The sequence below is a fragment of the Kogia breviceps genome, chromosome 4 (assembly GCF_026419965.1).
Source record: "Kogia breviceps isolate mKogBre1 chromosome 4, mKogBre1 haplotype 1, whole genome shotgun sequence".
Classification (NCBI taxonomy): Eukaryota; Metazoa; Chordata; class Mammalia; order Artiodactyla; family Physeteridae; genus Kogia; species Kogia breviceps.
Genome location: NC_081313.1, coordinates 42,897,721 through 43,474,436, shown reverse-complemented (window position 1 = coordinate 43,474,436; position 576,716 = coordinate 42,897,721). Strand labels below are relative to the sequence as shown.

At 41.5% G+C, this 576,716-nt stretch overlaps 1 protein-coding gene, 1 long non-coding RNA gene and 4 pseudogenes across 5 annotated transcripts; 2 read left to right on the top strand and 4 right to left on the bottom strand.

Annotated features, from left to right (window-relative positions):
• Positions 1 to 113,915: 113,915 nt before the first annotated feature.
• On the bottom strand, positions 113,916 to 135,107 carry LOC136794159 (uncharacterized). Its single transcript, XR_010840525.1, has 3 exons — positions 134,970 to 135,107; positions 127,616 to 127,815; positions 113,916 to 115,907 (listed from the first exon to the last, which is right to left on the bottom strand). It is a non-coding gene; the product is annotated as an uncharacterized lncRNA (long non-coding RNA).
• A 363-nt stretch (positions 135,108 to 135,470) lies between these two features.
• On the top strand, positions 135,471 to 557,580 carry ANKRD55 (ankyrin repeat domain 55). 4 transcript variants are annotated; one of them, XM_067030988.1, is made up of 14 exons: positions 135,474 to 135,639; positions 265,403 to 265,498; positions 460,393 to 460,483; positions 469,318 to 469,423; positions 491,806 to 491,928; positions 498,987 to 499,117; positions 503,482 to 503,591; positions 513,338 to 513,398; positions 524,441 to 524,569; positions 536,717 to 536,901; positions 542,441 to 542,608; positions 546,001 to 546,641; positions 554,442 to 554,534; positions 557,098 to 557,504. In XM_067030988.1, the coding sequence occupies exons 5-14, from the start codon at positions 491,835 to 491,837 to the stop codon at positions 557,217 to 557,219; spliced, it is 1,734 nt and encodes a 577-aa protein (XP_066887089.1). In that variant the 5' UTR covers positions 135,474 to 135,639; positions 265,403 to 265,498; positions 460,393 to 460,483; positions 469,318 to 469,423; positions 491,806 to 491,834; the 3' UTR covers positions 557,220 to 557,504. The 4 variants fall into 4 exon arrangements, with proteins under 4 accessions (XP_058917130.1, XP_066887089.1, XP_066887091.1 ...); XM_059061147.2 differs by lacking the exon at positions 469,318 to 469,423 and having other exon boundaries at positions 135,471 to 135,639; positions 557,098 to 557,580; XM_067030989.1 differs by lacking the exons at positions 135,474 to 135,639; positions 265,403 to 265,498 and adding an exon at positions 469,985 to 470,122 and having other exon boundaries at positions 460,466 to 460,483.
• On the bottom strand, positions 260,612 to 260,712 carry LOC131756459 (U6 spliceosomal RNA; annotated as a pseudogene).
• Positions 400,460 to 404,110, bottom strand: LOC131755018 (E3 ubiquitin-protein ligase RNFT1-like; annotated as a pseudogene).
• On the bottom strand, positions 471,473 to 471,881 carry LOC131754759 (protein VCF1-like; annotated as a pseudogene).
• Positions 487,918 to 488,749, top strand: LOC131755015 (small ribosomal subunit protein eS4, X isoform-like; annotated as a pseudogene).
• Positions 557,581 to 576,716: the final 19,136 nt, after the last annotated feature.

Here is a 576,716-nt window from a genome sequence, read left to right as displayed (position 1 = left end):
AGGAGATGATTCACTTCACAGGGAAAGCAAGCAGAGAGAAACCAGAAGATCATATGATTATAAATGGTGATAGACCTCTGAGTCAAATCTCAGGTTAGTGGTTTCAGAAATCAAGGTGCTTCTCTTAGATGCTGGATTCAAAGTAATCTTGTAACCTCATGGACCTTCAGCCCACTTAATTAATTGTGTCAACAGATCCCCACAGTCCAGTTCTGTTTGCTCTTCAGTTTTAATTCATGAGTCCTGAGCAGTAGTTCTCACACATGAGTGTGCAGCAGAACCTGTGGTTTATTAAACAAGAATCACCTGTAGTTTATTAAACATGAAGCTTCTAGGGTTCTACCTCTGGAGAATCTAGTTCAGCAGGGCTGCTGGAGGGCCCTGGAAGCTGTATTTATGATGCACACTCTAGCTGGTTCAGATACAGGGGTCCATGGAATGAACTATGAGAAACAATGATTTAGTGGTGCTTGGGATTTAGGTAGTTTTGACAGGGAAGAAATATATGAAAAATAATCAGGAGATGATTGGGATGGACTTCCATAACCTCACAGAAAAATCATTTAAATTAATCCACTCATCTGACTAAAGCAAGATTGTACACATAATTATATTCAACAAATGTTAGATAAATGTTCAAGAGTCTTATCCCAAATATTATTGAAACATTGTTTTTAGTAATAGTTAACTGTTTGCTTCCTGGACATTTCTAGAATCATGATGATTTTGAAAACTTTCTTATAGCATTCAAAATATGAATGGAAATGAACAGGTTCATAGACCCCATCGCACTTTAATGAACACTTGCTACATTTCCACCAGGAACCTTGTCCTGGGTTAATATCTAGCTTTGCCTTCATGTCTAATGGTAGGAGACAGAAAAAATGTCCCTGCTAATTACAGAACAATGGAATGTAGTTGGTGCCATAATAGATGGACCTATAAAGAACAGGGGAAATGAGATGAAGAAGCAAGTTTTTCGACCTAAAAGAAACTTTAAAGATAATTCTTAGGTCTATCAAAGACTTGTTTCACAAAGAAAAAATTGGGGCTCAGAATTAGGGAGGCTTCGATGTCTTCCTTCATTTGGGTGAAAGACCTTAAAACTCTACATCATGCTTTCTGTCCCACCCACATGAACTTTGTAAATGATATTCTGGGGGGTGTATATATGTGTTTTGGTATGTAAATGAAAGAAAACTGTAAATATAACTATAACATTGTTTTCTTTAATCATTTATTTTACATGGGCCTTTGGATCTTCTGAAATATCTTGATCCCTGGGATTCTCATACCATCTTTTTTTAACATGGTAGATTGTATATATAGCTGGATTGATCAGCACACATGTGCTCCCCTAACCCATGATTTCCCAGCTACTGGGGACCAGACGTGTAGAGCTATATGGAGTTAGTGTCAGATATCAGGTTTTGCTTTCTGAAACCTCACGCTATCATGAAAATAAATGCATTTTGGGACAGGATTTGGTAATATTTTGGCGTGTGGTATATTTAAAACCTAGGTACCCAAAGCAAAACAATAACAAACAAAACTAAAAGAAAAAGGAACAAAGAAAGAAATGCCTCTCTACACCTCCTACTTCTAAGTCTCTAGCAGGGCTGGAAACAGGCAAGGAATGATCCTTTGAACTCTGTATTTCTATGGATAATGTCCCAGTTGATTTTTGAGTAGGAGGCTACCAGAGCAAGGCCACACAACACAGATATGCAGGGATAGAAAGCTTCCTTCAGGGGTGAAGTTGAAGCAGTTAGCAATTGTTAAATCTCTTTCCTGGCAAGCTCTAATCTGGGGCTGACAGGGAATTAAAGGTCTTAATGGTTTATAGCAGAGCCCTTAGTCATATTATTTCTAAAACACAGAGCAGCTAACAAAACTTAGACCAGGTAAAATGCACAACTGCATGATTTTGCTTAATTCAAGTGTTAACCTCTAATTTGGGGCTTGAGGGCAGAGCAGAAACGTGATAAATGTTCATAATCTGCCTCCCCAGAAGTCTCTTTCTTTAAACTCAGTAGGGATCAGCTAGCTTTGCCTCTCTGCTCTCTAAAAGGAAGGATGTAGTTGCTAATTTGCTAAATACTTTTGGATAAATTCCCAACTTCGTTTTAGACAACTGGACCAATTATGAACTACTTGGAGAACACCTCACAGAACAAGCTGATAGAATAAAACAGCTGAGTGTTCTATCCTGATTTAGGGGTTTTGGAGTGAGCCCAGGAGTTAAGAGGCCTGGGTTCAAATTCCTGCAGTGTAGGGGTGGGTGTTACTTTAACATAGCAGCTTTGGAATTAGACAGACCCAGCTTTATACAATACCTGTTACTTTCTAGCTGAGTGAACTTGAATTACTTAGCTTTTGAAGCTGCAGATTTCTTATCTATGTAATGGCAGATAGAGGTTGTTTGGAAAGTATCTGTGGTGAGTGACTGCTTACTTCACTGAGTGGTTAAGAGAATTAAAGGCATGAATTCACATGTGGCATTTAGGACAGTATTTGGCTCATATGTAGCAATGCTCAATAAGGGGTAATTATTTTTCCTATTTCTAGCTTATGGTTTTGCACAAGTCACTTAATCTGTCTTAATCTCTCTTTCCTTTATCTGAATCATATTTAATGGAGTTTTTGGATGAGAATTAATGGAAAGAATTTTATGAAAATGCCTGGCTCACAGTAGGCCCTCAATAGAGGAAAAAAGAAAAGAAAAAGAAAAAAGACAAATGGAATCTGCCCCTGGGTATCTGGGGTGCTCAGAGCTTCTAAACATGCAATTTTGGATCATTAACTCTTTGTGCAATCCATCAATTATCAATACTTGAAAGTGGAGAAGCACCTCAACATGCAATGCAAGGATGTGACCAAGAAAAGGAAGCTCGAATATATTTGGGGGGAGTAAGTGAAGCCGCTCAGAGTGAGTGGATCAGGAAGGAGGCCTTAAAGGCTCTGGTTTAGTTGCTTAGCAGGACCTAGAAGAAGTAGCTTTCCGTCTAAAGATGTCAAGTAAATAGGACCTCAAGGGCAAAGAAAATATCATTTGTTCTTTTGGTAGTTTCTACAGTTTTATTAGGAGCCCAAGTTGAGCACATAAAAGGCAACAAATGAATGCTTGTTGATGATACACACTATTGGTTGTGCACCCAGTGGCTATTCTCTTTCCTCTTGGTGATAGAAACCTGGTTTTGATCAGGCAGCAAAAGGTCCAGCCCCAGAAAAATGACTCATGGTTGCTCTAAATCAGTCATAGCAATTCTATTCTTCTTACCCAGTGATTGGTCTAGAAGTGGTCATATAACACAGTTATGGCCAATAAGACATCTGCTGACTATTTCTGGGAAATATTTTTCTTCTGAAAAGATAAATATTCATCAGGAGAAATCACCCCCCCTTTTTTTGTTTATTTTTTTTTAGTTTTGCTCTCATCCTATGACCTCCTGTTTAGGACCCTATTGCCTAAAGAACTTGTAATTGAAGCAGCCTGAAGGGAAATTTTGCCAATACAATGAGAAATGCAAAGAGGAAGGATGGGAGGAGCCTGAGTCCTTCATGATATCTTTGAGCTGTAAACCAAACCCAGGGGCAACACACTTCTTATTAAGTAAATAATGTGTTCTTATGGTTTAAGCCACTGTTAATCAACTTTTCTGTTTATTACAGGTTAACCCTGGTAATAATAATAATGATAACATTTAGAGTCCTTACTATGTGCCTGGAACTTTCTAAGTGCTTCATATATGTTTGTTCCTTTAATCCTCACAACAACCCTAAAAGGTAGTTGTTGTTATTATTATTCCTATTTTACATCTGAGGAAACTGAGGCACAAAAATATTAACTTGCCCAGTGTTACAAACGTAGTAAGTTACAGAGTTAGCATTTACATCTAGTTATCTGTTTCTACTACTATATAAACTACTTCAGTACAGCTGAAATATTTATAATAACATAAAAGTTGTCAGATTGAATTGCCTTATGTTGGCCAGAGAGCAACAAGAAAACACCTGAATCCTAATTTATTAATATAATATCAGGAATATAGTAGCCAAGAGCCTATATAATGGCTATTTCAATATATCTACTAAAGAAACTAAACATAACTTCTCCTGTATTTCAAAAATATGTACAAATGTAACCAAAGTACCAGGAAACATGTAACAAAAATGTTATGGGGGAATGGTTTACTAGTTAACAATGATTTGAAATGGTCCAAAAATTAAAATCATAAAAATGTAAATTTTTAAAAAAATTTAATTTATTTTTGGCTGTGTTAGGTCTTCGTTGCTGTGTGTGGGCTTTCTCTAGTTGTGGCGAGCGGGGGCTACTCTTCGTTGCGGTTCGCTGGCTTCTCACTGCGGTGGCTCCTCTTGTTGCGGAGCACGGGCCCTAGAGCACACGGGCTTCAGTAGTTGCAACATGTGGGCTCAGTAGTTCTGGCTCGTGGGCTCTAGAGAGCAGGCTTAGTAATTGTGGCGCGTGGGCTTAGCTGCTCCAAGACATGTGGGAGCTTCACAGACCAGGGATTGAACCCGTGTCCCCTGCATTGGCAGGCAGATTCTTAACCACTGCGCCACCAGGGAAGTCCCATAAAAATGTAAATTAGAATAGAAGACTGGATTTCACTCAATAACCATGCAGTTAGAGTCCTGGGAGGAGCAATGGAAGGATCTGTCATTGCTTCAGCAAGTGATACTCCTAAATGAAATAACACAAGCTTGGAAAGAGCTATTTGTCTATCTTTTTGATAGGGTTTGTACTGAAAATATTTATTTACAAGGTGATTTTTTTCATGAATAAAACCAATAATAAGGTAACCTAATAATAAATCTAATAGATGAAAATGAGACTTTTCCTCCTCTGCCTCTTCTTCTTCACTCATCATAAATGATAAGAAAAAACTCTTACAAGAACTGGAAAGGAAAGAATTGCAACTTGCAATCTTTGTACACATGCTTAAATGGTATTCTAAAGAGAAGAGGACAAATTAACTGGAGTATTGGTTCAAATGTTTGTAGTGACAAGCACTAGAAAATCCAAATCAAAATGACCTAAACCATGCAGAAGATGAATTATCTCACTTTTTAAGAAGACATGATGTAGGGACAAATATAGACCTTATATTCTAGAATTGTAACGAAAGAAAAAAGAATGAGTTCCTGTAAAACCCTTGAAACAGAGCACATAGCTAGCATTCAATAAATATTAGCTACCATTATCTCATCAGCTAGGTTTATGTCACAAGTCCATGTCTGTACTAATCACTGACAAAGGGAATGGCACTTTCATGATTATCTTAAATTCAGCTGGATTTTTTGTGTTTTTTCTGAGCTAGTGAGATAGGCATAGTGTCACCTTGTTGACAGAACAATTCTATGAGCAAAGAAGTAGGAGAATGGCTGCTGGTTGAGAACAGATAGTGCCAGTACAACTGTGTTTAATGTAATTGGGGAGAAGATCTTTTAAAATGCTTTATTATATTTAGGTGTATTGATTATCTGAGGTCTACAGGAAACCAATAATACCAGTATGAAATTGAAGAGGCCCTATTGTATGAGGGTAAGTCTAGAGGAGGAGGGGGGCAGAAAACCTACCACTCAAAACCCATACATTTGTCATATCAAGGGACTGCCCCTAAACTGGCTTAAGAAGTTAGGGATCTCAACCTCTTTTTCCCACCCAATGACATTCTCTGACCACAGTTGGCATTTGGCTAATCTTAGTCTCCTGCTTTATTCCAGTTCTTCGTGCTGATTCCAAAGGCCATTCTTACTCTCCCACTATTCAACACCCATCTTTATAGTTGCTTAGTTTAGAAGCAAGAAGAGGGAACAGCCTTCTGCCCAGGGTCTTTTGGTTATATGGAAGAGAAACTTACTCAAGCTGGTTCAAGTATATTGGTTGAGTGATACTACATTAAAATGAAAATAACCTTCATGAAGTCCAAATGTCACCAGACCTCAGAAGAACTCTGGGAAAGTGAGACTCAGGCTGCTCTCTATCTCTTTGGGACTCTGCGGCAACTTACACTGATCTTACTGTAAAGACCCAACATGGCACCCAGTGTTAATTCTATACTACTTAGTACAATCTCTCAGTTCAAGTTCTCTCCACTGACTCAGTCTCTCATTGTCCTAATTTTAAATTCCTGAGACACAAGTTTGATTAGTTTCACTTATCAAACCAGGTGCTGGTTATCATGGAGAAGAATTAGTGACTCCATATGTAGGGAATACTCTATTGTAATTGGATGGAAAGTGAAAATTATTCAGAATATGTGACAGATTATGGTAAATGGGCTAAGCACTGAATTGAGAGTTTAGAAACCTAAGTTCTAATTCTGATTGTGTCACTACCTGCTTTCTAAGGTCTTACTTCTGCAAAGTATGAAATTAAAATAGATGTTCTCTAAGGTTCCTATTACCCTAATATTCTATAAATCATTTTGTAATCTGTGACATAATTCCTGAAGTTATCAATTATTGTACATTGACTGTGTTGTACCTAGATTGATTCCTTGTAGCAGGTCAAGAACTTTAAACTCAGCAAAAATGTTTTACAGAGCCCACCGTGGAGTGGCTTACTTCTTTTTTTTTTTTTTTCTCTCTCTGTGGCTTACTTCTGAGAGTACTTTTTGTAGAGTTAATCTAGGGTTAAAAATCTATCTGAATTTTTGTTTATAGCCAACTTAGAAGATGCTAGAGAAGAAAGTATATCAGAGATAAATCCAGGACCTCTGGATAAGGTAGCAATTGACTAAGATACACAGTAGGAGTCTATTAGAGTGTTTATTGTTATTTTGTTAATCAATAAATAGTAGATGTTCAGTATTTATATCTTGCTAAATCGATAAGAACGTAATTATTACTTGTATTATCATATTTAATAAGATTCACTGTAGCCAATTCAACATTTTGTGTGCATGGATGCTACTCTGAACATAGAAATAGTCCCAGGCATTTTTTTCCTATTAAAATAGGGTTAAAGTTGAATGGCTTACTAGACTATATTCTGAATTCTCTGCTTCTACAATGACACAGGATTAAGAAACATATGCGTGGAATTATGAAAGGTTTAAAGCAGAAAAAATTTCATATGTTTAATTGTAAGTGGAAAATTTGACACTAGATAGGGTGCCTCACAAGGGGGTGATGGGCATAGAAACCACATTTGTAACAGTCACAGCAGAAGGAATGGGAGCTGCTTGGGCTGTCTTCATGTATTTGGTTATAGTGGAAGGAGAAGATGGCATTTCCTTCTCCAGTGGGAAGCATTACAGGGTAGTGGAGACAAGTGAAGGCCCTGGAGTGAGACATCATCCTGAGTGTGTCCCTGGATCTCTGTGCCTTTGCTTCCTTGTCTTTGTTAGGTTTTCCAGAAGTAGACCCAGTGATCAGGTTCAAGTGCAAATATTGGGAGGTGATCTGAGAAAACATTGGTAGGGGAGTGGGGAAGTAAGCAGATGAAGGGAAAGTGGCCAATAAAAGCTGAGTTATCAAGGGTGTTACAATTGTGGGACCAGAGCTTCACCCTACTGGGGAACTCTGAGAGCCAGTGTAGACCACACACTGCAGAGCCAACCCACCTGAGGAGCAGTCCTCTTGGTCATTGGTTGAGGGATGCTTCTAAGGGGGTGTTAATTCTCTGGCACTTCTGGTCAAATATACTGCAGGAAAGTGGGCTCTGGCCCAGAGATGCAGGTGTATCATGGGGGAGTCCTGCCAGCATGCACTAAAATGATGGGTCTGAGAGGCGATGGTCAGCGCACAGGCAGCATCTGCTAGAGTCTTTACCTAGAAAATTGAGATGATTGTATTTACCAGAGAAGGTACTTGTGAAGATTAAATGGTACATGCCAAGCTCTTAGTATGGTACTTGGCTTATAGCATTCAATAATGTTATTATTTTTTAATTTTTAAATATTATTAAAATCAGATCAATTTATGTTTGGTAGAAATGCCAAGCAGCAAGCTGTCTGGTGATGACATGTGGCTATGTCAAGGGAGGAGAGGAGGAGAAGCTGCCCATCTGTCAGCGATCTGCAAAAGTATCCCTGCACTGCATGAGAGGCTGAGCCAGGGGGCCTCTGAGGTGCTCTCCTACTCTGAATTTCCATGGTTACTCAAACCTGTGTGCCTGCAGCAGACACATTTTATGCTCTTAGCTGCATGCCCTCCACCCACCTAATTTCTGCTGCAGCTGTGCTGGGCAGGTCTCAGTGCTGCTCCTGGGAGCCCATCTCAAGCACCTGCTGCAACATCTCTCTGCTTCAAGCCTTGGGGTTTCTTTAAGGCAGGGTAGATTGGATGTGCGGGGGAGTTAATGCCCCTGGCGGGGAGGGGATATGAAATGAAGACCCAGTCTTTATCCTCTGAGAGATGGTGAGGCCTGGGTAGAGGTGGTAAAACAAATGAAGTTAAAATATACTCGCTAAGTTAGAACTCTGTTTGAGGTGCTCTGAGCGGAGCTGGGGTGGAGTGGGGATGTTTGAGAGAGGAGAGCTGAATTGTGAAGGAATTCAAACAGAAGCCAAACAGGCAGAGAGAAGGACAGGTTTTCCATTTGGAGAGGCCAGCGGGTGCACGGGTGTGTTGGAGGGAGAGCAGGGACCAGAGTACATGGGGCAGGGAACTGTCGGAGATGGGAGAGAAAGGTAATCCAGGTCCTATGAGAAGGACCTTCCCCTGCAGGTTTGGGGAGCTTCTGAGACTTTTAATCAGGAGAGGGACTAGATGAGATCTGTGCTTTGCTAAGTTTGCTTTGGCAGCAGTGGGAAGGGTAGACCTGAGAGAGGAGATGCTAGAGACAGGCAATTCCGGCAAGGGCGAAGACAGATAAGTACAGCCTGACCTAGGGCAATGGAGCAAGTGGGGGCTACGGTGATTTGCATCATCAGTACTTTTAAAGAACAGGAATAAGGAGGTGGAGGAAGGGAAGGGAGGGAAGCAGCAGAAGGTTAGAGGCCACAGCAAAGCACGTGAAGAGAACTTCCCTGTCAGTTGCTTCCTCAAATGGTTTGCAGATGAAACAAGTCTTTTTTCCCCCCCCCCTCTTTAAATGGGCCCTAGAAGGACAGTTCTGCATCCTTCTTTTAAATCCACTACTAACTCATACCCAGATTTATTTCTAGAAGCCTTTAGTTCAAGTGAACCAACATCAGCATCTTCTTCAAAGGTCTTTGGACAGAATATCAGATTCCTTGGCTGCGTTTTGTTTCTTGGTGCGTGGAGCTATTTCCTACATGGTATGTCTTGGAACGACATGCATTGGAGTGTGAGGGAAATAACGTGGACTCATGCCAGACATTTGCAATGGCTGTGATGAATGGGTTGAAGAAAGGCTCTTGCCAAGTTCATCCTTCTACTTGGAGACTGGGTAAATATCAGGTGCAATATAAATCGAATCCTTTAGGGAAAAGTCAGGGAGGAGGGTCCTCCATTACAGATGATCCAAAAACTGATAAGTACCCCCTGCAATTACACAAAGATTGAAAGACAAGGCAAGGGAGAGTTATTTTTATCATGTGATCCACAGAACCCCAGAAACCCATCTGTAACAGTTTATGATTAGAAGAGTGCAGAGACACCAACCCTTGGAAACATCTATGTGATACATTCCGGAACAGTAACGTTGTATTTTACCCTTAATGAAATAATAACTATGCAGTAAAGGAAAACTTGTCTCAGCAATCCACTGATTTGTGTGCAAAGACAATAACTTTATTCTTGGATCTTACCATCCCCAGTTTTCTTAGATTGTGTTATTTTAACTCCAGATGTGCACATCTTGAAAAGTACACTAAAGTAAGTAAACTGAATGTTTGATCTTGAATACCATTTTGTAATACATGCTTGCTTATGTTTGCAATGTAGAGAGTATTTTAATTATCTTTATGTATCTTAATAATTGTGCATTTGATGTAGAATATCATGGTCTGTAGCCCTGGTGGGTCTTCAAGTCCCTGTTGGCTCTGGTTCTGCATGTTAATTCTGCAGACCTGCTGGCCCTGTTTCCTAAACTGGGGTACTCAGTGCATTTGGGGGGGATAGTAGGCAAAGTTAAGCAGTAAAAACAGCACACCTTGTAGTGTGTTTATTTTATCAAAATTGAAAGAATACAGATACATTATGGAACAAATGTAAAATGTTTTTATATTTCAGAAATAACATGAGATCATAAAGAAATTTTGTCTCTAGAGGTGGTTGCTCAGAAACACTTCCTGGCCCTCTAAAACTCTGTACCCCCTCACTTCCTCACCCAGGTTTGCTTTCACTCTGCTCTTATTACAAGTGCTTCTGAGGAGGAACATATTAAAGCACTAGCCTTGGAAAGACGCTGGGACTGGAATCAGGATAGCCTTGTCTTGTCTACATAGTAAAGATGCTGCCATACGCAGCAATTTTTAACGGTTCTGAGCCTTGCTTTTCTATCTGTAGAATGGAGATGTTCTTCCCTATCCCATAAGGTCACTAAAATGGAAATGTAATTAGATTGCTAATGTCAAACTGCATTTTGGTCTTTAGTGAAATGAATATAAAAATTCAAAATATAGATCTTTCTTTTAAAGATCATTTCATTTAAAAATCATTTAAAAAGCAGGCTTCTTGGGCTTCCCTGGTGGCGCAGTGGTTGAGAGTCCGCCTGCCGATGCAGGGGACGCGGGTTCGTGCCCCGGTCCGGGAAGATCCCAAGTGCTGCGGAGCGGCTGGGCCCGTGAGCCATGGCCGCTGAGCCTGCGCGTCCGGAGCCTGTGCTCCGCAACGGGAGAGGCCACGACAGTGAGAGGCCCGCGTACCACAAAAAAAAAAAAAAAAGCAGGCTTCTTGAAGACTGGGCCTCAATTTTTCTGTGTGCTGTTCCATAATTTTTACCTTGGTTTATTTCATAATAGTGCCTGAGTTCTTTTGACACAAAGGCCCTTTGCATATTAAATACATTGGAAGACGTTTTTCCCTTGCACAAAGAAATACACTTTCTCAAAGCTCACTCCTCCAGTTCATTCTGATTTCTGTTCAAATGCCACTTCATTAGAGTGGCCTTCTGTGACCAACACATCTGCCCCTTCACCCCATCCCGACCCTCCACCCTTACCCTACCCCTGCTTTTTTTTCTTCTCATATTACATACCACTCTCTGCAGTGCTATTGTATTTTTTGTTTATCATCTCTCTTTTACAAATAAGAAACAGCTTGACAGGGGGAGGAACATGTCCATTCCCCCCAACCCTGCCCTTATATCCTTAGTGTTTAAAACAGTACCTGGCTCATAGTAGGTCTTCAATAAACAGTTGTAGAATGAAGCAAAGAATGATTTTTTTCCCCCTTGATATATAGTCCTTCAGGTAGGTCATGTCCCCGTATTTGATAGTGACATTGGAAGAGGATATTTCTTTCCTATAAAAGACCAACCTTGTAACTGTTACGGAAAATGGTAGCTGATGGGAGACTTCAGAGCAGAGGAGAAGGGGAGGCTGTGGGAAGTGGTGGGACTGTGTGGGGGGAGGCAAGGCCCACCTCCCCTGGACGGTGAGATGCCTGCCTGAAATTTACCAGCTCTGGACTCATATTTCAGTGGTGCAAGTCCAGTGTTGCCATATCTCCTAATTTCTTTTAAAGAAGACAGAAATCTCCATTGATTTTTTTGGGGGGGGCAGGGCTTATGTGTGTGTTTGTGTGTGCCACAGGTACTTTGTTTTGTGTTTTTACATTTATTTATTTATTTATTTATTTTTGGCTGCATTGGGTCTTCGTTGCTGTGCACGGGTTTTCTCTAGTTGCAGCGAGTGTGGGCTACTCTTTTTTTTTTTTTTTTTTTTTTTTTTTTTTTTTTTTTTTTTTGCGGTACGCGGGCCTCTCACTGTTGTGGCCTCTCCCGTTGTGGAGCACAGTCTCCGGATGCGAAGGCTCAGCGTCCATGGCTCACGGGCCCAGCCGCTCCACGGCCTGTGGGACCTTGCCGGACCGGGGCACGAACCCGTGTCCCCTGCATCAGCAGGTGGACTCTCAACCACTGCGCCACCAGGGAAGCCCTGGGCTACTCTTCATTGTGGTGCACTGGCTTCTCGTTGCGGAGCACGGGCTCTAGGCACGTGGGCTTCAGTAGTTGCGGCACATGGGCTCAGTAGTTGTGGCTGTTCGCAGGCTCTAGAGAGCAGGCTCAGTAGTTGTGGCGCACGGACTTAGTTGCTCTGCGGCACGTGGGGTCTTCCCAGACCGGGGCTCGAACCTGTGTCCCCTGTGTTGACAGGAGGATTCTCAACCACTGAGCCACCAGGGAAGCCCTCTCCATTGATTTTTAAATGCTGGCTCAAAAAAAAAAAATTTGCAGGCCAAACACAATACTACTTTGGGTCACTTTTGACCTCTGAGGTACATACCTTTCCTTCTCCAGGAAGCCTGGAAGATAGAATAGGACACATATACATGCTTAAAATGTCCTTGATGGGTTCTTGCCCTCAGTGAATGGCTAGCTGGGTCCAGCAGGAATTTACATGTTATGCAGGGACCTGGGGCCACGAGCCCTAAACTTCCAATTCAGAGTTAACCTGGTCCCAAACCACCTTCCTGGGCTGGCCTCACCTTACCACACTCCCTTCTGCAACTCCTCAGCACTTCCCAATTTGTTCCAGTTTGGTTGTGCTCTTGTAAATTTATTAGTCTTAGAGCATCTCACATGCATACACATCCTCTTTTGAGCTCTGACAATATCCCGTTAAAGCTCCTAACTCAATAAATATTTACTGACTGCATGACTGCTTTCCTCAGTACACATCTTCTGTCAATTGAGCAGCCTTTACCGGCACTGAATTTCCACTATCCATGCCTTCTTGCACACAGCTCCATTCTGTCCATGGTGATGGGAAGGCCCATTAACATCGATAGATAAGAACCACTCTTTTTAAATTCTTCTACTAGCAGAAGCTCAGCACGAAGGACCATTTTCTATGTGAAAACATGACTTTTAATGTTGGTATTTATTAGGTAGGATATAATTTTATGCAATGCTCATGTCCCATGAACTAAGTTAAAAGAAAGTCGTCAAAAATGAAAACAGTTCTTAATTTAATAGCATTCATTCTCATCACAGGAAAGCAAAAGTGATGATACCAGCAGCTTCCAAACTCTGTTAGTCAGGGTAGCCAAACTCCTAAGCTACCTGTTCTAGCAAGTCACATACAGCAACCAAAGGAATCCCAAAGCAGTCTCACCCCTGAAGTGGTTCACCTAGTAGTTTACTTAGCTTGTGGATGCTTCCCCTCCCACCTGCAAGATTTCCTCCTCTCTGTCCATCCCCCCGACACAACTCCCGGACAAATCCACTTAGCAAGTGACTTTCAATATCAATTGAATTGCTGGGAGGAGAGTTTATCCCTTACTGAAAAAAAAAAAAATCCGCTTCACACAGGTGCAATGGCCTGCCTCGAGGAAGAAAGGCTACCTGGATGCCTACAACAGAACCCATTTTTATGCAATAACCCCCCGCTGCAATGTGAGGCTCTCGGTAACGTGATCTGTTTTCACACAGCCTAGTGTTAGGGTGCTACTGACACTCACTGTAAAGGTTACTATCTCTCTTTTATTGTAATGACAAAAGCTAACTGCAAAACCCGAAACCTTGCTGGGAAATTGCCTACCTACACAAAGAACACAGAGACCCTATCGTTTCAGAGTTCACTTCTTTCCGAGCTTTTTTATAAAGGAGTTTTTGTCTGCCTCGCGAGGCTCAATCACGGAGAAATTGCAAATCCAGGTTAGCTGATGGCTTAGAGGGTTTCATTGGAGGAGGTGCTCTTTGGTGGTTTGCATACAGGTGCTTTACACTTTAAGTCACAAAGTTAATTAACACTACAACCCTGATACATTTTAGATAGTGGGAAGGGGGAGGGGGGAAAAGGGGGGGAGAAAAAGAGAGAGAGAGAGAGAGAGAGAGAGAGAGAGAGAGAAAGGGAGAGTTTCCTACTAAATGATGTCTCCTGTTTTTTCAGATCCTATCAGCTTTCCTTGAAGGAGGCATTACAGTGTTCATTCTCCCGCTGTTTGCTTTCAGCACCCTCGGGCTCAAGGTTTGGATACTGTAATCACAATGCAGAGGGTGTTGGGCGGTATTTATTTTTATCCCCACTGCCAGCATCATCACAGTGTGTGTGATCCAAATTCACACGCCTCATACACACAGCCCGTGGCACTGCTGTGGAGCCAGCTGCTTTCCCCAAGGCTGAGATATGGTCAAGGTTCTTGTCTTGCCTCATCAAAAAGGTGATAGCAAAAATGTGAGTGCAACCTACACTCACAGTAGCTTACTTAACAAATTTGAAACGTGTTTCAAACGCATGATTTGCTGTTCAGTGCGAGCCCAGGATGAAGACCGCATGTCTGTATGTGTTTGTTTACGTGTGTGTACCTGTATTAGCTGTTGCAGACATGGCGAATGCTCTAGATGGGCTCTCCCTCTCTCCTTACTAACAAGCTGGCTTTCCCAGGGCAGCAACGTGCTCAGCTCAAAGATCGAGTTTCCCCTGAGGTAGGTGTGGCCGTGTGACCAGGTTTTGGCTGACTGGATGTGGGCAGAGTATTTTGCGGGACTTCCAGGAAGCCTTCTGCAAAGGGAGGGTGGACGCTTTTGCCCTTCCGGTCTCCCTGCTGACTGGAGAGCTGATAGGAGGCTGGCGCCCCAATTAGCGATGATGGACTACCAGGTGACCTTGAAGACAGAGCTGAGGGTTGAGGTGTGGAGCAGGAAGAGGGAAGGTGCCTTGGTCCCTGAAGATTTTGCTGAGTTGTCACACCAGCCCTGACCTGCCTCCTCTGGTTTTTCCTTATGAGAGAAAATTCCTTTGTGTGTTTGGGTCATTATTTTTGGTGTCTCTGTCACAAGTAGCCAAATGCAATTGCTAACTGATATATCAGCCTGAGGTTTAACATTAACGAGGCCTGATTCGAGGGGTGAGTAAGCCCAGAGGACAGAGAATAGTGCCTGGCACTGAGGTCATGTGCAAAAAAGCTAGCTGTTAATGCCCCTCTGGGGAATTATTACATTTGCCAATCATCTCTGAGTTTACACTTTAATTTAGGAATACCCATTTTAATTCAGCTTTGTGTTGCAACTATAAGGGCTCTAGAAGAGTGTCGACTCAGCTTGGTTGTCCTAACTGACATGTTCGGCCCACGGAATTTGAGTGTATGTTAAGTTTCTTCATTTATTCATTCAGGAAATGTTTATTCAGTGCCTGTGTTGGGTGAGGCACAGCTGTAGATATCGGTGCGGGTCCAGGGGGTGGTTATATAAAGGAAAATGAGAGGGAGACTTCAAACTTATAGACTAGGAAAGGAGAGAATTAATAAATAGTAATAACAGCTAATGTCTGCTGAGCACTGATGAGCAGCTGCAGTATTTTACCTGTATCATCTCATTTAATATTGATAACAGCCCTTTGAAGTACACAGGTGCTCTTGTTTTTCTAATTAAACAAGCAAGGATCTAGAGGTACAAGGAAATTAAGTGACTTGTGCAAAGTCATAGTGAGTGATGAAACTGGAAGTTGCAAATGGTATTTGTGTGTTCTTAATCACTATGCAACAACTATAATAATTCAGCAATTTATTGAGCCCATTTTATGTGCAAGACCCTACATGCTGTTATAAGGCAGTGGTTCTCAAAGCGTGGTCCTTGGACCAGCAGCTGCAGTGTCACCTGGGAAATCCTAGAAATGCAAATCATGGGCCTCACCCCCAAACCTGCTGCATCAGAAACTCTGGGGTAGGGCCCAGCGAGCTGGATTTTCACAAGACTTCCAGGTGATTCTGATGCCTGCTGAAGTTTGGCAACCACAGTGGTAGGGGATGAATAGATAGGTGAGACTAAGTTTGGAAGAGGGTAAAGCAGGTATATAAATAACTATACCTCCAGGCAGATAAGATGCAGAAAGGACTAGAATCCTATTGAGTTTGAGTTTCCTGCCAGATTTTCTGATTTTTCAAGAGAAGTTGGAATCCAGATTTTGATGGGAAATCTCTCAACTTTATCATTGGAGCCAAAATAAATTTTTTAAAAAATAAATAGGCAAAAATAAAACCTGTCTGCAAGGCAGGCAGCAGCCTGTGAGCCCTGCTGAGGACAATGGAGAGGCATAGAAGCTTTCAGTGTTCTGCCCAGAGCAGTCTGGGAGTTAATTTAAAGTTAATTTAAATTAATTTAAAGTTAATTTAATTTAATTTAAAGTTAATTTAAGTTAAAGGCATTGTGGGAACTGGACTAGAGCTGTAAGACATAAATTCACTGTATTGGTTTGCTGGGGTTGCAAACAAAGTACTATAACCCGAGTAACTTAACCAACAGAACTGATTTTTCTCACAGTTCTGGAGGCTAGAAGCTTAAAATCAAGGTGTGGGCAGGCCTGGTTTCTTCTGAGGGCTCTGAGGGAGAATCTGTTCATTGCTCTCTTAGATTCTAGTAGCCCCAGGCATTCATTCCTTGGCTTGTAGATGCAAACCTAACCCTCCATCTTCACATCGTATTCTCCCAGTCTTCACATGGTTGTTTTCTTCTAAGGACACCAGTCACATTGGATTAGGTGCCCACCCTACTCTGTTATGACCTCATCTTTACATCTGCAATGACCCTATTTCCAAATAAGGTCACATCCTGAGATGGTGTGGGTTAGGACTTCAATATATCTTTTGGGGGACACAATTCAATCCATAACATTCACTTTTAGGTAGTGTAATTCAATAGTTAAGTTCTTTGTTTTCCTTATAAGTGGAGGCTAATTCATTAATTTTTTCCTTGTTCCTTTCTATGGGAATAGTTAAGAGGATATGGTATACCTTAATGACATTTTATAGTCAATGTGTAGTTATTTGAGGACTTTACAATCAACTGAGACATGGAGCTAATGGTAAAGCAAATGACCTTTGCCTTATGTGAAGTAGAACACACAAAACAGAGCTCATTTAGAAGATACTTGAGAGGCTTGTGATTTTTGAGAACTTGGGTGAAGAAAGGCCACTTTGATAGAAATCCAAATATTCTGTTTGGCTTAAGGTGAGGTCAAGGCCCAATGGCTTTAAAGGGCCCCTCGAAACACTTTTAGTATTTGATTAGAGTCTGGCTAGCCATGGAAATATAGGGAATTTTAAATATGGGATGATAAATCCAGAAAAATTTAGGAGCACACAGACAAGATTCTACCTCTCCATGTACTTTGTCCCCCAAAACTAATAGGAAAGTCTGACACAAAAGTCAAAAGATAGGCTCATATATTCTGGAATGTCCTCACTCCTCAAGAGCTGGAAAAAATATTAAAAATTTAATTTTACCTTACTTTTAAGACACAATCTTCAATTGCATACTTCTAGATTTTTGCATATATTTTTCCCTGTCTTTTGTGTGTGTGCACCTGCATGTGTATGTTTTGTATAATTGAATCCAGAGTCAACCAACTTAAGCCTAACGTCTGAATTGACATTAAAGATTTACTGCTTTTGGCTTCCCTGAGGATTTCTAAATTTAGAGTACAATACTTTTCAGCACTATCCACATTTTCATTTATCCATTTTCTAATATTTTTATTTAAAATAACATAGGTAAAATGCACAAGAAAGGTTTAGTTTCAACCCCCACCCCACCCCACTTTTTTAGCTGAAGAATTGTTTTTCAAAGGAAATCCAACATGTAAAAACGGATGTCAGGGGAGTTGCTCTGACTGAACCAAGAAGGGTCGAGGGGGTACCTTCCAGGGGCTCCACCTGGGACCCCTTGGAGCATCATTTCAAAAATCACTCCTGTGAAATAGTTGCAGAAAGAAATGCTGAAGTCCTAATAAAATGGTTATGTTGCCAGTTTCTGGCCGGAAGATAGTAGCATGGCACGGTAGCTTGAAACGTACATTTCTCAACTCACTCATTCAATAAATATTTGATGAGTGTCCCAGGTTCTGTGGCTGTGTGAAGTCTCAATAATGGTATATGAAATATAAATTAAGGGCTTGGGAATTCCCTGGCGGACCAGTAGTTAGGTCTCTGCACTCTCACTGCTGAGGGCCCGATTCGATCCCTGTCCGGGGAACTAAGATCCCACAAGCCAGGCTGCATGGCAAAAAAAAAGAGGGGTCAAAGTTTGGCAGATATTGCTAGTTGCCTTCTATGATAGCCTCCAAGATGGCCCCCAACAATCCCCATCCCCTGGTATTTGTGGCTTCATGCAAGCCCCTGCTACCATGTGCCAGGGTGTTCTGTGTGAGCAATAAGGTACAGCAGAAGCGAAGGAATGTCACTTCTGAGATTAGGTTCTAAGAGGCTGTACTTCCATCTTGGGCATGTTGCATCTGTTTGTCGTCAGTCTCTCTCTATCTCTCAGATGACTTACTCTGGGGGAAGCAACCCTTGTAAGCAGGCTTACGGAGAGGCCCACATGGTTAGGAAATGAAGTTTCCAGCCAACAGCCAACAAGGAACTGAGGGCTGTCAACAGCCATGTGTGTGTCCTTGAAATGGATCCTGGGCCTTCAGTGACTACAGCCCTGGCTGACAGCTTGACTGTAATTTCATGAGCGACTCTGAGCCAGAACCCCCAGGTAAGCTGCTTCTCCATTCTTCTACCTCAGAAGCTATTTGAGATAATACATGTTTGTTACTTTAAGCTGGTAGTTTTGGGGAGGGGTAATTTGTTATACAGCAATAGATAACTAATTCACCTACTCAAACTCTCTTCTTTCTTTTCTCCTTTCTAACAAGTCTCAAATTTCTTTCAAAGCATCAGTGTACCCAGAATAAAAACCAACCAACCAACGAACCAACCAAACAGAAGTTACCCAAGAAGAAAAGTGGGACTCAATCTACAGAATCAGAGCACCTTGGGTCTTGGCTGCTGAAACACAAAACAAAGTAAAACACTTTTCTCAGTTGTATTTTAGACTCATACTTAAAACAAAATAAAACAACAAGAAACATTTTTGACTCCTTCTCTGGGGAGCTTGAGTGATGAGGAAATCATCAGAAACTATTTCTGTTTGTCCCTCCCTGGTCCCCATCCCAGGAGCCAGACTATTGAACTTGGCCAGGAATAAATGGAACTCGAGTTTCAAAACCTTCCTACCCAATAATGTTTCAAATTTGTAGCCTTTGAAGACTGTGAAGATGTGAAATGTAGCAAACTGAATTGAACATTTACCAACAAGTGTTGATAGAATTATCTTGCCTTTTTGAGCAAGAAACTGTTTATAGACATGATTGTAAGAACCGTCCTTTTTATTCTCCTCAGTAACTGGGGTTGCCCAATGTCTGAAGCTCTCTTATCTGCTCAGACAGTCTTTGATCCACCCACCTTAAACAGAACAGGAAAAAGAGTTTGTTTTCATTTTGTTTTTAAGCATTGTCACACCCTAAAGGAAAATTTTTAGGTTGTGTGGTAGACTAGACAAATAAAAAACATCTAAAAACAACACCTCAAAATGTGTTTATAATTTAATGTGGAAATGAATAAAAAATGGATTCAATTTTGGGTTAAAAATTAACAAAAAATTGTCTTACTGAGGAAACTCCTTTCTTCTCACATTCTTCTTGTTCTCTTCAGTTCCTTCCTCAACTTTTCACTGTCATTTGAAATTATAATTAATCTGCTGAACTCAACAATGTCTATTAAAATCAACTTCTTGTAACTGTTAAAAGTCTTCTATATTAGGACTTAAAAAATAATATCAGCTCAGTTATTTTGATATTAAATTATTTTGGAGATGAGGAAGATCTGTAGAACAAAAGAAACTGCACAAGTGATCATGAAAATTAAATTAATTTCCAGTTGTGTAGTAATCATAAGAGAAAGCAAAACATACCTCCCAGAGAAATTGTTATCATATATGCAATCATTTCCCTTGAAATAACATAAATTAACAAGGGAATCTGAACTTTTAATCAGTTCTTTGGCATTTTCACAGTATGTGGTTATCTAGTGGTATATTCTTAATAGAGGAACTATTAAAACTTTTGGAGCTAAATTACGTAGAAAATACCACACTTTAATTAAAAAATACATAAGAATGAAGAAATGGAAACTGAATGCGTACTAGGATTTCTAAAACCTAATCTGAATTGAAATGAGGTAGGAACATAAATTTTGGTTGCTAGGTGAGGACTCACATTGTTTTACTTTGAAATGGGGACATGAACCCTTGATAATTTTTTTTTTTTATCACTTAGGTAATAAAAGGACTTTCACATTGATCATTCTTTGATTGGCCCAAAACCCAACTTCAACTTCCTATAATGCTTGGAGATAATTCTTATGGCCCAAAGTAAAAGTTAGTAGAATAGAGCATTTCCAGGTTGTAATGTTAGATGTATTAATATGACACGTGGTTGCTGCTTTTCAAATGTAGCTATGAGATTTTACCTCTGCATTATAACTTGTGTTACAGTTTCCAGTGGAAAGGAAGCCATGATCTAGATTGTTAGATGGATTTTGGTGTCAATCCTGAAAAAAATCTTGGCTTTACTACATTTTGGTTTTGTGACCATAGGTAAGTTAACTTCTCTGAGACATAGTTTCTCATCTGTAAAATACATATAATGGCATTTTGTGAGGATTGAATGAGAAAATATGTAAATCACCTGCTTAACAGAGGTCATTTCCCCATTGTCCTTTTCCATTACTCACAGTATTTTAAAGCTGTAACATTAAGAATTCTCACACTTTACAGTTCAAAGTACTTCCTCAGGATTCTCTGGAGTCTTTCTTCTCTCTTGATCTCCTATATCCTTCTTCCATGGATGTTCTTTTTCAGCACCATTCTTCCCTTCTTCATGCTGCATCCAATCTCAATACTATTTAAACCTCTCATCTTGGTTTTTTCCACACACACACCCCCATGACTTTCTTCCCCTTTTCTTCTCTTCAACCAATTGATTTATTTGATCCTTAGTGCTTTCTCATTCTCTAAGAACAATTCAGGTATGTATATTTCTTGTAAAAACATTGTGGTATTATAAATAGTTTTCAAGGAAAAAAAATCCACTCATGTTGTCTTTCAGTGCCCGTCATATATTTACATTTAAAAATGCCTTTTGTAAATAGCCAAGATGAAGCTGTCCGAGGGATGGTGTGGTGCAATGGCTAGAGTACAGGAAGAGAGAAGCTGCTTCCTTTTCTGCTCTGGGGACCCTTGTGGGTCCATTTACTTCTCAAGGCCTCAGTTTCTTCATCTCTAAAATGAAGCAGTGGGAGAGATTACTCCTGAGGTTCCTTCAGCTCTGAAAATATTCTAAGACTTGGTAGTTTTATAAAATGGGGATGTTCTTCCAATACTGCCTAACCCGAGAGTACAGCTGACCACAATACCGTTATTGAATTTTTTTTCCCTCGGTTCCTATGCATGAGGGCAGAGAATAAGCAGAATATAGAACCCTGCAGGCACAGATAGGAGTACTTTCTGCCAGGAGGATAATTACCTCTTGGCCTTCTACCATGGGGGCCTATTGATCTTGATGCTCTCGATGGCTCCAGGTGGGTGCTCTTGCTTGGTTAACTGCTCTACAATGAATTTGTGAAACGGCTGGACAGAGTTAAAGCCTCAAGCTTTGCCCTGGAAGAGAACGGGTCCATTGGTCTGTGCTGGGGACAGACCCCCAATAGCTCTGTGCTGCAGTGAGGAGCACAGTGCTGGTCCAGTGCACTGGGTATGTCAGCTTTGGGGGATGCAGGGGGAGAAGGTCAGAAGTAAACATGTTTAGAAAAATGTCCCCATTTATCCACTTCCTGATTTGGTTTGTTTTCAGAGTATTGTCAGATGCTTCCCTTCCCCCTAATGACAGTGAACTGAAGAGCCAGCAGGACAGAGGTTTCTGTGTTAAGACATGAATGTGAAGTCTTACTGTATTTTGAGTGCTTAAGGAAAAGTTAATGGGAACTTTCCAGGGAAGATGGTGGGTGTTATTAACATGGAAATATGTATGAGAATTCCTAAATGAAGGCTTTATAGGGTGCAGTTGGAAGCTAATAAGACTCTGGCTGTTTGGGGGTGGGCAGGGTGTGGGACTGGGTGGGAGTGGGGAGAAAGGGTAGGGAAGAAAGCCTTCTTTTGGACTCTGGGGACTCCGTGGGCCTGTTTGAAGGGCCTAGAATGAAGGCTGGAGGGGAGACTGAGCAAAGCAAGGGAGGTGCTAGAGAAACTAAAATGACTGTAGCACAGGAGGGGGGCCCCTGGCCAGGGCAAGAATGGGAACCTGCAGCCAGAGGTAGAAAATACTATGAGTTTTTGTTTGCTTGTTTTTTGTTTTGGTTTTTGTTTCTTAAAGTAATTCCTGAAGGTAAGGGCCACACTGGGAAGGACCTATGGATTCAAAGGAAAGTGGACTCTAGGAGTCCCAGGGAGTGGCCTCCTCAGCTTGGAACCTGTGGCAAGCCAATGGGTATAATGGTCAGCTTGGTTCCCCCGCCTCCAGGCCTCTAACCTTTGCAGCTAAGGTCACAGCTGTCCAGTTGGCCCAAGGCTCTGGAGCCAACCCTGTTTTTACAAAGAAACTAGAACTGAGGGCTCTAGTCTATTGCCATCATGGTGACAAGGCTTCTCTTTTTACTGCAGGCTCTGTTCTCATTTGTAACTGGCCTTTTGTCTTATTTCCTTTTGCCTAAGCCTCTGTCTTGGGTCCTAGGATCTGCCTCTTTTTCTTGTAATGGTATTGCTAACATTTGATTAAGTACCAGCTACTGTGCTGGGCCTCATACTCACTATTGTATTTAATAACGCTATGAGAAAGGTAATATTACTCCTATTTTGCAGATGAGAAAACTGAGGCTTAGAGTGTTTTATTTTATTTTTGTTGTTGTTGTTGTTCTTTTGCTTGCCCCCAGTCATGGATCAGAGCCAGGGTTCGAGCCAGGCAATTTACAACCGGAGCCCAATTGTGTACCCACCATGCCACCCTGCTTCTATATTCAGTCTCTGCCTTGGTTCTATGTCTGCCACTCTTATTGTACTGGGATGGGCCTCCGGTATGTTCTTCTCCTTTCAGTTTTGCTGCTGAACACCTTCAGCGTGTCCGCCTCCTTCATCTTTCTTCAGTGATGCCCAGCTCAGTGGTCTGCCTACTTTCTGGGTCTTGACCATTCCATGTTTACCGGTCCTGCTGCTTATAAAGAACGCTGCTGGTGGCCCCTGAGATTTCCTATGAGCCATGACTGAATACGATTCTCTCTGACTTTGCTTACTCTTCAGTAAAGTCTAGTCGTGCAGCTGTAGTCACTGCAGACAGACTGGAAGCAGAGTTTGGCTGGATAAGATGAGCACTCATGGTGTGTAATTGGCTGGGGTGTGGATCAGGGCTTCCGTAGCCCCAGCTAGAAATGAGTTGTGCTGGTTTGATGTCTAGATGAGCTGGGGAAGGACCTCTTCCCCTTTAGTGGTGAATTGGGGCCACTTATTGGAATCTGTGGTGTGGCTTGAAAGATTCTGCCCTTCAGCTTGAGTGTGGCCTACCTTGGAGCATGGTGCCTGATGCTACACTCTGACTTCCTGTTTTAGTTAGGGCAGAGGTTCTCAACCTCACTACCCATCGCAGCTACCTGCGGAGCTCCTGAGAACTGCTGAGCCCTCTACTCTATCCTCAGAAGTTCAGTTTCAGATGACCTAGGGTGATTTCCAGGCATCCACGGTTCTACAAAAAAGCGCTGCAGGGGATTCTAATGCACAGCAAGGGTTGCTAACCACTTATGTGCTGGGTGATTCTTGGCCTGAGGGTATCACCAGTGAACAGGAGCAAAGCAGCGTAGCCTGGGAAAGAAAGAAGTCTTTAGTGTTGCTTATCACCATGAACCCTGAATATTGTGGAATGTAAATCTGATCAAAGAAAGGCCATGTAGGTTCCTTAAGTTGTCTGGGACTGCTAGAGGAAGCACACCATGTGCTTGAAAAGTGCTGTGGTCCAGGGATTTAGAGAGGATGCTGGAGCTAGAAGGCTCCTCTCTGGGACTGGGAGCTGCTCAGCTGCGGGGTGATTGAGGGAAAAGTTTTTGATTCTATCCTAAAGTGGTCCCGAGTTGCCCTGAAGCCTTGGACTGCTGTCCAATGAACTGCCCAAATGTGTTAAGCTCTTAAGACCGTCAGAATTGTAAAGGCAGAAATGCTGAGGTACAGCCTGAGAAGAGGCCAAGTAAAAGCATAGATATTATTTAAAATGTGGTGGTCTTTGTATGATGGCTGTGATGATCTACATTTGATACAAAAGCAAAAGAAAACCAAATATGTTTTAAACAAGATTTAAGACACACTAACAAGGTCAGGGGCTTTCTTAGCAGAAAGATGTCTGTGATGTTTACTTGGTTTTGCTCAGATTTTATTTTTTAACATTTTTCAGTTCCTGTTTCTTAGCTTTTATTTTTAAGCCTGTGGACTTAAAATGGTCAACCATAGGTTAAGTGGTGTATTGTTTTTTTAATCAAAGTTTTGAAATAAAACAAACTTCTGTGATTAAAAAGATAGTAAATCTCTGATCACTTTCATGTCAGACAAGGGGTCTCTGCCCATCCAGAGCTCTGCGGCTATCAAGGCAGGAGTGTGCACTGCTTTATCTTGTTGGCCCTCATCTTTAATGAGGGGGTTGGAATTGGTGACCTATAACCACGGAATAAATGCTGACAACTCTTGAGCCACTGTATGTCAGGTGCTACGCTAAATTCTTTACATGGATTATTTCATTTATTTCTTACCATGATCCTAGGATGTAAGTACTATTATTATCACTGCTTCTGTCTTAGAGATTAGGAACAGAGGCTTAGAGAGATTAAGTAACTTTTTGGAGGTCACACAGCTGGTAAGTGCTAGAGCTGGGATTCTGAGGCCAGACCCATGTTTATAATCACTATGCTTATATTATCTCCCTAAAGAACTTTATCACCACTTCGTAAAATGAGTTTTGCAAGGCCAGCCCTCTGTGAACCTGTTTCCTCCTAGGCAGATTGCTTCTTCATCTGGGCTGTGAGATGAATGGCTACACCTGGTCATGACTGGCCAAGAGGCTAAGATTATTCCAAGTGTAAATAACTGGATAAGAGGGACTGAGATTAGTTTTTATCGAGAACGTGAATGCAAGACTCTGAGCTGAAATGAACATTGCAGAATGTAACCAATTTATTTTACTTAAGAGCAATTTGCTGGTACACTCATATTCATAGCAGCATTATTCACAGTAGCCAAGAGGTAGAAGCAACCGAAGTGTCTGTGACCAGTGAATGGATAAACAAAGTGTGGTATATACTTACAATGGAATGTTAGCCATAAAAAGGAAGGAAATCCTGACATGCTACAGCATGGATAAACCTTGAGGATGTGATGGTACATGAAACAAGCCAGTCACAAAAAGACAAATACTGCATGATTCCACTTATCTGAGGTATCTAAAGTGGTCAGAGTCATAGAAACAGAAAGTAGAATGGTGGTTATCAGGGGTTGGGGGAGGGGGAAATGGGGAGTTGTTTAGTGGGTACAGAGTTTCAGTTTGGCAAGATGAAAAAGTTCTGGAATGGGTTGCACCACAGCATGAATATACTTTACTGAATTGTACATTTAAAATTTGTTAAGGTGGCAAATTTTATGTTATGTGTATTTTACCACAACAAACAAAGAAGTAACATTCCCCTAAAACGATCAGTGTGCTGAAAATAGGTCTTAAACCAAAATAACATTACTGTCACAGAACTCTAAGCAATATTTAACGATGCCTTATTATGTTAGGAATTGCAAATATAGATTCTGTTATTTTTCTTGAATGTTAACTTATTACTCTGAGTTTATGGTGCAGCTATGGGGGTTAAAGGGGATGAGAATTGTACCTACAACATAGGGAATATATGATACATTTAAGGCAGTTAACATGGTAATCACACAATAAATCTTAATTATTATTATTGCTATTAATCGCTTGAAAAATAAAATATTTGGAGAAATGCAAAAAAACCCCAATTTGCTAGTTATTATGAGAAATACATAGTTTTTCTAATTTAATGACACCTAACAGTGAACAACCATCCACCAGACCTCTTTCAGCTCTAAAACTGCAAACCTGTGATTATTATACAACGATTATACCACTGACTGCATGGTATGTTTCTGAGGGACTACGGCTTTTTCATTACTGTTCATATAAGCAGGATGGGAGTCTTTATAATACTTGCACAAGGCAGTATCCCATATTGATTCTAGAGAAACTGGAGACAGGGACTGTGAAGGATTTTTCAGGCTGGGTTTTGTCACCAGTTGGCTTTCTGTGGAGAAGGCAGTGCAGTGCAGGGACCTGGGCTGTTCTCCCAGTTCTTAATGGCTGAGGGGCATGGTGCACAGTCCAATAACTCTCTGAGCAATTCACTTTTCTCATCTGTGAAAACATACTGTTGGACTAGGTGAACACTGTGTCTCTTATCCTGTCCCTACTCCTTCTGTAGACATACCCTCAGAGATCTGGGGGGACTGTCCCCCGTAGGGTCATAGGTATGCCCCTAAGGTCACATAATTAGAAATGGATTGGCCTTAGAAACTTTTACTTGGATGAAGAGAACTTGTCAATTGTGCTTCAAGACTTGTCTGGATTGGATAAAAGGACAGCAAATGATAATGTGAGGACCAGAACTGTCTTTTTGGATAATTTAATACAAAATTATGCCATGCCTTCTATATAGATGAGTGAGTAGAATGACCCTTCCCAGGTAAACAGCCATCTCTCTGAAAATCTAGGTGGAAACGCATATTCAGCTGTTCACACTCCAGTAAATTGTAACATGGGGGACGTGTCCCATGGTTGTGTCTCCCCGTTCCTACAATAGCAGCAGCTCCTTCTAGAATGTATGCCTTAATGGACTTCATTCAGGGCTAATGAATTCAGGCTTAATTGACTGGAAGACTGTTGAAATTTTGTGTGTGATTTAAAAAGTCACTGAATAAATGATTGGGAGGGAGCCATAAGAAACTGTCTAGTTAATTATACCACAAAGGTGGGGTGTCTTAGTTCCCCAAAAGCAAGCTGGTGAGAAGGCCTCAGGTGCAAGTTGTTTATTTGGGAAATGAATGAGAGAACAGGGAGAGAGTGGCAGGAAGGCAGTGTATCATGGCTGCTGCGGTGGGCAAAGGGCCCTGATGACACTGGGGTTCTGAGAAGCATATGGGGTGTCTCCAGGATTGTCCTTTGGAAAGCATTTCTACAGGTCCCCATGGCCCATTGGCTGAGGACTCAGCCAACTTGAACATGGGCTGAGTGGGCTCCTGCACTTTCAGAGGAAATCATGAGGCAGGAAAGCAGAAAATTGGCCTGAGATTCATGGAACTTTCTGCCAAAATGTGGCTGAAATCAGAAGTGGGCTGAGGGGATGTGATATGGGTGCCAAGAAATCACCAATCATCTTTTCTACCCTTTGTCCTGTGGCTTATACAGGAAAGGCAGTGTGGTGTAGTGGTTAACCTTGTGCGGCTATAGCAGAGCATCTGGGTTTGAATCCTGATTCCACTAAGTTTACCAGGCACATGTTCTTGAGCAAGGTACTTAACCTCCCTAAGCCTTGGTTTCTTCACCTGTGAAATGGGGCTATTGAAATCTTCCTTGAAATATTGTGGGGATGGATTATATTATCCAGGTAGAGCACTTAGCAGTCAGGTTTGACTGTCCCAGGGCCTCACAATAACTTAGAATAAGTTAATCAAAAAATCTGTGTAAACTCTTTAGTCAAAATCCCAAATAAGCTCAGACTGATATGTTAGTACTGGAAGGGATTAATGGTCTTAATTAGATAACATGGAAGTAAGAGTTTTCACCAACTCATCTAGGATGGATTTGGTGGATTCCATAGAAGCCGAACAAGATGACTTTTAAAAAATATAGATTTGTATTCCTACCTTCCTCAGGAATCTGCTAGTTTTCATGGTTGATGACATTCCTTTAAGGAACCATATCCCAATGAGCCATAGGACACAAAGAGCTATCCTGGAGGTATGGCCGCAGGCCCGTTAAGTCTCACCTCCAAAATCATTCTCGCTGTGGAGAGGTGCCTATACCTTAAGGAAACACACCTGGCCTTTTCTACTAGATTTTTGGGTTTTGTTTATTGTGCAGTAACCATTTTCCTCCATTGTTAGGAGAAAGTGAATCTGGAGAGGCTGGTTAAGAATGGGCAAGGCTAATGTCTTTATGGCCATAGACCCCTTGCAGAAACATCACAGATGTGGCCGCAGAAAGGCAGTGATTGATGTGAAAAGCCCAAATTTAATTTTGAGCCTGGTGTTCAACCGTTTTTTCTACATTGGGAGTTTTTATAATGGAAATTCGATGTGAGGTATTTTATCAATTGAGGAGCATTTTTGTATTATGTAACTGCCTTTGGTTATGTAGGTGACTGAGGGGCTAGGAGCCCAAGAAGAGGGAGGAAAATTATGGTCCTGCAAAGCCTGGGAAGATGCTGCTGTGTGTCACTCTGGTGAGCTGTTCTGCTGTTTGGTGTATACTCCTTTGTTCTTTGGTTTAAGATTAAGGGCTCGACAAGCAGAATCGCAAAATAAAAGACAAAGGGCATGGAGAAGACTGTGAAATTCCTGAGTGTGTGTAATGCAACATTTGGGTGTGTGTTGTCATCTTTGATCAATGGATATATACATTTTAGATTATGATAATAACATTTACTTATAACTATGGGAATTCCTCTGTTGTTGGTTATTGTGACTGAAACTTTAATCCTAACCTTAATACCTTCCCTTCCACAAAAACAAGTCTTTGTGTGTGTGTGTGTGTGTGTGTGTGTGTGTGTGGTACGCGGGCCTCTCACCGCTGTGGCCTCCCCCATCGCGGAGCACAGGCTCCGGACGCGCAGGCTCAGCGGCCATGGCTCACGGGCCCAGCCGCTCCGCGCGGCATGTGGGATCTTCCCGGACCGGGGCACGAACCCGTGTCCCCTGCATCGGCAGGCGGACTCTCAACCACTGCGCCACCAGGGAAGCCTTTTCTTTTCTTTTCTTTTCTTTTTTAAACAAGTCTTTTAATATCACAATTTTTGGCAAACCAGGTTATTTTTAGGAATCTACATATCCCATTATAGCAGAACAAACAGTAGTGTTGAAAGCTCTGAGAGTCTAATTCCAAATTACTATGAAAGCTTCGATCTGTTCCTTGGTTTGTTGTTCACAGCGATCCTGCCCATGTTTATTACCATTTATGAAGTGTTACCATCAACGTATGTTAAAGTGTAGTGGTGACTTGATCTGTATTCTAATGTTGAGAACCATCTCCAGAAAATGTACACTCACTGACCTGGATGTGATTTTAGTTTCTGTCCACCATCTGCTTTTAAAGCAAAACAGAGAAAGAGAAGGCACTGAAGTAACAGAGGTCGGAGAAGACCGAGGCTGCCATGACGTGTAGTGCTGTAAGGGAATTTACTTCTGGTGATGATCGTGAGCTATAGAAGGGAAGGCCTCGGGCTTCCCTGGTGGCGCAGTGGTTGAGAATCCGCCTGCTGATGCAGGGAACACGGGTTCGTGCCCCAGTCCGGGAAGATCCCACATGCCGCGGAGCGGCTGGGCCCATGAGCCATGGCCGCTGAGCCTGCGCGTCCGGAGCCTGTGCTCCACAATGGGAGAGGCCACAACAGTGAGAGGCCCGCATATCACAAAAAAAAAAAAAAAAAAAAAAAAGAAGGGAAGGCCTCATGGAGCAAATGAACCGCTGGGGAAGGTGTGAGCACCTACTATGAGCTCAGCTCTGTGGTAGGGGATGCACAAGAAAGCACAAGTGGTCTGTCTCCCATGGCCTTTAAATCTGGGCGGAAAAATAAACCATACATGGTTGGAGAGTCGTTAAGCCCCTATGCAGGGCTCTGTGGAACGGAGTCCAAATGAGTGGTGTGCTCTAGGAATTCAAAGCCAGGAGGCTCTCACTGTGGGCAGCACGGGGAAGGCTGGGTAGAGTACCGTTAGGCACAGACAGGAGGACCAGAGAGCAAATTCTCTGGGAGTTATTTTTCAAGAAGTGATATGGTCTGGAATTTTAACTAGATGAGTTCATCCTACTGAAGGTGCACTCCAGGAGAAAACCAAATCTTTGTGCATGAGGTCGTTTCAAAGAAAAAAAACAATCACCCCTCTTGTTTTGCTTTATCTGCTACTGGTATAATACCAGCATGACACATAGAGGATTTTGACTTCTTCAGGTGCTTTTGGTTACATTGACCTTCTACTGATAATGTGGGAGATTGGAAATACTGCCTTTCTTCTGACAAAAGCATTTTTTCCCCATGGCCAGCTCTTCTTGATATGACACTTCTTTCTTGTTTATCCATGGCTGGAAAACTACTCCTCACATAGTGCTTCTTTGATAATGATAGCAATTTTATTTGGAGGGAAGTTGTTCATGGGCTAAGAACTCTATCCCTTTAATTTGGATTTTCTTATGTAATGTTTTTCTTTTGTTGCCTATGTTTTTACTTGTTCTTCCCGTCTGTACTTTTGCTCTGCTTGGTGGGATTGCCTGTCTTGGATTTTTGGCTTCTTCTGTAGTTCCGTTTTTAGGAGAATTATCTTAGAAGTCTTCATGTATGAAATATAGCTTCACTTTTCTACCTTTACCTTGTCAAATCTGAAGTTTCTGGTGCAATGCAAAATGGGACAGTCACTTTGGAAGGCAGTTTGGTGGTTTCTTTCAAAACTAAGCATACTCTTCCCATACAATTTAGCAGTTATGCTCTTTGGCATTTACTCCATAATTTGAAAACATATATCCACACAAAAATCTGCATATGGGTGTTTATAGCAGCTTTATTCATAACTGCCAAAACTTAGAGGCAACCGAGATGTCCTTCAGTAAGTGAATGAATAAGTAAACTGAAGTACATCCAGACACTAGAATATTATTCAGTGCTGAAATGAGTTATCAAGCCATGAAAAAACACGGAAGAAATTGAAATGCGTATAACTTAAGTGAAAGAAGCTGATATGAAAGAGGTTACATACTGTATGTTTCCAACTATATACTGTTCCAGAAAAGGCAAAAATGTGGACAGTAAAAAGATCAGTGGTTGCTAGGGGATGAAGGAAAGGGGAGCGATAAATGGGTGGCGCACAGAGGATTTTTAGGGCACTAAAAAGATGCTGTATGATACTATAATGATGGATACATGTCATTACACATTTGTCCAAACCCATAGACTGTACAACACCAAGAGCAAACCCTAATGTAAACTATGGGCTTTGGGTGATAATGATGTGTCAGTGGAGGTTTATCAATTGTAACAAATATACCACTCTGGTGGGGAAGTAGGTAATGAGGGAAGATATGCATCTGTAGGGACAGGAAGTATATGGGGAAATCTCTGCATCTTTCTCTCAGTTTCGCTGTGAGTCTAAAACTGCTCCTGCAGCTGCAAGAAAGTAAGTCTTTAAATATGAAAGAACATCCAAGAATACCACGGATTTGGAGAAATTTAGTAAATAGACTCCCATATAAGCTTCGAGAATCATGTTATTCATATCTGTGTGCAATGCCTTCCCCAGAATTTCTTAACTCACAATTTTACTTTCTAAAAAAGTTCTGGCTAAATGTATTCTCAGCAACTGATTTTTTTTAAAAAAACAAAGGGGATAATAAAGACTTTTAAAACTCCATTATAAAAGCAACATATCCTGTGCAGCTCCAGAGTAATAGTTCAGGAAGGGACCCCTCCAGTGGCAAATCTACAACTTGGTCCCTTCCACTGGTTATTGGAGGGATGCTTGAAAAGTATCTATAGAAGCATTGGATTAAATATTTGTAGTTAACAAACTTTATTTTGGTTTTAGATATCTGTAACATGCAAAGTATGGCAGGTTTTAGGGTATAGATTAAATATGACATATTTTCTATATAGGGCTGGCAAGTCTGGTAGACCCAAAAGAGGGTACAAGGTACAAGTGGGCATATATATCTATCTGCAAACGCATATATAGTATGGACATCTGTCCAGTGGGCTCAGAGGTGGACCTTGGCTGTGGACCCACAAGGAGAGATGCCGGGGGCTGGCCATGAAGGTGAGGGGCGTTGAGAGGAAGGGGAGGGAAAGGAGTGGGCCAGCTTTCAAGCTGGACTGAAGAACCGAATGAGTCTCCAGAATGTAGATCCCCCTCCCTCCCCCGCCCCCTGCCTCCAAAGCACTGGAGAAGGGGCTTTGTGACTGAGCTGCATACTAGGTGACAGTAGAAATGGGCAATTGACTTAATCTCCCTGGCCTCCAGTTCCTTATCTTTCCCATGAAGAAGTTGGATTGAAGCAGTGAATTTTCAAACTTTTCTTTTTTAAGAGTGATGCTTTTTGTTTTTTGCAATTTTGAAGTAAAAGATAAAATATCCATATAGAAAAACTTTGAAGGATGAAAAACAAAACATTACCAGCATCCAGAAGTTTCCCATAGTTCCCACCCTGAGTCCTGATTACAACCTTTTCTCACCCCACAAAGGAAATATTCTTCAGACTTTTGTGATAATCATTTATTTGCTTCTTCCTAAGTTTTATTGCCTGTATGTATACCTCTAAACAATATAGATTCATTTTTCTGGTTTAAAAATTTTATATAGGGCTTCCCTGGTGGCGCAGTGGTTGAGAGTCCGCCTGCCGATGCAGGGGACACGGATTCGTGCCCTGGTCCAGGAAGATCCCACATGCCGCGCGGAGCGGCTGGGCCCGTGAGCCATGGCCACTGAGCCTGCGCGTCCGGAGCCTGTGCTCCGCAACGGGAGAAAAAAAATTTATATAAATGGAATAATTCTATGTTTTCTTTTTTGTCTTGCCTTTTTCATCCAGCATTGTGTTTGCAAGTTCATCCGTGTTGTGGCACAAATCTCTGGCTTATTAATTTCTACTGCTGTATAGTCTCCCATTGTATGAATTCACCACAATGTATCAATCCATTGTACTAAGGATGGACATTTGAGTTGCTTCTGATTTGGAGCCAGTATGGACAACAGCACTGTGAACATTCATATACATGCAGTCTGGGGCACATAGGTACACATTTCTCCAGGATGCATATCTAGGAGCAGAATTGCTGGTCATAGAGTATGAATGCCTCAAACTGTGTTTCAATGTGCTTATAGCAGCTCTTTTCCTCCCTAAACAAAACCTGATGCATAAGGTCAGGAAATAAAGTAGATGACAGCACAGCTCTGATCAAAGCAGGGAGCAGTCCCAGGGTTGGCTTTCTCTGTATGGTGCTCTTGTTGGTGCTTTCTTGTGGGTCTAACACACCTTGTTCTCCAACATTCTATTTGCTTCTATATTCCCTCTGTTGCTTTAAAAGACAATGGATTCCAGTGATTTCCCATTCCAAGGGCAAGGAGAGATTCTGACCTTCTGAACCCCCAAACAGCATTTCTACTAAGGATTATTTTAATTTGCAATCCCTAGATTCTACTTTTAAAATAGGTATTTCCTTAGACCCTCCCTAAAGGAATTCCTATCCCATAAAGAAAATTTTTTAAAATGCCTAAGATACTCCTTCTGGGCCTATCTGTCCTTATTGTGATCCTGAATTAGCTTGACTTGGGTCTTGGCTGGAAGTAGAAAAATTATATCCAACAGTTATGTAAGAGAATAGCTGAAAGCAATTGGATTAAAATATTTGAGCAGGTTAAGCCCAGAGAGGATATATCAAAATGTTGAGTACTGCTGGGGGTGTAAGAAGGATATCTGTACAGCATCTGATGTACTTGGATGTTGACTCTCTCATGGTCAGGAAGCCATGGTGGTGGTTTAAGGTTTAGAGGGAATTCATGTTGTTAGGAGTTATTATCCCTATCAAAATGGCAAAACATCGAAATGGAGACTTTTCTCAATGCTGTCCTTTGCCAAAACCGTAATAGTAAAGCAGGATTGAGGCTGGAACAGTCTGGGCGGTAGACAGGCCGATGCATGTAATGCATATCATTAAAAATAGTTAGCACAGGGCTTCCCTGGTGGCGCAGTGGTTGAGAATCCGCCTGCCGATGCAGGGGACACGGGTTCGTGCCCCTGTCCGGGAAGATCCCACATGCCGCGGAGCGGCTGGGCCCATGAGCCATGGCCGCTGAGCCTGCGCGTCCGGAGCCTGTGCTCCGCAACAGGAGAGTCCACAGCAGTGAGAGGCCCACGTACCGCAAAAAAAAAAAAAAAATAGTTAGCACAAAGAAATGGTTGTTATTGTGCTTTGTCCAAGTTGGACTTAGTAACTAATTAAGTATAAGCTCCTTCTTCTTCTTTTTTTTTTTTTCCCCATGGCCATATGCAATTTTTGAATTCTTAAAACACAAACTTTTTAAAAGAAGAAGTTAAATACAGAATGCATTGAGTTTGGTAGAGAAAGTTTAAAGGTCTGCGTTTTCCCACCAAAGCTATTTAATATCAGTTGCAGAGTGGGTGTGTGTGTGTGTGGAAAGGTTGTGACCTCCCTTATTTTTACAACCATTGCCATGATTTCATAATACTGGCAGCAGTCACCCAGAGTGAAATAGACTTTATTACAGTAATTATATGCCAGAATGTGGGTATTAAAACAGAAAAACTTTTCTACTGATAATAAATGTCAAGGGAAAAATGACTTTACCCAACAACTAGCCCTTCATCAGTGTTTTTAATGTATTAATGGCCTCAGTGAAGACAGAGACGTGTCCACAGGGATAGAAGTTCAGACTCCATATAGCTTTTTTGCCTTATTTGCAGAATGTTAAGTAGGGCAGTTGAAAGATAGAGGCATGTTTTAGCAAGTTAGGTTTATTTTTCTCCATGGCATAAAGTCATATATTTTCACTTGAGCAGATATAGCTATTGTTTTGGCAGATAGATTAATTATGACTGTAACTGAATTAGTCTATTGTTTCTGGATCACTTCATTGATTTTCCCTGTTTTGGTGGGTTTTTGAGAACTGGGAGAAGTAATGCAGCATGAGAATTTTATCTTGAAATATGGTAGTTTTCTGAATATTAAAAAGAGAAAGCTCAAATAAGGACAATGAAAGATCTGAATAAGTATCAGAAGGTGTAACTTTTTGAAAATAGCCATATCTAAATTATAGGCTTGTGGCTGCTAAATTATACTCATCTAGCATTAAGTGTGAGGTTTATCAGTACATCTCTGAAATAATAAACATGGTCTAAATGTGGAAAGTATACGTCAGGAAAACATTTAATCCACTCTGCAATTAAATTTAGTGAAAGGTTGATTAATTCCAAGAAATGCTAAAATTATAGTACTTTTTATCTTTGATTTCAAGGGACTTTGAAGGGGGCAGCTGGACCTTTCTCCAAAGTGCCCTATTAGCTGGCATAGAGAAAACAGAATATATGCAGAAAACCAGTAGCAAAAATCAGAACCAAATATGGGTTCCCAGTCTCCATTACGTAAGAGTCTAAAGGTCATACTTTTCTTGGATTTTTACACACCGTTGGAAGGTGACCTCCACTTTTCTCCAATAGTGTTTATTCCTGCATACAGTTGGTGCTTAACAGATTCATGGGGCTGATGAAGATGATTTTCATTTGGGGCCTGCTCGAGACTTCTGCTTGGCCACATGGAAGGATCTGGGTTCAGAGTCGCCTGGAGTGAGCTGACTGTTGATGGTGACCTGGGGCAGCGTCTCAGAGGAGCCATAGGCCGGCCCGAGAGTCATCAATCACTGACTCACAACAGCCTTAGGTGCTTGCTGCTCCCACGCAGTTTCATTGCTCAAAATCCAGACCAGTCCTCAGAACGGGACACTGATTCCTCTTCTGTGTTTTCTCTGTTTTCTGCAGTGGGTTTGTCTTTAACAATGAGCCATTCATGGGCACCCAGGGAGCTACCCAGGACCAGGGAGACGGCTGCAGCCCCTGCAGGCAGCTGGCCATGTTCCAGTCCAGATATTCTCGGGAATGTGGAATTATTTGAATCAAAGGGAAATAAATCTTTTGCAAATGTTAATACAAATGACTGTGGGAAGGACTTGCTGCTAAAGGAGAAGCTGAGAATTCTTGATGCCTACTGAGTTATTTTTTGGCAGGCAATCCTACTACGTTGCTATGGGAATGACGAAGACAAAATAATAGTCATATTTTAAATGATTGCTCTTCCTGTGTCGTCTTCAACTGCCCTAGGTTGAAAAAACTTCTGCTTGGGACTGCCCGGGTGGCACAGTGGTTAAGAATCCACCTGCCAATGCAGGGGACACAGGTTCGATCCCTGGTCCGGGAAGATCCCACGTGCCACAGAGCAACTAAACCTGTGCGCCACAACTACTGAGCCCATGCGCCACAACTACTGAAGCCTGTGCGCCTAGAGCCAGTGCTCTGTAACAAGAGAAGACACTGCAATGAGAAGTCCACGTACGGAAACAGAGTAGCCCTGCTCACTGTTAACTAGAGAAAGGCCACGCTCAGCAATGAAGACCCGACGCAGCCAAAAAAAAAAATTAAAAAAAAAAACAAAAAACTTCTGCTTGAATCACTTTGACTACTCTTGTGTCATGTTTTGCTTCCTTTTCTCCTGTACTTAAGTTTGCAAACATATCTTTCTAAATCAGTTCATGGATCCAGCTGTACCATATTTTCTTTGAGCATAAAGGAACCATTACTTTTGAAGTTTATACCTTTGACTATATGCTTTCTGTGTCCTAGGTTTCAGTTAGGAGAGGTGTACCCCGGGGACCCGAAATTCTGTGCACTTTTCTGATGGGATGGAGAGGGAAACTGTGCAGTATGGGACAAAGGCCAATTGACCTGGGGCAAGTTTCCCCTTTGCCACATCTGGCTGTACCACCTCAGGGCAATTAGTAAACGTTCCTGAACTAAGTTTCTGCATTTGTAAAATGGGGCTCATTATACTACCGCTGAAGTGTTGTTAGCCCTACTGAAAATGTATGTAGAGTTCTATTACCGGGATCATGAATACCTAGCAGATAAGAAGCCAGAATTTCTCATTCTGTGTCCATGGCAGAAACTGCAACTCAATCCTTTTCCTTAAGCTAAGAGGGAGCCTTAGACTCCTCAACACAACGCTCCAGGTAAGCACTATCAATCCGTCAGAGTTGGCATGGGAGATTTGACAAAGCACAATCCTTGGTACTTGATAGACACTCAGTAGGTGGTCGTTCTTAATTTTTACTATTCTTCTATTATCACTCTTCACAGTAGGTTGTGGATATGACAGCAGGAGACACAGGCAGCTACTTTTTGCTTTGCCCATTATAACTGGGCAAAGCTTGCATCCAGAACCAGCAGCTTTGGATACAGCTGATCACTCACCTAACTAGAAAATACCGATCTCTGATCTTTTTATCTCTCTTGGTCCCTTCCTCCACCTTCTTTGCTGGTTCCTCCTCACCTCACTGACCTCCAAATACTGGAGTGTCTCCAGGCCCCTCTTTTCTTTTTTTAATCCACCTTCACTATGATCTCATTTGATCTCATGGCTTTCCATATCATCCAGATGCTAACAATACCAACATTTGTATATCCGGTCTAGATTTTAGCTCTGAACTCTACTGTATATTCAACTGCATTCTTGAGACACATTTCTAATAGGATGTGTCTGAAATAGGATGTATCTATTAATTGGATATCTAAGAGGCATCTCCAGCCATACAAGTTTAGTGTTGAACTACTGATTCATGATCCCCTCCCCTGCAAACCACTCCTCCCATAGTCTTTCTCATTGTAGCAAATGGCAGTTCCCCCTGAGAGTTTCTCAAGAGAAGAAGCTTGAAGTCATGGATTCTTCTCTTTTCCTCACAAGCCACATCCTATTCACCAAGAAGTCCCATGGGTTGTACCTCCAAGAATCTTACTGCTTCTTACAACCTCTACCACTACCATCATAGTCCAAGCCACCATCATGTCTCACCTGGATTTTTGTCATAGCCAATAATAGGCTACAATTGTTTTTCAACACATAGGTAATGTGATTCTTTTACAGGGAAATCAGACCATGTCACTCCTCTGTTCCATGTCTTCCACTGCCTTTCCATCTCACCTTGAGTACAAGTCAAATCCCCTACATTGCTCTAGAAGGCCACACACAATTGGCCCCAACCACCTTTCAGACACCATCTCCTTCCGCTGCCCCCTCACTCATTTCACTCTAGCCACACTGGCCTTCATGCTGTTCCAAGTACACGCCACTCCTGCTTCAGGTCTTTGCATTTGTTGGCTCCCTGCTTGGAAAGCACTTCCTCCAGATACACACAGAGCTTGCGTTCTCCTTTCTTTCTTCCCTGTTTATCAGCAAGGCCATCTTAAATATGAACCATAGCAACTACCCTCCCTACCTCTTCAGTCGGGTACCTACTGTCCCACATCCTCTACCTCCTTTTTCTCCATGACACTTATCAACTTCTGACATATTATGGCTTTGCTTGTTTATTTATTAGAATGTAACATCCAAGAGGGCAGGACCTTTGTTCCTCGCTGTATCTCCAGCACCTAGAAAGTTCTGGGCACATAGTAAGCCATTTTTGCTAAACTATTAAACAAATGAAACAAATGGCTCTAAAGCTTGAGTTTTTCTGAATTATTATTGGAATAGTTCTCTACAGGATCACATAGAATTTATACAACTTCCTACATTTGATTAATTCTAGCGATCTTATTATCTCAGTATATTTATCACTAAGAGCAGAAGAGCAGTACGGCTACTATAACCATGAGTAAAAATATCTGGGTTTACTGTAGTCTTTCAGTATCCTAATTTATTTATTTTGGTAAATAGAGACAGAATACAACATGGAAAAATGCTGAACATTTCTAGTTGATCTTCTTGAAGCTTACCAACTTTGGGTGGTTATAAAACACACACAGATATTTTAAATTGCCCAGATGCTACCTGGCTGTGTTTGTACTGGGCTGGGCTTAATTGGTGGCTCCTGAATTTCTATAAAGGAGTGCTAATCTGGTTGGAAAGGAGGTGTGGGTCTTCAAACCTTATTGATGTGGTTATAAGACCATGTGAAAAAGATCAGTTGCCCATCTCACAGAATGAAGGAGTGGTGAAGCCTGCTGGATGGGGCTTGAGGCAGAGGAAGAAGGTACCAAAGCTCTCTCTGAGAAGCATAAACATACGGGATTTAGTCTTAAGTAAGTATACGACTTCAAAGTAGTCATTTAATTTCTTTTGGCCTCAGTTTTCACGTCAATACAGTGAGGAACTTAGAATACAGCATGTATAAGGTTAATTCCAACCCTGTCTTTCGGTGGTATCATGAAAGATCTCAGATTCAGACTCAGATACAACCTGCGTTTAAATTGGAAATCTCTCTGAGGTGCAGTTTCTTTTTCTGTAAAGTGAATACGTTTGGCTAAAGCAGACTCTAAGGTTTTTCTCAAGTCTAACATTCTTTGCTTTCATTGTGCTTTTGGATTTTTTTTTTTCTTACTCTGGTGAAATTAAGCCTCTTACTTTTGTTTTGTTTTGTTTTTCTTGGTTTCTTTGAGGCTGTGGTTACACACAAAATGTGAGGCTATGTCACACATTTGTAGATGTAGAGTGCATACATTGCTGTTGGTAAACACTAACTCTGCTTTTTGGCAGAGTGTGGAGCAGAGATGGATCTGTGTGGTTTGTTTTATTCTCTAAACTTGACAGTGAGAGGACAGGAAATGGTCCATGGAGAAAATGGTGACAAAATATGTCTTTAACCTCAATTCTGGTCAATTGACATTAGAAACTGTAGCATTTTAAAACTGCATTTCCACTTCACTTAATTCCCATTCCTTTGCCTCCTTTTAGGGCATCTAGGTGGATGATTCAGGCCGGGAAGCTCTTCAGTCAGCTGAACGACAAAAAGGACCTGGTCACACCTGTGACTTAGCTTCGTGCCTCAGTTACAGGTACAGAGAAAGGGAGGAAATAGAAACTGCTACATCCTTTGAGCACTATGTTTGAGATTTCCTGATAACAGATTTCACAAAAGGGATAATGTTAATTTTTAACAAATGTGTGTGTTGTGAATGGGGTCAGGGCCCTGGAAAGATAGCTATCAAATCTGCAATCCTTTCTAACACAACTTTATAGGTGAAAACTCTTTGAGAAGAATTATCAGAAAGGAAAAAACAGTAGCATAACTGATTAATTATGGGTTTACACCTGATTTTTGATCAATTTAACATGATTTTCACTCACAAAGCTGGTTCTTATAAATTCAGTTTGACACACATATATATATATATAATGCATCTGCTGTGGGCCAACATCCTCTCCCCAGGCCTTTCACACCCACTGTTCTATTTCATTCTCTCTCTCTTTTTTTTTAACATCTTCATTGGACTATAATTTCTGTACAGGGTTGTGTTAGTTTCTGCTGTATAACAAAGTGAATCAGCTATATGTATAGATATATCCCCATGTGCCCTCCCTCTTGCGTCTCCCTCCCACCCTCCCTATCCCACCCCTCTAGGTGGTCACAAAGCACCGAGCTGATCTCCCTGTGCTATGCGGCTGCTTCCCACTAGCTATCTATTTTACATTTGGTAGTATATATAAGTCCATAAGACTCTCTCACTTCGTCCCAGCTTACCCTTCCCCCTCCCCATGTCCTCAAGTCCATCTCTACGTCTTCATCTTTATTCCTCCCTTGCCCCTAGGTTCTTCAGAACCTTTTTTTTTTTTTTTTTTAGTTTCCATATATATGTGTTAGCATATATATGTTTTTCTTGTTTTTCTCTTTCTGACTTAATTCACTCTGTGTGACAGTTGCTATGTCCATCCACCTCACTACAAATAACTCAATTTCATTTCTTTTTATGGCTGAGTAATATTCCATTGTATATATGTGCCACATCTTCCTTACTCATTAATCTGTCGATGGACACTTAGGTTGCTTCCATGTCCTGGCTATCGTAAATAGAGCTGCAATGAACATTGTGGTACATGATTCTTTTTGAATTATGGTTTTCTCAGGGTATATGCCCAGTAGTGGGATTGCTGGGTCGTATGGTAGTTCTATTTTTAGTTTTTAGGGAACCTCCATACTTTTCTCCACAGTGGCTGTATCAATTTACATTCCCACCAACTGTGAAAGAGGGTTCCCTTTTCTCCACACCATCTCCAGCATTTATTGTTTGTAGAATTTTTGATGATGCCCATTCTAACTGGTGTGAGGTGATACCTCATTGTAGTTTTGATTTGCATTTCTCTAATGATTAGTGATGTTGAGCATCTTTTCCTGTGTTTGTTAGCAATCTGTATATCTTCTTTGGAGAAATGTCTGTTTAGGTCTTCTGACCATTTTTGGATTGGGTTTCTGGTTTTTTTGATATTGAGCTGCATGAGCTGCTTGTATATTTTGGAGATTACTCCTTTGTTAGTTTCTTCATTTGCAAATATTTTCTCCCATTCCGAGGGAGAATTGCCTTTTCATCTTGTTTATGGTTTCCTTTGCTGTGCAAAAGCTTTTAAGTTTCATTAGGTCTCATTTGTTTATTTTTGTTTTTATTTCCATTTCTCTAGGAGGTGGGTCAAAAAGGATCTTGCTGTGATTTATGTCACGGAGTGTTCTGCCTATGTTTTCCTCTAAGAGTTTTATAGTGCCTGGCCTTACATTTAGGTCTTTACTCCATTTTGAGTTTATTTTTGTGTATGGTGTAAGGAAGTATTCTAATTTCATTCTCTTACGTGTAGCTGTCCAGTTTTCCCAGCACCACTTATTGAAGAGGTTGTCTTTTCTCCATTGTATATTTTTGCCTCCTTTATCAAAGATAAGGTGACCATATGTGCATGGGTTTATCTCTGGGCTTTCTATCCTGTTCCATAGATTTGTATTTCTGTTTTTGAGCCAGTACCATACTGTCTTGATTACTGTAGCTTTGTAGTATAGTCTGAAGTCAGGGAGCCTGATTCCTCCAGCTCCGTTTTTCTTTCTCAAGATTGCTTTGGCTATTCGGGGTCTTTTGTGTTTCCATACAAATTGTGAAATTTTTTGTTCTAGTTCTGTGAAAAATGCCATTGGTAGTTTGATAGGGATTGCACTGAATATGTAGATTGCTATGGGTAGTACAGTCATTTTCACAATGTTAATTCTTCCAATTCAAGAACACGTTATATCTCTCCATCAGTTTGTATCATCTTTAATTTCTATCATCAGTGTCTTATAGTTTCTGCATACAGGTCTTTTGTCTATTCTTCCAATCCAAGAACATGGTTTATCTCTCCATCTGTTTATGTCATCTTTAATTTCTTTCATCAGTGTCTTATAGTTTTCTGCATACAGGTCTTTTGTCTCCTTAGGTAGGTTTATTCCTAGGTATTTTATTCTTCTTGTTGAAGTGGTACATGGCAGTGTTTCCTTAATTTGTCTTTCAGATTTTTCATCATTAGTGTATAGGAATGCTAGAGATTTCTGTGCATTAATTTTGTATCCTGCTACTTTACCAAATTCATTGATTAGCTCTAGTAGTTTTCTGGTAGCATCTTTAGGATTCTCTATGTATAGTATCATGTCATCTTCAAACAGTGACAGTTTTACTTCTTCTTTTCAATTTGGATTCCTTTTATTTCTTTTTCTTCTCTGATTTCTGTGGCTAAAACTTCTAAAACTATGTTGAATAACAGTGATGAGAGTGGGCAACCTTGTCTTGTTCCTGATCTTAGTGGAAATTGTTTCAGTTTTTCACCATTGAGAATGATGTTGGCTGTGGGTTTGTCATATATGACCTTTATTATGTTGAGGTGGGTTCTCCCTATGCCTACTTTCTGGAAGGTTTTTATCATAAATGGGTGTTGAATTATGTTGAAAGCTTTTTCTGCATCTATTGAGGTGATCATATGGTTTTTCTCCTTCAGTTTGTTAATATGGTGTATCACATTGATTGATTTGCATATACTGAAGAATCCTTGCATTCCTGGGATAAACTCCACTTGATCATGGCATATGATCTGTTAATGTGCTGTTAAATTCTGTTTGCTAGTATTTTGTTGAGGATTTTTGCATCTATGTTCATCAGTGATATTGGCGTGTAGTTTTCTTTTTTTGTGTAACATCTTTGTCTGGTTTTAGTGTCAGCATGATGGTGGACTTATAGAATGAGTTTGGGAGTGTTCCTGCCTCTGCTATATTTTGGAAGAGTTTGAGCTGTTAGCTCTTCTCTAAATGTTTGATAGAGTTCGCCTGTGAAACCATCTGGTCCTGGGCTTTTGTTTGTTGCAAGATTTTAAATCACAGCCTCAATTTCAGTGCTTGTCATTGGTCTGTTTATATTTTCTATTTCATACTGGTTCAGTCTCAGAACATTGTGCTTTTCTAAAAATCTGTCCATTTCTTCCAGGTTGTCCATTTTATTGGCATAGAGTTGCTTGTAGCAATCTTTCATGATCCTTTGTATTTCTGCAGTGTCAGTAGTTACTTCTCCTTTTTCATTTCTAATTCTATTGGTTTGAGTCTTCTCCCTTTTTTACTTTTTTTTTTTTTTTTTCCTTTTTTTTCTTGATGAGTCTGGCTAATGCTTTATTAATTTTGTTTGTCTTGTCAAAGAAAGAGCTTTTAATTTTATTCATCATTGCTGTCATTTCCTTCCTTTCTTTTTCATTTATTTCTGATCTGATCTTTATGATTTCTTTCCTTCTGCTAACTTTGGGGGTTTTTTGTTCTTCTTTCTCTAATTGCTTTAGGTGTAAGATTAGGTTGTTTATTTTAGATATTTCTTGTTTCTTGATGTGGGATTGTATTGCTCTAAACATCCCTCTTAGAATTGCCTTTGCTGCATCCCATAGGTTTTGAGTCGTCGTGTTTTCATTGTCATTTGTTTCTGGGTATATTTTTGATTTCCTCAGTGATCTCTTGGTTATTTAGTAGTATATTGTTTAGCATCTATGTGTTTGTATTTGTTACAGATTTTTTTCCTGTAATTAATATCTAGTCTCAGAATTTTGTGGTCGGAAAAGATACTTGGTACAATTTCAATTTTGTTAAATTTACCTAGGCTCGATCTGTGACCCAAGAAATGGTCTATCCTGGAGAATGTTCCATGAGCACTTGAGAAGAAAGTGTATTCTGTTGTTTTTGGATGGAATGTCCTATAAATATCAATTAAGTCCATCTTGTTTAATGTGTCATTTAAAGCTTGTGTTTCCTTATTTATTTTCATTTTGGATGATCTGTCCATTGGTGAAAGTGAGCTCTTAAAGTCACCTACTATTATTGTGTTACTGTCGATTTCCCCTCTTATGGCTGTTAGCATTTGCCTTCTGTATTGAGGTGCTCCTATGTTGGGTGCATAAATGTTTACAATTGTTATATCTTCTTAGATTGATCCCTTGATCATTATGTAGTATCCTTCTTTGTCTCTTGTAATAGTCTTTATTTTCAAGTCTCTTTTGTCTGATATGAGAATTGCTACTCTAGCTTTCCTTTGATTTCCATTTGCATGGAATATCTTTTTCCATTCCCTCACTTTCAGTCTGTATGTGTCCCTAGGTCTGAAGTGGGTCTCTTGTAGACAGCATATATATGGGTCTTCTTTTTCTATCCATTCAGCCAGTCTATGTCTTTTGGTTGGAGCATTTAATCCATTTACATTTAAGGTAATTATTGATATGTATGTTCCTATTACCATTTTCTTAATTGTTTGGAGTTTGTTATTGTAGGTCTTTCCCTTCTCTTGTGTTTCCTGCCTAGAGAAGTTCCTTTAGCATTTGTTGTAAAGCTCGTTTGGTGGTGCTGAATTCTCTTAATTTTTGCTTATCTGCAAAGGTTTTAGTTTCTCCGTCGAACCTGAATGAGATCCTTGCTGGGTAGAGAAATCTTGATTGTAGGTTTTTCCCTTTCATCACTTTAAATATGTCTTGCCACCCCCTTCTGGTTTACAGAGTTTCTGCTGAAAGATGAGCTGTTAACCTTATGGGAATTCCCTTGTATATTATTGTTGCTTTTCCCTTGCTGCTTTTAATATTTTTTCTTTGTATTTAATTTTTGATAGTTTGATTAATATGTGTCTTGGTGTGTTTCTCCTTGAATTTTTCCTGTATGGGACTCTCTGTGCTTCCTGGACTTGATTGACTATTTCCTTTCCCATGTTAGGGAAGTTTTCAACTATAATCTCTTCAAATATTTTCTCAGTCCCTTTTTTTTTTTCTCTTTTTCTTCTGGGAACCCTATAATTTGAATGTTTGTGAGTTTAGTATTGTTCCAGAGGTCTCTGAGATTGTCCTCAATTCTTTTCATTCTTTTTTCTTTATTCTGCTCGTGGCAGTTATTTCCACCATTTAGTCTTCCAGGTCATTTATCCATTCTTCTGCCTCAGTTATTCTGCTATTGATTCCTTCTAGAGTATTTTTAAGTTCAGTAATTATGTTGTTTTTCACTGTTTGTGTGCTCTTTACTTCTTCTAGATCCGTGTTAAATGTTTCTTGTATTTTCTCCATTCTGTTTCTGAGATTTTGGATCATATTTACTATCATTACTCTGAATTCTTTTCCAGGTAGACTGCCTATTTTCTCTTCATTTGTTTGGTATGGTGGGTGTTTACCTTGCTCCTTCATCTGCTGTATATTTCTCTGTCTTCTCATTTTGCTTAACTTACTGTGTTTGGGGTCTCCGTTTTGTAGGCTGCAGGTTCATTGTTCCCATTGTTTTTGGTGTCTGCTCCCAGTGGGTAAGGTTGGTTCAGTGGGTTGTGTAGGCTTCCTGGTGGAGGGGACTGGTGCCTGTATTCTGGTGGATGAGGCTAGATCTTGTCTTTATGGTGAGCAGGACCATGTCCGGTGGTGTGTTTTGGGGTGTCTGTGAAGTTATTATGATTTTAGGCAGCCTCCCTGCTAATGAGTGGGGTTGTGTTCCTGTCTTGCTCGTCATTTGGCATAGGGTGTCCAGCACTGTAACTTGCTCTTCGTTGAGTGGAGCTGGGTCTTAGCATTGAGATGGAGATCTCTGGGAGAGCTTTTGCCCTTTGATATTATGTTGGGGCCGGGAGGTCTCTGGTGGACCAGTGTCCTGAAATTGGCTCTCCCACCTCAGAGGCTTGGGCCTGACACCCAGCCAGAGCACCAAGACCCTGTCAGCCACATCTCTCAGAAGAAAAGGGAGAAAAAAGAAAGAAAGAAAATAAATAAATTAAATTTAAAAATAAAGTTTGGTAGTGTATATCATATATATATATACACTACCAAATGTAAATTAGATAGCTAGTGGGAAGCTGCCGCATAGCACAGGGAAATCACCTCTGTGCTTTGTGACCACCTAGAGGGGTGGGATAGGGAGGGTGGGAGGGAGAGTGATGCAAGAGGGAAGAGATATGGGAACATATGTATATGTATAACTGATTCACTTTGTTTTAAAGGAGAAACTAACACACTATTGTAAAACAGTTATACTCCAATAAAGATGTTTTAAAAAAAGAAGTTATTAAAATAAAAAAATTATTAAAAATAAATCAAAAAGTAATTTAAAAAAAAGAAAGAGAGAGAGAGAAAGAGGAGAGCAACAAAACGAAAAAACAAATCCACCAGTCTTAACAAGTGCTAAAAATTATATGTAAAAAGAAAAAAAAAGGACAGTGAGAACCCTAGGACAAATGGGAAAAGCAAAGCTATGGAGACAAAAACACAAAGAAGCATACATATACACACTCACAAAAAGAGGAAAAGGGAAAAAAATATATATATATACATAAAAAACAGGAAGAGAGCAACCAAATCAATAAACAAATCTACTGATGATAATAAGCTCTAAATACTAAACTAAGATAAACATAAAACCAAAACCAAATTAGAAGCAGTAAGCAAACCCCAAGTCTACAGTTGCTCCCAAAGTCCACCATCTCAGTTTTGGGATGATTCGTTGTCTATTCAGGTATTCCACAGATGCAGCGTACATCAAGTTGATTGTGGAGATTTAATCTGCTGCTCCTGTGGCTGCTGGGAGAAATTTCCCTTTCTCTTCTTTGTTCGCTCAGCTCCTGGTGTTCAGCTTTGGATTTGGACCCGCCTCTATGTGTAGGTTGCCTGAGGGCATGTGTTCCCCGCCCAGACAAGACGGAGTTAAAGTAGGAGCTGATTGGGGGGCTCTGGCTCACTCAGACCAGTGGGAGAGAGGGGTACAGAATGCGGGGAGAGCCTGTGGAGGCAGAGGCCGGTGCGATGCTGCAACAGGCTAAGGTGTGCCATGTGTTCTCCCTGGGAAGTGGTGCCTGGATCACGGGACCCTGGCAGTGCCGGGCTGCACAGGCTCCCAGGAGAGGAGGTGTGGGTAGTGACCTGTGCTTGCACATAGGCTTCTTGTAGCTGCAGCAGCAGCCTTAGGGTTTCATGCCCGTCTCTGGTGTCCGCGCTGATAGCTGCGGCTCGTGCCCAACTCTGGAGCTCATTTAGGCAGTGCTCTAGATCCCCTCTCCTAGTGCACCCCAAACAGTGGTCTCTTGACTCTTAGGCAAGTCCAGACCTTTTCCTGGACTCCCTCCCGGCTAGCTGTGGTGCACTAACCCCTTCAGGCTGTGTTCACGCTGCCAGTCCTGATCTGACCTTAGCCCGAGCCTCGGCTCCCAGCCCCCGCCCGTCCTGGCGAGTGAGCAAACAAGCCTCTCGGGCTGGTGAGTGCTGCTCGGCACCGATCCTCTGTGCGGGAATCTCTCACTTTGCCCTCTGCATCCCTGTTGCTGCGCTTTCCTCCGTGGCTCCAAAGCTTCTCCCTGCACTGCCCATCCCCCGTCTCAGCCACTGAAGGGGTTTCCTAGTGTGTGGAAACTTTTCCTCTTTCACAGCTCCCTCCCTGCGGTGCAGGTCTTGTCCCTATTATTTTGTCTCTGTTTATACTTTTTTTCTTGTGCCCTACCCCCCAGGTACATGGGGAGTTTCTTGCCTTTTGGGAGGTCTGAGGTCTTCTGCCAGCATTCAGTAGGTTTTCTCTAGGAGTTGTTCCACATGTAGATGTAGTTTTTTTTTCTGTCTTGTTTTGTTTTTTTTGCAGTACGCGGGCCTCTCACTGTTGTGGCCTCTCCCGTTGTGGAGTACAGGCTCCGGACGCGTAGGCTCAGCGGCCATGGCTCACGGGCCCAGCCGCTCCGCGGCATGTGGGATCTTCCCGGACCGGGGCACAAACCCGCGTCCCCTGCATCAGCAGGCAGACTCGCAACCACTGCGCCACCAGGGAAGCCCTGTAGTTTTGATGTATTTGTGGGGAGGAAGGAGATCTCCACGTCGTATTCCTCCACCATGTTGAAGGCACCTCTCTATTTCATTCTCACATCAACCTTTTGAGATAGCTATTTATATTTTCCACCTATGTCTGAAGATATGGAGGCTTGGAAACGTTGTGAATATGCCCAAGGTCACATAGAACAAGTTGGGATGTAAACCCCAATATTCTACCTTCCATCTCCTTTGCTTACTCTCCATTATGATGGTTATATGGTACAGTGGGTATGTGAGGGAACAGATGTGAATTTTAAAAACACAAAAATCAGTTTTAAAAATCATAGCCTTGTACACCTTAAATTTACACAATGTTATATGTCAATTGTATTTCAATAAAGCTGGAAAATTATTATATTTATTTGAATACATATTGACTCTACATATGCAGATCCAATTTAGCTTTATATCCACAGTAAGTCATCTGCTGCCACAACTAAAATTGTGAGAAATCAAAGCAGTGGAAACTTTCTGATTACTTAGAAAGGTTTTGTATTTTTCCTTTTTGTGGAGTGGCTTTTGGAAATTTAGGATGAATCTGGAAATAAGCATTAATGTAAAAGAATTGACCATGACCATGAAGAGCCCTAAGCCTCACCCTTCCCTGCCATGACCTGGATCAATGAGCAAGGACCCTTAGGCCTCTTTTTAATGCTGGATAAGTGCTCATCTAGAAGAACTAAAGTTCCCCTGTGTGTGTCCTTCAGAGGTACTCCAGTCATTGAGATGTCCCTCCTGAGTGATGAGATCCGGCTAATGTTGTCTCTGTGGTCCAGTTTGATGGTGATCTGTGCTCATTTCCTTTGAGATATTAGAGTAGACTGAGGTTGACTTTCAAAGAATTTGATTTTATTTCAGAATTTCCCCTAAAATGGTAGGTAAAGAATTTGGACACCAATTCCTTCAAGGAACTCAGTGTCACAGAGGTGTTTTATACTGGGAATGATGCTTTGGTGTTCAAGTATTGGGAACAGAAGTGCCCCTTTAATTACCCAGTTTTACCCTCCCAAGGGAGTCTCTCCCCTTCTTATATCCCCCAAATCCTACCTATTCTTCTGGAAATAGCTGAAATCCCACTCTTGTGAGGCCTCTGTCCCCCACTCCCATCAAAGGTGTTATGTTCCTTCTTAAACTCCCAGAGTTCCCACCATCCAGCCATCAGTTCATTATTTGTGAAGCTTGGACACCTCTTCCACTGATGGGACCAATAACTGGATATTTTACTGTTCAACTTTTGCACAAGCTTATATATTTGATTTCCTTCACTAGAGTAGATTATACTCTGGTTTGGAGTGAAGAAAATAATTCCTTGGGTGACTCAAGGACTTGAACATATCTGGCACTCAGTAAAGGTATGTTTCTGTTAGATTTGATTAACTTGTCATTGAGAATAATGGATGAAAGTCATGAATTCTACCCTGAGGAAACAGATTTACACTGCCTTCTTAGTAATTATTTGTTTCCTTTCATTTTTTTCCCCCAAAAGAAGTTAGCTGTGAATTAGGTCTCTGATGGTGCCAGCAAAGACCATAGAAACATAAGTTCTTTTGTGTGTGTCTGGCTTGAAGATTTGAAATCAAGTTAGAAGGAACAAAGAAGAATGTGTTTTGGGAGTCTTAAAGGGAAGTGGTCAAGAAAGTCAATATTTCAGGGACATACTTATGATATTTCTATTTATGATGGGGTAGCAGGGTAGAGAGTCTAGTAAAAGATGCACTTGTAATCTGTCCCTTGGCAATTGACTTACCTCCAGAGTGATTCTAAAAATGCATATTCCGGGGGTGGAGTCAAGATGGCATCCTAGGAGGACACGGAATTCGCATCTCCACACAACTAGGGCAGCTACCAGGCACCAGTGGGGGACCACGGACACCTAAGGGGATGGGAAGACTCCCCAGCAACTGGGTTGTGGGATCTTGGTTTCCAGGCTGGAGGATGGGCCTGAGCTCTTGTGGTGGGAGCTCCAAGTCCAAACCGCTGAACTAACAGAGAACCTCAGAACCCAGGGAATATTAATCAGAGTGAGGCCTCCTGGAGGTCCTCATCTCAGCACCAAGATCCAGCTCTATCAAACTACCTGCAACTCCAGTGTTGGACGTCTCCGGCCAAACAACCAGTAAAACAGGAATACAGCATCACCCATTAAAAAAAAAAAAAGAAATGACAAAAAAATATGTTACAGATGAAGGAGCAAGGTAAAAATCTACAAGACCAAATAAATCAACATGAAATAGACAACCAACCTGAAAAAGAATTCAGAGTAATGATAGTAAACATGATCCAATATCTCAGAAACAGAATGGAGAAAATACAAGAAACTTTTAACAATGATCTAGAAGAAGTAAAGAGCACACAAACAGTGATGAACAACATAATTACTGAACTTAAAAATACTCTAGAAGGAATCGATAGCAGAATAACTGAGCCAATTTCAGGACACTAGTCCACCAGAGACCTCCCGGCCCCAACATAATATCAAAGGGCAAAAGCTCTCCCAGAGATCTCCATCTCAATGCTAAGACCCAGCTCCACTCAACGAAGAGCAAGTTACAGTGCTGGACACCCTATGCCAAACGACGAGCAAGACAGGAACACAACCCCACTCATTAGCAGGGAGGCTGCCTAAAATCATAATAACTTCACAGACACCCCAAAACACACCACCGGACATGGTCCTGCTCACCATAAAGACAAGATCTAGCCTCATCCACCAGAATACAGGCACCAGTCCCCTCCACCAGGAAGCCTACACAACCCACTGAACCAACCTTACCCACTGGGAGCAGACACCAAAAACAATGGGAACTGTGAACCTGCAGCCTACAAAACGGAGACCCCAAACACAGTAAGTTAAGCAAAATGAGAAGACAGAGAAATATACAGCAGATGAAGGAGCAAGGTAAACACCCACCATACCAAACAAATGAAGAGAAAATAGGCAGTCTACCTGGAAAAGAATTCAGAGTAATGATAGTAAATATGATCCAAAATCTCAGAAACAGAATGGAGAAAATACAAGAAACATTTAACACGGATCTAGAAGAAGTAAAGAGCACACAAACAGTGAAAAACAACATAATTACTGAACTTAAAAATACTCTAGGGGCTTCCCTGGTGGCACAGTGGTTGAGATTCCGCCTGCCGATGCAGGGTACATGGGTTCGTGCCCCAGTCCGGGAAGATCCCATATGCCGTGGAGCGGCTGGGCCCGTGAGCCATGGCCATTGAGCCTGTGCGTCTGGAGCCTGTGCTCCGCAACGGGAGAGGCCACAACAGTGAGAGGCCCACATACCGCAAAAAAAAAAAAAAAAAACTCTAGAAGGAATCAATAGCAGAATAACTGAGGCAGAAGAATGGATAAATGACCTGGAAGACTAAATGGTGGAAATAACTGCCACGAGCAGAATAAAGAAAAAAGAATGAAAAGAATTGAGGACAATCTCAGAGACCTCTGGAACAATACTAAACTCACAAACATTCGAATTATAGGGTTCCCAGAAGAAAAAGAGAAAAAAAAAAAGGGACTGAGAAAATATTTGAAGAGATTATAGTTGAAAACTTCCCTAACATGGGAAAGGAAATAGTCAATCAAGTCCAGGAAGCACAGAGAGTCCCATACAGGAAAAATTCAAGGAGAAACACACCAAGACACATATTAATCAAACTATCAAAAATTAAATACAAAGAAAAAATATTAAAAGCAGCAAGGGAAAAGCAACAATAATATACAAGGGAATCCCCATAAGGTTAACAGCTCATCTTTCAGCAGAAACTCTGTAAGCCAGAAGGGGGTGGCAGGACATATTTAAAGTGATGAAAGGGAAAAACCTACAATCAAGATTTCTCTACCCAGCAAGGATCTCATTCAGATTCGACGGAGAAATTAAAACCTTTGCAGATAAGCAAAAATTAAGAGAATTCAGCACCACCAAACGAGCTTTACAACAAATGCTAAAGGAACTTCTCTAGGCAGGAAACACAAGAGAAGGGAAAGACCTACAATAACAAACTCCAAACAATTAAGAAAATGGTAATAGGAACATACATATCAATAATTACCTTAAATGTAAATGGATTAAATGCTCCAACCAAAAGACATAGACTGGCTGAATGGATAGAAAAAGAAGACCCATATATATGCTGTCTACAAGAGACCCACTTCAGACCTAGGGACACATACAGACTGAAAGTGAGGGAATGGAAAAAGATATTCCATGCAAATGGAAATCAAAGGAAAGCTAGAGTAGCAATTCTCATATCAGACAAAAGAGACTTGAAAATAAAGACTATTAAGAGAGATAAAGAAGGATACTACATAATGATCAAGGGATCAATCTAAGAAGATATAACAATTGTAAACATTTATGCACCCAACATAGGAGCACCTCAATACAGAAGGCAAATGCTAACAGCATAAAAGGGGAAATTGACAGTAACACAGTAATAGTAGGTGACTTTAAGAGCTCACTTTCACCAATGGACAGATCATCCAAAATGAAAATAAATAAGGAAACACAAGCTTTAAATGACACATTAAACAAGATAGACTTAATTGATATTTATAGGACATTCCATCCAAAAACAATAGAACACACTTTCTTCTCAAGTGCTCATGGAACATTCTCCAGGATAGACCATATCTTGAGTCACAAATCAAGCCTTGCTTAATTTAAGAAAATTGAAATTGTATCAAGTATCTTTTCCAACTACAACACTCTGAGACTAGATATCATTTACAGAAAAAAAATCTGTAACAAATACAAACACATGGATGCTAAACAATATACTACTAAATAACCAAGAGATCACAGAGGAAATCAAAGAGGAAATAAAAATATACCTAGAAACAAATGAGAATGAAAACACAATGACCCAAAACCTTTGGAATGCACCAAAAGCAGTTCTAAGAGGGAAGTATATAGCAATACAATCCCACATCAAGAAATAAGAAATATCTAAAATAAACAACGTAATCTTATACCTAAAGCAATTAGAGAAAGAAGAACAAAGAAACCCCAAAGTTAGCAGAAGGAAAGAAATCATAAAGATCAGATCAGAAATAAATGAAAAAGAAATGAAGGAAACAATAGCAAAGATCAATAAATCTAAAACCTGGTTCTTTGAGAAGATAAACAAAATTAACAAACCCATTAGCCAGACTTATCAAGAAAAAAAAGGGAGACGACTCAAATCAACAGAATTAGAAATGGAAAGAAGTAATAACTGACACTGCAGAAATACAAAGGATTATGAAGATTACTGCAAGCAACTATATGCCAATAAAATGGACAACCTGGAAGAAATGGACAAATTTTTAGAAAAGCACAACCTTCCGAGACTGAACCAGGAAGAAACAGAATACACCCTGATACCAAATCCAGACAAAGATGTCACAAAAAAAGAAAACCACAGGCCAATATCACTGATGAACATAGATGCAAAAATCCTCAACAAAATACTAGCAAACAGAATTCAACAGCACATTAACAGGATCACATACCATGATCAAGTGGGGTTTATCCCAGGAATGCAAGGATTCTTCAGTATATGCAAATCAATCAATGTGATACACCATATTAACAAACTGAAGGAGAAAAACCATATGATCATCTCAATAGATGCAGAAAGCTTTCAACATAATTCAACACCCATTTATGATAAAAAACCTCCAGAAAGTAGGCATAGAGGGAAACTACCTCAACTTTATAAAGACCATATATGACAAACCCACAGCCAACATCATTCTCAATGTTGAAAAACTGAAAGCATTTCTTCTAAGATCAAGAACAAGACAAGGCTGCCCACTCTCACCACTATTATTCAACATAGTTTTAGAAGTTTTAGCCACAGAAATCAGAGAAGAAAAAGAAATAAAAGGGATCCAAATTGAAAAGAAGAAGTAAAACTGTCACCATTTGCAGATGATATGATACTATACATAGAGAATCCTAAAGATGCTATCAGAAAACTCCTAGAGCTAATCAATGAATTTGGTAGAGTAGCAGCATACAAAATTAATGCACAGAAATCTCTTGCATTCCTATACATGAATGATGAAAAATCTGAAAGAGAAATTAAGGCATCAGTCTCGTTTACCATTGCAAGAAAAAAATAAAATACCTAGGAATAAACCTACCTAAGGAGACAAAAGACCTGTATGCAGAAAACTATAAGACACCGATGAAAGAAATTAAAGATGACACAAACAGATGGAGAGATATACCATTTTCTTAGATTAGAAGAATCAACATTGTGAAAATGACTGTACTACCCATAGCAATCTACAGATTCAATGCAATCCCCATCAAACTACCAATGGCATTTTTCACAGAACTAGAAAAAATAATTTCACAGTTTGTATGGAAACACAAAAGACTCTGAATAGCCAAAGCAATCTTGAGAAAGAAAAACGGAGCTGGAGGAATCAGGCTCCCTGACTTCAGACTATACTACAAAGCTACAGTAATCAAGACAGTATGGTACTGGCTCAAAAACAGAAATACAAATCTATGGAACAGGATAGAAAGCCCAGAGATAAACCCATGCACATATGGTCACCTTATCTTTGATAAAGGAGGCAAAAATATACAATGGAGAAAAGACAACCTCTTCAATAAGTGGTGCTGGGAAAACTGGACAGCTACACGTAAGAGAATGAAATTAGAATACTTCCTTACACCATACACAAAAATAAACTCAAAATGGAGTAAAGACCTAAATGTAAGGCCAGGCACTATAAAACTCTTAGAGGAAAACACAGGCAGAACACTCCATGACATAAATCACAGCAAGATCCTTTTTGACCCACTTCCTAGAGAAAAGGAAATAAAAACAAAAATAAACAAATGGGACCTAATGAAACTTAAAAGGTTTTGCACAGCAAAGGAAACCATAAACAAGATGAAAAGGCAACCCTCAGAATGGGAGAAAATATTTGCAGATGAAGAAACTGACAAAGGATTAATCTCCAGAATATACAAGTAGCTCATGAAGCTCAATACCCAAAAAACAGAAACCAAATCCAAAAACGGGCAGAAGACCTAAACAGACATTTCTCCAAAGAAGATATACAGATTGCCAACAAACACATGAAAAGTTGCTCAACATCACTAATCATTAGGGAAATGCAAATCAAAACTACAGTGAAGTATCACCTCACACCGGTCAGAATGGGCATCATCAAAAAATCTACAAACAGTAAATGCTGGAGAAGGTGTGGAGGAAAGGGAACCCTCTTGCACTGTTGGTGGGAATGTAAATTGATACAGCCACTGTCAAGAAAAGTATGGAGGTTCCCTAAAAACTAAAAGTAGAACTACCATACGACCCAGCAATCCCACTACTGGGCATATACCCTGAGAAAACCATAATTCAAAAAGAGTCATGTACCACAATGTTTATTGCATCTCTATTTACAATAGCCAGGACATGGAAGCAAGGTAATTGTGCATCGACAGAAGAATGGATAAAGAAGATGTGGCACATGTATACAATGGAATATTACTCAGCCATAAAAAGAGATGAAATTGAGTTATTTGTAATGAGGTGGATGGACCTGGAGTCTGTGATACAGGGTGAAGTAAGTCAGAAAGAGAAAAACAAATACCCTATGCTAACACATATATATGGAAACTAAAAAAAAAAAAATGGTTCTCATGAACCTAGGGGCAGGACAGGAATAAAGACACAGATGTAGAGAATGGACTTGAGGACATGGGGAGGGCGAAGGTACGCTGGGACAAAGTGAGACAGTGGCATGTACCTATATACACTACCAAATGTAAAATAGGTAGCTAGTGGGAAGCAGCTGCACAGCACAGGGAGATCAGCTCAGTGCTTTGTGACGGGTGGGATAGGGAGGGTGGGAGGGAGATGCAAGAGGGAGGAGATATGAGTATGTACATTTGCACATAGCTGATTCACTTTGTTACACAGTAGAACCTAACAGAACATTGTAAAGCAATTATACTCCAATAAATATGTTAAAAAATGTATATTTCCATTTCATGGATTAAATGTCTTAATTGGAATGTGTTCATTGTAAGGCTGTTAGGATGTTGGTAATCAAAGAGCAGTGGTGCAGGTGGGTTGAGGAGAGACCAACCCCCGTTGTGGGCGGATGGCCGACCTAATAGGAAGATCATTTCTGATAACTGTGCTGAGGAAGGTGAGGCCAAAGGATGGGTTCTGGGCGTGCAGGACTTGTGTCCTCCTCCCTTGATGCCATTGACAGTGATAAAGGAACTAGTCATCATAGAGCTTTGTTGACTTGTCTGCTCAAGTCAATAAATATTGCCATTTCCTGACTCATTTAGTGGAAAAATGATGACAGTCAAGAAAGAGGGAGGACATGGGTGGACAGGAGTTTTGTAATTTATTATAGTATATTCCCCCCACCCCCAGTATTTTATTATGAAGATTTTCAAACATACAGAAAAATTGAGGGAATTGCACAGTGAACACCCATATACCCACTTAGATTCTATGATGAACATTTTGCTAGAATTATTTTACTACCTATCTCTTCATCCCTCTATCAATCTGTCTCAAGAGCAGCATTCTATGAGTTTTGACAAAGGCTTTCACTTGTGTGACCCTAACCCCTATCTAGATATAAAATACAACCTTCATCTCAGAAAGTCTCTTCATGCCCCTTCCTGAGCAATCCCTGCTCCACAACTCACTCCCAGAGGCAACCACTTTCCTATTTCTTTTATCATAGATAAGTTTTGTCTATTCTAGAACTTTGTGTGAGGCTTCTTTCACTCTAGTTTTTGAGATTCATCCATATTGTTATGTATATCCATTTTTTTTAAACTAAAATAATTTCTATTCATTTTCAGAAACTCTCAGGTTAGCAATGTCCATAGAAAGCAGTAGGTAAAAAGGGAAAATAAAGTGTTTTTTATTTTATTTTTTTTTAAAAAGGAGAGTTGAAAGGGACCCTAGTGACAGCTACATTGGCCCTTATTTTCTATATGAAGTGATCTGGGACCAGTGACTGCTCAGGGTCAAGTAGAATAAGCTGAAACTAGAACCCAGGTCTCCTGACCTGATGCTTGAAACAGTTAGAGAGGCAGCTGAGTGGGGTGTTGTTTTGAGCTGAAGCCATGTGAGACTCGAGAGTTTCGACAGAGATTTGCTTTAGAGGATGTGAAACTCCACTAACCTCATGTGACAAGAAATCCTCAGAGGCCTTGGTGTGGAGCCAGGGGGGGAGTCTGACACGGCTTCTGGTTACCAGCTCCAAATCTGAACCCACTGGCTCAGGGTGACTTGTGGTGAGCTTCCTGATTTGCACTAAAACGAGACAAGGGACAGGGGAAGCTTTTCTACACCAGCATACACAGGCAGGTTCATGATAAAGGAACAAAAAAGGACAAGAAAGGCACCTTTAGCCCATGGTCCTCCCATAGGAAGGGACATGGAGATGAAAATAAAACACCAAGGGAAGGAGGGAGGGATGCCATGTTACACACAGAGCCTTTGTCTCCAATTCAGCCCAGGATGACAATGACCTGGCGGTGCCTGCCTGCCAGCTGTTGGCTGGCCTTTGTGAAAGTCCCGGATCTCCAGGCCAATGCTTAGTGGGCAGGTATCCATATCATGAAGCCAACTGGCACTGCTGCCAACTTTGTTGGTGAAGTGAGCCCAATGTCGGGGAACTAAGGCTGCTGGGCCACTCTTGTTACCAGCCAGCAGGTGCGAGCCCCCATGGGCAGGTGCCCTGGGGAGAGAGGGTTGGTGTTGCCGTGGTAACGGATCGAAAAAGGACGTTTCTTCTTCAAGGTCGGTTTGATCTCTTTTCTGCCTGGGGAGTGTTATGAAGAAGAAGAGACTTTGTGGCGACTCTGACTTGTGTGTGAATGTGTGGCTCGTCTGTTTTGAATGCATCACTTCTCATTGGATCTTATTAGTGTCACCTGCTGGGCAAATCTGGGGGTTGGTGGATCTCTTGGGGGATGTTGTCATGGCCGAAGATCAGGTCACCAGAGAAGTCCCAGGAGAGACAGTCCAGTGTAAACCAAGCAGGACTGAATAAAGAATTCCAAAGGCGTCTCTGAAGGGTAGCCAGTCAGGTTCGACGGGTTCTCTGGGCTATTCCGGGATAAGAGATTAGTGCTGACTGTTTGCGGCTTGTCACCCTAAATGTCCTTTGGCCAAACTGTCCTGGGCGCAGGGGTGAAGGAACCGTTGTCAGCTTGCTGGGTGCCTCATCAGTCTGACACAATGAGTTCATTGTAAAGAAGCAAGCTTTCCTTATCACCGTTGTCCTTCTCTCTGTAACTCTTACACTCATGCCTTTACCTTGGGCAAATACATTTTCTGGCTTTGATGTAAAAGTTTAGTTTCTCCCTGATGTTTGTACTTCTGCTTCTCTGGTGCAAGTGGTTCTGACTCAGGTCAGTAGGTTGGGTGTCAGGAATGTTGCCACTTCCCATCTCTTGCGTGTGTTCACAGGATGAGCTCCACTTTCTGTGCCCTGAGATTCGTTAGGAGAAATAATAGTGTTGTAATAATGGGGGCAGGGGGCTTCCTGAACCCCCTGGAAACTTTTACTCCTTTCTTCCCACTGGGATGCTATCAAAATTATTCAGATGGGATGGCACCCGGACAGTAGGAAATACTAATGATTCTTGATAAACCCTGAGCAAATTGCTTACAAATATAACCATGGAAATGTCTCAGTCTCCTGATGTATAAAATAAAAAAGATTAGATTGAATGGTCTCTTTAGGACTTTGCCTGCTAGTTTCCTAAGATTTTGCATTTCGACACAGAAAAGCTCTAAATAGATTGAACAATCAACTGACCTTACTTACACACAAACTTTTGCAATAGAGACTTACATTCAGTAAATATTTACAATTCATCTACTAAGTCTAGGCACCCAGGATATAGAAACAGGCAAAGCATCATTTTCTATCTTGAAGGATCTCATGGTCTAATGCGGAGGGGTAGCAAGAAGAAATTATTCTCAAAATTGGCAGTAGTTTGAATGCAAAATTCTGCTTGGAAAAGAAGTTGCCTTTTGGTTTGGAAAAGCACTTTAATGGGCTTATTTAATGTAGAAAGATGAGCCCCTTCCACCCCCCAACCCCCCAAGTGGCAGGGTCAGGACTATGTGATGTGAGATACTTGCCTTGGTCCAAGAAATAAGGAGATGCCAAAAACCAGAGTGATCAAGATGAATACTATTATAATGTAATACTTAAAAAATAAAAATAAAAAAATCCATGATGAACAAAGTATGCAGATTTTAAATAAAGAGAGAATCTGATCCTACACATGTATAATCTTGCCTCACTTTCCTCACCCTAATTCTGGTCCTGGTTCCAATAAAACTTTATAAAATATTCCAGTTTGATTTTTTAAAACCATTGGATTAAAATATCTAAAGATTTAGAAAAGAATGGTAACAGAGTTTAGGGTTTTAGAGGTTTGTCTTTAGAAGGAGAAGACCCTTGAGGGCACGGGGTCCCCCTGGAAGATGGCAGTGAGCACAACTGAGGAATTCTTCATGGTGGAGAATGGTTGATAAATATTTATGAAAGAGATGCCTAAAAAACGGTTTGAAGTTGTTCCTTACACTGTGCTGCAGTTACCCCCTCTGCCCCCTACCCCTCTCTTAGAAGTCTGATACATACAATAACCCATGGATTCATGCTGCTTTGAGAAAGAGGAAGGAAGAAGGGTGGTGTCTAGCACGGTAGGAAGTGGTCTAGTGAGAGGAGGGCAGATGGAGGAACAAGGCAGGATGAAGCAAGGCCCAGCTCAGGAGAAACCTCGCCCCCTGAAATCCTTTGAAGAGAAGATGGAAGGAGTCTGGACTTTGCAGTGCATGGGATACAGCTTTGAGTTCTACATGTTTTGCAATATTAAGGGAAAGAGGGCACCTCAGGTAACAGACACTGGGGCTGCGCCTGTAAATCAATAATGATGTGACTATACTGGATCTCTGGTTTACCCCTCCAGGTCCACTCACCCAGGTCCACTCACCATCCTTCTCTCTGCTTCCTTCCTGGGAGGCTGCCCGCTATGGACCACATCCTAGGGCTCTCTTGCCCCCTGGCTTCCAGCTGGATTTGGCCAATGACAAGCACCAGGAGATATTTGGAAGGAGGGAAGAGAGTGAATTGGCTCCTTCCCTGGGGGTTTGCTATAGGCTGGCTGCATAGATCTACTGATGGCTGCAGCTCCCGGCAAGCATCCCTCTAATTCCTTTTCCAGGCTCTGGGAACCACTCCCTCCTGTTACCTTTTCAGGCTAGCGATAGTAACGGAACCCCCTCTCCATTTCCCTGGGGATGCACTGTCTTTTGTGGTTTCCTTATACCCTGCTTCTTTGTAAAGAGTCTCTGTAATAAACTCTCTTCAGTCTAGGGGCTCTAGTTGTCTCTTGCTGAGACCCTGACTAATACAGATGTGAGAGGTATTAAAGAGGGTTGTACAGAGTGTTATAGGTTGGAGGTGGAGGAAGCAACTAACTGCCCAGTGGAAAGGAAGATGGGTGGGCACAGAGGACTTCATGGGTGATGTTTGAGCTGAATCTTTGGAATAGGATATTTCCCTGGGATTAGGTTAAGCCCCTGCCTGAAAACAGTCTTGCACCCGCCAGGCAGGTGTTCATGCCCACAAATCTTGATGGTTTGCATGGTCTTAAAAGGCAGTGATTATCCAGTTGGCTTGAAAAGCACAGGAAAGCTTAAGCAATATAAAAGCAACCCCCCATATTCCTGTAATCCCTGTTGATAATCTGGCATGCTTTCTTCCAGACTTTTTACAGAGTTGAAATCACACTCTATATACCATTTTGGATCCTGGTTTTCTTTGACGATACATAATAAGCAATTTTCCCACAACTGAAAAAAAGCTGCAACTATCTGATCAGAGGCTGCTCCTTTTAGAAGTAGAAGAATAACCTTAAAGAACTGAATGCTGTTACATCGTATAGACGTACTGTGATTAAAAAAAAATAATGCTCCATTAATTTTGCATTTTTATATCATTAAAAAATTTTGCTAAATTTTAAAAATTGCTACTAAAAAAACCTGACTTACAGACATATCTGTACTTCAGGATGGCTGAATTATTGTAGAGTTTTGGTTGGTTGTTTTCTTTTTTATAATATGAAGGAAGATTGAGTTTTCCCTTGGTGGGTGAGGAAGAGAGGAGGCGGTCTCCAGGACTCCATTCTGAGGGCAGGCCCAGTAACTTGGCCAGGAAAGGACTATTTATGGATGGACATTAACAGCAGTGATGGCTGAGTTAGATTTTATGTTGTGCTATATAATTCCTTTCCAAATTTTCTACACCTTTGGTGTTAGTCTCACACAACATGGACTTATGTTGACGGTGACTTGTAGAGAGAAGAGGCAAGAACAGAGGATGTGCAAAGGACAAAGGGCTGTAAAGAGTGGACAAGAGGGGCAGAGCTGATTAGGAGGAGCTGGACCAGGGATGTGGGGAGAGCGGTGACTGGCAGTTCCCCAGGGGAAGCAACCGGTGGCTGATCTTCTGAAATACTGGGTGGGCACTTCTGCAGTTCCAAGAATTATATCTGGATATCAAAAGGAAGGGCAAGCCCAAAGTCTGAAGGTCTCAAGTTATATCTCATTCCCATAGGAAGTAATAATGGAAACAAAGGAGGGGATGGATGAGGAGATATTATGAGGGATGGATTTGGTGACATTGTGTGAGAAGGTGCTGGGGGTTAGAACTGGATGAGGGAAGTTATATTTTATCAGAACAGTTGCTACAAAATGATTGAGAAGAGTACATGATAAATTGAACTGGATTTGGAAAGGGAAAAAGGTAAACTCCGCCTAGAGAGAAGTAAGCTTCCCTTTCTAAGGCTGAAATAGGGCAAGGTAAGCTATGATCCACCTTATTATTTATAATAGGACCTTATAGGAAAGGGATTAATATTCCTATGGATTTGACCTCCAAAAATATCAGAATTACTTAGGTTTCCCTTTGGATGTTCATCCCATGATTAGACTAGTTCAAAACCTGAACTTGGCTGTGCACTTCTTTTTCAGTGAATTTTTGTTTCCATTAGAAACCTGAAATAAGTGAATTATTTATTCTCATGTTATTATCCAATCCATTTTTCAGCTCACACTCAACCTCTGTTAGACATGAAGCTGGGGAATGGCTTAGCAAAAATATCTGGTTAAGACTTTTTTTCACATGACTTTGCCAGAAGGGGTTTCTGCATTCAAAGTAGGAGGCTTCCACGCTGAGAACTGCCTTAACTGAACATTCAAATCTGCTTTGCAAGAACTTGGATGTGGAATTCATGATAGTTTCTGAAAATAATTTATAGAGTGGTCTTCTTTTTCTCTGGGAAATGAAAACATAGTGCCTCTTTGGGAAGGGTTTGGAGAATTCCAGGAAAATATAGGAGTAAGGTTTCGATGTGGCTTTTATTGTCATATTGATTGGATAGGCTATGGTTCAGGAATCTGTTTTAGAAAGAAGCATATAGGATTTTGGCAAGAAGGCTGTTTTAATAAAAAGTAATCTTTAAAGATCAGAGACCCATTACTTAATGCATAAGGTAGGTTAAAGGGCCGTTGCTTCTGCTGCATCCATAGAATCTTATGTTTGCATAGTATGAAAAACAGTACAGACCACCCCTATCCAAAATCAACTAAAGAAAAACATAAAAATACTTCCTTCTGTCCAACAATACGGCATTCTTTTCTCTGAGGTGTCGCCGGGCTGGCAAGCAGGAGTGAGCTCGCAGCATTCTAGAATCTATTTTTCTTGTATTGACATGGTTTTGAACATGGCATTGTTAAGTCTCTAACAATGGGTTCAGGACTCTTCATCTGAGCCTGTCAGTGTTGCCTTCTCTTCTCTTAATATTTTGAATGCAAATATAGAACACACATTTGGATGTTTGTAGATTACATAAATTTGGGAATAAATTCTACTACTATTACATAAATTCTACTAACTGAATCAATATTCCTAAAAGACCTCCACATGTTAGATTGATGGACTGAGACAAAGGGGATAAAGTTTAATAAGAAATGAATATTAGATCTTAGGTTAAAAAAGATCAATTGACTGGAGATGACTGGCTTAACAGCAGTTCATGGGAAAGGGCTCATGAGTTTTATCACTAGAAAGTTCAGTGGGAGTCCAATGTCACATGATGAGCATCAGATCTTAGAGTACATTCATGGAGGTAGAATTCTTCTATCAAGGATGATCCTATATTTTAACCCTGGTCAAACCTCAGCTGAATTCTGAATCTTTAGAAGGGTCCAAGACAAAAATCGAGCAACTGTTGCATATAGGAAACTGTTGCAGGAATTGTAGGAGCCACAGTTTAGCCCAAAGGGGGAAAGCTCAGGAGGAGGCCTGAATGATTGCTGTGTGGAATTACTTATCTGAAGGGTTTAGGGTTTCCTGGAATTCGAGTGTCTAGCACTGGGGCAAGACTGGAATCAATCTCTGGAGATTGCAGGGAAATCCTTTGGGGATTGATATAAAGAAAAGTTCCCTGATGAGCAAGATTTGTTCAAAAGTGAAATGCACGGGCATGGGAGGAGGGGAGTCCCCTGGTCCTGAAGAATGAGGCCAGATATGAACCACCTGGCAAGGAGGTTGTGGGGAGATTGAAGTGTGAAGCTATACTAGATCCCCTTTCAGATTCCATCCATTGCCAAGAAGGCAGTTTGTCTCTGGAGCTGTCCCGTGTCCCCTTTATCCCAGCTGTTATTCTGGGAACGACAGGATCACCTGCATCCCACCACAATATTAATGACTTATAAGGCTTGAGGTCTTGAGAAATTTATACTTCAGTAAATTTCCACCAAACAGGCATGCTTCTATTCAAGCAGACTACACTTGCTTTAGCCTAAAGACAAAGGAAATGTCACAAGAATGGGAGATTTTCACGTGCAAGAATAAACTCCTGGAGGGAGACATTTGGCAGGGGTCAACTTGCACCTCTTAAATGAGAATATATAATCACGTCTCTATGTCCTATGAAAGCAGGAAGTCAGGGATGATGCGTCCACACCCGCCTATTCTGGACAGTATGCTGGTCTGTTTTCCCAGGGCAGCAGCAATCATTACGTAATGGGTACTGCAGAAATAGAGTATTACTGTCTACCATTCCTTTGCATTGCTGTGGATTAAAAGACCAATAAGAACAGTAGCTGTGATCTTGGTGTTTGATGGGAATTTTTTAGCCACCTTCTTACTCTAGGTCACTTCATCTCAGTCTTGGAAGTGGTCGATAAGGATGGAGTATTTGAATATGGCTTCAATCATAAATTCTCAGCTCATTCCTCCTCTCTCTTCTCTCTCCCAGCCAGCCAGGAGGGTGGAATAGGGAGGGTGTCTGCCCTGAAAGAAGGCAGGATACCAAATATCTGGGGGGTGAAGACCCACCATCCCAGGATATGGGAGAAAGGCCTGGAAGGGAGAGGAGAACTGAGGAGTATTCTTCTCTCCCATCCAGGAGGCTCCTGGGGACCCCTTTCTGAACCCAGCAATCCTCCTCCTAGTCTCTTAGCAGAGATGTGCAGGGGCCCTGTGGAGTTCCTGAGGAATCCTGCAGCTGCTGGGGGCTCGTAGAAGATGGGCAGTGTGTCTCCCGGTCCTTGTTAGCCCCACAAATGGCCCATTGAGGGGAGCAGGAGAAGGGAGAGGCATCCAGGGCTGGCCCCGGGGTCCCTCAATGGGGGCACTGTTCAGGCTTGGGTGGAAGCCAGCCCTGACACCATGCTAGTTGTTAAAGCCTCATTCTTCTGAAGGAGGCGGCTGGAAAGGCAGCAGAGCAGCTGAGGCTCCAGAAAAGGTACTTCTCTTGTTCTCCTCAAGGCTGGACTGAAACACGAGAGGAAGCCACTTCCTTTTCAATTATTTTCTGTTGCTCATTACATTTACATCTCAAGCATTTTTCCTCTTCCTTCTTACTCTTGTTTTACTATTCAAGACCCCACACTGAGGGGTTTTTTCCCTTCTCCCCCCACTCTCAACTGACACTTAGAAATGATGTCAAATTTCTCTGTTTTGTACCCGTCCCCTTGGTCAGCCCATCAGAGAAGCACCTTGAGAATGGCACCAGTTTGGCTGTTGCTCTTGAGCCCCAGAATAGTTCAAAGTCTCTTTCAAACTGAAGAGCGCGGCTCTGGAGATAGCAAAGTACTGAAGGAAACGTGTTGTTTATCCTACTCACCATTCACACTCATCTTTTTCAAAACACTACCTCGATTTTCCTTTAAGGGTCACACCCTGCCACTCTCAGCCCATGGGTGTTGATGGGATTGACTTGACCACGAGGCCCCCTGGTTTCAGGGTGGGCACAGCACACTGGCCTGCATCTTCTATCCTCCTGGCTTTGGGTGGGGTAGTTGGGACCCAGACTGGGCCACTTTAGAGCCAATCCTGAGCAGAAAGATTTGGGGGAAGTATTGGGAAAGAGACTCCCCATTTTCACTGAGGTGTTGACTATGTAGACTCTAAGCTGGAAGCTGTGGTGATCACCTTTGCTACCACATGGAAGGGTCACTCTGAGAATATAGGCCACAGAGGAAAACTGGGCCAGAGTGACAGACCCTAGATAACATAAGGTGTAGACTGGATCCAGCTATGCCTGAAACCCACACCCTGAACTTTCAGTTATGCTGGTCAGAACATTCACTTTTATTCCTTTATCTCACTTGAGTTGGGTTTCTGTTAACTAGTTTCTGTTAGTTCAATTCATTTAGTTGAGACTAAAAGAGTCCTAACAGATGCTAACTTTTTCTGCTTTCTATTACCTGCTCAGGCTACCCTTATTCAGTTACTTGCTACAGTATCTTGCAATTGTCCCAAACTGTGCCAGTGCTAAGATGTACTAACATTGTCCAAAATTGCAGCCTAGATTAAAACAGGAAGACTCATTTATTTAGTTCTTCTCTGATTAGATGGGATAATAGGTACCACTGGAATCCCCACCTGGGTCTTGGGTCTATGGTAAGAACCTCAGCTTTGCCTATTCATTCAGCAGTCATTAATTCTGTCACTGCCACATGCCAAAGAATTGCCTTCAACAGCTCACAGTCAAGTAGAGAGACTGGTGGTATGAGTGCAAAGAAGTAGAGCAGGCTTCTTGATGAGAATCTACATCCGCTTCCATGGGGGACCTAAGGAGGGAGTGGCCAGTTCTTATCTTAGTAAGACAAAGAAAGACTTCAAGGAAGAGGCAATGCTTGAGGTGTATCTTCAAAGATGAATAGAGATTTTTTTTTTAGCTTAAAAAAAAAGTATGGGGGAGGAAGGACCAATCTGGTCCAAAAGAGAAATGTCAACGGTAAACTGTTGTTTGACTTAAAAATCTACCACCTGCAGGCTAGAGAAGGCAGTTCAGTCTTCCTTGTTCAGCACATGTCTGACTGCTGTATTATGCTGTGTAGAACACAGAAATATATGGCCACACTCATGCCCTCCTTCCTCCCTTTCCAAAATTCAGAAAATGCGTGTAAAGTTGTTTTGCTGGTGAGCAAGGCCATAGAGATGTTAAGAGTCAGCTGTGGTGGGTAAACCCAGAATCCCATTTCTAGTCTCCAGCTTTGTGGGTGTGAGTCAGTTGTGAGAAGATAGCAGTGTCAGTAGCAGCAGCATCTGCCCTACTTCCAGATAAGAGTTAAAACTGTATAACCTTGAAATAAATGATCCAGTGGTGGTCCCTTGACTTTCTTGTCAGCCCTTCCAATAGTTTTGTAAGCATTCCATTCCCTACACTAAATCCCTTTCAGTTGGAAATACCTTGAATGGGTTCTGCTGTCTGCACTGAACTCTGACTTATACGAATTCCCACTGTAAGGTCTGGAAGGGCCAAGACCTGCTCTTCTTCTTCTCCAATGCTTCCCTAGTACCAAGCACACGGGTTGGCAGTAGCAGGTTCTCAGTAAACAGTTTTTGAGTAAGTGCATTAAAAGTTGTAATACGAATATGGATGCACATATGTATATACAAATAGTTAAACAATTCAAAAGATGCCATAAGGCTGCACATGGTCAAGAGACACCTTTCTAGCAATGAGCATTATCTTGTCATAGGCTAGTGGTTACTCTGGGCTACAGTGTTCATGGGCGATTTGATGGAGAACTCTTGATGGAAAGGGACTGGATTCTGAGGGATAAATAGAAATTGGATAGGAAAGAAAAAGAGTGGGACATTTTAGAACCAGCCCTTAGTGCCAATATGACTGTACACCGATGACTATTGTGTACTAGCTACTGAAATGAGGACTAAGTTCCCTTTGAAATGCATATGGACTTAAAAGTGAAGGGAAAAGGCCTTGGCATGATGTTCTTGGGTTTTGCCAAACCCTACTGTTGTGTTTGGAGCCCTTCTCTGTCCCATAGGCCATAAGAATTCCCCTCTCCCCATCCCATACCCACATCAAGCATGTTTCCGAATCTTCTGGGAAGCCACACATTGAGCAGTCAGATGTCTGATCCTGCTTCAGACAAGCAAGGCGAGATCTGAGTTCAACCAGGAGAAATTTCCATTGGGAGCCTTTACCCAGGATGTTGGCTGACGGCCTCTGGTCCCCCTGAGTTCCAGAAGGGGGTGAAAGGTTTGGTGGACAAATATCTCTTCATTATACAGTGATTACAAGGGAAGTGATATGACTGAGGACTTCTCTACTTGCCAGTCAAGCTAGTCGGTGTCATCAGAAGGTCACAAAACATATGAGCTCTTCTTTACATGGGAGCCAACACAACCGATGCAAGTTTCTCATTCTATGGTTTAGCTATAACAAAAAATCATTATTGCCTTTTAAAAAATTGAATATAAGGAAATTCTGGAATTGTGTTAAATAATCAAACAAGGGTTTACTATAATTTGTAGCCCTGACATCAGATCGACTGGGAATAATCAAATTAATCAGAGGTGCAGCCTTGTTATAAAAGTATAAGAGAGATAGCAAATGTCTACAGAAGCTTTGCAAGGCTGCAAAATCGTTTCTTCCACCACATTCAGGTTAATAAAAGGGGTGGATGAGTGAGGCAAAAGCTGTATGGCTTCTACACATCTTATAAGAAGGCACCTGAACACCTGAGAAGTTGAATAGCTGAGGGCCGGGCTGTTCCTCTGGACCCTTAGGCTTCATTTGATTGATGTGAGTCCTTTCTCTCCTGTGTTTAAACGAAGTCAAGTTTGGTACTAAGAGTTTCAAATTAGGAAACTCCTAATTATAGGGGAGAAATGTGGGAATCTACAGCTGCCATATTTGGTATGCTCTAAGACTTTATTCCTTTGCTGTTTAACCTAACCCTCCATTCTATTGATTACATTTCTTAATCTCTCTAAACTTCAGTTTCCTCATCTGTACAGTCCTTGTTGTGAGGGTTAAATGAGAAAAATGCTTGTATATTTCTTAGCCCAGAGCCTGACATGGAGTGGACCCTCAGTAAGCATCAGCCACATTCACTGTTATTATCACGCTATAGAAGGCCATTAGTTCAAAGAATTGTGGACAGGTGAATTGCTGAACCTTGATAGATTAGAGGTGTCATAAATCTTGACGTGGTTCCTGGTCTCTGTCCTTGGCTTGTTGTGTAACTTCAGTCACTTGCAAAGTCCAGGGTTAAGGAGAGATGGGACTTGTCATGATAAGGACTTGGAGGGGGTGTGGTTGACCAGAAGCTCCATAGGATGTAGGTAGATTGACCACCTGATTGACTCAGTCTGAGGCTGTGTAGGCTTTGTAGGATGCATAATAGGGAAGTGGTGGCTGGACTCACACTTGAGCACCAGGCTTTGAGAAGAATAGGGACAAATTAGAGGCTGTTTGAGATGATGATTGTTCTCTGAACCACATCTCCTAAGGTCCAGTGAAGGGGATGGAGAGAGAGATTTAGGGAAGTGCAGGAGAGGGTAACTGACTCAAGCTTCCAGTAATTTGAAGGTTGTTCCAGGGTAAAAGCTAAGACTGCTGGGTGGAAGTTCTGGGGAGACATTTTCAGCTTTTTTTTTTTTTTTTTTTTGCGGTACGCGGGCCTCTCACTGTCGTGGCCTCTCCCGTTGCAGAGCACAGGCTCTGGACGTGCAGGCTCAGCGGCCATGGCTCACGGGCCCAGCTGCTCCGCTGCATGTGGGATCCTCCTGAACCGGGGCACGAACCCGTGTCCTCTGCATCGGCAGGCGGACTCTCAACCACTGCGCCACCAGGGAAGCCCACATTTTCAGCTTTATTGTTGGTTAGGATGAGAGTGGTAGAACCTTCTAGAAATTAGTAGTGGACTGCTCTATCTTCCAATGCAAAGTCCCTAAAACCATTAAAGCTGGGCAGACTGGTTACCAGGGAAGCTGAGGAAAGTTCCTGTTTAGGAGCATATGAGAGGGACTCTTAGTATAGTCTTGTGGGTAGAAGTGATGGCCAAGGAAGATTTTCTCCAGGAAAAAGTCCCCAAGAAGAAATAGACATTAGGTAGATAAGGTTGGGGGTATGGATGTGAAGAGGAACAGGGAAGGAGAGAGCACGATGGGTGCTGGGAACTGCAAGTATGACTGGGCATAGGTGTGATGGGGAGTGATTAGTGTGGAGAACAAATCTTTAAGGGCTTTTTATATTATCTTGAGGAGACAGGACTTTATTGAGGGTATGTGGAGCCACAGAAAGGCTTTAAGCAAGGGAGTGACATGGCCAGATGATGTTGTAGAAAGATTATTCTCACTCCATCAAGAGCCTAAATAAAGGAAGAAGAGAATCAACATTTCCTGAGAACCTGCTGTGAAGTGGGTGCTTCAGATAAATGATATCATCTTCCACTCACAACCACTCTCTGAATGGGTATCATTTTCATTTCATAGTCAAGGACATTAAGGACCAGAGAAGTTAAGTGACTTTCTCAACATTGTCCCGTTATTAAGTGACTAAGCAAAGACTCAAAAGCAATTGGGTCTGATCATAAAGTCTGTGCTTTGTTTCACTTCAGTAAAAATAAACCAAAACAGAACAAATGTCCTTTTTGAAAATATGACCAAATCTCAAATCCTAGGAGGAATATTACTTGCTTGTTCTATGAGACTGCAGTACACCCAAGGGTGCCTAGCCACGAACAATTCTCCTTTCATGTGACCTGCTGCTATAAGACCCTCTTTCTTCTGGCTGGAGATAATTAGACAAGGGCCAAACTGACATTCCTTCCCAGGAATGTGGGATTGGGGTTCTGAGACAGCCAGTTTGTCTTTCTATGTAACTAGACACTTGGTTACTAAGGTGCAGCCACATACCCCCGTGCAGATGGAGAAGCAGAGAAAATGGACTGCAGAGAGAGAGGAATGCAGATATATAAGCAAAGAGGAGATACAGAGACAGTCCTGCCCAGACTTTCCAGTTCTTTATTTATTTAGTTGGGCTGGGTCTTTAGTTGTGGCAGGTGGGCTCCTTAGTTGTGGCTCGCAGGCTCCTTAGTTGTGGCTTGCAGGCTCCATAGTTGTGGCATGGGAACTCTTAGTTGCAGCATGCATGTGGGATCTAGTTCCCTGACCAGGGGTTGAACCCGGGCCCCCTGCATTGGGATTGGGGAGTGTTAACCACTGTGCCACCAGCAAAGTCCCTCCAGTTCTTCTTATAGTCCATCTGAATTTCCTGAGACCCCCTGTACCCTCATGACAGACTTCTCCTTTTGGTTTAAGCTAGCTGGAGTTAGTTTCTGTTCAGATGGAAAGAAATGGATTCATCAGAGATCCTAAGAGGGGCTGAGAAAGGCAGGCAGTAAGAGAATGTGGACTCCACTCCCCCAGGGGCTGAAAATGGTGGAGAGCCATTTTCATGAGCTATGCCTTCTCATCACACCCCAGGGAGTTACTACCCTCGTGAAATGCCTGGGTTTATCATGAGACCAGAGAAGGGGGTGGGGTCTGAGAACATCCTGGTGTGGAGCTCCATTGAGACATTGCACAGGGAGGCGGTGGGGCACAGGCAAAGAGGAGAATGAGGCATGAAGTCAGGACACTTGTGGGGAGGGGATGCACGTATCTCAAGTCTCAGGAGGAAGGCTTAGGCCAAGGTTAACAAATTCAAGAGAGTAGAAAGTCTTGAGCAGACATCTGGTTTATAATTGAAGTCAGAGGCTTAACTAATATAATATTGCAAAATTCTATTTATTTTATTTTATTTTTAAAGAAGCAATGCATGAAGGTATTCTTGTAGAATTCCAAGTTATAAATATATGTGGAGTAGAAAATCAAAGCCCCTACTCTATCTCCAAATATTTAAGAGTGAAATTCCAGGTGGAACCTGGCCAAGCCCTGAGGAGTCCAGTTGAGGGTGAAAAGTGTCCCAGGTGAGAGATGTGTGCACAGCCCTCTCCTTCCTCCCGGTGGTTGCAGGAGCAAAGCCTAGGGCAGGATTTGCTTTTACTTAGCATCTAACAAGCATACATTTAGCATTATCTGTTATCTCATCAAACATTTTTGTTTGTTTTTTGAGAGGAAGGTACAGAGATTTCTTATATATCCCCTGCTCCCCCCATATCTGCATAGCCCCCCCCCCCCATTATCAACATCCCTCACCGGAGTGGTACATTTGTTACAGCAGATGAACCTCCATTGATACATCATAGTCACCCAGAGTCCACAGATTACATTAAGTTCACTCCTGGTGTTGTAGATTCTGTGGGTTTGTACAAATGTATAAGGACATGTATCCACCATTACAGTATCATACAGAGTAGTTTCACTGCCCTAAAAATCCTCTGTCCTCCACCTTTGCATCCCTCTCCCCACTTCCAACCCCTAGCACCCACTATATTTTTACTGTCTCCATAGTTTTGCCTTTTCCAGAATATCATATAGTTGGAATCATACCCTGGAGCAGGACTCTAAGCCTCTTCGTCTCTTTCCCACAGTGGGTACGGCCAAGAGAGAGGCCCATTGGTGTCAGATCAGTGGGTGCGTGTGCCCACCAACCTCCCTGCTGCCCTGCTCCCAGCCCCACCCAGACCGGCCTCCACCTCAAGGAAGCAGGGTGGAGCTAGTGGCTGCTTATTCCAAAATCCCACTTTATTGCCCTGCAACCCCACGTTTCTCAACTCTTTTTGAATGAGTCACTGGGAAAGGGACTCTCAAAAGATTAAATTTTTGTCTTTTGTCAACTATTCTGTTATGGAGCTTTCTTCTATATTGATATATCTCTCTATATATCTCTATATCGAAGGTTTTACTCAGTTTGAAGGATTGGCCAATTGGGACTGGTTAGGTGAACCTTGTGTTTCTCTTGGGGAATTCTTGGGCACCAGAAAAGTGTTAGCAACCAGCATAGGAGGTATAGCCAGAGTTTAGTTTGTTTATTTATTGATTTTAAAATGAATGTTTTTTAAAAATACACTTGGTAAAAAATTAAGACAGAAAACTTTTAGACAAAAAAGAAAAGCCTCTCTCTTTCCTCACCCCGAGTCCTACTGATGATCTGTGTCCCCTCCAAATTCACATGTTGAAATCTTAACCCCCAAAGGTGATGGTATTAGGAGGTAGGCTTTGAAAGTTCCTTAGGTCATGAGGGCAGAGCCCTTATATTAGTGCCCTTATAAAAGAGAGACCTCTACCCCTTCCCCTTGCTGTGAGGACACAGAAAGAAGGTGCCAGCTATGAAGCAGGAAGGGGGCTCTCACCAGAAAGCATCCATGCTAGTGCCTTGATCTTAGACTTCCAGCCTCTAGAACTGTGGCCACACAGTCTGTGGTATTTGGTCATGGAAGGTCAAGCAAACTAAGACATCTACATTTACCAGTGTCTTTAATATCCTCTCAGAATTTAAAAAATCAATGTAATAGCCTACATATGCACATTCTTTTTTGTTTTTAATTGCAAATAAAGTTTCACTGACAAAGTTTCCATCTTTGTACGTGTATCTTTGTGTACTTTACATCTATAGAATACATCTTTCACAGTACAATTTCTGGGTCAAAGTGTATGCACATTTTAAAAATTTTGCCAGATGCAGCCAAATTTACATATATAAAGCTATTTTTACTGAACAGTCCTATACCAACAGTATGGGACTGCCTGTTTCTCCCCATCCTTAACCAACACTGGGGACAACTAAACCTTTAGTATTTTCCAATCTGATAGGGAAGAGCAGTGACTTGTTTCGATTTTTATCTTTTAAATGTTGAGTGATCTTGTCCACTTATTTTATCTCTATTTATTTTTTATGAGCAGATAGTTAATTTTGTTTGCCCTTTTGTCTTACTGACTTAGAAAGACTCTTTGTTTATTAGCAAGCCAGACTTCTGTCAGTCAGATATGTGCTAGGACTTTTCTCCAGTTTTTAATTTGTCTTTTGACTTTGTTTATGATGCACACCATATTTGCCCTATGAAAGTGCATTGTTTTATTTAATTTTTTTTATGGGCACATTCATCAGTCTTTTCTGTTAGGATGGCCTGAGTACAATACCCCACGATGGGAGGAAGAACACCAAGAAGGCCTTCAAGGAGAGGGAGAGCTACAGCTCAGCTATCATTTCACTATGATGGCAACATTGTGTCACCTGAGACTTCTCTAAAATCATAAAAAAGAACAGTGCAAAAAACTTTTTTTGTTCTGCATTGGGGTGGGGGTGAGGAGCTGTTATAGTAAGGGATGGTGAAGAGTTGAGAGGAAGGAACATGCCCAGATGCAGCCTGGCAAGGGAATAGGTGAATAGAAGCTAAGTCGGAAGTGAAGGACACAGCCTGCTCTCATGCTTCCAAGTTTGAATTTGGGGTGTGAGTGGGTAGGGTGCAGTGAGGAGGTTAATTACAGGAGTGGGTTGACCACCTCCTTAGGTTCCACTGCCTCTGGTAAGTTGACCCTTCCTCTCTGCTCCCTCCATCTCTAGCCCCTTTTCTCTGCAGCTCAACCACAGCCTGGACAATGAAAAAAATCACATCCCATAGAAAACACTCTGCCCTTGACCTGGGGTGAGTCTTGCTCTGAAGACCAGTGACCTTGGGGTTCTTGAGGATGGAAGCTGATGATCCTTGGGAATGGAGGTTGATATTTCTATGCCTCTTCCACGCTGGTTTTACTGGATGACACTTCTCACTGAAATGCCCAGAAAAGGAAGGAAAATTTGCAAGATATAGATGCTATGAGAATGAACTATTTGGAGCCCTGGCAAAAATCCTGCATTTGACCTTTGTCCTTTCCTATTCAGAAGTTGATTTCCCAGCTTGGGTAACACCCTTTGCTTCTGTTTTTTTTCCCAGGTATCTGACACGTGAACATGTTGCATCTCAGGCTCCCTTCTACCAGAGGAAAAAGAGAAGGTACATTACAAACCAAGCAGGCTTGCCTAAGCAATCAGGATTTGGTGTGGCAACAAGCAAATGCTAATGTCTCAGTTCAAGGTTTGGGATTGTGTGAATTTGGGGTCAAGCTCACAACTGAGGATGGGGGTGGGAATTAGATGTGCGAGGGGAGGAGAAGGGTGGGGCAGGGCAGGGGTGGATGGAAAATAAACAGAGGAGGCTGGGAGGTGGCGGCCTTCCTAGCTCTGCTGCTGAAATCACACCTGCAAAAGAAACAGAGAGGGTCCTAAAGAGAAGAGAGGCATTACTTCCTAACAGTTGGCTTGCAGAACGTATGGGGCAGCTAGTTACTCAGATTGGAAATAGGGGTGTTAAAAAGAAGGGAGAAGCAAATGAGAGAAAATCTTGCCCTGCTGAAGAGGGCGGGAGGCCTCCGCGTCCTGGGGGTTGTGAATGAGGACTTTCTCCAAGCTGATTAAATGGAATTAACTCCACAGCCTGGGATCTTACAACCTCCTGTTGCTCTCATCTCTCCAGACCCTTGTTCTACTTCTTCAGAGCCTACTGGAACCCTGAGGAATTTATTAATGAGGTCCAATTACAGACAATTTCAGGTTTTTAATCAACTTCGGATGCACAGTTGAAGGGTTCAGCTCAACCCCCCTGAGAAAATGTACATTAAATAAGATTTCAGATGAACTGCACACTTGATTTTCCTACTGCTTCCCCACATCCAGCCCTCTCCCCACTTCCAATCATCTATAGCATCTCCACCCTTGCTCCCCCCCCCACCCCCCGTTTCCCTTCTGCCCTAATCTTCCCTCCCCCAGATTTCACAAAGAGCTGTGGACTTCAGCTGCCCCTTTTGAAAAAAGCTGCAGGACACACAGAGCTCTGCGAACTGATCCACTGGGCTGGTTTCTGCCCAAGCCCTCCCCAGCCCTAATTTGTGGCTTTCACCTAGGTGTGCTGGAAAGACTTTTCCTGGCTGTTTCCACCCTCAGTTGACTGCTAGCAAACAATCTTTGTTTCCTCTTCGAGGATATTTTTGAAGGCAGATTAGAGGCTTGAAAAACACTTGGAATAACTCTTTAAACAGGTTTTCCAAACACTGGTGGAAGGAAACAAGCGAGGTGGGTGGGAGCGTCAGCCTTGAATAACGTTCTATTTCTCATCCTGTGTTGCCTGGGGCCCTGCGCAGCTTGGGTTCTCCCTAAGCCTGTGGAAACTTTGCAAACTTCCGGGGCTTGGTCTCTGCGGAGGCTGCTACTCACCCTGGGAGAGCCCGGCCCTCCACCAGCTGCTGTGGGAATGGCACATCTGGCATTCCGGCAGCCACTTCCTCTCCAGGGAAAAGCCTGGGCTCCACCCTCTGTGGTTTCACATAGTGACGCTAGGGCTCCTGGGAAGGGGCAGAACCGGCTGTGAGCTGTGAACATCCTCCAGAGCTCCTGTGGGGAGGGGCAGGCTCCGCTCAGCTGATTAAACATTCTTCATCTGGGGCGGACATTTAAAGGGACCATTGCGTGGCATGGCCAGATTTTCCATAGCGGAAAATTCTATTTAACGAGGTGGGAAGCCCAGTTAAAAAAAAAAAAAAAAAAAAGCAGCAGCATCTAGGTAGGCTGGAATATTAGTCCTCAGAGGTAGTAGCTTGAACCTTGACGAAGCAGTCCACTCTAGCTGGCAGGGATCTCTTTAATAAGCCAAGATTCTTTGCGTGGCAGGTGACCGGAAAGCAACTTGATCTATACGGATTGGACAGACGAGAGCATTTGTCAGCTCCTGAAACCAGGATGGAAATATAGCTAGGTCTCAGGAATGAATGGAACCTGGGGTGTGCTGGATCTGGCCCCTACTGGTTCTTGAGAGCTGATTGTTCAATTTTCAGGAATTTTGTGAGCCAGTTGTTAAGCACAGCCACTGTTAAAAATTAAATTATATAAACTCAGGCTTAAAAATTATACTAAGCACAAACTAAATTCTTAAAATTCATCACTTCCTAATTATTTTGCTGCACTTTGCGATTATCTTTGCTCTTGAGAGTCTTTACATCTATTGTATCTGTATGGTGGAAACACTCTAGAATGGTGTGCTGTTGCCCATTACTTTGCAACTCTATTTTTCAGTGGTATTATGTTGGAAGCTTGAAATTGGCCATGGCAAATGCATTTACACCACAGAAATTCGAAAATGCTGCACATCAGGGCTTGATCTACTGCTTTGTTGGTTGTCTAGAGTCTAGACTTAAGAATGTGATAGAAAAACATGTTGATAATGCAAATTAAACTTAAAAGTATGTCACATCTATAGTTTTTACATTGTGAATGGCATCCAAAAAATGAGAAAATATTCTTTCCATTTTTGAAAACTATTCTCTACAATCTTTGATCTAGGACAGATTTACAAATGACCACTTACCTGGAATATATATTATTAGTTGTGTCTGTCTGGTAGGAACTTTACTGTTTTTAATTTAATTTTTTTTTTTTTTTTTTTTTTTTTTGTGGTATGTGGGCCTCTCACTGCTGTGGCCTCTCCCGTTGCGAAGCACAGGCTCCGGACGCGCAGGCGCAGCGGCCACGGCTCACGGGCCCAGCCGCTCCGCGGCATGTGGGATCTTCCCGGACCGGGGCACGAACCCGCGTCCCCTGCATCGGCAGGCGGACTCTCAACCACTGCGCCACCAGGGAAGCCCAGGAACTTTACTGTTTTTATTGCCTGTGTTTTACCTGGGGGAGAGACAACCACTCTCCTCTCTTCATACTGCATTGCTTTTCTTGTTGGTAAACGAGGTGGTTTGGGGGTTATCTTGGTGGCCCTCAAATTCCAAGCCAGTGTCTATCTCCAAAGAGTCAGCCAGCAAGTTTGAAGTGTACATGTTTGCTCTCCTTTAGAACCTTCAGTCCACAGCCTTTATCATCACCGTTTTCCACTGATACTAGCAGACCATCTTGGCCCTCTTTCCCAACCTAGGTCATGAGCAGAGCAGCTCGTACGGTTCTTGTTCAGAATCCTGATTACAGATGATAATGTCTGTGAACCTCCTTGAAGGAGAGCACTTCTGCTGGGAAAGTGTGAGTGCTCCTGTGGATCGGCACAGCTGGTGGGGCAGAGCAGGGGAGGTGATCCTACACAGATCATGCAACCCAGGACTACGGAAGGGGAAGGGTTCATTGGACCCATTCCTGTGCCTCCACACTGTTTCACCGAAACCATTTAAAGAGCAGCGTATAAAAGGAAGACTTTTAAAAATCGTAATTGTATTCAAGGATACATTCCAATGCCTTATCTAAATCTTTTCTTCTATACTGTAAGTTGATTTCTTCTTATTCAATTTTCCAGGCATCTACCCAAAAAAAATTGGGTTTTAGATATTGAAGCTTCCTAAAACTCCCCTTCATCTTCTCTTCTGAACAAAACTTTTTTTAAGAGAGCCTTTTAAATTTCTCCCATTGCGGTTTCACGGCATCACTTTTCAGACATTTGGTTTTTGTCTTTAAGACAAAGGGCTGCTCTAATATTTTTTAAAAGATTTGGCCTCGTGAAAACTTTTATACTTTCTTCCTTGCTGATTTCTCCCTTCTTTGAATTTTTAAAAGGATCATGGTCAGTGCTACATAATTTATTTCTTTCTATTTGTTTCTTGTGTGGAGCTCTTTTCTACACCCAAGAAAAGTATTGGGTTGGCCCAAAAGTTCCTTCGGTTTTAAAGTAACAATAAAAGACACATTTTCATTTTCACCAAGAACTTTATTGAACAACGTAGTTACCATTTTTCCCACTACCTTCTGCCGTTTTTTCCAGGCAACTTCATAATTCCATCTTCCCAAAACTTTTTATCTGTTTGAACAAAGAACTGTTCCAAGTACATTTTACAGTCTTCCAGGGAATTGAAATTTTTTCCATTAAGAGAATTTTGTAAAGACCGAAAGAAATGGAAATCTGAAGGTGCAATGTCTGGTGAATATGGTGAATGAATCAAAACTTCCCAGCCAAGCTGTAACAGTTTTTGCCTGGTCATCAAAGAAACATGCGGTCTTGCGTTATCCTGATGAAAGAGTATGTGTATTTTGTTGAATAATTCTGTACACTTTTCATCAAGTGCTGCTTTCAGTTGGTCTAATTGGGAGCAGTACTTGTTGGAATTAATCGTTTGGTTTTCTGGAAGGAGCTCATAATAGAGGAGGCCCTTCCAATCCCACCATATACACAACATCACCTTCTTTGGATGAAGACCGGCCTTTGGTGTGGTTGGTGGTGGCTCATTTCTCTTGCCCCACGATCTCTTCTGCTCCACGTTATTGTACAGTATCCACTTTTCATTGCCCGTCACAATTTGCTTTAAAAACAGAACGTTTTCAGGGACTTCCCTGGTGGTCCAGTGGTTAAGAATTTGCCTTCTAATGCAGGGTGTGCGGGTTTGATCCCTGGTCGGGGAGCCAAGATCCCACATGCCTCGCGGCCAAAAAACCAAAACAGAAAACAGAAGCAATATTGTAAAAATTCAATAAAGACTTTTTAAATGGTCCACATAAAAAAAAAAAAAATCTTAAAAAAAAAGGAACGCTTTCATTATGTTTAAATAGAGAATTGCATGTGGAAATACCGTCAAGAAGGTTTTTTCGCTTATGTGGAACCCAAACATCAAAGCGATTCACATAATCAAGCTGGTGCAAATGATTTTCAACCTTGATTTGGATATTTTGAGTATGTCGGCTATCTCCTGCGTCATAATAACGTTGATTGTTCTCAATTGATGTCTCGATTTGATCGCTATCAACTTCAACTGGTCTACCTGACCATGGAGCATCATCCAGTGAGAAATCTCCAGCACGACACTTCGCAAACCTCTTTTGACACGTTCGATCAGTTACGGCACCTTCTCCATATACTGCATAAATCTTTTTTTGCGTTTCAGTGCGTTTTTACATTTCTTGAAATAATAAAGCATAATATGCTGAACATGTTGCTTTTAATCTTCCATCTTCAATATTAAAATGGCTACACAAAAATTCACCAATTTTGATAATTTTTTTTTTTTACATGCACGCTGATAATGACAGCTGTCACAATACAATCTAACAAAATTGTTTCGAATGAAGTTAAGGACAACTAAGTGCTACTAGAGCCATCTTACAGAAAAAACAGACAAACTTTTTGGCCAATCCAGTATAAGCTATGGAGGACAAATATAATAGCTTTTACTTTTCTGTCCCTTAACAACTGCTAAAGTGTCAGAAAAGTAGTTAACATTCAAAATGAACTTGTAGGTTTGCTGGCTTGTTGGCTGACGGCTGCAAGAACTCTTCTTCTTTCTAATGTCTGCACACTTCTGATTTGCCACTTTTCATCTACTGACAATGGGAGAAATCAAATGAAAAAGTTTATGAGAGTTGTGGACAAAGTAAGGGTATCTTATCTCTGAGTGATAATATGAAACATCTCTTAGGAAAGAAATTCGTGACTATTAGATTTAAATGTTTAACATTTCTGTTTTCTCTACTCACAATCTCCCCCAACCCTTCCTTACTATTTGGTCATTACCATTGTGGACAAAGAATGTTGCCTGCCATCCTGGGAAACAATGAATGCTGCCCACCATGAAGACTTCAGCTACTGATGTAGCAGCAGCCTCCATCCGTCCCCCTCCCCCCCCCTCACCCAGTGTGCCATGAGGGAAATTCAGGATGGAGATGGTCCTTTATAGTTAAGATGCATATCAAAGGAATAATTTCAGTGAGTCCAGATTCTTACAACTTCCCATATATAGAAAACCACTAAAATCATTAATTTGAGATGTCTTTTTGTGATTAGCAGTAATCTTTGATGTTTGACTACATTGTTTGTTTGTTTCAGCAAAAACTCCTATATATCCTGGCTCCCCCCTTACCTCTTTGGGACAGTTCCTCAGAGCTATCTGAGAGGCTGTCTCCTGGGCTATAGTCCTCAGTAAGACCACCGACTAAAACATCATTCTCAACTTTTAGGTTGTGTGTTTTTTCAGTTGACACCGTGTTTTGAATTTGTTGAAGTTCTCAGTAAGAAATGTCACTATCATGGCCTTCCAAGTAAATTTATTAAATTTAAAAAAGTTTTTTTTTAATCCAGGGAATAAGGACTCCTTTTGACTTTCTAACTCCTGACTGCTAAATGCTTGGCTGAATTTTTGGTAGAGTTATGAAAAATTTAATGAGAATGTAAGATTTATAATCCAAGGTACACTCTTTTGTTTTCAAATAGTTGAAAGGACGAAAGCATTTGCCTTCTAAAAATAATCCAAACAAATCCATAAAGCATGGTAATACATTCAAGTATCTGCAAGACAATTTTATAAGAATTTTCTTCAATAAATCTCTGTAACTAGTAACTCAGTATTTGGTATTTAACAAAGTGATAAAGTTCATGGCAGTATTCTCCTTTGTTTATAAATACAGGATATGATGGGATTTGGATAAACAACCCAAGTATACTGAAGAAGGAGAGTTACAAATGCACTTAAATAGAGCTTTCATACCCAGGGATTAGCATTTATGTGAGATAATATTGGATTTGTTCTTATGGAAAACCCAAGTTGGCTTGGGTACTGTGGGCATTGGATATAGACTTCTTCCATAGCAAGACAACTCCACTAACATTTACTGAGTGCTACTGTGGGCAGTATTCTCATGCAGACTCTCAACCAACTATTAATCAGATAAAATATTGGTTAGTTTCAAAGATCATTGAAATTAGGGATATAATGGAAGATATGGCTTTATACCACTAAGCAAGTATTATTGAGTGTCTACTGTGTACCAAGAACTGTAGTATTACCTTACATTCTTGATTATAAATAAGCAAACTGAAGCTCAGAGAGGTTAAGATTATTTGTTTAAAGCCGGAGTTTGTAGTCAGGTCTAAATCCCAAGGCTGAGTTTTCCTTTCCATCCTATTGCCTCCCATGGGGATGAAACTAGTATTTTCTGTCCTGATAGGATCCTTCTCCCTTTCATTGCACTTGGGGTGAAGCTATGATCTGGGAAGGAATGTCACCCACAGCTACATGGGGTGGAGACAGAAGAGCTCAGACCTCAGCAATGGCCAAAATACCCTATGAATGGGAATTTTAATTCCCTGACTTACAGAAATTTTGAGAGAACTGGCACTGGTATTGCAAGAAGTGCCTTGAGATTTTCAGACCAAAGGCTCTAGGTGAGTATTAAGTGTGGCTATTAGAGACAGGCATGGAATTTTATATAAAGGAGAGTGCTTACTAATTAAAAGATAGCTTCTCATTTGTAGATTTTTTTCTAGTTTAATCTCTTATTGGTGCTATAATAAGGGCTAGCAATGTGCCCAAAGGTTTATGACCAAGACTCAAAAGCGAAGTCCTGGATACCTATGTGCTTAAAATAATAAAAACAATAATAGTAATTATAATAAATCCTGTTTACTCCTTGTCTTTGCTTGAATGGCTTCAGAGTCTCTACAAACTTTAGCCTTTAGTAACTATATTTGTTCATTGGCCTATGACTTATCTGAACATCTGAGAACACTTTAGCAATAATAGGAAATGACAGGACCACAGAATTAATTAGACATTGTCTTCATTTGGAGCATACCTGTTGGGGAGAAGAGAAAAGCTGAATATTTTTTTATGTAGCTTGGATGGCCGCAAATCTTCCAACTCCTTTTATCTTCTTAGCCAATCCTGGATCAGCCCTGGAGGTTATTATTATAAAGTTCCCCCCAGGTTAATGTCCCTTTGTCTATTGTTTATTTTTAAATGACCCAGGCAGTGGCTCAGAAAGGAATGCAATTTTCATAAAGTATTTTCCCACATTAAACAATTAAAAAGTATTTGGGGGTTGGGGAAGAGAGAGAGAAAGCAAGAGAGGGAACTTGGAGTTTTAGAGAAACTTTTATAGAAATTTGATTGGTATTTTTCTTTTGTGGCTATAAATAGAAAGTCAAGGACATGTCAAGTGCCATGGCCAGGTCATAGAGTAGATGGGAGCCACTAAATAGGGGTAGATATGGACTGATTGGGTCATGATGTTCAATAGTACATGCCTTGTTAAAAGCCATATTTTGATATTATTTATTCTGAGACCTTGGCTTCAAAGACTATCCATAGATACCATCTGCCAGCCTCTTCCTTCTCCCAGCTGTTTCCACTTTCTCTCCTTATAATTCTCACTTTCATTGTTCAAAAAGGCAGATAGCGGGCTCCTCAGTTACCTCCCCACCTTATCCATGCTGTGTTAATTAAGGTAACGATAACTGCTGTAATAAACTCACCCCCAACTGGCTACTGGCTTGAACACAATAGACTTGTTTTCCCTTGATGATGTAAAGTCTAAAACAGATGTCCTGACTGATAGAGTTCCATCCTCCCAGTAGTGATGCAGGAACCTGAGCAACTTTGTCTTCTGGCTTCACCATCTTCAACGTGTGACTTCCAAAGTCACTCTGGGCATGAGCATGCACCCTCTGGATTGGAAAATAACATGGAGGAACACAGGTGGAAGGTTTTTATGTGCCTGGTCTAGGAATGACCCACATCATTCTGTTTTCCATTAATTTGGCTAGAATTCGGTCACAAGGCCACACCCTTTGCAAGGGAGTCTAGAGAATGTAGTGGGTTGCATGTCCAGGAAGAAGAAATGGGATTGTTATCTGACCAGACAGCCTGGCTTAGGCCCTTTCTCCAGCTTTGAATCTGTGGTTCCTTTTCTTTTCATCAGTTCTTCAGAGATTCCTTTACTGTTCCTCTCCTTCTTATGTCCTTTCAGGAGAGAGTACAGCTGACTCTCCTTAATTCACTTTTTTTCTTATTTATTAATTTAGTATTTATTTACTTATTAAATTGTGGTATACAACCATCACCACCATCCATTTCCATAACTTTTTCATCTTGCAAAACCAAAACTCTGTACCCATTAAACAATAACTCCCCCTTCCTCCCTCCTCCCAACCCCTGTCAACCAACACTTTCCTTTCCCTCTCTATGAACTGACCTTTTTATATTAACATTCTACAAAACCTACCTGAAGATAACAAAGGCCATATATGACAATCTCACAGCAAACATCATTCTCAACGGTGAAAAGCTGAAAGCATGGCATTTCCTCTAAGATCAGGAACAAGATAAGGATGTCCACTCTCACCACTATTATTCAACATAGTTTTGGAAGTCCTAGCCATGGCAATCAGAGAAGAAAAAGAAATAAAAGGAACCCAAATTTGAAAAGAAGAAGTAAAACTGTCATTGTTTGCAGATGACATGATACTATACATAGAGAATCCTAAAGATGCCACCAGAAAAGTACTAGAGCTAATCAATGAATTTGGTAAAGTTGCAGGATACAAAATTAATGCACAGAAATCTCTAGCATTCCTATACACTAATGATGAAAAATCTGAAAGAGAAATTAAGGAAACACTCCCATTTACCATTGCAACAAAAAGAATAAAATACCTCGGAATAAACCTTTATGCAGAAAATTATAAGACACTGATGAAAGAAATTAAAGATGACATAAACAGATGGAGAGATAAACAACCATGTTCTTGGATTGGAAGAATCAATATGGTGAAAATGACTATAAAAGCAATCTACAGATTCAATGCAATCCCTATCAAATTACCAATGGCATTTTTTACAGAACTAGAACAAAAAATCTTAAAATTTGTATGGAGACACAAAAGACCCCGAATAGCCAAAGCAGTCTTGAGGGAAAAAAACGGGGCTGGAGGAATCAGACTCCATGACTTCAGACTATACTACAAAGCTACAGTAATCAAGACAATATGGTACTGGCACAAAAACAGAAATATAGATCAATGGAACAGGATAGAAAGCCCAGAGATAAACCCACACACCTATGGTCAACTAATCTATGACAAAGGAGGCAAGGATATACAATGGAGAAAAGACAGTCTCTTCAATAAGTGGTGCTGGGAAAACTGGACAGCTACATGTAAAAGAATAAAATTAGAACACTCCCTAACACCATACACAAAAATAAATTCAAAATGGATTTGAGACCTAAATGTAAGACTGGACACTATAAAACTCTTAGAGGAAAACATAGGAAGAACACTCTTTGACATAAATCACAGCAAGATCTTTTTTGATCCACCTCCTAGACTAATGGAAATAAAAACAAAAATAAACAAATGGGACCTAATGAAACTTAAAAGCTTTTGCACAACAAAGGAAACCATAAACAAGATGAAAAGACAACCCTGAGAATGGGATAAAATATTTGCAAATGAATCAATGGACAAAGGATTAATCTCCAAAATATATAAATGGCTCATGCAGCTCAATATTAAAAAAACAAACAACACAATCCAAAAATGGGCAGAAGACCTAAGTAGACTTTTCTCCAAAGAAGACATACAGATGGCCAAGAAGCACATGAAAAGCTGCTCAACATCACTAATTATGAGACATGCAAATCAAAACTACAATTAGGTATCACTTCACACCTGTTAGAATGGCCATCATCAAAAACTCTAGAAACAATAAATGCTGGAGAGGGTGTGGAGAAAAGGGAACCCTCTTGCACTGTTGGTGGGAATGTAAATTGATACAGCCACTGTGGAGAACAGTATGGAGGTTCTTAAAAAACTAAAAATAAAATTACCATATGACCCAGCAATCCCACTACTGGGCATATACCCAGGGAAAACCATAATTCAAAAAGACACATGCACCTCAATGTTCACTGCAGCACTATTTACAATAGCCAGGTCATGGAAGCAACCTAAATGCCCATCCACAGAGGAATGGATAAAGAAGATGTGGTACATATATACAATGGAATATTACTCAGCCATAAAAAGGAACGAAATTGGGTCATTTGTAGAGATGTGGATGGATCTAGAGACTGTCATACAGAGTGAAGTAAGTCAGAAAGAGAAAAACAAATATTGTATATTAACGCATATATGTGGAACCTAGAAAAATGGTACAGATGAACTAACTGTTTTGCAGGGCAGAAATTGAGACACCGATGTAGAGAACAAACATATGGACACCAAGGGGAGAAAGAGGTGGGGAGATGGGGATGGTGGTGTGATGAACTGGGAGATTGGGATTGACATGTATACACTGATGTGTATAAAATGGATGATTAATAAGAACCTGCTGTATAAAAAATAAATAAATACATTAAAAAATCACACTGGGTCACCACATTGATGACATTATGCTAATTAGATTGGATAAACAGGAATTAGGAAGTACTCCCGCCACCATCACCCCAAATTGGCTTTAGGCTGATGCTTCCCCTTAATCTCCAGATGAAATGTAAGCTTCTGTCTAGGTCTCTCAAACCATCTGCAAGCTGTCTCACTTCAGTTCTTGGTCCTCAGCCACCATTTAGGTAATACCATTTGCAAAACACTTTTGAACTTGCAGAATAATTTCTCATATGATCATGTGAATCTCATAAACATTCTGAAAGATATACATCATTCATGCCATTTCACCCATGTGGAAACAGATCCAGGGAGAAAAGTGACCTTTCCCAGGTCACACAGAACATATAGGTTGAAGACTTGGCTCCAGTTTATACAGAATAAAGGCTTAAGTTCAAAGCCTATCACTCCTATGAGTTTCTTAGAGCTCTAAGTTTTTTCCACCTAAACCATCGGTTGCCAGTACTGTCTTCATTTTTCATTCTTGCTCTCTTCATTTTTCCCTCTGCTCCAGCCTTTTACCTCTTCTGTTGTTTCTAGCAAAAACTTAGAGCTCCTTCATGCTCTGCTATCATATCTTTAAACTCAAGTCTTCACTGAATGGAATGGAATGTCCCTGGAAGGAGCATATGCTGTATGGCTGAAACTTAAATGGTCAAAAGATTTGTTGACTGGTTATTTATTTATTTTTTGCTCTAATGTAGGAAAAGTCATGTGTGCAGAATGTGGAACTATGGGCATTATATAAACAGAAAGATAGATAAATAAAAAATTAATCCACCACTCAGCAAACAGTTTTTGAGTCCCAGCTAGATAAAACTTGTTTGGACTTGTGAACAAGTTAAAGAATGAATGAGAGTCCCTGCTCTCAAGGAAACTTAGAGTAACAAAACAGATAAGACTAAGGTTTAGATAATGATGATAAAACATGGAAAATGATTGGTGCCAGCAGGAAGCACAAAGTTCACAAGTCACTTCAAAAGATGACTAGCAATATATTCAGCTGGAGAAGCTGAAGGTCGAGCTAATGAAGGAAGTGAAAATCTGAACTGGTCTTTACATTCATTAATATCATCATTAACTTGACCATTAATCTAAGCGCTAATCTGCTACTGGTCCACTGCTAGATATATGTCAAAGAACATAATACATGCAGTTCCTATCTTCAGGGAACTCATTATCTAGTAAGGAGGAAAGTCAGGCCACAGTGACTACACTGTAAGTACGTAATGACAGTTGGGATAAATGTTATGAAGGAAAAGTACAAGGTGTATAAGAATGTAGAATAGGGAGCTACAACAGGGTTTGCGCCAAAGGAATAAGATTTGAATATACTGAGCGAGACAGGGTCGAGGGAGACATCTAGGTGGAAGGAGGAAAGCATGGAACTACACAATAAGACAGTGTAAGTTGGGGTGAAGCAAACAGCTAGGACAAGTATTAGTACCAGTCCCCAGGAGAGGCTCCTCGAACATCAGGAATCTGAACCTGATTTGTTAGAAAATGAGGAAACCCATGTAGTTTGAGGCAATCAAGGAGAACGTGTGTGACCCAGACCAGAACAAGGCCACGTGAGGAGGAATGACATAGCCTTTGTTTTTGTATATCAAATCATCCTGGTCCATGTGAGAGGCAAGACAAGACAAGATCAGCAGCAGGGCAGGTGGACTGATGGTACCTTTCCATGGAAATCTTCCTGCGGTTCGTGACTGAAAGTCTCGGTCTATTTGCTCATCTCACAGTGAGAAGGGCTAGAAACGGGAGCTTTGAAAGTGGATCAGGAAAGAGGGGAGAGGAATGTATTTGCACATCCACGTAAATCTGCAGATAAAAGGCGAGTGCTTCCCAGCACATCCCAGGGAAGTGCAAGGAACAGCCAAGAGGAGTACTGCTGTTTGTTTTACACCTTAGACAGGACAGAACGGAGACCTTTCTCTGGATCCTAAATGTTTTTCTTTGTCTTCCTCATGTAGGGCGGTTTGGCTGGGCCCACCTGTCTCTGTTCCACCACAATGGATACAGCAGTTTTGAAGTGGGACTATTTACCCAGTGCAGAGAGGGACGCCCCACCAGAGGGAACATCACCAGCTCTCCCTGTACAGTTCTCCCCGAATGTCTTCTTTAGCAAGGTAACACCTGGCACACAGACCCTATCTACTCACTGCATTCCTTACAAACCCAAACCCACTGGTGGGCAGAGTGGTAAGATGGCTGGCCACCATCCAGATGGTAAACAATAGAGGCAATTATTATGCAGCCATTAATCTTGGCAATTACATATTAACCCAGGCAGTGGGTAAACAGAAGCACTACCACTCCATTTTTTCCCCTCTCTTTCTCTGCCATTTTTGCCCCCAGAAAATAAAAAGTGACTGCGTCCTACCACGTTCTCAACATCATCACTGCTTCCACGTTTTCATTTATGGAAACAATCATACCAACATGGGAATTCCTTTAACATGAGTATTGATTTTATCTTTTATTTTTTGTGATTTCTAATACATAAACACTAGTGGGTGCACAGGAAGCTGATTTTTTTCTCTTTTTTATAAATCTATGGTTCCTTTTCCACTTTAAGCTCTCCAGTAGAAAGGAACATACTAATATAAAATATCCTGATTAAGTAGTACAATAATCAGTATGCAGGCATATCACGTTTTGAAATCTCTTTCTAGTACACCTGCTTATAAGTAACTATTTCCCATTCATATTCATCTAGGTAGATGCCACGCTAAGATATCCTTGTCCGTTAAAAAACCAACAGCAGTTACCTTTGTGGTTAAAGTTGATTAAAGGAAAAAAAAAATGAGGAACGGTTCAGGAAGCAATGAAACATAACATTGTTCGGTGCAGACCGTGAAGGGGTCAGAGTTTTTCTTCATTGCCTCCAGTCTTTCTTTTTCTCCCTTCAGTGCCCTTGACCTCTCCTTTCCCTCCTCTTTTTCCAAAACCTGTTCTAGGAAATGACCCATATCAGTCATTTTTCCCTTTATGTATATTAGTTAGTCCAGAGATTGCTTAGCCCTGCTATGTTTACCCTGAAAGCCTTATCTTTAATTGTGGAATGAAAGGAATTTCAGGTATCAAATCACAACCCAAAGTTCAAGTTTTCAAGTTCTAGTCACACAGAGGTCTGAAAAAGCCATTTCTCATTGGAAGGAGGGCAGTTTTTATCAGGCTCCCTTCCCAGACTCCAGAGGTGACCCCTCTTTGTCCTTGCCTCTTTGTGGAGCCACCCTCAGAGGAGAAGGTATGAGGCTGAGGTGAGCAGGACAATGGCACAGAGATCTCCAACATGTTGTTAGAGTTAAGGTGTTGAGACCTATTCCAGTGAGCCCTAGTGACCATCAGTGAATCAAGAATGTGAAAAAGATCTGTAATTGACCCTCTTTGCCCTTGGGATATAGCAGGAAATTCTCCGGGAGGCATCAATGTTCAGAGCAGCCCTGCCGCCTCATTGTGTGTGTGTGTGGGGGGGGGGGGGGGGAGAATGTGGAGTGCGATCTTGCTTGCTTAAATTACCACATTGTTTCCAGAGAGTTGGGAACATTTTCGTCTTTCTGAACCTGCAAACTCATTTTCTTAGATTTGGTCGTGCACATAGGGTAATACAGTGTGTTTACTAGAAGAGGGCTAGACTTCATGTTTTATCTCGGTTCTGCTTCTAGATTAAGGCTAAGACATTTATTCTGGAGCTCAATTTTGGTAAAATAGAGTTGACTAGTCAATCATTGAGGTTTCTTTTACCTCCAAAAATCTGATGATCGGTGAGATCTCTGAAATAAAATTAATGGGTGCAACTTGAAATAATGTTATTTAAGCCAAAATGCTTAGGGTCAGAACTCTGGTAAAGGTTAGAAACCAAGAATGCAAGGGATAGGGGCCATTTTCCATGGATTGTTACCTCTCAAATTGGAGTGATTCTGAAACAGGAGGGAAGGGGACAGGGCACAACCTTTGAAAGAATGATATAGCCCAAGGACTTGACTTAAACTGATTAGAACAAAATGGGTGCAAGACGGCAGACAAGTCAACTTTCACTAGACCTGGAGCCTCAATATACGCTCATTGTAATACATCACTTTGTCTCTCACTGAATTCTTTCTGCGATGAGACATCAAGAACCTGAGCTTCAAGTCCTGAAACCAGGTGTGTCATCTCAGTTGGAAGATGGTGGGTTTTGGCCAGGTTTAAGTCCCTGCTGCGTGGGTTTGAGTCCCAATCAGGTTTTTGGCTGGCTTCAGGTCTGAGCATGTGGGTTCAACTCCCAATCTGAGGTGCACGGTTTCAATTCCAGGGTCATGGGAAGAAACAGAAGCTGTTGGTGGCAAATCAATACTAATTGCATCACCAATAAGATTGTTCAGGGAAATACTTTTAAAAAGGGTGGGAAAGAACAGACTGAGTCTGGAGAGTTAAGGGAAAGGCCAGTTTCTTCTAACAGCAGTGGTTTCTGCTGACAAACAGTACAAGATCTTCTTTGGTGAAATGATTAAACTGAGACATGGGAGAGTTCCCTGAAAAACCAAGTCATAAGTCAGCACCAATCAGATGATCAAGGAGTGTTTATTTTACAAATGACCGACTCTTTGAAAAGTACTCTTAGCAGCCTAGCTCTTCAGGTTCAAGGTGTCCACTAAGCACTGGATCTCATGAATAAATGGAAGGATCATAGAGAGAAATTTAGAGAAAGCTGATGATTTCAGGGTTTATAAGGATTTCTGTCTTCAATGTCATCATGGGTATGTTCTTCAGTAGCACATCTGGTTAAAGAATGGTGTTAGTGAAGCCAAGGTCCAGTGTTGAACTCCATGGGCCAGTCACCTCTAATTCAATAATAATTGACAAAATCTCCTATGTCCTTAGGACTTTCCCAGGAAAGACAGAACGAAAGACAAGATACATTCACAGGCTTGGAGGAATGTAGAATTTAGAAGAGACTGCAAAAACATACTTATAGTGGATAACAAACTTGGAAATCTTTTAACCTTGCAGCTAAAGACTGTGTCACAAGCCCTGATAAGCAATCTCAAGAACAGAAATCACAAGAGAGATTGAATGGGTTGGTTGGATCATGGTAAACTCATCATCATTCCAGAGCTTGTGTATTTGAGGGGTGAGGGTGTTTGGTGACACCATTCCATACATGAAGACTCATGCATATTCTAGTTAGAATGTTGAGGGCTATTTCTTTTCTCATTAATAAAGTTAAAGATTTAGTGATGAAATGACTCTAGCAACTGGGTTCAATTTCCTCCAACTTCTAAAATGACCAAATAAAGATGAGAAAGGGAGTCAATGACGTATAGGTGACAGGAATCTGTTGATCTGCCAATGTTTATTGAATATCTATTCTGTGAAAGGCCGTATGCCAGCATTTGGATTTCTTTTATACTCTCTGCTCTTATAATCCTATGAGAGTTTTGATCCATGTGTTTCGATGTTCAGAAAGGCTCTGCCCAGGGCCTGTAGCAGAGAGTTGTATTGGCTCTTCAAGCATAACCTGCTTTTAGAAGTCAGATGATTAATGGGTACTTGCAGCCCCTCTCAGTGCTCCCTTGCCTGCAGGCAGCCCTGTTCCTTTTGCAGACCTGGAGTGGTATAAACTCACTGAACATGAAATATGCCATTGTTGTTCTGTGGTTAGCAACTTCAGAAGGTGTAAATGTATTGGGGATTTCTCCTGCTCTTCCCTGCTTAGTCCCAATGAGTTTTCTTCCCTTTCATCTTTATAGGCAAACACTTGTTTTTTAAAAAAAGAAAAAAAAAAGAAGAAAATCTTTGTATTTTACCGTCAGTTTAAGAATTATTAAATTAATAGATTAGCAAATTCTTTCTTAAAACATTATGACCAAGTTGCATTTATTCCAAGAATTTGAATTTATTATACATAAATTACCACATTAACCAAATGAAGGAGGAAACCCCATATGATCATATGAATAAATGTGGGAAAAATTGACAAAAAAACCAGCATCCATTCTTGATATAAACTCTTTAGGAAACTAGAAATAGAAGGGAAGTCCTTAATATGATAAACAGTGTGTACAAAAACTTAAGGCAAACATCATGCTTTGTGGGGAAACATTGAGTGTCTTGGGTCAGGGTCCTCAGAAGTAGAGATGGAGAAAGGGACTCTTAAGGGAGAGTTTTCTGGTGAAACCTGTCAGAAAGGGAAGGAAATAGGATAGGGCAGGGGAAAAGGTTAGGTAAAGATGTGTTTTCAGCTAAAGCTAACCTAAGCTAGTGAACAGGGAACTCTGAAACACAAATAGTACCACAGAATTATCCTACATTGAGGTAAGGAGGCAGGTCTTTTTGGTATCCCATATTTGTTAGTTGTTGGCTGCAGCCCCCTGCAGGGCAAGGCATAACCTCCCACATATTCATGTCCAAGTGGCTGCCACTGGTCAAGGGCAATTCTCAGGAGTACAGTGCAGCTGTGAGCCGATAGCAGCCCTTCCCCTTCCAACAAGTGGGTGAAGGTGCACTCGCCCAGTTAATGGGGTCAGGGTGGAGCGCCAACAGAGTATACTAGATTGACTTTTTTATATTAAAGATAATTTCATTCACCTAAAGCTAGGAAAACCTTCATTTTAACCATTTTTGGGGTTCTGCCTGTTTTATACTCCAAGGTTTGATCTAGTGTCATTTTCCTTCTTTCTATCTGTAGAACTTCCCTAAACATTTTCAGCAATGTAGGTCTGCTAGTAACAAATTTTGTTTTTATATGTTTGAAAAAGTCTTCCTCTTTCATTTTTGAAATAAGTTTTCACTGGGCATAAATCTGGGTTAATAGTTCCCCCCCACCCCAGTATTTTAAAGGTATCTGTCTTCCGGCTTGTATAGTTTCAGATAAGAAGCCTACAGTCATTCTTATCTTTGTTCCTCTGTATGTAATGTTTCCTTTTTGTTTGACTGTCTTCAAAATTTTCTCTTTCTCTTTATTTTTAATCCACTTGACTATGATGGGTCTAGATGTGTATGGGTGGTGTGGCTTTTGTTTTCCTCTCTTCCTTCTCCTCCTCCTTCTTCTTCTTTACTTTGTTATTTAATCTGTTTTTTTGTTGGGGAGGGGGGAATCCTCTGAGCTTCTTAGACCTGTGGCTTACTATATTTCATGATCTGAGGGGAAATTCTCAGCCTTTATACCTTACACATGTTAGACCCATAGTTCTGATGGCTCTGTTTAATTTTTGCTTTTCTTCACTGTTTTTCTGTCTCTTTGTTTTAGTTTGGGTAGTTAAAAATTCTTTTTATTGAAGTATAATTGACATACAACATTGTATTAGCTTCAGGTGTACAACATAATGGTTTGATATTTGTATATATTGTGAAATGATGACCACAATATTCTAGTTAGCATCTGCCACCACACATTGTTACAGAGTGTTGCATTTTCTTGTGATGAGAATTTGTAAGGTCTACTTTCTTTGCAACTTTCAGTGCAAACAGTATTATTATTTTTTTCTTTTTGTTTTTAAATTGAAGTATAGTTGATTGACAATGATGTGTTAGTTTCAAGTATACAGCAAAGTGATTCATATATATATATACTTTTCCAGATTGTTTTCCATTATAGGTTATTACAAGATATTGAGTATAGTTCCCTGTGCTATACAGTAGGTCCTTCTTGGTTACTTATTTTATATATAGTAATGTGTACATGTTAATCCCAACCTCCTAATTTATCCCTCCCCCCCACCCCTGCTATCCCCTTTGGTAACCATAAGTTTGTTTTCTATGTCTGTGAGTCTATTTCTGTTTTGTAAATAATTTCATTTTTTTAGATTCCATATATAAATGATATTATATGATATTTGTCTTTCTCTGTCTGACTTACTTCACTTAGTATGATAATCTCTAGGTCCATCCATGTTACTGCTGCAAATGGCATTACTTCATTCTTTTATATGGCTGAGAAATATTCCATTGTATGTATATACCACATCTTCTTTATCCATTCCTCTGTTGATGGACATTTAGGTTGCCTCCATGTCTTGGTATTGTAAATGGTGCTGCAACGAACATTGGGGTGCATGTATCTTTTCGAATTGTGGTTTTCTCTGGATATAATCCCAGGAGTGGGATTGCTGGATCATATGGTAGCTCTATTTTTAGTTTTTTAAGGAACCTCCATACTGTTCTCCATAGTGGCTGTACCAATTTACATTCCCAACAGTGTAGGAGGGTTCCCTTTTCTCCACACCCTGTCCAGCATTTGCTATTTGTAGACGTTTTGATTATGGCCATTCTGACCAGTGTGAGGCAATACCTCGTTGTAGTTTTGATTTGCATTTCTCTAATAATTAGTGATGTTGATCATCTATTGATGTGCTTTTTGGCCATCTGTATGTCTTCTTTAGAGAAATGTCTATTTAGATATTCTGCCCATTTTTGGATTGTGTTGTTTGTTTTTTTGATATTGAGCTACATGAACTATTTGTATATTTTGGAGATTAATTCCTTTTCGGTTGCTTCATTTGCAAATATTTTCTCCCATTCTGTAGGTTGTCTTTTCGTTTTGTTTGTGGTTTCCTTTGCTGTGCAAAAGCTTTTAAATTTAATTAGGCCCCATTTGTTTATTTTTGTTTTTATTTCCATTACTCTAGGAGATGGATCCAAAAAAATATTGCTGTGATTTTTGTCAAGGAGTGTTCTGCCTTTGTTTTCCTCTAGAAGTTTTAGAGTATCTGGTCTTACATTTAGATATTTTATCCATTTTGAGTTTGTTTTTGTATAGGGTATTAGAGAATGTTCTAATTTCATTCTTTTACATGTAGCTGTCCAGTTTTCCCAGCACCACTTATTGATGAGACTGTCTTTTCTCCATTGTATATTCTTGCCTCCTTTGCTGTAGATTAATTGACCATAAGGCCATGGGTTTATTTATGGGCTTTCTATCCCCTTATATTGATCTATATTTCTGTTTTTGTGCTAGTACCATACTACAAACAGTATTATTAATTACAGCTGACACGCTGTCTGTTTTATATCTATGAACGTGTTTTTTTCTCTTTTTTTTTAAGATTTCACATATAAGAGAGATCATATTATAGTTGCCTTTCTCTGTCTGACTTCCTTCAGTTAGGATAATGCCCTTATGTTTCAAACAAATTGTTGCAAATGGCAAGATATCATTTTTTTTTTTTTTTAAGATTTTGTGTGTAGGGGCTTCCCTCATGGTGCAGTGGTTAAGAATCTGCCTGCCAATGCAGGGGACACAGGTTCGAGCCCTGGTCCAGGAAGATCCCACTTGCCTTGGAGCAACTAAGCCCGTGCACCACAACTACTGAACCTGCGCTCTAGAGCCCATGAGCCACAGCTACTGAAGCCTGCACACTGCAACGAAGAGTAGCCCCTGCTCGCTGCAACTAGCCCACACGCAGCAACGAAGACCTAACGCAGCCAAAAAAAGATTGTGTGTGTGTGAGTGTGTATGTACCATTTTTCAAGTCTTTGTTGAGTTTGTTACAATATTGCTTCTGTTTTATGTTTTGGTTTTTGGCCCCAAGACATGTGGGATCTTAGTTCCCCAACCAGGGATCAAACCCACACCCCCTGCATTGGTAGGCGAAGTCTTAACCGCTGGACTGCCAGGGAAGTCCCCTAGATTTCATTCTTTTTTAATGGCTGAATAATATTCCATTGTATAAATTTGGGTAGTTTCTACTGACTTATTTTCAAGTTCACTAATGTTTTTTCCACTTATTTTTTCCCTTGGCTTGTTGAATCTATTGATCAGCCAGTGGAAGGCATTCTTTCTTTTCTCTTATTATTATTTTTTATTTTTAGCAGTTTCATTTTTTCCCCTATAGTATGGATTGCTCTGCTGAAATTTTCCATCTGGTTTTGCATGCTGTTCACCTTTTCTACTAGAACCTTTAGAGATATTAATTAGTTATTTTACATTACCTCTCTGATAGTTGCAACATCTGGTTCATCTCTAAGTCTCTTCTGTTGGCTGATTTGTCATTTGAAAATGAGTTGTTTTCCTTGATTTTTTTTTTGTGTGTATTTTCTAATTTTGATTGACTGTCTGATCTAATGGATCTGAGGTAAATATTTTTACGCCTAGATATGAACATGTCTCTTCCTCTGCTAGGCCATTAGTGGGGGAAGAGGGTGATAGTGTCAGTTCAATATAATGAGTTGATTTTGTTTCTTTGTTTTGCTATAGTTACCTTCAGTGTACCACTGGCTTCAAATTCCTCTGCTATGGTGTGGTGGAGGTTGAATTACTGAAAGGTTTTTTTCAATGTTCTTATTCTATCTTTAGCTTTAAGCCCTCCCTGTACCTCAGAGGTTTTTCTCTCTGCTCCTGATCCTCAACCAGCAGTAGGCTCTTCTTGTTATCTGGGGCTTGCTGGCCTGGTGGTGGGAGTAGGGGATTTCTTTGTTGTCCTGGTTTAGTTTTTGTCTTAGAGAAGCCCTGTGGCCCTGTATCTTGAGGGGTCTTTTAAAAAAGCTTTTCTGTTTGGAAAATATGTCCAAACTGATTCAACTAGTGAAGTCTTGGGCATTAAAGCCAGAGGAGATTCCAGCACTAGCATTGGGGTCAGAGCAACAAAAGGACTTCTTCACTAGCCAGAGTCTCTGTTGTTCATTTTGCTCTTGTATAAATGTGAAGCAACAGTCTGGGGCAATGCTGCAAAACTCCAGGGGAGACCATCACACAGGAAATAGTACAAATGGTACCTCTGGAGTTGTGCGATCCAGTGGTACTGAGAGAATATCCTAGACCAACGTTGAGGCTTTGGAGAAGTTGGTTGGAGGTTGCAGTGCACTGGGTCATTTCTGGATAATCAACAGACCCTCTGGCCAATAGACTTCCAGTTTTCATGGAGAGGAGGGAAATGGTAGTAGATAGTGAGATGGGCAAAAATGGGTACTGAACATCTTTCATGTTGGTGATGAGGTTTTCTACCCTGTTAATCAATATGCTGTAACCAGAGAGAGCTCTCTCTAGACTGTCTTTCTTTCAATCGCTTTATGACCCAGTTTAAGGGAGGAAAGTATAGGGAAAAATACTACCTTTGTTTGCCTATTCATGGAATAGAAGCTATTTTACTTTTATTTCAGAGTTGTGTCATGATGTCATTAATATTATATTTTTTACTGCTTTTTCATAATAGGAAAATATTGGAAGCAGCCTAAATGCTTGAAAATAGAGGTTTAATTAGGAATGTAATATTTTGTACTTATTAATATGTATGAAGAATTATTAATGACATGGGCAAGTACTCACTGTATAAGGTTAATTGAAAAAAGCAAGTTCAAAAATGTGTACTGAGACTTCCCTGGTGGCACAGTGGTTAAGAATCCACCTGCCAAAGCAGGGGACATGGGTTCAATCCCTTGTCCAGGAAGATCCCACATGCCATGGAACACCTAAGCCCATGCACCACAACTATTGAGCCTGTGCTCTCGAGCCTGAGAGCCACAACTACTGAGTCCACGTGCTGCAACTACCAAAGCCCACGTGCCTAGAGCCTGTGCTCTGCAACAAGGGAAGCCACCGCGATGAGAAGCCAGCACACTGCAACGAAGAGTAGCCCCTGCTCACCACAGCTAGAGAAAGCCCACATGCAGCAACAAAGACCCAGCGCAGTGAAAAATAAATTAAAGAGAAGTGTACGTATAGTTGGTTCTTTTTTTAAAAAAATAAATTTATTTTTATTTATTTATTTTTGGCTGCATTGGGTCTTCATTGCTGCCTGGGCTTTCTCTAGTTGTGGTGAGTGGGAGCTACTCTTCGTTGTGGTATGCAGGCTTCTCATCATGGTGGCTTCTCTTGTTGTGGAGCATGGGCTCTAGGTGCACGGGCTTCAGTAATTGTGGCATGCGGGCTCAGCAGTTGTGGCTCATGGGCTCAGTAGTTGTGGCTCGCGGGCTCTAGGGTGCAGGCTCAGTAGTTGTGGCACATGGGCTTAGTTGCTGTGCGGCACGTGGGATCTTCCCAGACTAGGGTTCGAACCCGTGTCCCCTGCATTGGTGGATTCTTAACCACTGCGCCACCAGAGAAGCCCATAGTTGGTTCTTAACTCTGAAAAAAGATAAAGTTTGTTTAAGATAAAGGCTGGAATGAATCTACCAAAAAAACAATTAAGGTCATTAATTCTGGGTAGTGAGATTATGGGTGATTTCCCTTCTTATCTTCTTAACCTTCTTAATTTCCCAGATTTTCTTTAATGAGCAAATATTACTTTTAAAATCAGAAAAAGAAAAAAGGTAATAATGTAAATGCGAACTTAACATTTACTAAGGACTAGAACAAGTGGTAATTTTTCTTTAGTGATTATCTTCATGTAAAAGCCCTTAATTTTTATACAAGTATGAGAGAAAGCATACTATTTTTGCTTCAAATGTTTTCATAGCTATCTTATGTAATGACATTAGCCACATGATTCATCAATTCTGGATCCTGTTGCTATGTTCAAAGTACACCACTTATACCTTTTACATACACAAAGAAGGAATTAAGTGCTTTCTGTGTTTATGTCTTACCTCTCTCTTCTTTGGTTAGAGGTCAACTCTGTGTGATTTAAATGATATATGTGTTGTTGTTGTTTTAAAATATTTTCAGCTCTAGGAAGCTCTTCTTTCCATCCAGACTAAATCCCTTGGTGGAAAAACAGAACAACCAAACACTGTTTCCTAATGAGAAATGTTTCTAGCGAGTCCCAAAGACCACTGAAAAGATTTTTAAAAAAATTTTGGAGGTACAAATCATCAGTAGATCTAGTGTAAGGCCTCAACTGTACTCACATCCCCACCATCCCCACTTCCCTATCGATACTGGGCTGTCCAGCTGGCAGGTATAGATAAGATACTGGAGTGTCCCTTTGCGCATAAACAGTTCCGAGAAAGGGACAGGACGCACCCTTACGAGAAAAAGGCTTGAAAAACAGGACAGGCCCGAACCAAAAACAGGCAGGAATGCCTAAGCCAATCAATTTAAAGGTCACCCCGTTTACCCAATCATTATAAAACTCCAGATGTACCCGCCCTATGAGTAAAATAAACCTATAAAATGTGTGTGATTCCGCTTTTGGGGGTTCCTTATCGGCCTCCTGCGAGAGGGCCAGGGAACCCCGATGCATCAGCTTCTAATAAACCTCTTGCGTGTTGCAACGACTCTCGACTCTTGGCGGTTCTTGGGCGAGAGGAATCCCTCGGAGACCGTTTAGGTCTAACACTAGAAGCATTTTTCATTTTAAGGAAATGATCTAGAAACAACTAACACAGTGTCTGACCTGTAGGAGGTCCTCAACAAATACTATTATTATTATTGACTTTTTTTTATTACTACTAAATCATTGTGTCTGTGGACCATCATGATGCCCTGTAGTAGATGTGATTTGGGCAGCCTATTTGTTGCAAGAAACAGATCAAGTGTTTCTACATTACTTTTTTGTTTAATTATTAAAGTTCAAAGTTTTATTTACCTTTGTTTTTCCAGATTCCGATAAATTAATTATTTTCGTTTCATTAGGGTTTTTTTCCCTGAGGTTTTATCTTGTTTTTTCATTTTGAACATATTCCTCTGTTTCCTCATTTTACTTGACTCTCTGTGTTGGTTTCTATACATTAGATAAAACAGCTACTTCTCCTGGTCTTGAAGGAGTGGCCTGGTGTAGGGGATGAACCTCATCATTCAACTCTGCCCTAGCTCTTTGTTGTCTCTCAAACCTTTGTGATCATCCAAGACTATTTTATTTTTAATGGCTCCCAGTAGTTGAGGTTGTGCTAAGACCTGTCAGTATCCCAAACAGGAGGATCTCAGTTGGCACCTAGATTCAGGCTCATTGAAAGTCAGACCCTTGGGCAGCAGCTTTTTTTTTTTTTTTTTTTTTTTTTTCTTTTTTTGCGGTACGCGGGCCTCTCGCTGTCGTGGCCTCTTCCGGTGCGGAGCGCAGGCTCGGCACGCGCAGGCTCGGCACGCGCAGGCTCGGCACGCGCAGGCTCGGCACGCGCAGGCTCGGCGGCCATGGCTCACGGGCGCAGCCGCTCCGCGGCACGTAGAATCTTCCCGGACCGGGGCACGAACCCGTGTCCCCTGCATCGGCAGGCGGACTCGCAACCACTGCGCCACCAGGGAAGCCCTGGGCAGCAGCTTTTAAAGTATGCAAATATATATAGCCCTGTGGGCCCACGAGCATAAAGCCCGCTGGCCAACTGAGTCAGGCGATCTGAAGGTGCCTCCAGGGGGCTCCAGGTGAGTGGAGTGTATAAGCTGCTTTCAGGAAGATCCCAGCAAGCTGTAGGCAGGCAAAGGGAGAGCAAAGATGGCTACCGCCAGCCTCTGCTCTGCGAGAGCCGCTCCTCTAGTTGTGTGACAGCCGGAAACCTGACCCTCAGGTCAAGGCTCCAGGCTGAGCAAATGGTCCTCCCTCACAGAAAGACTGGTCTGTGTTACTGTTCACAGTCTGTGCGGTGCCCTGGGGTGGTAGCCTGCCAAGAACTGTCTTTCCAATTGTTGCAATACTCTGAGACCCAGGAATGCAAGCACCCCTGGTCAACAAAGCCAGGAGGTCAGGGGCATCACCTGCTCTGCAGTCCCCAAACATTGGGCACCAGACGCCTAAAACCTCCCCTCCCAGAGCTACTGGCACCCTGGAGCGTGGAGATGGTGCCTACCAGCTGGAATGAGCCAGAGGGAGCGTGTACGGATGGCGCCCAAGGAAAAAAGAGGACAAAAAGAAAGAGGGAAAAAAACAAACTCGTATTAAAGAAGAAAAAAAAAGACGGCGTCCACTGACTAGAGCGAGGATTGAAGATGGCGCCCGCAGCCAGCAGGGCCCAGGGGTGTGCTGAATTGATGCTTGCCCCTCAGGCCAACGTTCAAGATTAGCAAATGAGCCTCATTCACAACAATCTGGTTGCCTCTCCATCAGCTGCGGAGCCCTGGGGCAGGTGAGTCCACAGCCAGCCCTTTAAGGGTCATTTCTCAGATTGTTAGCAACTGTTGGGCCTCCAGGACGCCTTTGGTATTCAAAACTAGATGTCTGGGGGCTTGTCTCTCAGGTGCTTGTCTTAAAAGCTGGGGTCCCCAATGTGGGGTTCGAACCCTTCTCTCCTCAGGGAGAAGCTCCGCGTTTTGAGTTCCCTCCTGACTCTGGGTTGCCTTGCAGTGGGTGGGGTTTCTGGTGAGATTGTATCCCAGACTTTTCTACCCCTTTGATGTGGACTTCCTCTCCTTTGTTTGCCTGATGCGTAGTCACTCAGTTTTTAGTTTTTTCTCCAGAGGAAGATGTTCCATATTTAGCTGCCTGTGTTTCCATTATGTTTCATATACCGGATGGACATAGACTTTAGACATCATTTGACTTGAGAATATTGTGGGAGGAAGATGAGAGATGCATGGAGATGATGTTCATGATTCCTTTGATCTTTTTCCCTTCATCAAGGGATTGAATTCTGTATGCCACATTGTTAATTTCCCCTTATGCAGCAAAATTTGAGGAATAACCTCCTCAAAACCTGTTTTGTTTTTTAAATAACTTTGAAGTGTCCCTTAAGAATTACTGTACATAGATTCTTCTGGGACACACTATTAGAAACACAGGAAAAAATTTTCTGGGTAGAGTCAGCCTTGCATCACAGATAAGAGTTGGCCCAAGTCAGACACATTCCATTCGAAGACATTTCTACATGACTAAGACAGTGCCAAAATGCATTTTTTTCACTTTATTTGCTTTTTGGTAGGAATTGTGGGATGTTGGCAGGTAGGTACGTTTGCTGCCAAGACTTAAAAGTTTAAAAAGAAAAACAGTATTTATCACTGGGGGAGTTTACAGCAGATCGGTGCTCTAATGTCACTAACCACTGTGGAGTGGGAGAATTTAATATGCTCTAGCTGTGACTGAATCATAGAATGGATAAGTGACCAGGTCCCCTGCATCCATTTTTCCTGGGGGAAGCTTCTTCTTGCTTCCAAGGAAAGGCTGGATTATCTCTCTGCAGAAATCTCCCTGCTTCCATTCTTGCCTTCCTATAGTCCATTCTCTACACAGAAGGCAGAGTGAGGTTTAAGAAAGATAAATCCGATTATTTCACTCCCCTGTCTAAATCTCTCCCAGGGCTTCCCACAATACTTAGATTAAAATCCAGAGTCTTTACCCTAACCCTCAGAAAACCCCATGACCCATTCTTTGTCCTCCACTCGGTCATCTTCTTATGCTGTTTCTTTTTATCCGCTCTGCTGTAGTCTCAGTGGCCTTCCTTTGGCTTCCAAAGTGATTAAACTTGTTCCTGCCTTAGGTCCTTGTCTCTACCTGCTGTTTCTGTCAGCAGTGTTTTTGCTACTTCCCTTTTCCTAGCTTGCTCCTTCTTTCCCAATCAGGTTTTACCTCCTAAGAGATACCACCTCTTATTGCCTAGTGTACCTGGTAACCATCTTATCCCTCTATTTTTAGTTCTCTGCATAATACTTTCCACTCTAATATACTTTTCTTGCTTATTTATTTATTGTCAATCTCCCCCAGAATAAAAGCTTCATGGTTATAGGGACTTTGTCTAGTCTTATGAATCTCTAATCCTACTGCCTATTACAGTGCCTGGCACATAGAAGGCCCTCTAAAAAGGTTAAATAATGTTCAGTGGAGGTAACAATAAGGTCATAGAACACCCTTATGAGGATTAAATAAGATAATGTCTATAAAGTGCTTAAAATAGAAAAGTGATATATAATATACTCAATAAGTGATAACTACTATTGTTGTTGTTGTAATTATATTTTGTAATTTCTTTGGTGATTCCCTTACCCCCCCCCCCATGCAATCTTTATAATTGGGAAGTTCATTTTTTGATGTAATCCAACTCTTTCTCCCATAGTTATCTAATTTTCCTCTTTCTGGGCCACAGAGAGTTGTTCTTCTGAGATATTAGAAAATAGCAAGTTTAGCCCTTGGCATTCTCTTCTTAAGTTAAATAATTCCTTCTTATTAAGTTAAATAATTCTCATTCTATTCCTCTTTTCTTATACTTGGAGAAGTGACTTTTAAAAATTCTCATTTTATCCCTGTTGGAGTTCTGCACCAGGGCTACTGAATGGAGCCATCACCACATACTAATCAGAAAATTCCTGTACAGCTCTAATTTGTTCAGACATAAAGGAAGCTACCCACACAATTTTCCCTTGAAAATGACAACTTTGCAATAGTAGTTCCACCTACTCTTAAGAGGCAGGAGTTTCCTTTTTTTTTTTTTTTTTTCCCCCCCGCGGTTCGCGGGCCTCTCACCACCGCGGCCCCTCCCGTTGCGGAGCACAGGCTCCGGACGCGCAGGCTCAGCACGCGCAGGCTCAGCGGCCATGGCTCACGGGCCCGGCCGCCCCGCGACACGTGGGATCCTCCCGGACCGGGACACGAACCCCTGCACCCTGCACCAGCAGTCGGACTCTCAACCACTGCGCCACCAGGGAAGTCCAGGAGTTTCTTGAATAGAGATTCTCATATGCACTTTGAGAAATACAAGTAAGATAAATAAGGGGTTTGGTCTTTATTCAATTCTCAGTTCACGAGCTATTTTTAGAGAGCTCCTTCCACTGCACCTTAGCTTCCCCAGTCATAAGAGCACCATAATAACTGAAATTAGAATCTGTGGAATTATTTCATATCCACAGCAAGTACTGTTATATTCCAAAGGGAAGTTAGAAGTGATCTGGTCTGGGTCTTTTAGCATATGCAGACGGTTCTTATTTTCTGGGGTTTCTTTGTGTTTCATTTAGACCCTAAGGATGGAAAGCACTATGATTGCTTTATCTTTCTTTTGATTCTTTGTGCAGAATTCTTTGTGAGGGCTCTTGACTTTGATAGCGAACAGTGTTTCTCTCATTAAAAAAGAAAAAAAATGATGTACAAATATATCCTCAATATGTCAGAGGAGTTGATGGGACTTTTGAAACAATCTCAACAGTTTATGTTACAGAATTTTAGAATATGAAGGGAATTTGTCATCTCACTCTGGGTGTGGCCAGACTTACTCATATTTGGCTATTTTCCTAAATTATTTCTCAAAATGGAATGTACATTTGAGGAAAAGAGACAAAATAAGAGCATGTAAAGACATTACAAATGCCAATTTATTCCTTTGTATTTACACTTTTCCCCACTTCACAATAAAGTCAAGTATGTTTTTTCTTTTCACTCCTGATAGAAGTTTTCAAAAACTGTGAGATTAAGGCCATCTTAAATCTGATATACTATAGAGCATTCATGACTGCAGCCTGACTAGCACTGCTGTTTTGTTACCGAAATTTAAATTACATTAGAGGCAGTAAAAGAACAATAAATATTGATACTGTGAAGCACCAAAATTAGTGAGCTAAGTATAGGATTGAGAAAAATCACAAAAGTGGCTAAGGAAAAGGCCTGAGTTGCAATAGATTAGAAATGAAATTATAGATATGAAGAATAGCCATTGGAGATCCAAGAAACAGAAGAGAGCTATTCATGGACAAGAAAAGAGAAAAAAAAATTAAAAGATTCAAAGATACAGTAGAGGAAAACATTCCTAAAATTAAAGAAGATCTGAATCTTTAGATTAAAAGGATTTATGGTGGCCCAGGAAAATTTAATAAATAACAGCTTACATTTCAAGATACATTCTGGTGAAGTTAAGTAAAGGAAAAAAAAAAATTCTACAATGTCCACAAACAGAACAGGTCACTATTACTCCTATTCTTTCCCCACCTCCATAAACTTCTAACCACAAAAACAAAAGCACCTAGCAGTTCAGACTGATCTCTGACTCTTGAGGAGCATTTTCTGATGGAAGACAATGGAATAACATCTGTAGAATGTTAAGGGGGAAAGAGTGTCACCCAGCCAAGGTGTCATTCTCATGTGAGGCCAATACTAAAATATTCTCAGGAATGGAATTATTCACGAACTCTTCCTGGAAAATTTCTTGAAAATATAACTCAGCCAATCAGGATAAAACTAATAACAGTAGTGTAAAAAGAAAAAAGAAACCAAATTTATAAGAGAAATCAAAAGAACTGGAGAAAAAGCATAGAACTGATTTAGCTTTAAAAGTAAGGGCAATATTTTAAATTGAAAGCATAGAAAATCTCTTATACTGACACCTGAAATAAATATTTATAAAGTATGATTGAGCTGGTGGTAAGGTTTGAAGAACAATTAGAGGCCAGAAGCAGAAGAAAGAATGATTCCACAGGAGGATGTGACCTTGGAGTGGTGTCTGCCTGATGCAGCATCTCCTTACCCTGATCCCTAGTGGTTTGTGCCTAGATTTTAATGGGTCAGACATTCTCAAGGGATAGGAGCAAAAACTGGAGCTTAATCAGGTGAGGGTAGATTGAAGAGTTCTGCCTAAATTTGGGACTCTTAAAAGATGTCACCTTCATTAGGTATAAGATCAATGAGACAAGGAAGGACTATCCAGTTAAAATTCGGGGGAAAATTGGTTGTCCTGATGAAGGATAAAAAATAGAAAATGCTTTCCTCTTCATGTCTTACATGAAAATCAATTCCAAATAGATTCATGACTTAGAAATTGAAAGGCAAAGTTTTAAAGCTTTCAGTAAAAACAGACTATCTCTGTGATTTCAGAATAGGGAAAGGTTTCACATACAAGACAAAAAGAAACTAACAATAAAGGAAAAGATTAATGTATATAATTATAATTTGTATATAATTTAACATCATTATATTAGATACATATTATATATTTACATATTGTTTAGGAAAATACACATGTGATAAAACTATAAAGAAAAGCAAAGGAATGTTTAATGCTTATTCAGTATAGGATTACCTCGGCACTGAGGAGGACAGACCAGGAAGGGGACACAAGGTCATCAAAGGTCAGAGTGTAGTGGAGGGGGCATAGGTGTCATTTTATTATTCTTCACATATATAAATATGTATATATGTATACATAGTTATATGTGTATCTACATTTTTCTTTCTATCTATCTATCATCTATCTATCTACGTCTGTGGGCTAAGTGGGCTCAGCTAGGCAATTCTTGCTTGGGGCCTTTCATGGAGTTGCAGGTAGATGTTGGCTGCAGCTGCCCATTCAAGGTGGCTGTCCTGAGTGGTCAGCAGCTGCTACTGACTATTGTTTGGGAGTCCAGCTGGGGCTGTCTACCAGGGTGCCCACATGTGACTTCTCATGAGGTCTGGGCTTCTCTTAGCGTGGAGGCTGGTTTTGAGAAGAGCATTCCACCAGTGAGTGTTCCATAAGACTCGGGGGATACTGCCAGGCTCTAATGGACTAGCCTCAAAAGTCATACAGCTTCATTTCTGCCATATTTATTGTAGAGCCAGTCACTAAAGCCAGCTCAGAGTCAGAGAGAGAATTGGCATACACAATTTGATGGGAGAAGCAGCAAGTGTGTGTAGGAAGGGAAGGCATTGGTGGAGGCCACCTTCCATCTTTGGAGAGCATTTACCACTCCCACCTACCCATTGCCTGCTTATTGAGCCACTCAGGGGACAGCAGGGCTCAGATTTCCTGTCTCCAGGAAGGGTGCAAATTTGTTCTATTAGATCTTGACTTTAACCCACTCGGTGTTCAGTGGCCATGTAATTTGTGCCTCTGACCATTTTTTTAAAAAATCATAACTTCTTTTTCAAAACCAGCTTACTTCTGGCAATATATAGTGATTACCTTTTGCAAATGACTGGCTTTGACATTCATCCTTAAACTCATCTGGACAGGGAAGGTGGCATTGGAGGAATGGTAGCCAGCGCCTGTTCCTGCCCCCAATGCCCTTTTGAATTGTACCTTGCTGTTCTTGAATTACAGAAGATTTCACCATGTTCACATGCAGGGTGTGTGTGGGTGGTTGAAGGTCTGTCACTTCACTACACTGGGAAAACACTTTGCATTTGACAGTTTTGCATGTATTTGAAAGCTTTTATTTGTGAGCTTGAGCAGTCCAAAGTGTCCTTGTGTACAAGCCCTGCCTTTAACTCCTGTTATTACCTTGCCTTGGAAGGTCATGCCAACTGCTTCATTACATGGAGAGCTATGAAACAGGGCACCAGAACATTATTCAGCTGTGGGTTCCTAAAGGAAAATAAACTTGTCCTCTTCTTGCACTGAGGACAGCTGCCAGTAAACCAGGCATGCTTGTCTGTTTGTGGCCATGTATCTAGTAGCTCCCTTGTATAAAGAGATTCCATGGCTGGGCAAAAATCCTGGATTCGCCTCTCCTAACAGCACCAGCAGTTAGCGTATAATTGAACCGTTTTAATTCAGAGAGAGATTAAATCTGAGTGGTTTGAGTCAGACCTTTCCTTTCATTGAATGTAAACAATAAAACCTCTTTATGAAGGCTTTCCTGCTTCACCCAGAAATAGGCTAATATATTTCATGTGTACCTGTAATCAGACACATCAGGCTCAATAAAAATGTGTGTTTATTAAAGAGATGATTATGTAGTTTAAGTTCCCATAGGCCACCTGCCCCTCAACCATCCACCTTCAGGAGGAAACTATGAACTAAGAAAACGCAGGTGAGGGCTTTTTGTTTGGATCAAGTGTCAGATTCCTGTTTTGGTCCAACTCTCGCCTTGAGAACACATAGACTTGGCATTTCATGCATTGCCTTGGCTTTATCTGCCTTTAGGCAGAAGAACGTGCTAATCCTAAAAGTGCTCTTTGCAAAATTAGATGCTGAAAGAGAAATAGAACAGAAACAGATCGTTGAGAAAGAGCTCCTCTCCTGAAGAAGTGTTTTCCACAAGGCGCTGAGCTAGCCACTAACCCTTGCTCCTACAGGAAACAGCTTGCCCTGTTGCATAGGGTGGAGCCCTCTCTTATTTCTCTAAACACTTTTGGAGAAAAAAAAATCAGGCTCAAATGCCAAAAGACTACTTTAACCCTCAAATCCCAGAACCCAAGGTCAACCAAAGGTCACACATGGAGTGCTTAAGCCAGAAGTTTGGCAGGCTCTCCAGGCAGTGTCTGTTCCTTCTGAAATCTATAGCTAAAATTGAAGCCATGGAAACACTGCTCACTCATTCTAAGTCAGAGCTACCTGGGATTTATTAAGTGGTATGACGTTCTGGACAGGGCATTAAGCTAAATATTGAAAAAGACTCCTGCTCCCACCCCTACCCCTCCTTCCTGAAACCTAATTTAGACAATATCCAAGTTTTTATAAAGACATTCCTAATACCATTGTGCTGTAAATCCTGTCTGATCTAACCTTCAAATATTTATGTAAACTGAAATATGTCTGGGAAGAAGTCAAAACAAAACAAATATGTTCCCCATCTCGTTACCCAGGTCCCTCCTACCTCATTTACATTCAAGGGTAAACCTCTCCAACTGGCTCCCAGCTGTTAGGGCTGGTTAATTAGTGATAATTGCAGAGACTATTTGAATGCACTTATGTCTTGCAACCAATTTAGCTTGGAGTTTTCAGCATGTGCGAAATGTGTTGGTAGCAGTTTTTTCTTCTTCTTTTTTTAAAAATCATTACACATAAGGGCAGTTGGTTTAGTCTCCCTACAACCTGCTGTAGCAATGAGTGCTTTTAAAACAGCTGCAGGTTGGTCACCATGTTTTCCTTAAACTGAATTCAGCCTTTACTGTCATTAGAGTGAGCTGTTTCTCCTGGGATCATTTTGGGTGAAGTGTCAAATGCAGTTTCAGATGCAATTTGCTAATGATAATTTGCATCACTTGCAAGTTGTAGCAACATCAGGATCTCATGGTCTATCTTTTGGCTCCTGATACCATGTAATTAGAGAGAGTGGAAAACAGGAAAGAATTTTAAAGTGATTGTACTCACATTACAGTTCTGAAACCAAGGGAAGAAAAGAGGAACCATTATTTGTGTTAATGATGGAATACTCTTTGGAAGGTACTAGGTAACCTTTTGATATGGGAATTAAAAATGGAATTAATGGGTTTTTTTGCCCTCACAAAATTGATTTGTTTATGTTATAGTGGTTTGGGATGTTTAATCATTCATCCAACATTTGTTGAATACACTGTGCTATGTTTAGAAAGATGAGAGTAAAGAAGAGTGAGTAGGGTTTCAAAGATCCTGCTTGAAGGGGTCACTCACATATCATATCTTGTTTGAGAATTACTGTAATCCTCTGAGGTATGCAGGGCTGGTGTTCATTATCCCATTTTACAGGTGAGGAATGAAGCTTGGAGGGGTTAAGTGACTTGCTCGGGGTCACATAGCTAGTGAGAGCCAAGGTGAGGAATCAAGGCTCTGACTCAAAGCCTAGTTTTTCTTCCTTGCATATTGAGGTCTCAGTGGTAAGGAAATGGAGAAAATGCAAATAGGCTTGTGAAAACCAAGCAGCCACAGCTGCACATCACCAGCCTGTTCATGGCTACACACACCAGAGCTGATCTTCTGGGCAGTGAGAAATGCGAATAAACAGGGAGAACACTGGGGTGATGGGAGTCCTTGAAGGCTTCACCCCAGAGCATATTCCATGCCTCTGCTACCTCCTTATTTCCCCTCATACCTCCAGTATCCTGACATTGGCAGGGAGAGTATCCCCTTTTGCCCTTGCCATGCTCCATCTACACTGCATTGAGCAGAGCTTTGAAGAGACGGCAGTCTGGGGGAGCAGGACACTGCAGAGGAAGTGAATGGCATGTGAGACCTAAAGTCTCACAGGAAGACAATGGCAAATGATTTTCTTGTCTTCAGCAGAGAGCTGGATTGAAGCAAGAGATGGGGGCAGTTGTAGGAGTATTGGGCCAGAGTGGCAGTGCTGGTGTTGACAGCTCTGTGACCAGGATCAGGGCTGGCTTCATGGGCATATGACTTGTGCAGATAGCACTTAGGTTTGATGCTCTGCTGTCACCATCTTGAAATTCTTAATACTTTTTGAATAAGGGGCCCAACATTTTCATTTTGTACTGAGCCCTGCAAATTATGTAGCCTGTCCTGACCAGGTGTTTTACTTCATTGTTTATGCTGCTTCAGTGTTTGAATATTAGACCAGTATTAGTATTATTGAGTATTAAACCAGTTTGAGTATTAGACCAGGGTTGAAAATTAGCAAGAGCTAGACCACTGAAACGCTTGCAGCTGTATGTTGGATCAACTGGAGAAGGCAAGGATGAAAGAAAGAAGAGGGATACATTTTTCTTATACTCAGCTGACACAAAATGACCGTAGCTTGGTGGAATAAAAGGAGGGAAAGTACTAAAAGCACTCAATTACTGGTTTTGTTTAAACGTAACAGGGTATAGCAGTAAGTCTCTGTATAGGGACAAGAGGAAAGTACTGAATTGATTTATTTTACCTATGCTTTTCTTACGGTGTGTTCAAGATCCAGTGTAAATAGAGACTTCTTATCCTGAATCCCTCGAATTTCCGCAGCATCAGAGGAGTCGCACAGACGGAATGCAAAAGATATTTGGCTTAAGAGGTCTACAGAATAGTCTTTTAGATCAAGATACATACAGAGAAAATCTGAGAGACTTATTCAGATACTGGGGACTTAAGTGGTAGGGCAAATATTTCTTTATCTTCTATTTCTTTCTTTTTTTAAAAAATAAATTTATTTATTTATTTTTGGCCGTGCTGGGTCTTCGTTTCTGTGCGAGGGCTTCCTCTAGTTGTGGCAAGCGGGCGCCACTCTTCATCGCGATGCGCGGGCCTCTCACTGTCATGGCCTCTCGTTGCAGAGCACAGGCTCCAGACCTGCAGGCTCAGTAGTTGTGGCTCACGGGCCCAGTTGCTATGCGGCATGTGGGATCTTCCCAGACCAGGGCTCGAACCTGTATCCCCTGCATTGGCAGGCAAATTCTCAACCACTGCGCCACCAGGGAAGCCCTATCTTCTATTTCTAATAGACAACAGAAACTGCTCAAGTTTGTGAATTTTCTTAAGGAAGGTTTGGCTGATGACAGTGATGATGATGACGATGATGAAATAAATAATAGCACTTGTAACAACAGTCACAGGTTCTATTGAGTGAGTGTTCACTATGTGTTAGTTACTTTTCAAGTATTAACTCACTTAATGCTTACTATCCTTATGAGGTAGGGACTCCTATTATCATTCTAATTTGATCATTGAGGAAACAGGCACATAGAGTCAAAGAACTTCACTCAAGGATGCACAGCTGATAATGCTTTGCTGTTGGATTTGAACTGGCTGGTTGGCTCCAGCCCTAATCTCCTAGAACCAAAAGTCTCTCCAACACTTGCCCCACCATTAATTCTAACCCAGATGGTGCGGGGAAGGGGTGAAACAAAGCACATTTGGGTACTTACTGATGTGGATTCTGATTGTAGTCTTGGGAGAAGGAGGCCAGGACTAAATGGGGAACTGTGAGATGTGGTCATCATTTTTCTCATTGACTCTCTTCTCCCTATAAAGTTGCTTGGAGTGGTGAGGCTCAGACTGCCCTTAGGCACAGTCTGAAGACAATTATGGCTGACTTGTCCCAGGTGGTCAAGGAGGGGGAGGGGCCTGTTGAGTTCTTTGTGACTCATCAGTGTTCTCTAAGAGGGGAATCAGCAAATAACAGGTATATCCGCATTGGTGAGGCTCACCCAGGAGTCAGAGGCCTCCACTTCCAGATTTCTAAGGAGCTGCCTTTCCCCATCTGTTTTAGGACTGAGTTCTGCTGCAGAGGTCTTTTTTTAATGGGCTAATGCCCTTTAAATAGGTGCACAGTGTACCTTTATTGATTTTTCTGTTGACTATTGCTCTTTCATCCATTTCAATCAACTTAGCTTTGCACCATTCCATATAAAGAAACAGGTATTGAATTTCACTCAGACTTCCATTTTAGGCTTATCTTGACCCTTATCCTATGGTCTCTTAACTTTCAATAGGTATTCAGCATTTAAAATGCATGCTTTTAAGTGGAATGTTTATTCAGTCGCCTCAGGTACTAAAGGAAAGATCCGCAGTCCAAATAGATTTAAAAACAAAGAGGGAGAGTCAAAACAAATTTGAATAAATGTTTGTGACTAATGTCTTTGAGTTTAGGCACTCAAAGAGTGCTTGAGAAGTCACTCTGACTTCTTAAGAATTGGGGAAGGGGAGAGGTGTAGGGTGAGATTGTGCTCTGGGTCACCTAGCTGCTCTCACCTGGGACCTGCATTCTTGTCCTGCTTAGAGATCAGTTCTTTTTGCAGCATAAAGTTAGCAGGTTTGAGAAAACTGAGTGGTTTGAGAAAACTGAGTGGGTCTACCCCCTTGTCTTAGGTGAGTTTGGGAAACAGACCCTGAGAAGAGGATTCCTGTGTAAATGGTTTAGTAATAAAGTGCTCTAAGGAGAAACCAGGAAGGGGGGTGGGGATAGAGGGGTGCGGGGAACAGGACAGGTAAGGCAGAAAAGCTAAGCAAGTGTGTGACTTCAGGTGAGGACCCATCCTTAGCCTGGTCCCAAGAGGAGTGCTGAAGTCTAAACTATACTTCAGAGTTTGTCCTAGCTCCTGGCAAGAGAGCTGGGCTTTCACTTTCCCGCATCAGGCAGCCATGAGCCCTGGGTGGCAGGAATGTAAACTCCCAGGCACTTCCTGCTCTGGGTGTTTCCAGGCCAAGTGATACTGACAGCTCAGGGAAGGCCTCTGGAGAAGATTGCAAGTGACAGCAGTAGCAGTGAAGCATGCAGAGCTTGGTGACAAGCACATAGTCCCAGGTGGAGCACAGCAGGATTTGCTATTGACCTTATTCCTTCAAGCATGGACCTGGGAGGAAGACGGCAGGTGTATTCCTAAGGGCTCATGGAGGGGGGATATACCGGGGGTGTTCTGGAAGGGGAGGAATAGATAAATGTGCTTGGAAGCATGAAAAATGGTGGAGAGCGCCTCAAATCATGAAGGTAACAGGGTTTGGAGTACATCTCCAAAGTAGGAGGACCAGTGCTTTGCTCATTCCTGGCAGGTCAGAGAGGTGGTAGGACCACTAAGGGAAAGGCTGCCGGTTTTCATTAAGGCTCCAGCCTTGACACAGAAGCAGGACAGCCACTTGTTTTCAATGGTTAACGAGCATCTCAGAGCTGACCACAATGGAGAAAATCTGGAGGCTCTTCCAACGTTTTCTGGGCATAAATCAAGCTCCCGATTGCCCTGGGTGGAGAGGGAGAGATCCAAGATATGTCTCCTGATTCCATTTTGTGTCTGAGAATTTTTGATGAGCCCAGCGTATGTCTGTAGCACTGTACATTGATTCCTAGAGAATCTCAGTTGAGCCCCTATAAACCATTACTTTCAGCAAGTGGGACTTACAGAGTTTATGCAGAACATAGCTAATTTCATTTCTTCCCAGTGTCCCTTCAGGCCCATCCTGAAGGCTGCACCCTCTCAGACAAGTACTCTGGTCATTCTTAGTCAGATAAACAGTCTCAGTTTAGTAATTATTATGCCCAGTCCAATGTAATAAGGAAAAATGTACACTTCCTTCAAAGTTAAAGCTTCTCCCTACCACTGCCACCCCACCCCAAACTCAGACCTGCCGTGGAAGAGGAGGACTGTTGCTTCTCCATTGTGCTCCGTGAGTTTCTCACCCCTTCTCATCTACTCTCTAGGCTGCCTCTGGTCTTCCTGGGTTGGAGACAGGGAAACGAGAAGAGGGAAGGAAGCAGGAAAGTTCTTACTTAACTAACACTGGGAGGTATATCAGAGCCTGCAGGTGGTTGTAGCCAGTCTTCTGGTGGGAACTTTGTGAGTCCTGCAGTTACAGTCTATGCATTCTGGGGATAGTGTATGCAGTTCTCTTGCTGGTGGCTTACAGTTTTTCACCTTGGGACTGATGGCATACCTTCCAATGGCATTACTTTGCCCCTACAGACAGTCCTCTTGTTTAGGATCTAAGATGATCTCAGGCCAGCTCTCTCTTCTGTGTGGCTGATATCTGATCCATGAGAAACACTCACGTCACTTCCACTCTGAGTGTCTGGGAGCACTGTTCCATCATGATGCAGCCATCCTCTTTTATTCCTTGTGACAGCAGCCTGCCAGCCCTTACTACTCGCCCTCTACCTGTCTCAGCCCTGAGACAGACAGCTGTCCCCTGTGACTGCCATATTCAGGGCGCATGGGGATCAGTCTCTTAGAGTGGACCAGTTATGGCTTTCTTTGACTTCAGGTAAAGGGAAATCACCTCCAACCCCTCCCACGTGAGATGGGCATGAGACCCAGCGCACACCCATAGTTCTCTCCCCATATCCTCCTCTCTTAAATGTCCATTCACCTTTTAATTTAGTGGGGTGTGGTCTTAATGTGAGAAGGGGCTAATAATTTTTAAAAACTAGTTTGTAGATACTGTCTTTGCAGACTATTTTGAGTGTCACATCTCTTTCGGAGTGTGGTATCTATTATCTGGTTCCTCAGTCCAATGAGACTAAAAGACTTCTGTCTTAACACTCCATCAGATTGTACCAGAGATCAATGAAGAAACATTACATTTATTGATTCCATCATTTATTCAGTGAACACTGAGTACTTTCATCATGCTGATACATTTAGAATAGAGATATGGCTATATGTAAGTATACATATTGTATAACTATGAAGTCCCTTGTATGCATAAAAGGTGTAAGTTATGTCAATTGTATAGTTCTTATATTAAGTGGTAGTTTTGTGGGTATTTAGTATAAAATGAATACATTAATAAAGAGGACCACTCATGGATTAATGATGAGAATGTGTCATAAACCAAAGATTATAGCTAATCCAGTTAAAAAAGTTAAAGTCCTTTGGGGAGCTCTGAATCCAGACACTAAATACAATAATCAAGATTTATCAAGTGTGACCATGTGCCTGGCACTATGCTAAGTGGCTTACAAACAATATCTCATTTAGTCCTTTTAACAACCTGATGAGGTCTAAGTACTAATATGTTCTTTCCCATTTTACAGATGAGGAAACTGAGTCCCAGAGTAGCTAAATACTTGCCCAAATTTCCATGGCAGACTATGGGACCAGGTTCAGGTCTGCTGGACAAACAACTCACTCCTGCTTTCCAGACATAAATGTCCAAATATTTAATAAGGTGTGCTCTGAGCGGGAAGAGATGGCAAGTTGGAGTAGAAAGAGCTTTGCAGTCAGTCAGAGCTGGCTTCTCCCACTCATTAGCTGTGTGATTTGGGCCAGCTTCCTTAATCTTAACCTCCTGAACCCTCATATAAGGTAGAGGATAATAATATTTACCTTGCAGGGTTGTTGTGATATGAGGTAATGACTTTGAAGCAGCCGGCACAATGGAGGCCCTAAAAATCATACATATTATCATTTCCATTCCTACTCTTCACCTGAAAATGTTTTGAGAGCAAAGAAAAGGAGACAGGCCCGTTGGACCTCAAACTCCAGTAATCTAGAACTTTTCTGTTTGGGGGATCAAGCTCCAATGATTTAGAGCTTGTCTCTACTAGGGAATTATTCTGTTGTGGTTCTTAAGCAACACTGTGCAGCGAAGTCACAGAGCAACCCTGTGGAAATGCTCAGGACCCCAGTTTCTTTTGGACTTGAACTTCTGAACATGGCATTCTTCACTCCAGAAAACATACAATCCTCAGCACCCCTGGTTAGTACATGGTGGTATTAGGCAAAAATCTCCTTTTGGCCGTAGAGTGGTTGGAGTTTGGCTGGTTTGGGCATAACAATGCTGAGTCTCTCTGCAGGGGATCAAAGGAGAGAAGTCCGAGAAATATCCCCCAGTGTTCTCAGCTGACAGCCGAAGGAGTAACAGCTAGAGAGGGCAGCTTCATTCTGCCATTTTTCCACAGACCCACGCAACCTTGTCTTCCCTATTGTTGCCCGCTGGCGTCTCCTTCTGAGATCGTGGCAGGGGCTTGGCCACATAGAACTTGAGTTGTGACAGTGCAACTGATGCTTCTAGCTCTGTCCCCAGACTTCCAGCTGCACAGCTAAAGTCTGGTTTGGAGTGGGGAGGCCAGAAGAGTCATGCCTTCATTCCCACTCTTCTCTATCCACAGTTTTCCAGTATTGGAACTGGAGTATGGAATCCCCAACACCTAGTCAGCAGGCAGCTTCCTGAAACCCAAGATGCTCAGCCCTCTTTCTGCTCCTTCCCCACACCACTCCCCATCTTCCCCTACTTAAGTTGTTCATAGAGCCTCTTCCAGATCTAAGAAACTAATTGTGAAATACCGTTGTGATTCCAGTTTATACATTTAATTAGAAGCAAGGAATTAAGCTCCCAAACACCACAAAATGAAAGCTTGAGATTTTTTTCCTAACAAAACCGCCGCTTTCCACAAATGGGGGCTGACTCATCCATCCATCGTCTCCACAGCCCTTTCATGCTGAAGTCATCCACTTTCTTCACCTGGATTTGGAAAACTGCTGAGGTCTGGTTCAGCTTCATTCCAAAGTTGTCCATCAATAGCAGAAAGTAACTGCCTGTTGCAGGGAAAACAGGTTAAGGGCACATTCCTTGAGTTTGGGAGTCTCACAAAGACTGTTAATACCTTGTTCCTACTAATGACAACAGACTAAAAACGCACAATTAAATATGAAGCAGAAGGAATATCTTACTCTTGTGATTTCATTTTACATGTATCTAGGAGACTGGGTGATATTGAAATATGTGACTTATTTCCTTCTATGAGTTGAGATAAAATGGTTCTAATTTTCTTGCTGTTTTCTGGCCTTAGGGCCCTGTGAAAGAATGTTTCTTTCTTCTTTGGCTTTTGGTGGGAATTGGATGTTTGTCGATTTAGCATATGTTTAAAATATTCTGGCTTTGGGAAGCTGCACTGATAGCCGTTTCCCTCTAGTCAAAATTAATCTCATCTTCCTACAGCTCTCATAGCTTGTGGCTCCAATATAGCTTTTCTCATCTTCTACTTTATTCTATGGTGAGTTGTATTTCTGTTTTTCTCCTACATCAGATCTGCAGTTCTACATGGGGAAGAACCATGTCTTTACAACATCTTTGTATTTACCTGACTCTAGTCTAGTACATTATATATACTCAGGTCTTTATACACACACACACACACACACACATATATATATACACACACACATACACCTGAGTCTAGTCTAGCACATTATATAGCATAGGCATTCAATATGTGTTAAATTAAATTGAATTCTGAAAGATCACCCAGAGAAGAGGGGCTCCAAGTGACTGTAACAATCATCTTTGCAGCAGATGCCCCAGGGTTCAACTGTGGACAGCCTGTACACGTGGACAAGTCTTGCTTCTCTCTGCCTGAGCGTATTCTCTGGCCACGAATGTGAGCTTGGGAGCAGACAGGTTAGGTTGCAAGTGCCATGAGTATTGCCTGAGGAGCAACCCTCATCCAAGGAGGGACAGGCCTGGGTGGATAAATAAGTTTGCTGCTCTACCCTCATTCTGAGGAATGTTCTAGATGGTTACTACGGTTTCCTAGATGGTTACTACACCAGGAAGTCCTGGTTACCGAACAGCTGCTGCTGCTGCTTTTCTTTTTTTTTTTAATTGAGTATAATGGACATACAACTTTGTATTAGTTTCAGGTATACAACATAATGATTTGATACTTGTATATATTGTAAAATGATCACCACAGTAAGTCTAGATAACATCCGTCACCACACATAGCTACAGAATTTTTCTTGTGAGAACTTTTAAGATCTTCTCTCTTAGCAACTTTCAAATATGCCCTACAGTGTCATTAACTAGAGTTGCCATGCTGTACATTATATCCCCATGACTTGCTTATTTTATAACTGGAAGTCTGTACCTTTTGCCTCTCCTTACCCATTTCACCCACACCCCATCTTTCTCCTCTGACAACCACCAATCTGTTCTTTATATCTATGAGCTTCATTTGTTTGTTTTAAGATTCCACATATAAGTGATATCATACAGTATTTGTCTTGTTCTGTCTGACTGATTTCACTTAGTATGGTGCCCTTGAATTCCATCCATGAGTTTGCACACACTACGTTTTCTTTATCCATTCATTTGTTGATGGACACATAGGTTGCTCCATATCTTGGCTATTGTAGATAATGCTGCAATGAACATGGGGGTATATATATATCTTTTCGAGTTAGTGTTTTTATTTTCTTTAGATAAATACCCAGAATGGAATTGCTGGATCATATTGTAGCTCTATTTTTAATTGTTTTTTGAAAAAAATACTGTTTTCCATAGTGGCTGCACCAATTTAGATTCTCACTAACAGCACACAAGGATTCTCTTTTCTCTGTATCGTGGCCAGTACTTGTTATTTCATCTTTATGATAACAGTCATTCTAACAGGTGTGAGGTAATGTCTCATGATTTTGATTTGCATTTCCCTGACGATTAGCGATGCTGAGCATTTTTTCATGTACCTGTTGGCCATCTGAATGTCTTTGGAAAAATGTCTGTTTGGATCTTTTGCTGTTCAGTTGCATAAGTTCTTTAGATATTTTGGATATTAACCCCTTATCAAATAGGTGATTTGCAAATATTTTCTCCTTTTCATTTTGTTGGTTTCCTTTCCTGTGCAGAAGCTTTTTAGTTTGATATAGTCCCACTTGTTTATTTTTGCTTTTGTTGCCTTTGTTTTCCATGTCAAATCCAAAAGATCATTGCCTAGACCGATGTTAAGGAACTTATCACCTATGTTTTCTTCTAGAGTTCTATGGTTTCCTGTCTTACATTCAAATCTTGAATTCACTTGGAGTTAACTTTTGTGTATGGTGTAAGATAATGGTCCAGTTTCATTCTTTTGTTGTCCAGTTGTCCCAACACTATATTTTGAAGAGACTGTCCTCTTCCCATTGTATATTTTTGGCTCCCTTGTCATAAATAAGTTGACCATACATGCATGAGTTTATTTCTGGACTTCCTATTCTGTTCCATTGATCTATTTATTTGCTTTAATGCTAGTACCATATTGGTTTTTTTCATGTTTAAAATTTTTTTTTGGGGGGGGTGCCGCACCACACGACTTACAGGACCTTAGTTCCCCAACCAGGGATTGAACCGGCACACTCAGCAGTGAAAGCACAGAGTCCTAACCACTGGACCGCCAGGGAATTCCCTTATGTATTTTTTTAACTGAAGCGTAGTTGATTTACAGTGCTTCAGGGATACAGCAAAGTGATTCAGTTATATATATATATATATAAAATGTATATTCTTTTTCAGATTCTTTTCCACTGTAAGTTATTACAAGATACTGAATATAGTTCCCTGTGCTACACAGTAGGTCCTTGTTATTTATCTATTTTATATATAGTAGTGTGTATATGTTAATGCCAACTCCTAATCTATCCCTCCGCTCCCCTTCCCCCTTTGGTAACCAAAAGTTTGTTTTCTAGGCCTGTGAGTCTGCTTCTGTTTTGTAAATAAGTTCATTTGTATCATTTTTTTAGAGTCCAGATATGTGACATCTATGATATTTGTCTCTCTCTGATTTATATCACTTAATGATAATCTCTAGATCCATCCATGTTTCTGCAAATGAAATTATTTCACTCTTTTTTATGGCTAATAGTCCGTTGTGTATATGTGAATGTAGATGTGTGTGTATATATATATATGTATGTATATGATATATATATATACATATATATATCATATATATGTATATATATATCACATCTTCTTTATCTATTCATCTGTGAGGGACATTAGGTTGTTTCCATGTCTTGGCTGTTGTAAATAGTGCTGCAATGAACATTGAGGTGCATGTAAATATCTTTTCAAATTGTGGTTTTCTCTGGATATATGCCCAGAAGTGGGATTGCAGGATTATATGATAACTCTATTTTTAGTTTTTAAAGGAACCTCCATACTGTTCTCCATAATGGCTGCACCAATTTACATTCACACCAACAGTGTAGGAGGGCTCCCTTTTCTCCACACCCTCTCCAGCATTTATTATTTGTAAACTTTTTGATAATGGCCATTCTGACTGGTGTGAAGTGGTAACCTCATTGCAGTTTTGATTTGCATTTCTCTAGTAATTAGCGATGTTGAGCATCTTTTCATATGCCTGTTGGCCATCAGTATGTCTCCTTTGGAGAAATGTCTATTTAACTCTTCTGCCCATTTTTTGATTGGGTTGTTTGTTTATTGGATATTGAGCTGCATGAACTGTTTGTATATCTTGGAGATTAATCCCTTGTCAGTCACATTGTTTGCAAATATTTTCTCCCATTCTGTAGGTTGTCTGTTCATTTTGTTGATGGTTTCCTTTGCTATGCAAAAACTTTTAAGTTTAATCAGGTCCTGTTCGTTTATTTTTGCTTTTGTTTGCATTAATCTAGGAGACAGATCCAAAAAAAATATTGCAGCAATTTATGTCACAGAGTGTTCTGCCTATGTTTTCCTCCAGGAGTTTTATAGTAACCGGTCTTACATTTAGGTCTTTAATCCATTTTGAGTTTATTTTTATGTATGGTGTTAGTGAATGTTCTAATTTCATTCTTTTGCATGTAGCTCTACAGTTTTCCCAGCCCGAATTATTGAAGAGGCTATCTTTTCTCCATTGTATATTCTTGCCTCTTTTGTTATAGATTGGTGCATGGGTTTATTTCTGGGCTTTCTATCCTGTTCCATTGATCTGTGCATCTGTTGTTGTGCCAGTACCATACTGTTTTGATTACTGTAGCTTTGTAGTATAGTCTGAAGTCAGGGCCCCCGATTCCTCCAGCTCCGTTCTTCTTTCTCAAGATTGTTTTGGCTATAAAGGGTCTTTTGTGTTTCCATACAAATTAAAAACTTTTTTCTTCCAGTTCTGTGAAAAATGCCATTGGTAATTTGGTAGGGATTGCATTGAATCTGTAGTTTGCCTTGGGTACTATGGTCATTTTAACAGTATTGATTCTTCCAGTCCAAGAACATGGTATATCTTTCCATCTATTTGTGTGGTCTTCAATTTCTTTCATCAGCATCCTATAGTTTTCAGATTTCAGGTCTTCTGCCTCTGTAGGTAGGTTTATTCCTAGATTTTTTTTTTTTATGCAATGGTAAATGGGATTGTTTTCATAATTACTCTTTATGATATTTCATTGTTAGTGTATAGAAATACAACAGATTTCTGTATATTAATTTTGTATCCTGCAACTTTCCTGAATTCATTGATGAGCTCTAGTAGTTTTCTGGTAGGTGTCTTTAGGATTTTCTGTGTATAGCATCATGTCATCTGCAAACAGTGACAGTGTTCTTCTTCTTTTCCAATTTGGATTCCTTTTATTTCTTTTCCTTCTCATTCCTGTGGCTAGGACTTCCAAAACTATGTTGAATAAAAGAGGTGAGAATGGAAATCCTTGTCTTGTTCCTTTTCTTAGAGGAAATGCTTTCAGCTTTTCACTGTAGAGTAAGATGTTAGCTGTGGGTTTGTCACATATAGCCTTTATTATGTTGAAGTATGTTCCCTCTTTGCCCATTTTCTGGAGAGTTTTTTTTTTTTTTTTTTTATCATAAATTGATGTTGAATTTTACCAAAAGCTTTTTCTGTATCTATTGAGATGATTATATGGTTTTTATTCTTTAATTTGTTAATGTGGTGTATCACATTGATTGATTTGCAGATATTGAAAAAATCCTTGCATCCCTGGCATAAATCCCACTTGATCATGGTGTATGATCCTTTAAATACATTGTTGGATTCAGTTTGCTAGTATTTTGTTGAGGATTTTTGCATCTATATTCACCAGTGCTATTGGCCTGTATTTTTCTTTTTTTGTGTGATATCTTTGTCTGGTTTTGGTATCAGGATGATGGTGGCCTCAAAGAATGAATTCGGAAGTGTTCCTTCCGTACTGTTTTTATTACTATAGCTTTGTAATATGGTTTGAAATCAAGGAGCATGATGCCTCTGGCTTTGTTCTTTTTTCTCAAGATTGCTTTGGCTATTTGGGGTAACTACAGCTTTTTAACACACTCTATTAACTTTCTTCCCTTCCCTGTTTCACATTCCCTCACTATGCTTTACTGGGATCAACAGCCAAATAAACGACTTCACCCAAATCCTTGCTATAGTGAAGTGCTACAAGGAAAACCAAACAAAGACTATTAAAAATTAAAAAGCGTTAGAGATGATGACTAGGCCATCAGTGAGAACAAGGATCAATAAACAGAACCTGTTGCCTTTGGTCTTCAAACGAATGAGCTGGAGAGGCACATAAAACAGGATTCTGTGGATGAGTCTGAAGCTCTGTGGAGCTTTTGAACAGGGGGAGAGTGAAATTCTACTTCTGGACAGGAAATGGAGTTGATGCCTTATAGAGAGGCTCAGAGTAGAGAAGTAGAAATTCAAGCTTAGACCGGTAGGTGAAGGAACTCACTAAGGACTAGAATGAGGCTCTGTTTCAGACCAAATGACCAGAAGAGGAACGTGATATAGTGGAAGAAAGGGCTTCCAAACTCACAGCCACAGAAATCTTCAGGAAAGGGGTGAGGAAGAGGCATTTATCACCTGGCACAGGAGAATTTAAAGCCTGGATCGGTGGGGGTACTTGGTCCATATCTGGGCAGAATGCAAGAGAGGGGGGTCAAAGGGTAGGAGAGGATCTGGGACTCCATGCCAATTAGGAACACCGTCTTAGGCTTGGGTCTCAAGCCCCAGTGATCTAGAACGTGTCTGGTTTTAGCTGCTTTATATTCATTTCTTAGTAAAAGTGTGTATGTGTTACTTGTCTCAACTGAAACACAGGGCAAAACTGTGAAACTAGTGTTCTTCTAAATATCTGTCAACACAAAGTCTTAGCACATCCTTAGTCTTGTGACTGGGCGTGGCACTCTCCCAAAGCTGGAGACCTGTGATAAAGAGAAGGGCCAACAGGCAGAATGGAAGGGATCTGCTATGTGTCCCTTTATGAATGTGCTTCATTTGGTTACGAGATCTATTCCTGGAATCAATTCTAAGGTATTCTATTAGGTGCACTTTTGGTGCACAGATTGAAAAATAATGGCAAATCCCTCCTCTGGGTTTGACAGTTTGGTAATTGGTGAGGTGGTTTCTTTGGAAGCCAGGTCCCTCCTAAGGCAAAAATAAAATAAAACATTTTTCACTGATTTTTTGCCTGCAAAAGTAGGTGGACTGTATTGGAAGATCTCAGTTCTAACTCACCATTTCTGGGACCTTGGGCAAGTCTTCACCATATGCCTCTTTCCTCACCTATAAAACCAGGAGGGTGACAAACCATCCAGAATAGCTCCTGGAATTCTGTGATCCCAGATGAGATGATTGGGTCTGGAGAGGCTGTATTCAGGGCTGGCCAGAAGGGCCTGCCTATGTGAATATATACTTTAGGGCAGAGTGTTGGTTCAGCACATTTGGTTGTTTTGGCCTCTGTAGAGAAGAGAAGGTAAGAGCCTTACTGAAAATCCTTTTAATTGAGACTCTTTGGGGTCTAAGTTCTGTTTATATGCTTCCTTTCCCTTGTCCTAAGCTGTTTCTTCTTCTGTGACACCTCAAAAACAGCTACTTTTGTTCAAGTCTAAATGAGTAACTTTGATTTCAAGATAAGTTTTCCTTTTTAAACCTGTCCTGTGGAGAGTGGCGGAAGGGAAAAGTAAGCTGGGTTTGAGCAAGGGGAGTGAGGGGCCTGTGTGGGCCACATGTTTTGTCTGACCCACACCCATGCTCTGGGTTTCTGTACTTTGGAAGTTCTGCTCAGATGCTGTCATAAATTTTAGTGCTAAGATGGCAGGGCATGCTTGATCCTCTCACACATGTAACTGGGCTGTTGGCCGTAGGAGGGTGGACAGACTTATTATAAGGAGCACTTGGTCTATTGAGCTCAATCCCCCAACTAGAGGTATATGTTTCACAGTTACATGCAGGGAATTTTATTCTAGGCCAGCTAGACTCTGACACTGAATCCTTTTCCTACTTAAATTTTATACCTATGAAGTTGGTTACCAATTATCTAAGAATTTATGGTTCTGTACTTTTCTCAAACCCGTTCTATAGGCTACTGACTATGATTTTACAATCTAGGTGAAAGGTAAGCAGCAACCAAATCTGCTAGCAAGGAGTCTTGTTATGGTGAGAGGAGGGGAAGAACCCCTTACCTTATGGTTGGTCTACAGTAAACAGTTTCAAATTTACTATTACTACTGACATATTTACATGATTATGTAAGAAGACAAGTTGACCAATTATGACCATTAAGATGTATGGCTCTGAGCCCCGTTGTCCTACCAGTAGTGGCCAGAGTGGCCTCTTTAGTTCCTTTTGTCTAATCTAACTATGGAGCCACACAGCACTTTTGTTTTTTCAATATTTTCTGAGCACCTACTGTACTCTTGACACTAGGTTTTGAAACACAAACATAAACACAAATATTTATGATACACCCTTGCCTTTGAAGGAAAGCAGACTTACTTTTCCCATGTGTTGACTTTAGGGGATTTACAAAATGGGAGTTGCTGGGGGGTTATTGTTCGTGTAGAAGGTGGCATTGTTTTTAGGAATCTAATAGCTCTTTCACTGTGACCCATGATTATAATAATGCTGACGTTCGCATAATGCTTTGCAAAGGTTTTTCATATTTAATTTTATTTGCTCTTCACAAGAATTCTGTGAGGTAGGTTGCCAGAGTATCATTACCTTTAATTTACAGAGGAAGAACCTGAGGCACGAAAAGGTCAGTGACCTGCCCAAGGTCAATGGCTAGCAAGTGGTGAAACCAAATCTCAAACTCTGATCTGCGACTCTGCTAATTCAGAAGTCTTATTGTCATTCCGCCTCCTTTAGAGAAGAATGAGGAACAGCACTGTGAACCCACTGAGGGCAAAGAGATTATCTTGCTTCCCTCAGGCTCCTCCCTACCCCTAGCCCCTAGCACATTGTCTGGTATACATCAGGCAATAGTGCAGGTTTATTGAGTGAGATTAAAGCCCATCAATGAGAGAGAATAAAGAGATGGCCACCTTTCCACCTTCACATTACCAGACTGTAAAGATTCTGATGATAATCTATTCTACTTTGTTCTTGCCCACCAACCTGCATTGAATTGCCCATAAATATTTGTTTGTATGGAACATTTCATCACCCAGCAGTCTAGGGCATTCCTGGGTAGATGGGAGCCTAAAAGTAACACTATCGAATTTGCAGAACTGTCTGCTCACGCTGTAGCCTATCTTATCTTCAGTCCTATGACAGCTTTGAGGACTCCCTTAAAGAATTTGGACTGCTCCAGAGATCAGCCAAGTAAACAATTTTAATAACCTCCCTGTGAATGACATAAAGGCAGGGAGGCGTAGTAGGGCTTGTTAGCACTGTCTTTTCACAAATACCACTACAGAGGTAAGCAAGGTGCTTGCCTCAAAGTTCAGGGCACCAGAAAATGCTCCTCTTGTTACCATCATCTGAAATCATTCTCAGCAGAGGATGTTTAGGCTAAAGTAGGCACTTACTTCAGTCTGAAACCACAGTTGCTCAACTTCAAGAAATCTGATTAACCTCAAGTAGGTGAAATTTGATGGTTTTTCCTTTTGTATGAGACGAATTTTAATTTCCTCTAAGGCATGATGTGGAAATCCTTCAGTGGGTGCCCACTGACCTGAGCTATCCAGCTTGTATTCAGGAAGTATAAAATCTATTTCAGATGAGTGTCTGTTCCCATTCTGCCCCATCAGCAAGGAAGAAAGGGGACAATTATCTGATGATAATTACTCTGATGGCAGTAATCTCTGGCAGCTGCTAGAGAAGAGACATTGTCTCCTACCACCCCCTAACTTTTTAGAATAGAGCTCTGAAAGCTTGATAACAGGGGCTGAAGATGTGTGAAAAACCTCAAAATAACTTGCTATTCACTTCCATCACCCAGGCTTTAATTAAACACAATTCATACCTCTTCAGAGGCTTCAGATGATGTATGTTAGAGGACTTCATAAAGGAAAAGGGCATATAAACGGCATAGGTTACTCTACATTGTTTATTTCCTCTTATCCAAGTCAGGGGCCTTTCAAGGCTGTTGCCCTAGAAGCCTGCTTTTTCTTCCAGTGGGGGTGAAGCAGAATCAGAGATTAGATTTTCCTCTGGAAATTTTAGGAGAGGATTTTAAAGTGGAAGATATGTGAATGCAGATGGAAGATAAAATTTGGATAAGTACCACTGAGTTTTTTTTAATGCCTTCAAGTCTTTTTCCCATGTAAATAAACTCCTCAAAAAGTTAGAAACCATCATCAGCCTTTCTAAAAGGGAATTTTCAGTCTTTTCCCATATTTCTGTGAAGTTTAGCTGTCTCTCTCACTGCAGGATTTGGAAGTAGAGCCCTGCTAATGCACTACTGTAATTTTTCTAGCTGTGGTCAAAGTTGCAAAATGGGGGCAAAGAAGCACAGCTGGAGGCAGTCTGTTGGTGACACAGATTGAGCTGGTCTGCTTTCACATTATAAATAAATATGCCAATTTTAATATGTTGCACACAAGCTTTGGGTGCATTTTTAAAAATCTGATAAAAATGTTCTGGTATAGACATTCTTCTGCTTAGTCTAAACTACTTCATCAAACACTCTAATCATAAGTTGTCAGAAATATTTAGGAAGTCAAAGGGCTTTAAGAACACATTTGAATTTATTCAATAAAAGCCAGCGGCCAATTTTTGTTGTTAACCCCTCTCTACTTTTTTCCATCCCTACCTCAAGCCTGAAACTCCACACATCTTACTGGTCCTGATTCCTATAGAAGTTGTAAAATACCCCTTCCTCTTCCCTCCTCTTTTTTCATCCCATGATTCCATTTCACTGATGTTGCACAATCGGTCATCATTGCATTTTCCAGCACATCCATGTTATGATATGGCTGATGGTTGAAGGTTAATGAGTGTGGCCGTAAAGAACAAGACAAGTTTACCTCACAGGCCTTGTGAGCCCTAGAACACAATTGTAGGCTTCTTGTAGGGGCCATGTGGATCCATGGGTATATAGGCATGTGAGTTGATTGTTCCTGCCTCAAGAGTCCACCCCTTTGGTAACCATAAATTTGTTTTCTAGTCTGTGATGAGACTCTGTATTTCTGACAAGCTCCAGTGATGACAATCTTTCTGGTTCATGCACCACACTTTGAGTAGCTATGTGAGATGCAGCTATGGACAGGTCCCCTGTTTGGGACCTACATTAAATCCTTTGGTGGCTCATTCTGAGCCCTGGATGTAGGAGGTGGGCCTCCTTCAAGTCCTTTAAGAAACAGAGAACTGTTACTGAATTTTAAAAATCATTTTGTTGACTATTTAAAATATAGTTATTTGTAGAGCACATTTCAGAAAAAGGTCTTACTGTGCATTTTTGCTACTCAATGTTTTTAAGCATACGACTTGCTGTTTAGTAACACCAATCATCTTCACCTTGTTAGTATTGCTAATGTGCATTCTCGTGGTCCACAGAACAAGTTATCTTTCTGGGAAATACTTGTATCTGGAATGACTAGCAAGTGTCCTTGGTACTGACAGTGAGCCCACAAGTAGATCTAGAACAAGTATCAGGGTGGTCTTTTTCAGCCTCAGTCCACATGTCACTTGGAATCCAATTATCCGATTTATCATATCTCTGTCTCTTCCCTGTACAGGATGAGTGAGTAACTTGCAAATAATTTTTCTTTATCCCCCCTAAAATGATTCCAATTTCCAATGAGTATGTGTGTGTCAGAGGGTGAGAGGTGAGGGTGGGGTGCTCTACCTGTTCACCAACATGGAAGCTCTCTGAACAATGTCCTTGTGGGTTTTTATGGAGCCTTCATTTCATAGGCGTGCTTGATTACATCATTGGCCATTGGTTTGATTAATTCACTGCCCATTGATTGAACTCTTCCCAGCCCCTCTCCCCTCCCTGGAGGTCAGGGAGGGGAGAGCTGAAAGTTTCAACCCTCTAATCACTTGGTTTGCTCTCCTGGCAACCAGCCCCCATCCTTAGGTGAGGTCCTTACTGAGGCACCTCGGTAACATAGCAAAAGATATCGTTTTAGCTCTCATCGCTTAGGAGCTTTGAAACGTTTTAGGAACTCTGTGCCAGGAACAGTGGAAGAAGATCAAATATATATTTATTATAAATCATAATATGACCACCCCTCCCCCCAAGATGGAATCTGTATTCATGTATGAGAATTGGTTAGTAGAATCAACTTCTACCAGCCTCAAGTTTAAACAGAAGAAAGCAGGTTCATTATTTACCTTATTTCCATGACTTAAGAGGAAAGCACGCAGAATTTTCCTTTTCCTTCCTTATCCTCAGAAGCAGTGGGGATAGACTCCAGATTGTAGGTCTCTGGAGGAGGGAATCCTCCAGCTCTCCCTCTCCAATTTCCTCCCAAGGTCCCTTCCTCTGCCTCCTTCCCCAAGCCCTTCACAGGTTGGAGAGGCCCCGCAGGCTGCTGGGAAGGTGAAGAGAGAAATTTGCTAAAGCTCTAGGCAGCTTGTAGAGTTTGTGGTCAGTGGTAAGCGGGAGGGTAAAGGAAGGCGGGGCGTTTGGGGAGTAGGGGAGGATCCACGCTGTCATTTCCACAGCTTGTGGAGTTAGGGGGGTGGTCCCCTCAGGCTGGAGGACTGCGGGCAGGGAAGCTTTGGGTTGACACTTGTGAGTGGGCTTGGAGAGAGGGCGTGTGAGGGTCCAGTGCGGTTGGAGCCCTTGACACAAGCAAGCCACTGTCCTGGTGCTCTCCACACTCCCTGATGGAGTTCTCATTACACAGCTCCATGAAGCTTGTCTTCATGGCTCCCCTTTACAGGGAGGAATCCACAGCTGAGGGAGGTAAAGCAAAATGCTTGGGCCACTGAGCTGGTAAGTAGCAGAGCCAGCGTTTGAACCCAGATCTGCCTTACTCTAAATCCCTTGGGATCCTACTTTGGAAAGCAAGGCCTTATGGGAGGAGTAGTAAGACCTTTTGTAACTTAAGGCAGGTGAATGAGGTGTCAGGCAGTCTAAGGTCCAGATGCCAAAACTGGTTCTGTTTATAGTTTACATTTTAAAAAAATTCACCATATCTTAACACACCTGCTGGTGGTTGAGAGACTCTAGTTTTTGCAGAATACTAATGTAGTACCTTTTTATAATTCCTTTCGTGCTCTGCAGAATTGAATTTCTAAATGTCATGTGGTGTGCAGCCAGCTACAATAGCAACCTTCGGAGACAATGGTGTGGATGGCACACCTCTCAGTGCCCCGGGGGGCCTCTCACAGGATTACTTTAAAGAAGATCATAGAAGGCAGCTCAATTTCTCTGTGGCCAAACCACAAAATGTTGTTTTCCTTAAAGTCCCAGAATCCCAAAGGGTGCAGGCAATCCCTGTGAAAGAATGCTGAGCTCTGTAAAATGCTAAAGGGAGGAACCAGGTCCCCTGGGGGTATAGACACATTTATCGGCGTGAGGGAATCTGGGTGGTAGTGGAATTCTTGAAATGTTCATTACTTGGAATTGAGTTTGTAGAAGTTACCTATGCCAATATCGGTCAAAGTTTACTGTGCAAAGGAATTACCTGGGGATCTTGTTAAAATGCAGATTCTGTTTTCCTGGGTCTGGGATGGGGCCTGAGACCCTTATTTCCCAGACCTCCCAGGTGATGCTGGTACTGCTGGTCCATGGACCACACTCTGAGCAGCAAGTGTTATGCCTCCCTGCATCATCCTTATTCCCCTTCTCTAAGCTCAGTCAAGATTCACTTACTTTGGGATAAGTTTATTTAGGGAGGCAGGACAGACAAGAAAAAGGAAGCTTGCAGAATCTTCTGAGTAGATCTCAAGGAATCTCTATTGCAGCATATTATAGATGTGAAGAGAGGTTGTGAGGATAATAGTAAAAATGTGGCAGTAGTCAAATAAACTTCAGAAGTATTGGGTTGAAAAGTTCAACAGATTTCTTTATTTCATGACTTCTTGGAGCCTTTAATAGGCTAGTGTGCCTTGTGACTTTCATAGGGGAATTTTTCTCAGATTCATTGGCCCAAAGAACACTTTTTGGGGGACCATATTAAGAGCATAATGTTGACCAAGACTGGCTGTTTCAGGCAGACATTGTCATAGGTGACCACACGAGAGGAGGAACTCTTGCCTAAAATACTACGTAAACATGAAATTGTCCTTATTCCCTATAGGCTGAGAGTAACTCTAAAATAAATTAAACTTTAGAAATAAAGATGAATTGAGCTGGGGGATGGATTGACTGTGGCTTCCATGCATGTAGAATGCTGGGCCTATGACTTTGGAGAGAGAGGGCTGATATAAATGGATGAGGAAGGAGTTAAGAGAATGGAAGTAGTTTAGATCAACAGGGATGTGTGGCAAGAAGGAGAAAACTAGAAAATGCTTGTTTGTGGGGAGCAGTTAGTCAGGGGGCTTAATCCACGAGGCTAGCTAGGGTAGAGTATGGAGAAATCCAGAATACAGCTTGTGGGCAGATTCCAGGCAATTGTCATTTTTTTCATGTTCAGAGATTGAGTCCATCTCCTTTTGGGGGGAATTCCCGACCTGACAAGACAGAGTTTTCTCTTATAGAGAAGCTGAACATGACACATCATGTTTTCTTAGCGTATTTTGCAGCTAGATTCCAGGCACATTGACCTGTGCTCCCCCGATCAGAAGTACCTGTCCTAGACTTTCACTCAGAGCAAAAACAGGCACCTGGTGGACTCCATTCTGATGAGGATGGGACAACAATCGCAGAACGTTTAGTTTCTAGAGGAAACGGGGACTGTGATTTCATAGCCAGTGTCCAGTGCTGGCCACATACATAGTACCAGTTGCAGGGTCTGTGCCCTGTGTGGGTGGCAGCAGTGCCTCACTGGACCAGCCCAGTGGCCCAGTTTGGGGCATTGTTCTTCGTGGAGAGCCTGAGCCTGGTTCCCACTCTTCCTAGGAACTCCGAGCTTCCCATTTGCTTTTCGTAGCTTCCTTTTCTGCTTAAATGAATAGGAGTTGATTTCTGTTGCTTTCAGCTTAGAATCCTGACAGACATAGAGGATGAATAGAAGTTTTCAACTCAGCTTCAGATAGCCCCAGAGAGTATTTTAAATCTGAATTCTAGGGTGAACTTTGGGGTTTATGAAGGAAGGTTTGTATGGCTTGAGGGTCAAGGTCAAAGGCACCCTGGGAGCCCTGGTGAGCCGGTTAGGTGACAAGGCAGGTGAAGAAATGAATATTACTGAGTGAGCATTCACAAAGTGCCAGCTAGATGCTCTTATCTATATTTTTCTCATCGTAATCTTGTGAAATAGATGTTGTTATCCTCATTTTGCAGAAGGGGAAGCTGAGATATGGGGAGTATAATTAATTGTCGAATAGTAAGTGTTGGAGCTAGCATTCCAGTGAAGGGCTGTCTGACTCTATCACTACATCAGGACATTTGGTCCACAGTTATTTGCAGAGCACCTTCTATGTGTGAGACATGATGATAATCCTAGGTGATACGTGCCTTCGTGGAGGTTAAGATCTGCTATAGGAGATACCCACTAAAGTGACCACAAACTAGGAAGGAGAGCTAGAATGAGAATATGTAACAGAGAAGCCTGGCCTCGATATAGATGTGTGGAGGGGAAATGGTTTCCCTGAAGGGGTGCCCTTTGAATGGGGTTTCAAGGGCTGGGTAGGAGGTAACTAGGTTGAATGGAGAGAGGGAGAAGTGCTCTCCTAGCAGGGAGAACTAAGTACCAGCCAGACACATGTCATGCTTGGTTAGTAACCTGAGATTTCCTACAGTGTAGCACACTGCTTTTGTGGATTCGTTGGTCATCTGCTCTATTAAAGAAAGACACAGGAGAGCAATGAAAAAAAAAGGGTCAGAGTTTCAAGGCTGTAGTAGAAGAAAAACGCTGTTCTTGTGGGAAATGTTCCTGGAAACACCTGTTTGCACAAGTCCTGTCTTCCTCTATCTTGGGAAATAAGTGTCCTGCTGATTTCTGAACGGAGAATGAGAAATAGGGATGAACAAAGGACACCCCCCGCCCCCGCTCTTCCCTGCCACAACAGTGTCCAGCTTGTTGCTGGCTGCTACAGGTGGGCAGGAACCACAGTGAGGGAAGAGAGGGTGGCACAGTGTACGGGGAGACCCGCCACCCATTTCTGCATGGACTTAGGATAGATAGAGTCAGATGAATTGAGCTGCTGGGTTCCATTTCTCTGGACACTGCCCTTTTTCTTTTCTGGGAGATGCTCCTTGTCAAAGGACACGTTGCAGAATGATATGGGAAATATTATTCTTATTTTACTTAGGGCAAATTTGGGGGGCATAAAAATTTAAATACAAGGTCCAATCAGATTTTTTAAAAGCTAAAATCATCACCTTCTGTCTACTAAAATCCCATGTGACGGTTAAAGCTCAGCTTCAAAGTCACCCCCTCCAGGAAGCCTTCCTCGATTATGTTAAACAGAAGTTATGTCTCACGCCTTTGGACCTCCCAATACTCTGCTGGGCACCATTCTCGGGGCACACAAAAATTGTATCTGCTTTGGTATGGTGGTTGTTTCGGTCCATGTCTTATCTTCCCAGCCCTATTGCAAGTTTGATGAGTGGAGGAAGTATGTATCATATAGTATTGTAATATCCAAAGTGTTTTGTATATGGGAGCTGCTCTCTGAAAAAATTTGTGAGCAGACTAGAAACTAGAAAGTTGATCTTCTGTAAAAATCTCCCGTATTTTGTCACCCATTCAAGTACCTATTAAAGTGCAGAGTACATTATAATGAGAGCTAAAAATAGAATTGAAAAGATAAGGCTTGGTGTATATACCCTGGTTTATTGCATGGAATAACCAAGGAATGGAGCCCCTTATGTAAGCCTTTCAGTAAACCACTGGAGAATAATGTGGAATAGGAAATCTGGATTCAAGTCCTGGTTCTGCTATGTGCCTGCTGTATGAGCTCAGACAAGTCACTTGACCTCTCTGAATTTGGATTATCTTATTTGTAACGTGCAGGAAGTGCTCTGTCTAACTTGTGGGATTTCAGAGAGAGCTAAAGAAATAGCACAGCACTAGCACAGCGGTGCTTTGCCCCCTCCCTGTCCAGGGTAATTCTTGTGGTAGATGCTAACAGAACAGGGGGGAAGGACCCTGGCGTCCTGTCTCCATCCTCTTGCTGCAGGCTGAGAGAGGACACGTGAGCCTGTCATGCCCCTTATACACAGGTTTCAAGGCTGGGGCCGTACACTCTGCTTCAGTGCAAGTGTGTCTTGGGCTCGTCATGTCCATTTGTGAATTAACAGGCAGGACAAAGGACAAGTTGTCCATTTCCCAGTCACTTTCACAGAAGTCAGTTGGTGTCATAAATTATTATAAGTCATTTGTCCTCTCAAAGTGGGTCCTTTCTTATGTGGAATGAGGACACTAATGCTCTCAAGAAGGGCTGGACCTACTTGTGAGGAGGGAGTTTCTGTGAAAGTGCCCTCTCATGGGATGGGATTTGTTAGTCAGGGCAGTAGTCAGACCCGCATGTGTTGGGGTGCAAACTCTGGGGTCAGTTGCTGTGGCCACACCTTGGGAAGCTGCACGCTTCACTTGGGTTTGGAGTAAAGCAGCTTGCACAGCGGTTCTGAAGAGGAGCCTCCAGGGCACGCTCCCCCAGACGGATATTCTGCTGCAGGCCTGAATGCAGGCTTCCCACCCTCTCCCTGGAGTCTGGGAATCAGTGAAACCCAGGCATGCCAGGAAGAGCTCAGCGGGTCAAGCTTTGAGAACAGTTTCAGCTCAGTATGAGGATTGGGTAAGTTCTTGGTTTCAGAGAAGATACTTTTAGGTATGTGGGAAAAAAGGGGGAGAAACCAAGATGCAAAGTCTGGCTTCCATTGGTCAGGTTCAGCCTGGGCTGTGGTGTTAAGGGGGTTTCGGCGGCCACTGTTGTTTCCGTTGCTCTGGCAGCCGGAGGAGAAATAGACTACGCCCAGTGCAGGTGCTCTGGGGTTGAAGGGGCCCATTTCCTCCAACAGTCCTGGCCAGCCTGGAGACAGAGACCTCAGAACTCCTCCAGGATGGCTAGCTGAAGGTTTCCGGCTGTGGAGACCAAAACGTGAATTCAGGGGCTTTACCTACGGGGGTTGCCGGCAGTGCCTGGGTGGTGCCCTCCCTGTCAGCACCGGAAAGCTGGGTCCGGGGTTTGGAAGGGTCAGCGGGGTCTCCTGCCTTTCCCTGCTTGGCTTTCCTGCCTCTGGCAGCTGAAGCCGCAGCAGTTGCATCCTACATCCCGTTGAGGAAGCTTAGTGCGGGGTCAGACCCAGGTCTTGCAGCTCCACCCTGGAGCTCTGCTGAGGAGCTGCGGCAGAAGGGAGGGTGTCGGGGCCCCTCACTCTGGTGCCTGCCCTCCTGTGCTCGTGGATCCTCCCCAAGCCACTCTGCTGTGCATACCCCCAGGGGCTGTCCCTCGTAAGGGGCTCAGGGTGACAGCCTCTAGGGTCCGACAGACACAGGTTCTGTGAGGTGGAAATAGTCAAACCTACTACAAAGACTTGTGAGGAGGAAGTTTCTGTGAAAGTACCTAAGGCCGCACCTGGCACACAGCAGGTACTCAATAAATGGGACCTTTGCTCCTTGCCTAAGGGCCAGAATTTAAGATGCATTTCTGCCTCTCTGAGCTTACTGCTGCGACCACTCCCTTACCAGAAGCTTCAAGACCAAGAGCATTCCGCCAACCCCATCCTGCAACTCTCTCTACTCATATGCAGAAACTCCTCCTGCCATCTCCACTGTTACCACCTTGGCCCAGCACCATTATCTCTTGCCTGGATTATTGCAGTTGCAATAATGAGACATAGAGGTTATTGGAACAGGCAGGAAGATGGAAGGGAAGTAATTGAAATAATTTCCTCCAACAAGCCTCACATAGGAATGAAAATTAATATCTGCCTGTAAAGAGGTAAATTAGAGGCACCTTCTGGGAGAAGGGAAATGTCTCCAATTAGGACTCACGTGGTTTGGCAGCTTCTAGTGAGATGCCAGTTGCCCCAGTGACTCTCTGGGTCCTTTCCTCTTCCTCATATTTTTCATTAAGACTTGATGTAGAGATAAGAGTAAGATTCACTTAAAGTAATGTGAGAAACTATGAAGCCAGCAGGCAAGTACAAATCCTGCCAATGGCTGCAAACTCTAATCTTCTCAAACTGAATAGACTCAGAGTTGCATCTGGAATTGTGTGTGCTTGGCAAACGTGAGGTGAAAGCCCTCTGAAAAACATCTGACAGGAATTGCCTCTTCACGAAATGTGAAAAGCAGCTCCCACCCAATTATTAAGAGGCTGCCTAAGAGGAAAGAAAAAGTTTGTGCAGCTAACACAACACGCGGCTTGCCAAAATCATCCTGCCCTAATTCTCTTGTCAGCAGAGCTGCTTTTCCCAAGAGCAAGTAACTCGTGATTCGGTTGCTTGATTCTGCTGGCCCCTCCTGCTGCGAGCCCCTCACCCCACCCAGGACGCCCTGCCCAGACCTCACCCCCTCTGCTCATTTTCACTGGTGGGGTGTACTTCAGGGCTTGAAACCTCAGAAATTCCGCTGAGAGCGCCGTGATCTATGCTCAGGATGTAGATGGTTGCGAATGTCAGGTTGCTTACCTTGGTCTGTGCAACACCCAGCAGCTGCTGGCGTTTAACGAGGAGGCGGCACAGGGCTCTGAGAATAGTCCTGTGTGTGCTTTGTTCATGCATTTCGCAGCTGATTTAAGAGCAAGAAAGGAACAAAACCGATCTGATGTCTTTACTCCAGAGATGGTCCACATCCTTCCTAGGGCAGGAAGAGCAGGTGACCGGGACACCGGACGTTTGGCAAGCTGGTGGCTTTCCTGCATTGGCATGCTTTGCCGGGGTTTTCATGAAAAGACAATGACCTTTACAGAAAACAATGACCTTTGCAGCGATCTCTAAACCCTGGCAACTCAGCAGCAAGTTCAGTTCCAAAGTCGTTCCTCTTGCCTTTCCCAACAGACTTGAACAACTAGAAAGAAAGGAAGGAACTTTAAAAAAAAAAAAAAAAAAAAAAATCACCCAGTGTTTGGCAAACCTTAGGCACTCTTTCCCCCACCTTGTAATTAAGGCAGAAGTAAACAGTAACAGAATACCAAATTGCTGCTTGCTTTGGTACTAGGTGCCCAGGTGGAGCTGCTGGTGGTACAGCCCTGTGCCTTGAGACAGAAGGGCAGCCTCCCTGGAGGGCATTCCAGTGGGTCCCCAAATCTGACATATCAAGATTAAGACCTGAGGATTTGGAGCAGAGTGACAAGAAAGGGTGAGTCAGCTGGGCATTATCTGAAAAGAGGAAACAGTTTCCCCCTCCTTTAAATTTACCCTCTCCCCACCAACTCAGAACCCCTTCTTATTTTTGGAGGTCGTCCCCTGGATGGTACTGCCTCACCTTGAAGAGGCTGGTGGGTCTCAGGAACCCAGAGCACTCGCTGCGCAGCAGAGTGTGTGTGAGGACTCTCCATCAGACTGGCTTGCTCTGTGTGCAACCTCTGCTACTCACCATCCGAGTGAACCCAGATGAGCTGCTCACCTCTAAGCTTCGGTTTCCTCTACTCTAAAAGCAGGCTAGTATTTACCTTATAGGGTGCCTGTGAGGCTAAAATGAAACAGTGTAAAGTGCCTTCCACATAAGAACCACTTAACCACCGATGTCGCCCGTATCGAGAGTTCATTTCTTCTTACCGTTAAGTAGGACTCTACTGTGGCTCTTCCGCAATTCGTTTATCCATTCAGCTGTTGATTTGGCATTTGCATTGCTCCCAGTTTTTGGCTATTACAGATAAAGCTGCTACTATTTGTGTGCGAGTCTTGTATGGACATAGTTTCCCTCTTCCCTTGGGTAAAATACCTAGGAGTAGAATGGCTAGATCATACAGTAGGTGTATGTATTGATATAAATTTTTAAGAAAATGTCGAACTACTTTCCGAAGTGGTTGCACCATTTTACATTCTCACCCGCAGTGTGTGAGAGTTTTAGTTGCTCCACAACCTTGCTAACGCTTGGTATGGTCAGTCTTTCTAATTTTATCCGCTCTAATAGGTGTGTCGTGGTAAGTGATTCACATTTACTTTGAGTTGCAGTGAAAATATTTGGGTGAACATTCAGTGTCATTCCTTCATTGAGTTCATACCATTCATTCACTGCATTCATACCATTCATTCACTGCATACTGAATAGGCCATAAAGCTCAAATATTATCTGAAGACAAACACTGGTGACATTTAATCCTTGGCACACAGTTGGTTGCATCTGACTCAGAAGATTAAGTGAATTTCAAGCGGCAGCAGTCTAATGATTCAGTGCTGTAGACCCCTAAATTTTCTTCCCATCTCTCCTACTAAATCCAAATAATTGCTGTGATTTCATTACTTCGCCTATGAAACCAATAATAATCCTGGTCAATATCACCTTTAGCTCTTATTGCTGATAATAATAAACATCATAAGATAGGCAACTCTATTAAGTTTGCCCCTGTGTTTATAATAGTGAGGTTAGTGAAAATGTTCACTCCTTTTTAGGATCCAAAAGAGAGGACCCACAGGAGAAATTTAATTCTAATCTTAGTTCTAGGAATAGCTCTGTTTTTCCTGAACGAATGGTTTGTTTTCATCTGATGGATGCTGGGAATAGTGGTGTTAACTTTCTTCATACTGGTAGCCAAGAACTCAGAGCCTGATTTGTTTTCTCTTCCTAGCAAGTTGATAGGATTTATATTATATGTTTTACAAACTAGCTCTTGCCTGGCTCCTCCAGCTTACCTTCCTATTTGATTTTCTATTCGCTTTATTTTCCTTACTAGTTAAAAGACTTTAAATGATTTTATTTCTTAAAAATACATGCTTATAGTCAGAATTCAAAGGCGTAAATTAAGTCTTCTCTCACTCCTGCCTGCCTCAAAGCCACCTGGTTCCCTTCCCCAGGGGCAACTGCTGTTACTGTTTTGTTGCATGTCTTTCCTGAGATAATCTGTGTGAATGTAAGCATATTTATGGGGTGGATAGCACATATTTGTAAGCAGTTCCGTTGAATGAGTTGGAGTTTATAGGGTATAATCAGAAAGTAACTTTATTTCTGCTCATTCCAGGACTCCTGAAATTTACCCTGTTGTTTTCTTGCTTTGCCCATGGATGAATTCTCTGGTAAATTCCTTAGTTTTTCCAGTCACTTTCTGGTATTAGCAGATGCCTCACTTTCGTTAAAAAGTCTGGACTTATATAGAATCAAAACATCAGTCTTTCTTAACAATACAAACGTCTCCCCTTCTCTGGCTGGGGCCTGGCTGGGGCCTGGCTGGGGCTCACATGTGCCCAGAGGCTCAGCCTGCCTCCCCACCAGCTCTCAGCCCTGCTCTTCTGCCTCTCTTCCACACTCACCCTGCTATCTCTGACTCTTCCAGGGTTGGTGGGCTGGGTGGATTGCACCTGCAGCTTTCTTTCCTTCGAGAAACACCCTGGGGCTGCCGAAGCCTCTTCCCCCATAGGTGTAGAGATCTGGGTGTGCCTGGAAGTCTGGGGGTTTATATCGTTCCCCTTTGCCAGAGAGCCAACGCCCGAATGGGATGGGATAATGAAAGTCTAGCCCCCTTGCTGCAAAATGGACAAATTCTGAGATATAGTTTATATTCTAGAGCTCCCTGTGGGATCAGCCTGAGGCTAGCACTGTGCTGGAAATCTCATCCTCCCTTGGCTTCTCCCTCCCTGTTATGTTTCCCCTAAACTCTTACCAGATTTTCTGAGTGCACTTCCTTAAGAAATCACTGACTTGCACAGGAACCCTCATTTCAGGGTCTGCTTCTCAGAAACTAACCTAAGACAGCAATTATCCAAATAATGATAAGGCCCCTCCAACCACAGTTCTCTTGTTTTGGCCGGAGCCTGCTGGGAAAGGGCTACCTACAACTCTCCCCTCAGGTCCTGGCTTCCAGGGTCCATCCCTTGGACTCTTGGTTGGGGTCTTTAACTCTGGATTAAAAAGAGCAAAACTCTGTTAAGTCATCACACATATTTCCTTCTTCACCTTAAAAATGTTATTAATTATATATACCTTCTATTGTGTAAAAAAATACCCACATTTTTTCTCGTTGTTCTCCTTCAGTTAATTGGATCAAGTACACAAAATAACCAGCCATTCTTTAATGAGGACTTTCTGTTCTTTTGGTTGGGTAATATTTGTTTCTTGTAGCTTCCACAAATGAAAAGCTGTAGCTACTGACCTCTTACATTTTCAGACAAGCTGACCCATTGTTTTTACATTTCTATTGGTGGATAATAAAATTCTTAGGTCACACCTTATATTCCCGAGGACTTTGTTGGCCTTGCTTTACTGTTTTCTAGCACTGATTTTTTTGTTTTCGCCTTCTGTAAGTGACTTGATAGTTTTTTTCATGATACTAAAATGATTTTTATTTTTAAATCTTTGTAGTCGAACAATTGTGTTGTGATATTTTTTTCCTAGGGACAAGACGTACCTTTCAATTTGGAAATTTAAATATTTCCTTTCTTTGGGGAAAACATACAGCTTTTATATCCAAAGAATCAATTTTATTATTCAAAACGTTGCACTCGTAGGATTCGCTGATGGATTTGAAGAGTTGTGTTTGATATATAACTCTCTAGAGAGTGGCAGACCTCCCTGCAAGGACTGCCTTGTCCTGCGGGGCTGCCACCTGCGCGGGAGTCACTTTCAGTTGTATCCTGAAATATTTTACTGTTCCATTATTTGGGTTTTCAGGTTCTCTTCTTCTCCTTTAATCTCTTCCATATTCATCATCTTTCTTTTCTAAACTTTTTTTTTTTTTAACCATCTGCTTACTTCCATTTTGCTCTACTCACTTTTCTTACCACATCCTCCATTTATTTTACTGTATTTGCATCGGGGACTCATCTCCTTAACGCACATTCAATGTGAACTTCATTCTTGTGATGCTATAATTTTTTTCTTCCACTTCTTTTCTAAATTCTGTCAGTTCCTGTTTCATCTACTTCTGTCTTTTCATACCTTCCCTCAGTGCTTGTATCTCTATTCTGTGTTCTTGGTTTGCAGTGGCAACCCTGGATATTTTCTCTTTGCTAAGGAGTGCATCACTGTATCATCTCTGTTTTCTACCAGTTCCCAGGAATCCCTGTCATCGTTGAACTTCCCAAGGATGTTGGATTCAAGTTCTACTCAGGAAGCAACAAGGACCAGTAGGCTTGGGAGCTGGGCAGATTTTTGGCCAAATCCGGACTCTGCTACTTACAAGTTGGGTTATCTTGAGGATATTGGTCTCTCTGAGCCTAAGTCACGTCATCTGTAAAACAGATACGGTATTACTTCACAGTGTTGTTGTGAGGATTAGATAAAATAAATAACGTAAAGGGTCTAGCTCAGAGTCTGGCTTACATAAGGTGCTTAATAAATGTTCCCTTTCTGTTTTGTAAACTGATGGATAGGTACAAGCTATTTTACCATGACAAAAAGAGACTTTGTCTTAAATGCTATTTAACTATCACTCTAAAGCACCCATCACAATGATGATAGTAGAAAATATTTATTGAAGGCTTATATTTTCTAGGAATTTTGCTAAATTTATTACATATATTCTCATTTAATTGTTCAGCATCTCTATGAGGTATGTCATATCATTATGCTCGTTTTACAGTTGAGGAAATTGAGCCTTAAGTAATATGCTGCTCAAGGTAGTAAGTGACAGATCCACAGCTTGGTCCATGGCCAACTTCAGTGGCCATGTCTTAATCACTGTCAAATATTGTTTATGCATTCTGATCTTTCCCTGTGCTTGGAGCAATAGCAGAAGCAAAAAAGTGTGAATTATCATGCCTGGTTTTGGGAAGCTCATAAACCCACGTATACCCATTGCATAAACAGTTACATAAAAACACAACTGTGTTCACATGCCTCATACTCAAAGTAAGGACTCTTATTCTCAGATAGAATGAGATTTGAGATTTGAGACTTAGAGGATACCTTCTTCCCTAGGGATTGGAACCTTCAACTAGAATTTTTCATCATCGTCCCTCTATTTGTAGGTGGCCTAGTAAAAGTGAGTGAATTCTAAAGCACCTAGATCATTGGGTTTTCTCAGAATGTGGGTGTGTTAAAAATGTACCTGGGGTTTTTTCTAATCAGGTGTGGTAAGACACACAGACACAAACGATTGTCACAAAGAAAGAATTTTGTACTTGCAGATCTGTAGACACATGAGGCACAGCACACCAGCCCATGCAGGGCCACCGAGAGGGAAGCAACAGGGTTGATCAGGAGGCAGAGAGGGGAGGGCAGAGCATGGCCCAAAGCCTTTACTGGTTTTTTTCTGAGAAGGAATGGATGAGGCAGGGAAGGTACATTGAATAATTTGAACAATTTAGGTAGACTCTGGGCTGTAGGAGTGGTCCCTAATTTTCTGGTACCTAGCCTTGGGGTGATTTTGGGCAGGGGGGTTATTGGCTTGGTGTGTGAGAATTTGATAAAGGAGATGGTAAGGGGTGTAGACTCTGAATTGGTTGCTTTGTTTATTAAAGGCTTGCTTCCAGGGAAGTCATTTGCTGTCTTTGGGAATTAGCTAGTGCTAGAAGGGGCAGTCTCTCCAGGATTAGTGTCCCAAATACCAGAGCATCAAGATTGTAGAAAATAAGAAAATGTAGTCAATACAGTAGATATCCATGCTCGTGTGTGTATGTGTGTATGAATGCTGCAAAGAAATGAGTGGTGTTTAGGGCCCTTCTTGGGAGGGGGAGGAATGGAATGGAAATTGGAGGGGAAAATTGGGCAGGTAGTGCGGACTCGTTCAAAAGGAATAGGCTTATTCTAGGCTGTTTATCAAATATTTCTTCATTTGGAAAATGGGGTGAGTATTATCTGACTGTGTTGTCAAGGAAATTCCTGTAAGTACCCAGAGACTTAATGTTGTACTCGAAAGGAACTGCAGAAAAGCAATACATTATTTTAATTCATTGTTTAGCATGAGCCAACTTTAAATTGCTCTAGAAATGGGTTTTGTTCTTGGACAGATTTTTTGGTGCATTTAGCATACACAAACAGCCAAAGTGAAAAAGTACAGAATCTTAAGAACTGTATCGTTTGGGTTTCTCCAGACTAAACAAAAAGTTCCAAGTATGGTCAGATAAAAAGATTTTTCTGACCCTCCCTGTCTCTCACCCCCACCTTCCTATTAGAGGGCTGAATTTGCAATATAGTGCAGGCGTGTTGGACTAAGGGCCTTGAACTGTTTCTATTCGTGGTATGTCTCTTGGCTTTGGGCAGAGTGCAAGAACTCAACCATATCATGGAACAGGTTTGTTGGAATTCAGACAGTGAGTGTTTCCTCTAGATTACAATTGATTCTTTCCATAAAAAATATTTTTCTAGGCAAGCAGTTCCATAATGTATTAGCTTCAAGGACCTACAAAGTCAAATGGAGATAAACTTGCATTGGGAGAAAATAAATAGGAGTTTTTAAAAGATGCAGACCAGAGTCATTTGGGGAAGTGCCATTTGGCCTCATTGCGGGGAACCAGCCATCAGTGCAGTATGAATGCCATGTGAACCAGCGCCGTTCTGCCACCTCACGGTGATATCTCCTGGCAGCCAATACAAGAGTGTGAGCAGGTTATTATAAACGCATATTATCTGGTTGCTACCAAGTCTTTTGTGCCTTGTATTAGGCCAACTGATTTCCTAAGACCTATTGTACTGCTTTCCTCTTTAAACAGCCGAAGGAACCAATGAAGAAGCCTTCAGCAACCTTGACTTTGCTGAAGTTACCACTGTTTTCTCTTGTAGATCTAGAAACACTGCGTACTTTCTGAATGGGAGCAGGGCTTCTCATCTTTGCTCTGGAGTCTGATTCCCTGGAGCTGGTCTTGAGTTTCTCCAGCAGTATGTTCTGCAGGACATGCATTCAAATGTTCTATATCCAGGCTTTTTGCTATGTGTCTTCTGGTTCAGAGCTTGACTTGGTCACCAACGTTCTAAGTTTATCACAAGCAGGGTGGACTTGGAACCTTTGTGGAAATATTGCCTCTTTGTCTGCTTTCCTCCTTCCTGTCTTCCTAGTTCCCACTCCATCTCTTCCTTTGTCTCCTTCTTCCTCTATTCTCTCTTCTGTAGATATCAATTAAGCACCTGCCGGGTACTAAGAGAGACCCAAAGATAAATAAGACAAAGTTCCTGACATTGAGATACTCAATATAAAATAGAACTTTATAACAAATAGTGATAATATAGTATGCATTCAAAATATGGGTACCATCTTGCATGTCCCTGTTCCTTGTCCCCTACATTCTGTCAGTCACCGTGTCCTGCCAGACTTTAAGGCTTCCTCAGATCTCTGTCTTGGTCTTTTCCTCTTCTTACTCTACGTGCTGTTCCTTGAGGACATGATCCAGTCTATTACTTCAGCCTGCTTTATACGCTAATATCTCCCGAGCCTGCTTCTCCAACCCAGACGGGTCCTATTCTGCTCCAGGTTCATAGAGTCAGCGCCCAGCTCAGTGACTGAGACACCAGGGAGAGGCATCAGCCTGGCCAAGGGGACGCAGGGAGATGGTAGAGAGAAAATGCCCATTCAGTTGATATTATACAGATTTCTGCTAATATAGGTGAAGGAATTCAGATACCACATACCTTTGTTGGCTCACAAGTACAATCATTAGTGAGTAGACTTAAGTTTAGACTCCAGGAGTCTCTAAGGTATTTGTCAAGAATGCTTTTTCCTTACCTCAGCCTTCACAGGTAAACTTTGGTGCCCTTAAGAAGAATAGAGTTCTTTTTTTCTGGAATGTTGGCAGGATTGATTGGATTTGGCCACGGCTAGTGGATGAAAGTTTTCAGTGGCTCCCATTCTATAGTCCAGAGGGGAAAGCTGATAGCACCTTCTGTTCTGGTGTACTCAGGTTAACTTGCCTGGAAAGACAAACAGCCTTTGGCTTGCTCTGTTCTGTGGGACACAGCTTTCTGAGCTGGGAAAGGCACTGCTTCTCAGATGATATGCTAAGACTCCCTAATGCCAAAGGCACTTATATGTTTGGCGTTGGTAACTTGAGATCTGACTTGTAGACAAAAGGCTGTAACTTGATTTTCTCTCCAAGTATTCAGTTTCTACAAGATAAATACAAAGTTTCTTGAATGTTATTTCTCAACCGTCTGGGCCATCTCAGCTTCATTCTGATCCTTTTTAAGGTAATATACAAAACTTGTTTTTAAAATAATTAATCTCATTGGTGGGACAATAAGTGGTTAAAATTTCTTCTTTATACTCATCTGAGTTTTCTGACCTCTTCAATTAATTTGTATTAGTTTATTAATAAGAAAAATTTACAAATTATCTTTAAAAAAATAAAAACAACTTATTCAAAGAGTGATGATATATGGTATAAATGTGTGTGTGTGTACTCAACTGAAAGAAGAATGATAACATTATAATGAGATTGGAGATTAGGTTGTTCTCTCTCTCTCTCTCTCTCTCTCTCTCTCTGTCTCCTCTTTTTTTTTTTTTTTTGGCTATGCCACATAGCTTTTGGGATCTTACTTCCCCGACTAGGGATTGAACCTGGGCCATAGCAGTGAAAGCGCTGAGTCCCAACCACTGGACCACCAGGGAATTCCCTCTTTTTTAAACAAATTTCACAAAAAAGGTCTTATTATTAAAAAAAAAAAAAAAAAGTGACTTTTTTCTCACTTAAAGCATTGCTTGGGAGGCTTGTCACGTATTTCTGTAATGCTGCCATTGCTTACCATGCTTTTTTAAAAAACCACTTTTGAATTGTAGATATTTTTTTAATCATTCTTTTTAAGGGTGCCTTTGATTTTGTAAGCTCGCCAACATCTTTCTTAATTAAAGAGAGTTGTAATTATAAAATAATGAGTTTTATTTTATCTGTCACTGTGTTATGTGCTGCTGATAAAGTAGCTCTAGGGATAATTTCAAAGAGGAGTTTTTGTTGGAAAAAGTATCCTCCTAGTTACTGTTTTAAAGGAATCAGTATTCATTTAAAATTGATATGTATTTAATCTCTTTCTCTCTCTCTCTCTCTCTCTTTTTTTTTTTTTTTTAAACAAACTCTAGGGTATTCTATGTACATTCTTTTAAGGGTTTGTACCACAAGTGATGAAAACGTGTGTGTGAGAGTGTGTGTGTGTGTGTGTGTTTTCTCCTAAGTCTTAAATAGCAAAATATATAGTTATAATAATGACATAAGTACATATTTTTAAAGTTTGGTATTTCTTGGTGAAAGGTTATAAATGTTTGAGGTAAGAGAAGATATCATCATCTTTAGAAGTTGAGGATAATGAGACAGTGAACAAAGAACATTAGAAATTAGACAGTGAACAAAGAACAAAAAAAAAAACCCAAGTTTTACACATAACACTGCTTCTCTGAATTGAAGCCTGAAGTTCCTGAAAAAGGAAGCTTGGTTGTTGGCTTATTTAGAGCCCATAAATTCAATCCTTGGTAAACACCAATGATACGCTGATTGTGCCTTTAGCAACAGAGGCTGGATATAATTTTTTTTCATAGAATAGAAAACTTGCAAGGTATTTAGAATTTTCCTGAAGACTATGGTACCAGATACCCTCAGCTGCCACAGACTCTGGGAACACACCAAACCCCCTCCCCACCCCATGTTCCCATGTGCTTGGAAAACCTGTTGTACTAACCTCCCTCCCTTTATCTACAACACTGGCTCTGATCCCACTCTCAACTAGACAACCACCCTAGATGCCATCAGTTCTTTGGTACTCTGCAGGGAAGAAATGATTCCTGTCTCAACACCTTTGAAGGTGGTTTGGCAACCTTTTGTTTGTCAAGATCAACCCTCTCTCTCAATCCTCCACCACATGTTCCGTCAGAAAAGCTCATTAGAAAAAGGACAGGGGATTAAATGGAGGCAAGGAGCTCCCATCTCCATACTCACCTGTCTGTAGGTGAGGTGTGTACCCCTGAATTTCTAGTTAAACCAGAAGTTTGCATGTATGACTGAGAGTTGGTTCTCCTCCTATTTCACTCAGGAGCCCAGGCTGCTACCCAATCATGGAGCAAGTGTACTCTAGGGATAAATTGTTTGTTTTCCCATCTGTGGCTCCACTAATACAGTTTTGCTCTTTGGAGGATATAATGAATGCTCCACAAATAACAGTTGAGTAAATGAATTTTGAGGGAAAGGTGGGAAGACATACTTACACAAACAGCACATGGTACAATGTTGAAGTTTTTCTGGGGGTTCTGTGGAAGTTGAGTGGGAGATTCTGACTAATTAGAAAAATTATTTTCAATATTGAAAAACATTTTCAGTATTATTTTGATTTTTTCAGCACGTATTGAGATATAATTTCTATATTATAAATTGCAGGCATTTTAAGTGTACATCTCAAAGACTTTTTACATATTTATATACCCATGTGGCCGTCATTAGAGCAAGATCTAAAATATTTTTAGCACCCCAGAATGTTCCCACCCAACTTTCCCAGCCCAGGGTAACATTTATTCTTATTTTCATCTCCACGGACTAGTTTTGCCTACTCTTTTTTTTTTTTTTTTTTTCTTTGCTGCACTGTGAGGCACGTGGGATCTTAGTTCTCTGACCAGGGATGAAACCTGCGTCCCCTGCATTGGAAGTGTGAGTCTTTACTGCTGGGCCTCCAGGGAAGTTCCCTTAGTTTGGCCTATTCTTGAAAGTCATAGAATTCTAAAGTTGTACTAATTCTAAAATTTTGGCTATATTCCATGCACTGTATAATATATCCTTGTAGCTTATTTATTTTATAAAGAGTAGTTTGTACCTATTAATTTTCTACCCCTATCTTGCTTCTTCTGCCTTCCCTCTCCCCATTGGTAACCACTAATTTGTTCTCTATATCTGTGAATTTGTTCTATTTTGTTATATTAATTTGTTTGTTTCATTTTTTAGGTTCCACATATAAGTGATTCAATATTTGTCTTTCTCTGTCTGACTTATTTCACTAAGCATAGTACCCTCCAGGTCCACCCATGTTGTTGCAAATGGCAAAATTCCATTCTATTTTATGGTCAAGTAGTATTCCTCTGTGTGTGTGTGTGTGTGTGTGTGTGTGTGTGTGTATCACATCTTTATCCATTCACCTGTTGATGGGCACTTAGGTTGCATCCAGATCTTGGCTCTTGTAAATAATACTGCTATGAACATTAGGGTGCATGTATCTTGTCAAATTAGTGTTTTTGTCTTCTTCAAATATATACCTAGGAGTGGAATTGCTGGATCATATGGTAGTTCTAGTTTTACTATTTTTGAGGAAACTCCATACTGTTTTTCATAGTGGCTGCACCAATTTACATTCCTACCAACAGTGCACAAGAGTTCCCTTTTCTCCACATTCTTGCCAACATTTGTTATTTGTGATCTTTTTTGATGATGGTCATTCTGACAGTTGTGTGGTAATATCTCATTGTAGTTTTGATTTGTATTTCTCTGATGCTTAACATCACTAATCATCTTTTCATGTGACTGTTGGCCATCTGTATGTCTTTGGAAAAGTTTCTATTCAGGTCTTCTGGCCATTTTTAAATTTGTTTGTTTTTTGATATTGAGTTGTATGAGCTGTTAATATATTTTGGACATTAACCTCTTATCAGTCACATCATTCGCAAATATTTTCTTCAATTCAGTAGGATGTCTTTTTGTTTTGTCGATGGTCCCCTTTGCTGTGCAAAACTTTTAAGTTTAATTAGATCCCATTTGTTTATTTTTGTTTTTGTTTCCTTTGCTTTAGGAGAGGGATCCAAAAAAATATTATTACAATATATGCCAAAGAGTGTTCCACTTATGTTTTCCTCTAGGAGTTTTATGGTTTCAGTTCTTACATTTAGGTCTTTGATCCATTTTGAATTTATTTTTGTACATGGTGTTAGAATATTCTAATTTTATTCTTTTACACATAGCTGTCCAGTTTTCCTAGCACCACTTACTGAAGAGGCTATCTTTTCCTGATTTTATATTCTTGCCTCCTTTGCTGTAAATTAATTGACCATAAGTGCATGGGTTTATTTTTGGGCTCTCTATTCTGTTCCATTGATCTATATGTCTGTTTTGTGCCAGTAACCATACCTGTTTTGGTTACCGTAGCTTAGTAGTATAGTCTGAAGTCATGGAGCATGATCCCTCCAACTCTATTCTTCTTTCTCAAGATTACTTTGACTATTCAGGGTCTTTTATGTTTCCGTACAAATTTTTAAAGAGTTATTTGCTCTTGTTCTGTGAAAAATTTCATTTGTATTTTGATAGGGATTGCACTGAATCTGTAGATTTCCTTGGGTAGTATGGTTATTTTAACAATATTAATTCTTCCAATCCATGAACATAATATATCTTTCCAACTTTTTGTGTCATCTTCAATTTCTTTTATCAGTGTCTTACAGTTTTCTGAGTACAAGTTTTTTTTTTCTTTCCTCCTTAGATTTATTTCTGGGTATTTTATTCTTTTTCATGCCATGGTAAATGGTATTATTTTCTTAATTTCTCTTGCTGATAGTTCATTGTTAGTATATAGAAATGCAACATATTTCTGTATATTAATTTTGTATTCTGCAACTTTACCTAATTCATTGATGAATTCTAGTAGTTCTTTGGTGATGTCTTGAGGATATTATATATAGTATCATGTCATATGCAAACAGTGATAATTTTACTTTTTCCTTTTTAATTTGGATTCCTTTTATTTCTTTTTCTTGTCTGATTGTTGTGACTAGGACTTCCAATACTGTGTTGAATAAAAGTGGTGAGAGTGGGCATCCTTGTCTTGCTCCTGATGTTAGAGGAAATGTTTTCAGCTTTTCACCATTGAGTGTAATGTTAGTTGTGGGCTTATCATATATTTATTTATTATGTTGAGGTATGTTCCCTCTGTACCCACTTTCTTATCATAAATGGTTGTTGAATTTTGTCAGAAGCTTTTTTTACATCTATTGGGATAATCATAAGATTTTTATTCCTCAATTTGTTAATGTGACATATGACATTGATTGATTTGTGAATATTGAACCATCCTTACATCACTGGAATAAATCCCACTTGATCATGGTGTATGATCTTTTTAACGTATTGTTGAATTTGGTTTGCTAATATTTTGTTGAGAATTTTTGTATCTATGTTCATCAGTGTTATTGGCCTGTAATTTCCTTTTTCCTGATATCTATGTCTGGTTTTAATATCAAGGTGATGCTGGCCTTGTAGAATGAGTTTGGAAGCATTCTTCCCTCTGCAATTTTTTGAAATAGTTTGAGAAAGATAGGTGTTAACTCTTTTCTAAATGTTTGGTAGAATTCACCTGTGAAACCATCTGGTCCTGGACTTTTGTTTGTTGAGAGTTTTTAAATTACTGATGAAACTTCATTACTGGTAATTGGTCTGTTCATATTTTCTATTTCTTTCTGGTTTAGTCTTGGGAAATTGTACATTTTTAAGAATTTGTCCATTTCTTCTAGGTTGTTCATTTTATTGGCATATAGTTGTTCATAGTAATCTCTTATGATCATTTGTATTTCTGTGGTGTTGGCTGTAACTTCTCCTTTTTCTTTTCTGATTTTTTAAAAAATTTGGGCCCTCTTTTTTACTTGATGAGTCTGGCTAAAGGTTTATCAAATTAAAAAAAAATCTTTTTACAGAACCAGCTTTTAGTTTCATTGATCCTTTCTATAGTTTTTTTAGTCTCTATTTCATTTATTTCTGCTCTAATCTTTATAATTTCTTTTCTTCTACTAACTTCGGAATTTTTTTCATTCTTCCATTTCTAGTTCCTTTAGGTGTAAGGTTAAGTTGTTTGTTTGAGATTTTCCTTGTTTCCTGAGGTAAGCTTATACTGCCATGAACTTCCCTCTTAGAACTGCTTTTGCTGCATCCTATAGATTCTGGATCATCGTGTTTTCATTTCCATGTCTCCAAATTAAAAAAAAATTTTCTTCAGTGATCCATTGGATTTTTAGTAGAAAATTTGTGTTTGTGTTTTTTGCAGTTTTTTTTCCTTTTTATTTCTAGTCTTATAGAGTTGAGGTCAGAAAAAATGCTTGATTTTATTTCAGTTTTCTTAAATTTACTGAGACTTGTTTTCTGGCCTAGCATATGATCTATCCTGGAGAATATTCCATGTGTACTTCAAAAGAATGTGCATTCTGCTGCCATTGGATGGAATGTTCTATAAATATGTATTAAGTCTACTTGGTCTAATGTGTCATTTTAGACCAGTGTTTCCTAATTGATTTTCTGTCTGGATGATCTGTCTGTTGTTGTAAATGGGATGTTAATGTCCCCTACTATTATTGTATTAATTTCAATTTCTCCCTTTATGTCTGTTAATATTTGCTTTATGTATTTAGGTGGTCCTATGTTTGGTGCATATATATTTACAAGTGCTACATCTTCTTGGATTGATCCCTTTATCATGATGTAATGTTCTTTGTCTCTTGTTACAGTCTTTGTCTTAAAGTCTATTTGGTCTGATATAAATATTGGCTACCCTGCCTTTCTCTTGAGTTCCATTTTCATGGAATAGCTTTTTCCGTCCCCTCACTTTCTGTCTGTGTGTGTCTTTAGATCTGAAGTGAGTCTCTTATAACAAGCTCTATATGGGTCTTGTTTTTGTATCCATTCAGTCACTCTATTTCTTTTGATAGGAGAACTTAGTTTATTTACATTGAAAGAAATTATTAGTAGGTATATACTTACTGACATTTTGCTAACTGTTTTGGGGTTTATTTGTAATTCTTTTTTGTTCCTTTCTTCCTCTTTTGTTCTCTTCCATTGTGATTTAATGACTGTCTTTAGTGTTATGTTTGGATTCCTTTCTTATTTTTGTGTGTGTATCTCTTAAAGATTTTTGGTTTGTGGTTACCATGACATTTATAAATAGCAATCCCTATATATGTGACTATTTTAAGTTGCAGTTCTCTTAATTTTAAACACATTTTAACAACCCTGCATTTTTAACCTCCCCCCTCCCCTTTTTTTACATCATATTTTACATCTTTTTTTGTGTGTATCTCTTAACTCCTTATTGAAGATATAGGTGATTTTACTACTTTTGTCTTTTAATCTTCTTGCTAGCTTTGTATGTGGTTAATTTATTACCTTTCCTGTATATTTGCCTTTACTAATGAGCTATTTCCTTTTGTAATTTTCATGTTTCTAGTTGTGGCCTTTTCTTTTCACTTAGAGAAGTTTCTTTGACATTTCTTGTAAAGCTGGTTTGGTGGTGTTGAACTTTTTTAGCTTTTGCTTGTCTGTAAAACTTTTGATCTCTCATCTAATCTGAATGAAAGCCTTACCAGGTAGGGTATTCTTGTTTGTAGGTTTTTTTTTTTACTTTTTATCATTTTAAGTATATCATGTGACTCCCTTCTGGCCTGCAGAGTTTCTGTGGAAAAGTCAGCTGATATCCTTTAAATATTAATTTAAGGGTTTCCCTGGTGCCGCAGTAGTTAAGAACCCGCCTGCCAATGCAGGGGACACAGGTTCAAGCCCTGGTCCAGGAAGATCCCACATGTGCGGAGCAACTAAGCCCGTGCGCCACAACTACTGAGCCTGCGCTCTAGAGCCCATGAGCCACGACTACTGAGACCATGTGCCACAACTACTGAAGCCTGTACTCCTAGAGCCCGTGCTCTGCAACAAGAGAAGCCACCGCAATGAGAAGTCCACGTACCACAACAAAGAGTAGCCCCTGCTCGCCGCAACTAGAGAAAGCCCACGTGCAGCAAGGAAGACCAAACACAGCCAATAAATAAATGAATAAATTTATTAAAAAATATTAATTTAATATTTAAATATAATTTGTGTAATAAGAACATCATACAGTTTTAAAAATTGGCTGCCTTACTCAGAGGCTGGAACTCTTTCTAGGGAGAGGATTGCCTTCTTCTTCTTCTTTTTTTTTTTTTTTTATTAATATCAGACATGATCTGGAAAGAGAATCAAGACTCAAAAAGAACTAAATTGCTCTTCAAATCAAGTAACAGAAAATCTCTCTGGTACTTTGAGGACTGAAGAGAATGGGGGTACTCACAACCTGGGATAAAGTATAAAAGTAAAACAAAAGCCCCTGAACTATTAGGAACCAGAAGACAGTAAGAGGCAGGCTGTGACTTAAATGGACTCTGAATGTGGGGCTACCATTTTTTGCACTAAGAGGAAAATCATCGCAAGTGCTGAGGTAGTATCTAATATTTTTTAAAGTTGGTTAAAGAATATCTTAGAGGGTAGAGAGTTGAGTTATTTGGAAAATAAACAAACAAATCCCTATCATTTTTGTAACAAATACCAAAGAGGACCTCGATAGCACCCATCTTTCCTTTAAGGTGGGAACTCTGTGAACTACCTCATATTCATGTGAACATAGATAATAATTCAGATGCAGATGACCCATTTACTCAGATTGGACACTTTGCAATTTGTCTGGGTTTACAGAAGTTTTCAAAAGCCACACAATATAGATCTCAAAAGTTAGTATTTTCTTGGAAAAGCTTGCACAGTGATGTGGTAGGGTTTTTCCAAAATGGCCCTCATTGATCCCTGCCTCCTTGGATTCACTCCCCTGTATAATCACTTCTCCTGAGCCCAGTGCCTTATTTCTAAGGAACAGAATGTGGCAAAAGTGAAGGGCAGTCACATCCAAGATTGGGTGATCAAAAACTGTGACTGTCCCTCATGCTGTCACTGCCTCTTCTCTCTGACCTGCTCACTGTGATGAAGCAAGCTGCCATGTTCTGACAAGGATGAAGAACTGAAGACCACCTCACTGAGAAACTAAGGCCTTTAGCCCACTAGCCCATGAGGAACTGAATCTTGCCAATTCAATAACTTGATTGAACTTGGAAGTGGATCCTTCCCCCATTTACCTGTGAGATGACTGTAGTCCAGCTGACACCTTGATTGCAGCCTTGTGAGAGACCCAGAGCCAGAGGACTCAGCTAAGCCACCCCCATATTCCTGACCTACAGAAACTGGAATAATTATATAACAACAGATATTTAAGACAAATGATAATATTAGTGACTAGCATTCTTGAGTGTTAATTAACTACATGTCATGCACTAAGTGTTTTGGTTCTGATTTCTCTTTTTATCTTCACAATAATCCTATGAAGAAGATATTCATATGCTCTTTTTTTTTTTTTTTTTTTTTTTGCGGTACACGGGCCTCTCACTGTTGTGGCCTCTCCCATTGCGGAGCACAGGCTCCAGATGCGCAGGCTCAGCGGCCATGGCTCACGGGCCCAGCTGATCCACGGCATGTGGGATCTTCCTGGACCAGGGCACGAACCCGTGTCCCCTGCATCGGCAGGCGGATTCTCAACTACTGTGCCACCAGGGAAGCCCCATATGCTCATTTCATAGATGGGGAAACTTTGCCAAAGTTACAGAGCTAGTAAATCAGAATTTAAATCTGTGTAGTCTTATTCTAGAACCTGAATGCTTAAACAGTATGCTCTATTTGCTATATCGGCTAATCTTTTTCATCCTGAATACATTTTCCACTGACCTGACTGCTTTTATAAGTGGAATTACTTTGCTGTTTTTGAATAAAGTAGCTCCAAACCTGGGCCAGTGGTCACCTTGGAGATAGGCAAGCAAAAGCCAGAGAAGGGACCAGCAGCCTTGTGTGAAAAGCATGCACTATATAGTTGGATTATTTGATTTGGAGCTGTGATTTGTCTTAGTAGTAGGAAAGGAAGCAAACATTCCTAGAGAAGGGTTGGGGAAGGAAGACAATTCATTATTTTAGCTTTTATGTTGGCATATCAGATTGTGAGGATGAAAACATATTAAGTGCTTCCAGAGAGAGTATTGTGTTGTCTCAAATATGTCTCAGTTGGGACCTACTAAGAAAAAGAAAGTCACACTTAAAATGTTGTGATGTAGCGCTTCCCTGGTGGCACAATGCTTAAGAATCCGCCTGCCAATGCATGGGACATGGGTTTGAGCCCTGGTCTGGGAAGATCCCACATTCCGCGGAGCAACTAAGCCCGTGCACCACAACTGCTGAGCCTGTGCTCTAGAGCCCGTGAGCCACAACTACTGAGCCTATGTGCCATAACTACTGAAGCCCACGCGCCTAGAGACCACACTCTGCAACAATAGAAGCCACCGCAATGAGAAGCCCATGCACCGCAACGAAGACCCAACGCAGCCAAAAATAAAATTAATTAATTAATTTAAAAAAATGTGATGGAAAACAATTATTGTGAGAATAGCTGTATTGCTTTAAAAAACTATTTTGGAAATAGATTTTATCTCTTAATATAAAAGTAGTTATTACACGCTTGATATAATAAAAACATGAGTAGAACAATTGAGAAAATTATAGTGAATATTACCCCTAATCCCCCCCAGCGGCAGTAACCCAATTAATGGTTTTTACTGTTTAGTAATGTGTTTCATCTCTTAATTATGGATGTCTTTTCATGTCAATGACTGGAGTGACATCATTGTTTTTAATGTTCTGCCATACGTATGTTTCATTATTTATTAAAAATAATCCCCTGGGTATTTAAGTTGCTTCCAATTTTCTGTAATAAACAACTTGGTGAGTGATAGCTTTGTACACACATCTTATGTGTTTGTCTCATGATTTCTTTAGAATAAATTTCTAGATGTGGAAGTGTTGGGTCAGAGTTTGCATATTTTAGATTTTTATAGGTCTTGCCAAATTGCCTTCCAGAAAGGTTGTACCAAAACTAATTCCCACCAACAGTTAATGAGAGTGCCCACTTCCTAACATCTTGTATTAGTTTGCACTCCTTTAACTACTAGGCAAATTAGGCATTCTTTCTTATTGGCTGTTTGTGTTTCTTCTCTTATGAATTATCTTTATATGCCATTTGACCATTTTCTCCATTGTCTTGATAATTTTTTTTTTTTTTTTGCGGTACGCGGTCCTCTCACTGCTGTGGCCTCTCCCATTGTGGAGCACAGGCTCCGGACGCGCAGCCTCAACGGCCATGGCTCATGGGCCCAGCCACTCCACAGCACGTGGGATCTTCCCGGACTAGGGCACGAACCCGCGTCCCCTGCATCAACAGGCGGACTCCCAACCACTGCGCCACCAGGGAAGCCCTGTTATAATTTTTTAATTAAAATTTTTATAATGCAGGAATTTAGCCCTTTCTCTGTTCTGTATGCTACATTTTTCCCAGTTTTTAATCTTTCAACTGTTTTAATTTAGTTGTATGGTTTCTTGCTCTGTTGACATTTAGAATTTTTATGTCATCAACTCTATCCATCTATATATTTATAGTTTCTGACCTTGTTATGCCTAGAAAGGTCTTTCCTTCTGGCTGTATTTTACAAAGTCTGGATTACCATAAGGAACCAACTTTTTTTTTTTTTTTTTTTTTTTTTTTTTTTGCGGTACGCGGGCCTCTCACTGTTGTGGCCTCTCCCGTTGCGGAGCACAGGCTCCGGATGCACAGGCTCAGTGGCCATGGTTCACGGGCCCAGCCGCTCCGCGGCATGTGGGATCTTCCCAGACCAGGGCACGAACCCGTGTCCCCTGCATCGGCAGGCAGATTCTCAACCACTGCGCCACCAGGGAAGCCCGGAACCAACATTTTGAGGTGGATTTGGAAAGCAAAATGTGAAAGACAATAAATTATAAAAATAATCTTTACTCTTATAGGCTTCATGTTTCCCCCAGGGACTTCTTCATTTGCCATAACTCTGATTAGTGACATTAAAGAAAACACCTCAAGAACTGTCATATATGTTGACTAGAATACACATACCTACACAGAGTTCAATGTTTCTCCTTGGCTACATTCTTCAGTAATAATAATGAAGTAAATTGGTTGTACATAAATATAATGGCTTATCCCATTATAATTCTAATAACAGAAATATAGTACAAAGGGACTTGATCTTACACAAGCAACTTCTTAGGTTTTAACCTCAATTTGGTCATGAGAAACAGTGGATTACCATATGTTAGGCTCTGATTGCTGTCCTCTTCCTGAGTGAAGACTGTCTATAATACAGGTAGCTCCTTTATTTAACATACTCATCCAATGGAATCCCACATTCTTTAGTGGGTGACTGTCTATTGTGTTTCTATAGTGGTAGAACAGGTTGTCAAGCATTTCCTCTATTAGTGATGTAGAAAGACCTACCTTGGAAGATCAAAGTTGGCGTATGATTTTACAGGTGAAGCATCTGCCTTTATAGAGTCAAGAGTATTGGAAAGCACACAGCTGTTTGGTCTGAATACATGCCTTCGCATATGGCCAATTCTGCCTGGCTTTCTCCTCCTCCACCGCCCCCCACCCTCACCAATGCCCACCGTCTCAATTCCCCTTCTTCATTCATCCATTCATCTGTTTGTTTCTTGTACATCTGTTGAACATCTACTACGTGCCAAGCACCTTGATTATTGAAGGAGAAAAAAGGTAGATAACATGGCTTCTCTATTCTTGAGGAATTGAGGCAGAGAAACCAAAACTTAAATAATGTGTGAGGTATTGGGTGCTGCTGATGTGACATCTGTGGCCTAACGTTGAACAGCCCTAAACCTCCATTGTCCACCAGAGTGGGAAGTCCAGCCTTTGCCAGCATTTCCTTCCCCTTGAAATGCCCAAGAATCTCCAGAGTCTTTATTTGTATCAAAAGGGTTAGATAGTATAGAGTGCTCTCATGTCTTTCTAATAAATCTAGAACTTAGTTTCCCTATGTATAAGAAATCTATGGGTGTTGGATTGGAAGCTACATACCCAAGAAACAGGCCACTTTCTGTGCTCTGTTGTTGCTGTTGCCAAACAAACAACCCTGAAACAGACAGCCATCCACTTCTGCTGTCTCTGTGCCTTGCTCATTGATAGAGCAGCCCTCCTTGCAATCCTCATCTCCAAAGAGAAGCAGCTTTGTTCCTTCCACCAGTTTCACTCTAAGCAGGGACAGAACTGGTACACAAACCCAGATGCACATTTTCTTCCTGGGTCAGCTCCCTGCCTAACCCCAATGGCCAGTGTCAGCCTGGCCCTATCTAGTGGAACCAGTTTAGACCTCTCTGTGCTTGAGTGTCTAGCTCAATTTCCCCAGTCCCTAAGAAATCCTTTTCCCTTCTGGTTTGCCTCTTCTTACTCCAGAAGTTACCTACTTCCTGATGAATGACATCTATTCCCTTCAGAGTGACCTACCTTTTCCACCACAGGGGTGTGGTATCTTCCCCATTCCAACCAGCAAGAGCAACATCTTTTGAAATTGGTCCATTTCCCCCCAAGTCTGGATTACTAGTTATTCTTATCCACAGTCACTTGTTTATATTCTAATACAGTGTGATCCGTGTGAACAGAAACACAGTCTATCCTTCACAGAGGAGATACTATTTAAGCTGACTCTTAAAGGATGAGTGGGTGTTTCCTCAGGCATGCAAAGCAGAGACTATCACTTGTAGCAGAATAACAAGCACATTCCAGGCATAGAGGCATAACGCAGAAGAGGAGGTTACCTGTTACTGTGACAGGAGCCTTGGGTGTATGTGGGAATAGCAGGTGATGGAAACAGAGAGGTGGGCACAGGCCACATGTGCATGCCACAGAGGGAGCTGTAGCCAGTCGGGGCACAGATCTGATGAACCCAACATCTCTCCATATCCCAACAGTAGCAATGGGGCCCTTCCAAAGAGAAGGGACAGAGGATAGGAAATTATATCAAAGAATCCTGGTCTTGCTGTCACATGAGCATTGATCCATTGGAATTGCTATAGCCATTATGTCTTTGCCTACTTCTCACTGGTGGTCTATTCTTCAGCTAGAACTTTGGTTCATTACTCTGTGATTGAGTGGGTCCACTGAGAGTCACAAAGTTTAACAGTAAAGATCATATCTCAGCCATGTTCAAACGACTTCCCATCCCCCCAGAATGAAATGCAAAGTCCTTGCCAGAATCTAACCTGATAAGGCACTTGCCTTCCTCTCTGATACCATCTTTTATTATTTTCCCTCTTGCTGTTTGTATTCCAACCACACTGGTCCCCTTGCTATTACTCCTGCATGCCAGGCATGTTCCCACCTTCTAGCTTTTGCACTTTCTATTTCTACTACCCCTCTATTCCTGGACCATTTTTCCCCTAGGTGTCCACATGGCTTGCGCATATCATTAAGTCTTGGCTCAAATGCCATTTCCTGAGATGGGCTTTCTCTGAGCACCCTAACTGCAATAACTCTCCAGCCCTTTAGCTTGCTTTATTTTTCTGTATGCTGCTCATCACTGCCTGATATTAAATGATGCATTTACTTACTTGTTTGTCTTTCATCTTTCTGTTTCATTAGAATGTAAGCTTCATGAAGGGAGTGACTGTCTGCCTTTTGTGTTGCTGTATCCTCAGCACCTAGAGCAGTGCCTGACACATAGTAGGTGCTCAGTAAATACTTGCTGAGTGGATAGATGAATAAATAAATGGATGAATGGATGAGTCTAGACTCCAACCCCTTGTGGAAAAGAGCAGGGTACAGAGCAGACAGATCTTGGCTATAGGAAAAGAAACCAAGAGGACATGCCTTGCAGCCTCATCCCTTAGCCACAGAGGCATAAATGATCATTTGCTGTCTCCGGGAACTTCTTGGCCAGTAATGCGAGGGATACAGGGAGCAGATCATTGCACAGACCTTTGCTTTCTACAAAGTAGCCTTGGGTGTGCTTCATATAGTCTAAAACGAAGCTTCAGTTTTCACACTGTGGTTTGTCAAAGGCATGAGACCTGAGTGGGAATATTGCCAGGTCCCACTGTATTCAAGCCAAGGTCAATGCAAGGAAAGATTGAGAGTAATGGATTTAGATGTCCAAACCCTTTCTTTTCAAAAGGGTGGCTTTTGTCTTGTTCAGACTTTTCATCAGGTTAGAACGTCCTGAGCCACGTAGAATTCCTTGCTTCAGTCTGCCTGCTCCTCATTGGCACTGCAGAGCTCCTGGGAGTCTGCCTATTGTTCATTTATAGGAAAGAACCTGAGGCCACTCTTTCAGTTTACTGCACACCAGCTGCCCTCTCTGGACTTGGGTTTCCCTGCAAGCCCTCTGCACAGCCCCAATCAACTTTCTGTGTTTGGAAGTCCTATTTACTGCTTACCTATTCACTGTTGACAATAAATAGACTGGGGCCCTGAGGACCCATAGCTAATGCTCCATTAGCTATGTGATTTGATGCAAGGATGGGTGAGACTGGTTGGATAGCATGGAGTTGGGTAACAGGAGATAACGCACCCCTTCTCCTCCCCTGAGATGCAATTTCGGTTGTTCCCACAGTGTGTTTTCATTGTACAGTAGATGCAAGAGCTCCAGCTAGTGTGAGAACCAAGCCTGGATAAGAAAAACACAGTGATGGCACTGTTCCTGCAGGGCTCCCATGCTATTTTCTCAGCATTAAGAAAACTCAACAATGTCTAAACAACCGACCTCGTGGTGTGTTGGTAGGTTTGCACAATTCCCAAGGGTGGTGTTAACGTATGCATTTCAAGGGGGAGATCAAGCTGACTTTGAAATAAACAAGACTTGAGTGCATTTAAGACTTGACTTGCATGTACATTCTCCCTGAGCCAAAAGAGAACAGTTGCTGAAGTCTCCCCAGGCACAGTTAAGATATGCCTGGGTCACAGTGATGGAAGCAGCTCAACCCTTAGTAGCACATAGAAGCTGTTTTTGTTGTTGTTGTTTTGGTTTAGAATATGTTTGTTGGAAATACCCCTGGACGCTTTACTGTCTTGCATCAGCCTCTTTCTTGCTTTGGAATATATTAGCGAGAGTTGCTCAGTTGCTTGTCGGTAGAGAGCAATCAATCCTCATCAGCTGGGGTGGAGTTCCCTGGTGGCCTCTTTTTTCTTTTTTTTTTTTTTTTCCTGTCTACACAATATTCCCACATCTCCCATCTCATGTTGTAATCTCTCTGGTTACATTAAGCCTGCAGACTTTTCTTAAGTTCTTGCTTATAAAGACAGTATTTAGAAATTGTTTATAAAGTTATTTTTAGTGGGAAGTCATGCAATAAGCTTCAATTGTCACCTTTCCAAAATTCCAGGAGGCTCGAAGGGCATTCTTCTAAAATTGTAGGGACCAGAGTCAGGGCAACTCTTCTCTGGGGTGCTAGCACTGCCTTTGGCACTGCCACTGAGCCTGTTGGCCACCACCAAGAGCACTGAGCCTTTTCCACTCTGAGCCACCTATTGGTTAAAGAGCTGGATCAAAGAGTAAATGTTGTATGAGCAGGAACCCTGTCTATTTTGATCAGTGTTGAGTACCCAGTGTTTAGCACAGTGGTTGCCATATAGTAGGTGCTCAATAAATACATATTGAGTGAATGAGTAGCTCTATCTATGAACTGCCCATTTTTATTACTGCTGGATTTGAGATCATTAATAGCTGTTGCTCTTGCTGTATGTGTCTATTTGTTTCTCTTGGTTACAAGGATGTGATCTTCTAATACCGTCTTCAGGGATAAACAACATAGTGGTTAAAGTACAAGCTCTGCTAATCTATGGTGTTAGACATCAGTTGGGGTAGAGTGAGCAGTGACTGAATGGGGCCATAATGTAATTTTCTGGAAATGATCTGGGTGTGTTTGCTTTGTGAAAATTCATCAAGCATACACTTTTGATTTGAACACTGTACTGTTTTTGTATTATTCTTCATTAAGAAGTTTGTTTTCTTTTTTTATAAAGATAGACTTCGGAGCTAGTTGTCTAAGTTCATATCCTGGCTCCTCCATTCATTTTGCAGCTGGATAGCCTGGCACAAGTTGTGTAATATTTCTGTATCTCACTTTCTTCATCTGTAAATCAGGAATAATAATATGTCTATATCACAGGGTTGTTGTGAATTAAATGAATTAATCCATCGTATTCAATAAATATCAATTGTTGTTGGCTATTATTTTTCAGGAGGTGAGATATTTCAAACCTGGTACAATCAGAGACTTGGAAAATATCACTGGGGGTCAATTAGAGTAACTCCTCTCCCTCCAGGCTGGACCACTTCTAATTTCTCCAGATCTATGTACTTCCCAATGGTTTCTTTTCATATATTTGCTTTTAGTCACCTTCCAAATAAACAGATTCCAGAGTGAATAAGCTTTATGATCCACTATAATAATACTTGTTTTCCACATTTTTTACCTAGAGAAGCTGTATGAATCACAGAATGGTGGTAGAACCAGAAAAGGTCTTAGAAAATACTCTATCTGTGCTGTCCAGTATGGTAGTCACTAGCTATATGTGGCTATGTAAATTTAAATCTAAATTACTTATCAATAAATAAAATGAAAATTAAAAACTCAGGTCCTCAGTTGTACTCGCTATACTTTCAGTGCTCAATAGCCACATGTGGCTACCATACCTGACAGTGCAGATACAGAACATTTCCATCATAGCAGAATATTCTATTGGATAACACTGCTAGGTCAATTTTCTCATTATACACATGAAAGCATTGACGTCTAGAGAGGTAAGATGGTTATACTGAAGTCACACCTCTAGTTAAGGACAGATTTAGACTACAATTTAGGTTTCTTGATTTCTATGCCAAGGTATTTTCTGTTTGCCACAAAGCCACCTGCAGATCCACAGGGCTTCCCTTCTGGTGGTTAGTTTGTAGGAGGTATACCATACTATCTGTTATTTCTGGGACATAATTTTGGTGACTCCAGATTAACCACACTTTGATACCATGTCCCTGAGTCTGAAGAAATACTGTGTCTCTGTTTTACTAATTGGGAACAATTTCCATTCTAGACTCTTTTCTTCTAAGAATCAGTGGAGCATACAGTCACTCACACATAAAGTCTAGCAAGCTGTAGTTAGTTAATAATCACCAATATTTACTGAGCATTTATTATGCACCAGTCACTTCCTCTAAATGCTTCACATTCAGTTGAGGAATGTAAGTGAAAGATTATGTTGTACGCCCAGGGTCACAGATAGCAAGTGGTAGCCTTGAGATTTGAACCCCAAGCAGTGTTCCCTAGAGTCCCTGACCTTACCCACTGCACTTACTGAGCAGCTGACCTGTGCAGAGCGTCATACAAAGCCTTGATGAAAGCTGAGCATGATGGCAATGTCCTAGCTCTCCAGAAATCAGTAATCCAATTATGGGCCGGGAGTAGGAGAAGAGTGTAGCACGTCCATGCACATGATTTATGTATACTTTTTAATGTTTATAGCTACACAAATACTTGTGGACTTGGCTTTCTGCATGTCGAAATTCACTCCCTTTCTTCTTTTCCTTTTTGTGCAAAAACAAAATCCCCCAAAGCAAACACCTTCAATGATAAGTGCCCTTCAAACAGTTGACAGTTGTTCCCAGGAAGGCCACCTTTACTTAAATCTTCTCTCAGGGACTCTGATTCATCTGGATGTGCTCCTGTGAATTCGTCTTGTTGAATGCTTTGATTGTCGTTTACGTTCCCCACCAGGGGTTTCTTAGGAAGGCCCTTGAGTTAAGTATATTTGTGACAAGAAGGATCTTTGCACAAATTCACTAAACATGAATAGAGGATTTTTTTTAAAAGAGTAGATAGATTTAGCAGTTGGTTTCACAGTTGGCAGCAATCATTTTCAATTTCTAAAAAATATCCTTGCCCACACTTGCTAGTGAAACCACATTGGCACCCAGCTAAAACAGCAGTGTTTAAACATGCTGTGGCTGGCACCATTGAAACAATAACAGAAAGGGCTTTAGCCTCTCAAAGCCTCCTGACTGTGCCGTGCAGGGTCTCTTCCAAGATTTCAAATAGATGAACGAATAACGTACCAAGTTGCAATTACCACTGTGAATTGGTCCACTCATATAATGCTATTATCAAGTTACTAGTAGGATATGACTTTTTTTTTTTTCTCTTTTTTTTTTTTTTTTTTTTTTTCCGGTACGCGGGCCTCTCACTGTTGTGGCCTCTCCCGTTGCGGAGCACACGCTCCGGACGCACAGGCTCAGCGGCCATGGCTCACGGGCCCAGCCGCTCCGCGACATGTGGGATCCTCCCGGACCGGGGCACGAACCCGTGTCCCCCGCATCAGCAAGCAGACTCTCAACCACTGCGCCACCAGGGAAGCCCAGACTTTTATCATTCACATTCCATTTACTTTGAGATTTGAATTTATATTGTTTGTGCTAACATCTTCTGCATTTGGGAAGAAGCCTCCGCCAAGGTTACTGATAATTCTCAGAAGGTATTCTGGGTCATGGGTGAGTGGAACAGAGCTTCTGAAGAAGCTACTTCCCTGGACCTGTGGCTCCAGGGAATATCACAAGGTTAAATTGATTGTTTAACATATGTTGTTTTTTCTTTGCTCATCTTTTCTTAAGCTAGAAGCTAAATCTTGCTGGTTATAAAGAAACTGAGGATCAGAGGAGAGGCTTTAGCAACTGACCTCCACTTAACCAACTCACCGGTTTACGTGACGCTCGCCCTCCCTCTGTACAGGATGCTATCTCCTACCCTCTAGCAGCTAGAAGTCTGCTCTCTGGGGTGTTCAGTACTTCTGCTCCCACTGAGATTTAATTAACCAACTAATTACCTGATCCTGATTGTGCTAAATAAGAGAACCCCATCTGCTCTCTTGTAAATTCATAATCCTTTTTTTTAATTCTTACTCTGTTTCACTTGCTATGTCAGGGAGAAACCTGTTGGGCCTAGGAAGTGCCACCAACCTTGGAAAGCCCCAGGCTGAGAAGCAAGATAGTCATTACGGAAGCAGTGTGGCTAATTCGACTAATCAGCCTAATTGTCAGGCTGAGCCATTGTTGTAGAGTCAGGAAGATGGTGTTGGGCATCAGCTCTAAAGGAAGACAGAGGATACAAGTAAGAGTGTTGGTAGGGGCTTCCCTGGTGGCGCAGTGGTTGAGAGTCCGCCTGCCGATGCAGGGGACGCGGGTTCGTGCCCCGGTCCGGGAAGATCCCACATGCCGCGGAGCGGCTGGGCCCGTGAGCCATGGCCGCTGAGCCTGTGCGTCCGGAGCCTGTGCTCCGCAACGGGAGAGGGTGAAAAGCCCGTGTATCGCAAAAAAAAAAAAAAAAAAGAGTGTTGGTAGGAAGGATGGTAGTTGCAAGAATTCAGAGACAACGGGGTGAGGTACCCAAATGGGGTCAAGGCACGTGATTTGGAATTAAGCTTATAACTGGAGTGTCTGGTTGGAATGCCCTTTGCAGGGGATGTTCCACACGGGAAAGGCTGAACAGTGTGAGCTAGCACATTGGCCTCAAGGACCCACATTAGGATGCCATTTTGGGTGTGCTTGTCAGGATGTCTCCAATATGCGTGTAGGTTGGCCTGAAGCAGCAGGCTGATGGTTTGGCGTTGTGTCCACTGTTTTGGGGTTTAGGCCACAGAAAGTGCTGTAGTGGGGGTATAGTGTTCAGTCCTACAGATGTTCAGAGGAGGGAGAATCTTCACGAACATGGAGAACAGGAGTCATTGTTTCCAGGGGAGAAAACGGGGCAGGAAAAATGATGATGCAGAGACAAAGAAACCAAAGTTTGGTCCTTCACCTTTGTTAAGGTTTGGATTTCATAATAAACAGGCATCTAAACATATAACTGAGAAATTGTCCCAGAAAGAAAATCTGCCCAAGGGTCTTAAAAAGGCTTGAGTTAAAACCCCGTAGATGAGTCCCCAGAGGGATAAGAGAGCTGGGAGTGCCTCTGGATAGAGCATCAAGCAGAGACCAGAAGGAATCCAGCCCAAGGATAGTCCCTTCCTCTTGAGCCTCCCCAGGTGAGGTAGGGACAGTTAAAAGATTGGAATTGCAAGGTAATTACAGCTTCTGTATAATTAAAATTTTTTTTGTGGTAGGAGTACTAACTACAAGTTGGGATGGCAGTATTAGTTCCATGATTTTGTGGTGCCTTATAGTTCTGATACAGGAGACTAGGCTAGAAAAATCACTCTTTCTTAGAACTAAATATCTAGGGAATGTAAAGAAGAAAAGAGAGGCACCGATATAAGTCCAATATCCCCTTCTGAATAAATTCTGCGCTTAGCCACTAGCAAATCATTCTCAATTTGTATTTCTCTAACTGAGGTTAAACATTAGATAATAGAGATATCTAATAGAGCTTAGATAATAAAGCTGTATCAAAATCACTAATTTCTCAAGTAGATGGTAGGGTGTCAGTTTCAACCTACCTGTGACTTCTACCCTTTAGCTTTTAACATAGTTGTCTGAATATGAGCTAGGTGAAATTTTACTGATGAAAATTTCACACTAAGGGACCTAGGCTCAAACAATGCTTTTTCCCTACTGTAAACTGTAAAAAAGTGTAATTTAAGTCAGTGATTAGCTTTTTCAATAGAAATAGGAACAAAGTTATTTATTTATTATTTTATTAACTGTTCTTTGCCTTAGGTGCTAATGAGTTCTAATGGTTTTACTGGTGGTAGAGAAAATATGAAAAATTCACTTTAGACTTATCCATTAAGACTATAATTAAAATATTTTGAAGACTTGTGTCTACAGATGATTCTGGCCCTCTACAGTTAGTCTGTTATCAGCCATATTGTTTTGCAAACTGTGCGTTTCTACTTTCTTATCACCTTATCTCATATTATCCTACCAAAGAGTAACCATGGGGACTGTTAGGAATTTATGTTTTACCTTCCAGTCCCTGACTAGGCTAATGGAATTCTTCTTGGGGAGAGAACCATAAAGGAAAACACCTATCTTTCTCAACAGAATAGAAAGCAAGCCCTCAGGCTTGCAAGGGTGACTCATTATAAAAAAGGGCAGCTAACAGGAGTGGGATTGGGAGAAACTGGAAGGAAAGATCAAGCAGGCATAGATAGAGGAGGAATGGACATGCTTTCCTTGTCCAGATGGAGGGTATGGTGTGGAAGAGCACCAGACATGTAGGTGAAGAAAGAAGGTACTGAGTGAGGTCCTAGGCTGGAAATGAAGCTCAGAAATAAACAGTTGCAGAGGCGGATGCAGATGCTGGTGCCTTGGCAGGACGTGAAAATCCTTGGCCCTCTCTGATGTGGAGTGATACTCAGGCAAGTGTGACTGTTTTGTAGGCAAAATAACAGGCTTACTGCTTGATCTTTGGGTTTTCTGGTCATTAAACCTCCTTCCACAACGCTGTGTTAGTTCCTGGGCTGATCAGGTAGCAATGCTTTGGTGGATAAAGCTCCACTCACGGTTCTGAGAGAGGAGGAGTGGTTTCAGCTCCTGAGGCTTTAATGGCTTTCTGGGAACTGGGGCTTCTTCAACTACTCTGCTAATTTCTTCTGAGTCTTTCACATGACCTTTCCAAGGGCATGATTTTAACTAAACAAGAGACTAAAGCTAATTGGGCTGTTTTAAAGTAATTACTCTGCAGTATCACTAAGGTTTATCTGGCCATTATGTCATTCATACAACATGGCCAGTGAGTGGCAGCTCACAGCTCTGAGAAACGGAAGGGAGACTGTGTCTTCACCGAGGCCACTTAATGAGCTCAGACCACCCAGACTTTCAAGCACACAGAGAATTAAAATATTTAGGGCAGATCTTGACACAGTGAATCATGTTCAAGCATCACAATCTTACTTGTGTTTATACTGACCAAAGACCTCCTTTTTACTCCATTTCCCCCCCCCCATTTCCTAAAATGCATCATTAAAATGACAGAACTTGGCTTAACTTGAAACCGAGGCTAGACCTTTAGAATCTTTGATTTTCAAAAAGAGTTGAATAAAGCATTTTTAACTTCAACTTAATATAAACATGATGTTTTGCCTCTCTCAAACCAGATTTACCCTCCTTTTCAAAAGCCTTTATGGATTAACTCTCACTACCCCTATCCATAAATAGTAAACATGTGGGAGTCTTAGAAAGTCGTCGTGTCCTGTTGTACTTGTGCGTACAGATTTACAAGGCTTTTGACGCAAACTGAGATTTGTCTTATTAGAGTGTCAGCTCCTTTAAGGGACTGGAGCCTTTTCTTTCCTTTGTGTCTACACTGAAAGTTATCTTAATAAAGAAGGAGGGGTAAGTGGGAAAAGAAGGTGGCACATGAGTATGATGCTCCAGGTCTTTGACAGCTTTTATTGCTCTTTTCCAGCTCCTTAGACAGATACAGATCAGCTTTCCCAAGTTCCCTCCCCTTCCACACTTTATGACGCTGGAGACTATCAGGGAACAGAGGAAATCAGAATTTCAAGATGGGGGTTGTAAGTTGCTTAGAATAGCCTGCCAGTTCTTCCCCACTGTCCCCAACCCTGGCTGTATTTATTTTTTCATCAAGACTCAGAAGTTGCTTTATAGATTTTATAACTCACTGTCTCAGTAGAAAATTTCCCTGAATGAAAAGTATTCAAACAAACTTTTGAACAGGCTCCCCTTCTGTCTCCATTTTTCAGATAGGCGTTAAGCAGTGAGAAGAAAAATGACTCAACAGAAACCTTGTCTTAGTCTTCTTTTCCTTGTCCCTCAATTGGTGATATGGGACATATTCACACCTTTATTAAAAGGAATCTGTTGTTGGGAATTCCCTGGCTGTCCAGTGGTTAGGACTCTGTGCTCTCACTGAGGAGGGCCCGGGTTCGATCCCTGGTCGGGGAACGAAAATCCCACAAGCTGCATGCGTGGCCAAAAAAATTTTTTAAATTTTTTAAAAAAGGAATCTGTTGAGGATATATGTGAATATGTAGGTAAAGTAAGTCCTTGTAGAACCTAGAAAAATGTTAGAAAAATATCGTGGAACACTGTAAAAGCAAAATATTCTCATGGCTACAGAATATTAGTTTCCATAAATTGCACAAAAACATTTCACTGAATAAAGTGGTTGTTTTTAGCTAGATGTCTAGTCATGGGCAAAAAACACTGCCATCTAAGAGTATCAATTTATTTCTTCTCTGTATTTCCACATCATTTCCCCAGTTGCTGCCACCAGCGCTCTTAGCACACCTGTATTGAGTTATGGTTACCTATGTAGGTCTGTCTCACCTGCATTACATTGAGAGCTGGAACCACGTCTGCTCTCTCCTATAGTCTCAGTAGCAGGTAGTCCAGTCTAATATATGCACAGTAGATGCTTGTTAAGGTTAACTGAACTGAAGCAATAACTTCTCTTTAATGAGGCACTTTAATACTGTGGCTCATTAGCTCAGGTGGACAGCATAGTCCGCTCCTGATGCTGGACAATCAGACTTGCTGTTCCAGGAATAGCATAGTGATAATTGTCATCACTGTATATGAAGGACAACTGATTCATTAACATCTTCTATAATCCCCTGGGGATAGCTTCAAGTGTATTCTGAAAATCAGGCACAGATATTCCTTCATGCTTACATTTATTTATGCATTTGATAAAATAAGTGCAGAATCAAGAAGCAATAGCTGTGACTTATCTTTGCATACTTTTATCATGTGTTTGAATTTACTCTTTTCTTTGATTTTTAAAATTAAAATTATTTTTCATTTTTAGGAGTATCACATTTTAATAGTAGAATATTTAGAAAATGTACAGGGCTTCCCTGGTGGTGCAGTGGTTGAGAATCCGCCTGCCGATGCAGGGGACACGGGTTCGTGCCCTGGTCCGGGAAGATCCCACATGCCGCGGAGCAACTAAGCCCGTGAGCCATGGCCGCTGGGCCTGCGCGTCCGGAGCCTGTGTTCCGCAATGGGAGAGGCCACAACAGTGAGAGGCCCGCATACCGCAAAAAAAAAAAAAAAGAAAAGAAAAGAAAATGTACAATGAAAATAAAGATAAAAGGAATCCTACCTGTAAATATTGTTTAGTTTGTTATATATTTTTTGAAGTCTCTTTATATGCACATGCAATGTTTGGACAATACACACACACAAACACATGCACACACACGTATTTTGCACCCTGCTCTTTTTACTTAACATATTATTGTAAGATTTTTACATGTCATTAAAAATTTTATACACATCACATTTAGTGATGACCATTGAGTACATATACCATAATTACTGGCATTTCCTTGTTAATAGACATTGAGAACTTCTCTAATTTTTGGCTGTCATAAATAATGCTGTCACGAAAAATTTTGTGCCTAAAACTTTGTTTGTAGTTTGCTTAATTTTCTGATGATGGTTCTCAGAAGTAAAATTGCTGAGTCAGGTTGTGTGAATATTTTTAGGGCTCTTGATACATATTTCTAAATTGCTCTCCAAAATGTTTGTGCCAAATTTTATTGCTGCCAACCAAAATGTACTCCAAAACTACCATGATATGTAGAGGTTTTGAAAAATCACACTGGACTCTCATTATAAATTTGCAGAGTGCAACTTCATAGGCAAGAACTCTGTCCTGAATCCTTCTAATAAGATTCTGTTTCTGAAGCCCATTAGTTAGCTATTTAGTTAATTAATCGTCTGCTTTTTTTCCCATCCATTGTACTGAATTTAAAAGGGAGGAATTTCCCACGTTGGTTGATAAGTTTATCAAATACTTGAGTTTATAAGAAAAAGGACAGTGAAGCTGTTTGGTCCACTGTACAGTGTTAGGGACATTGCAGTCATATTTGTTTCTTTCCCTCCAGTCATTGTAGAGATGGTATTAGCTCCCAAATTAAAAGGCTAGAAAAAAAAATATCCCCTAATAGCATTCCACTTTGAGATCCTTGGAAGAACAATCCATCCATACAAATAGTGGTTTTATTTATTGCTGTTATAATCCAATGGAGTCTTAGGCATGGGAAAATGCCTTAGAATTTTTTTCATCCCCAACATTTTTGCCAAGGTAATTAAGTCCATCTAAGATAAATAGCCATTTCCAAACATTCTCACTGATGATATTATTTAAGTTCCTTTCAGGAAGATGTCGGTGTCCTCATATACAAGATGAAGCTGATGGCTCAGATGAACATTTAGGTTCCTTTCAATGATAATAATATTCTAGGCCTTTAACTCTTTTTCTAAAGGGGATATTTCTGGAGGTTTTACAATAGTTTTGAGAGTTAGACATACAGTATTTGAGAGAGGACAATGCAGTCCAAGTCTGGAAAACACTTCTTTTACTTAGCAGCTTGACCATCAAGAACAATGGCATCGGAGGCGGAGTCAAGATGGTGGTGTGGGAAGACGCAGAGTTAGCATCTCCACAGCTAGGGCACCTGCTGGCCACTGGTGGGGAACTCTGATGACCAAGGAGACAGGAGGAACCTCATAGTGAACCGGTAGGACGTAGGGGGACTGAGCGGGGAGGAGAAGTGGAGGCCAGACAGGATCGGTGCCCCTGAGGCCAGGGAGATCAGGAGAGGCAGGCGGGAGGTACTCTTCAGGAAGAGCAGGAGAGGAGTGGAGGGCGATCGCCTGGCCCACTCAGGCCGGGGACCCTGTTGAGCTCCCAGGCCAGTACCACCCCCTCCAAAGCCCCATCCAGGCTGTGTGGGTCCTGGGGGTATAGGAGGGAGGCCGGGGAGATCAGGAGAGGCAGGCGACAGGGGCCATCCCGGAGGAGTGGGAGAGGAGCGGAGAGTGATTGCCCTGCCCACTTGGGCCCAGGGAGGCTGCTGAGCTCTCAGGCTGGTCCCCTGCCCTCCAGGCCCCCCCCCCCCACCCCTGCCGCACTGGTCTGGGGGCATAGGAAGGCGGCGAGGGGGATCAGGAGAGGCAGGTGGGAGGGGTCCTCCCAAATCAGAGGAGCAGGAGAGGAAAGGAGGGCATTTGCCCCACCCACTCGACCCCAGGAAGCCTGCTGGGCTCCCAGGTGAGGTCCCCCGCCCTCTGAGAGCAGGGGTGGGGGGCACGCCTGGGCCCCTTCTGTTCCTTGAGCCTAAGCCCCACTCCCCACAGCCCCCAGGACCTTTTCCAGCCTTGTGGGTCCTGAGCATTGGCCCCACCCACTGCCCAAACCTCACTCTTGCTTAGGCCCCACCTCCACAGCCAAGGCCTATCCTGACCCCTTTACTTTTTCTTTCTTTTCCCTCCTCCTCTTTTTTACTATCGTGGTACTGATGTACCTTCCAGTTGTTGATTCATCTACATTTTTATTTTTATATTCTTTCTTACATATCTGTTAGTTTCTAGTCTAATTTTATTTTTTACTTTGTTATTGTTTTTATTTTTTCCACCCCATGCGGCTTGAGGAATCTTGGTTCATGAGCCCGGGGTCGGGCCAAAGCTCCTGTGGTGGGAGCTCTGATTCTGAACCATGGACTAACAGAGAACCTCAGACCCCAGGGAGTATTCATTGGAATGAGGTCTCATGGAGTTCCTCGTCTCAGCATCAAGACCCAGCTCTACCCAATAGCCTACAAACTCCAGTGTTGGAAGCCTCAGGCTAAACAACCAGTAAGACAGGAACACAATCCCACTCATTAAAAAAAAAAAAAAAAAAAAAAGAGAGAGACGGCAAAAAAATATGTCACAGATGGAGGAACAAGGTAAAAACCTACAAGACCAAATAAATGAAGAGGAAATAGGCAATCTACCTGAAAAAGAATTCAGAATAATGATAGTAAAGATGATCCAGAATCCTGGAAATAGAATGGAGGCACGGATTGAGAACATACAAGAAATGTTTAGAGAAGAACTAAAGAACAAACAAACAGAGATGAACAACACAATAACTGAAATGAAAAATACACTAGAAGGATTCAATAACAATAACTGAGGCAGAGAATGAATAAGTGAGCTGGAAGACAAAATGGTGGAAATAACTGCTGAGGAGCAGAATAAAGAAAAAAGAATGAAATGAATTGAAGACAATCTCAGAGACCTCTGGGACAACATTAAACACACCAACATTCGAATTATAGGGGTCCCAGAAGAAGAAGAGAAAAAGAAACAGTCTGAGAAAATATTTGAAGAACTTGTAGTGGCAAACTTCTGTAACATGAGAAAGGAAGTAGTCAATCTTAAGTCCAGGAAGCACAGAGAGTCCCATACAGGATAAACCCTAGGAAAAACACACCAAGACACATATTAATCAAACTAACAAAAATTAAATTCAAAGAGAAAATTTTAAAAGCAACAAGGGAAAAAAAAAAAAATAACATACAAACGAATCCCCATAAGGTTATCAGCTGATTTTTCAATGGAAACTCTGCAGGCCAGAAGGGATATACTTAAAGTGATGAAAGAGAAAAACCTACAACGAAGATTACTCTACCCAGCAAGGATCTCATTCAGATTCAACGGAGAAGTCAAAAGCTTTCCAGATAAGCAAAAGCTAAGAGAATTCAGCACCACACCAAACCAGCTTTACAACAAATGCTAAAGAAACTTCTCTAAGCAGGAAATGCAAGAAATCAAAGAAGAAATAAAAAAAATACATAGAAACAAATGACAACGAAAACATGGGGACCCAAAACCTATGGGACACAGCAAAAGCAGTTCTAAGGGGAAAGTTTATAGCAATTCACTCTTACCTCAAGGAACAAGAAAAATCTCAAGGAAACAAACTAACCCTATACTTAAAACAACTAGAGAAAGAAGAACAAAGAAAACCCAAAATCAGTAGAAGGAAAGAAATCATAAAGATCAGAGAGAAATAAATGAAATAGAAATGAAGAAAACAATAGCAAAGATCAGTAAAACTAAAAGCTGGTTCTTTGAGAAGATAAACAAAATTGATAAACCCTTAGCCAGACTCATCAAGAAAAAAAGTGAGAGGACACAAATCACTAAAATTAGAAATGAAAAAGGAGAAATCACAACTGACATTGTAGAAATACAAAGGATTATAAGAGACTACTACAAACAACTATATGCCAATAAAATGGACAACCACAAAGAAATGGACAAATTCTTGGAAAGGTACAATTTTCCAGGACTGAACCAGGAAGAATTAGAAAATATAAACAGACCTATCACAAGGAATGAAATTGAAATTAAAAATCTGTCAACAAACAAAAGTCCAGGACCAGGTGGCTTCACAGGCAAATTCTCTCAAACATTTAGAGAAGAGCTAACACTGATCCTTCTTAAACTCTTCCAAAAAATTGCAGAGGGAGAAACACTCCCAAATTCATTCTATGAAGCCACCATCACCCTGATACCAAAACCAGAAAAAGATTTCACACAAAAAGAAAATTATGGACCAATATCATTGATTAACACAGATGTAAAAATCCTGAACAAAATACTAGCAAACAGAATCCAACAGCACATTAAAAGGATCATACACCATGATCAAGTGGGATTTATCCCAGGGATGCAAGGATTCTTCAATATATGCAAATCTATCAGTGTGATACACTACATTAACAAATTAAGGAATAAAAGCCATATGATCATCTCAATAGATGCAGAACAAGCTTTTGACAAAATTCAACACCCATTTATGATAAAAAAAACTCTCCAGAAGATGTGCATAGAGGGAACCTACCTCAACATAATAAAGGCTGTATATGGCAAACCCACAGCAAGCATCATACTCAGTGGTGAAAAACTGAAAGCATTTCTGCTAGGATCAGGAAAAAGGCAAGGATGTCCACTCTTGCCACTCTTATTCAACATAGTTTTGGAAGTCCTAGCCACAGCAATCAGAGAAGAAGAATAAATAAAAGGAATACAAATTGGAAAAGAAGAAGTAAAACTGTCACTGTTTGCCAATGACATACTATACATAGAAAATCCTAAAGATGCCACCAGAAAAATAGTAGAACTAATCAATGAATTTGGTAAGGTTGCAGGATACAAAATTAGTGCACAGAAATCTCTGGCATTGCTATACACCAACAATGAAAAATCAGAGAAACTAAGGAAACACTCCCATTTACCATTGCAACAAAAAGAATAAAATACCTAGGAATAAACCTGCCTAAGGAGGCGAAAGACTTGTACTCAGAAAACTATTAAACACTGATGAAAGAAATTAAAAATGACATAAACAGATGGAGACATATACCATGTTCTTGGATTGGAAGAATTAGTGTTGTGAAAATGACTGTACTACCCAAAGCAATCTGCAGATTCAGTGCAATCCCTATTAAACTAATTCTTCACAGAATTAGAACAAAAATTTTTACAATTCGTATGGAAACACAAAAGACCCCAAATAGCCAAAGCAATTTTGAGAAAGAAAAACGGAGCTGGAGGAATCAGGCTCCCTGACTTCAAACTATACCACAAAGTTACAGTAATTAAGACAGTATGGTACTGGGACAAAAACAGAAATATAGATCAATGGAACAGGATAGAAAGCCCAGAGATAAACCCACGCACCTATGGTCAACTAATCTATGACAAAGGAGGCAAGGATATACAATGGAGAAAAGACAGTCTCTTCAATAAGTGGTGCTGGGAGAACTGGACAGCTACATGTAAAAGAATGGAATTAGAACACTCCCTAACACCATACACAAAAATAAACTCAAAATGGATTAAAGCCCTAAATGTAAAACCAGAAGCTATAAAACTCTTAGAGGAAAACATAGGAAGAACACTCTTTGACATAAATCACAGCAAGATCTTTTTTGACCCACCTCCTAGAATAACGGAATAATAATAATAATCTTTTTTGACCCATCTCCTAGAATAATAAAAATAAATGGGACCTAATGAAACTTAAAAGCTTTTGCATAGCAAAGGAAACCATAGACAAGACAAAAAGATAACCCTCAGAATGAGAGAAAATATTTGTAAATGAAACAACAGATAAAGGATTAATCTCCAAAATATATAAACAGCTCATGGAGCTCAATATCAAAAAAACAAACAATCCAGTTAAAAAATGGGTGGAAGACCTAAATAGACATTTCACCAAGGAAGACATGTGGATGGCCAAGAGGCACATGGGAAGATGTTCAACATCACTAATTATTAGAAAAATGCAAATCAAAACTACAAGGAGGTGTCACCTCATGCCAGTCAGAATGGCCATTATGAAAAAAATCTAGAAACAAATGCTGGAGAAAGGATGTGATGAAAAGGGAACCCTCCTGCACTGTTGGTGGGAATGTAAATTGATACAACCACTATGGAAAACAGTATTTTTTCCTTAAAGTTCCTTAAAAAGCTAAAAATAGAACTACCATATGACCGAGCAGTCCCACTACTGGGCAAATACCGTGAGAAAACCATAATTCAAAAAAAGACATGTACTACCACAATGTTCATTGCAGCACTATTTACAATAGCCAGGACATAGAACCAACCTAAATGTCAAAGCAACAGATGAATGGGTAAAGAAGATGTGGCACATATATACAATGGAATATTACTCAGCCATAAAGCAAAACGAAATTGAGTTATTTGTAGTGAGGTGGATGGACCCAGAGTCTGTCATACAGACTGAGTAAGTCAGAGAAAAACAAGTACTGTATGCTAACATATATATATGGAAACTAAAAAACAAAAAAAATGGTACTAGTGATCCTAGTTGCAGGACAGGAATAAAGAGGTAGACATAGAGAATGGACTTGAGGACATGGGTTGGGCGGGCAAAGCTGGGGTGAAGTGAGAGTAGCATCGACGTATATACGCTACTGAATGTAAAATAGTTGGCTGGTGGGAAGCAGCTGCATAGCATAGGGAGATTGGCTCAGTGCTTTGCAATGACCTAGAGGGGTGGGATAGGGAGGATGGGAGGGAGGCTCAAGAGGGAGGAGATATGGGGATATGTATATGCATATGGATGATTTGCTTTGTTGTGCAACATAAACTAACAAGAGTATTGTGAAGCAATTATACTCCAATAAAGATCTGTTTTTAAAAAATAGCATCATGGCTCTGAGTTACAGAACAAGTATTCAGAAAGGTAGAAGAACTGTACTATCTTCTGTGAAATTGGGAATGTTGGTTCATGTCCCTAATCTAGTCGGAGATGGAGGACATCCATACAAAAGATAAATGACAGTACAAGGCATACCGTGCTTGGTGGCGGTTTAAATAGGACTGTAAAACCTATGACATTTATTTCTATGCACAGTAAAGAGGCAGGTGAGGGCACATGGAGGAGCTCAGTATCAATGGTACCACCAGGGTTGTTGATTAAAAACAAGATAGGACAATAAAAGCACAGGGTTCTCTAAAGGGAAATGAAGACCCTGAGTTTCCCAGCTCTTTCTCTGGGAATGCTGTCTCTAAGGTCATCCTGCACTACCTCCCTTCCCTCAGCCCCACCCCTCCCTGCCCACACTCTTTGCCCCTTTGGAGGTACCATTAAAGACAGAGCACTTGCTTAGAACGACCAAGAGTCTGATCCCAAAAGATAAATTTTTGTTTTTAAAACTCTAAGCAAAAAGCCCCACACATAGTAAGTGCCTAATATTGATGTAATCTGGGGAAGAAAAACACAAGGAGCATCATTGATCATGACTTAAACTCAAACCACAACAAAACTGCCGATCAAAAATGAACATAAGTAGGGCTTCCCTGGTAGCGCAGTGATTGAGAATCCGCCTGCCGATGTAGGGGACATGGGTTCGTGCCCCGGTCCGGGAGGATCCCACATGCCGCGGAGTGGCTGGACCGGTGAGCCATGGCCGTTGAGCCTGCGCGTCCGGAGCCTGTGCTCCGCGACGGGAGAGGCCACAACAATGAGAGGCCCACGTACTGCAAAAAAAAAAGAGAAAGAACATAAGTAAAAGTATGTACATAAAAGTCTAGTATTTAAAGTGTCTGGTCTCAGATCCAAAACAATCTGCCTTCTCTAGAGGTTATAAAAATTCCATTAGCTAAAAGAACCAGCTTCCCTCGTTCCAGATGTGGCTCTTTCTTATCTACTAAAGAACACATGATTTGAGGGACAGTCCCTGCCTTTCCACTCTAGTAGGAATAGTCTGTGTGGGCTAGGAACAGGGCCACTTTAGGGTATTTGTGACCACTGCACAAGCTGACTTTTCACTGGATGATTCTGAAGAGAAGCCGAAAGGATTTGATTTGAGTGAGTGTGCTGTAACTGAATGCCAAGGCATGAAGTTCACATGTGATGGATTGGTTCAGGGGTCAATGCCAGCTTCACTGGGTGTGTTACAGATCTTGCAACGTGAATGGATTCATGCTGCAAAGTTTGACAGCTGTGGCACCAGAAGATAAAATTACAAGATCATTTATGAAAACTGGTCTTGCTGGAAAAACAGGAGAACACATGGCTGGCCAAGATCTTTCAAGATCAGGCAGGTACTGACAATGGCTTCATCTTGGATGTTCATTCCCCTCCAAAACAGCAGCGGTTAGGCACACTTACCAGCAGCAGATCAGGCCAACCAACTCTGGCCATATGCTTGGTTTTCAGGTGCCTTCAGGCCTAGCTTATCAGAAGGCTGATGGCTCATCAGCAAGGCAGCACACCATGAGAAACAGTGTCTGTGAAGAGGGTGAGGACCTACTATCCATCCACTCTTTGAGAGAGGAGAGTGTTGGCATTGAACTAGCTTGAGATGTGTGTTAGCTAATAAGAGAAATTTGTTAAAGTAAGACTCATCCAAGATTGGCACAGGTTGCCAAGGAAGGCTCTTCTGGGACAACGTAAGAAATTTAAATTGAACATGATTTCATAAAGAAAAGATTTAAGTATTTGAGGCTTAAGGAAAAAAAAACTTCCTTATTTTCTGGCTAATCTGTGCAGCTGTTGTTTTTTCAGGTTTATGAAGCTCTTAATTTCACATTTTCACATGCATAATTTGGTCTTCTTTTTCTTTTCTTGCTATCGGGCTGTAAAGAAGGCTAGTTACATGTGTGTTGGCATCAAAAATGTCTTTTCCTGATTAATTTGAAAAGTTCAGAATCTGAAAACCATTATTTTTCTCTCTAGATCTGATTATATGGAAATAGGAGGCCTTTGATTTCCGAAAACTTGAATTCTTAGGTTTTTGTGACTGTGATTGGTCAGCTTACTGCATCCTTGCAGTAGCTAACAAAGCCAAGGTCACATGGTCAGAAATACCTCTTCTTGAAGTGAGCTGTTGAATGGCCCTTGCTCTGACTGTGTGTGCAAGGGAAATCATGGCCCCAGGAGGGCCAGACTGGACCCACTTGTGTAGTATCTTAGGCAAGCGTGTGCTTGGCTTCTTTGTCCGCACTGCCCTCACCACCCCAACTTCTGGGCAGCCTCCCGACTTTTCCCAGTCAGCCTGTAGGCTCTTCCCTTACTGATTCTTTAAAGAGGCAGCCTAGGGATGTCAAAAGAGCAGGGGATTGGGAGCCAGTAGCCAGGGCTCAGATTCCAGCCTTGGCACTAGTTGGTTGTATGGCCGTCAGTTCTTTACGTGACATCTTAGTTCATTTGTCTGTGAAACTGAGAGGCTTAACTATGTACTTTCTAAGGAGCTTTAAGTTTAAATTTTCTGTGATCCAATGCTTCCAAGTTTGTCTGTGTTAATGGACTATAGCCTGCTTCCTTTTCCTGTCCCTCCCACTATTGTAGAACTTACTTAACCAAAGATGGATTTTTGGAGACAGCAAATGAGAAGGTGTGGGGTCTGCGAGGTGTGCTAGAGATGACTAGACATTTAGACATGGAATTAATTAAAATTTTCCCCACCATCACAGCTTAGAGGCAGGGAGGGCTGCTCTGCCCTTTTACATCCATGCCTCATGTTGCCATTTGTGATTTCTTCTCCCCTTCTAGTCTATCCTGAGTGTTCATTCTAATTTTATTTCACATGGATAAAAATGTTGAGAGGAGGCCAAGTTCACAGTAGGATTTTAGCCAGCCCTTGAGCATTTCTCAAGTATGACACATATTTCTCCTTAGGCTTGTGGGATAATGCATGATATATTATGCCTAATTCTATTTTGGGGGGCTTACAATCAAGTTGGGGAGATAAGACAGGTATACATGTATTAGTTTCACTTTCATGTTTCAAACAAAATTATGAGTCACTAAGCCTAGTTTTTTATCAGGTTGATTAAAAAAATCCATAGCAAACTTGGGGAGACCTCTGCTGCCCTTAGGTGGGTTTATTCCTGACTGTGGTTCAGAAGAAATCACTAAAGGCTGGTAGAGATTATGAAGATGATATTGATGCTGACATTGAGTTCTTTTGCTTTTCTTCTGGGAAAAAAAAAAAAAAACTTGCTTCATTCACCAAACATTAAGGTGTACTATATGCCAGACAATATTTTAGGCCTGAGATAAAATCTTTAGAGCCAGACACAGACTTGGGTTCAAATCTGGTCATCCTCTTGATTTACATGAATTTGGCAAGTTTTTCCTCTTCCTAAGCCTTAGGTTTCTCCTCTTCACAGTGTGGGATAGCATTGCCTCCCTTAAATGTTATAAATATTAAATGAGATAAATTATATATATATATGCACACCTAGTACTTGGAAGGCATTCAATAAGTGGTAGCTAGTGTTTAAAAATACAGTCCCCAGCTCCAGGGATCCTAAGTATAGTGGTGGCGACAACATTCAGAGTTGTAATATTATGGAAATCCTGGCCTGTTTTCAGCGGAGCCTCACTGGTCTTGCTTGGTGTCAGGTGAATACTGGTCCTTGCTTTTCTGCATCTTTTGTGTCGGGGTCAACACAATGGTTGTTTACTGCCTATGAACATTTGTAACAGGTTGGCCAATGTCCACAGCAGAGCATGGTAGCCTTTTCATCATCTTCCTGTTTGACTGCCAGTGGAGAGAAGAGGTGGAGAAGGATTTTTTTGCCTCATTGTGGAATCCTTTTTTTTTTTTTTTCCCAGTACGCGGGCTTCTCACTGCTGTGGCCTCTCCCGTTGCGGAGCACAGGCTCCGGACGCGCAGGCCCAGCGGCCATGGCCCACGGGCCCAGCCGCTCCGCGGCATGTGGGATCCTCCCGGACCGGGGCACGAACCAGTGTCTCCCGCACCGGCAGGTGGACTCCCAACCACTGCGCCACCAGGGAAGCCCGTGGAATCCTTTTTAATGCACTCATTTTAAATGGCAATTTCAAGACACTTGCTTTCTTCCAGGAATTCACAAGCTCAACAGATGGGCCAGATAAGAGAAAGTGGCACTTTCTTTTCTTAATGAACTCTCTTAGCACTTGCTGCACCTACTGGTTCTTTCTGCTAGTGCAGACCTCATTCTGCAGGGGGATGCAGTGACAGTCCCATATAGAGAGAACGGACCTGATGTGGCCTATCGAGTTTTAGGCTAAGTCCTTTACATGCATTATTTAATGTATTATACTATTGTAATCCCCACTTTACAAATGAGGAAACTGAGGCCTAGAGAGGAAATAATGTATCTATGGTCACATAGTTTAGAAGGTGGGGAGCCAGGATTTAATTCCAGGCCTAACTCAGTAAATTCTCACCCCTGGACTCAGTTGGGAAACTTAGAAAACTCATGTACACATGCTTAAATACCTACCTACTTACATATGCCTAAACCCCAGTCCCACAGATCCTGATTTAATTGGTAGCCTGGGATAGGGTCCTGGTGTCAGCATTTAAACAAACCTTGTATGATTCTAAAATGCAGCTGGGGTGAGAACCTTTGGCTTAACTCCAAAGTCACACTACACCACGTTTCTACCCAAATAGCAGATTTCCCCCCTATTAAAGTATCAAGCAGTGCTTCCCAAACCATATTTTAGAGACAGGAAGTTTCTGGACAGGTCTGAACTTTGGGGGAAATTTTAATCACTTCCCTTACTCCTGTCAGTGGATAAGCATTTTTATGCTTCCCTGGCCCATAGAGCTCAGAAGGAATAGTTATTACAAATTCCAAGGGAAGAAAGAGATCTGAAAAGATCTTGGATCCTCGTTTTTTTGCATCTCATTCATCAGTCAGAAATGCTCCCTGACTGCCCATCATTTCTGGAGGAGATTTTGGCTGACATTCAGCCTCTTCTCACCCACTTTGCTTGGTGATTTCCTCTTGGGTCTCCTGAACTTTGGTTGCATTTCTGTGGCCCACGGGGAACAGCATATGGTCCTTAGAGGACAAGAGCTGCAGGCTGTGTCTGAATGGTCTTTTGACTTAGCATGACATGCCCTTGGAAACAGATCCAGTCATTGACACAGTCCCATAGCGTAACTGGCACTCTACTTCCACAGATACTGTAAAACTCGGTTCCAACAAAAATCTCCTGTCAGGGTGTCAGGCCATGGCTCTTCGGAACTAGCCCTTAATGTGCGCAAGGGCAGTCTGTGCTGGTTATTTATGTCCTTTGCCATTTCTAATAATTTTTTTTTCTACGTTTAAAAGGAAACTTTCGAAAAACCAAATGTTTTTAGCTAGAAGGCAATATTTCCAAATCTTTGGAAGGTTATTAAGTGAAACACACTCTTGGGGATTAAAGGTAATTTCCAACTGGGTTGGCAAGTTACTGTGGGCATCAGTGTATCTTTTAGGAAAACTCTTGAAATTGAAAAAAACAGTATACATAGTATTTTATTTTTGTTTTTTAAAATTGACGTAAGGATACATAAGACATTATTAAGTTTTTATTTCTAGAGAATAGGATGAGGAAGTGTGGGAGATATTTATTTTCACTTTATAGTCTCCTATAAAAATAACTACCACAATAGTGACCAGTAATATTTCTTTCTTTGTGCTTGATCATATACTATTTCCCATACTGCATTTATCATTTACTATTCAGCATAACCTTATAAGAACTGCTGTTCTAGTTGGGATGCATTCAGCTATAAGGAACACAAGACTGGACTAAACAATAGAGCTTTATTACCTTAGATTATAAGAAATTCCATGGTAGAATGGCTCCATGGATGATAAACTCAGAAACCTCAAGATCTGGTATTTCAGTCTTTTTGCTCTGCCATTGTCAGCATGGCAGGTGGTCCTTAAGCAAGCTCCCCTCATAGCCCCAAGATGACTGCCTGTCACGTCCACAAGTGGCAACTTCCTGTCTCTTTCCCAATGTATCTCTTGTTATAAACCTTTCCCAGAAGCCTCGCACTTCCTAATACAGTACACACAATTGCTTCACATGCCCACGCCTATACCAACCATCCATTGAGAGGAGAAAGGGACCACCGAGGTTGGCTTACTTCATTGCCTCACTGGAGCATATGGAGAAAGAAGGTAGAGAACTTAAAAAAAATCAGGGTTGTGAGAGCAGATTTGAGCCAGAGAAAAAACATTTTCAAGCCCCCATCCAGACAGTGGTACCACTTAAAGTATTTATAAGGAATTTGCATTGATATGCATCCACATTGCCCAGACTTCCTTAGGACAGTAGGAATTGTCCCCTCACTCTTCAGGATCAGAATTCTGATACAAATAAGGAAGGGATGGGTTATATTACTAACTGTCTGCTATGCTACTATTATCCAAATGTTGACAGATGAGGAAACTGAGGGTAAGAGAGGTCTGGTGAGTTCCCCAAGGACACATGGTTAAAGCATGGTAGAGCTGAGCCTTGCAATTAGATATGCTTACCCCAAAGCCTATTGATGCTTTTCAGTAAAAGGATCTTATTGGCTTTATTCAATGATGCATGTTTCAGGTAGCATCCAATCTAGCAGACAGACAAAAACTCCAAAGAGCTGTACAAAATGAAAGAAGGAAGCAGGAACAAGAAAGTTATACTCGGCAAAAGTGGGTTGGTTATTGCAATGTTACTTTCCTTTAGGGGATAGCAGGGCTCTATCACTCAGAGTACCTAGGTAGTTCTGCTCAGGTGATTCCTGACTGACTGGTTTAAGAGTCCATTTCTGGGAGAGCCAAAACTGGAATTAAGTCTTGATTTGGTGATGTGGGGCTTAGCATAAGCAATTCCATTTGAGCCTGTTGTGGTTTTTTTTTTAACACCATTATGATAGACTGCCTCTATTGTGTGCTATCAAATACTGCCTCTCTCTCAACATGTATTGCTTTACAAGTAATTAAAACAATTGGTTTTGTTTTTGTTTCTTTTTAAAGAATTATGCTTACAAGGCTTAGTTAGTTCTAACCGTGGCTCCTCTAGTCTAGGAACTTGGGAAAACCACTTAAACTTTTTGGACTTAGTTTCCATTTTGTCAAAATGAGAGTGCTCAGCTAGATAAGAGCTAAGATCTTTCCTAGCTCTAAATTCTGTAAGTATGTGGTTCTCACGTGAAAAATCATTCAGAGTCGAGATTTTTTTAAAAGCTTCAGTTGTGCAAATAATGTCATCCATGAAAGATCTGGTAGAAAGTATTTGTTTATAAAATGCACCTGCTTATTTGCCACCAGTGCAGATGGTGATATGTAACCCTTCACCATGGGGGTTTGGAGCTGATATCCTAGGGTGGTTTTTCTTCTCTTTTCTCTCTTTCATGGTGCTATCTCTTCCAAGGACTCAGCCCACCAGGCACAAAGATGCCAGGAAGCCCATCTGCTAGTGGGTGTGAGCTAACAACTGCTCCACAATACCCATCAGAAACCTTGATTGTGTGAGGAAGGACAATCCAAGTGAGCAGATGAGGATACTTGTATCTAGGAAATCTGCCCTCTAGAGCAAATGTATACTGCTTGCCTCCCTGTGACCTCCAGATCAACTTCTCAAACTGCCTTCCAAGGACTTGGAGTAAGATGAGAGTAAAGACAACTAGCTCACCCAGCGTTAATGGGTAGAGTAAAGGCATAAGCAGTAGGAGAGACAAAGGAGGGAGATGAGATTTGCATATGTGTGTATTTTTTTCTCATTTCTAGAAAACAGGGAGGAATACATAGGTCAGGGGAGAGAAAGGTTTGAAAGTTTTATTTAGACCAATTTGAGAATTTGAAATTGAAATGCTAGGCATCAGCAAGGCAATATTACCATTTGCTGAGGAAGTTTTGATGTTGAAATACCTACAGACTTTACCATTAGACAGATATAATATTGTACAACTCTTCAAGTTCTGGAAATGGTGAAACATGTTAATTGATAGCAAAGATGTCTTTAGAATCACCCTTTATACCACAGCTAGATACACATTGTCTCAATGTCAAAAATAATCATAAATTAAATAGTTAATAGCAGATAACAAGCCAAGACTTGGTGTAAACTTTATTGAATTTATTTGATTGCCTCATTTTAGAGCCAGTAGGAGTCAGGCACATATCCCAAGAATTAAAAGAGAAAATTATCCATGATTGTTATTCTTCCAGCTATTATTATGGAGGAGGAGACCCTATGCATGGAGAGAAAGTTTTTAAAACATATAAAAGTAGCAACCCACAATAAAATCAGTGTTGAAAATGCAATTTAAGGAGATGGTTCTCTCAGTGTCTCTGACAAAGAAGGGGTTTGGGAGATCCTTCGTTCTGAGTGACTGGCAAGGTTCTGGTCACTTTGTATGTGAGTTGCAGGTAGGCTTCCAAATCTGAACCCTGAGCCGGGCACAGCTGCCATGAGATGTATTTCACAGTAACAGGTAACACTCACAGTTGAGTCAATTCATGAATAGTCATTCCAGGAGACTTAAAGCGAGCATGTGCATTTGGATCAAATTATCTAGGTAATTGCTTTGATTTCCATGTTACTTCCCATACAAATGAAGACAAAATTCTTTAGGGGATGGAAGAAATAAGATATGTACCAAATCCTGTCTGAGATGTGTTGACATTCTCATGGATCAGTCAAGACGTTGGACTCTGGCCCTCCTTGAAAGTCATGCCCCATAACACATGCAAAGTTCTCCTTCAGTCAAACCAGGGTGGTCCTTCAAAGACTCAGAGGAGGCAGCTGCCATCCAGAAGGTCCTTTTGAATTGCAGAATTCCAGACACTTACACCTCTTAATACAGCACCAAAGACAGCTTGGCTGCCTCACAGCCTCCAATGTGCTGGTACAGCTGTGAAGAAGCTAACTTTGGCAGCCATAGATCATGCAGGCTTCATCTCTGCTTCTCTCAGAATAGCTTTTCATCAGGAAACTCTTCACATCTCTCAAAACAAATGCAGGAAAAAGGGAAGCAAACATAAATGGGTGCTTTGAATCTTTGGGTTTTGATATATGGCTACCGTGTGTGGAATTGATCACTTCTGGTTTATGAACAGCTTGGTGTGTTAGAAAGAGCAGTAGACAGGGAGGTGGAACAATTTGGATTCCAGGTCCAGCCTTGTCTACAGCTCGTGAGTCTTTTAGTTTAGCTTCTTTGACCTCAGTTTCCTCATCTGTAAAATGAGAGGGTTTGGCCAGACAATCTTTGACCTAATGAGTCTACAAAAAGTGATTATTGGAAGCACATGTTCACCTTCTCCAGTTACCAGCTGTGAGATGTGACTGGAGCAAATGGCACTAACTGTCGAAACGTTTTGGGCTGAAGGGGAAGCATTCTGAAGTGGGACAAGGGCACCTCGTGTTGCAACCTGGAGCCAGTCAACTCTCCAAGGCTGGGCCAACCTTTCTGCCTCCTACCCCCACTAGTTTTAGCTGAACCAGAAGGGACTCACCTAAGGATAAAAAAAAATCTGAATCGATATATTTTGAAAGCTTTATGAACAGTTATAAATCAGATGCTTGCCCAAAATTTTAACTTTATTTCCTACAACTGTTCTAAGGTTGCTGTCTAGCTCACAGTCTCAAAGATGACCCAGTCTCCCAATTTAAAATTGTCTCCTTTGAGTAAATACTCGGTAATATCAAGAGTTCAGACTCCCTATCAGGACCATATTTCTTCCCTCAAGGAAAGCCGCTTCTGCCTCCCCTTCTTCCCTTCTCTTCTGGGAGGGGGAAGCTTATTTTTCTTGAACATGGCAGTTGGGAGAGGGGTCCTTGGACTGAGCTATCCTCAGGATCCTCTCTGACCTCTGCTGAGTTGTGTTTGTCCCACCTGGTCACAGGCAACCTGTATTGGTTTCTATCAGATGTGGCTGATCCCACCTGGACTTTTGGGACCTCATGTTAACATCTGGTACTTTGCCATTAATTTTGGATTTGAAGTATGGACACCTTGTGGATTTATTTGTTTGAACTCCAGGCCATGTTTGATCTACCAGTCTTTCAGGATATGTTCTTCAGCTTGGGGAATGGGAACTGCTGTATTTCCTCCATGCCACCCAAGAACTTGGGGAATCAGTGATACTGTATTAGGTTCTCACTCTTTGCCAAATTCTTCCACGTTACAGTTTCTAATTTACTTCAGCCTTCTCTACCCAACTCCACATTAGTTCAGGACTTTGGTAAGGTTGTTTCCTCTCAGATTTCTAAATAGGAAACTGACTAAAAGGCCCTGCTACTAAGGCTCATTGTGAAAAATGCAGTAATTAATTAGTGGTTGTTGGCATAGATGGGGAAGATGAAAGTGGTTGCCCTTGTGCTCTGTATTTGCCATCATAACTTCTGCCTTCACAGCACAGTAGCTCTTGTCTTTGAATTGACATCATTTCCCAACTGAGGCTGGTAAATACATATAGGGCATAACCCAGAGCAGTGTTTTTTTGGGTTTTTTTTTGCGGTACGCGGGCCTCTCACTGCTGTGGCCTCTCCCATTGTGGAGCACAGGCTCCGGACACACAGGCTCAGCGGCCATGGCTCACGGGCCCAGCCGCTCCGCGGCATGTGGGATCTTCCCAGACCAGGGCACGAACCCGTGTCCCCTGCATCGGCAGGCGGACTCCCAACCACTGCGCCACCAGGGAAGCCCGAGCAGTGTTCGTTAAACATTATCATGCACATAATCACCTGGAGGGCTTAGATTGCTGAGCTCCACCCTCTATTTCTGATTCTTTAAGTCTAGAGTGGAGCCTAAGATGTCATATTTCTAACAAGTTCTCAGATGATACTGATGCTGCTGGTCTGGAACCACACTGACCTAGAATCTTCAGGTTCTAGTGCTGTATACAGATAGATTGTGGTAAAAAGCAATGCGATTTCTAGGTACAATTTTGTGCTCAGAAACCTAAAGATAAATAGTTTTTCAGTCTGAGAGATATTACTGGGGTCTGAATAGAGAATAAGTATTTAAAACTTAATGGATGAGTCTTTATATTACTACATTATATATTTTCTAACGATTTCTGTCTTTTCCCTTGATATATTTTTTAGATTACTAACTTGATTGACTCTGCAGTGAAGGTAGTTATAACCAAGCTGGGATTTGAATTTCTAAAAGGGCTTTTTCTAGTTTTGTATGTATCTAAAATGCCTAGGATAGCTCTGAGCTCAGATCTGAGCCCCTCCAGGCTCACTGCTTTCAGGTAGAGGGATCAAGAGAGAGCAAGGGCCAGTGTATCTATGGCACAGGCTTAACATATTAACTTTTTCTTATATTGTTTCCTGTCTCTTATCTCCTATGTTTCAAACACAAACTTACTGAAACTTTCTTTAAAAAAAATGAAGAGCTTTATTTGCACACCATCAATTTCATCTACTTTAAGAAACAATTCAATTAATTTTAGTATATTTACAAAGTTTCGGAGCTATCACTGCTATCTAATTTTAGAACATTTTTATCATCCCCGAAAAATCCCCATATGCCCATGTACAGTCACTTTTATTTCCACACTGCCCTAGGCAACCACTAATCTACTTTCTGTCTCTATACATTTGCCTTTACTGGACATTATGGAATCACGCAGTATGTGTTCTTTTGTGTCTGACTTCTTTCACTGAGCACACTGCTTTGGTGTTTCGTCCATGTTGTAGCATGTATCAGTACTTCATCTAACTTCTACCGAATCTTCCTTTGATGCGTGCACCTCCTTCTCTCCATTTCTGCTGTGACTCTTTTAGTCTAGGTCCTTGTTACTCAAATTGTAGTACAGACTGGACCAGTTGTATCAGCATCACCTGGGAGATACTCTATGCAGACACTCAGTCATGATCTGCATTTTAACAAAATCCCCAGGGCGGCTTGAGTGCACACTGTAGTTTGAGAAGAGCTGTCCTAGAAAAGCTCTTCACTTCTGGAGGGAGGCATTTGAGAGCAGCTTCCTGCTAACTTCTTGCCTCCAGTCCTCCCTGCAGAGCACCCAGCCTGCACCTGCCGATTAGTCCTGAGATTAGGCATCAAATGCTAATCCCCACCTGCCATGCTCCATTTATTATACAGCATAAATGGCTTCCTGTTAACGGTTTGAATGCTAAGTTCCCATCACTCAGATGTGATACTCAAGCTTTCTAAAGCAGCCTCTCCTTTACCTACTGAAGCTTCTCAATTTCAATGCTCCAGCTTTCAGTTTCTGACATGCCAGGCCTCCCAGTCACCCTGATCGCACTATGGTCAGCCTCAGCTTCAAGGATCTTCTTGAGCTGTTCTTCCCTCGGTCTACCCAATTCCACCCACCCCTCCAAGGAGCAATTCAGGCACTATCCTTGCCTGCCCACGCTACACAGGATCTTTCCGACTCTACCGGTTCACATTGAACTTTACCCATTCTAAGTTCTAAGAATACTTATTAAACATCGAATCCTGTGGTTACTCAGTTGATGCTCATAGTACAAACAAGGATAATAATATCAATAATCATAATGATACTAAAGATTGCATAGCAGTTTGTAGTTTGTTAGGGACTTTAACTTATCCCATTATACTTCTATTATCTAAATAGCTTTTTGATATAAAAATATAAGCTCTAGAGAATAAAGGTTATTTCTTGCAGGTCATTGGCATTGGTTACTAGGAGATCCCTGGCCATAATATAGGTACTCCATGAATTCTGCAGGAATAAGTACCAGGCCAGAGGCAGGATTTTTAAGTTTCCCCAGAAGGGAAGAAATAATTCCAATAGAGCTTACATTTGGAAACTGTTAAGGGCAAATGATAATAAAAATATAACTACTACTACTATATGGATCATTATTAAATATTGTACGTGATCTTTTGTGTACAGTATCTTGTGGAATTTTCAGTAGAACTCTATGAAGTAAGCACTATTATTTAGTAAGGCACTCTTATTAACCCTGTGGATAAGGAAACAGAGGCTCAAAGAAGTTGTGCAACTTATCTAAGACATACAGCAAATAAGTGCAGTGCTGAGACTCTGTTATGCGGTCTCTCCGTATTGAAAAAGGAATTTCACCAAGGGAGTACGGGGACGGAGATAACTCGGGTCTTAGAGGTCATAACTATTTTTCCGAGTCAGGAAGTGTTTCCACAGGCAATATTCCTGTTTTTATTGGAACACTGGTGAGATTTAGAGTCACTCGTGAATTTCCTCCTTTGCGTCAGAGAACATTCAAAGGGAACAACCCAACGGATACAGATGGACTCCACCAGTTTCCTAGGCCAAGTTCTTCTCGTTCTTTACTTGTTGTGAGTGGCCTAGGTGGGCTGGCTGCTCTGAATGTAATACCTTCGCTATAACTTCCTCTTGCGGTGACCAGAAGAACAAAAGAGACTCTGACTGTTTCAGAGCTCTAGGAAGAAGGTAAACTACCTCATCCAGTCAGCTGCCTGCCCAGGTGTAATACATAACTTGCTTCTACTGAGTACCAATAAGTTTTCAATTTCATCAGACTACCCCAAAGCTGAAAATGTTTATTTCCCTGCTCTGTGTTTACACAGTTATTGCTTAGCAATTCTCACTTCTTTTTTTACAGTCCCTAGGTCACTAGACCAAAACATTTGAAGACTTCCTATAGCTCATAGCTTCAAATATGATTTTCATAAAGCTGCCCTCAGAGAAGTAGAATGGGGAAATATAGGAACTTGGAGCCAAGAGGGATGGCAGGACAATCCAGTTCTGAGGTCTCCAGAGGGCTCCTCAGAAGATGGTGCTCTGTAGAGGAACTTGCCAGCCACCATAGGAGGAGGGGAGTGTATTGGTATTCTGTGATGCATAACAAATCACCATAAATTTAGCAGCTTAAAATGTCATCTATTTTAGTAGCTCACAGTTCTGTAGGTCAGAAGTCTGGCATAGCATGACTGAGTTCTCTGCTCAGGGCTGGACTCTGGGTGTTGGTTGGGCTGAATTCTCATCCAGAGGCTCTGGGGAAAAGTCCACCTCCAAGTTCACTCCTGTTGCAGTCATAGGATCGAAGTCCCTGTTTCCTTGCTGGCTGTTAGAGGGGGCTGCTCTTGGCTCCTAGAGACCACCTACATTCCTTGAAGAAGGTAGTCTTCTTCATCTTCAAGCCATCAATTATATGTGGAATCTTTTTTGTGCTTCAAACCTCTGCTGTCGTCTTTGACCATCAGCCAGAAACTCACTCTTAAAGGGCTCATATGATTAGGTCAGGCCCACCCAGATAATATCCCTATCTTGAGTTCAGTGGATTTGGAATCGTAAATACATTTCCAGAATTCCTTCACAGCAGTACTCAGATTAGTGTCTGATTGAATAACTAGGAGAAAGTGTGTGTACACTGGGACTGGGAATCTTGGGGCCCATCTTAGAATTCTGTCTACCATACGAGTAATCTAGGTGGAGCTTCCTTATAAGTTTTTCAATGAATAAACAGTTATTTGATTTAAATAATGATGTTGCTGCACCCTCTCCTCACTTTTCCCCATGACCTATACTAAATCTTTCATTTCACAGATGAGGAAGCTGAAGCCCAGAGAGGTTATAGCGTGTCAAGGAGACCTAGCTGGTTGGTGGTGGAGTTAGAACTGCAGGCCAGGCTTTCTAACTCCTGGGCCACTGCTCTTTCCACAGCATCGTACTGCTTTACACTGAGAAAGCTGCCTTCACCATTTCTCATCATCACCTACCCTATATTTCATATTAACTTAGTGAGTCCTCTCTATGATCCCCGAAAGGTGGTATTATTATTATTCCCTTAGGTTCTGTCTAATGCAAACCAGCGTGAGTCCTTATCTCTGAATTGGGGTACTGCATGGAACGATTATTGACATTACTAGGAGAGGTCATTGATTTCCTGTAAGGAGATGGGTAATCACAGGATGCTTGCATGTTTCTTAGCTCCCCACAGGGTTCCTTTGCCTGCTCAGAGTGTTTCCTTGTGTACAGCAAGTGCTCCCACACAACTCAGGAAATGTCAGGAGCTGAGTTGGAGATACGGTTTTCAGGGCAAGAAATTTAGGAGAACACTCTGTTCTGTGATCTTTCCCTAAAGTCCAACCTGTGCCATACACAAGGGCAGAGGCATTGCCAGCAAGCAGCTATTGACACATTCCACTGTTTTTAACCTCCCAGGCATCAAGCACTCAGTGGTTCCACTCATTAAACTATACCATTAAATCTGCTCCTGAGGCAGGGGGCGTGAGAACATGTCTTCCCCACACTCTGGGCTCTTGTATGCACACTCAGTGTTGCTATTTCCTTCTGTCAAAATACATAATCCAAGGGCTTCCCTGGTGGCGCAGTGGTTGAGAGTCCGCCTGCCGATGCAGGGGACGTGGGTTCGTGCCCCGGTCCGGGAGGATCCCACATGCCGCGGAGCGGCTGGGCCCGTGAGCCATGGCCGCTGAGCCTGCGCGTCCGGAGCCTGTGCTCCGCAACGGGAGAGGCCACAACAGTGAGAGGCCCGCGTACCAAAACAAACAAACAAACAAACATAATCCAAAAAAGTCATGAAAATGGACCATTGCCAGTAACTATTGCTCTATGAAGGTTCAGCCAAGTTTACACCCATACTAAAAACAGTGTCTCTCAAAGTTTTTGGATTGTGACCCACACTAGGAACTATATGGTATTAAATTCAGTATGCTATATTCATGCATATACATAAATACAGATAAATAAAAGGAAACAAAGTTTAATGAAATAATATCCCTACTACTGGTGTTTTCTATTTGAAACTATTTTAAAAATACTGTTTGAGACCTATTAATAGTTGTAGCCTGGTCAGGAAAAGGGCTCCTGGATCCTCCTGGAGGCTTAATGCGTCATTACTGCCAATCCACATTTGACCTGCGATGACCATGATATGTGGGTCCTGAGGATTAAAATTATCTCTGAGAAGGGAGAGTAGTATGCCAGGACTTGAGTTCCAGAGCTCTGGTTCATGTGTGCAACATGGGTGCCATGATTTATCTTGACTTTATGTATCATTCATTCAATTATTGACCACATATCTAGTGAGCATTACTGTATTCGAGATGGCAGAGGCATAATGGACTCAATGATACCTCTACTTTATTGAGAAACTACTCTGAATTACACGTTATCTTAACTAATCCTCTTTTTGATCCCTGAAACGTGGGTACCATCATTATTTCAGTTGTTCGGATGAGAAAACTAAGGCTCAGAAAGGTTTTGACTGGGAGGGTTGGAGCCCATCTATCAGAGAGCAGCACCCATTCTCCCATCTATGATCTAGGCGTTAGAAACAAGGAAAAGCACAGACAGAAAGCATAGCATTCAGCTACTGACCCAAGTTCACTGAAAATCCAGAGACTACCTGGGCAAGGTTAGTCAAGTACTTGCAGAAGGGCCGTGAGGAACTGGGTGGGGGGTGGGGAGGAGATGTTTCAGGTACCTTTCTGCTCTTCCCATCTTCCAGGGGCCTCAGCTGTTGCCTCCTGACCTCTGGATCAGAGTGTGGAGTTGGAGGGGCAAGCAGGTAAAGTGCCTGGAAGGGGATGAAGGGTACAGAGTACATGTGGGCAGAAAGCAGTAAGTCAAGTCGGCTGGAGTTCCCCGGAAGCTCTCACCCTCTGACTTTTTACCTCCTTCAACCAGGCTAAACCCTGCAGTGATATATTTTTTAAATTGTGTTCAATTAGCATCCAAATCACAGCAGGCAATTTGTGCTACTTATCATTTTACGGATCTCTCTGTTTGCTTTCTTCCTTTACAAGGTACCTTACCAATTTATCTTCAAGGCCCTAAGACTCACACACAGAGAGAGGAGTAAGTAGTCTACTCTGAGTCAGAAAGACTGCGTTCTGTCTTGGGACTGTCGTTTAAAAGTCATTTGACTTTCTTTTGTGAGGCTGTCTTCCCGTCTATAAAGTGAAGATAATATTAACCACCCTCTGACCACACACAGTTTTTTGGATAGTGATACAAAAGCAATTTTGCAAAATACGTATTAGTCTTTGAAGGGAGAAGCCGTTCTAATGGTCTCCAGCTGCAACATTGAGTGACCTAAAGATACTAGCTTATATATTAGTGTATAGTTTATATATATATATATATAAAATAACTCTGTAAGGGGGCTGGTTTCTGTTTTCCAAGAAAGCTTATGCATTGTAGAAACCCTGACTCTAACATAAGTTTACTGCTTGAGCCACTGTAGACATCAAACAGTACCGGGGAAAAAAATTAAAAAGGTTCTGCTGAAACCACAAACATTCCCTTTTGTCAACCATATCAATGTGGCTAGAACACAGTAGATGAGGAGGGGAGTGGCATGACTTGAGGTGGGAAATATGTGCAGGAATTTCATCTCGCAGGGCTTTGTGTAGATCATGGAGGGACACTGGACACTGTCCAAGTGCAGTGGGACACTAAGTAGTTAAAGCAAATAGGTGCTCTTTTCCCAGCAGGAGTGTCAGGGTGGGAGGCAGTTTGGAAAGAATGGGGGACTCCTCCGTGTGAGAAGCCTCGCCAGGTCGACAAAGCTAATGTAGCAACCCTCTGGCCACCAGCTACATGATAACTTTGTCCTTTCACTCTCCTGCCACCACCGCCATGGGGGAAATGTGGTACGAAGACGCAAGGAGAGACATGGCTGCATGTGCCCAGAACCTCTAAGCTGGGGTCTTCTTCTCTTACCCCTTCTTGACCCCTGGGATCTCTGCAGACCTGCTTCCTATCTGAGGGGAGGAGAAAAGAGCTGAGAAGAGGTAAAGGAGGAAACCCAAACATACTTCTCAGAACTATTCCAAGTTCTCAAGGGAAGTGAAAAAAAAAAATCCTCTGTGTTAGTGAATAAATGTCTCCCCCTCCCAATGTCCACGTCCTGATCCCTGGAACCTGTGAATAGGTTCCCTTATCTGGCAGAAGAGACTTTGGAAGTGTGATTAAGTTAAGGACTTCGAGAGGGGGAGATTATCCTGGATTATTTGAGTGCCCCCTTAATGTAATCACAAGGGTGCTTATCAGAGGAAGTCAAGAAGGTCAAAGGAGGGCGTAGGAGATGTTGAGGACTGAAGCAAGAGGTTGGCGTGATGCGAAGAAACAACGAAGGTGGTCTTTAGAAGCTAGAAAAGGCAAGGAAATGTATTCTTCCCTAGAACCTCCAGAAGGAACCAGCTCTGCTGACACCTTGACCTTAGCCCAGTGAAACTGATTTCAGACGTCTGGCTTCCAAAACTCTAAAGGAATAAATATGTCGGTTTTTAAAAATTAATTAATTTATTTATAATTTTTGACTGTGTTGGGCCTTTGTTGCTGCACACGGGCTTTCACTAGTTGTGGCAAGTGGGGTCTACTCTTTGTTTTGGTGTGCAGGCTTCTCCTTGCGGTGGCTTCTCGTTGTGGAGCATGGGCTTTAGGCATGTGGGCTTCAGTAGTTGTGGCATGTGGGCTCAGTAGTTGTGGCTCATTGGCTCTAGAGCGCAGGCTCAGTAGCTGTGGCGCACAGGCTTACTTGCTCTGCAGCATGTGGGATCTTCCCAGACCAGGGCTTGAACCTGTGTCCCCTGCATTGGCAGGCGGACTCTCAACCACTGCGCCACCAGGGAAGTCCCAATGTGTGTTGTTTTAAGCCACTAAGTTTGTGGTAATTTTTTACAGCGGCTAAGAAATTAATATATCCCCTCTCTTAAGGCTTTTCCTCAGACTTCTGAACCGCTGCCCCTTAAATTCATCCATTATTAGGAGGACTCCAGTCTTCGGGGAACCAGAGTGTGGGTATTGAAGCCTCCCAGAATTGGCTCTAGTCCCAGCTCAGGCACCTGCCTGCTTGGTAGCCTTGGGTCAGTCATTGACCCTCACTCTCCTCTTCTGTAAAGTAGGGAAGATAATAATACCTACCTTGCAGTGTGGTTGTAAGGCTTAGAGACAATATGGGAAGGCACATACCATGGCCTTGACGCATAACTGGCCCTCACACAGGGTATGGGGAAACTCCAGGATCAGGCAAGCAGGTTAATAGTCTTTATTACCAGGGGCTGGAGCATCTTGGACTTCAGTTGAGATAGGCTAGTATTCTCTGCTGGGGGGCATGCAGGCAGAAGGCCTGGTGTATGGTCCGTGGCAGAGTGAACTGCCCTCATGATCCAGGGCCACGCTTACCCCAATCTCCCTACCAGGATGCCATCCCATCTTTGTATGTGCTCAGCCAGCATGGAGATGCCAAGTCTGCACTGCAGCAGTCCATGTGCCATGAGAAGAGGGATGTAAGGGTGGGAAGACCACATGTGAGGCTCTGTATCCACACAAACCTGGACACAGAATGCTAAGTCATTGGCTACAGTAGGGCTTTGGTTGTCTACCCTCCTGTTCCTGATGATGCCCTCTTCTCAGAAAACATGGGGATATTTGTGGGTGGGGAAGGGGACTTTGTGACCCTAGCTTTGGTCCCTCAATCTGAGTGATTTCTATGGCATTAGAAGCTGTGGCTGCTGGATGTGTCCAGAAAGAAACTTCCCAGTGAAAAGGCTGTAACCTTTGAGGCAGTATTTTGTGAAACAAAACAAAACAAACATTGTCCGCAAGTCACCTGAAGGACTGACTTTAAATGAGCTTATGTCCAGGAACATATCACCTGTCAGGAAAACAAATGCCATATAAGGAATTCCATTACCCAGACATGGCAGGCGGGTACCGGCACGCCTTTTCTGCCGTGTGACTCATCACCAGGAGGGAACTCAGTCTGAACAGGGAAGATTGTTCTGTACTACCTAGCCTAAAGCTTCAGGGAGGGGAATGCCCCTCTTCCACTAGACCCTCCCCATCTCTCCAGGGATGGTCTAGTTAGTCCCTCCAAAGGCCAATGCAAACTTCTTCTTCTACCTTGAAAATGCAACTTCCCCACAGGCCTATTGTTGTTTTGGAAAACCTAATGCTACAATCTAGAATCTTGGAGTCAGAGATGTCCTTGGAGTCCAAGACTTACATCATGTTACACATGAGGAAACTGTGCCCCAGCAGGTGATTTGCCGAAGGTTCCCAGCAGTGACAGGTCAAGGGCTCTAGCTCTGAGCTCTGCTAAATCGTGCCTGTGCTCTTGCCCTACAGCAGGCTGAGCTGTGATGTTGGACCCTTTAGGCATCAATGCTGAAATGAAATGGTATTTAGTTGATCATATTAGCCAACTGTCCCCTAGCAGAGAGCAGGCTCAAAGAGCTGAATATTTTTTCTGAAGCTGGGGAAAGGTTTGAGAGGGGAATATAGCTGCAGGGGAAGGGGCAGATGTGTCTTTAGCACAGCCAGAACCTGCATGGCACTGTGCCAAAGCCAACTTGCTCCCTTTCCTGAGCTTATTGAGTGGTTACACTTCTGTAGTCCTTTTTCTCAGGCCATTTTCTATTCTAATGACTAGTAAACCAGTCATGTTCTAGAGCTCTAAAGGGAACAGGCATAGATTCTCCACTTTCCAGAATTTTCAGAGGAGGAAAGAACCTTAGGTACCATCTAGTCCAACTGACTTGCTGTTCACTAATGAGTAAATTGAGGCTCCAAATAGGTTAAGTGACTTGTCTATGGCAATGCTGTCCAATAGAACTTTCAGTTGTGTTGGGAACATTTTATCTCTGCACTGTCCAGTATGGAAACCACTAGCCCCATGTGGCTATTGGACACCTAAATTGTGGCCAGTGTTACTGAGGAACTAAATTTTTAATGTTATCTAATTTTAATTAATTTAGATTTAAATAGCCACATGGGGCTGGTGCCTGCCATACTGGACAACACAGGTCTAAGGTCACAGAGCTGGGATGCAACACTAGGTCTCTGATTTTAAATCTTTCTTTTTTCACCACTCCCACATAGAACTCTAGGTTGAGGTGGACTTTTTTGGTGGAGCAGGAGACTTATGATGCAGGAGATGCATCTTATGATGCATCATAAGCAGGAGACTTATGATGTTCCTGGACAAAGCTTCTGGGTGGGCAGTAGTGGTTGGAGGTATCCTGTGAGGTGTCACTAGTAGGGAAGATACATCTTCCTAGTGTTAGAATGTATAGGCTTTCCCAGGTGTGAGGGGAATAGAGAAGTGCTAGCCACTGAGGACTTACAATGGTTACCTGATACATTGCCTGATTAGGTTTCCTAAAGATGAATGTTAAAAAGTGCCACATGAATTCAGAGGTGAGAGAACCATTTATTGCTGGTGAAAAGTCCTCAGCTTCCTTTGGCAAACACTCCATGTCATGTTGCAGAAACACCTGCCTGTACAACCTCACTGGGTCAGTACTGATGGAGCCTGTGCTCACTCAGGCTCTGCATACAGGCTCTCGGGCAAACGACATGGTTTCTTCTAGATCTAGACTGATTTCTTTCCATGAATTCAGGCAGGAGGATGTAATAAAATCACAGCTGGGAGGATAATCACATGGGTTGTTGTAGTTTAGTTTAGGATTAAAGTCTAAGCTCTACAGAGAATAAGCCACAGCATTACTCTGGCGTCTGCGTAATGTAAACTTGTTTCATCCTTTCATGGGTGACAATGAGTTCTCTATAGACTACCTTGAGCATAGTCATTATTTATAGTCTTTATTCAGGACTCTTAACATGCCTTTGTGCATGTGTGTGTATGTATGTATGTATGCACATCAGGAGAGTAGTGATGGTTAAGACAAGTTTTTTTTTTCATTCTCATAGAACTTAAATATAGTCTGAAAAAGACACAAGTATACGAATACTAAAATTCAAAGAAAAGTGTCATAAGAGGTAGACAGACCATTCAGGATGAGGAAGAATTCACTCTTGTTGGACAGAATCAGAAAAAAAAATTATTGACAAGGTAGCCTTGGAGGTAGCCCTTGAAATAGTCTGTCATGTGAAGATGGAGGAGGGCATTTCAGGTGGCAAAAATGGCAGAAGCAAAGAATCTGAAGTGAGAGAGCTCAGAAAACAAGGAATAGGAAGCTATACTATTTGATTAGAACATGGAAACTGCAGATTGGGTGGTAATAGAGAGCCAAAAAGAAAGGTGACTTGGGGCCTGATTGTCAGGTTAAGGAACTTGGACTTTACCTTGTAGTCAGTAGGGAGACACTGAAGGTGTTTGGGCCCTGACATAATACAGTGAAGCTGAATCAATGTCAGCCTAGTGACAGAAGGATGAACCACAGTGGGGAGAAGCTGACCTTGGGAATCAGTTAAGAGGTGATTTCTGTAGTCCAGGGAAAAGGTTGTGTGGATCTGAACAAGAGCAGTGGCAGAAGCAAATGGGTAGTTATTGTGTAGCTCTTAATCTGATTGAAGGGAAAGGATCAGAGTCAAAAATGATGCTGAGATTCCAAGCCTAAATGATCAAAGCGATGGAGATAGCATCAAGAGAAATAAGGAAGTCAAGAGAAAAGGCTGGTTTAGGGGAAAAGCAGACCATCTTGATAGAAATGTCCAGCAAACACAAAAAAATGGAAGACAGGCATCAAAGGTGGATGGCAGGCTCTAGGGAAGAGTGGGATGGAGATGTAGCTCTTAGATCTGAAGGAGAGGTTGTTCATGAACTAACCAAGTTCCTGAGAAGACATGAGGGCCGAGGATAACTCTTAAGAAGTGGTGGAGGAGACAGATGAAGGAAAGGAAATTCAGCGCAAGAAGAGAAGAACAGAACACTTCAGAGCCAAGGGATGAGAAGTGATACAGGATGGATTAGTCAAAAGTTTATGTATTCAGCTCCTGTTGCTGGAGATTCACTGATAAACAAGACAGACATGGTCCTTATCCTCATGGAGATTACCATCCACTGGCAAAGACAGATGAATCAAGTAAGCAAAGAAACAGTAATTACAAATAATACAAGTGATGAAGGAAATAAGCTGGATGCTGTGATAGAGGATATTAAGAGAGGGCGGCATGTGCTTTCAGAGGGGTGGTTAGGGAAGAACTCTTTCAGCAGGTGTCATTTCAGCTGGCCATGGAACCTGGCTATGGAAGAGGAGTTGGGCGAGCTTCCCAGCAGAGGGAAGAACATGGCAAAGATACTGAAATAGAAAAGAGCTTGGCAGGGTGCAGGTGATGGCAGATGGCCAGGGTGACTGGAGCCTGGAGAATGAGAAAGAAGGGGACATGAGATAAAAACAGAAGGGTAGGCAGGAGCCAGGTGATGTAGACCTGGGAATGAAATTTGAACTTTAGAGTAGGAGCAAAGGTCAACAGCATGATACCAAAAAGAGTTTAAAGAGAGTGAGGATTGAGAGAACATTGGATTTTCCTACAGGGATGGGATTGGTGGTATTCAAGGGAGCAGAGGAGAGAGATGGTGAAGTCAGTTTGCAGTGTTGGGGGGTTTGAAGCACCTGGAGACCTTTTCTTGGAGAAGTTTGGAGGTAATAGGAAGCAAGGAGACAGGACATTCTCAAGGATGCCATCCAAGACCATACTCATCTCAGGTACTTAGGTAGTCACGCTGAGAGTCGCAAACCAAGGCTTGTTTATATCAGTGTAGCCGGAGTCATAAAGGAGAAATGGAACACCTGGCCTGCTCAAGCTGTTCCTGAAGTCCTCCAGGAAGGTGTAGTAGGAAGCCAGCATTCCTGTAGGAGATGAAGATGAGAGCAGAAGTCACTAGCAGGGCTGGTCAACTCCTAGTTGAGTGGCTGGCCTTTGCAGCTCGTAGCTGATGGTAAGGTCCCCAGGCTTTGGGGATGGATTAGGAAAGCCCCAGGCCTGGTTAGCTAGCTAGGGAACAGACTGCGCAGTCCTGACTCACTTCACACAGTGTGCTTGGTTCATAGGTGTTGACAATTGCAGTGTAATTTTAATTACACTAGGCAGTTTTTCATAATACCTCTGTCAACCGATATTTTGTAAAAGCCCATGAAGTTTTAATAGTTGGCTTCTTCAAGAAAGCTCTTAGCTTTTAAACCCTAGCTGAAGGAGTCTGAGTGAGATCTGGGATATAATTATAAGGGTGGAGAAGTGGCTGGGAATACTATAATTGCCAGATCAAGCTCACCAACATCCAAGGCCTGCTCAGGGAGAAGTGCTAAGTCAACCCTATGCCTGCTGCCCTGGTCTTTGACTTCCTGGGACAAAGGGCAGGAACCAGGTCGTGGGTTGCAGAGGCTTTCCTTGCCTCTCCTGCAAGGCCCAGGTTTGTTTGCCAGGGTCTTTGAGTGGAAATCCAGGGAGAAATTGGTGGGAAATGGAGGTGAGAGACGCAGCACCAGTATGCCCTGGTCCACCTGGAGCAGTGTTTCTTAAGTCCCCTCTGTGTCACCTTCGCCACCATGGAGTTTTTAATAATGTCTATGCCCCGACCATATCCCTGAAGCGAACACACCAGAATCTTTTTTTTTTTTAATTTATTTTACTGAAGTATAGTTGACTCATGATGTTGTATTAATTTCTGCTGTACAGAAAAGTGATTCAGTTATACATATACATTCCTTTTCATACTCTTTCCATTATGGTTTATCACAGGATATTGAATATAGTCTCCAGTGCTATGCAGTGGGACCTTGTTGTTATCCATTCTATATGTAATAGTATTCTTCTGCTAATGCTAAAATCCCAGTGCATTCCTCTCCCTCCCCACCTCCCCCTTGGCAGCCACAAATCTGTTCTCTATGTCTGTGAGTCTGTTTCTGTTTTGTAGATAAGTTCATTTGTGTCATATTTTAGATTCTACATATAAGCAATATCATATGGTATTTGCCTTTCTCTTTCTGACTGACTTCATTTAGTATAATAATCTCTAGGTCCATCCATGTTGCTGCAAATGGCATTATTTCATTCTTTTTATGGATGAGTAATATTCCATTTGTATATATGTACCACATCCTCTTTAGCCACTCATCTGTCGATGGACATTTAGATTGTTTCTGTGTCTTGGCTATTGTGAATAGTGCTGCTATGACATAGGCATGCATGTATCTTTTTGAATTACAGTTTTGTCTGGGTATATGCCCAGGAGTGGGATTGCTGGATCATATGGCAACTGTATTTTTAGTTTTTTGAGGAACCTCTATTCTGTTTTCCATCGGGGCTGTACCAATTTACATTCCCACCAACAATGTAGGAGGATTTCCTTTTCTCCATACCCTCTCCAGCATTTGCTATTTGTAGATTTTTTTTAACGATGGCCATTCTGACGGGTGTGAGGTGGTACCTCATTGTAGTTTTGATTTGCAATGCTCTAATGATTAGTGACGTTGACCATCTTTTCATGTGCCTGTTGGCCAGCCACATCAGCATCTTTACTGTGGGCCCCAAGCTTCAGAAATAAAATTTAAAAACCTCTGTGGTAGGCTGAGTAATGCCCCCCCCCAAAGATGTCCACATACTAATCCCTGGCACCCGTGAATGTTATTTTGCATGGCAAAACAGACTTTGCGGGTGTGATTAAATTAAGGATTTTGAGAGGAGGAGATTATCCTGGATTATCTGATGTAATCACAAATTTCCTTGTAAGAGGAAGTGTCAGAGGCAGAGAGAAGGCCAGATGACAATGAAAACAGAGATTGGAATGACTTTGAAAGTGGAGGAAGAGGCTACGAGCCAAGGAATGTGGACAGCCTCTAGAAGCTGGAAAAGACAAGGAAACAGGTTTTCCCCTAGGGCCTCCGGGAGGAACACAGCCCTGTAGACAATTGCATTTTGACCCAGTGAAACTGACTTTGCGCTTCTGCCCTCCAGAATGATAAGAGAATAAATTCATGTTGTTTTAAGCTGGCAAGTTTGTGGTAATTTGTTACAGAAGCCATAGGAAGCTAATACAATCTCTATAGATGATTCTAATGATCAGCCAAAGTGAAGAATCAATCATGGAGAAACCTTGCTGCTCAAAGTGTGGTCAAGGACGAGCAGCATCTGCATCCCCAGGGAATTTACTAGAAATGCAGAGTCTTAGGCCCCACCCCAGATCTGCTGCAGCAAAATCTATGTTTTAACGAGATTCCTGGATGATTTGAATAACTCTTAAGTTTGTACAGAGTGGGTAAAGAAGGCATAAATAGTGATCAAATGCTGGATGGGGCAGATTGGAGAGGGAAAAGGCAGCCTCTATCATAAGCAGAGCTGCATGGGCCAGGCAGACAAGGGGCCACCATCTGAATGGTCACTTGTGTTATTAGACTTCCCTTAGACACTTGTTAAAAATGCATCTTCCCAGACCCCATCCTGACTTACTGAATCAGAAACTCTGGGATGGAGCCCAGAAATTACCAATTTTTAAGAACCTCTCCTGGTCATTCATTCTGAAAACCTCTTGTCCCAGATCACTAGTTCTTACCCTGGCTTCACATTAAAATCACCTGGGATTTTAACTCAGCCCTGTTAAGGCTTCTGCTGTTCTAGGCCCTGGAGTCTGATATACCAGTTCCCTCTGGGGCAGAATGCCACAGTATCTGTCCCCTAGGGCACTGCTTTCTCCACACTTCCCCATTCATTTTCTATCAAGTATTATTTGATTTTTGACATGAGTTCTTAAAAACAATGCCTTTACCCAAAGGATTAACTTTAATGCTGGAAAATTTAAGCATTGTAAAAAAAACTTTCAGGTCACATTGGTCCCAAAGCCAACCTATTCTTGTCTAGCATTATAGCCTCACATTTGTTTCCTAATTATTTATTGTTTTTGTAACAATATGTTTGTGTTTGAGCCCTGGTTCTGCCATTAGTTGAGTGTCTTCGAGCAAATCATCTAACCTCCCGGAGACTATTTCTCCAATTGTTAAATGGGGAATAGTTCTACTTACTTTAAGAGCTGTTGTGAAAATTAGAGAGATAATGTAACTCAAATACATAGTTTAGTACCTCAGTGAATGACAAGTATTATTATTGTAGATCATTTCATCTGGGAATGAAATCCAATCAGGTAAACTGAAGGAAGCTTCAGATCCTCGAGCACCTTTAGAGGTGATTGAGGTAAGGAGGGGTCTTCTTCCTCCTCGTGATAATTTTTGAGGGGCTAGAGGCTGAGCGTACAGTCGGAAAATTTATCTGAAACTTGAAAATAAGAAAGAGAAAATACCATGAATTCTTTCAGAGCTGGGTTGGCTGTCTGTGGTCTGGGCTATGTTACAGCTCTAGAGAAGCAGCTACTAATGTGTAGGTTTTCATCTGCTAGAGATACAAGTAATTTCTGTCCAAAAGAACAAGTAACCTAAAAGTTTACAGTTTATGGGCCTATTAGACGTTAACCAGTTTTGTATGTGACCCAGCAATCTTATCCCACTGTTGCCTATATATACATAGGTTCTCAAATGCTCTTTGAACAGTGTTAATTGGCTAAAATATTTGACGTGCATTAATTTGTATCTGCATGAGAATCGTGATTTTACCTTTTTTGAAAATTATCATTTTGAAAGTATCTGCTTATATGCAGCTTGTCTAACACTTGGCCTTTTGGGAATATCAGTTTAAGGGGGGTCTGATCTAGGTTCCATGTTATAGGTCTGTTTTTCCTGATGGAGCATGCACAGGGAAAAAAGAAAGGGAAATCCAAAGAGATGGAAGTATTTGTACATTGATTGTAAGTTGTCATTTAATTTCTCACTCTCTTCTTTGACTTCTGGAGGACTTTATTCTTATTGTAAGGATGGTGTGTATATCATAGCTAGATAGTTGTGTATCTGCTTCCTCTATTAAATGGTGAGTTCTTTGGCGAAAGTGATTGTTTCCCATGGATCTTAGTATTCCCAAAGCCTAGCACAGAATTCGGCACTTAGAAACAAATAAATATCTAATTGAAATGAACAAAGCTTTCCAGGTCCTTCCTACTCGAAATGTGGTCATGGACCAGAAGCCATCAGCTGGGAGCAGTCAGAATGCAGAATCTCAGGGCTTCCTCCCGACCCACTGAATTGGAATCAGGATTTTAATATGAGCCCCGGTGACTGTGCACTGTTCCGGGCCATTGTCAGTCTGGGAGCGGTGGCTCTGCTACGAATGACGAATGAGGCAAGGAAAGTTGTGTCAACCTTGGTTCCAGTTATAGGGAGAGGTTCGACGTGCTATTTACCAAAAATTCAGTGTTTAAAAAAAACATCGATTTTAGGAGCTCCACTGGCAAACCAGTAGAAATAGGTGTTTTGCAGCACTAGTGTCTGAAAAGCAAACTTTCAAAAAGCAAATCCCATTGTTCTACTAACTTCGGTTATAAAATCAGAGGCACATTCCCACAGGCTGGAACGGAAAAGGCCAGTCGTCCATTCACTGGGTTGAAAACATTTGGCAAAAACTGACCTGGCCCGGCCCATGGGAGGGCATAACTCAGAAAGTTAAGCCGTCCTCTCTTGACCCTGGAATCTCCGTTCCAAGGGGAGCTCCCTTCCTTCTCTTCCTATTTTCCTTGCCTTTCATCAAACTTGTGAGGGTCTCTGACTATAGTAGCTCTTAGCACTGTTTCTTATGATTCTATCTATTCTGACTCTTTACAAGGTTGACTGCTGGAGCAGGGGCTGCAGTATCACACTATAATATGGGTATAATCATCCAATGCAGGTGTGTTCTGTTGGAAAAATTCCAGATTCCAGACTTAATGCCTTGTTTTATAAATTCTATAATTTCAAACACCTATATATCAAATTGGTCTAAAATAATATGTCTTTGAAGCAAATTGAGAATTTTTAATGATAAGTTAGAACTTTTCATTCCATTAATTGCATTCGGAGGCCATGTTTCCGAATGCAAATTTTTAAAGATTAACACTAAGCATGTTTTGGGGTACCAGCAAATTCAATAATAATCTCAATAAACTAATAAATCCAGAAGATTTGGAGTGCCTTTTACTCAGTTTTTCACATCCTTATAATTCCATTTGAACACTTCTACTCTCTCCCATTCCTCTTCCCAAGACAAGTGTACTTTTAAAATAAAGGTTGGAGTAGAGATTTTGTCCTTATCCGTTCTGTTCAGATTGGCACTCATTATAATAGAGTAACTATATGGAGGGCTGAATCGCTCTATTGTGCCAGAGGTTTGTAGCATGAAACTGGACAGTGTACAAGGCTCGGGTTTCTAAGCCGAGAGTCGTGGCTTTGGGTCCTGTCTCTTACCACTTACTCTGGCTCTGGGCCTTAGTATCCACGTCTGTGAAGTTAGGGCGATAGTGCCTGCTCATAGGTGACTCTGTGCATTAGAAACACTGGCACACAGCAGCTGCTCAGTGATTACAGTTTTTTTAGGAGAAGTTAAACAAGTAATATGGATAATTCTCAAACTTGAGATGGAGGCAAAATACAGGGAGACTTGTTCATGGGGTTTTTCGACCCCTCAGGGCCCTTTTGTATCCTTCTTCTGTGATCGTTGTCATGCTTATAGGGCAAAGTGGGCCTGGTTTCTTTTTTCTCTTTCACCCTGCTCATAGGAGTTCCATGTGGTAGGCTGGCTTATGGCCATATATGATGATGAAATAAAAGGGCTGACGGGAATTTCCTTTGAGAGGTGATGCATTATCAAATGCCAGAAGAAATGTGTTCACACTGTCTAGTGCACACCACGGACTCCCACAGCAGCGCACATGACTAAGGAGATCTCAGCATTCAGTGCACTTATTAAAAGCAGAAGGGAGTTTTTAATCCCTATTGCCTGTCTCTGGGGAAGCATCATTCTGACCCCCGAACCCCCTCATAAGTACTTGATTCTGAGGGCCACAGGAAGTTGTAGGTCTGACCAGATGCAAGAGAAAGCCCTTCAAGTGCCAGAGCAGGAGCCAGCCAGGGCTGCTGAGTGTGACCTTGCCTCATCTCAGAGTTGGCAGGACCTTTAATAGGGAGGGCAAGTGGTGGTTACCAAGACAGAGTGGGTGGGGTGTTATAACTCAATGCCAAGCGTTTCTAAAGCCCAAACAATTGTCAAGTAAGAATGACAAGCACCACAAAAGGTAGCTTCCTCACCTCCCACCCACATCTAGCGTTGGTACCATGTCACAGCGGAGCTCCCTGGCCGGGCAGCCAGGAGCCGCTCTTTGCCGTGGGCATTCCAGGCAGCAGAACACTGTTCTTCTTTCTTTCTTTTAGTGACGAGATGCTTCTCTGAGTGAACTATAACAACAGGTTGAGATGACTAGAACAAACTAAAAGGAGGATACACATTGCTGCAGCTGAAGGCAACATAGCCACGGCCCATGGAGGAGATGGAGGGAAGAAGAAAAAGTTCTTTCTTGGTCTCACTCTTGCGTCTCGACCAAGGCTATTTGGGTTACGTGTTCGTTGACCACACGTCCATTTAACTCCTGTTGTGCCCTTTCTGTCTTAAAGCATTGGACTTAGATGATAACTTATGCCTTAGTTATCAGTCATAAATCATGGAGTTTATGTGTCTTTGCTGGTTGGTGAGGAAGTGGAAATAAGGTAGAAATAGGCAGAACTTGGGATTAGGAGCTAACACAACTTCTTAGGTGAATAACAATCAAGTCAAAATTATACCCAAAGGATGCAGTAAGCTCAGTTCCACTGGTGTTAGCATCAGCCTCCAAACAGAGGGGCAGTGGCAAGGTCTGTCTGGTCAGTGGGCGAATGGCAACATTGTAATTTCAAGGGTGCCCTGGATTTGGAGCAGGACATCAGCCAGTGGCTAGGGATTTAGGGAGCAAGAAAGAATATTGACAGGAACCAGGTCAAGGGCAAGAGCAAAGAATCAAGGTAGACTCAGATATACAAAGTGGGCAAGTACAGTTGGGTTAGCTGTGGGGAAAGCCTCAGTTCCATGGGCATGTGGGTCCAGAGAGCTCGCTCCAGGAGGAGCCTGCTGTGTTCATGCCGGACACTTACGTCACTGCATTTAGTATTCACAATGGGCACCCAAAGTGGGTGTTATGTCCCTGAAAGTGGTGAAGCAGCCAAAGCTCAGAGAATTTAAGTGACCTGCCCAAGGTTCCGGAGCCAGGAAGTGGCAGAGCCAGGGTTATCACCGTGATCAATCTGGATGTAAATTCTGTGCTCTTTTCTCTACACCATGCTGCTTGAAAGATCAGCGGTGGTTCAGGCTGACAAGTTGGGGTGTAGAATAAGGAGAGAGCATGATGCCTTCTGGCTGGGGCAAGTCAATGGATATGTCTGTGATAGAAGATGCATGTGGGAGAGTGATGTGAGATTAGACTGAGAAGGCAGGCAGACGCAGGACATAAAGCGCCTTGGAAACTGCGCTAAAGAGTTTGGACGCCAACCTGTAGGCAATGAGAAGGCGTAAAACAGTGACAGCATCCAATGTGTGTTTTGATAGGATCATTTCAGCAGCAGGGTGGGAGAGAACAGGAGACCCCTTAAGAGGTTAGTCTAGAGAAGAAATCTTTCAAGCATGCTGTTAAGACCATATTGATCCTCTGCCTTAAATCCTTAGATTCCCCCTTGCCTCCCCAATAAAGTAGAAGCTCCTTGGAAAAATCCCACAAGGCCTTTCATGACAATCCCTGCTACCTTTCTAACTACCTCCCCCTGGGCTCCCAGCTCACTCAGTACCCATGGTTCCTTGAATACTTGCTGCTTTCTTTGCTTACAATGGCTTCCTCAAGCTTGACTCTCCCTCCTCACACAGCTCTTTAAACATGCCTTTATTAAAATGGCCTTTATCTGGTTTTATAATGTTTCCCTTCTTTTCAGTTTCTGAGCTTCTTGAGGGCTGGTTCATCTTAGATTTTCATCATTTAACTTGGTACTTGGCATGTAAAAGATGCTTCAAAACCAGCACCTCGCTCCCAACATTTGGAGGAAAGAATAGAATTAGAGGCCTCAAGCCAATATGCCACCTCTCTTCTCTCTCAGTCTGACGCCCCAGCTCCATCTAGAACCACAAGGAATCTTGCACATGTGTGTATATGGACAATCCAGCCCCAATGTTCAACCTCCATCCAGACGCTTCCCCACTGTTAACAGCCACCTCTTAGCCACCTTCAAGCCTACATACATGTACTCCAGTGATGCAATATAGTCTTGGGAGGAGATTTAGGGGAGAGTCCTTCAGAGGCACACTTGGGCCATTTGGACAGGGAATCTGCAGTCCTGGGTACAGAAACAGGGCCTAGAAAGAGGGTATGTGGGCCCATAGTGGCAATGTCTCCTTGGCCCCATCGACTCCTTGACATGTGGTTGGGGGTGTGACCAGAGAAAGGATAGATCAGAGCCCTTTAGAGTGTGGAGCCCAGTTTGTTCAGTTTCCAGGGAGGTACTGTTCATCATTCTATGAAATATGTGAGATAGTAAAGATCTGAAATAAAATAGTAAGATGGGAGAAGTAGGGCTACTTTTGAGAATCCACTCTTGAAGAGGAAGAAACCTCAAGCCCTAATGACCAGTAGGCTGTGTGGGGAGAGAAAAAGGAGTGGAGGCTAATCACAGGCTCTATCGTGGGAAGAGTGGTATTGTGCTCTAGCTCAGAAAGGAGGAACAGGTATGGAGGGGAGTTTAGTGTCAGATAAGGCAGGATACTCAGAGGAAATGTTTGATAGTTGGGAATGTCTCATTTAGAGCCCAAGACAGAGGTAAAGTTTGGAAATACAGACTTGGTAGTCACCAGCACATAGGTGGCAGTTGGAACTATAGGTATGGCCACATTGCCCAAGGAGAGAGTGTAGACTGAGAAGAGACTTCAATAGCTGACAAAGGGAGTCATGAAGAAGACTGAAAAGGAGTAGCCAGAGAGATGCAGGGAAATCCAGGGCATAGGGAGTCATGGAGGCTATTAGACATGGGCAGAAGTTTTAAAAATGATGGAGAAGGGCTGCTAACTGCCAAGTCAAGTATGGGAAGGCTGAAGAGAGTACCCATGGTGTTTTACTAAATCAGAGGTATTGATGACCTCAGTGAAATCAGTTTCAGAGGAGGGATGTTGGCTGAAGGCACACTATGTTGTATTTAGAAGGCAAAGTGGAGAAACTGTCAACTTAAGTTTTCAAGGAGGTTGGATGTGGGGAGAAAACAGCCATAACCTGAAAATGACACAGAATTTAGGAATAGTTATTATGGTTTTGGGTTGTGTTTTCTTTTAAATGTGGGAGAGCCTAGAGTATATGTATATGCTGAGGGGAAAGAGAGAAATGAGATGGGAAGGTCAAGGATGTAGCAACTAGAGGGTAACTCAGTGAAGAAGGTCCCTGTGCAGGTGGGATTCCCTGGGAAGTAGACAAGGATTCACAGGCAGGAGGTTTATTAGGCATTGCTCTTGGAGTCAGTGCCTGGTAAGGAGGTGAAGGAAGGAGGTTGGGGTAGAAGGAGAAGGTGGGCTGTGACGCAGCCATAGAGAAGGTCTCGGCCAAGCTCATGGGGAGCTCAGAAGCTGGGGTGTACCCCCAGGGCCTCCAGTCAAAGCTGGATTCTCACTAGGCTCAGTCATTCGGCCCCTGGATGGGGGCTGGCCTGCCTCTCAGGTCTCCTGTCACCTCCCTCAGAGGCTCTAAGGGTGAGCTGAGGACAGAAGGAAATGTGCTTTATTTCATATCCCCACGTCAACCTACCATTGGATGCAAGCTGAGGGTTTCTCCCAGCAGCACTCCCAAATTCAGGCTGCATATCTGTATCAGACAGGGTTCAGCTTAGAAGCAAAACCCGTAGGAGATAAATACTAAGAGATTTTTTGCAAGGAATTGCTTTACAGGATTATGGGGCTGACTAGGCAAGTCCAAAATCCATAGGGCAGGCCATCAGAAAGGACAGACTAGAACTCTAAGGCATAGGCTGAAGTTGTTGTCCACAAGCGGAAGAAGAAACTTCAGGGAAGCCTCAGGTCCACTCTTACAGCCTTCCAACTGATTGGATCAGGACCACCCAGATTATCTAGAGTAATCTCCCTTACTTAAAGTTAACAGATTCTGGATTTCAATCACATCTACAGAATGCATTCACAGCAACACTGATATTAGTGTTTGATTGAATAACTGGGGATACCAGGCTAGTCAAATTGACATATTAAAAGACCACCTCACCATCATGGTATCCACTAAAGTTTTCAAAAGGTGGAAGGCAGAAATGAGTAAATAAAATTTAATTTCTCTTTTACACACAACTGTGGTTCAGTGGGACTGACTAATTTTTTTGGTGTTGTGCAAAAAAGCCTTTTCTATAACTAAGCACTATCTTTCAAATATGTGACTATGATCACTTATGCATGGAATGGCCAAAATATTAACATATTCTGATTTTTGTAACAGAATCTCAATGAGGGATGATATTCAAAGTCTTTAGCAACAGGAACCACTATGACCCTAGCCAGTGAGAACAGATGCCAGCTATGAACCTTTGCTAAAGCCACACAAGTATCAATACATACTGCCGAAATCAATCCTGCTCCCAACTGCCTGGGAACCAGCTCTGCCTGAATCCTTATTCCCACGTGGTCAGTTCACCCTCGGTGGTGAGTGTGTAGTATCAACAAGGCAAGCAGCCCCTTCATGCACACAGGGTGGCCTCAAGCTGGGTGAGTGCTTTCTCGGACATCTGCTGGCTGGTGGCAGAAAACTAAAGCTGTGTTTCTCGAACTTGTGGTACCAAGGCTCTCCAGCAGTTTTAGGAAATTTTTTTTAAAAAAGTTGTATCAAAAATTTAAAATTGGGCTTGTCTGGTGGCGCAGTGGTTGAGTGCCCACCTGCCGATGCAGGGGACACGGGTTCGTGCCCCGGTCCGGGAAGATCCCACATGCCGCGGAGCGGCTGGGCCCGTGAGCCATGGCCGCTGAGCCTGCGCGTCCGGAGCCTGTGCTCCGCAACGGGAGAGGCCACAACAGTGAGAGGCCCGCGTACTGCAAAAAAAAAAAAAAAAAATTTAAAATTTTCTTTTCATATCAGTGAAAGGAGTGTTATGATCTTCAGTCTTTTGCTAAGGGTCTGTATTTGGCCTCATGATAGGTAGAGCCGTAGTGGCAGTGTCACTCCCAAAGCCTGGATGCACAATGCCTGTCTGTCCTCAGGGAGCTACATCCACCCATTGCTTCCTCTTCCTCAGGAGCAGAAGAAACATTTAGTGGCCCTCACACTGCCCCCCTCCCAACCCTCCTAACTTCCCAGTCTCCACCTGTCCTGGCTCCCTGGCTTCCCTTTCTGCACTCCCATCACCCATCTTGACCACCCAGAACAAAGGAGCCCTATTCCACCACTGGAACTGCTGCTTTAGGACTCCAGGCCTATTTCCTTCTGTCCTCAGCTCACCCTTAGAGCCTCCGAGGGAGGTGAGAGGAGACCTGAGAGGCAGGCCAGCCCCCATCCGGGGCCGAACGACCGAGCCTAGTGAGAATCCAGCTTTGACTCGAGGCCCATGAGGAGTGGACCCGTGCTCCTTGTTACCTCTGGGGCAAATGGAATTAAGAGCCTATCGAATTTCTGTTTCAGACTTCATTTTAAGAGGTTTAAAATTTGTTAAATGGTGATCTGCTGCAGGCTGGGATTTGAAGTATAAATAAGATCACCGTATAATGAAGTTTGCACTGTTGCTGTTTGATCACAGATGTTGAGGTCAGTCCATATTGCTCATTTTAGATCAGAAAGTAGGCCTCTGGTACAGCACAATTAGGAGACAGAGTGGCCCCCAACCCTCAAAATAATTATCATGGCAGGCAAGCCAGATTGTAGATGATTTGGTTACTTTGGGCAGTTTTCCAAGGTCAAAAGTAAAACTCTAAATGTCATCATCTTTATAAGCAACTTCCCATACATATGGTTATTCGGTGTGTAGGAGCAGGTTCGTATCATACATGCTATTACTTGTGTGAACTTATTTTTGGCAGCTTCATGAAGCTAGTCCCCTTCTCCTTCCCTGCGACGCATGTCTGGACTCTTCCTTCATCTAAGAAACCCACCCCAAGGCCCAGAGTATACAGAAAAGGGATCATGTAAAATTAGCTCTAAAGGATTAGGGATCAGGATTTGGGAAGCAAAGAGTGAAACCTAATCTTGGTAATCTCTGGCTTCTTCTTGGTTTTAAAACAATGACTCCTTAGAGAGCCAAATTCCCCAGAGTGGTTGAGGAGTTGAATTTTTCTCCCTGCCTTGGATTTTTCTGGAGTCACATATTAACAGGACTTCAAAGCTCTTTTTTGAACAGGTAAATTATAATAGGTGTAATGTGAAAAGAACCAGCAGAATGGAGCAAGTCAAGAATCTGAAGGTTATGTGGTCAGAGAACACATATAATAGCTAACGTGGTTTGGATCACCTAATTTTTTGAACACGTGTTCTTGTCTACAAGTATTTTTTTTCCTTGGAGCAGTTGTGACATTTTCCAATGAAGGTACAAACTCAGCTACCTAGAAAAGGGATGATCTCCTGGTATCTCACATGTTGCAGGAGCCAGGAACGGGTGGGCCAGGAGGCCTGGTCCTGCCCTGAGCAGTTTCAATAATTACTTAATTATACGCCTGCCTGCATTGTTCTGCCTCTAAATCTAGGCTGCTTCCGAGGGCCCAGCATGGAAGCGTTTGGGGCTGAGCTGGCGGGAACATGCTTTTTGGCCACAGGAAGGGGGTGAAGGGGCACCTGGATTCATGAGCCATCCCTCCTCTGCTCTGTCTGACTAGCTGTGTGACTCGCAGTAGGTTAGGGACCCGCTGTAGACCTCAGTGTCCTCCCAGAGAATCAAGATGTTCTGAGGAGTAACTGAAATAACACCTAGCTCGAATGTTGCTTGGGAAAGTGCCTAGCTCAGTGTTACCCCTCTTCCCCTGTCGGGCTGGCCTCTGCAATGTTCCTGGGCGTTGCAGAGCCTGGGGACACAGGAATATTCCAGGGAGCCTAGAGGAGGACATCACTGCGCAAAGACAGACCCCAAATCTCACTCATAATGACGGTAAGACTGTCTTAATCAGTGTTCTTTCACATGCAGGAAGTTACAATCAAGCTGTTAAAAACTGCATCTGTGGAAGCCTATCAGAACCAAAGTAACCAAATGAGGGTTGGGAAATGCAGTTTTCCTGTGATGCTGAATTTTTCAAAAACACCTTAGAGCTTTTCTCTGGGGATTGTCTCTAGCACCAATGTACCAGCCACCTAAGGACATTTATCACACCTTATTTTTTTTTTTTTTTTCATATTGGAAGTTTTATTTTATTTATTTTTTTAAACATCTCTATTGGAGTATAACTGTTTTACAATAGTGTGTTAGTTTTTCCTTTACAACAAAGTGAATCAGTTATACATATACATATGTTCCCATATCTCTTCCCTCTTGCATCACCCTCTCTCCCACCCTTCCTATCCCACCCCTCTAGGTGGTCACAAAGCACAGAGGTGATCTCCCTGTATCACACCTTATTTTTAGCTCAAAAATATCATCACCCATTTGGATTATTCGCCCTGACAATAAATGACTTTTGAGAATTTCTGGTAACCTATTTGTGAAAGAAGTGTTTCCAGTGCTGAGGAAATTCTAAACAAGGTCACCAAGCTCTGAAGGAAATTCCCAGAGAGGAATTCTGAATATTTTGAGTAATGGTGGCAACTTCCCAGGGAAGAGAAAGCATGAATTATTGGGGGGTGGGGTGGGGGGGGTGGAGAGGGTTTGTGGGCCAGAAGGACCTGAGTTTGAATCCCAGCTCCTCACTTTCTAGCTCTTGGACATGTTACTTAACCTGTCTGACCATCAGTCAGTAATAGTATCTATCGAGCTTGAGGTTCAGGTGAGGACTCAATAAAATCATGTGTATACAGCACTCGGCACACATGTGCACAGTAACTTATTATTATTGAGACTTCCAGTACAACTCTATTCACCTCTATGTATGAACATAATAATAACATTAATGTTGAATAACAGCTATATACTGGATCCTGTTATAAGTGCTTTACGGGTATTAATTTATTTAATCCTCACAATAGCCCTCCCTATATTATCCTAGTTTATAGATGTGGAAACTGAGGCAGTGAAAGATAAAGTAATGTGTCTAAGGTCATAGAGCAAGCCAGCTGCAGTGTCAGGGTTTCTAAACCTGGGAATCTAGGTCCAGAGTCTCTCTTCTTGGAACACCATTATACTGCACTCGTTAGAACGTCTTTCGTCATTTATCATCACATTTTATATATTTCTCAGGGACGTGTGGGTGGGAGTGTGTGTGTGTGTGTGTGTGTGGTGTGGAAAGGAGGGAATCTGAGCGAGTGGGGTGGGCACCCAGACTGCATGAGAGCTTCTCTTGCTGCCCGTGCTCTGGCCACACCCACCAATGTGAATACAGAAGAGCTTTTCCATAATCATGGGTACAGACAAAACCAAGAGCCAGAGCAGAAGGCCATTGATTGTCCATCGCTGGCAGCTCCAGCTGCAATCTCTCCTACGTGTCCCTTAGGGCTGAAGAACATAGTTTCTGAACTAAGTTTCAGGTACAGGGATAGCTATTGTTCTTTGTAGTTTGCTGTAATTTCGTATCAATTTTCTCACATAATCCATTTTACTGATGATGATATGGAGGAAGAACAACTTGCCAAAGGTCACCCAGCCAGTAACTGGAGAGAGCTGTTCAGTCAGTTTTCTTTCTACTATATTGCACACACCTTCCCGTTTTTGGAGGAGTGAAGTTGTCACCTAATTCCTTCACTCTGTTTGTTTTCACTTCCACCCTCTTTCTGGAAGCCAGACTGGCTCTTAGACAGGTGAAGAATATGAGGCAGAGAACAGTGTGGCATCAAAGAGAAAGGTGGAGGAGCAGGAAGACCCGTGGCCAGGTGGCTGCTACGGGTGGAGGCCCTGGCTGCTGACCTTGGATGTCCCGTAAGCAGCCAGGAGACTCATTTTTCCCCACATGACTTCCATTGTTAATCTCGAGTGGACATTGGCTGACCGCAGGAGCAGAGCTCCAAATGTTCTGTGCAGCAGTGACCTTGACACAGCACAGGAAAAGCGCTCAGCTCTCAGCTCTGCTTGGTGGTTTTCCCCCAGTGCAGCCTAACACTGCCCTTCCCCATGGAAGGTGGTAAACACACAATGCAGAAGAGTGCTGTTGGGTCTCCCAGGACTTCGGGCATGTTCTCTACCTAGCTGACTACAGGTCAAGAATTTACATCCATTCCCAAGTTCATGCTATTGTTTTCTGATCCTTCAGCCTTAAGGTCTGTCTTTCTTCCCAGGGGAGGGAAAGAGAGCTGGCATTTTTGCTTAACCACGTATGTCTATTTACAGGTGGCTCAGTCCTGGGCACAATGCACCTGTTAGGTGACCAAAGAGCTTGTCTCTGTTCAGATAAATTTAGAAAGTGGAGCTGGGAGGCTGTGTGAAAATATTCCAGGTGGAAACAGAGCTTGTTTATATACATTTTGTCCTAGAAGAAAATCTGTTGGGAAAGCAATGGCTTGGAGCTGTACAGTATACTTTTCTTTAACTCTGTTGATCATGTTCAATGTCATTTTAGTATTTTTTAATTAAGCAGTACAATTTAATATATTGTTATAAATTATGTTATTTTCTAATAATCTTATCTGTTTATCTTGTCTACTTAGGTAAACTCTTTGGGGAGTATGGAAAGGAGTCTTTCTTTCTCTTGTTTTCCAGTAATCCATCACGTAACTGTAGTAGATAATTATTCTTTTTGACCACCCTTCATCTGAAGCTCCTCCTCTCTGTTAGGAAATCCCTATCTTATGAGACAGAACCCAGTTGCTCCTATTGAAGCTGAAAATTCCAGTCACTGGATTTCCTAGTCTCCCTTTCAGTTAGGACATGGACATATGATCCAGGTACTACCCATCAGCTGGTCCTTGCAACTACGATTGTCATGAAGAAGGGAACGTGCAGAACCCATGCCAGTGGTGAGCTTTGGATACTGTGGCAGCTACTCCAGTTCTTGGAGGCAGTAGAGTCAGTGGTTCTAGCATCAGCAACAGCGTCTAAGAACCAGTGCTGGCAGCACAGGCTGCAATGTCCAGGCACAGGGTGGTGACTCTGCTATCTTCACTGGATGAACCCTGAAGCGGAGTTTACAGTAGCATTCCTGGCTGCACACTCTTCAAGACTGTTCTCTAGAGGCCTAGAAATTCTTTGAGTTACCCAATGTCCTTTCAATAAATTCCTCTTCTTAAATTAGCTAGAGCCTATTTCTGTTGCTTGCAACAAAGCATCCCGAGAGATACAATGTTAAAGGAAACACTCAATAAATATTTGTTAAATGACTAATTAAGAACTTCCTATATTTTCCCCAGTCCTAATGAAATTGAACACCCTCCTAAAGAATATGGACACAAATAGGGATGGAGAAGTGGCTGTAAAGTATTTAGGGAACAAAGAACAGGAGAGACTTGTTAGAGCAGCAAATTCACATAGAAGAGTAATGGGAATTGAGGCTGCAAAACTAGGTGGGGAGATAATGTGGAGTACCTTAAAAAGCAAGGCTAAAGAGTGGAATTTGTCTCCAGGTTTGGGGGTGTGTGTGCAAAAATAGAAAGTTTGGAGTAGTGGCTATCGTTTACTCCAGAGTGTCTTTAGCACAATATTCCCAAAATATTATGTGTAGAATCTACATATAGAAAAATTAACAAAGAATAAGGGAGCTGTAGTCACAGATGTTTGGGAACTAGTAGATCAATTAAAATTTGGAAGATTTCTCTACTTTCCCTCAGAAGATGAATTTCTTTTTTTTTTTTTTTTTTTTTTTTTTTTTTTTTTTTTGCTGTACGCGGGCCTCTCACTGCTGTGGCCTCTCCCGTTGCGGAGCACAGGCTCCGGACGCGCAGGCCTAGCGGCCATGGCTCACGGGCTTAGTTGCTCCGCGGCATGTGGGATCTTCCCGGACCAGGGCACGAACCCGTGACCCCTGCATCGGCAGGCGGATTCTCAACCACTGCGCCACCAGGGAAGCCCAAGATGAATTTCTAAGAGGGACCATTCGGTAAGCAGCACTTCTCAAACTTACTGGATATGAATTTCACTCACCTAAAAATGTTGATGGGAAAGAGACCCCACCCAGGGAAATTATCCTGGTTTCCATTATCAATCAAGTTGCTTATTTGAAAGAAATTTCAGTAAATCAATCCAAATGAAGAACATTTAATCAGAATGAATAAAACCGTAAGACCTGATAATTGCTGCTTCTTGTGGCCCCATCCTGGCTTCACTCTGTGTCCCTCTTTAGTTTTAATGTAACTGTTCCCAAGTGCTTTGGGACCTCAAGGTTGACACCCTATCACAGTGACTGTCCCAGGAATACGCAGTGGTCAGCTAATGGCTTTAATAAAGGAAGAAGTTTGGCAAGGCTCTGAGCATAATTATACATGCTTTTTAGACTTTATTTTTTTAGAACAGTTTTATTCATAGCAATATTGAGGGGAAGGTACAGAGATTTCCCATCTATTCCCAGTCTCCACACCTGCATAGCCTCCTCCATTATAAATATCCCCCACCAGAGTGCTACATTTGTTACAATCGATGAACCTCCATTGACATGTTGTAATCACCCAACGTCCACAGTTTATATTATCATTCACTTTTGGTGTTTGAATAAATGTATAACGGCATGTATCCACTACTATAGTATCGTACAGAGTATTTTCACTGTGCTAGAAATTCTCTGTGTTCTGGCTATTTATCTCTTCCCCTACCCTCAACCCCTGGAAAACACTGAACTTTTTACCATCTCCATAGTTTTGCCTTTTCCAGAATGTCATATAGTTGGAATCATACAGTATGTAGCCTTCTCAGATTGGCTTCTACCACTTAGCAATATTCATTTAAGGCTCTTCCATGTCTTTTCATGGTTTGGTAGCTTATTTCTTTTTAATGCTGAATAATGTTCCACTGCCTGGATGTACCACAGTTTATTTATCCATTCATCTACTGAGGGACATCTTGGTCGCTTCCAACTTTTGGCAATTATGAAAAAAAAAAAACATGCTATAAACATCTGTGTGTAGATTTTTGTGTGAACACACATTTTCCATTCCTTTGGGTAAATACCAAGGAGCCCGAATGCTGGATCATATGGTAAGAGTAATTTTAGTTTGTAAGAAATCACCAAACTGTCTTCCAAAACGGCTGTACCATTTTGCATTCCCACCAGCAATGAACCAGAGTCCCTGTTGCTCCGCATCCCCAGCATTTGGTGTTGTCAGTGTTCTGGGTTTTGGCCATTCTAATAGGTGTTTAGTGGTATCTTGTTTTAATTTGCATTTCCTTGATGGCATATGTATTTTGGATAACAATCCTTTATCAGAAGTGTTGTTTGCAAATATTTTCTCCCAGTCTGTGGCTTGCTTCTCCTCCTCTTGATATTGTCTTTTGCAGAGCTGAAGCTTTAATTTTAATGGAGTCCAGTTTATCAATTATTTCTTTCACAGATTGGGCCTTTGGTGTGTTATCTAAAAAGTCATCACCATACTGATAAGAATCAGGAAGGTCATCTAAGTTTTCTTCTGTTATCTTCTAGTTGTATAGTTTTGAGTTTTATTTTTAACTGTGATCTATTTTGAGTTAATTTTTGTAAAGTTAATTTTTGTAAAGTTCTGTGTCTAGGTTTCATTTTTTTTTCCCACATAGATGCCAGTTATTCCAGCACCATTTGTTGAAAAGACTATCTGTGCTCCATTGTATTGGCTTTGCGCCTTTGTCAAAGATCAGTTGACTGTATTTATGTGAGTCTATTTCTGGGCTCTCTAGTCTATTCCATTGATCTATTTGTCTAGTCTTTTGCCAGTACTACACTGTCTTGATTATTGTGGCTTTATAGTAAATCTTGAAGTTAGGTAGCATCAATCTTCCAATTTTGTTCTTCTTCTTTGGTATTGTGTTGGCTATTCTGGATCTTTTGCCTCTCCATATAAACGTTTGGGTCAGTTTGTCAATATCTACAAAATAACTCGCTGGGTTTTTTTAATTGGGATTGCACTGAATTTATAGATCCAAAAATAAGAGACAGAGAGATTGAGGTCATAAGTGATTTGCCCAAGGTCATATATCTTGATTCAACACTGGAGCTGGATTAACGCTGATCCTAGTGGCCAGTCCTCTGAAATACACTGGCTAGTCAATGAGAAGGGACTCCTCTGTGAGTTTTGTTCTCTAAGTTTCAGGAAGTAAATCTGTAGTCTGGATTGGAGCTAGGCCAAGAAAAGCGTCAGGCTCTATCTTAAAACAGGAGGTCTCTGGAGCTGTGCAAAAATGACACTGGCCATTCATTGGCAAAAAATGACACCTGGCTTAGGGTGTAATGCCAGACTTTCAGAAGTAGAGGAGTCTTTCAGGTAAACATTTTGGAAGAAATGACACATAAAATATTAGAAGATTCCTTAGTATTCACATATGTGTGTTTTCATCTCCAATGATTTGGCACCTGCCATTAATTCTCTTTCCCATCAGTAAGTGGTAACCTCATAGGGATGGCATTTCTCTCTGCTGCTGCTAGAAATGGCCAAGGTCACATTCCAGCAAAGGATGCTTGCTTTGCAAAGCATACCATTCCTGGGGAGAGATAGAGAGTTAATGTTTGAAGACATTGTCAACTTCATTAACAAACAGCAAACTTACCTATCTTTTACTGTTGTTGTAACTTTGACCCCTTTCCCAGAAAAGTGATAATGGAAGTGGAATAAACCTGCTCAGACAATTAAAGAACAATGGTTTTATAGAGTTCAGTCCAGTCTTCTCAAGACTACTGTTTGTATTTGGGGGCTAGTGTGTTTTATATGCCATCTAGCAAGTGTCTATTTTTAAAATTCAGTGTGATTTATTCAAATCCTGGACATTCTTTCTGCTTGACAGTGCTGGGAGTTAAGGGAAATGGCAAAAAAGAAAGAATCAGGAAGGATGTCACTTGTGGGTTTCGCCTAGTTTTGCTGACACTGCCTAAGTCAAGGAATTCTTGAATTTTAGAGCCAGATGGGAAGTTGAGGGTATGTATCCAACCTACCCCTTCCTTTATCCAGTTCAGGAATCCATTGCCCAACAACCCTGACACATAGTTCTACAACTGTGCTTGGATGTCTCCAACGATAGGACACCCAATAGAGCAGGTGGCTATCATGCCATTATTAGAACAATTTAATTGCTAGAAAGTTATGTTCTTTTGTTGAACAAATTTGATTCTGCAGCATCTCCCCATGAGCTCTAGTTCTGCCTGTGGAATTATGTGGGATAAATCCTACCCAAGCAGAGTGAACACTGCAGTAGAGTAATGATGATAATGGCTCTGGAGCCACATGGCCTGGGTTCAGATCCATGTTCCTCTGCCCCTGCTTCACTGAGTACCTGTGTCTCGGTGTCCTCACCTGGAAAATGTGAATTCCATCAGTGCCTACTTCATAGGGTGGTTCCGAGGAAGAAATGGGTTTATATGTGAAAGAATTGAGAGCAATGTCTGGCACTTGGCAGGCACTCAATGAATGCCACCTGTTGACAATGTTATTTTTATTATTTCACCTTATATACCACTTCTTTTCAGAAAATAGTGCTATTTAGAGTACCGTACTGAGTGTATTCTGAGGCTTTGGTGAATGCCATGATTGATAAGTAATGTCTGACAAGGGTAGAAAAAAGGTAAATGATGTCACATAGGCCAGATATTTGTGATTTGTGATCCAATTCTATTTTCTCATGACAGTCCTTCAAATATCCAATGAAATAGGCATTGTCCTATCTCAGCCTCTTCTCTTCCAGGCCAAAACACCTGGTAGAAACTCTATTAATTCCGTAAGCTGCCAAAAGATGGGCCCTCAAGGCATTCTTGAAATGGGCTTAAAATCAGAGCAAGGAAGAACATTGTATCTTTTTATTTATTACCTTATATTAAATGCCTTTGAATACCCAAGACTATCATAATTATTTGAAATCTCTCCAAAAACATTGATGTTCCATTGATGTTGGCATGCAGCATGTTATGATGGAGGGTACCTTAGACTAAGGAGTTAGGGTATATTATGGACTGAATTGTGTCCCTTTAAAATTCACATGTTGAAGCCCTAATCGGCAATGTGACTCTATTTGGAGATAGAGCCTTCAAAGAGGTAATTAGGTTAACTGAGGTCATAAGGGTAGGACCCTAATCTGAAAGAACTGTGATCCCCAGTAGAATAAAAATCCCCAAGAGAATCTAAGTTTTAACAATGGGGAAAAAAAAAAAAAGTGAAAGGGAAGCAAAGACAGGTACGTCCTTCCTAAAGACCCTGGACCTTACCTTGTTTATAGTTTCCCATAGAGAATCCTGAAATCATGGGGAATCTTTGTTTAGGAAGAGCTTCCGAGGTGGCCTGGTCCAACCATCCTTTCAGTTCAATGCTCCTAACATGTACTGAGGCCATATCAATAATAGTCGTCATCATCATTATGTATTTACACCCACTGGGGGTTCTTAAAGGATTTACGGTGGTTGAAATTACAATAACAATAGCTCCCAACTAGCAATCTACTATTTAATTATTTTCTACAATATCTCAGCTGAGTTGTGTTTTAGAGTCCCAACACAAGTACCTCCAGGATTAAATGTCTTTCCATCTAATTAGAGTCAGAGCCTTAGAGCTGGAAGGGTCCTTCCAAAATCATCTAGCCCATCAGTACCACTTTGAAAGTGAGGAAATTAAAGTCAAGTACAGTGCAATGGTTGTCTCAGGTGTCACAGCTAGCAAAAGCAGAGTTTGTACCCAAACTCTCAAACCCTGACACTTGCCCAAGACCCTCTACGGGCCTCTGTTCTGTGAGGTCAACCCACCCCTAGCCACCCCCAGGTCATGTCCACACATTCTCATCTGATTGTCTCAGGTCTTGCCTTTGTAGCCATATTGACAGCATGAACTAGCCAATTTGATCAGAGCCACCCCAGGATGAGTGGTTGAAAGTGGGACTTGTCCATTGTCTTGGGTCTATTTTTTATCCCCTCTTCTCTGATTTTGTTATCAATCCCAGGATACTAGAAAGACCCCTTATCTGGCAGTCTTTGCAGCCAATAGGACTCAGCTACCCACAAAAGGCTGGCTCAAGTTAATGTAAGGGACAAGTCTGTGTCAGGAAAAGGAAAGTCCTGAGTGACTTTTTATCCACTGGCCAAGTCCTGAGTGACCTTTAGTCCAGAATTTAGATCTTCTGTTTTAACACACTCTCCACCTGTGTGGGAGGTACTTTGGTGCTCATAAGGCACCAGAGTACCTCAAAGTTTAGGATTATTCAGAACTGATTGTTTGAATTAACCAATTTATAAAAATATTTTTCCAAAGGAACAAAAGTGATTTTCTTCCAGAATAAAAATAGACCTTATATAGAACTCAACTGGAGTCTCCAGAACTGGATTAATGCCAAATAATGCCTCCAGCTTTGGGACATGGCTACTTCCTTGATTCTCTGATCCTCTTCCTGCACCTCACCCCTACCCCACTGGATACTCCCATTGGTCTTTAAGAGAATGGACCACAGTATTGTCATCAGTCCCACAGTTTCAATTCTCGTTTGTGTTTATATTTAGATTGGAGGGGAACATCTCTTTCTTTTGCCCAAGAAAAAGAGACTGTTTTGAAGTCAGTTAATGAACCTCTTACAGGGGAATTCCAAATGTAGTTGATACCTTGTTGCTGTAAAGGAATATGTGCTAAAGTTCATGAAGTATGGAAGTTGCTTTCTAATTGAATGACCATGTTTTGGTTTTTTGTGTTTTTTTTTGTGGTACGTGGGCCTCTCACTGTTGTGACCTCTCCCGTTGCAGAGCACAGGCTCCGGGAGCACAGGCTCAGCAGCCATGGCTCACGGGCCCAGCCACTCCGCGGCATGTGGGATCTTCCCGGACTGGGGCATGAATCCGTGTCCCCTGCATTGGCAGGTGGACTCGCAACCACTGCGCCACCAGGTAAGCCCCAAATGACCGTGGTTTTGATAGTCATATCACAGACCTATGACCACTTATGCCTTCGTATGTTTTGGTCAGGCTGTAGGAGTGGGGCAAGGGCAGGGCTTAGGTGCACCAATGTAGGAGCAAGCACAGCTGTTCTGTCCTAATAAGAACACAGGTCCATTTTAATCAGGAAGAATGTTGATAAACACAGTTCTTTAGAGCAGGTGCCAAAGGATTTCTGTCCTAAATAAGAATCAATGCCTGGTATCAGATTTAGGAAATAATCCACGAATTAGAAAGAATCATGGGTTCTAATTGGATATCTAACCCAAACACACCATTTTCATGTCTTCCCTTGTGGCTTTGAGGGATTCATTTTTTTCCTTCTTTATACCCTTTTCAGTGAACAATTCATCCAGCAAGAGTCTTCCCACTCTTTTTTTTTTTTTTTTTTTTTGGTGATATGCGGGCCTCTCACTGTTGTGGCCTCTCCCGTTGCGAAGCACAGGCTCCGGACGCGCAGGCTCAGCGGCCATGGCTCACGGGCCCAGCCGCTCCGCGGCATGTGGGATCTTCCCGGACCGGGGCACGAACCCGTGTCCCCTGCATCGGCAGGTGGATTCTCAACCACTGCGCCGCAACCAGGGAAGCCCAAGAGTCTTCCCACTCTTAACTGTTCTTGTGTGGAAGGAAGAAGGCATCCCTTTCTCTAATCCTATGAATAAGAAGATCCATCTAATGATTCAAAGTAGAAATAAGTCAGAATATGTGGTAGGGAGGAAGCATCAGTAAAGATGTTTTGGGGGCATCCCTCAGCCAACAGGCAGAGTGGAATTTGTCCTGCCCTTCCTCCCCCTGTTCCCAAGGAGACCTCCATGCTCTTAATTCACCTAATGGCTGTCCAAGTCTCTGTGCTGAGAATCTCATTAACCCTCTTCTTTCTACCTCCAAATTACCATAGTGTGATTGGAGGAGCTCTGGAAAAGACTCCCAAGTCCCAGTGCCTCCAAATCCGCCCCCTGTACCTGACTCACCTTTCAGATACTATGGCTACATCAGTCTCTAATAAGGCTGATTCTCAGAGAGAATGAAACTAAAATCACTTTTTTGGAGAGTATTCCTTTCAGTTGGATTAGCTCTCATCAAAATGTAAATCTTTAAAGTCCAGGGGATTGAGCCATAAGCAGCATTTTTTCTTTTCTTTTCTTTTCTTTTTTTTTTTTTTTTTTGAGAAGGAAGTAGAAAAAACCTAGTGGAGTCTTCTTAAAATTTATTCTTCTTAAAATGTATGTGCATTAGACCTTGCTTTAGACTTTTGGTAAAGATTGCTGGTTCCTTCACCTGACTCACCTTTTAGATACTATGGCTACATCAATCTCTAATAAGGCTGATTCTCAGGGAGAATGAAACTTACACTTTGTGTCTCCTCACTTTCTGGGGCCTCTTGCTTGGTAGGGGCCCTAGCAATGCAATCACATGTTTGTATGTTTTTGAAAAATTTACAAGTGTAAGATATTTCTCCTTCAATTGGTTGATGTGACTGTCTATTTCCATTCTAATATCTGCTCCCTTATAATTTTTCTCCTGCAGGGGATTGAGATGGAGGCAAGGTTGGAAATTCTAAATAAATATTCACTTGTGATTGAATCCACATCTAAATTAGTATTTGCTTTGACACCTAACTATATATTTGCATTTTAAATTATTTTTCTTATTGAGGTCCCCCAAATTCTTCGGGCTCCATGAAAACTGAAGGCAGGTGTCCTTGGATTCTAGGCCTCTTGCAATTAACTCTCACATAACTCTTAATCTCATTTCTTATTTCCCTTCTATCCTGATATTCAATAACTTCTAGGTTCCATACGGCACCTCATTTTCCTGATCTCCCATCATGGCCTGATACAAATCCAACATGAAAAGGGATAGAAAATTGGGAAAATGAGAAAACAGTGAGTTGAGTGAAGAGGAAGAGAAAGAGAACTGAGAATTTAGGTAAATTGCCAAGTTTTCTTCTGTATCCTACATTACCCTGTTTGTTGGGAAGCTAAGCAATATTCCAGCCTGAGTAGGGGTAAAGTAAAGGGAGGTGACAGGATGGAGAGTTAAAATGAATTAAGGAAAACACATGGTCTTCCGTAAAGGAAACGGAGTTATGAAAAGAGATGGAAAAACCAGTTCTTCCAGGATAATACCTTTTGTTGGGCCCCAGCGGGAAGCTCAGCTGAGACATGAGGAAGCTGGAAGGATATGATGGACGCCCAGGTTACCTGACAAGAGGAAAGAGGGCTGAAGGAAAGGCAAACAGTGGGGGAGGACAAGAGGTCACGTTTTTCTTGGCATTGAAATCTTTTCAAATGAGTTATTTTTCAAAAGTTTCCAAGGAGGATCCTCTACCAGTTTCCAACCTCCATTTGGGATTTGAAACCTACAGGAAACAAACCCCTTCCCATGACCTCTTTCTTCCTTTCTAAATTAAATCTGAATGCAGAGAGCTGGTTACACAGAGTCTGGAGCCTTTTGCTGTGCCTGGAATTGTGGCCTCTCCCTGAGGCAGTCTTAGGGGTGGTTCTGCTCCCAATTAACTGTTGTTTTGGCAAGTTCAAGGAAGCTGTTTTGGTTTTTGGCAAGTTGTTTCAAGATTTGGCTTTTGGGTTCTTCCATCTGTAAAACAAGGAGTTTGGACTAGAATCATTGGTTAACTTTGGTTTTGGTGGGGGTGGGGCTGGTGGCCAAAGACCCTTTTCAGAATAGGCTGAAAACTACACAGCTGCTCTCCAGAAACAGGCACTACGCCTGTTCACATGTCCTTTTGCATGCAACTTCAAGAGCTCATGGACCCTGCAGTGAATAGTTCTCCAGTGTAGTTTTTCTCCTTTCAGGAGAATTACACTTCTTCACCCCATTCAACTCAGGCACCAGCCAATGAAATGTGAGCAGAAGTTCTGGGTAACACTTCTGGGTTGAAGAATTAAGAGCAGTGGTCTTTTTTCCTTCTGCATTGAAGCCTGTAATATTCCTGATGGTGGCTTCCCCATCAGGTCCAGGAATGCAGATGACAATCGTCTAGGTGTAAAGTCCCCGATCAACCTTTGATTATCATGAGGCATAAGTAAGCGTTTATTGTTTAAACTTTTTGTTGCTTTAAGCTAGTAAGATTTTTGGAACTGTTTTCATAGCATAATTTAACCCATCCTGACTGATACAACTCCTCAATCCATCCATGAACCCTGGAGTTTTCTGCGTGCCCATGTTACCAATCCCAAGTCTAAATAGTATCTTAAGTCTTTCTATTTCTGAAAGCCAAAGAGTCTGTGAGACAAACTTACAAATGCAATTTCAGATTCTTAAATCACCTGAACTCCTACCTGGTTCATATGGAATGTCTGTTTGGTCAAAAGGAATGTCTCATTTTGGAGTCAAGTTATCAAATCCACGATTGTGTGGGTGATTGGAAAGAAAGGCTCACTGGGCCCATCTTTAAAAGGCGGTGAGGGGTTGACCAAGGTCTCCAGGGGGCATCTACCTGCAGCAGGGAAGTGAGGGATCACTCCAGCCTTTGGTGTGCTGTGGACACTCCGCAGCCACCTTCTCACATGGAGAAGAAGAAAAGAGAAATCAAGAAAACAAATAAAAGCATACTACTGAAAACTTTAAATGACAAAAGAAGTCAAGTCAAGAGGCAGGATGTCTGCACTTTGTTTCTATTTATGGAACACAGAGTTTAAACAGAGCTCTCCATTCAGAATTCATCTGGCTATTAAAATTGCCTTCCAAGTTATTATCTGCAAGGAAGCCAGCCGCATTTAAATCTTTCCCTGTAGTGAGTTTGTATTTAGAGATGTTTCACATGGGTTTAATTCACTGATCAATTTTACCTTGTGGAAACAGAGAATGGTCTGTCAAAAACAGGATGAAGCTCATTAGTGGGACACAGGAGATAATACAATAGAGGGGAGAATAAACAGATTACCCTGAAACAAGGAAATGAGAGCCAATTCAGGAAGCAAGGGGAAATAGCAGAGAATGATATGGTAGTCATAGTACACCAAAAGCTAGTGGGATAGCTATATGGTACTTAGTAAGTGATAACTGAGGAGGAAAAAAAGAAGGGGGGTAGTTTAGGAGATAAAGGATTTTAGTCTGGAGAAGAGAATAGGAACTTAACAACTAGGTAGGGATTTGACACCTTTTATGTATAAAAAACAGCCCGGTATAGTTGTAAGAGAGCTGAACTGAGTGGAAGTCAGGAAACCAAGGGTCTAGCCCTGGGTCTGCTCTGTTCTTCTGCTCTGAGCCTTACTGTGCTTGCCCATAAAATGAACAGTTCGGATTAAGATGACTGTTGCTAAAACAATATTTTTCTAAAATATTGTTCAATGACGCTTCATCATCACAATCCAGAAAGTTCTAGTACATAAAAAGCTTAACATAAGGCTTAACTTAAGGATGGATAATTATTTACTTAAATAAATTTCCAGAATAATTATTTATGAAATTTTGGAAACTGGAAAGATCCTTGGGCGGTCTTTAAAATTCAGATAGAATCCATTAGCTAAAAGTTTGGGAGATAGACCAGGAGACATGTTTGAGGTTTCTTCTAGCCATCAAACAATGTAAAAATATTTTATGATTGTCTTTTAAAGGAGACTTTCACAATGACCAGCCCCTAAAAGGAGGGAAACAAAATCCCAATAGAAAATTGTTGATTTATTGTCCCTGTGGCAAAAAAGAAGCTCAAGGAACCAGCCATTGAATTGGCGATAGCAGAGGAATTGAAGTTCAGGAAATGCATGCTATACAAGCTATAGGCGAAGCCACTGAGGGTTTAGAGTGGGCTGTATTTATGGGTAAGGAGCGCAAAAAGGGGGAAGTCCAGCCAGAGTCCAAGCAGTAAGTTCATTGGCTGGAGGATGGCGAGAGATTTTTGGTGCATGTTCATTGGTCAGGAGATAAATGTAGGTCTTCTGTAAACCAGGCATTTACCAGAAATCAGTCTCTCAGTTCTTTAATTCCATTCTTCTGAGGGTACATGTGTGAGAGTCTCCACTCATATCCTCTGGTTCCATTTTAAATTGAAGTTCTTTCACAGTACAAAGAGAAACCTAGCCAAAACAAGGCTCTAAGTTTGAATGGTGCTGTGTTGTTACATTGCGAGGCATGGTCACATCTTACAAGAAGCTGGTAAGCATTAGGGTCGGTATCTGTGGTCCTCCCACCTACTCTCTGAGCCTGGGTGTTCAGAGGGTGGCCAGTGGAGGGGACACCTCAGCTGACTTTCTATCTACTGGTAGAATCCTACTCTGCAGCAATTACTTTTTTTAAAAAAGCAGCAGGAGAGGAAAATCCCTTGTTGCTGCCCTATTTCAACATGAGGAAGGGGCCAGGCATAAGCCTCCATCCGCTACTGATTAGAAAAAACTGTACAGCCAAGGGTGGAGTTGGGTCTGTGGGGGCTATTCTTTGAAATGGCTCTGCAGAGTTAATGCTAAACTAAGAGAAAAGGAAATCATCTAAACCCTCAAAGTCCTAGAATGGTTCCTTTGGTCCTATTTTTGGAGGTGGCGCCTTTACAGCTGGCCTTCAGCCAAACTGGGACACAAGAGGTTCCCTCTGCATTTACCTTTCTGGTGACCTCTCCCCTCTGGAGCCAACTCTCACTCTTGGTTGTTCAGCAACTCTCCAGGTAGACCTTCCTTCCTGGGAATTCACAAGCTATACTTGGTGTTTCCTAATGTTTTTGAAAATGGCAATACTTTTTTAATGTGAAAAAAACGTCAATGATTTGCCATTTGATGGTAGTTCATGGCCTGGAACCTGATAAGTGAGTAATCAGCAAAGCAGATTAACAGATTTCCTCCATTCTGGATGCCACATGTTTTTCCCATTTGAGCATTTCTGAAGTCAGGATGTGTCCTTTAATGATTGATGTATAGAGCTAATGTGATAGAATTGTCCCTGCTCCCCAAGAGGTCATTGACTTGATGGCACTATAACTGAAAATATATGAGAGGGAGAAAATATGAAAGTGGAGTCCAAGTAATAATAAAAATGTCAATATGTTACATACAACAGAAAATGCAGGCTTAAGATTTTAAATGTCATTTATTTTGTCTAGATTATACCTTCATACAATTCATAATTCAAAATGTACAATTGGGATATAGCAAAATTCTTCCTTTGGATTCTGTGCCCCTGCTGCCCAGTTCTCCCACTTGGAAGCTGTGTTAGCATTTTCTTGTTTATTCTTCCAGAGAGAGTTTATTTATATGTCAGGAAGGATATATGTAATTATCCCCTTATTCAAATAATAGAATACTATACACACTTTTTCCCCCCTATTCCTTGCTCTTCTTTCTGTGCAAGAATATATCTTGGATATTATTCTATTGCAGAACATCAAGAACTTCCAATCCCTCCTTTATAGCTGAGTAATATTCCATTTGATAGGTATACAATGATTAATTTAGCCTGTTCCCTAAAGAGAATACCTAGGTTGCTTCTAATCTTTAGCTATAACAAACACTACTATAGAGAATGACATTGTATTCATGTCATTAAGTGAATATGTGAATTGGATCAATTTTAGAAGTAAAATTGCTATGTCAGAAAGTCTGTGCATATGTATATTTGACAGATATTGCCTATTTGTCCTCCATAGGAACTGTACCATTTTATATTCCTGTTAGCAATGTATGAGAATATCTATTTCGCCACATCTTTTCAACACAGTATGTTATCAAATATTTTTATCTTTGCCATTCTATTGGGTAAAAAGTAGAATTGCAATGTAATTTTTAAAAATTTTAATTGAAATATGATATATTCATAAAAGTACATATATCACAGCTGAGTAAATCTTCACAAATTAAACACATTGTATCACGAACACTCTGTTCAAGAAACAGCACAGAACCTACAGCCCAGAAGCCCCCCTTATACTTTCTTCCAATTGGTGTAGTTTTTGCTTTTCTCTTATCTTTAGTGAAAGTAACCATCTTTTTAAAACTATGTCTTTTGATTTTGAAATAATTTGAACTCGGCTTAACAGAAGTTAAGCATCGTTTCATGTGCGTAAGAGCCATTTACACTTCTTTTTCTCTGAACTGTGTGTTCATATCTTTTGTCCATTTTTAGATTAGGCTGTTGGTGTTTCTCTCCTTGATTTGTGGAAGTGATAAGGAACTTTCAGTCCACAGTAGAAAAGATGTGAGCATTATGCTGGAATTTATCAACTGTGGTTGACCCCTGAGAGTGGATATTCAGCCTTTGAAACTCCAGAAAACCAGTGAAGAGTAACACAACTCAGTAACTGGTATAATCGGCCAAGGAGTCTTCTACCCTGGACCAGAGTCTCAGCAGCCCATTGCCTCTCTCTTGTTTAACTTGCAAGCCTGGCTGTCCCCACCCCATCCTTCTCCACTCCCCAAAAAAGCCGGGAGCAAGTGCGTTCTTCTGTCAAGTGGCTGATTTATCCTCAAGCATCAAGCAAATGTTTTTCAGGTAACCAGTTGAAAACCCAACCTGGTCAAGAAAAGACCTGTTAAACAGCAGTATCGGAGAAGACTGTCAGGAAACGTTTGGCAAGAAGCCTCTTCCAGAAGAGAGGTGCCCAGTCATGAATGAGCAGCTGACGAGGGTTCTCCCAGAGTACCCCATCTCCGTGCTCAGCTCAGCTGCCACAGCAAACGACAGCATCACTCTTTGCCTGGAGGTGCGCCTTCAGAAAGAGCTTCCCAGGGAGGATACACACAGGAGGGGAGTTTCCCTTAAAAACAAAAGCAAGTAGGAGTTTTCTGTCGGTTTTTATTTTTTTTTCCTCCACTTCTCTCCCTCTGACTGGACAGTAACCTCGCGCCACATGCCTTCCAGCAAACACTCATCACCCGATAAATCATGTGACCCTTTCTGTTTATTTAGAAGTGCTTGCCCGACTGGGGCCTCTAATCCAGACCCTGGTCTGTAACCAACTTCAGAGTGGTTTTCACTGGAAAGGGAACTTCTGAACACCCGATAAGGCAATTTATTCATTTGCATAAAAGAGACCCACTGAGTCATTCCCTGGGCTTTAGGGAGAAGCAGTGAAACGTCAGACTGTTTATAAAGCTGCCAAAAAATGTCTTCTAGAGAATAGCAGCCCTGTTTAGCTCCTACACAATAAGGAGTAGCTATAGAAAATCTCCTCTCAAAAGTAATATTAGGTTCCTTTTTGGAACTTTATTTAATGCTTCAGATTCTGGAATCAACAAAATGCAAATGCAAATACTTTTGCTGAGTGCTTTGCCAAAACCTCTGACTGAGCAATTTTAACTCTAATTTTTTAAAAAGGCTACTTATAATGAGAAGAAGAAGGTGGAGGCTGCTTTTGACGAGGTGAAATGCCTGCCTCTGAGTCGAGCGGTGTACCTCTGAGTGGGCCCGGAAACTTCCAAGGTCAGAATCTCCTGGGCTGAGCACAGAGGAAGTTCCCCAGGCCCTATGCCAGGCCTGAAGAATTAGAATTGCAAGAAGTCAGGCTCCAGAAATATGCTAAAAAGAGACCAACAAAACAAAAAGTGTAGCCACAAAAAAACTTTTCAGGTGAAATGTTATACTTATTGACATGGGACAAGTCGGCTTCCAAAAACACCATTTCGAGGACCTAGAAATGCCCTCACTGGGTCCTGGACAACCAAGCTGTAACTTGAAAAACTTCTGGAGGGGACAGAACCTTCACTCTGTGATCCACCTTTCCAGGTTTTTTTTTTTTTTGACTTCCTTTCAATCTACTTGCTGGCTAGTGTTTCAAGATATGGCACTTTATTCAGTTAAAAAAAAAAAGTCCTTGTCCCCTAGGATTGTCCTTGGAGGGCAGATATCTTATGATAGGATGAGGGAACACTAAGAATGCATCAGTGTAAGTTAACGTGTGGCTGTGCAGATACCGAAAGGAGTAGGGTGGACGCAGGAACTGGAGAGGGTGAACGGAGGCTTGTAGGAAATTGTTCAACCAAACCATTCCTTCACATATCCTGATGTCATTTTTTTTTTTTTTTTTTTTTTTTTTTTTTGCGGTACGCGGGCCTCTCACCGCTGTGGCCTCTCCCGCTGCGGAGCGCAGGCTCCGGACGCGCAGGCTCAGTGGCCATGGCTCACGGGCCCAGCCGCTCCGCGGCATGTGGGATCTTCCCGGACCGGGGCACGAACCCGTGTCCCCTGCATCGGCAGGCGGACTCTCAACAACTGCGCCACCAGGGAAGCCCTCCTGATGTCATTTTTAAGTCTGTCCAGGCTTTTACCTCAGAACCCAGTTTCTCACCTCTGAGTAAATGAATTGGGAACAGAATCCAGTCACAGATCAGAGCTGCCTGTTACTAAAACCTTGGGAGTCTTGGAAGCAAGTTCACTGCAGCGTTACCGCTACTCAGGAGCTCCCTATAGGCTCCTAGAGTCAGCCCTTGAATAGAATTAGGGCTCTGTCAGCAGAGAAGAGGGGAGTAGCTGCTGAACAGGCCATGGAGAGTAGGCAAGATCCCAGCCAAAGGGATCGTGCATTATCTTTGGTAGGGAGTTCCTTCCTAATGGCCAAGAATAAATGTCCTGCCCTAGGGAAAAGGAGTTCATTTGATTTTAGAAAATAAAAAAGCAACATTTCTCATCTGACTGTTTTCCTGCCTTGCCCTAAAGGTAGAAATTTGATTTCTCTCCCAGAACTTGGGACATTTGAGTAAACTCCAGGCTTGCCAGAAAGGTCTTTCCTCTGGAAGTCTCCAGCAGGCCCTCCCTGCTCATTTTTTTCCATTTGCCCCTCTGCTGCAAGAAGTGTATGTTTAGCTGGGGCATGCACACATGCACTGGCATTTTTCACCAAGGCGTTTCTAGTAATATCTAAGTGAGTTTCTGAAACCTCCAAGCTGGACATGTTTTTTTCTTTTTTCCTGAAGCAAATAAAGCCTGAGCAAAGAGTTGTGTGTACTCAGCAACTTTGGTGTGTTAGTTTGTCTTCCAATCTGGCCTCACTCAGGGTGCTTATCTCTTAGAAAGGGAGATTATTACCACACAGACTGGGCTGGAAACCGCTTCGCTGACAGGTTTAAGAGTCTTAACAAAATAAACAGCAGAAAAGACAAAACTGTGTGCAAAATGGCTTCATGTGGGAGGGAGGCTGTGGTGGGGTGAGCGCTGGCATTTCCTTCCGACCAACCCCTTGTCTCCTTGTATAGAGACAGCTGCTAACCTGACAAGCTCTTCACCGTACCTGCTGATCTGGTTTATGATTCATGCCTTAAAAGGACCCTACAGTTGTGACGATTATTCTTCCTGATTTTCATACCCAGAAAGCTATACAAATAATAGAATCATGCCTTTGAATTTCTCCTCATCTTGCTTAAAGGGACCCAGTTGAAGAATCTTTTCCTTGGATTTGAGAGAATCTGAACTATGACCTGTATTTGCAAGCAACTTGAGGACAGGAGAGTGTCATTTACTTCTCTCTCTCTTTCTCCCTTCCTAGCACCTCCTAGCACAGTACTAGGAAAATGCAAGGTGCTCCATAAATGTTTGTCATATGATTGAATGAATAAATGGATGGATACATCTGCTGTCTCATTTGAATAGTAAGTACCCTGGAGTTTAGGGGAGTAAAAGTGCTCATGCATATAAATTTATTTTTCTTGTTTCTAATACCGGTAGCAATATTTTAAGCTAACTCAGTACAAAGGAACAAGTGAGAATGCTTAACACCTAAACCGGGTTCCATTAAGATGGAGGGGAGCTGTTGGGTTGACCAAAAGGTTCCTTTGGTTTTTAAAGTAAAAATAAAAGACACATTTTTCATTTTCGCCAAGAACTTCATTGAACAACGTATTCACCCTTTTGTTCCACTACCTTCTGCCATTTTTCAGGCAGCTTCATAATTCCATCTTCCCAAAACTTTTTTATCTTTTTGGGCAAAGAACTGTTCCAGGTGCCTTTTACAGTCTTCCGGGGAATTGAAATTTTTTCCATTAAGAGAATTTTGTAAAGAGTGAAATAAATGGCAATCTGAAGGTGCAATGTCTGGTGAATATGGTGGATGAATCAGAATTTCCCAGCCAAGCTCTAACAGTTTTTGTCTGGTCAGTAAAGAAACATGCGGCCTTGCGTTATCCTGATGGAACATTATGTTTTCTGTTGACTAATTCCAGACACTTTTCTTCGAGTGCTGCTTTCAGTTGGTCTAAATGAGAGCAGTATTTGTTGGCATTAATCGTTTGGTTTTCCACAAAAAGCTCATAATAGAGGACGCCCTTCCAATCCCACCATATACACAACGCCACCTTCTTTGGATGAAGACCGGCCTTTGGTGTGGTTGGTGGTGGTTCATTTCGCTTGCCCCACGGTCTTTTCTGCTCCACGTTATTGTACAGTATCCACTTTTCATCTCCCGTCACAATTTGTCTTAAAAACAGAACATTTTCGTTACATTTAAGTTGAGAATCGCCTGCAGAAATACGGTCAAGAAGGTATTTTTCGCTTAACTTATGTGGAACCCAAACATCAAAGCGATTCACATAACCAAGCTGGTGCAAATGATTTCCAAGCTTGATTTGGATATTTTGAGTATGTCGGCTATCTCCTGCGTTGTAATAACATTGATTGTTCTCAATTAATGTCTCGATTTGATCACTATCAACTTCAACTGGTCTACCTGACCGTGGAGCATCGTCCAGTGAGAAATCTCCAGCACGAAACTTTGCAAACCACTTTTGACACATTTGATCAGTCACAGCACCTACTCCATACACTGCACAAATCTTTTTTGTGTGTTTCAATTGCGTTTTTACCTTTCTTGAAATAATGAAGCATAATATGCTGAAAATGTCGCTCTTTTCCTTCCATCTTCAATATTAAAATGGCTACACAAAAATTCACCAATTTTGATAAGTTTTTTAAAAAATGCACGCTGATACGACAGCTGTCACAATACAGTCTAACAAATTGTTTCGAATGAAGTTAAAGACAACTAAGCACTACTGGAGCCACCTTATGGAAAAAAACAAACAAACTTTTTGGCCAACCCCTTTAGGTGGAACTTATTTATCATCTGAAGAGCGTTCAAATACAACTAAAACAGTTGTCAGTAATTAAAGTCTTAATTCTTCCACTCTCAAAAGAGTTTGGGAGATTCAGGTAGAAATTGTTATCTCCACCAAAGTTTAAGAATTCAGGGCAGAATTCAGATGGTTTCTAGAATTAAAGGGATACATGACTTCATCTCCTTTTGGAAGAACTGGAGTCTGGCCTGTCCTTTTATTTATTTTATTTTATTTGATCTGTTCCTTTTAATTAAGAAAAAAATCTATGGCAGAAACATTCAATATTGTACTCATATTACAAATGTTGAAATCTAGAAGTACAGATTTAGACTGCCCTTGAGTGGTCAGATTTATTTCTCTAAGAATAATCTGGAAAACTGTACAAATGTAAACCATCATGTGATTCAGGGTGGCAAAAGGCCTGATATGGGACCTGTTGATTTATTTTAATTAATTAATTAATTTAATATAGCAGGTTCTTATTAGTTATCTAGTTTATACATATTAGTGTATACATGTCAATCCCAATCTCCCAGTTCATCCCACCACCGCCAGCCCCCACACCCCTGCTTTCCCCCCTCGGTGTCCGTACGTTTGTTCTCTACGTCTGTGTCTCAATTTCTGCCCTGCAAACCGGTTCATCTGTACCATTTTTCTAGATTCCACATATATGCGTTAATATATGATATTTGTTTTTCTCTTTCTGACTTAATTCACTCTGTATGACAGTCTCTAGGTCCATCCACGTCTCTACAAATGACCCAATTTCGTTCCTTTTTAATGGCTGAGTTATATTCCATTGTATATATGTACCACATCTTCTTTATCCATTTGTCTGTCGATGGGCATTTAGGTTGCTTCCATGACCTGGCTATTGTAAACAGTGCTGCAATGAACATTGGGGCGCATGTGTCTTTTTGAATTATGGTTTTCTCTGGGTATATGCCCAGTAGTGGGATTGCTGGGCCATATGGTAATACTATTTTTAGTTTTTTAAGGAACCTCCATACTGTTCTCCACAGTGGCTGTATCAATTTACATTCCCACCAACAGTGCGAGAGGGTTCCCTTTTCTCCACACCCTCTCCAGCATTTGTTGTTTGTAGATTTTCTGATGATGCCCATTTTAACCAGTGTGAGGTGATACCTCATTGTCGTTTTGATTTGCGTTTCTCTAATAATTAGTGATGTTGAGCAGCTTTTCATGTGCTTCTTGGCCATCAGTATGTCTTCTTTGGAGAAATGTCTGTTTAGGTCTTCTGCCCATTTTTGGATTGGGTTGTTTTTTTTTTTAATATTGAGCTGCCTGAGCTTTTTATATATTTTGGAGATTAATGCTTTGTCCGCTGATTCGTTGGCAAATATTTTCTCCCATTCTGAGGGTTGTCTTTTCATCTTGTTTATAGTTTTCTTTGCTGTGCAAAAGCTTTTAAGTTTCATTTGGTCCCATTTGTTTATTTTTGTTTTTATTTCCATTACTCTAGGAGGTGGGTCAAAAAAGATCTTGCTGTGATTTGTGTCAAAGAGTGTTCTTCCTATGTTTTCCTCTAAGAGTTTTATAGTGTCCAGTCTTACAATTAGGTCTCTTATCCATTTTGAGTTTATTTTTGTTTATGGTGTTAGGGTGTGTTCTAATTTCATTCTTTTACATGCAGCTGTCCAGTTTTCCCAGCACCACTTATTAAACAGACTGTCTTTTCTCCATTGTATATCTGGCCTGCCTTTTTAGATCTAGGTGCTAGACCCCTCTCATACCCAGCCTCTGGTTAATAGGCCCTGCAGTGGTCAGAGCCTTCCAAAAGAGCACCGAGGCATATGACCTATTGTCAGGATTTTAGGATAGGAGTCAGGCAGGAATTGAATCCTGATTCCATGTGTGATATTGAACTACAGACTCTGCTTTTCTAAATCTTCATTTCCTCACTTATAAAAGGGGGGGATGTAAAAGATGGTTGCAAGGATTAAATGGGAAGTATATTTAAAGCACTTAATATAGTGCCTGGCACTTCATAAACTCCATAAATGGTAGCTATTTGTCATTATTATGATCACCGTCATTATCATCATCATCAGTTCCCCATACCAGAATATCGTGGAATGAAGACATCTTGATAAAAACTGCTTTGAACCTCTTTTCTTAGAGGGTGGGTCCTGAATCCATGAAAATGTACTTACTTGGTCATGGACCTCAATACACTTAGTTATCATAGATGTGGGCTGGGGTTAGGGCAGTCAAGGATAAGCTCTCAAAAATGGAGTGTGCAGGGCTTCCCTGGTGGCGCAGTGGTTGAGAATCCGCCTGCCGATGCAGGGGACGCGGGTTCGTGCCCCGGTCCGGGAGGATCCCACGTGCCGCGGAGCGGCTGGGCCCGTGAGCCATGGCCGCTGAGCCTGCGCGTCCGGAGCCTGTGCTTCGCAACGGGAGAGGCCACAACAGTGAGAGGCCCGCGTACCACAAAAAAAAAAAAAAAAATGGAGTGTGCAGCCCAGCATGGACACTCTGGCTTCAGCAGCTCTGGTAAATACAAAGTTTTCTTCCCTAATTTTGTTTTCAAAGGGGCTCCTTAGGGAACATTCAATCACAGTCACACTGTTTACTTTTTTCCAGTCCCATCCTCCCTCTACCATCACCAAGAAATAAAATGAAAAGTAATAGACGACATTATGTTTAAAGATGGCTTTTGCTTGTAACCACTAACCCAGTGTTAGGGAAACAGCTGAGCCAGTGAAGAGACCCTGTAGCCTGCCTGACACAGATTCAGACACCAGTTGGGCCACTTTCTGGTTGTGTGACCTGGTGCAAGTTGCTTGTCCCGTTTCCTCATTTGTAAAATGGAGATAACAATGCTTACCTAACAAGGTTTCTGTAAAGGTTAGAAAGAGTATACGTGAGGCATACCTACTAAAGTGATTAGGTGCTCAATAAAAATGGTAGCTGGTTCCAGGTTTCTGGTTGCTTTTCAGTCCTACCCAAGACTTAGGATAAATGGCTTCCCAAAGCATATTAATAGCTAAGACTCCCATATGCTGATGGTATGTCAAGCATTCCTCTAGGCCCTTTATATATATTAGCTAGTTTAGTTCTCTCAACAATCCTATGAGGCAGGTGATGTTATTACCTGACTTTACAGATGAGGGAAATGAGGCATAGAAAGGCTAAGTGTCTTCTCCAAGACCCCATAGCTAGTATATGTCAGCAGATATTTTCTCATTCAGCGTGATGTCAGAGTTCCTGCTCTTGGCCAGTCTTCCAGGGTACCTCTTTCAGACGACTCAGAAAGTGATGGAGGAGAGGACAAGCCACAGTCTTCCTCTCCAGGTGGCTTGATGAATGGCCTAGGGGCCTAGACCTTGCCCCCAGATGTCTTAAATGAAATCGGAAGAACCATACCCTCTCACAGGGACTTCCCATTGGTCCTCTTGGGACTAAGTCTAGCAAAAATGGATACTATACCACTATACCACTGATGGTTTTAAAATTATTTTTGGAAGTAAAAAGAAGAGTCCACTGTGGAAGTCCAGGGTTCTGAGATAAGAGCTCCCTGTCTCATTTTGGGGGAGGCCGTGTGGCTTAGTGGAAAGCCTCTTAACCTTAGAGTAAACAAACTCTATGGATATATGATCATTTTTTGCTGTGTGACCTCTCTGTGAAAGGAGATTAATAAAACTTACATCAGATCACAGAATTACTACAGAACTTGCATTGTTCTAGGAATGAAATGAGATGATACACAGAAAGCTCCCAGTGCCAGGATTACTGTGGATTTTCAGTGAAGGAACATTCATACTCTGTACCTTCAGCCATCTTGCACAACTTCCAGAACAATTTTGGACCGTCTGTCTCTGAAATTGGCAGAACCTATTGCATAGAAGATCAGACACTTTGCTCCTTTTTTTGCTCCACTTTTGCTCCAGATTACTCCTCCCTTGAACCTTGTTCCTAGACCTTCTGGCTTCTACCACCTCTGATATCTACTGTTGGCCAAACCTCTGCCAGGTAGGCCTGGCAACCACCAACCCCTTAAACAGCACTCTCCTGCCTTCAGGGGCAGCTTGGAGAAGAAGGTGGCCTGGGAGGGGAAAAGTTTGGATATGGAACTAAAAATCTGGCCAGACCTTAAGCTCTGCATCTACAATGAGCTAGGAATGTAACCATGTCTTTGCCATTTGCAGCTCAAGTACCTCATCTGTAGAACGGTGAGGTGGCTGTATTAGAGTAGCCATCGCTGAGGCCACTTCCAACCCCTCCTCAGACTAGTGACCGCTTTCCCCAGCTAGGTCCCCAACACCCCGAATTCACTGACAGAGGAGCATCATGGCTTTATGGCTCAGAATTACCAGGTTTTCTGGAGAGTGAAGAGGGAGGAAGAGAAAAGCAAAATGGCACTCCAAGATAAAACAGAATTATGAATCAGTCTCTCTACCCAGGAAAAAGAATGAATGTCTTTTGGACTTCCTGCAGCAGCAAAGAAAAGCCTTTAATTTCAGAGGCAAAGCTATTTGTATACTGTCTCCATGTCCTTTCACCGAGCTCATCGCAAAAACAATAGCAAAGGCAAACGAAAGACAAGCTATTGTTTTGTTGTATTTATATCCCTAATGTAGGAAACAGCATGAAAATATTGTGGAGGAAACTCAGTAAGTCTCTGCTCCAGGGTATGTATACACTTTTGGTGCCAAAGGCAGCAGAGCCAGATGTTGGAGGACATGATCCCCCTTAAAGAACAAAGGAGAAACATGTTGAATTCCATAAGGGGATGGGGGAAGAGTTGTGATTAATCACTCAGGTGCCCATGAAGCAAGCTCTAATAGAGGCTATGTAGCCAACAGCCTTCTCTTTGATTGTCAATGCAGATGCCACTGCCTGACAGCTGTGGGATTTTGGACACAGTTGTCATGTCTCTGTTCCTCAGTTTCTTCATCTGTGAAATGGGGATAAATATAGTGCTTAGCTCACAGGGCAGTGGTGGAAATTAACCAATTAATATATGTAAATCACAAAGAACTGTGCCTGGAATGTGCTAAATATTATACTGACTATTAGCTAATATTTTTATTACATGTAGGTCTATGGAGAATGTCTTCTTATGATCCAAGAGCTATGATTATAAACATCCACCACCATTTTAGGGAGACTGGTACAGTCAAAACTAGTGTTGGTTCTGCTACTGGACAAACACGGATGGGGATCCTGGTCCCATCACTTACCAGCCCTCATTCTGGGCAAAGCTGCAGAAACAGTGGGGTCACAGTGGGTCAAAGTTTAAGGTTTCTGAGGAATATGGTCCTGCTTCAGGTGTTCTGTGAATACTGTATTGTCCTGACCTGTGGGACCCCTTTTCAGCCTCTTTCCTCCATCATCATCACAATCATCATCATCATCATTACTGTGATCAACCAGTTAGAAGAAAAGTGGACATTTGTCATTTTCATCCTCCTAACTCCTCTCTATCCAGTCTTCCATTGTCCGAAGAATGACCATTAGGGTTGGAAGGACCTGAATAAACTGATTTTTCAAAGATGTAGAAGGGGGCTTCCCTGGTGGCGCAGTGGTTGAGAGTCCGCCTGCCGATGCAGGGGACGCGGGTTCGTGCCCCGGTCCAGGAAGATCCCACATGCCGCGGAGCAGCTGGGCCCGTGAGCCATGGCCGCTGAGCCTGCGCGTCCGGAGCCTGCGCGTCCGGAGCCTGTGCTCCACAACGGGAGAGGCCACAACAGTGAGAGGCCCGCGTACCACAAAAAAAAAAAAAAAAAAAAGATGTAGAAGGATTTTCTTTTTATTGAGGTGAAATTCATATAACATAAAATTAGCCATTTTAAAGTGATCAATTCAATGGCATTTAGGACATTTACATGTTATACAATCATCACCTCTATCTAGTTCCAAAACAGTTTCATCACCCCCAAAGGAGACCCCATACCCATTAAGTAGTCACTTCCCATTCCTCCCTCCTCCTCAGCCCCTGGCAACCATTAATCTGCTTTCTGTCTCTACTGATTTACCTATTCTGAATATTTCATATAAATGGAGTCATACAATATATGGCCTTTTGTGTCTGTCTGCTTTCACTTAGCATAAAATTTTGGAGGTTTATTCATGTTGTAGCATGTACTTCATTTCTTTTTGTGGCTGAATTATATTCCGTTGTATGTATATACCACATTTTTTTTATCCATCTGTCAGTGATGGACATTTGGTTCTTTTTGCCTTTTAGCTACTGTGAATAGTGTTGCTATGAACATTGGTCTAAACAAGAGGCCATTCTATAGACCATAATGTGTACATGGTTTTGAATCCTAATTGCTTTCTCGACAAAGTAAGAAAGTATCCTTGTGTATTTATTCATGGTAGTAATTGATCAGGATCTTGAGGTCTTTTGGGTATTTGCTGTCAGAAGTTGTATTAAAAGCAGCTTGAAGGGCAGCATGTATCAGGAGAACCTGCCGTAGAGGTCAGTGGGTAGGGCAAGGAAGTTGCTCTCGTAGCTGGACGAGCAGGACTTGAGGGAGAGTTTGGAGGGTCAGGGCCAGGAAGCTTCCTGTCTGCCGTTAGATTTGAGGGGTAAGGGCAGAGTGGAGGCAGGAGAAAGGGCAGGCTGCAGGGGGCAGGGGGCAGGTCTACAATCTAATAAGGCAGAGACAAAGGATGCTGGATGAGGCATTAACTGTGGATCGGGTTGGGTTTCTCCAAGTTCATTCTTCTCAGGGGTTTTTCCATTGAGTTTGGGGACAGTCAGAGTCAAAGACACAACCTGGGCAGGCAATGAACAGCCTTCCTCAACAGGTTCCTGTGAGAGCTTATTAAACAAGTGTTAGGGAATGACTGCACTTTACCCAGATGTCTTTGCAAAGATATTGATGTCAATATTAAGATTGTAAAACTTGTGACCTTGCAAATGCAAAGTCTCCTTCCTCTGAAAATAGTCACCATAGCTCATATTCTTTTCCATGTTGTCCAAAACCATAATAAGAATAATTGGATCTCAAAAAGCTCTTCAATTTATTCCTAAGAAGGAGCTCCTTCTCATTTTCCTGAAGCACTGTAGCAAACAATGTCCCATAGTGGGTAGATGGATCTAAAAACCCCAAGAAGTTCATTTCAGGCCAAAGGTAACTACTGCTTGCTGCCCTCACATCTTTTTCTGCTGGGAACTCCACCCAAACCCCAACGTATAGGAAATCGTATGGGGGCTTGGAAGGGTCCCAGTGCCTGACTGGCAATCTCTGGGATGACCGGGGGGACGGGGGCAGTTCCCAGTAGGTCACGGAAGGAAGTCTTACTCAGCAGGGCTAATGTACTTAGGTCTCCAAACTGCCACAGAGCACAAGAGGTCTTTCCTGCAACTTCTTCGTTCTTCTAGGTCAAGAAACAACTCCACTTGCTGAATAGAGCAATGTTTATAGAAGCGTCAACTCAGAGACCTTGTGCCCTTAGCCATACCTCGTCCAGCTCTCCAAAGTACTTCTCTAGGTGCTGCACTGGAGGAAATTTCTTCTGGAGCTCAAGCCAGAAGCTCATAGCTCTGGTTAGGCTGTTAATGGCAGTGTGTTGAGTAGGTGGGGTTTGGAGATGGGAATGTGGGGTCCAGGATCAAGAGGTATGGGCTCCTTGGAGCCCTCTGGGGTCAGTGAACTGACCATAGACAGTGTCTCCTGTACCAGGGCATACAAACAGCTGAAGATTTGACCCTCCTCCACCCTTTTTTCCTTTGTGGGTGTTGTGTACGACTTGGAAAGCAGATCAAGGACATCCTGGCTCCCAGCTGACTGCCCCACCTGCAGCCTAGAGGCCACCCCCTCCCCAGCCAGCAGGCAGAGGTCCCCAAGTTCACAGAGCTAGCTCCCCTTCCCCTGGGTTTCTGCTGTCTTGTGGACTGCCCTTTCCAGACCTTTTCCTCCATAGGCAGCTCTTTCCAGGGCTGTCTCAAGACTCCCAAGTTTTGGGGGAGTGAAAAAGTGAAAGCATACATCTTAGGGCAGCAGGGACCAGCTGCTGGGTCAAGTCTTCTGAAAACAGAGCTTCCTGGGGAGCGCCTGGAGCATCTCAGAATCCGCCATCTGACATCCTGCCAATGTTTCTAATTGTCTTTTAAAAAATGATAACATGAAAATAAGATGTTTTCATTTGATAGAAAGGGGGAGAGAGAGAGAGAGGAAGAGAGAAAGAGAGAAAGAAATTAACTATTAAGGTTCTCTGTGGCCAGGGATGTTAGGGGATAAGTTTTAGGAACTCCCTGAAAGCTTTTTATTGTATTTACCCAGCCACCCTGCCAAGGGGAGGATGAGAAGTCTTTGCGCTTGATGCGCGATTCAAAGCCTTGTGTGCTTAATAGGGTGACACAAATGTCTGTGTTTCTTTTCGCTTTTGACCAAAAGCTGTAGGGAGGGGCCACCCCAGGGGACAGTAGGGGAGGGCCTTGCCAATCGGTTCAGTCTCCCACCAGACCGGTTCCCAGAGCAAGGCCAAACCTAGCGGGCCGGAAGGGCTGTGTGCTGCGGCCGAGCAGCGGAGGGGCCGCGGAGGGGTGGGAGCGGGTACGGGGACTCTTCCGGCCCTGGCCGGCCCGGCTCGGAGAGATACGAGCCCGGGCTTTGCTAGCGTGGCCTCTGCCTCTGTCACTCCGTGTGAGGCTTTTGCCCAGTGAATCTGTGTGTGTTGGGGGGGGTGGCTGGGGGAAGGAGCGGGGGGCGGTGTCCAGCGATTCCCTCCCTCCCTCTTCCTCCTTCTTTCCATCCCCCTCCCACCCTCCCCTGCTCTCTTGCCCTTCTCGGCTGGGGAACGGCGCTCAGCCGAGGTCAGCTGGCTGCCTTTGTGGCCGATTCCCAGGAAGGAAGAAGCGTTGTCTGCAGATCAGTGTATCAGCCGGCTTTCCTGTGCCGGAGCGCCGCCGTTTTCCGGGGACGGCTGCCACCCCCGTGATTCCCAGCTGGGGCTGCCGGGGGTGCGTGAGAAGCTGGATAAATAGGCCATTGTGAGGCCGCTCAGAATCCAGGTTCCTTATCAAATTATCCACCAGCGAGAAGGACATTCCGCCCCTACTGCCTGTGATCTCAGCGTCTCTTTTCTGTGCAGTTACAGCCGTTGCAGTTGATGCTGGTGGTGGTTTGGGGCTCCCCTCCCTCACGGCACCCCGTTTTGAAGGGACTATCCAGAAAGCGACTTGCTCGTGCATATCGCATGAGGCCAGGACTCCGGGGGCATGCCTCCTAAGTGCGTTTTCCCTGGGGTTTTGGGTTGCAGCCTTGGATTTCGCTTCTTTGGCTTCAGTATGTGCTGTTTCTACTTCCTCACTCACCGCACAGGCACATCGTTCAACACCAACTGCAACTCGTAGCTAGGGAGACGGTGTCTGTAGGGCCTTAGACCCAGTGAGGCTTTTCTTCTTGTTGGTTTGGGGTTTTGTGGATTTTATTTATTTATTTTTATTTTTAGATAGCCTTGAAATGCTTCATGGACACTGAGGATTTGAAGGAGAAAAAACACTAGTGGAAACTGGTTATCTGATGGAGGCTATGAGGAAGTGTGATAGTCTGAAGAGGGCTAATGCTGAGGTCTTGATGGTGTCCGTTTTCTGTTTCAGTGCTGTAGCAGCTGGCCTCACTGCAGAGGGGTTGGAGATCCCTAGTGCTTGGCTTATTAGGTAGTCGTTAGCCACCAGAGCTGGTTTTTTAGGGCCTATGACCTGTGTGGCTGCACAGGGTCCCTTGCTCAGAGGGGGCCTATGCTTGGTTTAATGTTCTGCTGTCATCATCTTGAAAAGCTTAATAAGTCTTGTATGTAGGAGACCAAGTTCATTTATTTGAATAAGCTTGAATAATGGTTTGAGTAAGTTCCCATTTGAGATAAAATGCTGGAGGTGATTCTCTTAGTTTTCAAAATATCTACTGCAACTGTTCTGATGGATTAGAGAACGTTACACAAACTAAACTGGGAACCCTGACATCTTGGCATCTGCAGGGAGCTGTGCCTGCCCACTTGAGGAACAAGAAAATGCATCCAGGCAAGACTTACTTTAGGAAGCTTAGAATGTACACTCCTCAAAAACCTAGTGATTTCCGGGCTTCCCTGGTGGCGCAGTGGTTGAGAGTCCGCCTGCCGATGCAGGGGACACGGGTTCGTGCCCCCGTCCGAGAGGATCCCACATGCCGCGGAGCAGCTAGGCCTGTGAGCCATGGCCACTGAGCCTGTGCGTCCGGAGCCTGTGCTCCACAACGGGAGAGGCCACAACAGTAAGAGGCCCGCGTACAGCAAAAAAAAAATAAAAATTAAAAAAAAAATCCCAATAAACCTAGTGATTTCCATAATCAGATGCTCATTTGAGCAGTTATCACTTCTCTTTCCTTTCATCCACTGTGAAATGCCTGGCTTCCACATCTGGAAGTCAGAGCAGCATTGAAAATGGACTCGTCCTATCAAAAATCTCCCACAGTTTTGGAGACTGTGTTTAACACTTTAAGCACCCAAACAACTCTTGGGAAAATACTCTGAATCTGGGACGTGGCCCTCCTGAGAGACGGGGGTGGGGGGGAGGGATTCATAATAAATAAGCAAAATGCTATTTTTCTAGAAATAATCTGTGTAAGAAACAATTGTCTTGGCTTAATGAGACAAATATTCCCTTCCAGAGGATATTCATTCATTTGCTTACTGCTTCTCATTAATTTATGACTTTACTTTTCATTCACTAAACAAAGATTCTATAGGACTTGTACTAGAAAACCTATTGTGATTCAACAATGAAAGAGAAGGGGGTTCAGAATAGTGAGACCATACACAAGTAAACAGTACAATGACGTGTTACAGGTGCTATGATAGCAGTATTTATCAGGGGAACTTAGGGCCCCAAAGGGGTTACTAGGATCGATTCCATTGCTCACCATTCATGAGTATATTTTCTTCACGAACCTTAATATTATTACTATTGTTAATAGACAACAACATAAATTAATTGACATGTGCTAAGCATTGTACAGGCACTTTCTCAGTTGTCTCAAAATATAATGAATTAGTTCATTCAGAAACCCCATTGTATAGAAGAACTAAGGCTGGGACATGAAGTAAATCGCTCAAGGCCACCTGGGGAATTGATACAGCTAATCTCCTCCAAAGTGTTCCTTTTCAAGGGAGGCTACCCCTCCTCTAACAACAGAGCTGCAGCACCATGTGTCATCACGGTTTGTATAGAGTATCAGAAAAATGTCATCTACTATTTCACACGATCACCTTCCTTTTCATAAAATACACTGGGACTAGCACCTCCGAAAGGGAGTGCTTTGTTCTCTCCTTACCAGTAAGATCATGCTTTTTTTGCTTCAACAACTTATGAGTGCCAGTGACACAAATGGCTCCCACGAGATGAGACTAAATTCCTAAAATGTGGGCTGGATGCAGAGCAGTTTGCCATTCCTTTAGGAGGGGATTTTGTGGGCATTCAAATACCTCCAGGAAACGGGTGAATTCCACCCCCATGGAAGATAGCATCTCCATGTCTATACCTTAGTGGTCAGTTTTAGACTTTTCATGTCAGAAGTATAGGAAGCCAGCCTTTTGAGGCTCATTTCCAGGCACTGCTTGAGTTTGGACTTTGGAGAATCTTTCTGGTCTTACATACAACACTGCAGTAAGGAGAGGGTGGCAGTTTAGAGCCAGGGTGGGGCTGAGGGCAGGGCAAAGCTGAAGAAGTGTCCGGGATAAGGTCACGGAGAGTCACAGTGAGTGCTAGAAATAGAATTCAGGTCTAGCACTTTCCCCTCTGCGGGAGACTCATTCTTGTAACCTGAAACAGGGTTAGCTTGGGGCGAAGCAAAGCAAAATTGACATCTTAAGGGAGATTTTTTTTTTCTTTCTTTCTTTCTTTTCTGCTGGAATCTGAAGACAGACTCCTTGGCTGGGTGATAAATGTTTTCACTGAGGAGAGGCCCTGTGTAGCTAAATTCAGTTCTGCCCACCCTGAGATAGTCCCTTGCTCTGACCTTGACCTGAATGTTTAACAAAACTGTGAAATGGAAAGCAAGACTAGAAAAGACCAGCAGAGGAAGAAAAGAATCATTCATTGCAACACTGTGAAGAGCTCAGGTATCTGATTACCAGGCTCTCCATTGTTGCTTGGGCCCCAGCACATGGTTGGACTTTTTAAAAAAGAGTGTTATTATTATCTGAGTAGAAAACATAAACGATCATTCCAGTGGAATCTGATAACGTTTTTTATCCTACGTGGCTGGTGACTATTAACCTCTAGCTGTTAAGTGGAAAGTGTCAGATTTGGAGAGATCAGAAACAAGGTAAGTTGTATAAATAAAACCCCTACATGTATAAAAACAGTTGTTTTGGAAACAATATGACAACTTTCTACCACCTGTCTTGGAATGGCTAGGTAACCAGGGAAACTTGTGTAGTGGGTGTCTTTGTTCTTTAATTCATTCTTTGTCAGGCAGTGAATAGCTGTGGGTCTCTGTGCTGTGGACAAAAAAGACACAAGCTCATCTGTCCTCAGTGAGCTTATGATGCCCAGGGAAGATCAAAATGGAAAAGTACATGAACATGAGGCTCAGACATATTGGAGGCTGCATGAGGGACTGATGGGGCTGGGAGCCAAGCAACTCTCTCCCTGAGCTTCTTTGCTTTGGGGGAAAAGAGTCAGCAAAGGTGAGGTTTGTGTTCAGTACTGGGGGGGTTCTTGGGTGTGAGGGAGGGATAAAGAGGTCAAGCCAGTGACTGTTCTCCACGCTTGCTGCATGGGGGTGGGGATGCGTCCTACAGGGAGAGGGCTCTCCAGCTTCCAGGAAATATGGAGAGGAGTCCTGCTCTGTAGTTCTGCCTGGATCACACATCAGGAGAGGTCACAGCCTGGGACGCATTTCCTAGGTGATGGCCCTCAGGGTGTGGATCTCAGCATTGTCCATGGGACCAGGTAGCAGCAGCAGGGGCAGTGGTGAGAGGTTCCAGAAGAGACCCCTTGATGGAGATCTAGAACAGGAGAACAGCAGGACAGCGAGCCCATGTGGAATGCTGTTTATTGACTTACCATTGGATGAGACTTGAAAGTGAGCTGAAACAGGGGTGCCTATTAATTGCGATTATTGTAGTGAGGGTGATTGCGCTGTATTGGCAGACTGGTGAGGCCCAGTGAAGAATTATATACAGAAGACTCTAATTCAAGGCAATGCCAGAGAAACCAGGGTGGGCTTTCCGGAAACTAGATGACTGAAGTTCCCTTTAATTCAGAGTTTATGATTTTATGAAACAAGAACTATGGAAAATCAGGGAAGAATTTATTCAAGGTGTGTATCAGATATCAGTTTGATTATGCACCTCTCCACAGCCTCTCCCATTTATGCAGACCCTCTCAGGCTTGCCTGACTCTCGTTCCAGAGTTATATATTTTACCACAATTAAAACAAACAGAAGACTAGGTAATATTCCTCAATAATAATCAGTATACTGAAAATTGATCTAAAACCAAAATAACATTACTACTGTCACAGTACTCTTTAAAAATGTTTGTAGTCTTTCTTTTTTCTTTTATTTTTTTTGGTGGTACGCGGGCCTCTCACTGCTGTGGCCTCTCCCGTAGCAGAGCACAGGCTCCAGACGCACAGGTCCAGCGGCCATGGCTCACGGGCCCAGCCGCTCCGCGGCACGTGGGATCCTCCCGGACCGGGGCACGAACCCGTGTCCCCTGCATCCGCAGGCGGACTCCCAACCACTGCGCCACCAGGGAAGCCCTGTAGTCTTTCTTTATGTGGGGAGTTGTGAACACAGATTTTATTTTCTTGAATGTTAACTTATTACTCTGAGGTTACAAAAAGAGTTCTTGGTATTAGTAGCACAACAATGTCAATGTAGTTAACACACTGAACTGTACACGTAAGAATGGCTAAGATGGTAAATTTTAATGTTATGTATATTTTACTGCAATTTAAAAAGAAAGGGAATAAAAGGGCCTTTGCAAGCTTGGCAGTTTTTCAACTAAGAAAAAGACACCTAAATTTTAGTACCCAAGTACTCTATTACTCTATGCATTTTAGGAAGCCAAGTATACATCTTTGTCCCTGCCCTTTATTACATGATGAAATGCATTTGCAGTTTCCATATTTTTCATGGAGGTTAGAAAGGTCCTTTGTTACCCTTCACCACTGTGATGGAGGCTGTTGGTGCTGACATCCAAGGTCCCCTCTTCTTCTTGGGTTTCCTGTTGATGGCACTTCTCAATCCTGTGCACCAGATGGTCCTCGAGACCAGTTCTCATCAGAGTGAACATGCCTCTCTTAGGAGTGTGGCACCTTTTCCATGCACTCGCTTTGTTCCTCTGCTGACCAAATGAAGATGTCTTTAAAGACTGAGAAGAAGGCGGGACTATAAGGAGGAATGAGCCTGGATCCCCAAGTGACTGTGTGGAACAGAGTTTTACTGCAGCCTTGCATGGGACTGGGACAGGAATGAGAATAAACTCATATTGCGTTAAGCCACTGGAATTTTACTCTTGTTAAGCAGTTAGCCTTCTCTGACTAACACAACCATAAAAGGTATTACAGACACAGGATGTACATTGATGAACCTGTAAGCTAAGGAAAGGTCATGTAGGCAAGGGAAATGGAGATTACCTGTTTAATGATTCCCAGGTGTAAGTGTTGCTCATTAATCATGTGGCAAATATGTTTAAATAAACATAGACAGGCAATTCCTGTTCAACAAATATCTCAAGGGAAAGGGGTTTTGCTGAGGCTTGGACGGGAATGTTAATGCCTCCCTTTGGGCCTAGCACAGCAGTTGTGACAGAAATCAAAGAAAAAGATTTCCCAGGGAAAAATGAAAATGCAACTTAAGGGGAGAGAGTCAGGAGCCCTCAGTACAAGAGTTCCTTTCAGAGTTCTTGCTCTCCCAAATCTTGGGGATTCAAGATGTTTTTCAATAATGCTGACAGCAGACAAAGGAAATGAAGGCCCCCTCACTCCCAGGAGTTCCCCAAGCAGTGTCTGTCCAGTCCTGCTCCTGGTCCCCTTCCAGCCTTTGTTCTAAGTTGTTCTCATGGACGATTTGCTGGAGACTGGATTCCTGCCTGTTGACCCCAGCTCTGCAGCCCAGGACAAGCCGTCTGCCCTGCCCTGACTTGGAGGGAAGCCCTCACTCTTGGCCTCAGTACAGTACACGGTATACTTTGGTCAAGGGTACTCTCAACCAGATGGTGCTTCCTAGTGTAGAATGACCACTCAACTTCATACATAGTTCTTGGAGGTTAGTAGGGTACATTTTTATGACCCTTCAATGAGTTCATACTCACTTAAAATACATCTTTATCATGCCCTTCAAGGCTCTGCATGATCTGGCCTCTGTCCTTCTCACTCTAACATCTTGGACTGCCTTCCCCCCCCCCTTACTCACCATAGCTACCCTGATTTTTCAGTTCCTCAACAGTGCAAGCTCTTTTGCAGGGCCTCCCAACATGCTGTTTCCTGTGCCTGAAAATACTCTCCTCCCAGTTCTTGCCGTCCTAGTTCTTTTTTCCCTAGGTCTCAGCCTAGAAGCCGCCTCCACAGAGAAGCCTTCTCTGACCAAACACCTAAGAGGGTCATCTCTTGCCCCTTCCTCAAAGCCTCTCAGCTCAACTTCTAACTCCAGTCATTGTGACAGCAAGAGCCTTGTCCAGGTGTCACCTGCCAGAACCTTATCTCGGCTGTTCCTGGCTTCCTTTGGTCACTGCTTGAGGGTTTCTCCGATGCTGCAGTGGGAACTTCACATGCACAGCCTGGGAATGGGAGGGAATTGATGACACATGACCAGTGGGAGCTGGTAGGCCAATGCTCCTCTCTTTAGTCCCTCAGATGGACAGTTTTGAGGTGCATGCTATATGGTTCCTCAGTGCCCCGACAGGATCGCTACCACGGACCACAGCAATGACCAACTTGAGACTATACCCTAGTTTCGGCTTTTCCTCTTTCTTGCTTTTCCTTTCCCTGGTCCTCAACCCTCTTCCCTAGGGTTGCTTCCCCAAGTAAACTACCTACATGCAATATTTTGCCAAACTTTTCCTTGGAGAACCTAGGTGAAGAGAGTCCTCTCCCTTATTTAATATCTTAGGATCTTCATTTCTCTCATAGCACTTATCACAGTTTACATTACTTTTATTTATTTCTATGGTTATTTTTTTGTTCTGTGCAACTCATCCGTACAATTAGTTTGTAAACTCCAGAGTGCAGGAACCTAGTCATTTTCAACTGTCTGTATCCTTAGCTCCCAGTGTGACGTAAATATATATTAAATGAATGAACACATCTCGAAAATGTTGTATGTTATTTTAGGAATGACAGTTGTATTCTAGGCATTGAGAAGCAATGTGACATACTGGTTAAGAGCATATGAATCTAGAGTCACACTTTCTTGGCTTAATTCCTGACTCTGCCACTTAAGTAGCTCGGTGGCCTTGAGCCTATCACCAAACCATGCTGGACATCAACTTCCCCACTTGTAAAATGGGATTAGTAATAGTACCAAGTGCATGGAATTGTTATGACGCTTAAATAAGTTTTATATATAATGTACCCAGGACAGTGCCTAACACATAATAACTACCCAATATACTTTATTTATTTCTTTACTCTTCCCCTTTTTATAGTCATTTAATGAAATTCAGACTTGCACAGATGTAATATCCATTTTAGATTTTGATGTTTATCAATCCTTTAGCTACATTTTTCAAGTATGCCTGGGTTGAGTAATATCAGCCTACTGACCCATAGCCAAGAATCAGAGAGTTTAGGGCTGTGGTACATTAAACATTTCACATGTCTTTGGTTCCCCCTAAAAGGTGCTTTGGGAACATATATAGATTAACCGAAACTAGGCAAAGACCAATGCTAACATACCACATGTTCATTTCCTCCATTTCTTGTCTTTTGCCATGTTTACTTCAGTGTGATTGTATTTTAAAGTTATCAGCTAGAACTAAGACCTAATGGTAATCATGATCACAAGCCCCTAAGTGTTTTTTGGAATTATAATCTGTTTAAGCAATGATCACATGTTACATTAAGAAATGCTGCTAGGGTGAGGGTTGGGAATAGATGGCTTTATTGATTTGAACACAAACCAAGGACTGCTTACAATCCTGCCCTGTCCCCTCCCAGGTCATCAGGAGTAAGACCCGTCTTTTCCACGTAGAAGGAACTCATGCCCCATCAATATTGGCTTTTTATGGGTCACTCTGATAAGAGAATTTGTACCTATCTAGGGACTGGAGAGTGTTAGGGTCTTGGTTCCAGCAAGCTGCTTTCCTATAGAGTCACTCCAGAGGAAGAGCAAAACCCACACAGCACTCTTCTGCTTGGGTCACGAGCCCCCCTTTCAAGTGACTTCAAGGAACACTTCCTAAATTCATTTAACTCTTGGGAGAAAGAAGATGTAGACAGTGGGTTCTAGTGTGGATAGTTTCAAGCCAAGACAAAGAGGCTGTGTGTTGGCCCATGGGAGGCAGAGATGCGGATGCCTGGATGTTGTCCTGGGCTGCGGAAGGCAGGCAGTGCTGCATTCTCCGGTCGTCGTTGCTTCAGCTTCCCCACTTGCGGAGAGGAGCATGCCCCACTCTTCTCCTGACTTCCCTCTTAACTGCTCCCTTCTGATGAATCCCTACCCACATTGGGGCAGGCAGGTGGCCAGACCCTGTGGGTCAGAGTTGGGTAAGGCAGGTGGCAGGGTGGCATGACTCTAGGAAATAGGGGGTGGTGCACAGTGAGGGAGTAGAAGTCTCAGGAGTCTCCTTCTAACGCAGGGGTGAAGTGTACCATCATCAGGTAAGAATACGGCAGGAGGGAGACCACTGAGTGCTGTGGAGCGTCAAAGACAGGAGAAATGGGCCCTGATTCTCCCACTGACGAGCTCTGTGATCTATCTCCTCTTTGACTCTTTGTTTCCTGGAGATTGGACAAGTGCTTTTTATTTTATTTTATTTATTTATTTTTGGCTTTTTGGCTGCGTTGGGTCTTTGTTGCTGTGCGCAAACTTACTCTAGGTGCAGTGAGCAGGGGCTACTCTTTGTTGCGGTGGGCGGGCTTCTCATTGCGGTGGCTTCTCTTGTTGCGGAGCATGGGCTCTAGGAGCGTGGGCTTCAGTAGTTGTGGCACGCAGGCTCAGTAGTTGTGGCTTGCGGGTTCTAGAGCGCAGGCTCAGTAGTTGTGGCACACGGGCTTAGTAGCTCTGTGGCATATGGGGTCTTCCCAGACCAGGGCTCAAACTGGTGTCCCTTGCTTTGGCAGGCGGATTCTTAACCAGTGCGCCACCAGGGAAGTCCCTGGTCAAGTGCTTTTTAAACTTGGTATTTGCTCATCCTGTGTGAGCTGATTTTGAGCCCTTTGCTTTGTATGATCTGGTTCTGCCCACATCTCACTGTCATATGTTCACTGACCCTACAAAAATCAGCGGGGAAGCTCCTGTGGCTTTTGCAATAAGAATATGATTTTAGATGCTATTATTTTTGAAGCATATTAAACTAGTATTTTGTCTATTATTTTTTAGTTGTTGTTTTAGCCTAGAAGAATAGGCTATAGAATTGTACTTAGCCTAGGACATGGCCTGTGGATGAGCTTCATAAAAATGATAAGATCTCCTGAAATGACACATAGGTGTACATATATATTTATATGTGTGCATGTATGTATACATATACATGTGTGTATGTGTGTGTTTGTTGTAATATTGGATTTAAATAACATACCACTTTTTCAAAAGTTCCTTCGTGTTTTTCTGTGTGACTTCATTACAATTTTGTTATGTTGTGTTTATATCCATTCCTTTCTTGCCTCATTGCCATCCCTGTCCATATTGCTGCTCAAAGCAGAATTTTAAGAACACCCCAAGGTGTTTCTAAATGAAGCCAGTAAACAGCTTTAGCTGACACCTCCAGCGTGGCATGGTGATACAAGCCAACACAAGCAGGGAGTGGGAAGTTTGCTGACAGCTGTGGGCACAGAAACCTCAGGACTGGTTTGGTGAGGCAGCCTTGAAATCAAGCAGTAACTTGTGGAAGAGCCTAAGAGGACTTAATCATGTTGTCTCTTGTACCGGCTCCCTGCACGAGGAAAGGAAATTCTAGAAGAGGCTGAGTCCTCTTTTAGTCAAAGCAGGAGAAGAAACATCCATGACCAACCCAACGGGGACAGGAATGCAGGTACACGGATGCTAACTCAGCACCTCCTGTGTAAGGTCTCAGGCAGGGCTGGGTTGACATATCTTCTTTTGTGTTTGGTGTCTGGGAGCCGTAAGGAAAACTCCCAACATTATCCTGTGTATTAGTTAGGATACAGATTGGGTCATTCGAATGACAAGATTCCCAAACACAGTGGCTTAAATAAGAAAAGAGTATTTCTTTCTTATGTATAAACTCAGGTATCTTGTCCAGAGTCCGCTGGTACCTTGTGCTATTGGGGACCCTGCTCATAAAGGGCCTTCCTCCACTAAGTGTTCTTCATTTATCCTATTTAAAAATGAAGCTGTTCCACAGCTATACGGTAAGCCTTAAAAATCTAAGAAAGTTTGTGGAAAAACAAAGGAAATAGAGACCATCAAGCATGCATTGCAGAGAGTGTTAGCAATATGGTATAGAGATTACATGGAGCCGTAAGTATCATATTGCTTATCATTTTTCCTCTGCCACTTCCTAGCCTCTGAGCTTGGGCAACTTACTTAACTTCTTTGTGCCTAATTTATAAAAAGATGATAATAGTACCTACCTTGAGGTTTGTTGTAGGTTTGCATATATTAATGATTTAACACATGCAAAGTGCTTAGAACAGTGCCTAGACCATAGTTTAGTTAGAGCCCAAGAATGGATACTGTTGATGCCCTACCTTTATCTATTGATACTCACCATTTTGTGAACTTCAGTTGGGTATTTACTGCAAGAATCTGTGACTCCGCCTCCAGGCTCCCTCTGGCCTCTGAGGGTGTGTTCTGCTGCCTGCAGGGCAGATCCTAAGTGCTGAGAATTTAAAAGATATCCAGTCATTCTCAACCAAGAGGCTGAGCTGCCTTCAACAGCTTCCTTGTCTCTTGAGTGGGACGATTCTGAGATGTGTTCAATATCATTCCACAGAGGTCCCCAGGGTGACTGAGCCCTGGTTGCCCACATTAGAAACCTGCTCACTGACCTATTCTGTATTGCTTCCTCGCTTTCCACGGTTCATTTCCCCACACTCCTGGTCTTCCTGGCATTGCCACCCAAGTTAACTACTCACATTCAGGATCAGCCTCTGGGATATGCCAACTAAGACACACTCCCCTTACTATACACTTTTGTCCAGCCGTGATGATCTCAGGATGCACTCTGATCCTGGCAGCCCTAGCTCTTCGTTTTTCATGCACCTCTACCTTCTGGTGTGCCTTTTCTCACTTTAACAATAGCATCTGCCCCAGGGTGAGACAAATGCAGATTCCATACTCCTCAAACCCCCACCCCCTGCACTGATGTACATACTGAGTCGCATCAAAACCAGGCCACAAAGGAAATGGAATATTTTGGCAAGGAATATTCAATGTCTTTGGGGCTTGCTCTCCTGCCTAACTTCCTGCAGGTTTCTTTTGATTTCTCTTGGGGACTGCACATATGGCATATTACTTAGATTTGTGCCTGGGTTATGACTGCATTAAATCTGAGACATGGGGGAGGACTCAGGTACACAGCTCTACATCCTGTTGTGATGGATAAGCATTCTCTTTCCATTTCCTCCCCAGGGCAGGGAGAGGATGGAAGTGTTTTTCATGAAGACAGGAAATATCTTCACTACTATATTGTGAGCTAGATGGAATTATCCTCAAAGAGCAGGTCCATAGGGGTGAGGAGAAATTTATGTGGGCTGGATTGTTAACGAAATGATTAAACAATAGTGCTCTCTGTGGCCACACCCTCCTATTTTACACAACGGAAAAAAAACAACTTGGCAAAATAAAATCAATGCTGCCTTCTTTGAAATGTGCTATCATTTCATTGTTACAGGTGTGCAAGACCCAGTGCCAAGAAACCCAAAGATAATACAGGTAGTCCTCATTTTGTAGGATTCCAATATGTGTGAATTTCAGTCACCACAGTTTAGTTAAATAAAACCAGTCCCCTCCAGCAACATGGTTTAGATTTCAGTCACCCTGGTATATGAACCGTGAGTACTTGCGTGAAGTACAAGCGCTACTAGCTCATCAGTACACATATTTAGGAAGCTCATCACTTCTTAAATATGTGCCTCACCATCACAACCGTGCCACTTCTTTCAAAGTCTGTTGGTGATTGGTCTCTGTGCGTCTGTTATTCAGTTTACACACAAACAGCAAAGTGTGCAGTTGGGTTGCCTCCTTGTCTTCCAGTGATAACCTATGTGACATTTTACACAAATGGATAATCAATGGAATGGATTGTCAACAAGAATGAAAGCGAAGAAAGAAACACAAAGTGAGAATTCAGGAAGTAAAATTCACATTGGATGTAAATTGAGTTTAGAAAATATAGCTGAGCATGGGAATGTTGACACTGGAGCCATTCTAGAGACTCCAGGTAAGCGACCAAAGGGATTTAGGAATTTATTTCTGTAAGTGTGGAAAATGACAAAAAGATGATGTCTCAGAGGAAATGACACCAGCACCCCCTACCACACACACACACATTAAAGGGACTCTCAGGTACTTCATGGTATTAAAAGTGCAAAGGATAAAATGGAGGAAACATCCAGATTTAAACAACAGACTGACAATTTACCAAGGCATAGAAAAGATACTTACTCTGTATTGTAAGGTATATGACAAGAAGGCAAGCACGGTCCTAATCACTCTAGATAATGTTTTTACAAAAAATAAAACACTTTAATTCTAAATAATATGTTAAACTACAGTGTGCTAAATAAATATTTGCTTTATTATTTTTTTCATTATACATTTATAACTGACAGTTTTTACTATTTTGACAAAAATTTCTAAAGGTCACCAAACAATTGTAATTTTTACCAGTGATCATTAAGACCATTTTGCACGGTTTCCGCCTGCATGGTTAGTTTTACAGTACTGCACTACAGCACAAAGACTGCCTGTACTTGAAGTTTTACCTTATTTATTAGGATAGTAAGAACATGTGGGCTTTGGAGCCTGGGTACCTGGGTTCAAGTCCTGACCCCAGCACTGAACTGCTTGCTGTCTGCTGCTGGCCGACGAAACCAACTTCTCCGAGACTCGGTTTTCATATTTGAAAACCATAGAAACAGAAATAATTACCACATAGAGTTCTTGAGGTAACAGACAAGGAGGCCTCTGGAAATGCACCTGACATTCAGGAAGCATTCAATAAATAAGCTCTGTGAGAGTGGAGACCCTGTCTCTTTTCTCCATTGTAAGATCCCATTTATTTTTATTTATTTTTTTTTTGCGGTAAGCAGGCCTCTCACTGTTGTGGCCTCTCCCGTTGTGGAGCACAGGCTCCGGACGCGCAGGCTCAGAGGCCATGGCTCACGGGCCCAGCCGCTCCGCGGCATGTGGGATCCTCCCGGACCGGGGCACGAACCCGTGTCCCCTGCATCAGCAGGCGGATTCTCAACCACTGCGCCACCAGGGAAGCCCGTAATATCCCATTTAGAACAAAGCCTGATATAGAATAGTTGCTCAATAAATATTTGGTGTAAAATGTTGAATAGTTGTGTTTAACGTTCAACAAATGTTAGTGACCTGATTCTCTTCCTCCTCTTTTCTTTTCTTGCTTTCTCAGAGCTGTACACTTTCAGGGAGTTGAAATCATGGGACCAGTTTTTCTGAGAACCCAGGAGGTTCGTCAGTGTCCTTCCCTCGCAGTTATCGCTGTCTTGTCTGTCCCTGCCCGTTTGATTCAGGTGGCAGGCCACTCAGCAAGGTTAACATTTTTCACATAAATAATGAACTCATACAAATCTATAGGAAAAACATTAAGTCTTCAAAGATGGGAAAAGAAAAGAACAATTAATTTGCAAACAGACTTAACATATATTTAGAAAAATTCAGCCTCACTTCACAACCAAGGAAATATAAATCAAAACCTGAGAGATGTTCTCTCTGTGGTCACATTTTCACCGATTTCCAGAGTGATGGAGACAGAGACTAGTGATAGTGAGGTAAGAAGGCTCTCTTCTCAACTGCTTTGCTTGTGAGAATTGGTATAATCCTTTCAGAAAGCAATTAGAACACACGGACCATGGACCTTTAACCCAGTAATTTTACTTCTGGAGTCTGTTCCAGAGTATTCAATGTGGGTGAAGCTTTAGCGTAAAGATTTTCATCATAGTGTTATTTTTAAGAGAGAAGATGGAAAACTACCTATATGCCCAACAATAGGGACTGTTGCTGTGGAAGATGGTATATACACTTTTTATTAGGCAGTAATATCTGCAAAGAGTTCGTGTATAAAGAGTATATGTCAAAATGTTTGTGATTGTGATAGAACATTGTAGATAATAAATATTTTAAATTACATATAAAATGCAAACAACTGATATCTAAATGCCTTCCTGGAAGAAAATGTGAATAACTACCATTTATTGTGATTTTACCATTTTCCAGAACCTTTGCATATTTTATTTCTAATTCTTATAACAATCCTGCTTGTTAGATATTGTTATGCCCATTTTACAGATGAGAAAATGAGGCTCAGAGGGCCAAGTAACTTTTCTGAAGTTCCAGCTACTTGTATACATCTGTTTTATAGTAAAATCTGTGCCTCCTTGCCAAATCAGACTCCTTTATTTGGTTGAGGGTTTTTTTTTTTTTTCAAGTTATGAACTAATGAATAATTTTCTAAGTTTCTTGTTTTAAAATATTTAGAAGCATAGACTACTTTAATAATGATCATAAACATGGTTAACAAGAAAACAATGTAAACTTAATAAGTCGTTTAATCACTCTGAGCCTTAGTAGCTATTGAATAGCTCATTTTATAGGGCTGTATATCAAATTGAAGTGAGACAGCAGATAACGTGTACAAAAACGCTTCCAAGTTATTAAAGGAAAGGTGTTCTAGTTTTAACTGCTCTTTTCTTAACATCTTAAATCGAAAGTTTTATTTACTTCAGTTATTTATGAGTTATCATTTTTACTTTAAATATTACAAGGGTTGAAAATCTTCAATAAAATGAGTGCTTCCTCACTTACAGATTTTAACGTCTATCTCAGTTAAGAAAAGGGGGGGGGGTGGTAGTCATTGTTTTGCAGAGTTGATATGGAAAACCTAACATACATCCAGCATTCTTTGGGAAAGGAAATAGAAGGCTCCTGTATCAGATGTTTTGGAAAGAAAGTGACTGCGTAATAGGCTGGAAGTTCCAGGCAGGAGCTTTCCCAAATCACTTTTATTGATTCTTGTTGAGTACTCATGGAGTTGAAAATCTCTGTCTCTATTTTTCATATTCTGACACACTGTTGTCAGTGGTTATCTAGCTGTTTTTTTTTTTTTTTTTTTTTTTTTTTTTTGCGGTATGCGGGCCTCCCACTGCTGTGGCCTCTCCCGTTGCGGAGCACAGGCTCCGGACGCGCAGGCCTAGCGGCCATGGCTCACGGGCTTAGCCGCTCCGCGGCACGTGGGATCCTCCCGGACCAGGGCACGAACCCGTGTCCCCCGCATCGGCAGGCGGACTCTCAACCACTGTGCCACCAGGGAAGCCCTATCTAGCTGTTTTTCTGAGGATTTGGTGGTGATGTTTTTGCTGCATTTGGCTGTGTGTGTATGTGTGTGTGTGAGAAGACATCAGCAGATCCTAAGCACTTACGGAGCGTTACCTTCAGGGCTGTTAACTCTGGACTCTCTCCAGGCTGCCAGGATCATCCTAGATGACTCTTCCCTGAAAAAAGGACAAGGTGCGGCTCATCCTCAAGGATGATTCAGATCCCTGTGAACCTCATCAGTGTATTTGAGTTTTGTCCCTGGGCGACCTGGAAGTGCCCGCAAAAATTTAGGAGATGCAACCATCTCGTTGTTTCTGCACCAAGAGAGACTCCTGAACAGCTTCTAGGAAAGCAAGTAGAAATATTTGGCTGGGGCCGCTGCACCTCGACTTTCCTACAAAGTTCAAAGGGTTATTTGGTCAGTGACTCGCTCCCAAAGCCTGCTTTTGTGCGGCCACAGTTCTAACTATAGGACTGCCTGCCACCCAGATCCCTTAAAGGAAGGTGCCTTCAGAGCCCAGCTCAGCTTGGGGTAACTTTCTAAAAAGAATTGACCTTTTTTTTCTTTAAGAGAGAAAGAAAATTGGCATGCAGTCAGACATCAATAAATATACAGTTGGTTCCATTTACATGACACACTTTTGAGTCCTGCCTTTTACACTGGATAGTAGTTATCTCCCCAGCACAGCTTGCAGCTGTGAAGTATGGGTGCTTCAAACTTGCCTACTGGACACCGTTCAGGGCCCTTTCTCTCTCAGCTGTAATAACATTCACTGTGATGTAAGTTCCACCAACATCTTTCAGCCCGAGAGGAAGTTTGGTTTGGCCGATTTAAACTTAAAATAGGGAAAGAAAAGCTTGTTTTCTTGTTCTTCTTCTAGACTAGGCTGCAGTTTTAAATTAAGTTGTTGTAATCACCTGTACTTATTTATAAGTGGAAAATGCAATCTCACACATTGACTACAATCTTTGGCAGACTCTGATAAGATCCCAGATGGTCTAGGAGATGATTGTAAATTATTTCCATGCATGCTTATTTATGTTCCTATTGGACTCTTTCTCTATGTATAGCACTCCGTCTTATATGTAGGAATATGGCCAAATGACAGGTTTAAAAACTTGTGTAAAAAAGACAACTTTTGGAGAAACTAGAAAAACAATACCCAACAATAACAAAGTGGTTGTGTTCAAGGATGGCAAAAGCTTGTGAACCTTTTCTTTCAGGATCAGATAGCCTAATTTTAGGCTTGTGAGCCATTTGGTCTCTATCACAACCACTTAACTTTGCTGTTGTGATGCTAAAGAGCACAGATAATGGTCTGTGGGTAAGGCTGTGCGCTCCAATAAAACTTTATTTACAAAACCAGGCAGCTATTTGCAGCGACAGTTTGCCAGTTTCTGAATTATAGTATAATCCATTTGATGCATGCATTTGGTATGTTGCTTTCAGCTGAAAGTTAGGGAAAACCCAACTAAAGACAGCTTAAGAATCATGTTAATTCACATAAGAAGATTATCTCATGTAAGAAGTCTCATTATAGGGAAGTTCCAGGGCTAGTTAATAATAAAGCAGTTTGATGATGTCATCCAAGGCCCAAGTTTGTTCCATCTTTCATCTTTCTGCTCTCCCATCCTTGGCTCATTGGCTTGTCCTCAGGCTGACATGGCTTCCACAGTTCTAATGTTACATGTAGGTGCAACAACATCTGGCAGAAGAAATAAGACTTTTCCCCCATGTATTTCTTTTTAAGAGCAAGACAGTCTTCCCAAGAAGACCCTTCCATTCCATAGACCATGTCTTATCGACCAGAATTGGACAGAACATTTCAAGAAGGGTTTGAACAGTATTTGTTGCCTACAGCTTCTATGACACCAAACATGGTGACATAAAACAATGGAAATTTATTCTGTCACAGTAGTTCTGGAGGCCGGAAGTCCAAAAGCAGTGTCACTGGGTCAAAATCAAGGTGTCAGTAGGGCCGTGCTCCCTCTGGAGGTTCTAGGGGAAAATTCATTCCTCGCCTCTCCCACCTTCTGATGGCTGCTAGCATTCCTTGGCTTGTGGCCACAGAATGCTCAAATCTCTCTTTGTTCCATTTTCATATCACCTTCTCCTCTGTGTGTCTGTGTGAAATCTCCCTTTGCCTCTCTCTTTCTCTCTCTTTCTTTTGTTTAAAATATGGAATGCTTCACAAATTTGCATGTCACTCTTGTGCAGGGGCCATGCTAATCTCTCTGTATTGTCCCATTTTAGTACATGTGCTGTGGAAGCAAGCAATGCCTCTCTCTTATAAGGACACTTGTGATGGCATTTAGACTCACCCAGATAATTCAGTATACTTGACTTATCTCAAGATGCTTAACTTAATCACATCTGGAAAGAGCCATCTTCCAAATAATGTAACATTTACAGGTCTGGGTATTAAGATCTTATAACTTTGGGGGCCATTATTCAGCATGCTACCATCATGGAGAACTTTGATTGTCAAAGTAAAAAACTTTGACGTTCTTTTAAAGTAATAGACAGTGATTAAATCAACTACCAGCAAGAGGGAACTACCATGATTTTTTTATATTAATTAAGATTTACTTAAGTCAAATAAGGGAGGTGTTGGCCTAAAAACGTTGAAATTCAGCAGGCATGGAAAAATCTGGAATATGACTGTTAGACAGGCAAACATCAGTATCTGCTATAGCATACTTGTATGCAACTATTGTGTTTAGCAAGAGTTCACAATGACTTAAGAAAATAATTTTTATAAAGTAATAGGAAAAATGTTTTATCTATAGTATGGTCACAACACAGAGAGTGAAATACTCTTGAGCATTAAAAAAAATGGAGACAATACACTAAAAAAGTTACTAGTGGTTTTCTGGAGGTGGTGGGAATTTGGGTTATTGACTTTCTTTTCTCTCCTTTTTTGTATTTTCCAAAATGTTTATGAAAAGTATGTTGCTTAAATTAAAATAATAAATCAATAGCATTAGATTGTTAGATGATAATACTAGAGTATTTTTAGAGATAATATCAGTTTATTTTGTATCACGTCACTTAATTTCTCTATCTCATTTAGTTTACCATATCATGAAATTACACAGAATAGTCATAGATTCTACCCAATTTCTTCTGCTTTCAAAAAGACCTAGAACCCTTACCTTGTCACTAGAGTTATCTTTCTGAAACATAGGTTGTGAGATCCACCATGCTTCTCATCAAAAACATTTAACGTCTTTCTGTTGCTTTAGAAAGTGTCTTTTCTTTTTTAACTTTGGCACTCAGAGCTCTCCACTACCTAGTCCAAATTCTTTTTCAAAGTCTCTGACACCAGATGCCCACTACATTCAGTCATGTGCTTTTGCTCTGCCATGCCCTTTTACACTCTTCCCCAAGCTGGTTTCTAACTCAGGGGTTCTCACCGTGCTCCCAGATGGAGGAGCAGCTCAGCGTCCCCAAGGATCCTATTAGAAATGCACATTCTCAGACCCCATCCTAGACCTACTGAATCAGAAACGCTGGGGGTGAGCCTACGGACGCATATGTTAATAAACCCTCTAGGTAATTTCAATATATGCAAGTGTTTGAGAGGCTCTGGGTTAGCTCTCTTTGTCCTACTTTATTATTGCATTCTTACGTCTGTAGCTATCAACACTGCTAGAATAACCACTGTATGATTCTTCCTAGAGAATTAATTTGTAAATCAATTTTATAAGTATATATTGTGCCAGCCATTGGCCTTCCAAATGAATGACATACCTATATGCCTATGATTTTCTTGCTATATCAGTCATTTTTCCTTTAGATAAGTATTTCTTATCCTGTTTTAATGTATTTTATGCATACAAGTCAATGAACCAGGGCAAGAATGAACACCTTTTCTTAATGATCCTCTGGATCACTTATTCTAAAATCATTGAATGCCTGCTTTGAGCCAGGCATTGTCTATGATTCAAAGCCATTCCTTCAGCCATGGTTCATTGAATCGGCCTGGTAATACGTGACCATCCCTCCATCTCTCCCTTTTTCCTCAGCTAAACTGAAAACATACCCAGGAGAATTATGGCCAGTGTGTCTAAAGGCCCAAGAGAACCCTCCACCAAATATACTTGTAGTTTTATAACCTTAGGAAGATCATCTTTCCCCAGAGTCTTACATTCACCATTGGTGGAAGTAGAGGTGGTAAGGTTTCTTTCCTTTGTATATATGGACTCTCGTGGGCTGGAATTTATGAGCTTCCATAGAGCTCTGTGGTGAGGGAGGGCTCAGGCCCTACTTTTTTTTCTACTGCCATCTGAAGGAAGTGTGTTTTGACCTCTGATCAACACCTAACCCCGTGGCTGGCGCAGAGTAAAGGCCTACTAAGCAACTGCTGAATAAACGCAAGAAATAATGGAAGGAACGATGGATGGACAGAAAGATAGAAGGAAGAAAGAGGGAGAGAGGGAGGAGGGAAAGAGAAGGAAGGAAGGAAGGGAAGGAGGGAGAGAGAAGGAGGCAGGGAGATGGCTAAGGGTAGATCAGACACAGCTTCTGATGTGGGGAAATGCTTATGGGAGACAGGTAGAATTGGAACTCTAATACCTAACCTGTGCCAGATACGTAGGTAGGTAGGTAGATAGATAGATAGATACATAGATAGATACATAGATAGATAGATATGTTCTAACAGTAAGTTAACTGTTCCATTTGGTTCCCTCCCCCTGGAGGGTGTTTTCAGCAGCTCCTCCCTGGTGCAAAGCATGAGGCCTCTCTGCGAGTCTGAGAAAAGGGCTTTGTGAATTATAAAGCAGAATGCAGATGGTGACTAACTAAGGCATCACAAGCAAGGACAAGTCTCCTGAGCAGTCCCAAGAGAGACTGTTTTGCCTTCTTTTTGTCATTTGAATTCTCAAAATTGTCCCCAGCTTAGACCAAATCAACCTCAAATGGTCTATGATTTAAATTTCCACTCTGAAAATCTAAGCAACTTGGGAATTGTAGGAACTGGGCCACTTGGATATAATTTATAAATAATACTCGCCTTTCAAATGGCCTGTCTTCCCAGAGCCCTCTGTCCTGTCAGTGGGACTGCTCCCAAGGGCCGAACTGCTAAATTGGGCCAGCAACACTGAAGTCGCTGGTGGGAACATCTTATCTCTGATTCTTCTAAGAATTTTGGACACTTTATTGAAACATTTGTTTTTGCGCATGTAAAATGTAGGCTAAAAAGTTATTAGCTATCTTTAGGTTTGGAAAGGCTTTCAGGATTTTAATGCATGTGATCCACTCAGCTTTTACTTTGTCTACTGCTAAAATAGTTGAAACTCAAATCAAATACTAAGCAGAACCCAAAACATCCTGGATACATAGTGATGTTCAGGGGCATTAAACAATGACGAAGCCCTCTGCTGCTTTTTTACAGAATTCTGTGGACGTGAAAGGGAGCCATTAACACCATCTTTTCCCCTCCCTTTCTTTCAGGTCAGTCCTGGTGGGCACAGCCTTAGCCTCTGTTTGTCTGTGCCTCTGAAAGGCCAGTCCAGCTGTGTTAAACTGGACGGTAGTGTTTTGCGGGACCAAGGCAGACAAGACCATGCAGAGTTGACTGGCCTGGGAAATGATCCCTGTTATCATATGTCTGTTGGGTTCTCATGTTGATATTTTTTTCCTTGCCTCTGCCGGGCTGGAGTGATCGAAGTCTCATGTCTGTTCACACTCTGGGATTATGATACATCTCATCAGCCCTCATTACTGCTCAGGGAGGGGCAAAATTTTTAAATGGTCAAGTTCAAAGGAGAGTGCTGCTAGCTCTGATCTCTGTTTCTGTAGCAGAATTCCACCAGCCCCATTCCTACACCTAAAATGCACATGCTCAGCTCTCCCCTGCCCCTGGCTGGGGGTATCTGAATTTATACACGTGCCTGCAATTGGCTCTGTGGACTGGAGGTCTTCACATTGCTTCTCAAGGATCCACTAACGGCAAATGACAAAATTGACCGGCTGGCGCAGGAGAGAGTCATATTGAACTCCTTGCATGAGAAACAAGAAATTTATAAAGCAGGGCTTTTCTGGTGTTGAGGTGAACATTTTTTCATTTGGGAAATATACGGCATAATGCACAGAGGTGTGCTATTTCAAATATAATGGGCACATGTACATGTTAAGACAGAACACATACCCATTTCTGAGAACATTGTTCAGCTTGGAAAGCATCTGAAAAGGCAGCTTCATAGTGGGACTCTTCTCTGTTTCTCTCTGGGTCCCACAGAGTTGTTTTTATTTATTTATTTATTATTTGTTTATGCTGGGTATTAGTTGCAGCTCGCCGGCTCCTTAGTTGCAGCAGGCAGGCTCCTTAGTTGCGGCACTTGGTCTCCTTAGTTGCAGCAGGCGGGGTCCTTAGTTGCGGCTCACAGGCTCCTTAATTGTGGCATGTGAACTCTTGGTTGTGGCATGCATGTGGGATCTAGTTCCCTGACCAGAGATCCAACCTGGGCCGCCTGCATTGGGAGCACAGAGTCTTATCCACTGCACCACCAGGGAAGTCCCTACAGAGTTCTTCTTTGTGTGGCCTCCACCACTTCTCTTTTGTTCCCCTTATGTTTTATAGCATTGCTTTTCTAACAGGGGAAAGAAAGTTCCTAGGGATGTGTATCAGCATTTCTATGTATACTTTAAAATAATATGTCATGTTATAACAGAATTCCATAATTTGGGAGCCAATAAAAGACTACAGTTCTCATAATATAAGCAAAGAAAGTAAAGTTTGACAAGTTCTCTTTGCTGGAGGGAATCTGCATCATGAGTCTTCAAAGGGGGCACCTGCTGGGGGTGCAGTCTCATCTTCCTAGGTGGGTCACGTCAAGATCTTCTTGGGTGGTCGAGCATAACATTTTTGTTTATAAAATAGGAAAAGAAAACATTTTTAAGGTTCAAAACAATTCTAGGCAAAGATAGTAACAGGAAACACCTGTTTCTTTCCTGTAGGATCAAACTTGAGGTGACTGAGCTGAGACAGGAGTCCCCCTGCCAAGGTAGGAGCCACATATTTGGGGCCTTTGGTCCAGGATCAGGAAGAGAAAGGTAAGTGTTGTGTGTGAAGACAGCGGTGGCTTCAACAACACAGGCTTTGCCTTCATTGCGTGGACATGGTTGCCCTAGGCAAATGGAAAGAGAAAGAGGACTGAGGGCAGTGAAACCAGCAAGGGGCCTCAGAATGGGGCCTGCAGAGCTGGCAGCCAGGAGGCTGCAGTAGCTTTCCTCAAAAAGCAGTTGTGAAGTATGTAGGGAGGAAGAGGGACAGAGGCTGCTTCCTAATCGTCACTGATGGTGCCCTGGGCAGGGGGTGGGAGCAGAGACCCCACCTGAGCAGAGCAGACAGCAAAGTTAACTCCTGCAACTCTGAGCGGGGAGGCAGCTCTCTGCAGGTGACTTCATGGGGTCACTTCTGCAGGGCCTTCTGAACCTACCCAGGTGTGTTAGTCCCACAGTCTTCATGCGCAATGGCTCTGGGGAACAAAAAGAGTGAGTTGGATAAGAGTGGCGACACAGGGGACAGCATCAGAATCATAGCAAGCAGATCGAATAAGTGAGTTAACGGTGAAAAGAAGAGAAAGCCCAGTGAGCACCAAATGCCACAAAAATCCCCATGTCCCACAGCTGCTGATGGGACAGGTGAGGACAACTGGTTCACAATTTTGTGGAAGAGCTGGTGGGACACTGTTTTGGTGAAAAGATAACCTCCCTGTCATGCTAGGGAGGGATAGCAAGCGGCACCAGGGGATATACGAAGCTGCAGAACAGAAGGATGGGCCTGAGAGAGGGCTCTAAGAGCTGAGCATGGCGCCAGCCAACACGCAGCAAGGAAACCGGGACTTCAGTCTTCTAACCACGAGGAACTGTATTCTTCCAACACCCTGAATGAGCTTGGAAGTGAATTCTTCCCCAGAGCCTGCAGATAAGAGCCCAGCTAGCCAACACTTTCCTGTTGGCCTCTGAGACCCTAAATGGAGAACTCAGCTAAGCCCACTCAGACCTCTAACCTATAGAAGTAGAAATGATATGTGAGTGTTTTAAGCCACTAAGTTTTTGGTCATTTGTTGTGCAACGATAGAATAGTAATACAGCAGCCATGCTCATCCACGTATGTATTGTTTGTAACTGCTTTTACAATACACCTGCAGAGTTAAGTAGTAACAACAGAGACCTCATGGCCTGCAAAACCTAAAATATTTACTATCTGGCTCTTAACAGAAAAAGTTTACTAATCTGTGCTTTAATCAAAAACGCAACCTCACCTCAGATATGTTTAGTGAGAGTTTTATGCCCGACCCAAGGCTTGCAAGAAACAGGACTTACATCTAGGAACGCTCAGCAAATATGCCTTTCATCAAACTGAAACAGGCCAAAAAAACCTAGTAGATACGAGGCTGTCCTGCAGACCCATTCTCCATTCCAGTTTTTAAAAAGCTGGGGGGAGAGAGAGAGAGAGAGGGAGGGAGTTCATTCATACATTCAGAGGAAAAAACTCAGAGCGATGTGTACCATCTCCATATTGGAGATTGTCATTTTCCACATTATGAATTTTTATAGTGGTTAAATTTTGTGTAACAAATTTGTATTAAATTAATAATAATTATAACCATATGATTTTTTGTTTGTTTGTTTGTTTGCGGTACGCGGGCCTCTCACTGCGGTGGCCTCTCCTGCTGCGGAGCACAGGCTCCGGACGCGCAGGCTCGGCGGCCGTGGCTCAGGGGCCCAGCCGCACCGCGGCACGTGGGACCTTCCCGGACCGGGGCACGAACCCGCGTCCCCTGCATCGGCAGGCGGACTCTCAACCACTGCGCCACCAGGGAAGCCCCATATGATTATTAAAGGATACATTGTGCCCCACTGTGTGCTCCTTGGAGCAGTGGCCTGGAGGAAGAGAAGGTATGAAAACGATTGCTTTGTGATCAGAACTTGAATTCACTCCACTGATTCTTGACTTTTCCTCCCTTCATGGTGCCCCTTCTACCTTCATAGCGGGACAAGTCAGGCAGGGTGATGCAGTTCTTCATTCACCATTGTTGTTTATCTAGAAAAGTAATTATCAACCATTTTAGAGTTGCAATGCCCTCTAGACACACACACAAGATTTGGCATGGTATGTATTTAGCTAAATTGAATTAAAATTCATATGATTCTGAAGATTGGAAGAAAGAGTTGAAGAGTTATATTTTGTACCCTCAGGCTGTGATAACCAATTACCACCAACTGGATGGCATAAAACAACATACATTTATTCTCTCACAGTTTTGGAGGCCAAAAGACTGAAATCAAGGTGTTTTCAGAGTGGGCTCCTTCTGGAGGGTCTGAGGGAGAATCCATTCCATGCCTCTCTTCCTTGCTTCTGATGGCTGCTACCAGTCCTCGGAGTTCCCTTGGCCTGTAGCTGAATAACTCCAGTCTCTGCCTCCATTTTCATGTGGCCTTCCTCTTCCTGTGTCTGCGTCTCAAGTCTCTCTCTGCCTTTCTCTTTCAAGGACACCTGTCATTGGATTCAGGCGACCCTGAATGCAGGATGATCTCATCTTGAGATCCTTGATTATATGTACAAAAACTGGTTTGCCAAATAAGGTCACAATCCAGGTCTTGAGGGTTAAAACTTGGGTATACCTTTTTGGAGGCCCCAATTCAACTCACTACAGAAAGTATTTGCATGTTCCTGTAGCTGATAGCAGAAACTTTCTCTCAATTTCCTAACTAGCAATTAAAATCAATAAATCTGTCCTATATAGTAGGAAGAATTGTTTTGCTTTTTCTCATGGGGCTTAATGAATACTCAGCTCCTCTCCCCACGATCTTGTGAATATAGATTGGACAGTTCCTCAAGGGCAAGGCCTGTGAGAGATGCCAAAACCTTCACCACTGTCCTATATGGGGGTCCCCACCCTGTCTTGTCCTTTTCATCCATTTGGACAGAACCCAAGTTAGGGAAACATCAGGTGTGTCAACAATCAGGGTAGTTATCCTCAAGTGTTAAGTCTAGAATAGAACCCTGTGGAGTCTTTCTGTAGGTGGGCAATTGTTTGTGCTCGCTCGCAGAGGAGTATGGGTCTCTCCGGAAACAAGTCCATGACACTTATTGTCCATTTGGCCTTGGGAAAATCTGATGTTGTGATCTGGGTTCTCTCTCTGTAAAGAAGGTACGACAATGCCTTGCTACCTTACCAGGGTGTTGTGTGAATTTGCTGACACCCATAAAGCTCCCTGAAAATGAAGAGGCTTACATAAGTCCCTGGTATTATTCACACAGCAGACGTTTTCCCCTGAGAATAAAGTAATAAATGGTACCATTGTGCAGCTGGTGGAACGTATTCAAAAGTTTCCGTTCACAACTAGTAGATCAAGTTGTGGGTGGCTGTATGGACTTTCTGTGCTCATGCCAAGCTGCATCCAAAACAGCAGCACAATGGACTATCCTGGAATGAAAAGCCGTACTGTAAGAGACGGCCACATCATGGCATGGTATCATATAGGACAGTCCTGTGTAGCCAGTGGTTTCATATGCACCTTTTCCTTATGGCAGAAAGGAACAATAGCAGAAACAGTAGCCACATGGATAGCTAACGTGTCAGCTATTGAGAAGCAACTCTCTTCTTCCACCACATCGACAAACTTCCCAAGCCTATGGATGCTCACGACTGAGGGCAGGAGAAGGGATTATAATTATAGCTCTTCTTTCTTTTTTCCTTTCTGAATTCTTGGGCCAGGAAAAGCCAGCGTTCTAAATCAGATGGTGTACGGTTAAGGACCTATTCTCTTTAAATACAATTCATCTGGGTGGGAGTATGTGGGAACAGTCTGGACAGAATGCTACTGGCTGGCATAGGAGATAAGAGAGGATTGCTTTTCCACCATTATAAGCCCTGGAAATACTCCAGGACATGACGCTGGGAAAATGCCTTCTTTCTTTTTTTTAAAAAAAAATTAATTTAACTTAATTCAATTCAATTAATTAATTAATTAATTTTGGCTGCTCCGGGTCTTAGTTGTGACACGTGGGATTTTCGCTGCAGCATGTTTAGCTGTGGCATGCGGACTTCTTACTTGCGGCATGTGGACTCAGTTGTGGCATGCGGACTTCTTAGTTGCAGCATGTGGACCCTTAGTTGCAGCACACGGACTTCTTAGTTGCGGCATGCAGACGTCTTAGCTGCAGCATGTAGACTTCTTAGTTGCAGCATGCGGACTCTTTGTTGCAGCATGCATGTGGGATCTAGTTCCCCAACCAGGGATCGAACCCAGGCCCCCTGCATTGGGAGTGTGGAGTCTTACCCACTGGACCACCAGGGAAGTCCTGCCTTCTTTTCATTTTGGGACTTTCAGCCTCTGGATGCCACATCTGAGATGACAGATATTTTGATTAAATGAGAGGAAGATTAGCTACTGTAGATATTGCATTTAGTTGTTAAAAGTAATCATGTTCGATTAGAAATATTTGGGGATTACATTAACAAACTTCCTTGGATCAAGGTTATCCCTTTGGTGGTAAATATTCTCACATTAAAGAGCTGAGGAGGAATCACAGATCATGGAATTTTTTAGCTGTTAGTGGTCTATCTTGATATTAAACTATTTGATAACTTTTTAAATCCCATAGACAAGCTTGCATTTTTTCCCTCTTTTTGTTCAGTGACACCAAAAGTAGAAAAGAAGATCTTTCTAAGTATTTAAGCTTCGAAGTTGGTTTAAACCTTTAGATTGTAATGCAAAGGCTATGGAGAAGGATTGTGCAACCCACAGGGTACATTGGATTCCCTCTGGCCTCTCCCTCCCGCATTTCTGTCACATCCTGTTTTCAGAGAACCTTTCATTCATTCATTCAGTGCCCATTCATTGAGCACCTACTATACCCTAGACAGTGTGCTAAGTGCTAGGGGTACAAAAAGATGATGGGTGCACAGCCACTGCCCTCATTGGAGCCCCTCACCTAGTGAGGAGCAAAGTGATGCATATCATCACAGAAGCAAGGTGAGAGCTAGAGTAAGTGAAGGAACATGGGGTGTTCCAGGACACGTAAATAGATCAGTATTCTTGGGAGAGTAGAGTTTGACTGGGGGAGCTGGGGAAGGATGGCAAGAAGCAATGGGAATTTAGGCAGAATGTGGGCAGGAGAGATGATAGAGGGTTTCATATGTGCTACAGATGAATATGATTGATCCTTTAGATGATAGGGAGGCAGTGGAGTGCTCATCCTGACAGCAAGATTAAAGACGGCTTGTAAGGGAGTAAGACTGGGGATAAGGTCAAAGCAAGAATCCAGGAAACAGGGGATAACAACCTGAGCCAAGGCAGAGTTGGGATGGAGAGGAAGGGATGCAGAATTAGTGGTGTGTATGGAATAAAAGACAAGGAGACATTCCAGGAGGATCTGGCACATTGCATGTACCTCTGCATGAATAGACAGATAATATTTTTGGCATAGAGGTCATGCCAAGAGGCAGTGAACAGTTTTTTTAGTGGACTACAGTAAAGCATGACGGGCTTTGATAAAAGCCCATGGAGATTGTGTCTGGTGAGCTGACACCAGGAGATTCCATTCAGTCAGTTTGGTGGAAACCAGAGAGTAGTTTCTTACACCTAGTCCAGACCTTTCTTGCCTTCTTCAGTGTGCCTTGGTGTTCAGTCCCCTGTTTGAATACCAGTTACTCTAGAATGTCTTTTGTATTCATCAACATCATTCTACATGGGCAATAGTATTAACAACTACCATCGTTGGGAGACTACCATATGACAGAAGTGTTACATACACTTTTAAAATTTCTTAATAGCCCTGCAAAGAAACTATTATTAACTTGAGGCCCAAGAGGTACCCTAAGGCCACACAGTTAGTGAGGCAGAATATGATTTGCACCCTGGGCCTCCTGACAAAGCCTATGCTGCTTTCACTATGCTTCAGGGTTATCCACCATTATAACCCATTGTCCAGTCAAGACCCTGGGCTCTGTATTTTGTCCTCAGTGACAGAGCCCAGTAAAAGTGTGTTATATACAAAATACTTTCAAAAATATACAAAAGTGGGTTTTGCCTGATTTCCATGAAGGTGTTTGGGTTTCAGGGTTCCAGAGCTTTTAGAGGACTAAAGACTGTGTACTAACAAAAAAATTTAAGGAACAAATTACTTATTCTGATAAATCATACTTTATAATACAAAGTGGTCCAGGTGATTAATAAAAATTACGTAACTCTTTCAGAGAGAATGGAATCAGGAGGGATGCTTCAATTCCTTAACCATAAGGATGTGTAGAGCTTCTTTAGGAATAAACATTCTAGAACCTAAATGTGGGCAGGACCTGACAGTGGTTATTGGGGATGATGGATGGGCGAGTTCAGATTTTGTCCCTCATTCAGTGGTGTTGTCCCATCGCTACTCAGTAATTAGTCTACTAATCATCTACTCTATTTGGAACACTGCTTTTGGTACTGGGAAGGTGAAAAGAAATGGAGATACAAAAAAACCTCAAAGTCATGGTCCCTCTTGAGACTTTTAGGAGAAGTGAAAGACAGTTATCAATGCCCTCAAAGGTTAAAGCAGTAACAGGTATCTCAAGGATACTACTCAGGACGGCAGAGTTTAATAGCTGGGCCTTAGAGACCACTTTGTCCAAACATTACAGTTCGCAGATAATGGAATTAAACCCAAAGGTGTTTGTGACTTGCCTTAGGTCAGAAAGATAGCTGATGTAAGAGCTACCTCTGCCATGAGCTGCTTGTATTGCTGTTATTTTTATTTAATAATTAATTAAAAAATATGTAGTACATTCACTTGAGAGGGAAAAAAAAGAGAATCTTCTATTTAACTCAGGAAAAAACACCAACAAACCAAAAAGATCTCAGCCTGTCATTTGGAAGGGACTGATCATGGAGAGTTGTTAGGCATATGCCTGGATCTTCATTGCAGCGTTTTAAAAATAATAGTAACATATAGGAAGCACTTTGAATTTCTATCATTAGAGGACTGAATATATTAGGATTAATCCGCACATTGAAATATTATATAGCCATGAACAAAATGAGGCAGATCTATGTGTAATTGATGTAGATGTATTTTAGGTGAGAAAATTGAGGTGTAGATCAATGTTATATATCCCTTCAACAAGTTTTTTATAGTCTCAGCTTAATGTGAGTTAACATAAAATAATTTTTCCCAATGATAGCTATAGTAGATACTATCATTTTTGTTGTCCCAGATCTATTATATATCTTTTCCATATTTTAATACTTTCCCACAATTTAAATTCCAGTTTTCCAATGTAGAATAAACAACAACAACCCTAACTGCCATTTCGCATGCCCCAAGTGTGAGGACATATAATTTAGGTTCCATAAATAAGATATACTTACAAAAGATTTTAACTTGGAACTAACTTTTGTTTAAAAGGGAGCATCCATCTGTCCCCTCTCAGCAGAAGCAGTGTCTTGAAGCCAGAAGTTGTGGTAGCTTTCTGACTTTGGTTTTTGTTTTTATTTTTTATTGTGACAATAAAATTCCTGAGGTGAGTTCCTTGGAGCTCAGCCTGGGGTCTGTTTCATCAGTCCTGTCAGTGGTTCAATGAATTTTGTGTATCCCCCAAATAAATCCCTTTCTGATAAAGGGATTTATCAGAAATCCCTTTATCCCTTTATCAGCTAGAGTGGGTTTTGTTGACCTGCAACTAAGCACCATCACCAATACAAATACTTTCAACCCTACTCTGTCAAATTCTCCTCTACCATTATTTAATGATACCTTGGGCAGGTCTCATAGTTATAATTAAAAATTAAATCTAATTTACCCTAGAATTTCCATTGTGTCCTTTTAAAATCTTACATCCAGTTGTCTACCCTCATCAGGCAGGCAGGCAGGCAGGGAGTGAGATGTTAGTCACTCTTTCTTGCATATACCCTCAAATTCTACTACCAGTGATTCCCTAAGTGTCTGCTTCCCTCATTTGTTAGTTAGAAGGTTTGGTAGAAGCCCTGCCTGAATGAGGATGGATGAAGGGTATGGTGTTGTTGGGTGGGGCCCAGAAATAACCCTTGCAACATGAACACTGCACTCCTGATAACTCTGACCTCTTTTATTCTCTTTCCTATCTGACTGTACCATATAGACTGGAAAGAGTGAAGCTAGGATGATGGTTGGGGTAGAAGATCCAGTGCTTTAGCCTCTTGAAAAATCCTGAGAGAGGTGTCTAGAAATCCTCTTGAAAATACAGGGTACGATTATTTCTCAGGTCTGTGTCTTTTCGACTAGCTGTTTGGTGTCAGGAAAAGTCTCACTCAACATCCTAATAGTTTCTGGTTAGAAGTTTTTATGGCAGATACAGCCTGCCTCCCGTCGTAGAAACTGAACACTTAAGCCACTCACTCTCCCAACTGCTTTTGCAGCTAAGATAGAGGCATATGATCTGGGCTCAGCCAGTCAGACCCACAAGCTCTAGAGTATGATGAGAGAGTTGGTGATAATAAGAAGTAGAAACAAGGAAGACATTCTGGTTATGAGTGGCAACAGCTGGGGTGATAAGAGCCAATTTCTAGAGCCAATAGAAACTTCCAGGCAGCCTGTGGTGGTCAGTGGCCTACAACTCATGCAGTGGTGCTCTCACAAGATGGGTGGGAGGTGTGGTATTGTCTCTGGGCCTAGATATTGTCTCCTCCCTTGCTCTTGCCTGTTGAGTTTCTGCAGTCTTCCTTTCACTTCTGTGAGTTTCCCAGTAACCTTTCTGATACAAGAATTTAACACTATACATTTTCCTCTAAGACTGCTTTAGCTGCACCCTACAAATTTTGATTTACTGCATTTTAATTTTCATTCAATTCAAGATACTTTTCAGTTTCCCTTGTGACTTTTTCTTTGACTCATGTGTTACTTAGAACATATTGTTTAATTTCCACATATTTAGGGATTCTAAAGATATTTTTCTGTAATTGATTTCTTCTCTAATTCTATCATGGTCAGAGAACATACCTTGGATGATTTCAATTTTTTAACCTTTTTCAGGTACTGGTGTTTTAGGTGAAGTGTTATATAAATGTCAATTAGATCAAATTGGTGGATAGTATTGCTTAGGTCATCTGCATCCTTACTAATTTTCTCTCTGTTTGTTCTATTGATTACTGAGAGAAAAATGCTAACGATCCCAACTATAACTGTGGATGTGTCTATTTCTCCTTTCAGGTTTGTCAGTTTTTGCTTCATGTATTTTGAAGCGGTCTTATAAGATGCATATACATTTAGGATTGTGATATCTTCTTTACAAATCAACCTCTTTCTCATAATGTAATGTCCATTCATTCCTGGTAATAATTCCTTGTTCTTAGGTTTACTTTGTATGATATTAATATTGGCACTTTGGCTATCTTTTTATTAGTGTTTGATAAATGTTATTTTCTCTTCCTTTACTTTTAACTTATACATGTCTTTAGATTTAAAACAGGTTTCTTGTAGGTAGCATATGGCTGAATCTTGCTTTTTTCTTTTTTAAAAAATGAATTAATTTATTTATTGGCTGCATTGGGTCTTCATTGCTGCGTGCAGGCTTTCTCTAGTTGCAGCAAGTGGGGGCTACTCTTTGTTGTGGTGTGTGGGCTTCTCATTGCAGTGGCTTCTCTTGTTGTGGAGCACAGGCTCTAGGCAAGCGGGCTTCAGTAGTTGTAGCATGTGGGCTTCAGTAGTTGTGGCTTACAGGCTTTACAGCGCAGGCTCAGTAGTTGTGGCACACAGGCTTAGTTGTGGCACACAGGCTTAGTTGTTCCACGGCGTATGGGATCTTTCTGAACCAAGGATCAAACCTGTGTCCCCTGCATTGGCAGGTGGATTCTTAACCACTGTGCCACCAGGGAAGTCCCACCTTTTTCTTTTAATCCAATCTGACAATTACTATTACTAAACTAGTGTGTTTAGACTACTCACATCTAATGTTTTTATTGATATGTTTGAATTAAACTCCATTGTCTTTTATATGGCTGCTTTTGGATTTAGGACTCTACTTTATCCTGACTTTGAAATTGTTTTTATCATAGGAATTTATTTTCTAGATAGATAGATAGATAATGGAATGAATATTTGTGTCCCCCCCCCCACCACAAGTCCTGTGTTGAAACTCTAACCCCCAATGTGATGGTATTTGAGGGTGGGGCCTTGGGGAGATAATTAGGTTTAGATGAGGTCATGAGGATGGGGTATCCATGATGGAATTAATGTCCTTATAAGAAGAGGAAGTGAGGCCAGAGATCATTCTTTCTCCACTGTGTAAGGACATAGCAAGAAGACAGCAGTCTGCAAACCAGAAGGAGGGACCCCATCAGGAACTGAATCTACCAGCACCTTGATCTTGGACTTCCCAGCCTTCAGAACTATAAGAAATAAATGTTTTTTAAGCCACTCAATCTATGGTACTCGGTTATGGCAGCCCAAGCTGACTAGATAGATAGATAGATACATACATACATACATACATGCATACATAGTTTTTACTATTGCTTTGAAGAAGAATATGTTACCCTTAAAACCAGAAATTTCACTTCTCAGAACCTGTGCTAGACAAAACACTGGCATATGTGCCCAAAAAGATATGTACAAGGGAATTCATCATAGCATTATTTGTAATAGTGAAAAAATTTTAAATAATCCAAATTTCCATCTTTTGAAAATAATCAGATAGACTACTATACATTCATTCTGTGGAAGATTATGCTTCCAGTAAAAAGAATGAGATCAATAAATAGGCACTGATATGAAAAAATGTGTACAACATATCAATATATTCTTAAGTGAGAAAAGCTGGTGGTAGCATAATATACAGAATATGGCACAATTTATGCATTAAATAGAAACTTCCACCAAACACAATATATGGTTTCTTACATGTGAATATATATGTGAATGTATATGCTTTAGAAAAAGTCTAAAAGGATACACAGTGGATAAATAATAAGGATACACAGTGTGGGAGCAGTGTAGGATTAGGCGAGTAGGCAAAGAGAAGTTTTGATTTGTCTGTATTGTTTTAATTTTTATCAATGAGAATCTATTACTTATATAATTAAAAATTAATTCATTATTATTAAGAATGGTAATTAGGATTATAACATGAAAAGAAGTGGGAAAAAAGGAAAGAAAGATATACCTAAGTTGGGAATTTTTTTCTTTAAGTCTTATATTTTATTCATTTCATTAGGGGTAGTAGATTTGGGAGGAGGAAGCAAAAATTGTCTTCTGCCTTTTGTCCTACAATGACAACAACAAAAAGCATGGTGAGTGTCCAGGGAGTGCACACTGTGTCCGGGGTGTGTCCCAGTGTGTTTAGTTATACTCGTTCATGCTGAGACGTTGCTTTTTTGCTCATAAAAGAAGGAATTACAACATCAGACCTGGATTGTTCTAATTTCCAAACAGCCTCACAGTGTCAACACAAGACTGTCAATCTCTTGTTCTCTCCCTCTCTCACAAACATTCCCTGGAACCCAAGCCAATAGTCAAAACAGATGTAGGCAGGCACTATTTTGACAACACTGGTAACGCCTGTGATTAGGAGTCAGGGGAGTGTAGAAGTGATTAATATGCTCCTAAAAGGACAGGGAGTGTGCCTCCAGAAGAGATTGTTGGATGGGTGTCCCTGCTTGTGTACACTCTCCCATACCCAGACAAGGGCACATGTTCTCACACAGGTTTATCCTAAGCAGCCTCTTGCTGAGTGTGTCCTGCAGCATTTGCATCATGGCAAGGCAGGTGGGGTAGAAGGTTCCTGGAGGATGGGGAGAGGCTGGAGGATGGCAAAAGAAGTGCAAACGTCTCCTTTCCCATAAAATACATAATCTTCAAGCAATAAAGTGGATGTTGGTATCATTTTAAACTAAAAGACAAGCATCCTCTGAATTTAGCAGTAAGCCATGGGATGAGGCTGTTGACAGTGCAATTACTAGTTCTTAATTTATGAGACAGAAAATCTTTGTTTAGTTCATTGCACGTAAATCAAGGTTGCCCTTGAGTAACTTTAATTATGTGCCCATCACTTTACCAAGTGGTTGTGTTTTTCCTGTATATTCTCAGTTTTGAGTTGTCTGAACTCGAAAGGGCTGTACCTCAGTGAAAGAATGAACCAGAGAAAAATCCCACCAATCAGCATAGGGAAGCTTGCCAGAGCTCTGTGGAGGGACAAAAATTTCCCTGATATGCACTCACGAGCCCTTACTTCATGAGTTTAACTATTTTTTAAATCTATATAGGCTTAGAAACTCTGGATGAGAAATTATGTTAAAGATTAGTCTTGGGCCTGTGGTACACCAGGGGTACCTGATAGAAGTAAAAAGAAAGCCAGTCTACACAGATCCACAGTATGTCCATATTAAGGACATAAAGAGAAAAAATCCTAACCACAAGAAAAGACAAAACAAAACAAAAAAAGAGTGAACAAGATGGAAAAGATAAAATTAGATCCCTACTTCACCCTATGTACAAAATAAATTCCAGCTATAGTAGGATTTAAATTTGAAAAGGCAAACTTTAAAACTTTTAGAAGAAAACATAGGAGAATGGTATTATATTAAAATAGGGAAAAATTTCTTATATGAGACACAAAAATCATAAACCATAGGAAAATATGGATAAACTTGAACTTTATGAAAATGAAAAACTTCGGTGGATAAAAAGATACTATTAGGGCTTCCCCGGTGGCGCAGTGGTTGAGAGTCCGCCTGCCGATGCAGAGGACGCGGGTTCGTGCCCCGGTCCGGGAAGATCCCACATGCCGCGGAGCGGCTGGGCCCGTGAGCCATGGCCGCTGAGCCTGCGCGTCCGGAGCCTGTGCTCCGCTACGGGAAAGGCCACAACAGTGAGAGGCCCGCGTAACGCAAAAAAAAAAAAAAAAAAAAAAAGATACTATTAATAAAGGAGAAAGAAAAAAGTAGTCTGAGGAAGATACTTGCACCCTATATAATAAGAAATTCTCCAATTTAATAAGAAAAAGATAGTCAATCTAATTGAAAAGGATATTAACAGTTCACAGAAGAGGCAATATAAATGGTCAATAAACGTATGAAAAGATGCTTCAGTTTACAAGTACTCAGGGAGTTACAAACAATAAGAAAAGTTGACAGGATGTGAGGAAAGAGGAACACTTATGAATGCAGGCCAGGCATATGTTGGAACCACCATTGTGGAGAGAAATTCGGCAGCATCTAATGAAGCTGAAGAGGTACATACCATCTCTCCCAACTGTCCACAAGGAGACAGATGGTGAAAACCAGTTGACTCAATCTGAGAAATAGAAAGAAGATGTGTACGTTGATGTGCGTGGAGAGGATTGTTTTTCTGAATAACTTTTAAAATACCTGCTATGCCTGCCAACAAGAAGAGAAAAGCAACTAATTAAAATTATGTATTTCAGAAAAAGTGGGCATGAGAAGAACTTCTTTGAAAGTGAAGATGTTGCTTTGGGTTTAACAAATAAAGACAACAAAATTTACAGGCACAAAGAGAGGAGGCAAGTAGTTTATGAAGTCATATGGAAAGACAAAATAAACCAGCTCCAAAAATGTCTTACTCAGCAATCAAATTTGTTGAAAGGTGCAATATTGAAGTCAGATTCTGCAGTGCAGGCTAATCATGTGGTTCTTAAGATTTTAGCTATGAGGTGAAATGCAAATGCTTACACAGAGTTGCAGCTATTACATTTCCTGATTTTTCTTAAAGTTCTGTTTTGGTTGTGTGTTTGTGTTTTTAAATACAAATATATTTGTACCTTAAGCATCTTATTTTTCTTGAATAGGCCCTTGTGCAAAGGTTTGTTCAACACTGCCCTAATTGTAACCGTGTTGTAATGAGGAACAAAGGCTACAAGGGAGGGGATTCATCCAACCCAGCAATGTTGAAGGCAGTCAGAGTATTTTCAGGAGCAGTAGGCTTTTTTTTTTTTTTTTTAACATCTTTATTGGAGTATAATTGCTTTACAATGGTGTGTTAGTTTCTGCTGTATAACAAAGTGAATCAGCTATACATATACATACATCCCCATATCTCTTCCCTCTTGCATCTCCCTCCCTCCCACCCTCCCTATCCCATTCCTCTAGGTGGTCACAGAGCACTGAGCTGATCTCCCTGTGCTATGTGGCTGCTTCCCACTAGCTATCTATTTTACATTTGGTAGTGTATATATGTCCATGCCACTCTCTCACTTCCTCCCAGCTTACCCTTCCCCCTCCCTGTGTCCTCAAGTCCATTCTCTAGTAGGTCTACGTCTTTATTTCCGTCCTGCCCCTAGGTTCTTCCTAACCTTTTTTTTTTTAGATTCCATATATATGTGTTAGCATATGGTATTTGTTTTTCTCTTTCTGACTTACTTCACTCTGTATGACAGACTTTAGGTCCATCCACCTAACTACAAATAACTCAATTCCGTTTCTTTTTATGGCTGAGTAATATTCCATTGTATATATGTGCCACATCTTCTTTATCCATTCATCTGTCAATGGACACTTAGGTTGCTTCCATGTCTTGGCTATTGTAAATAGAGCTGCAATGAACATTGTGGTACATGACTCTTTTTGAATTATGGTTTTCTCAGGGTATATGCCCAGTAGTGGGATTGCTGGGACATATGGTAATTCTATTTATAGTTTTCTAAGCAACCTCCATACTGTTCTCCATAGTGGCTGTATCAATTTACATTCCCACCAACAGCGCAAGATGGTTCCCTTTTCTCCACACCCTCTCAAGCATTTATTGTTTGTAGAGTTTTTGATGATGGCCATTCTGACTGGTGTGAGGTGATACATCATTGTAGTTTTGATTTGCATTTCTCTAATGATTAGTGATGTTGAGCATCCTTTCATGTGTTTGTTGGCAATCTGTATGTCTTCTTTGGAGAAATGTCTATTTAGATCTCCTGCCCATTTTGGGATTGGGTTGTTTGTTTTCTTGATATTGAGCTGCATGAGCCGCTTGTAAATTTTGAAGATTAGTCCTTTGTCACTTGTTTCGTTTGCAAATATTTTCTCCCATTCTGAGAGTTGTCTTTTCCTCTTGTTTTTGGTTTCCTTTGCTGTGCAAAAGCTTTTAAGTTTCATTAGGTCCCATTTGTTTATTTTTGTTTTTATTTCCCTTTCTCTAGGAGGTAGGTCAGAAAGGCTCTTGCTGTGATTTATGTCATAGAGTGTTCTTCCTATGTTTTCCTCTAAGAGTTCTATAGTGTCTGGCCTTACATTTAGGTCTTTAATCCATTTTGGCAGTGGCGTTTTTGTTCAGTCTCAAAAGAGTCTCCCCAGCATCCAGCCACCATGATACTTCAGGCTGCCATGGATTTGCCTATTTTTAAGCCCAATCATTATAGGCACATAGAAAATAAAAACTCACCCTAGTGATTTTGAGGAATGAACAAAGGAAAACTATTTCTCTACTGCCCTAAACCTGTGCACATGTATACCTTTGAATGAAGGTACGTCTGGTCTGTGTGCCTAACTGGAGATCCTTCACAAGCTTTCACTCTGAGAACACATGGCCCCAGGGTAAGGGGCCTTCTCTACCCCAAAGAGCCAAGACCTAACCTGAGGCCTAATTTGATCAGGTAAGAAGGTTAAAAGGATTAAATAAGGAAATCATGAGTGCAGTGGGGGAGTTTGCCCAGGGTTTATGATTAATTCCTCTACTTGCAGTGTTTCTTTAGCAATTTGTGGGTGGAGTGGGGAGTGGACTCTCTTTTTACTCAGCTTGATGCCTGATGAAAATGATTGCCCTATTCTAGTCTAAATTAAATGGGGTTGAGGTCTTAGAGTGACAGCAAGGTGACAGCTGTCCTTTCAGACCCTGTTCTTCAGCATTTTCCTGGTTTTCATAGAGGACAAGGAGGAGATAATTAGAAAAAGGGAGGCTTATTATTCTAATAATGTCAGGCCTAGAGAGAGGTAGAAGATGTTCACGGGCCTTTGAAAAGAGCTTGTCAAGTCAAGCTCTTCAGGCTGGTGGGAAACAGAGGCACACTTTCAGGAGCCCTAGCACTATAAAAGATACCTCTGATGCCCACTTCATCAAGAATGTCTGCTTTGGACACTGGATGTGCCCAGGTGGGTCTCAGCACACAGAGGCACTGGGTAGACATTCTAAGGAGGGGAGCAATGTACCCTCTTAAGTCTTTACCATCTAATAATACTTTACAGATGCTTCATAGCCTTATCAACTCCTACTGCCTGAAAATGCCACTCTGTTGGTATTGCCTCATGTTCTGAGCCCTGTGAGCACGCTAGTGGTGGATATGGCCTGCCCCTTCTCTCACCAGTATCTCTAGGATTTGTCTCAAGGTCACAGTATCAGAGCATGTTAGAGCTGGAAGGAAACTTAGCATTCTTTGGTCTAAAGAAAACTTTTTAAATGAGGAAACAAGGCCCAGAGAGGTGAAGTGACTTGCTAAGCTAGTCACTGGCAGTGTCAGCTTCAGAAATAGCTGTGTAGACTCAGTCTTATACTGGGTCCCCAGTGTCCAGGGATGAAAGGGATCCTGAGTCTTGGAGAAATCCTTGTCCTCCCTCTCAGGTTGCCATCACCTCCACTGTCCCCACCACCTTGCAATGCCCCCAAGCCATTTCCAACCTATTAAAGAATACCACTGACTTTAAATCCTGTACAACAAGAGACCTAGCAAATCCCTAGGCCATGAAAAAGTCCTGTGCAGGAACAAAACCAAGTACCCATAGACCTGGCACTCCAGGTAGCTAAGTTACATCTCTGTGCAGTTTAATTACAGAAATACCCTCTGTGACTGAAACGTAGAGATAGGTTATTCCTTTTTTTAAAAAAGCCAGTTTTCCCCTCTTACCTGGTACCTCCCAGGCATAGTTAAGGCACTTCAGCTCATGAAGTCCTGCAGCCAGAGTAGACCTCTAGGTATATTGCAGGAAAATACACTCAGACTTCACAAACACTTCCACTGGGGAGGCTGGGATCCAGGAACTCTTAGAAAGGCAGCTTAGCATTGGGTTGGAATGGAGTTTCTTGCTGAAAATTCTGATTCTCATCATGTTTTTCTCAGTGTTTATAAAATGTGCAGATTTTATGTGTTTTCAGCTTAAAAAAATGCATTAATGGCCTTTAGGGGTCTTGGGCAGTGTTGTTTATGTTCTTTTAAAGGGCAGATCTCTTGGGCTTCCCTGGTGGCGCAGTGGTTGAGAGTCCGCCTGCCAATGCAGGGGTCGCGGGTTCGTGCCCTGGTCCAGGAGGATCCCACATGCCGTGGAGCGGCTGGGCCTGTGAGCCATGGCCGCTGAGCCTGCACATCTAGAGCCTGTGCTCCACAACGGGAGAGGCCACAACAGTCACAACAGTGAGAGGCCTGCATACCGCAAAAAAAAAAAAAAAAAAAAAAAAAAGGCAGATCTCTTGAAGATAGGGTTTGTCTAATTACAGCCAGAGACCAGGCTGGAGCAGGTCTCCTGTTGCTCCTCCGGGGATCTCCCACCCCTCTCTCCCTCTGCTGTCCCAAAGAGGAAGGATAGGAAGTGTGAGATTATTTATCTATTTGCCAATCTATGGCAGGTGGGAATGAAATCATTGATAAATACTGTTAGACAGTCATTATAGACAAAAACCAAATACTCCTATACACAACAATTAAGATTTTGACTGACTGTCAATTAAGACAGATAGACTGACTGTTTCCCAATTGAGAAGAGTAATATAATTTATACAGAGAATTGAATTAGAAACATTTTTTACAGGCTGCACTTACCAGGCCACATTATTTCCCGGGGCTTCCCAGTGCCAGCCCTGGGGTTCTCTTGTGCAGGCCTCTTCACTCTCCGCCACTGTGATGCACTAGTTCCTATCTCCGCCTTCCCTTTGGCTAACTTCTCCCTCCTACCTGGAGGAGGTGAAGCCAAGCCCTGCCTTAGCTCCAATACACTTCCCTGGGGTCATTTCCCCTGTTGGATGGGCTCTTAGCTAAATCTGTCCACATTTACAGTCTCAACCCCTCAGTACAGTAGACAGCTACTGCCTGCTGCCCAATCTCTCTTTCCATCTTCTCCTGATGATGTCACCTCTTCCTTCTTTGGGGAACTGCGCATCACGCATTCTGTGGGGTTTCCCTGTGGACATCCCAAGAATCCTCATTTCTAACTCTCTTCTCTTTTTTAGTGGCCTCCCCAATAGAATGAAAATTGCTCTAGAAGGGGGGACTGTGTCTACAGGGGTCACCACTGTGCCCTCCATGTCCACCTTGCTGCCTGGCGCATAGTAGGAGCCCAGGGGGGATGCTTACAGTAGAAAATAAATAACCAGGGGTTAGAGCTTCCTGACTAGCAAAAGAAGGAAAATTCACTATTCAGGTATTTAAGACAAAACTTCACTTTTGCACAGGCAGGTCAGTGCTGTTCTTATCCACCCATGTGGACATCTCTTCTCCTCTCTACTTCAGTTTGACCGTGATTATGAGGACTTTAGAACTGAACCCCTTTGTAGATCAGACAGTCTAGGAGGAAGCCAGAAGTTGCGGTAGAGACACTGGGCAGAGCTTCTGTGGGAAACAAGGGGAAGTGACAGGAAGTGAGGGCTGCAAACAAGGGGTTGGGTCTGGGAGGAAGAAGTGGGATGGGGGAGGGATGGGGGCGGTCAATCTTGCAGTGCTCTACACGCAGTCTTGAGACACTTAGAAGTGTCCAAACGGAAGCTTCAAGCCACACTCTTCAGCCTCCCTATCAGTTGGCTACTTTTTGTTTACATTTTTTGCAAAATTAGGCATCTTCAGTTTAGAGGAAGTGATGCATAGGGCTTCTCTTCTCCCCATTGTTGCCCTGGGGGTTTGTTTGGAAGAGCTATGAATAGCAGGACAGGCCTTCTCTCTCTCTCTCCTGACCCTCCCTCACTTCATTTCCTTGCTAGAGTGGCCAATTGGATCTTTATCTGAAAACTTCAATACTTTCTGGGATGGAGTCTCAATTTTCCATAAACTTTTTCTAATGAAAATCCAGGCCAAAGAAAGAATGGTCAGAAAAATCTCAGATCACCTGCCTTTTCAGGGATTATTTCAGCGGGCTCAGAATTGACCCTGAGCTAAAATGTGAGTCACCTCAGTGTTCCCCAGACTCCTTAGAAGGGCCCATTTCTCCTCCCTCACTTCCACTCATCTTTCTTCAGGTCCCTGGAACCTTCATGATGGCTCTCATTTTCCTCTTACGTGATGGAAAAAAAAGTAATGTGTCACTTATTAGGGGTACTTGCAGTTTAGAAAGGGACAAATCTTTAAGCCAAGGGAATGAGTCTCAAGGTGTGGGATTTAGGTGCCAGGAGGGATTTTTCTGGGGTCAGAGCCTTTTCTAGAGTTTCTGAAATCATGCCATGTATATATCTGCCAATCAACCTATTCCTGAGACCAGCTCTCCTTATGGAATGTCCCTATGTGTGATTTTTATTATTTCTGGGTCAGATGGCTTCTCAAGCCTCTTTCCCAACCCTAAATCCAGCAGTCTGGGGCAGAGCAGTCTTATTTCCCCAAGAAAATACAATAGCCCCTGGAAGTTTTGGGCCTTTTTGAAAATTTTTACTAAACAAGAGTTTTTCAGAGCAGAGACCATATCTTGTTTATATTCAAGTTCCCAGTACCTAGTACAGTCCCTGGCTCATGATAGGTGCTCAGTAAATGTTTAGTGAGTTGAGTTGAAGTGACTCTAACCATACCAGTATCTACTGGAAAAAATGTACAACCTAAAAGTCGAGAATTAAAAATATTTTATTTGGCTGACAAAACTGAGGACTTAAGCCCAGGAAACAGCCTCTCAGCCCAGAGAGATGGCTCGGAAGAGGTAGGGGAGAGGGCAGGATACATAGGAGGTTTTGCAACAAAGACCAGGTAGTCAGAACTTCAAAGGATACTGTTAATTAAAGAAAACCAGATATCTCAAGGAATTTAGTGCTTGTCTTTGTATGGGAAGATGCAAGAGTCTGGGCTCACGGAAATTATTCCTTTGAAATGCACCTCAGCTATCTGGGGCCAGTATCCTGTGCTTTCCCATCCCAAGTCTCCTCAGGGTGCGTCACTGGGGGGGTGGCTGCAGGACTGAGGGCTTGGCAGCCGGCAGCCCATTCATCTCCATCCTGAGTTCCCTCAGGGCTCACCGTCCAGGGTAGATATAGTGGCTTGAAGGCTGCAACATCCTTTGTTTACTTATATGGCAGGCAACCTTTTTTTCCATTGATACCAGTATGACTATCCCTTGTTCAGTTTAGAGCAGATGCTGTATTTGCCGGGAATCTGCATGAGCAAAACAGAGTCGTGTTGGTTCTTTATCAGTTTGTTTGCTCTCGAGTACAAGCAAAGGAATATCTACCTAAAAGTTGCTTCAGTAGAGAGGTTTATTTTCTCCTCACACAAGAAGTCCAGGGGTAGGGTCTGTTCTGAGGCCTGATGAGGTCATGGGGGAATCAGCTCTTTCCCTTATTCCACTGCTCATTCCTCAGTGGGTCAGCGTCGTCTCCTTTCCTGGTCCCAGGATGGCTGTCACAGCTCCACAAGAGCTACCTCCTCAGCAGTTGCATGCAAGCAGAAAGCAAGGATCAGGGTAGTCTCTCTGACTTTTTCTCTATCCTTCATCAGGAGGAAATTTTCCCCTGAAGCCTCAGGACACTTCTCCGTACACCTGATTGGCCCAAAGTGGATCACATAGTCCCTCTACACTAATCATGGTGCAGAGGAGTGGAATCGCTCTCAAAGGCTTCCACAATCTGAGCCTTCTCTTACCCAGGGGAGCAGTTGCTCTTCCCTAGCTACATTGACCCCAACACCTGAGCAGAGTGGACAAAGGGGGAATGCTTTGGTAAACAACCAAGAGCGTCAACCCAGACTCAATCTCCATCATGACAACAGTCCGCTCTCAGGCTTTCGACCTACAGATCTAAGTCCAAGTTGTCTACTTCCCAGGGCAGATAACCAGTTAATAGAGAAAGAGGAAACTTTAAGAGACCCAGGACTGTATTATTATTTTAGATTCGTGCCTTTTCAGAATTTACAGGGAGAGTTAAACTACCCTGCCACAGAGTGATTTTATTTTATGGGAAGTTGTCTTAAATGTTTTCACGAGATTAAAAATCCCACCCAAATATCCTTCTCCTCGTAAAGGAGAAATACCACAAACTTTACTCTGAGCTATACTTAATCCATATACATGGGAGTACTTGACATTTTGACTGATATCAGATCTTTAATATTTGAGTCTATAGGTTTTACAGTACAATTTTATTATTCCAATCTAAATTCTGTAGGAGGATGTGGATGAGGGAACTCAAACTGATGCCAAATGTAAATTTCTCCAGTATGCTCTAAAATAGCAAAACAGCCTGTTTTAAAGATAAATAGGCTATTTGAAAAGAGTATTTTGTTGGAGTATAGATGAAACAACATTGGCCATGAGTTGATTGATTTTGGTCGGTACATGGGGGTAACAGTACATGGAGATTCAGTATATTCATCTATCTTTCATATAAAAAGCAAAAATATAAATTAAAAGGATTTTAAAAAATTAGTGATAGTAATAAAAACATTAAATGATTTATGCAAATTTTCCATACTGGTATACAAACTCTTCAATATATAAAATGAAAGATTTAGAGTTTGAAAGAAGCCCTGGAAAGTAAAACCAAATTCTCCAGATGTGCAAAGATTTTCTTATAATTCCCATTTATTTTATAGCTTTAGGAGCATAAATATTAACTAGGAACTGCAGTAATTCAGAAATCTACAAATTGATTGAAATGTGATCATTTGGAGCACTGGGTTATGCAAAGAAATACCATAAGGCAGAAGAATGGCAAAAATATTTACTACCCTTTCAGATAGCTCTCGTTGGAGGAAGCGCAGGAATCCAACTCCCAAGGTCTGGTTTAGAATTTCACCTGAGACCTGTGCGGTCATTAAAGAAAACACACTTCCTGCTAGTTCTGTGTGTTGCTAAAGGAATAAAGAAAAAGAATGTCATTCCGTGCAAGCATGTAACAAAAGAAGCTGACCTAAACCGAGGGACCAGGCAGGCTTTCTCTGGGAAGTGGTAACTGAGGTAAGATCTAAAGGAAGTAGAGGAGTTAAGCAGGTGATGGGTGAGGAGGAGGAGGAGGGCATTGCAGTCAGAATACCCATCCTGCGGTGGGAGGGGCCAGAGTGCTTCTCCAGGAACTACCTAAGGCCTGGGTGGCTTGCAGGGCCTGGATTGAGGGAGAGAAGAGGGGAGATGAAGCTGCAGAGGAGAGCAGGGATGAGACCACATGAGACTTGGAGGCCACATTGAGAGAAGCAGACGACCAGGAGTGATGGGAGAAGGGACTGTTCTGAGGGTGGGTTCAACAGGCCTAGGCCAAGAAGAGAGAAAGCCACCTGAACAAAATAACCTTAGATTGGTGGCTTAAACAGTAGAAATTTATCTCCTCATAGCTCTGGAGGTTGGGAAGTCCAAGATCAAGGTGCCAACCAATTTGGTTTATGGTGAGAGCCTCTTCCTGGCTTGCAGATGGCCTCCTTCTTGCTGAAGAAGGAGAGAAATAGAAATAGAGAGAAAGTGAAAGAGAGACAGAGAATGAGAGAGTGAGCTCTCTGTTGTCTCTTCATATAAAGACACTAATCCTATCAGATTAGGACTCCCACCCTGATGATCTCATTAACTTTCATTATTTCCTTAAATGTCCTATCTCCAAATATAGTCACATTTTGAGGTCAGGGCTTCCACATATGAATTTTGAGAGGACACAATTCAGTCCATAACAGCCAGTAAGTGAATCTCTATGATGGTACCTGGCCAGTGGCTTCTCAAAGTTGTAGTCCTGAAACCCGATTTTGAATCATTTCCTGTGTGCTGGGCACGAATCCCCCTCTGGCACACCCCAGCTACGATAAGACTCTGAGACCACCTTGCGTGAAGATCACCTTGAGTGAAGCTAGAGCACGTGGGAGTGTGGGTGGTGAGGTAGGTGGGGTGAGGAGGAGCCAGGGGCAGGAGCTGGAACAATGTTAGGAGATAATCAGAATCTCTTCCCCGATGGATCTCAGATGTAACTGGGAGGTGCCTGAATGCCAGCAGTCAATGCAAAATGGGGGCCTGAGTTAGTGGATTTGGTTGTTGATAAAAGGGGTGACACAAGAAGGCTGGTGCACCGGAGGACAGTTCGATGACAACGGTTTGTTTTCTCTGATTCTGTGACTAGCTTCTTTGGCTATTTGCTGGAAAATACAGTTTGTAGGAGTTATTTCCTCTCAGCTGTGGAATGCATTTATTATTTCTTCTCTTTGATGCGGAAGACAGCATCTGTTTGGCCTTCCACAGGATAGGAATTCTTAGTGTAAAAAAGTGATGTGAATGCTGTGGAGCAATTATTCTGAGCCAAGGGAGGAGGCTAGTAGCCTTCTGGGAGTGACCTTTCTCAGTTACAGGACTAACAGCTGGCCCGGTGTGCATATTGTAAAATGTCTCCAGAGAGAGCTGATGATTGATACCCCTAGAGGAAAAAACGCATGCAGAGTCAGAGAATGTTGGCAATGGATGGAACCTTGGGACCACCTAGGGCAGCCTCCTTCCCTGGCAGCTGAGGACAGTAAACCAGGGAGAGATTTGTGTTTGAGTCAAGGTCAAAGGCAGTCAGTGGCCGAGCAGGGACAAGAACCTGCGCCTTCTGGGTCCCAGTCTCTACTCTTTCTACCAAACTTTTTCTACCTGGATCAGGTAATTACATGGGGTCTAAGAAATCCCCCCACACAGAACTCCTTTTTCCAACCTCCCTTTTCCTCTTGTCCAGAGGTTTTCCTTTCCTCTCCTAAATACCACAATGAAAAAAACCCAAAAGTTGAATAACCTTGTGAAACCCAGAAAGATAGAAACTACAAATGGAAGAAAGATCAGGGTCAATTGAGGGTACTGTAAACTAATTTGGGCTCCAAATAAAATAGGCACACTTTTAATGTTTCCCTTGGCTTGTTTCTCTCACCTCTTTCAGTGTTATTATATTTTGCTTGGTTAATTGCATTTTTTGTAAGACATTCTAAATCTTTTATGAAACAAGTTTGAATAAGCAAATATGAGAAAGAAAAATACATTTGTGGACAAAGAGCAAGAAGAAATATAGAAGGACAGAGAGGCAACTCCCTCTCTGCATGGAAGCTGGGTGTAGTCATCGTACGCATCACCCTTGGGGGCAAAGGTAGATGCTGAAGCCCTAGTTTACTTTTGGCTTCCCATTTTCTTGCTAGTTATATGGCACACAGAATCACTTATCAAATTCCACATTTCCCAGGTCAGTCTAGTTAAATCAGTCATTAAGATGACACTTCACTGTACACATATAATGTGGTGTGTGTGTGTATACTCTTAAAAATATGCAACTAGTTCAAGAGTTCAGGACAAATAGGCAAATGGAATGGAATGGAGATCTAAGAGAGAGAGAGAAAGACCACAGAGAGTATATCAGGGAACTTGACCTATGACAATGGTCATATCATATCAATCAATAGGGAAAAAAACTGTTTAGTGATAGTGTTAGGAAATTTGGGTCACTATATTAAAAAAGCAAAGCAGGATCCATTCTTTATACCAATACAAAGTGAGACTCCAGTTGGATGAGAGACCTAAATGTGAAGATAAAATCCTACAGCTAGTAGAATAAAATGTAAAGTAATTTTCTTGTATGGCTCAGAATGGGGAAGGGCATTCTAAAAAGACCCCAAACCCTCTACATGATAGACAGAGATGGATGGGAGATTGGGGGAAGGATTTCCACCACAAACCAAATATTTATAATGACTTAACTGGTAAAGGGTTTATACAGGATTCCTACAAATCAATGAGAAAAAAGACAAAATATTCAGTGCAAAAATGGGCAAGGTATAAAAAGGCAAGTTACATAAGAGGAAATCTAAATGGCTAACACATATATGAAGACATGATAAAATGAACAGTAATCAAAGAAATGACATATGGGTTTATTCCCATCAAATTCATAAAATTAGAAACTTGATAGTGTGTGTGTGGCAGGGGGAGTAGATGGTGAAACAAACTTGTATGTGCTCCTGGTAGAACTGTAACTGGGTATAGACATTCTGGAGAGCAATGTGGTAGTATTTAGTCCACTAATGTGCATGAATCTTACTTTGTGCAGTAATACCACTCCTGAGAGATTCCTGCACAGACCCTTAAGAGTACAGGTACACATGTGTATCATTGCGTTTTCTTTTTTTGGCAGTGTAAAGTTGAAGGGCAAATTAGGAGTCCATAACTAGGGAAACTGACAGAGAAAAAGTGGAATATGATGTAGTCAGAAGCAATAAATTAGATACACACACAAATCTTAAAATCATAATGATGCATGAGAAAAATGAAGAAAAGGACAAAGTTTATCTTTGCACACTATAATTTATGTAAAGTGAAAAAACATACATGTAAAAAATACCAGAGAATTTACAAAGAAACATACAATTTCAAAGATAAGTATCAAACACATTCAGGGCGTAGCCTAAAATGGGGAAGAGGATGGTGGTAGCTGTTAAAGACTACTTGGAATATGTTTAAAAATGAAACAAGATTGAGGCATGGTGTGAGTGATGATGTTAATGTCATGAAATGAGGTTGATGATTCAATCAACACTCAGTATCTGGGGTCAAACATAGATATGTAAAATGAAATAATATAAAATAAAATAAAGTAACATAAAATAAGTAAAAACAAAACCATTGAAAGATCTTAAATGTTCCCTTTAATTCTAAGGACTGCAGAAAAAGTAAATATTTTATGACAGGTTCATTTGATGCCCGCCTTCCCTCCTTTTCCTCTCTGGTTGTTTGCTTCCGTATTAGTAATAATTTGAAAAAAACTAATTTGGGAGACAGAGGTTCCTAGCTATCTTCCAGTATTATGTACTCCTTCTTCTATAGTAAAAGTACCCTGTATTATAGCTGGACATGTGGCTCTCTGGAATATGATGACATTTGAAGACCCCCTTGCAGTTAGATGTAGCCATGGGACTAAGTTCTAGTCAGTGAGGTGTGAGGAGAAACAATATTTCTCCAGCCATGCGCAAGGAGTTTTTCAATCTTCACATCTACTTCCTAACACCTAGCATTATCCAGCTGTCTGACTTTTACAAGTTCTGGGATGTATAAATGCAGGCACAGACTAGCTCCTTAACTTTAATCAACAGTGAACGTTTGTCAACATCATAAATAGCACAAATACACTTGACAACATCAAAAATACCATAAGTATGTTGAAACCAAAATTCACAGACTGATAAGAATGCATCCTTGGGGTGGGTTACCCCTGCAGAGACAGAGCAGGAGGAAAAAAGAGCCAAGACAGACTTGTCCTAAGTGGCCGTTGCTCTGGACTGGGTCCAAAGGCACTGAAGTTGTAATTCCAGTTTGGGCACTAATTCCCACTGGACCCCAAGCAGGTCAGTTCACTGCAGTCAGCAAAATGGAGAGACTAATAAGGGCCTCTCCTCAGGGCAATGAGAAGTAAAGTTTGTGAAATACTTTGAAAAGAACGCTTGTTGTTACAGTTTGCAAAGAGGGAAGCACTAAGAGCAGAGGTCTTCAGCTTAGCAGGGACAGGAAAGGTCAGCATATCCCAGCCCATGCACTGATCTAATTAATCACTGGGCAACCCTCCCACCAGCCAAATTCAGATGTCTCTCTTTCCATATAATGTCTAGAAAGTACAGATGAATATGAAAGAGTCTAAGTTTCTACTGAGAGGATAAAATGCTGTACCCCTGTGAGCCTGTGTATATGCATGTGTGCACATGTGCATGTATGAGCATTGTTACAGAGTTGTAATACATGTCAGTATGCATCTCTCACCTTAAGAAATTCTTCTCGAATTAATTCTTCTTCAGGTGAAAATCATATCTCCCTTTCACCTGTGCATTTGGAGAGACTCCCCATAGCTATTCTCTAGAGAGAAACAGTTTAAGGCATGAGTTATCTGTTCATATTCTATGTCTTACCAATAGAATGACTTGTCTTTTTTTCCAGGGATAAAACTGAACCCCAAGACATTCTGGCTTTATTCAAAGCATTCACAAAAGGGAGACATTAATTATGGTTGCTGTAGGTCTGCACTATTAAGCAAAGTTCATATACCTGTGGGTCTAGTCCTGTGAGCTTCCAGAGGGAGCTGATCAAACATAAAAATACTAATCACACAAAAACTAATAAATGAATTCAGCAAGGTAGCAGAATACAAGAGTAACATACAGAAATATGTTGCATTTCTTTACACTAACAATGGAATATCAGAAAGAGACAGTTTTAAAAATCCCTTTTAAAATCACATTAAAAACAATAACAAATAAAATACCTAAGAATACACATGACCAAGGAGGTGAAAGACTTATATATTGAGAACAGTAAAACATCGATAAAGGAAATTAAAGATGATTCAAAGAAATGGAAAGGTATCTCATGCTCTTGGATTGGAATTATAAATATAGTTAATATGGCCATACTACCCAAAGCAATCTACAGATTTAATGTGATCCCTATCAAATTACCCATGAAATTTTCCACAGAACTAGAATAAATAGTCCTAAAACTTATATGGAACCATAAAAGACCCAGAATTTCAAAAGCAATCCTGAGGAAAAAGAACAAAGCTGGAGGCATAACTGTCCTAGACGTCAGACAATACTACAAAGCTACAATAATCAAAACAGCATGGTATTGGCACAAAAACAGACATATAGATAAGTAGAACAGAATAGAGAGCCCAGAAATAAACCCACACACCTACAGTCAATCTTCAACAAAGGAGGTGAGAATATACAACACAATGGAGAAAAGACAGTCTCTTCAGTAAGTGGTGCTGGGAAAACTGGACAGCTACATGTAAAAGAATGAAATTAGAACATTCTCTAACACCATATAAAAAATAAACTCAAAATGAAATAAAGACCTAAATGTAAGACTGGATACTATAAAACTCCTAGAGGAAAACATAGGTAAAACACTCTTTGACATAAACCACAGCAATATTTTTTTGGATCCCTCTCCTAGAGTAATAGAAATAAAGACAAAAATAAACAAATGGTACCTAATTAAACGTACAAGCTTTTGCACAGCAAAGGAAACCATAAACAAAATTAAAAGACAACCTACGGACTGGAAGAAAATATTTGCAAATGATGTGACTGACAAGGGATTAATTTCCAAAATATACAAAGAACTCTTACAGCTCAATATCAAAAAATCAAACAACACAGTCAAAAAAATGGGCAGAAGACCTAAACAGACATTTCTCCAAAAACGACCTCCAGATGCTCAACATGAAAAAGTGCTTAATGTCACTAATTATTAGAGAAATGCAAATCAAAACTACAGTAAGGTATCACCTCACACCAGTCAGAATGCCCATGATCAAAAAGTCTATAAATAATAAATGCTGGAGAGGGTGTGGAGAAAAGGTAACCCTCCTACACTATTGGTGGGAATGTAAATTGGTATAGCCACTATGGAGAACTGTATGTAGGTTCCTTAAAAAAGTAAAAAAAGAGCTACCATGTGATCTAGAAATCCCACTCCTGGACATATATCTAGAAAAGATGAAAACTCTAATTCAAAAAGATATGTGGACCCCAGTATTCATTGCAGCACTATTTACAATAGCCAAGACATGGAAGCAACCTAAATGTCCATCGACAGAGGAATGGATAAAGAAGATATGGAGGGCTTCCCTGGTGACGCAGTGGTTGAGAGTCTGCCTGCCGATGCAGGGGACGCGGGTTCGTGCCCCGGTCCGGGAGGATCCCACATGCCACGGAGCGGCTAGGCCCGTGAGCCATGGCCACTGGGCCTGCGTGTCCGGAGCCTGTGCTCTGCAGCGGGAGAGGCCACAACAGTGAGAGGCCCACGTACCGCAAAAAAAAAAAAAGAGGATATGGTACATATGTACAATAGAATATTACTCAGCCATAAAAAAGAATGAAATAATACCATTTGCAGCAACATGGATGGACCTAGAGATTATCATACTAAGTGAAGTCAGTCAAACAGAGAAAGATCACTTCTATGTGGGATCAATGTGATACAAATGAATTTGTTTACAAAACAAGCTCACAGACTTTGAAAACAAACTTATGGTTACCAAAGGGGAAAGGTGGGGGGGATAAATTAGGAGTTTGGGATTAACATATTGACACTACTAAATATAAAATAGGTAATCAACAAGGACCTATGTATAGCACAGGGAACTCTTCTCAATACTTTGTAATAAGCTATATGGGAAAAGAATCTGAAATAGAATAGATATATGTGTATGTATAAATAAATCACTTTGCTGTACACCTAAAACTAACACAGCATTGTAAATCAACTATATTTTGCTGTACACCTAAAACTAACACAACATTCTAAAACAATTATTTTATACTCCAATATAAAATAAAAATTTAAAAAATAGAATTTGGGGGCTTCCCTGGTGGCACAGTGGTTGAGAGTCCACCTGCCGATGCAGGGGACACGGGTTCGTGCCCCAGTCCGGGAAGATCCCACATGCCGCAGAGCGGCTGGGCCCGTGAGCCATGGCCGCTGAGCCTGCGCGTCTGGAGCCTGTGCTCCGCAACGGGAGAGGCCACAACAGTGAGAGGCCCGCGTACCGCAAAAAAATAAAAAAAATTAAAAATATAATTTGAAAAATAGAAATAGAATTTGATTAATAAACAGATGTGATGGGATACAAGAAGGCCGGCTGTGGCAATGGAGTTTCAGTGACTATAAATATGCATGGCAGAGGTCTTCCTGCATTCTTGGGGCTATAATCTCATGAACAAGCTAAGTCCCATTCTGATTGCTCTCTGTTTTCTAACAGACATAGAAAACAAACTTACGGTTACCAAAGGGGAATGGGGGGTGGAGTGGGGCAGGGATAAATTAGGAGTTTGGGGTTAACAGATATACACTACTTTACATAAAATAGATAAAAAAGAGGGACCTATGATATAGCACAGGGAACTATATTCAGTATCTTGTAATAACCTATAATGGAAAAGAATCTGAGAAAGAATATATATATATTCATATATACACACACATATATGTATACCTGAAACTAACACACACACACATATATGTACACCTGAATCTAACACATTGTAAATCAACTATACTCTATTTAAAAAAAATATACCAATAATATGAAAGTGCTTTGTAACATTAGCTGTCCCCAAAGTAAGACTAAATTTGCAGAGTATGCAGATGAGAATGTCTGTCACCTGCTTATACCAGAAGTTATTAAGTCTTAGTGAAAGATAGCTAATTTGTGATACACTGAATATTCAAAATATAAATTTGTTTTCTGTATTTAAAAAATACCTTCTTATTGACAGGGCATCAAAACCAGTTCATTCATTCAACAAACGTTTTTTAGGAAAGTACTTTATGCCAGACGGGGAACTTCAGCATAGAAATAAAAATTCTATAAAAGGATTAAGTGGAAATTATAGAGCTGAAAACTACAATATCAGAAATAAAGAATTCATTTAATGTGTTTAACTACATGGCTGGACACAGGAGAAGAAACCATCAGTGAATTTGAAGACAGGTCAATAGAGATTATCCAAACTGAACCACAAAGAGGAAAAGAATGAAGGGGGAAAAAAAAGCAACACTGAATAGAAAGTTCTAGATATGTGAAACAGTATCAGATGGTCTAATATACATTTAGTTGGTGTCACAGTTGGATAGGAGGAAGAGAATGGGGCAGAAGAAACACTTGTAGAGATAGGAGTAAGAATTGTCCAAAGTTGATGAAAGATATTGCCCCACACATCAAAGAAGCTCTCAAAACTATCCAAGAGTTTCCTATTCCCTCTAGAATAAACCCCAAGTTCACAAAGTACATAGTCAGGCTCTTGCTTACCTCTCCAACTTCGTCTTCCTGCAGATTTTCCTCATCTAAGTCACTCCAACTGCTCTCTCAGTTCTTCTTCCAGATTTTCCCCTGGCTGGTACATCATCTGCATATTCACATTTTAGTTCAAATGTCAGCTTCTCAGAGAGATCTTGTCTGACTATTGTATCTAAAGTTGTCAAACCTCAGCCCCAGTTCTCACCTGCCTATTACTCTATATTTTATTATTATGGATTTTTTTATAGCATAGATAGTTATTTGAATTTATCTTAATAATTTACTTTCTGACTTCACTATTTTATTTCTTCACATATTGGAATGTAAGCATTTTGAAAGCAGGAAGCATGATTTCTCATTCAATAGCATAACCTGAATGCTTCAAAAAGTGTCTGGCACATAGTAGGAGGTAAAGATACATAGATAGCTAGATGTAGAGTGTGTGTGTGTGTGTGTGTGTGTGTGTGTGTGTGTGTGTGTGAAACAGATACTGAAGGTTTCAGGAATTACTGGGAAGATTCTGAGTAGCTCACATCACATTTACTGATACAAGTCATTCTAGCTCATCTTCACTTCCTCCTTCTTGTTCTCATGTTGGCAGGGTAAAAGAACACAGTATTTTCACAATGTTTTTACCACAGCAAACACTTACGTTACCTCACCCACCCAGATGTCCATCAAAATCAAACAGAAAAAGGAATAAGAAGCTGGGGATGTGTGGTTAATTTGTTTTAGACTTGCTGCTTAACTGTTTGTTTGTTTTGTTTTTTTTGTGGTACGCGGGCCTCTCACTGTTGTGGCCTCTCCCGTTGTGGAGCACAGGCTCCGGACGCGCAGGCTCAGCGTGCACGGCTCACGGGCCCAGCCGCTCCGCGGCATGTGGGATCTTCCCGGACCGGGGCACGAACCCACGTCCCCTGCATCGGCGGGCGGACTCTCAATCGCTGCGCCACCAGGGAAGCCCACAAAACATATTTTTAACCTCTAAGTCTTGGGTTCTCTCCTAATAATGTTTTCACAGATAATTAGAGAAATTGAAAGTTAGTCTACTTAAGATTTCTGATGGGGAAAGATGGAAATAGCAAGATGTTAACCCTCTTGAAATTCATATCTACCTCTGCTTTCTAAGATGAGTACTTTACAGGCTTGTTATCTTGCTTTCTTCCAGAGACCAAAGTGCCAGACAGCTATTCCTGTCATTTCTTACATTCTGCTCATTGGATGGATTAGTGTTTTTAACCAGTGGCCCATGCAGTTGGCATATATAATATGAGGAAATAATTCCCAAGTCCCCTGTGAAAGAAGAGAGTTGAAGAAGGCATATTAATGATGTACTTGCTTCAGATGCCATCTTACTGCTCAAATCTATCTTAAGTTTGTTCAGATCTGTCTTAATATTTCTGAAACCTTAATCATTGTCATTGTGAAACTACCACCCTCAATATAAAACTTAGTTCTCCAATTTGCCCCACCTTGCAACTTTATGTCTTTGTCAAACTTTTCATAATGGGTGACACAGAAACCTCCTTGATTTTGGCTTCAAGGAGCAATGATGTGGCTAGATAACATGTCATTGTCCTATTCATGCTGCAAGTCCAGCCTGACATTTTTCCTGGGTGAGATCCAGCCAAGTGTCTTGTCTGATGAGAACAGTACTGGGCACATGAAAAGGAAATAGTGGAAACAGCCTCCCATTACAAACCAGTAGGGAAAATAACTTACAAACATGTAATGTGAAGACATTCATTCAAAAATCACTTACTGGTTGTCAATTCCATACCTAGCTCTGGGTGAGATTCTGGATATATAAGCAATACTAAAATGCAGTCTCTGCACTCAAGGAGTTCATAGTGAGGAAGACCTTCTCAAACTATTCAAACCCTGGAAGTGAACCTTTAACTACAGAGTGTTTGTGAAAGTCCTTTGAAACCTGCAAAAATGCTAGCTAAGTATTAAGGCATTTTAAATACTATAATGAATGGAAAACCACCATGAGACATTTTTTAAAAACCTCTTTATTAATCAAAAACCTTTTTTCTGGTCTTTTTCCTTAATGCTATCTAGAAGAGGTTTCAGATTACTGAGATCCTATGAGGGTCTGTCTACCCAATGGAAAAGTGGCCAGCTGGAATTGTTAGCATAGTACCAGAGATTAGCACACAGTTTCTGGAAGATAATATCCACTCAAAAAATTTTATTGGGCTTCCCTGGTGGCGCAGTGGTTGAGAGTCTGCCTGTCGATGCAGGGGACATGGGTTCGTGCCCTGGTCCGGGAAGACCCCACATGGCCGTGGAGCGGCTGGGCCTGTGAACCATGGCCGCTGAGCCTGCGCGTCTGGAGCCTGTGCTCCTCAACGGAAGAGGCCATAACAGTGAGAGGCCCGCATACTGAAAAAAATAAAATAAAATAAAATAAATTTTATTAAATGAATGAAGGAAGGAATTTCATTAATAAACAGATGGGATGGGATACAAGAAGGCAGGCTGTGGCAACGGAGTTTAATTGACTATAAATATGCATGGCAGTGGTTTTCCTGAGTTCTTGGGGCTATAATCTCATGAACAAACTAAGCCCCATCCTGACTGCTCCAAATGTATCAAGTAGAGACTTTATGATACAGACTGGGAGCTTGCAAAGCCTTCGGTACTGATATAAGACAACTTTTCCATCTGACCTTCTTTTAGGGGAAATACCTCTAATTTTTTCTTCCTTCTTTCCTTTTTTTTTTTTTTTAAATTGTGGAGTCTTAGATGCCTAATTCAATGGGCTTTTCCTTGTGTATGGTTATGTGCTACTCTAGGGGCATGGATACATTTAATTCATTCAATGAATACATCTAGAGAAATATTTTGGCAAAAGAAGAAAGGTGAGAATGACAATGAATCCTAAGGGTAATGATGCTAGGAGCGGCTGCAAGAAAGGTTGGATTTACCGTGTGGTGCCATATCTAAGGAATTTAGTTCTAAACCCAGAGCTCCTTCTTTGGGCATACTTGCTGGAGTTTCCACTAGAATAGTTATAGTCATTACTGGGCATCAATCTCCTAAATTCTAGGGATATATGAAAAGATTAGATGAAATCAGAAAATAGCCACTAAACAATGAAATCCCTGGAAGGATAAGGATTTAGTGTGAGAAAACATTTCTAGTTGTACAAATTTAGATAATCAAGGACAAGGAAAAAACAAAACTGTTTTCAAGATCTGAAAAGATTAAATGCTTTGGAAAGAGGGTTAAGATATATCTTACAACTTAAAAATCCCCCAAAGCTAATGGATAATAAAGGGAAGAATGAGTTGACAGTGACCATCAAGGCATATTTCAGCCTTGAATTGCAATCTCTAGCTCCTGGGAATGGGCCTCACAGAAAATCCATAGCTCTCTGGTTTTGAAAGGATGCAAACAATGTCCTAGAAAGACATTCCTGAGAAGCAGGTGATAACTGGCCATCAGATAAGACATGGGACCCAAGGCCCAGGCCAGTGTTCTAGCTGTGCAGGTTAGAGGCAGCAATTAGACGAACTCTCTGTCTATAGAGCGGCAACCTGTCCAGGCTCTCACATCAGAATGCCATAGTCCAATTACTGCTCCCTCTCTACTACTGTGGGCAAGTTCATCAATCTCAGAGCCTTACTTTTCTCCTCAGTAAATGGGGATTCTGATTACAACCCTTGTCTCAGTTTTGTTGGGTGATTACATCCTGTCAGCAACCTAGAACATGGTGAGCGCTCAGTAAACAGTAGTTATTTAATATTGATGCAGCTGCTGCCACCACTCAATCAGATATTTTTAATCAACATTTCATTACTATGGGTTTGAGGGGAGTCAGCAAGAGAGTAAATCGAGTGACGCAGCGACTGAAGGGCATCTGAGGCTCTCCAATAGCACTGCTGGCAGAGGTCCACAGTGAGCCAGGCATGGGTGAAAGGCAATTGACCTTCATCACTGAAGAACTGCTTCTGGTCAGAGAATCCAGTATGAGGAGTCAGGCTAGAGGTGAAGTGTCTCATCCATGGAAAGACTAGGAATGATGAGTGATACCCCCCCCCCCACTCCCATCTTTTAGAGTCAAAACATCAGCAGCAACTTTCTTGTAAGGATATGTGGTAGGTCCCGTGTAGGCAGGGCATTCTGGAGCAGAGAATCCTGTGGGCTGAAGGTGATTCTAAGCGAACAAAGAAACCACAGGATTCTAAGACATGATTATTCCAAAATAAACCAATATCACCGAGCATACTGAGATTTCTTTTTTTTTTTTTTTTTTTTTTTTTTTTTTTTTTTTTGCGGTACGCGGGCCTCTCACTGTTGCGGCCTCTCCCGTTGCGGAGCACAGGCTCCGGACGCACAGGCTCAGCGGCCATGGCTCACGGGCTCAGCCGCTCCGCGGCATGTGGGATCTTCCCGGACCAGGGCACGAACCCGTGTCTCCTGCATCGGCAGGCGGACTCTCAACCACTGCGCCACCAGGGAAGCCCTGAGATTTCTTAAAGGGATGTTTAAAAGAATCCAACATAGAATACAAACTTTTTCTCTGCTAGGAGCAGCGACCTATTATTCGAAAACGAGAAAAAATCTTCAGTAATGTTTCTTTGTTCTCAGCTCTGGGTTCAAACTCTTTGTGTGGTTTTAGGCAGCATCACTATTTAAACCTACTGCACCTTCTCAGGCTCTTTTTCTACCATCTTTTAATGCCCAAACCGAGTTTCCCTATTCCAGTCTCACATTGTTCTACCCCTGAGCTTTGACTCACGCTCTTCCTCTACCTACAGAGTCCCTCCATCTGTCATCATAAGTCAGCATCCAACCCATCCTTGTCCAAATTACATACCACTTTGTCCCCAGAGTGTAATCTGGTACACCAGCTGACCTCTGCTTTCCATGTGCACTCCACGCTTTTCATCCAATCGCTTTCATGGAATCCACTTTCTCCTTTGTATTATAATTATTTGACTCAATAGAAAATGCAGCTTCTCTCCTACATTATAAACTCACTGAAGTCAAAGTTCACTTCTGATAGATCTTTAACTTAATTCAGTGAATGTTTATTAAACACCTACTGTGTGCCAGGTGCTTGGCTGGTGCTTTGCCTCCCTCATAAGACCTATTAGTTCCCGGGATACGGTTACTAAATGAATAAACAAGTGAGGTTGGGGCTTCCCTGGTGGCGCAGTGGTTGAGAATCCGCCTGCCAATGCAGGGGATACGGGTTCGTGCCCCGGTCCGGGAAGATCCCACATGCCGCGGAGCGGCTGGGCCCGTGAGCCATGGCCGCTGGGCCTGCGCATCCGGAGCCTGTGCCCCGCAACGGGAGAGGCCACAACAGTGAGAGGCCCGCATACCACAAAAAAAAAAAAAAAAAAAAAAAAAAAAAAAAAAAAAAAAAAAAAAAAAAAACAAGTGAGGTTATTGACCAATCTTAGCCTCTTTCTTTTGGCCCTTTTTCTGTTTATCTTCCAAATAGTCCCTGTGAAAAATCAGTCCTACAGTAGAACACACATACACACACATACACACACACACACACACACACACACACACACATGCATATGCACTACTATACCATGCCTTACTCTAATTAGAGATGCAATACCATAGTTTAACTGGTAACAGCCCAAAGATGATCAAGATCTGTTAAAATAGAAACTAAATTCTAACCATATCAAAAGTATATCTTAATGTCCTTTTACAAAGTGATGTTACTTGGTTATTGCCTCTCCAACTGAACTGTAACCTCCTTTCAGGTGAAAACTAACTTATACCTTTCTATCTGACGTCTTGTATATAGTAGGAGCTCAATAATCTTTGTGTGTGTATATGCATGGCAAATTCAAATTTGTATTATGCAGTAATTTCACATCATAAGAAATGTACCATGTTCTAAAAAAAAATTGGAAATAGGACATTTGGGGAGCTTAACTTAGTTCTGTCATAGATCTCTTAAAGTAGTTGGGATTGGTCCTTTGGCTGATTTCAGGTTAATTTTAAGAAAAAAATTAATTCAGATGTGTCAGGACTCCCACAGTGATAAAATCTTGTATAGCTGAAACGCTGAAGGTAGTTAGGTAGGCCTCACTAAAAGAAAATTACATTTGTTCCTATATTTGATGCCTCTCCATAAGGTCTCAATTTTTCATTTTTTAAAAAAGATGATGCCATGAAAATCCAAAGCAGCTGAAATGAATTATGAGTCCTTTTGGAGCAAGGGAAGGGAAAAAAAAACTTTCCCCAGGGATACAGTTTTTTTAAGTTTCTCTTTCTATTTGAAATGCTTTCTTACTTGACAGCTTGCCAAAATTTCACAATCACATGGGTTTGTGATTCTGCAGATCAGTTCTGCAGAATAGTGGAGGAATCTTTCTTGGAAATTAGAAAATTATTTGCTTCTGTTGCTGACCCCATCCAGGACTTGCTCAATGGTTTGCAAGTGCTAGTCCTCTTGGCTATCTCTTTCCAACATTCTGTGCATGGACATGGATAAAGTACACTGTATAAAATTATTGATGCTAATTCCAAGATTTTGGGGTCCTTAATATTACCAGAGACACATCATAATCCAGGTGTGTTAATCAATAAATTCAAGCTGTGATATCAATTCAGACTTCTAAGAGTTGTTGAGTTATAATTTTTAAAAAGTTAAAAACATATTTCTTGGGACTTTCCTGGTGACACAGTAGTTAAGAATCCACCTGCCATTGCAGGGGACACGGGTTCGATCCCTGGTCCAGGAAGATCCCACATGTTGCAGAGCAGCTAAGCCTGTGCACCACAACTACTGTGCCTGTGCTCTAGAGCCTGTGAGGCACAACTGCTGAAGCCCACATGCCACAACTACTGAAGCTCACGCACCTAGAGCCCGTGCTCCGCAACAAGAGAAGCCAGCACAGTGAGAAGCCTGCACATCCCAATGAAGAGTAGCCCCTGCTCACCACAACTAGAGAAGGCCCTTGTGCAGCAACAGAGACCCAACGCAGCCAAAAATAAATAGATAAATAAATAAGTAAATTTATTTTTTAAAAAATCTCCTACAAATATACAAATTGTGAGCATGTTTTGATTTATTAAACTTGTTAATGATAGAAGTAGAGAAATGACAAAGCTGACCCAAAGGGGAATATGAGAACTGATATGTGGAAAGGAAAATTCTGGAATAAGATTGCAAATTTAGACACCAAACTGGTTAATGTGGGGCAATAAAGCCATAACCATGGGGGTTACCTTTTTTTCTAGACAAAAACCATTTGCGGTGTATCAGTTTTCTATATCATCTAATTTTACAGAGTCTGGTCCCTAATTATGACAGATAGTGTTACCTTCCCCTAGGGTGTAAGATTACTCTTAGGCAAGCATATTAAAAAGAGACACAAAAATCTTTTTAATTTATTTTTAAAAATTGGATAATTTTTCTTGATTAGAGAAAGATTCAGGAAAGCCCAGAATTTCCTAGCAAGAGCCCTGTGTTTCTATCTTTATTAAGCTGGCTTAGCTGGCATTTTTTTTTTTTTTTTTCTCTGCGCGGGCCTCTCACTATTGTGGTCTCTCCCGTTGCGGAGCACAGGCTCCGGACGCGCAGGCTCAGCTGCCATGGCTCACGGGCCCAGCCGCTCCGCGGCATGCGGGATCTTCCCGGACAGGGGCACGAACCCGCGTCCCCTGCATAGGCAGGCGGACTCTCAACCAATGCGCCACCAGGGAAGCCCCTTAGCTGGCATTTTTATTCTCATGATTGAGATTCAGACTCAGGATAAATACAATAAAAATAGGAAAACTTCATTGAGAATTCCATTGCTTCACAGAAGCTGCCTAAATGTAGATATTAACACAAAGTCAACTGTCCTAAAATTAAACAGGAAATTGAACCCAGCTATCCCTGCAGCCCCAGGCTCTTTCAGATGTCCTGCCGGCGACATCGCTCACTATTATTTGGAGTCCTGCCTCGACAGCACACTCCCTCCCTGGTGTTTCTTCTTCCATTCATGCCCCTGTCACAACACAGGCTCCAGTGGCTCCAGCCCCTCCTTCTAGGACCCAGTTGGCTTTCTTCTGAATTACCTGATTTACCCTCACTGCATATCCCGACCCTGTTTTGCTGTTTCCCTCTCATTTTGTGGCTACATTATACTACCTTATGGCCAGTATAATAAATCAATACTTATTGACTCGGTGTGTTTTGAACACTTTCTTTATACAACGCCCAGCCGCAGTTCTTTCATCTCTTTATTTCTCTATTCACAGGGACCGACCTGATTGTCACAGATATATTCCCGGGACCTTAAATTCTTATAACCTGCTAGTCCTTTCATGGTCTATCAGTGAGGCAGAGTACACTGGTCCCTTCAAACTAAAGATCAGATATGAGCCTCTTCTCAAGGGGTTTAAAATCAATAGGACGAAGAAATGTAGAAAAGCCAGAGAGGCATACTGACCCACCTTTGTTTTTTCAAGCCTGTGCTGAAGAACATGCTTTCAAGTCACTGACAGAGAGGTTTAAACCCAGGATGTGCTTGCTCAGAGCAGCAAGTAGTGGATGGCCACAGGGGTTGGCTTTTTGGGGGTGGGCAGCTTTTCACACTCCCTGGGGATATCTTTGCTATCTTTTACAACCACTAAATCTTATTTTCAAGACTTCAGTCTCAGTTCCTTGAGAAACTGCCAGTGGTTTTCCAGCCCACAAACTCCTGTAGCACTCATTGCATGGAGCAGCCAGCTGGTACTGGGCTCATGTGACGTGCTGTCCTCATTCTGTATGTTGTAAGCATGAATAATAGCTCCTTGTCGCATCTTGTACTTCTTTTTTTGTACAGTCACCCTCACAGCTCCATGTTGGAGCTCAGTACAAATTGTTTATTAATTTAAGGCTAGGACTGGGGTGATGATATCAGGAAAAGAAGGATGAGGTTTGGAAAAATGGACTGAACAATAATGAAGCAAAGGCAGAGAGGTAAAGCAAAGGAGGAGATTCGGAGTGACTGTGTGGAATGTGGAGGAAAGATTCACTGAGAAGGAAAGAGAGTCCCACGTAGTGGAGAAGAGTGGAACGTAGTTTTAAAGGGATCCCATGAACTTGGGAGAAATATTAGACCTTATTTGGTCTTACAGTGCCTGGTACTGTATTAATGAGCCCTTAGTGGTGTTTAACGAAGAAGCAAGTACATAAGTGAATGAATGAAGAAAAATGTTCTTTTCATCTAGCCTTCCCCCCAAGCTCACTCTGATTTCCACCCTGAGATTTAACACTGCGCCGTTCTATCATGCTCTCTCCTCTTCCTCAACCCCTTTTCTGTTGGTTTTAATTCATTTCAATCTTGCTTTAGGGGATGTTATAATCTCTCTTCATGTATTCATCTACCAGCAAGTCTTGATGACTTACTGTTAAATGGCATAATAGACAAATTTCACCATGTAAAATTGTGTAAGCATGTGGTTTAACTAACAGAGTGATTGCTTCTCTTCTGATCTAACATAGTGTGTTTACAGAGCCCTTAGAAAATACCCTCTAGATCCCTCAAGCTGTAAAGCTGGCCGCCCATGCTCAGTGCTAACCTAAACCGGCAATCTGATAAATTATGTGGCCTTGGAGGAAAGACGCAGCCAAAACACTGATTAGTTCCCTTTATCCCAAAGATAAGTTTAAAATTAAAAAACTTTAAAATAAGTCAGAAAATATTCCTAAGTAGTATGAGAAAAAGACATTTTTTTAAAAAACCTATAGTTTTTTAAAATATAAGAATGTGACGGATTTTTTTTTCCAACTTTACTATAGAATTCACACATCTAAACTTCTAGGATAAGATCTATACTTTCAAGAAAAGTTCCAAAATATTTTTAAGCAGGAGTTAAACTACGTAAAAATGGATAAGTGTGAAAATGCCCATGCGATTGTCTGAAAATATAATTCAAAATTTGTGATCCACGGCATGGTGATTTTTTAAAATGGCACAGATGAAGCACATTATTCAGTCAATTAAGGATGTAAAGAGGCCTGCTCCAGATCCTTTGAGCTCCTGTCTATAAAGTTTACATTTTAATTGGTCAAAGTCAGCCTAGTGCACACTTCCAGGCAGCCTGACTCGTGAATTGTCTCTGATGAAACATTTCTTTAGGCACCTGGAACAATGCAGAGTACACAGGACGCCCTCGATAAAAATTATTGGAAAACTGAATAAATGTGACTCAAACATGGAGAAGTAGTGGAAATAAGACTGCCAGACACTGTAGGTGGATTTGGGCAGGCAGTCCCACACCCTTGCTATGCTGGTGCTTTCTGTGTGCGTTCATGCTCTGCTGTGAATGGTTAGCAATTTTTTTTTTTTTTTTTTTTTTTTTTTTTTTGCGGTACGCGGGCCTCTCACTGTTGTGGCCTCTCCCGCTGCGGAGCACAGGCTCCGGATGCACAGGCTCAACGGCCATGGCTCACGGGCCCAGCCGCTCCACGGCATGTGGGATCTTCCCGGACCGGGGCACGAACCCGTGTCCCCCGCATCGGCGGGCGGACTCGCAAGCACTGCGCCACCAGGGAAGCCCGGTTAGCAATTTTTACACCTTGGGCAAACAATTTCCTACCCCACCTTGCAGGATCCTTGAAGTCATGTCCGTATTCAGGTCTCCCCGCATTTCTGCCCACACCCAGCAAGCCTGAGAGGAGAGCTGGCACCCCTCTGCAGGCCAGGTTTGGTTCTGTCCCCTGCCCAGCTGTTAGCCACCCATCTTGAGTCTCTCCATGGTTCTGCGATGGGGGCGGAAAGGAGGAAAGAGTCTAGGGAAAAAAAAAAAAAAGTTGGGGGGAGAGTGTGGTATAAAATGAGAGGAAGCAAACGGGCCAGGATGGGAGGGCCAAGGGAAAAGAATGTCACCTCTGCCATTAAAATAAAGCAAAATGAAAGTCTGAATTTTTTATTTTTCTCAGTGGTTCAAAAAATATGTTTTGTGAGCTACTGTTCTTCCAGAGGTGAGAGGGGCAACTCACAGCAGAAGATTCTTTCTTAGTAAGATGAGTTTGTGTGTCCTTTTTAAACAAATCTAGCCAACACGAGTTAGTAATGTAATCTTGCAAAAAAACAACAGCCAGAACAACCATCCATACAAAACCCACCAGCAACATGACATATTTCCAGGCACCCATTCTTCTAGCCCCCTTGCGTGACAGAGGGGCCAGCTGCCTGGAGGAAAGGACTCTGCGGAGTGGATAACTTCTTCCCTCATGCCCAAGGACAGCATCACATAGGAGAGGGCAAGAGGTGGGGGTCCCTGCTGTATTTTCAGGCTCTGCACTGCTCATCTGGTCCAGCTCTTTGGCAAAGAGAAGGACACCAACCGGGACCTCACAGTCCCTCGACTCAGCACAAAGCTTCCTTAGATTAGTGCCCAAACTAATTTTTATGACATGTCATTCCAGTAAGAGCGCTGCTGCATTTCACAGATGGGCTTCCCCCAGATAGGGACTGTTGATTGGCCGAGTTGGGATCTGGCTGGATTAGGGAAATTTAAGCTGACAGCTGGTCTTTGGCATGAGAGCATAAAGCCTTTGTTGTTGGAGGAAGCGATGGGGGCTGGTCAGACCCCCTGGCCAAATAGGAGTGTTGCTCTTTGCAGAGGCCAGCACTTCCCAAGCTAAAATGACTTTTTAAAAAGAAGGAATGTACAAATACAGTTACACTGTACATGCCCAAATGATCTCAGGCCGTGCCTAAATTTAGGACCAGAGCAGACAAGAGAACAGCCCAGTGGAACATGGCGTGGCAACATAGAAACGATTTAAAGAAGCTCACTTCTAGTGGAAATGCCAGAAGTCCTAATCACAAGGAACCTGGCTTCCCTGGAGCAATGAGCCACCTCTACGTCTTTGACAGAAGATTAGTTTGCATTATCAGTGGGTATTGAGCAGGGATTTAAAAGATTTATTTGCCCAAGGAAAGACCTGGCAGTATTTGGGAATAAAAATACTAATATGAGCACACGTGTGTATGTGTGCATGTGTGTGAACATGTGCCAGGCATTGCATCAAGCGCTTAATGTGCATTGACTCACCCTATCCTCACAGCCACCCTATGAGATGGGTACCATTATTATCCTCTTTTTATGGAGGAGGAAATAGGTTTAGAGAGATTAGGTAGCCTGTGGGCTATTCTGAGAGCCTAACCTGCATTAATAATTTTCCAAACTATAGGTCACGATCCATTAAAGATTATAAAATCTATTTAGTGAGTGGCAACTAGGCTTTAGAAAAACAGAATAGGAAAAAAAAATCAGTGCACTACATATAGTAAAAGTAAGAATTGTTTCTTATCAGTTCAGCTATATGTGGGCATGTTGTCGGTTGCAACATAAAATGTAGTAGCCTGGTATCTACCATCACAGATTAGTTTTGCCTGCTTTTGAACTTTGTGTAAATGAAACGATGTAGCATGTATTCTTTTGAGTCTTTGTGTCTGGCTTTTTTTACTCAACATTATTTTTGAGAGAACCATAAATGTGGCTGTAATTAGCTCATTCTTATTATTGTATCGTATACAGTACACATACTCTATGTTGTATGACCACACATAGCTTTTTAAACCAGTTTCCTGTGGACAATATTTGGGTTGTTTCCACTTTTTTACTATTACAGATAGTACTGCTATGAACTTTCTTTTATGTGTCTTTTGGTAGACACGCGTACATATCCCCACTGGGTATATATATACCTAGGAGTGGAATTGCTGGGTCATTGGGTACTTAGAAGTTCAACCTTATTAGATACCACCAAACGGTTTTTTTAAAAGTAGTTGTACCAATTTAAATGTTTTTCTTGCAGTGAATTATGATCAAAGAAGTTTGAAAAATACTGATTTGTGATTTCTATGGGAAAATGCTTTCTTCAGAGTACAGAAATGTTTATATATGCATACAACTTCCCCCTGATCCTCTTTTCCTTCCTGCTCTGACCCTCCATCCTGAGCAAGGCTGAGGAGGTGGGCTGTGCGGGGAGAGACTGCAGTTTCTGAAACAACTTCAGAGCAGAAAAGGAGTGTGCCTGTTGGCTGTGAAACAGCTGGTTGCCCAGTAAACAGGTCCTACTCTCTATGACTGGAAGGAACCCTCTCAACAGCCCTGTGACGCTTCCCCCACTAGACAACCCTTGGCCACCCAGGACACTAGGGAGACCACCATGGTCCCCTGGCTACTACCTAGCCTTCTGAAGCCCACCTGGTCCATTAGAGCATCTGTTTCCTTGCAGTCCTCTCATTCCAGAGGTTAAGACTTCAGGTAGGAGAGACAGCCATCTACAATCCACCTGGAAGGCAGAGTAATGAGTGAGTTTTTCATGATATTTATTAATAAAATAAAAGAGATAACTGAGCCTGTAGCCCCAGAGAGGACTGTCTTCAGAAAGAGGGAGAGACAGAGTAAATATATATAACTCACATGGCTCAGGGAGCTGAGGTCTGGAGACTGCCTCTGCCTTTTTCATGCCATCAGTGATGAGCCCATGGAACATCATTCTCTGTCCAGAACAGTCTCCCACTGGCACAGGGACACTCTGTGACACGCCTCCTGAAGATCCTGTTCTCACTTCCCTCCCGGCAGAAACACCCAGGGTGGGCCTGCCTAAGTTCGCCAAGTGCCCACACCAAGAACTGCCTGTAGGGGGCAGCCTCTTCTGTGTCCCCTGTCTTATGCATAGTCTTCTCAGTGAGCCCACATCTCTGTGCTTGAGAAGAAGATGCAGGGCCACTGCGTGTGGTGTGGGCTGCTTCTGTCAACCTGAGTCATCCCAGAGCTGGCCTTTATTCTAACATCCACAGAAGCTCCAAATGAATGGGATAGGTCTGATTCTTCCACTTCTTCCAGAGACCGCACGCCAATCCCCTTCTCCACTACATTTCTGCACTTAGAAGTTGTCTCCAATCACAGAGAGTAGTAATAATACTGCAGGGCAGGGCACATCACTGATAAAACAAGAATATTTAGAAAGTTGACTTAAGAACAGTAGACCCTGGCCACATTTGGCATCAAGCACTTGAAACATGCCTAGTCCAAACTGAGATGTACTGTAAGTGTAAAATACATAGCGGAGTCAAAGAGTTAATTTTAAAAGGTCACATATCTCGTTAATGATTTTTATGTTGTTAACATGTTGAAATACTAATATCTGGGATACATGGAACTAAAGAAAATATATGATTAAAATTAATTTCATCTATTTTGGTTTACTTTTCTAAATGTGGCTACGGATCATTTCAAATTCCTTATGTGCCTCATATTATATTCATTTTAAATAATGCTGCTCTAAAGTCAGACCACCTGGGTTCAAGCTAATTGCTTAACTTCTTTGTGTCTCAGTTCCCTCCTCTGTAAAATAGGAATATTCATGTACCTCTCTGATATTGTTGTTAGGAATTAATGCATTCATATACATAAAGTGTGGAAAACAGTGCCTAGCATGAAATAAATATTCCCTCAATGTTAGTGTTACTCGTCTTAACTTCATCCCTAGTCCTCTATGAGTCAAGAACTTGGCAGCTTCAGTAGCTCTTCTACTCTTGTCTCCAGGGAAGCCCAGTGTAGCCAGCTTCAGTCAACACAGATGGAATCAGTCATCTGCCCTCCTGAGATGCTTACAAGATTAGTGATTTTACGTCTGGGAATGCCTGTCCCTTGATATAGATGCCATACACAGACAGGGTTCATGCTGCCCTTTATGATGAGCTAGATCCTGACCCATACTCTTTTGATGAAAGCAGATTGTGTCCTAGTCCCCCAGCTCAGAGAATTCCGGGAAGAAGGTTCCCTATGGTGCCAACTGGGTCACAGATGAATAGCTGCTGTGGAAATACACCCCCATTTCTAGTTAAAATGATTACTACCAATGTTTTTAATTTATAAGAATACAGAGGTCTTTTTAAAAAGCCATAATTAAATTTGGAAATAGATATACACATTAAGAAAGAAATTGGAATCCATCTGGAACCTAAGAATATTTAATCTAAATCTTGAGCTTACATATAATAGTCCGTTATGGATTTTCAGTCCCTGAACTGTATGTAAGACCCTTGCTTTGGGCTACAATGGTGTCTGTTGTTCTCAACTCATTGAAAAACAAGTTCTGATCTTTTCCTTTTAAAGTATTCTGTTTCCAAATGCTTGTCTTGTTTAAAAAGAGGGAGAGAGAAAGGAAAAAAAAAAAAAGCACATCCTGGTGCCATGAATTGGAGGCTGCATTTTTTCCAGTTAATGGCACATTATTTACTTTCTAGATGTGTAAGTGAGTAATGAGTCTCTGGGGGGAGAGATAGTATTGAAGAGCAAACAAATTCCATGGATGAGATCCATAGAATTTTAAAAAATGATTATAAACTCATGCTTTCAGCTAATAATAGTAAGGGTTTTGTTGAAGGATAAGACCGCTGAATTGAACTACACAACTGAGAAAAGAGAAATACATTTCCATAATTCACTTTGAATTACTGAGGTTTTATTTCTATGTTCTGTTGTTCTGGTTTTGAAAAAAATCAAATTATAAGGAGAATGAGTCTGTAAAGAAGGCAAAGTTCTTTTCTATGAGATTTATAAAGCCGGGCTGTTGTTTTTTTTCTTCCACTCTGGGCATCACAAATTGCTTCTGTGATCCTGATAAAATATCTCCAGAGACTTATTAGCAACAGGCATGGCTAATTAACAGGGCCAGGGAATGTAGCGCCTTCCCTGGGTTCCTGAGCCCTTTAATACAGAGCAGGACCCACACTGTGCGTCCCCTAGGCCATTATGTACTTATCAGAGGTCCAGTTACTTTAGATCTGGGCCAAAAGGCAAAGCCAGATGAGGAACATTGAATTGGACACTGTTCTTGAAACTTTAAAAATTAAAATGTCCATGACAACTCAAAATATTGTGTCATTTATGCAGAATTTCAAAGGAGACAGATAGAGGAAGACCTAAGGGAAACTGAGAAAGATTTGATGCATGACTTACTTGGAGGCAGAGGGTTGAAGAAATGACCTGTTCGGGTCCCATCCAAATTTATAGCTTTACCACAAACTGTGTATTACCATTATCTTTACTGATTCTACAGTATCTCGTAAATTTAACTTCATCACCCTAGACTCAGATATTTTGCCTCTACAAGAAATGTAATAATGAGTTAGTACATATGAACCCTGGGTCATATAATGTTAAAATTATATGTGACATGTAATACTAAACTGTAAATGGAAACTACAGAAGCATCGTTTCTGCTTGGGTGGTTTTTGAAAATCAGAATATCATTGTTTCAGTAAAGTATTAAAGAAACAATTTACGATATCTCCATTGACAAAACAGAGAATCATACCATTGTTGGATTCTTATGCCTGATGGAACAAGCTACCCACAGGGACTGACATAATTTTGGGGTAATCCCTGGGGTGCAGGCCCCCATTCTATATAGTACTTGCTCATCTCTGTCCACCCCAATGCAGAAGGCATGCTTATCACATTTAAGCTGGCACAAAACTGGAAGAGATAATAACTAAGCCAAATAACAAAATCAGGTTTGGTTTTGGTTTTGTTTTTTGAGGGGAGGGGGAATTGCAAAACTACCTTTAACAAATATAAATGTGAAGATATTTAGAAAGCCACCTTCACAAGTACCTGTTGAGGGCAATCTGTGTTTTGGTTGAGGACGTGCCCAATAGTCATGATGCAGCTGAATTAATAATAAGAATAAAATTCTAGTGCCCTGACAGGACTCTTACGTATTTTGTACTTGTTACACCACATCTGGAGTGTAATTTTCCTCTTTGGGCACCAGACCTTATAAGACACAAACTGAGGTATGGTCAAAAGAAAATGATTGGAATGATATTATGTAAAGAACAGAAAGAAGCAGAAAAGAAAGGACTTCTGGGTTGGCATGAGAGTTGTCTTCGAACATTCCAAAGGGCATTAAGTTGCAGAGACTATACATACTAAGTCCTATTTGGGAGTGATGTGTGCTTTATAAAAGCAAAGTATTAACAGGAACACAGCAGGTTCCTAAACACATCTTTTGTATTTCCTTTACTAGTGTACTCGCCTTCTAGGTAGCCACATCTGTCCCCAGGGATTGTAAGCCTCCGAAAGGCAGGGGCCCCTTCTTTGATATCTCTGCACATCTCATCTGCTCTCACTGGGCTGCTTTAAGGCCTTCAGAGGCTCTTATCATATTAAGCATTTTGATACCTATACATCTCCCATTAACTATAAGTTTTGAAAAAGATTGAGCTAGTTTTTAAAATGAAATAAATTTGCTTTTGAAATTACTTGACTATGAAAAATTAATTTTGTTCACAAGCAGAATACTTGGGAATCTTTGAAAAGTGAGAAAAATCTACCTATAAATTGCTTCTAAATGTAATGAGATTTTTAAAATATCTGCAGTTAGTTAAGTTGATACGTTGCTGGTTGACTGTTGATTTAATTAACCATTTATTAGTTTTGTGCTTACACAGGATTGTAATATATATGTATGTATATAATTGCTACATTATATTATAATATAAATATATCAGGTCTAGTATTTTCATAAACCTTTTCAAACTCATAGGTCCCAGGCACAGTACTCCTGGTGACAAGCGGGAAAAAGAGCACTGTCTACCTCTGTGTCTGTTACATACTAAGCACTCAGTAAGTATTTGCTGAATTAGTTAAAATATGCTGATTTATCAAACAGGAAACAAAAATTTCTAGTTCATTTTGCTGCTCTGAGCTTGAAAAGCAGAGAGAATTGGAGGGGAGGGCAGCAGCTGTTCTTGAACTTCTGGTGGACCCTGCTTGCCAAGAAAAGATACATTCTAATTTGGTTGTTAATTGCAGGTGTGATTGTCCCCAGTGCTGTGCCAGGGACATTACATATTAATAGCAGGAAGTGTACTGTGATCGGAGGAGCAAATGCGCATTTAGTTCAGAAGTTGTCACTGCTCTTCCAAAAAGGGAGGATTCTAAATATACTGAAAGGGGGAGCTAGTTGCTGGATATTGGGAAGGGGGCCTTTTTGCAGGTCTGTTTGAAAAAAAGGTAACAGATTAAGCAGTGGATCAAAATATAAGTGAAAGACTTGCCCACCAAGTTAAAAAGCAAAAAAGGAGTGAACTATAATAAAAATAGCTCCAACCCAGAGATCAAGAGGACTATTTTGTCTAAGGAAAGAATAGAAGTGGTCCGCTTACACTCCGCCCAGCCACTAGCTTCAAGTGCATCTTTGTGCGATAGCCGAGGGCCTGAAAGACTTCATTATTAAGAAGTTAATGCTTGACAGCGGCAGACTCCACCACAGCAGAATTGCCCGCCTTCAAAAGAGTCTCCTATGAGTCTTGGGATAATTACTCAAATCTCCAAATTATCCTTCAGGGAACAAAATGAAACATGCAGAATCAAAAGCAGATTTGTAGCTGAGATTATGAAAAGGGAGTGAGTTCTTTTCCATTTAAAAAAATGATTATTTCTATTGTAGGAACCACAGAGAGGAAAGGGAAAAAAAACAAAAATCAGACAAACAAACAAACAAAAACCTACCCCTGGACCAAACAGGCAATAAATGGCTAGCAGCTGTACAGCCCAAGGGAAAAACCAAATCAACTCATACAAATACTATCAAGGCAGTTTTCTCTAAATTTCCAAATAAGTCACCCCCTTCAAATTGCTTGAGAAGAATGGGGGTGCTGAAATGGAGGTACCCTAAGCCTTGTTGCAGAAGACTATTTTCACTAGGCACCATTTTCTAAAATAGTTGAACGTGCCCAATCAAGCCACCTACTACTATCTACTGAAAATAAAATAACTACTTACAAAGCATTTCTCCCTCCATATAGACACACATTTATTTCCTAACCCTACTTCCCATTTTAGGAAGTAAATTCATTTTTAAAAAATGTTTTTGCCAAGAATCGCCACCACCACCAAAACCTTTTTATTTTACCTGCTTTCCCCCCCCCACCAATTAGTAATGGCTGTCAGAGGCTCCCAGAACTTTTTAATGGAAGTATTTCTCAAACAGCGGTAGGTCCTTGAGCAAGTTCTTGAAGGGTGAGGGAGGCCCACAAATTATAAGAAAAATTACAAATTTTTAATTTGATGTTTTTCTTACAGTGATGATCTTAAATTTTTTAGCAATTAGAAGGACAAAACTTCTTTCTGCAGTGGTAATTCACAACTGCAAGGCAGTTTCATAGAGGAAGGCTTCAGTTGTTTAAGTCAATGTTTCTCAAACAAGGGTCTATGGATTTATTCTCAGGAGTAGGAGAAAAGTTTTATTTCTTTTAAAAAGAACCTTATAGTTCAACTTTTGAGAAAGTGAGCTACAAGGACGTTAATACCTGTTTCACAACCAGCTGACCTTCAATCTCGCCAGCAACACATCTGCTACTCCTGAAGCACATTAATCAGGTTAATTGCAAGGACTTCAGGTATTATGTAAGAATTCTTATTAAAATCAGACCAGTAGGTGTCTGCTCAGTCCTGGGTTGAAGAAACTATAGATAAATTGGCAGCATGATGCCTGGCACAGAATATTAATGCTAATATCATATTTAGTTTTATTTTTGGATATCTTTATCTCCCAATCTTACCTTCTCACCTCCGAAACAGAACTGGACCCTGTATATTTACAGTAGCTGAGAGACTCTGAGAGATGCAGTGAGGAAGTGTACACAGTTTGCCAGATGCTAAAAACAATATTGAACTATCAATTTCTCCAAGCTAACTGGGGCCAACTACTAATGAATTTACTTAGTATTTTTCCTTTTAAAAAATAAATTGTAGTAAAATACATATAACATAAAATTTACCATTTTAACTATTTTTGTTATAGTTCAGTGACATTAAGTACATTTGCATTGTTGTGCAACTGTCACCACCATTTATCTCCAGAACTTTTTTCAACTTCCCAAACTAAAACTCCATCCCCATTAAATAATAATTCCCATTTCCCTCTGGCCCAATCCCTGGCAACCACCATTCTACTTTCTGTCTCTCTGAATCTGACTACTCCATCACAGTCTTTTTTGAATGATGCCCTGATTCTTAAATCAAGATGAACCAGGAAAATTTTATGGTTCTTTCCCATGATCTTCTACAGACATGGGAGTTGCCTAACCCCTGGTTCTTGGGCACAGTCCATTAACACGTCTGAAATGTTTCCCCACCATTGCCTCCTGAATTCTTATGTTGGTCCAGCCAGAAGGACTGATCTGTTTGCAAGGTTGCACTGCCTCTAAATGACCCACAAAGGAAGTGCATTGTACGCCAAGACAAAAATGGAGCTGCTTTTCCTCCAGCTTGCAGCAGCTATTTACAATTGTTCTGCCCTAGAAGTCCTGGTTATGTCGGGTTGCCATTTGATATGGGTGGATTAGAGATCCCAGTTGCCTTTACTTAAAGCCTAAGTTTCAAAGGATTCCTCTTGGCCCATGCAAAGCTGAGAACTGATAAGAGTGGTACTACCATGTTCTTTGTTTTGGAAATGGGCTATCGGATGGAGTGCTGTTTGCTGACTGACAGGCAGAGAGCTTCTGAAATACCAGCAGGGGTGGCATGAATTATTCTTTGCCAATGATTATTGAAGGGTCATCCTGTTCTATGCTAAAATCTGACTCAACGAGACTGGATGACATAATCCTCCTTCATAGTCAAGATACACTAGATGCAAACCAAAAGGTGAAAAGCTCATATTACAGTCAGTGAAAAACAGACACAATTTTCTTATACTTAATGGACTTTCATTTCTTTTTATAACACCTGGTTAAATGCACACCCCTCCAAAGACCCTCTACTTAAACTCCCCTCTCCTCACATTACTTTTCTTCATTTGTTCTTGATTAATAACCAGATGTAGTCAGTGGAGGGAGGTAAATTGATTTCAGGAGAAACAACAGAAAAAGGAAGCTGTAAATGAAGCGGAATCATGCATGTTTCCCTTTCCCTTATACATTTTATAAATAATTTGCCAGCCCATAGGGGGAAATGGGGAATCTTAGATAAATAAAATGACTCATCATAAAGAAAACCTTGTAGACTAAGAAATAAGATCCATTTAGTTATGTAAAGGCTTGGATTAAACCATTAGTCATCCATGCAATATATTTTGCTTAATCCCAACTTTGCTTTAAGAGCAATAGGCTAGAATCTAAGGACCAAGTTCCTAGCCTAAGCTTGACCACTAACTTGCTTTGTTACCTTGATCAAGTCAAAGAGCCTCTTTGAGCTTCAGCTTCCCTTTGTATGTAACAGAAAAAATAACATGTCGGGCTTCCCTGGTGGTGCAGTGGTTAAGAGTCCGCCTGCCAGTGCAGGGGACACGGGTTCGAGCCCTGTCCGGGAAGATCCCACATGCCGCAGAGCAACTAAGCCCGTGCGCCACAACTACTGAGTCTGTGCTCTAGAGCCCGTGGGCCACAACTACTGAGCCTGCGTGCCACAACTACTGAAGCCCGTGCACCTAGAGTCCGTGCTCCGCAACTAGAGAAGCCACTGCAATGAGAAGCCTGTGCACTGTAACCAAGAGTAGCCCCCACTCTCCACAACTAGAGAAAGCCTGCGCGCAGCAAAGAAAACCCAACGCAGATAAAAATAAATAAAATAAATTTTAAAAACATAAAAAATAACATGTCATCTGTCTGCCTTGAATTAATATGTTACTTCACATATAAGAATTTACTTCTATTTATTCCTTCACATTCTTTATGCTATTGTTGTCATATATTTCCCTCATACTTTATAAACCCCACAATACATTTTTATTATTTTTGCTTTCAGAAACAGTTAATTGTCTTTCAAATAGATCAAGAGAAAAAGCATAATTTATATTTACCCATATAATCATAATTTCTGGCAATGTTCACTCCTTTCTAGAGATCTGAGTTTTTACCTGGTATCATTTCCCTTCAGCCTAAACACCTTTATTTAGTATTTTTTAATAGTGCAGGTATGCTGTGACAAATTATCTCAGATTTCATTTATCCAAAAATATCTTCAATTTCACCCTCCCATCTAAACAATATATTCATTAGATATAAAATTCTGGGTTGACAGATTTTGTCTTGCTTCTTTCTTTTCAGCACTTTATTTATTTATTTAACATCTTTATTGGAGTATAATTGCTTTACAATGGTGTGTTACTTTCTGCTTTATAACAAAGTGAATCAGTTATACATACACACATGTTCCCATATCTCTTCCCTCTTGCGTCTCCCTCCCTCTCACCCTCCCTATCCCACCCCTCTAGGTGGTCACAAAGTACCGAGCTGATCTCCCTGTGCTATGCGGCTGTTTCCCACTAGCTATCTATTCTACATTTGGTAGTGTATATATGTCCATGCCACTCTCTCACTTTGTCACAGCCTACACTTCCCCCTCCCCACATCCTCAAGTCCATTCTCTAGTAGGTCTGCATCTCCATTCCCGTCTTACCCCTAGGTTCTTCATGACCTTTTTTTTTTCTTAGATTCCATATATATGTGTTAGCATACAGTATTTATTTGTTTTTCTCTCTCTGACTTACTTCACTCTGTATGACAGACTCAAGGTCCATCCACCTCACTACAAATAACTCAGTTTCATTTCTTTTTATGGCTGAGTAATATTCCATTGTATATATGTGCCACATCTTCTTTATCCATTCATCCCATGATGGACACTTAGGTTGCTTCCATCTCCTGGCTATTGTAAATAGAGTTGCAATGAACATTTTGGTACATGACTCTTTTTGAATTATGGTTTTCTCAGGGTATATGCCCAGTAGTGGAATTGCTGGGTCGTATGATAGTTCTATTTGTAGTTTTTGAAGGAACCTCCATACTGTTCTCCATAGTGGCTGTATCAATTTACATTCCCACCAGCAGTGCAAGAGTGTTCCCTTTTCTCCACACCCTCTCCAGCAATTATTATTTCTAGATATTTTGATGATGGCCATTCTGACCAGTGTGAGATGATATCTCATTGTAGTTTTGATTTGCATTTCTCTAATGATTAGTGATGTTCAGCATTCTTTCATGTGTTTGTTGGCAATCTGTATATCTTCTTTGGAGAAATGTCTATTTAGGTATTGTGCCCATTTGGGGATTGGGTTGTTTGTTTTTTTGATATTGAGCTGCATGAGCTGCTTGTAAATTTTGAAGATTAATCCTTTGTCAGTTGCTTCATTTGCAACTATTTTCTCCCATCCTGAGGGTTGTCTTTTGGTCTTGTTTATGGTTTCCTTTGCTGTGCAAAAGCTTTTAAGCACTTTAAAGGTATAATTTCACTGTATTCTGAGTTGCATTTTTTTGTAATGAGGCATTAACTGTCATTTGTATTGCTATTACCATGTATGTAATATCTTTTTTTTTCTGAAAGTTTTCTCTTTTTCTTTGGTCTCCAGAAATCTGACTATAACATACCTCAGTATAGTTTTCTTTGCATCATCCCAATAGAGAGTTGTTGAATTTCTTGGATTCCATTCTTGGATCTGTGGGTTGGTATTTTTCAAAATTTAAAGACCTTTTAGCCATTCTTTCTTCTTTAAACAAATTTTTATTTTTATACAATTTTAAAGGTCACTTTCCATTTACAGTTGTTACCAAATATTGGCCATATTCCCATGTTGTACAATACATCCTTGAGCCTTACACCCAATAGTTTGTACCTCCCACTCCCATACCCCTATATTGCCCCTCCCCCTGTCCCCACTGGTAACCACTGGTTTGTTCCCTATATCTATGAATCTGCTTCTTTTATGTTATACTCACTAGTTTGGTGTACTTTTTAGATTCCACATATAAGCGATGTATTATCATACCGTATTTGTCTTTCTCTGTCTGACTTATTTCACTTAGCATAATGCCCTCCAAGTCTATCCATGTTGCTGCAATCAGCCATTATTTCTTCAAATATTTTTTCTGTTCAATTATTTGTCTCCATATTTGCTGGGACTCTAATTAGAGTATATTAGATCTCTTGATATTATTCCACAGGTTATTGACATTCTTTTTTCCAACTGTTTTCCTCTTTCATTTTTACTTCAAATTATTTCTGTTGACAAGTTTCCAAATTTATTCCTTCTTGGGCAGTGTCACATTTAGTGTTAATTTCATGCAGTGATCTTTAACTTTCAGAGATTGTAGGTTTTTGACTCTAGAAGTCCATTTTGTTCTTTTTTAGAATTTTTATTTCTATTTCTAAAGACTTTCCATCTCTTTACACAATATAATCATCTTTTTAAGTAAATGATTGAATATATTATTTGTTTTAAAGTCATTGTCTGCTTATTCTAATAACTGGGTTATCTGCAAATCTGTTTCTAATGACTTTTTCTTAAATATGCATTATATATATTTTGCTCCTTTCCATGTAATGTAATTTTCTAATTGATTTTTTTGGCTATCATATTTGAATGTACAGTGGATACCAAAGTATAATTTTGTTTTGTTTATTTCCCAAAGAGTGCAAGAATTTCCTCTCTGATGGTAAGCAGGAGTTGGTAATTCAGATTTCTTCTTGGGTTGTGTTTGCAAAGGTTTAATATTATATTGAGTTCACCTGTGTTTAGCCCAACTTCCCTCATCTCATCTTCTATTTGACCTTATCAGTAGATGAGTTGGATGAGAACTGGCTGAAGTTTCAGATGTTTTTGGTTTGCCTTTGTATTCAACTCTGGCAGGGATCCAGAATGTGCAAAGTTACACGGTTTCCCTCTGCTTATCAATCATTCCCACAACTGCTGTTTTTCTCAGCAAGCCTCATGATGAGGGCAGTATCAGGAGGAGAATTGTTGGTCCAAGTGCTCTGTCCTTGCATTTGGGACACTTCCAGACTCCAGTCCTTCTAGCCAGACCACACTGTCCTAAAAGGCTTGGCCAATGTCCCTCCATCCATGAAAAGTCTCTCCATCTCTACCCAGATTCTGCCTGTACCCACAATGGGTACAGACCCAAGGTGTGGAAGGTGTCACAACCCCCTGCTTGCCTATGAAAAGCTTATTTCTCTTGGAACTAAGTTCATCACTGCATTCATCTCTCTTCCCCTGCCTTGTAGAAAAATTTTCATTTTGTCTGGGTTATTTTGTTGTAACTAACGGGGTGACGGTTTTTACTATCCTTCCACATCTTGACCAGAAGCAGAAGTCTCAAAAGAAGTAGGCTGTTACTTAAACTGATTGTTCTGGACTGGCACTTCAGTCTGTAATCCAGGTGTCTGAGAGGCGCTCATTTGAGAGGTCTATCTACTCTCAGCAGGGAGCTATCTTATCTGTGTACAGATTAGAGTATTACCTCAAGCTTTCTTCTGTCTGGTTTGCATCTCTGGCCAAAGCTACCTTTTGTATCTTTCTATATTTTTCCTTCATCAAGTCATTCTCTGATGTTTTAAAAAAATATATATATATTTATTTATTTATTTGGCTGTGACTGGTCTTTGTTGCAGCGTGCGGGATCTTTTACTTGTGGTGTGCAGAATCTTTAGTTACAGCATGCAGGGTCTTTAGTTGTAGCATATGAACTCTTAGTTGTGGCATGTGAACTTTCAGCTGAGGCATGTGGGATCTAGTTCCCTGACCAGGGATCAAACCTGGGACCCCTATGTTGGGAGTGTGGAGTCTTAGCCACTGGACCACCAGAGAAGTCCTGCCATTCTCTGATTTTTAAAGTAAGATGATTTATAGTAAGTATGTTTCTCTATTTATAAAAGCCTATGGGAAATCTGCAAAGCAGTGTTTCTGCTATATCAGAAACAGATGTCTAGAGACCTTCAAGATGGTGGAAGAGTAAGACGTGGAGATCACCTTCCTCCCCACAAATACATCAGAAATACATCTACACGTGGAACTACTCCTATAGAACACCTACTGAACGGTGGCAGAAGACCTCAGACCTCCCAAAAGACAAGAAACTCCCCACGTACCTGGGTAGGGCAAACGAAAACAGAAAAAACAGAGACAAAAGAATAGGGACAGGACCTGCACCTCTGGGAGGGAGCTGTGAAGGAGGAAAAGTTTCCACACACTAGGAAGCCCCTTCACTGGCGGAGATGGTGGGTGGCGGGGGTAAGCTTCAGAGCCATGGAGGAGAGTGCAGCAACAGGGGTGCAGAGGGCAAAGCAGAGAGATTCCTACATAGAGGATCGGTGCTGACCTGCACTCACCAGCCCAAGAGGCTTGTCTGCTCACCCATCGGGGCAGGTGGGGGCTGGGAGCTGAGGCTTGGGCTTCGGTAGGATCACAAGGAGAGGACTGGGGTTGGCGGCGTGAACACAGCCTGAAGGGGGCTAGTGTGCCACAGCTAGCCGGCAGGGAGTCCAGGGAAAAGTCTGGAACTGCCGAAGAGGCAAGAGACCTTTGTTTCACGGTGAGCGAGGAGAGGGGATTCAGAGCACTGCCTAAACGAGCTCCAGAGACGGGTGCGGGCTGTGGCTCTCAGCACGGACCTCAGAGATGGGCATGACATGCCAAGTCTGCTGCTGCAGTCACCAAGAAGCCTGTGTGGAAGCACAGGTCACTGTCCACACCTCCCCTCCTGGGAGCCTGTGCAGCCCGCCACTGCCAGGTTCCCGTGATCCAGGGACAACTTCCCCAGGAAAACACACAGCGTGCCTCAGGCTGGTGCAACGTCACGCTGGCCTCTACCGCCACAGACTTGCCCCGCACTCTGTGCCCCTCCCTCCCCCCAGACTGAGTGAGCCAGATACCCCTAATCAGCTGCTCCTTTAACCCCGTCCTGTCTGAGCAAAGAACAGACGCCCTCAGGCGACCTACAAGAGGCAGGGCCAAATCCAAAGCTGAACCCCCGGGAGCTGTGCGAACAAAGAAGAGAAAGGGAAATCTCTCCCAGCAGCCTCAGGAGCAGCAGATCAAATCTCCACAATCAATTTGATGTACCCTGCATCTGTGGAATACCTGAATAGACAACAAATCATCCAAAATTGAGGCGGTGGACTTTGGGAGCAAAGATACATATATATATTTTCCTTTTTCTCTTTTTGTGAGTGTGTGTGTGTGTGTGTGTGTGTATGCTTCCGTTTGTGATTTTGTCTGTATAGCTTTGCTTTTACCATTTGTCCTAGGGTTCTGTCTGTCCGTTTTGTTTTGTTTTGTTTTGTTTTTGTATAATTTTTAGTGCTTGTTATCATCGGTGGATTTGTTTTTTGGTTTAGTTGCTCTCCTCTTTCTTTTTTAAAAATTATTTTAAATTTTTAAAAAATTTTTAAAAATTAAAAAAATGTATTTTAATAACTTATTTTATTTATGTATCCTTCCTTCTTTCCTTCCCTCCTTCCTTCCTTCCTTCTCCCTTTTATTCTGAGCCATGTGGATGACAGAGTTTGGTGGTCTGGCTGGGTGTCAGGCCTATGCCTCTTGAGGTGGGAGAGCCAAGGTCAGGACATTGGTCCACCAGAGACCTCCAGGCTCCACGTAATATCAAACAGCAAAAATCTCCCAGAGATCTCCATCTCAACATGAAGACCCAGCTCCACTCAACGACCGGCAAGCTACAGTGCTGGACACCTTATGCCAAACAACTAGCAAGACAGGAACACAACCCCACCTACTAGCAGAAAGGCTGCTTAAAATCATAATAAGGTCACAGACACCTGAAAACACACCACAAGATGCGGACCTGCCCACCAGAAAGACAAGATCCAGCCTTGTCCACCAGAACACAGGCACTAGGGCCCTCCACCAGGAAACCTACACAACCCACTGAACCAACCTTAGCCACTGGGGGCAGACACCAAAAACAACAGGAACTATGAACCTGCAGCCTGTGAAAAGTAGACCCCAAACATAGTAAGTTAAGCAGAATGAGAAGACAGAGAAACACACAGCAGATGAAGGAACAAAGTAAAAACCCACCAGAGCAAACAAATGAAGAGAAAATAGGCAGTCTACCTGAAAAAGAATTCAGAGTAATGATAGTAAAGATGAACCAAATCTTGGAAATAGAATGGAGAAAATACAAGAAATGTTTAACAAGGGCCTAGAAGAACTACAGACCAAAGAAACAATGATGAATAACACAATAAATGAAATTAAAAATTATCTAGAAGTAATCAATACCAGAATAACTGAGGCAGAAGAATGGAGAAGTGACCTGGAAGATAAAATGGTGGAAATAACTACTACAGAGCAGAATAAAGAAAAAAGAATTAAAAGAATTGAGGACAATCTCAGAGACCTCTGGAACAACATGAAGCACACCAACATTCGAATTATAGGGGTCCCAAAAGAAGAAGAGAAAATAAAAGGGAATGGGAAAATATTTGAAGAGATTATAGTTGAAAACTTCCCTAATATGGGAAAGGAAATAATCAAGTCCAGGCAGTGCAGAGAGTCCCATACAGGATAAATCCAAGGAGAAACCTGCCAAGACACATATTAATCAAACTATCAAAAATTAAATACAAAGAAAAAATATTAAAAGCAGCAAGGGAAAAGCAACAAATAACATACAAGGGAATCCCCATAAGGTTAACAGCTCATCTTTCAGCAGAAACTCTGCAAGCCAGAAGAGAGTGGCAGGACATATCTAAAGTGATGAAGGAGAAAAACCTACAACCAAGAATACCCTACCCAGCAAGGATCTCATTCAGATTTGACAGAAAAATTAAAACCTTTACAGACAAGCAAAAGCTAAGAGAATTCAGCACCACCAAACCAGCTTTACAACACATGCTAAAGGAACTTCTCTAGTCAGGAAACACAAGAGAAGGAAAAGACCTACAATAACAAACCCAAGACAATTAAGAAAATGGTCATAGGAACATACATATTGATAATTACCTTAAATATAAATGGATTAAATGCTCCAACCATAAGACATAGACTGGCTGAATGGATACAAAAGCAAGACCCGTATATATGCTGTCTACAAGAGACCCATTTCTGACCTAGGGACACATACAGAATGAAAGTGTGGGGATGGAAAAAGATATTCCATGCAAATGGAAATCAAAAGAAAGTTGGAGTAGCAATTCTCATATCAGACAAAATAGACTTTAAAATAAAGACTATTACAAGAGACAAAAAAAAGACACTACATAATGATCAAAGGATCACTCCAAGAAGAAGTTATAACACTTGTAAATATTTATGCACCCAACATAGGAGCACCTCAATACAAAAGGCAACTGCTAAAGGCTATAAAAGAGGAAATCAACGGTAGCACAATAATAGTGGGAGACTTTAACACCTCACTTACACCAATGGACAGATCATCCAAACAGAAAATTAATAAGGAAACACAAGCTTTAAATGACACAATAGACCAGATAGATTTAATTGATATTTATAGGACGTTCCATCCAAAAACAGCAGATTACACTTTCTTCTCAAGTGCTCATGTAACATTCTCCAGGATAGACCATATCTTGGTTCACAAATTAAGCACTGGTATAATTAAGAAAATTGAAATCATATCAAGTATCTTTTCTGACCACAACACTATGAGACTAGATATCAGTTACAAGAAAAAAATCTGTAAAAAATACAAATACATGGAGGCTAAACAATACACTACTTAATAACCAAGAGATCACTGAAGAAATCAAAGAGGAAATCAAAAAATACCTAGAAACAAATGACAATGAAAACATGATGACCCAAAACCTATGGGATGCAGAAACAGCATTTCTAAGAGGGAAGTTTATAGCAATACAATCCTATCTTCAGAAACAAGAAACATCTCAAATAAACAACCTAAACTTACATCTAAAGCAATTAGAGAAAAAAGAACAAAAAAACCCTACAGTTAGTAGAAGGAAAGAAATGAAGATCAGATCAGAAAGAAATGAAGGAAACAGTAGCAAAGATCAATAAAATTAAAAGCTGGTTCTTTGAGAAGATAAATTGATAAACCAGTAGCCAGATTCATCAGGAAAAAAAAGGGAGAAGACTCAAATCAATAGAATTAGAAATGAAAAAGGAGAAGTAACAACTGACACTGCAGAAATACAAAGGATCATGAGACATTACTACAAGCAACTATATGCCAATAAAAATGGACAACCTGGAAGAAATGGACAAATTCTTAGAAAAGCACAGCCTTCCCAGACTGAACCAGGAAGACATAGAAAATATAAACAGACCAATCACAAGTAATGAAGTTGAAACTGATCAAAAATCATCCAACAAACAAAAGCTTCACAGGCGAATTCTATCACACGTTTAGAGAAGAGCTATCCTTCTCAAACTATCCTTCTCAAACTCTTCCAAAATATAGCAGAGGGAGGAACACTCCCAAACTCATTCTATAAGGCCACCATCACCCTGATACCAAAACCAGACAAAGATGTCACAAAGAAAGAAAACTGCAGGCTAATATCACTGTTGAACATAAACACAAAAATCCTCAACAAAACACTAGCAAACAGAATCCAGCAGCATATTAAAAGGATCATACCCCATGATCAAGTGGGGTTTTTCCCAGGAATGCCAGGATTCTACAGTATATGCAAATCAATCAATGTGATACACCATATTAACAAATAGAAGGATAAAAACCATACAGTCATCTCAATAGATTCAGAAAAAGCTTTGGACAAAATTCAACACCTATTTATGATTAAAATCCTCCAGAAAGTAGGCATAGAGGGAACTTATCTCAACATAATAAAGGCCATATATGACAAACCCACAGCCAACATCATCCTCAATGGTGAAAAACTGAAACCATTTCCACTAAGATCAGGAACAACATAAGGTTGCCCACTCTCACCACTATTATTCAACATAGTTTTGGAAGTTTTAGCCACAACAGAGAAGAAAAAGAAATAAAAGGAATCCAAATTGGAAAAGAAGAAGTAAAACTGTCACTGTTTGCAGATGACATGATACTATACAGAGAGAATCCTAAAGATGCTACCAGAAAACTACTAGAGCTAATCAATAAATTTGGTAAAGTAGCAGGATACAGAATTAATGCACAGCAATCTCTTTCATTCCTATACACTAATGATGAAAAATCTGAAAGAGAAATTAAGGAAACCCTCCCATTTACCATTGCAACAAAAAGAATAAAATACCTAGAATAAACCTACCTAAGGAGACAAAAGACCTGTATGAAGAAAACTATAAGACACTGCTGAAAGAAATTAAAGATGATACAAACAGATGGAGAGATATACCAAGTTCTTGGATTGGAAGAATCAACATTGTGAAAATGACTGTACTACCTAAAGCAATCTAAAGATTCAATGCAATCTCTATCAAACTACCACTGGCAGTTTTCACAGAACTAGAACAAAAAACTTCACAATTTGAATGGAAACACAAAAGACCCCGAATAGCCAAAGCAATATTGAGAAAGAAAAATGGAGCTGGAGGAATCAGGCTCCCTGAATTCAGACTATACTACAAAACTACAGTAATCAAGACAGTCTGGTACTGGCACAAAAACAGAGATCAATGGAACAGGATAGAAAGCCCAGAGATAAACCCATGCACATATGGTCACCTTATCTTTGATAAAGGAGACAAGAATGTACAATGAAGAAAAGACAGCCTCTTCAATAAGTGGTTCTGAGAAAACTGGATAGCTACATATAAAAGAATGAAATTAGAGCACTCCCTAACACCATACACAAAAATAAACTCATAATGGATTAATGACCTAAATGTAAGACTAGGCACTATAAAACTCTTAGAGGAAAACATAGGCAAGACACTCTACAACATAAATCACTGCAAGATCCTTTTTGACCCACTTCCTAGAGAAATGGAAATAAAAACAAAGATAAAGAAATGGGACCTAATGAAACTTAAAAGATTTTGCACTGCAAAGGAAACCATAAACAAAACGAAAAGACAATCCTCAGAATGGGAGAAAATATTTGCAAATGAAGCAACTGACAAAGGATTAATCTCCAAAATTTACAAGCAGCTCATGCCATTCAATAACAAAAAAACAAACAACCCAATCCAAAAATGGGCAGAAGACCTAAATAGACATTTCTCCAAAGAAGATATACAGATGGCCAACAAACACATGAAAGAATGCTCAACATCACTAATCATTAGAGAAATGCAAATCAAAACTACAATGAGGTATTACCTCACACAAGTCAGAATGGCCATCATCAAAAACTACAAGCAATAAATGCTGGAGAGGGTGTGGAGAAAACGGAACCCTCTTTCACAGTTGGTGGGAATGTAAATTGATACAGCCACTATGAAGAACAGTATGGAGGTTCCTTAGAAAACTAAAAATAGAACTACCATATGACCCAGCAATTCCACTACTGGGCATATACCCTGAGAAAACCATAATTCAAAAAGAGTCATATACTACAATGTTCACTGCAGCTCTGTTTACAATAGCCAGGACATGGAAACAACCTAAGTGTCCATTGACAGATGAATGGATAAAGATGTGGCACATATATACAATGGAATATTAGCCATAAAAAGAAACAAAATTGAGCTATTTTTAGTGAGGTGGATGGACCTAGAGTCTGTCATACAGAGTGAAGTAAGTCAGAAAGAGAAAAGCAAATACTGCATGCTCACACATATGTATGGAATCTAAAAAAAAAAAAAAAGTGGTTATGGAGAACCTAGGGGCAGGATGGGAATAAAGACGCAGACCTACTAGAGAATGGACTTGAGGACACAGGGAGGGGGAAGGGTAAGCTGGGACGAAGTTAGCGAGTGTCATGGACTTATATATACTCCCAAATGTAAAATAGATAGCTCGTGGGAAGCAGCTGCATAGCACAGGGAGATCAGCTAGGTGGTTTGTGACCACCTAGAGGGGTGGGATAGGGAAGGTGGGAGGGAGGGAGATACAAGAGGGAAGAGATATGGGGATATATGTATATGTATAACTGATTCACTTTGTTATAAAGCAGAAACTAACACACCATTGTAAAGCAATTATTCTCCAATAAAGATGTTTTTAAAAAAAGAGAAAAGGATGTCTATTGCTGTGGTGGAAAAACAGGTTGACTACCTGCTTCTCAGGGATACTGTACTCTGTGCCTGAAGTCACTCTGAGGGCATCTCACAAAACCTTTCTAGGCCTCTGTCTCCTAGGTTCTAAAATGAGGGTTTGGATTAAATGATCTCTGACTGTCTTCCAGGTCTAAACTTCAGATATGGGTAGCTCCAGAGTCTCTTAAATGAGCTTCAGACAATTGAGTTAATAAATTTGACCAAAGTAATACATGCCATTGCCCTTTAAGTGACCTGGTTCTGATTTGTCTGGACCTAAGGCTAGAATTGGCCTGACCTGGTCTTAGACTGGGTAGGTTGTCCCATGCTTATATTACCTTTTTTTCACCTCTAGCCCTGTGGTTACAGAATAGGAAGCAGCTTCAAAGTCCTGCCATTAAAAGTTCTTGCCAGACCAGAGTCAAATCAGGAGATATCAACTGTTCTCTTCTGGTTTAAACCTCTTTGTACCAGAAAACATCAACCTAAATATTCTAACATCCCTTGAAGATTTAAAAATATTGCTTTTGTTTAAGTAATCAAAATAATTTTTGACATCATAGAAGCAACACTATAGTACCCCTAAGATATGGTGCAAAAACTTAGGTAAATTCCTCATAAGAGGCTATTAAGGGAAGCCACGGAATTAGAGTTGCATACTTAATAGTTAAAGGAATTTGTCCCTGTTGCCAGTGGTTGTGCTTTCCAACAGAATTCTCTTTCTCCTATGAATCTTCAGTTCTGCTGGGACTTGATAAAGCTCTTAATAATCAAATAACAATAACTCTTTCGAGATTACTTAATGAGCTTTAGATTTTAAAAAGCACATGTGCACACCTTATCTCGTAGACTGATGACAGTCTTTTCGTGATAGGATACTGGAACTGGCTGTGGATCTGGTCCAAAGTCACATTGCTCATGGAATTCAACCAGGTCAGCAAAATCAAGGTCCTGATTTGTGCTGGAGTGAGTGTCAGTGTCTGAAACAAGCTTTCAGTCAAAATTTGATTGTGGCTTGATTCCTTGCAGAACATGAGATTTTTAGAAATATTCTGAATAAAGAGAAATCTTCCAAGATCAAATATCTGTGGAAAATGATCCTCCTCCACTCTTAAAGAATCACAATGAATGCTCATATTTATTAACGGCTCTTCAATACAGAAAATTATTTACCTTTTTTTGTTGTTGTTCAGCCTAAGAGTTCCACAAATTATTTGGTTATAATAAATTTTTTCCTACATTGGAAGCACTGGAATCCTCTGAGATTAAGTTAACCTGACAAACCCTGAACAGGAAATCATGTGTGAAAGTAATGCCCACTGTGTTCTTACAAGACTCTATCCCAAGTGTGAAGGTACTCCTTGTTCAAGCACAGGAATAGGCTTGGAATAGCAGAGTGGCTGTGTCTGATGGATATGTGACCAAGAGATGCTGAGGCTCTGAAAGCTTGCCCTCATCTCTCTCTGACACAGTTAGCCTTGGTGACATAAGCTTGGGACTGCATTTTTCTCATAGGTATGAATTAATAGAGCCAAAATAAACAGAATTCCAAATGTAAAGGAAAAAGCTCATCAGTCCACTGCTGCTCTGTACCTAAAGCAAAAGTTCTATACGTGATCACTTCTGTAAGTAGCCATTTCTACCTGGGCTTCCAGGGGAAGCCCAGGTAGAAATGTTAACTGTTGTACTCTGTAATTCAGGAGATGTAATTTATGAGTTGTTCCAGAGGCCAAAAACAGAATTATCCCAGCAGAAAATACAGTGCTTTAAGAGTAATGAAATCCCCACTCTGAAGCAAAAGGAAAAAGCAGATATTGAGAGTCTTAGAGTCTGTTTTTTTATATACAATTATTTACTTGTTTATTTTTGGCCATGTTGGGTCTTCAGTGGGCTTTCTGTAGTTGCAGTGAGCAGGGGCTACTCTTCATTGCGGTGTGTGGGCTTATCACTGCGGTGGCTTCTCATTGCAGAGCACGGGTTCTAGGCACACAGGCTTCAGCAGTTGTGGTGCAAGGGCTCAGTAGTTGTGGCTCACGGACTCTAGCGCTCAGGCTCAGTAGTTGTGGTGCACGGGCCTAGTTGCTCTGTGGCATGTGGGATCTTCCCGGACCAGGGCTCGAACCCATGTCCCCTGCATTGACAGGCAGATTCTTAAGCATTGCACCACCAGGGAAGTCCCAGGAGTCTTAAGAGTCTATTAACAAAATATATTAAAATGCATACGTACTGAGGTGATGGGTAATGTTAAAGTTGGTCTAAGTTGCCTATTGATGGGTTTTTTTTGAATTTTTTTCACATCTTTATTGGAGTATAAATGCTTTACAATGTTGTGTTAGTTTCTACTGTACAACAAAGTGAATCAGCTATACATATACATATATCCCCACATCCCCTCCCTTTGAGCCTCCCTCCCACCCTCCCTATCCCATCCCTCTAAGTGGTCACAAAGCACAGAGCTGATCTCCCTGTGCTGTGCAGCTTCTCCCCACTAGCTATCTATTTTACATTTGGTAATGTATATATGTCCATGCCACTCTCTCCCTTCATCCCAGCTTCCCCTTCCCCCCAACATCCTCAAGTCCATTCTCTATGTCTGCATCTTTATTCCTGCCCTGCCACAAGGTTCATCAGTACCGCTTTTTTTTTTTTGCGGTATGTGGGCCTCTCACTGCTGTGGCCTGTCCCGTTGCGGAGCACAGGTTCCGGACGCTCAGGCCCAGCGGCCATGGCTCACAGGCCCAGCCGCTCCACAGCACGTGGGATCCTCCCGGACCGGGGCACGAACCCGTGTTCCCTGCATCGGCAGGCAGACTCTCAACCACTGCTCCACCAGGGAAGCCCAGTACTGCTTTTTAAAATTCCATATATGTATGTTAGCATATGGTATTTGTTTTTCTCTTTTCTTTTTTTATACAGCAGGCTCTTATTAGTCATCAGTTTTATACACATCAGTGTATACATGTCAATTGCGATCGCCCAATTCATCACACCAGCCTCCCACCCCCCCACCGCTTTCCACCTTTGGTGTCCATACGTTTGTTCTCTATATCTGTGTCTCAATTTCTGCCCTGCAAACCGGTTCATCTGTACCATTTTTCTAGGTTCCACATATATGCGTTAATATATGATATTTGTTTTTCTATTTGACTTACTTCACTCTGTATGACAGTCTCAAAAAATGACAATTTCATCCCTTTTTATTGCTGAGTAATATTCCATTGTATATATGTACCACATCTTCTTTATCCATTCGTCTGTCAATGGGCATTTAGGTTGCTTCCAAGACCTGGCTATTGTAAATAGTGCTGCAATGAACATAGGGGTGCATGTGTCTTTTTGAATTATGGTTTTCTCTGGGTATATGCCCAGTAGTAGGATTGCTGGAGCATATGGTAATTCTATTTTTAGTTTTTTAAGGAACCTCCATACTGTTCTCCATAGTGGCTGTATCAATTTACATTCCCACCAACAGTGCAAGAGTGTTCCCTTTTCTCCACACCCTCTCCAGCATTTGTTGTTTGTAGATTTTCTGATGATGCCCATTCTAACTGGTGTGAGGTGATACCACATTGCAGTTTTGATTTGCATTCCTCTAATAATTAATGATGTTGAGCAGCTTTTCATGTGCTTCTTGGCCATCTGTATGTCTTCTTCGGAGAAATGTCTATTTAGATCTACCCATTTTTGGATTGTGTTGCTTTTTTAATATTGAGCTGCATGAGCTGTTTATATATTTTGGAGATTAACCCTTTTCCCGTTGATTCATTTGCAAGTATTTTCTCCCATTCTGACGGTTGTCTTTTCGTCTTGTTTATGGTTTCCTTTGCTGTGCAAAAGCTTTTAAGTTTCATTAAGTCCCATTTGTTTATTTTTGTTTTTATTTCCATTACTCTAGGAGGTGGATCAAAAAAGATCTCGCTGTGATTTATGTCAAAGAGTGTTCTTCCTATGTTTTCCTCTAAGAGTTTTATAGTGTCCAGTCTTACATTTAGGTCTCTAATCCATTTTGAGTTTCTTTTTGTGTACGGTGTTAAGGAGTGTTCTAATTTCATTATTTTACATGTAGCTGTCCAGTTTTCCCAGCACCACTTATTGAAGAGACTGTCTTTTCTCCATTGTATATCCTTGCCTCCTTTGTCATAGATTAGTTGACCATAGGTGCGTGGGTTTATCTCTGGGGTTTCTATCCTGTTCCATTGATCCCTATTTCTGTTTTTGTACCGGTACCATATTGTCTTGATTACTGTGGCTTTGTAGTATAGTCTAAAGTCAGGGAGTCTGATTCCTCCAGCTCTTTTTTTTTCCCTCAAGACTGCTTTGGCTATTTGAGGTCTTTTGTGTCTGCATACAAATTTTAAGATTTTTTGTTCTAGTTCTGTAAAAAATGCCATTGGTAATTTGATAGGGATTGCATTGAATCTGTAGATTGCTTTGGGTAGTATAGTCATTTTCACAATATTGATTCTTCCAATCCAAGAACATGGTATATGTCTCCATCTGTTTGTATCATTTTTAATTTCTTTCATCAGTGTCTCATACTTTTCTGCATCCAAGTCTTTTGTCTCCCTAGGTAGGTTATTCCTAGGTATTTTATTCTTTTTGTTACAATGGTAAATGGGAGTGTTTCCTTAATTTCTCTTTCAGATTTTTACATCATTAGTGTATAGGAATGCAGGAGACTTCTGTGCATTAATTTTGTATCCTGCTACTTTGCCAGATTCATTGATTAGCTCTAGTAGTTTTCTGGTGGCATCTTTAGGATTCTCTATGTATAGTATCATGTCATCTGCTAACAGTGACAGTTTTATTTCTTCTTTTCCAATTTGTATTCCTTTTATTTCTTCTTCTCTGATCACTAGGACTTCCAAAAGTATGTTGAATAATAGTGGTGAGAGTGGACATCCTTATCTTGTTCCTGATCTTAGAGGAAATGCTTTCAGTTTTTCTCCATTGAGAATGATGTTTGCTGTGGGTTTTTCCAATATGGCCTTTATTATGTTGAGGTAGATTCCCTCTATGCCCACTTTCTGGAGAGTTTTTATCATAAATCAGTGTTGAATTTTGTCAAAAGCTTTTTTTGCATCAATTGAGATGATTATATGGTTTTTATTCTTCAATTTGTTAATATGGTGTATCACATTGATTGATTTGCATATATTGAAGAATCCTTGCATCCCTGGGATAAGTCCCCCTTGATCATGGTGTATGATCCTTTTAATGTGTTGTTGTATTCTGTTTGCTAGTATTTTGTTGAGGATTTTTGCGTCTATATTCATCAGTGATATTGGTCTGTAATTTTCTTTTTTTTGTAGTATCTTTGTCTGGTTTTGGTATCAGGGTGATGGTGGCCTCAAAGAATGAGTTTGGGAATGTTCCTTCCTCTGAAAATGTTTGGAAGAGTTTGAGAAGGATGGGTGTTAGCTCTTCTCTAAATGTTTGATAGACTTCATCTGTGAAGCTGTCTGGTCCTGGGCTTTTGTTTGTTGGAAGATTTTTAATCACAGTTTCAATTTCATTACTTGTGATTGGTCTGTTCATATTCTCTTTCTTCCTGGTTCAGTATTGGAAGGTTATAACTTTCTAAGAATTTGTCCATTTCTTCCAGGTTGTCCATTTTATTGACATAGAGTTTATTGTAGTAGTCTCTTAGGATGCTTTGTATTTCTATAGTGTCTGTTGTAACTTCTCCTTTTTCATTTCTAATTTTATTGATTTGACTCCTCTCCCTCTTTTTCTTGATGAGTCTGGCTAATGGCTTATCAATTTTGTTTATCTTCTCAAAGAACCAGCTTTTAGTTTTATTAATCTTTGCTATTGTTTTCTCTGTTTCGATTTCATTTATTTCTGCTCTAATCTTTATGATTTCTTTCCTTCTGCTACCTTTGGGTTTTGTTTGTTCTTCTTTCTCTACTTCCTTTAGGTGTAACGTTAGATTGTTTATTTGAGATTTTTCTTGTTTCTTGAGGTAGGCTTGGGTAGCTATCAACTTCCCTCTTAGAACTGCTTTTGCTGCATCCCATAGGTTTTGGATCATCCTGTTTTCATTGTCATTTGTCTCTACGTATTTTTTAATTTCCTCTTTGATTTCTTCAGTGATCTCTTGGTTATTTAGTAACGTATTGTTTAGCCTTCATGTGTTTGTAATTTTTACGTTTTTTTCCCTGTAATTCATTTCTAATCTCATAGTGTTGTGGTCAGAAAAAATGCTTGATATGATTTTAATTTTCTTAAATTTACTGAGGCTTGATTTGTGACCCAAGATGTGATCTATCCTGGAGAATGTTCTGTGTGCACTTGAGAAGAAAGTGTAATCTGCTGTTTTTGGATGGAACGTCCTATAAATATCAATTAAATCTATCTGGTCTATTGTGTCATTTAAAGCTTGTGTTTCCTTATTAATTTTCTGTTTGGATGATCTGTCCATTGGTGTAAGTGAGGTGTTAAAGTCCCCCACTCTTATTGTGTTACTGTCGCTTTCCTCTTTTATAGATGTTAGCAGTTGCCTTATGTATTGAGGTGCTCCTATGTTGGGTGCATATATTTTTATAATTGTTATATCTTCTTGTTGGACTGATCCCTTGATCATTATGTAGTGTCCTCTGTGTCTCTTGTAACATTATTTTAAAGTCTATTTTATCTGATATGAGTATTGCTACTCGAGCTTTCTTTTGATTTCCATTTGCATGGAATATCTTTTTCCATCCCCTCACTTTCAGTCTGAATGTGTCCCTAGGTGTGAAATGGGTCTCTTGTAGACAGCATATAGATGGGTCTTGTCTTTGTATCCATTCAGCAAGCCTGTGTCTTTTGGTTGGAGCATTTAATTCATTCACGTTTAAGGTAATTATCTGTATGTATGTTCCTATGACCATTTTCTTAATTGTTTTGGGTTTGTTTTTGTAGGTTCTTTCTTCTCTTGTGTTTCCCACTTAGAGGAGTTCCTTTAGCATGTGTTGTAAAGCTGGTTTGGTGGTGCTGAATTCTCTTAGCTTTTGCTTGTCTGTAAAGCTTTTGATTTCTCCATGAAATCTGAATGAGATCCTTGCCGGGTAGAGTAATCTTGGTTGTAGATTCTTCACTTTCATCACTTTAAGTATATCATGCCACTCCCTTCTGGCTTGTAGAATTTCTGCTGAGAAATCAGCTGTTAATCTTATGGGAGTTCCCTTGTATGTTTTTTGTCATTTTTCCCTTGCTGCTTTAAGTAATTTTTCTTTGTCTTTAATTTTTGCCTATTTGATTACTATGTGTCTCAGCGTGTTTCTCCTTGGGTTTATCCTGTATGGGACTCTCTGCACTTCCTGGACTTGGGTGGCTATTTCCTTTCCCATGTTGGGGAAGTTTTCGACTATAATCTCTTCAAATATTTTCCCTAGTCCTTTCTCTCTCTCTTCTCCTTTTGCGACCCCTATAATGCGAATGTTGTGGCATTTAATGTCGTCCCAGAGGGCTCCTAGGCTGTCTTCATTTCTCTTCATTCTTCTTTCTTTATTCTGTTCTGCAGCAGTGAATTCCACCATTCTGTCTTCCAGGTCACTTATCTGTTCTTCTGCCTCAGTTATTCTGCTATTGATTCCTTCTAGTGTAGTTTTCATTTCAGTTATTGCATTGTTCATCTCTGTTTGTTTGTTCTTTAATTCTTCTAGATCTTTGTTAAACATTTCTTGCATCTTCTCAATCTTTGCCTCCATTCTTTTTCCGAGGCCTGGATCATCTTCACTATCATTATTCTGACTTCTTTTTCTGGAAGGTTGCTTATCTCCACTTCATTTAGTTGTTTTTCTGGGATTTTATCTTGTTCCTTCATCTGGTACATAGCCCTCTGCCTTTTCATCTTGTCTATCTTTCTGTGAATGTGGTTTTTGTTCCACAGGCTGCAGGATTGTAGTTCTTCTTGCTTCGGCTGTCTGCCCTCTGGTAGATGAGGCTATCTAAGAGGCTTGTGCAAGTTTCCTGATCAATGTGCTACTTTTTGGATCAGGCCCTGTTGATAATCTAAAATTCTGTGGAATATGCTGACAGTCCAGTGGTTAGAACTCGGCGCTTTCACTGCCATATACTCTGGCTAACTTTAGCAAGAATATATACTTTAGCAAGAATATATAACTTTAGCAAGAATATATCGACCTGGGTTCGATCCCTGGTCAGGGAACTAAGATCCCACAAGCAACATGGCACAGCCCAAATTCATCTGGACTCTCCAAGGAGGCAAATGGGCACAAGAGGCCTCTGCTGGTACCAAGGCTCTGGTTCCTTCTAGAGTTCAGGCAAAGCAGGGAAGTCTGCTCTGGGTCCCTTTATGGTCACCCAAACTGTCAGCTAGATTCCAGTGCCCAGAAGCTTCTCTGCTGAGTCAGCACCCTGCCCACGACGTCCTTCCCTATTGATGTTTTAATGTTTGGACCAGTTGGGTTCTTTCCCATGTCACTCTCCCACAGTTAACCTTGACTTTGCTGTTGACCTAACCTGAGCCTTGTATACTTTCTACATCAGGAAAAGTTTAGGAATTTATAAAGCAAAGTAACAAGACTCTGAGATTGGTTACAGTAATAGTTACTTTCCTGTTGGGAATTTTGAATCTAAAACAAAACAAGGAGATCAGGGTTGTATACAGTAGGCAGCTTGTGAATCTACAACACAGTGTAGGTGCAAGGCACTGAAAAGGAAAGTTTGCAGAAATGGGGCCAATTCACAGTATTCATATAGCCAGTCTGCTTCTAACACACATTTCTGGACACATATCTTGAGATGAATTAAACATATTGACAGAGTATTAAGTTGCTTAGGTGGAAGAAATTTAGAGGGAAATGGGAAAGGGGAAACAGAGAATGTATCCATACACACAGTTCTACAAAAGTACAAACTATCTTTTTTATCTCCATTAGGTAATGATTTAATGGAAATTTTAATGATAACATAGCCCAAAGATTATTGTAAAAGTATAGAACTTATATTAACTGTCATAAAGAATCTATTTAGGGCTTCCTTGGTGGCGCAGTGGTTGAGAATCCGCCTGCTGATGCAGGGGACACGGGTTCGTGCCCCGGTCCGGGAAGATCCCACATGCCGCGGAATGGCTGGGCCCGTGAGCCATGGCCGCTGAGCCTGTGTGTCCAGAGCCTGTGCTCCGCAATGGGAGAGGCCACAGCAGTGAGAGGCCCGCGTACCAGAAAAAAAAAGAAAGAAAAGGAATCTATGTAGTCCTAAGAATGCAGAATGGCTATTTTTATTTCAACAAAGAAGCAATTAAACTTTGCCTCTTTGCAAACACAGATTGGTATTTAAGTATCTAATTTAGCCTGCTTACAGAGCAAGCTGCTGAGAGATTTGCAGGGTAAAATTCATGGGTTCATTGGGAATTGCCTATTTTCATTACAGGCATCCACTTGCTTTGTTGGTACTAGCTATTCTTAATATGTAGGAAGACCAAAATACTACTGGATGATCAATTACCAGGCCTTAAATAAAAATAGGTGAAGTAAACAGTCTAGTTCTGCTGGAAAGTATTTCTTCCCCTACAAAATTACCTCTTTCCATGCTTTAACTGATGTCTTTAATTCTACAATTAGAAATATATTACTTTTAATTCCTATTAAAAAGTAAACAGAAGAGCTCTTCTAGCATATTAAACCTTTTCTGCCAGTTGAAAAATAGATTAATGTATCACAATAAACTCTTTCAACTACTGACACTCAAGGATAATAAATTTGCCAAATCCTTTCCTGAAATCAGACTTTGAAGGGAAAAGTAGCATGATCTTTAGAACACTGAATGCCAAGGAACTGCCAGTAATAGGAGGTAAGAATATCCAAGACCATTTTTTCTTATTAGTAGTATTTTTCCAACAGTGCTTATTATAAATACTCTCCCCAACCCCAGTTTAAAAAATTGACCCTAAAAAGTCTCTGGGGTTGTGTTTGAATTTTTAGAACCATCATATTCTCAAACCTTGCCAAAAGCAGTATTCTCACCTAAAAAACAGTTCAGATCCCTTTAGCATCACTCAGTGCCTAGGGTTTTCTGTATTTCTGGATATTGCCATTCATTCAACAAACACCTAAGGCTGGTAAGACACTTCTGTAGTCCTCCTGCCTAGAATGGGAGGACAGTGGGAGAGACAATTCATGAGCAATGCATTGCTGTCTTTATGGCCTCGGTGTCTAGTCCTCTCTGAAATGATCATATGTGGCTCTTTACATGTTTATTTTGTTTTGCTTTGGACATGCAGTTTTTAAGTTAATTAGATGATCTGTGGCTTTAAAGAAAAATGCAAATCGTTTTCTAGGACCTGTTAACAATAAGCAAACAAATGTGATTTTTAAGGAATTTACTTTGAGGTTTAATTGTATAAACTTACATATAAATTTAACTCCATGGTGAGTTGTCCCATGTGCATTGTCCATGAAAAAGTTTTGCAAAGACCAGAAGAATTTTCCTGCCTACTGACTAGACCCGGACCCCGCTGGGAGGAAGCCACAGTCTCAGATTCTCCATGTGTGATGACAGATGGGCTGAGTACAGGGGGACACCCAGGAGTCCTTTTACTAAGTTCCCCGGTTTAGAACTCATTTGACAAGTGTGGTTTCCCATTTATGGAAAGAATTCGCAAACATGATGAATTTTTTATTTTTGCAAATGTTAAAAATCACAGAATTAAAAAGGAGGAGTAAATTTGAAGCCTGTTTGATTAATGAGAAAACTAGGACTCAGAATGAGAACCATCCACTGGGCCCAGAGCTAAAACAACTTGCCATAGCTTTATTGGAAAGGAACATCAGGAGAACCTAGGAGCCCACACTTTCCCATCCAGACTACTGGTTCATGTCCAGCAAAGGGAATTTTGTCCCCTGGAAGGTTGCAGACTGATGGATTCCAATAAGAGCAGGATTAAGTAAATCTAACTGGCAAATAGTGAAGTGCCTCAATAATTTTTGACAATTGATTTTGTGTTATTGTAATACTCTGAACAACCAGGGATCACCTGGTTAAGGGTGACCCCTAAAGAGAGGACTTAAAGTATTTTTTAAATTGTGTCATGAGATACAATTCTTTTATTTCTAAAATTAGGTTGTATACCTAATAACCTAATAAGAATCTTATTTCTTTCTTCATGTAGCCAAGATATTTTTAAAAATTGTTCTTTAGATTGTAATGTAATGATCTGGGGAGAAGTTTTTCCAACATGGATGATCTTTTAAACCAATGTCTGCATGCCACTTTTTTTCAGCTTCCATCAGATTCAATTTGTAATCTCAACTGTAAATTGGCCCTATTGCTGTTCAGAATGTCTTTATATTATAAGTGGACTAGAGTACCAGCCTGACTTGGGGAGAAATTATTTCATCCCAGATGTAGAACTTGCAGCATCCTCCATGTCTTCTTAATAACCTGAAACATTCATTTACCACAAATATATAGAGCACTGAACAATTGCTGCCTGGAGATGTATGCCTTTCTTAACATATAAAGATGATCGTTAGTTATTAGTCCATCATCAAGATCTAAAATGTATTTTTTTTTTTTTTTTTTTTTGGTGGTACGCGGGCCTCTCACTGTTGTGGCCTCTCCCATTGCGGAGCGCAGGCTCCGGACGCACAGGCTCAGCGGCCATGGCTCACGGGCCCAGCCGCTCCGCGGCATGTGGGATCTTCCCGGACCGGGGCACGAACCCGTGTCCCCTGCATCGGCAGGCGGACCCTCAACCACTGCGCCACCAGGGAAGCCCCTAAAATGTATTTTTTTACAGCCTTAGTGGTAAACTCACCTGATGCTATTTTCAAGGTGGCTGCCTAGGGGACAGTTGGAGAGAAACTGAGTGGTCCATACAGCCACCAACCCCATGACCCTTGACTCATCTGGTCTAGCCAAACAAGTTTTCATGGGGAAAAACTAGAATAAAAACAAAAAAAACCCACTTTCATACAGTGCCTTTAACTGTGGTTCTATCGGTAGAGATTAAGTTATAGAACCACTAGCTGCATCACCAAATTTAGTCAAAGTACTTGCCATGAACTTTCTCTCTGATTCAGCAGTACTGAATTTCATCTTGTTTTTCCCAGTTTCAAGAAAAGTCTCAACCAAAAGAAGAGAGAGGAGGAAATCTTTCTAATATCTGGACAAACCTCAAATAACTTTACAGATTATGAAGTATATGTATACAGCTGACTTGATTTCTGTGTAAGTAGCTGTGTGTATACTTTAAAGCCCAAGGACTAGGAGCTGGAGATGACAGGAGAGAAAGCATTTGTTTCAGGGGTGGACAGCAAGGCCCTCTCTGCTTGTCCGGTATCAAGGTCTGGCTCCCGGCAGTTCCCTCAACTATGACAAACTGATTCAGCTTCATAGCCCTTATGTTTCTGGTGAGGAAAATCTATTTCTCTTGCCCATCTTCCTTCACTCTGGTTCGAATTCCTATGTTGCAGTCTGACAGTACAGCAGGAAGAATAAAAAGTTACACTATTGAAGCTCTGTTGCCTAACTAGGCTTTGCAGTAACTGGGCTGGTGACATGTTCTCTAGACATAACACAGGATTGTCTCTCTAGGAATGGTCACTTGCAAAGATTGGTTTTGCGTAGCATTAGCCAAAAGATGCATGGAGTTTCTACATGACTCATTTTTTTTATTTAGGTAAAATTCATATACATAAAATTTACCATTTTAACCATCTGAAAGTGTACAGATGGCTTTTTTGGCTTTTTGTACATTTATAACATTGTGCAACCATCACCACTGTCTAATTCTAGAACATTTTCATCACTCCATAAGGAAACCGCAAGCCCCTTAAGCAGTTACTCCCCATATCCCCTTCACTCCAGCCGCTGGCAACCACTAATCTGCTTTCTGTCTTTATGGACTTGCATATTCTGGATATTTCATATAAATGGAATCATGCAATGTGTGGCTTTTGTGTCTGGCTTTTTTCACTTACCATAATGTTTTCAAGGTTCATCCATGTTGTAGCCTGTATTGATACTTCATTCCTTTTTATGTGCTGTATGGATGTGCCATGTTTTGTTTATCCATTCTTCAGTTGATGGACATTTGAGCTCTTTAGACATTTTGGCTATTGTGAATAGTTCTGCTATAAACATACATGCACAAATTTTTGTTTGAATATCTGTTTTCAGTTCTTTTGTGTCCTAGGAGTAGAATTGCTGTGTCATATGGTATTTCTATGTTAACTTTCTGAGAAACCTTCAAACTGTTTCCACAAGTACCTGCAGTGTTTTACATTCTTACCAGCAGTGTATGAGGGTTCCAATTTCTCTACATCCTTACCAACACTTTGTTAATTTTCATTTTTTAAAAATTATAGCCATCCTAGTGGAAGGTAAAGTGGTATCTTATTGCGCTTTTGACTTGCATTCCCCTAATGTTAGCAATGTTAAGCATTTTTTTCAGTGCTTATTGACCACTTTATATCTTCTTTGGAGCAATGTCTATTCAATTCCTTTGCCCATAGTTTTAATTGGTTTTTTGTTCTTTCGTTGTTGAGTTGTAAGTGTTCTATTCCAGATACTACACCCTTATCAGATATGTGATTTTCAAATATTTTTTCCCATTCTGTGGGTTGTCTTTTCACTTTCTTGATAGTGTCCTTTGATACTTCTACATGGCTTTTACAGAGCTGGGCCTATGTGAAATTTGAAGTGTCTTTAGTCAGACTTCCAGCTTCTTCATCACTCTTATGATACATTCCCAAAGGGCCAGAAAAAAAAATATGCTTTCTCATAAATTCATTCACACTGGTGTTTAAATGACTGATAAGGCTTAATAACTTTTCCTCCTACCAAAGGTATCAGCCTCACAGTAGGTAAAAAGGAAGCAAAGGTAGTTGTGAAATTTCAGGCATAGATGTGCGCACAGTGGGCTGGGAGCATGGAATGCCTTTCTGTTGCTCCTGAAATCATACTAAGTTAACATCTCAAATTCTACTGAATATAAAGTTTCTAGTCCTGAGTCTAATGTTTTACAAAAGCCAATGATGCCCTCTGTGAAGCTTTCTACTAAGTTTCTGTGGCCTTTGTCAGGCAGACACCATGCCAAGCACATCAATAAATAAATCTCAACATGTTCTGCTCTTAAATACTCTGTGGTTCAGATCTTTTGGAAGAAATGGACCATTTCATTGAAATGCACCTGTAGGACTTGGAGATCACCTCTGAGCTCTCATCTGTATGTTAGCCCTAGATGTCTTCAGAGCACCATGAACCCCACTGAACAAATTTGCATTTTCTTATTCAGTATTCCTGAATCAGGTTGTCCTGGGGTTGAAAAATATCCATGATGTCCTAGCCTTCCATGCCAGCAGGAGCACCCTTTTGGGTCTTCTCTGCCGTTTCCTGCACACGATTCTTTATTTTAGCGCCATGGATGCTGCTGACAGCTCTAAGGATTATGCTTGAAGACAAAACCTAAATTACCCTAATCAGCCCGCCCTGAGGCTGGCAGGTATGCAGTGCTGTCACAGAGCGTGGGTGATATACAATCTGACGTGAATAGAGATCTTTTCAGCTGCTCTGGCAGAGCCACCTGCCGTCTGTGCCCCACTTCCTGCCAGGAAGCTCAGTGACCTTCAGCGGCCAAAGCCAAGTGATTAGAAAACTGGTAGCATTTGTGCCAGGAGCTCAGTCTCTGTGGTTTTTGTTTGCAGCAATAGAAAATCAGGAAGCCCCAGAGAAGAACTGCAGAGATGTGTTTTCCTTATCCAAAGATACAGGGAAGAGATTCTGCCTGTACTAAGATAGTGAAAAAAACCTGGTGGTGAATTTTTCTTTTCCCAGACCTGCATGCCTAATATTTGGCCAATAATTTTCTCAAAATAAACAAGCACTTTTGAGCTGCTTACCCATTTAGTAATGAAAGGGGAGACAGAAGCATCTAATAAGACAAATCTAAAAGTTAAAAACCAGACCAAATTAGCAGTGAATGATTGGAAATTGAAAAATTTTTAAATACCGTTAAAAATATGGAATCAAAGGGATAAATCTGATAAAGATGTGTAAGACCTGTACAATAAAAAGTGCAAAACATCGCTGAGAGAAATTAAAGAAGATCAAAATAAATGGAAAGATGTATCGTATTCACGCATCAGATGATTCAATATAGTTAAGATGTCAATTCTCCCTAAAATGATCTACAGATTCAATGCAATTCTAATCAAAATTCCAGTAGACTTTTTTATAGAAATTGACTAAAATTCTAAAATTCATATGAAAGTGCAAAGGACTTAGGATAACCAAAGCAACTTTGAAAGAAAACAAAGTTAGAAGACTAATGCTAACTGATTTCAAGGTTTACAAAGCTACAGTATGAAGATATTGTAGCAATGGTGTAAAGATAGATCAATAGGACGGAATAGAGGGTCCGGAAATAGATCCACTAACATATGGACAACTTACTTTCAACAAAGATACAAAGACAATTCAGTGGAGAAAAGTGCTGGAATAATTAGATAGTCATGTTCAAAAATCTGAACTTTGATCCACATTTTGTACAATATACAGAAGTTAAGTCAAATGGATCATAGACTTAAAGGTAAAACCTACAATTACAAAATTTCTAGAAGAAAACGCAGGAAAAATATTTGTGACCTTGGGTTAGGCAAAGATTTTTTGGATGTGACACCAAAGATATGATCAATAAAAGAAAACACTGATAACTTAAACTTCATAAAAATTAAAACTTGTGCTCTTTAAAGACATCATTAAGAAAATGACAGACAAAGTACAAACTGGAAGAAAATATTTAAAATGATATATCTAATAAAGGATTTGTATCAAAAATATATAAAGAACTCTCAAACTCAGTAATAAGAAAATAAACAACACAATTTCAAAAATGCACAGAAGACTTGAATAGATGGTAAGGTCCAAAATGTTGAAAAAGAAGACCATGATCATTGTCAATATCAAGAAGAAATACACCCACATTCGGCCCTTTAGTACCATTGTCTAGAACAGCTGCAGCAGAGATAGTAACAACAAGCAGTTCTGACTTTAGGAGAGTTTCCACCCCATCCATTGTTTCACCTAAAGGTCCTCACCCTTTCCAAAGAGGATACTAAGATAGCACTTAGCACATGGAAAATCCTCAATATCATTAGTCATTAGGAAAGTGCACATTAAAAGCACAATGCACACCTATAAGAATAGCTAAAATGAATTAGACTGGTCATACCAAATAATGATGAGGATGTAGAAGAACTGAAACTTTCATACACTACTGGTTAGAATATAATTCGGTATAACCACTTTAGGTAATAGTTTGGCAGTTTCTTTTAAAGCTTGCACACCCATGAGAGAGAGAGAGAGATTTGCATACCCATGTTCCTAGCAGCACTATTTCATACTAGCCAAAAGGTTGAAGCAACCCAGATGTCCCTGGACAGATGAATAGATAAACAGAGTGTGGTATATGCATACAATGGAATATTATTCAGCCTTAAAAAGGAAAGCAATTCTGTCACATGCTGCATGAATGAAACTTGAAGACATTATGCTAAGTGAAATAAACCAGTCACAAAAAGTTAACTACTGTATGATTTACTAATATGAAGTATCTAAAGTAGTCAAACTCATAGAAACAGAGAATAAAATGGTGGTTACTAGGGGTTGTGGGGAGGGGAAAAGGGGAGTTGTTGCATAATTGATATAGAGTTCAGATTTGCAAGATGAAAAAGTCTGGAGAACTGTTTCACAACAATGTGAATACTTAACACTACTGAACCGTACACCTAAAAGTGGTTCAAATAGTAAATATTATGTTGTATATTTTTTACTACAATAAGAAAAATACAAAAAAAAATAGAGTTAAGCATATGCTTACTATATGACAAGGCCATTCCACTCCTAGGTATTGACTCATGATAAATGAGAGTATATGTCTATATAAAGACTTGCATACAAGTGTTCATAGGAGCCTAGTTTGTAATAGCCAGAAACCAGAAAGGATCCAAATATCCATAAAACAGACGGATGGATAAACGAATTGTGGTGTAAATAGAAGGATATATTTCATGACTCTCAATTCTATTCCACTGATTTTTAAGTCTGTCCTCACACCATTACCCCACTGATTTGATTACTGTAGCCTTGTAGTAAATTTTGAAATCAGAAAGTGTGAGTCCTCCAACTTTGCTCTTCTTTTTCAAGATTGCTACCTATTCTGGGGTTGCATTCAATCTATGTATCAATATATCACCAAAGATAGAAATCCAATAGTCTCTCCCAGAAACCTCTCTAAATAAATGTGTCCTTTCACATTTGATCATTTTACTAATACATTTTCTTTTCACTTTATCCCTAAAGTCTAGTTAATCCCCTTCATAGACTTAAAGAACTTTCCTAAATTGACTTTTAGCTTTCTTGTTTGACATGATTTATCTCTTACTTTCATATTTTACTAAAAACCTAGACTTTTACTTTTAGTCATTTTCAGTTTTCCTTGGAATCTGCCACAATAGATCAGAAAAGATGTTAGTAAATTGTTCTGAAGCCTACTGTCAGTGTTTTTCCTTCTTTGCTGTGTTGCTTTGATTTGAGACCTCTGAAGATAAAGCTAATGTGGAAAGAGGTATAGCAAATCCAGCTCAGATTGTGTTATGTTACCAGAGCATCCTGAGAATGCCAAATTTATATGTGCTGACCCTGGCCTTGCACAGGCTTGCTTTGTCTTCCTGGAGAGGCCTCTTGACAGCCTGGGGCCTTGAAAGTCACTGGCCTACAAAGGGGAATGGTGAGATGAGGAGACCTCGACCTGTGGAGACATTCTTTTAATAAAGCCTGACCTTCCTTCATCCATATGGCCACAGTGTGGGCAGAGACCCCAAGACAAAGCAGAGTGCCTGATCCGGGGCTGGAGCAGCAGAGAGGCAAGTCCAGAGAGGAGGGCTGAAGGGAGCGGGAAGGACAGAAAATTAGCCCTTGTGAAGCAAGTCTCCTCCCTTGTCTCTGCTATGTTGGATTCCAACCCAAGCCACAAGGCGATTGTACAGAAATGGGAGGGCTTGTTGTTGGCTGGAGGTCACCCAGTATAGAAGATTCAAGAATACTGGGCTTCCCTAGTGGCGCAGTGGTTGAGAATCCGCCTGCCGATGCAGGGGACACGGGTTCGTGCCCCGGTCCAGGGAGATCCCACATGCCGCGGAGCGGCTGGGCCCGTGAGCCATGGCCGCTGAGCCTGCGCGTCCGGAGCCTGTGCTCCGCAACGGGAGAGGCCACAACAGTGAGAGGCCCGCGAACCACAAAAAACAACAAACAAACAAACAAACAAAAGAATACTAATGTGCAAGGAGTGATGATGAAGTCCAAACCATTTAAAAAGAGGACCATTATCATCGTCAGTGTCGGGAAAGAACACACCCACACTCAGCGCGTTAGTACCATTGTCTAGAACAGCTGCAGCAGAAACAGTAACAACAGGCAGCTCTGACTTTGGGAGACTTCCCACCCCATACATTGTTTCACCTAAAGGTTCTCAACCAGGGCTTTCCTGGTGGCGCAGTGGTTGAGAATCCGCCTGCCGATGCAGGGGACACGGGTTCGTGCCCTGGTCCGGGAAGATCCCACATGCCGCGGAGCAACTAAGCCCATGAGCCATGGCCGCTAGGCCTGCGCGTCCGGAGCCTGTGCTCCACAACGGGAGAGGCCACAGCAGTGAGAGGCCCGCATACCGCAAAAAAAAAAAGGTTCTCAACCTTCCCAACCCAGAATTGCTCTCATCCTTACTCTCAGCCTTTAAGAAGGGAAACCGCATCAGACATGGCTGACAGCTTCACTCAGGGAAGACTTACAGAGCCCTCTGAAATATGGAGTGCTTTCTTTCCCTGAAGCTGTTTGCCTGCCAGGCTTCTGCCACAACCCCATCTGCTGACCCTCTGCCCACTTTAGGGGGCATGTCATCTCTACCCTGCACCAGTTGACAGCAAAACTCAAAAGCTGTTTTAAGTCAGTGTCTGTTCTGCTGCCCACTACCCTCCCCTTTTTATTTTATTTATTATTATTTTTTTCTTCCTCCCCTTTTTAGGGCCTCAGTTAACTCAGTGAGGAGGTTGGCCTCAGCTGGTTGTGAAGTTCTTTGCATATGATGTGTCCCGTGAGATTCGGAAGTACTCGTCTTGGTATCTGGTACCTACTATTGCCTAGCTACTCCAAAAGCCTGGATTTAGACTCTGAGCTTCTGACCTGCCCCTACTTTCCCTTCAAAACATATTCATCCTGTGTCCCATTCCTTCAGGGTCTTACCCAAAGCATCCCAGTTACTTAGTACCTCTGTTTTCTCCATCCTGTGGTGCCTATCAGTGGGTCATCCAGACAAGAAGCAAATTAGAATATAAAAATTAATGCATTTTTGAGAATTATGTCTTTGAGAAACATGCACCTACATTATGATCATAGTGCTTCATAGTGAGTGAATAGCAATAATTTTAAAATACTTAGAAAAATTCAGATGGGTGTACTTGGGTATTTGTTATGGACTTTCAGAATACTGAACCCCAAATCTCAACTGTGGCTTTTCAAACGGGGTGGTTCTAACGTGAGCTGAGAATGCCAGCCACATACATACTCAAGACACAGAAAAGAGATTGGAGTGGACTTGCCACTCGTGAAGTGCAATGTCCTACAATACCAGGTGCACTTCTAGTCCAAGAACTAGCACAGCAAACCAAAAATGGAATGTGGTCCCTGGTCATGCCACTTCCAAGAAATATCAGGTTTAAGAAATAAGCAGCAAATGTAAGCTGAGAAGGGAATGAGAGTGAGATGAGGGAGGGAAAGTATATAATTCTCTGTACCTCTGTGTTTCCATTCAGGAAAGAACCTGCTGTTCTTTTTTTTTTTTTTTTTTTTTTGCGGTATGCGGGCCTCTCACTGTTGTGGCCTCTCCCGTTGCGGAGCACAGGCTCCGGACGCGCAGGCCCAGCGGCCATGGCTCACGGGCTTAGTTGCTCCGCGGCACGTGGGATCCTCCCGGACCAGGGCACGAACCCGTGTCCCCTACATCGGCAGGCGGATTCTCAACCACTGCGCCACCAGGGAAGCCCCCTGCTGTTATTTATTTCATTAATCTAGTTAAATATTTCTGAGAGTCATCCAAATGCCAGAGTGTTCTAAGAAGCAAAGAAGCAAACAAAAATTCCTCCTCTCATTGATCAAACATTCTAATTGAGGGAGGGGGGAAAATAAACGTGACACATAAACAAAATACAGAGTATGGTGGAAATACTATGGAGGAAATGCAGCAGGGACAGGGTATGGGGAATGCTGAGGACATTGCCATTCTAAGTACAGCTGTCAGAGTAGGCCTGAGTGAGAAAGTGACAGGGGTGCAAACCCCCAAGGGAGGTAATGGAGTGAGTTGTGTGGACATTTGGAATAAAGTGCAAAGGCCCTGAGGCAGAAGGATGACTACGTTTGAGGATCAGCAAAGAGACCAATGTGACTAAGTCAGGATGTAGGGAAGGGAATCAAAGGCGAGCCTGGTGGTAGATGAGGCCAGAGAAATAATGAAGAACCGGTTTATGCAGTGTCTTAAAAGCTTTTGAAGGTGCTTGGCTTCTACTGATGAAATAGGGGGCCTGTGAGGGTTCTGAGTGGAGGAATGATGTGATCTGACTTGACACTTAACAGGATCATTCTGGCTGCAAGGTTGAGAGTTGACTGAAGGGGGCAGGAGCAGAAATGTAACACTGCAGGTGAGAGATGATACAGATTTACAACGGGATTAAGGCAATGAAAGTGGCCAGAAGTGTTTAGATGGGGGATACGTTGTGAAGGTGAAAGTGACCTGCATTAGCATCTGGATTAGACAAGGAGAGAGAGAGAAGGGGTGGGGGAGGGAGAGAGAGATGGAGGGGAGGGAGGAAGAGAGAGATGGGGAGAGAGACACGGGGAGGGAGAGAGAGAGAGATTGAGAGAAAGGATGGCTTCAGGGTCTGTTGTGAGAGCAGCTGAAGTGGGGAAACCTCTGGTAGGAGCAGGTTTGGGGAGGGGGAGGATCAAAAGGTCAGTTTCGGACTTTGAGACTTTTTAAAATTTATTTATTTTGGGCTGTGTCGTGTCTTCGTTGCTGCATGCGTTGCGGCGAGCGGGGGCCACTCTTCCTTGCAGTGTGCGGGCTTCTCATTGTGGTGGCTTCTCTTGTTGCAGAGCGCGGGCTCCAGGTGTGCGGGCTTCAGTAGTCGTGGCTCATGGGCTCTAGAGCGCAGGCTCAGTAGTTGTGGCGCACGGGCTTAGTTGCTCCACAGCATGTGGGATCCTCCCGGACCAGGGCTCAAAGCCGTGCCTCCTGCATTGGCAGGCGGACTCTTAACCGCTGCTGCGCCACCAAGGAAGCCCCTGAGACATCTTTTTTTTTTTAATTGAAGTATAGTTGATTTACAATGTTGTGTTAATTACTGCTGTACAACAAAGTGATTCAGTTATACATATACACATTCTTTTTTAAAAATATTCTTTTCCATTATGGGTTTTCATAGGATATTGAATATAGTTCTCTGTGCTATACAGTAGGACCCTATTGTTTATCCATTCTGTATATAAAAGTTTACATCTGCTCACCCCAACCTCCCGCTCCATCCCTCTCCCAAGCCCCTCCACCTTGGCAACCACCAGTCTGTTCTCTATGTCTGTGATTCTGTTTCTGTTTGGTTCATTGTGTCGTATTTTAGATTCCGCATAGAAGTGATATCATATGGTATTTGTCTTTCTCTTTCTGACTTACTTCACTTAGTATGATAATCTCTAGTTACATCCATGTTGCTGCAAATGGCATTATTTCATTCTTTTTTATGGCTGAGTGGTATTCCACTGTGTATATGTACCATATCATCTTTATCCATTCACCTCTTGATGGACATTTATGTTGTTTCCATGTCTTCACTGTTGTGAATAGTGCTGCTATGAATATAGGGGTGCATGTATCTTTTTGAATTATAGTTTTGTCTGGATATATGCCCAGGAGTGGGATTGCTAGATCATATGGTAGTTCTATTTTTAGTTTCCTGAGGAACCTCCATACTGTTTTCCACAGTGGCTGCACCAATTTACGTTCCCACCAACAGTGTAGGAGCGTTCCCTTTTCTCCACACCCTCTCCAGTATTTGTTGTTTGTAGACTTTTTGATGATGGCCATTCTGACTGGTGTGAGGTGGTACCTCACTGTAGTTTTGATTTGCAGTTCTCTAATGATTAGTGATGCTGAGCATCTTTTCATGGGGCTGTTGGCCATCTTTATGAAACATCTTTTAAAATTCCAAATGGAGAGTTTCAATAGGAAATTAGAAATATGTGCCAGTGCCTGCAAGGAATGAAAAAAAACTGTCTTTTAAAAATAGTCTTGGACTTCCCTGGTGGTGCAGTGGTTAAGAATCTGCTTGTCAATGTAGGGGACACAGGTTCAATCCCTGGTCCAGGAAGATCCCACATGCCGTGGAGCAACTAAGCCCGTGCACCACAACTACTGAGCCTGCTGCACTCTAGAGCCTGCGAGCCACAGCTACTGAGCCCACGCACCACAATTACTGAGCCCGCGTGCTGCAATTACTGAAGCCTGTGTGCCTAGAGCCCATGCTCTGCAATAAGAGAAGCCACTGCAATGAGAAGCCCGCACACCGCAACGAAGAGTAACCTCAGCTCATTGCAACTAGAGAAAGCCTATGCACCGCAATGAAGACCCAACACAGCCAAAAATTAAAAAAAAAAAAAAAAAAAAAAGAACCAACCTGTACTTTTGATGCGAGAAGAGTTCCCAGAAGATCCACTCAGTACCCTCCACACACCCAGCAACTTTCCTCTCTTGCTCCTAGGGAGAGGAACACACATCCGGAAAATGAGTTCTTCTTTCTCTTGCACGGAGACTTCCTGGTGCACAAAATTCCCTACTTTATTATATGATATAGTGATAAAGAGAGACAGTGAACTAACATTTACAAGTCACTCAGAACTGCTATGGAGGTATGCAGAGAGTTATGGTCTAAAACAGAGGTTCTCAACCCTGGCTACACATTTACATCACCTGGGGATATTTTTTTTAAAGTACTGATGTCCAAACCCACCCTGGATAATCAAATTTAATTGATCCAGAGTAGGCCTGGTTATTAGTGGTTTTTAGAAACTCCTCCAGGTGGTTCTAATACGTAGCTGGGTTAAAGAATGAATGGTCTAACCCAAAACTCTAGTCTATCTTTTCAGCTGCTGAAATACAGTGATTTTAAGTTGAGATTGAAGTAACAATGAACTAGATGAAGTGCGCGGTAGAGAGGTGGAATGAGTCAAGGAGAACGAGAATTCTCCAGGCAATAAGAATAGCCATGAAAGACATGCTAATAGAGGAAGTCTTGCCTTTACAAAGCCAAGAGCAACCTCTATAACCACTTTAGCTGTTCTTTGGCATGGAAGAGTTATGCCCAAAAGGAGAACATTTACTTCCTGATTTTCCACAAAGCCATATGAGAAATGATCTAAAGAAAACACACCATCAAATAGAGCTGGCACTGCTGTGGGAATCATTGGGTACTTAGATAACAAAAGGAATAGGTCTTTTCACTTTCCTGGTAGATACAGATTTGGTTTGCTGTTTTTGCACATGGTAACTACCATGTGTTCGTGACTAGCTTATCCATACCTTGGGACTACTTAGAAAGAGTACTAATGAATATAATTCAACCCGGAATTTACGTGTTTTCAGAGACAGGCTAAGATCTTCTGGGGACAGGCTACTGGAACTATCACATCAAAAATGTGTTCATCCTGAACAATTATCCTATCTGGAGAGAGAAAAGGTAGAAAATGTCACATTAACAAAAAAATACAGGATTTGACCCTCATGTTACTGAAAACCTACAGGAAAGAATGGCCTTTATTGCCTTTTTTCCCATCTTCTGAGGAGCAAGGGCCATATCTCAGTAATCATTTTAACCCTCCCTGCCTCAGAGCAATGCTTTGTCCACAGTATAACCATATCTGGGGTCCAGTCTGATTGGTGCTTACATCTTCCTTCACCCAGTTCTAAACCTTTTTTTTTTTTTAATCTTCAGCTTTTGTCCGTATCTTCCAGTTGTTATTAGTTTGTGAAAATTAATGGAGAAGGGGATTAATAGATTTTGTTTCTGAGCATAAAGACCTTATGGTCTTTCCAAAGACTTTTTTTCTACACAATATATTTCCCCCTTTTGCTGATGACAAAAATGATGCTTGCCAGGAAATATTTGTCTTCTCATATGCCTATGGTAGTCATGATGAAAACAGAAAGTAGAATGACCTCAAATCCTTGCACCATATTGTGTCTTTTCTTCAACTACACGTGGTGTTGGGGGACAGGGGAGAGGAAGCAGAAAGTTGTTAAAGCAATGTGAACTTGGGGTAAAATTTCCAATGTAAACATCTTTTGAGTTTTTCCTACACTCTGAAATAAATGACTTGAAACAAATCACTCTGTTATAACAAGCTATTGTTTGACCAGGTTAAAGAGAAGGGATTTATTTTCAAATTGAAGCAGAAATTTGGGGCCATAAACAAACAAACCTGAGAAATGTTCAGTGCTCTTCAGAACACTGCTGATGCCACTTCTTTGAATTCAATGTATATACTGTATACAATATGTACAATGTATATATTGATTTCATATAATCAATATACTTTAAGGAAGCTCACTTTTGTGTATACCTGTATGCAAGCCTTAATTTCTGGTTAGTTGCCTTGAGGGAAGAAGAAGATATTGATGGAGCTGCTTTCACTGGAAAGTATTTGCAAAGCACCTTTGCTTTGGAAGTAGCAGAAAGATAGTCATTTTCTTATATTTTGTAAACATTTGGATACCTATTATAAAACAGATACAGTGCTAGAGATTAAAAATACTGAATTTTTAATCTGATTAAAATACTGATTCCTACCCTTGAAGAGCTCTTATATGAACTGGATCTTAGAGGTTGAGTAGAAGCTAGCCAGAAGGAAGGAAGGGTGTTCCAGATGGTGGAAACATCATTATCAATGGCACAGAAATGTGAAGAGCTCTAGAAAGTTCCAGGAGTGAAGAGTTCTTTAGAGTAAATGGAGCATGTGACTCCTGCAGGAAAAGATGGCAGTTGAGTCTTAGATGATAAATGGAGAGGAAGCAGAATGTAGTAGTTGACAGCACAGAATCTGGCCTGGGTTCAAACCTGGATTCCTTCATTGACTAGCCACTTAGTCTCTATGCACCTTATTTCCTCAGCTTTAAAATGGGGATGATGATAATATCTCATGGGTACTGAGCACAGGAGCTGGTATGGTTTACCAAACTAAGGCAGTAGGAGTTTAGCCTGAGATAATGACGACCAATGCTAAAATGGTGTCAGTGATAAGGAGAGGAGAGGCCAATTGCAAGAGATGTTTCTCAGGTGTATTTGAAGGGTTTGTCAAGTGATTGGACTGGGTGAGTGAGGAGTAGAACAGGAAGGAAGAGGTCAAGAATGGCAATCATGTTTCCAGCTTGAGAAATCCTAGATGGTAGGGCCTATGATCAAGATCAGAATATAGGAGGTGGAAGAGATCTATTTTGGTCATGTTGTATTTAAGTTTCCAACATAACAGCCGGGTAGAGGCCTCTGTTACACAATTAGTAATAAGAGTATGGCATTTGGGAAACAACAAAAATAATGGATTTGACCGTTGTCAATTCAGAAATGGTAATCAGAGAAACTTTAAAGTGAGAATATGTAGAGCATGCTTTCTCAAGCTTGGTGCTATTGACATTTGGGGATGGAGAATTCTTTGTGATGGGGCAGGGGTTCCTGTACATTCTAGGAGATGTTTAGCAGCGTCTCTGGCCTCTACCCACTTGATGCCAGTGGCGCTTTCCTCCTTAGTTGAGACAACCAAGAATGTCTCCAGATATTACCAAAGGCCATCCGGTGGGGGGGTGGGGGGGTGAGGATTGCCCCCTGGTAAGAATCAAAGGTATAGAATAATGACGGTAGAGAGTGAAATTTGGGCAAATTATACAAACACTGAGCCTCAGTTTCTAAATACATTAATTGCAAATAATTATAGCAACTGCATAGATATTGTTGTGAAGCATTCTGAAACGGTCAAGTACTGAGCAAATGGTATTTATCATGATTAGACAAAGTTTAAAAACCTATATGTGACACAGGTAAAATGGTGGGATTTTTGAGCTCCCTTCTCATTATGGTAGTGTTTTTGGTCATCACAAAAGATTTATCCATCTTCACGAGTATCAGCAGTCACTCCTCACATCACAGGCCAACACTTGATTTCACATGGCAAAGCGGAGAGCCAAAAATCTTACACTGTTTTTTGGGGGGTTTTTTTGCAGTACGCAGGCCTCTCACTGTTGTGGCCTCTCCCATTGTGGAGCACAGGCTCCGGATGTGCAGGCTCAGCGGCCATGGCTCACGGGCCCAGCCGCTCCGCGGCATGTGGGATCCTCCCGGACTGGGGCACGAACCCATGTCCCCTGCATCGGCAGGCGGACTCTCAACCACTGTGCCACCAGGGAAGCCCCTCTTACACTGTTTCTACACAAGGATACACTGGCTGTTCATCTGGATAATGTATTTCAAGTCACACTGTATTCTCACTTTTATTCTTCTCCTCCTGTGTCCTCCCCCCATGGAGAAAACTGATGCTAATGTCAAATAACATATTCGTGGCTGTTCATGAATCTTGGTTGTCACAATTGCTGAACATGAGATCTGTGGTATCATATAGTCTGGTGTTACTTGGAAAAATTTTTTAAAAAACAAGCAAAAACAAAGTCAGACCCTGGGTCCTGGTTTTCAACAGCAGTAAATCACTCCTTGTGTTCTCTTTTGCACTGGGCCCTTTTACCACATATACTGGAGCTATATCTCAAAGGGTGTGCCTAAGCACCAAATGGCTCCTGTAAATCAAGTGAACTTGCTGTAGAAAATGACACAATCTCTATTTAGAAACTCTTACCCACAGCCTTTTGCTTTGGGGAGTAATGCGTTAGTGAAACTGAAACATTGCCCGGCTTATTTTATGTCTGTTTCTTCTCTTGGATATATCTGAAAGTTGTTGGGTATTTTTTGTTTTGTTTCCTCTTGATTTTTCTCTCCCCCTCCCCCTCCCCAACCAAACAATCTTGAGAAGCAAAGATTTACTGCCTGGAACCAAGAGTCAGGGCTCTGCTCACTCAGCCAACAAAATCTGGTCTCCCGCTAGGGGTAGAAGCCACTGGCTGTAAGTGCCTCATCCTGCTGATCCTGCAAAGGCTCCCATCTCCCACACACCAGCCTTCCAGTGGAAAATTCCTGGGCACAGAGGGTCAGTCTACGGACAAGGAATAGGCCTGCCATGCTCCCCTGGGCACAAGGACCTTGGCATCTGGCCAACCACTGTCATTAAAAGTGGGGGCTTTTATGTTAGTTTTTCTTAAGTTCATGATTCGGGCAGCTCTTCATTATGATGTGATTATTTTTTTTTTCTCCAAGGCCAGGCCTCCACCCTCACATCTTTGGTGGAATGTGTTAATAATTTGCTCTAGGGAGATGAAAGCCTCTTTGATACAAGTAGAATAAACACATGGAACACTGCTCAAAGGTCTAATTTCCACAGTAGGAGCCCAGTTTAGGGACTGAGAGTTGAATGGGGAGAACAATCTCATTTCTGAGTCACTTTTCTCCTGCAGTGTCCCTCCTTTGCTTTGCAGCTCTTCCCTGACTTGTTCAGCTGAGGACAATGCCAACATCTACTCTAGGACTCTCCAGACACTTGGCAACCAACAAAGCCATCACTACTTCTTGTGGTAGATCCCTAAATAGGTCCTGAAACAGATGGTGAAGGCAATTTCCTTCTTGATGGAGTTACTTTGTGTGGGCTGAGGATCCTTCCATTTGCTAAATTAAGACTTGCTTCATGAAAACATAACATATTAGAGTGGGGAGGACATCCCTGAGTCTAACTTCTTCATTTTATAGATGAAGACATGGATGTTCAGAGAACTTGTCTGAACTCACACAGATCTTCCAAATCCTAGCATGGCTTGTCCTTAAGACATGTGCTGTTATATTCTCATGGTCCCCAAGGACTGGTGGAAGTAAAAAAAACAAAAACCAAAAACCAAAATATCCCACTTTTCAGAGTTTCTCTAACCCCCTTTTTCTGACCTACCCGCATTTTGGGTGTCCCTCCCATCAAACTCTGAGCACCGCCATGGGAGCCCTAGGGCTCTGTAGAATCCCGCTCAGTGGCTTGGTCTCGGTGGTCTGGCAACTTGGGGGCATCTCACCCACAGTTCTCCAAAGCCTCCATCCCACACCCTCAAGACTGCTTTCTAGGGCTTCCCTGGTGGCGCAGTGGTTGAGAGTCTGCCTGCCGATGCAGGGGACATGGGTTCGTGCCCTGGTCCAGGAGGATCCCACATGCCGTGGAGCAGCTAGGCCCGTGAGCCATGGCCGCTGAGCCTGTGCATCCAGAGCCTGTGCTCTACAACGGGAGAGGCCACAACAGTGAGAGGCCCGCGTACCACAAAAAAAAAAAAAAAAAAGACTGCTTTCTGAAGCCAAATGAATGCACCAAAAGGCATCCCAGTAGACAGTGACTTACTGTGCTACTCCTCTCAGACCCCTAGCAATTCATAGGAATTCCTCTCCATTCATAGAAATTCATTTGAACATCCTGAAGCCAGCCTAGAGAAGATTTGAGCATGGCTGTAGATTATATTTCTTAGTTCCCTTTGCACTTCAGGCTCTTTCAAGTTTCATTTCGGTATTCATTCATTGGTGAGTTTGGGTACTTCAGAAGCGTTGGTTTGGGGGCTGCTCATGGTCTGGTGGGGAGTCCCAGTCAGGGTGTCCACAGGCCAAGGTCTGGGTAATGCTATCAACTAGGCTTGCCCTTATGGAGCTGCTTAACCTCCTTGTGTTCTGCCTTCCCAAACAATAAGATGGAGATAAAACCTGCTCTAATCAATTTCTCAGGAGTGATGTGAACATAAGTAAACAATAGATATTAAAGTAGCTCTTCAAGTAAATGGATGGAAAAGAATCCAATATATTTATGGTATATTTTTCATCTAATAATTTTGTGAATTTGTAAATAATGGATAAATAATCCTACTTACAGTGGATCATTCATTAATGATGGACTCTTATTTTAAACTTCCTTTCATGCAACATGAATTCATGTGCTTTTTCTACATTATTATGATGGATTTTCTAGGTAAAGGTTTGTAAGATTCTTTTTTTGTTGGTTTTTTTTTTTTTTGAGGCACCCAAATATCCACTTTCAGCCATGTGATCCAAAGGTCATTCCATCATTTCTTTTCCAAAACTTGAAACATGACAGTAATCTTCTTTTCATCCAAATTTTGTAGCTTTGATCTTTATTATCTTAACATTCAAAATATATAGATTTTTTTTTAGCATCAAAGTCATAAAACGTGTTTTGGCACAGACACCTCAAGAGAGTAAGTTCATTTCTTCAGTTCCTCTGTCAGATTCCTCCTTTGTAGCAATTTGTCTGAGTATCCTGAGGCCACATTCCTCAGAGACACGTCCTCCTCCTCACCTCCTATCCTCCTTATCCCTCTCCCTCCACTCCATACACACAGTCCTTTCTAGAATACACAGTTCAAGGATTATTTAAGAAAAATCCCACTTAATAGCCAATAATTGAATTCCTTGAGGCTTCATTTCCTCCCAAAGACAGCATTTAATTTGTGTTTCTAAATTGATATTCTTTCCAAAGTTGAAATGTCCCTGAGAAAAATTGGCAGTGCTTTTAATCCACTGGGAATTAGTGGCATCTTGCCCCTTAATACTTGGCAGTCATGACAGTTTGAAACTTTCCCCTGAAACTCCTTACCAGAATCAGCTCCTTGGCCATTTATATTCAACAAAATGTTAATATAATTGAATTCTGCCCCCAAATCATATCCTCGCTGCATGTCCTTTGAGAGTAAACTTCCTTCCTCAATGACCCACGCTATGCTGCTCTTCTGGGAAGTCATCATCAGAACCTTGGAAACCTAGCTGCTGGAGTGCCAAATGGGGCAGGAAGAACAGAAATAAATCACCAAAAGCACATGACAAAGAGGGATGGGTGGCTTTCCTTAGACCAACTGCAGAGTTTCCTCTCAAGCACTGCGTAAAACAGGCATCATTTTTGTATGTGCCACCTCTACCAATAGCTGTCTCCTCCAAACCGCTAAGCAAGGGGTGCCTAGATTCTAAATCCAGCTTGGTGAACATCAAGCTACAAATTAGCTTGTGATTAATTAGTGATCTTGCACATAAACAGAGCAATCACACTGACCTCCAAGGAGGCTGTGTGAATTCATTCTTGCTTTGTAGCTTGCTTAAAAGGGACAAAGCATTCTGCAAAATGTTAACAAGGTTCAGCATTGGGGATTTACAACTGTTTACCCAGAACTGTTGTTCCCACTGCTAATACGTCTTGTCACTTGCCCAAGGCTTGCCCTTGTCTCATCCTCCCCAACCTGAAACAATATGGGAATGTCAGTATGATGACCCGAATGATGGTTCTTTTGTGTTTATATCTTTGCTTTTTTCACTTAAAGATTCTTAAATGTACAAACTCACAAAGCCAGGAGCCCATGCACCTCTGGAACAGGGAACACACGGTTATCAACTCATGCAAGACTGATGGCAGAATATATTTTCCACATGTGGCATTGCAAGAGTTAAGTGATTAGCCTGAGACCAGAAAGGGAGTCAATTGTGCCAGAATTCAACCTGTTTCACAATAGTCTTTGTCTATGGAGTTATCTCCAGAAGTTTTCCCCTGTAAAGCACTAGATATTCATTGCTTTGATACTCACTGTTAATTGATAACTAGCCGGGACTTTCCACGATGAGGAAATGGCAAAACACTAAACATTTCTTTGAGCTGTACTTTCTTCTGAATCAAATCATCTCTAGGGTCATCCCTTTGAGACAGATCAAGTGCCTTCATCCATTCACTATGCATTTATTAAATGTCTTCTTTGTATAGGAGCTTACATGTGGGAAAACAAAAGTACCTTCATGTAAGAAACTGCCTGTGTCACTAAAATGAGAAAAGATCCATACGTGGAATAATAAATCCAAGCAGTATACTATTTAGTGCCAAAACAAGTCACTCACTTTGTGGGTGTTTCAGGATTCCCAAGAAAGGGAAATTGAATGGAAGCCAACGAGGTCTAGGAAGATTCACAAAGAGTGGACTAAGATCTGGGATTCAGAGAATGATTAAGACTTGCACAGTGAGCTGGAGGGCAGGGAGTTATTCTAGCCAGGAAGTGCCACCGAACATACCATGTCTTCACAACAGGCTAACAAAATTTACATAACCTAGGTTGAGAAAGAAAAAAGAAACACATAAAGCTGAGATCAAAAACAAATTCATTTTTCTCTTTTTAAAAATGTTTTATGTTTAAAATTTTATTTTATTGAAATATAGTTGATTTACAATGTTGTGTTGTAATAGGGAAAGATCAAAGCTATCACTGTTTGACTGGAAGCACTTGGGTTCACAGAAGCCAGAAGGCATTTTCCTGAATGTATTTCGGCACATTCCTCCTCTATCCCTTGTGAGAGATTTGGCCAGACCAGATGAAGACAGTTGGTGACATTTGCTGTCTCTTTGCTGGATTGAACATACTTGCATTTGAATATCAATTTTTTTTAAAAACAAATTTTATTTATTTATTTTTGGCTGCGTTGCGTCTCCGTTGCTGCGCGCAGGCACCCTCCAGTGGCGGCGAGCGGGGGGCCGCTCTTCCCTGCGGTGCGCGGGCTTCTCATTGCGGTGGCCTCTCTTGTTGCGGAGCACGGGTTCCAGGCACGTGGGCTTCAGTAGTTGTGGCACTCAGGCTCAGTAGTTGTGGCTCACGGGCTCTAGAGCGCAGGCTCAGTAGTTGTGGCACACAGGCTTAGTTGCTCCGCGGCATGTGGGATCTTCCCGGACCAGGGCTCGAACCCGTGTACCCTGCGTTGGCAGGCAGATTCTTAACCACTGTGCCACCAGGGAAGCCCTGAATATCAATTTTGAAATGTGTAAAATATTCCCAGAGGGAAACTTTATTAAAGTACTGGAAGCCTTTGCTAATGAGGAAGTAGTGCCTAATGGCCCTTTTGTTTATCAGAAACTTTACATCTAGAGATGGATAAAAGTAAGATAGAGGTATAGAGATGTGTTTCAGGATATTAGGTAAAATTAATTCAATACTTTGCCACTAAAATGTGGATGAAAATGCCAGAAAATATTAAAATATGCCTCCTCGGATTTTGAAGCAGAGGGAAGAGAGGAGAGATGCTGCATTGCAAAAGGACCACCACCAGAGAGGACCAGACTTGTGCTTAGTAGAAGTAGGAGGCCAGAGAGGAGCCTCTAGCAGATGTCCTGGGCAAGGGAAAAGCACATGTTCCCTGGAGCAAGGCCTCCAACAGCCTCAGTCACCATTCTGGAAGTGTCAGGGGCTGTGAAGGGAAGCCTCGAACAGGCTAAATCATGAGCTCTCGGGCAGGACTACAGAAGTCCCCCTTAGGCTCTCCTTTCCCCAGGATCTCCCAGGTATTTGTGGATGCCCAAAATTCCTTTTACAGTACAATCATTTTTTTAAAAAGCACAAAATACAAGTACATAAATGTGTGTGGTCTTGCAGTGTGAATAAGTTCCAGGCAAAGTATAAGCAATTCCCACACAGTGTCTGGCGTCAGAGCCTGTCCTATGAAGAAGAAGGGGGTGATGAGGACAAGAGGGTACCTGAGTATCTGAAGTGGAGGGAGGGAGCCCAAGGAAGAAAGACAAAGGCTGAGGAAGGCAAGTCCTTGTCAAAAACTTCACAACTCTTCCTGGAGGCAGACAAGGGTCACATGTGCCCTCAAACCCAGGCACAGACAGAAGCGTGCCGTCACACCAGGCATAGGCAAGCAGTTCAGTTCAGGCCTGTGGTGGGTTAGATCTGGCTTTGCTCTTCAGTAGAGCTAACTTTTTAAAGGGAACTTCTCATTCCTGAGGGATTTGCTCATCTAGGCATCACCATGAGTGACCAGGCATGATGCTTAAGTATGAATGATGTCTAAGTGGTGGCATTGGAACAGTTAAATCTGGGTAAAGTTATGTAAACTTGTACCTCAATTTTCTGATTTCTAAAATGGGGGGACTTCCCTGGTGGTCCAGTGGTTAAGACTTTGCCTTCCAATGCAGGGGGAGCAGGTGCAATCCCTGGTCGGGGAGCTAAGATCCCACATGCCTCGTGGCCAAAAAGCCAAAACATAAAACAGAAGCAATATTGTAACATATTCAATAAAGACTTTAAAAATGGTCCACATCAAAAAAAAATCTTTAAAAAAAAATAAAATAAAATGGGGATAAGAATAGTTCGTATCTCACAGGGCTGCTGGGGACAGTAAAGAAAGTAACACATATGCTGGCTTAGCATAGAGCCTGGCCTGTGGTAAACTCTCAATAAATGTTGGCTCTAATGAGCTTCTTCACTTTCCCTCCAACAAGTGTTTTGCAAGACTTTGGTGACATATCATGGTAAATGAAGTGAACAAAGTTTCACCCCATTGGCTGTGAGTCACATCAACATGGAACCAGAGAATGTAAAGCCCCCACAATTGAACTTCAGAGATACTGGAAAGTTTTCTAAAAGTGTTGTTTTCAAAAGCTTGAAAATATCATGGTGTAGTGGATAAAACAGGCCTGGGCTTTGGAACTAGTAACACATAATCTTGAGTCCCAGATTAAATACTTAGTTCATCTGTGAGCCTCCATTCCATCGTCTTTAAAATGGAAATGGTATTCGCACCATCTCATACGGTTGCTGCAGAGATTAATTAATACAATCATGTAAAGCATTTAGCAGAGGATCGTAAATACTTAGTACAGAGTAAGAGCTCAGCAGGTGCTGGCTGCCAGTAGTGGTAGAGGTGATGAAGTAGTGGACAGCTTTGCCCTACACTACATTTGCAAATCGTACATGGGAGGTGGGCTGCTATATTCAGAAGAGCACAGGTCAGGGAGATCTAGTTCAACTCTTCCATTAGGATCCAATGAGAAGTAGGATACTCAGTGCTGAAATGTCTATCATAATTATGTACATATATATCAGTTTGTTTTGGACCTTCTGCAGTGTTTTGGATTTGGATATCTCCTGAAATTCCATTTTTAAAGGATGAATATATCACCCAGCATGTTCCTAGTGAAACTACAGTTTATTCCTTTCCTGCCATACCCAAGACACACACACACACACACACACACACACACACACACACACACACACACACACACAGCTATCCATGACATAAGAAGCAGATGAAGCAAAATCCACTCACACTGTAGTCCAGAAGTACAGGGAGAAAGAAAGACATCACTCCTTTACATTGTCTGCATAATTAAGAAAATTTTAACATTTAGTCCTATCTGATTTAAGACTTAGCCTATTGTTTAAACAGTGCCTTTAGTAACACTTGGCTATTCTTAGACACAAATTCTCAGTCTTTCAGAAGCCTTCCTCCTTTCCTTCCTATTTTCAGTCTCCCTTCTCTTCTCCTGTCTTTTCTTCCTAAGGTGGCAGATTGGAAGGAGGACAAGGAGGAGGGGTGGCTATGGCTTATCTGACCTTGAGGTAGAAAGGAAGAGACAAAGCCTGGTGATGGGGGTCCCCTGCTGCTCTGGTCTCTGGTACAGACCCCTTGTCCGCCTGGGGGTCTGTGGCCAGAGAACTGGTGATCGGGTGTCTCTCAGGTTGGTCAGGACCTAGTGCACTCCGACCCGCTGGCCCAGACCCACCTCAGCAAGCACTGCCTGCCGACCCCGAGCCCCCTGCGTCTCTGTCGTATCTTCCATCCAGGCCTGGCCCCTCATGGCTCTACAGAGGCCCGCAGGAGGCTCACAGTCTTTTCCTCACCACACCTCAGAGCCTGCCCTGCCTGAACACTCTATCCTGCAGGCTGGCTTATGGCGGCCAGAAAGTTCGTTTCTTTCTGGAGTCCTCAAGTAGGAGCAAGAGCTTTCTCTGCCCTCAGTGTCCCCTCCATCTATTCAAATACCTCCTAGGCCATAAAGGTCCTTTTATTTGGCTCTTCTCTACCCTCCCCACCCCCTCATCAGGAGCAGGACTCTCTCACATGCCTCCTGCATCCTATCACCCGTCTAATAAAGCAGTAAATGCATGGCCTTGGTGTCCTGAAAGAGTGAGTCTTTTCTATGCTGTGGGAAGAACCAATAGGTCTGTAGTCTTGGTTTCTTAAAGGAGAGATTTAAATATTTTTCTTAAAAATCTTCTCTCAAGACAATAGCCTTATACACAGGTACTATTTGGAACATAAGAAGCTGAGTATTACGTGGACTTTTATAGTTGGAAAAGTCCAATTTTTTAATCGAACCCCTCCCATTTCCCTACTCCCCCATCACCACCCACATACACAGATATCGTCACTATTTGTGCATGCCTATGGCCAAAGGGAGTAAGTAATGATGTCTAAAAGCAAGAAAATGGTATATTCATATTTTCCAAAGTTTTGAATGACACATAGAAGGAAGTTAACAAGCCTTCTTAAATTAACTAATCCAGCCCCAATGAGATTTCAGAGATTATGTGGAAACTTTGGTGTACATGGTCACCAAAACACCTCAGTGTTTGTTTTCGGTAACATGAAAGCAACACAGGAAATTATGCAAACCATTTGGAAAGAATGTGTTCCTTCTGCAGAATGGGCCCTTTCCTTTCCAGATCTAACTTTTACTTTTAGGTCCTTTTTTATGTTCCGAAATGCCTTCAGTAGTAGCAGCACAATAGCCACCAAAACTTATTTTTAGAGAGAACACCACCACCCTATATTCCAAGGCTTTTCACTCTGCTTTACCAAGAGATCTTATCTATTACATTTAATCTGTTCACAGGCTATGCATATACCTGATTCACGGCCCTTTGTCAGTTACTCTTCTAGAGATAACCACAATCCACAGAAAAATTTAAATGGATCAGGAATGAGTCTCTGAGATACATAGATCCCAGGGTAAAATTCAGGCCAGACTAGCTAACTGCTATGGACTGAATTGTCCCCTGCAAAATTCATACATTGAAGCCCTAACTCCCAATGTGATTGTAGTTGGAGATAGGGCTTTTAGGAGGTGATTAAGGTTAAGTGAGGTCGTAAGTACAGGGTCCTAATCCAGTGTAAGAAGAGGAATAGAGAGAGATCTCTCTTTCTCTCCTCCATGTAAGGACATAGTGAGAGCCAGGCAGCCATCTGCAAGCTAGGAAGAGAGTCCTCACCAGAAACCAACCCCTGCTGGAACCTTGATCTTGGACTTCCCAGCCTTCAGAACTGTGAGAAAGTAAATTTTTGTTGTTACCAGGCTATGGTATTTTATGGCAGCCAAACAGACTAATACACCAACCAAGATGCAGAGTAAGAAATCTCTGCTCAGCGACATCAAATTCGAGGTGTGTGTGTGTGTGTGTGTGTCTCTGTGTGTGTGTGTGTGTGTGCGCGCGCGCGCGCGTATTAGAGAGAGAGAAGACACTTTGCTCTGAAGTATGCCCCTGGATTTGTCAACATGTTTACTGAAAGTAAAGTTCCCATGGTTTCTACATGTTTATTTTGGTTGATTGGCAGAACAGAGCACTTTCTTGAATAGAGCTGGGGAATATGTACTGGCCTAATATCAAGTGTTGCTCACAACTCTTTTGCAGATAATCTCTATGAAATTTCGATTATTTAGTTTAAAAATAAGGAATACTGTGGATTACTCTTACAAAGATGTTGATAGCAGAGAGACTCATTCATTTATTTAAAAAAGAAAGATAGCAATTGGAAAGGGTGTTCTCTCTTCCTTACCTTCAGTTTAAAAAAGTGTGTACATTGTTGCACGTTTAGTGGAAACTAACACTTTTAGCTGCTCTACCTCTAGTAAGCCTCACAAGAACCTGAGGAGGCAGATATTATGCTGCCTCTGCCATGACCTAATCACATGACCCTGGGCAAGTTCCTCAAACTCTCTGTGACTCCGGCTCCACACCTGTAGATGACACGAGTTAATATATGTAAAGTCCGTAGAAAAATACCTGGCACAGAGTAGAAGCTCAGTCAATAGTAGACATGTTAGCATTATCATTATTATTATTTTTTATTATAATTATTATTTTATAGATCTGACAGCTAAGTCTCAGAACAGTCAAGCCTCAGATCACATAGCTAATAAGTGACAGATTCAGGATTCAGATCCAGAACCACCTGATGTCAAAATCCATGCTCTTAAATCATCTACCACCTTACCCTGTTTGTAGCCATCTAGACTCAGGCAACAAACACAGAGCTGAAGAATACTCAGCTGACCATAACTCCTAAATTATTCAAGGGAAGAGTCGTTGCTTATTGGAAGAGAGCTGGACCATCACCCTTTCTTTTCAAGGGTGAACAGTTTGGCTCACTGCCTTGGAGCAGCAGCCCTGAGCCACCTTAATCTTTCTGTCTAGCTTACAGCCTCCCATCTCCTCACCCCACCTCCTGGGTGTTGATAAACAAAGAAATGGCAACAAAATAAAAAGCCCAAATAAACATTTTTGTAAGGATCATATGAAAAGGGATGTTTCTTTTTCATTAAATATTTGATAACAATCTCTTAGGCTTTTTGATGTTACTTTCCATATTTTGTACTGGCTAAGTGTATGACTCATAGAAATGACCAAGGGAGGAAAAGCAAGTGAGTCACCCTGTCCAGCACAATTTGGATCCTCTGGCCGGCCGGCCGCTGTGCTCCTGAAGCCCAGCCCAGCCAGTCCCACCTGCTGCAGCTCGGGCTGCATTGGAAAGGGGTTTTCTTCTGGAGACCTTGGGACTCCTAGAAAAGGAGTGAGTCGGGGATAGTGAGAAATATCAGGGCCTCAGGGAGTTACCCTGTAAGTTTTCCAAAAAGCATTTTCTGCTATCAGCTTAGAGGTTGCTTGTCCACATTTCATCACTTTCAACTCCCAGGTATACCCCCATTGCTGGCTAATCACTCCCTAAGTGCTGTGCACACTTCAAAGAGTTGCCTTCCATGGTAGTCTCCTCCCCATTCAAGCAAGCTAGAGGTAGTTAGATTTGTACATCTTTCCAACAGATAAATCTCCGTTCCCTTGATTGCTTTATTGCTCTGTTGGAACCTGTCCAGCATGTTTCCTTCTGGTACCAAAGTGCCTGTTAAGCCCATACTTCTGGATTCAGTCTCAGAGAGCTGGAGGGAGAATTGTTCCACCTCTCAGCCCATTTTGCCTCAGGTCTTTTCAAAGTTCCTCCTTTGAATCATATAGTCAGTTTACCACATTTAAAACCTAAGCGACCCGTCTGTTGTCTTTCAACCTGAATCTCTCTGTTGTGTTGTTTCTCTGCATTCACTCCTTGTTTTTCTCAGCTCAGACTTTTGTGCCTGGGGGCTTTGACCTTGAGTTTGTACAGCCCCGATTGTTTCGTGTATGGACTTTGGGCAGGTTGATCAATCTGTCGGAGCTTTACTTTCCTTGTCAGGGACAAGGGGGTAATAATTCCCATGTCCTAGTGTTGGGTGAGGGTTTAGAGCTGGGTAAATCGGGAGTATGCTGGTCTCTGCAGTGGGAATCTCTCACCCCACATCATCCCATAACCTCTTTTTCTCCAGGGACAATTCCCCTCCCTACCCCACACCCACTCAAGGTGACTTTAAAAAAATTTTCCATTCATATTTTCTCTCACAAGCAATTTTTTTTTTTTCCTCTCTGTCTTCACCAAGATTTGTAATTCTGCTCTGTCTTTTTCCTCTGGTACCCAGGGCTGACTCATCTGCAAAACTGCACTAAGTTTATTCTCCTCATCCAAATCAATAATAAAAATTAAAACAAAGTCAGTTCTTCCATTGGTCTTTTTTTACAAATCCACTTGAAACTTCTCTCCTAGGAACTTATGTAACCAAATTTATATGAACTCAAAAGGGGTAGAAAGGCTACCCCTGTGTGCTTAAGTAATTTTACCAGAAACACGAAAATACCCTCAGGTGGTTTTTAAAAATAATACTGCTCAGTTAAGAAAAAAGCAAACAAAAAAGATAAGGGTCTCAATATATTGTTGTACTTTCATTCTGTAAGTGTTAATTGGACTTAGGTATTTTTATTTTTTGTTTTTTCACCTGTCTAGAGTGTTAAGAGGTATTTTGTTTGCAAACAGTTTGTTCAATTTTAATTTTGATAAGCTAGTTCCTTCTTTTTAGAATGACATACAAACTTCTAACACTCAACTCTGAGATATTTATAGGCTGAGTTCTCCAAAGAAGCAAAGCAGTTATATCTGTCGTTCAAAATTCACCCAACACCAACCCCCCTTCAAGATAACTTGATTTTCCAAATTTCAATTGTGGGACTATTTCAAGTTCAACTAAAAGAACCACAAGGTAGCTATATTGGAATCTTTCTTTTATTTAAGGTGTTTTTTTGTTTCTTTTTAATAGCTATACCAAATCTATCCCACCTCACCCCCTCCCCACAAATAGCCAATAATCAACAACCGTGAAGTAGATTATATTCCTATAAACTGTTCTGCTGCTGTCAACCTAAGGACCATTTTGTTGCTTGAGGGCTGCTTTTCTGTGAAGAGCTCTTAGTCCATAAAAAGGATCTTAAAATTACAAGCCCAGCAAGCATTAATCCTAGAAAGAAATAGAAAAGCAATTTTTTCACATTCAGCAGTGTTTCTGATAGATTAATATCCATATTCAGAATATGAATTATAATTAAACAAATGACTAGGCTAAAAATAAAATATCTCAATTCATTCATAATTGGACACTGGCCATTACTTTTGTGGAGAAAGGGAGTTTCATGTTGAGTTGGCTTCTAGTTGTCACCACCATCTAAATCATAACTAACAACTGCAGACCCAAAAAATCCACTGCAGTCAACTGTTGTTATTAACATATTAATGACAAGATATAAAACATAGAAAAGATTAAATCATCATGCAGACCAGAGAATGCAAGTGTAATCCCCTTGTGAATCCAGGCAGATCAGTGAGTGAAGCAGGCTGGAGGGTGAACTGGAGAGCTGGTCCCTGGATACCGGGGAAGCTGCTACTTTGTTCTGACCATTTAATGTCAAGTAGAAATGCAGGCCAGAAGATCTGTCAGGATTCTGATTTTTTGAGAGACCCCTAAAATATTATATATATATTTTTTAGTGTGAACTCCTTCCATATTCAAAATTTTAAACTAATTTGAAATTTTAAAGGATTTGCTGCAGCCAAAAGGAATTACAACTGGAGGCAACATTCAGCTTTCCTGCCACTAATATGTGACCTTTAATTTAAATTATATGACAGATACTGTCAGGATGCTCACCAAACCTGTTTCCTCTTCTTTCTCAACATGCAGCTAAATTATATTCCCCAGTCTCCCTTGCAGTTAGCCCAAAAGGATGTGGGTGGAGGCAGTGGCCATCACTGCCAGGCTCAGTCCTCCACTCCCTATGTCTCCTCTTCTCTGCCAGCCAGATGCAGGGGATCCAGGAGGACCCAGGGTACCGGAAGATGGCAGAGCCTCCAGATGTCAGGAGCCCAAATGACCGCATGAAGGAGATCCTCCCTCCCCACACCTTCCCATCAAAGAGACTCACACTGGACTATGATGAGAGCAAGAAATAAACCTTTTCAAAAGCCCTTGAGATATTGGGGCTTAGCTGATCTTGATTAATGTAGGTTAAGAGTTTGTCCTTTTCATCTGTCAATAGTGATGTTTGTTAGCCCAATTTGATCTTTAAGCAGTGAAACCTCAAAAATAAAATTATTTTTCTCATCATGCTGAAGTGGTAGAAAAAGAAATAATACTAATATTTTATGTCCACTTTGTTTTTTGAGATTGCAAATGGACATATTTTTTTGTATCCAAACTGTCTTCATTAAGAAGCTTTACTGCTAGAGAAAATAAGCTTTTCCTCTACAAAAAGTACTCTAACAGCAAAGACAGCGTGAGTTAGAGATGACTACATTCCACAAACATAGCCTCAGGCCCTTTTCTCCATCAGATTAGCTTTCATATTTATGGTTGACCTAAAATCCCATCTCTTTTTGAATAGCCTGAATGGCCATGTGTTGAGTAGAAATTATAGTGCTTCTTCCCTCTTCCTTCTACATTTAGTTTTTCTTTCTCCACCTTCATAACTTTCAGATGCTTGAAACTCCTATTTTTAACATTCACCCTAGCTAGAAATACTAATGCATTAGAAAATGTTTAACTATTCCTATTTAAAATCACTTCTTCTTTTGGAAGCTTGAATAATTTCTAAACCAGTAAGGCAGGCATGCATAGCAAATGGGGGAAATACTGCAGAATTAGTTTTATGACCTCTGGTTCATTCTCAGCGTGGAGAATTCCATTCTCAACAGTGGGTATGTCCATTGGAACATAGTAAGATAAAAGAACATAGGAAAGCAGACTTTGTAATAATGACATTTTTCAAATGACTTAATATACTGGCCATGTACATATATATCTAAATAAAATACTTGCAGAATCAGAAAAGAAGGTTTGAAACTCAGTAGTGATGTAGTTGTGTCACTAGATTGGGTGCCAAAATGGGATGTTAAGAGAGTAGCATAGAGCAGTAATAGTCTACTCATCATAATCACCCTAAGTTAGACCCTTGGGAGAATGTCACATCTAGCTGTGTCCATAGTGCCAAAGAAAATGTAGTACTTGGAAAGAGTTTAGAGGAGAATCACAAATCTGATTAAAGGGAATGATAACAAGACCTACCTGAAGAAAGCAAATCTGTAAAGTAACTAAGCCACAGTTTCCAAGTACATAAAAGGCTTTGCTGCCTTTCTTTGGAGGTGGGGGAAAAGAGAAAACAAAAAAGATTGACTCAATTTTCACTCTTTGGAGACTTGAGTTAGACAGTGGGCCGGGAAGTGCTGGTGGCAGCGGGGGCATTCCCTTAGCATTTCTACCCTGTGTCTCTGAAGAGTGTCTCTCTAGGAGTGTGGCTGTACTGCTCTCTGCTCATCATGCTACCTACCTCCTAAATCAGATTATTCTCTGCTTCTTCTAGGGATATGCCCCTCTCCCTAGATAGTTGGGTATTATCAAAAGTGAGTTGCCTCCTCACCAATTCATTGTTAAATCAAAGGTGGGCAGAACTGATAAACCTGACCTGGAAAGAATGAATGATAATCAAAACAGTGGCAAATATTTCATGATTCCTAACTAGATTTTGTTTATCATTCCAGTGGATACTCAGCGTGACCTTACAAGGCTTCAAGGCAAGCACTATTATTCTCATTTTACTGATGAGAAAACTGAGGCATGAAGAGGTTAAGTAACTTGTCTAAAGTTGTGGAGCAAGGAGTTAAAACCAGGCAGTGTGATTTAAAAATCACTTACTCTTAACTACTATACCATATTGATAATGCTACATAATCACTGGGAATGGACAGCCTCAAGCAGCACTGTACTTTAGGTCATTTGTGAACTAGGATTGTCTCTCCAAAAAGACCTTGAATGGAGACCCCTAGGAGATATAAGAGGCTGAATCATGAAAAGGCTTGGTTTTTAAGGCACTGGTTACTAGTCCTTGGCCTGGGTGAAATATCAGGCAATGTCCAGGAATCTAGATCAGTTTCTAAGTACTGGAAATTACCTGGGGATAACGTAGATCAGAGACAAAGCATGGGATCAAACAAAAATTGAGTACCTTATAAATAATTTTGTTACTATCAGATCAAAAAGCCAAGCTTTATAAGTCAGACAATTGTGGGTTCTATATTTTCCTTGATTATTCTGTTTTTTGGCTTTTCATAGCTTTTAGAAGAGGCCTTTTGTCAGTAGACAATAAGAAATTTCATCAGTTGGCTTGAGTCCAGAGGACCTAATTGAGTAGAGAATCCTGGATGATGCAGGAGGTAAAAGGAACAAGGAAAAGAAGGGGATTTGGGATTTGCCCACACTTGAGCCCCAGAGGGAAAGAGAAGCAGTGGGTTCATAAGTGGTTGTAGCAGAGGAGGTCAAAGTGGAAGAATCCCAAGGGGTGGAAGACACTCAAGTCAAGGATAGCTTGACCCACAAATCATCCCACGAAAGACTTTCCCCCTGGATTCTTCATCTGTACAAACCTCAGAGGCATTGAATTTTAGAGGGGAACTGTTCCCTTTTACCTTCACCCACACTCAGCCTTTCGTCAAAACTGAATTGCGGGAGAGTGAGATTGACATATACATACTATTATATATAAAATAGATAACTAATAAGAACCTACTGTAGAGCACAGGGCACTCTTCAATACTCTGTAATGACCTATATGGGAATAGAATGTAAAAAAGAGTGGATATATGTATATGTATAAATAAATAAATAAAATGATTACCAAAAAAAAAAAAACCCTGAATTGCATCACAGGAGCTGTGGAATGAAGATCCATCTCCTCTCCCTGTACAAATCCATCAAAGAAATGGGTCCTCCCAGGCAATGATGTCCTTGAAGTTTAGGATCAAGGAGACTCAAACTTTAGAAAAAATACCAACTGGATGGTAGAACCCTAAGTAGTCCAAGTTAACTTTAAAATCAAGTGGTATTAGTCCTCTAATGTTTTCATTTTTTCAAGATTGTCAACTCATCTAGGTCCTTTGCATTTCCAAACAAACTTCAGAATCAGCGTGTCAATTTCTACACACACAAAAAAACATCTGATAGATTTTGATTGAGATTATGCTAAATCTATAGATCAGAAGCCAGAAAGCTTTTTCTCTAAAAGTTTTCAGATAGTAAATATTTTAGGTTTTGAGGGAAAAAACACAGCATTTTAATAGGTAAATGAATAGACATGGTTGTATTCCAATAAAACTTTATTTACAAAAGCAGAGAATAGGTCAGATTTGACACATGAGCCACAGAGGAAAACTTTCCTTCTACCCATTCATATTCTGCATCTGAGGGCCTGCAAATTAGACTGACAAAAGCTAGATTAACAAGAGAAAAAACAAACAGAAGTTTATTAACATATGTAGCACAAATACGCATGGGAGAAACTCAGTGATGAGTAAGTCAAGGGGGTAGTTAGAGCCTGAGCCTTATATAGCATTTTAACAATGGGCAATAAATGTATAGAGAAGAGACAAACCAAAGGAAAAGGGATTTAGTCTTTTAGGGTTGGCCAACCTTGAGAAGGTAAATATATGGGGAAACAACTGGATGATAAGGGCTAGATTGCAAGGTTTGTTTGTGTAGACTCTTCCTCTGTGCCATCTTGTCTCCTGGGATGAAGTTGTTATCAACTTCCTGGTTTGGAAAAGTAGGAGGAACATCTTCACAAGGGGCACTTATGTTCTGCCTTCAGGCAGATGGGGGAGGGCAGAGAGCTTGTCCTGTGTCTGCTTTTTCTTAATTGCCTTCAGCTCAAAATAATCTTTATGCCAGAGTGGCATGCTTTGGGGTGGCATACCCTGAATCTCTTCAACCCCTGTTATAGTTTAATTGGCATTGAACAATGTTGAACTTTCCAATACATAAAAACAGTACATGTTTCCTGTTCAATTAGGTCTTCTTTATTTTAACTCAGTGATGTTTTGTTGTTTTCAGTACAGTTATTGTACATGTTTGTTAAACATATGCATACTTCATGGATTTTTGTTTTTTGTTATTGTAAATGGGTTCAAATTGACTTCATATTGGTGGAATCTCTTTCTGTAAAGTCGATTTCAGGGAGTATGGGAATTCATAATTTATTCCTTATTGTCAAGAAGAATATCTCTAGTAATTTGGTTACCAAGTGATATTCAAATATAAAATTAATAAAATTAAAAATCAATCTGGGCCAATCTACCCTTAAAATTACATAGATTTTTTTCCCCCTCTTTTTTTAAAATAAATTTTTTAATTAATTAATTATTTTTATTTTTGGCCATGTTGGATCTTTCTTGCTGCACGCGGGCTTTCTCTAGTTGCCACGTGCGGGGGCTACTCTTTGTTGCGGTGTGCAGGCTTCTCATTGCGGTGGCTTCTCTTGTTGCAGAGCACAGGCTCTAGGTTCACGGGCTTCAGTAGTTGTGGCATGTGGGCTCAATAGTTGTGGCTCATGGGCCCTAGAGTGCAGGCTCAATAGTTGTGGCGCGCAGGCTTAGTTGCTCTGCGGCATGTGGGATCTTCCCAGACCAGGGCTCTAACCCGTGTCCCCTGCATTGGCAGGTAGATTCTTCACCACTGCGCCACCAGGGAAGTCCCTTTTTTCCCCTCTTTGATTTAGTGCTTCCAAATAAAGTCTTTTTTAAAAAGCAATTGAACAGAAAATATAGAATTAAAATTACAGAGAGTCAGCTCTCCACAAGTCAAACTTAAGGAAGGCAAGAACTGTTGCATATTTTGAATTGGCTTACTTAAAAAAAAAAAAAAGCAGATTCCCATCATAATTATATTTTGCTTAGAACAAACTTAAGATAAGGTATTTTTTTAACATACATAAATAATATTTTTAAATGAAAAAAATTCCAGTTTCCAAAACAACACAATGTCTGTGAGAAGAAAGGCATCATTTACAGAACTTAAGATGAGTTTGTAGGATATGTATATGCTTCTGAGTGGCCATGAAATTCGGTCTGGGATTAAGATATTGCCACTAAAAATTCTCTAAAATTAAAAGCTAGAAACATTGAAGAGTACTTTTTGCTGTGTCCATATGTGTGATACTGTGGTGAAGAACATGGATTTGGGGTCAGAGAGCCCTGGTTTCAGTCCTGGCTCTTCTTCTACTTCTACCCTGAGAGACCTCAGGTCAGTCATTTAAGCCTTCTAAGTTCCAGCTTCCTCATGTATAAAATGAAAACAGTATTATTGCCTACGTCATGAAGTTGTGGTAAGTATTGAATGAGAAAATGTGTGAAAAAGTCTTCAGACAGTGCCAGAAACATGCTAAGTGATCAGTAAGAGATAGAGACTATGATAATGTTCTTATTTATGAAGATAATGAAGTTTGTGATGATGATGATGATTGTTATAAAGCTTATGTAGATAACAAGTTTGTTCTGACTTCTCCCACCAAAGACCTTAATACAGGCAAGAAAAATATCCAATAAACATCTTTAGATTTCAGTAGTCAGCTGGAGAAGGTTGGGGTGTAGAGAGTTCGGAGAGATTGATGGTGTGGGAGCAAACAAACAATAACTGTTCCCCCTTGGACTACAATCTGAGAAGGAAAAGCCCAGAAAAGAGCAAATAAAGGCCAGTCCCAAGACTCTTTCCATTCTATAATAATAAGAAGAAACAGAATCTCTCTTAAGGGTCTCATTTCTGGTCCTTTGGATTCCAGAGTCACTATTCTGCTTCATGTCAAGACCCAAAATGAAGACTAAGAGTTTTCCTTAAAAGTACAGCTCATCAGGCTTCCCAGGAATTAGGATTCTCCCAGGAGGAATGGTTCACATTAGGCTAAGCCTAGCAATAAGCCAGTTGTTAATATCCAGTGTCCAACATACAAAGACTAAAGCTTAAATCTGAAAGAGTTTAGGGAAGGCAATGCATTTTCAGTAGTCTTTACAGGAAAAGCAGCGAACAAGATCATGTTTTATGTAGATAAATTTAGCCCCTCTTAGTATGAAAAATGGCCTGCCATGCAACATAAACAATCTTTTGTACAGCTACTTTTTAAAATGCATCCATTTATCTTTCATCATGTTTTATTCCTGCTGCATTTTATTATAAACATTATGAGCAAGATTATTTACAGGGAACAGAATCAAGAAAGTAGCACTTATTCATGAGAGACGGTGATGAAATGCTGATATAAACTTCATGTGTGTGTGTGCGCACACAGATTTTCACATCTTTCATTGTCTGTCTTTGCGTGTTCTAGGTTAATGGATTTCCTTGTGTAGACTTTCTATCAGAGACACTTGTTACTTCTTCATGACTCTCAGAGTTCTTTCCTGAGTCAAGCAGTGCTCCAAGCACAGGTCCTGACACATCCTACAGATTTTATTTAAATTTTCTTTCATTTAATTATGTTAACTTGAGCATCTCTTTGGAACCTAGGGAAAACATTTTTTTGGTAGCTAAGTCATTTCTTCTCTCACATACTTAGGTTCAAGTCACCAAAAGTCTTAACAATGACTATGAAATGCTAGCTCTTTCCACACACCCCCAACCCAAAATTTCAGAAAACCTGAAAAAAAATTGAATGTAGTCTCTAAGCCCATCATGGCAGAAAAATCCTACAGGATTCCAAGGTGGCACTTCCGAGCATGTCATGCCCATGTGGTCTGTGAGTAGCTCCACTTCTGCTGTTCTGTGCCACCCAGTGCTGTTTCTCCTGACTTATGGGCCACTCTACAACTTCCAGAGGTCTTCTACTCTCCTCCAGAAGCCTGGGGCTTTCCCAGAAGACTCCTGGGAGTTGGCTCCTAATTTATTCTCACCCCTACCACCCACCATTGGCAGTTATTTACTGAATGCCTACTATGTTGGAGGCATTATGCTAAGCACCAAGGATAAGATAAGACATTCACAGGTGGGAGGGGGACACATGAAACCAGCAATTATAATAATGTGATGAGGTTTATTATGTAGGTATGTGGATCTAAATATAGCTGGGAAGGAGGAGGTTAAAGGAATGCATCTCAGAGAAGGTACTATTTGAGAGACAATGTTTTGAAAGATAAGTAAGAATTAAGCAGATGGAGAAGGCCATTAAAGACTAGGAGATCAGCAGGTGTAAAAGCCTGGAGGTGTCAGCCAGTGGGGTTGGTTTAAGGAACTGTAAGTGACTGTATGACTGAAAGAAGAGAGATTTAAGAGTGGAGGGAGATGAGATGAGGGAAACAGGTAACTGGTATGGGGACTACATAACTTTTGGGAGGTGATCAGATACAACTTTATTTTTCCTACCAATGACCCTTCCAAATTTATTTAGTGGGGTAATTTTATCCTGCATATGAAGGACGTAGGTCTGAAATCATGATTTCACTGCCTGCTCATTCCTAGGCAAAGGATAATTTTAAAATCACTTTAAGTTCTCAATTATAGTCTCCATTGTGAAGTTATAATGTCTAGTCCAAGATAGAGTTCAAAGCCTTTAAAATTTGAAGAAACTGAAAACACTAATTTGAAAAGATACATGCACCCCAATGTTCATTGCAGCACTATTTACAATATCCAAAATGTGAAAGCAACCTACATGTTCATGAACGGATGAATGGATAAAGAGAATGTGGGGTGTGTGTGTGTGTGTACACATATTCCATTTCATAATGGACTATTACTCAGCCGTAAAGAAGAATAGGGCTTCCCTGGTGGTGCAGTGGTTGAGAATCCGCCTGCCAATGCAGGGGACACGGGTTCGAGCCCTGGTCTGGGAAGATCCCACATGCCGCGGAGCAAGTGGGCCCGTGAGCCACAATTACTGAGCCTGCGCATCTGGAGCCTGTGTTCCGCAACAAGAGAGGCCACGATAGGGAGAGGCCCGCGCACAGCGATGAAGAGTGGCCCCCACTTGCCACAACTAGACAAAGCCCTCGCACAGAAACGAAGACCCAACACAGCCAGAAAGAAAGAAAGAAAATTTTTAAAAAAAGAATAAAATTTTGGCATGTGCAAAAATATGAATGGACTGGGAGGATATTATGATTAGTGAAATAAGTCAGACAGAAAAAGACAAATACTGTATATTATATGTGGAATCCAAAAAATAAAAAACAAATGAACATAACAAAACAGAAACAGACTCACAGATATAGCAAACAAACTAGTGGTTACCAGCGGGGAGAGGGAAGTTGGGAGGGGCAAGATAAGGATAGGGGATTAAGAGGTACAAACTCTTATGTATAAAATAAATAATCTACAAGAATATATTGTCCAGAGCTTCCCTGGTGGTGCAGTGGTTGCGAGTCCACCTGCCGATGCAGGGGACACGGGTTCGTGCCCCAGTCCGGGAAGATACCACATGCCGCGGAGCGGCTGGGCCCGTGAGCCATGGCCGCTGAGCCTGTGCTCCGCAACGAGAGAGGCCACAACAGTGAGAGGCCCGCGTACCACAATAAATAAATAAATAAATAAAAGAATATATTGTCCAGCACAGAGAATATAGCCAATATTTTATAACTTTAAATGGAGTATAATCTATAAAAATATAGAATCACTATGCTTTATACCTGTAACTAATATAATATCAACTATACTTAAATTAAAAATAAATAGGTAGTACATTGACATTATTTTTAAAAATAAAAATAAATTAAAAATAAAATTTATTGGGCTTCCCTGGTGGTGCAGTGGTTGAGAGTCCGCCTGCTGATGCAGGGGACACGGGTTCGTGTCCTGGTCCGGGAAGATCCCACATGCCGCGGAGCGGCTGGGTCCGTGAGCCATGGCCGCTGAGCCTGCGCGTCCGGAGCCTGTGCTCCGCAACGGGAGAGGCCACAATAGTGAGAGGCCCCCGTGCCGCAAGAAAAATAAATTAATTAATAAATTAAAATAAAATAAAATATAATTTATTGAAAGGTGGGACTCCTCTCCATTCACTGTACCAAAGCTGGTTAGTGGCCATCTGCTTCTGGTGATATGGGTGTGAATGACTTCAGCTGTCTCTGCTCCCCATCTTCTCCGCCATTTACTAGCTCTGGCCCAGCCAGAATTGAGAAGGGTGTGAGAGAGAAAAATAAAAGGACAGAGTAATTCTTAGTTTGCTAGGTAACCTTGCACTTTTGGGTTCAGCTGATGGTTAAAGCTGACTCTCCCCGAGGGAGCATTTCCATGGGTTCCTTGGAAATTTACATCCTGGGGATCCCTCCCTGTGCTTTCTTGATTCAGGCAGATGGCTCTCTATTCTAGTGGTCATTTGCAATTCCTTCCTGAGCCCTTAGTAATCCAGCAGTCTGGCAGTTAACAATGGACATATAGTTTGGGAAACTAAATAGAGACCCAGAAATGACAGTTTATTGGATTGGTACGGGATTGAGGTGGTATTACAAACCAGTGGAGAAATGGTAAAGGTGACTTTTATATGGGAAAAAATGAAGTTATTCCAACTTCATACTGTTCTCACAAATAAGTTCTAAATAGATTGAAGATCAAATGTGAAAAACAGGAACTTTAAGACAGTTGTAAAAAAATGTATAGAAGAGTTTTTGTGACTTGGAGGTAGGGAAAGATTTCTTAGGCAAAACACAAAAAAGTATAACTCAAAGAACAAGTTTGGGAAATCTTTAAAAGTTGATAAATTTTTAAAATTTAAAGTTTCTCTCCCTTAAAATATCATTGTTAAAGGATCCGAAGACTTGTAGAAGATATGTGAACCATAGGTAACGGACTGAGGATTAGTATTCAAAAATGTAAAGAACTACTGAAATAAGAAAAATGCAAACAATCCAATAAATATGCATGGAGATTATAAACAGGAATCTCACTGAGCAGAAATTCAAATGACCAAGGATCACCCAAAAATATTCTCAACCTAACAAGTAGTCAGGGAAATGCAAATAAAATAACAATGAAATACTACTTCACACCTTTGAATTGGCAGAGATTTTAAAGTCCAGCAATACCAACATTGGCAAGATTGTGGGAAATGAAAAACATCATATACTGCTGTGAGGAGTGTAAATTAGAACGCTCTCTAAATGTCTACACAAGATAGAATATGTACATACCCCTGCAACTCCTAAATTTAAATCCTGGAAAATGATTATACAATGTAATAGTAAACACAGTATGTTATACAGCATGTTAGTTTCTTTGGCCGCCATAACAAATTACCACAGACCTGGTGGCTTAAAACCACAGAAATTTATTCTCTCATAGTTCTGGAGCCGGGAGTTGGGAACCAAGGTGGAAGCAGCATTATGCTCCCTCCAGAGGCCATGGCGGGGAGTCCGTTCCTTGCCTCCTCCAGGTTCTGGTGACCGTTGGCATTCCTTGGCTTGTGGCCACGTGGCTCTCTGTCTGCTCTATCTTCACATGGCCTTCTCCTCTGTATGTGTGGTGTTGAATCTCCCTCTGACCCTCTCTTATAGGATACATGTAATTGCATTTAGAGCCCACCTAGATAATCCAAGATAAGTGCCTCTTCTCAAGATCTTGAATTTAATCACATCTTTTGCCATGAAAGGTAATATTTACAGATTCAAAAGATTAGGGTATGGGCATAAGTTTAGGGTCACCTCTCATCCTACCACAGGGATATATACAATGATGTTTATTAAGAATTGCTATTAGTAGCAAAAAATTGGAAACAACATAAATGCCCTACTCATAAGATAATGGATTAAGTATGATATGCTCATATGATAGGATATAGCAGTATAGAGTCAATTTCATCTTTATATTTATCAAAACACATACATCTCAAAGACTTGGAGTAAAGCAAATTGCAGATACCACTTATTTCATTTTTAACACAGGGATACATATGTTTAGTAAAAGTATAAAAACATGAGCTACATAAGTACATACAGTTATATGTGATCAATGACAGTGTTAGAAACTGGGAAGCATTGGTAAGGTAGATGGAGGAAAAAAAACAAAGATGATTTCATTTTAAGTTTTCTTTTCAAAAAATATGCCAAACAGAGATTCCAAAATGTGAACAGTTCTTAATTCTGGGTGATAGACACATAGGTGTTTGTATTATAATTCTATGCGTATTTCTTAATTATTTTAAACAATTTTAAAATGTTTTATATTGGGGGAGTTTTATGTTTAAACAATAGAAAACATTTAATAGTTACTCTGACAGCAGTACAGGGGATAAATTAGAACAGGCAGGAAATAGAGGTAAAGAGATAGGTTGGAGGCTACTAAAAATAATGTGTAGATAAGATGTTTGAAGCTCTGACCTAAGAGGGTGACCATGATAATAGAGAGAAAAAGGTGACTGTGAACAACATTAAAAAGGTAGAATCTATTGGACCTGGCAACTGAGTCATGGGGCAGGGAGTGGGAGGGAGAAGCAGGGCTCAAGGGTGATACCAAGTTTCTTACTTCAGGAGCCAGTTGGATAGTGGTTGTGTAGTCACAGGCAACTACTGATCTGCTTCCGTCACTATAGATCAGTTTACATTTTCTAGAACTGTATATAAATGGCATGCACTATATACTCTTTTCATCTGGCTTCTTTCTCTCACATAATTATTTTGATATCCATCCCTGTTGTACATACATATAGTTCATTCTTTTTTATGGCTTTGTAGAATGTTAGATTTTATTGATTGTCAATCTCCCTAGACTGTTCCTTCCTTGCTGAGCCTCTCCCTGGCATATCACGCAAGATGTATTCCCGCCTCACCTGCCCACTGCCCTCCCACATCAAAACCTGAAGCTGCTTTCCTTCCCCAAATCCTTTTGTCACCAGTTGATGGGTGATGATAAGATTAGAGGAATTTCCTGGTGGATTGCAAAATGTTACATTAACAAAATATTAAATGAGCTATACTCTCAAGGGGGTTGGATGAGGTAATCTTCAAAGTCCCATCGTCAAAAAATCTCTGATTTGCTGCATTTCTGTTTCGTTCACAGTTCCACAAATGAACTATCATTTCTCATATGCATTTGCTAAAGACATAAAGATTGCCAGTACAAGTGAGGTAAGACTAACCAAATGAACACCCCAGTTACCTTGTTGGAGTTGCCTCCAAGTTTATCCCTCACTTGGCCTGTGCAGATAATAAACAAACAAACAAACAAACAAATAAATATCAATGGCCTAAGTTCTACATAATTAGCATTTTGCCCTTCCCAGAGCTACCATATGGATCAAATTCAGCTGGTATCCTGAGGACGCCAGTGCTGCCTTAGAAAAATAATTAGTCTGGCATACCAACATCTGGGAAGTCTGCAGAAGCCAGATTCCAGGAAACAGGCACTTTGACAGTTACAAGCATGGATGCCCAAGGGAAGGAGAAGCCCTGAAAGAGTTGTTTTAAGTAGCTGCTTAATGATTGAACAGATTGAGCACTGTGAATGCTTTCACTTGGCAGGGAGAAATTACACTACCTAGACACGTCTGGGTGGCATTTAAAGTTGACAGACGGTAATGAGTACTGGTTTAAAAAAAGTATTTTAGTGTGCTCACAACTGCTAAGAGACATCTCCATTCTATGTTTATATATTTACACCTGTACTAAGAAAGGAAAAAAAGAACAAAGCAAAGAGGAAGGAAGGGAGGGAGGGTGAGAGGAAGGCAGAGTTTCTACCTTGGTAACCTGTTTCCAAAGACTCCTATATCATTTTAGAAACTAACAATAGTTGATCTCCTACTACGTGCACGCCAGGCTTTGTGCCACGTGCTTTACGTACATTAGCTCATTTAACCTTCACAACAGCTATGAGGCAGATAGCATTTTCTCCCCTTCTTAACCTGCTAAAACCAGGGAAGTCCCAGGTAAACAGGTACAAGCTGGTTATTCTAACAAGAATGCAAAAATTGAAAGAAACCTTTCCCTACTCATTTACAAAGCTTCTCCAGGTTAAGTGAAGGGACATCATAGTGTGTAAAGAGACCGGGCTCTGAAAGAACTGCGTCCTTGTTTCCACCACTAGAAGACCTTGAGCAAGTCACATGACCTCTCTGGGCCTCATTTGCTTCCTTCCTGAAATGATGAGGGTAGACTGTATAAATAGTCCTCCATCCTCAGTGCACACTAGAATCACCCAGGGAACTATGAAGAAATGCCAATGCCCAAACCCCACCCCTGACCAATTCCTGACCAATTGAATCTCAGAATATCTAGGGCTGGGATAAAGTATCTGGCTTTACTGCAGGGAATAAAACATTCATGTCCCTACATCCTAGAGCTAACAATTTAGTGGGAGAAGCAAAAGGCAAAGAAATACATATAATACATAGCAGTATGGTAAGTGTTACTAAGGGAAAGAATAGTGTTATGAGAGAGAATATTAAGGAAAACATGATTTTAAATGGGAGGGGGGGTGGGTGATCTGGAAAGACCGTTCCATGTGTTGGAAACCAGAAGTGGGAGTTGGCCAGGCAAAGTGCAGAGGAAAGAGCTTTCTAGTCAAAGGGAACTTATCTTACTTGGTTAGGTATATATCAAACTTGGTCATTTCCATATACGTCTGTATATATTTTCATATATGCACATATATGAATAACCTGTTTGAAGACCCAGATCCAGAAAGTAGAGAGTACAGAGTGATGGGGAGAGCAGCACTAGGTTGGCTTGGTGAGGTCCCAGAGCCAGAACATGTCATGCTGAGGATTTTAGATTTTTATCTTAGGTACAATAGCAATAGCAAAGCAGTGACAGGTTTAGGCAGGGGAGTGACACATTCAGATTTGTCTTTTAGAAGATTACTTGTGTTTATGTGTGGGAAAAGGTTTGGCTGGGGCTAAAGGAAAAAGAGGAAAACGGTTACAAAGTTGTGATAACCTGAGTGAAGCTTTTGTTCCTGATGATGCCAAGTTTTAGAAGAATTCTGGGTACCTGTGGAGACTAAATAAAGAATGGAAGAACAGGAGAAAAGAAGTTTGACAGAAGGCAAGTGACATAACTCATTAAAAATCAGGAAATTGCTTCGGACCGAATTTAGATGAGTGCCTTTGGCGTAATCCATGCTATTTTCTTCTGCCTGGGTTTATTTTGCCCCACAAAAACACACTGAATTACCCTGCCCCCATTCCTATTCTCTCGCCCATTGTGTCTCTTTTTCCTTGTCATTGTTTATGTCTATGCCAAAGCTTAGGGTGGCATTCAACCTTGGCATTCCCAGTTTCATCCTTGCAAGGGTTCCCACTGTGCACCAGAGCATGGTTGGAGGAAGACTCTAATTGTGCAGAGTTTGGCCAGGCACTGATTTTTTAGCTTTTTCTCCCGTGGTTGAGTTGCTGGTCCACTGGCTTTAGTCCATTTCCTAATGGAGAGGTGTCAGCTTCACAAAAGCATCACCTCAATTAGCACTAATTACCACCTTTCAGAACCATCATCACTCAAAAGCTCAGGACTGAAAGGTCAGCAGGAAAATGAACTTCCACTCATACCTTCTGGGGTGGTCTTTGGCTTCTGACCATGCAGAGAACAAGGGCTAATGGGGAACAGACCTTTCTGCCTTCCTGCTCTTAGGCCATATGTTTCTTGAGAAATCAGCCTTGGGACACCAATTCTCTGCTCATGAGATGACTGAATTCATGGCAGAGCTCAGTCTTGTCAAGCTTCAGTCCCTGTCCCAGTTTCCCACCGATTCCTTGTCTCTCCACCCCCAGGCTTCACTCCCAACCTCCAGAGGGTTCCAGCTGCATACGGTCCTGGTAAAGGAGGTAGCAGTAGCATGTCCACGGCCCTCCCGATGTGTTCATGGCACCCACATTCTCCTCCAGGCAATGGTTTAGATGGTACCCAAAGGTAAGAAGTGAAAATAGCTTTTCAGTATAGGAAGTACATTCACTTGTGTTCTTTCCCTTTGATCCTCACGACACCTTGGTGAGGGGCACCAGGCAGGCATTGTTATTAGCTCCATTCTACAGATGAAGAGACAAAGGCCAGAGAGGCTGGTGACTTGCACAAGGTCCCATAGCCATTTAATGGCAGAGCTAGGTCCCCAAACTAAATTACTGCAGAGTGCAGGCGTGTGTGATCAAATAAGGTCATGTGTGCCAAAGCATTTTGAAAACTGAAAAGTACTATACCGATGCTCAGTATAGTAGTAGTTTCCTAAGGCTGCAGTAGTAAATTACCACAAAACAAGTGGCTAAAAACAACAGGCTTATTCTCTCACAGTTCTGAAGGTCAGCAGTCTAAAATCTAGCAGGTCTGTTCTCGCTCCGAAGAACTTTAGTGGGGAATCTGTTCTTTAGCTCTTCTTGCTCTGGTGTTGTCACCATTTCTTTACTTGAGGCCACATCACTCCAATCTCTGCCTCTGTGACCATGTTGCCTCTTCCTCTTCTGTCTCCTCCTCTGTCTGTCTCAAACCTCCCCTCTGCCTTTCTCTTAGAAGGATACTTGGTTTAGAGTCTACCTGTTTAATCCAGGATGATCTCCTCATCTCAAGATCCTTAATGTAATTACACCTGCAAAGATCCTTTTTCCAAATAAGGGAACCTCCATCATTCAAGGATTAGGAGATGGACATATCTACAGTATTTCAGGCCTTTACTGGTGCCGCTGTGGGCATGGCAGAGCCCAGGCACTGTCCAGTGGTCCACAAAGGCTGTTTCTTCTAGCTCTAGCAGTCAAGTTGAGGCAATATAGCCTAGAAGTTAAGAACAGTTAGGAGCCAGTTTGCGTAAGGTTCAATTCCTAGTTCTACTACTTGATGACTGTGTGAAATTGAACAACTCCCTTAACCTCTCTGGGTCTTAATTTCTTCCCCTGTAACATGAAGATAACAAAACCCTCTCTCATAAGGCTGTCGCAAGGCAAAAATGATTTAATTATGTGTAGAGTTAGACCAGCATCTATACTACAGAAATGTTAACTATAATTATTCCTTGGCTGGCCCCTTGAATACTGCTAAATTCTCTCACCTCGCTTGTTTATCATTAAGTAATGATTTAAATAAATGGAGAATGGACTTTCCTTTCTGGAGGTGCACTCCTGAATCATTCACTAATTCTAAGCATCTCCAGGTATGTTTTCTATAAAGGAATGTTCTAAATTGTAGGAAAAACGAAACTACAAGCAGTGAGAAGGAACCATTGTTTAAAATCTTCTATTAGCTTCTCATTTGATTCCGAAGGTTCTGAAATCTTTTTTTTTTTTTTGGCTGCATTGGGTCTTCGTTGCTGCGCGCAGGCTTTCTCTAGTTGCGGCGAGCGGGGGCTACTCTTGCTTGCGGTGCGCGGGCTTCTCATTGCGGTGGCTTCTCTTGTTGCGGAGCATGGGCTCTAGACACGCAGGCTCTATAGTTGTGGCATGAGGGCTCTAGAGCACAGGCTCAGTAGTTGTGGCGCACGGGCTTACTTGCTCTGCCGCATGTAGGATCTTAGTTCCCAGACCAGGGATCGAACCTGTGTCCCGTGCATTGGCAGGCAGATTCTTAACCACTGCGCCACCAGGGAAGTCCCCTGAAAACTTTTGAGCTCATTATTCAATCGAAATTTTCGGTTTGTTTTACAAGTATTTGGAAGAGTTCCGAAGGCTGACAAATACTTAAAATATTAAGTAAGAAACTTTTAGTAGAATGCCGTGGGTTTTAGAAGGGACTAGGCGTTTGAGCAAATGTTACAAATTAGGATCGAATCGCTTGTGTTGCTTCAACCCAAATAGGTAATATTAGTTTGCCTGGGCTAGGTCTAAGTAATATTATGTTTCTTAGGGGGGTTTATTTACATTAAACTCTATGTTTTCCCTTGATTTTGTCCTATTTTCCTAGCTTTAGTCTCAGCCAGAGGCACAATGTCAGAAGAGAAGTAAACAATGATGATTTTTGCTCCTGAAATTAGGTTTATTAAGACAGGCATTAAATTTGCCGGTCTCACTAGTGTATCAAAGAAAATGATGGAAAAACATCATAACTGTTATCAAAATAAATGTTGACAGAGAATAAACAAGCTGGAAAGAACCTTGCATATCAATTTATACAATTCCTGTAGCTTTATTTTTTATAACTTTTTTATTGTAAAAGTGAAATATATTCATCAAAGACTTTGGAAATGATGGAAAACTGCCCCCCAAAACTAAATAAAATAATTAATAGTAGTCTTACTATTCGGAGATAACTACTGTTAACATTTTATTTTCTTCCAATATAAAATGCAGTTTTCTTTCTATGATTGGAACCATGCCTCTGAAATTAGAAATGCCTCCTCTCTCTAGTAAGACAGTACTTGCTTTTTTTGATCATCATGACCAGATGATCACTTTTATTATAAAATACTGAGATGGATCGAAAGGGTCTCCGTCTCCTTTGAGTCTTATCTCATTACAGTGCTAAGCAATACCCAGCTATTATCCACCCTATTTCTGTCCTCTGCCCAAAGATGGGACTGTTCAGCTGTCCTCCCAGATCTGTGGGTGACACATGGGTTGTCTTCTACCGGCAGCTGAGCAAAAATACTAGAAAGCAGTCATAGATAATTTCTTTTTCTAGAACCACTGAAAACATTTTTATAATAATAATTAAAATTCATTGAGGTCTTACAATTCTAAATACTTTGAATCTAGTAACTCATTTGATCCTTACAGTAATCCGATGAAGCCATCTGCCCTCAGTAGGTGGCAAAATCGGTGAGCCCACAGCCTGGCTCTGTAGTCTGTGCCTTTAACCACCGTAGAACTCCTATAGAGACGCTGAGAGCATGATGGTGATATTGAAGCTGCAGAACATTCTAGTGCTACAGACAAACTGGAGGAGGTTCCAAACCAAAAATTTGAGAGTGAGTTAGAAATTCATGTTTTTTTTCAAGTGTGAGAAAAAAACCATCCTTAGAGAAAATGAGTGAGTTGATTACTTTGAGAAGTACTTAATTTTGTTTTAAAATTAGTATCATCCATTGAAATAACATTTATAATATTTAGGCATATTGTTTTTCATATGTTTTGATTGAAAAAAGAGCAATCAATTAGAAAAGCATGTACTGATTTTGCCTCGGCTAATTCCCCCAAGGGAAGGCCATAGCCCACTCCACAGGCCACAACCTATTAGGGAGAGTCAAGTGGTAGGAACACCATCGACTTTAGATTCAAAATCCTGCTCCATCATTTGCTAGGTAAGTTATTTACTAGGTGCACCTTGTTCGTCTTGAATTCTCTACATAGGGAAATGGAATAAAATCTCCTTTGCAGTGTTTTTCTGAGGATTAAATAAGACAATGTAGGTAAAGTGCCTGGCAACACAAGTCAGTTAAGAAATGGTAACTTTTATTGTCTGTTCCTCCTCATGACAGTTTATTGAGTTCAAAACATAGTACCCGGGCTTCCCTGGTGGCGCAGTCGTTGCGAGTCCGCCTGCCGATGCAGGGGACGCGGGTTCGTGCCCCGGTCCGGGAAGATCCCACGTGCCGCGGAGCGGCTGGGCCCGTGAGCCGTGGCCGCTGGGCCTGCGCGTCCGGAGCCTGTGCTCCGCAGCGGGAGAGGCCACAACAGTGAGAGGCCCACGTACCGCAAAAAAAAAAAAAAAAAAAAAAACCATAGTACCCAAAGGGGAAAGAACTTCCTCACACCTTCCAGCCTTGGCAACGAAAAACCTATCATGGTGGATATGGTAAGAGCAGGATGAATACAGAGGGTAGAGAGAAGTAGTACATCCCCCTTTTCCCAACAGGACGGCCCTACTTGCCTAGGCAGGAAGGAGCAGCTGGGCCAGGAGGCTGGGAGCTGGCTGGCCTTCTGAGGCCGATTGGGATCAGATAAAAGGAGAGCAGAGAAGGGAAGAGAATCTCTCCCAAATGCCAAGCTCATCAGCTCCTTCTAAAACCTCTGAATCTTCCCAGGCTCACCCTGAGTCTCCAGTCTACACCCCCATGTGCCTTGGGCTTGCAGATGAAGATAGACAATTGGAAATATGATTCAGCTACGTTATAATATTACAGATTAGAGGTCTGGTACAGAAAGGCTGCAGGGTGGTTAAGAATATAATAATTACAACCCTCCCAGGATCCTGCCTTTGACATCTCTCGTTTGAAGAGCCCAAACAGCCTTGCCAGTATTAATGGGCTGCTCATCCTTGTTCCCAACGTTGCTAAGAAAAGGAAAAGGAACAAAAGGAACAGAGAGGCTGTTCCAGGGCCCAGTGGGTGAACAGCAGTTATTGGGCTCTGAGGAGCACTGTCAGCCATGGAAGGGCTCACAAAGTTCAAGCCTCCAAGTTGCTTGTGGGGCGAAAATCAGTCTAAGCGCTAAATGGCAGAAGCCAAGTTACTGCGAAGTAGTCAGGCTTCCCCTGAGAATTGAGTTATGATTGTAGCAGAGTAAGCGAACCTTGAATATTTTTTTAAGACTATTAAAAAGTTTTGCTTGAACTTTTCTGAGAGGGGCGGGTGCAAACTTGCCTGAGAACCCCGGGGATCTGTGAAGCAAGGGACTAAAGCTCCAATACCTCTTCTCTGAGATTCAGTTATTGAAATCTGTTGAGGTGAACTAAGGGTCAGTGGGTAACCACAGCCAGGACCCAGGGACAAGGAAGGCAAGGAAGTCCCTGAACAAAACTAATACTTTGAGGGAAGAAGGAGACAGGAGGGAGAGCTCCACCCCGACACCCGACCCACGCCTCCACTGGCAGCCAGCTGGTTGAAGGGAGCAGCAGAGAAAACCGTCCTCTAGGGGGCAGTCTGGAGCCTCGGGATGTGACAGGGTGAGCGCGTCTAAGACGGCATCACTGCGGGTCAGGCCTGGGTTGGGGTGTAACCCTCCCCGACTCAGAGTAGCGCCAAAGGGTGAGGGGTGATCTTTTTTTCCTCCTGAAGAACTGCTGCAGCCCGAAGGGGGATCTGCACTGAGTCATGGCGGACAGGACGGTACCACCTGCGGGGCGCTGGGCTGTGCCAGAAGGGAACCTCTGCACAGGTATTGTCTGGAGCTGCGTTCAGCTTCCATAGATGCCTGGCAGCTGAGGAAGTGTTAGTCCCCCGGCTGGATCTGCTAAGAGAGATTGGTTTTCTTGCTGATCTGAAGAGCGATGGAGCTGGAGAGTTGTGTTTTCTGAGGCCAGCTGCAGGCCGGGCATTTTCTATCCCCAAACTACAAACAGTTTAACAGTTAAACTCACTCTACGTTAAACTCCTTCAACAAAGGAGGAGACGATGAGAGTGTCCGTGGTTCAGAGCTTAGGCTCAGTGGTTAGACACGCCTGCATTAGAATTCTTTTTCTGTCACTTAGTAATAGCTCTGTGTCCTTGAGCCAGTGCCTCAGCTGGCTTCCCCATCTGTCATACTCCACAAAAGGGGACAATAATGATACCGATCTCATAGGGTTGTAATGAGAATTAAATAAGGTAAATGATGCAATGTTTGTGGCACCTAGTCAGCCTCAATAAACGTTAGGTTAAACAAACAGACCAACAGAAGCCCACATAGGCACCAAGGTTATCCCATGGGAAGAGAACTGCATTTGTCAAGTCCCTCCGGTGGACCCAGCAAGTTGTGTGTGAGCAACGGTGAACTGAGTTCACTAACAGTTAGAGGTGGTGCTGAGAAATAATGAGCCATTTGGTGAGAAAAAGGCCAGTGAATTGGGGACAGGCCCAGAATATTCAGAAGGACTTGGATGATGAGTGGATTTAGCCAAAAATCAAAGCATCCTGATTCCAAAAGGACTATGCCATTTTTGGAGTAATTTTTGACTCTCACTAAAGAGTTTCAGTTTTGTACAAGGACGTTCTCTATTTTAGTTTTTCCTCCACTTATTTCTCCCTTCCCCCCAAACTCCTTGGAGGATTGCTCCTTTGCATCTTTTGATTTAAATTCTCATTGGAAAATAATAACGTTGCTACTGTTCACTTGGTGTTTTGGTCCAATATGCTCCACTTCAGACACGGGAATGCCTTCCTGTGAAACATTTCACAGAGGTGAAGGACAGGCAACGCCTCTCAGGATGGTGGTGGAAGAGACATAAAACTTCATACGTCAGGAATCTTCTTGACAGGACTTACTAGGCCTGAGTCCAAGATGAAGCTGAGAGAAATGAAAAGGGATTCGGCTGACAAAGCAGATGACAGGCAGGGAGAGCCAGTGAAAGGGAATTGGCCAATGGCAAAAGGGGAATTGGCAGGGCTTTGTGAACCCCTTCTGGAAAACCATAAACCTCAGATTGTCCGTCTGGCGTGTCAGTCCTCAGAGGCACATCATTTTTGCCTGTGGAAGGTCCCTGCCAGGAAGCTGCACCTCAGGGGGTGCCTTTGGAAGAGTGGGTCATGTCTGGATTGGTGCCCACCACTAAGTGGACGGGGATGAGAAGAAACTGCTCACAATGAGATCTCTGAGGGCTGGGGAGATGGGGAGCCCTTCCAGTGGCTGACACTGTGAGTCGGAGCGATGGGAAAAGAAGTTGAGACACGGAGGAAGAGGACGGGATGCTGGGGAGGGAAGAGGTGGGAAGCAGCTCTGTTTCTTCAGTCGGAGACTGTCGGGGCCTGCCTGAGACGGGTCCCCAGTTGCAATGACTAATCTAACCTTTGGAAACTCGAGTCTGCGTTCTTCCAGGTGAATAATCCACTCATCTGGGTCTCCCAAATGAGCGCTTACCTTGTGAAAAATCTCTCTCAGGAGTAAAATCTGTGTTTGCCTGCGTGATCCCGATGTGGGTTGAGCTGACACCTGGGGGCCGGGCTGATCCTCATCCAGTGGGAGAGCAGGGCCTTCACTTCAGAGCCCTCCGGATTCTTCCAGAGTGTCCTCTTCCTCTTGTCTTAGCGTTGTACCTTTTGGTTCCAGGCCATCCAGAGCCCCACGTCGGGCCTTCTCCCGTGGCCTCCCACTCAATTCTTTCCTTCCTGAGAGCTTCCTGGCTTATGACCCAATTTCTAACATCTCCCCTACCCAGCTTAGCTTGACATATGCTTCCTTTCCTTAGAGAATTGTCAGGGAAACGCGCATGCTAAGGTGTTAATAACCAGTAATAATTGTGATAAACTCTATCAGAGCATAATGCCCTAGCCTAGTACACGGAAAATTATAATAATGTTCCCATACACTGAGGTAAATAAAAGTGAGAGACAATGGGCCACAGAGGGCTTGGCCAGAGCTCCACCCACACGTCCCCTACCATCCCCTCCCTTAAGGGCTGAAGGAATTGATACCTCCCAACTTCTGTAACCCTTTGTTCACATCAGTTGGGAAGCTGTCTTAACCCAGTGGTTTTTCAGATGTCCTTCAATAAGCCCTAGTAGTTTGCAGATGTGTTTCAGCGAGAGTGAGGGGCTGATCCGATGGGTCACCTACTTCAACAACAGTATCTCTGCTTTTATGTTTTATTAGGCCTCTGAATAAAATTTTATCAAAAGGGAGAATGTTGGCAGCATAAAGGAGTTAGAAAATCACTATCTTAAAACCAACAAATAAAATCTTTAATGGTAGAAGCTCAGTCAACCATGACAGGACAGTGAGGGAGATATTCTGAGGACAGAGGGGTTTTCTGGGGCCCTTCCTCCATATCATGCAGGCAATATAGTCTACTCCATACAGACCTCCACACAAACCTGCACATAATCTGTGCATATCTTGCCCCTCTGGCTTTGGAGGTTTTGTTCCTTTAAAAAAGTCTGATGCTTGAAAAAATTATCCTAATACCAGGTAGATTAATGCCAGAGCCTGCTAATATCTCAGCTCACTGAAACCCAAAACACAATCACTGTTCTTGCCTTTGCTACCTTTTGTATTGCACCTTGATTTATTTCTGCCATTTTTCAGAAGCCATGCAACTAGGAGATCAAAGCTGCTGAAGAAAGCATAGCAAAATGAAGTGCCGTAGGTTGACTGACCTATTTCATAAGACTGAGGCATTGGTTTATTTACTATTATTATTATATTATTTTATTGTTACTATTGTATGTATTTCTATACCCACCTTGTTCCAAAAAGGACTCAAAATGGGAAAGATCCATTGATTTGTGTTCTACAGAAGAGATTTAATCTCAAAGTTTAGGTTACTTGGTGTTTTTCTTTTTGGTTTTTTTTTGTGGTGTGCGGGCCTCTCACTGTTGTGGCCTCTCCCGTTGCGGAGCACAGGCTGCGGACGCGCAGGCTCAGCGGCCATGGCTCACGGGCCCAGCCGCTCCGCGGCACGTGGGATCTTCCCGGACCGGGGCACTAACCCTCGTCCCCTGCATCGGCAGGCGGACTCTGAACCACTGCGCCACCAGGGAAGCCCGGTTACTTGGTGTTTGATGAGTGACATAATTTTAAAACTACCAAGGTTTAATGTGAAATTATTTTAAGATTTCACTTGCCTGATTTTAATTTTAAATCTTATATTAAAATAAAGTATCAATGAAAGTTACAGTTGTGTGTGTGTGTGTGTGTGTGTGTGTGTGTGCATGCATACACCTGTATGTGTTTTTTTCATTTATATTCCACATTGCTCTATAAAGGGCTTGAGGCACCTTACAAAGAATTTGAGCCAGCAAAAACTATAGTTTTAAATTTTAGGGAGAATGCCTTAAAAAAAACTGATAAATTTTTACCTTTCAGCCAGGATTCACCAGTAACATTTTTCTGTTAATTGATAGAATTTTGATAACACACTTAAAATATGCTTCTTCATAAAGCCTCTAAGCTTTAGAGGCTTATTTACTAGAGTTTTTCATTGCTTTTCAGCAGCAGCAGAGGAAAGTGGAGATGCAGAATTGAATTGAAAAACAGACTCATTTCTGTCACCCTTGCCTCAAATTCTCTTTCTAAGATTCTGAAATCTCTAAATATAGCTATATGATTTATTCTAGATACTTCTGGGCCAGTGGAATTCTAGTCCTCAAAATAAAAAGTTTTAGAGACAGCCCAGTCAAGCTTTACTTCTTATAATATAAATCAATCTCCAGCAAAGAGAGCCTGTCCTTATGTGGGACTCAGCATCTCCTGAGGCACGATTCACAAAGCAGAAGGTCAGCCAGTCAAGACTGTTTCTCTTGCTTCCAACTCTGTCTTACTCTTTGTTGCCTTTTCACTGTTCCCATGTGTTATATTGTCTGTGTGACCCTTATTTTAAAATACCCCAATATAAACATTGTGATGCAGTTGTATACACAAAGTTACTCTATCCTCTAAGAGCAGTTAGCTAGCATTTAGAATGCCGTGTGTGGGGATCTACCCGCCAAAGGTGGTTAACCACCAGATGAAGAACCCTTGCCAGAATCAAGATCTTCTAAGATGGTCACTTAGTATCTTATTTTTTTTTAAGATTTATTTATTGTTTATTTATTTATTTTTGGCTGCGTTGGATCTTACTTGCGGCATGTGGGATCTTCGTTGAGGCATGCGGGATCTTTACGTTGCGGCGCGTGGGCTTTTCATTGCAGCACAAGGACTTCTCTCTAGTTGTGGTGTGCGGGTTGTTTTCTCTTCTCTAGCTGTGGCGCGTGGAGTCCAGAGCGCGTGGGCTTTGTAGTTTGTGGCACGCAGACTCTCTAGTTGAGGCACATGAGCTAAGTGGTTGTGGCCCTTGGACTTAGTTGCCCCGCGGCATGTGGGATCTTAGTTCCCTGACCAGGGACTGAACCCACATCTCCTGCATTGTAAGGTGGATTCTTTACCACTGGACCACCAGGGAAGTCCCAGTATCTTATTTTTTTATTGAAGTATAGTTGATTTGCAATGTTGTGTTAATTTCATCTGTACAGCAAAGTGATTCAGTTATACATATATACACATTCTTCTTTTATATTCTTTTCCATTATGGTTTACCACAGGATATTGACTATAATTCCCTGTGCTATATGATAGGACCTTGTTGTTTATCCATTCTATACATAATAGTTTGCATCTGCTAACCCCAAACTCCCAGTCCATCCGTCCCCCACCCCCCACACCTTGGCAACCTCAGGTCTGTTCTCTATCTCACATGCCATGCCATGTGAGTCTGTTTCTGTTTTGTAGTTAACTTCATCTGTGTCATATTTTAGATTCCATGTAAGTGATATCATATGGTATTTTTCTTTCTCTTTCTGACTTACTTCACTTAGTATGATAATCTCTAGGTCCATCCATGTTGCTGCATATGGTGTTATTTCATTCATTTTTATGGTTGAGTAATATTCCATTGTATGTATGTACCACATCTTCTTTTTTTTCCATTGGGGTATAGTTGCTTTACAATGTTGTGTTAGTTTCCATTGTATAGCGAAGTGAATCACCTATATGTATACATATATCTCCTCTTTTTTGGATTTCCTTCCTATTTAGGTCACCACAGAGCATTAAGTAGAGTTCCCTGTGCTATACAGCAGGTTCTCATTAGTTATCTGTTTTATACGTATTAGTGTATATATGTCAATCCCAATTTCCAATTCATCCCACTCCCCCTTATCCCCCCTTGGTGCCCATATGTTTGTTCTCTACGTCTGTGTCTCTATTTCTGCCTTGCAAACAGGTTCATCTGTACCATTTTTCTAGATTCCATATATATGCATTAATAGATGATATTCATTTTTCTCTTTCTGACTTATTTCACTCTGTATGACAGTTTCTAGGTCCATGTACATCTCTACAGATGACCCCATTTCATTCCTTTTTACGGCTGAGTAATATTCTATTGTATATATGTACCACATCTTCTTTATCCATTCATCTGTTGATGGACATTTAGGTTGTTTCCATGTCTTGGCTATTATGACTAGTGCTGCCATGAACATAGGGGTGCATGTATGTTTTTGAATTATAGTTTTGTCTGGATATATGCCCAGGAGTGGGATTTCTGGATCATATGGCAACTCTATTTTTAGTTTTTTGAGGAACTTCCATACTGTTTTCCATGGTGGCTGTACCAACTTCCATTCCTACCAATGGTGTAGGAGGGTTCCCTTTTCTCCACATTTGTTATTTGTAGACATTTCAATGATGACCATTCTGACTAGTGTGAGGTGCTACCTCTCTGTAGTTGTGATTTGCATTTCTCTAATAATTAGTGATGTTGAGCATCTTTTCATATGCCTGTTGGCCATTTGTATGTCTTTTTTGAAGAAATGTCTATTTAGGTCTTCTGCCCATTTTTCGATTGGGTTATTTTTTTGTTGTTGAGTTGTATGAGCTGTATATTTTGGAAATTAATCCCTTGTCGGTCACATCGTTTGCAAATATTTTCTCTCATTCCATAGGTTGTCTTTTCATTTTGTTTATAGTTTCCTTTGCTGGGTCACTTAGTATCTTACATAAAATTAGCTAAATCTACACCAGGAGGGTTATTGAATAGCATAGGGGATGTTTAAAATAGTTTTTAAGGGGGCTTCCCTGGTGGCGCGGTGGTTGAGAGTCCGCCTGCCGATGCAGGGGACACGGGTTCGTGCCCCGGTCCGGGAAGATCCCACATGCCGCGGAGTGGCTGGGCCCGTGAGCCATGGCCGCTGAGCCTGCGCGTCTGGAGCCTGTGCTCTGCAACGGGAGAGGCCACAGCACTGAGAGGCCCGCATACCGCAAAAAAAAAAAAAAAAAAAAAAATAGTTTTTAATTGGTGAAATGAGCAGTATTCAAATAGGTGGCTGGTTAGTAGTGTCATACAGGAATGACTGCCCTTTCTTGAATGAAGTATTAGCACCTGGCAAGCCCAGCTTGCTGAATACAGATAGTTCAAGCTTGCGGTCTAGACCTCTGAATTGGTTCTGCATTCTTCCCCATCACGAGACACTCTATGCCTGAGCCACCACAAAGTTGGCCACACCTGCCATCAGAATATGCTTGCCCTGAATTCAGTTAAGCCTTTTATGGGAAATGCTGAACAGAGCGTCCAAGGGTAAAGAGTGGGACCTCCCCAGCTACAGAGCAGGCTTAAGACTATCTTTGACCCTTAATGTGAATAAATATCTAGGTGTTGTCAGAATATTTTCTAAAACTAGGTTTCATTGTAATATGGCTTCTGGTAGCATGGTTGTGGGGAAAGGAACATATAGGCTCCCTCATCTCCCCCACTTCTAATGGTTGGAGGCTATTGACATTTACCAGAAAAACTTCATATTTACCAAAAGGTCAAATTGGCTTCGGTGGGTTGCCATGCCATGCAAATTTTAAATCCATGCTTCAAAGTCCAGAAAGGACTCACTTGCAAACATAGAGAGCTCATTTAGATAAAGATGTTTAGCTTATGGTTGTGTTTCTTTCCCTTGGAATTTTGGGTCTCTGATTGCCTTCTGTAAATATCCCTCACTCAACTGGTAGAACTATTTGGTGGGTCTTACACTTGTCCCTGAACACCCTTTTACGTGATTTCTGGGATATTTTCTAAACCCTTTTAAATTCTGGGACCCTGGGAATTGCCTGCTTAAGCAGTAGCTGTGCTCCTTTTCTGTGCCATTTCCTTATAAAACATTGAATTCGAAACAGGTTGCAGTAGAAATCTAGAGCCACTGAGGAAAGAGTGGAAGCTGGGTAGAATGTTCCCCCACTGTGCTGGCTGTGATGGGAAGCTCTGCCCAGGGTTCAGGGGGAGGCCCACTGGGGACCCCAGACTTCATTCCTGCAAGATTTCTTTTGAGATTTCGGACTGTCAAGTTCATTTTCAAAGAATGCAGTGCTATTCTGATATTTTATTATTATTTGAATGAGAGTCAACCACTGACTAATTGTGTCTGGCACACGTCAGGCCAAAGCCTGCCTTGGGGCAAGAGGTTGGAAAGATGATTAGGACCATGAGGGGAAATTGGGAATTGAGAGACCTCTTGGGAAGCATCAGGGTAGAAGGAGGTAACACAAAATTTGGCACCAGTAATGGTTTTTCTCTTATTCTCCTCCCTGAACTATTTGGAACACTGGGAGCCTTGAAGGTGACCACTGGCCTAGAGTGAATGAGCATCCTCCCCAGGGCTGCAAGGCAGTGCATCAGAGAACCCCTAGGGGGCAGCACTCAGGCCCAGATCTCAGTGAGACTTTCAGCTGCAGGGCAGGCACCTAGGGGCACCATCTCCTGCTTCTCACATAAAGATTAGTGCACATGCAAAGACAAGGAACATTTTCCAAGCAGTAATAAGGTGTTGAATACAAAAAAGCAGCAAACCAGAGCGTTCCAGCAAGAAAATAAGACCAGACTGGTGTGTCCAAAGGAATACAAGCCAGGTTTCACCAAGTTTTTATTGGGAACAAACTGGACGCTTTTATGAGAATCCTAGTGTATAATAATCATAAATGGATAATAATTACGTTTAACATTTGGTCCTTATTCCATATGTGGATTCAGTCATTCTCTGTCATTTTGTCATTTTCCTGAAATCTATTCATGAAAGTTACATAAGCATCCTGTGTTTATTACAGAGAACGACCTGGAATGGTTGTCTTCTCCCTGCTTATGGAAGTGACAGGTCTGGCGACACTAGGTGAATAGATCTCAGGGCATTTATCTCTTCATCACATCCCACATTCACCAATTTTAACTCTATTCAGAGAATTCATCTTATGGTCCTGACCAGTGTGAAAGATAAATGATCAGCCACTTCAAATATTGTGTGAATTTTCTTAAATAAGGAGACAAATCTTTAGACTGCCTTGAGGAAAGTTTCAAGCTGTATAATCTCTGACACAGATTGGTTCTCCTCCCTCTAATACCTGAAAGTATTCTAGAACCCAGCAATGTTTGGGCCCGCACTTTAATTGCCTATGATTCAGATGTGAACTGGTGCTCCCCCAGTCTCAGATGTCTGGGTAAGTTCACCAGTTCCACATCTGTGAAAACTCCAGGCTTTGCTTTGATTTCTGCTGGTCCTCGGAGTCACTGACACCCTCCCGGTACCTCCTGCCTCTGGCTTCTGGGTCCAGGTGTTCTGTCTCTGCATTAGCCTCTCTCAACCCAGGAGTAATACTCAGCCCCTTGCCATTTTACACCAAAAAATTCACTCTCTAAGCATTTCATGAGTAATACATTGTACTGAAGTTTTGGGACTCATGGGTGAGAGTGCGTGGGTAGGAAGGTCATGTCGCATTACGCAAGGCCTCGCTAGGTCCTAGTGGCTCTCTTTCCTATTTCCCTCCATCCCTCATTATCCCTGGAAGCTCCATGATCTGCTCCCTCTTTTAGCCAAACTAACCCAGGTCCTCTTAGCTCCTACCTCTACCCTTCCACCAAAGACCCACAGAACAAAGTGTCCTCTATTTAACAAGACCCAGGCTCCTTAGAAGAAAGCTAGAAATATAAATAACAACAACAGCAACACCAATTCATCTGCATGTTCCATTTACTAGTGGATTGAGATCAAGTCTGAGTCTCTGCCTCCGTCGAAGGGCAGCACAATATTTTAGAAAAGGAGCTGAATTTAGAGTCTGCCCCTTGGTGTTAGAGCCAGCAGCACCCTTCACTAGCCATGTGGAAAAGCCAGCAATCCATTTCAAGCGTCAGTTCATCATCTGAAGAGTGAAGATGTTACTAATGTTTTGAATCATTATGCTGATCCGAGGAAATAGTTTATGCAATGTACTCTGAAACATTAGAGCAGTGGTGCCCAGAACATTTTCAGCTTTTCCAGACTGAGGAGTGCTGCTGGCATTTAGGGATACTGGGTGTCCTGCATTGTGGGGACATTCTATATAACACAGAACTACAGCATTACCATAGCATGCCCATGGAGAAACACTGTATCTGAGCACAGTGTGAAGGAAAAGTATGTGACCTCTGAACTTCTGCCTTTCACACAAGATACAGCTGGATTGATACATAATGCAGATGATTCTTTAAACAGATTTTCCTCATTCTGGGTTATTTTAGCCCAATCTCTGTTTTGAGGTGATAGTTTTTCTGGTATCCAATAATACCACCAACGTTTTAATTACAGTTTGAGCTTTCTTCTATAAGGAGTGCTTCCACTTAAAATGTCTTTGTTTAATCTTTCAGTTTAAGCTATATTATACCCTCCAGAAGAAAAAAAGAGGAGGAAAAATTATGGAATAGAGGACGGGGGAATTTTCCACATGGTGAATGTACAAGGAAGCGGGTGATGCATGCATTGATCAGCTATTGATGCCAATTAGTTGTCTTTTTGTGTGTGTGTAATAGTCAGGGTAGTCCATAGCACTATACAAAAAAGATCATGAACATTAAAGCTGATGGCAGGATTGTATGTATGATGTTCACAAACAAAAAGGAATTTAAATCATCTGTTCTCAATGACTGCTAATCATACTACACAGAAAAATACAATATTAAAATATTTCATCCTCAAAGAATTAATCTTCCTTAGAAAATCTGATTGTTACAGGTAAAATATAGCATTTAGAACTTTCATTTAAAAATACAAATTTTAAAAATAATTTTAGAATTTTTCAAATGGGAATTATAAAAGTCAAATAGGAATAATAAAGAAAATTCTACTTTCAGGTAAAGTGTGTCAAAGTTTTATGAAAAATATTCTTTATTGTAAAAATAATGAAAGGAAAGAATACCTGAATATCTCTAAAACTGCTAGTTCTAGTTATGCAATTGTCATTTTGGTAGTATTAACAAGAAAACACATTTACAATTTAACTGCAGTCATCTGTCAAATAGGATAGTATAAATGTTGCATATGCATTAGGTTGAACATTACTTCTGTAGGTTTTAAAATATAGGGTTCTTTCATTTAATCTCCTGATAATTTGGACTACACACTTAAGTCTTATTATAATACTCTATAACCATTTAGAAACATTTTCCTTAACTTCTGGCCCTGAAATCCATTCTAATGCCTTTATCAATACTCACTGTAAGCAAATGAAATTAGTATTTTTTGGCCTTAATATGAAGTTCAAAACTTAATATATTTGAAGGTGTGATGAAGTGACACCATCTTTCCATTTGTTTACATGGTCTGAAATCACAGTTCTGCACCGTGGACAGTTTTCTCTCTTCACAAAATATATGTTGACAGATGAGAATTGGCTTTTAAAATTCAGCTTGACATAGTGAACAAACATCATCCACATCTGAACACTGTCTCTTACTGCAGCCACTTCGTAACTTGGCAGTGTAAAAAATATTGGCAAATATTAACAAATCGAAGGAGAAAAACCATATGATCATCTCAATAGATGCAGAGAAAGCTTTCAACAAAATTCAGTAACCATTTATGAAAAAGCCCTCCAGAAAGTAGGCATAGAGGGAACCAACCTCAACATAATAAAGGCCATATATGACAAACCCACAGCCAACATCGTTCTCAGAGGTTAAAAACTGAAACCATTTCCACTAAGATCAGGAACAAGACAAGGTTGCCCACTCTCACCACTATTATTCAACATAGTTTTGGAAGTTTTAGCCACAGCAATCAGAGAAGAAAGAGAAATAAAAGGAATCCAAATGGGAAAAGAAGTAAAGCTGTCACTGTTTGCAGATGACATGATGCTATACATAGAGAATCCTAAAGATGCTACCAGAAAACTACTAGAGCTAATCAATGCATTTGGTAAAGTAGCAGGATACAAAATTAATGCACAGAAATCCCTTGCATTCCCATACACTAATGATGAAATATCTGAAAGTGAAATTAAGAAAACACTCCCATTTACCATTGCAACAAAAAGAATAAAATACCTAGGAATAAACTTACCTAAGGAGACAAAAGACCTGTATGCAGAAAATTATAAGACACTGATGAAAGAAATTAAAGATGATACAAATAGATGGAGAGATATACCATGTTCTTATATTGGAAGAATCAACATTGTGAAAATGACTCTACTACCCAAAGCAATCTACAGATTCAATGCAATCCCTATCAAATTACCACTGGCATTTTTTACAGAACTAGAACAAAACATTTCACAATTTTTATGGAAACACAAAAGACCCCTAATAGCCAAAGCAATCTTGAGAAAGAAAAACGGAGCTGGAGGAATCAGGCTCCCTGACTTCAGACTATACTACAAAGCTACAGTAATCAAGACACTCTGATACTGGCATAAAAACAGAAATAGAGATCAATGGAACAGGAGAGAAAGCCCAGAGATAAACCCACGCACATATGGTCACCTTATCTTTGATAAAGGAGGCAAGAATATACAGTGGAGAAAACACAGCCTCTTCAATAACTGGTGCTGGGAAAACTGGACAGCTACACGTAAAAGAATGAAATTAGAACACTCCCTAACACTCTACACGAAAGTAAACTCAAAATGGATTAGAGACCTGAATGTAAGTCCAGACACTCTAAAACTCTTAGAGGAAAACATAGGCAGAACACTCTATGACATAAATCACAGCAAGATCCTTTTTGACCCACCTCCTAGAGATATGGAAATAAAAACAAAAATAAATGGGACCTAATGAAACTTAAAAGCTTTTGCACAGCAAAGGAAACCATAAACAAGACGAAAAGACATCCCTCAGAATAGGACAAAATATTTGCAGATAAAGCAACTGACAATGGATTAATCTTCAAAATTTACAAGCAGCTCATGTAGCTCAATATCAAAAAAACAAACAACCCAATCCAAAAATGGGCAGTAGACCTAAATAGACATTTCTCCAAAGAAGACATACAGATGGCCAAGAAGCACATGAAAAGCTGCTCAACATCACTAATTATTAGAGACATGCAAATCAAAACTACAATGAGGTATCACCTCACACCAGTTAGAATGGACATCATCAGAAAATCTACAAACAACAAATGCTGGAGAGGGTGTGGAGAAAATGGAACCCTCTTGCACTGTTGGTGGGAATGTAAATTGATACAGCCACTATGGAGAACAGTATGGAGGTTCCTTAAAAAACTAAAAATAGAATTACCATATGACCCAGCAATCCCACTACTGGGCATATACCTGGAGAAAACCGTAATTCAGAAAGACACATGCACCCCAATGTTCATTGCAGCACTATTTACAATAGCTAGGTCATGGAAGCAACCTAGGTGTCCATGGACAGATGAATGGATAAAGAAGATGTGGCACATATATACAATGGAATATTACTCTGCCATAAAAAAGAACGAAATTGGGTTATTTGTAGAGATGTGGATGGATCTAAAGACTGTCATACAGAAGTAAGTCAGAAAGAGAAAAACAAATATCTTATATTAATGCATATATGTGGAACCTAGAAAAATTATACAGATGAACCGGTTTACAGGGCAAAATAGAGACACAGATGTAGAAAACAAATGTATGGACACCAAGCAGGGGGAAGTGGCAGGGGAGGGAGTGGTGGTGTGATGAATTGGGAGATTGGGATTGACATATATACACTAATATGTATAAAATGGATGACTAATAAGAACCTGCTGTATAAAAAAATAAATAAAATAAAATTCAAAAATTAAAAAAAATATATTGGCAAAACCCTATCTGAAAGTTTTTAGGTGTGCAAAAAAGTCTAGAACTTTTAGTATGAGGTAGAGTAAAGCCAGCAATATCCCAAGAATCCATCTAGTTACATTACCAAACTCCCCATAGCTTATAAGGTAACGAAACCAAACTGGTATGGGAACAAAAGTTTGGTAATACTGACGTAATTCTTCTATCTTCTAAAATCATATACCAGTAACCCTTGGATTTAAAAGGCGTGATTTATCACAGGATATTGAATATAGTTCCCTGTGCTATACACGGAAAAGAATATTAAAAAAGAATGTCTATTTGTGTATAACTGAGTCACTTTGCTGTACTGCAGAGATGTAAATCAACTATACTTAAATTTTAAAAATTAAAAAAATAAAATCAAATGAAGGGCATGATGAAAGAAGGCACCAGTAAAATAGGCATTTTAAGCCCATGAAGAGGAATTTCAGAATGAAGTCTGTAATTCCAGCAATCGAAGTACTTCCCAGAAGCTCGAATGGGGTCTAGAGCAGGCTTTTTAAAAATTAAGCTGTAATAAAGTGACTGAGAATAAAAGGAGTAATATGAAAGAATAGACGATCCTGCTGTGAATACCAGTAACCAAGCACACTGAATCTCTGAGCACCTTTCTCTTAGAAAAACCTGATTTAAAATGCTTCTGGTTGCATGTATGAAAGTTGTTAAGTAGCCCAATTCCAAGAGCAACTCCTGTTGTATGCTGTATAACAAGTTTGACACCCAGAATCAAAATAAATAGAAGACTTTTTTGCAACCCCTTGAAGAGATATCAGAATTCTGAGGAGGAGCTACTACAATGATCTCTAGACTCCGTGTCAGTATCATCAGGCTGCCTTGCTTCATGGTGGAGGTGACTCTGTAATGACTATGTAACACGTTCCTGGGTACAGCTCTGGACACCTGACCTTATATTTCTGGAGCTTGGGTTTTCAGCACATTCTTTAGCTATGGAGTTCATCTGGATATAAACATCTCCGGAATCAAAACAGGAGGCTTCTCCTATCGATCTTGTTTGGACACATAGGAAGCTAAGGCATCCTCACTGCCTGCAGCTCCGGAAGGACTGTGCAGTAGGCAACCATTGGCTTGCATGACCCTTGAATACTTTTCTGTGATCCAGATTTCTTTGCTTCAGGGCTCTGTCTCCTCTCATGGCATTGAGTGGACCGAGGCCCAGGTATCGACTGCAGGAACAGCGGGAGATGACGCCTCGAGGCCTTCAGTCAGGGCCACCACCTTCAAACCCCACGACCAACAACTCCAGCCCTGCTCAAGCATTGACAGCCCAAATAGTTGTCTTTCCAATGTCAGTATAACCCAGTATAAATAACTGTTGAGCTAAAGGAAGTACAAATTTCAAGTACCTTTCCCATCCCTCTTCCTCAGTTTTTGATAAGCAAGGTAGACATAAATAGGGCCCAGACCCCCAGACGCCCAGGAGCAAAACAGTACTGATCCTCTGGCTCTCCATCTGCCTCTGGTGTTATTGAGAGGCCTAACATTTATGGATCAGACTCCTGATTTGCTGTTCTGGTCCTCCACCTGCACTCCCCCCTGTATCCTCAGGCATAGACTTGTGGCTGCTACTCCTACCATGGAGGTGGTCCACATGAGGTAGGGCAGGGAGGATGGGCATATATTGCCCTTGGGTCAAAATCTAGATGAAAATTTGCATTCCTCTCACTGACTCTGCATTCCGAGGATTTAATGAGCTGTTTTGAAAGATGCTTGATGAAGTGATATTTTCACATAGAAATTTTACTATTTATATAAGGAGAAAAAAAAACCTGGCCTCTGTGGGCTTCAAGAGGAACATGCTTCAAATGACGGTGGGAGGGCCTAGCTGGCTGGGAAGATACGGGATCTGTAAGCCAGTTGTGATTCTATCTCGTCAACAGGGTGAACCACAAGTTTTGTTCTTAGATCACATCTCTGATTACTTGGACAGTGTCACTTCTCCCTCTGAAATCTTCAGTGACTCTCTATGCTGATAGAAATATTCCAATTTCCCTAGCCTTTAATCCAATCTTTCCTTAATTTGAGTCCAACCTGCTTCTCTAGTCTTCTTTTAGCTCACTTCACAAATCTTACACCTCAGGTCCCTTCAAAAACAAAAAATAGATAAACAAAAGAACCTGTCTTGGGCTTCCCTGGTGGCGCAGTGGTTGAGAATTTGCCTGCCGATGCAGGAGACACGGGTTCGTGCCCTGGTCCGGGAGGATCCCACATGCCGCGGAGCGACTGGGCCCGTGAGCCATGGCCGCTGGGCCTGTGCGTCCGGAGCCTGTGCTCCGCAACGGGAGAGGCCACAACAGTGAGAGGCCCGCATACCGCAAAAAAAAAAAAAAAAGAACCTGTCCTTCCCTGAAAACAGGCTCTCCAGCTAGTTCAGCTGCTAATGAATGAGCAGTATGGCCCTGGCTAATCATTAACATCTCTAAGTCCCAGCAGCCTAGCTTGTAAAATCCGGGGACAAGGCCTGGGCTGATGAATTTGTCACAAGTTGCCCAGGCGGATCTAACACACATCAAAGTTTGTGAACATCTGGACCTAAAACCTCCTCCACTCTGATTTTCGCTCACATTAACCATGCCCTGCAACTCTCTGCCTCTGTGTGTTTGCTTAATAAAGTACCTTTTCCTGGAATGTTTCGCTTTCCCTCTAATTAACCCCAGTACACCTGTGTGTACATGTACGTGTGCACGCACGCGCGCACACACACACACACACACACACACACTCACACACAATCAAGGTCCCTCAGGATGAAGTCCAACACCACCCCCTCCCAAAAGTCTTGCCTGCAGGCTAAGCTTGCCTTCCTGTGCTCACTCCCCAAACACCTCTACCACCATCAGCCTTAGTCCTCAGTGGGTTTTGTTTAACGTACCACTGGTGGACTGTAAACTTCCTGAGCATAAATAGTCCTTCCTGTTCATTCCTCATATTCCGTATTATTCATGGGAATAGCTCATGAGAGTAGGTTGAATTGAGTTAAATTGACATGAATCCATTGAGAGACATCTTAGTGAAGGTGACTTGTTGGAGGGTCTTGGGAAGATTGCTGGTTAGGGTGGAGGTCATGTGTCTCTCTGGCTATCGTGAAAACTTGACCAGTCGCATTCCCTGTCTCTATCCACACGTGATTGTGGACTCAAAGTAACAAGAAGAGCGCAGCTGTTTTTTGTCAAAATCAGATGATTTTTATATCTGTAATCTTGCAGCCAGAGAGGTTGAGCCGATATATTTCATGACTCTCTATACAGACGAAAGTTTGTTCTTGAGAAATGAGGAGGGGGAACCATTAATCTTTTCTAAAATAAACAGAGTCGTGATGGCTCTTTAATCTGAAGAGTAGAGATCCTGCGCTGGAACGCAGCACCCAAGGACCCGCCAAATTCCGTGGGAATGATGAGCGCCCAGATGATAATTGATTGTGGGATCCTTTCCCTTGTGGTCTCTGAGGGACGTTCGCAGCATCACCAGATTTTAAAGGTGCTTTATCAAAGTAACTGCCTCAGCTTCGTGAGAAAGAAGAGCTTGTCATCATGTAAGGCCTTTGGGGGACTTGCTTTTCTAAGCTTGCTTCTAAGCTTTGGGGTGCCCACTGGGTCAGCATTTTGCTTTGGGTTGCCTATCCCTGTGTCATATCCATGGCCCTCCCACCCCAGCAGCCCCATCCACAAGTTCCTGCTTCTCCCCGAAGCATGGGGGAGAGAGGCTCTGTCCTCTGCTATCCTAGTACTCATTTATTCCCTAATCCCTGAAATCTGGCCAACGTCCCCCTCAAGGTCACGAAGCATTGGCTTTCTTTGCTGCCAACCAGGCTCAGCAGTCTCTTTCCCACATGCTGCTTGACTTCTCAAGGGCATGTCAGACTTCTGGACTCCCTTTGCTGCCTTGGCTTCCAACCTGATTCACCTCTGCTTCTCTTGTCTAACTTTCTCTGATGCCTCTTTCTTGCCTGTCACTTAAATCTTGGCATCCCCACACTTCTTTCTCAGGTCAGCCTCTTTTCTCCCTCTACATTCTCCTTCTTTCTTTTTTTTTTTTAATTGAAATATAGTTGATTTACAATATTGTGTCAGTTTCAGGTGTACAGCATAGTTAATTCAGTATTTTTGCAGATTATATTCCATTAAGGTTATTACAAGATAATGGGTATAATTCCCTGTGCTGTATAGTATATCCTTGTTGCTTATCTATTTTATATATAGTAGTTTGTATCTGTTAATCCCATACCCCTGATTTGTCCCTCCAGCCTTCGCTCCCCGCTTTGGTAACCACAAGTTTGTTTTCTATATCTGTGAGTCTGTTTCTGTTTTGTATATACATTCATTTGTATTATTTTTTAGATTCCACATATAAGTGATAACATACAGTATTTGTCTTTCTCTGTCTGACTTATTTCACTAAGCATAATACCCTCTAGGTCCATTCACTTTGCTGCAAATGGCAATATTTCATTCTTTTTTATGGCTTAGCAATGTTCCATTTTGTGTGTGTGTGTGTGTGTGTGTGTGTGTGTGTGTGTGTGTGTGTGTGTGAGAGACATCTTCTTAATGGAATCATCTGTTGTTGGGCAGTTAGGTTGTTTCCATGTTTTGGCTGTTGTAAATAGTGCTGCTATGAACATTGGGGCGCATGTATCTTTTTGAATAAGAGTTATTGCTGGGTCATATGGTAGTTCAATTTTTAATTTTTTAAGGAATCTCTATGCTGTTTTCCATGCACCAATTTGCATTCCCACCAATGGTGTAGGAGGGTTCCCTTTTCCCCAAACACCTGCAATATTTGTTGTTTGTAGAGTTTTCTGATGATGACGATTCTAACAGGCATGAGGTGATGCCTCATTGTGAGTTTGATTTGCATTTCTCTAATAATTGGCGATGTTGAACATTTTTCATGTGCCTGTTAGCCATTTGTATGTCTTCTTTAGATAAAATATCTATTCAAGATAATGTCATTTATTTTCACAGAACCTCGAAGCTAAGGGTTCTCAAGCCTCTACCCTCTCCCAAGCTACAGGCTCATTTTTTGAACGCCCTGATGGATATCATTTGGACATTCTATTGGTATTTCACACTGACCATTTCCAAATCGAATGGATTATCTCTGATCCACTTCCACCTACCTACCCCTCTTCAAATAGTCTCCAGTGCATATTTTCCATTTTCTCTATTTCCTATAGTAGCACCACAGTCACCTTGTACTCTAAACCCTGGAACATGTGTGACTCCCAACCTCTTTTCCATTCCTTTCTCTGACATGTCACTACTTACCAAATTCTTAGAGTTCAGTCCTATAGATTCTGTATCTGAATTGTTTCTAATAAGACTCTTTTCCTTTCCATATCCACAACTATAATTCAAGCTGTCACGGGGCTTCCCTGGTGGCGCAGTGGTTGGGAGTCCGCCTGCCGATGCAGGAGACACGGGTTCGTGCCCCGGTCCGGGAAGATCCCACGTGCCGTGGAGCGGCTGGGCCCGTGAGCCATGGCCGCTGGGCCTGCGCGTCCGGAGCCTGTGCTCCGCGATGGGAGAGGCCACAATAGTGAGAGGCCCGCGTACTGGAAAAAAAAAAAAGACAATATGAGAGTTTTTCCTTGTAATATTGTGCCTGGCCAACTATTCACCTTGTACTAGAAAATTGATCTTTTCTAACTCTAGCAGTTCTGTGTCTTCTAGGGATTGCTTCTCAAACTTTAATGTGCATATGAGTCGCTTGGAGATCTTTGTTAAAATTCAGGTTCTGATTCAGCAGGTTTGGGCTGGAGCATGAGATTTTACATTTTTAAAAGTCCTCAAGTGATGCTAGTACTGCTGGTGAAGCACATTTTGAGTCCATGGCATAAAGCAAGGCTCTGGGGAACAAACATAGGTAGACCAGGTGGTCACTTACACACTGGGATTCAAGGGGCAGAAATTAAGATTCTCAGTCCTCTGCAAAGTATCCATCCCACAACCTGTCATTCTACCCTCATGGTTTTATGCCTTTGTCCCTACGAAAATTTTCTGGTCCCAGGAATCCTATGTTAAAATGTAAATTCTCTTTGATGAAAACATACCTTAAATCCAGCTAATACGTTAGCAGGGATCCCCTGCAGCCAGCTGGAAACAAAGATAGCGGTTGGGCCATGAGGAAGGTTACAGTATGACCTTGCAGCACTTCAGAAAGGGATGCTGTTCAAAAGGAAGGAATATCAGATAGGAATGCTTTTAGTAGCAAGTAACAGAAAACCCAATTAAGGGTGATTTAAGCAATACAGACGTTTACTCATCTCACCTAATAAAAAAGTTTAGCAGTTCAGGGCTCTATCATATCATCAAGAATCCATGTTCCTTCTGTCTTCTAACACCCAGTTTCTCCATCTTTGGTTATCTACTTTTAATTCTTGTGTTTATTGCCTCATGACCCCAGAATGGCTTTTGCAGTTTCAGGCATTACTTTGAAAATGGAAGGAAAGGAAAAGAGCTTTGCAAGCCACATCTGTGACTTTTACTAGGAAAGCAAAATTCTTAGCAGAAGCTTCAAGCCTTCCTTTAAAGCAATCACTCGGGCTTCCCTGGTGGCGCAGTGGTGGAGAGTCCGCCTGCCGATGCAGGGGACACGGGTTCGTGCCCCTGTCCGGGAAGATCCCACATGCCGCGGAGCGGCTGTTCCTGTGAATGGGATTACCCCGGGCTTAGAGTAAGACACACTCCCCTGAGGTTAGGAGAGGGGCCTACCCTTCCCAATAACAAGGCAAATCCACCTATTACAAAATCAGGGAGTGAAATGTGGGGCAAATAGCACTATTAACAGTGCCTGCCCAGGAAAGAAACCAATTAATACTTGTAAGGGAGGCAGCAGAACACCAAAGCCCATCTCACCAGTGCCACAATCTGAGCTGGGTCCAGCCCTACCACACACCTCCTATATCTCCCCAGGATTTCTTCTCTTCAGAGCAGGAACACTGGTTTGACCTTTACTTCGCATTCAAAAGGCTGTGTTGGAGACAGAATGTATGGTGGGTGCTTGGTTAATATTTGCTGATTGATCAAAACAGGAATGTTAAAAGAGTGATTTGAGGTGTGAAGAGAGAGACATGGAAAAAGATGTTCAGAAGTAATGGGTCTAGCTCTTTGAATAAAACAAAGCTTGTAATAAAAAAACTTTATCTTATTTAAACCTCAAAATAATCCTGTGAGGTAAGGATTATTTTCTACATCTGTAGTTCAGAAAAAAAAACTTGCCCAAAGTCACATATTTTCTAACTGGAAGATTTGGGATTCCAGTGACCTCTCTGACTCCAATTCTCTGTATCCTCACACCAATACTTATACATTCAGGCGAGGGACTTGCTCAGAGCAGTCATCTTGTGAGTTTTATACACTTGTTCAAGGGGCTCTGCTTTGCTGACAAAGTCTTTACACCCCCTCCTTTGGAATTGCCTTTGAGCCCACTTATTGGCCACATACATATGTGCATGTGCACACACACACACGCACAACATACAGAGAGAGAGAGGGAAGGCTGTGTTACTTTAAGGCAGTTACATCTCAAAGCCATGAAGTTCCAGATCTACATTATCAAACATACAGCTCTCACTTGGAAAACATCTTACTTTTCCCCTTTACCTCTGCCTCTGCTCCACCAGTCATTGTTTATCCGCCTCTTTCAAAATTATTACAGGCTTATTGAGAAAACTTTAGAACAGAAACAAAAATTCACTCTAGGGCTACGTTAAAATGTTCAGCTTTGTGCTTGCCTTCTTCAATTTTCTAGTAATTTTCCTACATTAGATCTCTATTCACTCCAGATACAAAAAGCTTTCCACTATTTCATTGGGTATATTTTCTGATGGGAATCCAGCTCAGGCAATTACAGGACTCTAGTGGAGGGTGTCTCATTTGGGCCAGCTTGTCTACTGATTTGTTTCTGCCTCCATTGATTACATTTCTTTTGAGATGCCTCCAGCAATTAGGCATTCAGACCCTTGAGGCAAGGATCAGTGCTAGGACCCCCAACAGAAACAGATGTCTGAGAAACATATCCTATTCTTTTAACTTTGGGCTCCTTGGTTCTGCCTGGTGGGGAAATTACTTGGCTTCTGTTAGTGCTGTTGGTCTTCCTCAGCCTGCATGTACCTGGGCTGGCTGTCTGTCCCCTTTTCTGAGCTACAGCAAGTATTTGGATAGAATTAGAATGTCCCATTCCTTGGCACAGTTCTCATAAACACTCATACACATCATCAAGTCGACATGCTAGATTTGCACAGCCTTTTCAGGAGAAATAAAAAAGATAAGGTCTTTTCTAAAGTGCTGAGTTATGGCAAAAGGAAAAAGGGAAAGATGGGTATAAGTGTGTGGAGAGAGGAAGGAAACCAATTCTCATTATGTGCTGAGAACAGGCCTAGGCATCTTGGTATATGTTATGTCTTTCCATCCTTACAAGCCCGGGAAGTAAGTATTATTTTTCATATTTTGCAGATGGGGCTATTGAGGCTCAGAGAGGCTAAGAAAATTGGCAAGGTCACACAGCTTATAAATGGAAAATCTGGGATCTGAATAGTCTCTCTGAGTCCATAGCCTCTTTCCATAACAGTTTGATGTTTTGAACGCCTAGGCCACTGTTTTGGAAAAGGCATGGAAAATAGAGAAACTCTGTCCTCCTCCTTCTGCTATAGATTCCAGATTATCTCAGTGTCTCCAGCAATAACATATAGATGATGACCACTGGAGTAAAACCACTGTCCCAACATGCTGTGGAAAGCCAAGATATGGCATTTTTTAATCTTTTGGCTGCAAAGATTGGAGCATAGGAATATAATATTCATGAAGACACAGGCCTAAGATGAATGAAGATAGCCCCGGAGATTCCTTTCCTATACTGAAGTCCTAAATGAACTTCCCAGGCTCCAAACTCTAGGAATCCTTTTCCCTTGGCAGTGAAGGGTTTCAGTCTCTGATCTGGCCAGACCTCTGGTCCAGCTTCAAGCTCCCTCCTCCCATACACAGGTGAAGCTCCAGAGCTCTGCAGGGCTGGGAGTCACAAAGCCAGGCACAGAGGCAGCCTTGGCTTTTCTGGGAGCCACATAACTGAGAGCATCCCTCTCTCTTCTTACATTACCTCCCTTTCGAATACATCTTCTGACTCTACGTGGGTATAACCTTCAAGTCAGCAGCAGGCTGAAGCTATTCATCAGGCCTGGCTCTAAAAATGAGTTGTTTGCGAAAAGTATTGATGCTAAAAACAATTATGGCTGTGTTTCACCTTTCTATACCCCCATCCTATCATCTAGACTCATTAGCACAAGATATGTACCTGTGTTACACACACACACACACACACACACACACACACACACACACACACACACAGAGTCCAATTTTATATGAAGATATATATATTTCCTTGTATTTATATCTGTATCTACAATCCTAGGCCAAGTGAGTACTCTACCCTCTGAAGAAGCCCTCTGGCTGTTAAGTCTAATTTGATATGATAAGATTGGAGGTTGTGGGGAGAAATTATAGAAAACTCCTTGTGACACTTATCAAGTCAGAGAAAAGCCCCCTGAGGAAATGGTGGGGAGGAATAGCAGAAGCAGGTACTTTTTAAATTTTTTTTAATTTTTTGTTTTGTTTTGTTTTGTTTTGCGGTACGTGGACCATTCACTGCTGTGGCCTCTCCCATTGAGGAGCACAGGCTCTGGACGCACAAGCCCAGCAGCCATGGCTCACGGGCCCAGCCGCTCCGCGGCATGTGGGATCCTCCCGGACTGGGACACGAACCCGCGTCCCCTGCATCGGCAGGTAGACTCTCAACCACTGCGCCACCAGGGAAGCCCAGCAGGTACTTTTAAGTGGAAGAAAACTGGGTCACAATCCGAGCCCTCCACTGAACCATCTGAATGGCTGTGGAGCTCTCTGAGCTTTAGTACCCTCACCTTTTAAATGGGAACTGCAATCTCTACTTAACACTATGTTGGGAGAATTAAATAAAATAACCATTGTGTGGCAGCTACGATCATTATTATAATGATGACTATTTCATGCCTGGTGAGCAGGCATGGGCAGAAGGTCACTATTGTCGTGCACCTATTCTTTTCCATTTCCCCTATAAAACTCTGGAAGGCATTAACAGTGCAGATTTGCTCCTAGTTCCCATGGCAAGTACCCAATTTTCCTTTGGGGGAGCATGGTTGTCTGTCAGAATCTGGCACAGGATGATACCTGAGGTAAAGTGGATGGGAAGGTAGGATTTCCTAGTGATTCAAAACCATTCACTGTTTGTGCTACCAGAGAACAATTTTCCTATCCTATCTTCCTTCTTCCTGGATCTTCCACTAAATGGCCTGCTAGGTAAAGTACAGCTCTGTGGGCAAGAAACAAGTGGACTTGCAGTAGGGACTGAATTTTTTTTTTTTTTTAAACATCTTTATTTGAGTATAACTGTTTTACAATAGTGTGTTAGTTTCTCCTTTACAACAAAGTGAATCAGTTATACATATACATATGTTCCCATAACTCTTCCCTCTTGTGTCACCCTCCCTCCCGGGACTGAATTTGAGGCACCATCTGCATGCCCCCGGTCCAGGCCCAACAGTCTCCTTGGTGATGGGAGAGGGGGTCCGACAGAATACATACCCATGGCAAAGAAAGGAAAGAGACCGCTGGCACGGACACAAAGACCCTCGTGGAGATGGCAGACCTTACCAGAGTGTGCCTTCCTGCCAACCTCCAACACTCTTTTAGGAAATCCTAATTCAGTATCTGCTAAGCGACCCGAAGACATCTGGTAGAAGATGCACAATAAGTTCTTCCGTGGTTCATCCACACCAGCCATATGTAGCTACCAGGGAGCAACACAAGCCAGTTCTCTTGGCTACGGCAGGGTTTACAGCAGGGGCCAGAGGACACATGTGGACACAGACAGCTCTGCTGACTGCAAGTCCACATAGGATCAATGTGCCTTCTGTTCCCACTGTGTGAGACGGATGCAAGCTCCACATTTCTAGGTGGGAGATGCTAGGCTCTTTTTCAAGGAGACAGTAATGTTGGAGGTCCACCTCCTGTCCCTTCCACACTGCTGTTCTTTGAATTGAAACAAGGAAGAATCTCAAGAGCAAGACCAAGCATAAGTGCTCCAGATGCATCCTTAAGACCATGCAAAAACCCCTGAAAATAACCTTTAGTCTTATTCCACATTGGGACATAAAAAATACAAGACGTAAGTGCTACTCTGAGGACAAACATCCCCAAAGTCGAATGGGGAATGCAAACCAGTAAGAGAAGGAACAAAACATCCTCAGCATGTGGAAACTTTGCTCTGAATTATAGCAAGGTATGCTAGACGTAGAATAGTTTCATTAGTTCTTCTAAGAACGAAAAGCAGAAACAATCAGGCAAATCAAACCGAGGGTCATCCTGCCCAACAATTGGCCTCGACACGTACAATTTTCAACATCATGAAAGACAAAAGCAGCTGAGAAGTATCTAGATTAAAAGAAACTAAAGAGACATTGCTACTAAATACAACATTTGATTCTGTATTCACTCCTAGATTTTTGGAAAGAAAGCTACAAAGGGCATTATTAGGACAAGTGAGGAAATTTGAATACAGAAAGAATAATAAGTAATAGTATTGTGTTGGTGTTAAATATCCTCAGTGTGATATTTATAATGTGACTTTGTAGGAGAATGTCCTTGTTCTTAGGGGAAATGGGTTGAAATATTTAAGGGTAAAATGTCACTAACTTTCAAATGTTTCAGCAAAATACTAACAATGGTAACCTCCCCCAGCCCTAAACACATGCTCACGCGTGCGAGAGAGAGAGAGAGAGAGAGAGAGAGAGAGAGAAAGGAATTCAAGATTAAAAGGTACTTGAGAGACATAAACAGACACAATGCCTGGGCCACGTATGAATTTTATATATAACACACCAACTATAAAAAGGGTATTTTTGAGACTATTTGGGATTGAACATGAATTAAATATTAGATGATATCAAGGAATTGTCAATCCCTCTGAGTGTGATAGTAGTGTATGGTGGTTATGTAAAGAAAGCCTTTATTGTTTAAAGAAAGTAAACCTATCGCATTTTACAAGCAAAATGATATGTTGTCTGGGATTTGCTCTAACATAGTCCGGAAAAGAAAAATAAATACAGATAAGTGAGATGAAACAAAAATGACAGAATGTGGGTAATTGTTGAAGCTGGGTAAATAGATACATGGAAGTTCTTTACACTATTAGCATCTCAACTTTGTGTCCAAAAATCTTCATAATGAAAAGTTGTTTAAAAAATCAAACTACATGCGTGGGGTGCTACAGAAGGAAATCATTCTTTTTAAAAGACAGGGATAAATCATTTACATAGATTTGTAAATTGTAGCCATTATATCTTACCTTTAGGAGTTTGAGTTTGGGCCTATATGGTGCGCACATACACACACACACACACACACACACACACACACACACACACTCTTTGAAAAAATACCCCAAGACACTATTGCCCACATCCCAGCCCCAGAGGTGATGCGATGATAAGCAGTCACTTCCCTTTTGACAGTTGATTACTCAGTAGATCAACAACAGCCTTCCAAGTTCAGTATTTTCTTAAATTCACTTTACGTCAGAATCCCTCTCTCCCTCATTCCCATTCCTTCCATCTTACCCACTCCCCAAGACAAAATATATGAATATCACTCACCAAAGGGGTCCAGTACACATATTTTTCACTCCTGTTTGGTTAAGGCAGGATTGCAGCACAGGGATAAGTTATAGACAGTCTCACAGTGAGTCTGTGTCTGGGCTGAGACTAGGACCTTGGACCCTAGACCTCTGCTCTAACCATGTCCTCTCCTGACCATCCATAATGAAGGTGGCTCTAGTCTCTATAATAACCAGTCTGCCTAAAATAGGAATTATGTAGGGAGCAAAACATTTAAAGCCAATTGGATCCATTCATACCCAAAGAATGTCAATTTAAGGGCTGTTACCCAAGTTGTTGGCTTTTTGAATGGTCTCCCACCACGGGCTCAGGGAAAGGCAGTGGACGCGGGGGACACTGTACAGTCCATTCCATACAGAATCTCGCATGTTGTTATCACTTTTCTCATCTTGGAACATTTCTTTATGTTCTAGAGTCATAAGCCCTTAAACTTTTGTCAAGGCAGTTTTATGACCATAAGACTGAGACAAAGGTGGACGTCTAAGAATACCTTATAGGCAAAGGAATCTTCCCAAAGAAGAAATGGGACTGAGTCCAAATCCCTCACAGAAATCTGGCAACTTCATGCATTCTTTTCCATTTGCAAGGTGGGGCTTTGAACAGTTCTCCTACCAAGTCAGCTTCCCTGGGGGGTCTTTGGGAAGGAAGTGGAACCAGAGCTGACATGGTACAAAAATGGGGAGTGGAAGAGTCCAGCACCTTGCAATGAACACGTCCTCATAGGGTTTGTGAGGATTCAATGGGGATGCCCTGAAAGTGTATTGATGTGGATTCCACATAACTAACATTCATTGTCATTATTATTATTGCTTCCATATCTTAGATATAACTTTGGCTTCCACACTAGAAAATATCCATCCAATCTGCCCCCATTTTGCCATCCCTCTTTTTGGAACAGTTTTTTGACTTCTAAAATACTGCTAGTATAGGGAGCGTTCTCACCTGTACCTGTCGAGAAACCCAGAGGTTTTTTTGGCATTTGTTTTTAATATTTATTTATTTGGCTGCACTGGGTCTTAGTTGCAGCATGCGGGGTCTTAGTTGCAGCATGCGGGACTTTTAGTTGCGGCATGCAGAATCTTTAGTTGCGGCACGTGGGATCTAGTTCCCTGACCGGGGATTGAACATGTGCCGCCTGCATTGGGAGCGCAGAGGCTTAACTGCTGGACCACCAGGGAAGTCTTCTTTTTTCTTTTTGAGAAACCCAGAGTTTTTATTTTTAATTTTCCCAAGTGGGAAAAGACAACCAGTGAAATTCATTTCTCTTATGAACTTTTTTCTTCTTTCTTCTAGTCAAGAAACATTTACTGACTAGGAGCCTGGTGCCAGGCCTAGACTAGTTGCTCACTCGGATACAAGTGCCTTAAAGTGACAGACATGTTAACAGTTGAATTGCAGTGCAGCTAGGCTTACCAGGCTCAGCAAATAAAAATCAGGATGCTCAGTTAAATTTGAAATTCAGGTGCATAACCAATAATGCTTAGTATAAATATGTTCCCAATATTGCATGGGACCTACAAATAACTAAAATTATTCATTATTTATCTGACGTTCCACAGTGACTGGGCATCCTGTATTATATCTGACAATCCTATTCTACACAAAAGAATAGCTGCTATCCATGAATATAAACGGAAAGGACTGTGGGAGCACAAAGGCCTGAACAAACAATACCTGTGCGCTTCACAGAGGGGGCAACATAAATGAGGCCTTAAGATAAGAAATAATGTCTTCCAGGTAAGGAGACCAGGAAGGACCTGCATCTACCAGTGGCCTGAAGGATAAACCAGGTCACAATGTTTGGGAAATTGTGAGACGTGTAGGATAGCTAGAGCATAGATATCCATATGGATAAGTGGCTTGAGGCCAGCTAAGGAGACTGAATATTATACAAAAGGCCATGACCGGGTCCTCAGAAGATCTTATGCCTAGAAGTGGCAGGGTCACACTTTTTTAGGGTGAAAGAAAGTGAACCATAGGAAGAAGTTAAAATGAGCAGTGACGAGGCTGTTATAGTCATTCAAGGAAAGTTCCTGATAAGGACTGAAACTAAGCCAATGGCTCTGGAGATAAGAGAAGGTAAATTGGAGAGATGATTACTCAGGTTTGTCACAATCTGTTGATGGATAAGGCAGTTGGCCATGACAAGCGTACCTCTGTAGTGTGTAGCTTGGGAGTTTGGGAGAATAATGATGCTGTATATAGCTATAAACAATATGATGTATTGATAGAAGTTAACTCCAGTCTAATAATTCAGCAGCAGTTAGTTAACATCAGGAACCTACCCTTGAAGGGTAGTTAGTTAGCAGTTGGGAATTCTAGTCAGGAATCAATACCTTTCAGAAGTGGTTACTTAGCACTTGAGTGTGTCTAAATCTACCCCAGCAGGTTTGTTACTTAGCTTAAGGGATAGGTGATAAGTTAGTAGTAAGAATCTGGCAAGCCCAGCTTCAGCTTCAGATCTCCGTCCTGCATCTTTTTTTTTTTTTTTTTTTTTTTTTTTTTTTTTTTTTTGCGGTATGCGGGCCTCTCACTGTTGTGGCCTCTCCCGTTGCGGAGCACAGGCTCCGGACGCACAGGCCCAGCGGCCATGGCTCACGGGCTCAGCCGCGCCGCGGCATGTGGGATCTTCCCGGACCAGGGCACGAACCCGTGTCTCCTGCATCGGCAGGCGGATTCTCAACCACTGCGCCACCAGGGAAGCCCCGTCCTGCATCTTTTAACTTCATGAAGAATCTGATCTTCTAAAGCTGGCCCATTCTGCCTTTTAAATATCTTTGCATTTGTTTTTCATGCCTATGAATAAATATTAATACATCTGCCAAAATTTGATCTAAGACTCACTTTCATATAACACACTTTCATTTTACTATACCATTCATTTTAACATGCTCTCTGGTAGTGAGGTTGTGAATAAGGTATCTTACAATGTTCCCCACATCTACCACTTGCCACTAGATGCTATTATAGTATTAATGTATATCAAAAGAACATTAGAGGAACTTCCCTGGTGGTCCAGTGGTTAAGACTCCATGCTCCCAATGCAGGGGGCCTGGGTTCAATCCCTGGTCAGGGAATTAGATCCCACATGCCACAACTAAGAGCCCACATGCCACAACTAAAGGTCCCACATGCCACAACTAAACATGGCGCAGCCAAATAAATACATAAATTTTTTTTAAGAAAAGAATATCAGATAGTTGCTAGATGACCGAATTGGCTTAAATCCATTCAAAATAGATGCTACTAGAAATTGACTCTAGGTAGAAGTGAGGAGTTTCCTTTAAAAATCATGGAACTCAACTTGTACCCCTGCCTTGCGGGTTTTAGACTCATCCAGAGCAGACCTTACTCCACACCTCCTGTGGGATGCCCCTTATTCAGCCTTCAGGGAGCCAGATTTCATCAATGAAGTTCAGCTGAAGAAACATGATCACACATGATTTTCTCAAAAGACTTAAAAAATAAAATAAAATCTATCCAAGCATCCCATCACAAATGTGGGCTCCAAATAGAAGATTTTATTGTAAACCTTCCAGACATTCAGACTCCACTGTTATTTTTGAAAAGGCATTCCAATAACAGATGCCCCTTCAATTGGGGCATGGTTTGATAGAAAGCAGCAGGCACCATTTAAAAGAAAAAAAATAGCTCTCTTGAGGCACGTCAAAACATATTAGCTGTGATGCTGAAATTATTTCCTGTTGGGTTTGATAAAGTTAACAAGATAAGTAAATATGAAAAACAGTGTTAGGAAGCAGGGTATAATTTCCTCCCAAACACGGAGCTCTCTCAGACATTGATTACAATAGATGTGGACTTTCATTTGTCTATTTTTATTTACCATAATGCCCTCATTCCATTTCTATTTTTCAAAATGTCCTTCAAGATATTTTTTTTGCAATGGAAATAGAAGTTTTATTAAATATAGGCAAGTACCCATTTATAGCAAGGAATTAAGAAATTAAAAGAAATCTCTGACTGTAAGTCTCTGATTGAATAGTTGTTGTTTGTATAATTAAAAATCACAGTATCCTAAAAGTACTTTACTTTTTAGGAAACATTTCCTTAAATTGGTAGCAAAAGAAGCCAAATGAAAAAATAATCAATAATGGCAAGGGCAAAAAGTAATTAAAATCCACCACACAGTAATTAAAATGATATACATAAAGTAAGATTAGGGTTACTGACTAGCTTTATATTTAAATCATTCTCAGATATGCCCCCTTTCAAATGTTTTCTTTTCCATTAGAACTTGTTGGTACAGAAAGCAGATCCCCAAGTACTTTAAGTTGGGATTTTACAATTACTCTTTTTTTTTAATGTCTTTATTGGAGTATAATTGCTTTACAATGGTGTGTTAGTTTTTGGTTTATAACAAAGTGAATCAGCTATACATATACATGTATCCCCATATCTCCTCCCTCTTGCCTCTCCCTCCCACCCCCTCTTCTCACCCCTCTAGGTGGTCAAAAAACACCGAGCTGATCTCCCTGTGCTATGAGACTGCTTCCCACTAGCTATCTATTTTACATTAGGTAGTGTATATATGTCCATGCCACTCTCTCACTTCGTCCCAGCTTACCCTTCCCCCTCCCCATGTCCTATATTTTTTGAGATGAACTTATTTACCATATGATGACTTTTGAAATCTAGCTAGGAACCTGTGATTCAAGCATTTTGCTGTTTTTCATGTTCTATTTCCACATTAAATGTAGTACTGCCAATAAACTGATAAACAGTCATTGAGGAGAAGGTTGAAGCTGTTATTTAAATGGCATTTAGAGACTGTATCTTTCCGGTAACTACGTTTTCTTGGTCCCAATTATCATAAATAATCAAGAACAGCAGCAAGTTAAAGAGATACAGTCCCTTCCCCCAGTAACTTCCAAACTGGAAATAAGCTTCTCCAAAGACAGTTTTATTATTGTTTCCAATCATTATTCCCTTAGCTTATGCACAAAGGGCCTTAAAAGAAGGCACACAGGTCTTAAAATCATCAAGCACAAAGGGCCTTACAAAGGCACACAGGTCTTAAAATCATCATCTGGTTTCTAGCTCCAACTCTTTCACTATTACTTAATCACTTTATCTCTCTAGTCCTAGTTTCACCATCTGAAAAATCGAAGGGCGGAATCCTTGATAATAAATCTCATTCACTGAGTATTTAATAAATGCTAGATGCTCTACTACTAAGAACTTTACACACGTCATCTAACTGATGCCAACAAGAAACTTTTAATGTATTAACTCTATTTTACCACTTTGGAACTGAGGCACAGACAAGTAACTTTCCAAAGGTCACTCAGCAAGCAAGACACTAAGCCAGAATTCAAATCCAGATCCAACTCAAGTCCAAAGACCACACCTTCTCTTAGCCAGAATGCCTCCCCCTGTGAGATACCACCTCTGGCTCCCTTCCAGATCACACACCCCAAAATCCTATGATTCTTTTACTTGTGAGAAAGAGGAACTACCTTAAGTGACAAAAAGTATGATGATCCAATGGACAGAAACATGAAACACAGAGGGAGAAAAAGGGAAAATGTTGTATTCTGGTTTGCACATAATGAATTTGATGTGTTGGCAGAGATGTCCACCAGGGACTTGGAAATTTAGACTAGGGCAAGAGGCAAGACTCAAGAGTTGAAGATAACTAAATTCCCTGCAAGAAGGTAATGGTTGAAACTATACAACTGAAAGAGAGCGCCAAAGGAGAAAGTATGGAAGGAGAGAGAGGAGAGAGTTAAGAGTAGATTCTTGGGATCAACCACTAGTGGATGCAAGAGAAAAGGAGGAGCTATAGAAGGACACACAGAGGATAAGCTGGAGAACCTCAAAGGTGGTGTTTCCCAAGGCAAAGTTGAGAAGTTGTCTGAGGAGAGCCCACTGTGATTCTTCCTGAAGTCAAGAAAATTAAGAACAGATAAGAAGCATATGTGGACTCTAAAAAAATGATACAAATGAACTTATTTACAAAACAGAAAGACTCACAGACATAGAAAACAAACTTATGGTTACCAAAGGAGGGGGAGGGATAAATTAGGAGTTTGGAAGAAAAAAAAGAACAGATAAGAAGCCACTGAACTGGACCATTTGGTGATCCTCAAGGGGCAAGTACAGTGTGCTGAGGATGGAAACCTAAACATGGAGGGTTACAAACTAAAACAGGGAAGAACAGATCTGGAAGCAATAAATGTGCAGGTTTCTTTTTCTAGGAATCTGCTATATCTGTCTAGAAGAGTAATGGAGGGATAGAAGGGAAGGAGATGGCCACAAGGAGGAGGGGATAACTGAGGGGATAAGATCCTAGAGGGAGATCCTAGAGTGTTATGGGGAGGCCAGAGTCAAGGGTGTAAAGTGGAGGCCCCATAAACATCAGCCTTCATTCATCTTGAATCATTGTAGCTCAGACTGGGCTTTTGGGGCCCCACAGCCCATCAGGTTCTATTTCTGACCTCCATCAAGTATCACTTCTTTTTTATTATTTTTTAATTTTTAATAAAATTAAATATATTTAAAGTGTACAACATGATGGTTTGATATTTATATACATAGTGAAATGATTACCTTAAGTTAAGCTAATTAATACAGTGTCTCCTCACATAGTTTGTGTGTGTGTGTGGGGGGGGTAAGAGGACCTGAAACCTACTGTCTTAACAAATTTCCAGTATGCAATACAGTATTATTAACTATAGTCAGCATGCTGTGCATTAGACTTATTCATCCTTCGTAATTCCAACTTTATACTCTTTGACCACCATCTTCCCATTTCCCCCACCTCACTCACCTTGTAACCACCTTTCTACTCTCTGCTTCTTTGTAGTTGACTTTTATAGATGCCACATTTAAGTGAGATCACGCAGCTTTTATCTTTGCGTCTGGCTTATTTTACTTAGCATAATGTCTTTTAGTTTCATCCATTTTGTTGCCAATGGCAGGATCTCTTTTTTAAGCCTGAATAATATTCCAATGTGTATACACAGTTGACCCCTGAACAATGCAGGGGGTTAGGGGCACCCATACCCCAAGTGGTCAAAAATCCACGTATAGCTTAAGAGTCAGCCGCCGTATCTGCGATTCCTCATTTGCAGATTCAACCAACTGCAAACCATCTAGTACTGTAATAACATATTTATTGAAAAAATCTGCACCCCATATGAGTGGACCTGCACAATTCAAACCCATGTTGTCCAGGGGTCAACTGTAAATACCACAATTTCTCTATCCATTCATCACATCGATGGACACTTAGATTGTTTCCAAATCTTGGCTATTGTGAATAATGTTGCAATAAACGTGGGAATGCAGACACCTCTTTGAGGAACTAATTTTATTTCCTTTGGATAGTATTATACCCAGAGGAGACATTGCTAGATCATATGGTAGTTCTACTTTTAGTTTGTTGAGGAACCACCACACTATTTTTCATAGTGGCTGCATGAATTTACATTTCCACAAACAATGGACAAAGGTCCCCTTTTCTCCACATCCTCGCCAACACTTGTTATCTCTTGTCTTTTTAAGAATAGCCATCCCAACAGGTGTGAGGTGATATCTCACTGTGGTTTTGAATTACATTTTTCTGATGATTAGTGACGTTGAACATCTTTTCCTATTTGGCCATTGTATGTGTTCTTTGGAAAGATATCTATTCAGGTTCAACTACTACTTCCTTAGAGAATCATAAAATGCTATGAATTTTAGAATGAGAAATAACTTTAGATATCAAAACCCACCTCATTTTGCAGTTAAGAGAACAGGGGCCCAGAATGGTAAACCTGCCCAGAATCACGACACTAGTTATTGACAGAGCCAGGATAAACACTTAGCTACATTAACTCTGAACCTGGCCTTTTTTCTTTCATACCACAGCACTTCCAAGTACATAAAACCTTTTTTCCAACTTTCTTTCAAAAAATTAATCCATTATGCTTTGTGATATGTATGGAGGAAGGAATGGCTATCTTGTATTTGTCTGACTTTGTGAGAGTAATATTTCCATTTTCCTCATATACATGATGCTGAGCAAACCTCACCGTATTTTGCATCACTGTCATCTCCTTAAGGCCTTAAGCCACAAGTAGGAGGTTCATTCAAGTAATGACTGACTAAATTAATATGAGACTAGTTAGATCATTGATCTTGCAACCCTGGATCTCCTTGAGGCCAGGAACTCACAGACCTTCAACCACCCACGCACCACCTAGAGCTCCTCGTGAACCTCTGACCCTCCCCACTCACATCCTCCTCCTGCCCTACCTGCTCTTACAGCTCATGGGGACCATGAGTCCCTCATTCTCTGTCTTTTCCTACCCATCAGACTGCTCCAGTCTGAACTCATCTCTCATCGATGCCTCAGCCCCCTTGTGCTGCAATTCTTCCACTGCACCTGCCCAGCAAAGCCCCACAGCAGATCAGCAACACTGCAACCTGCCTGTACTGCTCTTTGTACCCTGGCTGCTGAGGCCACTGCAGCATCATGGTCTCCAGTGTCGCTCTGACCATCAGTTCTTTGATTTGTCCACCGTGAGCTCCCTCACTGTCTCCAAGCCTGCAGCTCAGCCTTCAGGAGCCTTCCTTCTCCTTCTTTAACATTGCACCTGACCCCTGCTGCACCAAGAAAAAGCAAGGCAATCAGGAAGGATCTCCTGCCACTTCCTGCGTCTTTCACCCTAAATATACTCACATCCACGCTCATTCTTTTTTTTCCCTTTTCCATAGTTTGTAAAACTGAGATCTCCCTCTTCTTGTTCAGAGTCCAATGTCTTCCCTGAACCACATTCTGTTTTTCCATCTCTTTCTGCTATTCCCCCAGCCTCTTCCTCTCTCTGGGCTACTTTCCCTCAGCATATACTTATGGGAGAGCTTCTCCAGTCCTGAAAGACCCACCTCTCAGCCAGATGCTCCTCTAGCTTCTGTCGAATCTCTTTCCTCCCCTTCTCACCCAAACTTCTCAAAACTGTGGCCTTTGTTTATTTTTCCTTCTTCCTCATTGAACATTCCTCAGACCACTACAGTCGGCCTTCTGCCCTCCTCCCTGAGCTGAAAGAGACCTCCCAGACCATGAATGACTTCCCATATGCCAACTTAATGGACACTTTCCCCTCCTTACTCCACCAACGCCTCTGCTTTGGCTACATTGATGATTATTCACTCCTCAAAACTCCCTTGACTTCTGTGATTCTACACTGTCATGATTCTCTTCCTAACTTTAGTTCATTCATTCATTCACTTAGAAAAGGATTTATTTGACTCCTACTACGTAATAGGGGATTGCAGGGATCTAGCAATTAGGAAAATGGACTTGATGTCTGTCCTCAAGGAGTGTACTGTCTAGTGGTAGAGGCAATGAAAGCAGGCAATATACAGTCAGTTCTCATGATTTATGCTCATTATGTTCTATAAAGCCATTGCAAACACTGAATTAGCAAATATTAAGCCATTGCTCCTAGAGGAAATTCAGGGTCAGGTTCCTGCAAGCCTCTGGTCACATTTTCACCAACTGATCAATACATAGTCTTGTTTTATGTGTGTTTCTGCTTAAAACAACTTAATGTATTTCTTATGAATAATAAATTATATGCAGTATTTCTTTAGAATAAAACACTAGCTGAGAAGAGTTTAAGGTTTTCCTATCTTGGGTAATATATTTCTCCCAAGTCAGAGTCTCTGTTCATTAAAAGCATTTCCTTAGCTTCTCTCTCATTGTGCCTCCGTATTCAGGACCAGTGGCCAGACACTGATGCTTTTATTAATTTCCTGGATGTGTTTTTTCTTTCTTTCTCTCTGTCTCTCCGTCTCTCTGTCTCTCTCTATCTCTCTCTCTCTCTCTCACACACACACACACACACACACACACACACACACACTCATACTTAGCATCTTTCAACTCAGGTCAAATTATCAGAGCTTGTGTCTCATTATCATCATATAAATCATCTTGACACATTTATTTCTGGTTCTCCAACTATAATTTATAGCATGCTATGATTAAATTTGAACCTGACACATCAGATTTTCCTGAGAGTCAAGATGAAATTGCTTCAGCCAGAGGTGGATGTGAAGATTACTGTGGAGTCAATGAGAGGTCAAAGTGTAGAAACAAGGGTGAGTTCCAGACTCAGACAGACCTGTGATAAGTTGTTTTTGTTTTTTTATTTTTCTTTTTTTGGCTGTGCTGCACTCTTGCGGGATCTTAGTTCCCTGACCAGGGATTGAACCTGGGCCCCAGCAGTGACAGTGCAGAGTCCTAACCATTGGACTGCCAGGAAATTCCCAGACCTGGAATAAGGTATGACTGTCATTTGCTAGCTGAGATCTCAGCTCAGGTACTCAACTTCTCTGAGCCTCAATTTGCTCTTCCATAAAATAGGAGTAAAAGTATCTCAGAAAAATGCTGTGAAGACTAAGTACATATTGCACGTAAATTCCCTGGCACATCGTTAGGGCTCAATTGATGCTTTTTTAAACCCTTTAAACCTGTTCAGTTTTCAATACCAACTCGGTCCACTCAACCTGCGGTGATTTTCTGGGCCCACTAGAATACGATCTGGTGATAAGAGCATCTTACAGCACTGCAGAGAAGGAATCTTCATGGCTCAAATACGGAGTGAAAGACTTAGAAGAGCAGGCAGGATCTTAGGAAAGCAAGAGATGTGGAGACGTGTGACAAGACCATCTTTAGCATCCTAGAAAGGGGAAGAGGAAGTGATGTTAAGACAATGATGGAGAAAAGGGGGCTGGGAGGAAAAAAAAGGAGTAGACCTAGTGAGGCCATCAACCAAAATGGAGAAAGCAAATGGACTGTCACCACCTGAGTCACCATCCCTCTGCGCCCAGGAAGAGCAAAGTGTCTCTCCCCAACCCCTGCCCCCGTCTCAGCTCACAAGAAGGTTAACACTACAGCAGAAGGCCCAGGCAGTCATGGATCCTTGGGCCCCAGGTAGAGAGGAAAGAGCTGCTATGAAGTTTATTCCCATGGCTGGGCTATTGAACACCGAGGGTGGAGATGGGACAAAAGAGAGCATCTGAAGAAATGGAGATTCCACCTATCAAGCCTGGCTGTAATGCGTCTAAATTCCAACGGATTTGAATATAAGGACCCAGATATAAGTGAGAATGACATGCCTTCTCCATGAGAGCACTTGCACTTACTGTTACAGGGCACACAAATACTGCTTAGTGCAAATGTAGTAATTGTGAGGGCTCCTTACATGAGGTCAGCACTCTGCAGGGATCCCAGCCCATGGATTTAGAAACCCTGGTTCAGCATAAGGTGCAACTCCAAGACAGAGAAGGGAAATCCCACCCATCCATTCTAGACCCCTCTTCCTCAGTTTTACAAAAGGGAGAATTGGGGTCATCATGCCAGCTCTTCTAAGGGAAAAAAACATCTCCTCCCTCTTCCTCTCTGTCCCAGAATGGCAGAATCTGACCCTCATGATTACATTCTTGCCTCACTCGGCTTCATCTCTTTCATTTCCCACCCCCATTCCCCCTTGTGCCAAATTCCTCCTCCTGATGAGTCAGGGATTAAAAATGCTTGGCATCCTTGCTGAGTAAATAGTATTTGTCCACAGTGATACTGGCCAATGGCAAACTGCCTTTGCTCTGTGATAAGGAGGTGTGAGCACAAAAGTTGACTGTTTAGGACTGACACGCCCAGGACAAGGAGCAGGACTCTGGTCCTATGTGGGCATCGAACTCATGTCCTTGGCCTTGCCTAGACTCTGCTCCACCTAGCTGGGCTGCTTGCATAAAAGGGAAGGAGAAAATGAAGGAGGCAGGAAGAGGGAGAGGAAAGGAGGGGAAATGAACATGCTGGTTTCATGAATCTTCTACCCCTTGATCATACCTGTGCTGTTGGATGATCATTCCCATTTTACAGATCCAGAGAAACCAAGTCACTTGCTAAGTTTGCAAGCAGCAGAAAAGCGAGAATTTGAACTCTTGTTTTCTTGGTGGGAGCCTGTTGTCCTTTGTGCTGCATCAGGCCACTGACAGAAGTGAGCAGGCAATGGGCCCTGTTTCTGCCTGCCTCAGGGCCTCTGGAAGATCTGCCCCAGATGTAATGGGAGTTGCAATGGGCATCAGACAGCATTGGCCTCTTCCCTCTCGGCCTGGCATCAAGCTGTCCCAGAGGGGGGTTCTGTTGCATTTTAGGTAGCAATGGAAGAAGCATTTCCCCTGGAGTGGTGGACACAAAAGCCACCTGCTATGCCTGCAGATCCCACTGGGGTGGAGGTGGGGGAGGGAGGGCAGCCGTGACAGGTTCTGATGATCCTGGGTGCCTGCCATGCAGACTTTTTAAAATTTCTCTTCTTTTCAGAGCTTCAGGAACTTCTCTGAATGCTTTTTGAGACTCAGAAACTCTCATGGTTCATTCACTCCCAAAGATTCCATTTGTGTTTGAACCCAACATTTTACACACAGGGCGGCCAAGTTTCAGAGAAGTAAAAGGACTTCCTCACTCTCACACAGCTGGTGAATGACAGAACCAGGGCCATTATTTAGTCAGTCATTCAACAGATATTCCCTGAGTGCTGATTATCCACTAGGTACCATACCAGGCCCGGATGCTAGGTGTTTCATTAGAAACATACCATGCTGCTCTCGCTGGCTCTTCTCTGCTCCCCTCTTCTGGATGTTTTATATTCCCAGCCCCAGAGTCTAACCCCAAGACCACCAGGGCCACTCACCATGGCATTCTTAAAGACAGACTCGGTGCCTTTGTGTGCTGCCTTTTCCTCCGAGACCCTGGAATGCATGTTGCAGGACTTGCTGATTTATAGCCTTGTTACCTTTCAAAGAATTCCCTGGCCTGCGTTAAGTCAACAGATATGAGAAAAGGCTTGTTACAAGTTCTGTCCCAGGAGCCAGTTGTTCCTTGTGTTAGCAGGATGCTTTCTTTAACCCCAGCCCCTGAGGCCTGTAACAGCACACCCTGGTCCTACAATGAACTGCTCAGGATCTGCATGTGAACATGGAAACTCCCTGCAGTATAAATTTATTACCTATCTCTCCAACCTTGCCACTCCTTCCAACAGCCCTGTGTCTCTCTTCTCCCATTTGCTACTTTTTGTTTTTTTACAATTCGGAACCGTCTTAAAGGTTTCTGTGATTACCGTTGGCCTGTTTTCTATTTTTACACTCTAGTCATTCTACTTGCCAACTGAGAACGGTGGCTACATCCCGTGTGTGCATGCTGACCTTTTTGGAAAGGAACTCATTCATTCATTCATACACTCATTTATTCATTCATCCACCCATCCAGTCAATAATTCTGACCCTGTTCTGAGAGCTGGGGATAAAGCAATAGACAAAGATCCTGCTACAGTGACTGCTGCCAGGATGCGCTGCCCAGATCCACCGTTCAGGAGCAAGATGACCCACAGCTGAGGCCTCCTAGGAATTGCCCTTGGCCTAAGGCAGCTGGGTCACCCAACATAATGCCCCTTCCCTGGTGCAGCCTGCATCCCATGACTTGTTGCTGTGTGGCTACAAAGGTGCAGCCCCCTTTGTCTCTCTCTATTCAGGGCATCGCTGAAGCACTGCCCCAGCTTCACATCTCCCCTCAGGATTAGCTGAAACCTCTGTTGCAACTGCAACTCCACTCTCTGCCCAGTCCTGCTTCCTCAATCCCTTGTGGCTGCTGTTCCTGAGAGCAACATCCCCTACACACAAATCTCATCTCAAGAGTTTTTTTCTCAGGGAACTTGTCCTACAACACCTGCCATTATGAAGTTTATCTAATGGAGGAGAGAGACAGAAAATAAACACAATAAACAGTAACACATGTGAAAAGTAAGATTTCCTTCCCATTTAAGTCACCACAGAGCATTGAGCAGAGTTCCCTGTGCTATACTGTAGGTTCTCGTTAGTATTCTATTTTATAATATAGTAGTATATATATGTCAATCCCAATTTCCCAATTCATCCCACCCCTGCTACCCCCTTGGTATCCATAAGATTGTTCTCTACATCTGTGTCTCTGTTTTTGCTTTGCAAATAAGGTCATCTGTACCATTTCTCTAGATTCCATGTACAAGTGATATCACGTGACATTTGTTTTTCTCTTTCTGACTTACTTCACTCTGTATGACAGTCTCTAGTTCTATCCACATCTCTGCAAATGGCACTATTTCGTTCCTTTTTACGGCTGAGTAACATTCCATTGTATACATGTACCACATTTTCTTTATCCATTCCTTTATTGATGGACATTTATGTTGCTTCCATATCTTGGCTATTGTAAATAGTGCTGCAGTAAACATTGGGGTCCATGTATCTTTTTGAATTGTGGTTTTCTCTGGGTATATGCCCAGGAGTGGGATTGCTGGGTCATATGGTAGTTCTATTTTTAGTTTTCTAAGGAACCTCCATACTGTTCTCCATAGTGGCTGTATCAATTTACATTCCCACCAACAGTGTAGGAGGCTTCCCTTTTCTCCACACCCTCTCCAGCATTTATCATTTGGAGATTTTTTGATGATGGCCATTCTGACTGGTGTGAGGTGATACTTTATTTCCTGAGGATAAATTAATGGATGCCTATTTTAGTCAATGGGATATAATCTGATATTATGATTTCTTTGATACTCAAGTCATCCCATACTGGACCAGTTGCACCTCTTTGAGCTATCTTTTGTGTGCTTTGGACATGTCTCCAACGCTCTTTTTTTTTTTTTTTTTTTTTTTTTTTTTGGCTGTGTTGGGTCTTTGTTGAGTGGCAAGCAGGGGCTACTCTTCATTGTGGTGCACGGGTTTCTCATTGTGGTGGCTTCTCTTGTTGCGGAGCATGGGCTCTAGGCACACAGGCTTCAGTAGTTGCAGCACGCAGACTCAGTAGTTGCGGCACGTGGGCTCTAGAGTGCCTGGGCTCCAGTAGTTGTGGCATGTAGGCTCAGTAGTTGTGGCTTGAAGGCTCTAGAGTGCAGGCTCAGTACTTGTGGTGCACAGGCTTAGTTGCTCTGCGGCATGTGGGATCTTCCCAGACCAGGGCTCAAACCCGTGTCCCCTGCATTGGCAGGCAGATTCTTAACCACCACCAGGGAAGTCCCTCCATCGCTTTTTGATTACTTGCTTATCTCCTAGAATAATGAGATGTTCTAAACTTGCCTTATGTTTTTCCTACTTCAGCCCTGGAGTCAACCGTTTCTCCAAAGAACCCTGTTTCCTTTTATTGGAGAATGGCATCTAGAAACCAAGATCTGGGCTCTAGGCAGGCTCATCATTATTGGAGTTTCACTATACCCAAGCTCAGTCAGGGACAGAGCTAGGAAATATATGTATTTATGTATGTGTGCACATGTGTATGCATGTGCACACGTATGAAGATATAGATGTGCCTACATACACAGAACTGTACATCAGTATTTATTTCTGCATCTAACTCTCCATATTAAGAACTCTAAGTTTAAACCAAAACTTCTGGTTCTAATCCTATACCACATGGCTCATTCCAGCTTTCTCTCTTTCTGTATTCATACTCCCTTTTCTTAGTGAGAAATCTGGCTCTCATTACCCCATTATATTGACTTGTTTCCTCAATCCTCCTTGTTCCCTGCTTTTTCTTTCTTTATTGACGTATAGTTGATTTACAATGTTGTGTTAGTTTCTTGTGTACAGCAAATTGATTCAGATATATATATATATATACACATATATATATATACAAATAGTATATGATATCTAAAAATATATATGTCGAATCTAAAAAATAATACAAATGAATCTATATACAAAACAGAAACAGACTCACAGACAGAAACAAACTTATGGTTACCAAGGGGAGAGAGAGGGCAAGAGGGACAAAGTAGGAGTAGGGGATTAACAGATACAAACTACTATACATAAAATAGATAAGCAACACGGATTTACTGTATAGTATAGGAAATTATGGTCAATATCTTGTGATAACCCGTTATAGCATATAATCAGAAAAAACTGAATCACTATGCTGTACACCTGAAACTAACACAATATAGTAAATCAACTATACTTCAATTTAAAAAATAGTAATTCAAAAAAAAATAATAAGGGCAGAGAATCACACCAAGGGGGAAAATAAAAGAGCCCTGATTTGCAGCATTTGCTTCTTTCTGTGGTGTAAGTACTCCCACCACGGCCAATGTCAAGCTACCAACATGATATCACTTAACTTGGTGGTAGGAAGAAATGTACACAATTAGCTCTCACGAGTATGTATGAGCACTTCCAGCCTGGATGCCTACATACACCCATAAACTAGTTAGACCACCACCAACTTAAGCATTGTCTTCAGACTGCCACTGACTTAAAAGAGATGTGGGTTGGGGAACCCGATTAGAGTCTGTGCTTCCGAGTCTCCATAGGCTTGACTTTACTGCCCCTTATCCGTGACCAGCAGTGGAATGGGAAGAGAGCAAGTACGAGAAGATATAAAACAAGCAAATTGTTTTGAAGTCAAAACCAACCTTTATGGTAAAGCATCTGAGATCAGCCGCCTCCTGTTTTCATGGTGCTGCTCTTCCTAGAGAGAAGTTTGAACTCCAAGGGAGCTCCAGCTGGGTTCCCATTAGCGGGATTTGTAGGTCTTGAGGTTAAAGGTGCCCAACAGTAGAAGCAGCCTGAACTCTCTCTAAAACATAGAACACCTCTGACCCCCACTGGCTGCTAGGATGTGTTGCATCTCAGAGATGGCCAAGGCCGCTTCAGAGCACTGCCCGTTCCCTGACTGCAGAGGAGTCCTCCTCAGGGGTTGCCTAATTCCATTTTTGCTGTATTGTCAGAATTTCCTACCTGATGACATCTATTTCTCATTGATGGTCCTTAAATTTTAAAAATTCTTCATCTATTTCTCCTCTGGAGTGGTAGGTAGATATTTCTACTGTCATTATATTGTATATGGATTTCATTTTGTTTGATCAGAAAATGAACCAAGAGAAGGTTTGAGGTTGTTGCCTGTGTGGTTGGTTTTGAGTTCTCTTGTCCTGGTCCTTTGGGTGACAAACACCAGGCCTTCCTCCTTTGTTTATAAGAAGCCCTTCAGCCACCTATCCTGGGTTGGCACCTTAGCCCATGTTTTCTTGTTGTCTCTCTAACAGAGCAAAAACACCAGCCACAGCAACCAAGTAGGCAGAGGCCAAGCCCTAAATCTCTGTAGGAAGCCAGGGCAGTTAACAAAACCCCGGGCCAGCGGACCACAAAGCCCAGTCCATAATTAGGATGTTGCATCTATTGAGCACGCTTGAGTATCCAATTCCATCCATTCACTTTGGTATTTCTGTGGTACCTTTCACCATGGTACCTTGGTAATCTGACTCATGAATTAGACTAGACTGAAGCAAGCTGGGGGAAAGGCAGAGTGCTTGTAGGTGAGGAGCACGCCTTCCAGTGGGTTTACCCAAACAGATTGAGCAATCTCGGCTGATTTCTGATCTTGCACTGAAAACAAACTACGGTTGTACATTACAGGTATTCCTCAAAGGAGATTTTTTTTTTTGCAGTACTCTGTATTATTTTAATTTTTATTTTTGGATTGAGACCTGAATCCAATTGTTAATCCTTTTTGTGGAGGGAAACTTGTGTTGCTATGGCTAGCTCGGTCTTCTCTCCTCATCTTATACCATAACCCAAGTACGACTGCCCCAACCGAACAGGAACATGCTTGTCTCTCTATGTTTTACCTTCAAAGACAAAATTCAGGGTTTCTTATCCCAGAGAACTGTTTTCTGCTCTTGTTTCTCACAGCCAGCAGAGGGACCCCAGGGTAAGGCTCAGACCCAGTGTGAGATCAAGCCACTTTGTTGTGGTGAAAGATCCCCTAACTCTCTAGAGAAGTGACATTTCACCCTAGGGTTTCCCAGCACACATACAAAAGGCTTGAGAAATAGAGCTGAATCTCCTGAGACCACAGGTACAATCATCTTCATTTGGGGCTGAGAAGAGCTTTGCAACCATATCCACCCCTGGCAGGGAAAGAAAAAGCAGTTTAGTGCTTCTTTTGAGAATACTGGAAACTAAAGGAGAAAAGCAGCAGAATCCTGGACCTGGGCCATTATTCATCACTTACATCACAAAACCCCAGAGCTGGGGTGTGGGGAAAGAAGATATTCGACTCAATCTCATTATGCTCTCTTGGTAAACTGTACAAATATCCTATTCTTCATCAATATCATTTGGTCACTTGTCACATTTTTCTCCTTTTTCGCGTCTTTCCTATCCTGCAGATAACGCCAAATTGTGTAGAAAATAATCTCTTTGCTTTAATAAAATGTATATTACAGTTATACAGACTGCTGTATGGATTTTGAATGGCCAGTGTCTAATGATCAGAAAACTCTGTAGAGATTCTTGGCATGTGGCAATGGCATCTTCAACCAGTGTCTTCGTGGCTTTGCTAAAAGTTAACCTGAGGATCAGTTTTAGTTCTTACTAGAAGGTAAGACTGACTGAGCAATAACAAGTTGTGGTACACCTCTCTTGTTTAGGGAATGCACAAGGCAATGCCAGGGCCACAGAGAAACATAAAATATGGTCCCTGAATACAAGAAGCTGACTGTCTTCCTAGGAGGAGGAGGCATAATCCAAAAAAGCCGTAAAGAAATATCAAGTAATTTAATGATAATCGTGGTAATCATAATAGCTACTTGTGTACTGAGTCCTTACTCTGTTCCAGGTATTGTGGCGAACGCTTTATATACATTGTCTCGTTAAATCCTCAAAACAGCTTTATGAAGTAGGACTATTATTATCCTTATTTTAAGGGTAAGGAAACTGAGGCACACAAAGTTTAAATAACTTGGAGGATTTGATTCCAGGACGTCTGACACCAAAGACCATGTCTTTAAATATTCAGTGACCTATACTGCCTCATAAGAGCAGCGCGAGTTCTCAGTGGGGGGGAGATCAGTGTGGGCTAGAGGAAGCCTTCTGGGAAGAGAGATCGTGAAGAATGAGTGTGGGGCTTCCCTGGTGGCGCAGTGGTTGAGAGTCCACCTGCCGATGCAGGGGACACGGGTTCGTGCCCCGGTCCGGGAGGATCCCACATGCCGCGGAGCGGCTGGGCCCGTGAGCCATGGCCGCTGAGCCTGCGCGTTCGGAGCCTGTGCTCCGCAACGGGAGAGGCCACAACAGTGAGAGGCCCGCGTACTGCAAAAAAAAAAAAAAAAAAAAAAAAAGAAAAAAAAGAACGACTGTGGTTCGGGGGGAAAGAGAAGAAGGAGAGAGAGTGAGAGCACACACAGGCAGAGATGTGAACATGCACAAGACAAGCTGGGGTTCCCAGAGTCAACCTGCTGCAGATGCTCTGTACATGCGCATGAGTGGGTGGGAAATGGTGGTCAGAGGGGAAAGCAGACTGAAGCTAGGTTATGGGAGGACCTCCTGGAATAATACCTTTAGAAACTTGGATTGAGGAAGGTAGAACTGGAGCCAGGACAGGCAATAAGTATCAATAGATCACTTCAGTGATTCTCCGTGTTCAGTGATGAAGATAAGTCCTTGAGCTGTGGGCAGGAAATGACAACCAGAGGTGAAATGTCCCCAGTGGGGTCTGCCTAAATTCCGGTTCCAGGCACTTTATATTCTAATCCCTTTGAGAAAGTATCAACCACTAATATATTTTGCAACTTCGCCCGGTCACCTAAAAATAACAACTCTCTCCAACAGGTGCTTTACAAGTCCTTTTCATATGCCTTTCATTCTCACAACAAGTGAGCTTAAGAATTGTCATCGGGCTTCCCTGGCGGCGCAGTGGTTGAGAGTCCGCCTGCCGATTCAGGGGACACGGGTTCGTGCCCCGGTCCGGGAAGATCCCACATGCCGCGGAGCGGCTGGGCCCGTGAGCCATGGCCGCTGAGCCTGCGCGTCCGGAGCCTGTGCTCTGCAACGGGAGAGGCCACAACAGTGAGAGGTCCGCGTACCGCAAAAAAAAAAAAAAAAGAATTATCATCATCATCACCATCATCATTATCATCAGTGTGCTGCCAATGAGGAAACTGAGACTCAGAAAGCAAATGACTTACTAAGAGCCTCCCAAATAGGAAATGACCAAGTCAAAGCTCAAACCCAGATCATCTTACTTCAAGTAATTCACAAATGTATTCTACAAATACCCAGCACGGTGCCTGGTGTTGGGTGCCCAAAGGTAAGTAACTCATACCCTCTGCTTTAGGAAGCTCATGGCGATTAAGTGAATAAAACAATAGAATTGAGAACTAGCTGACAATATCTGTCCTAAGCATCTTAACATTTGTAACTGGGATGAATGTGTATGAAATATATGAGAGCACCTTTCAAAAGTAAAAAGGTTCATTCAAACGCAGTTTATTTCATCCCTCACTTCACATGACAGCAGCTGAAAAGGGTCAGCTGCTCTTCCTACAGAGTGGGACCAAAAAGTGATGAGTCTGGGGCTTCCCTGGTGGCGCAGTGGTTGAGAGTCTGCCTGCCGATGCAGGGGACGCGGGCTCGTGCCCCGGTCCGGGAAGATCCCACGTGCCGCGGAGCGGCTGGGCCCGTGAGCCATGGCCGCTGAGCCTGCGCGTCCGGAGCCTGTGCTCCACAACGGGAGAGGCCACAACAGTGAGAGGCCCGCGTACCGAATAAAAAAAAAAAAGTGATGAGTCTGATTTCTACAGTTTTCCAGGAAAATCATTCTCACCCCTTTAGTCGCTTCCTCACAAGTAAAGAAGGCAAGCACTGAATGATACCAACCTGCCACCTGCTGGAGCAGAGCAGAACTGACCCAACGTTCCAGGGCAGCTTGGTGACAGGTGTGGGCCAACAAACAACAGACAGCTCTTTCCTGCAAATCTTAGAGTGTGAATTGACACCTTGCAATGGCTCCCAGCCACTCCTTTTTTCAATAGACTAAACTTGGTGAAAGAGAACACCAGGAAGCTTTCAGGAAAGGAAGTCATAAGAGATTTGCAAAGAGTGGAGTCAGACAGACCTAAGCACAAATCTAATTTCTCCACTTACTAGTTGTGTCACTTTGAACATTATTCAACCTCTCTAAACCTCATTTTCATTGTCTGTAAAATGAGATTACTGGCAATCAAGTATATGTTGACTGAGAGAATGAATGAAGAGCATGCATGACTACATTTTTGTTGGCGGGATTAGAAAAAATATATGTAAAGCACCTATTGTATAATATAGCACCTGAGATATTATCAATACTGTAGACCTTACACCAAGGAAGAGAGACTGTTCTACCCACTTGACTAACCCACTTGACACTTTGATAAGACTTGCCATCCATTAGTGTGTGTCTATGAGATACTCAGAGACTTTAAAAACAAGTCTTGGGGGAATTTTTGGAGAAATAATCTATGGATTATTGTATTTAATCCTTATAACAACCCTGTAAACCAGATGCTATTATTCCCACATGATGCAGATAAAGAAAAAGAAGTTCAGCAAATTTAAGTGTAGTGGACACCAGTGGTTGTTTACCCAATAACCTTCTTCCTTGTTGGCAGAGTTTAAATTTAATTCAAATGTCCAACCCTCCCCAGGTGGCTCTGGCTTGTACACAGATTTGAGAGGAACCCCATTCTCCTTGCTGGGGCTTGGCTTAGGTGGGAACAAGTGACCTAGTTATGTTCAATAACTCATGAGATGAGGTCTCCTGGGGGGCTTCTGGGAAAGGATTACTAGCCAATAAAAAGAGATAAGCAGGAAGAAAATTTTCTTTTTCTTCCATCGGATGTTGTGTCTGGATGTGACTCAGGGAACCAAGAAAAGTAGCTGAAGATGATACTGATACATAAAGGTTGTCGACAGAGTAGAAAGACGGAAAGAAGATAACATCTTCATGATGTTATCCAGACAATTAACCCACTCTAAAGATGTTGTAACTTGGACTTCTTATTATTTAAGATAATAAGTTACTCTTCTTGTTTAAGCCTTTGAGACTTGGTTTCCATTTACTTGCAATCAAAAGCTTCTTAACAGATTCATTAAGTAACTTGGTGAAGGTCACAATCAATAAATGGCAAATCTAGCTCTTAAATTCCACAGCCTCAGTCCAAGTCCCCTTGCTAACAACAGGACTGGGATCACAGGACTGGCAACCCTGAGTAGCATCAGGACCCTTAGGTGCCTTGGGAGAGTCACTGAGTAGAAGGGGAGGAGACACAGAAACCTGGATTGTATCATCCCTGGGATGACTCTTATAGCCACTCCTGTTCCCTATATCAATGCTCTTCCAGATCTGAGAAACCCACCACCTTAGGAATTTCTTATCTACTCTTTTCCTTTCCACTTCACCCTCCCTACGTTGCCTGTACAAACTTTCCTGCCATACCTCTGAGTTCTTAAGAGTTAATTGTTTTAAATAAGTTTTATCTCGAAGTTTTAGGTCAGTTGTGGTTATATGTGCTTTTCCTTTTAACCCCCATTGAGTCCTGTGAATTTGCCCAACTAAAGTCATGCCAAGTTATGTTTTAAAATAATTTTCAGCAGAAAATGCTGGAGCCACATGTGGTTTCATGTTTTTCCCTTTGAAAATGAGTATGAAGAATCATGAGTTGGATTCATTGTTATCAGGGTTAATCCTTTAAATTTAATTTTCATAATGTTTTCAAAGGTTAGAAAGTCATTTATGTACTGCCTAAGCTTCATCCTGAATGAATAATAATTTATCTTTTCTTCTTTCCCCTTACGTCCCACCCTAACCTCAGATCTTAGATGAGTTGATGTATCTGAAAAAGGGATTTAGGGCAATTTTTGTTATATTTTTCCACAAAAATAGTCCTGCAATACACACAGCCATGGTGGAATAGCTGGCATCATACTAACCCTGACTTCAAAAACAGCTTTAAGTGTCAGACAAAATACATGAAACAATTGTCTGAAGGCATTGGAGACAACAAACACAGACAAGACTTGAAGGAAAGGCCACATTTATCTGAGATATTTCCCTGAAGACATTTATAAATTGAAAAATGGGGCTATAGAAAACAATAGTCTTACTGGGCTGAAGAGGCAGAAGTCAGAGTTTGGAGTAGTTTAGAGTTTGCTACTAGAGAGCAAAGTCCTGGAAAAATGAGAACATCAGAGAAGGAACCTAAAATTCTGTATACACATTTCCCTAAAGTGATGGATTCCTAAGCTGAGCTTGCACAGGGTGAAACTAAAAGGCCGGGGGTGGGGGTGATGGGAAGAGAAGAAAGCACCTGGATAGCTAAAGAGCTGATCCAAGATTTCAGTAGTACCAGGGAAGCAGAAGTCATAATTAAAGACTTGCTAAGGGGGAAGTATTTTGGTAAATATCCCAGGCTTTGAACTGAAACCTCAGAAGGGTCATGCCCTAAGAGTAAGAGCCATTCCTTAGGAATAAAACCAATCTATAAAAATAAGAGAAAGTTGAAATAGATTAGCCCAAAAAAGTATAAAACCAAGTTTTCACAAGACTTGTCTATTTGCCTACAAGAAGAAAACAACCTTGGAAGAAAACATCATCTCAAGTCTCTATAATTTTTCATTTATGACATCTGGCATTTAACCAAAATTTTCAATACATGCAAAAATATAATAAGAAATTTAAAAACTGAATTACTGAAATCCAAATGAAAAATATATTTAATGGAGAAAGATTTATAGGCAAGTTAGATATTGACATGAACTGACGGGAGTTTAAAATAACCATGATTAATATGTTCAAGAAAATGTAGGAAATGTTAGGCAAAATAGAAGAAAAGTTGAAACATTTCAACAGAGAAATAACTCTATTTTTGAAAAAGCAGGCCTAAGACAACATTGTAAATCAACTATACTCCAATAAAAATTTTTTTAAAAAAAGAAGCAAGCAACTAGATAGTAAAATTTTGAAAGCACCAAAAGCATCAATTATGTCGAATAAATCAAATGAAAGATAACCAGAAATTCTACACTGAAATATACAGAAAATTGCTGAGGAAAGTAAAAGAAAACCTCAATAAATGAAGGAATATACCATGAACATGGAATTCAAAGATGTAAGATTTTTAAGAGACCAGTTCTCTCCAATTCATCTATAAATTCAAAGCAATCCCAATAAAGATCTCAGCAGTTTTTTTTTAATTGGTGGAAATTGACAAGCTATTTGTAAAATTTATAGGAAAAACAAACCAAATATCAAAGCTAGACTAATTTTAAAGTGTGGTCTTGGTACAAGAATAGACAATAGACCATGGAATAGAATAGAGTTTAGAAACAGATCCATATGTATATGATGATCAGTCACTTGATTTACGACAAAGACATTACAGAAATTCAGCGGAAGAAGGATGGTCTTTTCAATAAATTGTGCTGGCTCAAATGGATATCCATATGGAAAAAAAAGGAAACTTGACCCTTTTTCATACCATACACAAAAATTAACTCAAGATGGATCATATACTTAAAAGTATAAAGTAAAACAATAAAGATTCTGGAAGAAAATGCAGGAAATATTTTCAGGACTTTGGGGTAGGCCACTGTTTCTTAAACAGAACACAACAAAATATCGGTACGTTGGATTTAATTGATAAATTAAGAAATTCCATTCAATGAACGACACTATTAAGAGAAAAAAAGAAAACTTGAGACCGGCGCATGCACGTGTGCACACACACACATACATACACACACCTGGCAAAACATTTCAGTCTAGAAAATACTCTTCTTCAGAAACTCTACACAATTTTTTAAATTGGGCAAGAATGCTGAGCAGGTACTTCACAAAAGAGGATACCAAAATGGTCAGCATACAACTGAAAAGATTCTTGGCAACATTACTCACGAGGGAAATGCAAAGTAAACCACATCTTGATACCATGTGTTGCCTGTTGTCCAGAAACATCAGTATTTCTCCAAGAGAAAGCAATTGCAAAACCACAGCTCTGAATACCAGAAAGTGAGTTAGAGTAGGTGTCAATAATTATAAACAGCCTAGTTTAATTTGAGGAGTGAGGTTTCTGTTAAAGATTTTCGTCGTGCAGTGTAATGAATTTTAATTCCCCATCGTCTTTATGTCAGTTACACTTGCCAGCCGAGTACAAAATGTGAAAAGCTATAACAGAAACCTCACTCTTGGAATTAAACATTACTGTTCACAATTATTGAAATATGTCCAAATTCACTTTTTGATATTCAAAGTTGTGGTTTTACCATTGCTTTTTCATGAAGGAATATTAGAGAGACAAGGCCACACAATCTTGCAAAATAACCTCTCCAAGATGCAGGAATTTAGTCCCATTAGATGTGACAACTTTACAAGAATGTGTCTATTTAGTGAGCAATGAGAAAGTCTATTTATTACAGAGCAACAAGAAGAACTAGTATGTGGAAATACATATGGAGCTTCCTTAAAAAACTAAAAATAGACCTACCATATGACCCAGCAATCCCACTACTGGGCATATACCCTGAGAAAACCATAATTCAAAAAGACACATGCACCTCAATGTTCATTGCAGCTCTATTTACAATAGCCAGGACATGGAAGCAACCTAAATGTCCATCAACAGAGGAATGGATAAAGAAGATGTGGTATATATATGCAATGGACTATTACTCAGCCATAAAAAGGAACAAAATTGGGTCATTTGTAGAGATGTGGATGGACCTAGAGTCTGTCATACAAAGTGAAGTAAGTCAGAAACAGAAAAACAACTATTGTATATTAATGCATATATGTGGAATCTAGAAAAATGGTACAGATGAACCTATGTGCAGGGCAGGAATAGAGATGCAGACATAGAGAATGGACATGTGGACATGGGGGGAAGGGGAGAGTGGGATGAACTGGGAGAGTAGGATTGACATATATACTACCATGTGTAAAATAGATAGCTAGTGGGAACCTGCTGTATAGCACAGGGAGATCAGCTCGGTGCTCTGTGGTGATCTAGATGGGTGGCATGGCGGAGGGTGTTGGGAGGGATGTCCAAGAGGGAGGGATTATATGTATACATATAGCTGATTCACTTCGTTATACAGCAGAAACTAACACAACATTGTAAAGCAATTACACTCCAATTAAACAGAAAATACGTAACATTTACACTCTCTGGGACTGAGACATTGGGTTTGGAGAGCTCTGGAAGTAAGAAGCAGTTTGCACTTACATCCACTTGGTTTCCTACAACTCTGGCCCCTCTGTGCCCGTTGCACTTCTGTTCCATTGTCACTGGTTCTCAAAGTGGCGATCTCTATGATGTCTTATGACCTGATAACTGCAAAAAGAGACTTTTTCCATTACCATATAGCTGGAGACTACTTTCCAAGTTCATTAGTACTGTATAAGGGAACATGCATGGGACTGAGAAACTGAAGAACCAGCAGAAGCAAGGGTTAATTCATTGTGCATCATTTAGCAAACCATTACTCTCTGCCTAACCGTAAAATGGCTTAACAATATCTGCTCCATCCTGTCATGTGCTACAACGTGGTGAACTGTGAGTGAAACAAGACATATATTGCATTATTCCACTTTTACAACATACTTAAAGTGGTTAAATTTATAGAAAAAGAAAGCAGGATGGTGATTGCCAAGGACTGAGAGGAAGGGGACCTGGGAGTTAATGTTTAATGGAGATAGAGTTTAAGTTTTGCAAGATGCAAAAGTCCTGGAGATTTGTTACACAGCAGTGTGAGTATGCTTAATACTACTGAATTTTACACTTAAAAATGGTTAAGATAGTAAACTTTATATGTTTTTACTGCAATTAAAGATAAAAGAAAAATGTGATAAAAAATATAATATCTGCTCCCTGGGGTCTCCAGACCACAAATGATTATTCCTTCCTTTAAACCACTTGAGTTCTTAACTTGGGGCTCAGGATCCCCTGAGATGTTTTGAGGAGATGCTTGAAACTTGAACGGAAAACTATTTTCACTAACCTCTAACTGAATGTAGCATTTACTTCAGTCACAAATCACAGTGGCAGTAGATGTAATGTGACTGTCACCAATAGAAATCACAAACATTTTCATATCATATGTTTCTTATAGATATCTCATAATACTGTTCACGCTCAGCCCTACTTCAAAATTACTAGTTATCAAAGCTACCACTAAATCATGCTATGTAATATGATAATACAGACACTTATATACTACCATATTACAACATTTTAAAACTTTTTTTTACTATATTGCTATATAATTGGTTTTCTTTGCAATTGTACACTTGTTATTTTATTCATTTATCCTAATAAGAAGTCTATAGGTTTTACTAGATTGCCAAAGAGGTCCCTGGCACCAAAAAAAAAAAAAAAAAAAGAAAGAAAGAAAAGATTAAGACTCTCACCATAGCCTATTATTGACTTATTGTTTTGTCATGCTCATCATACAATGTGTCGCTGACATGTGTTATGTAAATGTCCAGACACCTCATCTAGACTGGAAGCCCCATCCTTCATAGAGCCTGGCTGAATGTCTTGCATATAGTCAATGCTCAAAGTGTTTTTGTTGATTTATTAATAGTATGATTCAGAGCTTAGGTCTGGAGTTAGGCTACCTCTGTTCAAACTCTGACTCCTGAACCTTGGGCAAGTGACTTAACCCCTCCATGCCTTAATATCCCCATCTGAAAATGGAGCTATTAATGCTACCTGTCTCCTTGGGTTCTTGTGAGAATTAAATGAAACAATACTCATAAAGAGCCTAGCATAGCCTCTGTCCCATCATAAACTCTTAATACATATTATCTGTTCTTTATAAACATATTATTATCCATGGGAGTTGTGAATGAAATCATGAAAGCAAGATAGCAAGGGGGGATCATGGACATTAAAGGGAGGTGAAAGGTAGGGGAGAGGCAAAGATTTGGGTTGGCTCCTTCAGAGATTATTCAGACTTAGGGGGCCAAGCAGAGCAATAAATGCTTATAGGGCTGACTCACACCTGGTAGTAAACAGATCTGTGTGTTCAAAAGTGTAATAAGTGATTTGTGTCCCCTCATATTGCCCAGCTCTTAAAGTCACAGGTCCTTGTCTAAGGTATCATCCCCAGAAGTCACCTGTGATAATAAACTAATGTTGATTTCCACTCACAGAGCAAGAGGCCATAGGGAGCAGTGGAGAAAGCACTGGCTTGGTCAACACACCTCTGTGGTCTTGGTTTTCTCCCTTCTCAGAATGTGGGACTGTTTGTCCTTAAAGTTCTTTCTACTCTAAACCTCTATAATCCTCTGAAGGAATCTGTGCTTATTTGAGAGGATGATTGTATCCACAGAGCTGGGTCTTAGAATACCTAACCACTGCCATCTGACTCACAGGTGCTGGCCCTGAAGGGTAAGTATACCTGTCCAAGGGGCAGGAAGGCTTCTGAGCACACAGGACTTGTTCTGGAAAGTGGTCCAGGGAGGTCAGAATGTGAGACTCATGAGCCAGCAGAAGAGGTGAATAAAATTGAAAATAGGACATCAGAAGATGAAAGATGGACAGGGGGTGACCAGAGACAGAATGTATACCTAATTTATACCTATCCATGCATACAAAATTGGATTTTTAAAAAGAAAAAATATTTCTCATTTCTGATTATTGGGGGGGCTAGGGGTGTAGTAGGTCATAGAATAGCAGCTCATTTACAAAGCACGTTGGGATAGTGAATCAGGCCAAGCACTCAACAAGTGCCCGATACCCACTTATTGATCAGTAGTCAATGAATGATCTTCTCCAAGTCAGCTATTTGGTTTTTCACTAAGAAAAGAACTTAAGAATTATGATTTGGATCTCTATTTGCACATGGCAAGCATAGAATTTAATACACATGAGTCTGTCTCATGCAAACAGGATTATGTAAACAGCACTTAAAGAGGCTGATTTCCTCTTGTGGAAATCTTCTATCATTGCCAGAAGGGGATGCAAAAATCACCAAAGCCACCTCTTGTTCCCATCAAATATTATTAGTAGGCTAATAATGAAAATCGCTTCTCTCATATCTCAGCCTATCAAGCAGATAGCTAAAGGCTTTCCCAGTGTGTTTTTTGTATCTTGAATTATAACAGAGAGAATATGACAATGATACTCCTATGCCTGTAGAATTTCAGTTTGTTTATTTAACTGGGTGAAGGAAAGCTTTAGCCTGCTACCTGGAGAGTCAGAGATGAATTCAGATGTAGCCCTTGAAAACAATTGTTTTGTCTTCCTAAACCTAGCTGTGCCAAAAACTTCATGCTGCAAATTGAGTTCTCCTTTCCTCCTCATATCTCAGTTTTGGTTTCAATACAGTTTCTTTCCCTGAGGGAAAGAGAGGGAAATGTCAGAATATAAGCTCTGGAATCTTAAATCCTGATGATAGGTGAAATATTCCATCAAGCTAAACTTGCCTAAAGGCTGCTCTATTGCAGCATGTATAACTCCTTCAGCAAATTTCTCACAGACAAATAGGACAAAATTAGGCCAAGGAAGGATTCAGGCATTGTTTCACCCAGAAACATATGAGTTGGGTCTGCATGATACCAAAAAGATGGTCATGTTAGGGACCCAAAACCTGTCATCAGACAAGCTGTTTAACATAATGTAGATCAAATAAAATACACAATGGCTGACTAAAATTTTAATTTTCTGCTCTGTAAGCTTAATATAAATCTGTTCACCCCAGCACTATTTTCACGGGGAAGCAAATAAGATTTTTTAGAAGTTGTGTCTTACAAAAAGACTGTGAAATCAAAAAAGAGATTGCTGTTAACACACAGCATTTCAAAACTTATCTGGCAAAACCTCATGTGAAAACATCCTTTTGGACAGGATATAAAGGAAACCGCCAAACCCTTGATGTCATTAAATTGTTGATGCTGTATTCATGCACCGCAGTGTCGCCTCAACCAGCCAGGCAATAATCCAAACTTCCTTATTTTTCTTCCTACAAATAAAAGAAAAATGTTTTCTCTGATGATTACTGGTTTAGTTATCAACTCTCTGGTTCTGTTTGTAAAAGAAGGATGGTTAAGATAGCTTTTTGTTCTAATCTGTTTTATGCTTCTCTGGACAGTGAGATTTCTTTTTTTTTCAAGACATATGACAGGAAGAATTCAAGAGTTAAATTTCTCCCGAGAGGAAAAGGAGATTAGAGGCAGAGCTAGAGAGAGAAGAGATATATAAATGATAACTGAGAAATGCCAGACTGGCTTCAAGGAGGAGAGGATTCCATCTAAACCCCATTTCTCTATTTAAGGGTGGAATCTGGGTCCTGTGGCCAACTTCATCAGCCCTTCATCTCCCTGCCTTAATCTCCTTCAGAGAGAAAATCCTTTTAAAGCCCCTGGGTTTATTCATTCCAGCACGGAGAGGCCTGAGTTACAGGTCCAGACATCCAACCTCCGTTCAAGTTCTGTCAAGAGTCAGACCCAACCTGGACAGCTGGTGTATTAGCATAAAAATAAGAAGGCAAGAGTCCTGAGTGATTTGCTGAGCAAATAATTCATTTCAGTTAAGTACTGACAGAGTATCTGCCATGTGTACAGAAGAAGGAGAACTTGAGCCCAGGTCTTGTGACAGCAAAATTCACCATTATTTCCACCATACAACATTGCCACGGCTAAACTGCCAAGGTCCCACCTCCACCCCTAAAATAATGCTGATGCTTAAGAGGTAAAAGCCCTGAGATTTGAGGAAAATATTATTTGAGCCTATATGTTTTTCATAGCAGATGTTCTCAATCAACTCCCCCAGCCATTGGAAACCTAAGTGTGGTCACTAGTGAAGTAGATCCTAACAGGTCCATCAGAACAAGTGCTTATCAGTGCTTATCTGCGCAGCAGTGCCTGCTCTCAGCAGCTATAGAGCTGAAATTGGACCAAGGAGAGATGGGGTAGTCAGGAAGGAAAGAGCAAATGTAGGCTTTTTTTTTTTTCCCCCAAAAGTACATCAGGAAAGGAAGAATAGACCTGTTTGAAGAAACATCACAGTTTTGTTTTATATTGTGTTTGCTTTTAAGAATTGAAAGATGTGAGCATACATATAGGCTAGGAAAAAGAATCTTGAGAGAAAAGGATGAAGTTGCAAAAGAGATGGAATAATTGATGGAAATAATAATAGTAAATGTACAAGAGTATTACTATGGGTAAAGCATTGCTCTCAGAGCTTGACATATTTAAATCAATTTAATTCACTCCAAAATTTTATGAGAAACTTGCTAGTAGTATTCTGATTTTACAGGTGAGGAAAATAAGGCATAGCTTAAACAGTGTCAAGTTACAAGACTGGGGTTTAAACCTAGCATTCAGGCTCCAGAATCCATACTCTTAATGGTTGTGCAAATCTGCTTCTCTAGGGAAAGTTTTCATGTAGGTTGAGGTGAACTGATGGTAGCCTAGCAGAAAGAAATAAGGAGAGGCTAGGGGAAGGAACAGAGAAATTTAGAAGCATAGGCGAGAAAAGTTGAGGGCATTCACATTAGATGGCTATGCTGATTCTTAAGGTCCCTTATGTTCAAAATCAGGCTGTCAGCACAAACACACAGAAGGAAATCACCTCCTCACCTACTATGACAGGGTTCATTTTCCAATTAATCTATCAGCTACAATTATTTAGACAAATGTGTGTACATTTGTGACTGGGCCACAAATCTAGTCTATAGAACTCATATATATTCTATTCCTACCTGTTCTGATTCAGGCATACTTATCATTGGACATATTTTGGAAAGACATTAATATCCTTGGATCTACCCTGAGATTGTTCAGTTTGTTCTCTGATGTTTCTTGTGCAGAGGATCAAAGCTGATAGAGCTATATATCCCCAAAATTCTGAAAGTATGCTCAGTGTTTTCCTTGGAGAGGTGAAAGAGCAAGGCATTGATCAGTCATGGGATGTGGCAGAATATGGTCACACCTTTGAGAGACTCTAACTCTTGAGAAGAACTGAATTACAGAATTTTGTAAAGAAGGAGGCTGGCATGGAATATCCAGTGCTAAATGATGTGTTTCAAATGACAAGTGCTGGAGTAATCCAGAAAAAGTAGCTAAGATGGTAGTAACTTACATTTATTGAGCTCTTTTAGGTACTTTACACAGAGTGATATGCTGGTAAATCAGTGCTCAAAAAAAAAAAAAAGAGGCCCCAACTTGTAGCATTTGCCAGTTCCCATGGTGTAAATACTCCTACCACAGCCAATTGCAAGCCATAGAATTCCTGACTGTCTTTCAGTCAGCCGGTAGGAGCCGGTAGCAGCTGACTCCAGCCCACCATCATTGTGTTATCCCATTTCATCCTCACAACAACCTGTTAAGGTGGGTACCATTATTATCTCCAGTGGACATATTAGGAAAAATATTCAGAGGTTTCATAATTTGCACAGGTGCGCAGAGCTACAACGAAGCAGAGCTCTGAGGGAAGCTCAGACTGTGTGACTCTAATAACATCTAGCCATAGGCCTACCCCTTCTTTACCCTAAAAATAGCCATGGAGATTCAAGGTGGTAATGGCCACCAGTCATTAACCAATCTCCACCTCTGGCTCACTTCTGTTACAGGTAGATTTTCTGAGACCCCTTGGGGACTGAGTTTATATTTCTGGGTTTTTACTGTTCAGTAGAGAATCTCTGGGTAAAAGCCCATAAGTGTACATTTTACTTAATATTTGAAAAATATTCCAGCCCCTTGCTACACAAAGGATGAACCAACTACCAGCATCATCTGGGTACTTGCTAGAAATCCAGAGTCTCTGGTTCCTACCTAGATCTACTAAATCAGAACTTGCATCTTAAGACAATCCCCAGGTGATATGTGTGCCTGTTAAAATTTAAGAAACTTTAGCCTACAGGATCATACTGGGCCTTTCATGTACCAAGAGTGTCTCACATTGTATGCTGTTCTTCTTGCAGTTGGCAGGCACTGGCACTGATACAACAATACACCCGATCTTGTCCTGTCCCTTTTGTGGCTGTTAAGGGTACAGTCTGTGGGCATAAAACAGAGTGACTCTATCACGTGAGACTTCGGCCTCCTTAGCAACATTTCTAAGCAAACAGCTAGAGGTTTCTCTTCCATTAACCTGCTTAGTAACCTCAAGTTTTGTTTTTCTAACTGTACAAGAACCTTTGGAGAGCCAAGTTCAACTAGATTTCTCACAAGGATTTCCTCTCAGAAAAATTAATGCAATGAAAATTATCTTCTAAACCCTCCAGAGTCTGCCAGGAAGGGGAGGAGGAGAGCAGTGAGATTGCTGGAGCCAGGCCTCTGTGTCATGTGCCAATTTAATTCAAACCACAGGGCTTCATTTGAACTTGGCCAATAATTCATGAGTTGAAAATAGAAGGAAAGGGTATGTGGCCAAAGTTAGAACTTTTTAAAAATACTTTTGAGATGTTCAGCAAATTCACCATCCACAGATATTTAAAAGCACTGTGGGTTGGGCTTGTATCAGATTTTCTTTTCTGTATTTTCCCAAATCCATTGCATTACTGAGGGAGTGGCCTCAATCCAGAAGCAATTGAATGTAAATCCTCACTCTTTCCAGTTGAGGTGGAAATCTAAAAACAAAACAAATGCAATTCAGAGAACGAAAAAATTCCAAAAATATCAACTCTAGATTTCAAAAGTAAAGACCAAAATTATTCTAATGTATGGACACCTATGGTAAGAGCAATGTCTACCAGCTAATACTAGCTTAAATACATTCAACTGGAATAACAGGGTGAGGAACCCCTTTACATTTTTCATCTGGGCAAGGTAGGCTAGAAAACCTGCCTCTTAGAGAGGCAGGGAAGAGGGATAAAAGGAAGAGCATTCTCTCTGCCCAGTTATGGGGAGCATCTTAACAGATGTTGGTCATCAGAGATATTTCCTCAGGCTTCTGGTGACCAAGAATAGCATGCAAGGACTCTGAGATGCCAGAAGACCACAGAAGAAGGCCTCCTAAGTCATCCCTAAACTGAAAGCTTCTCATGAATGGGGATCACATCTCTATTTTGGTTACCACCATATCCCCAGCACCACGACCATTGCCTGATACACAGCCAGTGCTCATTAAATATTTATCATAGGGCTTCCCTGGTGGCGCAGTGGTTGAGAGTCCGCCTGCCGATGCAGGGGACACGGGTTCGTGCCCCGGTCCGGGAAGATCCCACATGCCGCGGAGCGGCTGGGCCCGTGAGCCATGGTCACTGAGCCTGCGCGTCCAGAGTCTGTGCTCCACAACGGGAGAGGCCACAACAGTGAGAGGCCCGTGTACCGCAAAAAAAAAAAAAAAAAAAAAAAAAAAAACACAAATAAATATTTATCATATGAATGATGAATAAGTAAAGTCATTGCTACAGATTAACCTGAGCATGCTAGAAATGCCTGATACTCACCAAATTCCCATCATTATATGCATGAAAATTAAAGTTTATAGTAGCCTGAAAACTAAAAATAAAAGGAAAACGTAGGACAAAGTCAGAAATGGGGGTGTCTGCACTAACCAGGAATGGGATTATGCAAACTGGGAAGGGGAGGAGGAAAGGAATACTCACTGTGGAGTCAGAAGGCTTCCATCACCTACTTCACCATTTTGCCAAAAGTTGGATTTGTCCATTTGGGCACTTGACATTCAGTGTTTAACAAACCAGTATCTGTTACTGGCTACTGACTACATGAGTAGCACTGTTTTGGCACTGTGAGTGACAGAAGACCTATCTTTCAGGTCATACCTTCTGGGAACCTAAAACTTGGTATGGACCCCTGGGTTATATAACAAGGATGGTAACAATGAAAATAGTGATAATGGCTTCTCTGGGTGCTTCAGTATTCCATGCTCTTCAGTGTGGCCATGCTTCCTTTCCTCCTCCTCTACCCTCTTTCAAATTGTGCCCCATCAATCCTGCTGAAAGTAAGGAATATGGCTCAGGCAGTCAGCTAAACAGCCTTTCCTAAAGATCACTCCAAGATCCTATAAAATAACACGGCCCAATAGAAATAAAATGCAGGCCATGTGCGTAGTATTAATTTTTCTAGTAATCATATTCAAAAATAAGTAGGTAAAATTAATTTTAGTGATATACTGTATTTAATACAATATGTCTAAAATATTATCATGATAATATATAATTAACATAAAATTTATTAAGGGGACATTTTGTATTATTTTTTTCATACTAAGTCTTCAAAATCCAGTATGTATTTTACACTTAAAGCACATCTCAATTTGGACTAGCCACATTTTAAATGCTCAATAGCCACGTATATTAGCTGATAGCTACCTTATTGAACAGTACAGCTCCAGAAGCTCTGAAATGACCACCTAAAAGGATCCCATTAAAATCTCAAAAAAAAAGTCTTTGTAAGAGCACTCATCCTATTTATGAGGGCTCCACCCTCATGACCTAATTACCTCCCAAAGGCCACACCTCCAAATACCATAATACAGGAGACTAGGTTTCAACATATGAATTTTGGGGGAACACATTCAGTCAATAGCAAGCACTGTGGAAACATGAAAAAACCTGAATTATTTAAGTTGGTATTGATTAAAATGATAATTCAAATTAACATATCATGAATCTTAATGGAAAGTTTTAAATAAAGAAGATACTGACCAAACTACTTTGAGAATGCAAAGTACTGTTTAGTTATTGGCCTTCACGTCAATTTTAAGATAAGAAGGTTCAATAAAACTATGTGCCAGTTACCATAAAATTTAAATTTAATCTACACTTACCTGTCACCTTAGCATTATACAGTCTGCTTAATAATGGGAAAAGTGATAGAATATTGAAAGTTTTATTTTGATAGATCCAAGAACTTCTGATTTTACAACATTTTATTTGTTATAAGAATTTAGATTTTAGAAAGTTTGTGTTAGAGAACTATATTTGTTCACTTGAAGTTGTAACCATGTTTGTTTTAAGAGATTAGTTTTTCTCGTGAGTCTTATGAATAATTAACCTACTAACCAATTTCTTTGGTCTGCTTTTAATTAACCAGGAAGAAAGACTATGCATATCCTTCTAAAATCAGAAACAAACCTAAAGGCATTTTTCAGTAAAATAGTTAAGTGACTTCAACAGATTGCTTTAAAACCAATGCATAATCTCAGTTTTTCACAGTAGCACTTTACATATATTACTGGGTTTTAACTCTTACAACAACCCTACGAGATTAGTATTTTTTGTCCTCCTTTATAACTGTGGTTAAGTAATTTGTTCAGTATCACCAAGCTAGAAATGTGCTGAGCTGGAACTTAAACTCAGGGCTGTGTCATGTCCAAGCCCCCATCACTGCCTACATAGCCGCCATTATAGTTCCCACTTCTGTAACTTGAGCACGTTGCAGAGAAGCCTCTGGTTTCGCCCGAATAAAATGTAGGACTACCTAAAACCTCTCTGTAAGTGTACGCTAGGTTTACAACACTATCAGAATATCATTAAAACATAGCAGCACATCTGAAATTCTCAAATATATGGTTTCTTGTTTACATGGGAAAATGTCAAGGTCATCAGAAGTCCTCACCAGAAAGTTCTTAATAAGGAATTACCCCAATAAGCGATGGTTAATTGGGTCCTAATGCAACATTTTCAGTGAACAAGTCATCAACTTTGGCAAGGAAAGTTCTCCAGTGAAGTCCTTCATTCACTAAATATTTATTGGCACTTCCTCTGTGCTTCATTCTGAACTGGACTGGGGTCACAGAGTGGGCAAAGCAGACAAGGGCCCTGTCCTTAGGAAGTTTACCCTCTACTGGAGAAGTGTCTTAATTTGAGTTTTCCCAGAAGATCCTGGGACAATGATTCCAATGCAAGTAGCTTATTGAGAAGTACAGGAAATACCATGGGGTAGGAAAGGTGGGGTGGGGAGATGTCCTACAGGTAGGGAATGGCAGCCCATAAAAAGTGTGTTATTAAACCAGTTATCACAGGTGGCAGTGGCGCTTATTTCTTAATGGGTAACATTGGGAAATGGTGTAAAACAGCACACCTCAGAATCATTACATCTAAAGGCAAGGCAGCTGGTGCCTATAGGCCAGCTCCCAAGAGTCACTGGTTGAGGGTTGCTGTGGGTCAGGGAAGGGGGTGATTAGCTCCCTGGCACTTCTGGCCTAGCCCCCAGAGCTGGCAAAGTGACCATCGTGTTGTCTCAAATGGCAAGAGTTCTTTTTTTTTTTTTTAATTTATTTTTGACTGCGTTGGGTCTTCGTTGCTGCACTTAGGCTTTCTCTAGTTGCGGCGAACTGCGGCTACTCTTTGTTGCGGTGCACAGCCTCTAGGCGCGTGGGCTCAGTAGTTGTGGCTCGTGGGCTCTAGAGCTCAGGCTCAGTAGTTGTGGCACACGGGGTTAGTTGCTCCAAGGCATGTGGGCTCTTCCTGGACCAGGGCTCAAACCTGTGTCCCCTGCATTGGCAGGAGGATTCTTAACCACCGCACCACCAGGGAAGTCCTCAAATGACAAGAGTACATTTTTATGGCTGGGTAATATTTCATTCTATATATACCACATCTTCTTTATCCATTCATCTATTGATGGGCACTTAGGTAGTTTCCATATCTTGGCTATTGTAAATAATGCAGCAATGAACATAGGGGTACATGTATCTTTTTGAATTAGTGGGGTTTTTTTCCCTTCAGATAAATACCCAGGAGTGGAATTGCTGGATCATATGGTAGCTCTATTTTTAATTTTTTGAGGAATCTCCATACTGTTTTCCACAGTAGCTGTACCAATTAACATTCCCACCAATAGTGTACAAGGGTTTCCTTTTCTCCACATCCTTCCCAACACTTGTTATCTGATGTCTTTTGGATAATATCCACTCTGACAGGTGTGAGGTAATATCTCACTGTGGTTTTGATTTGCTTTCCCTGATGATTAGTTATGTTGTGCATCTTTTCATGTGGCTGTTGGCTATCTGTATATCGTCGTTGGGAAAATGCCTATTCAGATCCTCTGCCATTTTTTAAATAGGTTGTGTGATATTTTTTTGATGTTAATTGAGTTGTATGAGTTCTTTGTATATTTTGGATATTAGCCACTTATCAGATATATCATTTGCAAATATCTTCTCCTATACTGTAGGTGACCATTTCCTTTCATAGATAGTTTCCTTCACTGTGCAAAAAATGTTTTAGTTTGATATAGTCACATTATGTGTTTATTTTTGCTTTGGTTTCCCTTGCCTGAGGAGAGATAGCCAAAAAAACATTACTACAACCTTTGTCAAAGAGAGTACTACCTATGTTTTCGTCACACTTATTTATTTTAAAAACTTGCTATTTTCAATCATTTTAATTTTTAACAAGTGTGTTTTAAAACATTTTAGGATAATATTATTAGTTAAATTATAGAAGTAAAATTTATATTGTTTGTTCTTTCAGGTTTACTGAGGTATGATTTAGTAATCTTCTCCTTTTGGTGGGGTTTAATTCTCTGAGTTTGTCAAGTGAATAGAGAGTGTATAACCATTACCACAATCAAGATAGAGAGTATTTCCATCACTCCAAAATTTCTCTCTGGCCACTTTGTAGTTTATTCCCTCCCTGCTGGAAAGCACTCCTCTGGTTTCTATCTCTGTATCTTTTGCCAAGATGCCTTATAAAGGGAATCAAGCGGTATGTAGTCTTTTGTGTCTGGTTCTTTCACTCAGTGAAATGCATTTAAGATCCACTCATTTCTTGCATGTATCATGGCTTCATTCCTTTTCATTGCTGAGTAGTATTCCATCACATAGATGTACCACAGTTTGTTCATTCATTTACTGGTTGGTGAACATTTGGGTTGTTTCCAGTTTTGGGTGATAATAAAATTGCTATAAACGTTCACATATAGGTATTTGTGAAAACATATGTTTTCATTTCTCTTAAGTAAATGCCAGGGCATTGGATTGCTGGGCCATATTTATGTTTAACTTTATAAGAAACAGCCAAACTTTTTTCCAAAATAGCTGGGTTATTTTGAATTCCCATCAGCAATGTGTCAGAGTTCTATCATCATCACCAGCACACAGTGTGTTTTTAGCTTTTTTAAAGCCATTCCAATAGGTGTGTAGTGGTATTTCATTGTAATTTTAATTTATACTTTCCAATGAGTAATAATGCTGAGCATCTTTTCATCGACTTATTTGCCATCTATATCTTTTCTTTTGTGACATGTCTGTTCAAATCTTTGTCCTTTTTAAAATTAGGGGTTTTTTATTACTAGGTTTTGATAATTCTTTGTGTATTCTGGATACCAATCCTTTATCAGATATGTTTTACAAATATTTTCTTCCTGTCTGTGGTTTGTCTTTTTGTTTTCTCACCAGCATCTCTTAAAGAACGAAAAGTTTTTAATTATGACAAAGTACAATCACAGTGGCTGCTGTGATTGAGGAAATAAACTTTTATCTTATTAAATTTTAACTTAAATAGCAATATGTAGCTAGTGATCACCATATTGGACAGTACAGCATATTAATGCCTAAATGTACTTTCAATGAACAATGTGTACATTTTTAAAATTCTTTGATTATCCTATGTTTTGATTATATTTTTTTGATGTAACTTTATGCTTGTTTGAATCTAATAATAAAGATTGGGGGTTGCGTTCTGTAAATCTTATTTTTTCTTTTTCAATTTTCATTATATTTTATTAACGTATCAGTTCCATGATGCTTTGGAAATTTAAAAACCTGGTCCTGGGGCTTCCCTGGTGGCGCAAAGGTTGAGAGTCCGCCTGCCGATGCAGGGGACGCGGGTTCGTGCCCCGATCCGGGAAGATCCCACATGCCGCGGAGCGGCTGGGCCCGTGAGCCATGGCCGCTGAGCCTGCGCGTCCGGAGCCTGTGCTCTGCAACGGGAGAGGCCACAACAGTGAGAGGCCCGCGTACCGCCAAAAAAAAACCCCACAAAACAACCAGGTCCTTCACCACAGGTAGTCTGAGAAGCCCTGAACTAGACAGATGTTGTACATGGGCAAAGGCCTGTCTCCCTGACAGGGATATTCCTCATTGTTAACCCACAAAGTGGCATTCTGGAGAAGGAAGTGACAGATGGGGTAAAGGAATGAAAGACTGTTTTAGAAAATGTGGTCAGAGAAAGCCTCTGTGAAATGGTGACGTTTGAACTGGGTAAAGAGCGTTCCAAGTGGTGGGATAGAATAGCAAAGTTTGGGGAGTTTGGGAAAGGGCATGGCATGTTCGAGGAACAGAAAGGAGACCAGTGTGGCCGGATGTGAGAACGGAGGGAGGGTGGTGAGAGATGAGCTGGAGAGGCAGCACAGAGCCAGATTTTGCAGTCACACAGACCTTCTCCTCTCTTCCCTTCCTATATTGTAGATAAGAATTAATGAACCACAGGCACCTGGTATGTGTGAAAACTGTATGCGTATGTCTGAATAAGGGCCTTATTCAAAATGCACTTGAAGAAAACAACCAAATGTTATCTTACACTTGGCTTTGGTTGTATAGAAAGAATTATCTCTATGTTTGCAGTCCGGGAAGTGGACTTGAACAATAATAACTCTCACAAGAATTTAGGGGGTGGGGTCCCCATGCCACAGATTAAGACACTGAGGCTCAAAAAGTTATATAATTTGCCCAAATCACACAGTTAACAAGAAATAGACTCAAACTCATGTCCTTTCCACTCTATTTGCCTTTTTTCAAAATGAGTCCAAAACAGCCCTTTTACAAATGTGAAATTGTCTATATTTTAATTTGGATTTGGTAATGGTATAAATGGGCACAGAAATATAACAGTTATAGAGACTGCATCTATTTTGAGAAGTCCTCCTCTGTGTTACTTTCTTGAAGCTTCTGTAACAAATTAGCACAAACTTGGTGGCTGAGAACACAGAAATTTATTTTCTCTCAATTCTGGAAACCAGGAGGTCAAAATCAAGGTGTCAACAGCACCATACTATCTCTGAAGGCTCAAGGGGCAATCTGTTCCTTGCCTTTTCCAGCTTCTAGTGGCTCCAAGTGTACCTTGGCTTGTGGCTGCATCATTCCAATCTCCGGTCACATGAACTCCACGTCACTATGTGTATCTCTGATAACGGCACTTGTCATTGAATTTAGGGCCCACTCAGCTAATCTAGGATGAGTTCAACTTGAGATCCTTAATTTGATTACATAGGCAAAGACCCCTTTTCCAAATAAGGTCATATTCACAGGTTCTGAAAATTAAGATGTGGATGCATCTTTGGGGTGGAAGGGCACCACTGAACCCACCACACCCTCCCTGTGCTTCAGCCTGGAAACTCGCCCCAAGCAGTCAGTTGGGGACTCATCAGGCTCAGCTCTCTTGTTTCTCTTCTCCCAGAGATCTCTGGCCTGCCCTGCCTGCTGTCTGAAAAATATCATTTCATATATTTTGCTTAGTTTTCTAGCTGTTTAAGCAGGAGGGTAAGTCCAGTCCGTATTACTCCAGCATAGCCAGAAGCAGAAGCTGCACCAGAGTGTAGTTCATTGAGCATAGAGACCTTTCCTGTCTTACTGACGGCTGCATCATCAGTGCCTATCAAAATGATTGGAGCATAGTAATCTTTCCATAGCAAGTGATGAATTAATGAACAAATGAATTTAAAGGAGGTTAATCTATTCGGTTGGCAGAAAAGTGCCTTTGGCTTTAAAGTAAAAATAAAAGACACATTTTTCATTTTCACCAAGAACTTCATTGAACAACATATTCACCCTTTTGTTCCACTACCTTCTCCCATTTTTTGGGCAACTTCATAATTCCATCTTCCCAAAACTTTTTATCTTTTTTGAGCAAAGAACTGTTCCAGGTGCCTTTTACAGTCTTCCAGGGAATTGAAATTTTTTGCATTAAGATAATTTTGTAAAGAGCGAAATAAATGGAAATCCAAAGGTGCAATGTTTGGTGAATACGGCGGATGAATCAGAACTTCCCAGCCAAGCTGTAACAGTTTTTGCCTGGTCATCAAAGAAACATGCAGTCTTGCGTTATCCTGATGGAAGATGATGTGTTTTCTGTTGACTAATTCTGGATGCTTTTCTTCAAGTGCTGCTTTCAGTTGGTCTAATTGGGAGCAGCACTTGTTGGAAGTAACCGTTTGGGTTCCCAGAAGGAGCTCATAATAGAGGAATCCCTTCCAACCCCACCATATACACAACATCACCTTTGGATGAAGACCGGCCTTTGGTGTGGTTGGTGGTGGCTCATTTCTCTTGCCCCACGATCTCTTCTGCTCCACATTATTGTACAGTATCCACTTTTCATCACCCGTGACAATTTGTTTCAAAAACAGAACGTTTTCGTTACGTTTCAGTAGAGAATTGCTTGCGGAAATACGGTCAAGAAGGTTTTTTTCACTTGACTTAGGTGGAACCCAAACATCAAAGCGACTTACATAACCAAGCTGGGGCAAATGATTTTCAATGCTTGATCTGGGTATTTTGAGGACGTCGGCTATCTCCAGTGTGGTATAACGCTGATTGTTCTCAATTAATGTCTCAACTTGATTGCTATAAACTTCAATTGGTCTACCCAACCCTGGATCATCGTCCAGCGAGAAATCTCCAGCACGAAACTTTGCAAACCACTTTTGACATGTTTGATCAGTCACAGCACCTTCTCCATACACGCACAAATCTTCTTTTTTCTTTTTTTCCTCTGTTTTTACCTTTTTTTGAAATAATAAAGCATAATATGCCAAAAATGTTGCTTTTCTTCCATCTTCAATATTAAAATGGCTACACAAAAATTCACCAACTTTGAGAGAGTGGCATGGACATATATACACTACCAAATGTAAAATAGATAGCTAGTGGGAAGCAGCCGCATAGCACAGGGGAATCAGCTCAGTGCTTTGTGACCACCTAGAGGAGTGGTATAGGGAGGGTGGGAGGGAGATGCAAGAGGGATATGGGGATATATGTATACGTATAGCTGATTCACTTTGTTATACAGCAGAAACTGACACACCACTGTAAAGCAATTATACTCCAATAAAGATGTTAAAAACATTCACCAACTTTGATAAGTCTTTTTTTAAATGCACGCTGATAATGACAGCTGTCACAATACAATCTAACAAAATTGTTTCAAATGAAGTTAAAGACAACTAAGTGCTGCTAGAGCCATCTTATGGAAAAAAACGAACGAACCTTTTGGCCAACCCAATAAATCCTTGATTTTGCTCGTGTTTGGGACCAAGTGACCACAGCTCCTTTTACCTCAGTCAGTTGGGTGAGCTTAAGCCATCTCTCCTTAAAAAACAGCACTGGGAAATTTAAGAAATTTATCTATGGAGCACATTTTGCGTAACGATTTATAAAAAGTAGGTTCTGCCCATGTTTTAAATAAAATGAACACAGGGTGTTGGTGGGGGAAAGGCGGATGTGAGGAAGGTAAGTGGGTCCTAGTATTGTCACAGGGAACTGAGGCCAGACAGTCTGTTGATGGGCGAAATATGAGAGGCAAGAGATAAGAAAGAAGCCTGTGTTTTGAAAAACACAGTCCATATCAGTAGATCAAAACAAATGTGGCCATATACGAAGAAAAATGGTTTCTGCTTTTATTTCCATGGTCACACACTAATTAACTTAAAAATATGTGTTATCATTATCAACAGCATTTGCAAGATCATCTTCTATATGACTATTTGACTTATCCAAAAACCTGATTGTCTTGATTGTCGAGCTTTGTTTTGAATTTATTATACCAGATTTGTAATAACAATATAAAACAACAGCCTTGTTATAATAAGCCTAAAAATACAGAGGTAGATAAAGAACAAGATAGAAATCTCCTGCTTTAATTGCAATCCCCTGAGGTAACCAATATTAACAGTATATCTTCATACATCTTCGTCTGTTCCTATGAACATACATGAACATATTTACATATACAGTGGGTGGTTGCTGGTTTTATAAAGATGTGAACAAATGAAATATATAACTTCTTTCATTTAATAATAGTTTAGAGTCATCCTACCAGATAAATTCATATAGATTTACTTCAGAGTTTTAAATCTAGAGTATGAATTTACTACCATTTATTCAACTGCTCCTCAAATGATATACATTTGGGTGATTTGAGGTTTTTCCACCACATGTAGTACTGCACTAAACACCTTTGTGACTGCACACTGTTTTAATTTTATCGCCATGGATATCTGAGCCCTGAAATCCAACCTTTCAAACGCTACTTCCTTTCCCCCATCCTCCCTGTCATTTGGAGAACAGAGCTGAAGGGAGACTAAAGATGAGCTGTGAAAGCCAGTAATTACTCCATACAGCACATGGCCAGCAGCCTCCTGCTACAATATTTACGTGCTATTCCATTGAGATGGCACTCTGCTCACATGACCCAAATGCAGTTCTCACTCCACCAAGAACACAGCTGAATCCAAACTGCATTGGCAGCTTTGCACATGCTCCGTCTGGCCCTGTGAATCCTCACTCACCCATTGAGATTTCTTTTGGTTTAAAACAACACACCAGCTGCTGAGGCTCCGTTACCTCCAATATTTTCCTGGCCCAGATCCAAGACAGGTGGCCCTCTATGAAAACCGTTTTTCAAGGTTTGAGCTTTTTTTTTTCTGTATTTGTTGGGGGATAGAGGGTGTATAATATTTACACGTGGGTATAGCTGATGAGTGAGACCATAGGAAGTAACTCTTTTTCCTGTCAGGTATTACAGGAATAACATTTACTTATTTCCATCATTTGCCTTGACAAGGACCGGCAGCTCTAATGCACATTTAATTCTCAAACAGAGGTCTTGGAAAGGGATGCTGTAATTGACTGTTGTGTTGACTATAACGTGTAAGATGATGTTTTCTCCTCTCTAGAGACCTGGATGCTTTTTGCCATTCTGATGGTAAATGATGAGACAGGCAACCATGGATTTCAGCACTCCATCTGTGTTTGATCAGCAAAAAGGTAAAAACGCTGCTTTAACTCACCCTTTGGTTCTTTGCATCTTTAGTCCAATGGTAGGGATTTGCAGTTGTACAGGGAGAGAGAGTAATGTGTGTGTGTGGGGGGGGGGGTGGGTGATGTGGGAAGAGGATTTCACATAGGAAACAAATCTGTTCTAAATGTTCACTTCTCATCTGATAAGCATTTAGAAGGGAAAAATAAGCTTATGGTCTATTAGTCTTGCTAAAGTGCTCCTACCTACAAATTTTAAAAATTGGGTTTCAAGCACACCAGCTATTTCAGATAGTATCATCTTTATTCTCATTAGCTTGTTGTTCAAATCTTTAAAATATATACATTATAATAAGTAACATAAACCCAATATCTCATTGCTCTAGTTTCATAAATATCTCTTGATTCCCTTCAGGAATATATGTTGCCCAGATTTATGCTGTAGTTGATATATTATCTCATCCGAGGTTGTGTAATGACTTATCACTATGTTATTATTTGCAGTGAAAGGATATATCTTTCTTACTCATAGTTCCCAGTGTGGAAGTAATTTTCCACACAAAAGGATTGCTGTGAAATTGATCCATCCTTATAAAAAACGTGTATTCAGCCATTCAGTCTGTGCATGTACATTTTGCATATGAAGTGTGTGTGTGTATGCATATATATGTATATATATATATTCCTATATGTAATTATGCATCTTTTCTCTGTAAGTACAGAAAATTTCCATTCTTTAAATGTAAGTAATATTTTAGAAGATTTTATTTTTATATGTCTGATATCGAAACCACTTTCAATACCCTCTGAGTATTCCTCGGAATCCTAAGATCCTTTGGTCATTTACCTGTTTTGGCTACACCGTGAAAATGGTGGTCTGTGAAAGCCTCGTTAAGAAAATTCATTGCTTCTTTCTTTTTCCCTTTTCCTGCTCTAGGCCATAGTGTGTTTACTACCTACCCTTCAAGCTACATCTGGTTTCATGGGTGAATTAGTTCAGTGCTTTGTCAAGTTACAGACTTACATTTAGATTTCTGAGTAACGTGTGTGTGTGTGTGTGTGTGTGTGTGTGTGTGTGCGTGCATCTTCAAGATGTGCCAGTTTACACAGCATTGGGGCTAGGAACACCATAGAGAAAGTGATTGTTACAGTTTTGCCCACCACATCCTTTGTACAGTTTGTATCACTGACAGCGATCAGCAAAAGTGAAAAAATGCTTAGATCCAAAGACCACATACTGGCTAAAAAATGACATTATTGAGCTATGCAATTCAAAGAGAAACACAGTGCATTTATTTTTTAAGACTAATTTGAGGGAGCTAGAACTGAGCACTAGCCCCTCGTAATGAATCCATCTGTTCCAGTGTTGTGTCTCCTAACAGGACTGAGCCCAAAACATAGTTAAAATATTAATTATAATATTTATTTTCTTATAGCACCTTTCATGTGAGCAATTCACAGCTATTTCTCCACCCTAGACCTGATTCTTCCCCTTGTAAGTTAACCCTCTCCCTGACACCTCCATCTCTATTTCTCAATCATTTCTCTGTAGAGGTGCTGTGGTATGGTGGAAATAGCATGGGCGACATAGGTTAGAATGGCAGAATAACTACTTCTTAGCTGTGTGACCTTAGCAAGTTACCTGCCCTCTCTGGGCCTTAATTGCCTCAGCAGTAAAATAAAGGAAATGATGCTCACCTAGCAAGGTTGTTGTGAGAATCTAAAATAATGCACAAAAAGCACCTGTCACATTGCCTGATATGCATTAACTACTTTCAAACTATGGCTGCTTTTGTTATTATCGCTGCTGTTATAATTATTACCACCCTAGACTGAGTTCCTCAAATGTGAAAGACACCTCTCTATGTCTAGCTTGAATTTAGCAGTCCTCAGAACAAATGAGGGTTTAGTTAAGGCCAGTTGACTATACTACATTAATTATTTTCTTTAGAACTCCATTTAGAGCAACCCCTAGAGTAACAGTTAACTAAATGGTACCTGAATAGTTCTATTATCACATTAACCCTTCCACCTTCTTAAAAGCATGAAAGACCATAATAGATTTAGATCATTGCATAGATTCTAAATACCATATTGTTGGGCAAAACCATGGTGAAGTGACTTTCTCTTGAAAAGTTGAGTATGGGTAGGGCTTTAGTAGAGGATTTTCCTTGAATTCCTAATATCTGGGGAATCAAAACTCTAGTGTCCACTAGCTTTACATGCAGATGTTGACAAAAGACATTACATCTGGAAAGATCTTAGAAGTCTTATAAGACTGCTGCGACGGCATCACCTTTATGGAATGTAGACATCAGCATTTAGGTACGACTTTGTGTCTATTTTATTTTGCCTTCAAAAGAAAAACACTATCAAAAACCAAGGAAGTCCATGGTGTTCTCCACAACTGGTTGGCATTTGAGTACTTGTTTGAATTATGTATGGAAAGTCATTGACATTGTGGATTGTTCCCGAGGTTGGCTTGATTTTTGTTTTTGTTTTTATTTTTGATTCTGAGTCATTGCATCTTCTACCAGCTGTTAATTCATCATGGGGGTGGGGGGGGGAGGAAATGTTGCATTGCTGTTCATAAGCATTTTTATTATTTTTTTATTATAATTATTAAAGACTTGGCTTTCTCCTCTCATCACTGTGAGATTACAGATCTACCTGAATGAAATGTAACATTGAAAAGAAAAGAAAAACTTGGCCACATATAAAAATCACCTAGACAGTTTTTGAAAATCCTGATGCCTGGATTCCACCACTGGATATTCCAGTTTATTTGGTGAGGGGCATGGCCAGACAAAGCTCCCCAGGAAGTTCTAACATACAACAAAGATTGAGAACCGCTCATTCCATCCATCCCCCTAAGATCTCAGATGGGAAAAGTGAAGCACTGAGAGGTTAAAATGGGGGCCAATTTATGATCATAACACACAGCTAATTAGTAACAGAGGGGACTGAGACCCAGGTGTTTGCTATCCAGACAGCAGACTAAGAAGTTTCTTTCCAAGGGCAATCTCTGGTCTTATCAGCTACTTTGAAGTGGAGGTAAGGCTCAGGCAGCTCTGGCTTATGGTTGCCCAGAGAATGGTCAGCAGTGTGCACTTGAAAAATATGATGAATAATGACCTTCAGTTTGGCTCAAACCCAAACCAGGTGGATTTGGTAAGTCTGAGTCCCTCCAATTGCATTTTTCTATTTTTCTCTTTAGCAGAGGTGATAAGACAACCCCATGTGCCAGGGGCCTGGGGACAGATGGACATTTGCTCTAGTCCAGTCTCAGTCCTCATCCCAGTTGCATGGACTTGGACAAACTGATTGATCTTCTCATCTGTGAAATGTGGATAAAATTATACATTCACAGCGTTGCTAGGAGGCTTAAAGATTGCGATATCTTCTTGGCCAAGGGGATTCGGGCCGTGTCTCTGGCTTGCCCTGTGAAGCTGTGAGGGAGGAAGCCTGGGTCTTCAGAGCTCTCCACTCCAGCTTTGTGCTTCTTGCTTTCACCACAGCAACATCTCTCTGGTCCCACGTGTTTTCCCTGGCTGTCTTCCCTCTCAAAGCCCACACGCAGGAAAGGACCTGTAGTAAAATCATTTACTACAGAACACAGAGGTTCCTACTGAAGTTCAGACTTCAGTTATGTAACCAAAGATCCCTGCCTGAGGAGGAACCCAGGCCTCAGAGAGAAAATAGAAACGACAAGGGAGGTCCCAAGGGCCTCACCCAGCCCAGCCCTGCCCCAGCTCTGTCAGAAGGGTTTGAGGAGGCTGACAGTGTGTCTGCAGGCACCTCTGGGGATGTGGCCCACCCTCACCGGTTTTTCTCTGGTAGAGCTGTTGAGAGAATGCAAGGAGGGGCTCGGCCCTCCAGCCCAGATTTATACTGAGCATCGTGTCCTAGGGCCGCTCTAACAAATTACCATTTACTGAGTGGCTTCAGACAAGAGAAATGCAATCTCTCACAGCTCTGGAAGCCAGAAGTATGAAATCAAGATGTCAGCAGGGGGTGTGCTCCTTCCGAAGGCTCTAGGAAAGGGTCCTTCCTTGTCTCCTCCAGCTTCTAACTGCTGTGGCTTCATCACCCCAGTCTGCCTCCATCTTCACATGGCCTTTTCCTCTGCATGTGTGTCTGAGAATTCCCTCTACCTCTCTTATAACAATACATGTGCTTGCATTTAGGGCCCACCCAGATACGCCAGGATAAGCTTCTACTCTCAAGATCCTTAACTCGATCTTTCAACATGTGAGGTGACATGTACTCTTTTGCCATATGAGCTCATAGTCACAGGTCCCAGGGACTAGGACATGGATATACCTTCAAGGCCACCATTCACCCTGCTACTTGGCATGAAAAAAGGTCAGATCTCAAGTTCCTTCTCAGAGGTAGACAGCCTCATCGCTGGGTTTTTGGTAAAATCCATTCTCATTAAAGTTGGAAGAAAGGTTGGCATTTGGGAGGTGGCATGGAAAGGGCATAAGATAAAATGGCAAAACTGAGGTTCAAGCCTAAACCTGCCTGACTTCAAAACCCATCTTTTTTCTACTGCAATACTCTTCCTTGATCAACCATACATTTTAATGAAGAAATAAGGCATTAACAAAAATTTAAATTAATGAAGCATGCATTTTTACAATCAAGCTGTTATCCCATGTATTGTGGATTTTTTTTGTGTGTGTGTGGTACGCGGGCCTCTCACCGCTGCGGCCTCTCCCGCTGCGGAGCACAGGCCCTGGACGCGCAGGCTCAGCGGCCATGGCTCACGGGCCCAGCCGCTCCGCGGCATGCGGGATCCGCCCGGACCGGGGCACAAACCTGCGTCCCCCGCATTGGCAGGCGGACTCCCAACCACTGCGCCACCAAGGAAGCCCTGTATTGTGGATTTTTAAAATTTTTTTATTTTTTTTTTTTTATTTTTATTTTTTTGTGGTACGCGGGCCTCTCACTGCTGTGGCCTCTCCCGTTGCGGAGCACAGGCTCCGGGCGCGCAGGCCCAGCGGCCATGGCCCACGGGCCTAGCCGCTCCGCGGCACGCAGGATCCTCCCGGACCGGGGCACGAACCCGCGTCCCTCGCATCGGCAGGCGGACTCCCAACCACTGCGCCACCAGGGAAACCCTGTATTGTGGATTTTTAAAGCTCCCACATGCAGATGTGCTGGTTTTAATTTCCAACTTTTCATCCAAAATGGGAACGCCAAACAAAAAGAATTTAGAGTGCACAGATATGCACTTTGCTGAAAAAACAAAAGTTAAAATTCTGATGTGACAAAGGAAGAATGCCTCCAAAGGAAGAATAAGCAAATTTTCAAAGGGGTTTGGAAAGAGAGTAGAGAAAAGGCAGGCAAAGGAGACAGGAAAGAGAGGGGATGATTTGGGCTCAGCTGATTTTAGGCACAGACCTTGAATGGGATGAAACCCAGGAACACTGAGGAGAATTCTGTGATTGATTTTCAGACTGATGGTCCAGATACAGGAAGATTAGCTGGCAGGTGACCATTCCAGAGGTTCAGAAGCAGATTATCTGTTGCCTGTGGGAAAATGCTCTGCCTTCTCCCTCTCTTGGTCAAGAAAGAGGAAGAGAGGGAAGAAGTAACAGGGGAAGAATTCTTTTTCCACTTTTCTTGCCCACTCAAGACCTAACCCAGGCAAACACGTTGACTGGAAGCCTGCCCCTCCGGCTCCTCTGCCTCCTTCTTTGTGCTCTTTGTCCTCTTTCCAGCACACAGGAACTTCCCTTCCATCAGCCAACTCCTGGGAAAGGCTGTGACACACCAATCCACTCCCAGCCCCTCTTCTGGACCTAGCTAGAGGGAAGCCCCTGACTGATCTTATCCAAACAATGACCATTCACTGCCTTAGAGAACCATGAAACCGAAAGTGATTCAGTGGATTGGGGTTGAGGGGAGTGGTGTCGTTGTCAGCATTCTCCACCATAGGACAACCATAGTGTCCTCGGGAATGGGGCCTCTTGCCTGACTATGCATGGCAAGAAGGAGAATCTGGGAGTGGTACGTAGAGGGAATGAAAGCCCGCCTGGTGAGCCAGATCTCCTGAATCAACCCTGATGTTATGTCCCACAACTTGGCTAGATCAACTTCAGAAGGCAAATCCTCAACTTAGCCCCTTGTCTGGAAGTCAGCTGGGTCACCACACTGAGCTTTTCCTACCATCTCTATTCATTAACTCCATATTTCTTTAGTAATTATTAAACAACTGTGTTGATTAACTGATATCCATAGATTTTCCCTTTGAGGCAACCATTTGGATGCAAGGATATTTTAATGGAGCCTAAAGGAAGAACCACTAAACTTGTAGCTATTTTTATTCCCAAACAAATAGAAAAACAAACCTCTCACCCATCCGCAAATATAGGACAAGGTGAGGAGGTGAGGGTCTAGATGCACTGAGACCCAAGGTTGGTGTAAAAGATGGGTATGGGCTAGACACCGTATTGCAGAAAGACCACATCCACCCAGGAGTCATGTTTAGCACACTTGTAAGCCTAGTAAATAGGTCCGTGTGCTTAATAAGGGCCCTAAATTTGTTTTCTCTATGTAAAATTTTAAAATGTCAGTTGCTTATTGATGAAGCCACTCTTGTTTTATTGGGTCCATTGGGGGAAGAAGTGAAGGGATAATGTTCCAGCCTACATGGGAACTATTTCCATTTCTAAAAGTATCCTCAGAATTTAAAAATATACACATATAACATTTCATAGCATTCTAATGCTTTTTTAACTTTTTGTTTGAAAATCATTTCAAACTTAAACATTGTAAGATCACTATAAAGAACACTGTCTTTTACCCAGATTCACCTGTTAACATTTTATCCCGTTTGCTTTATTGTTAGCTCTTTCTCTGTGTCCATCTCTCCATCTCTGTCTTTGTATCTGTTTCTCTCTCTCTCTGCCTCTTTCTCTATATGTATGTATGTATATGCTTATTTGTGTTTGTGTGTGTGTGTGTGTGTACGTGTGTATGTACTTTTATCTCATCTGCCTGAATTCCAATTTTGTCTATTGATCCAATAATGTCTTTTATAGCATTTTACCCACAGTACAGGATCCAGTCTAGGATTAGGTACTACCTTTAGTTCTCAGGCCTCTTTAGTCTCCTTTAACCTGGAACATTTCTTTAGACTTTCTTTGTCTTTTATGACATTGACATTTTTGAACTTACAGTCTCTCTCTTTTTTTAATACCAACTTCCTCCTTATGGGTTTGTCTGACACTCCCTCACAGCTAGATTTAGATGATGCATTCCCAGCCAGAACACCACATGGGCGATGTATCCATCTCAGGTTATCACAATATGGTTTAAATTCTTTTAGATGGTAATTTGGTGTTACGGGTGTTGCACTATTAGATATCAACTGGTTCTTACCAGAGTTTTTTAAGTACTGGGGTTTCTTTCTAAATGTAAAATTAGCATCACCTCCTTCAAAATATTCAAGCAATACAAAAAAGAATTCAGTATAGAAAGTGTTGTATTCTCTTAACTAGCCAAGGGCTTTGGTCTTCAGAGTCTCTTAGCCCCAGCCTGTTCCCAGCTTCTCGGCCGCCAAGATAGACCCTAGCAACTCAACCTCCATGCGGGGATGGGGAGTAGCTTCCAAATGGAGACAGAGGAGATCAGGCCAAGAATATTAACCAGTAGTAATAATCAGAAGAAGAGCGATAACTCTGGTTTATTAGGCAGCTCCCATTTATTAAGCCAGACACTATGCAAAACTTTGACTCCTATCATCTCACTGGATCCTCAACACAGCCTGTGAGATAGATTCCATTTCTAGTCCGTCTGAGGTTACATGACTTATCCAAGGCCACACAGGACAAAGGCAAAGCTCCCATTTTTAACTCTGGTTTCTGACCCCCAAGCCCTCCTCACACTCTTGTTCACCATGAAGTTATTCTTTCTGGATTCTTATAACCCACCTCATCAATCCCTTCATGACTCCTAGCACAAAGGAAAATAAAGGTGATGGCAGCTAGGTTTGCTCACGTCTCCCCAGGGCTGAGCTTCCATTTGCAATGAGTTCTGCCCAGTAGGCTCAGCTTAGTGACAGGCCTTCCTCTTCCATGGTAGGAGTGGATCCAGTCTCCATGGCAACCTGCCTTTAGAGCAAAGAAAGACACCAGAATCCTAGGAGGAGGAGGAGGAGGCTAAAAGGGTAGGATTACACTGGAATTCAACCTGTGGAACTGATGTGATGGGAATATTGGGAATTTGTAAGGTCAGGGCTTGGCTTCCACCCCAGAAGCTTCTGAAGCCAGGTTCTTTATCATTTTCCTACTCAACCTATTTGTTCTGTGCAGCAACAGGTTAACATTTCTCCAAGAGACATTTCAGAGGGCCCTGACCCTGTAATCAAGGTCACAAATAAATAGCAGTTGATAAAGAGGAAAGAGAATTATTTTAACCTTGACATCCTAAGCTTTGATCCTGGGTGACCCCAAGATCATTCCTCTGTTCTCTAACTCACAACAGTAAATCAGAACACAGTTTGGTGTTCAAAAAAAACCCCCCCCCCACCAACAACAACAACACCTTACTTCTTTTTTTTTTTTTTGCGGTATGCGGGCCTCTCACTGTTGTGGCCTCTCCCGTTGCGGAGCACAGGCTCCGGACGCACAGGCTCCGCGGCCATGGCTCACGGGCTTAGTTGCTCCGCGGCATGTGGGATCTTCCCGGACCAGGGCACGAACCCGTGTCTCCTGCATCCGCAGGCGGATTCTCAACCACTGCGCCACCAGGGAAGCCCCACACCTTACTTTTAAGAATCACGAGAGGAACACCTGAAATTCATCTGAAATGACATTTTTATCCTTCTTACTTAGTGCTATTCAAGTCAGCTGACTCAGCATGACCACTACGCAGAGGTCTCGAGATGGGCTCGCAGCTGTCTGCTTTCAGGTGGTCACTGCACAAACCAGTCCAGATCCTGTAAGTGTTTTGTCTTAGACTAGTAGTAACTTGTAGAATTGAAAGGAACTCAGTGAATGTGTAATCCAGCTCCCTCATTTTTTACATGTGAACACTGAAACAGAGGGGTTGGCAGTGGTACAGTGTACTGGACTGTAATGGCCGCTTGAGTCAAACCAGACAATTCAAGTCCCAGTGCTGCCACTCTTTTTACCGACCCTTTCCAGTCAGGCCCCAGCAACGGTCCTGCTGCCGGTGTCATTGGAGCCAACAGAATGAGCCTGAGCTTGGTTCAGAAGTAAAGGGGAGTTTTCTTCTTTGCTCAAAGAATAGAGAAACGCGAGCTCACTCTCTAGAGGACACGCTGTCCCTACAGGCTGTGGGCGGGGCTGCTTTATAGGATCTCCTCATTGGGGTGGGGGTGGGGGCGTGGGGGTGGGGGTGGGCGGAGCTCTCGCAGGGCAGGCACGGCCAGACTGCTCAGGCTCCAGAGCTCAGGGCCCCGTGCAGCGTCTCTGCCCACGCCCCGCGGCCATCTTGAATTGAGGTGGTGTGTGCAGTAGCGCTTCTGCCCACGCCCAGAGCTGAGGTATCTCGCACGGACACTCCACCCGAGGAGGAACTCTGGTCTGAAGTGCCAAGTACCAGTACGAGGCCTCTGCACGCGGCTCCCTGTGAGCAAGTGAAACCAAACTAATCACAAAGGAAAAAAGAAAAAAGGTTAGACTATTTTATTATCCAGATTCTATTTTACCATGAATTGTTAGTGGGCTATGCTGGTGACACTTACTGTGTGACCCTGCTGTTTAACATCTCTATACCTCACTTTCCTGCCTTGTAAATTAAGATGATGCTATTACAAAGGATTGTTTATAAAGATTGAATTAAAGAATACATGCAAAGTACCTGCAACCACTGCTGGCCCATAGTAATCACTCAGTAACTGCTAGAGAGTGTTATGGGTTTGTTATAAAGATGGTTATAACACTCTTCAGAGGATTGTTAGAAAGATTCAGTGACATAATACATACAAAGCACTTGGAACCATGCCTGGCCCAGAGTAACCACTTAGCAAGTGCTAGTGATTCTTATAGATGACTTACCTAAGGTCATATGGACAACCGGTCTTCCCTGGTCAAGAGAACATCCATCCCTCAAGTTACCTGCCCCTCTGTAATGAATTCATAGCATAACACTCCTTTTTTTAATTTTATTTTTCAATTTTTTTATACAATTTTTAAAGGTTAATTTCCATTTACAGTATTACAAAATATTGTCTATATTGCCCATGTGTACAGTATATCCTTGACCCTATCTTATATCCAATAGTTTGTACCTCCTACTGCCCCCCTCCTCCCCACACCCCCCACTAGTTTGTTCTCTATGTCTGTGAGTCTGCTTTTTGGTTGTATTCACTAGTTTGTTGTATTTTTTTGGAATTCCACATATAAGTGATATCATACAGTCTTTCTCTGTCTGACTTATTTCACTTAGCATAATGCCCTCCAACTCCATCCATGTTGCTGCAAATGTCAACATTTCATTCCTTTTTATGGCTGAGTAGTATTCCACTGTATATATGTACCACATCTTCTTTATCCATTCATCTGTTGACAGACACTTAGGTTGCTTCTATATCTTGGCAATTGTAAATAATGCTGCTATGAACATTGGGGTACATGTAGCTTTTTGAATTCGTGTTTTTGTTATATTCGGATATAAACCCAGGAGTGGAATTGCTTGGTCGTATGGTAACCCTGTTTTTAGTTTTTTGAGAGACCTCCATACTGTTTTCCACAGTGGCTGCACCAATTTACATTCCCACCAACAGTGTAGGTGGGTTTCCTTTTCTCTACATCCTTGACAACATTTGTTACTTGTTTTCTTTTTGATGATGGCCATTCTTGCAGGTGTGAGGTGATGTCTCATTGTGGTTTTGATTTTCATTCCCTGATGATTAGCGATGTTGAGCATCTTTTCTTTTATGTGTGTGTGTGTGTGTGTGTGTGTGTGTGTGTGCAATTGCTTTTATAAACAAATTTTAGGCTGGAATAAGGAGCTCCTAGTTCATCATGTTGGAGATTGTCCTTGCTGCTATAGGCTGTTGAAGTGTGCCTCCCTTATGATGTGGTTGATGTGGGAATAAGGACCTTGGCATAGCGCATACTCATATAAGGACTGAGGGGTACTCTTGTTGAGTTCAGCAATGATCTGGTTTAAGCTGCTTTCTGATACAATTACCCTCTCTGGGGAATTAACACTGCTGCTCCTGTCATTATCATTGCTTGAACATGCACACACTTTGGTTCCTCTTAGTGGTTCCTTCCTTATTGTTTTTCATAGCATCCTGAGACTCCTGAAAAACAGGGTTTCTCTTACTCCTTTTGGACTGGGGAGAATGGTGATTGTCCTCTTTATTATCATTTCTTCTTCTTTTCTGCTTATTGTTCAGTGACTGTGTTTCTGATTCCAACAGCATGTCGGTAATTGGGTCTACATTCATATTTAGGACAGAGAACACATTAGTACTGGCCGAAGTGGCCCTGGCAATATTGGCCGAAGAAGCAAAGCAGGATGATGGTGAGGACCAGAGATGGACCAGTACAGGCCAAAGTTGCCCTGTAAAAACATTCTGGCATGGCATACCTCCCTAGCCCTGGCCCCCAAACTCTAGAAACCTTGAGTATCTTTTCACGTACCTGTTGGCCATCTGCATTTCCTTTTCGGAAAAATGTCTAAATGTCTATTCAATTCTTCTGCTCTTTTTTTTTTTTTTTTTTTTTTGGCTGCGTTGGGTCTTCGTTGCTGCGTGCGGCCTTTCTCTAGTTGCAGTGAGTGGGGGCTACTCTTCATTGTGGTGCACGTGCTTCTCATTTCAGTGGCTTCTCTTGTTGCAGAGCATGGGCTCTAGGTACTTGGGCTTCAGTAGTTGTGGCGCACGGGCTTAGTTGCTCTGCAGCATGTGGGATCTTCCCGGACCAGGGCTTGAACCCGTGTCCCCTGCATTGGTAGGTGGATTCTTAACCACTGTGCCACCAAGGAAGTCCCTTCTGCCCATTTTTTAATCAGGTTTTTTTTTATGTTGAGTTATAGGAACAATTTATATATGTTGGATATTAATCATTAGTCATATCATTTGCAAATATTTTCTCCCATTCAGTAGGTTGTCTTCATTTTGTTGATGGTTTCCTTTGCTGCGCAAAGCTTTGAAGTTTAAGTCCCATTTGTTTATTTTTGCTTTTATTTCCTTTACTTTAGGAGACAGATCCAAAAAAATATTGCTGTGATTTATGTCAAAAGGTGTTCTGCCTATGTTTTCCTCTAGGAGTTTTATAGTATCCAGTCTCATATTTAGGTCTTTAATCCATTTTGAGTTTACTTTTGTATATGGGGTTAGAGAATGTTCTGATTTCATTCTTTTACATGTAGCTGTCCAGTTTTCCCAGTACCACTTATTGAAGAGACTGTCTTTTCTCCATTGTATATTCTTGCCTCCTTTGTCATAGATTAATTGACCATAAGTGTATGGGTTTATTTCTGAGCTCTATATTCTTTTTTTTTTTTGGCTGCATTGGGTCTTTGTTGCTGCACATGGGCTTTCTCTAGTTGCAGTGACCGGGGGCTACACTTGGTTGCGATGCACAGGCTTCTCATTGCGGTGGCTTCTCTTGTTGCAGAGCATGGGCTCTAGGCGTGCGGGCTTCAGTAGTTGTGGCATGCGGGCTCTGTAGTTGTGGCTCACGGGCTCTAGAACGCAGGCTCAGTAGTTGTGGTGCATGGGCTTAGTTGCTCCAGCTCAAACCCGTGTCCCCTGCATTGGCAGGTGGATTCTTAACCACTGCGCCACTAGGGAAGTCCCATCTGGGCTGTATATTCTGTTCCATTGATCTAGGTGTCTGTTTTTGATAGCACTGCTTTTTGTGTGGAAATTGGAAGGGGCAGAATTTGCCTAGCAAAAAAACCACATCAGAAAGAAAATAATTCCCAGAAAAGCTCACAGGTCTTGGAGTACTTCTACTTTCCCTTTCCTCTTTTTCTGGAGTTCTATCCTCTCAGTCTAAGACTTGCCTTCTAGATATAACTCATCCCATTGCTTAAAAGCCAGCCTACCTGTTAGCTTCCATTTTCCATGCTAGTGCTAGGCAGGTTTCTAGACTTTCTGTGCTGTTCTAGGAATCAATCTAGTCTTGAAGCACAATCTTACTTTTTAAATTACTATAGTTTCATAATGTTTTACGATTTGATAGAGAAATCCTCCTTCAATACTTTTTTCAATTTTTTTTTGGTTTTTATTTCAATTGTTTTTTTCCTCTTTTTGTTTGTTTTTGCTTTTGGTGTAGTAATACATTCACACAATTTCAAGGTATAAAACAATGTACAGTGAAAAATCTCCCTTCACACCAACCCCTCCAGCCATCCAAATCCCCTCCTGGAAGCAAAACAATGTAAGAAGTTTCTTATATATCCTTACAAAGAGATTCTATGTATAGATAAGCAAATACTTAAGTATATTCTTTTTTTCTTATTTAAAGCCTAAATTTATCCATTTGTTTTTACAAATGAAAGTCAGTATCGTTTTTCTGAGCCCGCACCCCCAAAAAAACTGTTGGAACTTTCACTGAAATGACATTAAACTTAAAAATGAATCTGTGTAATAATTAAAATTAGTTATACTATTTAGTTCTCCTATCTGGAAACGTGGCATGTATCTTCATGAATCCAACTCTTTTCTTAGTTCCTTATTTAGATTCTGAATATTTATTACTGAGTATTTTATATTTTCATTTTAGTTATTTTCAATGTAAGAAGGAGTTAGTTTCCTCATATTATTTAATATAGAAGAACTATTTAGTTTCATATTTATTTTAAAATCTGGTTAACTTATTAATTCTAGTGGTTCTGTGGTTAATTCTCTTGTGCCATCCTGGTGCACAGGATGAAACCAGATGGACTGGTTTCAGATCCTGCTCTGCCATATAATAGCTGTACAACTTAGGGGAAATTATTAAACCTCTCTGTGCATCAATTCCCTCATCTGTAAATAGGGTAAAGATACTACCTACTTCATAAAATTGTTGAAATAAATAAATAGCTTAATTCAAAGGAAACTGTTAGGACAGTGCAAAGAACACGAGTAAAAGTTAGCTTTGATTAAACTTTGATAATTTTGCTCTTCCTTTGTGATTATTATCTCATTTCTTTTTGCTTCATATATTACTGCATTAGATAAAATTTGTCTTCTTTCTTTCCCTATTTTTTCACTATTAGGTGTGGCATTTGAAATTGATTAGAAATAAATGTAGTTAATCATATTCAGAATGAAATCTTTTATTCCTAGTTGTTAAGCTTTTTTAAGAAACAGATATCAAATTTTATTAAATGCCTTTCTATTCTTTATTCATATAATCATATATTTCCCCTTTGTTCTAGTGATGTGATATATTTTATTAATAGACACTGGAAAATCAAAACATCTATATTCTAGAATAAACTCTGTTCAGTCATGGTGTATTATTCTTTCAATATCCAACTTAATCTGATCTCGCAGAATTTAATTTAAAACTTAAAGCTCTGGGGCTTCCCTGGTGCAGTGGTTGAGAGTCTGCCTGCCGATGCAGGGGACACAGGTTTGTGCCCTCGTCTGGGAAGATCCCACATGCCGCGGAACGGCTAGGCCCGTGAGCCATGGCCACTGAGCCTGTGCTTCCAGAGCCTGTGCTCCGCAAAGGGAGAGGCCACAACAGTGAGAGGCCTGTGTACCGCAAAACAAAACAAAACAAAACAAAACAAACCTTAAAACTCTGAGTTTACAAATTGGGTCCATCTATAGATGCCTGTATGCACATGTCTTTAGCAGTTTATGCTAGCCTTAGAAAATAAATTAGAAAAATTTAATTCTCTTTCTGTGCTTCAGTATGAGAACTATTTGTTCCTTGGTTATTTGACATTTATCTTAATATTTTAAAATAATTCGCTCAACCTCATATTAGAATTTTTATGCTATTACCACTAACTTTAATTCTCTCCTTAGTGTACAAACAGCTCCTCATAGCTGCATTCCCAATTTTCAATTAATGTGTAGATTTTATTTTTGCTACAAATGAGTATAAACTCTAGCACAATGATGTCTCTCCAGCAGAATGCTGAGCTGCACAGCTTGTGGAGAGTAGGATATAGGCTGCTGTGAGTAAGAGAGAATGGAATGTGGAATATTGTCCAGCACCAAGAAAGGTCACAGGTTCACTGGAATATATGAGGGCTTTGCCACCTGAGTGAATGGGCAGCGATAGACAGTAGTGCATATTGGTCAGAGGGTTGAATCTGAGGCCTGACAGCCTGCAGCCTTATCTGAGTTTCACCACTTACTAACTGTGTGACTGAGTAAGTCATTTTCCTGCTCTATGCCTCAGTTTCCCCATCCATAAAGTGGGAATAATTCTCATAAGGTGAGAATTAAACGAGTTGATTTCTAGAAAAGATTTAGCACAGTACCTGGTTCATAATAAGCGTGGCATAATTGTTGACCATAATTATGATTGTTATTCAGACAGTGACAGAGACCCCCCCCAGAACAGTGGATGCTTTCATAGCTACTGGGAGACATTGTTGTGCCATCAAAATGGTTGTATCGAACTTTTTGCTAACTTTAGGATTGTTCTGAGTTTAATTCCTTCAAATATGCTACCAAAAATTCTAGAATTCAAAACTGTCCAGGAAACACAAAAAAGCTAAGAACCTTGGCTATAGACAGACCACAGACTCTATGGAATGTGATTGAGGTGCACTTTGGCCACATTCCCACATTCATGCGTATACCGCTGCAGAGAAGTTAGTTCTGCGATCCATGCTTTCCAAGCCACAGTTCCAGTGAATGGGCTGTAGGAGGAGCCTCCTCCAAGGTGTTATTGAGTTAGTACTATATGATAAGGTTGCCCTTACAAATTAGTGAAGAAGAGGAGAATTATACAATATTTGGAGAAAAAAAGTAATTGTGGCATACAAATATAAAGTTTAAAATTTCCATATTAATTACAGCTAAATGTTAACACATAATATGTATAAGGTTCCACGGGCAATGAATCATAAGTGCAATATCCATAGATTTTGTTGGTTTATTTTTCAAAAACCAACAAACTGAGAACTTAAGTGGCAAACAAGGAAAAATAACAGCAGCATAGATAGCAGATGAAGAGTTAGTGTCCTTAATGTATATAGAGCTCTTTCAAATCAATTAGATAACGACAGATGTCTTGAAATAATATGTAAAGGATACCAACAAGTAATTCATGAAATGGCCATAAACATGTGAAAAAACTTCTCTCAGGAATAATAAAAGAAATGACCATTGGAAATGATATACTCTTTTCCTTCTTTCACATCAGCATTAGTTTTTAAAAAGCAATAAGTCACAGTGTCATTAGGAATGAGGTGAAATGTATGCTCTCAAGCCCTGCTTAGGGAGGGTGTGTTGCGTCAACCTTTCTGGAGGACAATTTGACAAAGAGTCAATTCTATTGATTCCCAAGCTCATTTCTAGGAATGTGTCCAAAGGAAATAAAGATGCACAGAAACACATATATGCAGAATGTTATAGCATTATTTGGAATAGCTACAGAATTAATAATTCCCCCCAAAAGAGAAACAATTTAAATGTTCAGTAGTAAGAGAATGATTAAATCAGTTGTGCTAATTCCAGTCAATGGGATTTTATGCCACATTTTATAAATAACATTTTCAAATCTTACCTTATGGCATAGGAAAATATTTGTGATCCCATATTAAGTGTTTGAAAAAGAGCAACAATCAAAATTGTATGTACAGCATGATCTTTTTTTTGTAAAATGTAACTCCAGCACCATGCTAAGAACTATTAGTCACTGGTTGTTACAATATTAAAATACCTCTGTATCCTCAGATCAATAGAGATTATTCCAGCCATTCCCCAGGAACACACACAGCCCACAGTCCAGCAGCTAAAAAGTTGTCAACCCTGCTCCAGCTGTTAGGCCTGCCTCCAGTCTGATGGGCGACCTGACAAGCCAGTCACTAGATCCTTTTAATATTACCCTTCATCTGGTCCCTTATTGTGGGAGGGGAATTTGGAGTGGGAGGAGAAACAGAGATTCACTTAATAAATGAGTAGCAAAATGGCCTTAGTGTTAGCCAAACTCACATTGGATCTCAGAAAATTTCAGTCATTTTCTTCAAGTTCTATGATTGTATTCTCATCCATAGAAGAGCACAGTGTGGGAGATTTGAGATTTGCTTTGCTACCTTGGTCAATGAATCCTGCCCCACCAGCAGCCACTGCCCACAAGCTCCAGCCACAGGCAGGAGTCCAGTGTCCTAGGGCACTACCCACCCAAGCTACAGCACCTTCCAGAACTCTCTCCCTCCTGTTCTATGCCTCCTGGCCTCACAGCTTTTTGCACCTTTTAACCATTATGCTTGCTCCTTAGGAACTTGCCTTCTCTTTTATACAGCCTTTGGGTTGGGTTACCACTTATTTTGTCCATTTTGAGTGCAGGATAGGGAGCAGGAGACAGTTTAGATTTTAGAGGGGGAAGATGGAAAGGGCAGAGGCTCACAACTGCACATTCTGAAGCAACTAGGTCTTTCAGGTGTCCAAGCTTCCCCTCCTGCTAGCACTTCTCCCCACTCCCATATTTACATTACACAGGCAGGTGGAGGAATGAGGGCTCCAGGATGGGTGGGAAACAAGCCTATCAATCAAGTATATACAACATGCCAACATCTTAATAGTGATTATCTTTGAGTATATATTTTCTTCTTATCTGTATCTTCATAATTTTTGTAATCCAAAATGAAATAACATATGAAATGACGGATCAATTAAATCAAAATATCTGGGGTTAGCATTTAGGTATCAGGGGGTTTTGTTGTTGTTGTTGTTTGCATTACGCGGGCCTCTCACTGTTGTGGCCTCGCCTGTTGCGGAGCACAGGCTCCGGACGCACAGGCTCAGCGGCCATGGCTCACGGGCCCAGCCGCTCCGCGGCATGTGGGATCTTCCCAGACCGGGGCACGAACCCGTGTCCCCTGCATCAGCAGGCGGACTCTCAACCACTGCGCCACCAGGGAAGCCCTTGGTTTTTGTTTTTTATCTCCCCAGATGGTTCTAATGTTTAGCCAGTGTTGAGACCCAGGGATGTAGTCAACCTTACTTTACAAAATAGAGAACTGAACCCAGAGTGGTTCATAGTAATACACTTGGCTAATATTTCTGTTGTTCAAAAAGAAAGTTCTTTATGAGATTCAGATTTAATTGAGAAGTCATTTCTGTTGTCACCTTTTCTTTTTGCATTTTTAAATTGAAGTATAGTTGATTTACAATGTTGTGTTCATTTCTGCTGTACAGCAAAGAGACTCAGTTATACGTACATATACATTCTTTTTTATATTCTTTTCCATTATGGTTTATCTCAGGATATTGAATATAGTACCCTGTGCTATACAGTAGGACCTTGTTGTTATCCATTCTATATGTAATAGGTTGCATCCACTAACCCCAAACTCCCACTCCATCCCTGCCCATCTCCCCCAACCCCCTTGGCAACCACAAGTGTGTTCTCTATGTCTGTGAGTCTGTTTCTGTTGTGTAGGTAAGTTCATTTGTGTCATATTTTAGATTCCGCATATAAGTAATATCATATGGTGTTTGTCTTTCTCTTTCTGACTTACTTCACTTAGTATGATAATCTCTAGTTGCATCTGTGTTGCTGCAAATGGCATCTTTATCCATTCATCTTTCCGTGGACATTTAGGTTGTTTCCATGTCTTGGCTATTGTGAAAAGTGCTGCTATGAACATAGGGGTGAATATATCTTTTTGAATTATAGTTTTGTCCAGATATATGCCCAGGAGTGGAATTGTTGGATCCTATGGTAATTCTATGTTTAATTTTCTGAGGAACCTCCATACTGTTTTCCATAGTGGCTCCACCGATTTACATTCCCACCAACAGTATAAGAGGTTTTCCTTTTCTCCACACCCTCTCCCTCAATTGTTATTTGTAGACTTTTTAATGATGGCCATTCTGATCAGTGTGAGGTGGTACCTCATAGTTTTGATTTGCATTTCTCTAATAATTAGCAATGTTGAGCATCTTTTCATGTGCCTATTGGCCATCTGTATGTCTTCTTCAGAGAAATGTCTATTTAGGTCTTCAGCCCACTTTTTGGTTGGGTTGTTTGTTTTTTTGTTGTTGAGTTGTGTGAGCTGTTTGTATATTTTGGAAATTAAGCCCTTGTCGATTGCACTGTTCGCAAATATGTTCTCCCATTCCGTAGGTTGTCTTCTCATTTTGTTTATGGTTTCCTTTGCTGTGTTGTCACTGTTTTAGACCTCACAATATTACATACTCACAGCTCTGATTATACGGTTTAAATCAGCCTTACTTAACCATATATCCATAATCTATGAGAGTTGAGGGAAGCTATTCATTTATTTCAACTCTACTTGAAATGCTAGTGATATGCCTTATGAAATTATTTAAAGGAACAGAAGACTCCTTCTTCTATCACTTTTCCTAATTCTATTCCCAAGGATTGGAAAGAATGAGACCTCATTTCGTATATGTACTCTTCAATTTGCCAGTTGGAAAAGAATGTGCTAATTAAATCAATAAACATATTTATCAAATGTCTACAATGTATCCAACACTACTCTAACTTCTACTATCTAATGTTCAAGATTTTTTTTCTGCAAAAAAAGCAAAGCCATACTACCAAAATTCTAGTGGGGTCATATGAAGGGTGATTATTCACCAGGTTGGGTTTTATTCTGTACCTTTTATAAAGCAACAACTCCAATATAGTAAGAAGGGATTCCATTTCAGTTACCTTAAGGAACCCATGAGGCAGTCATGAAGAGGGAGAAAACACAGTCAAGACGATGAAGACAGCCATGGAAGCCCAGCTGACAGGATGACTACAAAAGGAGAGATGCAAATCTAGAGGACTACAGAGAGATAGATTGGTTCAATCTCTGACACTTGGACAAGCCACCCAAATTGCATTTGTTTTCTTAAACTATTTTTAGGTGATCACGGCACTTGAGGCAGTTTTACAAGTGGCCACAGTGGAGGGCCACTAGGAAGGATACCTTTTAAAGGACTCAAGGAAAACCCACTTCTCCAAATCCTTTTCAGCACAACAGTCATTGTTCATCAACATTAAGTGATTCATTATTTGGTTCTACACAGATATGAGAAAGACATATAGAATATTAATCACAGAAGGAACCTTAGAGGTCAACCTGCTACTCAATACAGACATCTCCTCAAGAGCATCCCAAGATATGCTTGATCAGAACCTGCTTAGACATGGGTAGTGATGAGGAGCACACAGCTCACAATATAATCCCTTCTAGTTCTGAACAGCTCTAGTTATTAAAAATCTTAATTATTCTAATTTCTACCTACCAATACTAGTTCTTCCCTCTGGATCTACAGAAAACAATCCTAAACTCTCTTCCCGCTTTTCCAACAGCTGTCATGTCCAACTAAGTCTACTCTTCTTCACACTAAACAAACCCCACTTCTTCACCTATTCCTCTCCTTCCAGAGTCCCCAGTTAAAATGGCAAATTCCTGACATGAACACTTCCCATTTCTTAAAAGTGAAAGAGGTTGGTGGTGTCATACATTTGATCAAGAAGAAAGTAATGAAGATCAAAGGAACAGTGGAACAAAGGAACAAAATAACACTTGGCGTACTTTTTAATTTCCAAAGACTGGCTAGGCTAGCATAGTCCTTCATAAAATAATTTAAGATTTATACTTACCTACTTACCAAAGAACTTCTTGACATAATATTTTTAACATCAAGGAGATTTCCACAAGACTCCAATGGGTGAGAAAGCTATTGAACATGAATATTACATCAATCAGTCCATTTATTGCACACATACTGTAGGTCCTATGCATTGAAGATTGAGTTCTTTTTAAGAATTAGTAGTATTAAAATGAAAGTTCATTTTATGAAAATGCACTCTGGGGAGGCATCATCACTGAAGTTTAACACAGACATGTTTCTTGGAACAGCAAATTCCATTTACCAGCACTGTCTCCCACCCCACGTCCAGCAGAGATGCGAGCCATGGAACGGCATTCACAGGTCAGAAGAGTCACCCCGAGGAACACAGTGATGCTGAGATTCAAAGAAATACAGCATGTGTTGCATCACAAGTTTGGTTATGAAGAAAGGTCTGATTGTGGCCAGATACTTAGCATTGAGATAATATTGTTGCAAGACTTCCTCCCCACAGAATGAAATCCCTTCTTTTCCACTCCCACGGCATGAAGGTTGCTTTGAGTATTTGTTCTCAGCTGGCACATGCAGAAAGCTTGGAGCTATTTTTCTCTTTAAAATGTTAGAAAGAAACTCCTTTTCCTCCTCCCATATGACTGGCACTTTATAAAACACTCTTAAAGCCTCAGCCAGTACACCCTGAGGGACTGTAGGAGAAAAGGCGAGAAATAGCAAAATGTTTCAGCTCACAAAATCGCTACAGCCTGCTGAGCAAGGCAAAGGGTCTCTTTAAGGGGAAAGAAGACAGAGGTTCCTATCTATGTCAAAGTAGTAATGGTGATAATATATTATTGTTGACATACTTTGAATTCTTTGTGCCAGGCATTGTACTTTATGTGGATGAACTCATTTAACTCTCAGAACAACCCTGTGAGGTAAATAATATTCCTACCCATTTGACAAGAGAGGAATGAGAATAGAGAGGTTAAGTAACTTGCCCAAGATCACACAGCTATCAGGAAATTGGCAGTGCTAGGATTCAAACTCTGGAGGCTGGGCTCTTACTATTGTTCTATATTGCTTGCATGTATGCATGCTGTGTATCATATAATGTATATGATGAGTCACATGACACTAATTTGCTTTCAATGCCAGCTAACTCTTTCAATGACCTTAAACTTGTTCCTACATGGCCAGAGTGTTCCAAACTGGCTTTTAATTCTGTCCAGCAGAACTGGCACCATCCTGGCTCAGGGCCCAGGTCAAGGCCCAGAGAGACTCTTTATCACCAGTGGGTGGCAATATTGTTACATGGAGCCATCAAGGTGCAGTGAAGGCCTGGCATCTTCCCTACAAGTGAAAAGACCTCACCACTTTATGGATACATCATTCCAGGCAGCTCCCAAAACACAGTTTCTCTACTGTCCCCAAAGCACCCAAGATAATCCTGAGGGAGGATAGAGTGATCTGGATTAGGAGAATGCCCAGGAAACCATTCGTTTAAATCATCCTTCCTCTTGTCCTGCCATAATATCCCTGGTATATCTCAATCATAAATTACACACTTCTTTTCCCATTAGGGCATGTTTCTCTTAGGAACAGAGAGACTCTACAACGTTTGTACCTGCAATTTCACTAGCCCATGGTAGATGTCAAGTAAATGGATGAATGAATAAATTTCAGTTCTTCAGATGCAATCAATTCCACTCCAAAAAACAATCTAAGAAATATATGTGGAATCTTCTGTAGTTGCCCAATAATGAATCCAGACTTCACTAGTGACTCTAGGCTACATTCAGCCACGCAAGGATTCTCAGAATAGAATGAACCAAAGAAATCCTCCCAGGACCCTCTGGTCTGGACTCTTGAAACTGCAGTACCCAATCTATCCTTACATTGACCTGGCTTCTCCACAAAACTGTCTCAACTTAAGCAGAACAAATGCCAAGCTGACCTCTGGGTAATTTCAACAAAGTAGGCCCAGTAATTGATGCAGTCAAGGGCTTTCCCAAAGAACTCTGCAATAACCCAGAGACAGAACCACTATGTGAAGGAACCCATATTTGTGTAAAATATGAGAAGCTTTGAAGAAGGTCCTCTAATCTAAAACATTTCTAGCAGCCTGTCATATTTCTGCAATCCTACTATTAAAAAATTGGGCCCTTGGAATTAAGTTGATAATTTATGACACATCCAGAAAACTGTTTATAAGGTTTTTAACCATGAAAGATGAGGGAAACAGATGATTTCCAAAAAGTCTATCCTTCTAATTTTTAGGTAAAAATTAATAAAAATTTAAAACATGTACCTGTTTTAAAAAAATCTACTAGGGTATTTATAAAGGTCAGAATTTTTTAAATACATGTATGTTTTTCCTTTTTCAACACTTTGTCAAATATCAAGGACTTGTTTTCTCTATTACAAACACACAAGGCTCTGTCTACCCTTCTAGTAGTAACACATTAATGTAAAGCTAGTAAGACACACTCCTCTCTCACCACTTAAAACTTGATTTATTTTGATGATTATAAAAAGTATATAAATTCGTTGTAGAGAATTGGGAAAATATAGAAAGTACTGAATAATATCTTAAAAATTATCTCTATTGATGTTTGATGCATTGTCTTCTTGTCTTTTATATTTTTCACGTATACATATACATAGATAACTTTTTATAAAATGTAATCTGCATCTGTTCACATGTATCTTTCATCCTGTTTCCTTTATGTCTGTTTTCCATTCTCTGTACTTTCAGTCTCTCTCCCTTGGTGAATATTAGAATTTTTCTTTATGCATCCATATATAAGTCTATCTGTTTAACTTTCACACAGTTAGAGAGGCAAAAGCCATTCAAACCATGCTTCTCCTCTAAAGCTGAATGGAAAGAAAGATAAATAGATGATAAATAGATGGTAGATAGATAGATGATACCAGATAGATAGATAGGTAGATAGACAAAAAAAAACCCGACAGATAATAGATAGTGAGATGGATAAGGAAAGAAGGAAGGAGAGAAGGAAGAATTTATGTATTGTTTGTTTATGTAGATCTTCTGCATATCTTAAATGATTTTGTGACCTTTGATAGAAAAATATTTTTCTTGCCTCTATTTTAGATTCCACCAGGACCATCAGTTATCCTTCTCATTCTTGTTACTTCTACTTCACCCTTCATCATTTCTGTAGAAATTCTTTGTACTATCTTAAGTTTAGACCTAATTATTTGCATTGACTACAAATTAAATTGACTGTTTCTATACAAGTTCTATGGAAGCTCCTTCATTTCCTATTTCCTAATCACTCTGTAGTTTAGTATGGTGTCTTAGGGTTAGAAGAATCCCTGAAATACATTCTGTTTTGCCGCACACATCTTCCCTTCCCCATACCTTGTGCTTCACTCTGTGTCTGAATTCCTTCTGCAACACACTCCCTTGGTGACCACCTAGCCAAGACTGACATCTTTTTATTTTTTTAAGAATTTTCTTTGTTTTTTGAGGTGGACTATTTTTAAAGTCTTTATTGAATTTGTTACAATAGTGCTTCTGTTTTATGTTTTGTTTTTTTGGCCGTGAGGCATGTGGGATCTTGGCTCCCTGACCAGGGATCGAACCCACAACCCCTGAATTGGAAGTCTTAACCACTGGACCACCAGGGAAGTCCCAAGATTGACATCTTTAATTACAGGAAGTTCACTACCTCTTGAGGAGAACTAGGAGATTTTTACAGTTCTCTGACCATTAAAATACTCTTCTGTCATTCTCACCCACTGCTATTTCTAACTGCTGGAATTTCACATAAAAGTTTAACCATAAACTTGGCTAAAAGCTCTTTGAAAAGTAATCCTGTTTACAGTAGCATCAAAAAGAATAAAGGGCTTCCCTGGTTACACAGTGGTTGAGAGTCCGCCTGCCGATGCAGGGGACATGGGTTCGTGCCCCAGTCCGGGAAGATCCCACGTGCTGTGGAGCAGCTAGGCCCGTGAGCCATGGCCGCTGAGCCTGCACATCTGGAGCCTGTGCTCTGCAACGGGAGAGGCCACAACAGTGAGAGGCCCGTGTACTGCAAAAAAAATAAAGAAAGAAAGAAAGAAAGAGAGAGGGAGGGAGGGAGGGAGGAAATAAAGAAAGAAAGGAAGGAAGGGAGAGAGGGAGAGAGAGAGAAAGAGAGAGAGAGAGAGGGAGGGAGGGAGGGGGAGAGAGAGAGAGAGAGGAAAGAAAGAAAGAAAGGAAGGAAGGAAGAAAGGAAGAAAGGAAGAAAGGAAAGAAAAAAAGAAATACTTAGGAATAAAATTAACCAAGAAGGCAAAAGACTTACACACTGAAAACTACAAAACATTTTTGAAAGAAATTAAAGAAGACACCAATAAATGGAAAGATGTCTTGTGTTTCATGATTGAAAGACAATATTTTAAGATGTCAATACTATCCAAAGAGATTTACAGATTTGATGCAATCCCTAACAAAATCCCAATGATGTTTTTGCAGAAATATAAAAATCCATCCTAAAATTCATGTGGAATTTTAAGGGACCCAGATAGCCAAAAAAAATCTTACAAAAGAAGGACAAAGTTGGAGGTCTCACACTTCCTGATTTCAAACCATACTGCAAAGCTACAGCAATCAAAACAGTGTAGTACTGGCATAAAGACAAACATATAGCTCCATGAAATAGAACTGGGAGTCTAGAAATATTCTCATATATCTATGGTCAACTTAGGGATCAACTGAGGAGTCAACAAGGGTGCCAAGACCATTCAATGGGGGAAGAATTGTCTTTTCAGCAATAGAGAAGAAACAACTGGACAGCCACATGCAAAATGATGAAGTCAGACCCTTACCTTAACACCATCTACAAAAAATAATTCAAAATGGATCAACGATCTAATCATAAGACCTAAAACTATAAAACTCTTAGAAGAAAACATAGGGGGAAAGCTTCATGACATTGAATTTGGCAATAGAGTAAGTCCCCTAAATACGAACCTTCAAGTTGCAAACTTTCAAAAATGCAAATGTGAGTTTGCCTGTCCAGTCACGTAAGTTAGTTCACGTGTCTGGCTCACATTGTCACGTGTGTGCGTCCTCTACAAGTGGTTGTGCTTTTGTGTACCATACAGTACTGTATAAAGTTCAATAGTACAGCATCCTTATTGTAAGCCCAGGAGGTCTGGAAGCAAGCATAAAAGCAGTGGTGATGTAGCTGGTACTACTGTACTTTTCAAGGTACTGTACTATAAGATTAAAAGTGTTTTCATTATTTTTTGTTTGTTTTTTATGTATTATTTGTGTGAAAAATACTGTAAACCTATTACAGTAGAGTACCATATAGCCAATTGTGTTTGTTGGGTACCTAGGCTAATTTTGTTGGACTTACAGACACATTCTCAGAACAGAGCTTGTTCATATGTAGGGGACTTACTGTAATTTCTAAGATGTGATGTCAAAAGCATAGACAACAAAAGATAGACAAATTGAACTACATCAAAGTTAAATGCTTTTATACATTGATACTATCAACAGAGCGATAAGGCAACCCACAGAAAGGGAGAAAATGTATATAAATTATATATCTAATATAGAGTTAGTATCCAGAATATATAAAGAATTTCTACAACTTAACAGAAAAACAAACAACCCCAGTTAAAAATGGGCAAAGGACTTAGACATTTCTCCAAAGAAGATATACAAATGGCCAAAAAGCACATGAAAATATTCTCAGCATCACTAAGCATAGGGAAATGCAAATCAAAACCACAAGATATCACTTCACACCCATTAGGCTAGCTATTATTACAACAAACAAACATAAGAAGCAAAAACAGGAAATAAAAGTGTTGGTAAGGACATGGGGAAATTGGACTTGTGCATTGTTGGTGAGAATATAAAATGTTGCTGCCACATTGGAAAACAGTACAGTGGTTCCTTAAAAAATTAAAAATAGGATTATCATGTGATCCAGCAATTTCACTTCTAAGTATATACTCGAAAGAGTCTGAAAGAGTTATTTGTATACCGATGTTTGCAGCAGCATTATTCACAATAGCCAAAAGGTGGAAACAACCCAAGTGTCCACCAGTAGATGAATGAATAAACAAAATGTGGTACATACATATAACAGATTATCATTCAACCTTTAAAAAGAAGGAAATTCTGACACATGCTACAATGTGGATGAATCTCGAGGACATTATGCTAAGTGAAATAAGCCAGTAACAAAAGGACAAATAATATTGATTCCACTTAAATGAGATCTCTAGAGTGGTCAAATTCATAGAGACAGAAAATGGAATGGTGGTTTCTGGGAGATAGAGGGGAGGGAGGAATGGGGAGTATTTTGTCTAATGGATACAGAGTTTGAGTTTTAGAGGCTGAAAAGAGTTCTGGAGATGAATAGTGGTGATGGTTGCAAAGCAATGTGAATGTACATCAAGCCACTGAACTCTACACTTAAAAATGGTTAAAATGGCATATGTTATGTATATTTACCACGGTTTTTTTAAATTTAAAAAAACAAAGCAAAACCAAAAAACCTCTTCAAATATCTGAAGGCAACCATCATGACCACACAGAGTAATCTTCAGAGTAAACAGATCTGTTTCCTTCTGCTGTTCATCAGGTGACATGAAGTCCAGTCATACTCTGGTCACTCTCCTCAGAATGTTTTCCAGCTACCTATAGCCCATTTGATCCATGGGCCATAGACCTCAACATGACACTGACCAGTTAAGAATGGAAAAAAAGCTCTTTCCGTGCCTAGTGCAGCCATGGCTCGTGGTCCCAAGAAGCACCTGAAGCGCGTAGCAGCTCCAAAGCATTGGATGCTGGATAAACTGACGGGTGTGTTTGCTCCTCGTCCATCTACTGGTCCCCACAAGCTGAAGGAATGTCTCCTCCTAACTATTTTCCTAAGGAACAGACTTAAATATGCCCTAACAGGAGATGAAGTAAAGAAGATCTGCATGCAGCATTTCATTAAGATTGATGGCAAGGTCCGCACTGATATAACCTACCCTGCTGGTTTGATGGATGTCAACAGCATTGACAAGACTGGAGATAATTTTTGTCTGATCTATGACACCAAGGGTCACTTTGCTGTTCATCGTATTACACCTGAGGAGGCCAAGTATAAGTTATGCAAAGTGAGAAAGATCTTTGTGGGGCAAAAGGAATCCCTCCTCTGGTGACCCATGATCCTCACACCATCCGCTACCCTGATCCCCTCATCAAGGTGAATGACACCATTCAGATTGATTTGGAGACTGGCAAGATTACTGATTTCATCAAATTTGACACTGGTAACCTGTGCATGGTGACTGGAGGTGCTAACCTGGGAAGAATTGATATGATCACTAACCAGGAGAGACATCTGGTTCTTTTGACATAGTTCATGTGAAAGATGCCAAGGGCAATAGCTTTGCCACCCGGCTCTCCAACATTTTCGTTATTGGCAAAGGCAACAAACCATGGATCTCTCTTCCTCGTGGAAAGGGTATCCGCCTTACCATTGCTGAGGAGAGAAACAAGAGACTGGCAGCCAAACAGAGCAGTGGATAAAATGACCTCTAAGTGATGTGATTGGGAAAGTCTTTATACTTAGAGATAATACTACATAATTAAAAGCCTCTTTAGTGTTAAAAAAAAAAGAATGGAAAAAGCCTGTTATCTCCCTCAGTCTCATTACTAGACTATTATTACTGCAGCCAAAGATCTACTAAGTTTACTGTCACACTGTTAATTCCTATAGTGTTAATTGCCCAACTAAAACCCTAAATGCTTTTCTAATGCGCCACCACTAAAATCTTCTGTTAGTTAGAACTCTTGCAGTGAGTGATTAAAAAGAAAAACAAACACATAAAATCTATGCAAACTGACTTAAGCAAAAAAAGAAATTTATTGGGACATGTAAATGTTCCAGAAATGGTGCTGGCTTAAGGTATGGCTTGATTCAGGAATTCAAATGATGTCATCAGGTCTCAATTGTTTCTTTCTCTTAGCCCAGCTCTGCTCTTCTTGTGTTGTTTTCATTCATAAGCTCTCCACCCATAAGATGTCCCCCCCATAACTCCCAGTTTCATGGGTGGTAGAACAAAACTTGTTCCCAGCAATCCCCAAATATCCAAAATATCATTGCCTTTTATGGGCTCTGATTGAGGCACATCCCTGAACCAATATCTGTGGCCAGGATAATGCTGGTGCTGAATGGCTAGTTCTAGGTCACATGTTCTGGCCCTGAGCAGGAATGTAGTCAACCCCCTGTGCTGAAAGTGGAGAGGAAGTGGTCCCTAGAGAATAATCAGGTTAAGGTCACCAGCAGGGTGAGGGGATATTGAGGAACAAAAACTACAGGTTCAACCACCCTTCACTTAGTTCAACTGGATATTTCACAGACTAAATGTTTATCCTTATTAAATACAATGTTATTAGAATCCTTCTGGCAAGTTGTTTGGAATTCTATCGGGCAATGCATTCATTCCTTGTTTCTCTCAGCTGTATGTACTCTACAGTCTGATGAATGTGCCTTACAGATTTTATTGCACTCACTGATGAACAGGTTATAAAGACGTTTATATATGTTATATGAACACGTCGTATAAGATATAAACAGGCTATAAACACAGCATACCTTGTACCTCAGCATACCTCATACCTCAGCATACCTTGTGTACCACAGCATACCTCAGTACCTCACTTCAGTACTTCTGAAGTGACATCACCAGCATCTATGGATGTGGTCATACAACCAGATACCAAGCCCACCTTTGTGCTTGGGTCTGGGCCCTATTTCTTGTGTCCAAAGATACTGTGAGCAATATTCACAAAATGTCTAGACTCCTGGGGGAGTTTCTAATAGAGAGTGAATGTTCTATACAATCTATGGATCTTTTAGCTAGCCATCATCAGAGAGGCCTTTTTCTCTACACGTCCCAGATTTCAAATGCTTTCTAAATTTGCACACTATCAGAAAAAAAATATGGTAACGGTAGTAGTACCAAAGTATATACAGCATTTACTACACACTATGCCCTGTCCTGAGAGCACATAGGATTAACTATTAACTCATTTACTCCTCACAGCAACCTTATGAGATGCATGGTTATCATCATCATCATCTCCATTTTAAAGACAAGGAAACAAAGGCCCAGAAAGGGTAACTGGCCCAAATTTACACAGCTAACGTTAGTACAAACTAGGAACTGAACCCCAGTGGTGTGGCTCCAGGGTCCTTACACTCACACAGAAGTGGCATTTGCCTTTCACATCCCTCACTGCTCACTTCCAGCCCTCAGACAAAGGTAAAGGTGAGAAGGCTTTAAAAGCAACAGCTACAGTAACAAACCTATCATGGATAAATTAGCGAGCAGCTACTCACTTTACAATGGAGTTTGTTGTTGTAAGTGAATCATTTTTAATGACGAGCTTCTCCTGGAACAGGTCAACTGGTTAAAAAGTCATTGGTGACTTCCCAGAAATACTGGGACTGAGAAACAAAGCCCAACCCTTCCCAACCAAAGGGTTAGGACCCCTGCCAACTAAAGATCAATTAGAACTATAAAGTATCTCTAGCATAATGCCTACACTAGTAGAAAAATGCAATTTTAAAAACTTTTCTTGTACACATATTTTCCCTGAACCACGGCCATGTGTGGGAGAAATTAAGTAGAGGGGCTCGGCCCAGCACCTCACAAGGGGTGTTCCTGTAAACAAAGCTTGTCTCCCAGCCCTTCCATTGATCCCCTGGGGTCACTTGACCCATGGTTCTCTTGTCACCTTTGGTAATACTATTAGTTGGTTCAGTCATGCACAAAGGTATGATACAGGTGGCTACCAAATTCAGAAGACTTGCATACAGCTGTTTCTTCTGGAAACACCATGTCATGATGTTATTTGAACCTCAGATGGTTCAAATGAAGGGCTTCTGTGAAGGGACTACATAAAGAGATGAGGCAGGGTTGAAAGGACAATGTTTGTTACCACAGGGAGCCCAGTGAGGGCTGGTTCTGGGGAGGAGGACCCTCCTGGTGGGAGAGAAGCAGCTACTACTAGACCCTGAACTAGGGGAAAGCAGGAGGAAATGCCCCATCTCTCTTCTCCTCACCACTCTCCTACCAGTGCCTCCCATGGACACTGAGGGCCAGAGGGCCTGGGTGATGTGGTCATCAAGGTTAGCCTTCAGGGTTCAGAGCAAGAGGAAAAGGCTAGAGAGTCCAACTAGAGAACAGAGAATAAGGAGCACAATATCTCCTTCAAAGACGGGTAAACTGAGTCATTGAAAGGGAAAGTAACATATTTCAGATCAAAAAGGAAACCCAGAACCAAGATAAGGGCTCCACTTCCCAATCTGGTCTCACTGATTTCAAGTAGTCCAAATACTTGGAGAGAATCATTAAATCTCAGAGGACACCTAATCCCTCAGGCTCCTTCCCAATGTATGGTGATGTTACAGCACAGCCCACAGTGGCCCACCTTTCTTCAGAAGTGGTAATAAGGTGCATGTGATCAGGGTGACTCAGCCTTCTGCCTGGATTCGCCAGAGAGATTTTCATGAATCACTTGTGTGGGTGACGCTTTGGGTGTTGTTATTCTTTCAGTAAATTCTCTCCACACAGTAAGTTTGTCTCTGTTTGATTCATGAAGGTGATTCATCTGAAGAAGTTGACCTGGCCATGGTTTATCAGGCAGCATCTAACGGAGATGTCAGTGCTTTGACTGCCGTGATTCGGGAAGACCCTTCCATCCTAGAATGCTGTGACAGTGAAGGTGAGCTATTTATGCATTTTGAATCCTGCAGAATGTTCTGATCTGTCCTTTTAGAGATGGCCTCCAGAGGTGAACAATGTTAATAAAATTATATTTGACAAGCTACTTTGATACTGGAGGGTCAAGGAATATCCTGCCTGTAGCCATGTGCAGGTTCCTCAGTATTTTATTTAATAAGAGTCATGGACACAAATCTTCAAATTCTTTTACTTCACCTCTTCTCATGAAGTCGTTTGGTTTGAGTTTGTCTTCAACTTCTTTGTGTGAGTGACTAAAGTAGATAGGCCAATTAGTTGAAGTTAGAAAACGGGTATGAAAAGAGGAGGCTATTTTTGGTAGCAGTGGGTGTTGGGAAAGTGTGGCTGTTAAAGCCAGAGAGCAAGGACTTCTGCTTCTGGGAAGATGGAGTAGAAGTAGTACTTTTTTCTTTATTCCTTCTGCTAAATACAACTAAAACTCCTGGACATTGTATATAGCATAAACATAAGAACACTTTGGAAGGTGGAGAGAAAATGACAGACTAGCTAGGACCATGGGACCCAAGGAATGACATAGTGGTGAGTTTCCTGGGCTTCCTTATTGCCTCATACTCCCCAGACTTGGAGCTGAAGAAGCTGACAACATAGGAATGCCAGTGGACAGAGTTCAAAAAAGCCCCTAACAAAAGCCTTCTCTCTAGCCAAAGAACAAGAAAGGGACTGCATAGCAAGACAAAAAACTTTTAGATAATAATGAGTCTACTCCATCAAACACTACCACTAAAAAAAACAAAAAACAAATAACTATGACCCCAACCCCACTCATTCCAGCAAAGAACAAGCATGGAGCCTGGGTCTCCACCTTCACATGGTAATGAAGTCTCCATATCCCCACTGCTGAGGCAGTGTCAGAGGAATCCTTCTTGAGAATTAGGACTCTCACCACCATGCAGTAATGAAGAGTCTTCTCCCTTAGATGTCAATGAAGGCTAAGTAGGTGACTTAGGCTTCTAATCCCACCTGGCAATAATGAGGTGGCACCGCCCTCCTTCACTTACCCTTTGGAGCAGTATCAGAGAAAACCAGCTAAAATAGAGGATTTACGTAAGATTTAGGCAACTTATAATGCAATACCCCAAATGTCCAACTTTTGGTAGAAAATCACTTGACATACCAAGTATCAATAAGACCTCAAACTGAATGGAAAAAAACAATCAATAGATGCTAACACTGAGATGAGAGATGTTAGAATTATCTGGCAAAGATCTTCAAGTAGCCATGAAAAAAATGCTTCAATGAGCAATTACAAATATGCTCGAAACAAATGAAAAAATAGAAAGACCCAGCAAAGAAATACGGATATAAAGAAGAAACAAATGGAAAATTTTAAAACTGAAAAATACAATAATTATAATTAAAAACTCAATGTCTAAGCTCAGCAGCAGAATGAGGAAGCAGAGGAAAGGATCAATGAACTTGAATAGAACAATAAAAATGAAACAAATCTGAACAACTGAAAGAAAACAGGGTTAAAAAATGAAGATGGGGCTTCCCTGGTGGCGCAGTGGTTGAGGGTCTGCCTGCCTATGCAGGGGACACGGGTTCATGCCCCAGCCCAGGAAGATCCCACATACCGCAGAGCAGCTGGGCCCGTGAGCCATGGCCACTGAGCCTGCGCGTCCGGAGCCTGTGCTCCACAATGGGAGAGGCCACAACAGTGAGAGGCCTGCGTACCGCAAAAAAAAAAAGAAAGAAAGAAAGAAGAAGACAAAGAAGAACAAGGAGGAGAAGAAAAAGGGGGAGGAGGAGAAGAGGAAGAAGTGGCAGCCTCAAGGACCTATGGAACTATAACAAAGGATTTAGCATTGGTTTCTCTATACTAGTATTTCTAGGAAGTCATCAATGATTTTTAACCAGTTGACCTGTCCCAAGAGGAGCTTGGGATTCCCTTATCATGACAATAAAATGTTTTGTAAAGTGTGTGGATGCTCCCTAATTTATCCATGGTAGTTTTTTGTTCATTCGTTTTTTAAAGCAGAATTACTTGTACATCTGCCTTGGGGTTAGAAGTTGGGAATGAGAAGAGTCAAAGGTTAAACACCACTTGTATGATAAATACAAGAGTCAGACCGATTGCATTCAATCCTGGCTTTTACTAACTGATTATGAATGGAAACAAAGATACAACATATCAAAATTTGTAGCACATATCTAAAGCAATGCTAAGAGGGAAATTTATGGCACTAAATACATTCATTAGAAAAGAAGAAAAGTATTGGTCAATAATCTAAGTTTTCACCTCAAGAACCTAGAAAAGGGCTTCCCTGGTGGCGCAGTGGTTGAGAATCTGCCTGCCGATGCAGGGGACACGGGTTCGTGCCCCGGTCCGGGAAGATCCCACGTGCCGCGGAGCGGCTGGGCCCGTGAGCCATGGCCGCTGAGCCTGCGTGTCCGGAGCCTGTGCTTCGCAACGGGAGAGGCCACAACAGTGAGAGGCCTGCATATCACAAAAAAAAAAAAAAAAAAAAAAAAAAAAAGAACCTAGAAAAAGTAGAGTAATAAACCCAAAGCAAACAGAAGGAAAGAAGTAATAAAGAGAAGAATAGAAATCAATGAAATTGAAAACAGAAAATAGAGAATATCAATGAAACAAGAAACTAATTCTTTGAAAAGAGCAATAAAATTGACAAACTTCTAGCAATAATGACAAAAAGAAAATGTAAGAAGACACAAATTATCACTATCAGGAATGACCCTGCAGATAATAAGAAAATACAACAAGCCACTCTGCACACATAATTTAAGTATTTAGATGAAATGGATCAATTCCTCAAAAAAGATAAACCACCACAGTTCATCCAATAGGAAACATTATTTGAATAGTCCTATAAGGAACTTAAATTCATAATTTTAAAATTCCCAGAAAAAGACATCATCAGGCCTAGATGATCCCACTGGAAGCTTCTACAAACTTTTAAATAAAATTTATATCAACTCTGCATAATCTCTTCCAGAAAAGATAAGAGGAGGAAATTTTCCCTGGTTATGATTATGAAGCTAGTATTACTCTGATATCAAAATGTGACAAAGATGATACAAAAAATAAACCTACAGACCAATACACCACATGAATACGGATACAGACAGACATCCTTAGCAAAATATCAGCAAATAGAATTCAGTAATACATTAAATTAATTATATACCATGACTAAGTGTGGTTTGTTCTAGGAATGTAAGTCTATTTCAATACTTGAAACTCAATCTGTGTAATCCATCATATTAACCAGCTACAGAAGAAAAAATCACATGATCATATCAATGGATGCAGAAAAAGCATTTGACAAAGCTTAGCACACATTCATGATTAAAAACTCTCAGAAAATAGGAATAGAGGGGAACTTCCTCAATTTGATAAAGCGTATCTACAAAAAAACTCTAGAGCTAACATTTTACTTACTGGTGAAAGACTGAATGCTTTGCCCCTAAGATGGGCAACAAAGCGAAAATGCCCTCTCTCTCTCATATTCAGCATAGTACTTAGCCAGTGCAAAAGGCAAGAAAAGGAAATAAAAAATGAAAAGCATACATATTGAAAAAGAAAAATAAAACTCTCATTTTTTGCACAGCTTCATTGTCTACATAGAATATCCTAAGGAACCTACCAAAAACTCCTGCAGTTAGTGAGTTGAGCAAGGTCACAGGACACAAGATCAATACACAAAAACAAATTTATTTCTATATATTAGAAATGAACACATGGACACCAAGATTAAAACCACAATACCAAATAAAATCACTCAATAAAGAATATTTAGGTGTGAATAAAACAAAATACATACAAGACTTGTATACTGTAAACTATAAAATGCTGAAGAAAGAAATCAAAGATCTAAATAAATGGAGAGACATACCATGTTCACGGATTAGAAGATTCAATATAGTAAACATGCAGTGCTCCCCAAATTCTTATACAGGTTTAAAGCAATTTCTGTCAGACTCCAGCAAGATTTTTTTTGTGGATATAGACAAGATTATCTAAAATTTATATAGAAAGAAAAGAGACTAAGACAGTTAAAACAATTTTGAAAAAGAAGAATAAAGTGGGAGAGAATCAGTCTATCCAATTTCAAGACTTACTATATAGCTACAGAAATCAAGACTGTATGGGCTGACAGACACATAGATCAATGGGAAAGAACAGAGAACTCAGACTCACACAAATAGGCTCAACTGATATTTGACAAAGGTGCAAATGTAATTTAGTGGAAGAAAGCCTCTTCAACAAATGGTGCTGGAGCAATTCAACACCCATAAGCAAAAAATAAAATAAAATAAGGAGGGAGGTAGGGAAGAAGGAAGGAAGGAAGGGAGGAAAGAAGGAAGGAAGGAAGGGAGGGAGGGAGGGAGGGAGGAAGGGAGGGAGGGAGGGAGAGAGGGAGGGAGGGAGGGAAGAAGGAAGTGGGGAGGGAGGGAGGGAAATAAGGGAAAAGAGAGAGAGGGAAAGAGAGAAGAGAAGAAAGAGGAGGGGAGAGAGAGAGAAAAATTTTGCCACTATTTAAGACACAGCACTTCATTGCTGCTTTTACCCAGTACAGACGCCTGGAAGAATATTAGAAGGGAGAAATTTGGAGAGAAACTGGGTTGCTGGCTGCAATCTTTCAATAAGAACAGTAGTACTGGAATTTATCCATTCTCAGGGATCACTGAGGTCATAGTTTGCAGTTCACCTGGAGAAGAATTATAACGTCTACATGAATCTCCAATCAAAAGACATCTAAACAAGTCTCAGCTGGGAAAGGGATATGTCTGACATTGGTTTCTTCACCTGAAGGAGTGTGAAGCACCTACCTGGATTCTGCCTCACCAGTATGGCTTGTTCCAACAGCCCTGCAAAGTTAATCAGAATGTGTAATTTCATCTCTGTTTTTATTCAGGAAGAAAACACACGAAAACCAAATGTGGCCTATATTGATTCCGAAAACAGAGAAGTATTTCAGTAAAAGTGGTCCCTTTTAGCAAGAATTTGTACAACCCAAGGCTAGGCTACCATCACTGCCCTGTATCACTTACCACCTCCAATAAATGTGTGCTGCACCTGTCTGCCTGGCTGGCATTGCTTTACAAAGATATTTCCAGATTCTGCATTGTTCAAACCAAGTAGGGATAAACCTGCCTGTTATGTCCCAAATTATGCTAGTTCCCAGGGTAGTAATAAGCAAATTTTATCATCTGCACAAAATGTTTTAATCAACCAATTACAGGAAAATTACAAAAGATTTAATAGGGTGTGAAAAATACATAGTTTATATAAATGTAGCAACAATCATCATCTCTCTGCAGCTCAACAGCTGAGTTTGTGTTGAGGGTAGTTCATCAGCAAAGAGCATAATAAATGAACAGTCAAATAAAGTCTACTCATAAATTTCACAAGTCAAACTTTTTTTTTCATAACATGTTATATTTATTTTGTTTTTTTAACATCTTTATTGGAGTATAATTCCTTTACAATGGTGTGTTAGTTTCTGCTGTATAACAAAGTGAATCAGCTATATGTATACATGTACCCCCATATCCCCTCCCTCTTCCATCTCCCTCCCACCCTCCCTATCCTACCCCTTTAGGCGGTCACAAAGCACCAAGCTGATCTCCCTGTGCTATGCGGCTGCTTCCCACTAGCTATCTATTTTACATTTGGTAGTGTATATATGTCCATGCCACTGTCTCACTTCATCCCAGCTTACCCTTCCCCCTCCCCGTGTCCTCAAGTCCATTCTCTACGTCTGTGTCTTTATTCCTTTCCTGCCCCTAGGTTCATCAGAACCCCTTTTTTTTTAGTTTCCATATATATGTGTTAGCATATGGTATTTGTTTTTCTCTTTCTGACTTACTTCACTCTTTATGACAGACTCTAGGTCCATCCACCTCACTACAAATAACTCAAATTTCATTTCTTTTCATGGCTGAGTAATATTCCATTGTTTATATGTGCCACATCTTCTCTATCCATTCATCTGTTGATGGACATTTAGGTTGCTTCCATGACCTGGCTATTGTAAATAGTGCTTCAATGAACATTGTGGTACATGACTCTTTTTGAATTATGGTTTTCTCAGGGTATATGCCCAGTAGTGGGATCGCTGGGTCATATGGTAGTTCTATTTTTAGTTTTTTAAGGAACCTCCATACTGTTCTCCATAGTGGATGTATCAATTTACATTCCCACCAACAGTGCAGGAGGGTTCCCTTTTCTCCACACCCTCTCCAGCATTTACTGTTTGTAGATTTTTTGATGACAGCCATTCTGACTAGTGTGAGGTGATACCTCATTGTAGTTTTGATTTGCATTTCTCTAATGATTAGTGATGTTGAGCATCCTTTCATGTGTTTGTTGGCAATCTGTATATCTTCTTTGGAGAAATGTCTATTTAGGTCTTCTGCCCAATTTTGAATTGGGTTGTTTGTTTTTTTGATATTGAGCTGCATGAGCTGCTTGTATATTTTGGAGATTAATCCTTTGTCAGTTGCTTCATTTGCAAATATTTTCTCCCATTCTGAGGGTTGTCTTTTGGTCTTATTTATGGTATCCTTTGCTGTGCAAAAGCTTTTAAGTTTCATTAGGTCCCATTGGTTTATTTTTGTTTTTATTTCCATATCTCTAGGAGTTGGGTCAAAAAGTATCTTGCTGTGATTCATGTCATAGAGTGTTCTGCCTATGTTTTCCCCTAAGAGTTTTATAGTGTCTGGCCTTACATTTAGGTCTTTAATCCATTTTGAGTTTATTTTTGTATATGGTGTTAGGAAGTGTTCTAATTTCATTCTTTTACATGTAGCTGTCCAGTTTTCTCAGCACCACTTATTGAAGAAGCTGTCTTTTCTCCATTATATATTCTTGCCTCTTTTATCAAAGATAGGTGACCATATGTGTGTGGGTTTATCTCTGGGCTTTCTATCCTGTTCCATTGATCTCTATTTCTGTTTTTGTGCCAGTACCATGCTGTCTTGATCACTGTAGCTTTGTAGTATAGTCTGAAGTCACAAGTCAAACATTCTTAAAAGCTGTGAAATGTCTCGTTCTAGGATGTACACCGTTAATGCATGCGGTTTCTGGACGTCAAGTGGACACAGTGAAGCTGCTGTTGAAGATGGGAGCCAATATTAACATGCAGGACGCTTATGGCCGCACAAGTCTATGCCTGGCAACCTACCTGGTACCAACTGTATCTGTGGTGGCTGTCAAAGAGTGGGGTGGACTAAATGTGTTGTTATGGGGCCCTACTTGCAGAAGAGTGTTCTTGGATTTGTGCAGCAGCCAAGAGAAATAGAACTTAAAAGTTTTTGCTTTAATCATGTCCAACATTTATATAATGACTTAGAGTTGGTTTCATGGATTTAAGTCATTTTGGATCTTTCTAACAATCCTCTAAGTTAAATGTGATATTGCCATGAGAGAAATATTCTTTTCCGAATTTCCCTTGGGGCATTTCTCAACACACTTGGTACTCCTTCTAAGAATACCCTCTGTTAATACCCTCACTGGGTGGTAACACTTGAAGCTGCAGTTAGCCTCTTTGGGGTAGGATTAGTTGAGTGGAAGCTGAAGGATGAGCAAAGTAGAGAACAATGAGAACTGGGAAGCGTGGTGGGTAGGGAGTAGGGGAGAAATACCAGTCTCTTAAGGGACAACACCAAGCATAGGATTCAACCCACAATCAGTGCCTAACTTAAAAATTATATAGAGCCAGTCCTCAACACAAGAGATTTCAGTCTGGCATTTCCCAATATTAGCACAAGCTTGGTAAAGCCTTACTGAAAATCTTCAAACCTCTCTCCTCTCAAATCTTCACTGTAATCCTTTCGGGAGACTCCAGGGCTATCTTGAGTCCAAGTCAAACAACTGCTCCTTGGTGTCACACAAAGGTCATCATTCTCCCTCCTCTCCAATGTGGCCCCTGCAAGTCTTCATCATAACCACTGTTGCTGCTGATGCAGCTTCTTGCATTTGCTGTTGCTGCCCATTGACAGTGGTGGATTCACCCATGGTGTCCTGAAGCTGGCCTGGACAAGTAGAACACTTCCCTTCCCCAAACACCACAGTAGTGTCTTTAGACACTACTTTTTCATTTCTTATTTGCATGCCCTCTTTCTCTAGGACTCACACATGAAACTGGGAAGAGTTTTTCAAAGTGTTGGGGTGCTTGTTTCAAATGTGGGTTCCTGGATTACACCCTAGACCTCCAGAGTCAGACACTCTGGGAGCAGGACAGGGGTTATGGGTGGAGAGAGAAGTGCCTGCACGTTAAACAAATCTTCCCAACAATTTTTTTTTTTTTTTTCGGTACGCGGGCCTCTCACTGTTGTGGCCTCTCCCGCTGTGGAGCACAGGCTCTGGAAGCGCAGATTCAGTGGCCATGGCTCACAGGCCTAGCCACTCCGCGGCATGTGGGATCTTCCCGGACCGGGACACGAACCCGTGTCCCCTGCATCGGCAGGCGGACTCCCAACCACTGTGCCACCAGGGAAGCCCTCCCCAACAATTTTTATGCCCATTCAAGTTTGAAACACACTGATCTGTGAGTACTAGGTGAAGTCCAGTGTCTCAGGGAGACTTAATGATGGCCTTCCCAGTCCTCCTCCCTTCTGGCACATGCCCTAATAACTGCTCTTGCTGTAGGGATTTTTGGTGTCTGAGATGAGGAAAAGAGAAAATTGGAATCAAGGGATGGAGGAAGGGAATAGATATGGTTTCTAAATTTAACTGCCACTAGCATACAGAATAGAGTGAAACCAAGCTACAATTCTTTCAAAATTCTAAAATTCAACATTTCAAATTTCTTGGGCTAGGTAGCACTTAAGGGACTGGGAAGAAGTTCTCCTCTAGATCACAGTGAACAGTGAGCCTAGCGAGGTGCCACCATTGCATACAATGGGTCTTTCTAGGAACGCATTCTAAGGAACTGCATAGGGAAGTACGCAGGCATGACAGCATGGGCATTACCCTCTTACTGTTGACCCCACCTCTGTCTGGCAGCCCAAGGCAGGGCCCCCCACTGGCTCTCCTGAGGATCCCTGGGAAGGTGAGAGTAGGTGGTATCTTAGTGATTACACAGTGAAGCCCACCACTCCCTCTGGCAATGTTTGAATTCAAGTATTAAAGAGGAACTAGGCAAAGGGAGCACTCAGAAACTGTCTCAGTCACAGCTTCAAACTCCGTATACAAATAAACTTACCACAGATGTGTGATCCTAGGCAAATTTCTTCACCTCCTCATGCCTCTTTCCTCATTTGTAAAATGTAGTAAAATAATACCCTAAGTTTATCACTGTTGAAGGAGAACCACATGCAGAATCACCCAGAACGTAGTAGGTCCAAAACATATTTGTTGGTTCTGAATAGTGACCATGGGTTTCGGGTGTAGTCAATGGTTTTCTGATTTCTTTTCTGAAGAAAAAGAAGAAAACCACATACACACATGGTTCCAGGAAATGTTGCAAAATGATAAAAATGTTTCAAACCCTTCCCCATCAGCAGATTCGTTTTTCAAAAACTAAAACTTTGGCCACTCAAAAATTTGGCAACTCTGAAATTTGTCCAGCATGCCTTTCTTTTGGGTCTCCTGGCCATATTTTTCCCTTTTAAACAGAAAACTTGATGACGGGCATTAGGAACTAAAACCAGATTTAATACATTAGTAAACTATGAAAATTATTTGCTTCTACTTAAGATAGATATTATTGGTCAGTTCAAAGCCATATTCAATTTTAGAACCTATGAATTTTAATGTGCTTTTGTAGAAAGATTTTTTTTTGCAGACTTTTCAGAACCAAAAGGTCTTTTCTTATGGTTATCTTTTTTTCTCCTCCATGCATTTAGTAACATTTTTTTTTTTTTTTTTTTTTTTTTTTTTTGGTATGCGGGCCTCTCACTGTTGTGGCCTCTCCCGTTGCGGAGCACAGGCTCCGGACGCACAGGCTCAGCGGCCATGGCTCACGGGCTTAGTTGCTCCGCGGCATGTGGGATCTTCCCGGACCAGGGCACGAACCGGTGTCTCCTGCATCGGCAGGCGGATTCTCAACCACTGCGCCACCAGGGAAGCCCTAGTAACATTTTTATTGCTTCCAGTACTGCATGGGAAAATCTTCAGTAATCTTTCTCTTGTTACTGGGTAATCTTGAGGCTTAACTCTACAGGAATGGAAGAAGGCAGGAAAAACTAGACCTTTATTATATTACTCTTCATAATAATAACTTCAGTTACTCAGAAGTTATTATTATACTCGTACACTTCATATACTTATAAGTATACTTATATACTTCATTTACTTATAAGTTTACTTTTAATTAGGTGAGTAACCCAAATGATTCTGGATGGATGTAGGAGGTGTTCTCCTTGACATGTGAGCCAAACTCAGTTATCAGCAGGGTTGGGTCAGTTACTTAAAGTATTAACAAACAGAAAGGGAGGACTAGCCTGCAGTTATAGTTTCCCTTTGAAATAGGAGAGACAGTGGAGAAATGACCCAGCTGTAAGTGCTAACCAAGGAGGGACAAGCATCAGATGTGGCAATATCAGGTCTCAATCTGGTGAATTAGTAGACAACAGGGAGTTCAAAGGAAGTTTCTTGGGGAATTCATAGGGGGATAAAAGACAGCAATGGGGAGCCCTTAGAGGGTGCTGGTGATAGCCCCATATTCAGCAGCAGAAAGATGAGTCAACAGGGTGGCAGGGTCCCAGCCATTGGACTAGGGCTTAGTTTAGAATTGCAGGCATCAGGAAGGAGGCTGACTAGCATAAACAAGATATTATCTTTGTGGTTACTAGAAAAAGAACTTGGAAAAGAGGACGAAGGACCATTTAACAGATAGAGATGAACTGAGGCATAGAGTGGAGGCTGGGACTCAAGAGTGACAGAGGAGCCCAGTTTTGGAATTGGACAGTGACATCCAGGTCAGACCATTGACGAGCATGATTTGGAGCTAAGCCCATAGAATAAGGGTCTAGAGCTGATTAATCACCCCCATCACATGCCACATTTGCCTCTAAGAACTGGGTATAAAAGTGGAATGCCAGGGCTTCCCTGGTGGCGTAGTGGTTGAGAGTCCGCCTGCTGATTCAGGGGACACGGGTTCATGCCCCGGTCTGGGAAGATCCCACATGCCGCGGAGCGGCTAGGCCCGTGAGCCATGGCCGCTGAGCCTGCGTGTTCGGAGCCTGTGCTCCGCAACGGGAGAGGCCACACCAGTGAGAGGCCCCGCGTACCGCAAAAAAAAAAAAAAAAAGTGGAATGCCAGCAAGTGGCCCTAGAAATGGGGAGGCAGATGCAGAAGAGTCTAGGAATCAGTCTGCATCTTACAGGGTAAAGGTCCCAGAAAACTCAGGAATCCACGCCTCAAGACCTTCAGCCCTCTGTTGTCTAAATGGGAGTTATGGTCCTTAACCAACCACTTCAGGTCCAATAGAACATGTTTTTAGCCAAACCAAAGAAGAAAGGGAAAGAAAACTGGAGAAAGTTTGTTGGACTCTGTTACTATGTTATGCGAGATTGTGTTATATAACGATGCTCTTACTCTTCCAGGGTTGGCTGGAAGGCTGTGTGAGTCTACTAAGAAATGGTGCCAAGCACAATATCCCTGATAAAAATGGCCGTCTGCCACTGCACGCTGCCACCGCTGAGCCCGATGTGAGGTACGTAGCCAGGTTCACACGACGCTCAAGTTGGGAGGCACCCAGCTTGGATTAGAAGGTCATCTAATCCAACCCATGTGGCAAATAAAAACAAAATCCATCCATTTTTTTGGTATTTGCAGCAGACAGGACCCCATCTCAGTGAATCAAAATATCCTGGAACAATCTCAACTCTAGTCTCAATCCCAATTTTACTTCGATAAAACCCTTTTCTCCTAGTCTCTGATTTAAGAAGAAATGCTGTTTGTCATCATCTGAATTTCTTATATTCATTCATTCAATTAATCAGTCAATTATTAACTCAATAACTATTTATTGAGTGCTTATTATGGACCAACCACCGCTCTAGGCCCTAGAGTTCCCCAGTGAGCAAGACAGTGTCTCTGACCTCACAGAGCTTGCTTTCTAGTGAAGGAGTTAAGTGGCACACTAGTAAACAAACAAATAGGATAATTTCAAATAGTGACGAGCGCTGTGACGGAAACCAAACAGGGTAAGAGAAGGTTAATGTATGAACCCAGAGTCATGCCAACATTTATGGGCTGGAAGGAGGCAAAGATCCAGCAAAGGAGACTGAGACAGGGGGACCAGTGGGTGAGAAGGAAAACCGGAAGTGTGTGCTGCTGGAGACCATGCAAAGAAAGCCCTCAAATAGTTGGCTGATTGAGGTCACCTTTTTGTAAGACGATTGGGCAACAAAGGAAAAAGCTTTGCCCAGACCAAGTGTAGCTACCCCAGGCCTCTGTATCCAAGTGGCCTGGGTCCCCAGTCTTTCGAAAGCCCCTCCTGGCAGCTTGATGACAGCACACTTCCCACTGTGGAATCAGCAAGGTTCCATTCCAGGCACTTCCTGAACGTCTGCTGACAGAGCAGGCCTCTGACAGGAACTTCACACTCCCCAGAGCTAGGCTGCAGGCCAGCAGCACGGTGGGTACATTCTGCTGCCTCCTTCAGACCCTGTGTTCAGAAGTAAACTGAAGCCAAGAGGGGGTTGAGGAGACCAAGGCCCCTTCCAGGTTGAGAGGTAATAGGATTTCTTCATTTCAGTCTGTTTACACTAAAGTTAAAGGACTTGGGAAATTCCAGGACTTTTCCCAACCAAGCCTTGCCTCTTATTATCATTGGATCATATCCAGGAATAATAGAAAACTAGGATTTACTCAAAGCCCAACAAAACAAGGAAGTTTAGAGAAGAAACAGCAAGCCCAGAGCTAACAATCAGTAGACATCATAAAATGACTACCTTTTGATGAAAAAAGAGTGACTTTTCTAGACAACCCACAAAAATATTTAGTCACAAAATCATACTGTCTTCCCAAGAGTAATCTTTAGAAAATACATTTTAAACGTACCTTTTAAGACTATTCTGCCCCAATTTTCTCCACTTAGATGATTTTTACCTGCCTCACTCAGAGTAGTCATTTCAAAATCTACCTGATTCTGGAAAATGAACACCTGCTTTAGTTATGGTAATCATAGCTGTTGTAACAAATAAAACCCAAAGTTTCAGCATTTTAAACATAATAAAAGTTTAGTCCAATGTAGGTTTCCTGGATGGGGGCAGGGGGCCTCCCCTCCACAGGTAATTCAGGGATGCAAGCTTGTGGCTTCATCATCTCCTAGCATCACAGAATCCTTTTTGTTCGGCCTGCAGATAGCGTAAGAGGAGCTTAGATAAGCCTCACTTATTTCTTTAAAATCTCAGCCTGTAAATGACACAATTCACTTCTGCTCACATTCCATTAATAAGGATGAGTCATTTGGCCATAAAGAGCGATGGGGAATATAGTCCCTGACCAAGAATCCACCTCCTGGTGATGACTCCAATCCAAGAAAGGGGGGCCAGAATTTTGGTGAAAACCTGGCTCTGCCATTAAACCATTGCACCTGAGGGGTGAACTAAGCCTTGGCAGTCAAAATCACACTCAAGATCAATTTGGTCAATAGATTAGGCTCATCATCTGAAATCACTACAATAATCTATTAAAAACTAATCTAAATGTACTTCCTCTTTTGTAGACTTACTAGACTATTTCTTATTATGCCCAGCAGTGCCCCTAGACTCTCTAGGATTTACATTACATCACTGTAACTGAGATAACACAGAGCTGTGGCTTCCCCTTCTCGTGAAATTGTCCCAAATGACCCAGTCACCACCTCAGGAAGAGCTGAAGCCAGAAAAATAAACATCCTCTGTGTGCTGATGATATAGTTTTATTGTCCTAAATGGACAGTTAGCTGATTCTGGAAGATAAAATCTGCTTTGGTTATGGTAATGCTAGCTGCTGTAACTAGTAAAACCCGAAGGTTAAGATTAAATATTCCAAAACCAAAATTATCATACCTGTTAAATGTTCTCCAAAAATGAATTGGGTTAAACCTTAACAACTGTCGAATAAAAAAAAAAGAAAAACAAAAAAGCACAACATGAGTTGTGAGTTAAGTGTTATTTGGGGCTAAACGAGGACTTATAGCCCAGGAGAGAGCATTTCAGAGAGCTCTGAGAAAGTGCTGCAAAGGGGTAGGGGGGAAGGTCAGTATATATGTGATTTTGGTGAAGGGGGAGTCCGTGCAGTCAAGCACACATTTTTGCAGAAGGTTGCTGCTAGTCACGGGAAGCAGATGTTACCATGAAAGATTTTAGTGCTTTTCTAGATATGAGGAGATGCAAGAATTGGGCTCATAAAATCTTCTCCTGAAAGATATCTAGGGCTTCCCTGGTGGCACAGTGGTTGAGAATCCGCCTGCCGATGCAGGGGTCACGGGTTCGTGCCCTGGTCCGGGAAGATCCCACATGCCGCGGAGCAACTAAGCCCGTGAGCCATGGCCGCTAGGCCTGCGCGTCCGGAGCCTGTGCCCCGCAACGGGAGAGGCCACAGCAGTGAGAGGCCCGCATACCACAAAAAAAAAAAAAAAAAAAAAAAAAAAAGATATCTAACTATCTGAAGGCCGGTTCTGCCAGTTTTTCCCACAGCACGGAGTGCCTCATTCCTGATCTCCACCCTGAACTCCTTTGAGGGGGTGTTGAAGGTCAGCAGTCTCAGCAGCTTGTGATTTAATCCTTGTAGGGGTAGATGGCAAATGCCAACCTTGAGTTTGACACAACCCACATAGCAAATCAACTGGCTTTGTTACCTAGAGAACATTTCGAAACTAGCTTGATTGAAAGGATTCCTTATGGAATTACATTGCTTAAAATTAGATATTTTATCATTGTTTTACTGAGAAATTTTATGGCCGTGGCAGAGTTTGATAACAAACTGCATTAAATCCTTCAAGCCAAAACTAATCGCACCAGCAAAGTTGGGCTTCAGTTGCCCATTTGCTTGTGTGTCTGCATGAACTCAGAATCGTTTTCTGAGAAAAAAAAAAATCTTGGTCTGTCTTATGGGCACTTTCTAATCCTAAAATCATAATGCAGAAGGGAGTGACCTTCCATTAGGCCATGCATACCTGTTGGACTATTTAATTTTCCTAAGTGGATACAACTTTAGGCCAGCTTGTCTGACCATTAAAGCATATAGGTCTGTAGTTACAAAAAGGATGGTGATGACAAACAGCACTGATTATTTATCATGTTCTGAGCAAAGTTCTTGGTGCTTTCCATGTACTATCTCATCTAATCTTTACCACACCTCTATGTGATAGGTAATATTTCTATCCCCATTTTATAGATGAGGAAACTAAGGCATCAAGGAGAAAACTAATTGCCTAGTGCATGTGTGAAGATAAGTAACCTGCCCAATGGGTCTGCTGTGCTCCTGGAGTCCACTGCTGTGGACCCTGTTGAATTGATTTGAATGGCCACATTTTATCATTAAGCCCTCAGTCTACACTGAGAGGCCTTATAAGAAACAGCCATACAAAACTCCTTATTGTCTGATTGTCGGGAAATGTTTTGTTGTTGTTACAGTGTCCGAAAAAATCTTTTCTGAAAAACCACAAGAAAAATTTCTACTGAAGGAGAAATTCCTTTGCTTCTCCTGATAAATTATTTTTTATTTTTACTGTGTGGACACTGTGACTTATGATCATGTTTCCCTCTGCATATTCAGAAAACTCAAAGCCCAATTTGTATCTCACCTCTGGCACGCACATAGGACCATAATTATGTGTTCTTTATCCTACCCTCATTTTCTCTTTGCCTAGTTTTTTTTCTTGTGATCTTGTTTTACTATATGTATCTGAAAACCACCTAAAATCCTGTTTTTGGATTGAGGTAAAGGGTGGCCAGGAGTGCCAGCTCAGGAGTCAGACTGACTGAGTATGAATCTGGCTCCATATCTTACAGACCGTATTATCTCGGGCAAGTTAACATGTCAAGGTTCAAGTAGCTTTCTTTTCTAGAAAGTAGGAATAATACAGTACTTACCTAATAGCTAAGTAGGCAAAAGTAAATGAGAAAATATGTGGAAAGCACTGAACACTGTCAATTGTCCATGTTCAGTTAAGTGTTAGTGGTAATGATGAGGGTGATGATATCGATGATGATGATGATGGAAGATAGAAATAAAGTACCGTAGATCAGCACTAAAGAATGAAACCCTGCTACGGCCACCCACCAGCTCTCACCCCGGCCTTCTTCACCTTAGCACACACAGGTCCACAAAAAAATATATCTGCACACACAGGTGAATGCCCACACAGTCCTGCACCTACTGACATGAGCACACATTTACTGTAAAGGTCATCAGGATAGGAACAGCGCTCCCATTTGTATTAACCTTGGGACATTGTAGAGCATTGCAAGATTTTAGAACCCAATGAACATTAGACTCAACCATTCAGTGTACATGCATCTATATTTCTCCTCTAATCATAAGCATATGTACCAGCCACATTGTGGCCTTGTACTCAGGTATTCATACTCCTTTTAAAATCCACTAACTCCTATATTTCCAAACAACACACTCCTTCCACTCGGTGCTTGCTGGAGACTATTTAGAGTGAAGTCTCAAACTGAAGCTGCTTATAAACAAGCCAAGGGGACACTTCAATTAGCCCTTTGCCTCCAGAGAAATTTTGGTTCTCTGATGGAAACAACTCACTAGCAAACCAACCAGTGGCAATATACAGCCTTAGCTAAGCTAAAGCTCTGTGGGAAATCTAAGCTGCTGCTGGGATGAAGGACCTATAATTAAGAACACGAAGGCAAGCTGGATGTAGAAAAGCAAAGGAGCACAGGTTTCATCTCACGAGTCCCCTTCCCGCTTTGAATGCTCTGCTTCTCAGCAGGTCCGAGTTTTCTCCCTTTCAGGTCCCCACTGCTTTTCTTGCTTCCTTGGCTGGGACATTCAGAGGGCGTCCATGTGAAAGAGGGGGCATGATCATTAAGACAGAGCTCCAAAGAGCACGCAGTTGTGTTTGTACAACACTGCGCATGCTAGAGTTGCAAGGCAAGCAGCGATTTCCTCTGAAAGCAGCCACAGGGCTCTCTGAAAGTCCTTTTATGGTCACCATGGTTACCAGCAGATTTTTTTTTTTTTTTTTTTTTTTTTTTCCTGCCAGAGTGCCAACAGCTCTGCCTCTTTTCATTGCTCTTGACTACAGCCAGAGCGAGGAAGGAAATCATTTCTTTGGGGTCCTGTTCTCTAGTTTCCAGGTGATGCATTCTAACCTGCAGTGGATGTTTCACTGAAGCATACTCTCACCTCCAGGCAGCTTCAGGGACAGGAGAGCAGATGACTGGCTTGGGGACCCTTTTCCCCAGCCATCCCTGGGCTGAGCCCCCTCCAGGACTGTGAGCCCAAGGGGCCAGCAAAACAGAGAAGCTCAAGGAGACAACCCTCCCCCCTTTCCCGGATACATCTAGCTGAGCTCTCTCTGGCCTACCAATCCCCTAATGGCAATCACGGGACCCCAGAATATAAAGGGTCGGAGCCTTTTAAGAAATTAATCATTGTATAGAATTTATTATAGTAAAGTCCATGTTAAGTGCTTTATATGCTTTGACCCATTTAAAGTTACAACAAATCTTTAAGAAGTAGGGTTGTTGTTATGTTTATTTTACAGATAAGAAAATGTAGGCACGGAGAGTTTTGTAACTTGTCCAAGGTCTGGCTGATTGGTGAGGGAGCAGGGCTTCTCATAGAGGCAGTCTGGCTCCAGCCTCCGTGCTCTTATCACTCACCACTTTGCCTGTTTGGGAAAGCTCCTGCTGGGGACCTGTGCCTGCTGTCCTGGCAGCTGGGATGAGGTGAGCCTTATGCTGTGGCCTGGAGATCTAAGAGCAGAGTTTTAGCTGGTGCTGATAGGAAATTGGGCTGGGAGGTTATGGGAGAAATACTCCTGGGTCACCTTAGCACAAAACAGGAGCTCTGAGAAAACAAAACTAAGAGGTCTGCAAGTCTGCTGTTAATTAAGACAGATGTGGGACAAGTATCTTGCAGATTACCTCTGAACCGCAGAACAGTATAGAAGCACCAGGCTGGAAAGCAGACACCTGGTTTCTAGTCCAGGCTGGACAACCAAGGCAACGTGTGACGGCCTTGGCAAGCAGTGTAGTGCATCAGGTCATTTGCTCTCATAAAATGAGAGAAAGAGAGAGAGAGAATACTCATCTGTAAATTTGTACCAGCTTTAAAGATCGATGAGTCTCAGTGACTTAGGAATCAAATGGAGGCAAGCAGTATAGATTGGCATATATCACTCAGGGTCGTGACAGGGAAGACAGGAAATAGTAAAAGAGGTGACTAAGAAAGTTTAATGAAAGACTATTTGAAATTAACCAGCAAGAGATGGTGACCATCTGCCACCCACACTCCCCTCCAAAAACAGGAAAGTGTTCCTCCCCTAGGCCGCGAGAGGTGAGGAAGGAAGCTGCTACTGGAAACCTGCTGAGAGCTGGGCGGTAGTTGTAATTGTAGTGTAGGAGAGGGGCCACCTGGCAGGAGCCAAGGCCTTTAGTAGAGGAAAAAAAATCATTGTCAGAAAGGGAAGTGGCTTCTCTCCTTCCTCCTGCTGGTTCTCCCACTGTCCAAACCCAGTGGGAGGTCAGAGGTCAAGGGACCTGGATGATGAATTATCGGAGGTCAGCCTCAGAGCAGGACACTGCAGGGCAGAGACTGGATCTGAGAGACAGAGGACTATCCAGCACAGGGCTCACCCTGTGACCCTCGGAGGCTCACCCAGGATGTGAGAAGAGGTCTTGATCTCCCCACCCCCATTCTCATCTGGTTAGAGCCAACTTCCCCCAGTGTGATCACGCTGCTCTGGAGGAGCCCCAGAAGATCCTGTCCGACTACGGGTGATCTCAGTCTGCTCGGGGTTAGCCGGGGATAACCAGATTGGACCACCAGTGACCTCCTGCTCGCTCTCCGTCCCCCAGCACTTCGGACCACATGTGCCCTAGAGATTAGACAATGGCCATTAATGGGGGGGGGGGGCGGGAGAGAGAGAGAAAGGAAAGAGAGAAAGAAGAAAGATAGTCACCCATTACCCTCCCCCCCATAAAGCAGCTATAAGGGAAAATATAAAAAATAGCATTAACCAAAATACAATTGTTTTTGTAGCATCTTCCCACCTGATGGAGAAATTCTAGAATTCAGAAAGGATAAAGAGATGTGCTGTTTACAGTCATAGCCACTGTTCCTTTAAAATCTGTGTACTCGGGCTTCCCTGGTGGCGCAGTGGTTGAGAATCCGCCTGCCGATGCAGGGGTCACGGGTTCGTGCCCTGGTCCGGGAAGATCCCACATGCCGCGGAGCAACTAAGCCCGTGAGCCATGGCCGCTGAGCCTGTGCGTCCGGAGCCTGTGCTCCGCGACGGGAGAGGCCACAACAGTGAGAGGCCCGCATACCGAGAAAAAATAAATAAATAAATAAAAATAAAATAAAATAAAATAAAATCTGTGTACTGGGAGTTTTACACCTGTTATGGTATTTAACCCCCACCACCACCACCACATGTTATTATCCTTGTTAGGGAAGTGAGGATACAGCAGCTCAGAGAGGTCATGCAGTGGTGAGGCCAGAATTAAATCACAGCAGTATCCTGGCTCCCCAAAAAACAGCGATAAGACTAGATTTAAAACCCAGGCTTCCTGCTTATATTATCCCCACTGAAGAAGTCCACCCCCATTTAAATTCTCTTTGTAACACAGTATGATCAATCCCTCTGATTAATATTAAGCAGTTTAATACTTAGGACTTTAGATGTCATTTTAGCTGAGAGACAATGAAAATCTGATTCAGGAGGAGGCTAAGCCATTTTATTTTCCAAATAATTCTTCCAAAATAATTGCCGAATTTTTTCATTGTCTGCCCATAGACAATCCTTTATCATCTTGGTGAATATGTTAGTTTGCTGGGGTGACTGTAACAGAATACCACAGGCTGGGTGGCTTAAACAGCAGAAATTTATTTTTTCACAGTTCTAAAGGCTGCTGCTGGAAGGCCAACATCAAGGTGCCAGCAGGGTTGGTTTCCTCTGAGACTCTCTCCTAGGCTTGCAGGTTGCCATCCTCTTGCTGCCTCTTCACATGGTCTTTCCACTGTAAGCGTGTGCCTCTGGTGTCACTCTGTGTGTCCTAATCTCCTCTTTTTATGAGAACACCAGTCAAATGGGATTAAGGCCCACTGTAATCCTTCATTTTAACTTAATTACCTCTTTAAAGGCTCTATCTCCAAATATAGTCACATTCTAAGGCATTGGGGGGTTAGAGCTTCAACATATAGATTTGGGAGGGACACAGTTCCTTCTATAACAATGAGTATCCATTGATTTATTCATTCAGCACCTTTCTCAATGGTTTCCAAATCTGATTGTTTACCAGAATTTTCTGAACAGCTTATTTAAACGGTAGAAGCTACGCTTCTCTCCAGACCTCCTGCGTCAGAAACCTTGAATATACAGCCCAGGTTAAAAAAAAAAAAATCTCCCCAGGGAATTCTGAGATGGAGCCAGGGTTAAATATTCTAGAAATTACACTTACTGTGTTCTAGGCATGTTTTAAATGCTGTATGCATATTAACTCATTTAATCCTCACTCTGATCTATAAGGTAGGCACTTTTGATTACCCCCATTTTATAGATGAGGATGCATAGGCACAGGGAAGTGAAGTTACTTGCCTGTGGTCACAGAGCTGGTCAGTGACAGGACTGGCATGTGAACCCAGGTAGTCTGGCTCCAGAGTCTGGGCTCCTAACCACTATACTCAACTGCTTCTCTCCCACAGATGGAGTACTGACCTCAGTCAACCAAGTATTGGGCCCAAGTGGGATAAGAACTTGAACCTGAGGATCACTGGCAGTTGTTTCACACTGATAACTGCCATTGCATGCTTAGGTATTTGTGCGTTTTAGAAAGAATGAGCGAAGTTGTACATGCTGACGCCTCCAGGTATAACCTGTACATTTAGAAGGCATGACACATGTACCTGGTGGTGAAGCAATTTGAAAGCGCTCTATAAGTTTATGTAAAATGAATAAAAAATAAACACTGGAGGACTTTGCTTCTTAGAGTGAACGCAGAGGGATACAGTTCTGGTGAGGAAGGTTAAGTGTGAGGATGCACTTTCTCCATGTTCTCTCTGGCTGCTCCAGAAGCACTAAGATAGAGAGGAGGTGGGAGAAGAGATAGAGGCCTTCCTCCTACTTGCCTTCTTGTGCCTTCTTACCTATCACACTGGCTTTTTCCCCGTGGATCTTTCCCCTAGTAGTTGCAAAGGGTGTATGGTCATTTGGAGGCCTTCAACAGACTGTATTTCTAATGTCTTGTTCTCATTCAGATTCTGTTCTTTTTACAGGCTCCTCGCGGTCCTGGTACAACAGTCAAGCCTCAACGAGATTAATCACCAGGACAGTGAGGTGAGCCTGCCCTCTCAAGGAACAGTTGCCATTGTGCATGTTAGGGTGGCAATAAGGGCTTTTTTTTTTTTTTTTTTTTTTCTTTTTTTGTGGTTCGCGGGCCTCTCACTGTCGTGGCCTCTTCCATTGCGGAGCACAGGCTCCGGACACACAGGCTCAGCGGCCATGGCTCACGGGCCCAGCCGCTCTGTGGCATGCGGGATCCTCCTGGACCGGGGCACGAACCCACGTCCCCTGCATCGGCAGGCGGACTCTCAACCACTGCACCACCAGGGAAGCCCAATAAGGGCTTTTCTGAACCACAGAGCTTCCTCTCTTAAAGGTGCAAGGAGGGAATGGAGCAGTTTTGTGTTCCTACCCTGAGAGGGAAGCCTGTGTCTCCACTATTAATTCTCAGGCAGAAATTTATCCCTCTGTGGGTGTGGGTAGCTTTAAATAGGGAAGGATTTATTGCATTAAGTATTTAAGCATTTATCATACCACTGAAATTTTGTAATTTCCCTTTGGACATTGAGAAATAAATATTGCTCTTTCCTGTTTTCTTGAGTACCAGAAACTTCAATGGCTGCTGATGCTCTCTCTTTGAGTGAAAGATGACAGATAGATAATAATTCTAGGCTCCCTGCTCCAGAAGCCACGTTATTAATGCCAATGATCACAACTGCTGTTTGCTTTACGTTGCAAGGCAATCCTGTACAAGGCTTCCAACAAGACAGCACAGCACTCCCAACTAAGTTCCTGAGGGAGGGTGGATCAGACCAGGCAGAGCCACCCCAAAGCAGCTGAGGGTCTTTTATCTACTTAACTCTTCTAAAAACCAGGTCTGATTTTTATTAGCCAGCCTGATTTCTTTAATAGTTTCTTAAAACTGATTTAAATACCTGATTTTTAAAGGAATTATTTTTAAAGTAAGCTTGGTTTGACTGCGCTAAGAATGTCTGATAACTTTAAGAAAGTCTGATAGCATTGAAAGCGCATATGCCTCAAGATGTCAAATAAGACTGTTTTCAAGATGAACTGGCCATAGACAAAAGGATGGGAGGAAGCCCCCTAACAGGGGCTGGACCCCCTACCCCATATTTCTCCTGCGCTGGGCTCCCCATCTTTCTTTTTTTTTTTTTTTTTTTTCCGGTACGCGGGCCTCTCACTGTTGTGGCCTCTCCCTTTGCGGAGCGCAGGCTCCGGACGCACAGGCTCAGTGGCCATGGCTCACGGGCCCAGCCGCTCCGTGGTATGTGGGATCTTCCCAGACCGGGGCACGAACCCATGTCCCCTGCATCGGCAGGCGGATTCTCAACCACTGCGCCACCAGGGAAGCCCTCCCCATCTTTCTTGAGCCTTCTGAACAAAGGCCTCCTTCCAACAGGCTTGGCAGTAATGACCACACCAAAAAGCCCCTACATCACAGCCTGGGTCTGAGGTTGGACACCTCCCTGACTCGGTGGGCACATGCTGCTTTCAGCCCTCCCCCCCCAATGTCTTCGTGGCTTAAAGCAAAACCTCAGATGAGAGAATATTGCACTGTTTTAAACTTCTGCTTTAAAAACGAGAACCAGAGATGAGAAAGTACACTCTGATCACTCTGCCCATGGTGTGAAATCAGGGAGCTTGGGTGCTTGCAGTTTATGTCAGCTGATCAAGAACTTCTAGATTTTGGGCAACTTGCCAACCACTTCTTCCACGTCCAACTCCTACCTTCACTCCCCCCACTAACTGGGACTTATTAGAAAGGGGGCAAATTCAGTCATTCACACCCTAAAGCTAAATTCCTCCTACAGACATCCAAATCTGTCCCCTCCTCAGTGGAGCTGAACATCCCCTAGCAAAGTGACAGTTCCCTATTTTTTCCCACCCTGGGAGGCCTCCCCCCTGGCTGGTGGAGACAATGAATGTAGACAAAAATCTTTATAACGGTGGTAATTGTAACACTTTTCAGATAATGTGTGGTAAATATTGGAAAAGTCTCCAGTTCCTTCTCATGCAAAGCAACCTCTCAGAGAAGACTCCTCCTGCTCTTAACACCAGCATTCTGACCTGTTGGCATTTTTGAGCAGGAGCCTCAAAAAGGACACTTCCCCCCAATGTCGCAGCTTCCTCTTCGCGCCATGTCACAGCATGTTTGAAATCCATCTGAAGCGGACTACTAAGTCTTGCCTGTGTGTTTCATTAACATATATATTGCTAGTGTGAGCCAATCCACATAAATTTGCAAGGGCTAATTTGCTCTTTGCCATTGGACAAAGGACAGTTCTGAAATGGAAAGAACACGGCCCAGGCTTTGTCATTTGTTACCTTGGAGGAGTTCCTGCATTTGGCTTCTCGGTGTTCTGAATAAGCAGTGGCTTACTGAACCCCGCCCCTCCCACAATCACTTTTCCAGTGACTTCCAAGCACAATGTAATCTCCATCATATATGAGGGGGTAACAGTTAAAGCACACACACTCTCTACATCTGCTAAATAACAGGAAGCAAAAAACAGCAAAGGCAAAAGAAATCAGGGAAAAGGTAAGCTATTGCTGGCAGAACATTATGGTTTCCTAATGACAAGAGGAAAGAGCAAGACATAACCCCTACATAGTGTAAATAAAATTATTTTCCAATAACTGAAGGACTCCCAAGCTTATCACAATGATGGTTAAAGGTTAAATGATCAATTAACAGAAATCTGACTTCATTAAGAGACATACTAGATTGTTAACTGAAACTAAAGAATGGAGAGAGGGAGAGAGGAAGGAAAAAATCTGTTTCTGAAGCCATCCTCTAACTGCTTACTTAAAAAACCCATGGGTTTCCCTGGTGGCGCAGTGGTTGAGAATCCGCCTGCCGATGCAGGGGACGCAGGTTCGTGCCCCGGTCCGGGAGGAACCCACGTGCCGCGAAGCGGCTGGGCCCGTGGGCCATGGCCGCTGAGCCTGCGCGTCCGGAGCCTGTGCTCCGCAACGGGAGAGGCCACAGCGGTGAGAGACCCGCGTACCACCAAAAAAAAAAAAAAAAAAAACCCATGATATGTGCCACTTTGAGAGATGTATATCACTCTAGAGGCTGATCTGAGCTCAGTGAATTAAAACATTTTTTGTGTTGTTAGTTTTTACTTGTATAAGTAATACATGAACACATTTGCTTCTTTAAACATTTAAATATTACAAGTAATACTAGAAGTCCATGATTACTTCCACCCCACCACCTTAGCCCCCAATTGCTATTTGATGTGTCTCTTTCCCAGTCTTTTGTCTTTTTATGCTATGTGTGTATATATATATATAGAGAGAGAGACACATAGGCACTATGGAGTATAACATGAAAGATTTCTCATGTTATATGTTGTTCTGCAACTTTGATTTTCACTCAAGAATATGTCTTAGAGTGTCTTGGATATGTTGATGCATATAAATCTGGCTCATTCCTTTTAATGGCTTCATAATGTTTCACACTATGAAAATATGTCCTTATATTTTCTATTCCCCTATGAATGAATATTTAGGTGTCTCCAATTTTTCACTATCACAAACACTACTCTGAAGGGTGTTTGTATAAGCCTCCATGAGTATTTTATATGAGCATTTCTCTAGAAGAAAAATTGTTGGGCAGTAGAGAGTGTACATTTGTGTGGGGGGGAGGGGTTCTATTCTTTTTTTTAATTGAAATATAGTTGATTAACCATACTGTGTTAGTTTTGGATGTAGAGCATAGTGATTCAGTACTTTTGCAGATTATATTCCATTATAGGTTACTACAAGGGTATAATCCCCTACGCTATATAGTATATCCTTGTTGCGTATCTATTTTATATATAGTAGTTTGTATCTGTTAATCCTGTACCCCTGATTTGTCCCTCTCCCCACACAACTGTAACCGCAAATTTGTTTTCTATATCTGTGAGTCTGTTTCTGTTTTGTATATACACTCTTTTCTATTATTTTTTAGATTCCACGTATAAGTGATATCACATAGTATTTGTCTTTCTCTGTCTGACTTATTTCACTAAGTATAATATTCTGTAGGTTCATCCACATTGCTGCAAATGGCAGTATTTCATTCTTTTTATGGTTGAGTAATATTCCATTGTATATATCTATACACCACATCATCTTAATCCAATCATCTATTGATGGGAACTTGGGTAGCTTCCATGTCTTGGCTGTTGTAAATAGTGCTGCTATGAACATTGGGGTGCATGTGTCATTTCAAATAAGTATTTTCATTTTTTATGGATATATACCCAGGAATGGAACTGCTGGATCATATGATAGTTCTATTTTTAGTTTTTTAAGGAACCTCCATTCTGTTTTCCACAGTAGCTGCACCAGTTTACATTCCCACCAACATTGCATGAGGGTTCCCTATTTTCATTTTTAATATGCATGCGTGGTTGTTCTTCAAAACGATTACATCAATTTATAGCTCCACCCATAGTGTAAAAGGGTGTTTATCACTGTTTTCCTATTGTTGGACTTTCTTGTTATTGTTTTAATTTGCATTTCCCCTTATAGCCAATGAGATTGAGCATAATTTCATAAGTACAGTGGTCATTTTTAGATCTCCTGTGACTTGCCTGTTTAGGTCCTTTGTCCATTCATCTGTTTTGTTACTTGTAGTTTTCTTACAGATTCATAGGAGTTTATTTTATATACTGAACATTAATCCTTTGTCTGCTGTTGAATTGCAAATATTTTTTCATAGTCTGTTCCTTATTTTAGAACTGTTTGTGATGTCTTTTCCTGTACAGAAATTTTAAAATATGATATAATCAAAATGATCATTCTTGTCCATTGTTGCTTTTGCTTTTGGTATCTTTTTAAAGAAGGCCTTCCCTACCCCTAGGAACATAACTACGCTATGCTAAATTTTCTTTTAGTTTGTTACAAGATTTTTTTTTTAATATATGGTTCCATTTCTGAACTCTTAGTTCTCATTCCAATGATCTGTTTGTTTTTCCTGTTTCATTAACCACACTGCTTAGTTATCAAGTAACTTATTTAGAGGCTATTCACACTGTAAAGTTTAACACTGTGGGAAAGGCAAGATGGGTCAGATTGTCCTTTGTGCCTTTGTTCTTCTGGACCTCAGGGGAATCACTGACAAAGAGAGAGGCTTGTCTATTGCAGCTACAGAGAGTTAAGTTGCTAAATTCCTGGAACCTAACCTCTCCTGCTTTCATTTTAGCTTTGACAGGAAGAGCACCGAATCAAGAGTGGCTATGAAATGTTGGCATCTGGGTTAGAACTTTGAATGCATTTATCCAGAAAAGCACTGTTATGCCTGGTATTTAGGATAGATTGTTGATCCTATATTAAATGCACATTCTGATATAAGTAGATTTTTGTGAGTGGCCGGACAATCCAAACTTCCATTACAACAGCACTCTCAGAAAATAAATCGAAGTTGCAAAAACAGATGTGAATCTTTGGATACAATTCTTAGCACTAAAATCCACTTACAACATTCCTAAGATACAAGCATAAGCAGAGATTGTGCACTATAAAGGCAAAATCAATAGAAATAGTCCCTGACCCTAGAAATCTTTTTATTTTACAGTTGGCAAAAGGTAAAATAATAAAGCAAAAAAATTTTAAACACCAGAATTTTTATCCTAAAAATGAACACCTTAATAAATGGAGTAGAGTCACTACTACTTAGGAGCCCTCACTTCCCTCTCTCCCCCAACCCTCCTTTCCCCATAATTTTCTAGGGGCAGTATTTTTTTATCTTTGTGTCCCTAGAATCTAGTTCAGTAACTTGCACATAGTAGAGTCCCCCCCAAAATACATGTTTAGATAAATAGAGAATTACATTATTAAATTCAAGAAAAAGCCATATAATTTTATTTTATTGGCCTTTTCTCTCTTTGTTTTGTTGACCCAGCTCAATGACCCATTTTATTTACCAGACTTGACTCCAGGTGACTTTTAATTATTTCCAAAATCTCTTCTCAAAAAAATAAGATTTTATATTATTCTAGATCTTCAAAAATGTACTGTAGATTCTAGAGCAGGGATCCTTGTCCAAATGTCATGACATGGACACATCTGGTATGTTGGGGAAGCCTATAGATCCCTTCTCAGAAAAATGTTTCAAATTACATAAAATAAAATATATAGAATTAAAAAAAATTATACTGAATAACAGATATCAAACTATTTTAAAGAACAAATTTGCAATATTAATATGCAAGCTTTTTTTTGCTAATGCACTACTAATCTTTGTGATCTGTAATTGTAAGTTTTTTCCCAAATAAATCTGAAGAAAATGGCTTTCATTACAGCAGCACTTCTAACCATCTAGGTTTTTTTAGAATCTTTTAAAGTACATCATTTATTCCAATCTTTTGTACACAGAAGACCCTCTATAACTTTTGCGAGAGGTAGTCACAGAATTAATAATGTGTGGATATTAAATTGTCAAACAGAGCCAAACTGGACTTCTGTGAAATTCTAGATCTTTCAGATGATCTAGAATTGTTTTGCTGATCTTTCAAACACCTGCTAAAATTCTGCCCCCAGTGCACCAAGGCGAGGGATGAACCAAGCACCCAGCCACATCACACATTTCTCTCTCTGTGTCTTTCAGCATCTGCAAGGGCTAGTCTAAAAGTGCAATTCTGAAACATGAAAACTGCTAAGCACTTCATCAGATTTCTGCTTCATAAAACATAAAAGTTACAGTGGTTTTGGAAAAAAAAGAAAAAAGGTCTGAGAAGCTAATAGGACTTGAAAGCCCTTAACTGAAATGTTGGTGGCACAGGCTCAAGGCACAGAATTACTCATCTGTACAAGAGCATGTTCCAAAACAGCCCCGCTATGCACCCAACAGTCACCACACAGTCCTGTCAGCTATCTCGAAATGGATCCTAAGTCAACCAAAACTTAACATTTCCCTCCAAAACATTCTAGAGAGCTATGTTCTTAAATGAATGTAAGTTACTCTTCACTGTTTGAACCAATACTCCTCCTTTTTCAAGAAAGTGGAATTCTACTGTTACAAGAGTCATCTGGGTGTTTGTTGTAATATATCTTCAGGTAGCTCCTAGACTTTCAGCCCTTAGATTCTTTGAAGGCCCAGTTGAGTCCTCAGTGACTCGATGAGGAGCCTCACAGTTTGGACACAGGTGGCTGGCTTGCATTCGATAGACTCTAGTATCTTACACTCCCCATGAATTCAAGGGAGCCTGGATAATCTGCAATTCCTTAATTAATTCTTCCTATGAACACTTCTTGAACACCTAATGTGTACTTGGGCATATCACAATGAATGAGCCACAGCCTCTGCCTTTAAGTGCATCACAGCTTAATCTTAGTCCCTATCACAGCTCAGTGCAAATGCCAGTTGCCAAGCCTGAAGTCTGCGCCTTAAATGGTCACCAGTCTTAACATAAAACAACTAGGATGTGTTAGCTGTGTTAATAGAAGCTGAAGGAAGGAGGAGGCAGTTGTAGGAAAAAGTTCCTAAACAAGGTGTGTTGTGCAATACAAAGGGCTGCACTTGAGCTGATTCTAAAAGTTTTGGTTTTCATATTACTAACTCTAAGAGGATGTATTTGTATTTCTCATTAGCCCAATTGAAAAAAATAGCAGCAGGAAGTTTCCCTTGACTTGAGTGAATGTTTGAAACCTGTTTATATTGTAATATAAACATACAAATTTATATTATACAACATATTATTATTTAGAGAAGTAATGGAGTGTTTCAAGTCTTGATTTGGGGCCACTCAAAGGATCAACAGTTACTTATAACACTGATCCCAAATTCCAAGGTAGGCAGGGGAGCAGTGGGGGGAGAATATGTATATTTCAATACCTTACAAAAATAAATACTTGCCAGCTGCACTTTTAGAAGAAAACTAGAGGTGATGCCAAATGAAACAAATAGTAATAAAGGGTGGCAACCCTTATGCTACTGAGAATCACCATTCTAGAAAGTGAGAAGACCCTGAATCTAGCTAAAATCACAAAGAAAAAAATTGTCCAGCAGCTGAGCTCATTTCCAAAATGAAAGTCTACTAGCTTGATGTGTGGAATGAGCATTTTCCTCCAGAGTTGGAGAGACCTGGATTTGAATCCCACCTTTGCCTTGTACCCAGTCAGTGGCCTTAGGGAAGTTATTGGGTTGGCCAAAAAGTTCATTCGGGTTTTTCCATAACCCACACGAACTTTTTGGCCAACCCAATATTTAACCTGTGTTTCAGTTTCCTCACCTGTAAAATGGGTCTAAAAATACCTATCTCTTAGGATTGTAAAGATTCAGTGAAGTGAATAAAGTTCTTGGTACCAAGTAGGTATATGAAAAATGGTAGTGCTCCTCCCCACCATTTACCAAAGCATGCAGGGGGGTGGGGGGTTTGTTTTGTTTTGTTTTTTCCAGCAGGGGGTTGGGGAGGGGTGGTTGTTGTCTTAAGAGAATAACTCTTAAAGCCTAGAAGCTATATTTAGGAGACAAGGATTAACAGTGCATAATGACAGTTTAATTCACAATTTCACACTAAATTCTCATATTGCTAAATCTATATCTCTGCATATAGTGATTGCCATCTACCTCATTTGGAGCGCTCATCAAGAATTCTAACAGGTTTCAATTGAACAGTTGGTAACAATGATCATATCAGACAAGTTCATTTTCTATAAAGAAGTCACGTTCTGTCTTTCTTCTGTGAATGATTTTAGAAAGCAAAGCCAAATTTTACAAAAGCAAAAACTTCAATCAAGAACAGTAAGAAGTCACTCAGTCATTTAATAAGCCTTTACTTAGCATCCACAATGTGCCTGGCATTGTTCTAGGCTCCAGGGATTCAGACAGGCAGACAAGGGCCCTGCCTTCTTGAAGCTTAACACCCCAGTGACTTCAAAATTGTCTCCAATGTCTTTAACCCTGGATACAGGTGGCACTTCATAAGGAAGCCAATGATTCTGAAGCAAATGGGACTCAGCACTGGGAATAATCCTTGCACAGTAAAAAGAATCTGATTCCCTGGAGTCCAGATGTCTAATTCCAGTGGCCCAAATTAAAAAATGAAGAGGACCCATTGAAATGCTTTGAGCTATTCTGAATCCCAAGTAATATTCAGCTGTTGGAATAAGAACAAGACGTTCCACTGTTTTTAGACCAGCATTCTTTTCCATATGGAACCAATTTCTTGAAATATCCTTGAGGGTATCTGGAGGCTCAGTGTTATGTGACATTTGAAACTTGAAAGCAGACCATAATGTACTGATTTAGAATATGGAACTGGTCAAGGGGGTTTAACATTCTAATCTCACGGCCCCACAAACATCACACCCTAGATTCAGCTCGATCATAGACTTGTGAACTTCCCTAGAGCTCAGCTTCCTCTTCTACAAAATGGGAAGGACAGTGGCACCTGTCAGAGTTGGCGAACTGCTATAGAAAACAATTCAAAATCTCAGTGGGCTGACATAATAAAAGCTTAATTCCTGCTTGCTTCATAGCCCAGTGTTGGTTGATGAGGTGAACCTGTCCTACCTCATCAGTCAGGGTCCTGAGTTGATTAATCACATGATTCCAGCACATTCTTGAGCCTTGTCCTCCTCCACATTCTGTTGTCAGGTGAGGAGAAGAAAATATGTCAAAGACGACATAGGTTTTGTTTTTAGACAGACCCTGGAGGGGTAGGGGCTTCCATCCTTCCATCCTTTCTGTCCACACTGCAATGTTCAGGACTCAGTCTCGTGGCTACATGTATCTGCTGGGAGGCTGGGGACTGTAGACTGACTATGCGCCCTGGAGGGAGAGGAAGTAGAGTCTGGTGAGCACATAGTGGACTTCACCACAATGCTAAATCCAAAAAGCTGTTTGGAGGATTAAGTGAGATAATATACATAAGAACTCATAAAGATCTCTAGATCAATACATATTAATTCTGGAATAATATTAGTTCTGCACTCCTAGCTAGGCTGAGGCCCATCTCTTCCACTCAGCTCATCTTGGATGAGCAGAGAAGGCCAAGGAGGTGACATTATCTTTATGTTACCTGCAGAGACATCTCCAAAAAGAGAAAGCTACCTACATACTTTGCTCCCTTTACCAGGCATCTTAATCTAGAATCATTTTAGATACATTTCATATTATTGAGAGCCATAGTCAAGGAGAAGAGGCCATCTTTTCATAGTACACTCCCAAATAATACTGGTTCTTTTTGGCAGATGTTTCCCAGAAAAAGCTTATCTTATTATTAAATGATGCCTATAGTATGTGACCTTAAGCTCTGAAAGAAGGTGGGATTCACCAGATTGACTCATCCAGATCTGTTCTCCAGGCTGCCACAGAGTGATTTCTTCTAAACAGTGTAAATCAGATCATGTCAACATCTGCTTAAAATCCCCCACTGTCTTTCTATTGAGTTTAGAATAAAATCCAAATGCCTTGTACAGGGCATTCCCCATCCCATGCTCCCAGGATCAGCCCTGCCTCTCTCCAACCTCATCTCACATCTTTCTCCTCCTCTCCCCAGTCATTCATTCTTTCTTTCATTCATTCAACAGCTGTTTATTTAGCCTTGGTTCAGTCCCTGGGGATACCGTAATAAAATAGACAGTGCCCCTGCCCTGGTGGCGGGAGATGGCATCCCAGCGTGACCGATCATGGGTGCCGGCCTTAGTGACTTGTTGCTCGCTGGTCTCTTCCCACAGTTCACCCTGGCTCACAGAGGCCTATGTAGAACAGTTCCTACCCCTGTGGTGGTTGCTCTCTCACAGCACCCCAAGTACATTCTTTACAGCATTCAACAATCTGGAAAATCCTTTTGCTTGTTTGCGTGCATTTATTATCCATCTTCCTCTACCTCAGTGTAATTCCCACGAGGACAGGATCTTATTTATCTTATTCACTGTAGTATCCTTAAGACCTGTTTGCCTGGCACCAAGTAGAAGCCCAATAAGTATCTGTTGAATGAATGGCTCAAGGAACGAATGAACTGACAGGTGGCAACCAGCACATCTGGTGACACCCTCAGGCCTGAGGAGAAAGTGTGCTCCGTTTTCCTTCCTGATATCCTGTGCTCATCTGTGTCCCTCTGATTGTGGTTTTGTAGGGAATGACGCCACTCCACTGGGCAGCTTTCCACAACCGGCCTCAACACACCCAAATGCTGCTGAAGAAGGGGGCAGACCCCACTGTTGTGGATAAAGACTTTAAAACGGCTCTCCACTGGGCCGTGCAGGTGAGAAGTTAGCCAGTGGGCTTGTCTCAAGTATAAATGGTGTAAAGCAATGTTAACAATTCTGAGTATGTCAGACCTGAAAGATGGAATTTTCAAAGGTACCGTCCCAGCAATTGATGTGGACTTTATATGTACAACAGAGCAAGTAAGATACATGCTGCCCTCTTCCCTTCATTCATATCCAGAGCAGCAATAGCAAACCTGTCACTTTGGAGGATTTGGGTACATCAGTTGCTGAGGAGAAATCCTGCCAAGGTAAAGAGGGGGAGGAGTTACAGAATATCACCCACCTCGGCTGTTACACACACACACACACACACACACACACACACACACACACACACACACACACACACACACACACACACACACACACACACACCCCTCTCTCACTCTCTCTTTCTCCATCTCAATGATTGCTGCTGGCTCACAGTGTACCAGGATAACCCTTCAAAGAATTATTAGGAAAGTCCCTTCAAAGTCTTTGGACATGACTTTTTTCTTCCTTCCAAATCCTCTGAAGCAGAGTAATTCCTGGTGACCCTGAACAATGGTACTCGGACCAATGAACATGGTGGCTCATAACCCTACCTCACTATCCCAGAAGGGAGTCTGTATCAGTACATATGACCAGAGAAATCAGAAATCTACAGTCCAAGGGAGGGAAAACTGGGACTTCCCGGTGGTCCAGTGGTTAATACTCCACCTTCCAATGCAGGGGGTGCGGGTTCGATCCCTGGTCTGGGGTTCCACATGCTGTGCGGTGCAGTGCAGCCAAAAATTTTTTAAAAACCCAAAGAGGGGCAAGCTGAGACTAAGGTGAAAGGATGACCATAGCTAACACTTACTGAGGTGTTTTCTAAGGAAATCATTCAAAGGGAATGATTAACTAAGAGTTATCTATTGTGTCCTTGAGAGGAGAGCGATACTATGCATCCTTTCAACAGACTTGCTAGCCCATTCTGTCTTTTCATGCCTAACCTAGACATCCCCACTGTTTATTTCTATCAGCTCAATAAGGGCACCCTTGCTGAACTGCTGCCAGGATCCCTGTGATTCTGCACGCCCTGATGGTGGTTTCACTCAGGTGTTTTCACATGCCACACACAGCAGAGAAGGGCACCTGGCACTTTCAGGGTTGACATGTGTGCCTGAGATAAGGGCAAAACAGAATTGATTTGGAAACTACTCTGTTTTTGTTTCTACAAACTTGGCTTCAGTTACCCTGTAGCAGGGCCAGCCGTGCAAAACGGTGAAGTGAACAAAGGATGTTTTTGTCATCCTCACCTGCCCTTAGCACCCTCCTCCATACTTTCAGTATCTGATCAGCTGCCTTGTCCCCGTCACGCCAGTCCCTGCCCAGAGCCCAGTCCTCTGGCTGGTCAGGGGTCACCATTGGAGCAGTGGCCCCAGGGCAGCCCGGTTGGGCAACCAAAATGTATCCCACATGTGTTGGCTCTCAGCTAAGGTGAGAGTGGTATCAGGATCAAGCATTTTCTGTGTATTCACTCCCATCGCTCCTGTTTTCTGATTTCATAGATCTGGGATGGGGCTCATGCATGTGCATTTTGAAAAATCTCGCCGGGTAATTCTGACTGATACGCCTCCTCTGCCCCCCCCTTCCTCTACCACAGCCCAATTTAGAGCTGCTGCTTGGGGGGTGGCTTTGCGATTGAATCATCAGCAGTGCTTGTAAAACAACAGATTCCCAACCCCCACTCCAGACCTTCTGAGTTGGGCTCTTCATGGGTGGGAACCCTTGATTTGATCCTCCAAGAGGCAATTTGGCAAAATCCAAAGAAAGATGTGCTCAGCTCAGAAGATCTGAGTTTGCATTAACAGACCTGGCTTTGTTCTGAGAAGAGTCACCTAAACCTGCTTGACTTAACTATAGGTGTATCTTTGGGGCATGAATGAGACCACGCGCATGACAGTAATATGTAATATTCTTTGTAATTGGAAGAGATTATCTTTTTTTGGCGGGGGAGGGGGGTGCTGTACGCGGGCCTCTCACTGTTGTGGCCTCTCCCGTTGCGGAGCACAGGCTCCGGACGCACAGGCTCAGCGGCCATGGCTCACGGGCCCAGCCGCTCCGCGGCATGTGGGATCCTCCTGGACCGGGGCACGAACCCGTGTCCCCTGCATTGGCAGGCGGACCCTCAACCACAGCACCACCAGGGAAGCCCTAGATTATCATTTTTATTATGGTTCCCAATTTCCTCCATGAAAGCTTAGTTGTCATACCCACATCTACCTACTGTATTCTTTCTCTCTACTAAATGTTATAGCTTTTAACCTGCTACATTGATTTCAGTCCTGTCTGCATATTAGAATCAACTGAAGAGCTTTTAGACAATACTGATACCCAAGCCCCACACCCTTAGTTTTTCAGTCAGTTTGTCTGGGGTGGATCCTAGGTGTCAGTAATTTTTAAAGTTTTCCCTTCCTCCAGGAGATTGTAATGTCCAGCTGGGGTTGAAAACCACTGTGATAAATGAATTCGTATTAATGGGTTCTAAAACCTTAGCTACTCCTACTTAAGATATTTACATTTTGACCATGATTTTGTATAATAAGCATAATGCCTCACACATTTATATACTCAATAGCTGAATAAATATTTCATGAGAAAAAAAAATTTCATGAACACCTATTCTGCATCTGGCATTGTAGGGGGAAAGAATAAGAAGACAGGTTCCTTCTAGGACCCCTACAATTGTATGTAATATTGCATGTGCTTATGTGTGAGGATGTTAGCATACAATTTTCTGAGGAAACGCAGTTTCTTCAATTCTTCAATGAGGATCTGTAACTACCCCCCCTCCAAAAGGTTAAGAATCACACTCTGGAGGAACTGTACACCCTCTCCCTCCCTGTGGTTAGCAGTAAAATTCAGAAGTGGTGTGTTCTGCTGTTTACTCTGCAAAGAAGACTGAGGGTAATTCCAAATGTCAGCTGCAACCGGGATTATACTTGCCTCTGTTAGCCTTCTTCCTCATTTATAACTCAGGGCCAGCACTGCGCCCCCGCATAAAGTTTTTCCACATGAATGAGTCTATTTCCCATTGTCATTCATTCCTTTCACTGAACTTTCTGCTTTTCTCTTGGACTCTATGAGACCATATTTAAAGCTATAGCACTTTGAACTAATAAAGCTTCTGTATTTAACCCAGGCAACCAAAACGTAAAGATTTGAAACATTGGGCCCAAAAAGTAAACTAAGTTTGACTTCTACCCCCATTTCTTGGGTCCCTTGGTAGCTGGTGGTGCCCTCCTGGGGGCCCATTGCCCTCGTTCACCTCCCACATCTCCCCAGGAGACCCGATTGCATGGCTCTCTCTGGGCTAACACGGAGCAGCATGCTGTCCCTATCTGCATCCAGTCTCCCTTGATGGAATCTCAGTCCCTTCGGGGCATGTTCTTGCCTATCTGTGATGACACTAGCTTATCAGGAGTCTACACAGGTTATCTCTCGGACTCATCTTCCTCTCACTCCTCAACACTGCAGAAATTTAGTCATTAATCTTTTTCTCATTCTCCTTTCCTCAGAAATCCCATCGGTTCCTAAGGCTTCGACTATCATTCTACTCAGAATTTCCTCAGATCAAAATCCAGCTCTGGGGCTTCCCTGGTGGCGCAGTGGTTGAGAGTCCGCCTGCCGATGCAGGAGACACGGGTTCGTGCCCTGGTCCGGGAAGATCCCACATGCCGCGGAGCAACTAAGCCCGTGAGCCATGGCCGCTAGGCCTGCGCGTCCGGAGCCTGTGCTCCGCAGCGGGAGAGGCCACAACAGTGAGAGGCCCGCATACCGCAAAAAAAAAAAAAAAAAAAAAAAAAAAAAAAAATCCAGCTCTGACCTCTCTCTTGAACGTTAAACTCACATTTCCAGCTCTACCAGGCATCTTCCCATAATTTCCCATGAACATAATCAAACTCAGCATGTTCAAACTGAATCCATGGTCTCTCCTTCCCGTCACATTCCCATCCACCCAGTAGCCCAAGCCAAAGGCCATCATGTGGCCCATGGACACTGCTTCCTCATCATCCTTCCTGTGTAATTGGTTACCAAGACCTCTCGATTCCACCTCCTCAGGGCTCACATCTCTATGTACTCCTTTCTATCCCCACTGTATAGATCAGGGCCCCAGCAGGAAACAATCCACTCAGATGGGATTATTTGAGCATAGATTCATAAAGAGGCTATTTACACACAACAGCAGGTTGCCATTAGGGCATCTGGGAGGGCATAGGAGGGACTGGTTACTAAGACACAGCAAAAGCTGTAGCTGTAGGAAAGGGCCTAGGACGGAAACTGTAGCCTTTGATGGAATAGTCAAACTGTGGCCTAGCAGGGAGGGAACTGGAGGATTAAATGCCCCAATCACTCTTTCCTGCTATGTCCATCTCCTGTCAGTACCACTCACTGGCCAATCCCAACCAGAAGCCAAAGGGAAAAGGGACCCATCTGATGCAATTCATACATGCTAAAGGGTAGAGAGCAGGGTGAAAAAAGATGGAGAGTTACCCGGGAAGAACAAATGGAGACAATTTAGTACACCTACCATCAGTGCCTTAGATCAAGCTTCACCTATCTCTCACCTGAACAGTTTCAGTATCTGTATTCCTACTTTCAGCCCTTTCCTTCTCCAGTCTATTCTCACGTTGCACTAAGTGCTCTTTCTACAAATCACAAAGGAATGCACTAACATAACTGTTACTACACCAAAACAATTATGGTCACTGCTGGTTCTTGGCTCAAAAACCTTCACTAAGTGCCATTTTCTGGTAAAGAACAAACTCCCTAACTTGCACATACTGCCATGAACAACCTCTCTGCAACCCACCCCACTCCCTGCCCTTTCCTCTTCAAGCCATATAGGCTTTACTCCAATCATACTAGAATATTAATAATCTCCTCCATTCATCGTAAAGGTTCATCCTGTCTTCCCCTTGGTCATGCTCTTCCCTTTTGGTGAAAGACTTCTTTCTTCTTGCACTCCTTGCATTATCCCTTCTAACTGCAGAATTTATACTTGTTCTTCCTTATTTCTCAAGGCCCGACTAAGTTCACCCTCTTTGTTGAGCTCCCTTTCAGAATTTTTCCCTCCATCTAGCACTTCCTTACTTCTATTACTGGTGTTACAATCAGTCGGGTGCCTATGTCTCCTCTTCTAGACTATGTGCTTAAAGGCAATGTGCCTTACTCACCCAGATGTCTCTCAAGACCCAGAACAGATCTTTGTGAATCTTTGCGAACACCAAAAAGGTGTTCATTGAATTCAGTTCAATAAGCTTATCCATCCCAAGCCAGTGGGAATAGTGGCGTATTGGGTTCTTTCTGTGAAATACCATTTTCAGCTTAACCGAAACTTCCAGGAATGCGATACCTTAGTGTCTTTTTTTTTTTTTTTTGGCTGCATTGGGTCTTTGTTGCTGCGTGTGGGCTTTCTCTCGTTGTGGCAAGTGGGGGATACTCTTCGTGGCAGTGCACAGGCTTCTCATTGCGGTGGCTTCTCTTGCTGCAGAGCACGGGATCTAGGCACATGGCTTCAGTAGTTGTGGCACACAGGCTCAGTAGTTGTGGCACGTGGGCTTAGTTGTTCTGCCGCGTGTGGGATCTTCCCAGACCAGGGATCGAACCTGTGTCCCCTGCATTGGCAGCCGCCTTAACCAGTGCACCACCAGGGAAGTCCATGTGCCTTAGTCCGTGTGGCTTAGTATCAAGGAGTTTTCTCTAATGTTAGGAATTCTAGGATAGATACGATGGCAGGCCAGTGAGAAGGGCAAGTATCTACTGCCCCTCAAATCTCACCTCTAGCTCCTTCCTCCTAATCCTAGAAAATGTGTTTCTTTGGAATCTTCCTCAGCAGTACTCTTCTTTCAGTGCATTTTTCAAGGGAGGTTAGAAAGAAAAGAACTGCAGTAATATAAAACTATTTCATGTTTGTTCATTCAGTATGTAGTTATGTAGTTAGGGAAATTATACACACACACATACACATACCCTTGGAGTTCTTGAATATAACCATCAACCCCAGTGCCTGAGACTGATTTGGTCCAGCATGGAATCCTCCTTCCCGTGGTGGCCAAGATCTGTGGTCAACTCTTTGAAGTGTATCAAAATCCTGTAAGTATACTTTAGATATATTCAGAATGCCAAAGGATAATTATAAATGTCATAGACCAGTGGATCCGGTTCATAGATGGAAGAGCCTTAGAACTGGAAAGGACCACACAAGTCATTTAGTCCAACCCCTCAGTTCACAGATGGCGAAACTAGTACACAGGGAGGTTATCGTTACCCAAACACACCCCACACCCATAGAGACTCAGGCCACACAACTCCCAATGCTTGGTAGGAGGAAAACTACAAAGCCACGTAAGCCCAGAGTAAACAAAGAGAAAGTCAAATTTATGAAATCAACCCCGTTACCCTGGGAGCAAAGACTGAGCTGTCTTGAAGGGTAGCCAAAGTTAAAGTGGCCTGCATGTGTCAGCGCCCCAGTGCTTGATTGCAGAGAAGAAGGGGATGAGGTAGAGAGAGAAAAAAACAGGAACTCACCTAGGAGTAAACACAAGTGAGGAAAGAAGCGAAAAGAGAGTGAAAGGCGGGAGATAGTGAGACAAAGAGAGGGAAGCTAAGAAAAGGATGAGTAAAATTCTATTTCATTTGGCTTTGCCCATAGTTGGTAAGGCTTGTTTTTATTTATTTATTTATTTATTTATGCATTGTTCAGCAAATATTTATTACGAGTTACTCTTTGCTAGACTCCATTTCAGCAGAAAGATTCCCAGTCATAGATGGGGCAAGGGCAATGCAGAGATGTCCTAGAGACTGTCACCTTGCCAGACAGCTAGAAGCAGAAGCTAGACTCTGTCTACACACTAACACAGCAGGGAAGGAGGTTTCGTGGGGGGGGCTTTTCCATATCAATCATTAGAGCACCTGTGAAATGAAGCAGTTCAGCAGCTGAGGGTCACCATGCCTCACTGCCCCATCCCCCCACTTCTATCTTCCACTGGTTCTCCAGGAGAGTCAGCCCCAGGCTTTGGGATACAGCAACCTCTGGAGTCAGGCCAAGCAGAAAGCCTGGGTCCAAAGGGGCTAACCGTGAAGATGGTCCTGACTCCAAGCCAGGATATTGGGCCCCTTTGTCCTCTAGTCAGCCCCAAACCCTCAGCTCTCAAGTGTTCACGCTATACAAACTAGTAAAATTTCCCCTCCAGCTCCATTCCAGTCTAGCACATCTGGCTCCAGCTGAACTTACGGGCCAGTGTTCTCATAGCACAAAACCATCCAGCCCTTTAAAAGGGCCATGTGACCTACAACCCTTATGTCCGCTTTGTACAGTCACTGTCATGCGACAAACAGACGCCTACCTCCAAGAGAAGGATGGAGATTGGAGTTCCCTCCCTGTAGAACCCACCATAGAATTAATGCCGCCAACACGTTAACAGATAAACAACTAGTCCTAAATCTTGCGTTAAGACTCCTTGGGAGATCACCTAGAATAAAAAGAGTCTACAATCGGGACTTCCCTGGTGGCACGGTGGTTAAGAATCCGCCTGCCAATGCAGGGGACACAGGTTTGAGCCCTGGTCCGGGAAGATCCCACCTGCCTCAGAGCAACTAAGCCCGTGCACCACAACTACTGAGCCTGCGCTCTACAGCCTGTGAGCCAAAACTACTGAGCCCGCTTGCCACAAGTACTGAAGCCTGTACGCCTAGAGCCCGTGCTCCACTGCAATGAGAAGCCTGCTCACCGCAACAAAGAGTAGCCCCCGCTCGCCACAACTAGAGAAAGCCCGTGCGCAGCAACGGAGACCCAACGCAGCCAAAAATAAATAAATAAATGAATAAGAGTCTGCAGTCAAGATAGTGGAATCTTGTTTTTTATCAGTCTCCTATAGCAAAATTACTGTACGTTAATTCAACTTTCTTCTTGGCAAGGCCTCTTGCGAATTCCCCTCCCTCATGAGGTATAAAGAGAAAATGACTAGGACTCAGTAGTTCCCAGCAGTTTTCAGAGTACATGAAGGCACTTTACGGATTACCCATGAACAAAAAGAACAAAAATGCAGCAAAAATAAATAAATCCACAATCTCATTTGGCCACCCAATGGAGAATTCTAGAGCTCCATAATAAGATCTATACGATATTCTTCCCCTATTGAATGTTATTCCCACGAAACGGAAACCCACTCTCCATTCTTCCTAAGGGCCCTTCTGGGCAACATCCCATTTCTTCTCTCCTGGTGCTTCCTGGTGTCTGTGACCAAGGCTTCCCAGGCCTGGAGACTCCCTTTGACTGACACGCAGCCCATTTTGCCAAGAAGGGAATGCTGTTACCAGGAGACCACTGAGCCAGGGCCTCAGCTCACAAACTAGCACTCTCCAGGCCTCTCTCAAATTCTTGTGAGGGTGCACCGCGGCAACCCTCCTAGGAGAGGATTTTAAAACACCTAATGTTGAAAGAAGGTCTCAGTTGGCGAGGCGCACTTCATTGCTACTGACGTTGCTGATCCCAACAGCAGTTTTTGCTTAAATTCCTCCCATATGAACATGCAGGATCAAATAAATAAACCATACTTTTAACTGGAGACAAAATGGTGTAGTGGTGAAGTACAAGGGCTCTGCAGACAGTCAGTCCTGGCTTTGCCACCTCTTGGCTGTGACAGTGGGCAACTTAGTCCCTCTGTGCCTCCAATTTCTCCTCTGCAATATGGGGATGATAAGAGTACCTGCCTCATGAAGTTGTTGTCAGGATTAAATGAGTTAGAACGTGGAAATGCAGTGCTGGGCACAGAACGTTCACTCGGTAAACATTGCTATCTATCACCATTACTCCTGGGAGGATATTCTTATAAAGAAAAAGAAAAACAGAGAAAAAGGCAATGATGATGTTGTAATTAGGGGCCAGGTTTAGAGACAAAGGAATTGTCTGGAAGATTCAGGACAAAAGGCATTTTGGAGGAAAAGTGTAAGGGGGTGGAATTTCTCTTATCCAGAAAAGCCGTGTAAGACTCCAGCTTGCATGGGAAATGCTGACTGGGACTGTCTGGTCAGGAACTCAGAAGAGGCCCACTGAGATGTGCTGGGCTGCAGCCTCTATCTCAGCAGGCTGCTTCCAGAATGGCTCCTCTGTGGGTCAGGCCAGGAGAGAGGAAGACAGTGTGTAAGAAGTGGGTTTTGTTTTTTTCCATCTGTGCTTGACACTCCATCCCACACAGAAGGAGAACCGTGACAGAGTGTTTTGCTGTTTGAATCACTGTGGCAACCTGAATTCCTTTGCTCTTCCAGGAAACCATAAACAAAATCAATTCATTGAGCGGACACTCTTTTTTGCTTCTGTTTTCCTTCTCCAATGGCTAGTGCTTCTTAAAAGGGGAGAGAGGTCTCTTGATTGTTTTAAATATACCATATTTCAGACCTCTCAAAATATGTTTACGTAACATCAGGTGAAAGAACCTTAGAAAAGCTGATAAAGCAGGCACGAAAGCTTAGATGTGTTCACTGTAGCCACCTTTTGATGACAGGCATGCCATAGAACTAAAGTCATTGATCCAAATTATTTAAAAGTCATTGTGAAACAAAGGAAGAATGGAGGGAGAAAGAGGATGTAAGGGGGAAGGTGAGAAGGAAAAAAGGAAAAAGGTTGCAGGCAGGGCCCACTTTATGGGCGTGTGACCAGTAAAGCCACCGATGCCCCACACTCAGCAGGGAGCTCTGTGCTCGGGGTATAGTGCTGTGTGGCCATCTGAAAATTCTCAGTAATTCTATTGTTGAATTTGTCTTTTGTATGTTAAGTCTAATAGGACACTGGAGCCTCGGCTCACACAGTCCCTCCTTCCTGCTGCCCTGGGACAGATGCTCAGGCCCCAGCTCCTCAGTCCCCTGGCAGGGGTCTGGGCACAGACTCAGGGAGGGTCAGGATTGAGCATGTGCTGAGTTGCAAAATGGGGCCCTAGGCACCTGTGAGGGTTTGCACTCACCATGAGAATGCCCAGCCCAAGGGAGTGTGACACTAAATAGCAAATAAAAATCGCAATGACAGGTTCAGAGAGACACCATGGAAGATGGGAATATTTTATTCCTCTGCCATGGGAGCAGGGGCCTTCACCTTTTCCCTGGGCCCCATAAATTATGTAGCTGGCCCTGGTTGTAACATTTAAAACCCAGTCAGCACTCTTTCTGGGGCTCAAAGTTGAGAGCTTTGAGTGCCCTGAGGCTTTGGTCCTGCAAGAGGTTGCAGAACTTGTATCAGCTGTGGTCCCCTGAAACAGTGGGAGCACACTCGAGGGTGCACTGTGTAATGGTTCCCTGTGAAGCCACGCTGAGTAACAGGATATCCGGAGAGTCCTCAGTGCAAACAGGGAGAGGGGAGGGAAAGGAAGATGAAAAGCAAAAATGAAAGGGTGCTGTTCCACAGAATTGTGCAAACTGACTCAGAGGTTCTAAAAGACAACCCTGGGGTCCAATAAACTGGGATAACAAAGTGGGAGGAATGCCAAAAGAAATGTTACATGGGAAAATTTATTAGGAGGTGGCTGTCAATAGCACTTGGAATGTATTAGAATTGCAGCTTTAAAAAAGTTCAACACTCTTCAGCTGATTCACTTTGTTATAAAGCAGAAACTAACACACCATTGTAAAGCAATTATACAAGCAGAAACTAACACACCATTGTAAAGCAATTATACTCCAATAAAGATGCTTAAAAAAAAAAAGTTCAACACTCTTTCTGCCCAGGACCCTGAGCCTGGCATGTGACCTGACTCCTGTCCCCCAGAACTAGAGCGTGTCTCTGCCATTTCTTTAACCTGCTCCTCATGCCTCCTAGAGACCTCCTTTCTGCCCATAAGACCTGCTGCGTGGAGATGCAGTGTCTCTATGGATTCATTGAGAAAATTAAAATGCTGACGAATTATTTGGACTGTTTTATAATCTTCACACAGATATCAGGAGAAATCTGAAAGATAAGACTTTCCACTGTGTGAGATAAAACTAGAATTTACTGGCCATTGAGGATTTATTGTCATCTAAAATTGCAAATGCTTATGCAGTGTTTTTTGTATTTTTCAGTCCAATGAAAGGTAACATGCATAGCATTTACTTACTCATTTGTTCAAGATGAAGAGATGTAGGACACTCTCAAGAAAGAGCTCGTGACTTTTAAGGCTGGGACAGGTTACTAAAAAGAGTGTAGAATAGCCTCCCTTCAAAGATAAGATAAGGGCTTCCCTGGTGGTGCAGTGGTTGAGAATCCACCTGACAATGCAGGGGACATGGGTTCGATCCCTGGCCCTGGAAGGTCCCACATGCCACAGAGCAACTAAGCCCATGCGCCACAACTACTGAAGCCTGTGCGCCCTGGAGCCCGTGCTCCACAACAAGAGAAGCCACCGCAATGAGAAGCCGGCACACCGCAATGAAGAGTAGCCCCTGCTCGCCGAAACTAGAGAAAGCCCATGCACAGCAATGAAGACCCACAGAGCCAAAAAAAATTAAAAAAAAAAAAAAAGATAAGAGAAAAACTTATTATGCACCTACACAGAAAGAGGGACCCAGTTTAGATGGTTGCCTAAAGTTCTTTCCTTTTCATACTTATTTGTTTTTATTTCTTTTTATCAATTAGCTACTAAATTATGACCCACTTCTTTTCACAAAGGATTTTTGACAATTAAATTACATGCAATTTATAGCAATTTGACCATTACCATATCATTCTGATCATCATTATGTCATTAGTGAGTACTCATCATAGTCATTTTGTTAACATTAAAATTAACTCTGCCAGCTTCTCAGGGGTCAAACTCTACAGCAAGTGGGGGAAACAAAACGAATATATTTAATGAGGAAGTCATCTAGGTGGCTCACCCATTGTGCTAGCTCTGATGTCAGTCAATTACACCTGTATTTAAGTCCTCCTTAGTTCACTGATTATGGAAGACAATTTAGCTCTTACAGGAGACAAAAATCCCTGCAGTGACTTGAGACAAGTGGAAATTTGTTTGTGGGTTTGATAAAATGAATTTTTTGTTGTTTTGAATTTTTTTGCTTTGAATTTTTATCTTAATTTGAATTTGCATAGACAGGGAAGAGCACTGGATTGTACATAATGAGCTTTCTTTGACTCTGTTTTCCAGAGTGGAAATAGAATTCTGTGTTCCATCATCCTGAGCCATCACCAGGGTCCGTCCATAATCAACTACGACGATGAGAGTGGGAAGACGTGTTTGCACATCGCCGCAGCAGCAGGTTTCAGTGACATCATCAACGAGCTGGCAAGATTCCCTGAGTGCAACCTGCAGGCTCTGGATGTGGATGACAGGTATCCATGGCAACTCAGAAATGTGGGGAACTACCAGTCATCTTTTCCAAATTTTAATCTCAAAATAAAGAAGATGTTTAAGGAGTTATCCTATATGACTATATCCTTACTGCCAGTAATATTTATACGTGTACTTGTGACAATAAAAGCTGCTCTATTTTAGTCAGGGCAGGAAAAATCATTGTTATGAAGAGAAACGCCATGACTGTACAGTATTGTCAGACTTTCCACTTTTTGGTAACCGTTCTCAGTGTTCTCAGAAGGCCTTCTGTATATCAGCTTCCTGCTATAGGCGCTTTTTGTTCTTAACAGTAAATCTTAATTCTTTTCCTTCGTTCCTGGATTATGTCATAAAGTCAACAAGCTCTTGTTATCCGGAGAAGAGCATAATAGAGGCTTTGTGTTCAGAACTAGATGTGACCTTATCAGCGTTCTGTTTTGGGTTTCTTCAGTCATTAAAGATGTATTTGCATAGAAGAGGAAGCTGAGTCTAGGAAGGTAAAGAGATTTGCCTCAGAGGTATTTAGCAACTAAATGAAAACTTGTACCCTTGACTTCTAAACAGAGCTTTTTACCTACATGCCCTTCATCCATAATCAACTATTAGAACTTTTCAATTACAATGTGTATCTAGCCTTTCTTTCAGTTAGGCATAGATAGACTCAATGGAAATATAAGAATAATATAACAACAAATAAGACTATTGAAAATGAGTATAAGGCTTGGACACTACGTATAGTTTTGCTTACCTTTTTCTATTGAAATGCAAGTCTAGCCATCTACTTATCATGATTTTAGATGCCCCAAGAAGCACTTCCTACTTCCTGATACCTGAAATCCTTATAACACAGGGGGAAAAAAATCTTGGGTTCCATGTAAATCTCAGAAGCTGGAGATGGTTAATATGATGACTTTAATTAAAATTAAGGTATAAATCATTGAAAGTAGACCTTTTCCTAAGAGCAGATGTTGAACTTGAGCAGGTAAGAAAGTAATAGGACTTAGTTACATGAGGAGAAGAGGTGAAAGATCCAAAAAGAGAAGAAAAGAACACATCTAGGAAAAGAGGGCTAGAAAAAAGTTTGCCTACTTCAAAATACTTGTAGAACCAGCTCTGAATAGAGTATTTCCCACTTTGCATTATCACATGCTTAGCAGAGAAAATTGAGTTCCCCCAGCCTCAGGGAAGAAAGAAAAACCAAGGGCAGAAAGAAAATGCAAAAGATTGGGTCCTACAAGGGTTCAAAGTGAAGTAAAATCTCAAGAAAGGTCTAGTTCCTGCTCCAAAGTTCAGCTCATGTGTTGCATGCACTAGTCAAATCCTGCTCTTCATTTTGTTTCAGTTTCTGCATCCTGCATTGTGTAGCTGTGCCTTCACACTGAAACTGTAAGCTTGTATTAGTATAGAATTTTTCAAAATTTTCATACGTTTAAGTACTTAACGCATTTGCAACAATTGTGACTTCGCTTTCCTTCTTTTTTTTTCCTCCAGTGGAGAAAGTTTTTGAGGAAGGAGAAGAAAAACAAGGCAATGATTTTAAAAAAAAAAAAATGAGGATGAGGGAAAATATGGCAAAACTAGTCCTGGATGTTAAAACACATCATAAATCTATGACATTTAAAACACGGTGGTACTAGCCTAAGATTGATGGCACAGAACACATAACTCATAAATAGCTTATGTAGCTTAAATGTCCCAGATTTCATCAGTCTATGAGGTCATACTTTCCTTTAGTACCCAAGTCATTTATTTTCAGGAGGGAGACTCTTTTATCAAACTCTCCTCCCTACACATATCTGGGAATCATCTAGAGAATGTTTGCATGTTCCATAAATCATTCCTTGGCTTCTGACACTCCAGCCAACACTGCATTCTTGTACCCATCATCTCCTGCCCTTCAGAAACCACCTCATCGTTCACTGCTTGTCTCTGATTAATTTCTTCTGAATCATTGGCGCCCTGATTCTCCAGCTCCTCACTGTGATAGCTGAGTCTAGTCTGCTATGTTGGTAGGACTGTCCTGAAGCTTAGAGATAAGAAAGGAACTACAGCTTAGATAACTTGAAATTGGATGCTACATATTGCCCACGAAGGCTCTGTGTGTATTAGTTAGAAGTTATCTATGCTTCTCCCGTTTCTCTGCAAAATAATATTTTTCCCTGTGTCTTTCTGGACCTCTTCTTCCATGTTGATGGCCAGAAGAATTAAAACAGTCACTCTTAGCAATTGTTATGAAGGAGTATTTCACAATGCTCCAGAGAGAATTGTCACGTGTTGGTAAACCTGACTGCATTGATATCCAGCCCTCCATCTACTGAATTTATGGGCAATATATTCTCTAAGCAGGAAGGTATAATATGGCTGGTGCCTCATCTTGTTTCATAATAAATATCGTTTGGAGACCTCACTCGCACAAAATGGAATGAATCATATCTGCTGCATGTTCAAATAGGCAGTGTGATTGATGACTGTGTTGAAAAAGTATACGGTCCTATTAAGGGTTCTCAAATTTCTGCCCATATCCTAACATGAGGAAAAGGATGCTTGATTGACAGAGGACACGATTTACCATGGGGACTGTGGTCGCACTGTGGACATGGCTACTCTCCGAATACTAAGGCCCAAGCCCCTTCACAGATGCCTGGCCCGCAGGCTGCCTCCATGTCTGAGAGACCTCTTGGCTCTCCTAGGGGTGGCCTTCTGCCAGCGGTCAAGCCCCAGAGTAAAGCCAAGAAGAGGCCTTCCATGCCCTCCTTTCCTGCCTCAGGACTGATCCTTTCCCAGAGTGACTGACAGGAAGAGTAGCCACTCTCTTCACGGGAAACCCCATTCGCAGGCGTGTCCTCTTTCACTGGGCCCCTCCTTAGCCTCCCAGGGTCGCACTGCCCAGGCACACCACACAGGCATCCCCGCCACCCATTGCCCAGCATCTCTGCCAAGGAAGCAAGGCTCGGGTCCCCTCTGCTCTTGGGTCCAGTGGTCCTTTATGCTCTTATCACCTTCTTGTCCCTTCTGCCTTGATAGTTCTTTCTACAGCTGGGGAACTCATCTGCTCCAAATCTGCTCTCAGTTCTGGGCTTGGCTTTTGGAAACAGAAAGACACTGACTATTTCTCTTATCCACCCTGTTATATCCCTCCCCTGAGGTTGAGCATACAATCAACCATATCCTTAAATGAGGAAAGAAGGGTAGAAAAGTACGTATATAGGTCAGGATCTCAAAATAAGATCCCACTGCACTAATAAATGGTGTTGAGAAAAGTTGGCTATGTAACTGGAAAAATGGTCAGATTGGCTCCACACCTCACCACACATAGCAAAATACACATCCAGACACATGTGCAGTTTTTTTTTTAAATCCAAATAAATCTAGAAGAAAATATTGGTTTCCTTTTTATTTACATTCAGTAAAATTTACTTTGTTTTTTGATGTATAGTTCTATGAATTTTAACACATGCATAGATTCATGTAACCACCACAAGCAAGATTCAAGACAATTCTGTCACCTCCAACATCAATTCAGGTTGTCCTTTTGTAGTCAAGGCCTCCCCCATCTCTAAGCTCTGGCAACTACTGATTAATTCTGTCTCTTGGGTTTTGCCTTTTTCAGAATGTTATATAAATGGAAATATACAGTATGTAAACTTTTGAGATTGATTTATTTCACTTGGTAGAATGACTTGAGATTCATCTATGTTCCATATATCAGTAGGCTGTTCTTTTTATTGCTGAATAGGATTCAATTTTGTGGATGAACTATAGTTTGTTTGTCCATTTACCCATTGAAGGACATTGGGTTGTTTACAGTTTGGGGCAATTATGAATAACGCTGCTATAAACATTTGTGTATAAATTTCTGTGTGAACATAAATTTTCATTAGAAGTGAGATTGCTTGGTCATATGGTAAGTATGTTTAACTTTAGAAGGAACTGACAAACTATTTTCTGGTGTGACTGTTTCCATTTTGTATTCCCACCAAAAATGTATAAAAGTTCAGGTGGCCCTGAATCTTCATCAGCCTTTGGTATTGCCAGGTTTGGGTTGTTTTTTTTTTTTCAAATTTTTCTTTTAATTGAAGTATAGTTGATTTACAATGTTGTACCTATCTCTGCTGTACAGCAAAGTGACTCAGTTACACACACACACACACACACACACACACACACACACACACACACACACACATTCTTTTTATTTTTTCTTAATTTTAGCCATTTAAATAAATATGTAGTTGTATCCATTGTGTTTTAATTTGCATTTCTCTAATGACAAATGTTATTGAGCATGTTTTCACGTGCTTATTTACCATTTATGCATCTTCTTTGATAAAGTGTTCAGATCTTTTGCTAATTTAATTGGCGTGCATATTTTTTTATTCAGTTTTGGAATACTTTACATATTCTGAATACAAATTCTTTGCTGAATGTGCAGTTTGCAAATATTTTCTCCCAGTCTCTGGCTTTTTTTTTTTTTTCCTTCCTTAAGAAAATAATAGTTTTGCCATTTAACAAGGTTTAAACACTGATGAATATTCATCCACCTTCTGGCTGATGAAGGACTTTCTAAAACATAAAATCATGAAACAAACCAAAAATGAAGAGGTAAGTAAATGTGATTATTCCTTAAAATTTTGTATGGAAAATCACTAAAAAATTAAAAGCTAAGTAACAAATTAGAGAAAATGTTTTCATAAACATAACCTAGAAGAAAAAGATACCTTAAATTGTTTTTTTTTCTTGCGGTACGCGGGCCTCTCACTGTTGTAGCCTCTCCCTTTGCGGAGCACAGGCTTCAGACGCGCAGGCTCAGCAGCCATGGCTCATGGGCCTAGCCGCTCCCCGGCATGTGGGATCTTCCCGGACAGGGACACGAACCCGCATCCCCTGCGTCAGCAGGCAGACTCTCAACCACTGCACCACCAGGGAAGCCTGATACCTTAAATATTTTTAAAGCCCATATAAATTAGTAAGAAAAACTAATAATCTAATAGAAAAATGGGCATAGGGCATTAAGAATCATTTCAATGAAGAAACTCAAATGGCAAATAAACATATATTTCAAAAGTTCTTCCCCACTATTAATTAAAGAAATGCAGAAGAAAACAACACTGAAGTACCATTTTGCCTACCAAGTTGGCAAAGATCTTTAAAGATGGTGATAATACAATATTGGGAAGGAGTAGGGACACAGCTGGTAGGAGGAGAGATTGAGCCAGTTTTTTTGGAAGGCAGTTTGGCACTATGTATAAAGAGCCTTATGATTGTTCATACCCTTTGACCCACTACTTCCTCTTCTAGAAAATTCTCAGAAAGACCAAAGCAGGTGGAAGGCCACAGAATATCAGAATTAGAGGAGAGGCCCTTACACATATACACCATCATCCTGAAGCCCCATTTAATACATACCATTTCCACACTGTAAATTGCAACAAGTCTTTCCTGCCACGTCCCAGCTTCAAGCAGGAGCTGTTGCCAGCTAAGTAACCTGTACCATTCATGTGCTCAGACACTTAATGCTGTTCCCCTGTGGTCCCCCAGGACACCTCTGCACTGGGCTGCAGCTGCAGGAAAGGCAGACTGTGTGCAGTCACTGCTGGAGCTGGGCATAGACAGCAACCTGCGAGACATCAGTGAGAGCACACCCCTGGCCTATGCCCTGTACTGCGACCACACGGCCTGTGTCAAGCTACTCTCCCAAGAGAGCAGGTGAGCGCACCAGGAGGCACTCATTTTTTTCTTCCTCTCAAAGATTTATAAAATTGGATGAAATTGTTTAAACTGCCCAAACTAGCAGAAAACCAGCAATAACTTAATAACCGTGCTTGCCATTATCTAACATGTAATGACATGTCCTTGACGCTGTGGAGCAAAATGATAGTAGTAAGCCTGAATCCATCAGCCTAATATTCACTGAACTCTAATCTCTTCTTTCCTTTTTCTCCCTTTCCTCATCCCTTTATGCCATATGCTATTTATTTATTTATTTATTTATTTATTTATTTATTTCTGGCTGCATTGAGTCTTCGTTGCTGCACGTAGGCTTTCTGTAGTTGCGACGAGTGGGGACTACGCTGTTGCAGTGAGCAGGCTTCTCATTGCGTTCGCTTCTCTTGTTGAGGAGCATGGGTTCTAGGCGCACGGGCTTCAGTAGTTGCAGCACGTGGGCTCAGTAGTACTGGCACGCAGGCCCTAGAGTATGCCATATACCCTTAATTGCTCTTTTGCCTAAATCAGCGTTTCTCCAACTTTTTGTTCTCAGGACCCTTTTCCACTCAAAACTTATGGAGGACCCTAAAGAGCTTTTGTTTATATGAGTTACACCTATCAATATTTATGGCATTAGAAATTAAACCTGAGAAACTTTTGAAAAAATATTTTGTTATTAATTTAAAGTAATACATTTACAAGTTAACATTAATACCATATTTTTAGTTAAAAAATAACCCATTCTTCAAAACAAACCAAAAAAATGTAATGAGAAGAGCAGTTTTGTTCTCCTTTGCTCTTTGAATCTTTTTGATATCTTTATAGAAGCTTAATAGAATACAGCTGCATTCCCACATCTGCTTCTGCATTCAATCCATTGCAGTATTGTTTTGACTGAAGTGTATGAAAACAATCTGGCCTCACATAGATATGTAGGTGAAAAAGGGAGGAGTATTTCAAGAGCCTTTTCAGATAACTGTGGATACTTTTCCTTTGATACTACACCAAACCTTGACAAGTAGTAGTTTTCTAAAGCTTAGTGGCAATGTGGACTCTGTCACCATATCAGTGAAGTTTTTGAATTCTGTTACATTAAAATCCATTCGTATCTCTAGCACTTTAAATGTGTCTTACATCTATGCATGATTTTATAATATCTTGCATTGGTCATTTGGAAAATATTGGTTTACTTAGTTATGGGGATCTTCCAAATAGTACATTTCATTATACACTACCAGAAAAAAAATCACATTTGTTAATATCACCACTGATCTCATCAGAAAAGCCTCTATGTATCAGGAAGCTGTCAAGCTCACAGTGTGCGTACAGATTTTCTAAAATTCTAATTTTTGCTTGAAAGCTAGATTTTTGTCATTGGCAACAATTAATGTCAATGGTGTACCTTGAAATGACAGGCTCACTTTGTTCATTTTTGGGAAATCAAATGCCCAACTCCAAATAACCACAGCTTGTCTCTAAGCCATAAAAATCATGTTTCAGGGCTTACCTGGTGGCGCAGTGGTTGAGAGTCCGCCTGCCAATGCAGGGGACACGGGTTCGTGCCTCGGTCCGGGAGGATCCCACATGCCGCGGAGCGGCTGGGCCCGTGAGCCATGGCCGCTGAGCCTGCGCGTCCAGAGCCTGTGCTCCGCAATGGGAGAGACCACGGCAGTGAGAGGCCTGCGTACCGAAAAAAAAAAAAAAAAAAAATCATGTTTAATGAAAAAAGTATCTAGTCCAGCTAGCAGCTCAAACAACGGCACAAATGTTTTACCTCAAAACAACCATCGTACTTCAGTATATAGTAGAATTGTTTATGAGTACTTCCTATTTTATCAAAAAAATGTATCTCAAGGATCAATATTTAGTAAAATTAATAACATTTACTGGACATTATTAAGTTTAATGGCAGTTTTCTTAATGAAAGTTTATTGTTGTTACTACCTTGATTTGTGCCAAGGAGCCCACAGTTTCACCCACTTGCTCTCTTGCACCCTTGGTGTAAAAAGCAGACCAGTGAAAAAAACAACATCTTGATATTATTATGAATATAGGTTAAACCTCATGAAACTCTGAAGACTGTCAGGGCCCTCAGCTCCAGGTTCAGTGGACCATACTTTGAGACCCACTGGCCAAAATCACAACTTTAAGAGGAGGAGGAGATTGTTTGTAGAACATGCTGAAGTAGCATCAGTTAGCACAGGGGCATATTCTGTATGGGGAAACTTGAAAGAATGCTCGAGATCTCCTGGGGTTCTCTCTGGTAGTATCAGGAGTCCAGAAGTTGTGTTTAATATTTCAAAAAGCCTATTGGAAGGTGAAAGGAGGATAAAAAATATATCACAGGAATAAAGATTCAATTATACACTGTGTGACCTGCAGAAAAAAAACAAAAACAAAAACCATTCATTATATGCAGCCAAAATGAGGGGTGATTTTTTTCAAATTACATATTACAATATCTCACTCCAAAGAATAATGTTGCAATCTGGCTTTTAGGGCATGAACACAGTCAGGTTTCATCATTAACTCATACCACAGAAAGCATTAAATCAATTGTGGCCTCAGAAGAGAACAACACAGAATTTTCCAAGGAACAAAAACAGAATAGTGCCTCAGGGAAACTCTCCACACTAGAGCCAGCCGGACATCTGCTGACCGTTTTTTCCTTTAGAAATTGCCTGCTCATTGGGCATTGCTCATTTTCTTCTGCTGCTACGCCCAACCTCTGGCATACACACTTCCTCTTCTGCAGCTGAAGCCCAGACAAAAGCTTCTCTCCTCAGCTTCCTTTAGTACACTTTTTCAATAGGAAATTTAGTAAAAGCTCAACAAGAAACAACACACAAACAGCATAAAATGGGCAGGCTTCCTAAGGGGGATACTATCAGAGCTCTGCCCAGATCTCCTGGGATCCCTTTCGGAGAGAGCCTAAAATCACACTCCCCCCACATCTGCAGCCTCCACCCTGCTGCTGCTAGTTGAAGCCTTAACTCCACATTTGGCCTTCATCTCTTTGACTTAAAGCTTGCACCTCCTACTGACTGTCCTTAAGAAGTGAGAACAGTAATACTTTGAGGTATTTTCAGCTTACTTGGTCCCTGGGAGAAAACAAATTTTGAAAGGATAGTTCCTGAGGGAGCAGGTGAAATCTAACTAAGAAATGTTCTAACTGGACAGAGAACTGACCATGGCAAGGAAGGGGATGGCCAAGGAGGTTGTGAGCAGCTCTTGCACATCACCTTGGACTTGAGAGGGCTTCGAGTGTCTTTGGATCATCTCAGACAACCTGCTCAGCTGGATGGAATAGAGGGAGGTCTGTTGTGGGGTTACAGCTGGTGTCTCCACTTCCTGCCCTCACATAGCATCCTTGTTATTTTATACTCCCATAGAACAGAGCCTACTCGACCCCTTCCTTCCCAGAAGAGTAGACCCCAGAAGAAGGAGGGACGATTCAGCATGCTCAATCAGATCTTCTGCAGGAACAAAAAAGAAGAGCAGAGGACCTATCAGAGAGACCACAGCAGGGGCTGGCACAGCGGGGAGCCCACCTCGGAAGTTGATGACATCATCACCACCTTTGACAGCAACATGGATACCAACTGCCAAGAACAGCCTGGTGATCAGGTGGCTACGGTTGACTTTAAGAAGAGGACCTTGGAGAATTCAAAATATCACTTGCCAGAAAAGAAGCCTCTGGCCCATAAAGGGCTTCCACCAATCAGAACGCAGAGTCTCCCACCCATCACCCTAGGCCATAACTTCCTGACATCCTCCCAGGGGGCCACTTCCCATGCTGGCCTGAGCTCTGGTACTCATCATGCTGCCCAGCAATCTCAGAAAAGCTGGAGTGAGCAGGATTTATTGAATAACAGAACTGGCTGCCAGGTATTGCTAGATAACCAGGTGTTCTATAAAGCTTGGACTGTGTCTTCTTCTGATAAGCTGCTAGGCAGGTTGCTTACCAGCAGATCCAGTCACCAGGAGGTGTCAGGGCCGCCACATCTTCCTCATCTGCATAATCCTTCATCAGGTAATGTCCCTGCTTCCTTCTTTCTCATTTCTGACAGATTCTATACAAGAAATGTGTCATGCAGTCCTGGGTTAGGAACTGGAGTGAGAGTAGGTAGCCTAGAGGACAGGGTCAGAATGGAAATGGGTGATTAGGCTACCTTTTTCCCTTGAGTCTACTGGATTCAGGATTTCCAGGCTATGGAAACAGTCTGCTTTTCCACCTTGAGAGCAATCGTCAAGTAAAAGTATGTGCCTTCTCATCTTATCTCATCACAGCAGATATGTGTGGTGACTGACAGATTAGAGCAGGAATATTACTGTTTCCACTAGCAAGTATTCTTAAGCAGGGATACTTGGCAAGATCACCTATGAGGGGTTGATTTGTTTGTGTGATTGTTTGTTTTTAAATCATGTGTTCAATGACCACTCCAGGTCTACTGAACCAAGATCTTGGTGAGGCAAAAGGGAAAATGGCCATGCCTTCTATGTATACGTGTAGAAAGAGAACACATTCACACATGTGTGGCTCAGGTCTCCATACACACCAAAGGGTTACATGGCAATGCTCCCTCCTGCCTCTTGCCCCAGCTACTGAGTGCCCCTCATCCAAAGCTATGTTACTAATTTTTTGTTTACCTTCCAGAGATATTTTATACATATTTAAATATATATGTATATATACATTGTAAATAAGTGTATCACACTAAAGAATCTATATTTTTATACACATGCAAGCAATATATACGTACGTATTTTCCCATTTAACATTTGTGTTAAACAAATGTATCACACTAAGGTTCTTATTTATTTTTTTTAATGGCCTCCGGGTGATCCTGATGTATACCAGAGATTAAGAACTATCATTCTAAAGCAGAGGCTGCAAAACAGCTTCCAAAGTCAGTTCATTACTAATTCAGTAATCAAGTGAATTAATTACTAATATTTAAAAATCATGAAGTTTTACATAAAAATTTACAACTCTAGCTTCTCTTGAGAAATTGAAAAGTCTGGCAACACTGAACGCAAATTTCACTTGGCGATAATTGCCTGGATATGAGTAACCACTATCCCCATAGACATCACTTGGACATCACTGTCCCCAGTTCACCCCACTCTGCACCACTCTCCAGTATCTCTCCGTGGAGTGTCAGTTGTTCTTTATCAACAAGTTTCTGTTGTTGTTTTTCTTATCGTAGGGTTAAGAGGAAAAATGATATATTGCTTGAACGCATATTTCTTTCAGAAGTAGAAAAATGAAAGCCCAAGAGGGCTATGTATATTTTAAGAAGTAGAGGAGCACAGTATATCTTTGGAAATAAGGAATATTCCTTCCCATTTAATATGCAGCATGAGTCTGGCTCTCCTCACTCATCTTCATGTGCCTGATGTCTGAAACCTGTGAGGTAGAGTATGGCTTCCCTCATACATATTTATATGTTTTTAAGCACAGGATAGATAGGAATAAACACATGAAGGCTATTTCCTGAGAAAAACTTCCCTCAAGATTTTACTTCCTCCACTAAGCACTGAAGCGTGGGTAGTTTTTCCTTGTGTTCTGCAGAAAGGTGAGGAAGAAAAGATATTGATCTGCTGTCTTTGACACTTTGGTGGCCTCCAGGGCCTTGACAGCCTGCTTTCTGGAGTTAGTCCTGTCTTGGCTAATATCTTCTTTTTGAAAATTTTTTGAAATTTGTGAAAGTCTTGTTCTTTTTCTGTTCCCAGGACAGCCTTGGGCTGTCTTTTCTATATCAGTCAGGATTGGGTTCATCTGCCTGTAACAGAAATCCAAAGTAACAGTGGCTTAAACAGCATAGAAGTTTATTACTCTCATATGAAAGTAGTCAAAGGTGATGATTCCCAGGTGCTTGGTGAATCCATGATCACCAGAGACCCAGGCTCCTTCCATCTGTATGCTCTACAACTTAACCTATGCCTTTCATCCTTCGGATCATTTCACATTTCATAATGTCTGACAGAGCACGGGGAAGGAAGGAGTGGGGGGGGCGGAAATGGATGTCCGTCCGCCAGCTGAATTAGCTCCCATTAATAAGTTATCTGCCATAAATTCCACAGTCTGCTTCCATTTTGTTGGCCACAACTTTTGTCACATGATCATGACTGTCTGCACGGGAGACTGGGAATTGGATCCTTTTAACTGGGCACATGACCGTCCCTCCAAAATTGGATTTTTGTTTCTAGGAGGAAAAAAAGAATAGATATTGGATAGAGAACTAGTAGATTCTGTCACATGTGCCATCTAAAACCTTCTATATTATTTAAAATAAAAGGAAATTCAATAAATTGGTTTGAGGATTTGTTTCACTTTTCCAATGAAGTAACTTGAAAAGTCCTATGGGGCAGAAAAGCAGAAAAGGAGAAGCAGAATTCTCCAAGGGAATGTCAAATAATTAGCCATGCCTGTACCAAAGCATTTATTTTTTTCAACCAATGTTTTTGAATGCTGATAATAACTAGGAGCTGCTGATAATAACTAGGAGCCATTGTAGGTAACTGAGTCATGACAAGATAAACTCCCAAGAATCTTCAGCCTATAAATGAACTTTAAGGTACATGGATTTGCTAAACTGATTATACAACTCACTTTAAATTGATTTTCTTCTCATGTTTAGATACAAAATCATAAGAGTTTTAAACGGAAAGGACCTTAGTTCTTTCACTCATTCTTTAATGGATAATGTCTTTAAAGGATAATGTCTATTATCCTGATTTATGAAGAGGCAGCACAGCACATCCAGTGGTTAAGAAAGGGATTCTTTTTGTTTTTGTTTTTGTTTTTTTTTTGGCTGCACCACACGGCTTATGGGATTTAGTTCCCTGACCAGGAATCAAATCTGGGACCACGGCAGTGAAAGAGCCAGCTCCTAACCACTGGACTGCCAGGGAATTGCCCCAAGAGAGGGATTCTAAAGTCACACTATCTGGGTTCAAATTCTGACTGTCTCATTTACTTGCTGTTACTGAATCTCTCTGAGCTGTTGTTTCTTCATGTCAAAAATGGGAGGGGGCTTCCCTGGTGGCGCAGTGGTTGGGAGTCTGCCTGCCGATGCAGGGCACGCGGGTTCGTGCCCCGGTCCAGGAAGATCCCACATGCCATGGAGAGTCTGGGCCCGTGAGCCATGGCCGCTGAGTCTGCACATCTGGAGCCTGTGCTCCGCAGTGGGAGAGGCCACAGCAGTGAGAGGCCCGCGTACAGAAAAAAAAAAAAATGGGAGGAAGTACCTAACATGTAGGGCTGTGAGTTGCTGTTAAGGTTAAACAAATTGATACATATAAAATACTTAGAACAGTGATTGAGCATAGTACTATACACACATACACATTTGTGCTTTTTTTTTTTTTTAACTATGTGCCAGGCCCTATGCTAAGCACTATGCCTTAGACACAAGCTACAGATGACCTTTGTTTAAAAGATGATGACATTTAAGTAAATGTGCTAGTCAGCTGCCTTTTTGCTCTCAGATCTAGTCTCTTCCCTCCAGCTCTACTTTGTATCTCAGGAAACTACACTTCCCAGGCTCCCTTGCAGCTGCTTCCAGGTACTTTTGGCCAAGTACCAAGAGGCACTGGCAAAAGAATAAGAGCAGGAGAAAGAGGAAAACAAGTGTAGTTCTACACAGTGTCCCTCTGCTTGCTATGGATTCTCCAGCAGGGGTTCCAATTCCTCCCACTTCCTCCACAAAGCCCCTCACTCTGTGGTTCTGGCTCCCACTAGCTTCTGAGCCTTGGTAATACCAACTCTTCCCGTTATCACTCCAGCCTGGAAGTGGTTGCATCTTCCTGCTGTGGTTAATCTCTGGATTGTCCTCTACCCTGTCCTCTGGCTTCTCACCTTTTCCACCAACCAGTATAACCACCTTTCTGTATGAAATTCCGTCTGTTTCAAGGGCCTAAAGAAGTCTCTTTTTTCCTGAATGAGCCCTGATTGATAGGGCAAGACATGTCATCTCTCTCGGCTACAGTTTTCCTACCCTCTGGATACAGAGTCTGGGACCATTTTGTTTCATGAGGCCCTTTCCAGTTATAATTTACATGGCCTAGAATCTGCTCAGTCTTACAACTAATTGTTCTGAATATGTCACTAAGGACATATTCAGAACTTGAACCGAGACCTCCTAAATAGGAAGTTAGCCCATGGCAATGTACCTATTTCTCTCTTTAAGTCTCAAAGTCCAGTTTGTTAGTATGCTTACCAAATTACCTACAATGTGATTTTCTTAGAAATTACACTGTACTCCCCCAAATAAAAAGATTTCTCTCTGCCTTATAGATTTTATTTTTGTGAATATTTTTAACCCAACTTGAGGTGTTGTTTTTAGAACTACTGAAGCTTCCAGAGTACAGTTGAGGGGGTTCACTTAAGGGGTTTAAGTTGTTAGTCTAGGCAGGTTGAAACTCAGTAGGTTTCTACACTGAGCTCCCATACTTGATTTGAAACCTAAAGTAGTAAAGCAGTTGGATACTATAAGTCATACCACAGCACCACTGGCTTGAACTTGGATGGTCCCTTTACTTTGGATTTTCTCTTTTCCCAGCCTGGGTTTAGTAGAAATAATATGGGCTAGCAGTGATTGCTACCGTGTGAATTCCTGGCAGCTAATGTCCTGTGCTTACATCAGCAGCCCTGAACATTTAGCTGTAATGATTATTGCTTAACATTTATTGAGACCTGTCAGTGGGCTAGATGGAGAGAGATGCGGGATGAGGCACTTAACTTAATGAGGGAATGTGGGGCACATCAACTTAATTCATTGAGAACAGCTTTCAGAGAAAATTGAACAGAAAGCTCTGTGGTGTTTGCCAGCCTGGTTATTTGCAAGCTTTCACAAGGAAGCTAAGAAAGCGTTTGCTTCCTTTCTCCCTCAAGAGAGAACTTTCTTCTCCAGTATTTTCTAGAGTATCCCAGCAACAACGCACTGTCCTCCTCAGGTCTGATAGTAGGTAGGTCTGATGCTGTGACCACCTCTGTTTAAACCCATCAGAAGCTTTGCATCTTAACAGGACGAAGGCCAGATTCTTTAGCTGGCAAACAAAGTCCTCCCGACATGGCTGGCCTCACTTCCCATTCTCAACTTCTGCACCTCCCATCTCAAATCCTTTCCTCCCACCCCCATCCCCTTGAACAGTTCCTTGAATATCTCTCAGTTCCTGTACAACTACATACCTTTTTACTCTATGACGTCTTTGCCCATGTTATTTTTACTTTCCATCCACTGTGTGCTTGACAGATTCCTACAGTCTTTTAAGAACCAGCCCCAAACTTGCCTCCTATGTAGAAGTTACCCTGACTGCTGTAGGAGGTGTGACCCATTTTTACTACCCATCATAAAAGAATATCTCTGCCTTGTTAAGCCTCCTCTGGGGCAGTGAACCACATACTTCCCCTTCGACAGCACTGCAGGAGAGGAATTTTTATCCCCATTTTAGAGATGAAGAAATTGAGGAGTAGAGTGGTTAGCCCACCGACCTAAGGTCACAGAGCTAGCTAGCAAGTAGCAGAGCAGATGTTCAAGTGAGGTCTAGGGGATTCAAGACACATTGACCTCTCTGGACCCTTCTTTCTCCTTTGATACCCTCACAGCACTACTCATGGCCTTCAAAAGTACAACTTTACCTCTCTCTCTTCCCATGAGCCGCTCCTGAGCACCTTGTCTTCTGTTTGTACTCTAGGCTCTGGAATACAGTGAGTTTGCAATAGATGAGTGCTGAGTTATTATTAATCTTCATTCACTTGTGTTTCCTCATTTAACGATGAAAACATTTCCTGCCTTTTTATTCTAAGACAGTGGTCCTCAGCCCTGTCCCCACAGGCTGGACACTCCCGGAAGGTGCCTACAGCACAGATGAGAGAACTTTGGACTACGCACATTCTGCCTTGTCCTTCAAAACTGAGCAAACTGCCAGTGTGGAAAAAAGTTTAACTCTCCTCCCACCTCCTCCCAAATCACTGCTGAAGTCCTTCTCTGCCACTTCTCCCATCCTATCAACATTGCTTTGGCCCCTAAGGAGGCAGGATAGTGTGGATTTTAGGTCCAGAGCCTGGGTGACATTTCCCACCGTGTGATCTTGCAGACAGTTTAGAACTTTTCCAAGCCACAGTTGTCCTCATTTGTAAAATGGGGATGATAATGGTATCTATCTCACAAGGGAAGGTGATTGTTAGGATTAAATGAGATTATGCCTAGAGCAGATAGTCCAGTCCTTGATAATAGTAAGTGCTCAATATGCATTATCCATAATTATCATTATCTCATTTTTGGTTTTGCAAATTTCTGCTCAAGTGTTCATGGATGAATAATCAGGCATGGGCTGATATGGGTTTTATTGTAATTCTACTTAGGACTGTTTTCTTTTTAAATAATGGCTTGTGAGGTTATTGAACCTTCAAAGTTCAAAGGAATAAAAATATAATGGCAAAATGTCCACTGAGGAGACTAGACATTTTGCTTAATATTCATCAAATGACATCAAATGACACGGCTCAGATGACTGCCCCCACAAATCTACCACTGGACTCACCGAAGCAGATGGAAGGTGGATCCTGGCTAATGCTTTTTTTCCCCTATTCTAAGGAGCGCTTTACCCAAACGGAGGACTTAAACCCTGTGAGTGTTGCTGTAGTGATTCTGGTTCCTACTAGACTACTACACAAAAGATCAAATGAATACATGCCCCACTGCCCAGGAGATCATGTTAAACGTGCCACAGAATAACACTGTCATAATTGCTAATGTTTATTGTTTACTCTATAAGCTAAATGCTTTACCTTTGTTCTCCTAATCTTTATGACAACTGAAAAAGACAGATAAAATTATTTTCAGCATTTTACAGATGAGGAAATTGAGATTTAGAGACAGAACATCACTTGCCCAAGTTGGGAATTAAGCCTAATCCTGACTGACCCCAGAGCCCAAACTCCTATTTATTATACCATTTGGTCAACTTGTTAACTTAACTTTTGTGTAGTCCCTTCTGTTTTCACGTGTTTGGAACATCCATCTCTTGTAATCAGTCATGTGCTAATAAATGTTTAATAGGTGGCTCTTCAGAGAAAAATCAGTACTTGCTGATTTCCCTGATGTAAATACTGCCACCATGGCTGATGTGAAGCCACCAAGTATGATGTCAGCCAGCTCACAAAATTCCTGAAAATTTAAGAGCTGTTATGCATAGCTCCAGCATAACTACTGGTCATCTAAATTAGATCATCCAGATCTCCCAAGTGCTTTCACTCAGCTCCCATCTTCTAGATCAGTGAGTCTCAATCCTGGATTCACATCAGAATCACCTGGGAGCTGACAAAAATCTGGCATCCTATCCCAGCCCCAGAGATACTCATTTATTTAGTGTGGTGTTTAGCCAGAGTAGCATCTTTTTTTAAACTCCTCAGATAATTTCTCTGTGCAGCCAGGACTAAGAAACACAGCTCTAGAAGAATATATCCTACTCATCACCCACTCATTCAACCCAGATTGACCAATATGTGATACACTAATACCCAATGTTATTTTTCAAACTTTTAAGTTTTGTAGAGTACATGGCCAACTGTGCTTGTTTATAAAATTTTATTTAAATAGTTTACTCAAGAAATGATTTTTGATACCTTTTCCTTTCATTTAAACGGTGACTGGCATGTGATAGAAACTGAATATGGTATAGCTATTAGTATTTTGTTGTTGTTGCTGTTAACATCATAAATTTCATGATCTATAACAACTTTTATGATTCTTTTATCCATTAGATTTTGTAATTTGCACTTGGTTGAGTCTCATATGATTGATGCAAATATGTTTGTCCCCAGGACAAAATTTTCAGCATCTCTCCCCAAACAGACCTAAAATCTGGGATCTTCCTTTCACCCGGAACAACCTGGCTCCCCTACCAGACCAAAAATGTAAGTATTTTGAATCTTCCTCAGCTTCCTTTGCAAAGGTTAACACTGTTAACACATCTAGACAGGGCTAAATGTTATTTTGGTTTACTTTCATTTTTTTCAAGAGAACATCAGGCGCCAAACCCTGTAAATTACAGGAAAATAAAATAGAGACAGTCTTTAAAGCTTCATCCAACATGGTAATGCTTGTTTAAAAAAATACTCCCTCCCTTGAGGAATTTTTGTGTTTGGACTATAAAAACAATAACAGAAGTTTATTTTGCTATATACTATTTAATGTCTTTAATGCTTTAAAAATTCTTCTCTTAAGACTGGCTTCCTGACATTGTTTTCCTTACTATGTTGGACAGATAGAAATGTGTCTTACCTCTGCACTCACAGGCTGTGCGTTCCTAAGCAGAAAGGAATAATCAAGTAGATGCTGTTCATCAGTTTTACTTTTAGTGTTATTTTATGCAAAACTTCTCACATTATAAACTGTTAATATATTCTATTCACCAAGTGATCAAGTTTGCCTGTGCCTAAGTATTATCTGGGGTGCTTGTTATAAAGGGGATTCCTGAGCCTCATGCCTAGAAATTTGGAGTTTGTAAATCCTTGTATCTGTACTTTGAGGCAGTAGAGATGAGAAAACTGAGTTCAGAGAGGTCACATAACTTGCCCATTATTTAGGTAGTAAGTAGCAGAGCCAGAAGCAAAATTACAGGATACCGAGTCAGCTGTCACATGAAACAGGTATTACGTATTGGATTTTTTTTTTTTTTTTTTTGGCTGCGTTGGGTCTTCGTTGCTGCGCTTGGGCTTTTTCTCTGGTTGCGGCGAGCAGGGGCTACTCTTCATTGCGGTGCGAGGGCTTCTCATTGCAGTGGCTCCTCTTGTTGCGGAGCACGGGCTCTAGGCACGCGGGCTTCAGTAGTTGTGGCATGTGAGCTCAGTAGTTGTGGCTCGCGGGCTCTAGAGCTCAGACTCAGCAGCTGTGGCGCACGGGCCCAGTTGCTCCGCAGCATGTGGGATCCTCCCGGACCAGGGCTTGAAGCCATGTCCCCTGCATTGGCAGGCAGACTCTCAACCACTGCACCACCAAGGAAGCCTCTAGTCATTGGATTTTAATTTCCTTCCTTCCTGTTCTTCCTATCCCAACCCACTCCTTTATAACATGTACTCAAGCACTTGTGTGCACATACACACACACACACACACACACATTCACACTCTCTCTCTCTCTCTCTCTCTCTCTCTCTCTCTCCCCCCCCACATCTTCTTAATTGCAGAGGTTAGATGATTTAGAAGCTGCCCTATTTAAGACAAGTTCCTTAACCTTTCTGTACTTCAGTTTCTTCACTTAGCTTATAAGAATAGTGCAACCTGATAAGACTTGAGAGGATTAAATGAGATTATGTACATAAAACCCTTTGCAGCTGTTTGCACAGAGTAAATATCCAATATATCTTTTCTGCCCCAGGCTACAGTTCAGATGGGACAAAGCAAGAGTTCTAGAACCCTTTAGGTAAAAACAAAGAACCCTGCAGTCTTAGTACAACTCTGTCTTCTTTCAGATAAGGAAAGGGAGAGGTAGAGATTTGTCCAAGGTCACACACAGAGTTAGTAGCACAAACCAAGATCTCTGCCTTGACAGATTATTTCCTTTGCCCTTACTAATTTGTCTGAAGGGAGTTTTGGATGGTGTGAGTTCAATCATTGAATGAAATTCAAGTCTGACCTTGTCTTTAAGCAGAAATGTAGTCACAGAGACATCTAATTAAGGGAAGAATCACTCAGCCTTGAATCCTGGTGTGGCTTGGGGAAGCCAAAGTAACGGGATTTTCTTTGGCAGAACTCAGGGGCTTTGCTTTGAACAATTAAATTTAAGGAGACTGGAAGATAAAGATCTTTGATCAACTGTAGCTCTATGAAAAAGAAGTGGAAAGGTACAGTGCTTTTCCTAAAAGAAACCTGAGAACCTTTTGACTTTTGCATAAAAGCACAGTACAAACGTCTTGGGGCTTATTTTGTTTGTTTTGTTTTTTTGGTTTTTTTGTGGTACGCGGGCCTTTCACTGTTGTGGCCTCTCCCATTGCAGAGCACAGGGTCCGGACGCGCAGGCTCAGAGGCCATGGCTCACGGGCCCAGCCGCTCCGCGGCATGTGGGATCTTCCCGGACCGGGGCACGAACCCGTGTCCCCTGCATCGGCAGGTGGACTCTCAACCACTGCGCCGCCAGGGAAGCCCCTTGGGGCTTATTTAGAGCCTTGTGCTGACCTAGCCATCAAGGGCTATGCCACCCAAGGAAAAGAAGGCTCTGCTAGGCACGAACAGCCTGATCATGTTTTGATCAAACTTGGCCCCGCCTTGTATTTGTGCGTATTTGGCACCCCTGACTACATGTGGTAAAAGCCTGAATAGATGGATACGGCTTTCTCCTGCGGTTTAGCTCTCCCCAAGAAAAGCTTCTTAGAAGGGCCTCCATTCCTTCAGAAATAACACAGTTCTCCTGCCATCATTCCTTGTGAGACTCTGAGAGATGCAAACCTTGAAAGTTTTTCATTCTATTCTTTCCTCCCAGTTCTATCTGGAGAACCTCTATGGACAAACCGAGTGCTTCCTGCTATTCCAAGCCAGCGGGGACACAGCCCACCAGCTGAAGAGAGTAAAAACTCTGCCAGTTCCACCAATGATGAAAATTAATCAGTGACTGTGGGTCACCGATTGTAAAAATGCAGATTATATATATTTTCAACTGTCAAAGGATAAGATTACTTTGTAAGAACAAAGACTAATTTAGTAAATTGCATTCTGTAAGCCATTCATAGTTTTACAACTCAAAATTCTTTGTTCCAAATAAGCACTTAGAAGCTTTGTACATATATTGTAAGTCTGTGAGTTTCCATGACCTCTACACGCCAAAATAAAAAGTCACGACACGTTATCATCAGGGAAACTTAGCTGTGTTTGGTTTGCTTTGTGGCATGTTTGCTGGGTTTTTTGAATGATTTTATGTTTTTAAAAAATGTCTGCTTTGCTGAATAAAAAAGAAAGCACATTCCATACATGTTTTTTTACATTTATTGCAATTCTAGTTTGGACTAACAAAACTTAATTAAAATTAAAATAGTAAATTTCTTTAATCAGTCAGTGTTTATGGCTTTTAAGTGTATAATCATCTGCAAAGTATTTTCTAACATTGTTAACTCCTGGCTAGAGCCCAAAGCACTTAACAGTGTTTATGTATCTACTTTGTTATTTAATTATTTCCACCTATTGTCACTTTCAGGTATGATTGATTGTTCTGACACTGAGAAGATCTTGTGAGTTGGAAAGATCTACATCCTGCCCTAACAGAATGAAATAGACATTCCTTATACATTCCTCAAATACTCTACGTATTTAATCATTCTTTTTTCTGTTTCAAAATAAAGGTCTCTGCCTACACAAGACATTCCCATACTTATGACATAGCAAACTTTGAAAGACTACTACTAGCTGCAGCTCTCCTTACTAAGATGTTTGTGTATTGTTTGGATTGATTGAAAGTTCAAGGTTTAGCAATGTAAGATCTTAGTCACTGCATGTTATTTCCAAGCCTGCATGTTATTCAGCAAATATCTCAAGTATAACATTACCATTTTATGTTAGTATTATTTATTTAGGGAGGTCAGACTGTGCCATTAACTAAATAGAAGCTCCTCTGAGGCCAAATCACAGTTATTTGGCTTTGTACTTCTAGAAATGTGTACAATACCTAGAACATACTTAGCCACTCATTCAGCTAATTTTTTTTTTAGGAAAGAAGGAAGGGAAGGAAGTAGGGAGATAGGGAGTTGGCAAGGTAGAGAGATGTAAGAAGTGATAGTGGAAGAAGTTACTAGTCCACAGTCTCGTTTTGCTAATGATAGTTATCTGAATCAGGGATTATAAAAGGGAAAGCCTATGGATCAACCTCCCAAGCTAGACAGTAGCTAGAGGCAGAGCAAATCCTGGTGCAAATGGAAGAGCTCTCAGGACATAGATTCTGAAGGGTTTCTTTTCTTTTTTCTTTCTTTCTTTCTTCCTTTTTTTTGTGTGTGTGTGTGGGCTATTTTTATCTTTGAAGAATCATTCTTTGTAAGTATCAGTTAGGCTGTTCAGTTGTGTCACCTAGCTACTTCTGAATCCATGTCCATCCACAAGTAGATACCTGGCCCTACACTGCCTAGACTAGCTGGGATAGCTTAGCCTCTGCTTCAGTGATAAACCCCAAAATCTCATTGGCTAACACATTTTTTTTTCTCATTCACGATACATGTCCCATTTCCAACTGGCAGAGTTGGCTGATGTAGATTCCATTTCAACTTGTACTTCCTTGGTCACCAAAATAGAGAAAATCAGAGGTGAGTCTCATTACTTCCTCTCACATTTTATTTGCCAAATTAAGTCATATGGACATGCTTAACTTCAAAGGGGATAGAGAAATGCAAGCCTTCCATTTGTGTCAGGAAAGGGGAGAATTAGAATATTTATGAATTATTCAAAAGATTACCACACTAACAAAAGCTCAGGCCCTAAGAGATCACCCAGTGGAGAGCTAAGAGGTCAAAGCAATAAATCAAAACAAAACAAAACACCCCTGTATAAAACCCACTATTCCCCCAACACTTGCAGTTATATATATGCACACAGAATCTTCTAATGTTGGACCTTTCCATCCAAGTTGATTTAACAATCTTTGCTTAGCTACGAAAAAGAAATGTACGCCCACTACCACCTCCTTAAATAGAGCAGCTATCCTTTTGTCTCTAGGTAAAGTTGCTTGTTTGGGGTAGAGTCTTCCTCGGCCAGTATTTTACTAACCAAATCAGAGGTATTCACCAAGTTGTGCCCAACTTAAAAAAATTTTCAAGCAACTCTTTCTTCTAAAATGATTTTTTTTGTTGTTCTTTTACCACTTATATTTCCCTTCATTGCTAAGGATCATAACTTTGCATACATTATTTCATTTGGATCTTTACATCAACCTATATCCCCCAAGTACAGAAAAGGAACCAACGCAGAGAGTGATAAGTAATTTGCCCAATGCAATACAGCTAATACAGGAATACCTTGGTGATATTGCAGATCCCGCTCCAGACCACCACAATAAAGTGAATATTGCTCTCATTTTTCCTAGTCTGTGGACCACTAGCAATTGCAAGGTGATTTACCATTCACCGTTAATAAAATTTTTGCTAGGGATTTATTAACAAGACATTGCCAGTTTTTTACATATTAATGTGATAGCTACCTTTGTCCTTCTGGTGACAGCTATGCCGGATGAACATGCTGACTGGAAACTCTTCGGCTTTTGATACAACTTATTCATTGACTTCCCAGATTTGGCCTCTGGAGATGTCCTGGAACTCATTCAGCTGCCCCGAAAGACCAAGGTTGGACTAAAATGGAGGTCAGAATGGGAAGGTATTCACTTTGAAGAGCACTAGTTTTGATAGCGACCTACAGTTTGTTGACAGTCTTCATCTACCAGTATTAATATTTCTATCTCAATGTCTAAGAAATATGTGGTTCTGATAGAATTTCCTGATTTTACAATATCATTTTCCCCTGAAAGCAATGAGAATGTCTAGCTACTACATGTGAGAGCTGCTATCATGTTCCTTTAATTTAGTTTTTGACTTGAGTGTTGTATTTCATGCTAAGGTTAAATATGATCCTTCTTAATTACCCCATTTAAGCCCATGGTGGATTCCAAAGGGTTGTTTTCAAAAGACCACTTTTAAAATGCCAGGATACACTTGCTTAGAGACATGCATCAGTACACCCAAAGAGTAGGGGCAGAATCAAAATCAATGGTTATGTTTGTCGTTCTGGGAGGCACTGTATTTCTAATCAGTCACTTGGCATGGGTTTCTAAAATCATATTGTGTGTCAAGCTGTGTCCCAATAGAGTTGGAAGGGATAATAAGCTGGAGTCACAGAAGTCTATTTATATCGGCTTAATTCTAGGAAGATGAGAGCTAAGTGTTTACCGGAAGGGAACTAAGGAAAATGAGGGGGAAAAAACTGTACCTTCCAAAAACTCTGGTTTAGCACAAATTACTGGGTTGGTGGGCTCTTCCTACAAATATTAACTGTAGCTCCATTTTGCCTGGATGGCAGATAATCTGAATAAATAAATCCAGAAAGGAGGCTATGCCAAAGGTATACCACACCTATGAAATTTCTGGAGCAGGAATACAATTTTGGGGGAATTATGTATGTGGACCATGGGACTAGAGAGACTTCATTATAACTTATAACAAGAGCAGTTTCTGAAAGTATGTAAGAAAAGAACAATAAACGGAAGGTGAAGCCAATCAACATTATAGTTTACAGCTAGAAGGAAGCTATGAGAGTTTTTGCAGATCTATATGATGAAACCAAGCAAGCCTTTGAATTCAAGAAAAGCTGAAAACCAAGGCACTGTTCTCGCATGTCTAAGTAGTTTACTCTAAGATATCTATACCAGTGTTCTCCGAACAAATGACTTGGGGCAAGGGGGGGAGTGGGGGGCAAGGGGCATGTAATACAAGGAAAAAACGAATTGAAAACATTTAGGGTCCCTTCGCTCCCTTGAATCTGTAGTCCCTGAGAGCTAGCCCATTAAATCTCTATCATAGGGCATTTAGCAATCACCGTCTTCCCTTTGCCACATCCTGTCTTCACCTATGGATGAAGATGCAAGCTTCCATAAAGCCCTTTGTATGATTCTAATAAAGGCTTATAAAGTGAATAAGATTTTGCTTTCATGGATGTGCTGGAGCTAGGTCTTACCTGCTTGCAAGATTTGATTATTGAATCTAATATTCAGGAGTTTTGTGAACATTGGTGGCTTGGCACTGGCCATGGTGGGAACATTTACACCATGAAAATTGGCAAACACTGCAAATCAGTGCTTTCTTTTATTTGAGATCTAGTTTACCAGCACACCAATAGATGTAACATTTGGGAGGAAAGCTTTCAGGATTAAGAGCACTTAAACAATTATTTTTTCTGCAAAATGCTTTCTTGTTTCTGTTTGGTTCACAACTTGGGAGAGAGCTTCAGCATGGTTTAAAAACTGCCTACTGACTGTAGGGAAAGGCTCAGGCAGAAGCTTTGACACCAGAGGAATGACAAAGGGGTCGCCTCCAGAAGAAGGCCACTGGGCTCCAGAGGCTTCTAGTTGTATTTGAGGGTGAGCCTTTCCAAGAGACACTCGTCCAGCCCAACATGGGGGCTAGTTAGTCAGGTGGTTGCCCATCTTCTTGATGAGTTTCCCCTCCTCATCTAGAAATCGGCTCTCCAGGGAGTCAGAGAGATGGGAGCAGAGCCAAAAGGGCCTGGTTCATGTTCTTCTCCAGGACCATGGCAGCTTCCATGGCGTCTAGGGTTTTACTCATCTTGGGATGGCTTCTGCACCTCCTGGAAGAGGGTGTGGCTATGGTGTTTGTTTTGCATCCTCAGGAGACACTTGGAGGCCTCAGCTTTTCCTCAGCCAACTCACAGAAGAAGTGGTCTCTAGAGCCACATAATTGCGGTCAAAATAGATGCCCAGAGAGAGGTAAGTGTAGGAGACCTGCAGATGCAGGTTGACCAGGCCATTGACGGCAGCCTCCAGCTCAGTGGAATAATTCTCACACATTTGGGAACTCATGGTTGATTCACATGCACTAAGAAACTAAGCTCAAAAAACAGCGTTGGTTGACCTTGGAGGCAGAGGATGGCTGGCCGGGAAGATGGTTCAGAAGGTTGTGACTGGAAAAGAGGTTGGAGGGTGGTCAGAGGCTGGAACAAGGCACATCCCAAACACTGCTGAAGCAGGAGACAGGCTGCAGGACTGCACAGTGCACTGCAGTAATATTTTTAAAATATACCCCCTTGCTAACACTGATTCTGAGGAACAGGACTCATGCCTGTTTCAAGAGTAACCATGACTTGCCTAGGTTTTACGATACTAAATTGTAGCCTTTCATGAGATATAATTTAATCCAAGGGTTAATGAAACCAGGTCATATATGCATGCATGACTTAACACTGCAATCAGAATGGGATTCCCCTCAGAGTTCACCTTGAGCCAAATCATACCCGAATGTGTACTCTTGGATGAATGCTATTTCTCCCTGTTGCCTTGTGAGCCTAATTAACAGTTCACAGCTCAATTCAAGTCAGTTTTTCTGTTCAGATGGCCCAGTCTTAATGTAGGCAGTGCTCTCTGTGACTTCACATCTGAGCTTGTTACCACCCCACACCCTGTAACACTCAGGAAATGCATGTGTCCTCCTTAACTGCCCTCCTAGCTAAGAAATAAACATGAACCCGTGGTAAGGGATGAAAGGCAGAAAATGGATGTGACAGTGCCATTCCTTAGGCCAACTCTCCCAGAGTCAAGGGGATAAACAAGCCTTTATTTATTCATGAGCCAGGCAAAGTATGTATCTTTTGTGCAGGAATGGATAGATATGGGTTTGAATTACTCGGCTAGTTGCATAACCAATCACTATTGGTTGGTAAGGAGAAAGGTTGCTTTAAACCACATGACCCGAGAACTCAGACACCACTCAGATAGGCAGGAAGGCCCCTTAAGTATCCAGTTTTAATGTTGAGATATGGAAACTATCTCCTTTTCTGGCATCTTCTCTCCGTCCTTGCCTTAGCTTGTTGTGGATCAGCAGTCATTCATTCTTTCAACAAACATTCATTGATGCTTGCACTGGGGTAGATGTTGCAGGAAAAAAGAACATATAAAGGCTATAACAAGTTTATCTGAGGTTAAGTGATAAGGATTTTCCTATATTTCTTAGAGAAAAAAAGTCATTATTTAAGCTATATACTCTCTGTTTTGGCTCTTTGTCTTTTTGTGATTTAAAGCCAGTAAATTATCTTTTAATAAAACAAAATATTAAGTATCAAAATTATTTCTCTACTTTTATTCCTCCACTCTAAATTGTAGTCCCAGAGTCACTCTCTCAGAGCCTAAAAGTAGATAAATAAAAAGACTCTAGACATGAACAAATTGGAAAAGAAATTGAAATGATAATCCAGAGTGTCAACATTGTACCTCTTCAAGATCCTGACACTCAAAACCAGAGTCTTTTTGTAGGTGGTACAGGTCAGAGTAGGAGGAAATCTGGACTGGTTCTTATAAAATGGTAACCTTACTGGTTAGGCAAAAAGGAAATCTTAACATATTTGACAAACCTGCCCCAGTATCAAAAGTGTTAGCATCGCTAACTTTTTCTTTCTCAAAATGATACTTCATGCTAATTGGACCTCATTTCTTCATCAGTAGACCTTTTCAGGAAAGGAGAGCCAACTTCTGAGACTCTGTAGGAAGTGGAGAAGAGGATGGGGGTGGGGTGTGATGAAGCTGATCCTTTCACCAGCCAGTCCCACAGCCAGTCAGGAGTGAAGATTACAGTTTCCCAGGGTGGAGGGGCGGGAGGAACATGATCCAGCAATTTTCCTTTATGGGATTGACACTAGCAGAAAGTGAGAGGCGTTGATGGTACTCCTAAGGTACAGCATTTTAATGGATTATCCGTTACTTTCTCTCTCCTCACTTAAACCTTTTAGCACAACTGCTCACAAGAAGCAAAACAAACTGATTTCTGTGTTCTCATTTCTCTTAACCATTTTCCCATCCTGTGGCTGTGCTCTTGAACTCTGGAAAGGGGAGAAGGAAGGAAAGAGGCCTGGACCTATCAACTTTCAAAGCAGTTCCCAGTGATAGAGAATTGGCTACGTGTAGCCCAGACCCAAATATGTGCACACACAGACATGGAGCATCAGGTAAAAATAATCCACCTCTTGCTATGTTTTCAGTGAAATGCTGGTTCTTATAAGAAACTTAAAACAAAACATAAAGAAGCTTCTCAAGTGTGTTTTATCTTTAACATTTGAAAGTTAACTTTACAAACCATAATAATTTAATAGAATGTAATGTTTTGCTCTGATTTTTTTTTGTTGTTGTTGCTTTAAAATTTCACCAATGTGGGGAGATAGGGATTGACATATACACACTACTATATATGAAATAGATAACTAATAAGAACCTACTGTATAGCACAAGGAACTCTACTCAATACTCTGTAATGACCTATATGGGAATAGAATCTAAAAAAGAATAGATATATGTATAACTGATTCACTTTGCTATACAGCAGAAACTAACACAACATTGTAAATCAACTGTACTCCAATAAAAATTAATTTTAAAAAAAGCAGGAAGATGGCGAGCATCAAGATATTTCAAAGAAAGACAAAATGAAACTAATAGGATTGATGTGTTTGATTTATATCAAGAGGACATTTATAACTGTAGAGGAGATTTGGGGGACTTAATCTGTGAGAGGTACATGGAAGACAAAGCAACTAAGAAAATGGGACAAGAATTAACTCCAAGAAGGGGTGGGGTGTTGTTACAAGAAGCAGAATATGATCATGGTCTACCCCTGACTTTGTGAATAATATTTATATTATTGTAATGTAACAGTAAATATTGTTTTAACCAACTATTGTTTAATTACCATAAGGTGAGGATAGGAAACTGTCACGCAGAAAAGAGATAAATCCTCATCTTTCAGACTCGGAAGTCAATAGATAAGGTCTAAAATTGAAAATATCAAGAAATAGCAATGTAAGGTTTACATTTAGAAATATTATTAAATATTCATTAAATAGTAATGAAACCGTACAACTCAGGTTGGGACTTGAACCCACCATGGTCTTTTCATTGAGATCACACACCTGGTCTCAGGACTTAATGAAGCTCAGGTTCTTAATGTCTCCTTACAGAAAGAATTCAGTGAGAGACAAAGTGATAGGTAAGAAGTGGATTTATTTAGAGAGAAACACACTCCACAGACACAGTTTGGGCCATCTCAGAAGGCGAGAGCCCCTGAAATATGGGGTGGTTAGTTTTTATGAGCTTGGCAATTTCATAGGCTAACCAGTGGGAGCATTATTCCAACTATTTGGGGGAAGGGGTGGGGATTTCCAGGAATTCAGCCACTGCCCAATTTTTGACCTTTTATAGTTGGCCTCAGAACTGTCATGGTGCTGGTGGGTGTGTCATTTAGCATGCTAATGTGTTACAATGAGGGTAAAATGAGGCTCAAGGTCCACTGGAAGTGGAACCTTCCACCACCTTGGACCTAGTTGGTTCTAATCAGTTTTTGTCATGTCCTATGGCTATGTCATTCTTTTAAAGGTTGTGCCCTGCCCCCTTCCCTCCTGTTTCAGTAACAGCAAAACCTAAAATAATTGAAAGTGGCTGCCTTTGGGGTGGGAGAATTCAGTGTGTGTGTAAGAGTGTGACATTGGGCTTCATTTGAAGCTTTGAGGTATTATATGACATTTTAAGTTACGTACATGATTAAAACTTTTTCATATGTTAAGTTCTTCTAAAAGATCTTTTACAAGCTCTGAGGATGGGAAATCTAGGTTTGAATACAGCCCCACACTTAACCAGCTGTGTGAATGGGGACGGTTGTTACTTAATCTCACTGCTCTGCTTTCTTCTTGGGTGGAGATAAAAATAGTAGCTACCTCACAGCATTGTTATGTATGAGATAAAATTAGTTAATGCATGTAAAGCACTTAACAGTGCATGGAACAAAGAAAACAACTAATAAATGCTGGATACTACTATCTTATTCCAGCTGTAGTGCCTTGGGTTCCACTTGGTAAAGCTTTATATTGTATTTAATACAGGTTGGGCAAATTAGCCATCATTATTTTTCTATTTTTTTGTGTGCTAAATTTCATGAGTTTTTTTCTTCTAAATAATTTAAGAATCATTTTATCTTCCCCACAAGAAAAAACATTTTTCACCAGTGTGCACATATGAGTAATTGCCTTTTTTAAATTAAACTGAATCTGAAGAATGTGTCTCCTTGACAATTTTTAAAAGAAAATGAATAATATGATGAAGGAGACTGGCCATTTGGATCTAAGACATACGCTTTTATAAAATATGCTAGTCCTTCCAACATTGCTAGTGTCCTTTTTGGTGCAAAGAAAAATACTTATTAATAATGACTTTACTCTTTTAATTAAAAATCCATAAAAAGTAGTGGTAGAAAAACAAAGTAGTCTTTAATAAATAAATATTCCCTTGTTTTCATTTACCATTTACCCCTTCCCTTCTGCTGCTAACACTTAGTTAAGCAAAAAAGTTGCAAACACCTATTATGTGCACTGTTCCAGGTGAGGGAGCTACAGCTACAAATAAAACAAAATGCCTACCCTCATAAAGCTCATTGTCTATGAGGATACCAGCCAAAATTCTCCAGATTGCTTTTATACAGGTAAAGCAATTATGAAATCTGTTAATTATCTCAGGTTCTATTTTCTGACTTTGTCCTATCAGTATCTCAGAAACTCCATAAAATCTGATTCCCAATTACTGGCATGGCTGCTTCCAATAGGCCAGATTCTGCTGGGTTTCACTTCCTGTGAGAATTGATACAATAAAAGCAGGGGGAATAGAAAACCAGAGAGGACCACTCCACTTAATTTAGAGCCATTCTTTAAATGGGCAATAAAGACAAGGTTTCATTAGGAGGAACTTTTCAGGAGGTGTTTGATGGCAGGCAGGGGACTGGAGGCCAGAGTGGGGCATAAATAAAGAAGACTTTTACAGCTTGAGGGTACATGATGGAGGAGAAAGAAATAAAAATCAGGAACAGAAATAGCCACCCAAACTTGCAGCAAAGAAGAGAACAAAAAAGAAAAGGAGATGCCGATGGAGGTCCGTAGAGGACCTTGAACGTGTTAGAAAATGACATTTGTAGTTGAAGTCACAGTAAGAGAGGGGAGAAACACTACAGCTGATGTCCTCTTGCATCCTCTTATCAGACCTGGTCTAAGTGCTTCCCATTCATGATGAACATCGAATATTCCTCAGGCATTTACCATGTGCAGCCACTGTTCTAAGTTCAGTACATACTTACAGGAGTCATCTCGTTTAACCCTCACCACAGCCCTAAAAGGTGAATACCATTATTATGCCCATTTGACAAAGAAGGTCATACAGCTACAAGTGGCAGGGCCAGAATTCCGGTGCAGACAGTCTGGCTAGACTCTAGAACCTGGGGTCATAGTCCCCACACACACTGCTTCCCGCAGGAGGATCAGTGGGCTGCTGCTGAGACTGCCGTGCTCACCAGGACCATAGTCTCCTCTTCTTCCTGGGCACGTGCTGGATGACCTCTCCCAGCCCCTTGCAGTGGGGCGAGGCCAGAGCTGATCCTGAACATGAATGGCTGTGACGTGCCGACTTCCCTAAAACCTCCCATAGGGTCATTCACGCTGGCTCTATTCCCTCGCCAGGAGAAAGATGCAGAAGACCCAGTGGAGAGCTCTGAGGCCCAGAAGATGGTGGAACCACTTGCTGGAAGTGATCTGACTCCAATTGCCAAAGACCCAATTGCACTTTAATGTTTTCAAGAAATAACCTTTCTAGTCTCAAATTACTGAGATTTAGGAGTTGTTTTAACAGTAGTTATTACCTACCCTGATTAATACAATACAATGGCCGAGGTCAGTAGTGATTCTATTAAAAGGTGATTTTATTAGTTTCCTTTAAAGCAAACAGGTAGTCATAAGAGAAAAAAAATGGGAGGTAATTAAAATACCAATGAGAATAAACTGATGGGCAGTCATTCAATTAATTCAGTCATTTTATTGTATCACATTCTAAGGGCAGGAAGCTTTTTGCTGTTAAGATCTCCTCTTTTTTCTGGAAAAGTTCCTCATCCTCTACAACTCTAAAGGAAAATGTCAGCAAAACCAGAGCGTGGTTATTGGCTTTGCTTATAGAGTTAAAGCTTCTTCAGAATTCTTGGTGACCAGCAACCTAAGCAGTGGGAACCTGGGTGCTCTTGCAGGCCAGGGAGGCTTATTAGCCCAGAGCTGGGACAAGCTGAGTCTCCTACTAGAGTCAACCTGAAAATGTGCTGGGGGATCCCCGAAGCTGAAACAGAGATCTTGTGTTCAAGCCTGCTTCTCCTTCAATCCCCAGGCCATTGAGATGCTGAACTCCTGGGTTCTATCAATGCATATCGCCCAAGAGATTTCTCCAAGAAAGTTCCATACACTTGTCACTGCTCTCAGTGTCTGTCTGAATATGCAAGGCGCTGACACACACACAGCTCCAAGCAATGGCCTCTCTGCTCTGAGACTTTAACCACTCAGTCACTGCTGCGACTTCAAAACCACTGGGGGCCTAAGAAGAGAAGGGGAGTGGTATTAGCATCTTTAGGGCTCTATCAACCATGGAATGCTTGCCAAGCTGCAGTAGAAGTGCCCACCTCCTGCCAATCATATTCTACACAGGATAAGTGGTTCCTGAGTTGTAAGGGAGAGGCAATTCGGTGATGTTAAATGGAGAACACAGAAGAAAATGAGATTAATGGACTGTGGCCATTGCCTACTCCTCTATTTTCCTGCCTAAAGCTCCTTGAAAGATCCCTCTGGATTTGTCTCTGCCATTGGGGTCGGGAGAAAAACCCAGGGATGCAGAGCCAAGGCTCTATGGAAAGACTGACATCTTGGAAGCCTACAAGCCTAAATCCCTGGACCAAGCATTCTGTGAAGGTGAATTGGAATGATCTTGTCTAAAACAAGGGCAATCTTTGGACTCTGTGTCTTTGGCCTCCCAGGCTTGGCTCTTGGTCAAGTACTGCAGTTATTTAAGCTGGCAGATCCCCAGTCAATTTTTTTTTTAAAAAAGCGGTCAGCCTTATGTTCTCTTCAGAAGCAATGAGCCAACTGGTATCCTGAGTTCCTCCCCAACACCAGAGGTTACTTCATTCTGCTTTACAATAGTCTAATGCATATCCCTAAGAGAAAAGTATTATTTACTGCAATATCTTCCATGAGTGGCTGTCAATACCATAAAGTCATAGAAAACTTTAGAAATGAAAGAGATCCTAATGAAACAATTTTCCTCATCATGAACTGTTTTGGACTAGAACATCTCTAAATATCCTTCCAACTGTACAAGTCTATGATTATGTGTCTATGATATGTGTGTATGGATGCACACACTTACATATAAAAAGAGGTCATAAAGTATCAAGCTGAATTTTTTTTTTTTAGCAAACATTCCAAAAGGTATATGTGACCCATTTTTTGAAGAAATCAGTTTCAACAGAGTGTGAACATGAAAGCAGTTTAGATCTTGTCCACCACTCCATAGTAAACATGGACCATTTTTTCAGGACCCAGATAAAATCTCAAGCAGGTCCCATAGGTGTTCAAGGCCCAAGAAGAGTCTGTCATTTTAAAAGTTCAGAACAGTTGATATTGAAACTCCAACCTAATTCTTAATCTAAATTTCTAGATCAAGTTGTCTTCAGGCTTGAAAGCCTGCAGCAGAGAACTGGCTGTTATTGACTACTTCTCTCCTCCTTTATCCAACTCCCTAGCAAATGTTTTAGACCCCCTAGGGTCAGACCCAGGGAGAGAGAGGGGATGAGGGAACAAAGATGCAGTCTTTCAATGCTGATAGAGTTGCGCTCTGGCCTCTGCCCTCTGGGTGCTAGCTGTGGAATAGCTGCCTCTTCCCCCAATGGGATTTCTTAAAGTTTATCTCACTCAGTCTCCCTTGCTGTGTCTCCCCATCTGCCCCAAGATTCTGACTGCCTGCCTTTCTATTGGGGTCCTATCTCTATGCTAGGAAGTTCTCTCGGGCAAGATCCATTTGTCTTGGTCCTTGTGAGCTGCTATAACAAAATGCCATAGACTAGGTGGCTTAGAAACCACAAAAATTTATTTCTCACCGTTTTGGAGGCTGGAAGTCTGAGATCAAGGTGCCAGCATGGTTGGGTGAGGGCCCTCTTCTCGGTTGCAGCCTACTGACCTCTGACTGTGTCCTCACATGATGGAAGGAGGCAGGGAGCTCTGTGAGATTTCTTTTACAAGAGCTCAAATCCCATGCATGAGGCTTCACTCTCCTGACCTAATTACTAATCACCTCCCAAAGGCCCCACTTACTAATACCATCACCTTTGACTAGGTCGTGGGAGTGGAGCCATGGGAGTGTATAAAAGTGACTCCAGAGAGCTCCCTTGCCCCATCCACCATGTGAGGACACAGGGAGAAGATAGCCGTCTATGATCCGGGAAGCTGGCCCTCGCCAAAACTGTTGGCACCTTGATCTTCTTGAACTTCCCAGCCTCACACCCGTGAGAAATAAATTTCTACTGTTATAAGCCACCCAGTCTATGGTACTTTTTATAGCAGCTCAAGTGGACTAAGACAAAACATTTTCTCCCCAGTGTGAATGGTGGCTTGAGGGGGCATTAAATAATGCAGTTTCTTCTCCATGGAGATGAAATGAAAGAACTTAATCCAGGAATGCCTGGCTACTCCTCTTAGGTCTTTGCAAACTGTTCTATGACAAATGTGGGTAAAGACTCTTGGGATGGCAACTGCAAGCTGATATGTAAGATACATTATATTTTTCAGCCCCTGCCCGATATGCTCAAAATCTCAGACACGTAAATATCTGTTTGCTCCAGGAAACCAACAAAAATTCCACTAACTCATTAATAATGACTTCATTGTGCCCCACAATGACCTCCTTTTTCCCAGTACATATTAACAATTGCATTCTTACAAACAAACCAAAAGATAGCTTATTAATTAGTTCACTATTCATTTAATTATTAGAGATGGGAAACATGTGGTCCAGCTCAACAAGCTTAAAAACAATCTCTAAACAAGGACATTTTTAAGCGGTGATGATTTGGCATTAATATTCCCAGGCATCTAATGAATGGCTATATGCATATGGTCAAAATATATCATGGATAATTTATCACCCTGAGGTCATTGTTGCTTAAAGTCAGTGATTAGTCCTTGGGGATTTTATACACCAGTCCCTTTAAGAATGATCTCAGTTTTAATCACCAATGGAATAAAAGAAAAGAAAAAAAGAAAGTGAGCTTATTTCAATGTCATTGCAGTGGAAGAATAAGGAAGTGGTTTGGCTTCTTTCCCTAACCCTGAACAATTGCATGACACACGGTAAACGCTCAACGAATGTTATTCTTGTTGACGAAAGAAGTGTGAGGACAATCACCATAGTATTCTCAGGACAGACCATGTCATTGAAACACTCTTGCCCACAAGCATTGGTTGGAATCACAGTCATTTATTTGTGCCAGCATTGTGCAAGGTGCTGGACATGGTACAGTTAACCAGACACGGTGCTGCCCTCAAGGTGCTTATAACAGTTAGCGAAACAAGCAAGGAGACAGGCACTGACAATAGAGTGTGGTAAGGTTTTTGGTGGAGGTATTCTATTGGCTCTGGGAGCACCTGAAAATCAGAAAAGGCTTTAATTAGGGATTAAAGAGGCAAGAGACCAGAGAGGAGCACAGAGAACACAAGATGAAGGTCCTTGAAGGTCATGTGGAGAAATCTGGACTCTGTCCTAAGGATAGTGAAGCACCATCAAAGTGGTGTAAAGTAAGAAAAGGAGGTTGCATGTGCCCTGATATGAATGTGTAGAAAGAGCTCTGGCTGCAATATGAAGAATGGAAGAAAGAGGGCAAAAATGGAGTCAGGGAGACTAGTTAGGAGGCTGCTGCATTAACCAGGTGAGAGATACAATAACTCAAATTAACATAGCGACGTTGGGATTAGAAAGAAATAAATGGATTTTAAATATTCAAGACGTAAAATTGATGGGTCTTGGCGACTGATGGATGTGGAGAATGTGGCAGAAGGAACCAAGGGTGACAGATGTCAGGATTCTCACCGGGCGAACTCCAGGATGACGCTGGTGTTCACTGAGAAACAGAGCCCAGAGCGGGGACAGGCTAAGGGATGGAGATGACGAGTTCAGTTTAGGAAGTTCCCAGTTTAAAATGCTGGTAGGATATCCATGTGGAGATGACAAGTACAACATTGAGTCTTCTACGGATTCTACAATGAGCAGATAAACAGAAATGGAACGCACAAAGGGTTCTAAGAAACTGGTGGAAGAAAGATGAATATCACTAAAACCAAGGGAAGACAGTTTCAAGGAGATAGTGGTCACTAGTATCAGATGCTGCTTAAAACTCAAATCAGATAATGCTGGGAAGGCAGTCTTAAAATTTAGCAACAGGGTTTAGCGATCTTGGCAGGAACAGTAGCAGAGGAATGTCGGGACAGAGGCCAGATTTCAAGGAGAATTTCAGAGTGGAGGGTAAGGAAGTGGTGATGTGAGTATAGCCACCTGTTTCAATACACTTGACTGAAGACAAAAGGAACGGGTAAGGAAGTAGGTGCACGTTTTAAAATGTAGGTTTCATTATTATTCCAGTAATATGAGACCAACAGATCAGGAGATGACTGCCATTGAAAGGATAGTTTGTTACTCACTGTCTTCAAGAGGAGGGGGGCTAGGCCACGCAGGGTCCCACAGGGAAAAGCACCAGGAGGAAGAAAGAGAGAGGGGAACAGGAGCAGGAGGTTTGATTATGGTTTTCACAGGAAGGCAAGGCAAGGCACGGTAAGTAGGTTTAGGATTGGCTAGTTGGAATAATTTTAGCAGACTCTGCAGCATAGGGACTACTTCTACTCCTCTGGTATCTGGCCCTGGGGTGATTAGGGCAGGAGGATAGTGGGCCAAGAGTAAGAACCCTGTGAGAGCCCATAAAGGAGGTAGTTGGGGTGTGGGCTCTGGAATTGGTTAGTTTGCATAGGAAAAATACACTCTCCTGTGAGTTGTGTTATATCTCTGGGAATTAGCTAACCTGTGGGAGTGCAGAGGGGACAGGGAAGGCCTTCCCTGGCCAGCAAGCCTTCAAGCGCCAGAGCATCAAGAATACAGAAGTAGGAAACTATTGTTAATACACTGGAAAAGAATGTAGAAGCTGGGGAGAATATTATTTTCAGGATAGGAGATATTTGGACTTGTTTAACTGCTGATGAAATGAATTGGTAGCTAGTGAGGCAGCAGGAGAGAGAAGGGACGTGCCATGGAGCAGAGTCTATCAGACTGTAAGAGAAATATAGAGCCTTACAACTGACCTTGGCAATGAGCAATCACTGCAACTATGATGGAAGGAAAGGAGGAAAAGACAGGCATCCTGCAGGTAAGTGTGTGGCAAGAATTTGACGGAGTTTCTCTCTGGTGGCTTTTATTTTCTCTTATAAAGTAGAAGAAAGATTCCCCAACAGAAGACTGATTTAAAATATATATACGTGGAGAGAGAGAGAGAGAGAGATGCCAACCTTAGAGTCAAAAATTTTCTCTGATAGTAGTTTCACTTGTAAATAAAAATGAACCCAAAACAAAACTTTTCATTAAATGGTTCTCTTTTCTTCCTTTAACAGTTGGGTCTTAACTCCCAGCCTCCACATGTAGGCCCAGGAGATGCCTTAGCCAAGCTCCAGTGAGCGGAGTGGACACCAGCCCAGCTATTGACAACTCCTGGGCACCGCCTCCTTCATAGGTACGATTGCTGTGTGCCCAGCGAGCCTTCAATCACTGGACCATTGGGTAAGGACAGAGAAGGGAGGGTTTTCTGAAGCCCAAGAAGAACTGGTGCCCCACGAAGTGGTTACTGAAGAAGTGGGGGCTGACCTCAGAGAAGCAAAGGCTAAAGAGAAGGAAAAAAAATCCTAAAGATAGAGGTCCAGAAAGGGCCAGTGCAAGTCACTTAGACAACCAGATCAACTTCCTGACACTCTCACAGCAGGTTATCAGGAACTTGAAGATGCTAACTCCCATCTCTCCCCCTCCCTCTCCCCCCAGCCCCGTTTGCTGAACAAATCTTTAGACCATTTTCTGTATTCATTGCTTCACATAAAGCATTCATCTGCTTTAAAGCCCAAGTGATGACTTCCTGTTACTTAGTTGGCTTCATAATATACTCCCAGAAAGCTGAAGCTGTTTCAGACTCCCAGACCTCACTTCCCACTGCGGCTTCACATGGGAAGGGGAATTTCCATCCTACACAGCTGACACCAGAAGGCTGTAGGGCCCTCTGCACACACAGGTGATCCAGATCCATCCCTGATTGTCATGAGGAGGGCCCTCACGTAAAAGCAGTTTTCAAGGTTTCAGCTTTCCTTGCTGTTCTTTGGAGTCTGCTTTCCAAATCAACCATATAACAAAGTGGAGGGCAAGTTATTTGCCAAAAAAAGCCAGGCCTCCCACTGGATCTTGAGGAGGGAACACAGAAGTTTCTCCCCCTCCTGCTCTCTGCCCTACTCCGGGGATCGGGTTTCTGTGTACCACAAAGAGGTGAGTTCTTGAGAGGCTACCTGATCTCTCACCAACACTCTCCCCCCGAACCCACTCTCTCCCTAAGCTGTTGCAAAAAAGAGAGGCTGAGACCTGTTTTAGTAAAACCACTAGAGAAAAAAGATTTCATAAACTTCCGCGACGACTATTTCAAAACTTAATGTTCTGATTTTGCCAGAGACTGGAGAGAGAGAGAGAGAGAGAGAGAGAGAGAGAGAGAGAGAGTGTGTGTGTGTGTGTGTGTGTGTTGCGGGGCGTGGGACAGGGAAGGGAGCATCACAGCAGAAAGGGAAACCAGGAAACAGAATTAGGAAGAGGAAGAGCCAGAAAACGAAAAGATTTAACTGACCTCCAAATTGAGACTTTTTTGTTAAATTATAAAGTCCTCTCTCTCCTCCCCCTTGTTACCTATCAAGGATTTTACCACGTTCAGGAAGAATAAAACGGGACCTACTCCACCACTAGAAACGTAGTTGTTGGAGAGTTTTATCCTCATTAAAAAAATAAACACAGCTAGAAATCCCATGAGCCAAAGTAAACAGCTAGATATTCATATCAGGCTGGCAGGAATTGTCCCTTTGGGGTTTCCAGCCCACATCCCCTGCTGCCATGACTCTCCATTTCCCTCTTCACCCAAAGAGGGATCAACACCTTCAGGAATCCTCTGTGTGCCTGAATTTTCATGTTCTCTGAGTGCCCATGGCCTAGGGCCTCCAAATTAAACACACAGCTGTTCCCAGCTTCCCACCGACTCCGATCTCTCCCGGCCCAAGCTGCCCACCACGTCCCACCTCCACCCCGCCCTCTGAAATGGAAACTAGATCCTGCTCTTCCTGGGTGATTTGCTGGATCGTCTCAGCCAAGAAAACTCTCTAATGGCTTTATGGCAGAGACTAAATCCCTCACATTTCTCCATCAAATCAGTGGAAATGTCTTTCTCTGTTGTCACGGGAGCAGCCAGTGTGAAAGAGTTTCTGCCTGGAGACAGACCATCTGTCTGGGGCAAGAGAGTAGGGGTGGCACTGCTGGACCTTACATCACTTAGAAAACAGGTTATTTTTCTGGGATGAATTTAAGAAGTTTATTGACTTCGTGGAAGTTGGAGGATAGAGTTTAACTTCACTCAAAAATGGTGGCTGCTGGTTGCTGCTACTAATAATGAAGACTCAGAGTCCCAAGATCAAAGGCTTTCTCCCCAGCGTGTTTTATGGGAGCCAGGCTTTCAAGTGGTTGCTGGCAGCTGAATGGAAAGCTGTGCAGGTCCCTGCTTTATTGGAAAGCTCACACCAGCTGACAGCAAGGACAGGAAAGGGACATCCAAGCAGAAGATGCGAGAGCACAGGGTAAGTCTTGAGTCTTACTACTCTAAGGATTTGTGCTTAGGTGATGAGAACAAAGACGACAACGGGACTGGAAGGTTCCTGATGTGGAGAAGACTCCTGCAGTGGTGGCTGTGATTCTTCCTTAGGTCAGCTCACCTCGGAAGTCTGGTAAAGTTAAACAGCACCATGAAAGTGAGACTTCCAACAGAATTGGCTGGATTTCTTCAAAAAGCCAATAAACATGGGAAAGAGGGGAAGGGACTGTTGAAAGTTAAAAGAAATTTAGGGTCATAACAATTGACTGTCTCCAGTTGGTTGGTTGGGGACCTAGCAACGTATAGTCCCTGAGTGGATTCTAGTTTGAGTAAACCAGTTGTAAAAAAAATTCTGGGGACAATGGTGATCTTTGGCAACTATTGTTTATTTTATTAGGTGTGATAATATGAATATGTGTGATATTGGTATCATAGTTCTGTCCGAAAATGTCCTGGGAATTCCCTGGCGGTCCAGTGGTTAGGACTCTGCACTTTCACTGCCGAGGGCTTGGGTTCAATTCCTGGTTGGGGAACTAAGATCCCACAAGCCATGCAGCACAGCCAAAAAAAAAAAAAAAGTCTTTAT

What these genes read in the sequence shown, in the direction of transcription:
- ANKRD55 (XM_059061147.2), top strand. Translation starts at nt 460,426, where the DNA reads ATGATGAGACAGGCAACCATGGATTTCAGCACTCCATCTGTGTTTGAT. An exon ending in ACCGCTGAGCCCGATGTGAG is followed by an intron (nt 503,592 to 513,337) that starts GTACGTAGCCAG and finishes TTCTTTTTACAG; the next exon opens with GCTCCTCGCGGTCCTGGTAC. An exon ending in TCCCCTACCAGACCAAAAAT is followed by an intron (nt 554,535 to 557,097) that starts GTAAGTATTTTG and finishes CTTTCCTCCCAG; the next exon opens with TTCTATCTGGAGAACCTCTA.